This window comes from Hemiscyllium ocellatum, chromosome 20 (assembly GCF_020745735.1).
Source record: "Hemiscyllium ocellatum isolate sHemOce1 chromosome 20, sHemOce1.pat.X.cur, whole genome shotgun sequence".
Classification (NCBI taxonomy): Eukaryota; Metazoa; Chordata; class Chondrichthyes; order Orectolobiformes; family Hemiscylliidae; genus Hemiscyllium; species Hemiscyllium ocellatum.
The window spans coordinates 55,253,138-55,829,853 of NC_083420.1; the positions used below are offsets into that span (position 1 = coordinate 55,253,138).

The 576,716-nt window shown below is 43.9% G+C and overlaps 2 protein-coding genes across 7 annotated transcripts; one reads left to right on the forward strand and one right to left on the reverse strand.

The window, feature by feature from the left end:
• Window positions 1-92,121: 92,121 nt before the first annotated feature.
• Window positions 92,122-458,420, forward strand: LOC132825531 (inactive rhomboid protein 1-like). Of its 6 annotated transcripts, none has more exons than XM_060840891.1 (20): window positions 92,122-92,273; window positions 190,413-190,482; window positions 235,956-236,037; window positions 310,846-310,981; window positions 329,676-329,812; window positions 373,080-373,290; window positions 397,956-398,162; window positions 403,554-403,676; window positions 411,629-411,783; window positions 414,359-414,610; window positions 417,713-417,824; window positions 419,358-419,432; window positions 421,476-421,637; window positions 424,957-425,060; window positions 428,583-428,646; window positions 429,611-429,705; window positions 434,554-434,629; window positions 439,631-439,731; window positions 450,263-450,416; window positions 457,095-458,420. In XM_060840891.1, the coding sequence occupies exons 4-20, from the start codon at window positions 310,868-310,870 to the stop codon at window positions 457,512-457,514; spliced, it is 2,562 nt and encodes an 853-aa protein (XP_060696874.1). In that variant the 5' UTR covers window positions 92,122-92,273; window positions 190,413-190,482; window positions 235,956-236,037; window positions 310,846-310,867; the 3' UTR covers window positions 457,515-458,420. The 6 variants fall into 6 exon arrangements, with proteins under 6 accessions (XP_060696874.1, XP_060696875.1, XP_060696877.1 ...); XM_060840892.1 differs by lacking the exon at window positions 92,122-92,273 and adding an exon at window positions 155,947-156,109; XM_060840894.1 differs by lacking the exons at window positions 92,122-92,273; window positions 190,413-190,482; window positions 235,956-236,037 and adding an exon at window positions 247,355-247,374.
• Window positions 458,421-470,329: 11,909 nt separating this feature from the next.
• Window positions 470,330-477,218, reverse strand: LOC132825269 (serotonin N-acetyltransferase-like). Its single transcript, XM_060840376.1, has 3 exons — window positions 477,053-477,218; window positions 474,031-474,185; window positions 470,330-470,635 (listed from the first exon to the last, which is right to left on the reverse strand). The coding sequence occupies exons 1-3, from the start codon at window positions 477,216-477,218 to the stop codon at window positions 470,330-470,332; spliced, it is 627 nt and encodes a 208-aa protein (XP_060696359.1).
• Between the last annotated feature and the right edge of the window lie 99,498 nt (window positions 477,219-576,716).

A 576,716-nucleotide genomic window follows, 5' to 3' on the forward strand; every position in this document is an offset into this window, starting at 1 on the left:
AGGGGAAATCATGCTTGACTAATCTTCTGGAATTTTTTGAGGATGTAACTCTGAAGATGGACGAGGGAGATCCAGTAGATGTAGTGTACCTGGTCTTTCAGAAAGCTTTTGATAAAGTCCCACATAGGAGGTTAGTGAGCAAAATTAGGGCGCATGGTATTTGGGGCAAAGTACTAACTTGGATTGAAAGTTGGTTGGCTGATAGGAAACAAAGAGTAGTGATAAACGGCTCCATTTCGGAATGGCAGGCAGTGATCAGTGGGGTACCGCAGGGATCAGTACTGGGACCGCATCTTTTTACAATATATGTTAATGATATTAAGATGGTATTAGTAATAAAATTAGCAAATTTGCTGATGATACTAAGCTGGGTGGCAGGGTGAAATGTAATGAGGATGTTAGGAGATTACAGGGTGACCTGGACAAGTTAGGTGAGTGGTCAGATACATGGCAGATGCAGTTTAATATGGATAAATGTATGGTTATCCACTTTGGTGGCAAGAACAGGAAGGCAGATTACTACCTAAATGGAATCAATTTAGGTAAAGGGGCAGTACAGAGAGATCTGGGTGTTCTTGTACACCAGTCAATGAAGGTAAGCATGCAGGTACAGCAGGTAGTGAAGGCAGCTAATAGCATGCTGGCCTTCATAACAAGAGGGATTGAGTATAGAAGCAAAGAGGTTTTTCTGCAACTGTACAGGGCCCTAGTGAGACCACACCTGGAGTACTGTGCGCAGTTCTGGTCTCCAAATTTGAGGAAAGACATGCTGGCTATTGAGGGAGTGCAGCATAGGTTCACGAGGTCAATTCCTGGAATGGCGGGATTACCTTACACTGAAAGACTGGAGCGACTGGTCTTGTATACCCTTGAGTTTAGAAGACTGAGAGGGGATCTGATTGAGATATATAAGATTATTAAAGGATTGGACACTCCGGAGGCAGGAAACATGTTTTTGCTGATGGGTGAGTGCCAAACCAGAGGATGCAGCTTAAAAATACGGAGTAGACCATTTAGGACAGAGATGAGGAGAAACTTCTTCACCCAGAGAGTGGTGGCTGTGTGGAATGCTCTGCCCCAGATGGCAGTAGAGGCCCAGTCTCTGGAGTCATTTAAGAAAGAGTTGGATAGAGCTCTCAAGGATTGTGGAATCAAGGGTTATGGAGATAAGGCAGGAACAGGATACTGATTAAGGATGATCAGCCATGATCATTTTGAATGGTGGTGCAGGCTCAAAGGGCAGAATAGCCTAGTCCTGCACCTATTGTCTGTTGTCTATTGTCTATAGTTTGGAGAGAACTGCCAAGCCACCAACAAGTACAGACTGCTAGCAGAACAGCTCCCTGAAAGGTACCTGTCTATAAGAAGTTTGCACAGCAGAACATCAAACAGACGACAGTGGAAAATCTGCAGAGGAAGATACAAAGAGAAGATTTTACAGCTGACAGGTTTTGAAAGTTTGATTTCTTTTGCAAATCTTAATCAGGATTTTTTTCGGACTAATATTGTTGAGTGAGAGGTAAAGGAAAGGAGTTGTAAATAGTTGTTGGTTTTAATATTCTCTTTTGGACTTTAAGAATAAAGTTGTTATTTTTTATTTAAATAGTGACCTCTGGGATAATTCTTTGCCTCTCAAATTTTAACAAATGACTGCACAAGGTGAATCTTTTCTGTGTGTCAGGTTTAAGTTAACAGGGGTTTACCCCGTGTCGAAACAAAAGATAAGGTGACAGAACCTAGAGAGCATTTTTAGATCAGTAATTTAATGGCTAAGGACAAGATAAATTTTACACTGTATGCATAAGGGATGCGTCCATTGTCCAATATCTAAACCCTGCCATTCACCTTTCACCTCCATGGTCCTGGGAGCATCGCATTAAAGGTACAGGGCCAAATAGCCTGCATTTTTAGCTCAAGGGAAGAGAAATCACTGAAGTCCTTTTCGTCATCCACAATTAGAAACACTGCTTACCGAGTTGCAAAACCTTCACAGACTTGCATCTTATCTACAAGGTGGATGAACTGAACAATCAAGATTAGGTAAATTCAAAAGGAAATTTCTGAAACTATTTTGAGACGTGGTACATGTTAACAATTAAAGTGCACTGTCTATGATGGCAGATTAAGTATCACTGGAAACTGAAGAGAAAAGGCTCTAATGGAATCCAGCTGAAATCTTTATAAATCGTATATATTTGCCAGTTTTTGCAAGCAGGTTTCGGGTTCTCTTCTATCAATTGCACCCAGAGCCAGTTCATGATACTCATTTTAGTACAAGTTATGCTCATCAACAGACATCAGCTCCCAGTCCTGTAATGCGTCAGAATATTTCCATCATTGTGTCAGATAACCTTAACTCCTTCTATTTCTGAAAGCTCCAAGAATTCTGTGCTCTTCAAACTCTGGCTTATTGAGAATCCTCAATTTTCTTTTTACTACAATTGGTGGCCATGTTATGAGCCAAGTCAAAGTTTCAGGAATACCTTCCCTAAGCACCTCCACCTAACTGCCCTTGAGATGCCTGTTCAAACATACCTCTTTGATCAAATACTTTATCTGGCTTAATGCCTGGGTATGTGTACTGGTGTTGGATTTTACTTGCTATCATTCCCACGAACATCTGAAGATATTTCACAGAATAAGGTGAATGGCCTCATTGGTGCCTGCACTGAATCTATCATTTAGTGCCAATCTTCTGCTTTTTACCCACATCAATGTGCATCATTTCTATCCAAATAATCAACTAATGCCTTCAACTGAACCTGTTTTCACCATATTTCCAGCTGGGCATTACTTTCTACTGTGTTAAAGTTGATATATAAATGCAAATTTGTGTTGTTGCTGTCAACCTGCCATCTTGGATTTTTCTTGATTTGCTCCAATTAAACAGGAAGAGACCAGTGTAATCATCTCCAGTCCCATCACAAAGTCTTGCTACTGATTCGATTCTTCTTAGTCACTGTATCAGACTGGACCTCATCATTTATAACTTCAGTGGTTTGGCCAAGGGTTGTCCTATCCCATCCTCTTTCTCCAGAACTGCCTCCATCTACATTATAATGGAGTACTTATTTCTCCTTCAGTTTGTTACATTTACTTTTTATTAATTGATCGTCCATCCCTAATTATTTCCTGTGCTTACAGAAACTACCAAACGTTCTGGTCACAGTCACCAACTTAAGCTTTCGATTCACTGTGTTTTATAACCTTTTGTATCCAGGTGATTTTGATTAGTTTGTAGAGGTGTTTGAAACTAAAATGGCCTTGTTCTTTTTCCAAGACTTTTAACTGCCTCGTTTCCACATCTTGAGCAATATTAAACTCTTAGCATCTTACTGGATTCAGCTTTACCTGTTGCGATGAGAATTGTTACCCATTACCACAGATTTAATCATTATGTTACTGCATAAGTTAGACTTTAAAACAATTAGATGCAAAGCTAATACCAGCTTTGATCTTTTTAGAATGTTTGTTTGCTATTCAGATAATCTTTGGGCACATTTATTATCCTTTTAACCGTTAAAAAGGTGTGGCTTTTAGCTGTTTGATGTTAGTCATAGAGTTATACAGCACAGAAACAGACCTTTCAGTCCAACCCATCTGTGCTGACCAGATATCCCAAATCTGACATAGCCTTGTTTGCTTTTAACCCCTTCCTATTCATATACCCATCCAGATGTTTTTTAAAATGTTGTAATTGTACTTGTACCAGCCTCCACCACATCCTCTGGCAGTTCATTGCATACACGCACCACCATCTGCTTGAAAAAGTTGCCCTTTAGGTCTCTTTTGATTGTAAATATTTTAATTGAGAAAAAGATTCTAATTTTTTCCCAAAATTTCAAAATTCCTACAAAATAGTATAACAATCTTATACTATAACAGCAATAACAGTAAACAAACTACTACTCTACAATCCACTGACAAGAGAAAAAAAAGACAAAAACTACAATTCAATAAATAACTAAATTAAACCAAGTTGAATCAAAATAAATTAAATTACATTCAGTTAAGTTATCACACTCAGCACAATCCCACCAGAGCTCCCCACCACCGGGAACATCAGTTGGCAAACCTATATTTGTTCGGAATTCTTCCTCCTAAAGGCCCCTGGACCGTCATGACCGACATAGCCCTCATGGCTACACAAGGCCCTGACCAATACAGCCGACAAGTCTGCGTCTATATAATTCAGCAAGGGCTGCCACGTTCTATAAAAGAGTTCTGTTTTCTGGTGCACCATACTCCTAAGAAAGTCCAGGAGGATGTGCTCCATAAACTAATCTACATCGCCCCGAGAGTCCTGGGGGATTCTCTGACACCCAGCTCATTAGAATGTTCTTCCTCGCACAGAATTAAAGAACATGAAACAGTTTCTTCCCATGCGTGTCCAAAGAAGGGAGATTCGGCCAACACAAGAGGAGGGACACTGGATCCACCTTGACCTCAGTTCCCAAGACCCCTTCCAAAACACTTGCTAGGGCACCCCAACACCTACGCAATTTGTGGCATGACCACAAGCATTGAGTAAGAATGCCAACATCTGTTTTATATTTGGGGCACATTGGAGACGCTCCTGTCTTAAATTTCACAAGCCGCTCCATTGCCTAGTGAGCCCTGTGGAATAGCTTCAGAATGCTTCTCATTGCAAATCAAAGTCTTCCTTACATTCTCTTAAATATCCTCCCATGACTCTGATGAGATCTCCACCGCTAGGTCTTGAGTCTAGATTCCACACAGCTGCTCAATGTCCTTCGAGACATTGTCTCCTGATAAGTGATAGAGAGTGCTGACCAAGAGAGTGCCCGTGGACTGAAACATTCTCCTCTCCATATCTGACTTATAGGGACCAACTGTCAATGTAGTCGTTTTCTATAGAAAGTCCCTAACCTGAAAGTAATGAAAGAGGTCCCTCCTAGATGGTTCTTGTTTCTGGCTCAGCTGCTCAAAAGACATCATGACCTCCCTGTCAAATAAATCTCCCAAACAGGAGACTCCTCAAGAATCCCAGAGCCTAAAGCCAGAATTCATCGACCCCGGCCGGTATCCTAACGTTCCCACTCTAGGAGTGAAAGGGGAAGTTTTTTTGTAAATTGCCCTCACTTTGCAGCATCATTTTTCATGCTTTAACCGTGTTAAGGACAATCAGGTTTCTGCAATGATCCATAACAGTCCTCATCTTGTCCATAAACAGAAAATGGACGAGGGGGCATTTTGCCTGGGAGGCCTCGATGTCCAACCAGATTGACAGTGGGTCCTGGCAAGCCCAGACAGCCACATAGGATCGTAGGGAACTCAACTGATATTTCTTATAATCCGGGAAATTCACACCTCCCATCCCCTGCGAAGCTGCAATTTGGCAAGCTTAATAAGAGGCCGCCTATGATACCAGATGAAAGATCCATGCCAACGGTAAAGCCTCCGTAGTGCTTGCCTTGGCAGCATCAAAGGGAGCATTCTCATGGGATATAATAAATGGGGAAGAACATTCATTTTGACCAGAGCTATTCTACCCAACCAGGATATTGGAAGATCCTCCCAGTGCCGAAGGTCCTGCCTTATCTTCTCTAGCAACTGGACAAAGTTAGCTTCATATAATTGTACGAAAGCCAAGGTGATAAAAATGTCTAAATACAAGAAACCTCCCTGAGGCCACCTGAAAGGGAAACAGGTTCCTTCCCCAAGATTGGGTATTCTAATAAGGCCCCCCCACAGACATGGCCTCTGACTTCATTAAAACGATTTTATACCCTGAGAATGAACCAAATAGATTAATCATTTGCATTAAACGGGGCACCAATATCATCGGATCAGTTAAAAAGAGAAGAACGTCATCCTCATTAGGATGATCTTATGCCTGCCTGACCCTACCTCCAGGGAAGTTATATTCAGGTCCCTCTGGATGGCCTCTGCCTGAGCTCAATCACCAATGGAAATAGTAGCGGCGAGAGAGGGCACCCTTGGCGGCTGCCTCTACCGATACTAAAATTGTCAGACCGTATACCATTATTGAGAACCGCCACTTTCGGGTCACTATATAACACTGCCACCCACCTGGCAAAACCCCCCTCCAAACCGCTCCAGTACACAAAAGACATACAGCCACTTCACCAGGTCAAACATTTTCTCTGCATCCAGGGAGACTACCAAGCCTGGAATCAAACCTTGCATACCTGAACCATCTTAAATATTCTTCTAATATTATTAGTAGATCACTGACCCTTAATAAGACCTGTCTGGTCCCCCTTTACAATGAAAGGCAAAACCCTCTCCAACCTCAACACATTTTCGACAGAACTTTAAAGTCCACATTCAATAACAATATGGGCCTGTACAAAGTACAATCCTCTGGGACTTTCTCTTTCTTGAGAATAAGAGAATTATTTGCTTCTCTCAGTGAGGATGGGAAGCAGTCCTGACTGTACGAGTAGTTGTACATATCCAACAGTGGCCCGGCCAGCATGTCTATAAACTTCTTATAAAATTCACTGTGAAATCTGTCTGGGCCTGCCGCTTCACCACTCTGGAGCTGCCTCCTGTATCTCTCGGATTGTCAGAGGGGTATTCAAAAGAGATGCTTGCTTTGAAGTTACCCCCGGAAAGTCCAGGGTCTTAAAAAAGGTCTCCATCTTCGCTAATCTGTCCTTACAGCCCTCCGACTGGTACAGCTCGGAGTAGAACTTCCTAAATGTTGCGTTAATCTTTTTGACATTGCAAGTAAGAGCACCAGCACTCACTCTAATGGATGCGATAGAATTGGGGGCATTCTTCTTTCTGGCCAGGTATGCTAGGTATTACCCGGTTTATCACTATACTTGATTAACCTCTGTTTCACAAAGGAGATTTCCCTCGTTGCTGTCTGGGTGGGCGCAGCATTCAGAGTAGCCCTGAGGGCTGTAATCTGCTGTAACTTGGTTACAGATGGTCTGTCAAAGTATGCTGTCTGAGCTACCTACAGGCCAGCATTATCAAACACTGCTGTTCCTCCCTCTGCTGCTTCTGTGTCACCGAGTAAGAAATATTCAAAGCTATTACATAGGCCTTGGCAGTTACCCAGAGTACCAACGGAATACTGGCTATACCAAAAAAGTTTTAATTCCCATGAAAAATACTCAATAAACTCCCTATCCTTCAAGAGAAAAGAATCCTTGCGCCAGTGCCATGAGTCTGTCCCATTACCACTGGCCTTTACCTCCATGTACACTGCTGTATGATCGGAAATGGCTATGTTCCCAATTCGAATTCAGCACTGAATTCAAAAAGGTCGATGGGGCCAAAAACATGTCAAACTTACTATAGCACTTATGTGGGTTAGAGTGAAAAAGTGAACTCCCTACCCTCACATCTCGACACATCCACCAACCCCAGCTCCCTGTTCAGGTCCACCAACTGCCTGGATTGCAGGGACATACCCGCAAGACCCCTCGGCATCCTGTCCACTTCAGGGTCAGTAAGTCAGTTAAAGTCTCCCCCTATAATTGTATGACGTGCCCCAAGGGTCATCAACCTGGAAAGCGCATCTGTTAAAACTTTGAGGGGATGTGCCGGGGGGGGGCAATATATATTCAAAATCCCATACTCCTCTCTATGTATTAATGCTTTGAGAATTATAAACCGCACATATTCATAACAGTTAAAATGAGAGATTCTTCTGGATGAGTATAGCAACTCCTCTACTTTTCGAAGTTAACGATGAGAAAAACACCCCTCCCTGCTGTAACTACAAGTGCTCCTTATCAGTGAGATGTATTTCTTGCAGCAAGGCTACATCGACCATCTCTTTTCTAAGGCTTGAAAGTATCTTTTTTTCTCTTAATTGATGAGTGACATCCCTTAACATTCCAGGTGCACCATTTAAATGAACGGTAGCCATAGTACAATTTCCATATGTACTTTGCAGTAAAAGAAAAATTATGACCCAGGGATGTCTTCAGCCGAAAGGAGGAGAACACTGGAGGTGACAACTGCTGTGTGGTTTTGAAATTAGGTTCATGTAATTTTAATAACTTTTTTTTATTGTTATAGAGTTGGAGGCAGATAATAAGCAGTTGAGAGAAAAGAGGCTTAGAGTTGTAAATAGTTGTTATTTGATGTTCACTTTTAGAGTTAATGAATAAGTAGCTATTATTTTTCTTCAAATAGTGGAATTTGGGAGTTCACTGTCACTCGTACTTTAATAGATTATGAGGCGAAATGAGCTTTTCTAGACGCTTGGTTTAATTAGAACAGTTCACCTCCATGCCATGACACTGCAAAGTCATCCCTTCACCCGAATAAATTCCGAATGTTTAAGAGAACATTTGGAAGTAACAAGCTGGATTAATTTTTAAAAATGGATGAATTTTGACATAATTTCCAGCACAATCTTACATCTAATCTAAGACAAAAGAAAAAAGAGCTGGAGAAACATAGCAGGTGTGGAAGCAACTGCAAATGGAGACATAGAGTTAATATTTTGAGTTATAGAGTCAGAGTTGTACAGCATGGAAAGAGACCCTTCAGTCCAATATATCTATGCTGACCAGCCATCCTAAATTAATTTAATCCCATGTGTCAGCATTTGGCCCATGTCCCTTTAAATCCTTCCTGCTTGTGTACCCATCCAGATGCCTTTTCAATGTTATTTTACCAGCTTCCACCACTTCCTCTGGCAACCCGTTCTATACACGCACCACCTTCTGCATGAAACTCAATGATTCTTCAAAACTGAAAGGGGCTGGGAAACTAGAAGTTTTTAATGATGTTGTCAGAGAGGGAGGAGGTGAAATTGGCACATGGTTAAATCAGACTTGACTATACCATACTCCCACATTGCAGAAGTTAATGAAATCAGATAACTGCCCACTGTCTATACATATATAAAAATAGAGAGCTGCTTTGCTTTTTATTCATCTGTGGTACTTGGGTGTCACTGGCTGACCAGCATTGATAGTCCAGTTAAAAACAATGACTGCAGATGCTAGAAACCAGATTCTGGATTAGTGGTGCTGGAAGAGCACAGCAGTTCAGGCAGCATCCAAAGAGCAGCGAAATAGACGTTTTGGGCAAAAGCCCTTCATCGTCTCTCTGCTTTTATTCCTGATGAAGGGCTTTTGCCTGAAACGTTGATTTCGCTGCTCCTTGGATGCTGCCTGAACTGCTGTGCTCTTCCAGCACCACTGATCTAGCATTGATAGTCCATCCTTACTTGCCATAGAGAAGGTGGTGGTGAACTGCCTTCTTGAATCACTGCAGTCCACTTGCTGTGGGTTGACCCACAATGCTAAGAATTCCAATACTTTTGACCCGAGCACTGTGAAGGAACGGTGGTATATTTCCACGTCAGGGTGGTGAGTGGCTTGGAGGGGAAATTGCAGGTGGTGGTGTTCCCAAGTACCTTCTGCCCTTGTCCTTCCAGATGGAAATGATCATGGGTTTGGAAGGTGCTGTCTAAGGATCTTCAGTGAATTTCTGCAGTGCATCTTGTAGATAGTACACATTGCTGCTACTGAGTGCCGGTGGTGGAGGGATTGAATGTTTGTAGAAATGGTGCCAATCAAGTGGGTTGCTTTGTCCTGGATGGTGTCAAGCTTCTTGAGTGTTGTTGGAGTTGCACCCAGCCAGGCAAGCGTCGAGTATTCCATCAGACTCCTGACTTGTGCCTTAGAGACAGTGGATAGACTTTGGGGTGCCAGGAGGTGAGTTACTCGCCGCAGTATCCCTTGTCTCTGACCTGTTCTTGTAGCCACTGTGTTTATGTGGTGTGTCCAGTTGAGTTTCTGGTCAATGGCAACTCTAACGATGTTGACAGTGGGGGATTCAGTAAAGGTAATACTGTTAAATGTCAAGGAATTGTGGTTAGAGTGTCTCTTATTGGTGATGGTCATTGTCTGGCATTTGCTGAAAATGTGTTGCTGGAAAAGCACAGCAGGTCAGGAAGCATCCAAGGAGCAGGAGAATCGACGTTTCGGGAATAAGCCCTTCTTCAGGAAGTGCTCATGCCCGAAACATCGATTCTCTTGCTCCTTGGATGCTTCCTGACCTGCTGCGCTTTTCCAGCAACACATTTTCAGCTCTGATCTCCAGTATCTGCAGTCCTCACTTTCTCCTAGTTGTCTGGTATTTGTATGGCCATATGTTACTTGTCACTTGTCAGACACTGGATAGTGTCCAGATCTTGTTCCATTTGAGCACAGGCTCCTTCAGTATTTGAGGAGTCGCGAATGGTGCTGAATACTGTGCAATCACTGGCAAATATTCCCCCTTTTGACCTTATGACTTAGGGAAGGTTATTGATGAAGCAGCTGAAGACTAATGGGCCTAGAACACTACCCTGAGGGACTCCTGCAGAGATGTACTGGAGCTGAGATGACTGACCTCCACAACCATCTTCGTGTCAGGTATGACTCTAACCAACTGAATGTTTTCCCCTTGATACTCATTGATACCAGTTTTGCCAGGGCTCCTTGATAGCATAGTCAGTCAAATAAGGCCAAATGTCAAGGGCTGTCACTCTCACATCTCCTCTGGAATTCAGCTCTATTGTCCATGATTGAACCAACTCATCTCCATGAGATCTGGAGCTGAGTGACCCTGGCAAAACCCAAACTGGGTGTCACTGATCAGGTTATTGCTGAGCAGATGCTGTTTGATAGCACTGTTGATGACATCACTTTACTGATGATGAAGAATAGACTGTTTGGGTGGCGATTGGCCAGGTTGGATTTGTCCTGGTTTTTGTGTACAGGACATACCTGGCCAATTTACTTGTAATTGTAATTGTACTGGAAGAGCTTGGCTAGGGGAGTGGCAAGTTCTGGAGCACACATCTTCAGTAGTATTGCCGGAACATTATCAGGGCCCATTGCCTTTTCAGTATCCAGTGCCACCAGCCTTTTATGATGTCACATGGAGTGAGTTGAATTGGCTGGAGACTGGTATCTGTGATGCTGGGGACCACCAGAGGAGTCCAAGATGAATCATCCACTCAGCACTTCTGACTGAAGTTTATTGCAATTGCATTAGCCTTATCTTTTGCACTGATGTGCTGGGCTCCTCCATCGTTGAGGATGGTAATATTTGTGAAGCCTCCTCACCCAGTGAGTTGTTTAACTGTCCATCGCCATTCATGGCTGGATATGCAAAGCTAGATCTGAATCAATTGTTGGGGATCACTTAGCTGTGTCTACCACTTGCTGTTTATTGCGTTTGGCATGTATGTCGTCCTGTATTAGCTTCACCAGGTTGTCACCTCATTTTTGAGTGCGCTCGAGTTTTTTTTATTGAATTCAAATTCTACCATCTGCTGTGGTGGAATTTGAACCCTGGACCCCACCACATTATTCTGGGTTAATAGTCGAGCAATACCAGCACTAGGCCATTGACTCCCCTTTGGTCTATTTGCTGCAAGTGCTGAGTGATAAGCACTGCATAGGAAGGGTTCAGAGGAATATGGGCCAAATGCTGGCAAATTAGACCAGAATAATTTAGGATATCTGGTGGGAATGGACAAGTTTGACTGAAGGGTCTGTTATGCTATGCATCTCTGTGACTATATGATATATGTGTGATAGAAATGATTTCAAGGCATTTTGACAGTTTAGTAACATTTGTGTAATGATTTATATGACATGACACCTCTAATCTGACTTAAAATAAGTTGGACTCTTGCTGTAACATCACTTGCAGTTTTAAGCTATTTGATTAGATTACTTACAGTGTGGAAACAGGCCCTTCGGCCCAACAAGTCCACACCAACCCGCCGAAGCGCAACCCACCCATACCCCTACATCTACCCCTTACCTAACACTACAGGCAATTTAGCATGGCCAATTCACCTGACCCGCACATCTTTGGACTGTGGGAGGAAACCGGAGCACCCGGAGGAGAACGTGCAAACTCCACACAGTCAGTCGCCTGAGTCGGGAATTGAACCCGGGTCTCAGGCGCTGCGAGGCAGCAGTGCTAACCACTGTGCCACCGTGCCACCCACGACCACCGTGAAGGAGGAACTTTCTGAGGAAGGGTCACAGGAACTGAAACGATAACTCCGACTTCTCTTCACCGATGCTGTCACACCTGCTGAGCTTTTTTCACCAAATTGTTTTATTTTGCTTTTGGTCACGTGAATGTGTTAGCTACAGTGAGGGTACAACAAAGGCACAACAGACACAGAAGAGGAGCTAAGACCTTTGCCTGTCCGCAGTGCAGAAAAATCAACCATCGGTTCCTGAGAATGTGCAGGAAGAGAATAATCGATATGATCACAAACATGTTCTTTATCATGTTTCAGTGCAGAGAAGCATTTAGCTGCTTCAACAATGCTTTGCAACAGGACCTGAGGCACTAATGGTGGAGATGCTGCAATGTCTTATCAGTGTCGAGTGTGTGATGTTGGAAAAGCACAGCAGATCAGGGAGCAACTAAGGAGCAGGAAAAACAACTTTTCGGGCATAAGCCCTTCAACAGAAATGAGGGTTGTGGGCCGGGGATGGAGCTAAGAGATAAATGGGGGGGGGGGGGGGGGGAGTTGGACTGGGGGGAAGGTAGCTGAAAATGTGATAAGTAGATGAAGGTGTGGAGGCGAGGTGATAGGTTGGCGAGGAGGTGGAGCGGAGGGAAGGAAGACAGGTCAAGAGGGCAGCGCCAAGTTGGAGGCTTAGGACTGGGATAAGGTGGGGGGGGGAAGGCCAATGAGGAAACGGGAAACCCTGTGGTTGCAGGTTCCCAAGGTGGAATATGAAGCATTCTTCAAATGGGCGTCGAGTAAGTAGGGTTTAGCGATGGAACAGGCCCAGGTCATTGGTGGAGTGGGAGGTGGAGTTAAAGTGTTCAGCCACAGGGCGGTGGGGTTGGTTGATACAGGTGTCCCAGAGATGTTCTCTAAAATGATCCACAAGTTGGCGTCCTGTCTCCTCCACAGAGGAGACTAATCAGGTATAATGGACACAGTAGGTGACATGTGTGGAAGTACAGGCAAATCTGTCGGATGTGGAAGGATCCATTGGGGCTTTGGATGGAGGTGAGGGGGTAGGTGTGGGCACAGGTTTTGCACTTCTTGCGTCAGCAGGGTAAGGTGCTGGGAATGGGGTGTGGGCTGGTGGGAAGCATGGATCTGACAAGGGAGTCACAGAGGGAATGGTCTCTCCAAAATGCAGATAGGGGTGGGGAGGGAAATATACCCCTAGTGGTGGGATCTGTTTGTAGTGGTGGAGGTGGTGGAGGATGATGCGATGCATCTGGAAGTTGGTGGGGTGGAAGGTGAGGACCAGGGGTGTTCTGTCCTTGTTGCAATTGGAGGGGTTCAGGTGCAGGAACTGGAGGAGATGCACTGGAGGGTATTGTCAACCACTTGAGAGGAGAAATTGCAGTCTTTGAGGAAAGAGGCCATTTGGGGTGTTCTGTGGTGGAATCGGTTACCCTGGGAGTAGATGAAGTGGAAGAATTGGGAATAAGGGATGGCATTTTTACAGGAGGCAGGGTGGAAGATGATGTAGTGGCTAGCCTGGTAACCCGTGGTGGGTGGGTGGACGTTCATGTGTGTGTCATTTCAGTTAGGTACTTGTGATCTGTGAAACATCCAGAGTGCATCGACAGCACACAATCCCCAGATCCTTGAGACTAAGAGACCTCTCATTAACTCAATTATATCCCTGCAAAGATCAGAGCCATGCCCATCACATTTCATATAATTGCTGATTAACTGAGTGTTTACAACTGATAAAACCTATTTCCAACAACAAACCTGTTTCACAATGTACTGATTGAATGTCATGAGCATTTACGCATGCAAAAGATGTGAATTTTAATCACTGGGGATGTGTTATTGATGGGACTTCCCTTCAAGAACTCAATGGGTGTTGAGAATTACCCATACAAGTGCAGTGGATGACACCATGCCAAAAGCAGCAATACTGCACAGATGCCAGGGGAATTGGGAGAAGCTGATATGATTGTAATGTTTAAGAGATATTTAGACGAGCATATGAACAGGCTGGGAATAGAGGGAAAATGTGTAGGCAGATATAATGTGCTGAAGGACCTGTTCTTTGTAATTCTATAACCCATCACACAAATAAACATTCTGAATTGCACTGGAGTAAGCTGTGTTAAATACATCAGCGGTATAACAATGAAAGAAATGATGGACGATGAAAATATGATATTAACCCTGATCAAAAACGGATGGTGAGGGGCTAGGTGGAGGAGGGAGGGCCTCTACCTCCTTCACTAGCTCCGCCATACCCATGAGATAATGTCCACTCAGACGTTCACTCACAGCAGCACATGAATTCAGTTCTGTGCTGAGACTGGATGGCACAACACCTCAGTGATTAGCACTGCTGCCTCACAGCATGAGGGACCCAGGTTCAAATCTACTCTGATGTAGCTGTATGGAATTTGCGTCTTCTCCCAGTGTGTGGGATTCTTCTGATGCTTTGGCTTTTTCCCACAATTGAAAGATGCGCGGGTTGGGTGGATTGGCTATGCTCAATTGCCCAAATAGTGTTCAGAGATGTTCAGGCTAGGTGGATTAGCTATGGGAAATGCAGGATTACAGAGATAGATGGGGGAGTGTGGGACCAGGTGGGATACTCTTGAGTCTGGATTTGATGAGCCAAATATGGCCTCCTTCAACACTATCGGAATTCTAGAAGTTCAGCCACTAGCTCTCTCCCATGACCATCACATCTGAGCAGATTTTAGTGAGGTCCTCATGAAGGATTTCAATCAATTATTGCAAACGCTGACAAATACTTGCCATAAATTGCTCACAGCTGACCCCAGGTCAGAACATCACTGCCAGCTGGTTCCCACCAATGTGAGCTGGCAGCAGGATTGCGCGTTGCCTTAAACTTGCTGTTGTTGAGAAGGCAAGTGATCCCAGTCAGTTCCCAGAAAGAGCAGCTTTTGTTTATTTGTTTCCTCTTCACTGTTGCTGTTGCTTAATAAAAATGTCCTTCCAGGATATGATTGAACAATGAGAAGATGTTGGGCTATTCTGGGCATTAACAACGGAATAACTCTGCAAGATTTGTGAAGGTTTGTAGCTCAGGGTGAGGTTTAGGGTGTAGGTTTGCTCGCTGAGCTGTAGGTTTGATATCCAGATGTTTCATTACCTGGCTAGGTAACACCATCAGTGGCGACCTCTAAGTGAAGCGAAGCTGTTGTCTCCTGCTTTCTATTTATATCTTTCTCCTGGATGGGGTTCCTGGGGTTTGTGGTGATGTCGTTTCCTCTTCGTTTTCTGAGGGGTTGATAGATGGTATCTAGATCTATGCGTTTGTTTATGGCGTTGTGGTTGGAGTGCCAGGCCTCTAGGAATTCTCTGGCATGTCTTTGCTTAGCCTGTCCCAGGATAGATGGGTTGTCCCAGTCAAAATGGTGTTTTTTTTCATCCGTGTGTAGGGCTATGAGGGAGAGAGTGTCGTGTCTTTTTGTGGCTAGCTATGTAGGTTTAATATCCAGACATTTCATTACCTGGCTAGGTAACATCATCAGTAGTGACTTCCAAGTGAAATGAAGCTGTTGTCTCCTGCTTTCTATTTACATCTTTCTCCTGGATGGCTAGCTCACCACAAAAATACATGACCCTCTCTCCCTCGTAGCCCTACGCACAGATGAAAAAAACCCACCATTTCGACTGGGACAATACATCTATCCTGGGACAGGCTAAGCAAAGACATGCCAGAGAATTCCTAGAGGCCTGGCACTCCAACCACAGCGCCATAAACAAACACATAGATCTAGATGCCATCTATCAACCCCTCAGAAAACGAACAGGAAATGACATCACCACAAACCCCAGGAACCCCATCCAGGAGAAAGATATAAATAGAAAGCAGGAGACAACAGCTTCGCTTCACTTGGAGGTCGCCACTGATGATGTTACCTAGCCAGATAATGAAACGTCTGGATATCAAACCTACAGCTCAGCGAGCAAACCTACACCCTAGAGTAACTCTCCCTGTGACACGGGATCTGAGATAGACGATGCTAAGGATGGGTAACTGTTGTAATTTGGTTCTCTGACAGCAATCCCTTTACAAACATGCAGTTACATCTGCAATGAAGTATGTCTGGAGATTTGTTTGCTTTCTCTCCGATGGTGGGCACAGTGGTGGTGGTGGTGGTGGTGGGTGGTTGATGGTCCTAGTTGGTACTATTTGACCTAATACATGACTGGGCTCTGGCAACAGGAATCCAAGGAGGTCCTGCAGTGGTGAATACATCTGCCTCTGGTGAGGGGAAAAAGCACGAGTCAGGTGCCATTGAAGCATAGTGCACAGCTAACAAGATGTACAATGCAGGTCTCATGGGGAAACCCTCACAAAACTCAACAACATTCACACTTTTTCCAATCTCTGGTAAAGTTCAGCTTTATGAAAAGGTTCTATTGTTAACCCAGAATGATAATAATTCATCTGAAAGTGCTGTTTTCAATTCCATTCACTACGATGATTTAAATCCCTTTATGTTGAATGGATATATTCACGGCGTTTTGAATTTGACAGCTGTGAAAGGTGAGGTGGCAATAGTTCAGATGCATGAATGCTTACAACTCAACATAGTGTTAGATATTAACAAAGCTTTTATGCAAACAGTTGAAACACTGTCGATGTGAAAGAGTGATATATGAATTGTGGATCCAATGTATTCGTGCAGATAAAGCAGCCATTGCCGCAATTCCAACGATCACTTCCATTATCTGGCCTCAGTGCAATGGATCAATGTCAGGAGCAAACGAGATTCGGGAAGTGCTTACCTGTTCCTTTTCTGTGGTGGATTTCTAACAATAGGATTTTACAGAAATTAGCGAGACTAGCCCCAGTCAGCCTCAAACTGAAGGTGCAATGATTGAATGAACCACTGGAGTAAAAAATGAGGTCTGCAGATGCTGGAGATCACAGCTGAAAATGTGTTGCTGGTTAAAGCACAGCAGGTTAGGCAGCATCTCAGGAATAGGGAATTCGACGTTTCGAGCATAAGCCCTTCATGAGGATGAAGGGAAGGGCTTATGCTCGAAACATCGAATTCCCTATTCCTGAGATGCTGCCTAACCTGCTGTGCTTTAACCAGCAACACATTTTCAGCTGAACCACTGGAGGGCAGCATTAGCTCCTTTTAAATGATGTTCAGTCTTAGAAACACGACTATACATCTGCCTGATTCTATACAATTTGCAAAGATTAGGCTTCACAGCATGAAGTGTAATCCATTAATGCCCACTTTTCATCCTGTTTCATGTTTTTCCATTAAGCACTTTGCTGCATTGACTACAGGACTGCCATTGTAGAGTTCCAACATGTGCACAAATTGCAAGGTTTGACAGTTGAACACAGAACTAAATAACTATTTTCAATCAAAGTCATTACAAAACACTTTTAAGGATAATGTGAGATCAAGTGGGGAGATGATCATTGTAGCCAAACATAAAGGCACTTGCTGAGTGCGCAGACCTGGACATCCCAGCTTGGAAGCAGTATTGCCGAGTCAAACTCAACAGTTTGAGATTCTAAGTTCTCCGCAGTTGAGAAAGAAGGAAACAATCAAGGTATTTATCTCTCTGACTGCTATCCAATGACTTCTGATGGGAAATGCATGCAGAGGCATCAAATGAATCGTGCTCCATTGCAATGCTATCTGCATTTCAGAGTCACAGATTACCTACAGTGTGGAAGCAGGGTCCACTGCATGGATCTCCAACTACCACCACTGCAACATGTTCATAACATGCTTAAGCTTTCACCTGACACATGACAAATTCCCTCTTTCTCTTACACTGACTGTCTCTCAAACAGCTCAGCCCCTCATCCCATCAGGGCGAAAGTCAGGACTGGAGATATTGGAGATCAGAGTCAGGATTAGAGTGGTGCTGGAAAAGCACAGCAGGTCAAGCAGCATCCAAGGAGCAGGAAAATCGGGCAAGAGCCCTACATGCTGATAAAGGGCTTTTGCCTGAAGCACAATTTTCCTGCTCCTCGGATGTTGACTGACCTGCTGTGCTTTTCTAGCACCATTTTAATCTTGACCCTCATCCAATCAGTCCCTTCTTCACCCTTGAAGAAACCACAGATCCCTCAGAGGATACATCAGCAAGGCTGCTTCCTGCAACAGCTCTGACACTAACATCTCAGTGGGTTCTCTGTCTAGATTACACACAGCAGCACATGACTGGCCTGTCTTTATTGCTGGGCAAGGGAAAAAACCATCCCAAGTCACTGGCATTCAGAGGACTGTCAGAGATTAGGTATCTGTTCATACCCAAACAAGTGATGATCCCATGGTGGTCAGCCATTGATAGGTTTATTCAGATATGCAGATGCAGCCACAGTAACAGAAGGAAGGTTCATCCATTTAGTGGGCGGCATGGTGGCACAGTGGTTAGCACTGCTGCCTCACATCGCCAGAGACCCGGGTTCATTTCCCGCTTCAGGCAACTGACTGTGTGGAGTTTGCACATTCTCCCCGTGTCTACGTGGGTTTCCTCCAGGTGCTCGGGTTTCCTCCCACAGACCAAAGATGTGTGGGTCAGGTGAATTGGCCATGCTAAAATGCCCGTAGTGTTAGGTTAGGGGTAATGTAGGGGTCTGGGTGGATTGCGCTTCGTTGGGTCAGTGTGGACTTGTTGGGCCGAAGGGCCTGTTTCCACACTTTAAGTAATCTAAAAAAAATTCAATAAACTGGATCAACGAGTGGAGGACTCCAACAACGTTATCAGTAGAGGTAGGTAATAGCCTTGTGGTATTATTGCTCGATTATTAATCCAGAGACCTTGGTAATGTCCGGGGGACCTGAATTCAACTCCTGCCATGGCAGATGTTGGAATCTGAATTCAATAATAATCTAGAAAGAGGAGTTTAATGATGACCATGACACTTGATTTCCAGGAAAAACTGTTTGGTTTATGAATGTTCTGTAGAGAAGAAAATCTGCCATTCTTACCTCGTCTGGTCTACATGGCTGCAGACCCACAGCAATATGGTTGACTCTTAACTGCACTCTGGGCAATAAATGTTGGTTCTTCCAGAAATGCCATCATTCTGTGAATGAATAATTTTTAAAAAGTTCCATGCTAGCTCTCACTGTCTCCATGGTTAGGATGGCAAGTACCTTAGAAAGCCAGGTCCAGGAGAACACATAGTGGCTGCTGGAAATGTACACAAATCTGCCAGTCATCACTTCAGCCACTGGTGCTTAGCATCAATAGCAAGGCATGAAGGAGGATGAGTGAACTTAACCTCACTTCAGGTGTCCAAGGCAAGGGTTTACCAGAAGGCACCCAACTGGAGGAGGAACCAGAGATAGACCCCAGCAATCTCTTTTCAGGATACAGCGAAGGTTCCTCCAGGATCCTTCACATCCACCTTGACATTGGATCCCTAACCCTGTCTAAATTGCAGGTGGGGAGGGTGTGTCTGCATATGGACACACTCATCATGGTTGGTTAGTGGACCCACAAACTCCCCCAGATTCACCTACCCAAACCTTCCTTGTCAGGAGACTCCACTACAGAGCAGGCTCCTTCCATCCCAGCTGCAAAGTCTGCGGACTGCACCTAAACACAGGAAGACAGAAATAAGCTGAGCACACTTTGGTTACACAGGGAGCACTTCTTTGTATCTATCATGTGTAAAAATACATGTGCACTTTCAATCAATGCCTGTTCGATTGACTGGATGTAGAGCTGCGGGTGTTGGACTGGGGTGAAAATGTCAGAGGTCACATGATACTAGCGACTCAGCCAAATGTTGCCTACTTCAGGAAAGGATAGCCCAACGCGTGGTATATTGGCGAGACCATGGAGGCTCTATGACAACGGGTGAGTGGACACTATGCAACCCCTGCCAGGTAGGAGTGTTGCCTCCCAGTCAGGGAACACTTCAGGGGTCAAGGACATTCAGCCACTGATCTTCAGGTAAGCATCCTCCAAGGCAGCTTCAACATACACAACAACACAGAATCACCGAACGTCAATGGAGAGCCATGTTACATATCCACGAGGATGTTCTTAACCTTGATCTTGGGTTCATAGTGCACTACATACAACCCCGCCACACTGCTCTGCATTTGCAAAATCTAATTTACTGTTCAATTTTGCCCTGATATGATCGCTCCATCTTAGTTTGTACAGTTTTGGATTACTTGTTACTTTGGTTAGGTCCTCCTACTGTGACTGTGATACCTATCATGTTGTTCCAGCCATTTGATTTGTCCCTAGCACCACCTTATTTTTGATATTTTGTAATTATCTCTCTGCTTTGATGGGATCCTAGGTCATCCCTTCACTTCCTCTTCAGCTGTTGACACTTTACTCAAATGGTCTGACACTTTTGATCACCTGCAAAGACTTGTCATTCAGCCTGTAGACACTCCGCTCACACTGTTTATATTTATGTTCTGACACACTTAATTACCTGAATTATTTTGCCATTATTTCTCTGCATAAAAGTTCTGTGTCTGTGTGTTTCCCTCCATTTCACCTGACAAAGGAGCAATGCTCCAAAACTTTGAGATTTCAAATAACCCTGTTGAGCTGAGAGTTGGCATTACAATATGGTATTGAACCCTTCTGTTAATTAAAGCAAACACCCATAAAAACTTACCTCACCTCATAATCTGTTAATATGAGTGACAGAGAACTCCTCAAATTCCACTAAAAGAAAACAGCATCAATTTATTCTTTAACTCTAAAAGTGAACATTAAACGACAATTATTCCTAAAACTCTAAGCCCCCTTTTCTCTTAACTGCTTATTGCCTGCCTCCAACTTTACAACAAAATACTGTTCCAATAAAACACTTACATCAACTTAATTTCAAAACCACACAGCTTTTGTCTCTTCAGTGTCTTTCTTCTTCTGAGTGAACATCTCCTGAGGTCATCTTCTTTCTTGTTATTGTGAAGATGTTTCATATGAAAAGGTACCTTTGACAGAGAGAGTGTTTCAATGTCTCTTGGGTCTCTCTCTCTGGATGTAGTTACTCTGTCTGATTTTCAAAATGCCTGCCTTTTTTATATCCTCAATAACGAATCATCTCATTGGTTCGATGTTGGCAAAACCCCAATAAATTCAAACGGGACTGGATTTTACTATCATGGGGCATAATGTAAAATGGTTGGTTAAATTTGAGTTGTTGTCAAAACAGCAACCAATTCAGGTATGTGCTTCACAGCGAAATGTTACATATTTTCCATTTTCCAGTACACTCAGACTGTCCTTCTAAGCTCTCTGTGCAGAACAGCATTCACTCTCTCAAAAGTACAGTACACGCCTTCAACTTCATAACACTGGTGTCATGTGACATCTGACTTCATCTGATTTACTGTGATTATAGCTGTCAGACCAGGCTCACAGTCTATCATGTCAGATAGAATCAGCTTTGTATACATGTCAAAGAGGATAAAAGCTATATTGGCTAGGCATTACACACCTCCTTGAAGCATCCTAAAGAGCAACAGATTTCACCAACCCTTCAACCTTGTGCTGACAAGTGCAGTCAAGGGTTAGCACTTTGGGGAGAAAATGACAATTTAAAGGGACCATTTTGTAATAACACTTTGCTTCCAGCCATGTTCCACACGTATGGCCACTTTATATATGTGCAAGACAATGTGGTTGTTCATGAGTGCATGCTTATCTCAGGTTAGAAGTTGATTCTGTGAATGTGTCTTATATTGAAGCACACTCTTGACTGAAGATAGGTAATGGCTAATGCTCCATTAACATCCAAATTCTGCCTCACACAAACAGGTCCATCCCATCCCCACAGACAGAACGAACCTCCTGTTGCCTGGTGGAATCAGGGAAAATTATGCACTACAAAGATGGATTACTGGGCTAATGGTAGGCTACTTGGTAGTGTGGATGAGCAGAGGGATCTTGGTGTCCATGTACACAGATCTCTGAAAGTTGCCACCCAGGTAAATAGTGCTGTGAGGAAGGCATATGGTGTACTGGGCTTTATTGGTAGAGGAATTGAGTTCCGGAGTCCTGAGGTCATGTTGCAACTGTATAAGACTCTGGTGCGGCCTCATCTGGAGTATTGTGTGCAGTTTTGGTCGCCATACTATAGGAAGGATGTGGAGGCATTGGAACGAGTGCAGAGGAGGTTTACCAGGATGTTGCCTGGAATGGTAGGAAAATCTTATGAGGAAAGGCTGAGGCACTTGGGGCTGTTCTCATTGGAGAAGAGAAGGTTTAGGGGAGATTTGATAGAGGTGTATAAGATGATTAGGGGTTTAGATAGGGTCGACACTGAGAACCTTTTACCGCTAATGGAGTCAGGTGTTACTAGGGGACACAGCTTTAAATTAAGGGGTGGTAGGTATAGGACAGATGTTAGGGGTAGATTCTTTACACAGCGGGTTGAGAGTTCATGGAATGCCCTGCCAGTAGCAGTGGTGAACTCTCCTTCTTTATGGTCATTTAAGCGGGCATTGGATAGGCATTTGGAAGTTATTGGGCTAGTGTAGGTTAGGTAGGATTCGGTCGGCGCAACATCGAGGGCCGAAGGGCCTGTACTGCGCTGTATCTTTCCATGTTCTATGTTCTATAGAAAGGATGTGAGATTAGTTGACAGTGAGATGTAAGTGCTTGGAAATTAGATGCTTGATGCTTACTAGCAAGATACTCATTGAGCCACTGAAATTTTAAGTTGAAAATCAAACTCATTTTTGTCTTGACATTGAAAAAAAATCAGATTCTCATTCTCACTACGTTTTCACAAATCTTTTTACCGTTACCCACTTTACTCAGGAGCTGAGGAAAATTCTGTGCTGTATCCGTCTCTCTATGGATGCTGTCGGATTGTTTCTTGTGTTTTATTGTTTTTTTTTTCATTTTATGATTTCCATCATTTGCAGTGTTTGGATTTTGTCTTAGGATGAAGTTTATTTGACCGGGTAGTGAGAGTGCGAACAACCTAGCCTCCCATAGTGCAGCTTTCATGAAAGAACCAGAAAAGTTTTAAATAGCACATGTTGTCTTTAACATTAGAATCTTAAATCATTCCATGAACATCTGGGTTGCTCAGCATTGCCATGATGATTGAACATTTTGTAGACTGAGTTTTGTTACTGTACAGCCAGGAACAATGGAACGACAAATATTCTAGAGAAAATGTACACCCTCTATCTGTAATCAGAGGATGGTATATGTTGCTGAAAACATCCCTTCCCGGCTATCCTCCATACAACACACACTCAGCTCTTGAAACCTTGGAAATTTCATTGCTTAATTCTGCATAATTTGTACCAGCGTAGTTTGCTTCTTTCTGTCCACTAATGTTAATGTTCTCGAGACATGTTGAGGTTTTGCTCCAGAATTCACAAGACATGAAGGCCTCCTCATTTACTGCTCCACATCTTGTGGCCAGTTGTGCTTTGCTATCTAGGCCTTGTACAGGTGCCAGTGGAAGATTCAGCGGCAATGCTGTCTCGGAGAGAAAGACAAGTACAAAACATGTGAGGCAACCTTCCAGACAAACATTTGCAACAGGGAATGCTCAGAGGTTTCAAAATTATAATTCATTTAAGTCTCAGCATAGGAAGTTACAAGGGAATCGCGTGAGAGTTATCAGCAATGGTGAGAAGTGCAGTCATATTCCATTATGTACACATTCAAATAAAGTCATGACTCAGATTTACAGCACGGAAATAGACCCTTTCGTCCAACTCGTCCATGCTGACCAGATCTCCTAACCTAATCTTGTCCCATTTGCCAGCACTTGGCCCATATCCCCCCAAACCCTTCCTATTCATATACCCATCCAGATGACTTTTAAATGTTGTAATTGTACCAGCCTCCACCACTCCCTCTGGTGGCTTATTCCATACATGCACCACTCTTTGCATGAAAATATAGCTTTTTTTTTGATAGCTTTTTTCTAGTGTGGAAACAAGCCATTTTGACCCAACAAGTCCACACCAACCCTCCAAAAATAACCCAAACAGACCCATTCACCTACCCTATTACTCTACATTTACCCTGGACCAATGCACCTAACTTACACATCCCTGAACACTATTAGGCCCTTTTTAAAAATGTTCCCCTCTCACTCTAAACCTATGCCCTCTAATTCTGGACTTCTCCAACCCAGGGAAAAAACCTTGTCTATTTATCCTATCCATGCCCCTCATGATTTTATAAACCTCTATAAGGTCACCCCTCAGCCTCCGACGCTCCAGGGAAAACAACCCCAGCTTATTCAGCCTCTACCTATAGACAAATCGTCTGCCCCGGTAACATCCTTGCCAATCTTTTCTGAACCTTTTCAAGTTTCACAACATCCTTCCAACAGGAGGGAGACCAGAACTGCATGCAATATTCCAAAAGTGGCCTAACCAATCTGGAGAGAAGGAGGAAAAGAGGTGACATGATCGAGGTATGCAAGGTAATGAGAGGCATGGATAGTGTCAATAGCCAGAGACTATTGCCCAGGGCAGGATTGACTGGCATTGGGGGTCATAATTTTAAGGTGTTAGGAGATAGGTATAGAGGAGACGTCAGAGGTAGGTTCTTTACATAGAGAGTTGTGAAAGCATGGAATGCATTGCCAGCGGTGGTGGTGGAAGCAAAGTCATCAGGGACCTTTAAGCGACTGCTGGACATGCACATGGACAGCAGTGGATTAGTGGGTGCATAGGTTAGGTTATTTTATTTTAGATTAGGGATAATTCTTGGCACAACATCGTAGGCCGAAGGGCCTGTTCTGTGCCGTATGTTTCTATGTTCTAATGTCCTGTACAGTGGCAACATGACTACCCGACTCTTCCACTCAATGCTTTGGTATGCTTTCCTTTATTGGTCAAACATCTTCTTCACTATCCTATCTACCTATGACTCCACTTTCAAGGAGCTATGAACTTGCACTCCAAGGCATCTTTGCTCAGCAACACCCTTGAGATGATATAATTGCAGTTTACAATATGAAATAATTACAATCAGTAAATACGGCACACGGACAAACCAACTTAAATTTATGTACTACCTTTAGTGTCAATGGAAAAGCATCATAGTTTTTCCTCAATTGAATGTAGACAACAGCAGTGAGGCCAGCAAATGGTGTCCTTCTTCATTTGCCATGGAGACTTAGACAATGGTTTGAGATATTGAGTTTGCAAATCATTCACAAAAATACCTTTTTTGAAAAAAAAGTCAACCTGCCCTAAGAAGTAATTACACACCGCTAGAGCAGGTGAGATTTGAAATCACACCTCATAAGTTAGTATGACAGGAATTGCTATTGGTTTTATCAGCAGATTTTTGATCTGTACAACAGATCCAACCCTTAATTTAGGCTCATAGGATATTGGTTTCATGCTTCTTTGCTTTCTCTCTGTATCCACCTCTCCAGATTTGACTTTGTTATGAGGCGGGCCAATGGAAGGTATACAGAACTAAGCCACAGATCAGTCATGACCTCATTGAATGGTGGATCAGGCTTAAAGAATAGAACAGAATATAGAATCTCCTTTGCTGTCACATGTACTACAATACAGAAGCACAGGAATACACCGAGATGTTTTTATAATGGCTGCCTCTAATGACGCCATCTTAGGTACAAATACACCGGTACAAATCTTGGACACAAAAAGGGCTGAATGGCCCACTTCTGTTCCTACATTGTTTCAATGTCCTAGGAATGAAAAATTGAAATGGTTATTTTTCTCATTATGCCTCTGACCAGGCAATTTTCTAAGAGAATTTTAGATCTTCTTTGCAAATTGATGCTTCAGATTATTACAAGCATTTTAAAAGATAGAAGTAACTCTTCCCTAAGAAGCTTCTGGGAGCCAGGATGAAAGTAGGAAATGCTGATGTCTCTGTTGTGGGCACTTTCATTTTTTTAAAAATTCATTCACAGGATATGGAAGTGTTTGACTAGGCCAGCGTTCATAGCCCATCCCTACTTGCCCAGAGGGCATTCAAAGGTCAAGCACATTGTTGTGGGCGTGGAGTCACATGTCAGCCAGACCAGGTAAGAATGGGGGCAGTTTCCTTCCCTGAAGGACATTAGTGAATCAGATGGATTTTCCCTGATGATCGACACTAGATACATGGTCATCATTAGACTTTTGATTCCAGGTATTTACTTGAATTCAAACTCCGACATCTGCCATGGCATATTCAGTGAATAGTTAAGTATTTCTTTATATGAAAGCTCCCCACTCTGGTGGAACTATACACGTTACTTTAGAAAATATCTACATTCCTTTGAAGCTTTTTTTTAATCAGTTTATTCTCACTTCCTGAGACATTTAAGCAGAACTAGATTAATGTGGTGCTGGAAAAGCACCGCAGGTCAGGCAGCATCTGAAGATCAGGAAAATCGACAATTCAAGCAAAGGCTCTTCATCAGGAATTTTGCCTGAAATGTCGATTTTCTTGCTCCTCAGTTGCTGCTTGACCTGCTGTGCTTTTCCAGCACCACTCTAATCTAGACTCTGATTTCCAGCATCTGCAGTACTCACTTTTGCCTAGTTAAGCAGAACTGCTAATTCAGCTCACTTACTGTTTAACATCTGTTGCTTCACTTCATGGTCTTTCTCTGACAGTACTAACCTCCTAATTCTAGTTTTCTTTGAAGTAATTCAGGACTATGTTGCCCATCTGTTTGACATGCCATTGTTAACAAGCTATTTAGTTTGAATTGTTTTGTTAATGTCTGAATTCTGAATGAAGTTATTCCTGTCTGAACAAACCTGTTTCTGCTCCCAGTGCCAAAATTCAGTAACAAGGTTATCCACATTAAATCAACAGCTCCATGCTAGTGTCCAGTGTTTACTGGTTTTTTTTGGGGGGGGCGGTGTATGGTGGGAATTGAGAGACGCAGCAAATTACACCGTCATGGCTGGCTCTTCATGTATCTAAATTCACTTGACTTCTTAGAAATGTTTTCTCATCTCGCTGTTCAAAATGACTTTGACCTCTAAACAACTGAAAACAAAAGTCCATTTTTCCTCCACTTTGGACTCCAAGCTCCCCACAAAAAATTTATTATGGACCTCTACGGAAATTCAAAACTGCTTCTATTGTTAGGTTCTTCTCCCTGAGGCTTCACACACGAGATTCGATTCATGCACACGAACTTCTGCAAACAGGTAAAGTTAAATAAAGCTTGTACAAGATAGATGACCACTATGATACTTTTTGCAGGCGTGCAAAGTCGAGTCAAAATGAACCCAGAATGAAGAAAACACATCCCCTTTATACAGGTCAGTTGGTAATGTTTACAGGTACTCCAGCCACTACCCCCTCCTCACCACATGTTACCCCAGGTACAATGGTAGGATGAGGTCATCCTCAAAGAAAATGTAAATGCCCTAATCCTGGGGAATCGTTATGCAAATGATTTCCTGACTCTGTGATTCCCCAAGACAATTGTAGGTGTGATATGTCCTAGCTTTGGGTCAGCTCTGTAAACAAGTTCTGGCTCCACTATGTCCCCAGACAATGTAGGTATGGTATGCATCAGTATCGGGGAATGATCACACAAATGAATTTGATTGGTTGGGGGATGGCTATGAAAGCATTTCTGAATGGAAGGGACTGAATGAGAGTTTAATTTTAATTTGATAATAGCAGGAGAGTGGCAGTAAATAGCTGCTCAAATGCACTGGGAGTCATCCATGTTCCTGCATGAATGTCACCCCTCCCCCACTTCCAGAACGTTCAGCTTCTAGAGAGAGACAGTAACGTTTAACTCTTAACAGTACGTGAACATCCAGAGAGACAGTACAAGTTAATCTTTTAACATTACATTCCATCGTCTTATCATTCCATGATAATGCCCCTAGCAGCTTATTGATCAGGATCCCGCGGCCAGTGTTTAAGTAAGTGAGACGCAGCATACAATGAGTAAGACAGCAAAAAATCATAGCAAGTGAAGAAAATGGGATCCCCCCTACAGCCACCCTAGCCAGTCTTCTACATTGAGGGCCCAGTCTAAAATGATCTAATTGGTGCTGAATGGACTGAATGGCGTGTGCCATGTTGTATGATTTATCGGTAAAGTGGGTAATGCATTTATTTCCCATAATTGTACAGACGCTGCCTTGTTGGGCCAATAAATAGTCAACACACTTTCTGCTCTGTTGTGCGTAGAGCCTTAGTTCTGTCAATTCACGATTAACTGTGTTTAGTCCCTGATAGTACCTTTGCTGAGAATGGTCAACCCACAAATGAGGTAATTTCTGTTCTTTGCAGTGATCATCCCCACCGATCCTCCTAGGGACAGTACCCTCTGGAACCTGTAGCCCAGAAAGGATCCCAGAGTTACTGGGTCCCTCCAATCCGCTCTGAATCTTTCACTAACTGCTCAGGCTACTATCCTGTGGTGGGTAGGAGCTTTTTGTGGACACGGGACAGTGAGTGCTCCTACTGTCCCTACAGCGACCAGGACGGGGAGAGTCGGGGTGGCCACTGTGACGGTCCCGTTGAGAAGGACCACAAACCTGCTTTTAGCCCGGTGGCATCTAACTGCTTTGCGGCTGTCAGCCGCGAGCCTCATATCCTGCCAGCTGCTGTCCTCGCTGGAGCATCCCCCGAATCGATCAGCTGGTAATCAGGAAAAGGGTATGACCAAAAGGCCAAACTGACTGTTGCAATGCCCACAAATGAACTGCCATCCTGCAGTAACGTTTAAGCGCCTGTATTTGTCACAGGTGCAGGTGAACATTCCATGGCTGACCTGGCAAAGCCTGTGGGTACATTTTTTCTGGGCACAAGAGGCATTCATGGGGACCAAGGCATACGCACAAATGCACCCCCATAGCGAGAAGAAGAGCAGATATTTGTGGGGTGGTGGGATGCAGTACCTTCTCTTCCCTGGGCTCCCGCATTGTTCGGGGACTGGATGTTATCTGAATTTATCAGCTCTATGTATCAACGCGAAGCATCTTTCTAAGCCACTGCTCTGGCTGACATGGGGGCATCTGAGGTATGTATCTTGTATAGATTAAGGGGGCCCCACTCGGTATTGGCAACAAACAATGACATACAGTCCGATTACCGTGCAAACGCACATGAGTCTTTAAAACAAATTGTCCTCTAGGCCGAATACCACGACGGTGGCTATGGTGCCATGGGCTGCGAGTACAGTTGTCAGGCTGTTTGACAGGACCATCACCTACAGTCACATTCCAAGGGGTCCTACTGGGTCAGCCGGAGTTTGCCTCAGCTCTCGACAGCCCAGTGGTTGAGTATGGGGTAATCCTCATGTGATACAAGACCAAAAGCAAAGATCTTCAACCAGTTCAGGCCCATTTCACATGTCAGCTTAGCCAATTTGGTTTTAAGAGTTCCATTTGTCCTCTCCACTATGCCTGATGCCTGAGGGTAGTAGCTGCAGTGGAATTACTGCTGGATATGCAGCTCTTCACACAGCTCTGTATTAACTTTCCCTACAAAGTGGCGGCCATTGTCTGAACGAAGCTGTCGGGGCACTCCAAAGCTCTTTATAATCTCTGTTAGGATCAATCGTACCATCGTTGAGGCCGGGTAACTAGTAGTTGGAAAAGCCTCAGTCCATCTACTAAATACATCAATGACAACAAGCCAATACTTACAGCAATGTACACATGAAAGTTCAATAAAACCAAGCTGAATACATTCAAATGGACCCACTGGCAAGGAGTTTTTCCTGTTACACACCGCACTCCTTGACCTGCATTAGTTTGCTGACATTTCGAACATGACCTGACGTGCTTTTGAACTGCCTTGGCCAGTTGGGGGACCCACCAGGTCAGCAACATGACATTACTCATTCCCCCTTCGCCAAGGTGTATCATTATGAAAGTAATTGATGAACATTGGTGACAAAGTATCAGGTATCCATACTTGACCAACTGGATTGATCCAGAGGCCTCCTGACAGAGAGTGCGAACACCCATGTGTCTTCCAGATCTGCTTTTCTGAACCAGGGGCATCCCCCTATAAATGCTGCACCGTAGCATTGTTTGGAATGTCTTTTGATTCGGAGGCAGCTTTTCAGTTAGCCGCCTGCCAGTTAATAGTGGACACTATTGAATTGCGAGGCCTTGCCACATCCTTGGCAGCTTGGTCAGCTCTGGCATTGCCATGGCTGACCTCTGTATTGTCCGTGGCATAGATAGCACATTTGATTATGGCCAATTGCTTGGGGAGGAGGGTGGCCTAAAGGAGATGTTTGACATATTAGATTACTTACAGTGTGGAAACAAGCCCTTTGGCCCAACAAGTCCACACCGACCTGCTGAAGCGCAACCCACCCAGACCCAAGCCCCTACATTTACATCTTCACCTAACACTATGAGAAATTTAGCAGACCAATCCACCTAACCTGCACATTTTTGGATTGTGGGAGGAAACCGGAGCACCCGAAGGAAATCCACGCAGTCATGGGGAGAATGTGCAAACTCCACACAGAGAGTCGTCTGAGACGGGAACTGTGTTGCGAGTAGGGGTGTCTGAAGAGGTCAGGAATCCTCGCTGAGACCAAAGCTGACCAAAAGTATAAGCCACTCCAAAGGTGTACCGTGAATCTCTGTGTATAGATTCACCGTTTTCCTTGTGGCCAGGATACAGGCTCGTGTCAACGCAAAGAGTTCTGGGTGGGGGAGGGGGGGGGGGGGTCGAGGGAAGCTGCTGCCAATATGTCCTTAAGGTTTATGATTGCATATCCTGGAATCCTAAGGGTGATGCTGATGAGCTAGCACGGACAAAGAGGGTTAAATCCAGTGTGGGCAATGGAGCATCTGAAAGCTCCAGTCGGATGGGGTGTGTGTAGGGGATATCAGGAAGTGGTTGAACAAAAGGCAGTCATGGGGAGATTCGGAACGGTCCCCAAGAGGGGCACTGAGGCAAGTCACCAGTTAACGGTAGAGCAGTCGGAGAAGGTGGGATGGGATTGTTAAGAAGGGTTACCTCGTAACGGATAAGTCAAGCCTGTGGAAGGTATTGGGTCTGGTGGGAAGTCAGGTGGGCTACAATCATGTGTGATGAATCGACAGGCAAGGGTTTCTGGAGGGTTAAGTTGGACGCAGCTGTCACAAGGGAGTAAATAGCTGGCAGAATTTGTGAGCAAGGTGGAGGCCCATAGCGACAGGGTCAGGGTGAGTTGAGTAATAGGCCACTAGCCTCTTGCGATCTCCATGGGTCTGGGTTAAAACAGACTCCTGAGGGCCAGGGCACTGGCCAGGGCTGCTTTTAATTCACTGAAAGCTGACTTCTAGTCTTCCACTAATGTGAAAGTCCTTGAGGCCTTATCGGAGGCTAAAGGGGTTAGCTGCTTTGTAAGTAACATTACATTGGGGAGTCATTGTTGGCAGTAGTTAACCAAGCCTAAAAAAGCATGCATCTGCTTAGCACTCATGGGCAGAGGGGTTGCCATGATGGGCACGATACAGTCTGGGGTCAACTGTCAGTCTGAAGTGCTGAGCAACGTCCCCAAGAGTAGAGGGCATTTAGGAGACAGTTGACATCTGCAATGTTAGCAGATACCGAAGGGCTAGCTAAGAGTAAATCATCCACCTATCAGACGACTGCAGAGCAGTCCATGAGCTAAAGCTAAGGGAGCTGCCAGTGCAACACCTGGGAGAATAAAGAGGGCGAGTGGACAAATCCCTGGGGGAGGCGCGTCCAAGTGTATTGTTGACCCTTAAAGGTGAAAGCAGGCAAATACTGAGACTCCGCTGCCAGAGGGAGATCAAAGAAAGCATGCTGCAGGTTAACTATGGTGAAAACACAGGTGCTGGCAGGGATATTGCCGAGAATGGTCATAGGGTTCAACACAACTGGGTGTAGTGGCCGGACTATTCTGTTGATCTGTCGGAGATCCTGTACTAACCTCCACTCTGGGCATCCTGGCTTCAGGACAGGGAGAATGGGGATGTTACGGGGTGATTGGCAGGGAACTAGAACTGAGTTTTGTGTGGGGGAGATCATGCCTTACCAACTTAATAGAGTTCTTCGAGGAAGTGACCAAGTTGATAGATGAAGGAAGGGCTGTAGATGTCATATACATGGACTTTAGTAAGGAATTTGATAAGGTTCCCCATTGTAGACTAATGGAGAACGTGAAGTCACATGGTGTGCAGGGTGTTCTAGCAGGTGGATAAGGAACTGGTTCAGCAACAGGAGACAGAGAGTAGTACTTGAAGGGAGTTTCTCAAAATGGAGAAAGGTGACCAGTGGTGTTCCACAGGGGTTAGTGTTGGGGCCACTGTTGTTTGCAATATACCTAAATGATCTGGAAGAGGGCACTGTTGGTATGATCAGCAAGTTTTCAGATGACACAAAGATTGGTGGAGTAGCAGAAAGCATAGGGGACTATCAAAGAATATAGGAGGATATATAGATGGACTGGAGAGTTGGGCGGAAAGGTGACAGATGGTTTTCAATCCAGACAAATGTGAGTTGATGCATTCAGGCAAGACTAATTCTAGAGCGAATTATACAGTGAACGGAAGAGCCTTGGGAAAAGTTGATGGGCAGAGAGATCTGGGAGTGCAGGTCCATTGTACCCTGAAGGTTGCTGCACAGGTGGATAGAGTGGTAAAGAAGGCATATAGTATGCTTGCCTTCATCGGACAAGGTATTGAGTATAAGAGCTGGCAAGTCATGTTAAAATTGTACAAGACATTGGTTCGGTCGAATTTAGAATACTGTGTACAGTTCTGGGCACCACATTACCGAAAGGATGTGAACAATTTGGAGAGTGTGCAGAGAAGCTTTACGAGGATGTTGCCTGGTATGAAAGGTGCTAGCTATGAAGAGAGGTTGAGTAGGTTAGGTTTATTTTCATTAGAAAAAAAGGAGATTGAGGAGGACTTGATTGAGGTTTACAAAAGCATGAAGGGTATAGATAGGGTGGATAGAGACAAGCTTTTTCCCAGGGTGAAGGATTCAATAATGAGAGGTCATGCTTTCAAAGTGAGAGGTGGAAAGTTTTAGAGGGATACACGTGGTAAGTACTTCACACAGAGAGTGGTGGACATTTGGAATGCATTGCCAGCGGAGGTGGTAGAGGCAGGCACGTTAAGATTCATTTAAGATGCATCTGGACAAATGCATGCGTAGATGGGGAGCAGCAGGATACAGATGCTTAGGAATTGACTGACAGGGTTAGACATTACATTTTGTTCAGCTCAGGCTTGGCGGGCCGAAGGGCCTGTTCCTGGGCTGTAAATTTTCTTTGTCCTTGGTGGAGGAATGAGTCTATCAAAGCTGATATCACTTCCATGACTTCTGGTTTTATGGGGCTTTGGGGTATTGAAGGCTGTTCTGCCCCTGGTGTATTGTGGATCTTGATAGGATCCACAGGAGTGCACCCTACTTCATGGTAGAAGGCTGACCAGAGGTTGGGAAAGGTTCTGAGGGATTATGTCAGGGCTGATAGCGGCGAAGTAAACCAGCAACAGTGAAAAGGCTAGAGTAATAATTTAACTTCCCCAAGGTGGGTAGCAGTTGGGTCTGGTCAGTGATACTGGAGTCTGACTGCTGCTGTAACTGGTGTGCTAAAAAGCCCAGGACCTTTGCTTTATATCCCTCATTCACAGACAAGGTAATGTGGTGAGAAAACAACCCTGGTTGGTTCCAGAGGTGGACAGGAATGTCTATGAAGAGGGCAGATCCATCTTTATCTTCAACATGTCCCGTTACGGTAGCAGCGACAGTGGACTCCAGGAAGGGGGCAAAAGTGGCTGCCAGCTCAGTGAAAGCTCCAGTGGAATTGTAACAAAAGATGACATGGGGATCAGGGACTTGTAGAGGAGGGGTAACATCCTGTGGCTTCAGTTCGACAGCACACCATTGGGACAATAGATCTAGATCTGTCTCTTGGTAGAATTATTTCTAACTGTAATGCCCTCATCAAGGCAAGGAATCTCGACCCAAAGGGGACACAACAAATCCCTCCCTGCTAGGTTAACCCCTACATTAGTGGTTTGAGCAAATTGAACCATGCAGGTTTGGGGGCCAAACTGAACCATAAGCAGTTCTGTTAGGGGATACTGCCTCTCCTGCCCAGTTAGACCACTAAGGTGTACAGAGATGGGTGAGAGCCCAAACAGGTGTTGGTACATATAGGAGGTTGGTGATGTCATTTCCTGTTTTTCTGAAGGAAATGACATTACCAACCCAAGGAAACCTAAACACATAAATAGAAAGTGGGCCAACGCTTCATCTGGAGGCTCACTGATGATGTTATCTGGTATGGCGATGAAATGTCTGAAAACGAACCTTCCAGCTCAGCGTGCAAACCTACATCTGTAACCTCAACCTGAGTGACAAACCTTCTCAAAATTCGCTAACACCCACAGGCGCAAAACGCTAAAACCGGCCTGAAAATGGGAAACCAATCCCATCTGACAGAGTGCCACCTGCAAACAGCTATACTTCCTGCATGAATGTCTAAGGAAACAGGTACTACCTAGATATCTTAAATATAAACCTCCCCTTAACACCCCACTAGCCAAAAGAATAGCAGAGCAAAATGGCAGCAGAATGCATAGAGAAATAGTTAATGATGCCCACAACAGACTTCGTAAATACAACTGGGAAAATAACTTAACTCACTCATGCAACAGACCACGAATGGACAGACACAGTACAACAAGCCTTAGACATTAAACAGTGACAAACACAGAAAATAAAAAAAAACTAGACAAACTTACACAAAATAACAACGCAGCAGCATGGATTAAAAACAACTTAGCTGACTGACCCTTAACGGACACTGAGAAAGCAGTCTTAGTCAGAGGATTAAATTACAATTTTGAGGATGTGGACAGGTAAGATTTCTTAGCAGCATTCGAAACAACACTGAAAGACAACCAACTCACAGAAGAAACCCAGCATCAGACAGACAGTCGCACCAACAGTAAGTAGGAAAAAGGAAGGAAACACACTCAATACACAAGAAAGGAAAGCACTAGAAAGACAAAAAAAAGAGAAAAACATTGTTATCCTGCCAACAAAGGACGCTTGACAGTCATGTTAAATCAAAGAGGCTACATTGAGAAAGCAAATACACTCTTTTCAGATACCAACACTGACCAACAAGTGGCGATAGACCCCACCCCACAAGTAGAGAACCAAATCCCAGCCCCACTCAAAAACCTTCAGAAATCTGGAAAAATAAATAAGATCGAAGTCCAAAAAATGAAACCAGATGGATCCAACACACCACACTTCTACGGATTACCCAAAATTCACAAACCAGGAGCCCCCCTCAGACCCATACTCTCACTACCTGGAACACCAACAGGTTGGCCAAAGAGCGACATCAAAGACTAAAACACTTAGTAGAAGACTCACACCACTCCATCCACTCCACCCAAGAATTCCTGAAGACCAAAGACACCAAGATAGAGAGGATGAAATAGTGGTCTCCTTTGATGTAACAGCCCTTTTCACATCCATCAACATTGACCTGGCCAAAGAAACACTGACTACATTATTAGAAGAACCAAAGACTCAAATACCATCAACTTCATCACCCAGGACAATATTGTCAAGCTAGTGGACCTTTGCTTTACCACCCACTTCACCTTCAACAATAAAACTTACAGACAAACCAACAGAACACCGACGGGATAAGATATCAGGGTTCTTAGTAGAAACAGTGATGCAGAGACTCGAACAAATAGCTCTGCCAACCATCCAACCCAAACTATGTGGATGACACCTTTGTCATCACTAAATGGAAACAAATTAGAGGAAAGCTTCAAGACCATCAATAAAACCCTTACTGGCATAAAATTCACTAAAGAGGAGGGAAACAACAACAAGCTGCCATTCCTAGATGTCACAATAGAGCGAACAGCCAATGGGGAACTTCAAACCAACGTGTACAGGCAAACAACATATACGGAACAAATACTGAACTACAGAAGCAATCATCCCAACACCCACAAACAAAGCTGCATTAGAACCTTATTTCAACAAGCCACCACACACTGCAGCACAAATGAACTACGAAGAGCAGAGAAAATCACCTATACACTGTATTCAAAAAGAAAGGGTACCCAATGAACACAGTCCACTGATTTCTCAGCAACAACCCAAACAAACAGACAAAACACTAGCCACTCTCCGCTACATCAAAGACATCTCGGAAATGACTGCTAGACCACTCAGGCCTCTTGGCATCATGGAAGCCCACAAATCCACCAACACACTAAAACAGCAGCTAATGAACTTGAAAGACCCTATACAGACAACAACAAAACTAATGTCATTTACAAAATACCATGCAAAAATTGTAACAAACACTACATTGGACAAACAGGCAGAAAACTAGCCACCAGGATAGATGAACATCAACAGGCCACAAAACGACATGGCCCACTCTCACTAGTATCCTTACATACAGATGAGGAAGGACACCACTTCAACTGGGACAACACATCCATCCTAGGACAAGCCAATCAGACATACAAGAGAATTCCTAGAAGCATGGCAATTCCAAATGGAACTCTATCAACAAACACATTGACTTGGATCCTATTTACAACCCCCTGAGAAAAAGAACAGGAAATGACATCACCAACCCAAGGAAACCTAAATGCTTGAATAGAAAGTGGGCCATGCCACCAGTGCTTCATCCAGAGGCTCACTGAAGACATGACCTAGTATGTTGACAAAATGTCCGAAAATGAACCTTCCAGCTCAGCAACCAAACCTACATCCAGAGCATCAACCTGAGCTACAAATCTTCTCAAAACTCATTAGGAGGGACGTGGGACACAAAGAAATGTTTAAAGGCTGAAGAGGCAACCTGGAAGCGCAATGTGGGCACTCAGTGGAGAACTTTAATAAAAGCGTAGCAAAAAGCAATTGAGGAATTGAAAGACAAACCTAAGCAGAGCAGCTGGGAGAATAGTGCGCGCCAGCGTGAGATTAGATTATGTGATAACAGGGGTAACCCTAAGCCTTGAGCAGTGTTGAAGAGTGAGGACTATGATCTGAATGAGAGAAACCAAGGAAAGCTTAGAGGCACTAGACAAATTAGTAGGCCTGGATTAAAGTGCAAAACATAGATATTGGCTGACAGCAAAAGAGAGGTACCTCCAGACATGCCCTGATCGGCTGATGTTGTTCCAAATTGATGACACTGATGAGCAGGAGGAGGATTGACAAATTCTGGCTAGTGCCACACCTACCCTCCCAACCCCATTTCAGCTGCTACACCCTACTATCCATGCTAGAGCCATAACACCCCAACTTTAATCCACTGGCCTGCAATCTCCATCCCCACCATATCCTTTACTGCTGCCTATCCCACCGTGCTGTAACCCTCAGCCACAGGGAAGTTCTGGCCCTCTACACCCTGACCAGAACCAGGCTCCTGAAAGCTTCGCTGACCCAGTCGCTTTCAGGACGCGATCAAATGGTAAGAAAGACAAAGACACATGCCATTTTGGGACGCACAGAGGACAAGGCAGTTCATCCTTTAACTCCGACACGGACAGTGGTAGTAACCATGACAGGCCCCACTATTATGATCCTGAGAGCAAGGACTGGCCCAGAGAGGTAGCAAATGAATCAGCTAACCCCAGCTTGTCTAACCAAAACAGAAAAGACAATGCCACTATAAACATGAACATAAACAGTTCCCTCCTGGCTTCCTTGGGCACTCCAACCCCAATCAAAACCCTCTTTCGTGCAAAGTGACTCAAACATTCTGTCACCACCGCGTTCCAGGAGACAATGGCTTGACTGCATGTTAAGTTTAGAGAGAGAAAGAGAGAGAGAGACAGAGAGAGAGAGAGACAGAAAGAGAAAGAGAGAAAGAGAAAGAGAGAAAGAGAAAGAGAGAAAGAGAAAGAGAGAAAGAGAAAGAGAGAAAGAGAAAGAGAGAGAGGTCAAGGTGCATCTTACCTTGTGGGCCCATCCATCTCACGCAACCAACACTCAGACGATCGCTTATTCAGTCCAACTGGAAGCTCTGTGTATGTTGGAATCCCACCGCTGCTACTATATGTTAGGTTCTTTTCCCCCGAGGTTTCACAAGTGAGATGCAATTCACACACACCAATCTCTGCAAACAGTTAAAATTTATTAAAGCTCGTAGAAGCTAGATGACCCTTTGACACTCTTCGCAGGCGTGCAAAGTTGAGTCAAAATGAGCCCGGAATAAAGAAAACGCATCCCCTTTATACCGGTCAGTTGGTAATGCTTACAGGTATTCCAGCCATTACCCCCTCCTAACCACATGTTACCCCAGATACAATGGTAGGATAGGTCATCCTCAGGGATAATGTAAATGTAAATGCCCTAATCCTAGGGAATTGTTATGCAAACGATTTCCTGACTCTGATTTCCCCAAGACAATGTAGGTGTGATATGTCCTAGCTTCGGGCCAACCCTGCAAACGAGTTCTGGCTCCGCTACTTCCCCAGACCACGCAAATGAATTTGATTGGCTGGGGGGTGGCTATGAAAGTACTTTTGAATAGAAAGGACAGAATGAGAATTTAGTTTAATAATAGCAGGAGAGTAGCAGTAAATAGCTGCCCCAATGAAGTGGGAGTCATCCATATTCCTGCACAAATGTCACCACATTGCATTCATAAATTGCTCTGGATCTCCCATGGAACACAGAAGCCAGCTGCTGCTGTTTTTTTCATACAGTGAGCTGCAAAGAGATGAAACTCACTTGAATGTTGATATAGATGAAGCTGCTGCATTCAATTACTTTGGAAGGATTGCATCTAACTTATATACCTATAAGTTTGATAATCAGAGTCTTTGCGGTGATTTTTGATTGAGATCCTCCACTGTGGTCACACTGCACTTTGAACTGGAACTTTTTATGTCCACAATGAGAACAAAGGAGCTGAGGATCGTGTGAGATGTAGCTACCTGGAGACTCAGTAAACAGTCAGCTCTCAATTAGAATGCCATCAATGCTCACTAAAGAGCCTGAAATTAGCTTTTTGGTATCTTAATCCCATCTCTCAGCAGTAGACATGTTTGGATGCTAGCATGCCACGGATGTTGGTTAATGCGGATACACTTGTTACTGAAGCTGCATAGTGGATATCTGAAACAATTTGGGAGATACTCAGGACATTTACCTAGACATCACAAAGGCTCAAGCAACAGTAATTCCTTGATATCTTTGCTGCTCTACTTTACTGGAAGCTTTATAAACCAATACATCCTGTCACAGTAAAAGACAAACTTCTTAAAAAATAGAAAATGACAACATATTTTGCAGAATTACATTCTGTACATACATTATACTTTACACTTTTTCCTCATGCATATTCGTGTTCCAAACATCCATCTTCCAAGATTTCTAATAGTTTCTTAAATTTACTTCTTCCTGCATTAAACAATAATGTAGTTGACTGCTACTTTGCATCTATTTCAATCAGGAGATTTCTCCATTCTCAAGCATCTGTTTAAAACTGCAAATCAATTCTCAATCTTTGCACATTCATGCATTTCGTTGAATGTACATTATTCCAAAGTGATTTACTATTAGTGCAGCACTTCATTAGGTATTGCTCTTGAATACTTATTTGGAATTTCTTCGAATAATTTGACTAAGAAAACCTTCAATGCATCACCTCAACAAGAACAAGGTTTTTTAAAAATATACCCCTCTAACCTTTTTAGCTTCCCAAGCTAAAGGGCAAAATTTACCTCCCTCTCATGAAACAAACTAAATTCCTTGCATTTCAGAACATATCAGGTACGTGCATAAGACATTTCACTAAAGTTAAGTTTCCTTCTCTTTCTGACATTTCTTACTGATGGAAATTTCAAAGGACAATGTTTAATTTTTTCAACATTTTGTTTATCCAAACAACATATTCTTCCTAGGCATTTTTCATAGTCGTATTTAACTCTAAGAGCGCATTACTTGCATCTGGCCTTGTTTGGATACCCAGCCAATGCCCACGATGCCATGGTGGCTCAATGGCTAACACTGCTCACAATACCAGGGAATCAGTTGCCTGAGGCTGGAATTGAACTTGTTAGTGTCGGTTTCCTCCAGCTTCCCCCCACAGTCCAAAGATATGCAGGTTAAATGGGCTGGCCATGCTAAATTGTCCATTGTGTCCAGGGATGGATTAGCCATGAAAAATTGATCTGTGTAGGATGCTTTTGAGAAGGTTACTATGGAATCAACAGGCTGAATGGCATGTTTCCACACTGGAAGGATTTATATGATTCTATAATACAACTGTTCAACTGAATTTCACAATTCCTCCATTTCAGTTTGGGAATTTTTGTGTAAATATACTCTAGCCAAGAGCATTGAGGCTAACATTTTCCAAACAAGATTACTTATGCTTAATGGATTCTGCCTTATTTTCAATAAAATGAAAATTTCAGCCCCAAAGCTTCTAATTTTGAATTCTACTTTGAGCCCATTTATGACAATGTTCTTAAATTCATTCCTCCCACCCTACAAAATATCATCCGTGTGTACCATCATCATGCTTACCTGCTTCCTTTAATACTGTCAGTAAAACATGACAGGAAGGTGGTCCAAATTTACAGAGAAGTACCAAAATTCCAGTTGGGTGACTTAGGCTATACCGATGTGTTTATGACTTTCCAACTCTTACCCACTTGTGTTTGGCACCTCTTTTGGAAGGTGATGATGACTTCCCGGCAGAAATGCAGCTTTTGTGTCGACTGAACCGACCTCCCAAGCATTTGTTGCGAAGAAAAACCAAGAAAACTGTCAAATTTTCACGCTATCGGCAAATTTCATCTTGCATTCCCTTCCCTGTGTTTCCCTTCAAAACAAATCTTGCTTAAATGTCATTGGAATGCATCTTTTCCAAGCACGGTGGCTCAGTGGTTAGCACTGCTGCCTCATTCCACCATGGCCCCAAGTTCGATTCTCAGTCTTGGGCAACTGTGTGGAGTTTCATGTTGTCCCAATGTCTGCGTGGGTTTCCTCTGGGTACTCTGGTTTCCTCCTGCAATGCAGGTGAATTGGCCATGCTAAATTGTCCATAGTGCTAGGTACATTAGTCAGAGGGAAATGGGTCTGGGTGAGTTACTCTTCGGAGGGTCGGTGTGGACTGGTTGGGCCGAAGGGCCTGTTTCCACGCTGTAGCGAATTTAATTTAACTTTAAAATACCCATCGGTTTGATCATTAGCCCTTCCCTAACTGCCACTTCCCATGGACACCCCGAATTCACTGATTGGCAGCTTTTGTCAACTTCCTAATTGGATTTGGAGATGTCAGTGTTCGGTTGGAGTGTACAAAGTTAAAAATCACATACATCAGGCTATAGTCCAACAGGTTTAATTGGAAGCACTAGCTTTTGGAGCGCTGCTCCTTCACAACCACCTGATGAAGGAGCAACACTCCAAAAGCTAGTGCTTCCAATTAAACCTGTTGGACTATAACCTGGTGTTGTGTGATTTTTAACTTCCTAACTGGGTCTTTACAGTCAGGTGGTATGGAGAGTGTAGTCAGATTGGATTAGGTTGGTGGACCAATCAGATCGTTTCACTGGACAGTCAGGTGGTTCTTGGAATCAGATTTGGGATTGGCTTGTGGTGGTCACCTGATTAGCTCAGGTGAGTGAGTGACTGGCTGATTGGTAGGTTTATGTGTTGCACAGAACTTCGTTTAGGTCCTATTTGACTTAGCCAGGTAGGTACTCCATCTAGCCCGGTGTGTTTTTGGGGAAGTGGGGGCAGTTCACATTTCTGGGCAAATTCTCACTTACTTCGGCCTGCCAGGATGTTTGTAGGATCTGGGTATGTCTCTTTGATCACGCTGCCAGTGTCTGACCAGCTGACAATTTGGCTGGGCAAATTCACTCCACAAAATCCCATCACCCTCCCCTTACCCACTTACCCCTCAAATTCTCTTTCACCACCCCTCATTTACCACTTTCCTTGCCACCTCCTCCTTGTTGGAAAATCAACCAACAAGTATTCTTGTGCAAAACCAATTGGTAATGCCCCTTTTGACTGCAAAGTGCAATATATACAATCTAACAACATGTGATAACGGTCTTCAAATTTTGCACAAATGTCCTTCGTGTTGTTAGTCATAGAGTCATAGAGATGTACAACATGGAAATAGACCCTTTGGTCCAACCTATCCGTACCAACCAGATATCCCAGGGAAAAGACTTTGCCTATTTACCCTATCCATGCCCCTCATAATTTTGTAAACCTCTATAAGGTCACACCTCAACCTCTGACGCTCCAGGGAAAACAGCCCCAGCCTGTTCAGCCTCTCCCAATAGCTTAAATCCTCCAACCCTGGCAACATCCTTGTAAATCTTTTCGGAACCCTTTCAAGCTCCATTTATTAACACATATGTGCCAAAGTCCTGATTGGAGAGACAGGCTTAGCTTCCAACAGCATATTGGATACACCTACATTGGGTACGTATTGCTGTGAAATAGTCATACAACATCAACAGACCCTTTGGTCTAACCAGTTCATGCCAAACATAATCCCAAACTAAACTAGTCCCACCTGCCTTTGCCTGGCCCATGTCCCTCCAAATATTTCTTATTCATGTTCACCTTCAGCTTGAGCTAATCAGGTGACCACCACGAGCCAATCCCTTTCATCCACCACTTCTTCTGGAAGTTCATTTCCCATATGAATCACTGTCTGTGAAACAAACAAAAAACCCCTCATGTCTTTTTAAAATCTTTTTCCTCTCACCTTAAAAATATGTCCCCTTGCTTTGAAAGCCCCGTAGGCAAACAAAATCACCGACATTTCACCTTATTTATACCCTTGCAAGATCTTTTAAACCTCTATAAAGTCACCCTTGAACCTCCTAGGCTCCAGTGAAAAACGTCTCAGCCCATTCAACTCAATACCTCCATTCCCGGCATCGTCCCGGTAAATCTTTTCTGAACTATCTCCAGTTTAATATTATTTTTATAACAGGGTGACCAGAAATGTCTTAACTCTATTTCAGTAGCAGTGTGAAGCAGAATGGTTGCTGTAGAGGGAGGGATGTGGGAAAGAATGTTCTATGTCCCTGGATGCTAACGTTTCCCAATGCCATCAGAGAACTGATGTAATAAAGACAAGTGTTAGCAGGCCACCGAGTGGTAAAATACTTAAAGGAAGGTTTTGGTGTCTGAGTAGAGTATACATGCAGATATTTTCGTGATTCACAAACCTGGACAGTAGCCAGCCAAAGAAATCTACACTTTTATGATTCACTTTACCCCTCTGCCAGTACACTGGAACTGTAAGTTGACACCATTGACGTCATCTTAGTGTGCTCCTCCTATAGTTGTTGCCTCACCTTCATTGTTTGACTCATTGATTCCCTCAGTGAGCTGTTTGTCCCTCCCTACATCGCATTCTTTACCTCCCCACTTACCCACTTAACCTTCCACTCACCACTCTCTTCACCACCGCCTTGTTTACCCATTTACCCCTCTCTTTACTCTCCCTTCACCACCCTCCCCTCACCCACCACCCCTTCACTTACTCACTAACCACTTCCCTCACCACCTCCTCTCACTTTCTCACTTACTATTCTCCTCATTGCCCATGCCATAGTGCCCCCTTACCCCACATCTGCTTCCCATTGCCCTGAACCTCTCCTCAGCATCATGCTTACCTGCTCACCATTGCCCCAGTCTCAGTTCCTTTCCTGACGCCACTTTGCAAATCGGGCCTCCTCCCAGTTCCAGGAACCAGGGAAGCAGGTGAGGTGGCTGCAGATTTCCAGCAAATGTGGTTCATTTTGTTTTTGCAGCTCTTAGGCCTTTCATTCTTGCTCTGATAGCACATCCCCCACTGACAAGAGCTTCCTTCGATTCTTGTCAACTACTTTTTGTGAAACAGCCACAAGTGGCCCATTTTGGCATTTTTTCAAGGATTGAGTAGTGAGTCAAGTGAATGGAATTTCTATTGCAACCACTATCACTGGACATCAGTGATAGACATTTGACTGTTTGTTGTATGTCACTCAGCCTCTCTCAATGTTTGACCAAGTTGACAATCAGAATATGCTGGCCTCTTTTATCTTGTGCAGATCTATTTCAAGGACATATGGGTCCTGCGTTCCTTCAATGAATCTGTATGCTTCTGCTGTCTTTGAACAAAGGATGGTTTTAAGTTTACTCATTTAATTCTTATCAGTTAGTTTTGGCGTTTTACAGTAGTTTCTGTACGGTGTGTCTTTTTATGCGAAATGCACAATTTCCGGGGGATGCTAACACCTTCGCCCCTGTGTACATTCCAGGGATATGTCAAGCATCGCTTTGTGAATTAGGATCAGTTGTGGACCACTTAGATTCTGTCAGATAGACCTGATGCAAGAAGCCTCAGAAGATGCCAGAGGCAATGCCTTCAGTGCTGAAGGGCCCATTTCCTGGAGTAGCGGAAGCAGATGAAATGGCAATAATATGGCCTGGCACATAGTTCAACATCATCAACTTAATTAATTAGCGCCTTGGATGTAATCAAATCACCCAAGATATTTCACATATTAGAAAAGAGAGAGTTTTGAAACTGATGACACCCAGCCATATGGGAGATGTTAGGAGGATGAACAAAAGCTTAGTCACAAATATAGGCTCTTAGAAACATCTTGAAGGCGGCATTTGGGACAAAGAGGTGCAGAGAGGACACTCCACAGCTTGGGGTCCAGACAACCATAAATGCAGCCAGTGATATTGGAGAAATTAAAATCATGAACACCAAAGAACATCAAATGACAAGAACTGGCACTGACACCTCAGCTCGTGTGGGACAGGAGGAGATGGCAAAAGTTCAGCAGAGGCAAGGTCATGGAAGGATTTCAAAATGAAGATGAGAGTTTAAAATCGGTGTTGATTGACCAGAAGCTAGTGTAGGTTCACTTCCTCCACCACCAATGCTCAGTAGCAACAGTGTGGACAAGACACACTGCAGCAACTCACTCAGACTCTTTAGACAGCACCTTCCAAATCCACAACCTATTCCACCTAAATGGACAAGAGGCACTCCCCACTTGCAAATACCACATCAAGCCACTCACCAGCCTGACTTGGAAAGATAACAGGTTGTCAGTTTGCTCACTGGTAGATGTGCTCTCATACATTCTGTCACCATGCTAGGTAACATCAGAGAACCACCGAAGAAGCACTGGTGTTCTCTCCCGCTTGCTATTTGTCTATCTTGGTCTGTTGTGGTGGGTGATATCATTTCCAGTTCTTTTTCTGAGAGGTTGGTAAATGGGGTCCAAATCGATATATTTGTTAATGAAAGTCTAGCTTGAATGCCAAGCCTTTAGGATTCCCATACATGCCTTTGTTTCGCCTGTTCCAGGTTGGATGGATGGTCCCAGTCAAACTGGTGTTCCTCTTCATCTGTGTATATGGACACTAGTGATAGTTGGTCATGTCTTTTGGTGGCTAGTTGGTGCTCATGTATCGAGGTGGCTAGTTTCCCGTCCATCTGTCCAATGTAATGTTTGTTGCAGTCCTTGCAAGGTATTTTATACATGACGTTTGTTCTGCTAGTTGTTGGTATGGGGTCCTTTAAATTCATCAGTGTGGTGGAAGGTTTGTGGGTTAACATGAAGCCTAGGGGCCGGAGTAGTCTGGTGGTCATCTCTGAGGCTTCTTTAATGTGTGATAGGGTGGCTCGAGTCTCTAGGCATAGTTGTATCTTCTTGTTTAGGTCAGCAGACTACGCTTAGAGGGTATTCATTGTTCCTGAATACAGATGTTTTTCCTCAGCTTCTTGTAGTTCCTGGGTACTGCAATGCCGATGATGCGGTCATGGTTTCCTTCAACGTGAAGGCCCTATTCACATCAATAAGCATCAACCCAGCCAAAGAGACACTGATCTCACTGCTAGACGAACCAAGGACAGACAGACAGACAGACACACACACACACACACACACACACACACACACACACACACACACACACACACCAGCACCAAGTCCACCAGCAAGGACAGTGTCCTCAAACGAGTAGACCTGTGCCCCCCAACACATTCACTTTCACTGACAAGACCTACAAACAAATTAATGGGATGCCTATGAGATCACCAATATCAGGGCTCTTAACAGACGCAGATTTGGAAAGGTTAGAACAAACAGCCCTTCCCATGATCCAGCCCAAGCTTTGGGTCCGCTATGTGGATAATACCTTTGTCATCAGGAAATGCAACAAATTAGAAGAAACCCTGACAAACACATAAGCAACAATCTTACCGATATAAAGTTCACCAAAGAGGAAGAGAACAACAATAGACGCCCCTTCCTACACATCACGGTGGAACACAAAGCCATTGGGGAGTCACAAACACACTGACTAGATACTCAACAACAGGAGCAATCATCCCAATGCCCCCAAATGGAGCTGCATCAGGACATTATTTAAATGACACACAACATACTGCAACACCCAGGAATTAAGAGAAGCTGAGAAAAAAGACCTGTACAGCATATTCAGGAACAATGGGTAACTCATAAATGGAGTCCACCTATTCCAGCTCAACAGACCTAAACAAGAAGACACAAAATGCCCAGAAACTCTAGCCACCCTGCCATACATTAAGGACACCACGGAGATGACGACCAGACTACCCCAGCCCCTCAAACTTATCACCATCCTGGTTGTCCACAAACCTATCACCACACTGAAACAGCTCCTGATGAATTTAAAGGCCCCATTTCCAACAACCAGCAGAACAAACGTGATATACAAAATGCCCTGCAAGGACTGGAACAAGCATTACGTTGAACAGACAGGCAGGAAACTAGCCACCAGGATACATGAGCCCCAATTAGCCACCAAAGACTGACCAAATATCACTAGTATCTATACACAGATAAAGAGTATCGCTATCACTTGTATCCATACAGAGTTCAACTCAGACCAGACATCTATCCTGGGACAGGCAAAACAAAGACCGACACAGGAATTCCTAGAGGTTTGACATTCAAACCGGAACTCCATTAACAAACATTTCGATTTGGATACCATTTACCAAACTCTCAGAAAAAGAACCGGAAGTGATATCACCCACCACAACAGACCAAGACACTTCAATAGCAAGCGGGACAGAACACTAGCGCTTCATTGGAGGCTCACTGATGAAGTTATCGAGCATGGTGACGAAACATCTGAGAACAAATCCACCAGCTACTTAACTATGTGATCTGCCTGTATTGCTCGCAGGACAAAGCTTTTCACTTTGCCTCAGTACACGTGACAATAAATTCAATTTAATTCAATTCAAACTTACAACTTGATCCACAAGCTCCAAATCTTTTTCAAAATTGGAAAGATATGGATGTTCCTTAACTGTCACTATTCCAAATCTTGGAATTCCCTCCCGAAGGACATTGTGGGTCAACCCACAGCACATGGACTGCAGTAGTTTGAGAAGACAGCTCACCACCACCTTCTCAAGGGCAACTTCTAGAAAGTGAAAATAGACAAGACCCCTTGGCCAGATGAGAATTATCTGAGGATTCTCTGGGAAGCTCGGGAGGAGATTGCAGAGCCTTTGACCATGATGTTTATATTGTCATTGTCTACACGAATAATGCCTGAAGACTGGAGGATAGCAAATCCCTTGTTCAAGAAGGGGAGTAGAGACAACCCTGGTAATTATAGACTTGTGAACCTTACTTCAGACATGTGTAAAGTGTTGAAAAGAATTATAAGAAATAGGATTTATAATCATCTTGAAAATAATAATTTGATTAAGGATATTTAGCACGGTTTTGTGAAGGATAGGCTGTGCCTCACTGACCTTATTGAGTTCTTTGAGAAGGTGACCAAACAGATGAATGAGTGGTTGATGTGGTGTGGATGGGTTTAGTAAAGCATTTGATTAGGTTCCCCACAGTAGGCTATTGCAGAAAATATGGAGGTATGATATTGAGGGTGATATGGTGGTTTGGATCAGAAATTGGCTAGATGAAAGAAGACAGAGGATGGTGGTTGATGGGAAACATTCATCCTGGAGTTCAGTTACTAGAGGTGTACTGCAAGGATCTATTTTGAGGCTACTGCTGTTTGTCATTTATATAAATGTCCTGGATGAGGGCGTAGAAGGATGGGTTAGCAAATTTGCTGATGACACTAAGGTCGGTGGAGTTGTCGACTGTGCAAAGGATGTTGCAGGTTATATAGGGACATAGACAAACTGCAGAGCTGGGCTGAGAGGTGGCAAATGGAGTTTAATGCAGAAAAGTGTGAGGTGATTCAGTTTGGAAGGAGTAGCAGGGATACAGAGTACTGAGCTAATGGTAAGAATCTTGATAGTGTGGATGATCAGAGAGATCTCAGTGTGCATGTGCGTAGATCCCCGAAAAGTTGATAGGGTTGTTAAGAAGGTATATGGTGTATTAGGTTTTACTGGTAGAGGGATTGAGTCTCAGAGTCATGAGGTCATGTTGCAGCTGTACAAAACTCTGGTGTAGCCACACTTGGAGTATTGTGTACAGTTCTGGTCGCCAGATAATAGGAAAGATGTGGAAACATTAGAAAAGGTGCAGAGGAGATTTACGAGGATGTTGCCTGGTATGAAGGGAAAGTCTTATGAGGAAAGGCTGGGTGACTTGAGGCTGTTTTCGTTAAAGAGATTGAAGGTTAAGAGATGGCTTAACAGAGACATACACGATGATCAGAGGATTAGGTAGGATGGACAGTGAGAGCCTTTTTCCTTGGATGGTGATGGCTAGCACGACGGGACATAGCTTTAAATTGAGGGATGATAGATATTGGGCAGATGTCAGAGGTAGGTTCCTTACCCAGAGAGTAATAAGGACATGGAATGCCCTCCTTGCAACAGTAATAGACTCACCAACTTCAAAGGCATTTAAATGATCATTGAATAAACACATGGATGATAATGGAATAGTGTAGGTTCGATGAGCTTCAGATTGGTTGCACAGGTTGGCTCAACATTAAGGGCTGAAAGATCTGTACTGTGCTGTTATCTTCTGTGTAGGGATGGGCAATAATTGCTGGCCCAGCCAGTGATGCTCACATCCAGTGAATGAATGGGTCAAAAGGGGAATGGGTTCACTGTCAGTAAAGACACAAGTAACAGAGTTTTGAGTGGCCTTGCTTTTGCCAAAGGTTGAATGCCAGAGACCAACTAGGACTGTATTTGAATAGTGAAACTCGACATAGCTGATGCATAGATGAGTGTTTTTAACAGAAACAGACATCCCAATAAATCAAACAATGTTATTTTTGTATCTTATCCAGCAAAATATCTCCCTTCTGTCATTCAGCTTTCCTATGGCTTTAAGTAAAATCCTTGGCCCATACGGGTAACGATCAATGCTTCATTCTGAGCCTCACCAACAACAGAATCAAGTGACCTTTGAACAAAGAAAGAACAAAGAAAATTTACAGCTCAGGAATAGGCCCTTTGGCCCTCCAAGCCTGAGCTGATCCAAATCAACTGTCTAAACCTATCGCCCAATTCTTAAGCAAACCTTATAGATGTTTACAAAATTATGAGGGGCACTGATAGGGTAAGTAGGCAAAGTCTTTTCCCTGGGGTCAGGGAGTCCAGAACTAGAGGGGCGTAAGTTTAGGATGAGAGGAGAAAGATATAAAAGAGACCTAAGGGGCAATTTTTTCACACAGAGGGTGGTGCGTGTATGGAATGAGCTGCCAGAGGAAGTGGTGAAGGTTGGTACAATTGCATCATTTAAGAGGCATTTGGATGGGTATATGAATAGGAAGGGTTTGGAGGGATATGGGCCAGGTGCTGGCAGGTGGGACTAGATTGGGTTGGGATATCTGGTCGGCATGGACTGAAGGGTCTGTCTCCATGCTGTACACCTCTATGACCCTATGATTCTATCTGTATCCCTGTGATCCCCACCTACTCATGTATCTGTCCAGATGCACCTTAAATGAATCTACCATGCCTGCCTCTTCTACCTCTGTTGGCAACGCGTTTCAGGCACCTACCTCCCTAGTGTAAAGTACTTGCCATGTATATCCCTCTTAAACATTTCACCTCTCACCTTGAACACATAACCTCTCGTTATTGAATCCCTCGCCCTGGGGAAAAGCTTATCTCTATTTAGCTTGTCTATACCCTTCATTATTTTGTAGACCTCAACCAGGTCCCCCCTTCAATCTCCTTTTTTCTAATGAAAACAACCCGAACCTACTCAACCTCTCTTCAGAGCTAGCACCTTCCATACCAAACAACATCCTCGTAAACCTTCTCTGCATCCTCTCCAAAGCGTCCACATCTTTTTGGTAATGTGGTGCCCAGAACTGTACACAGTATTCTAAATGCGGCCGAACCAATGTCTTGTACAATTTTAACATGACCTGCCAGCTCTTATACTCAATACCCCGTCCAATGAAGGCAAGCATACCATATGCCTTCTTGACCACTCTATCCACCTGTGCAGCAACCTTCAAGGTACAATGGACCTGAACTCCTAGATCTCTCTGCCCATCAACTTTTCCCAAGGCTCTTCCATTTACAGTTTGTTCGCTCTAGAATTAGGCTTCCCCAATGCATTAGCTCACATTTGTCTGGATTGAACTCCATCTGCCACTTCTCTATTCAACTCCTTAGTCTATCTATATTGTCCTGTATTCTTTGACCGTCCGCTATGCTTTCTGCTACTCCACCAATCTTTGTGCCATCTGCAAACTTACTGATCAGACCAACAGTGCCCTCTTCCAGATCGTTTATGTATATCACAAACAACAATGGCCCCAGCACTGATCCCTGTGCAACACCACTGGTCACCTTTCTCCATTTCGAGAAACTCCCTTCAACTACTACTCTCTGTCTCCTGTTGCTCAACCAGTTCTTTACCCACCTAGCTAGAACACCCTGCACACCATGTGTCTTCACTTTCTCCGTTAGTTTACCAGGGAAACCTTATCAAACTCCTTACTAAACTCTATGTATATGACACTTACAGCTCTTTCTTCATCTATCAACTTGGTCACTTCTTCAAAAAACTATTAAGTTGGTAAGCCATGATCTACCCCGCACAAAACCATGTTGCCTATCACTGATAAGCCCATCCTTTTCCAAATATAAATAGATTTTATCCCTCAGTACCTTCTCCAGCAACTTCCCACCATCGCTGTCAGGCTCACTGGTCTGTAGTTACCCAGAATATCCCTACGATCCTTCTTGTACAGAGGGACAATATGAGCAACCCTCCGATCCTCCAGCACTTCACCTGTGTTTGAGGATGCTACAAAGATATCTGTCAGGGCCCCAGATATTTCCTCTCTTGCCTCCCTCAGCAACCTTGGATAGATCGCATCCGGTCTTGGGGATTTGTCCACCTCAACATCCTTTAGCCTACCCAACACATCTTCCCTCCATATGTCAATGTGGTCCAGAGTAAACAAACGTCTATCCCTAATCTCAACATTCATCATGTCCCTCTCCTCAGTGAACACTGATCCAAAGTAATCATTGAGAATCTCACCTATTTTCTCTGGTTCGACACACAGCCTTCCTTCCTTGTCCTTTAGTGGACCAACACTTTCTCCAGTTACCCTCTTGCTTCTTATATAAGAATAAAAGGCCTTGGGATTCTCCTTAATTCTGCTCGCTACAGTTATTTCATGACCCCTTTTAGCCTGCTTGATTCCTCATTTAAGATTGGTCCTACTCTCCTGATATTCCTCCAAGACCTGTTCTGTTCTTAGCTGCCTGGACCTTATGTACGCTTCCCTTTTCCTCTTGGCTAGTCGCACGATTTCTCCAGTTATCCACGGTTCATGAATCTTTACATTATTCATCTGAAAGCCATTTATATTAAATGTTCCAGTGGTCCATTGCATCTCTTCACCAACACATGAATGGTGGATAAGATAAGATTCGTGGATGAGTGCCACGAATTCTATCAACAGACACATCGACCTAGACCCTATATACCGGCCACTGCAACAGACAGCAACTGACAACCGGAAGCGGCAGCAGCAGATTCAAACAAGTATAAATGCCGGAGGAATCAGCACAGAAGGGCTTCACAGGAGGCTCCCAAGCACTGAAGATATCACCTAGAAAGGGGACAAAACATTTGCAAGAAAAACTCCCAGCTCGGCGAACAGAACCACAACAAAGAGCACCCAAGCTACAAATCTTCTCACAAACTTTGACTTTCAAACCACTTCCTCATTTCAATGTTAAATGGCATAGCTTTATTATGAGACTCTGCCCTCTGGTCCTAGACTGACCCATGAGGGAACGCATTGTCTCAGTATTTACTCTGTCAATCCCCTTAAGAATCCTATATTTTTCAGTGAGATCACCTCTCATTCTTCTAAACTCCAGTGAGTAGAGTCCCAACCTGTTTAATTTTTGCTCATAAGACAGTCCTTCCGTACTGGGGATCATCCTAGTCAACCTTCTCTGAACTGCCTCCTGTCTGCTGTATGGAATCTGAGTCTTCAATACTTTCTGTTGTTCAGTACATCCTGCCCACAGGTCGGTGCCCTTTCAGGTAGGCCTGACCATAAGGCTGAGTGTGGCAGGCAGTATGGAGGTGGAGTGTTCTGAGAGTAATACCCTGCATGGCCAGAGACTTCCTGGGAACACTCTATTTCTTGTTGAGGAAGAGTGGGATCAAGCTGATTCTGAGAGCATTGCATCCGGCACTCTGTGGCAGCTGCCAGTCTGCCCATGAGCAGCCAGATGATTGCAAGCCTGAGGCAGCAGACTACCACAGGCGCTGCTGACATCCTGCAGCCTTAGTTCCATTCCCAGTGCCCCTGACAAACCTCTCTGCTGGTGCTGTATCTGCCTGTGCATGGCAAGGAACTCCTGTATTGCTGACACTATTGGTTCTCTCCTGCCTGGTCTGAGCAACTGCCTGCCCTGAGTGCCAGTGTTCTTTATATTGTTTGCTTCCTTTCAAATGCCTCACAGCCTTATCGCTTGAATCTGACTTATTTTGTTGCTTTCAAGCTGAACCACAATTATTTAAATAAAACACAACCTACATGTGACTTGGGGAGTAAAGTTAAACATTCAAATTAAATACCATAACACAATACTGATAAGACCACAGAGGCATTTGTGCTAGTTGATTGCCAATTAGGTTAAAGTGTGATTGAAAAGGTTAAATGTGCTTTTTTTTCTTTAAATTACAATGTTTTGACATTATTATACTTCTGTTTATTGAAGATGTAAATCACAGTGACAGATCCCTTAAACTCTGATTTCAAGCATTTCTTTTTTTGCAAAATTTATCTTGAGAAAACTATAAATGCCATTTTGCATGGAATACGATGTCATTATTTACCACTGACAAAGCTATAGTGCTAGTCACTAAAATACAACATCTATACATTTATGTTGCACTTCATCAAAACCCTTCAATTAATGTTAATCCTAATTGTATTAGAACATGAATATTATCCTATTAATATTATACAAACTAAATTTTCATTACATACTTTAATTTCTGAATGTTTTTAGTTAAATTCTGAGTGTAAATGACTTCTTCAGGGTACGATCTGAGGAGAGTATTATGCTCAAAGGAGTTAAAATAACATTCCCTCTTGGAATAAGAAGACCACAAAGCAGTTTCAATTAAATTCTGCAACTACTTCATTAATATTAGTTCAATCCCATCTATCATAGAAAAGCCTTCCAGCTAGTTCCCTCAAACAGGCCGTCAACAATTCTCTTCAAACAAAAATGCTCAAGAGGTTAACAGAGCTAAATAAAAACATACGAGAATTCAAAGGCTTTATTTAATTACAAAAATACTGAGACTCACTTTTTAAAACCAATTATCATTTGCAGTTCCTTGAACATTTAAACTTAAAGATGTTGTTCAAGTAGATATTGTCTTTCAGACTAAATACGATGATATGTACAACAACTTTGATAAAATTCAACATTTTAATCTTTTATATGACAAACAAGATGCAAACATGTTCCACTTTTAGCCATTAGCAGCAGAACAATGGGGAAGAAGTTAGCGAATTTTATATAAAAATGTGAATACTCTGAAAGATTTTACGAAAGGAACATATCATCAATACTTTTGAGGAAATTGGAGAGTAACCTCCAGTGTCTACATGACAGTAGTTAAATGCATTAAGAGGAACTTGCTGTTCATTCTGTCTTCAATAGGTTTTGCCAGTATCTTGCCTAGAGACTTGGAACTCAAGTTCATAAAATGCATGAATTTGCTGTATAAAGCTGGGGTTTGGTTGAGTGGCTAGCACTGCTGCCTCACAACACCAATGACCCGCATTCGACTCCACCTCAGGAGACTGCCTGAGAAGTTTGCACATTTCCTCTGTGTGCTCCAGTTTCCTCACCTCAGTCCGAAGATGTGCAGGTTAGGTATGGTAAATTGCCCATGGTGTCCAGGAATGTGCACGCTAAGTAGGTTTTATGGGGGGGAGGGGGATGTTGGTGGCGGGTTGGGTTAGCTGCTCTTCAGAGGGTTGACATGGACTCGATGGGTTGAATGGCCTACTTCTACACTGAAGAGATTATTCGAAAATAAGCTACAATTTACCCATTTAACCTGCTAGAATTGTTATATTTAGATGTGACTTTTTAACAATGTGATAAGTCTTAATTTTTATCAAACATCTCTATGCCATAAGTTTTGGATTTTAATTGTTGTACGTACTTTTGAAATTAAAGTTAATTTTTTTTGACAATTTCCATAGAGTCATAGAGGTGTACAGCATGGAAACAGACCCTTTGGTCCAACCCGTCCATGCCGACCAGATATCCCAACCTAACCTAGTCCCACCTGCCAGCACCTGGCCCATATCCCTCCAAACCCTTCCTATTCATAAACCCATCCAAATGCTTTTTAAATGTTGCAATTGTAGTAGCCTCTACCACTTCCTCTGGCAGCTCATTCCATATAAGTACCACCCTCTGTGTGAAAATATTGCCACTTGGTTTCTTTTATATCTTTCCACTCTCACCCGAAACCTATGCCCTCTAGTTCTGGACGCCCCCACCCCAGGGAAAAAACTTTGTCTATTTATCATATCAATGCCCCTCATGATTTTGTAAACCTCTATAAGGTCACCCCTCAGCCTTCGACGCTCCAGTGAAAACATCACCAGCCAATTCAACCTCTCCCGATACCTCAACTCCTCCAATCTTAGCAATGTCCTTGTAAATGTTTTCTGAACCCTTTCAAGTTTCACAACATCTTTCTGATAGGAAGGAGACCAGAATTGCATGTAATATTCCAACAGTGGCCTAACCAATGTCCTGTACAGGAGCAACATGATCTCCTAACTCCTGTACTTAATCCTCTGACCAATAAAGGAAAGCATATCAAACGAAACCTTCACTAACCTATCTTCTTGTGATTCCACTTTCAAGGAGCTATGAACCAGCAGTCCAAGGTCTCTTTGTTCAGCAACACTCCCTAGGACTGTATCATTAAATGTATAAGTGCTGCTAAGATTTGCTTTCCCAAAATGCAGCATCTCACATTTATCTCAATTCTCCTTAATTCTACTTGCCAAATCTATCTCATGTCTCCTTTTTGCCCTCCTGATTTCCCTCTTAAGTATACTCCTACTTCCTTTATACTCTTCTAAGGATTCACTCAATCTATCCTGTCTATACCTGATATATGCTTCCTTCTTTTTCTTAACCGAAACCTCAATTTCTTTAGTCATCCAGCATTCCCTATCCTACCATCCTTTCCTGTCACCCTAACAGGAATATACTTTCTCTGGATTCTTGTTATCTCATTTCTGAAGGCTTCCCATTTTCCAGCTGTCCCTTTATCTGCAAACATCTGCCCCCAATCAGCTTTTGAAAGTTCTTGCCTAATACAGTCAAAATTGGCCTCTCTTCAATTTAGAACTTCAACTTTTACATCTGGTCTATCCTTTTCCATCACTATTTTAAATCTAATAGAATTATGGTTGCTGGCCCCAAAGTGCTCCCCCACTGACCCCTCAGTCACCTGCCCTGCCTTATTTCCACAACAGTAGGTCAAGTTTTGCACCTTCTCTAGTAGGTACATCCACATACTGAATCAGAAAATTTTCTTATACATACTTAACAAATTTCTCTTCATCTAAACCCTTAACACTATGACAGTCCCAATCGATGTTTGGAAAGTTAAAATCCTCTACCATAACTATCCTATGATTCTTACAGATAACTGAGATCTCCTTACAAATTTGTTTCTCAATGTCCCTCTGACTATTAGGGGGTCTATAATACAATCCCAATAAGGTGATCATCCCTTTCTTATTTCTCAGTTCCACCCAAATAACTTCCCTGGATGTATTTCTGGGAATATCTACCCTCAGCACAGCTGTAATGCTATCCCTTATCAAAAATGCCACTTCCCACCTCTCTTGCCTCCCTTGTTATCCTTCCTGTAGCATTTGTATCCTGGAACAATAAGCTGCCAGTCCTGTCCATCTCTGAGCCATATTTCTGTAATTACTTTGATATCCCATCCCCATGTTCCTAACCATGCCCTGAGTTCATCTGCTTTTCCTGTTAGGCCCCTTGCATTGAAATAAATGCAGTTTAATTTATCAGTCCTACCTTGTTCTCTGCTTTGTCCCTGCCTGCTTGATTCACTTCTGTTCTCAACTGTACCAGTCTCAGATTGAAACTTTCCTCACTATCTCTCTGGGTCCTCCCCACCCCCACACACCACACTAGTTTAAACTCTCTTGAGCAGCTCTAGCAAATTTCCCTGTCAGTATATTAGTCCCCTTCCAATTTAGGTGCAATCCATCCTTCTTGTGCAGGTCACTTCTACCCCAAAACAGCTTCCAATGATTCAAAAATGTGAATCCTTCTCTCATACACCAGCTCCTCAGCCATGCATTCATTTGCTCTATCCTTCTATTCCTGCCCTCACTAGCTTGTGGCACCAGGAGTAATCCAGATATTACTACTCTCGAGACCCTCCTTTTTAAATTCCTGCCTAACTCTCTGTAATCTCCCTTCAGAATCTCAACCTTTTCCGTTCCTATGTTGTTGGTTCCAATGAGTACAATGACCCCCTGCTGACCCCTCTCGCCCATGAGAACATTCTGTACCCCCTTTGAGACATCCTTGATCCTGGCACCAGGAAAGCAACACACCATTCTGATTGTTCGCTGCTGGCCACTGAAACATCTGTCTGTCACTCAGAATCACTTGGAATCCGATGTACCTCTCATTAGATTAGAGCCAATTTCAATACCAGAAACTTGGCTGTTCATGCTACATTCCCCTGAGAATCCATCACCCCCTACATTTTCCAAAATAGCATACCTGTTTGAAATGAGGATAGCCACAGAAGACTCCTGCATTACCTGCCTACCTCTCCTAACTTTTCTGGAGTTAACCCATCTATGTAACTTTATCTGAGACTTGCCCCCTTCCTATAACTGCCATCCATCATCTCCCCTTGCTCTTATGAATTCTTCACTGACTCTAACTGTCTCTCCAACGATCCATTCGATCTGATAGGATTTACAATCAATGGCATTTATTGCAGATATAATCCTCAGTAACTCATAAACTCTCTCTAAACTCCTACATCTAACAAGCTGAGCATATCGCTCTACTTGGACCATTTTTGCTTGTTTCAATCTACAGACCCAGAAAATAGCACTGTCTTATTCCTCTACAAAACACTGCTCCAGGTTAAATTAGTACTTATGGCTTATATTTTAAGTTTAATCAAGAGATATAGCTCAACAAAACATATTATCAAGAAAGAACCCACTCTACTCATTACTGCAGACCTACTTTAAGGCCACGCTTAAAATCTACTTGACCTCTTCCCAAACAGGTTCCTCCAAGATCAGTTGTGAATTTCATTGTTGTTTAATTTTCCCAGATACACTCCGATGTCCAGCGATACATGAATTCAACAGCAAAGGCAGTATCTGCGCAGGTTCACTGCTGTGTCAGTTAGCAGTCTGGGTTTCTCTCTCTCTCTCTTTACCATGCACTGTCCTCACCATGTGCTTCCTTTGTCTGGTCTTCTCCCTTTTAAAAGTGCTGTTGTTTTGACTTTTTTTTTCTCCAAAGTTCCAAAACAATGCAGCAGCATATGAAACAGTCATTGTTGCTCCTGGAATTCGAGGAAATCACCTCCAACACCTAAAATCCCTCAAAAATAAGGAGCAGCTGTTACAGCCAGAAATATTTCCCGTCCTCCATCTTGGATTACCCATGTATCTCGTTTATTTCTGTTTCTTTGTGGGCGGCACGGTGGCACAGTGGTTAGCACCGCTGCCTCACAGTGCCTGAGACCCGGGTTCATTTCCTGACTCAGGCGACTGACTGTGTGGTTTGCACGTTCTCCTCGTGTCTGCGTGGGTTTCCTCCGGGTGCTCCGGTTTCCTCCCACAGTCCAAAGATGTGCGGGTTAGGTGAATTGGCCATGCTAAATTGCCCGTAGTGTTAGGTAAGGGGTAAATGTAGGGGTATGGGTGGGTTGCGCAATCCCATCTTTTTACCTCGACTTTTATTCACTTTTCTGTCGATAAATTTACATTGGAGTAAATATTCTAATTTAAATTTCCTAGTCCAGATTTGTATTCCTCAGAAATTATTCCTCAATGTGATTAGTTGAGCAGACACACCAGTGAAGTCCTGTTCACCTTGTACAGTTTCCCAGAAATGTGTAATTTTCAAACTAAAAGTTCGAAAGGCAATCACGCACAGATTCCTGCAGGCTCAAATAATGTCAGGACCCTGTATCTATCAATGTCATTCTGCACAGACATGTATTAAGTTGTCGATACCAGTAAGCTGCTGCACAAAAAAACCCATAAAAGGTCTGTGGGCGGATGTAACGATAATGATCAATTGTTGATTGTTTGTTTGCATTGGGCTGCAAAATATGAGCCATTATGTTTTCCGTTGTGAGACTTAAATTCTAGGCACTGAATTCATTGACAACACAGAGGTGCAAGTAAAGAAATAGCTTTGTTCTTGCCAAGCAGGAAATGAGTGATTTCTCCCTCAACAAACTTCACAAGAACAGCTTGAGTAGTTGGTTAGCTCATTGAGCTGCTGGGTTCTCGGGCAGGTGTTTCATTACCATGGTGGATACCATCATCAGTGCGACTTCCTTGAAGTGCTGTGGTCCGGTCTGTTGGGTGAGTGTCCCTTCGGGTCTTCTGTGCAGTGGTTTGTATGCTATCTCTGCTTGTTGATGGCCTTTTTGGTTGAAAACCAGGCTTCCAAGAATTCTCTTGCATGCCTCTGGTTGACTTGTCTATGCTGGTTACGTTATCATAGTCAAATTGATAGCCCTCTTGGTCTGTGGGTACAGAGCTGGTGGAGAGTGGATCATGTTGTTTAGTTGCCAATTGGTGTTCGTGAAAGTTAGGTGACTAGTTTTCTTCCTATTTGCTGTTGCAGTTGTTGCAAGGGATTTTATATACCACATTGGTCTTACATGTTGTGGGTCCTGATAAGTAGTTGGCATAGTATAGTTGTTGGTTGGTGTGCTACCGTAATACCTAGTGGTTGTAACAGCCTGGTAATTAATTGTTCTTCACAGGGTAAGGTGACCAGTGTGTTCGTAGGTACGTGTCTTCTTGACATTGTCTGTTATCCCTTGCAAAAAAAAATCCATTGCAACAACTTCAACAAGCACTAAATTGGACAAACAGGAAGTAAATAGCTCTCTGAATTCATAAATTCCAATTGGCAACTAAATGATGTGATCCACTCTCCCTCGTCTCGATACGCACAGACCAAGAGGGCAATCAATTTGACTATGATAATATAACCATTATGGACAAGTCAACCAGAGACAAGCAGGAGAATTCTTGGAAGCCTGGTTTTCAAACAAAAAGGCCATCAAGAAACAGATAGATGCATGTATAAACCACAGCAGAGATGCTCTGAAAGTGACTTTCTTTTTCCTGTCCAGGAGTGGTGGGAGACAGAGAGGAGGTGACATTGGAAGCCAGGAGGTTGCTGGGAAGGTATATATTTGGGCAGCAGCTAAACCCGAGATACTACACGCATTGTATCTCCATGCCGCCTCCTCCTGCCCAACCAGAAGAAAAGGACTCTGTAAGGTAAGTTTTTTTTTCTTTCATATATTTAAGTGCATTGTTCGGTTTTAGTTAGTTGATATAAAGCTAAGGCTTACAATGGCAGGAGACCTCAGATCATGGCCTGTGTCTCTTGCTTGATATGGGAGTTCAGGGATGTGGCTGACATCCCTGACTCTTACACTTGCAGGAAGTGTACCCAGTTGCAACTCTTGTTTGACCGCATGACGGCTCTGGAGCTGTGGATGGACTCATTGTGGAGCATCCGCGATGTTGAGGAGGTCGTGGAAAGCACGTTTAGTGAACTGGTCACACCGCAGGTTAGGATTGCTGAGGGAGACAGTGAATGAGTGACCAAAAGACAGAAAAAGAGTAGGAAAGCAGTTCAGGTGTCCCCTGCGGTCATCTTCCTCCAAAGCAGGTATACCGTTTGAGATACTGTTAAGGGAGATGGCTCACCAGAGGAGGGCAGCAGTTGCCAGGATTATGGCACCGTGACAGGCACTGCTGTCAGAAGGGTGGGAAAAAGACTCATAGGGCCATAATCATAGGGGATTCTATTGTAAGGGGAGTAGTTAGGTGGTTCTGTGGCAGATAACGGGACTCCTGGATAGTATGTTCCCTCCCAGGTGCTCGGGTCAGGGATGTCACTGATCGGCTGCAGAGCAGGGTGAATGGCCAATGTCGTGGTGCGTATAGACACCAATGATATAAGTAAAAAATGAGATGAGGTCCTAAAAGCAGAATTCAGGAAGCTAGGAGAGAAGCTAAAGAGGAGGATCTTAAAGGTAGTGATCTCAGGATTGCTACCAGTGTCACATGCTAGCCAGCGAGGAAATGAAAGAATACGCAGGGTGAACACCTGGCTTGAAGGATGGTGTAGGAGGGAGGGGTTCAGATTTGTGGGACATTGGGACCAGTTCTAGGGAAGGTGGGACTGTTACAAATTGGATGGTCTACACCTGAACCAGACTGTAACTAATGTCCTTGGGGGAGTTTTTGCTACTGCTGGGGGGTGGGGAGGTTTTAAACTAATGTGGCAAGGGGCTGGGAACCAGAAGAGAAGACTAGTAAATAGTGAGGTGAAAACTAGAGACTGTAAGGATCGTGAAGTTAGCATTACCAAGGGGAAGAGTGGGCAGAGAGCAGATGAACTCAAAAGAACTGGCAGCCTGAAGTGTATATACTTGCCAGGAGTGTCCAGGAAAGTTTTCTAGAGCAGTATATCAATAGTCTGACGAGGGAAGGTGCCATATTGGACCTGGTGTTGGGGAATGAGCCTAGCCAGGTCGTAGAAGTTGTGGTGGGGGATTTCTTTGGGAATAGTGACCACAATTCTATAAGTTTTAGAATACTCGTAGGGAATGATGAGAGTGGTCCTAAGGGAAGAGTATTAAACTGGGCCATGGCCAATTATATCAAAATTCGGCAGGGGCTGGGAAATGTGGATTGGAAGCAGCTATTTGAAGGGCAGTCCACATTTGATATGTGGGAGGCTTTCAAAGATAGGTTGAAGGATAGGCATGTCCCTTTGAAAACAAGGGATAGGAATGACAAGATACCTGAACCGTGAATGACAGAAATGGTGCAACTAGCCAAGAGGTAAAGGGAAGCGTACATAACGTCCAGGCAGCTAAGAATAGAACAGGCCTTGGAGGAATAACAGGAGAATAGGACCAAACTTAAATGAGGAATCAAGCAGACTAAAAGGGGTCATGGAATAACTTTAGTGTGCAGAATTAAGGAGAATCTCAAGGCCTTTTATTCATACATAAGAAGGAAGAGGGTAACTGGAGAAAGGGTTGGTCCACTAAAGGATAAGGAAGGAAGGAAGGCTGTGTGTCAAACCTGAGAAAATGGGTGAGATTCTCAATGACTACTTTGCATCAGTGTTCACTGAGGAGGGGAACATGATGAATGTTGGGTTTAGGGATAGAATTTTGTTTACTCTGGATCACATTGATGTGGGAAGATGTGTTGGGTAGGCTAAAGGATGTTAAGGTGGACAAATCCCCAAGACCGGATTGGATCTATCCAAGGTTGCTGAGGGAGGCGAGAGAGAAAATGGTTGGGGCCCTGACAGATACCTTTGTAGCATTCTCAAACACAGGTGAAGTGCTGGAGGACTGGAGGGTTGCTCATATTGTCCCCCTGTACAAGAAGGGTAGAAGGGATATTCCAGGTAACTACAAACCAGTGAGCCTGACATCGGTGGTGGAAAAGTTGCTGGAGGAGGTACTGAGGGATAAAACCTATTTATATTTAGAAAAGAATGGGCTTATCAGTGATAGGCAATATGGGGTTTTGTGCGGGGTAGATCATGGCTTACCAACTTAATAGAGTTCTTCGAGGAAATGGCCAAGTTGATAGATGAAGGAAGGGCTATAGATGTCATATCCATGGACTTTAGTAAGGTGTTTGATAAGGTTTCGCATGGAAAACTAATGGAGAAAGTGAAGTCACATGGTGTTCTAGCTAGGTGGGTAAAGAATTGGTTGAACAACAGGAGACAGAGAGTAGTAGTCGAGGGGAGTTTCTCGAAATGGAGAAAGGTGACCAGTGGTGTTCCACAGTGGTCAGTGCTGGGGCCACTGTTGTTTGTAATATACATAAATGATCTGGAAGAAGACATTGTTTACCTGATCAGTACGTTTGTAGATGACACGGAGATTGGTGGAGTAGCAGAAAGCATAGGGGACTGTCAAAGAATACAGAATACAGATAGTCTGGAGAGTTGGGTAGAGAAGTGGCAGATGGAGTTCAATCCATCAAATGTGAGGTAATGTATTTGGGAAGTCTAATTCTAGAGCAAACAAACTATAAATGGAAGAGCCTTGGGAAAAGTTGGTGGGCAGAGAGATCTGGAAGTTCAGGTCCATTGTACCCTGAAGGTTGCTGCGCAGGTGGATAGAGTGGTCAAGAAGGCATATGGTATGCTTCATCAGATGGGGTATTGAGTATAAGAGCTGGCAGGTCATGTTAAAATTGTACAAGACATTGGTTCAGCCACATTTAGAATACTGTGTACAGTTTTGGTCGCTACATTACCAAATGTATGTGGACACTTTGGAGAGGGTGCAGAAAAGGTTTATGAGGATGTTGCCTGGTATGGAAGGAGCTAGCTATGAAGAGAAGTTGAGTAGGTTAGGATTGTTTTCATTAGAGAAAAAGGAGATTGAGGGGGAACCTGATTGAGGTCTACAAAATCATGAAGGGTATAGATAGGATAGATAGAGATAAGCTTTTTCTCAGGGTGAGGGATTCAGTAAAGAGAGGTTACGTGTTCAAGGTGAAAAATTTAAGGAGGATACAGGTGGCAAATACTTTACACAGAGGGTGGTAGGTGCCTGGAACGCGTTGCCAGCAGAATTGGTAGAGGCAGGCAAGGTAGATTCATTTAAAGGTGCATCTGGACAGATACATGAGTAGGTGCGGAGCACAAGGATACAGATGCTTAGGAATTGGGTGATAAGTTTAGCGAGTAGATTTGGATCGACTCAGGCTTGGAGGGCTGAAGGGCCTGTTCCTGGGCTGTAAATTTTCTTTGTTACACTCATTCCAAGAGACGAGATCACATAAAAAAACAAGAAAGATAGAAGACCAGCACTTCATGGAAGTCTGACTGATGATGATCCTCAGCATGGTGACAAAATATCTGCATGGTAACCCAGCAGCTCAGAGAGCTAACCAATTACCTCATCCACAACCTGAATTACAGATCTTCATCAAAATTCGACAAGAACAGCTTCTCTGGGCATTCAGCTTACTGTGAATGAACACTGTTGTCACGTTGATGACAAGATTTCAAAGTGTCCCATTAGATAAAAAGCATTGTGCATCCAGAGGTCATGAAAGACACTTCGTTTCTCTTGATTTTCACATTATCTCAATCATAGCTTTAAGCAGAAGCTGTGCAGGAATAATAATTTCATGAAGGATAAGTGAAAACTAAGGATGACTGGAGGAACTCAAAGTGAATGGATGGCGTCAACATGTTGGTATGGCTGAGAGCCCGGATTCTTTAAAGAATTCTCTCCACAGAGGTTCTGTTTTGAAAACTAAATAGAGCTGTTTATTTTAAGATGGTCGAACAAATTGTTCTTTCTGTGATCTCTTTTGTCAATGTCTCAGTTTGCATTGGGGGAAAAGAAAATTTGAAGCCAAATTTAATGGTCTTTAATTTGACTGACACAACATTTAGGGCACTTATTTTTAAATTTCACCTTGATATGAGACGTAACAATTTTAAAATTAAACACTAAAGTCATACTATAAATAAGGTTTTGACAAATTATACAAGTACAGCTGTTAGGCTGTTTAAATACTTGCTTTTTTTTTCCAGCTAGCAACCCTCGAAACCCTTTTTATATGGGCAAGTATTTAATTAATTTGAATATGGTAGAAATGATTGAAAAGATGGCTTAAAATCACAAGTTGAATCCATTCAGCTTGTCACTTTTAACACATGAATGGAATCATCAACAAAGTCAATAGACATCTGTGAAACGAGAAAGAAAAGACCTAGGTTTGTTTGCCTGAGAATAAGAAAGGTTAAGGAAGATTTCATATGGGACGTTCAAAATGAAGAAGTGTTTTGGTATAACAAGTAAGGGGTGGACAATGGGTGGACTCACTTGAAGATGTTGGAAAGGCAGGCAGAGGAATTGGGCAGGAGAGACAAATTAAGATTCCTGACAGCAAATTAAAGTTGACAGAACTTTTCAGGCAGGTTGCACTCCAGACCTTCATGTTTAGAAACTATTAGAAAGTATGAATAGTCATTAATTCCAATGGGTTGGAAAGTTAATTCTACAGGTGCAAACGTAGTGGCAAAATCAGGAAAGTGATGTGTCCACAAGCATAATCCATAAGACTTGTAACTGGTAAAGTTGATTTCTTCCTCAAAAGTCAAAAGTATAAATGTGTTCAGGTTTTTATTTCAAAAATATACTTTAGTCATTAAAATATCTTTGTTTATATACATTGTCCCTAAGACAGTTCTGTGTAGTAACATGTCAAGTGAACAACCAGACACTTAAGTTAGTCTTTAGCTCAACAAACCAAAAGCATCTCTCAAACACACGAGACCATATTTACTTGCGATGAGGAACTTGGAGAATCCAAGAACTGAATGGACCCCGATTTACTTCAAGAAAACATCAGATAGGAGTCGCTCTGATTTTTCTACTTCAAAAATATACTTTATTCATAAAATATACAAATTTATTCAGTTACTTGGATCCTTCATAAGCAAGGCATTTCGTTTTAGAAACACAAGAGTGCTCAGGATGGAGTCTGTTGATGTGGATCAGTCGAGAACATGACAGTCATATTGACTCTGGCTCATTAAACATTTATCGTGTTTGGGGTGAAGCCTGACCAGGTTGACAAGCCTGTCCGAACAAGGCGGCCGCACTAGCTAACTCCAGCAAAGTTGACCTGAGCAGGAAAGCAAGGCTCAATCATAGGGCTGTCTATTGAGGTGCTCTGTTTATCCCCAGTAAGCCTTTGATGGAAGGCTGTTAGATTGTACATTCTCCATATGAGGAAAGGTCAGAGACCTGTGATTTGCTGAGTGGTACACAGCTCATTTTCTGTTTTAACTGTGAACCCTGGCAGATGTATGAGGAGCAGTGCCACTGTGGTGCCAGTTTGAGACATTGGTGGCTATGATGAACTGACAGATATTGTTTGCACATGAAGTGCCTGATGGAGATGTCTGACACTCACCCTCCGTATTCCAGTCCTTTGCTTTGCTAACTCACCTTCATAAGAGCATATAGCATTAGGTAGACATAACATTCACCCTGGCAGAGCAGAGAAGGTCAACATTCTGGTTGTGGCACTGGAGGTTCTGCCCAGCTGCCCAGAGCAACTGTCCTTTGCTTCTTCTGTGATATGCAACCTTCATTAGTCAGGCTCGTCATCAATAAAGATAACATTCCTTCTCCCTTGGACATTGTTCAGGACAAAATCTATGAAGGCATCGCTGACTTATGGTACTGCTTTTCAGACACTTTCAGAGGTGGGTAGGGGGGTAAGGAACGCAAACGGAAATGCTCTCCGAGAGCATAATCAAATATGGGATCCAAATGATGGCCCCCATTATGGACCAGACCAAACCGCCTCAAAATTAATCAAAGAAACTTTAATTGAAAGGCAAGTATAATGTGCCATGTTACAGATGTGATTTGGTTGGTCCACTACTCAGCTTTAAGCAAAACACACATTTTTTTCTTATAACACCGTTCAAATACAAACGAACAAAAAATGGCATATCTTTGTTGAAAACATTAATAGAAATATATATCATTTTAACTACTAATCCAACTGTTCCAATATAGCAACATCCCATAACACACCCTTGGCAAAGGCAAGTTCAGTCAAACAAACTTTCCTCATGTTCTGTCTCCTCCAGTCCAGGCGAAGGGAACACTGAAAGAATAATTTTAGCAGCAAAGAGAGAACTCTAGCTTTTTTTTCCTGTAGCTGAGAGAGAACTGTGCCTATCAACTTCAACTCCAAAACCCCCAACTTAAAGCAAAACTAAAAGTGGCAGATGGAGTTTAATTCAGATAATTTGGGAAAGCAAATCTTAGCAGGACTTATACACTTAATGGTAAGGTCCTAGGGAGTGTTGCTGAACAAAGAGACCTTGGAGTGCAGGTTCATAGCTCCTTGAAAGTGGAGTTGCAGGTAGATAGGATAGTGAAGAAGGCGTTTGGTATGCTTTCCTTTATTGGTCAGAGTATTGAGTACAGGAATTGGGAGGTCATGTTGCGGCTGCACAGGACATTGGTTAAGCCACTGTTGGAATATGCGTGCAATTCTGGTCTCCTTCCTATTGGAAAGATGTTGTGAAACTTGAAAGGGTTCAGAAAAGATTTACAAGGATGTTACCAAGGTTGGAGGATCTGAGCTACACGGAGAGGCTGAACAGGCTGGGGCTGTTTTCCCTGGAGCGTCTGAGGCTGAGGGGTGACTTTATAGAGGTTTACAAAATTATGAGGGGCATGGACAGGATAAATAGGCAAAGTCTTTTCCCTGGAGAGGGAATCCAGAACTAGAGAGCATATGTTTAAGGTGAGAGTGGAAAGATATAAAACAGACCTAAGGGGCAACGTTTTCACACAGAGGGTGGTACCTGTATGGAATGAGCTACCAGAGGAACTGGTGGAAGCTGGTACAATTGCAACATTTAAGAGGCATTTGGATGGGTATATGAATAGGAAGGGTTTGGAGGAATATGGGCCGGGTGCTGGCAGATGGGACTAGATTGTGTTGGGATATCTGGCCGGTGTGGACAGGTTGGACCGAAGGGTCTGTTTCCATGCTGTACAACTCTATGACTCTAAAACCTGGCTCTGTGAGAGCCTGGCTCCAACCACTCTTTTTTATTGTCTAATTTTATTTTAAAAAACACTCCCTGAGTTCAAAGTTGTTTACCCACTAATTCTGAAGCAGACCTTCCAACTCCACTGTGTCAACACCTCTCTGTAAGACATACCATACAGAACATATCTTTCTTTAAAAGGCGCAGCGCCAGAATTTCTTGCTTACAAATGTGGTGTTTTACATGTGCATGAATAATAGATGAGCTGATAAGAATGTAATTGTGTGAGAAAACACAGCCCATCCTTGAACTGATGTTTCCCATCCCCCCTCCCCACGTTGGCTTTTACAGCAGTCCCTACACTTTGTCTGAAACATTTTTGCCCATTACTTCTACTGGCATTAAGGTCAAAAATCAGGAGACAAAGATTTAGAATGGTCAAGATAACCAATGGAGGAGCAAAGAAAACATTTCTTTTAATGCGGTAAGTTATTCTGACAGAAACATTACGTTTTGAAAGGTGATTTCATTAATACTGGAAGAAGACACAATTGTAAAGCTATGGCCAAGAACAGATAAGTGGCAGAAATTGAGAAGTTCTTACAAAGCGACACAATGTGCTGCATGTTCTCTTTTTATACTGTAGATGTTTCTAATCAGTATGTTATGCCACACCTATGGAGCAGTTGGGTTTTGAATGCAGGCCTCCTGTCCCAGAGGTATGGACCCATCACTGTATCACAAGAGGCCTTCTTTTCATACTACCTGTATAAGCTTTGCATTCTCACTACCTAACATACAGCAATAAGAAAAGTAGTTCTTATTGAAAATTCAAACTTCAGGCTCACAATAAGATTCTATGGACTAAGATGATAGCTGTGATGTTAAAGAGTGGGCAATGAAAGACTGTTGATTGGACAAAGCCATTTAATACTTCAGTACTACTTATCTGCTCTTTGATAAGCATTGCAATCAGAACAGGAGATTATGTTAGGATCAGCAGTATGCCACCAGTACTGGCACCATGGTGGCGTACAACTGCTAGGGAAAGCATAAAAGGACATTCAGCAATGTCCACCAGATCACAGGCCTTTCAACACAGTCAGGACAATGAACATGGCTAGTACCTTTTCACCAGAGGCTTGCAGGGGACCAGAACACCAATACAGAAGGTGGTCTTTTGAGGTGAGCATCAGGAATAATTTGTGGGCGGCACGGTGGCACAGTGGTTAGCACTGCTGCCTCACAGCGCCTGAAGACCCGGGTTCAATTCCCGACTCAGGCGACTGACTGTGTGGAGTTTGCATGTTCTCCCCGTGTCTGCGTGGGTTTCCTCCGGGTGCTCCGGTTTCCTCCCACAGTCCAAAGATGTGCGGGTCAGGTGAATTGGCCATGCTAAATTGCCCATAGTGTTAGGTAAGGGGTAATGTAGGGGTATGGGTGGGTTTCGCTTCGGCGGGTCAGTGTGGACTTGTTGGGCCGAAGGGCCTGTTTCCACACTGTAAGTCTAATCTAAAAAAAAATAATGCCCATTATAGCCTTAGAAAATTGCCATGCACCTTAATATGCAAAGGATAGGAGTCTTAATCTGCTATATTTTAAGCAAGAGCCAGTAAACTGGGATTGTTGTGCAACCAAGAACAAAAAATCAGACTGAATATACACCATGAAAATTCAGGTCACATGTTCTCCCCATATCAAGAATGCCTTTCAAGACAATGTTTGCTGTTTGATTCATGTTTAAAATGTGGAAAGCCCAGTTGGAAATATGCCTGACAGTAATATTGTGTCAGATCACATTATGTTGCAATTATGTACCAGCATTCATCCTGATACCTTCTGGACTGTTCAGTTTTCTTGTACCAAAGATATCATTGTAAGTTGCTGAGAGTTAAATCTAAAGATCAAGATTTTTTCTGTCTTTGGGTTTTGTTGTTTTCTTTAATATGGAACCCACAACCCCCTTGGAACAAACAAGGTAGATAGGATAGTGAAGAAGGCGTTTGGTATGCTTTCCTTTATTGGTCAGAGTATTGAGTACAGGAGTTGGGAGGTCATGTTGCGGCTGTACAGGACATTGGTTAGGCCACTGTTGGAATATTCCATGCATTTCTGGTCTCCTTCCTATCGGAAGGATGTTATGAAACTTGAAAGGGTTCAGAAAAAATTTACAAGGATGTTGCCAGGGCTAGGGGTTTGAACTATAGGGAGAGGCTGAATAGGCCGGGGCTGTTTTCCCTGGAACATCGGAGGCTGAGGGGTGACCTTGTAGAGGTTTATAAAATCATGAGGATAAACAGTCAAGGTCTTTTCCCTGGGGTGGACGAGTCTAAAACTAGACGGCATAGGTTTAGGGTGAGAGGGGAAAGATATAAAAAAGGACCTAAGGGGCAACATTTTCATGCAGAGGGTAGTGAATGTATGGAATAAGTTGCCAGAGGAAGTGGTGGACACTCGCACAATTAAGCATTTAAATTGCATCTGGATGGATAAACGAATAGGAAGAGATCCGAGGGATATGGGCCAGGAGCTGGCAAATGGGTTAGGTTAGATTATGATATCTGGTCAGCATGGATGAGTTGGACCGAAGGGTCTGTTTCCATACTGTACATCTCTATGACTCAATGTTGTGCAAGACATCAACAGACGAATGCTCCCCCATTGTAACTGAAAACAGAAGTATAGAAAGATGAAAAACAGTAGGATAATAAACATTAAACAGAGTTAATATCCAAACTTAAAAATATATTAAACAAAATGTATTCTGAAGGGTTACTGAACCTGAAACATTGACTCTGATTTCGCTCCACAGATGCTGCCACACCTGCTGAGTTTTTCCAATATCTGGCTTTATTTAAAAATGTATTACATTTTTGTACATACTCACACATTTCATGGAGTCCTTACAGTGGGAAACACGACATTTGGCCCACACTGAACCTCCAAAGATTATCCCACCCATTTCCAAAATCCTATCCTATCCCTACATTTCCCATGGGTAATTCTGTACTGTGCATTTCTGGACAGTCAATTTAGCATGGCTAATCCATCTAACCTGCATACCTTTAGACTGTGGGAGGAAACTTGAGCACCTGAAGGAAACCCACACAGATAGTCGCCCAAGGCTGGAATTAAACCTGGATCTCTGGCACTGTGAGGCAACAGTCCTAACCACTGTGCCGCTACATTTATATATTGTGTGCATATAATTTCACTTAACTGAACGTACACGGTTATGCAGGACAGATGGGATAAAAGGCATTAAAGTATTTAATCAGCCGTAAAGTCATACCGCACGGAAATGGACTCTTTGATTCAACCAGTCCATGTCGACCTTAATCCGAAACTGACCTAGACCCACCTGCCTGTGCTTGGCCCATAGCAGTCCGAATGTTTTTTTATTTATGAATTTATCTAAATATCTTTTAAATGTTTTAACTACCCGCATCCACCACTTTCTTTGAAGATTCATCCCACACATGAATCACATTGTTTAAAAGAGGATTTTCTCTTGTGTCTTTTTAAAATCTTTCTCCTCTCACCATAAAAATATGTCCCTAGTCTTGAAATTCCCCACCTTATGGAAAAGACACCTGCTATTTCACCTTATCTATACTCCTCAGGATTTTATGAATATCCGCAATGTCACCCCTGAACATCCTATGTTCCAGTCAAGAAAGTCCTGGCCTATCTAGCCTCTTATAGCTCAAACCCTCCGTTCCCAGAAACATCCTGGTAAATATCTTCTGAATCCTCTCCAGCTTAATAATAAATATCCTTCCTATGACAGGGAGACCAACTGGATCCTGATCATATTGAATGGTGGGGCAGGCTCAGTGGGGGTTGAATGGCCTACTCCTATTCAAATGTTCCTATCAACGAGAATTTTTTTTTTTACATATGGATGCTTTGCTCATATTTCAGACATCTTAATACAAAAGTAAACACTGCAAAATAGTTCACTGGAAGTTTTCAATTTACGATCTGGAGAACATTTTGAAAATCTTTGACAAACACCAACAGGCTGCGCTGCACATCGACCACCACTAAACAGAATTTGACACGGAAATATTGATATCTATTATCTGTGCAGCTGTCAAAGAACAAGCAAAACAATATTTAGAACAGCAAAATGTTGCCGAGCTAAAAGCTGAAACAATCTCCATGACAAATATGAAAATTCTTAAATCTTTGCAGCTGTCTTATTGTAATAATTTTAGCCTAACTGCTTTTAAACTTTTGGTTTCAAAATGCCTCAGACTTGGAGGCCATTCAGATTAGTAAAGAGCTTTCTGCTTGCAGAATACTATCCAACCTAACTAATAAATCAGATACAAAAACAGAGAAGGAGATTCTATCTGTCTCTATCAATAACCTACTTAAATCTGGTGTTCTATATTTTTAAAAAATTACAGAAAAACAGAAACTAGGAACACAATTGCTTTGGTTGAACCTCCACCAAACAGAATGGAATGAAATGTAATGAATCCAATTAAAGAGTCTTTACAAATTCTCTTTGAATAAATTTATATAAGCCATTAAATTAAAATTCTTTGAACTATTTCAAATTTTGCTTTTACATTAGGAGGGATTGGTAAATATTCAATTTTCAAAGCACACTATCTCTCCAACTGATTCAAATATCACACTGGGTTTAGCCTTACGTTTGTTTAATCTCTGACAAATAGTGTCACAGCTTTATTGGATAGTGACATACAAGGCAAAAGAAATATGATGTTTCGTCGATTTTCCCACTTGGCATCAAATTCCCCATTTTACCTGATCATTTCTCTCCAACAAGGTCCCCCCTTATTAAAATGTCACTTACTGCAGTAAACGGAGATTGACAGGAAATGGCTAATATTCAGTTTATTTATCCACTGCCAGATTTGTTGGACCATTTTAAATTCTATCACGTTCAGCCTTCATCTCAAATTATTGACTATTCCGAAAAGCAAAGATTGTATCTGGCTTCTTTACTCTACAGGCCCATATCCCTGCATCACTTCTAAACCACATTCTACCCTCCAAAAATATGAAGTCATTCGGAACTCTGTGACTTAAAATGTAACAATTCACATTCCCTTCTCTCTTTATCCCATGCTAACCGACCTACACTAGCTCACAGTTAGGCAAAATCCTGATTTATAAAATTGTCATCCTTCTTTTCCACTTGTTTTTAACCAGGGATCAAGTATTTGCTTTTTCTCAGGCTCTTAATCATAGAGATGTACAGCATGGAAACAGATTCTTCAGCCCAACTCATCCATACCGACCAGACATCCTAATCTAATCTAGTCCCATTTGACAGCACTTGGCCCATATCTCTCCAAACCCTTCCTATTCATATACCCCTCCAGATGCCTTTTAAATGTAATTGTACCAGCCTCCACCACTTCCTCTGGAGGACTACTTTTAGTTCATGTTTTGTTGATTTTCAGGGACTCCCTCTTAATTCTTACTAACATATTTATCAGATGGTGCAGTCACATTCTAAAAATTGTTCTGGTATCCTTGTTGACTTATAGGATAGGAGAAAGTGAGGACTGCAGATGCTGGAGATCAGAGCTGAGAGTCTGGTGCTGGAAAAGCACAGCAGGTCAGGCAGCTGTGAAGGGCTTATGCCCGAAACATCGATTCTCCTGCTCCTCGGATGCTGCCTGATTTATAGGCTATTTGAACAAATAGATACAGAATTCACAGAAATTAACCAAAACCATCAATAGTCATTAAACTACCAATAAAATTAAATACACAACTCACGAGAAATATTAATTTCCTAGGTATCATGGCATTAAACTTTGCTGAAAACAACCGACATAAGTTAACAATTTTTTTTCAAAATAACTGATGTGCACAAAACTCTACTCACAAAAAGCCATTATATCAAAATATACCTTCTTCAGATTGGTGAAATGCTAATGCATTTCTGGAACATTTGTGTTCTGTTATATTTCTTATGTCTCAGTATATCAGTACACCTTTAAGAGAGAGGTTCAGTATATCGCTGTCATAGTATGTGACCTGAGGGCTGAAAGGTCTCACACTTCACTTTCCACAAGGATCATTGGTAACGTGACACTACTGTAAGCATACTGCTCCATCCTGTTCTGCTGCAATCAAATGTATAATAGTTAGCTACAACTAATGGCTGCTGAGTTCTTCAATATCATAATATCTAAGCTCAGTTTCTTATATTACTAAAGGTAACATAAATCTTGATGTATCCATTCCAGAGGCAAGATAGCATCACTGTGTACAAAGCTGGAAGATTTTCTTCAGGTATTGACTGCAGATCACATCTAAGTCTCGGGTTTATTTTTAAGAATAGATTTAAGATGAGAGGGAAAATAACTTCTTCATTCAGAGAGTGGTGGCTGTGTGGAATGCTCTGCCCCAGAAGGCAGTGGAGGCCCAGTCTCTGGATTTGTTTAAGAAAAAGTTAGATAGAGCTCTCAAGGATAGTGGAATCAAGGGTTATGGAAATAAGGCAGGAACAGAATACTGATTGAGGATAATCAGCCATGATCATAATGAATGGTGGTGCAGGCTCGAAGGGCAGAATGGCCTACTCCTGCACCTATTGTCTAAGAGGGACCTAAGGGGCAGTGTTTTCACACAGAGGGTGGTGAGTGTATGGAACAAGCTGCCAGAGAGGGTGTTGGAGGCTGGTACAATTATAACATTAAAAGATGTGTGGATGGGTATATGAATAGGAAAGATTTAGAGGGATGTGGGCCAAATGTTGGCAAATGGGACTAGAGTAATTTAGGACATCTGATCGGCATGGACAGTTTGGATCAAAGAGTCTGTTTTCATGCTTTACAGCTCTACGACTATGACTAATTGACATTTTTCGATTACGATATCATCTACTGACTTTTCCTGCTATAGAAGCTCCAGATCTTATGAAGCCTTAAGCTAGGGATTCCACATTCATTTGAAGGAATTCATTACTTCAGTGAGCTCAGGCTTTACGGTTAACTGAATATTCCTTTGTTGACTGTTGTGCCTCCTTTACAACCTCCGACCCTTACACCTTCCTCAATTTCTTCAGCTTTCTTCCTTCCTATTCCCCTTGTAGTCTCCTTTACATGCTCATGCAATGTCCTTCTTCCTCTATCTCCATGGTGACCTCCTCCTCTCTCAATCTCATTGTAGCCTCATTCTTCCCCCACCTTCCTGGAGACCTAGCCCCCAATCACCTCCAACCCTCTTTCAGCCTCCTTCTTCAATCCCCCCACCACTCACTACTTAACAATCTCCTTCACAACACAAACCATCCCCTCAGTGGAGAGTCCTTCCTTGGAGAGTAGTATTCTTTTGTCACTTCCTCTTCCAGCCTCCTTTCTTCACCCCATGGATGGACTCCTCCTCCTGTACCCACGACAGCTTTTTCAATGTCATCCCCCAGATAGAATTCCAGGCTCTGACAGATTAAACAATGCCAGCCCACCACCACATTGGCCTTTGCAAAATGCCACCTGGCCTTGGCAAAAGGCATTTCTCCCTTCAATTAAAGGCATCACTGCTCTGGTAAGAGGACTCCTGGGCCCAGTTAAAAAAAAACCCCTTGCCTTGGTTAAAAGCTGCCTAGACCCAGTAAAAGGATTCCCCAGTCTCAGTTAAAGGCCCTCTTGGCCCTGATAAAAGACCTTCCATCTGCTGTGGCGAAACACTCTGTGATCCCTGTAGCATGATGTCACAGCTCTGAGGTAGTTAGATTTAGGTGTAGATTATACTGTCCTGTGTACTCAAGTACAGGAATATAGTGAAGGGTGTCTAATGTCGCCATGCATGGCAGCATCGTAGATACAAAGATAGCTAAGTACAAAAAAACTTAGGTACAAAGTAGTAAGAGAAACAGAGTTAAGAGGTTAAGCAATACCTTCATGGAACAGGTAGAAAAATAAAGAAATAAGGTAATAGTTAGCATTGAAGTCTTTTTTCATTTAAAGTGGGAAAATTAAGTTAAAAGTTCAACAATTAAGGTTGAAGTTGCATTCGCTTCAGCTGATCTGTTTTCAGGTGGGTGCAATTGAGTTCTGTATAAATCCTCAAAGGGAACAGATGTGAGATGAGCAACTCCAGAGAATCCTTGGTGGTCATGCCTGTCAGAGTGAATTTATTGCTATTGTGCAATAACCCATTTTGCTAACTAATGGAGGTGCCCCTTCTGTGTCGCCTCACCAATCTAACACTGATAACTACACATTGTGTAGACAAAGGATGACTGGTGGCAGCCAACTACCCTGACCAACCCTTGCTCAGTACCACAGTCGTGGTGGCAAATAACACAGTGAATGGCACTCGTCAGCCCAGGTGAATCCTGGTAAAAGAGTCCTCTCCTGGCCTGAGGTAAAGCATGCTGCCCTTGGTAAAAAGATATTTCTGCCACTGACTTTCTCAACTACTCACCAATTCTCCAATCACAGGCCGGTTCTCTTCCAGATTTGTTACTGAAGGTTAATTATTAAGGACTTACTCCCTCTCTCCATAATCACCTTCAGACTTATAAACCTCTAAGATCGCTGTGTTCATTTATGGGCGGCACGGTGGCACAGTGGTTAGCACTGCTGCCTCACAGCGCCTGTAGACCCGGGTTCAATTCCCGACTCAGGCGACTGACTGTGTGGAGTTTGCACGTTCTCCCCGTGTCTGCGTGGGTTTCCTCCGGGTGCTCCGGTTTCCTCCCACGGTCCAAAGATGTGCGGGTCAGGTGAATTGGCCAAGCTAAATTGCCCGTAGTGTTAGATAAATGTAGGGGTATGGGTGGGTTGCGCTTCGGCGGGTCGGTGTGGACTTGTTGGGCCGAAGGGCCTGTTTCCACACTGTAAGTCTAATCTAATCTTTCTGTATACCCCCGATTTCAGCCCCTGCATTATTGGTGGCTAAATAAAAGTAGGTAATTGTTGTTCCTTTTGAAACACACATGTGATGGAAACTAAAAGAACTAAATTTAAAAACAAAATGTGTATCTGAATCTCAGGTGGTACCAAAGCAGTCTGCATATGGAATTGTATCACTACCTTATCTCTGAGCTTAACTACAAGTAGTTGGCAGTAATCAGGGCAATTGTTTCTATGAAGTCCATTTCTGTAGCAAAAATGTTAAAAATGTTAACAGCTTTTGTCTGTTGCAAGGAGATTTCAGTAATGATTAACTAAAGAAATGCCACTGCAAGTGATAAAGGTCATTCCTTGTTTCAACATTCCTGTGTCTCCCGGCATGCAAACTTTTAAAAGGATCATTGGCACATCAACTTTATTGAAACCAGCAGATATTTCTGAGGAATGCATTTTGTGTAAGATCACCAGGCAGAGTCACCATTTCCAAAGCATACCAACAGAAGCACAAGATGACCTGATTTCACAAACATCACACTTAAATCTCTTTCCTCGCTGTTTGGGATGAAGACTATACCCTGAGGAACTCCTGCAGTGACGACTTGGACCTGAGTTGACTAGCTTTTGACAACCACAACCAGCTTCTTTTGTGCTAGACATGAGCCCAACCAGTGGAGAGCTTTATCACTGATTCCCATTGACTCTAGTTTTGTTGCAGCTTCTTGATGCCACAGCTGGTGGGATGTGACTTTGATGTGAAGCACAGATTCTCTCACATGACCATTCTTTTGTCTATGTTTGAATGAAGGCTATAATACAGTTTGGAGTTGAGTAACTTTGGCAGAACTCAATTGGTTGATTGATATGAAACTGAGGGAAATGTTCAAAGACTATTTTTTGGGTGAGAGAAAGGTGTGTAGTGTAGATCCTCAGAAGCTCGTGCTAGGACCCTTCACTAATTATCTATCTCTCAGTGTTAGAGACATTCCAAGTTTGAAAATGGCACTAAACGTGGTACCATTGCAAACTATGAGGAGAAACGTGTAGAATCTTGCCCCCAGCCCTGAAAGGACACTGATTTATTGGTGGCACGGGCAGTTAGGTAGTTGATGAAGTTCAGAGAATTGAATGCTATGCACTTCGGTAGGAAGAACATTCAAAGACAATATAAAATAAGGGGTACAATTCCAAAGGTTAGGTGGGAAGTGCAGCAGCAGAGGGACCTGGATACATTTCTACACAGATTATTGAAGGTGGTAGGACAGGTGGAATGAACTGTTCATAAAGCATACTGTGTTCTCAATTTTGTTAATAGGGATGTGGAGTACAAGATGGAGGTTATGATGCAACCATATAGGACATGTTAAATCTCAGCTGGAATAATGTGAACAGTTGTGGGTGCCACATCACAGGAAGAATGTGAACACATTGGAGACAGGGTAGGAGTAATGTGCAAGAAATGGTTCCCGAAATTAGGGACTTCCAGTTATGAATATAGATTGAAGTAGTTAGTAATGTTCTCCTTGGAGAGAAGGTGGCTGAGCAGAGATATGATAGAGGTTAACGAAATTGTAATTGGCGGGATAGAGTAAGTAGGGAGAAGCTGTTCCTACTCAAAAGGTTCTAAAATGAGAGACACAAAATTAAAGAGCTTTGCAAAACAATGTAATGGAATGTGACAGAAAAACTTTCACAGAACGGATATTTCAGACCAGGAATGCACTGCCTGGAAATTGGGTGGAGGCCGGTTCAATTAAGACATTCAAGAAAAATAATGATTTCAACAGGAAAAATGTGCAAGGGTACATGGGAGAGGCAGGTCATAGAGTCATAGAGATGTACAGCATGGAAACAGACCCTTTGGTCCAACCCGTCCATGCCGACCAGATATCCCAACCTAATCTAGTCCCACCTGCCAGCACCCGGCCCATATCCCTCCAATCCCTTCCTATTCATATACCCATCCAAATGCCTCTTAAATGTTGCAATTGTACCAGCCTCCACCACTTCCTCTGGCAGCTCATTCCATACACATACCACACTCTGTGTGAAAAAATTGCCACGCAGGTCTCTTTTATATCTTTCCCCTCTCACCCTAAACCCATGCCCTCTAGTTCTGGACTCCCCGACCCCAGAGAAAAGATTAGATTAGATTACTTACAGTGTGGAAACAGGTCCTTCAGCCCAACAAGTCCACACTGACCCTCCGAAGAGCAACCCACCCAGACCCATTCCCCTACATTTACCCCTTCACCTAACACTACGGGCAATTTAGCATGGCCAATTCACCTAACATGCACATCTTTGTGACTGTGGGAGGAAACCCGAGCACCCAGAGGAAACCCAAGCAGACACAGGGAGAATGTGCAAACTCCACACAGACAATTGCCCGAGGCGGGAATTGAACCCAGGTCCCTGGTGCTGTGAGGCAGCAGTGCTAACCACTGTGCAGTCCCAAGACTTTGCCTATTTACCCTATCCATGCCCCTCATAATTTTGTAAACCTCTATAAGGTCATCCCTCAGCCTCCGACACTCCAGGGAAAACAGCCCTAGCGTATTTAGCTTCTCCCTATAGCTCAAATCCTCCCACCCTAGCAACATGGTTGTAAATCTTTTCTGAACCCTTTCAAGTTTCACTACATTTTTCCGATAGGAAGGAGACCAGAATTGCATGCAATATTCCAACAGTGGCCTAATCAATGTCCTGTACAGCCGCACCATGACCTTCCAACTCCTGTACTCAATACTCTGACCAATAAAGGAAAGCATACCAAACATCACCTGCGACTCCACTTTCAAGGAGTTATGAACCTCCACTCCAAGGTTTCTTTGTTCAGCAACATTCCCTACTGTAGTGTATAAGTCCTGCTAAGATTTGCTTTCCCAAAATGCAGCACCTCGCATTTATCTGAATTAAACTCCATCTGCCACTTCTCAGTCCATTGGCCCATCTGGTCAAGATCTGTTGTAATCTGAGGTAACCCTCTTCACTGTCCACTACACCTCCAATTTTGGTGTCATCTGCAAACTTACTGACTGTACCTCTTATGCTTGCATCCAAATCATTTATGTAGATGACAAAAAGTAGAGGACCCAGCACCGATCCTGTGGCACTCCACTGGTCACAGGCCTCCAGTCTGAAAAACAACCCTCAACCACCACCTTTTACCTTTGAGCCAGTTCTGTATCTAAATGGCTAGTTCTCCCTGTATTCCATGAGATCTAACCTTGCTAATCAGTCTTCCATGGGGATCTTGTCGAACGCCTTACTGAAGTCCATATAGATCACATCTACACCTCTGCCCTCATCAATCCTCTTTGTAACTTCCTCAAAAAACTCAATCAAGTTTGTGAGACATGATTTCCCATGTGCAAAGCCATGTTGACTATCCCTAATCAGTCCTGGCTTTTCCAAATACATGTACATGCTGTCCCTCAGGATTCCCTCCAACAACTTGCCCACCACCAATGTCAGGCTCACTGGTCTGTAGTTCCCGGGCTCGTCCTTATCACCCTTCTTAAACAGTGGCACCACGTTAGCCAACCTTCAGTCTTCCGGAATCTCACCTGTGACTATCGATGATACAAATATCTTAGCAAGAGGCCCAGCAATCTCTTCCCTAGCTTCCCACAGAGTTCTAGTGTACACCTGATCAGGTCCTGGGGATTTATCCACCTTTACCCATTTCAAGAAATCCAGCACTTCCTCCTCTGTAATATGGACATTTTGCAAGATGTCACCATCTATTTCGTTGCAGTCTATATCTTCCATGTCCTTTTCCCCAGTAAATACTGATGCAAAATACTCATTTAGTATCTCCCCACTTTCTGCTCCACACAAAGGCTGCCTTGCTGATCTTTGAAGGGCCCTATTCTCTCCCTAGTTACCCTTTTGTCCTTCATGTATTTGTAAATACTCTTTGGATTCTCCTTAATTCTATTTGCCAAAGCTATCTCATATCCCCTTTTTGCCCTTCTGATTTCCCTCTCAAGTATACTCCTACTGCCTTTATACTCTAAGGATTCACTCGATCTAGCCTGTTTGTATCTTACATATTCTTCCTTCTTTTTCTTAACCAGATTCTCAACTTCTTTAGTCATCCAGCATTCCCTACATTGACCAGCCTTTCCTTTCACCCTGACAGGAATATACTTCCTCTAGATTCTCGTTATCTCATTTCTGAGGCTTCCCATTTTCCAGCTGTCCCTTTACCTGTGAACATCTGCCCCCAATCAGCTTTCTGGTCTAATACAGTCAAAACTGGCCTTTCTCTAATTTAGAACTTCAACTTTTAGATCGCGTCTATCCTTTTCCATCATTGTTTTAAATCTAACAGAATTATGATCACTGGCTCCTAAGTCCTCCCCCAATCTCACCTCAGACACCTGCCCTGCCTTATTTCCCAAGAGTAGGTCAAGTTTTGCATCCACATACTGAATCAGAAAATTGTCTTGTACACACTTAACAAATTCCTCTCCATCTAAACCCTTAACACTGTGGCAGTCCCAGTCTGTGTTTGGAAAGTTACAATGAGTGTTAGGAAGCCATGGTGCTCATTTGGAGAATTGAGATATTAATGAAGGGCTGAATGGCCCATAATATTTTGTGATATCTGTGGGATATCAGTGAATATAATTAATTCAGCCATTATTTCAGATCCCTTTTCTCTGGGATGATGCCTTTGTGGTAACCAAGCCAAGACTGGTTTTCCACCCCGGAAATATCAACATCTTAAAAGGTACAAATGACCAAATGTGCTTCTAATATCTCATTCATGAGTAAAGAACTGGGGAAATTATTTTTCACCTTGTCCTTTTCAGTTGATACCAAACGGATATTTAGTTCAGAACAGTAACTTCTTCGCTTTTTGTATGTTTTTCATTCTGTGTAGGTATAGTTTAAAAAAAACCCTCCACTTTGTCAACCAGCTCAGCAAGCAGCTGGAGCAGCTTTTTAAATATCCTATTTCTTGTGAGTAAGCTCTCGTAATAATTAATTAGGCAGAAATTCTGAGTTATAAGCTAAAAGCCAGCAGTATTTCCATTAGGAACTGGCCAAGGACTAAACACTACCCTCAAGCTATTTTTTGCTATTTTTAAAAGATGATTTTAAGACAATTTCACACCTTTATAAACCTTGAAATGAAGATAAAGTTTGTGGGGACATTAGACCATTAGATACTGGAGCATAATTAGGCCATTCAACCCATCAAGTCTTCTCTGCCAATCAATCATGGCTGGTATGTTTCTCAGGAGAAAGTGAGGTCTGCAGATGCTGGAGATCAGAGTCGAAAAATGTGGCGCTGGAAAAGCACAGCCGGTCAAGCGGCATCCAAGGAGCAGGAGAATCAATGTTTCGGACATAAGCCTTTCATTAGGAATGGTGGGGGGTGTGGGGGATGAGAGATAAGTAGGAGGGTGGGGCTGGCAGTGAGATAGCTGGGAAGGCAATAGGTAGTTGCAGGTGGGGAGGTGATGGTGATCGGATGGAGAGGAGGGTGGAGCGGATAGGTGGGAATAAAGATGGACAGGTAGGACAGTTCAAGACGGTAGTGCTGAGTTGGAGGGTTGGATCTGGGATGGGGTGGGAAGAGGGGAGATGAAGAAACTGGTGAGGTTGATATCGATGCCATGTGATTGGAGGGTTCCAAGGTGGAAGGTGAGGCATTCTTCCTCCAGGCATCGGGTGGCTTGGATTTGGCAGTACAGGAGGCCCATGACTTACATGTGGACAGAGTGGGAAGGGGGAGGTGGAGAGGTTGGCTACAGGGCAGTGGGGCTGTTTGGTGCTTTTTACCAGACATGTTCCTTGAAACATTCCACCAGCTGGCATCCTGTCTCCCCCCCACCCAATGTAGAGGAAACCAGACCTAGAGCAACCTTACCTCCAATTAGCTATCGCCTTCCCAGTTGCCATTCCCCCAGCCCCATCGCCACCCTCCTGTTTATCACTCTGCTCCCTCCTTCCCAACCTTCCCCATATTCCTGATGATGGGTTTTTGCCTGAAACATCGATTTCTCTGGTGTTTGACCTGCTGTGCTTTTCCAGCATCACACTTTTTGACAATAGCTGAGGTGTTTGGATGTGCAAGGATCCTTTGGGGCCTTGGATGGAGGTAAGGTGGGGGGGGGCAGTATGGGCTCAGGTTTTAATCTCTTGCTGTGCCAGGGGAAGGTGCCAGGAGCAGAGGGTGGGTTGGTGGGGGTTGGGGGTGGGTTGGTGGGGGTGGGTTGGTGGGGGGGTGGAGACGTGGACCTAACAAGGGAGTTGTGGAAGGAATGGTCTCTGCAGAATACAGGTGGGGAGGGAAATAGATCTCTGGTGGTGAGGTCTGATTGTAGGCGGTGGAAATAGTGAAGGACAATGCACTGTATCTGGAGGTTGGTGGATGGAAGGTGAGGAACACGGGGTTTCTATCCTTGTAGTTGGAGGGGTGGGGTATAAGAGCAAAAGTGCAGGAAGTGGAGGAGATGTACTGGAGGGCATCGTCAACCATGTAGGAGGGGAAATTGTGGTCCTTGAAATAAGAAGCCATTTGTTATGTCCTGGAGGGTAATTACTATTCCTGGGAGCAGAGATGATGGAGCCGGAGGAATTGGGAGTAAGGGATAGCATTTTTCCAGGAGGGGGAGGGAGGCGGTGTAGTACAGGTAGCTGTGTGAATGAGTGCATTTGAAGTAGATGTCAGTGTTGAGTTGGTTGCTGGAGTTGGAGACGGAGAGGTCCAGGAAGGGGAAGGAGAAGTCCAAGATAACGCAGGTGAACTGGAGGTCAGGGTGGAAGGTGTTCGTGAAGTTGGACCCCCCATCTGCATCTAGCTATCACCTTCCAAGTTACCTCACCCCCTCCCCACCCTCCTATTTATCTCTCAGTCCCCTTCTCATTCCCAACATTCCTGATTCTCCTGCTCCTCGAATACTGCCTAGGCTGCTGTGCTTTTCCAGCACCACTCTATTTGACTCTGATGTTTCTCATCCAATCCCCCTTGCCTCTCTCCCCATTTCATTTGATTGCCCTTACTAATCAAGAACCCATCCATTTCTATGACCTGGCTTCTGCAGCAATGAGTTCCACAGATTCACCACCCTCTGGTTAAAGAAATTCCTGCTCTTCCAAGTTGTAAAGGGTCACCCCTTCACTCTAAGACTGCGTCTCCAGATGCTAATCTTTTGTTTTTTTACAAGTGGGAACATCCTCTCCATATCCACTATATCCAGACCTCTCAGTATTCTGTAATTGTTCAATCAGATCACCCTCATCTTCTAAACTCCAATTAGTACAGACACAGAATTCTCAATCACTCCTCAAATGGCAAGCCCTTCATCCCTGGGATCATTGTCCTCTGGATCCTCTCCAATGCCAGCACATCCATCCTTATATATGGGTTCCAAAACTGCTCATGATACTCCAAATACAGTCTCACCATTCTAAATGCTTTATATAGCCTTAATAGTACACAATTTTGTCTTGTACTCTAGTCTCTTGAAATGAATGCTAACATCGCATTTGGTTTCCTAACTGCCAACTACACCTGTTTGTTAGTCTTAAGAGAATCCTGAACTAGGAATCCCTTTGTGCTTCAGATTTCGAAGCCTTTCCTCATTTAGAAGTTAGTCTCTGCCTCTATTCTCCCGACCAGTTTGAATGTTCCATTGCTCTCTATTCCCCAATTGGATAATTACACTGCATTATGTGGCATTATATGTCAGAGAGAAGGCAAAAACAGAAGACGGCAGATGCTGAAACCTGAAATAGAAACAGAGAAAAAGGTGGTGAAAATACCAGGCAGCATCTGGCAATAAACAGATTTAATGTTTCAGGTCAATGAACTTTCAGCAGAAACGTTCTGTTATTTTTCATGCCATCTTGATCCATGTTGTCTGAATTAACTGCACCAATAATAAGGCTGGATCCACAGTTTACAGAGGTAAAAAAATGAACCAGGGTTCTTGCTGCTAATAATCCCTCAGTAATGGGTACTGAAAGTACATGTGTATGAGGAATCCTAATAAGGAATCTCCCCTTAGGGGGAGACAATGGTCTCGTGGTATTATCTAGAGATCCAGGTAATGTTTTGAGAATGATGGCTCAGAGGCTAGCACTTTGACTACACAGCACAAGGGACCTGGGTTCAATTCTTCCCTCAGGTGACTGTCTGTGTGGAGTTTGCACATTCTCCCTGTTTCTGCGTGGGTTTCCACCGGGTGCTCTGGTTTCCTCCCCTAGACCAAAGATGTGTAGGTTAGGTGGACTGGCCATGCTAAATTGCCCATAATGTTCAGGGATGAGCAGGCTAGGTAGATTATCCATGGGAAATGCAGGGTTACAGCAACAGGGTAAGGGTTGGTCTGAGTAGGTTGCTCTTTGGAGGTTGGTGTTGACTTGATGGGCCAAATGGCCTGTTTCCGCACTGTAGGGATTCTATGGATTATATGGGACCCAGGTTTGAATCCCAAACAGCAGATGGTGGAAATTGAATTCAATAAATATCTGGAATTAATCCACTGTGGAGGGGAAAACCCATCAAGCTCGCAAATGCCCTTTAGGAAAGGAAATGGCAATTTTTACCTAGTCTAGACTACATGTGACTCCAGACTCACAGTAATGTGGTTGGCTATTAACTACCCTCCTGAGCAATTACCAATGGGCAGGAAATGCTGCCTGGTCAGCAATGCCCTCAGCCATGAATGAATGTAAAAAGAAATCAGTATTACTGAACCATCCTCACACCCTCTTAACGTGAACCTTTAAGGAATGGTTCATGAATGCTGATGGGGCTGTACCCAATGATGTACCACTGCAGGGAACCATGGATCAGTCTTAGACCCTGACTGCCCCCACCCCCATCAAAAGAAAATACCTCTTGAAAAATATCTTTCAGGTAGACTGGATTCTGACAAAATGTTAAAGATATCTGAAAGAATTCCCTTGTAAAATCCTACCATAACCAGCTGCTTATCACTGGGCAACTCATTGGCTTTTTGTTAATGCAGAATGCTAGAGTTAGCGCAAGTCATATAGCACTGAAACAGGCCCTTCGGCCCATCATTCCTCTGTCAACTAGCAAACACTAAACTATAGGAATCCCACTGCCTGCACTGGATCTGTACCTTAATATGCCCTGGCATTTTAATTGCTTGTCCAAACGCTTAAATGTTTTGAGATTATCTGCCTCCACCATTCTCAGGCAGCACATTCCACATTTCTTCTACCTTCCAGGTGAAGATATTTCGAGTCCCATCAAAACCACTTGCTCCTCATCATAAGTTTGTGCCCTCTGACCTTAGGCAGATCTGCCATTGGGAAAAGATTCTCATGATCTCCTGTCTATGCTCCTCATCATTTTATACACTCCAGTCAGATCCCCACTCTTCTTGTGCCCCAAGGAAAACAAATGCAGCCTATCTAGTCTCTCGTCATAACTGAAACTTTCCATCCCAGGCAAAATCCTCGTGAATCTCTTCTGCACCGTCTACAGTGCAATCAGTCCTTACAATAGTGTGGTGAGCAGAACCACACACAGTATTCCATCTGTGTCCCAAGCAATATTTTATAAAAGTTGGAACAAGACTTCTTTGCTCCTATATTCTATACCCCAATTAATGAAGGAAATGAATTCTGAATGCTTTGTTCACCACCATATCCACCTGTGCTGATACCTTCAGGGATCTATGGACTTGAACACCAATGTCCCTTTGTTCCTCAGTACTTCCTCGGGACTGACTATTCACTGTGTAAATCCTTCCCTTATTAGACTTCCCAATATGCACCACCTCACATTTACCAGGATTAAATCCCATCTGTCATTGTTCTGTCGAATTTACCAGCTGATCAATATCAGACTGTAGTTTGAGACCATCCTTCTCAAAAGCGCTACAAACTTTTGTGTCATTGGCAAAATTATTAATTATACTTTTGAGATTCTCATCCAAATCATAAATGTAAACAGCAAAGATTCACAGCATGAATTCCTGTGCTTTCTGAATTTTATAAAGACATTGGAGCATTGGAGCAAAATTGGGCCATTTGGCCCATTGAATCTTCTTCTGACATTCAATTAGAACATTGGCTGATCTGGTAATCCACAAATCCACTTTCCTGCATTTTGCCTCCAACCTTCCTGATTAAAAATCTGTCTATCCCAACATAGAATAAACTTAATGATCCAGCCTCGACAGCCCTCTTTGGTAAAGAATTGAACAGATTCTCAACCGACTGAGAAAAGAAATTACCTCACATCTCTATCTTAAAATGTGCAACCTCTTATTCTGAGATTATACACTTTGTTCCCAGACTCTCCCACAAGGGAGACAACAACTCTACCACCTGTCAAGTCCTTTAAATTGTATATTTCAATAAGGTCATCTCTCACTGTTCTAAACTTCAGTACATGTCCACCTTATTCAACCTTTCATCATAAGACGACCCATCCATACCAACATTCCCTCTAAACTGTGCAGCTGCTCCGATGTTCCATGCATTATGATTGGCAATCTGATGTGGATTACAACACTGATTTCTGGCTCTAGAAGTTCCTGCCATTCATGGATCCTGAAATCTGCATAGAAGAACATAAAATTAAGATGAGCTTTCTTATATACCTGGGATCCAATTGGTGAACTGGACTGACTCCTACGCCAGAGCTGAAAATGTGTTGCTGGTTAAAGCGCAGCAGGTCAGGCAGCATCCAAGGAACAGGAAATTCGACGTTTCGGGATGAAGGGCTTTTGCCCGAAACGTCAAATTTCCTGTTCCTCGGATGCTGCCTGACCTGCTGCGCTTTAACCAGCAACACATTTTCAGCTCTGACCTCCAGCATCTGCAGACCTCACGTTTGACTCCTACGCCAGTAAGCTTTCCTTAAATAGGGTAACAAAAACAGTTCACACTATTTCGACTGCACAGTATCTTGTATAGCTTTAGCAAATCTTGCCCTCTTTTTATACTCCTTTCCCTTTGAAATAAAGGCTAACATTCAATTAGCCTTCATGTTTACCTGCTAAACTTTAAATAACTTTTGCACTTTATGCATAAGGACACCCAACTCGCTGTATTGTAGCTTTCTACATGTAAATAATATTCAGCTCCTTGATTCTTCTTGCCAAAGGATATAGCCTCATGATTTCTGACATTATATCCCATATACCACATTTGTGCCCTTTCACGTAATCTTTTGATACCTCTCTGCAAATTCTTTGGGCAAAAGTTTATGAGGGTCTGTAAGATGAGGGCTATGGCAAGATTAATGTCACAATTACATGAGAAGTTTGGTGAGGTCTGTCTTAACATAGGAAGCAACTCATTGCGTCTTTGATGCATTTGCTGGGCAGTGTGTTGACTTCCTCACTAGGCAGTGCTGGGTTGACAATAAAAGGGGATTATTGCTTGTTAAACACCTCTTTAACAGCACAGCTCACCTCATTAATGTTCAGCTTCCTATCTTAACAAACGTGCAGTGAAATGAGACACTGGAAATTCCCTTAAAGTCCGAACAGGTACCTGGCGACTTCAACAAATCACTGGCTATGAGGATCCTTGACACACTGCCCCACCCTACATTGCAGACATTACCCCACTCACACGGTAGTCAGTTCATCACTGGACACTGTATTCCCAACCCCATTCCCACCGTGGTTAGCTCATCACTCGACTGTAGACACTGTCCCAGTTGACACTTTAGATACTGCCTAGCTTGACACTGTGGACATGACACTTTGGACACTACACACTGTAGACAGTCTGTCACCCGACACTGTAGGCATTCCACACCAAACACACTACGTCACTCGACACTGCCCACTGTAGACTGTGGATGAAGGGTTAAGCCCGAAACATCAACTCTCTTGCTCCTCAGATGCTGCCTGACCTGCTGTGCTTTTCCCAGTGCCACACTTTATTGATACTGTAGACACTGCCTCACTCAACACTGTGGATACTATGTACAGCAGATACTGCCTCTCTTCACTCTGTAGACAAGCAGGAGACGGGAAGAACACAGCAAGCCAGGAAGCATTAGGAGGTGGAGAAGTCAACGTTTTGGGTGTAACCCTTCTTTATGACTGGGAGTGAGTGCGGGGGTAGCTGCAGATAAAGGGGGTGGGTGTGGGCAGGGTGGTGAGGTAGGGAGAGGTAAACACAGGTAGAGAGTATGACCTGGTTGGCCTATGGGAGGAATGAATCCAATTGGTGGCTGGAAGGAAGCTGGAAGCTGAGAGGGATGAAAGGGAGGGCAGAAGGGGCTGTGAAGGGAATCGGCGGGGGGGTGGTGGGGAATGGGAAGGGAGGTAGTTTGAAATTGGAGAACTCAACGCTGAGTCCTTAGGGCTTTAGACTCTCCAGGCAAGAGATGAGGTATTGTTCCTCCAATATGTAGTCGGATTCATTGTGGCAATGGAGGAGGCCAAGGGTGGTCATGTGGGAAAGGGAATGGGAAGGGGAATTAAAATGGGCGTTGGCTGGGAGGTCATGTCAGCTCCTGTGGGCCCAGCTGAGATGTTTGGCGAAACGTTCCTTTAGTTTAGGTTTGGTCCCCCAATGTAAAGACATCCACATTGGGAGCACCAGATACAGTAAGCAAGGTTAGAAGAGAGGCAGGTGAGATAGAGGTTCACCTGCCTCTCCTCCAACCTAGTATTCAATGCTGTCGATATGGTCTTCTCTACATCAGGAAGACCAAATGTAAACTAAGGTATTAAGGGAATGTTTCACCGAATGTCTCAGCCGGGCCCACAGGGGTTGACCGGATCTGCCAGTCACCACCCATTTACATTCCCCACAGTATGGAAACATACTGAAGAAGTCCACACCGACCCTCTGAAGAGCATCCATCCAGACCCATTCCCCCACCCCACATTTACCCCGATTAGTACATCTAACACTATGGGCAATTTAGCATGGCCAATGCACCTAACCTGCACATCTTTGGATAGTGGGAGGAAACTGGAGCACCCAGAGGAAAAAGTGAGGACTGCAGATGCTGGAGATCAGAGCTGAAAATGTGTTGCTGGAAAAGCGCAGCAGGTCAGGCAGCATCCAAGGAGCAGGAGAATCAACGTTTCGGGCATGAGCCCTTCTTCAGGAATGAGGAGAGCGTGCCAAGCAGGCTAAGATAAAAGGTAGGGACTTGGGGGAGGGGCTTTGGAAATGCGATAGGTGGAAGGAGGTTAAGGTGAGGGTGATAGGCCGGAGTGGGGGTGGGGGCGGAGAGGTCAGGAAGAGGATTGCAGGTTAGGGAGGTGGTGCTGAGTTCAAGGGTTGGGACTGAGACAAGGTGGGGGGAGGGAAAATGAGGAAATGGGAGAAATCTGAGTTCATCCCTTGTGGTTGGAGGGTTCCTAGGCGGAAGATGAGGCGCTCTTCCTCCAGCCGTCGTGTTGCTATGGTCGGGCGATGGAGGAGTCCAAGGACCTGCATGTCCTTGGTGGAGTGGGAGGGGGTGTTTGAAGTGTTGAGCCACGGGGTGGTTGGGTTGGTTGGTCCGGGTGTCCCAGAGGTGTTCTACCCCTCTCTGAGGATGAAAGCTCAGTCCTCAGCAGAGGCCTCACCTTCATCCCCCTACGCTCTCGGATTAACGAGTTCAACATGCGGCGAGACATCGAACAATTCTTCCACCGCCTTTGCCTCCGCGCCTACTTCTTCAACCAAGATTCTCACCCACCCTCTGACAACCCCTTCTCCCGCCTCCAACACACCCCATCCACCTGGACACCCCGTGCTGGCCTCTTACCTGCTCTCGATCTCTTCATAGCCAACTGCCGCCGTGACATTAACCGCCTCAACCTCTCCACCCCTCTCACCCACTCCAACCTCTCACCCTCGGAACGCGCAGCCCTCTACTCCCTCCGTTCCAACCCCAACCTCACTATCCGGGAGGCGCGGTAGTAGTTTGGCGCACCGACCTTTACACCGCTGAGGCTAAACGCCAGCTTGTGGACATCTCTTCCTGCTGCCCCCTTGACCATGACCCCACCTCCCACCACCAAACCATCATCTCCCAGACCATCCATAACCTCATTATCTCAGGGGATCTCCCATCCACCGCCTCCAACCTCATAGTCCCACAACCCCGCACCGCCCGTTTCTACCTCCTGCCCAAAATCCACAAACCTGACTGCCCCAGCTGACCCATTGTCTCAGCCTGCTCCTGCCCCACAGAACTCATCTCTGCATATCTCGACACGGTCCTGCCCCCCTTAGTCCAACAACTCCCCACCTCCACTCCCGGCACCTTCCTCTGCAACCGCAAGAAAACTTGCGCCCACACCTCCCAGCCTTACTTCCCTCCAAGGCCCCAAGGGATCCTTCCATATCCGCCACAAATTCACCTGCACCTCCACACACATCATTTACTGCATCCGCTGCACCCGATGTGGCCTCCTCTACATTGGGGAGACAGGCCGCCTACTTGCGGAATGTTCCAGGGAACACCTCTGGGACACCCGGACCAACCAATCCAACCACCCCGTAAGCTCAACACTTCAAACTCCCCCTCCCACTCCACCAAGGACATGCAGGTCCTTGGACTCCTCCATCGCCAGACCATAGCAACACGACGGCTGGAGGAAGAGTGCCTCATCTTCCGCCTAGGAACCCTCCAACCACAAGGGATGAACTCAGATTTCTCCAGTTTCCTCATTTCCCTTCCCCCCACCTTGTCTCAGTCCCAACCCTCGAATTCAGCATCACCATCCTAACCTGCAATCTTCTTCCTGACCTCTCCGCCCCCACCCCCACTCCAGCCTATCACCCTCACCTTAACCTCCTTCCACCTATTGCATTTCCAACGCCCCTCCCTTAAGTCCCTCCTCCTTACCTTTTATCTTAGCCTGCTGGACACACTTTCCTCATTCCTGAAGAAGGACTCATGCCCAAAACATCGACTCTCCTGCTCCTTGGATGCTGCCTGACCTGCTGCGCTTTTCCAGCAATACATTTTCAGCACCCAGAGGAAACCCACACCGACACGGGGAGAACGTGCAAACTCCACACGGTCAGTCGCACAAGGTGGGATTTGACCCGGGTCCCTGGTGCTGTGATTCCCCTTTCACTCCCTTTCTGACATGACCATCCTTGGCCTCCTTCATTGCCACAACAAACCAAATCACATTTTAGAGGAACAACTCTTCATCTTCCACCTACAGCCTCAGGACTCAACATTGAGTTCTCCAATTTCAAATAACCTCCCATCCCATCACCTGACTCCCTTCCCAGGCCCTCCCCACCCCCATCCATTCCTCTCAGTGACTTCCTTCCAGCCACCAATTGGATTCATTCCTCCCATCAACCAACCAGGTTGTACCCTCCACCTGTGTTTACCTGTCCCCACCTCACCATTCTGCCCCCCCCCACCTCCTTTATTTGCAGCTCCCCTTACACCCACCCCCAGCACTAAAGGGGTACACCCAAAATATTGCCTTCTCCAACTCCTGACACTAGCTGGGGTTGCTCTGTTCTTCCAGCTTGGCTACCTTGGATTCCAGCATCTGCAGTTTTATTGTCTCCTCACACTGGAGGCACTGCCCCACTGGACACAACACATACTGCTCTGCTCAATACTAGTCAGCTGCATAAGGGTAGCATTTGATCTTCCCTAATGGCCATAGGTGATACTAATTCTACAATCATTTAAATCCCCTAATGCTATGGCATTAGGCTGGTGTAGGGCCATTCCTGGTCTAGTAATTTGCGTTTGCATCATTGGTTCCTGTCATGGGTTTTTTTTCTAAATCTCCACCTAAAGATCACAAAATTCCAGATGGAATTGTGTCATGACTGGAAAACGGCCCTTCAGGAAGCGAACAGCGAAAAATAAACTGGAAGTGGGGGCGATTAGAGAGGTTACAGCCTACACACTCTCGTCTTTCTGTGTGTCAGTGAGAGGGGCAGCAGCTCTTTGGTCAGTGCAGTTGGTTTGCCAGGAGCGGATTTGTATCGGCTGAGAAATAAAGCGTTGCCCCTTTAAGCAGTGCGGAAGTTATTTGAAGTTTTGGCTGGAACCTTTTTAGTAACTGGCTGCCTGACGTCAGGGAAGCGGGGATCAGATGTTGCTGAGGCTCTGGGTTTGAAGCCGGTCCGGGGACAGAGGGAAAGGCAGAGACAGAGCTGCACACACGGAACGGGGGGGTGGGGAAAAAAGAGAGTGAAACAGTGCTGCTGCTACTACTACAAGGTGAGCTTCCCCTGATCCTGACCGTCTTCCTTCCCAGGACTTAACCCCCCCGGACACAAACACGCTCCATTCCATTGGGAGTCAGTCCCAGTGTAAATCCCAGAGTCTTATTCCCCAAACCAGACCCAGTCCCGGATTGCAGTTCAATCCTGGTGCCGGTCCCCCTTCCCAGTCTCGGTATCGTCTCAGTCCCGCTCTCATTCCAAATCCCGGGGTCGGTATCAATCCTGGAATTAATTCCAGTGCCGTTCCCAAACCCGGAGTAAAATCCCAATCCCGGATTCAGTCTCAAAACCGTACTCAGTCCCAGAGTCGGTTTCTGGTCCCAATCCCGGAGTCATGGATTTGTTGCAGGAAGTGGTGGAGGTACCTTCCTTACCCCGGGAAGGGGTGGCAGGAGGTTTCTCTTCCCGGTGGGATTTCCACTCCTTTCCGGGACAAGAGCTGCTTCCCCCTGCCAGAACACTCATTGAACGGGCCCGGGAGCTCACCCCCTCTCTTCCGACAAGCCAGCCTCGGGTCTGTGGGGCAAGACTCCCCCGCCGACCGACTGCGGCGTGCAGGCTGGTGGTGTCTGCGGAAATTCCGGGAGTTGGGAGATAGAGAGCCGGCACTGCCTCAGGCCAGTGGCTCGAATCCACTGCATCTCCCTGCTCTGGCGAGTTTGTCAGAGTTGGAGCAGGATTGACTGAGGTTTTTATCTGTGCGAAAAGAGCTGACCATTAACAAGGAGTTAAAAACAATTCAACAGTAGCTCAAATGGTTCTGCAGAAATCCTTAATTCCATTAGTGGTGTTTTCTTAAAGGTGCTTTATTCTTAAAATGTTTCAGCCAGGTTTGAAAATAATTGTATGGTAGTGACGTGATTTGAGTCTTACCTGAAAACTTTAAAGACCGTATTAAAGTGAAACACCTCCCTATCATTGCTGTAGAGCACGTTTCTTTCTGGTGTTCCAGTAAAGCTTGCTGTGAATTGTTGGAGTCTTTATTTCCCACATGTGGACTTTAGCTGTTTTCATGTTCTCCAACACGGACATTCCTAATTCCTTGATTTAAGCAAAATTGTTGTTCCTTGTTTGCTTAAAAACAGTCCATAGGAGATATATGTTGGGCGTGAATGGTTTACAGAACCACATGTGGACTGACGCCAGTCAAATAACTAAAGTGCTTCAGGCGTAGTTGAGTTGTATCAATGACCCGAGTGATTTATTGGATGCCTGAAGTGCATTCTGTTTGTACAATGCGTATAGACTATCCCAACAATTTCACTCAAGTGCTTTCCTGTATTTTTAGTTTGTTTTGCTGGATGGTTGTGGCTGGGTGCAGTGATGATGCATTATAACTGCGTGTGTTCACTGTATTTCCTTTTACAAATGTGGTTACAATGATACCATTGGTGCTGCTATGGTGACGTAGTGATTAGCTCATTGATCTCGGGGTCTGGGCTAATAGTGAAGCACTGTAATTACTGAGGCGTAGTTGGGAGTTTCATTTAACTAATTTAAACCTGGAATGATCACATCAGTCACAGGTGATCCTTAAAATTTGCAGATTATCTTTTTAAAAACACAGGTCATTCAATAATCTCCTGATGGAAAGGAAAAGTCTTACCTAGTCTGGCCTACAGGTTAACTTCAGGCCCAGAGGCAATATTAATTGCCCTCTGTGAAATGGCCTTAACAAGCCACTCAACTCTGGGCAATTTGAGACAGCCAATAAATGCTGACCTTGCTGTGACTCCCATATTCTATCAATTTAAGAGAATTATTTTTGGTTAATTTGGAAAATGTGCCCTTTCAGAGAGATGCCATCTTTGGAAAAGTAGGATCAGTTATAAATAGATTACTGGGAGCATTGAGATCTGACAGCAACTGTGGAGAGAGAAACAGTTTGAATCTTTAAAATCCTATGTTGATATTTCAAATGTGTATAATGGGACTATTTTTCAGCGTATTTCTATCAGTTTATTGTGCTTCACACAAGTGTCCACAGGTAAACAGTGCCACTTTTATGGACTCAAAGGTGTGTAAATCAGACATCCCCCTCAGACCCATAAGTTCCCTACAGAGCACACCTACACACAAAGTGGCCAAGCAACTACAGCTGAGACTGAACCATCTTGTCAATGGATCAACCCATGCCATCTACTCGGCTCAAGAATTTCTCAGCAACCTCAAGAACATTAAAATCAGCGATGATTTTCTTTCATATTACAGCACTGTTTATATTCATTGACATACCACTGGTGAAAGAAACACTTGGAGCACTACTGGAAGAACCAGAAATACTGAGTCTCCAACAACACCATCAGCAAGGACAATATATTCAAACTATTGGACTTGTGCCTCATCACTCACCTAATCTTCAATGACCACATATCGGTAAAGCAATGGCACATCTATGGGATCATCCGTACCAGGACACTCAGCAGAAACAGTCATGCCTGGATTGCACAGCCCTCCCCATCATCCAACTCAAACTGTGGATCCGATACATGGATGACACGTTTGTCATCAAACGCACCAATTTAAAGGAAACACACCATCTCATCAATAACATATCCACTAGTATCAAATTCATCAGTGTGAAGGAAAATGGCAATTGACTCCCATTCCTAATCATCATGGTAGAATGAAGAACCAATGGAGAATTCCTAACCAAAGTATATAGCAAGGCCACTCACATGGACCAATCCTTAACCACAATAGCAACTATCCCAATGTCTATAAACTGAGCAGTGTTAGGACATTATTTAAATAAGCTACTACACATTGCAACACACCAGGAAGGAGAAGAACACCTATACAAACAATGGATACCCCAGTAGTTCCATCTGCCGATACTTTTTGGACTGACAGAACCAATAAGATACTGTACGCCCCAATACACTAGTCGCCCTACCCTATATTGAGAACGTATCAGAAATGACGATCAGACTACTACAACCACAAGGAATCATGACAGCACACCAAACCACAGCCACACTAAACTACTGAGAAGAACAAAAGGCCCCATACCCATAACACGAAGGACCAACATGGTATCCAAAATTCCATATAACGACTTCCATAAACATTATATCGGCCAGACTGGAAGAAAACGAGCATTCTGGATACAAGATTACTAACTAACAGCAAAACGGCACAGTTCTCCCTCATCTTAGTACTCGCAGACAAAGAGAGCCACCAACTTGACTGGGACAACATAACCATCCTGAATCCAGCTAAACAGAGACAAGCACGGGAATCCTGAGAGGCCTGATTTTTAACCTGCAATGCCATCAACAAGCACGTTGACATAGATCCCATATACAAACCACTACAAAGGAAAACTGGAAGTGCTATCGCCCACCTTACAGACTGGGGGCCATAAATATCAAGCCGAGTAAACAACAATGCTTCATGGAAATCACACTAATGGTGTGACTAATGGTAATGAAACATTTGCATGATAACTCACCAGCTCTGTGAGCGAACCTATAACCACTTACTATATGAAGATAACACTCTTTAACATGTTGATGCAAAAGATAGTCAATATAGTCTCAAACTAAGGCAATCTAGTTTAGTTTATTTTAAGACAGGTAAGAGAGAAGCTTGATGCTGAGGTATTGAACCTGGTATTCTTATATTTCAGTAACACTTTGCAGAGCTTTTGGAAAGGCTGGTACTGAAAAAGAAGCAAGTGGGAATCCGTGGAGATGTTGTAAAATGCACTCAACATAAACTCAGGCCTGGAGAGTGTTATTGGCAGGGGTCACAGTGATCCATTTAGGAATCTCTTCCTTTAAAAGGTATTAAATTATTCAAAGCTAGGCATCACAGGCACAATAGATTTCTATCGTTTGCAAGTTCAGCGAATGAGGACAAGCAAATTGCAAGCCTGCATATTGGAGGATAAATTGCCTGCATTTTCAGGATTCTAAATTCAACTCCAGTGACAGCCATTTCACTTTAGTTCTGCTCAGGGCAACTGCTAGTTCTACTGTTCTGACTAATCTCAAAACCAATCCATGGGAATATTATTTTGAGTGAACTGGTAAATTTGTTTAACTGGCTTCCTCAGCAGAAGCTAGTTGTGTTGATTCATTCAAGTGGCAAACAAGGCTTAGTTTAGGATGTAGGTAGTAACTTGAGATATAATACAGAGGCAAGCAGAGAACTTTGACAATATGTTTCCCAAAGTGGGATTTGTTTCTTTGATTGGCTGTAATTGAAGCTGATTATTTTCATTTGTCATCAGCTCTTCTACCATGCAAACTTCAGCGTGGCGGAAGATGAATTAAGTGGAGTGTTTTTTGATCTAGCAATTTCTGTGTACAGCAGGCTGATTCTTAATGTGATGAGAATCCTTCCTCCTTTTTAAAACTGTACCAGAGTGTTTTCTGAACATGAGCTCACTCGTATTTAGACATAAGATTTCTCTGGGTTTTTGCCTGGCAAATTCCTGCCTATTATCCCGTCGAAAAATGTGACATGGAGTACGGTCTCCCAAAGCCTGCAAACTGAAATTTTGGGTCTCCAAGTGGCTTTTATTCTGTTTTTCTCCCTCTTCTCTTCTCACCCTGCACCTCCACTCTTCTCTGCTTTCACATGATAGTTTAAGCCTCGAAGTACACTCACAGTAGGTGTAAAAGTTTGGGAAGGTCTGCTCTAGACTTCATCCTGAGGTCTGCATCAATTGGATACATAATTGTACATCTTCAACTGACTAGACCACAAAGGAGTTCCTGAACTAGGCAGTTGGAATTGTAAATTTAATATAAAATTAGATAGATAGCAAGTGAGAAAGAACAGTCAGATTAACCGAAGCAAATGTTTTGAAACAGTAAATATTAAATAAAGTAACTTTAAAGCAAATTGCAATAATCATAATGGAAGGAATGCAGTGGCATGCCTGTCAAAGTCAATTTACAATGGCAGCCAGTTTGTTTGATTGTAATTGAGATTTACCCCATGCTGTTAGAAGGATAATTAAGGACAGGCCTTATAGCTTTTTGACCACCATCTGCGTCCATGTGGTAAGAATTGAAGCTTTATCAGCTGATATATTTGACTGGTGAATTTGATCGTAAGCTTTTTGGAGAAGCAACATATCTTGCATTGCAACATGGATTTCTGTTTTTAACAAGCCATGTGCAATCACCAGAAATTGCTGCCTCTCTTCACATACAAGTCCTCTGGACTCATTGTAGTGATGAAGCTACGAACAGATTGATTAATTATTTTAGAATTGGATTGAGTCTAATGTTTGTCTGTATCAAAATGATAATTGATTGCATTAAACAGTTTAAATGTAATAGTTTGAAAGCAGGTTTTCTTGTAATGTAATGCATCAAAGAAAGCTACAAGCATGTTGAACTTTGCCAATAATAAAGTTTCTTAACGACCTGCTGTTAACTGCCTATTCACGTCAGCAATTCAGTGGAGCATAATATTATATGTTCATTAAACACTCCTTGATGTTCTGTTTATTACTTAAACTGTTAGTGCTTTTAAATTTGTGATCGGTTACATTATCCTGCAAAGGTGTTGAAATTGGAGTTGTTTATCAAATGGCAGTTAAGCTATTTTGTGGAAGGAAATTTCTCATAAGAAATAGACTGGGAGTAAGATGTGGTAACTAGGTTTGTGAAATTCCTCTGGAAGAGGAATAAGCCTTCATTCCTGATGAAGGGCTTTTGCCCGAAACGTCGATTTCGCTGCTCGTTGGATGCTGCCTGAACTGCCGTGCTCTTTCAGCATCACTGATCCAGCATAAGGCATAGGCAACCAACTCACTTGCAGTCACTTTAAGTATTCTTTTAAGAAATCGTCTTAAGCTTCTGTCCCGAACATCAGGCAGCCAGATTTCCCAGCCATTAAGGAGCTTGGCAGCCTGAAGGAGGGGGATGGGTTTAATCTTTTGTGATAGGTCTTTTGCTGCACCGTCTCTGGGCTAGGAGTTACAGGAGTGTATCCAACAACCAGTGCAGACAAACCACCTTCTGTCTCATCAACCCCCCACCCCAAAATCGTCCCTCCAACCTACATCTCCTTTCCCTTTCTAATCTTGAATAAGTCTACATTCCCCACCCCAACAGTCTACACTTATGATTTGGAGATGCCGGTGTTGGACTGGGGTGTACAAAGTTAAAAAATCACACAACACCAGGTTATAGTCCAACAGGTTTAATTGGAAGCACTCAAGCTTTCGGAGCAACGCTCCTTCATCAGGTGGTTGTGGAGGGCTCGATCGTAACACAGAATTTATAGCAAAAATTTACAATGTGATGTAACTGAAATTATACGTTGAAAAATTGATTCTGTTAAGCCTTTCATCTGTTAGAATACAGTGATAGTTTCACTTCTTCCATGTGTAAATCACAAATCCTTTTTTTTAAAGTTGCATTCTTGGGTTAGCTGTGAACAACGGTAATGGTTAGACAATATGTTGAAGGTGCTGGCCCCCTGTGCTGTCTGTCTATGCCATGCCATGATGTTTAGATTGATTCTAATCTAAGAAGTGAGATAACAGAGTTTTACATAAATTCATGCAGTTTTTGAGCTCAGAGTTCTACATGAATATATGCAGCTTTTGAGCAAAGTGCAATGTAACTCTGCAAATACAAATTCACCACACAAAATATGTGTGCATATGGGTCTTTGTCTCTGTGTGTGTGTGTGTGTCTGTCTGTCTGTCTGGGGTGGGGATTGTGTGTGTGTAGTGAGTGCAGAATGTCTTAAGTCTGTGAGGGGGTGCATGTGTGAGTGTGGGAGTGTGTGTGTCTATAAGGGTGTGTGTGGGTGTCTGTGTGCACGTCTGTGTGTACCTGTGTCCGTGTGTATGTGAGAGCTCTCACATACACACGGACACAGGTACACACAGACGTGCACACAGACACTCACACACACTCCCACACTCTCACATGCACCCCCTCACAGACTTAAGACATTCTGCACTCACTACACACACACACACACACTCAACCCCCACCCCAGACAGACAGACAGACACACACACACACAAAGACCCATATGCACACATATATTTTGTGGGGTGAATTTGTATTTGCAGTGTTACATTGCACTTTGCTCAAAAGCTGCATATATTCATGTAGAACTCTGAGCTCAAAAACTGCATGAATTTATGTAAAACTCTGATTCTAATCTAAAAAGTGAGATAACAATCTAAACATCAGGTCATAGACAGAGAACACAGGGGGCTACCTCATCTTCCGCCTCGGAACACTTCAACCCCAGGGCATCAATGTGGACTTCAACAGTTTCCCCTTCACCCAACTCACCCTAGTTACAAACTTCCAACTCAGCACTGTCCCCATGACTTGTCAGGACTTATCCTACCTGCCTATCTCCTTTTCCAACTATCCACTCCACCCTCTCCTTCCTGACCTATCACCTTCATCCCTTCCCCCACTCACCTATTGTGCTCTATTCTCCCCACCCCCACCCTCCTCTAGCTTATCTCTCCACGCTTCAGGCTCTCTGCCTTTATTCCTGATGAAGGGCTTTTGCCCGAAACATCGATTTCGCTGCTCCTTGGATGCTGCCTGAACTGCTGTGCTTTTCAAGCACCACTGATCCGGACACCTTCAACATATTGTCTAGCTATCACCATTGTTAACAGCTAACCCGAGAATGCAACATTTTAAAAAAAAAAGTTTTGTGATTTACACATGGAAGAAGTGAAACTATCACTGTATTCTAACAGATGAAAGGCTTAACAGACAATCAATTTTTTAATGTATGATTTCAGTTACATCACACTGCAAATTTTTGCTATAAATTCTGTGTTACGATCGAGCCCTCCACTATCACCTGATGAAGGAGCATCGCTCTGAAAGCTAGTGCTTCCAATTAAACCTGTTGGATTCTAACCTGGTGTTGTGTGATTTTTAATAGTGTACACTTAATTCACTTGTTTTTTGTCTTAGGGATGTGCCTTTCTAATTCTGGGGTTTCTATCTCATTCACAGGATCACAGAATCCCTACAGTACAGATAAAGGACATTCAGTCCATTGAGTCTGCACTAAACCTCTGAAGAGCTTCCCACCCTATTCGTGTAACCCTGCATTTCTCATGACTAATCCCCCTAGCCTGCACATCCCCTGAATGCTATGGACAATTTCCCACAGCTAATCCACCTACGCTGCGCATCTTCTGAGCACCCGGAGAAAACCCACACAGGCACTGGGAGAATGTGCAAACTCCACACAGTCATTAAAGGCTGGAATCGAACGTGATCCCTGACAGCAGTGCTAATTGCTGTGCTACTATTGATCAGGCTGAGTCATTGACAGCAACCTAGCAGTTAAATTCTGCAGGACATTTTGGGGAAAACCCATACATCTACACAGGGCTCACCTCCAGGATAAAATGTTAGACTGGCTTTTTCAAAAAAAGTGTACAGAATTGATATTTTAAAATTAGGAATTCAGAAATGATAATTGTGACATTTCAAAAAATAATATCAGAAAATTCACTGAAGTTTAATGAAGTGGATTAGAGTCATAGAGCCATAGAGACATACAGCACGGAAACAGACGGCTCGATCCAACTCGTCCATGCCAACCAGATATTCCAACCCAATCTCGTCCCACCTGCCAGCACCCGGCCCATATCCCTCCAAACCCTTTCTGTTCAAGTACCCATCCAGATGCCTTTTAAATGTTGCAATTGTACCAGTCTCCACCACTTCCTCTTGCAGCTCATTCCACACATGCACCACCCTCTGCATGGAAATGTTGCCCCTTAGGTCTCTTTTATACCTTTCCCCTCTCTCCCTAAACCTATACCGTCTAGTTCTGGACTTCCCCACCCAGGGAAAAGACCTTGTCTATTAACCCTATCCATGCCCCTCATGATTTTATAGACTTCTATAAGGTCACCCCTTTCAAGTTTCACAACACCATTCCAATAGGAAGGAGACCAGAACTGCACACAATATTCTAAAAGTGGCCTAACTAATTTCCTTTACAGCTGCAACATGACTTCCCAATACTTGTACTCAATACCCTGACCAATAATGGAAAGCATACCAAATGCCTTCTTCACTATTCTATCGTCCTGCGACTCCACCTTCAAGGAGCTGTGAACCTGCATTCCAAGGTCTCTTTGTTCAGCGAAGATTTGCTTTGTCAAAATACAGCACCTCTCATTTATCTAAATTAAGCTCCATCTGCCACTCCTCGGCCCATCTGATCAAGATCCCATTGTACTCCAAGGCAACCTTCTTCGCTGTCCACTACACCTCCAACTTTGATGTCACCTGCAAACTTACTAACTATACCTTTTATACTCCTATCCAAATCATTTATATAAATGACAAAAAGTAGAGGACCCAGCACCAATCCTTGTGGCACTCCACTGGTCAGAGGCCTCCAGTCTGAAAAACAACCCTCAACCACCATCTTCTACCTTTGAGCCAGTTCTGTATCCAAATGGCTAGTTGTCCCTGTATTCCATGAGATCTAACCTTGCTAATCAGTCTCCCATGGGGAATCTTGTCGAACGCTTTGCAGAAGTCCAGATAGATCATGTCCACCGCTCTGTTCTCATCAATCTTTTTCAAAAAACTCAATCAAGTTTTGTGAGACATGATTTCCCACACACAAACCCATGCTGACTATCTCCCACTGCAACTCCCAGGTCATTTCCTCTGCCCTGAAGCTCTTCACTGTCCCCATGACTTGTCCGGACTTGTCCTACCTGCCTATCTTCTTTTCCACCTATCCACTCCACCCTCTCCTCCCTGACCTATCACCTTCATCCCCTCCCCCACTCACCCATTGTACTCTATGCTACTTTCTCCTCACCCCCATCCTGTTCTAGCTTATCCCTCCACGCTTCAGGCTCACTGCCTTTATTCCTGATGAAGGGCTTTTGCCCGAAACATCGATTTCGCTGCTCCTTGGATGCTGCCTGAACTGCTGTGCTCTTCCAGCACCATTAATCCAGAATATACCTAATCAGCCCTTGCCTTTCCAAGTACATGTGCATCCTGTCCCTCAGGATTCCCTCCAAAAGGTTGCCCACCACTGACATCGGGCTCACTGGTCTATAGTTCCCTGGCATGTCCTTACCACCCTTCTTAAACAGTAGCACCACGGTAGCCAACCTTCAGTCTTCCGGCACCACACCTGTGACTATCGATGATACTTATATCCGCAAGAGGCCCAGCAATCAATTCCCTAGCTTCCCAAAGAGTTCTAGGATACACCTGACCAGGTCCTGGGGATTTATCCACTTTTATGCGTTTCAAGACATCCAGCACACCCTCTTCTGTAATATGGACATTTCTCAAGATGTCACCATCTATTTCCCTACATTCTATGTCTTCCATGTCCTTTTCTACAGTAAACACTGATGCAAAATACTCGTTCAGTATCTTCCCCCATCTCCTGCGGCTCCACACAAAGGCTGCCTTGCTGATCTTTGAGGGGCCCTCTTCTGTTTGCCAAAGCTACCTCATGTCCCCTTTTCTTGCCCTCCCGAATTCTCTCCGAAGTATACCCTTACTGCCTTTATACTCTAAGGATTCACTCAATCTATCCTGTCTATATCTGACACATGCTTCTTGCTTTTTCTGAACCAAACCCTCAATTTCTTTAGGCGTGCAGCATTCCCTATACCTACCAGCCTTTCCTTTCACCCTAACAGGAATATACTGTCTCTGGACTCTCGTTATCTCATTCCTGAAGGCTTTTCAATTTCCAGCCATCCCTTTACTTGCAAATATCTGCCCTCAGTCGCATTTGGAAGTCCTGAAGAAGGGCTTATGCCCGAAACGTCGATTCTCCTGCTCTTTTGATGCTGCCTGACCTGCTGCGCTTTTCCAGCAACACATTTTCAGTTCCCATTTGGAAGTTGTTGCCTAATACCGTCAAAATTAGCCTTTCTCCAATTTAGAACTTCAACTTTTAGATCTGGTCTATGCTTTTCCATCACTATTTTAACACTAATAGAATTATGGTCACTGGCCCCAAAGTGCTCCCCCACTGACCCCTCAGTCACCTGCCCTGCCTTATTTCCCAAACGTAGGTCAAGATTTGCACCTTCTCTAGTAGGTACATTCACATGCTGAATCAGAAAATTGTCTTGTACATGCTTAACAAATTCCTCTCCACCTAAACCCATAATGCTATGACAGTCCCAGTCTATGTTTGGAAAGTTAAAATCCCCTACCATAGCCACCCTATTATCCTTGCAGATAGCTGAGATCTCCTTACAAACTTGTTTCTCAATTTTCAGCAATTAGGGGTTCCCCTTACACTATTTTGGTTTGTGTTGAGTTGGCTCATCTCAGCACTGACAGTTGTTACAGAGTTGCAGTTAGTTTCAAGTCCTTGAGTATTTTCATAAAAGATTTGCTGCACTGCTTGCTCTCTAGTAATGCTGCATCAGTTGAACATGAAGGCAGTTAATCGGCTGAGGCAATGACGCTTCTGTCAAAATGCCTGGTTATAGTCAACATAGAATCATACAAACCCTACATTGTGGAAAAAGGCCATTTGGCCTAAAACTTCCACACCAACTCTTCGAAGAGCTACCCACCTAGACCCATTCCCCTATCACTCTACATTTCTCCAGACTAATGCACTTAACCTATACATCCCTGAACACTACAGGCAATTTAGCATGGGCAGTTCACCTAACCTGCACATCTTTGGACCGTGGGAGGAAGCCAGAGCATGGAGAGGGAGAGGTGGGGGGGTACCCACACAGACATAGGGAGAATGTGCAAACTCCTCACAGACAATTGCCCGGAATCAAATCCAGGAGCCTGGTGCTGTGAGGCAGCAGTGTTAACCACTGAGCCACCGTGCTGCCCCCATGTAGATATATCATTGAACACCGGACACTTGGTTGAGAATACTAGATGAGAAAGGGATATGAAAGGGGAGATGAACATGGGTAGGCAGAAGAAAAAGAGGACGGAAACAAGAAATTGCTCTGGCACAGGAGGCCATCAAGCCTACACCACCTCCTCAAGCGAGCATTATTACTTCATGCCTATCTCCTATCCTTACACACTATTTCCAAAATAATTGATCCAAATAATCATCTCGTGCCATCTTGAATGCCTCAGTTTAACCTGACTCCAGCACATTTCCAGGCATCCTAACTACGTGCTATGTGAAAATGTTCCTTTTGTCACCACACCCTCCCTTCCTTTTGCTAATCAATTTACTGCTATACCCCTTGTTCTTCTTTGCAAAAGTGGGAATAGCGTCTTCCTACCTGCTGTCTCCAGCCTGCTCACAATTTGGAAAGTCTCTACCAGAATCCCCTTATCTTCTCCCTAAGGAGAACCACCCCAACTTCAATCTATCCTCTTAACCAAAGTTTCTCATTTTTTTGAACTATTCTTTTAAACCACCCTCCAATGCATCCTTTCTATAATATGGCACCCATATCAGAATTTTTAAAGATTAGGATTTGCTGCATGTTTCTGTATAATTCCTTTCCTTCGGTCCCTCTCGGGCTGTCTTTATGGAGATTTGTAGTCACGTTACTGTAGTGTACGACTGTGGGCATTTCTTGTCAGTGTAACACCTGATTAAATGGTTGTTACAAATGCAAGCTGTGAACTGTTGGTGGAGTGATGTGCCCTGGGAGCAGAATGGAGACTGTGTGTTTCCAACCTATGTTTGGGCTAGATTTGAACTCCGATCTCTCTGCTGTGACTGGGCTATATTGTGACTGATTTGATTGTGTTACTTTGAGTTGTTTTTCTTATTGTTGTAAGGGCTTAGGATAACACGAATTGAACAATTAATTGTATTGTACAGAGAGAAAAAAAACAAATTTCATAGCAGTTTCGAGGTTTTCTGTTTTTCCCTGTCCTTTTTTTCCTACAGTACCAGATTCTTAGTGAATCAAATGTGTGGCCATTGCTGACTACACATAGTCTTATTTGTTCTATCACTACAATACATTAGAGTTCCAAATCAGAAATTATTCCAGATGTTTTATGAACGTTTCTTGACGTTCTGTCTCCAATAAACATTGAAGAATTTACATCCGTTTCAGAGTTTCACTTGAAATTGGTTGTCTGTTGGCTGAAAAATAAGTTAAGGCTGTGTATTTTTATGCAGAAATGCTCTTTTATACACCTATTGTACTGTTTAACTCTTTTAGAACACCAGTACTGAGTAATAACTGTACTCCATTTTCAGTATCCTGTTGTCAACATACTGTGATGACTATTATGTTTTTTTTAAACAGTACAATGTGGAACAGTGCAGCAACAAGCAACACTTGTTTCCAAACTGTTTGAATCCATTATTATCAGAATACAAACCTAATACCTCAAAGGAATAGGGTCAGGCTTTATATTGAAATTTTAAAAGTTGTGTGTCAATTTTGAATAAAAGGTTAATGTGCAGCTTGTACATCCTGCTATAATACATACAGAATTATTTATGAATTAGCAGCAGGTGCAAAAGTATTTTGTGCATGGGGCTCCAACAATGAGGGAGTACATGTACGTAGAACTTCAATTTTTGACGTTAGCTTTACTGCAACTGATAAGAAGTTAAGAAATGTGATGTTTAAATGATTCTGCTCGATTAAATCTGACTATTTACCATGTTTTTACAAGCTAGCAATGATGGCATGATTTTGATCATCTTTGATTCCAGATACAAGCCATTCAATTCACATTTTGATCTTTCCCTTTTTTTGGTTTCACTATCCAGTGTTCCTGACTAAATTGTTTTTCGCTTTGTAAAAGAAAAAGTGCAGCTGATTTGCTTCTAGACATTTGCTGGAGCTGCCCTTGAAGCCCTTTATCTTTTCACAAACTCTCTACAGTTGCATAGTTCACAGTCCAAGCTCTCTCTTGTGTAGACGTTCTTACAATACCTGATATTTTGCCCTTATTGGGATTCAAGGTTCCCAGCATCTGGGAAAGCAATTTCATCTTGTTCGTTTTTCAATCTCTTTGTGACATTGAGACATGTTATCCAAACTATTTCCAGTATCTGCTCTGGCCTCATCACCAAGTTTGCTTTCAATGTTTGTTTCTTGTTGGATGATAGTCTTTGTTTCAGCGTTGAAAAATACAGCAGGTCAGACAGGAGGAGCAGGAAACATTCCAGGCATTAGCCCTTCATCAGGATTGTGGAATGAAAGGGGGCTGAGAGATAAAAAGGGTAGGTGAAGGTGATGTGTGGTGCTAGAAAAGCGCAGCAGGTCAGGCAACAGCCAAGGAGTAGGAGAATTGATGTTTTGGGCATAAACTCTTCATCAGGAATGAGGCTTGTGGCCTAAGGGGACTGAGAGATAAATGGGAGAGGGTTTGGGACTAGGGGGAGTGTAGCTGGGAAGGTAATAGGTAGATGAAGTTGGGTGTAAAGATGATCAGTCAAAGATAAGGGTTCCTACTTTCTGGAAATTTTTTCCTCCAAGCTTTTTTTTAATTGTGGCTTTTTTTGTCTTTTTTTAATATTTTCTTTGAAAAGAGCCTTGAATATTTATCTCTTCCCCTAAACCTTTGTTTAGCATTCTCCTCTTCCTTTTGTAAAGTGTTGTGACTGAGTGGCAAGTGTGCACTTTGTTTGAATTACAACAATGCATGGTATCATCTGAAGTGAAACTTGAATAGACTGAACAAGTTTCAGTGACTTTGTGACAGCGATGATGGCTGAGAGTTTCAGTTTGTAACAATGATGATGGCTGAGAGTTTTGTATTGACTGGGCTATGTAGTTACTTGTTTGATACTTTATACGTTAATAAGTGTTTGACACTGATTACACTTGTTTTGAAATGAATTTAATTGAGTGTAGGTCACCAACTCCTACCTTTTTATATAAAAAAAGGCATTTGTTACCTTTTCCATCAGTGGCAACCTGCTTCTTACAATGTCTAAGGTATCACAGACAGATTGTCCAAAGGTTAAGTGTAATATTGTGGTGGTGATAGGCAGAGGAGTGTCGAGGCTCCAGTCCTTTTTTTAACCCGAGAACAAAACTGGTATAGTTACTGAGAATTTGGAATATGGGTCAGGTGTTGGCGGTTGGGATATCAGGTCAGCATGGACGGGCTGGACCGAAGGGTCTGTTTCCACGCTGTACGTCTCTGACTCTATGGTGATCCTGTGTTGGACTGTGCTGCATTTGCAAGGTCAGATTTATAATTAGAGCAACAGATAAGTCCTGGTAGCGTGTTAGGCAAACCTCTGATTATGACCAGAACCATCCAGATCTACCCAAGCGTTTTGGGCAAAACAGAAACAGGTCATCTTCACATTACACTTCAGATTGAAGAGCTCTCCATTTTCCAGGTGTCTTCAAATGAAACACTTCTTGTAAGCAACAGATATCCAGTGTGCAGGAGGCCTTGATAAACACACATGCTGTTCACCCTAGTTACTAATGCTCTGTTTACATATCCTCTGCCCCATTAACTTAATTCCATTTAAAACCTCTCTTTACTAAAGTCACTTCCAGCAATACACTTGCATAACTTAAGAAATGGACTGTTAGCTTCCTCCAGTGGTAGTAATAGACTCTCAGGTCAGAGCATTATGTGTTCAAGTCCCACTCAAGGACTTAAAAAAATGTATTAGATTTTCTTAAATGCTGTGCCCAGTACTACGTTATTGGAATATTCTTGATTGAGATTTTGAACTCTGTTCGTAAGGAATATCAGGATATAATGAATATAAAGATCACTGGGTTTCATTAATATTTATCCCTCAAATAAAACAGCCAAAACAGATAATGGAAAGTTTACCTAATCTGTGCTTGATTTTTCTTTTATGAGCTATGGTATTCACTGGCAAAGCTAGAATTTGACCATCCCTAATTGCCCTTGAGAATGTGGTGATGAGTAGCTGTTGCAGGGAGTTGTTAGGGACAACTAAACATTGTTAGGAAGAGAGTTCCCAGAAACTTCAAGTGTTGTTCAATTGCACTTATCACGTTAAATGGAAATTACCCCAACAGGTTACATATGCCAATTGCCCCTTTATTGCATTTGTATTATGTAAGTCTCTGACTTGTGTGGAGTAGGTGTCCATTTGCAGTATATTGGGATCTTTGCAAACAGATTTCAATGCTTTGTACATAATTGGATTTCAATTTTATTTAATATTGCTTAGTGCAATTTCAGTAACTTTGTAACTAATCATTAAGTCTGAGAACACTATAATAAGGGTGAGATGTACGTTTTACTTTTACTGTGGAAAAGTATATGTTTTGATACAAAATTAGATCTTGAAGCATGAAAGCTGAGGGACTATAGCCCTAGATTACAGCAGTGTTCCACTTTATTCATGCTTCCAACTGTAGTTCAAGCCCAACACATCAATCTGTTTGGAGTTGATGCCCTCTCTTGGATGAAATCTTTAGCTTTTGCTTTTTTTCTGTCCCTCCACTTTTTAAAAAAAAATCATTCACGGGATGTGGGTGTCGCTGGCTGGGCCTGCATTTATTGCCCATCCCTCATTGCCCAGAGGGCAGTTAAGAGTCACTCACATTGCTGTGGGTCTGGTTCACTAATGTCCTTTTAAAATACATTAGTGATCCAGACGGTTTTTCTGACGATCGGCAATGGGTTCATGGTCATCATTAGGTGCTTAATTTCAGATATTTGCTGAATTTAAATCCCACCCTCTGCTGTTGTGGGATTTGAACCGACTCCCCAGAACGTTACCTAGGTTTCCGGATTTACAATCCAGCGCTAATATCACTGGGCCAAGACCTACCCAAATTCTTCTATTTAACGCAAGTGAGGAGTACAAACACCAAAGGCCATTCTACCATTTACAGTCCTCCCAAATTGTAATGCAGAGAGCCTGAGAATAAAAATAATCTCCAGAGATGAGCAACACCCTGACCTACCCTGTAATGTCAGTTTGGCAATAGTTCACTTCTGAAGATTTGTCGAAGGAAATTATCTCAAGTTATAGAGTCATACATGCACAGCATGGAAACAGACCCTTCAGTGCAACTTATCCATGCTGACCAGGTATCTGAAATAAATCACTAGCCAGCTTGGCCCATATCCCTCTAAACCCTTCCAATTCATATACCCATCCAGATGCCTTTAAATTTTGTAATTGTACCAGCCTCCTCCACTTCCTCTGGCAACTTATTCCATACACACGCCACTTTTTGCATGAGAAAGTTTCCCCTTAGGTTCCTTTTAAATCTTTCCCCTCGCACCTTAAACCTATACCCTCTAGGGACTCCCTCTAAGCTAGGGAATTATGGAAAACAAATATTGCTGAGATCACATCACTTATTTTTAAGCTGTCAAACTGAGTTTTTGGAAAAAAGATCTGTGACATTACTAATGTTGTTTTGAAAGCTCAATCTTGTAAGTGGCACAGTGATTAGCACTGCTGCCTCATAGTGCCAGGGACCCCTTCTACCCTTTGGCAACTATCTGCAAGGCGTTTTCACATTCTGTGTCTGCATGGGTTTCCTGCGGATGCTCTGGTTTCCTCCCACGGTCCCAAAATGGGCAGTTTAGTTGGATTAGCCATTGCAAATGTGCAGTTATGGAGATTGGGCGGGATGGTCTTTGAAGGGCCAGTGCAGCCTTGATAGGCTGAATGTCCTCTAACTGCACTACAGGGATTCTACATTTTGAAAAAATAACACTAACTTGGGAAAAGAATCTTGGCTAAGACTCTGGTCAATGTATCATCTTCCCTTGACATGATGCATTGACTGTCTGTCTTCACCCAGTTTGCTGCTGCCCTGTTAATTAATCTTGCACAGCATACTCTCTTCGTTATTGTTTTTCTTGTATTTTAATTGTTGTGGCTACGTTCTGCTTGAATCTCATTCCGACTGCTGAATTGAATAATTTTGAAAATTTAAGCAGAATAAAGAACTGATAGAAAAAAGTATTTGCTGTCAATAACTTACTGAGAAGTATCTGAGAGCAATGCATAGTTTTGTTTTAATTACAAAAAATTACTCCAAGGGTTCAATTGATTGAAAATGTAACTTGATCACGGATTCTGTTCCCGACAACTGGGCGATCCCTTATTTAGAGTTGTGTGGTAGTACAAGACTTGATTATTGTTGGAAAGGGAGTCTTGTACCTAAAATGTTTTGTTATGCATTCTTTAGGAAGAATATTTAGTATTTGGTATTCCTGGAATCTTAACAATTACAAGAGAAAATGGTTTTGGTTGGCAAGTTGACTCTGGTTACTTATAGTATATCAATGAACATAAATACAAAATCCTGAACTGCATCTTTAGTTAATTGTGCTGATGGAAATTGTGTTGCTATTGGTTACTGTGCCGGATTTCGAGGAGTGGGTTGTACTGCAGAATTATTTAATAAGTCGATCAGGGTCATCATTATCCTACTGTGGAGGTGCCAGTGTTGGACTGCGGTAGACTAGGTCAGAGGTCACATGAAACCAGGTTATAGTCCAAGTTAATTTGAAATCCCAAGCTTTCAGAAGGCTGAAGTGACTTCACATGTTGAAGGGACAGCACTCTGAAAGCTTGTGATTTCAAACAAACCTGTTGGACTATAACCTGGTGTTGTATGACTTCTAACCTTGACAATTGAGAGAACTGTTTGCTATCACTACTCTGGGATCTGGTCCATTCTTCCTCTGTGATCTGAAGGCACAGGCTTGTGGTGTTTTTTTTGTGTGGCACCTCACCACTTACTCTAATCTTATCCTCTCTCTCTCTCTTTTCGCTCTCTCATAAATGTGTACACGTGTTCTGGATTCACAAGGTCACAGAACACTGACTTTAATGTTTTTCTCCTTGTCAATGCAGGAAGTTTGTCTAGCCAGTCATCTATAAAATGCAATTATAACTCTGCCTGGTGATCACATATTCTTTAAACACCTCCTGGACTTGACTTGCTTATGTGACTAAAAGCTAATTCCAGTATAGTTTTCTTTCACTGTACCAACAATTTGACCCTTAAAGTGGTATTTATAATGTTTGTCCTTGCCGGTTCTGTGAAGTAAAGGCTTGCTATGTATGTATTCTGTTCCAGTAATAGCAAATTATAATTGAATAGCAGTTGGTGGTGTTATGACAGTGTTCATTTATAGGTTACACTGGGAGAAGGTAAAGCACGATATAAATTCATACAGAGACTTTCACCAGCTAAGTATATGCAAAAATACATTCAAGCTGTGACCACTTTTGTAGTGTTTGTAAATATGCAGTTATCTAATTTAGCAGTCCAGTCAGATGATGCATGAGTCAGGAATTCAGACAAATTGTGCAAAATCTCCCAAACAAATGGTGAACAATTTTCTTGCTTGATATCCACCTACATTTTTAGTGTGCACTTTAGGTGGCTGACAGTTGCTACTGGGAGCACAAAGGTGGGAAATCACTTCTTTTTAAAAAAAAATTCTTACACCAGAGATTGGCTACAAGAGAGATCATGATGGCCTTTTAAACATAATTGTACCAGTCTCCGCCACTTCCAATGGCAGTTCATTCCATACACACACCACCCTCTGTGTGAAGATGTTGCCCCGTAGGTCTCTTTTAAATCCTTCCCCTGTCACCCTAAACCTATGCCCCATATTCTGGACTCCCCCACCCCAGGGAAAAGTCGATTTATCCTATGATTTTATAAACCTCCAGAAGGTCAGACTCCAATGCTCCAGAGAAAACAGCCCTAGCCTATTCAATCTCTTCCTATAGCTCAAACCCTCCAACCCTGACAACATTCTTGTAAATGTTTTCTGAACCCTTTCAAGTTTCACAACATCTTTCCGATAGGAAGGAGACCAGAATTGCACACAATATTCCAAAAGTAGTCTAATCAATGTCCTATACAGCTGCAACATGACCTCCCAACACTTATACTCAATGCTCCGACCAATAAAGGAAAGCATCTTTTGTGGATATACTGATTTCAAACAGGTATGTTGTTTTGGGAAATGTAGGGGGTGATGGATTCTCAGGAGAACATAGCACAAACAGGCAAGTTTCTGGTATTGAGACTGGCTCTAATGCAACGAGGGGTACGTCGGCTTCCAAGAGATCAGTTGTGTTAAGGGATTCTGTAGTCCGAAGTACAGACGTTTCTATGGCCAACAGAGAAAAATCAGAATGGTGTTGTTTCCCTGGTGCCAGGATCAAGGATGTCTCAAAGAGGGTGCAGGATGTTCTCACGGGGGAGAGGGGCCAGCAAGAGGTTATTGTCCACATTGGAAGGGAAAAGGTTGAGACTCTGAATGGAGATTGCAGAGAGTTAGACCGAAATTTAAAAAGGATGTCCTCAAGGGTAGTAATACCTGGATTAATCCTAGTGCTATGAGCGAGTGAGGGCAGGAATAGGAGGATACAGCAGATGGATGCACGGCTGAGGAACTGGTGTATGGGAGAAGGATTCACATTTTTGGATCATTGGAATTCCTTTTGGGGTAGAAGTGACCTGTCCAAGAAGGACAGATTGCACCTAAATTGGAAGAGGACTAATATACTGGCAGGGAAATTTGCTAGAGTTGCCTAGGAGGATTTAAATTAGTAAGGTTGGGGGGAGGGGGGTGAGACCCAGGGAGATAGTGAGGAAAGAGATCGATCTGAGACAGGAAAAGCTGAGAACAGGAGCGAGCGGAACAGTCAGGGCAGGCAGGGACAAGGTAGGACTAATAAATTTAACTGCATGTATTTCAATGCAAGGGGCCGAACATGGAAGGCGGATGAACTCAGGGAATGGTTAGGAACATGGGATTGGGATAACATAGCAATTACACAAACATGACTCAGGGATGGGCAGGACTGGCAGCTTAATGTTGCAGGATACAAATGCCACAGGAAGGATAGAAAGGAAGGCAAGAGAGGAGGGGGAGTGGCATTTTTGATAAGGGATAGCATTACAGCTGTACTGAGGGAGGATATCCCTGGAAATACATCCAGGGAAGTTATTTGGGTGGAACTGAGAAATAAGAAAGGGATGATCACCTTATTGGGATTGTATTATAGACCCCCCAATAGTCAGAGGGAAATTGAGAAACAAACTTGTAAGGAGATCTCTGCTACCTGCAAGGATAATAGGGTGGCTATGGTAGGGGATTTTAACTTTCCAAATATAGACTGGGACTGCCATAGTGTTAAGGGTTTAGATGGAGAGGAATTTGTTAAGTGTGTACTAGACCATTTTCTGATTCAGTATGTGGATGTACCTACTAGAGAAAGTGCAAAACTTGACCTACTCTTGGGGAATAGGCAGGCAGGTGACTGAGGTGTCAGTGGGGGAGCACTTTGGGGCCAGCGACCATAACTCTATTAGTTTTAAAATAGTGATAGAAAAGGATAGACCAGATCTAAAATTTGAAGTTCTAAATTAGAGAAAGGCCAATTTTGACGGTATTAGGCAAGAACTTTCAAAACCTGATTGGGGGCAGATGTTCGCAGGTAAAGGGACAGCTGGAAAATGGGAAGCCTTCAGAAATGAGATAATCAGAGTCCAGAGAAAGTATATTCCTGTGAGGGTGAAAGGGAAGGCTGGTAGGTATAGGGAATGCTGGATGACTAAAGAAATTGAGGGTTTGGTTAAGAAAAAGAAGGAAGCATGTGTCAGGTATAGACTGATCGATCGAGTGAATCCTTAGAACAGTATAAAGACAGTGGGAGTATACTTAAGAGAGAAATCAGGAGGGCAAAACGGGGACATAAGATAGCTTTGGCAAATAGAATTAAGGAGAATCCAAAGGGGTTTTACAAATACATTAAGGACAAAAGTGTAACTAGAGAGAGAATAGGGCCCCTCAAAGATCAGCAAGGCAGCCTTTGTGTGGAGCCATAGAAAATGGGGGAGATATTAAATGAATATTTTGCATCAGTATTTACTGTGGAAAAGGATATGGAAGATATAGACTGTAGGGAAATCGATAGTAACATCCTGCAAAATGTCCAGATTACAGAGGAGGAGGTGCTGGATGTCTTGAAACAGTTAAAGGTGGATAAAACCCCAGGACCTGATCAGGTGTACCCGAGAACTCTGTGGGAAACTAGAGAAGTGATTGCTGGGCCTCTTGCTGAGATAGTTGTATCTTCGGTAGTCACAGGTGAGGTGCCGGAAGACTGGAGGTCGGCAAACGTACCACTATTTAAGAAAAGCGGTAATTCAAGCCAGGGAACTATAGACCAGTGAGCCTGACATCGATGGTGGGCAAGTTGTTGGAGGGAATCCTGAGGGACAGGATGTACATGTATTTGGAAAGGCAAGGACTGATTAGGGCTTTCATGTCTCACAAACTTGATTGAATTTTTTGAAGAATAACAAAGAAGATTGATGAGGGCAGAGCAGTAGATGTGATCTATATGGATTTCAGTAAGGTGTTCGATAAGGTTCCCCATGGGAGATTGATTAGCAAAGTTAGATCTCATGGAATACAGGCTCAAAGGTAAAAGGTGGTGGTGGAGGGTTGTTTTTCAGACTGGAGGCCTGTGACCAGTGGAGTGTCACAAGGATCGGTGCTGGGTCCTCTACTTTGTCATTTATATAAATGATTTGGATGCGAGCATAAGAGATACAGTTAGTAAGTTTGCAGATGACACCAAAACTGGAGGTGTAGTGGACAGCGAAGTGGGTTACCTCAGATTACAACAGGATCTTTACCAGATGGGCCAATGGGCTGAGAAGTGCAGATGGAGTTTAATTCAGATAAATGAGAGGTGCTGCATTTTGGGAAAGCAAATGTTGGCAGGACTGATACACTTAATGGTAAGGTCCTAGGGAGTGTTGCTGAACCAAGAGACCTTGGAGTGCAGGTTCAAAGCTCCTTGAAAGTGGAGTTGCAGGTAGATAGGATAGTGAAGAAGGCATTTGGTATGCTTTCCTTTATTGGTCAAGAGTATTGAATACAGGAGTTGGGAGGTCATGTTGTATTTGTATAGGACATTGGTTAGACCACTGTTGGAATATTGCGTGCAATTCTGTTCTCCTTCCTATTGGAAAGATGTTTTGAAACTTGAAAGGGTTCAGAAAAGATTTACAAGGATGTTGCCAGGGTTGAAGGATCTGAGCTACAGGGCGAGGCTGAACCGACTGGGGCTGTTTTCCCTGGAGCGTCGGAGGCTGAGGGGTGACCTCCTAGAGGTTTACAAAATTATAAGGGGCATGGATAGGATAAATCAACAAAGTCTTTTCCCTGGGGTTGGGGAGTCCAGAACTAGAGGGCATAGGTTTAGGGTGCGAAGGGAAAGGTATAAAAGAGACCTAAGGGGTAATGTTTTCACGCAGATGGTGGTACGTATATGGAATCAGCTGCCAGAGGATGTGGTGGAGGCTGGTACAATTGTCGCATTTAAGAGGCATTTGGATGGGTATATGAATAGGAAGGGTTTGGAGGGATATGGGCCAGGTGCTGGCAGGTGGGACTAGATTGGGTTGGGATATCTGGTCGGCATGGACGGATTGGACTGAAGGGTCTGTTTCCATGCAGTACATCTCGATGACTCTACATGCCTCCTTCACTATTGTATCAAGCTCTGACTCCATTCTGAAGGAACAATGAACTTGAACTCCAAGGTCTCTTTGTTCAGCAACACCTTCAGGACCTTACCATTAAGTCCTGTCCTGATTTGCCTTTCCAGAATGCAGCGCCTCATATTTATCTAAGTTAAACTCCATCTGCCACTCCTTAGCCCATTAGTCAATGTAATCAAGATCCTGTTGTAATCTGAGATAACCACCTTCGCTATTCACCTCCAATTTTGGTGTCATCTGCAAACTTTATAACTATATCTTCTATGCTCTCATTCAAACGAGTCATATAAATGTCAAAAAGTAATGGACTCAGTACTGATCCTTATGGCACACGGCTGGTCACAGGCTTCCAGTCTGAAAAACAACCCTCCATCACACTGTGTTCCACCTTCAAGCCAATGGTTAGTTCTCCCTACATTCCATATGATCTAGCCTTGCTAACCAGTCTCACATGGGGAACCTTGTCGAATGTCTTACTGAAGTCTATATAGATCAATTCCACTGCTCTGTCCTCATCAATCCTCTTTGTTACTTCTTCAAAAAACTCAATCAGGTTAGTGAGAAATGATTTCCAACGCAAAAAACCATGTTGACTACCCCTAATCAGTCCTAGCCTATTGAAATACATCTCCCTCAGGATTCCCTTCATCAACTTGCCCACCACTGATGTCAGGCTCACCGGTCTATAGTTCCTGGCTTTTACTTGCTACTTTTGTTAAATAATGACACCATGTTAGTCTTCCGATCATTCACCTGTGACTATCGATGATCCAAATATTCTCAGCAAGGGGCCCAAAATCACTTCCCTAGCTTCCCGAAGAGTTCTGGTGTACACGTGATCAGGTCATGGGGATTTATCCACCTTTATGCATTTAAAGACATCCAGCACCACCAACTATGTAAGATGTCACTATCTGTTTCTTCACATTCCAAAGCTTCCAAGTCCTCCACAGTTAGCACTGATGTAAAAATACATGTTTAGTATGCACCCTCACCCACCCACCCCAGCCCCATCTCCTGCAGTTCCACACATAGACTGGCTTGCGGACCTTTGTGGGATCCTATTCTCTCCAGAGTTACTCTTTCGTCGTTAATGTATTTACAAAGTCCTTTTGGATTCTCCTTAACCCTATTTGCCAAAGCTATCTCATGTCCCCCTTTTTGCCCTCCTAATTTCTCTCAAGTATCATCCTCCTGCCTTTATATTCTTTTCAGGATTCATTTAATCTCTGTCTATACCTGACACGCTTCCTTCTTTTTCTTAACCAGAACATCAAATTCTCGTATTATTCAGCATTCCTTACACCCACCAGACTTTCCTTTCACCCTAACAGGAACATACTGTCTCTGCACTCTTGTTATCTCATTTTTGAAGGCTTCCCATTTTTCCAGCGATCCCTTTACCTGTGAACATCCATCATCAATCAACTTTTGAAAGTTCTTGCCCCAATACTGTCAAAATTGGCCTTCCTCCAATTTAGAACTCGGGCATTCATGGGTTGTTCAGACAAATTATTAAAATCAAGTTTGCAAGGTGCTGTTAGATTAATGTGGTGAATTTCTCAAGTGCAACTTTGAGGTAATACACACTGCTGCTCTTGAGTGTCACTGGTGGAGGGAATGGATGTAGTGCCAATCGATGGGCTGCTTTATCCGGGATGGTGCTCCGCTCCTTGAAAAGGTGGCAATAAGTGCCATGCAAAGAAAAATCTTCTCAATATTTTGTTCTGTAGGCGTTTGACTCGCCTAGGTCTGTGCGTTAACTCTTCAGACTGAGTCGGTGGGAGGGGTGATGTCTACTAAGCCAACTGTTTCTGGGGAGTGAAAGGTAATCCCAGTGCCTTCATGAATTGTCGCCCATTCTTTGCCACCTCTGGGTTGAACTGTGACAGAGAATTCACACAGATCATTAAACAACTCAGCTCAATATTTCATAACCTATGCTAAAGATTCACAACAAATTAAGTACTTAATTATTTTAAACAAATACACTGTAGGGGGAAATGTTAGGAACATGTAGCTACCACTGCACATTCCGACATGCGGTAAAACAGCATTTGTCTTTCTGATTGTTTACAGAAAGAGTAATGTTGGGCAGAATATGTTCCTCAAATCTTCTTTGAGTAGCGTCTTAGATCTATCATATGCACCCAAGAGGCAGATGGACAGGAATAGGTTAATGTCTCCAAGCTGCATTTCCAACCAGTTGGTTCCACTTCCTTTCTGCACTAAATAGATTTAAATAAGTGTACAACATAGAAAATCTAAAGTGTTTGTACTGACTGCTTTGATTCAGAGCTGCTTGAGTTAAATCTCCTTTCTCTCTGTGTGCAATGTTGCAGGAAATCAACTGACAGTGAATTTAAAAAAAACACGCATAAGGGTGTGGTTTGCTATTATGAGCAAAGTATGTGAAGCATTCAGTGAACACCTCCACAATCCTGCTTCAATCTATTCATGCAGTGCTGTTAGATGGACAGTTGAATAGACCTTAATGTTTCCTTCTGAGTTCTCCCAGGGAGTTTCAATTCATGATCACTGAATTATACTTGGGTTTCAAAATGAGTTCTCGTCACCTTTTGAAATGTTAGCTTGGATCAGCAGCAACACTGCGACACTTTACAGATGCTTAATATTTGCGTGTTAATGGGTGGCTTCTTTTAACTGCAAATGAATCTTTCCCTTCTGTTTCAACATTTGTTTGTTTAGAAGTAGCTTCTGTTTCGTCATAGACAATGCATTGATAAAGAGGCCAAACCATTTCATTGGTTTTGTGGAATTTTGTTATGGAATACTGCCGATTTTCACGTTACAGGTATTTGCTGAGTCCTGCATGTTGACTCTGAAACAATAATGAAGGTATTTCTGCGTCTAATAACCTTCATTACCCTGGCTGCCTGCGATCCTCTGTAAATTATGTGTTACAAGCTGTAATTAAGTCTGAGCCTCTGCCTAAACATTGTGACACGAGCGATGAAAAAACACAAGATGGTCTCTTGTCGAGATTTGACTTGTTTAAGCGTGTGGATATGATTTTCTTCATCATTACTTTGAATCAAATTACCATGGGTGTGCATTTACATAGCACCAGTCACGACCCAGGGTGCCCCTAACTGGCCGTAAGTTGTTTAAGTGCTTTGATGTCTTTTTATTCTTGTCAGGAAATGTAGAAGATTTCAGGATTTGATGGATTACAGTCACGATCAGTCAAATTGCTTCCAGTCAGTGTGTGTGCCGTTTGCTTATGTTCCACACACTTTTTTTTGCAGCATATTGCTGGCAGTTGACAACTGAACTCTTGATGTGACTTCGATGAACGTGGAAATAGCTGCTTTAACATTATTATCTATGACTCTCTTCGTGGCCTAAAGAGTAATATCAACTATTGATCACAAGATATTCCCACTGAAGTCCCAGATTAGAAGCTTCATACCTGGGACATTTCAAATGGTCCAATTTGTGCCCGGCTGAATGAGCAGAGTATTAACTACCTTCTGCCTCCATAATCCACCGAGTGCATTGGTACACATTTGTGCTAGATGTATGAATTTTCTAACCAACATGTTCAGAGATGACATTATAAACCTCTGGAGCAGGTAGGACTTGAATCTGAATCTCCTACTTCAAGGTAGAAGCACTACGCTACCCCTGTTACAAAACAGCCCTCTTGCTGAAGATGTGTTCTTCGGTTAAGTGACAGAAGTGTATGAGGAGAGGCTGAGTAGACTAGGGATGTTTTCCCAGAGCGTCGGAGGCTGAGGGTGACCTTCTAAGTTTATAAAATCATGAAGGGCATGAATAGGCCTTTTCCCTGAGGTGGGGGAGTCCAGAACTAGAGGGCACAGGTTTGGGGTGAGAGGGGAAAGATATAAAAGAGACCTAAGCGGCAACTTTTTAATACAGAGGGTGGTGCATGTGTGGAATGAGCTGCCAGAGGAAGTGGTGGAGGCTGGTACAATCACAACATTAAGAGGCATCTGGATGGGGATATGAATAGGAAGGGTGTTGAGGGATATGGACCAAGTGTGGCCAAATGGGACTAGATTAATTTAGGATAACTGGTCGGCATGGAATGGTTGGACGGAAGGGTTGGTTTCTATGCTGTATGTCTCTATGATTGTCACTGCTGTTGGTAAGTCAGACATTTATATGCGGGAATTGATGCACACTGTCCACTATTCACTTATAAACCAACCTGGGCTATGCATCTCTATGGCTTGATGACACTATCAGTCCTCCGCTTTGTAATCTGAACTCCATATTTACTCTTTACTGCTTTCTCTAAATATCTCCTGTAGTTGTTTTTAAAGAGATTGTTTGTTTGGTAAGATGAGGTTAAATATAAAGCAGACAAATTTATATTCATATGAGTGGCCATTCAGAGCAATTATTGTAAGACAGTAACAGTTTGGAACCAACGTGGACTTAGTCGACCTGTACAGCATTTTCTTGTGTAGTGATGCAGTTTAAAGATGAATAACTCTTGATTACCTCTTGCACTGTCCTTTTTGACTAGTGAAGTCCTTATAGACCTCTATAAGGTCTCACTCTTTCAGCTTTCTGTTGAAAGAGTGGCTACCTCTCAGAGTCATAGAGATGTACAGCACGGAAACAGATCCTTCGGTCTAACTCGTCCATGCTGACCAGATATCCCAAACCAATCTAGTCCCACCTGCCAGCACCCATCCCATATCCCTGTAAACCCTTCCTATTCATATACCCATCCAAATGCCTCTTAAATGTTGCATTTATACTAGCCTCCACCACTTCCTTTGGCAGTTCATTCCATACACGTACCACCCTCTGCATGGAGTGTTCACAGATATCTTCAATCAATCCTTGCCATGAGCTGAAGTCCCCACCTGCTTTAAGAGATCACGGTCATCCCAGTATCAACAAAAAAAATGTAGCGTGTCTCAATGACTACAGCCAGGTAGCTCTGACATCCATAATTATGAAGTGCTTCAAGAGACTGGTCATGGTTCACATAAACTCCAGCCTACCAACTGATTCGATTCTTTGCAATTTGCCCACTAGCACAACAGATCCATGGCAGACACCATCTCCCTGGTACTACACTCATCCCTAGAATATTTGGACAACATGGATACCTAAGTCCAGCGCCTACCTATTGACTATAACTCCACCTTCAACACCATAGTTCTAAACAATCTCACCTCACTGTGAGAAGAGCAGAGTGAGTCTTTATCTTTAGGGTTGGTAGAATTGAACTCGTGCTCAACTGAAGATAATCTCTCTGCATTTTAAAATATGTCTTGGTAAAAGTGATAGTCACTCTAATTGTACTCTTTTATTGGTTCTTGTGTGTGGTTGAACCAATGTAACCCCTCTGAGCCCTTCAGTGTGTACTATACATGCCTCCTTGAACTATAGGTGAGGTACCATCACCCCATCTCCTGCAGTGGTGCTTGAAATTGACCACTGCCTCCTGAAATTCACTAATCCTCCTTTAAGTATTAGGAACCTTGCAAATTACTTAAGAGAACCTTCTCCAATTCAGGTAGATAGGAGAGTGAAGAAGGCATTTGGGAAGCTTTCCTTTATTGGTCAGCGTATTGAGTACAGGAGTTGAGAGGTCACGTTGCAGCTGTACAGAACATTGGTTAGGTCACTTTTGGAATATTGCGTGCAATTCTGGTCTCCTTCCTGTTGGAAGGATGTTGTGAAATTTGAAAGGGTTAAGAAAAGATTTACAAGGATGTTGTCAGGGTTGGAGGATTTGAGCTATAGGGAGTGGCTGAATAGGATGAGGCTGTTTTCCCTGGAGTGTTGGAGGCTGAGGGGTAACCTTACAGAGGTCTATAAAATCATGAGGGGCATGGATAGAGTAAATAGACAAGGTCTTTTCCCTGGGGTGGGGGAGTCCAGAACTAGAGGGCATAGGTTTAGGGTGAGAGGGGAAAGATTTTAAAAAAGACCTAAGGAGTAACTTTTTCATGCAGAGAGTGGTGCATGTGTGGAATAAGCTGCCAGAGGATGTGATGGAGGCTGGTACAATTGCAACATTTAAGAGGCATCTGGATGGGTATTTGAATAGAAGGGGTTGGAGGGGTATGGGCTGGGTGCTGATAGGTGGCTCTAGATTGTGTTGGGATATCTGGTTGGCATGGACCAAAGGGTCTGTTTTCTATGACTCCAAATCCTACTAGTGAAATATTGATCCAAAAATTCCAAACTGGCACAGTGTTAATGTAAATTTGGAGTAGTTTGAACATCCTTTTTGAGTTAAGTGTACTTTTTAGTCCCCAATTTGAAGTGTATTTTTCCCTTCCAGCACCATGTGTGGATTCTCTGAGGATGAGTCACCAGCTACCTGCCTACTAGCTGTTGCCAAAGTCACCGATGCATTGAATGCCAGCAGGTGTGGAGGAATGTGTTACCTCCTACTGAGCACATTCCACAAAATGGGTACTTCTGAGAATGGTGAAAGAAAGTCCCATCCCACTGAACTGTATCCTAGGTTACCAAAATACAAATAGGATGTTGGCTGGTCTTGAACAAGTGATTGCATCAGACCTTCTCACAATGCAAAGCTGTGGGGCTGAATGAGTGCAGTATAACTCTGGAGGAGCAAGTCCTCAAATTCATTTTTAAATTTTAGAAAAACCTTGGGGATATTTAGTTGAAATTGTGACTGACATTGGCCTGTTATTTTATAACAAAGTTGTGTGGTACCTTATAGACAGATTCACATTGATTGCATTTGATGCCTTGTGCAACTTTTTTGGAGCTATTTTCAACTCCTTGGAAGGAGCACAGGTGAGTCTTTCTGGTGGCCTGGCCAATATTTACACCTTAATCTGATTTTGGTTTTATGTATGGTATTGATTATCTATCATGTTTTCTTTTGTGGGAATTTAGTGGGTTTTTTTTGTTTCCTTCATTGTAACTATGACTTCATTTGGTCTAGAATTCCTACATGAATACAAGTCTTTCGTTAGTCTCTATCAAAAAAAAGTTATTTCTCAATTAAATTATTCTTGTACAAATTATCTTGCAATATTGTGATTCCATTATAAGTAAGACATATTCTTTACTCCATTCACTTTATCAGGATCCTGTGATTTCCTGATCCCTTTTCCACCGTGAAGATTAAAATCGCAGGTTGTGTATATTGCAATATTGTTTTTAAAAAAAATAGTGAGACATAGTTACTGATTTATGGGAATTGATATTACTTCTCCAGAGATGAAGCAGCAAGTAATGTATTTGCTTGTCGCTCTACTTAAACTTAAGCAAAAAAATATTTGCTAGAATTAAGATTATAAGAATCTTAAGGTGCTACTTTTCATGATGTGGAGGAGCCAGTGATGGACAATCATCTGCTGAAAGGAGCAGTGTTCTGAAAGCTAATGCTTCGAAATAAACCTGTTGGACTATAACCTGGTGTTTGTGATTTTTAACTTTGGCTACTTTTCATGTTATTGTGCAACCTCCAGTTGTATGATATTTCATTTTCATCTGAATCCATGTGGGAGAGCTGTTTGTCAAACGATACCTACACTGGAACATTAATATTACTAAAGGGAGTAGAGAAAGGATGCCTTTAATCTCCTCTTGGTGTAGTCCAGATAAAAGTTGGCATTGATGAAACCTTGCAATGATCTGGCTCATTAAGGCCTTCTGTAAGTGCAGCATATTCCACTGACTTTTCCAACCTCCATGCAGATGGAGCATTACAAGTGCTTGTTGGATCGGATGCCAAATCAGTATAATGCAGTCTTTAGTCATACAAAGGTCCCTTCATGGGTTTGTTGGAGAGCACCAGACTTAGAGTATTAGCAAATGCCCAGAGAATGGCAAGAATGAGTGACAACACACACTGGCACCAATTCTACACAAGCTGTCTGCTTTAGGAGTGTGAATATAAATGAAGTATTAAAAGTGGAAAGAAAATTGACTTCTCTTTGAAATTAATTGCATCATCTTTTAAAACTATGATATGATACCAATGCCATTAAATCTGACCCGCACCTCTGATTATCAATAGAGAGGGGAAAGTAGGAGACAGATTTCCAGCATACTCCAATGAGCATCCTGGAGAGGATGTCATTGCCAGGTCTCTATGCATAAAGATGTGGATTAAGCAGTTGCTGGCTGGAGGTGTGAGACTTTGAACTTGAATGCCTATAACATCAGGATCACTGCCACATAGATCCTATTATCCTCAAAGAGTGGATGTTGTTATGTGATGGTTTGGGAAATCTCGTGCCTTGGATGACTGCTAGAATCTGTTACCTAGAGACCGGTGTGAGATTAGACACACTTTTATATTTGCAAAAGAAGCTAGGATGAAGTGAGGATTTTTTTCTGCTTGGTAAGGAGTTAAGATCTGGAATGCGTTGCCTGGAAATGTGGTGGAGGTATGTTCAATTGAGCCATTCAAGAGGGGGATTGGATGATTATTTGGATAAATGTAACGTGCAAGAGGATGCGAAAAAGTGGAAGCTCGCTCATTTAGCGAGCTGGTGCAGTCACGATGGGCTGAGCAGCCTCTCTGAACCATCACGCTTCAGAGATTCTGTATCTTATTCACTGAGGGCAAGTGAATGCGTTTGAATTTCCACAGAACCAAGAGGGCAGTACAGTGGTTCAGTTATTAATACCGCAGCTTCATAGCAGCAGGGGACCTGGGTTCGAATCCATCCTCGGGCGACAATGCAAACTTCACTTCACATTCATTCTCGCCATGTCTGCATGAGTTTCCTGTGGGTGCTCCAGTTTGCTCCCACAATCCAAAGATGTGCAGGATAGATGAATTGGCCATGCCAAACTGTCCATAGTATCCAGGGTAGCTTAGCTGAATTAGCCATTGGAAAGGTAGGGTTATAAGAATGGGGTAGGGGGAATTGATCTGGGTGGGTACTGTTTGGAGGGTTGGTGTGGACTGGATGGGTTGAATGGTCTGTTTCCATGCTGTATGAGTTCAATTGCTTGTGACGCGCACAACTGTCATGATTATTTGCTCCACTGTCATGAGGTATTTACAAACCAGATGGGGAATTGAATGAAAAGAGTGCAGAGTATTTTCTATGGAATTGAGTGTGCAGTTTACACCAATTTGAGGAAATTATTTGTCTCTGTCCGCTAAACCTGCCCTTTAGCTCAAGAGAAGGTCCTCTTGGGTGTCTGACTCAGTTCCTCTGCTTGATGCTCTCCCTCACCATTACCACCTGCTGCTGGACATCCTGTGGAAGCTATTTTTACTGCATTTGTATTCAGGAGGCTTTTTATTTTTCATTCCTGGGGTGTGAATGCCACCGGCTAAGCCAGTATTTGTTTCCCATTCATGATGTGGAGGTGCCAGTGTTGGACTGGGGGTGGACAAGTTTAAAAATTACACATCACCAGGTTATTGTCCAACAGGCTTATTTGGAAGCACTAGCTTTTGGAGCGCTGCTCCTTAAACTGTGTGATGACGAAGCAGCGCTCCGAAAGCTAGTGCTTCCAAATAAGCCTGTTGGACTTATAACCTGGTGTTGTGTGATTTTTAACTTTTCCCAACCGTAATTGATCTAGGAGATAATGACAGCATCAATGGAATCACAAGTGATTTCTCAACACACACCGCTCATCAAGATTGTGAGCACTAAAATAGAGCAATACTGTGGATGCTAGGAATCTGAAATAAAACTCATTTCTATAAATTCTTGCAGCATCCAAGGGGATGGAACAAATCATCACTTGTCTTTTCTTTGGCTCATAAAGCATTCCCAGTATTTTTTATCCCTTTTTGGACAATGGATTACATCCTGTTCATGATCCAATAGTGAGTTTTTTTTCCCCATTTGGTGAAAAATGGATTTTGGAGTCGAGGTGACCCTGGTGTTTTGTAGCCAAGTTAAGCTTCCATGCTGTTGTCTGAACCCATTAGTTGATGTTTGGAACTTTTTAGAGCATGTTAGCTGATTGGGGGGTGTTGACTGCCCGTGCAGTATTGATGGGGGTTAGGATGTTTCCTCCCTTGTTCCACAGAGCTTTGCAAGTCCATGCTTCTATGTTCTTCACTACGCAGGCAGCCAGAAGCCTGGCTTCTGTGCTCGTAAACTCTGATTTACTGGTGATGTTGGCTATCTGCACAATAGAACATTCAAAGACCTTGGCTTCGGTTAATATTTGACGAAGATGTTTTGGATTTTCATATTAATGGGTTCCTGATGATACGGAATAAATGTTTCATATCAGCAAAGGGGAAATCTTTTTAACGTTTTTTTTGTGGTATTCTCAACAGCTTTTCAGTAGGTTTACATTTTTGGTAGTCAGTTAGTGGATTGAGTATAAGGGTTTGGAAATAATTTTGTGGCTGTACAGGACATCGAGGCCACTTTTGGTCTCCCTGCTGTAGGAAAAATGTTGTGAAACTTGAAAGAGTTCAGAAACGATTTATGAGGATGTTGCCAGGTTGGAGGGCCTGAGGTAGAGGCTGAATAGCCTGGGGCTATTTTCCTGGAGCATCCGAGACTGAGGGTTAAGCTTAGAGGTTTATAAAATCACGAAGGCGTGTAGATAGACTGAATAATCAAGATCTTTTTACCAGGATATGGGAGTCCAAAACTAGAGGCCATAAGTTTAAGGGGAGAGAGGAAAGATTTTAAAAGGGGCCCCAGGAGCAACATTTTCACACAGATGGCAGTCAGTGTATGAAAAGAGCTGCCACAGGAAGTGGTGGAGGCTGGAACAGCTACAACATTTAGGAGAAGCAAAGATGAGCAAAAGCATTTTCACGCAGTGAATAGGGAGGAATGTACTGTCCCCGTGTGGATGGAGCCAGGTTCAATTGAAGCATTCCAGCGGATGGTTATTTGGATTGAAATGTGTAGGGGTATGGGAAAAGACAGAACCAGAGCAGGCAGGATGATTTACTTATTGTTGTCACCATGTACCGAGTTACAGTGCAAAGTGTTGTTCATACAGAGTAGTAGAACAGAATGCAGAATATGTTGTTACAGCTGCAGAGAAGGTTCAGGGGGAGAGAGAGAGAGATCATCAGCATTGATGTTTGAGGTTTGGTTAAAAGTCTGACAAAGGTGAGGAGGAAGCTGATCTTGAATCTGTTCTTAAGTGTATTCAAACTTTTATGTTTTCTGCCTGATGGAAGAGGGTGGAAGATAGTATAACTGGAGTAGAGAGGGGTCTTTGATGATGTTGGTTGCTTTCCTGAGGCATTGGGAAGTATAGATGGAGTCAATGGATGGAAGGCTGGTTTGTGTGATGGATTGGGCTGTGTTCACAACTCTCTGCTTATTTGCAGTCTTGGGAAGAGTAGTTGCCAAATCACACTCTGCACCCAGATGTCACAAAGAAAACATTCTAAAAATTGATAAGAGTCCTTGTGGTCATAGCGAATTTCCTTAACCTTCTGAGGAAGTTGAGGGGTTAATGTGTTTTCTTGATGGTCGCGTCGATGTCTGTGGACCAGGGCAGATTGTTGGTGATCATCACTTCCAGGTATTTGTCAGTCTCGATCATCTCCCACCTCAGCATCCCTGCAGTCAGGGGCATGTTTAGATTAGATTAGATATAGATTACTTACAGTGTGGAAATAGGCCCTTTGGCCCAACAAGACCACACCGACCCACCAAAGAGCAACCCACCCATACCCCTTCACCAAACACTACGGGCAATTTAGCATGGCCAAATCACCTAACCTACACATTTTTGGTCTGTGGGAGGAAACCAGAGCACCCGAAGGAAACCCATGCAGACACAGGGAGAATGTGCAAACTCCACACAGTCAGTTGCCTGAGGTGGGAATTGAACCTGGCTCTCTGGCGTTGTGAGGCAGCAGTGCTAACCACTGTGCCACCATGCCACCCATGGAGTCTTCCACTCCGCTTCCTGAAGTCACTGACCAGCTCCTTCATTTTGCCTCCTGTACCACAATAATTCTGTGATTCTTGTATGCTATTCTCCTTGCAATAAATGCTATCCTAACCATGTTTCCTGTACCTGTATACTAACTTTGTGTTTGAAAGATCCTTCAGTACCAGAGTTCTGCAATGCCTCTTCACTAAATAGGAAATTGTGTTTTTCTATTCTACTGTATTACTGCCAACCAGTTTGAACTAGAGGGTAGCTACACCTAATAAATATTAGTCACGATAGAAAATCCCTGAAGGGAGTATCTTTAACAGGAAGTCGGAGAATGTTTCACTGGAAAGTGAGTTGATTTTCCCCTGGTGAAATGAATGGAGATATGATTGGGTAGTTGATATTCCTGTGACTTGCTGGTGAGGAAAAGGAAAAAAAATTCTGCCCGTGTTCTCGCTCCTGATTCCTATCATGTGACCCCCTTCCAGTGTGGATTAGATTAGATTCCCTACAGTGTGGAAACAGGCCCTTCGGCCCAACCAGTCCACACCGACCCTACGAAGAGTAACCCACCCAGACCCATTTCCCTTTGACTAATGCACCTAATGCTACAGGCAATTTAGCACGGCCAATCCACCTGACCTGCACATCTTTGGACTGTAGGAAGAAATCGGAGCACCCGGAGGAAACCCATGCAGACACAGGGAGAAGGTGCAAACTCCATACAGATAGTTGCCCAAGGCAGGAATTGAACCTGGGACCCTGGTGCTGTGAGGCAGCAGTGCTCACCTGATGTTGGGTAATGTCTGATTTAGCAATCATGTCATGGAGTTGTCCAAATCACTTTGCACAGCATGCCTAGGCTCACCCATGGAGAATGGCCTTGCAGGTGAATTATTTGAGCACTTTCAATACTTAGCAAGCCACAGCTGATCACTGACATTCCTCGAGGAAGAGGAGAAACTTTAAATATCACACATGTTTCACAGAATTTGGCATCTCTGCATTGATTTTCACCTTGTTGGGAATGAAATGAATTGCTGGGACATTTCCTGCTGTTAGACCATCACAGGCACGTATCATCTGGAAGTGATCAACTCTAAACCAGACTTCTGATCAGAGAGACAGCAAGTTGTGGGGCTGCTTGAGCAGTGTATCTCCCTGTTAAGTTTTGCATCAACAGTGAATGTAGGGAGAGGGTATTACTTTTAGGAGCAAGAGAGACCATTATCCTTGCTTTAAGAAAGATCCATTTAATAAAGTTGAATTGCTTTTACCAGTCAGGCTGCTATAGTGGTATTGATCTCTCCAAGGTAAGCCATATTGTCAGGAAAATTAGCATACTTGTTTTCTCAGTACTGATGTGCTTTCATTATCGACCAAGTATTAATGAGATATAATGTAAATATTGCTTAATGTGGATATTAATGTCTAGATATGGAAAAATGGTTTGTTGTGCATATGCCTGACTTCAAAGCTCATGTAATCTGTGAGAAAATGAATCTTGCTCACTTAGATTGTAAATCTTGAAGTGCCTCTGTGTAAATAGGGGTGGCACAGTGGCTCAGTGGTTAGCACGGCTGCCTCTCAGCACCAGGGACCAGTGTTCGATTCGATCCTCGTGTGACTGTGCAATCTCCACATAGACCTTCTCCTAGTGTCTGCGTAGGTTTCCTCCCACAATCCGAAGATGTGCCGGTTAGGTGAATTGGCCATGTTAATTTGCCCTTAGTGTTCAGGGATGTGTATGTTAGGAGTAAATGTAGAGTAATAGGGGAATGGGTTTGGGTGGGATACTCTTTTTGGTGGGTTGGTGTGGACTTGTTGCTCCAAAGGTCCTGTTTCCACATTGTATGGATTCTATACGTTGCAAGGTTGTGAAGGTTTGTAGCTCAGGTTGAGGTTTAGGGTGTAGGTTTGATATCCAGATGTTTCATTACCTGGCTAGGTAACATCATCAGTGGCAACTTCCAAGTGAAGCGAAGCTGTTGTCTCCTGCTTTCTATTTATATCTTTCTCCTGGATGGGGTTCCTAGTGTTTGTGGTGATGTCACTTCCTGTTCATTTTCTGAGGGGTTGACGGATGGTATCTAGATCTATGTGTTTGTTTATGGCGTTGTGGTTGGAGTGCCAGGCCTCTAGGAATTCTCTGGCATGTCTTTGCTTAGCCTGTCCCAGGATAGATGTGTTGTTCCAGTCGAAATGGTGTTTTTTTTTATCCATGTGTAGGGCTGAGAGGGAGAGAGTGTCGCGTCTTTTTGTGGCTAGTTGGTGTTCCTGTATCCTGGTGGCTAACTTTTTTTCTTATTTGTCCTACGTAGTGTTTGTGGCAGTCCTTGCATGGAATTTTGTAGACGACGTTGGTTTTGTCCATGGGTTGTACTGGGTTTTTTAAGTTTGTTAGTTTTTGTTTGAGAGTGTTGGTGGGTTTGTGTGCTACTAGGATTCTGAGAGGTCTTAGTAGTCTGGCTGTCATTTCTGAAACTTCTTTGATGTATGGTAAGGTGGTTAGGGTTTTTGGCTGTGTTTCATCTGCTTGTTGTGGTTTGTTCTTGAGGAATCTGCGCACTGTATTTTTGAGTATCCATTCTTCTTGAATACATTGTATAGGTGGTTCTATGTTTTTCGAAGTTCGTCTGTGCTGCAGTGTGTGGTGGCACGTTGGAATAGTGTTCTGATACAGCTTTGTTTGTGTGTGTTGGGATGGTTGCTGGTGTAGTTAAATATTTGGTCAGTGTTTGTCAGTTTTCTGTATACGCAGGTTTGTAGTTCTCCGTTGTCATTTTGTTCGACTGTGACGTCCTGGAATGCGAGTTTATTGTCGATTTCTTCCTCCTTGGTGAACTTTATGCCTCCAACCACAACGCCATAAACAAACAGATCCAGATACCATCTATCAACCCCTCAGAAAATGAACAGGAAATGACATCACCACAAACCCCAGGAACCCCATCCAGGAGAAAGATATAAATAGAAAGCAGGAGACAACAGCTTCGCTTCACTTGGAGGTTGCCACTGATGATGTTACCTAGCCAGGTAATGAAATATCTGGATATCAAACCTACAGCTCAGCGAGCAAACCTACACCCTAAATTCTATAATTCTAAATGTACATCTGAATTCAAAGTTTGTGAGAAGATTTGTAGCTCGGGTGCTCGTTGTTGTGGTTCTGTTCGCCGAGCTGGGAATTTGTGTTGCAGACGTTTTGTCCCCTGTCTAGGTGACATCCTCAGTGCTTGGGAGCCTCCTGTGAAACACATCTGTGATGTTTCCTCCAGCATTTATAGTGATTTGTATCTGCCGCATCTGGTTGTCAGTTCCAGCTGTCCGTTGCAGTGGCCGGTATATTGAGTCCAGGTCGATGTGCTTGTTGATTGAATCTGTGGATGAGTGCCATGCCTCTTGGAATTCCCTGGCTGTTCTCTGTTTGGCTTGTCCTATAATAGTAGTGTTGTCCCAGTCGAACTCATGTTGCTTGTCATCTTAATGTGTGGCTACTAAGGATAGCTGGTCATGTTGTTTCGTGGCTAGTTGGTGTTCATGGATGCAGATCATTAGCTGTCTTCCTGTTTGTCCTATGTAGTGTTTTGTGCAGTCCTTGCATGTGATTTTGTACACTACATCTGAATTCTTACACAAATTACATAATAGTGGACTATTGTTCCACACTGTTTTGGCTCCTGCAGTGTGTTGGAAGATGTGTACCCTGTTTCTTCCACGTCACTGTGACCATGTCTGGTAAGATCATGGCGATTCAGCAACGCTATATATAGAACAAAAGGCAGGTAGATAGGTGGGTACATGGCGTGCAAACGGAATATTGCCATGGAACTGCCCATGTTTTTGTTGTCTCAACTACCAAGGAGTTGAGAATGCAGCCTTATTCTTCAAGGTTGTCACACTTCCACACCTCCCTAGTCAAAGTTGGTTAAGCCACTTGCCAGTTGTGAAACCCTCATGAATGATTGGCAAGTTATAGTTGAAGGCATCACCGTCAAGAAGTTCTAATTACCGAACTAAATGGCCAGGCAAATTGAGACAGGTGTGAAGGTGGCTTTTAAGATCTGTGAGTTTATAAATAGAGGCACAGAGTATAAAAGCAAGGAAGTGATGCTTCAAGACATTTGGATGGGTTTGGAGGGATATGGGCCAGATGCTGGCAGGTGGGACTAGATTGGGTTGGGCTATCTGGTTGGCATGGACGGGTTGGACTGAAGGTTCTGTTTCCATGCTGTACACCTCTGACTCTATGATGCTACACCTCTACAAATCATTGGCCAGATCACGTTTGAAGTATTGGCTTCAATTCTGGCATGTTTGTTTCAGAACAGACGTTAAAATGCTGGGGAAAATGCAAAGGAAGTTTACAAGAATGATACTGGGAATGAGGAATTTTGAACATAAAGCAAGATTAGAGAAATCTGGCTTATTCTCCTTGGAGCAGAGAATTTGACCTTTATTGAGGTGTTCAAAGTTCTGAACAACTCTGACAGGGTAAAGAAGGATATCCTGACTCCACCAGTAATTAGGAGTCACAATTACAAGACTCTGTAAGAGAGTGAGGGATGAGAAAAGGAGAAACTTTACTCAATTGTTAGGAATTGTGAGAGATGGAGGTAGATTTCATAGACGGTTTCATAAGAGAGTTGGATATAATATATCTATTTGAAAGTGACAAATTTTAGAGGGCTATGGAGACTGGGCTAGAAAATGGGACTTGTTGGATAGTTCTTTTAGGAGCCGGTACAGACACACTGGGTCAAATGGCCTCCTTTTTTCATGTAAAATTCTATGGTTAACAAAATAAACTGAATTATGTGAAGAAATTCTGACCATTTGCTTGGATGTTCTAATGGAAGAGTTCATCTTTGGCACTCCTGAGCATGTAATAATAAAATCATCGTTCACAAAGGTTAGAGAATATTTATTTTTCCGCCTCTCCCATTTTTATAGAGCCATAGAATCCCTATGGCAGGCTATTTGAGTGCAGGCCAGCCCTCCAAAGAGGATCCCACCCAGATCCAGTCCCTCTACCATATCCCTGTAACCCAGCACTTCCTGTGGCTAATCCATCTGGCCTACACATCCCTGAACACTGTGGCCTATTTAAGATGGCCAATCCACCCTAACCTCCGCAACTTTGGATTGTAGGAGGAAACCCTTGCAGACACTGGGAGAATATGGGGAGTTTGCAAAGTCACCCAGGGTGGAATTGAACCCAGCTCCTGGTGGCGTGAGGCAGCAGTGCTAACCACTGAGCCACGGTGCTGCTCAGTTTTGAAGTATTTTTATTTGTTCTTTTACAGTAGATGTCTGTCTTCCTCTTGATGAGCAGTTGCCCTCTGCTTCTCTTGCCCTGATGTAATGGCCCTGTTTCACCATCATTTCCATTTGTGCTAAGTTTCTTCAGGCTTTGACCTTCTACCTGCACTGGGTTCATGTGCATACCTGGTCCGTAGTTTTAGGCTATTTGTTTATGAAGCATTCTGAAAATGCTGGAGAAACTCCGTACACATGACAGCATTTGTGGAGAAGTTCATTACATCTTGGACTCCGAGTTAACTCTGACCCTGTGTTTACAGATCCAACCAGATATGTTGAGTTTCTCCAGCATTCTTTAAAAATGTTTTATTTCCATTCTCTATGCTTCCATAGTGCTTTGCTTTTGTTACTGTCCATTAGGTAGAGTCTGAAATGAAGACCACTTCTGCTTCTCTCCTTCTAGCACAATTTGTGCTGTCGATCAGACTTTAGAAAGTTGGCACCGAGTGAATTTTGAGATGAGGTTTCTCCTGATGGGTATGGCTCTGTCATTTGCTTGTTGAGCCATGAGGAGCACTTACATGGATGACGCAGGTCAAAGTAACCACCACCCCCACTCAGCCGCTGCCCCACCACCACAGCCAATGTTTGTTTAATGTCCTCTGATCTCTGTCTATGCTGAGGATGAAGCCAGTTAAAGTGGCTGGAAAGCATTAATATATAAATACTGGGCCATGGTAGCTCTCTTTCTAGAAAGAGTGAAAGATGACTTGGCAAATACACAGCCACTGTGCCCAGGATTCTCTTAAATTTGATTACTATGTCCATACTTGAGCACTGACCAGTTTGTGAGGGTTTCATAATTCATTCAGGCAGTCTGAGTCATGTCTTGCTCAGCAGAATTTGCACTTCACTAGATTTTCAAACAGTCTTCCTCTTTGGGAGAATTGCTTTATATTAAGATAAAGCAAGAATATAGAAACCTTTTTATTGTTAGCTAACTGTTAATCATCTCTTTTATGATGTGGTTTCTGATGGCTGGAAACTAAAATAGATACCTTCAATGAGATGAAACCTCGCTGAATTTATCTTAAAGGATTTGAAAGGATCGGCTGATTTCATGATTGGACACAGTGTACCTCACCACTTCAAATTGAAAGCTCTTGAGCTCAACCTGGTTTACCGGTCTATAATAACTAAGTTTGTTAATAATTAAACAGGGACATGAAGCACATTTAGTGATCATGAGATAAACACAATGGGAACAGACTGTGTATTGTATACTGCAAATATCGTACAGTGTGGTAGCAGGCCCTTTCGTCTGTAGAGTTCACACCGACCCTCCAAGGACCATCCTGCTCAGACCCAACCCTTTACTGTATCCCTGTAATCCTGCATTTCCTGTGGCTAATTCACCTAGCTTGCATATTCTTGCACACTATGGGCAATTTAGCATGGTCAACGCACCTAACCTGCACATCTTAGGATTGTGCACCCGGAGGAAACCCGCGCAGACACTGGGAGAATTCACGGCAGCACTATGGCCTCACAGCACCAGGGGCCCAAGTTCGAATCCCACCTCTGGCGACTGTGTGTGTGGAGTTTGCACATTCTCCGCATGTCTGTGCGGGTTGCCTCCGGGTTCTCCAGTTTCCTCTCACAATCCAAAGATGTGCAGGTCAGGTGAATTGGCCTATGCTAAATTGCTCATAGTGCTAGGTGCATTCGTCAGGGGTAAATATAGGGTAGGGGAATGGATCTGGCTGGGTTGCTCTTCGGAGGGTTGGTGTGGACTTGTTGGGCCAAAGGGCCTGTTTCCACACTGTAGGGAATCTAACCTAATCTAATGTGCAAACTCCTCACAGACGGTCGCACAAGGTCGGAATCTTTTGAAAGTTCTGATGTATATTGGATCATGTTTTCGTTCACCCTTACTTCATTGCTTTTTTATTTCCTGAATAATGCACATAGTCTATACATCCCTGAACACAATGGACAATTTAGCATGGCCAATTCACCTAACCTGGGAGGAAGCTGGAGCACCTGGAAGAAACCCACGCAGACACAGGGTGAATGTGCAATCTCTACATAGACAGTCACCTGAGGTTGGAATTCAACCTGGGTCCCTGGCTCTGTGAGTCAACAGCACTAACCACTGAGCCACCATGCCATCCATCTTGGTTGTCAATTAGTTAGAGGTTTAAACAGCTTAACAATGGCTGAAACTTGATATTAAGTGTGATGGGTAAATGGAGTCACAGATGTACAGCATGGAAACAGGCCCTTTGGTCCAACTCTTCCAAGACAACCAGATATCCTAAATTAATCGTAGAATTCTCTACAGTGTGCAAGCAGGCCATTCGGCCCATTGAGCCCACACTGATCCTTTTGAAGAGCATTACACCCATACCCATCCCTGTATCCCTGCATTTCCTGTGGCTAACCTACCTAGCCTGCACATTCCTGGACACTAGGGGCAGTTTAGCATGGCCAATCCACCCTAACCTGCACATCGCTGGATTCCAAGATGAAACTGGAGCAGCCAGAGGAAACCCACACAGACACCAGGAGAATGGTGGAGTTTGCACAGAGAGTCACCTGAGGCTGGAATCAAACTAGTTCCCTGGTGCTGTGAGGTGGCAGTGCTAATCACTTAGCCGCCTGCGCTGTCCTAACCTAGTCCTATTTGCCAGCATTTGGTCCATATCCCTCTAAATCTTTCCTATTCATATACCCATCCATACACATTTAAAATGTTGTAATTGGACCAGCCTCCTTCACCCTCCCCTTAACCTCCTTCCACCTATCGTATTCCCAATGACCCCTCCCCCAAGTCCCTCCTCCCTACCTTTTATCTTAGCCTGCTTGGCACACCCTCCTCATTCCTGAAGAAGGGCTTATGTCCGAAACGTCAATTCTCCTGCTCCTTGGATGCTGCCTGACCTGCTGCACTTTTCCAGCAACACATTTTTCAGCCCCAGCCTCCTTCATGTTGTGTGGCAGCTCATTCCGTACACACACCACCCTTTGTGTGAAAAAGTTGTCCTTTAGATCCCTTTTAAATCTTTCCCCTCACACCTTCAACCTATGCCCTCTAGCTTTGGACCTCACTAACAGGGGAAGATACCTTGGCTACTCACTCTATCCAGGAGAAAGTGAGGACTGCAGATGCTGGAGATCAGAGCTGAAAATGTGTTGCTGGAAAAGCGCAGCAGGTCAGGCAGCATCCAAGGAACAGGATAATCGATGTATCCGGCATAAGCCCTTCTTCAGGAATCACTCTACTCACTCTATCCAGGCCCCTCGTGATTTTAGAAACTTCTATAACTTCATCCCTCAGCCTCCGACGCTCCAGAAAAATCAGCCCCAGCCTCTTCCTGTAGCTCAAACCCTCTAACCCTGGCAATATGATCATTTTCATCATCAATCCGCAGTCTGCTTGATGCATTATGGCTAGGTCATGGCTTATAAATTGTGGGTGGCAATGGTTGATTGAAGGATTGGCTCATTTGTCGGTTAATGACATTTTCTCCAACAGGAAGCACACTCCCTTCTCCAGGTATCCTCTTCCTACCACCTATCAACACTGTGGAGTTGTCAGACTTACTTAATCACCAGAGGGATAAGTGTTGAACAATTAGGGACTACAAAACAATTGGATATCCAGCAGGAATTTCAATGGCATATTTCTTCCTCTATCTTTAAATATGTTCTGAAGAAAAATAAATTTCACATGACCAAAGACGGCCAAACTTTGTTGAAAATCCAAACATGTTTCCAGGGTTGGAGAGTTTAAGTTATTGGAGAAGCTGAATAGGCTGGGGCTGTTTTCCATGGAGCATTGGAGGCTGAGGGATGATCTTATTGACGTTTATAAAATCATGAGGGGCATAGACAGGATAAACAGACAAGGTCTTTTCCCTGGGGTGGGGGAGTCCAGAACTAGATGGCATAGGTTTAGGGTGAGAGGGGAAAAAAATAAAAAGGAGCTAATGGGCAACTTTCTAATGCCGAAGGTGATGTGTGTATGGAATGAACTGCCAGAGGAAGTGGAGACTGGTACAATTACAGCATTTAAAAGGCATCTGGATTGGTACATGGATAGGAAGGGTTTAGATAGACATAGGTGGCACGGTGGCACAGTGGTTAGCACTGCTGCCTCACAGCGCCGGAGACCCGGGTTCAATTCCCGACTCAGGCGACTGACTGACTCTGACTCTGTGGAGTTTGCACATTCTCCCCGTGTCTGCGTGGGTTTCCTCCGGGTGCTCCGGTTTCCTCCCACAGTCCAAAGATGTGCAGGTCAGGTGAATTGGTCAAGCTAAATTGCCAGTAGTGTTAGATAAAGGGGTAAATGTTAGGTGGGTTGTGCTTCGGCGGGTCGGTGTGGACTTGTTGGGCCGAAGGGCCTGTTTCTACATTGTAAGTAATCTAATCTAATGAAATGACACCGTGAATAGGCCAAGTATTGGCAAATGGGACTAGGTGAGGTTAGGCATGGACAGTTGGACCATAAGGTCTGTTTTCATGCTGTACATCTGTGACTTTGACTCTCTGACCAGATTCTTTTATGGATTGTGCAATTTGATACACATTCTCTGACTGCTAAGATTCCAATCCCATGATCTGTTTGAATAACAGAGCCAAACATGGGCTGAATGGTTACCTTCCATCTCTACATCTTGTGGGCACCCAATTTTCAAGTATGATTTTGTGAAACGGAAATTTGTACTTAATCAGTTTGTAAGAGTTCTTTGAGATAGTAACAAGCAAGCTGTTTAAAGGGGGACATGCAGATGTGCAGAACTTGAATTTCCAAGGGCTTTTGATTTCGTGTTACAGCGATGGTTGAGGAAGTGGTGGATGTGAGGACAATTACAATATTTAAAAGACACTTGGATAAGTACATGAGTAGGAAAGTTTTGGAGGGATCTGGGCCGAGAGCAGACAAGTGGGACTAGTTTAATTTGGGATTATGTTTGGTATGGACTGGTTGGACTGTTTCTGTGTCCTATGACAATGACTATATAGGAGCTCATTGTATGGGGGTGGGTAATATCAGTATGGATAGGGGTTTATAAAATCATGAGGGGCCTGGACAGGATAAACAGGAAGAAGAAAGTAAACGTAGGTGGGTCTCTTTCAATGACAAGTTGTTACTAATAGACTACTAGAGGAGCACCACTGGAGCCTTGACTTTTAATCTGTGTTGATAACTTGAAGGGTCTCAATGCATGATGGATAAATTTGTTAACCGTGCCAAGATACAAATGAGGATTACAGTTCCAGAGACTGAGCTGATCAGCAAGTGAAGTGAGAATGAAGGAGAGTTGAACCTAATGCATATGTCAGTTTTAGCAGCAGAGTGTGTTCCATGGAGCGAGACACATGTTTTAACAAACTAGCACTTTCTTTAACCCGTGAATACTGCTGAGGGATATTTGGCATGTAGAAATTTTGAATCGAACACATGATCACTGTGCTCGTTTTTTTAAAAAAAAGCCTTTAATTTCCTCCATTGCTGGATGTTCCTTTTGTGACCACCAGGAAAGAGATGACTGGGATTGATGATGAATGTCCAATCCACAGGAATTCCATTTGTAATTTAGCTGGCACTGACTTCAGGCTGTGCCTATTCATATCACTCCTTTGGGAGTGTTTAGTCATGGAGGTAAAGGATCTGTTTCCACTCGTTCCATCATGGCAACCTCAAATATCAGCCTTGCTAGACCCTCAAGATAGCTGTGTCCCTGGCGGGCCATCTGTTCCTGGTACTGGATTTTAGTAAATCAGAGACCTGGTACTAGACAGACCTGTATTGTTCTGGTTTGGAGATTAGATTACTTACAGTGCGGAAACAGGCCCTTCAGCCCAACAAGTGCACACTGACTCTCCAAAGCGCAACCCACCCAGACCCATTCCCATTCATTTACTCCTTCACCTAATACTACGGGCAATTTTTAGCATGGCCAATTCACCTAAACCTGCGCATCTTTGGATTGTGGGAGGAAACCGGAGCAGAGAAAACCCACGCAGACGCGGGGAGAATGTGCAAACTCCACACAGATAGTTGCTTGAGGCAGGAATTGAACCCGGGTCTCTGGTGCTATGAGGCAGCAGTGCTAACCGCTGTGCCACCATGCCACATTTGTCATTGTGACTGATTTGTACTGCATTGGGAACTCTCTCTTAAGCTTGAAGGAATCGATTTGCTTTTTTCTGCCCTCCTGTAAACCTGTCATCCAATCCAGACCATGCAGCTTAATTTGAAGATTTTAAATTGACTATTCTTGCTGTCTCAATTTGACATTTGTTGTTAAGTTCAACTCCAATATAAAAGCAGACGGTGGGAATTGAAATACAAACTGCTGACGCTAGAAACACGTAATATCTAAAATGAGTTAACAGTTGCGATAAATTCTCCATTGAGCTGGAACATTTACACCCTTTCTAGTTCAACAATGTCTTTGAATTATAGATGTGTGCAGGCAAGGTGGATTGGCCATGGGAAAAGAAGGGGTACAGGTATAGGGTAAAGAGGTGGGTCTGTCTAGGCTGCCCTTCAGAGGGTTGGTGTTGACCTAATGGGCTGAATGCCCTGCTTCCACATTGTCAGGATAATATGATATGGATAGAGTGCATTTCTGAAATGGCTATTGTGTTGTTTGTCTTGCCTTTATGCATGGGAAATGACAGTAAGCTTAAAGATTGAAGCTTTTCACAAAGCTTAGCAAATTTGGAATATCGTTTGAAGTTTTTGGAAAGCATCAGTCTTGACTACAGTGGGGAGAATTGCAGATATTATTTGTTCAGAACCCATAAAAGGACTTGGTCCTTTTTTATTTTTGGAGTTTCGACTTGGCAGCATTTTGTAGCTTTGTAAGTTTGAGATTCCTGGTTGGAAGGAACATTTGCCAAGTCCTCCTCCTGGTCCTGCAGAAATGGATGACTAATTTTTGAAATAATTGGCTGCACTGGGAGCATATGGCACAGTCTCTTTTTTTTTTGGAGTTACGCAACATAGTCAGTCATTTCCATTAACAGAAATCATCTGATTGCAGCATCATTCAGTCTTTATATCTTCGTTTTGCCAAGTACGTGGTGGATAGGAAAAGTTTTTTAGAGGGATATGGGCCAAATAAGGGCAAACTGACGATATTGTACAGTTTAGGAAAGCTTAGATGAGTTGGACCAAAGGTCCTGTTTCTGTGCTGTTTAATCTAGGATTCTAGACTCTGTTCCATACATTTAATATTGAGAGTTGTGCTCAAGGTGTAATTATAGTTTCTTTATGACCTTTTAAATCACTTTGTGTTGTGGATACTCCTGTAACTAATATAGTGGGTAATATTCATGCAAATTGCAGTGAAGAATTTTGATAATCATATGTTTGAAGTCCCCAAGGCATTTTCTTAAACACTGGAATTGTCAGGAAGAAATTATTTAGTATCTTTCTGTACAGGACTGTGTATTCTCTTACTAAGCATTGGGGAAAACATAGATGTTCAAAGATTTTTTTGTTGCCTTGTCGATATTATTGATGTTTCGTGTGGTGTTCTTTGGAACCAGAGACTGAAAAACTGTCTATGGATTTTGCAGGTTATATTGCATACGTATAGAATTTCACTGTGTTTTAGGAGCACAATGTACCTCACTCATACTTTGATTAGAACTAACCTTGTGCATTTTCTGCCTTTCTTACTTAGTCACATTCTCTTTGGATGGGTTTGATTTTGCCATAGGGTTACAGCTGGGAGGACAGATTTATTTCAGTGTGTTTTGTTTGCATGAATAAGCAAGGTCAAGAAGACACAGCAATGCCTCCTCTTCCAGGAAGCTAAGGAAATGTGACATGTCCATAAGGACCCTCACCAACTTTTACAGATGCACCATTCTATCTGGGTGGGTCACAGCCGGGTACAGCAACTGCTCTGTCCAGGACCATAAGAAGCTACAGAAAGTTGTGAATATGGCCCAGACCATTGCGCAAGCCAACCTCCCATCCACGGACTCTATCTACAGGTCTCGTTTCAGCGGACAAGCAAAGACCCCAGTTATCATCTCTTCCATCGGGCAGAAGGCACAAAAGCTTAAACACTCGCACCAGTAGATTCAAGAACAGCATCTACCCCGCGGTTATTAGACTTCTGAATAATCCCCTCAAATTTTATAGCAGTTGTACAGCACAGAAACAGACATTTTATTCCAACTCATCCATGCTGAGCAGAAATCCTAAACTAATCTCGTCCCATTTGCCAGCACTTTCCCTTCTAAACCCTTCCTATTCATATACCCATCCAGATGCCTTTTAAACATTGTAATTGTACCAGCCTCCACCACTTCCTCTGGCAGATCATTCCATACATGCACCACTCTGTGTGGAAAAAGTTGCATGTTAGGTCCCTTTTATATCTTTCCTCTCTCATCCTTAAAGTATGCTGTCTAGTTGTGGACTACCCCCACTCCAGGGAAAGGACTTTGTCTATTTATCCTTTCCATGCCTCTAACTATTTAATAAACCTCTGTAAATTCTCAGCCTCAGACACTCCAGGGAAAACAGCCATAGCCTTTTTCAGCCTCTCCCTGGCAACATCCTTGTAAATCTTTCTGAACCCTTTCATGTTTTACCACATCCTTTGCTATAGATGGGAGGCCAAAATTGCATACAACATTCCAAACGTGACCTAACTAATGTTGTGTGCAGCCGCAACATGACCTCCCAATTCCTATACTCCACGCTCTGACCAATGAAGGAAAGCATACCAAACACTCTGACTATCCTATCTATCTTCGATTCCACTTTCAAGGAGCTATGAATCCTCCACTCCAAGGTCTCCTTTTGTTCAGCAACACTCTCCAGGTCTTTTACCATTAAGTGTATAAGTCCTGCTCTGACTTGTCTTTCCAAAATGCAGTGCCTCGCATTTATCTAAATTAAACTCCATCTGCCACTCTTTAGCCCATTTCCCTCCTTTTCTGATGTGGAGACAAAGACTCCCCCCTCAAAAGGAGGCAAAAACAAGGGGCACTGTTTAAAAATCAGGGGTCACCCATTTTAAACGGTGACCCTTGTTTTAGATTTAAAATGGGGATTATTTTCTGAGGCTTGTGAATCTTTTGAACTCTGTTCCTGAAAAGGTGGTGGTAGAAGAATCGTTAAATATCTTCAAGACCAAGGTACAGAGGACCTCATTAAGATAGTGGGTGAAAGGAACATCAGCATGATGTCAAATGAAACTAGATCAGAAATTTTCCAGCTGAAAGAAGACAGAGGGTTGAATGGAAATGTTCATCCTGGAGTTCAGTTACTAATAGTGTACTGTGAGGATCTGTTTTGGGTCCACTGTTGTTTGTTTCTTTTAGAATCGACCTGGATGAGGGCTTAGAAGGATAAGTTAGTAAGTTGCAGATGACACGATGGTCGGTTGAGTTGTGGATACTGCTGAAGGATGTTGCAGGTTACAGAGGGACATAGTCTGCAGAGCTGGGCTGAAAAGTGGCAAATGGAGTTTAATGCAGAAAAATGTGTGGTGATTCACTTTGGAAGGAGTAACAGGAATACAGAGTACTGGCCTAATGCTAAGATTCTTGGTCATGTAGATGAGCAGAGAGATCTTTGTGTCCATGTACATAGACCCCTGAAAGTTGCCATCCGGTTGAAAGGTTTTTTAAGAAGGTGTACACTGTTAGCTTTTATTGGTAGAGAGATTGAGTTTCGGAGCCACGAGGTCATGCTGCAGCTGTACAAAACTCTCTCTCTGGTGCGGCCCCACTTGGAGTACTGCATATAGTTCTGGTAGCCACATTATAGGAAGGATGGGAAGCTTTGGAAAGGCTGCAGAGGAGATTTACTAGGATGTTGCCTAGTATGAGGGAAGGTCTTATGAGGAAAGTCTGAGGAACTTGAGGCTGTTTTCATTATAGAGAAGAAAATTGAGAGGTGACTTGATTGAGACATATAAGATAATCAGAGGTTTAGATAGGGTGGACAGTCAGAGCCTTTTTCCTTGGATGGTGACAGCTAGTACGAGGTGACAGCTTTAAATTGAGGGGTGATCGATATTGGACGGATATCTGAGGTAGTTTCTTTACTCCGAGAAGAAGGGGCGTAAAATACACTGTCTGCAACAGTAATAGACTCTGCAACTTTGAAGGCCATTTAAATTGTCATTGGATAAACACTTGGATGAAAATGGAATAGTGTAGGATAGATAGGCTTCAGATTAGTTCCACAGGTCGGCGCAACATCGAGAGCGGAAGGGCCTGTACTGTGCTGTAATTTTCTATGTTTTCAACTAATCCCCTCTGCCATTTCTTGGTACTTACCTCTCCATTCCTGACAGATTTGTGTGCTTAGACAGGAGTGCAGATTTGGTGTTGCAGTCAGATCATTATTGAATGACAGAGTCTAATGACCTACTGCACCCAATTTGTTTTTCTATATAAATGCAGTTTTTCAAAAAAATCTTGTTTAATACAATATTTGAAGACTGATTTTGAGTTTCAAATTGAGAATCTAATCTTGTAGATTTGAGTGTGCTTGGCTATTTTTGCAGCTATTGCTCTGTTGGGAGACATTGGGCACTCTTCAATTTGTGTTTCCAATGGCATGCCATACCTTTTTTGTGTGGCCTTTTGAACTGCTGCCACTCCAGCAGTAAGGTGTTCCTGTCGCATTCTAACCTGATTCATAATTGTCATCACTGTTTACAAAAGTAGTCTTAAAACATAATGACCCTGGACTGAATATAGTCGCATTGAGAGACAGCACTTCATCTTTCAATTAGGGATTTTACAGCCTTGGGGAGGCATGGTGGCTCAATGGTTAACACTGCTGCCTCATAGCACCAGGGTCTCGGGTTCAATTCCAGCCTCTGGTGACTGTCTGTCTGTGTGGATACAACGTAGAACCGTACAGCATGGGAACAGGCCCTTCAGCCCACAATGTTGTGCCAAACATGATGCCAAATTAAACAAAACCCTCCTGTTTTCCCTTGGTCCATATCCCTCCATTCCTTGCATTTTCATGTGTTTATCTAAAAGTCCCTTAAATGCTCCTGTTGTATCTCCCTCCTCCACCACCATTCAAGACTCCTATCAGAGCTTGTGTGTTTTTAAAAAAAAAATTGCCCCTCGTGTCCTTTTTAACTTTCTCCCTCTCATCTTAAATGCATGCTCCCTGTTAGATATTGTAACTCCGGGGTTGGGGATAAAGGATTCTGACTGTCAACCCAATCACGATTTTATGGACTTCTGTCAAGCTTTCGTCAAAACGCTGAGTGTTTTCTATTTTGATTCCAAAAATATTCATAGCGGTTTAAAAATACAAGATATTTGTGGGTACTGGTGAAAGCTTGAAGGCAAGACCGCTTGAATATTGTATATCAGAAGTTTTAAAGATCTAATTTCAAATATTCAATTTACTGCATTAACTATATTCAATATTAAAGTTCATTCAAGATAATTGTTTCTGGGAAATACTGCCCTGGCTGTATTCAATATTAACATTCTTTCAAGATAATTGTCTCTGGAAAATTCTGTACCTCCCAGTGCTCCAGTCAGATGAAAATTGTGATGCTAAAGCAACATTTATTGATTATATATCAATCACTAGTTTTATAGGTAGAGCTTCACTGTCAAAATAATGTAATGACTGTTTCAATCATTATACTGCAATGCAGTCCTCCTCATGTAGCAATGTGGACAGGTATCGCACACATTTTCCACATCTGGTACAGAACTTTATTCCATGCTGAAGGAGATAGCCTACTCTGAAAGCTTTTTGGTTGTAACTGATTTCAGGCCTTCAAAAAGCAATATCCAGTCAGGTGGATATTACTTCTCATGAATTTGATTACTGTAGATGTAAAACGTAAGGGGCAAATAAGGGTTTTGAACATTGAATCGCTCTTTTTGTGTTTTCTGGATCCTTGAATATTTTCTGCATGGTTTGCAACACAAATCTGAGGAACTTTGTAGTGTTTTCACAGTTTGTGTTGTGCAAAGGGATTGAGAGTTAAGAATTGTGGTTGACCTTCAGGGATTTTCAGAGTGGGATAAGGTTGCGCAAACGAGAAGAGAGGGGGCTGAGAAATGACCTAGTAAAGGTGTTTTAAATTATGAAAGAATGTGCTGTTATTTGTTTTCCTTTTTATTCCTTTGTGGGATGTAGGCGTTGCTTGCAATGTTGGTATCTGCCGCCCTTGAACTGAGTGGCTTGCTGGGCTGTTGCAGAGGACAGCTGGGGGTTGATCGTTGTTGTGGGCTTGGAGACTCAAGTAGGTCCAAACAAGTCAGGACGGACAGATTCCCTTCCCCCTCAGACGTTCAGCAGCCAGACGGGGTTTTACTGGGACTAGCTTTACATTACAGGTTATTTTTGTTCCGAAATTTAAATTTCTCCAGCTGTCATGGTGGTGTTTGAACTCCCATCCCTGTTGCTGCAGCCTGGGCCTCTATTACTAGTCCAGTGAAATTACCACAATGCTGCAGTCTCCTGTAAGCCATTCAAACATTTTAAAGCCATGTGTATAGGTAAGTACTTGAGTGGGAAGGAAAGGTGGTGTTTGCTGTTGGGGAAAAATAAGATGCGAAGAGAGTGATGTGGAACATAAACGGCAGTATTGATCTGATGGGCTGAATGGACTATTCCTGTGCTGTAATCCTGATCACAAAGAGCCATCTCAGGATTAGCTGGGCGAGGTTGTGTACACTGAGCAGTAGATTTATCACAACTGTCATTCATGAGTACATTTGGAATAATACCATGTCTGTTAACTCTTAATTGTGATCCTGACCCCAGCATCAACACAGTTTTCATGAATCTGGGCCTAGCATTACACTGGCTGTGTTTTCTAGCTTGCTGCAAGTGTTTTTTTAACCACTCGTTGTACCCCCAAAAAACATGTCAATTCTTAAATAGCAATCTAACATTTCCTGCTGTGTCCCACATTAATCTGCTCACCTCTGCAAGCATCTGAGCTTGGACACGGGAGTGAAACAAAATAATACAGAAATTGTGTGCACCACACCTTTACTCTGTCTTTAGATTATTGTTCTTGATATTCCGGTAAATCTGTGCTGAAGCAGTTAAACTGCTTTTTTCAGCTTGGTTTGCTCTCACTCATTTGCATTGTTAGTGAAGCCAGAATGTTACTGTCCTCAGTTCTGCTATTCGAGCATAGTTCCTTGCTTCACAAGATGGCCCTCATGCTACTGACTGTTAGAGTCATAGAGATGTACAGCATGGAAATAGACCCTTCAATCCAGCTCGTTCATGCCGACCAGATATTATAACCTAATCTAGTCTCATTTGCCAGCACTTGGCCCATATCTCTCTAAACGCTTTCTCTTCATGTACCCATCCAGATGCCTTTTAAATGTTGTAATTGTTCCAGCCTCCTCCACTTCCTCTGGCAGCTCATTCCATACACGCACCCATTAATTGTATAAGCCCTGCTTTGATTTGCCTTTCCAAAATGCAGCACCTCACATTTATCTAAATTAAAGTCTATCGGCCACTTCTCAGCCCATTGGTCCATCTGATCAAGATCCTGTTGGAATCTGAGGTAACCTTCTTCACTGTCCACTACACCTCCAACTTTGGTGTCATCTGCAAACTTATTAACTATACTTCCTATGTTTACATCCAAATAATTTTTATAAATGATGAAAGGCAGTGCACCTAGCACCGATCTTTGTGGCACTCCACTGGTCACAGGCCTCCAGTCTGAAAAGCAACCCTCCTCCACCACCCTCTGTCTTCTACCTTTGAGCCAGTTCTGTATCCAAATAGCTAGTTCTCCCTGTATTCAATGAGATCTAACCTTGATAATCAGTCTCCCATGGGGAACCTTGTTGTTCTTCCTAGGAAGATAAAGAAACAAAAATCTCTGAGCTTGTCTCTCTGCAGTCACCTAACCTCAGGCTTGAATGTATCATTAATATTTGTTTACTGATGTTTGGCAGAGGTCAAATGGACAGATTGTGCAGAGCGTATTAACCTCCATATCATTATCCTTCTGCTCTTTCTTTGGAGGTGTTAGCAAACTTTACCTCCAGTGATTCCTCACCTTTTCTAGTTGTCTTCCGAAGAACTTGTATGTCTGATCACATTCTCCCAAATCACTGAGGGCATATATTAATATACTTTTATCACTAATGGCTTTTAATCAAAAGTTAGGCATTCAAAGTCTGGCCTCTCTCTGTCCATTTGGTTTGGCTGCTGTTGTAATTTGTTTTGTAAATATATTTATTAGCAAATCTTTTTAACTTTTCAATAATTTTATATGTTTGTAAAATACAATCAATAACAAATATCAGCATCATAAAAAGAAAACAAACACAAAAACAAACCACTACTGTCCCCTAACTATTAGCCTACCCTCCAATACAAAACAAACCCTAACACTCTGCAAAGCAACACCAAAAAAAGCAAAAAAACCCAAAAAACCACAGACTACAGAACAGCTCTGCTCTGCGCAAAGCTCCCAAACAGAGGAACGGGAGCATTGTATATATACCCGTATTAGCTCAGGAGACTCCCTCCAGGGCCCAGGGCTTGACAAATCTAACGCGCTAGTTAAGACAACTGACGAATCTGTTTCCAAATCACTCTAGTAGGGCTGCCATGTCTTGTAAAAATGGTCTGTTGTGTGGTGCACCATGTTTGTAAAAAAAGTCCAAGGGAATGTGCTCCGTAATTAATTTCTGCCATCCCAGCAAGCCTGGTGGGTTCTCAGACACCCAATTCATCAGAATATTCTTCCGTGCACAGTATGCAAGAATATTAAATAGTTTCTTCCCATGCCTGTCTAAAGATAATAAATTCGGTAGACCTAAGAGGAGAGATATCGGGTCTCCTTTGACTTCAGTCCTCAATATCCTCCCTATCTCTCCTGCCACAGCACTCCAGTAAACACGGAGCCTGTGGCATGTCCAGAAACAATGGGTAAGAGAACCTACACTTATTTTACGTTTGGGGCACACTGAAGACGCCCCTTTTTAAACTTCGCCAGATGGTCTGGTGCCAGATGAGCCCAGTGCAGAACTTTTAAATGCGTAGCGGATGTCCTATTATAGATTGAGATCTTTTGAGTGTTCTTCCATGTTTCAGAAGAGATTTCCACTCCTAGTTCTTGCTCCCAGACCTCTCATAACCAGTTAATATCCTGCCAGGCCCTGCCACCCAGCAGACGATAGAGGGCACTAACCGAAAGGGTACTTGTGGAATGTAGCAACAGCCTCGCTGTATCAGGCTTCTAGGGCTCAGTGAGAAACGTAGTCTGGCGGCACGGTGGCACAGTGGTTAGCACTGCTGCCTCACAACGCCAGAGACCCAGGTTCAATTCCCGACTCAGGTGACTGACTGTGTGGAGTTTGCACATTCTCCCCGTGTCTGCATGGGTTTCCTCCGGGTGCTCCGGTTTCCTCCCACAGTCCAAAGATGTGCAGGTCAGGTGAATTGGCCATGCTAAATTGCCCGTAGTGTTAGGTAAGGGGTAAATGTAGGGGTATGGGTGGGTTGCGCTTCGGCGGGTCGGTGTGGACTTGTTGGGCCGAAGGACCTGTTTCCACACTGTAAGTAATCTAACCTTCAAGGAGCCCGACAATGCTGTTGTCATTTTAATATATCTTGAATTGCATGCTATTTGTTAACTCCTACCAGCCACTATGTGTGTGTCTGTGTTTGAGAATAATTTCTATAAAACATAGACTATGTAAAGTATAGACTGTGTGCCACAACAGTCCGTGCTATCGTTGTTCTCCTCTGCTGTTATCGTTGTTTTATCTCTGCTACAGATGGTTGATGTTTCCCTAGAGTGAGGAGAGACACTGCTTTTTTGCCAGTGGGCCTCCTTGACCATACCAGTCAAATCTCTGATATTCTGGAAAGTACCATTTCTCATAGGCTTTGCATTCTCCATTCGCCCTAAGATTTCTGGTACTTGGTGTGTTGTGAAAGCCAGGAGGACCAGTCACTGTGGTTAAAGGGTTGGGTAAAGCTTAAGATAGCACTTGAGAGAATCTGCCCACTCCATCACAAGCAAAAACACCCATTTGTTCTGGTGGTTGAGCTGCACTCCAATCTCTCTTTGCCCTTTTGAATTGGCATCGAGTGCCAGTGAGGTTTTTTTCCCCCATTGGCACAGCCATTGCTTTTGCATCCTTGCTCATGTCCTGGGCTTTGTATTATTTGTGGCTAGACAACAGGAATCCACAGATGGAGCAGGGACCCCTGACATTTCAAAACAAAATGAAGAGTTGGTAGAATTTTAATTCCTCCCCCTGCCCCACAGTATGTTTCAGATAAAACATTGGGTTGTATCTCCCTCCTCTGGACTTTGGCATGACATTAAATTAATATGGGTGGCAAGGCCTTCCATATTAAATCGATTGGGGGGTGGTTGTCCTTCTCAAATATGCAGACTGGGCTTCAATGATATTGTTGGAACCTGATTGAATTTATTAACCTGCAGTTTGAGTGTAATGCAGGTAGCACCTTCGTCATCAGATGAAAGCTTGCCAAGAATCTGATTTGAGGCCAGAGGATGACTTTACCAAGACCCACAAAGAAACTTTGGGCTTGGGTTTTCCTCCCTGTTTCTTAACTCTGTTTCCTGTCAGCCTTACCTCCAGAGAGGCTGAGGGCTTGGGTATCTTAGTCTCCACTTGTAATGTTTTCTTACCTGCTTCTGCCTGTCTCAAAAAGCCTGACAATTGCTTGTTGAATGAGGCTATCCATCACAGTAGCTAAGAAAGCCTGCTCAGTGGTTGATTGCCAGCTTGTTAGGCCAGCATGCCTGCTGACCTCCCTTTTGTGATGTATTTTGTTTTCAATTGCAACTTACTGCCTCCTTCCTTAACACGTATGATCTAATCAAAATGCCACCAGGTGTGATGTCTGCTGTGTTGCTATTTCCATATGTACACTAATAGTGAGAATGCAAGTTGTTAAAATCGAGGCAGGAGTTTATAGGAATGGACGTCATGACTTAGTAGATGTATGAACTTGCTAAATCAACACTCCATTCTCTCTTCCTTTTTCATGCCATTTTTGTATGCCGTTTGACACATCAAGCCTACTCGATGAGGAAATGGCTGATCTCGTTTTGGTCTCAATTACCTCCTCATCCACATAACCTTCAACCTCTGGTCAGTCAGCAATCTGTCTAACTCCTGTGTATTGAGTGATCCAGCCCCCTCAACTCGACTGTTCGAAAGCAGAAATTCCTCTTCCTCCCCGGTATCTCATAGGATGCCATTAGTTTTAAGCAGTTGCTGTCTCGCTGTAGTTTTGCACTCTGCCTCCTCCCTCCCCCGCCAAAAAAAAGGGGTAATGTCCTCACTGTAGCCAACACCCTTGGAATTCTATGTGGTCACTGGTTATTCTCCTTACAGAGTGAAAAGGATCCCTGGAATTTGCCTTCTGTGTGTTTCCATTTGTCTGATGCACCAAGAACAACATAATGGTGCACAATGGGAGTTTGCTGGAAATTTAGATAAATTATTCATTTAGAATCTCTTATATTTCCAGCAGTGAATATGATGGGTTTTTAGTGATCCGAAAAGGATTCACATTAATATGACTGGTGAGGCTAATGGTGGGCTTAAAATTTTCCCCAGTGTTTTCTCTATCTATTAACAAAGCAGAAGAGGTGCATTAATATTTCACTTTGTTAAATTGATGCGGGTCATATTGAAAGAGTTCTGCCTGAATGTTAAAATGTTGCAGCACAAGATAGCATTGTGCAATGCTGCATATTACATTGGAAATGAAATCCATTGCTGCTTGGTGTTTTTACTTCAGGCGTTATTTGGCATTTTATCTCCATTTCCCCATTTATTAATATGGATGCATGCACTACATGTAAAATTGTCTCTTAAAACTGGACTTAAATTTTTAGACGAATGAATTCTGACAGCTTCTCTTGTTGAAACTCGAGACTGTCAGCATGGTCCTGTTTCCAGACTGCAGTGCTATAACTGGTGCAATATTCATTGCCAAGAGTTGTTTTGTGTTGCTGGCTATATCTCTGGAGATTTTTAAGGCATCTAATAATAGAGGAGCTGAACATAGTTCACTTACACGATGGGAATGGTGCTCATCTAGCTTACTGTAGATTCTGGTTTCAGACAATTTGGCTGCAGACATGAATTTCAGTCCCTCATACTGTACCACACGTTAGTTTGAATTACTGCCTCTCAACATTCCTGGGAATTTGGCAATTCTCGTGATGGTCTGGCCACTGGATGTTTGGGTCTTGGCACTGGATTTGTTTGGTTATTTTGTCAGTTTTACATGCTGTTTCGATCGTTCTTTATTTTTGTTCCTGACGGATATGAATGTAGGATTGGAATGGTTTGCGCTGTGAATTTTCTAATAGGTGGTATTCGGTCATTAGCCTGCACCAAATTTTCACCTGTCACAATTTGCCAGTTTTACTTCTTTTATCCCTTGCTTTGCCATCCTCCCCCTTAAAAACTGCAGTGAGGATTGTAAAGCAGCAGTTGCCGGGTTTAGTGCCTGAGAACCAGTGAACCTGAAAAAGGAAGCTCAGAGTTTGGTTTTTGCTGGACACTGCAGGCTTCTGCTGACTCTGCACTTTTTTTGAACATTTTCAGACCTTGGTTCACTTGTGCTTCGTGCCTGCTGACTTTATAGGGCTTGATCCAGAGTGCAGGTTTCTGTCAGGAAATGAGTGCAGCTTTCTCAGGGACCCCACACCAGCTGGCACTTCACTGTGGTTACTCGAGCGCTTGATATGTTTTTCTTTTTTTGTCAGAACTCAGCGTTCAGATGAAGGATGGGGAAGTGAACCTTTTCCCTCTGAGGAGTTGGCTGTTACCTGGGAAGCAGGAAACACAGAACATCATGACTTCTAGAAATAAAACATGAACTTGACTCTCTGTAGCTGTTTGGGAATATTATTGTAGTTTCAATCTTGTGGATTCTAAAGTATGGTCTTTAAGTGGGGCAATTGTGTGTGGACTGCAATAAATAAGTCAGCACAGTGCAGGCCTCCCTTTCATCTTGATTTGCAAGATGCAGTGGGTCCTTTTGACAAGCTTTGAGCTTATTAATGAATGAATGAATGATATAATTTGTGCTGATCTCCAGCAAAGGAGCAGGCTAATTGGGCTGTCGGGCACAATGTCCTGTTGTTTCCTGGAACTGAATTCAGTCAGTGTTGGTGGTATGGGGGTCTTCAGAAATTCTTGCCCCACTACATCCTTCAGCTCACATCAAAGGGGAATCTCTTCTTCGACCCTTAATGAGGCACTCCAGGGATAATAGAGGAGAAACTGATTGCTGCAGATGCTGCAATCTGTACTGAAAACAAAAGCTGGAGGTCACAGACAGCATCCATGGAGAGAGAGCAAGCTAACGTTTTGAGTCAAGATGATTTATCATAGCTGAAATGAAATGTGGAGGGACAGCAGTTCTCCACCAGCACTCTCCACGCACTACCCTGACCACGACCCCCAAACTATACCATAAATACTGTCCTTCCACACTTCCGCTTGAATAGGAAGGGTTTGGAAGGATATGGGCCGAGTGCTGGCAGGTGGGACTAGATTGGATTGGAATATCTGGTTGGCATGGACGGGTTGGACCGAAGGGTCTGTTTCCATGCAATACATTCTATGGCTCTGATGTGCCACCTTCACTGGAAACGTTAGCTTGCTCTCTCAGAATCCATACAGTGTGAAAACAGGCCCTTCAGCCCAACAAGCCCACGCCGACCCTCCGGAGAGTAACCCACCCAGACCCATTCCCCTACCGTATATTTACCCCTGACTAATGCACCCAACCTACACATCCCTGAATGCTATGGGCAATTTAGCTTGGCCATTTCACCTAACCTGCACATCTTTGGATTGTGGGAGGAAACCGGGAAACCCAGAGGAAGCCCATGTAGACAGGGGGAGAATGTGCAAACTCCACACAACACAGTTACCTAGCTGGATTTCTCCATGGATGTTGCCTGACCCGCTGCGATCTCCAGCATTTGTTGTTTTCATAATAGAGTAGATGTTGTGGGTGCGATCAAGTAATAATGCATCAGTAAGCCTGTTTACATCCTGTTTCATTTTCCTCTTTAGCAAGTTGCTGGGATGAGGGGTTATAACAGGATAGCGATGAGGATAAAAATTGATCTTGGATCAGCAACTCTATAAACCTAATTGCACAGACTAACGAGCTCTGCTGAGTTAGCAGATATTGATCCAAGGTAGGAACTTTGGATCCAAGCCAGATCTGAATGCTGTGCAGAATTGAAGGCAAAGTTTTTTTTTAAAAAAGAGTAGTTCTGAACCGCACATTGGAGCTTGCAGTGCGGTAACAGATCATTTCACTTAGAGTGTAACCGTACAAGTGTATTCAGAGGGATGGTGATCTCCAGGATAGTGCCTTTGGAAGCCGGTATTTATTGGAGCTACGCATGACTGCTAAGCATGTGGCCCATATGTTTGTGGGTTAGAGAAATGGTACTTGCCTACCTACTAGTGCTTGACAACAGAAATGTTGTGGGTTCAGCCTGGCATCCAGTGCCCCTGTCACTCTGTGCAGGTGGTGAATGTCAACAAGACATTTGAGATCTGGAAAGTGCATTAATTTTTTATTTGTGTGAAAATTGTCCTGATATAAGGTTGAAATATTTCAATTATCATATTACGCTGCTGGATTCTTCTAACCAAAACAAGAACTGGGCCTAGAAGGAATGGTTTGAACTCTGAAGAAGAATAGCAGACTGTAAAGGGTAGGGTTTCTTTGAGGCCATTGGAGTTGCATCATTCTAACATAATGTGTAATCATTTATTTTTGACCTGGATCCCTGGCTTGTGTTGGCTGCTTGCCTTTAACTGCACTGAAACCCCTGGCTCCAGTGATGTTGTACAGATCACTCGGATATCTGGAACTTAAACATTTTAGATTCAACGCAACCTGTTCAAAATAGAACCACTGTCATTGGAGAAGGAGAGACCTGAATTTACACTCCGAACTGATATATTGCTGTTGGAGTTCACTCATTGTTATTTGCTATTGGTTGTAAGTGAAATGCATTTCTAAATGATGTTGCAAGTGTTGGATTGAATAGTGTATGCATGCACTGTGCGAAACTGATGTTAACTCTTTGTTTTCTGAAAGGAAATTAATGCAATGTCAATAATGACATTTTTTACAAGCTTGAGTACTTTTTGACTTGCTGAGTGGATGTAGTTGCTGTATTCTTGTGAATGATATAGCTTACATTGAAACTAGAAGTTTGTATGTCTGTCTCCAGAACAAAACTCACTTTTAAACTATCTAATATAGAGACAGGTCATTTCCCCTCCCCCACCTTACCCCAGTTCCAATCTTCCAGCTCAGCACTGCCATCATGACCTGTCCCACCTGTCCATCTTCCTTCCCACCTATCCACTCCACCCTCCTCTCCGACTTATCACCTTTACCCCACCTCCATCCACCTATTGCACTCTCAGCTACCTTCCCTCAGCCCCAGCCCCTCTCATTTATCTCTCCATCCCCTGAGGCTCCCAGCCTCATTCCTGATGAAGGGCTTTTGCCTGGAACATTAATTTTCCTGCTCCTCAGATGTTGCCTGACCTGCTGTGCTTTTCCAGCACTACTCTAATCTCCAGCAGCTGCAGTACCCACATTCGCCAATTCAGAGACAGTACCCATTTCAAACGTGCACACTCTATAACTGACTGCGAAAGCTAGTCTATAATTGAATCAAAAACATATATGCCTTTTCTGGGCAGCACCATTATTCATCTGTGCTGACATCAAATTTTCTTATACCAAATCAGTGTTTTTATTAATATGACCTCACTTAAGAGGTGACATGGTGGCTCAGTGGTTAGCACTGCTGCCTCACAGCACCAGGGGTAAAAAGTGAGGTCTGCAGATGCTGGAGATCAGAGCTGAAAATGTATTGCTGGTTAAAGCGCAGCAGGTCAGGCAGCATCCAAGGAGCAGGAAATTTGATGTTTCGGGCAAAAGCCCTCCCAAAACGTCGAATTTCCTGTTCCTTGGATGCCTGACCTGCTGCGCTTTAACCAGCAACACATTTTCAGCTCACAGCACCAGGGGTCTGGGTTTGATTCCACTCTTGGGTGACTGTCTGTCTGTCTGCCTGTCTGTCTGTCTATTTGTGAGGAGTTTCTAAAGTCTCCCTGTATCTGTGTGATTTTCCTCTGGGTGCTCTGGTTTCCTCCCACAGTCCAAAAATGTGCCAGTTGGGTGGATTGGCCGTGCTAAATTGCCCATCGTGTGCAGGTTAAGTGGATTAGCCATGGGAAATACAGGGTTACAGGGTGGGATAAGAAGGGGTGAATCTGGGTGGGATGTTGTTTGGAGGGTTGGTGTGGACCCAATCGGCCTATTTCCACAGTGTGGGGGCTGTACAATTCTTTTTATTAAGAGTTGTTTCATAGCGGCACGTGTCTTCATCTCTCAAATCCAGTTTTAACTATGTGCCCTAACTTTGCACCATGAGTAATTGTAGCGGATGCTCCCATCTGTCCTGTGAGAAGTCCCAGCCGATTTAATTCTGGGCACCTTTTTGCACAGAGGGCTTCAGAAAGGAAGGGGAGAAAAAGTTAAAATATGATTAGATGATCAAAACAAGCCAACGTGAGATGCCAGTGAACAAATGAGCTCATTGTAGCGATGACTAAGTGTTTTGTCCTCCTGACTATTCTTGTTAATCTGTAATCAAGTCCAGTCATCTGTACCATTTGGGGCAGTGTGTGGCTTTCTTTTTTTAAAGTTTATTTTGAGTTGGCTGTGAGATTCTTTTGTTGTCCAGCAGACTGTAAGTACAGTGGGTATCTTATTCAGCCATGGCAATGATTAAATGCATGCAAGCCACAAAAAGAGTCTGCCTTTCACAGCGCTGTTGGTGCATTTAGCAAATGATAGCGCATCGAGAGATTCCTGGATGGGAAGGGTTTACATTGTGGCCTTTGCCATGAATCTAGACCCTATGTTATTTTGGAAGGATTTGTTGCAGTTTCAAAAAGCCTCAGTTGGAAGTAACATCATGACTTTTTAGGGCTTTTTTTTTCACAATTGCTCAAAAGAAAAGTTTGGCTGTCAGCTTGCTGAATGAAACCAGTTTGAACTTGTCAGTGCGAACGGAAGCTGGTGTGGAAGAAGAGAGTGGATTTGTGAAAAATAAAACTCACTCAAAGCACCAGTGTTGGTACAGTGAATCCCTACTAACTACATGTCCTTTAAGACTTGGTGAGGTTGTTGACTCCAGCAGTGGTAATTGAGGAGAAAGGTAAGCATGTTTATTCCATATTTCCCAATTGCAACCAAAGACTTCTGTGTTTTAGCATTTAAAAAAAGGGCGTGTGAGAAATATTTTCGTAAGCTGGAAGCTCTCAACCCCTGAGCATTGGAGATTTGCCACAGGTCTCAAGTTGCACTTTGAATACATGTGTGAAATTATTTTCATTTGCTGAGTTCAGATCATAGTGTCCTTTTGAAATAATGTTTTAATATGGCAAATGATATATTTTGGCTATTTCTAGGGTGAGATATTTCTAACAATTTTTTGCTCTGGAAACGGGTGGCGCGCTTTTGAGATTGAGGATGATTCATCCACCATTTTGATATCCAGGGAGGGGGTGGGGGGAGGTCGGGAAAACATCACATGATGCAAAACACATGATCAAATCTCCTCCACAATGTTAAACACTTTTATTGGTGTAATCACTGTTTTAATGTATATAATTCAATAAATTGCCTCCTTTCTTTTTGAATGCTTGGTTTCTTTAACATAGAAAGCAATGTTATCATTTGCAATGTTTTATAGCAAGAGTATTTTTAAGGAGCTGAAATTATCAAATTCAGATTGGATCATTGCACCTATACTTATATAGTTTACCACTTTATGGTGAATAGTTTTGCTTGTTGACCATTGTTCCAGTCAGTTTGGAGTTATATTTCTATTGGAGTCAAATCTGAATTTCTGTCATTCACTGTGCAATCTGGCCATGTGCTGCTCTTAACGATTCTTTTATTTCACCAGTGACTGAGTTGAGCTGGTGTTGATAATGAGTCTTTTCCCAGGAGTACTTTGAAACCTGAAAGGTCTGTAATTGGACTAGGTAGCACCTCTTGGTTGAGTGTTCGAGGTATTGTTTGAGATCCAAAATTATATCGTTTTGGTCAGTGAACAATCCTGAAAGTCAAAGAAGTGGGCGGGGACCAATTCAGTCTTCTTTTAACAGCCCACTGTCCTTCAAGACCATAAACTTAACTTTTTCTGCACGATCTCCATATCCACTTGTAGGTTTTATGACATAGATCACTGGCTTGAATGCACTTGATCGCTAGCCTCCTCTGGGACTGAGAATTCCAGAGAGCCACCACCTTCATGCTTGTCGGACACATGCAGAACAAGACATCAGTCAGCATGGGAAGCTGATTTGGTGTCAGCTTAATGGTCCAGCTAATGTGAGCTCTTAGCCCTGTAAAGCCTGACATGTCTTCAGCAGTAGTAACAACATCAGCATCACTGTTTGTTTCTCCAAAGTTAGTTGACTCTTTCAGCTGTTGCTATGATTCTAAGTGTTTGTTGCTTTTGGTAGCTCATTTTTAAAGTTGCAGAAGTCTAGAGAGAATGTGTGACAGGTGTTGAAAAACCTTTTATTCTTTGAGATTTCTGACATGGATGCATCAGTATGTAAGATAACTGCACAGAGGCCATGTCAACCCTTTATTTACTAGTGCACAGTACACTGGTTGTGGCCAGCCAGCTCTGAGGCGTCCTTGAACTGAGGAGATTCTAATCTCCTGGTTATATTTTCTTCCATGCAGAGGCTGGATCCCATCACCAAGTATTGATTGGCACTACACTTCAATCTTTACCAGAACCAGCAGGGTTGTTCTTGTCCGCTGTGCATCTCTATTAGCATCAAAGTGGTAAACAGAGGGTGGCTACTGGGCAACAAGGCCACAAGTCCACCTCCTTTGGTGACGCCAGTCTGTCAACAGTGGACAAGCACATTAGGAAGTCTATGCTGCCACATGAGATTATCACTGACATCCATAAACGAGGTCTTTTATGTTGGGACTGCTCTTGCATCCTCCATATTCAGCAAGTGGGTTCTGAGAATCTTCGTGTCAAATGAATGGTGCGTGCTCTCACCATTGGTAGAAGCTTGCCATCTGAGGAGAAGCCTGACTCTGGCTGTCATAGTCATAGAGATGTGCAGCACAGAAACAGACCCTTCAGTCCAACTCATCCATGCTGACCAGATATCCTAAATTAATCCAATCCCATTTGCCAGCATTTGGCCCATATCCCTCTAAACTCTTCATATTCATATTCCCATCTAGCTGCCTTTTTAAATGCTCTAATGTACCAGCCTCCACCACTTCCTAGGGCAGCTCATCCCATATGTGCACCACCCTTTTTGTGAACAAGTTGCCCCTTAGGTCTCCTTTATATCTTTCTCCTTTCACCCTAAACCTATGTCCTCTAGTTCTGGATTCTCCCTGCCCAGGGGAAATACCATGTCTATTTATCCTATCCATGTCCCTCATGTCCTTCCAGAACTCATTCAAGCACAATGCGTATTCTCCTACTTCCCATGTCCTCGTGACCAAACCAATGCATTCCCTCTGTCTGTCTTCCACCTGCCTCTGTCTGTCCAAGTGGCTTTGCCCAACTCTACAAACAAGGTGTCTGATGGATGGTAGAACTTACACTGATGAATCTGAGCACAAGAGATCAATTTCCCACTGTACTTTGGACCTGTCAGTGTCAGTCTGAGCTGACAGGCCTGGCCAGCTGCTTTAGCAAGGATAATAAACAATGGCAAGGCTGAGTGGACCAATGCTGTCATTCTGAGGAAGGGTTACAGCGCCTCTCCCTGTTGGGGTGGCGAGAGCTGCAGAAGCTGACCAATCCTGGCCGGATGTTGGAGTACAGTGTTGCCGCCATTTTGTTGCACTCTTCTATCCCCTTCTGAAGATTTGTGATCCATGGCCAGGCTGATAACAGACTGATCTTCCACTGCAGACTTTTGATGGAGTTTGTCTATGCTGCATAACTGTTGGACGCAGCAATTGAGTGCTGACTGAGATGGTCTGTGCCTCACTCACCAAAGAAATCATTCTCATCAGCAGGTAACATACTGCCTGCTTTTCACTCAGTGGGGGACTCATTCATTGCCCTTTGAGACCCCTCCTTGCAATTTCTTTTATCTCTTGGGAAATATAGTCAACCCTTGTCTTGTCTTTTTGGAGAATTTTCCTTTGTTAAGCAAATAGTTTTTGTCTTGGACTCTACAAATGAAGGCACCTAAGGAATAGGGTTTACTGCCCCTGAAGTTGGTTCCTCGATTGAACAAATAGAAACTCACTGGGTTCGTTCAGCCACTCAACTATACGCACATGACTTTTGTCACATTCCATTCTAACTTATTTTCCATAGCCAAACACAAGCACTGGTTGTGGAGGCCTTGTCATGAGATTACAAATCGAAGAAGGACATGCCAACATTTTTTTTGAATCTCTATAGTGTTTTACTTTAGAGATAGTGAAGAGATTTGGATTTACTAAATTCTGCAATTCACTAAACTCGAGTTATATCTGAAACATTTAAATTGTTCTCCGAGTCACTCTGTAAATGTCAAGTGGTCACTTCAGTTCAAAGTCACGGTATACAATTTGTAATACAACTTCTGTAAGTTGCAGCACAATTAGTATTCTTACTCGCGTCAGGATACAAAAAATCTTCCAATTTATACTACTCTGCACAAACCTCACTCTGGTAGTACCTAGTAAATTCCAATATTCTGTAAGGTGATGTTTTGGCAAAGTCTGTTGTATGAATGTTGAAGTTATTTCATTCTGAGGTATTTTAATCTTGGGGACCAGCCTGCTCCTCTCTGCTATACATAGTCAATTAACTGTCTGATAACATTCAAATTGTCTCACGCTGCCCTGTGAATTGATTTTAAAGTGAATGGTGATGTAATTAAATATTATTGCATATGTATTTAGAAACTGCTATGTGTTGACATAGGCTAATGGAAGGGGATATTACTTTACATGAGGTAGAAACATTGGAGGGCTGATTGTGCAGATTCTCAGTTCCATGTCAGCCCTAAAAATTAAAGTCATTGGAATTTACCATTTTTTGTACACAAGGGGGGGTGTTTAACATGAGTAAGTGTGGTCTCACCTGCTGGATAGAGAATCAGTGAGAATCCAACATTGCCTGTCTACGACAAAGTCCACCACATCTGCTTCCTCTTAACTGGGCAACTAAGATCTGGGACTGCTGACCTATGGCCATTCATTGGGATCTGGGCTGCTTGCCTATTATGGCCTAAACATTGCTCCCATCCTCATTATAGGCTTGGTGCTAAAATGAACAGTGGGGAGGAGAGGTATAGGATCAAAAAAAGCCTGAGGAAAATTCAGCTCTCGGGGGGGCCAGGAATTCCATTGGTTGGAGCCATGAACTACATAAAGGAAGGTGGCTGTGATAATTGGTGGTTGGTTCTTTTAGTCCCAGTCCCTCAGGATCGTGTCCTCAGCCAGACCATCTTCAGATGCTCCATCAATGACCTTTTCTTTATTATAAAGCCAGAAGTGAGGCATCTGGATGGGTATATGAATAGGAAGTGTTTAGAGGGATATGGGCAAAAGTGAGGACTGCAGATGCTAGAGATCAGAGTCAAGATTAGAGTGGTGCTAGAAAAGCAAAGCAGGTCAGGCAGCATCCGAGGAGCAAAAGCCCGAAACATTGATTTTCCAGCTCCTCGGATGCTGCTTGACCTGCTGTGTTTTTCCAGCACCACTCTAACTTAGAGGGATATGGCCCAAGTGGTGGCAAATGGGACTAGTTTAGGTTAGGATGTCTGGTTGACATGGCCGAGTTGGACCGAAGGGTATGTTTCTGTGCTGTACATCTCTGACTGTAAGTCTAGGTGTTGGTGGTTGAATGCAACATGTTCAGAACCAATCGCTACTCACTGGGCACTGAAGGGGTCCGTCCCGCATACTGCATCACTTGGACACCAGGCTTATGTTGATAAATGGCAAATAAAGGATTTGTATCACACAGGTTCCAACCAATAAATATCTCCAATCAGAGACATGTTATCATTTGTCCCCTGTGTTCAGATCCTGGGGATGACCAGTGACCAGAAGCTGAACTGGACCAGCCATGTAAACAATGTGGGCTGGGAATTCTGCAGCAATGAATTTCTGACTTGACTCCCCAAAGCCTGTCAGCCATGTGCACAGGACAATTGAGTCATGTCATGGAATAGTGTCTATGTACCTGGATGAGTGCAGCTCCAACAACGTGCAAGATGCACATCATCCAGGTCAAAGCTGCCCACTTGATTGGAATCACATTCATCACTTTCAGCATTCACTGCCTCTTCACTTATGCATAGTAGCAGCAGTATGAACAGTCTACAACCTCTTGCTTTAATTCACCCCAGGCCGTTTCATGCCACCGCCCTAACCCATGACCTCTACCAATTTGAAGAACATGGGAACACCAACTCCTGTTTCTGTTCAAACCATGCAGCATCCTGACTTTGACCTTTTTATTGCCATTTTTTCTTGTTGCTGGATCTGCATTTGGGATCTCTTTAACAGCCCGGAGGTGATGTGGTGGCTCAGCGGTTAGTCTCACAGCACCAGGGACCCGGGTTTGATCCTGGACCCAGGTCCAATCCTAGCCTCGGGTGACTGTCTGTGTGGAGTTTGCACGTTCTCCCCATGTCTCCATGCGTTGCCTTCAAGTGCTCTGGTTTCCTCAGGTGAATTGGCCATGCTAAATTACCCATAGAGTTCAGGGATGTATAGGTTAGGTGCATGAGGCAGGGGAAATGTAGAATAATAGGGTAGGGGATTGGGTCTGAGTGAGTTACACTTCGGAGGGTTGGTGTGTACTTGTTGGACCTGGTGGCCTGAAGGGATTCTATTAGAAAACAAATCAAAGAGCTAGATGTCTTCCTTCAAAAGCCAAGTGCATTTCAGAGGCAGAAAGAAAACATTAAGAAGAGTACCTCAGCCAACAACTTTGGGGTGGCATGGTGGCTTAGTGGGTAGCACTGCTGCCTCACAGCACCATGGTCCCAGGTTCAATTCCAGCCTCTGGCAACTGTCTGTGTGGAGTTTGCACTTTCTCCCCGTGTCTGCGTGGGTTTCCTCCAGGTGCTCTGGTTTCCTCCTGTGTGCAGGTCAGGTGAATTTGCCGTGCTAAATTGGCCATAATGTTAGATACATTAGACAGAGGGAAATGGGTCTGGGTCGGTGTGGACTGGTTGGTCCAAAGGGGTCTGTTTCCATACTGTAGGGAATCTAATCTTTTTTAAAAAAAACTTGGCCAAAGCCTAATTATCTATTGTCCTGTTTGTAGCAGAACCTTCAGAGACTGATCAGCCTTGGTAATTAGTTTTGTACCTATCAGAATAAGATCATCTTTTCCCGGTAGTTTGGAAAAGAAGATTGTATCTGCACCATCATCATGGCGAGGACAAGAAGAGATGAGTAATACATCAGCCTTGCCAGGAATGCACACGTCCCATGAACCAGAAAGAAATCTTTTTATCACCCCCATTTTTTTATAATTGCACTATTGTGGAGTCACTAATTGATCTTGACATAAAAGCAGTAACAAGACGATATTTCTGTCAGCGTAAAGTTGGCTAGAGGTCTGCTTGGGCATGAATGTATCATTTAAAAAGATAAACCACACAGTTTCAAGGCACAAAACTTCTGCTGAAAGAATCCAACTTTTTCTTTTTCCCCTGTGGATGTTTGACATTTTGTGATATGAAAAGCAAATCAGACTTCAAAGTCAACTGTCAGAGGAGAATCTGGGGGATTACGGCTAATGGAGCAGATGAAACGTGTTTGCTTCTGAATAATCTTCTTAAAGAATTTGGGAGCAGAATTTGAACAGGCAGCAGTAATCCTTCTGCAGTCAAACAAAGGTGGTCTTTTGAAACAACTGAATGGTTTAAAAAAATGTCGGTGAATCATAATCCATCAACTTGTCTTTTGTTCCCACAAATGGATTGGTATTGTCCATAGGGATAACTGTTTGGTTAGTACCTCCATAATCTACACGCTGTTGCTGTTGTATAAACTTTTAGATTTAGGGTCTCTGTCTGTCTTTGTCGCAACTATTAACTTTCTGTGACACATGGCTTTTGTTAGGAAGAGATAATTGAGAGATCTTGGTTCATTATAAATCCCTCTACTTTATTGCTGACGGTATAACTTATCCAGTATAATGGGACCTGTTTTATGGACTTGCTGCTAACTTTCCTAATGTAAATTTTACTGTTTCACCACACCACTGTATTTCTTCCAGTTTTAAAAGGATTACTTTATTACACTGGGGAACTTATCCAATGTTAATGAAATTTGTGGCCATCAGAATTTGCTATCAGAAACACCAATTTTATCTCTTTTGTTTGCCCCTTCTGTGTAATGAGAAAAATTCAAATGCTATATTTAATGAAAGCCCCAAAATCCAGGGAGGGATCTGAAGAAACCGCCACTGAAGTGGATAAGAGTGAATAATATTAGAATTTTATTTTGCAAGTCTGACATTTTAATGAGGTTCTGCAACAGGATTTTGTTTCTGTAATTGCAGTGATCTTGAAGCAACTGCAATTTGAGCCATTTTTACAGCAAGACTCCTCAGAAAGTAATTGTTTGTTTCTGCTCCTGATTGGAATAGATCAGAGAAAGAACTAGGCGAAATATTGCGGTTATTTTAAATGTTTGCAGCCAGATACACTCGGTTGTCTGAAATTCTGGACAACAGAACCTTTTTCCATCTCCTCGGAAGAAAACTGAGCAGAAGATGAGCAGGAAGTAAAGGGGCCACTTTACCACAGGTTTAATTAAACACAAATGTTCATGAACGTTTTCGGAACGAAGCTGCTTCCTTATGAAGGAAGGGGCTTCAGCTACTGAAAGTGTACAGTGCAGGTTGGCAACATGGTGGTCCCTCTGAGTGTTGGCCTCCACATGACCCAGTGAAGACTAACCCGGTGCTCCAAGCTCTGACAATTTTTAGTACGGTTATTTTGAAGAGTGTAATTGACTTTTGTTGAACACAATCGTGGATTTCCCTAATGAGATTGAGGTTCCCTGTCATTTGTTCAGTTGTAGAAGTATCGGCCAATGCACTTGCTTCTCTCAGTTTTTGCAGAGTGGCGAATCAACTAAGATCATTACTGTTCACGTTTTCCAGATGACTGAGTATGTTTATCAATGTGTGTGGGCACATGCAATGTGAACTTGACAGAATCACCATCTATTTCCATGCTGTGATCATTTTACCCCATTCTGAAAAAAGAATCATACCAAACATTAGATGGTGACACCTTGCAAAATGTCCAAATTACAGAGGAGGAAGTGCTGGATGTCTTGAAAAGCATAAAGGTGGATAATTCCCCAGGACCTGATCAGGTGTTCCCTAGAACTCTGTGGGAAGCTAGAGAAGTGATTGCTGGACCTCTTGCTGAGATATTTGCACCATCGACAGTCATAGGTGAGGTGCTGGAAGACTGGAGGTTGGCTAACATGGTGCCACTGTTTAAGAAAGGTGGTAAGGAAAAGCCAGGGATTTACAGATCAGTGAGCCTGATGTCAGTGGTGGGCAAGTCGTTGGAGGGAATCCTGATGGACAGGATGTACATGTATTTGGAAAGGCAAGGACTGATTAGGGATAGTCAACATGGCTTTGTGAGTGGGAAATCATGTCTCACAAACTTGATTGAATTTTTTGAAGAAGTAACAAGAGGATTGATGAGGGCAGAGAGGTAGATGTGATCTATATGGATTTCAGTAAGGTGTTCAACAAGGTTCCCCATGGAAGACTGATTAGCAAGGTTAGATCGCATGGAATACAGGGAGAACTAGCCATTTGGGTACAGAACTGGCTCAAAGGTAGAAGACAGAGGGTGGTGGTGGAGGGTTGTTTTTCAGACTGGAGGCCTGTGACCAGTGGAGTGCCACAAGAATCGCTGCTGGGTCCACTACTTTTTGTCATTTACATAAATGATTTGGATGCGAGCATAAGAGGTACAGTTAGTAAGTTTGCAGATGACACCAAAATTGGAGGTGTAGTGGACAGCGAAGAGGGTTACCTCAGATTACAACAGAATCTTGACCAGATGGGCCAATGTGCAGAGAAGTGGCAAATGGAGTTTAAATCAGAAAAATGCGAGGTGATGCATTTTGGGAAAGCAAATCTTAGTAGGACTTAGACACTTAATGGTAAGGTCCTAGGGAGTATTGCTGAACAAAGAGACCTTGGAGTGCAGGTTCAAAGCTCCTTGAAAGTGGAGTCGCAGGTAGATAGGATAGTGAAGAAGGTGTTTAGTATGCTTTCCTTTATTGGTCAGAGTATTGAGTACAGGAGTTGGGAGGTCATGTTGCGGCTGTACAGGACATTGGTTAGCCACTGTTGGAATATTGCGTTCGATTCTGGTCTCCTTCCTACTGGAAAGATGTTGTAAAACTTGAAAGGGTTCAGAAAAGATTTACAAGGATGTTGCCAGGGTTGGAGGATTTGAGTTATAGGGAGAGGCTGAACAGGCTGGGGCTGTTTTCCCTGGAGCTTCGGAGGCTGAGGGGTGACCTTAGAGGTTTACAAAATTGAGGGGCATGGATAGGGTAAATAGGCCAAGTCTTTTCCCTGGGGTCAGGAAGTCTAGAACTAGAGGGCATAGGTTTAGGGTGAGAGGGGAAAGATATAAAAATGACCTAAAGCGCAACTTTTTCACACAGAGTGGTAGGCAGGTGGGACCAGATTGGGTTGGGATATCTGGTCGGCATGGACGGGTTGGACCGAAGGGTCTGTTTCCATGCTGTACCTCTCTGACTCTGTTAAGATACAGAAGCTCAAACACACATACCAAATGGTTCAAAAACAGCTATTTTCCTGCTGTAATTAGACTTCTGAAAGGACCTCTCAAATTTCAAATCTCATGTTGATCTTGCTTCTTATGCAGTTTTGAGTAACTTTGTATTCCTTGCTATATCACCCTATGATCTTTGGTTTGATCTGCCTGTACTGCACGCAAAATGAAATCTTTCACTTTACTTCAGTACGTGACAATAGAAAGTCAAGTCATAGCTTTGTTTCTCTTTCCACAAATGCTGCCAGACTTGCTTCTCCACCATTTTAGGGTAAAATATGAGGTCTGCTGATGCTGGAGATCACAGTTGAAAATGTGTTGCTGGTTAAAGCACAGCAGGTCAGGCAGCATCCAAGGAATAGGAAATTCGACGTTTCGGGCATAAGCCCGGTTTCCTGATGAAGGGCTTATGCCCGAAACGTCGAATTTCCTATTCCTTGGATGCTGCCTGACCTGCTGTGCTTTAACCAGCAACACATTTTCAACTCTCCACCATTTTACCCAGTTCACTGATATGGGTCAATAGTGTCGGTCTGACCTTTGCATTTTGGAGATATAGAGAATCAGTATTGCAGGTATGGAGGGCACTGTGCCAGTGACGTTGGATCTGATGATGCCAAACACTGTGATGGCAGTGGTAACAAAACTGGAAATGCTGAAACTTTTCATGTTGGGCATGGTCATTGGAGAAAGAACCAGCTGCCATTTCAACTCTGTGTGATGTTAATGTTGCTTAAGTAACAACAAGTGAGAGTGCAATACCATCCCCACTTTGCTGAGAGCCCTGAAACTGTAGGTTAGCGAGGCTGATCTGTGGTGAGCAGGCATCTAACGCTGTAGAGATTGTCTCCTCTTGAACAAACACATCCTTCCTCTCTCTTTCCACAAAGTTTCCGGTTCTAAATTTAATTCTGAAATTTCCTTTTTTTCCTGATTTTTCAGGAAACAAATTAACATCCAGTTTTTAATGCAGAGCACTATGATATCATTATCTTCCATTGCAACAGCTTCAGAACAAAGATCAGTCTGTGTTGGGATTGCGATACCTTTACATTTTGGAAAAATATTATGATGAATAAACCCTTGATTGACTGACCCCTGCCAGAAACTTGCTCCTCTGTCTGAATTCTAGCGTTCTCCCTCGCTTCTTTCATCCGTGTCGTTCCTATTTGATCCTGAGCTTCAAAACTCAGATCCTATTCATTGCTTAGAATACCTGTCTGGGCTCCAGCACCGTTCTCATTAGCTGTTCCAACTTCAACCCTAGAAAAAGTCCCAAGTCAGCTAAAACTGCTGACATATTCAGTGGCAAGCTCATTAGTGAACCTCTGTCAGCCATCATTTGTGTCCTTGCAAGCGTTCACTGGCTCCCCTGTCCCTCACTATACTTTTTTGAAAATACTAGTAGTCTTTTCATGACCTCTCACTGTTTCTGCAAACTCTCACATACCAATTTGCCCTTGCCTTTCACTCACACTCCTGTGCTATTTCTTACATGCTCAATAGTTTTTGGCCATCGTAGACCTACAAATTGATCTCATTCTCCCAATATTTTGCCATCTCTTCTTCAATCTGCTTTTCTCCTCACTCCATGCTTCTTTTTGTCTGGATTTTGCCTCCTATTCTTGTAAGGACATTGAAAAGCTCTTTGTGAATAATGGTCAGCACTCTAGACTTTGACTCTGACGATCCCAGTTCATACCTCTGTGGGGCCTCAGGATGTTTTAGGAGCTGTTTTCCCCTTGTATGATCTCAATATAAGGGGTTGTCTATTTAAGACACTTGAGGAATTTCTTCTGTGCGTAGTGAACCTGTGGACCTTTTGAGAATTGGAGGCTGGTTCATTGAGTATTGTTCGAGATTTGGATTTACAGATATTTTAATTCTTTTAAGGGAAGTATGGGCTATGGTATGGGAAAGTGGAGTTGAGGATGGTCTGGTGGCACGGTGGCTCAGTGGTTCGCACTGCTGCTTCACAACACCAGGTTTCCGGGTTCGACTTCACCCTTGGGTGACTGCAGGCTCCACATAGACATTCTCCATGTCCCTAGGTGCTCTGGTTTCATCACACAGTCCAAAGGTTTGCAGTTTAGGGTAGATTGGCCATGTTAAATTGCCCGATACTGGCCAGGGGTGTGAAGGCTAGATGTATTAGTCACGAGAAGTGCAGGGTTTCAGAGAGAGAGTAGGAGGGTATTGGTGTGGGGAGGGGAAGCTGTTTGAAGGGTCGGTGAGGAATGGAATGGCCTGCTTCCGCTATAGAGATTCTGTGATCTTGCTGGTGAACCAGACTCGAAGGGCTGAATGGCCTAGCTCTGCACCTTTTTGTTTTCTGGTCGCATGGACCATTATGCTTCTTTTTTCCCCTGGAGTATCTGAGGCTGAAGGATGGTCCTTAGAGGTTCATAAAATCATAAGAGGCATGGATAGGGTAAGTAGTCCAGATTTTTTCCCTGGTGTGGGGGAGTCCACAACTAGAGGGCATAGGTTTAGGGTGAGAGCCGATAGATTTAAAAGGGACTAAAGGGCTGCTTTTTCACAGGGAATGGTGCGTGTATGGAATGAGCTGCCATAGGAAGTGGTGGGGGCTGGTACAATTGCAGCGTTTAAAAGGCATCTGGATGGGTATGTGAATAGAACGGTTGAGAGAGATATGGGCCAAATGCTGGCAGAAGGGACTAGATTAGTTTCGAACACCTGGTTGGCACGGGTGAGTTGGACCAAAGGGTCTGCTTCCGTGCTGTACATCTCTCTGACTCTCTCTATTTTGACTAATTAAGCTGAGTGAAGCATCTTGACTTTTCCGAATTCTAGCAGAAAAAGAACATCGTGAGTTTTCAATCATGTTAAAAGCCAACCTCTTTTCTCCAATTTGAAACCGTATTAAGAATGAGAATAATGGAAATGATAGAAAGCTATTTGTTTTTCTTCACCTGGATTGATGACTGGCAAGAAATGTCAACTCTTTCTTCTCCTTGAGTAATGAGTTTTGTGAAGATTTATCACTCCTGGCAGGTGGCCTTGCCAGGCTGTTTGCACATCCAGTTCCAACATCAGGAAGACTGAGACCGTTGTAACCATTCCATTTCTTTAGTAGCTGTAAGCATCGTTAAGAGCTAGTGTTCAGAACCTTTGTTTTGTTGGAACTGGGAGGAAGGAGATCCCTTGTGCTAGTCGTCATTGAGTTGCTGCTCTTTTAACTATTTCATGGGGAGAAGCCAAACAGATTTGAAGTGTACTTTGAACAAGATCAAACAATCCAGGCCTTGCATTGAGACACATTCCTGATGAAGGGCTTATGCCCGAAATGTCAATTTTCCTATTCCTTGGATGCTGCCTGACCTGCTGTGCTTTTACCAGCAACACATTTTCAGCTTGCATTGAGACATCAGAAATTTCGTGAAATGATAAATGAATCTTTTTGTGAAATGATTTTGACAAAATGATTTTTGTGAAATCTGCCGTACCATTGTAGAACTGATTTGGAATTAAGTATTGTGTGTGCAATTATTTGAAAACTCCATTCTTGGATGGTTTTGCTATCTGCGGCCAGAGACACTTGGATCGTAGATTTGATCAAAGTTGGTCGAAACTGCAGTTCCTCATTTTCAGAATTATCTCAGGATGCAGAGATGATCCCTGGTTTCTTTCCCTGGGGTCGGGGAGTCCAGAACAAGAAGGCATAGGTTTAGGGTGAGAGGGGAAAGATTTAAAAGGGACCTACGGGGCAACTTTTTCAGAGGGTGGTACGTGTATGGAATGAGCTGCCAGAGGAAGTGATGGAGGCTGGTACAATTTCAACATTTAAGAGGCATTTGGATGGGTATATGAATAGAAAGGGTTTGGAGGGATATTGGCCAGGTGCTGGCAGGTGGGACTAGATTGGGTTGGGATATCTGGTTGCATGGACAGGTTGGACTGAAGAGTCTGTTTCCATGCTGTACATCTCTATGACTCTAATCCTTTTTGTTTTGTTTTCCTTCAAAAACCAGTGGGAGAAGCTAGTGAGTGAATAGTCAAGATCTTTTTCCTGGGATAGGGGAGCCTAATACAAGAGGGCATAGCTTTAAATTGAGAGGAGAAATATTTAAAAGGGACCTAAGGGGCAATGTTTTCACCAAAGGATGGGAGCATGTATGGAATGAGTTGCCAGAGGAAGTGGTGGATGCTGGTACAATTACAACGCTTGAAAGGTATCTGGATGGGTATATGAATAGGAAGGGTTTAGAGGGATATGGGCTAAATGTTGGTAAATGGAACTAGATTAATTTAGGATGCCTGGTCAGCACGGACTGGTTGGACCAAAGGATCTGTTTCCATGCTGCACATCACTGACTACCCTGTCACTAAAATAGAGAGCACCTGATCATCTGATGCTGCTACCTCTCCTTACACCAGTATGTCTTGTTAAACTTCATTTTAGTTCTCCTCCACATCCTAAACCTGAAATCATCTTTTGCAATTATCTTTCGCATCTCCCCTTAGGCTATCCCTGAGTTCATTTCTGGCCATCTGCAGCCCTCTCAATCCTATTCCCTGTAAATTGCTGACCAGCCAACTTGCCCACCTACTTTACATGTTTGTTGATATTGTAAATGGTGTTTTTTTTTCTTGGATGTTGACTTCCCCCTCTTTTTTTTTCAAATTTGCTGTCCTCTCTTCCTCACCATAAACAACCCTGGACTCCACTCTGAGAAAACAGTTGCTCCATCTCCAATTTGTCTTCTTCCCTTGAGGCCTCGAACTTTGTATTTTTCAAATCTGTCTTTCCTGAAAAAAGCATGTTTGAATCCGTCTGGTTTCTATCCCCTGCCACAGTAATGGAAACTGCTCTTCTCAAAGTTACCATCCAGTGTTAACAGTACTCTCCCTCCTTGTCCTGTCTGCAACTCTTTACAACAGGCTTGACCAGATCATCCATCTGCCAGCTTGTCTCCTTGCCATCTGGTGGAGGGATGGAGTGGGGGGGAATGTCCTACTCATGTGTGGTTCCCTTTTTGCCTGTTTGCAGTAGGAGACTCCTTTGCGCAGACTTCTGTTCCTATTGCTGCGTTGTTACTTCTGGTGAAAGCCAAAGCTCAAACCTGCTAACATGATCTGAAAACATGGCTCCCATTTTCATGTGTGTATGACGACACTTGGCTCTATCTGTCCACCATGTTTCTTGGTTCCTCTGCTGTTATTAAGTTATCAGACTGCTCGGCTGATGTCCTATCTTTGATTAAACAGAAGTGTTTTATTCATTCACAGGATATAGGCATCACTGGCAAGGTCAGCATTTATTGCCCATCCCGAATTGCATAGAGGGTAGTTAAGAGTCACCCACCATTGCTGCAGGTCTGGAGTCCTGTGTTGGTCAGATTGTGTAAGCTTGGCAGTTTTCTTCCCTGAAGAATATTAGAGAACTAAATGGATTTTTCTGACAATCAGTAATGATTTCATGGACATCATTAGACTTTAAATCCTAGATTTTTAATAGAATTCAAATTCAACCACCTGCCATGGCAGAATTTGAACCTAGGTCCTCAGAACATTAGGTCTCTGGATTAATCCTCCAGCAATAATACCATTATTATCGCCTCCTCTTTTGGAGATGGTCTCTCCAGTCAGATTTCTCCAGTTTCCTAATTTCCCCTCCCCCCACCTTGTCTCAGTCGAATCCCTTGAACTCGGCACCGCCTTCCTAACCTGCAATCTTCTTCCTGACCACTTCGGCCTATCACCTTCACCGTGACCTCCTTCCACCTATCACATCTCCATCGCCCCTCCCTCAAGTCCTTCCTCCTACCTTTTATCTTAGCCTGCTGGACACATTTTCCTCATTCCTGATGAAGGGTTTATGCCCGAAACGTTGAATTTCCTGTTCCTTGGATGCTGCCTGACCTGCTGCGCTTTTCCAGCATCACATTTTCAACACTGAAGACATTACTTTCAGTCGCTGTTCCCCAATTGTCCTTGTCCCTGGCAATGGACAATAAAGCTGCTATGTTCACGTCCCTGTGTGACATCGAATCCAAAGATGGACTTCCAGCCTTGTGTTCAGGCCATTGCTAAGACTGGCTATTTCCTGCCTAGGTAAACCAGCTGCCTTTGCCACATCTCCCCATGTTGAAATGCATTTCTCTGTTTTGTTACCGTTACTATTCCTCTCTCCTTCTGACCAGCCTCTAAAATGTTAGCCTCTGTAAACTTGAGGCAGCTCACAGCAGTTCCTTTCCCCAGTGCTCCTTTGACCCACTTTGGTTCCAGGTGAAGCAGAGTGTCCATTTTAAAGTTCTCATCTCTTGTTTTGATATTCCACCATGTCCATGGCCCTCCCCAACAGCTCTCTGAAATATTAGTTCTCATTCTGATCTATCAATGCATCCCTCATTTTAATCAGTCCCGCATGGATTGCTGCACTTTGTGTTCCAAGTTTCCACGATCTGGCATATCTCTCCTCTGTCTCAGTACCTTGCTTCCCTCCTTAAGGCACATTTTTTTTTGTTTAAAAAAAAACTTTTTGGCTGAGCCTTTGGTCATCTGATCTAACCCCTCCAATCTGAACAAGATTGACAGTGGCTCAATGGTTAGCACTACTGCCTCACAGCACCAGGGACCCAGGTTCAATTCCACCTTCGAGTCACTGTCTTCATGGAGTTTGCATGTTCTCCCCATGTCTGTGTGGGCTCCTCTCACAGTCCAAAGATGTGCAGGTTAGGTGGATTGGACGTGGGAAATGCAGGGATAGGGTGGGTGGTTGGTGGGGGGGTTTGCGATGGAGAGTCAGTGTAGACTTGCTGGGCCAAATGACTTGCTTCCACACTGTAGGGATTCTGTGATTCATGGATGACCTCATATCAGACTCAAACCATTAACTCTTCTTTCTGATGCTGCTAGACCTGCTGAGTTTCTCCACAACCTTCTGATCATATTTTAGATTTCCAGCATCTGCAGTATTTTGCTTTATCTACGTGGCATAAAATGGAAAAGTGGGAAGTATAGGAGCAGTGCTTAAAGGAGCTATTTCATAATCCTATTGAAAACAGCACTCACAGTTCTAAAATGCAGTCAGTGGTTTATAGTTTTAAAACTGAAAATAGTGGAAATATTCAGCAGGCCAGGCAGTGTATTTGAAATGAGAAAGGGTGGGTTAATATTACAAGACCCATGGCCTTTTTTTGTTCAGGCATGTATGTAACAGATGAATAACTAATGAAGACAGAGCGGAGCAAAGAGGTTGAGGAGAAAACAATTTGAGGAGCAGGATGATGCTTCATGGCGTCTTGAACAGAGCAAAATATCTGAAGATGCTTCTCTGGGATGTCAACAGACAGGATGTACCACTCGAGCACATTGAGATGTTGGGATCGTGACCATAAGCGTAGTCAGCAAGAGAGGTTCCAAAGAGCACCTCAACTGAGGAGAGCAGTAGGGAAGCAGAGAGACGTGGTGAGGATTTCCAGGATGTGAAGCCTAACAGTGAAAGGTATGGCTGCATGTGGAAACCATGCTTGCCTGAGCGACCAGAATTGGAGGTGAGCCAGTAACTTAGTGCTACCAAGGAGGCGTATTGTTGTATGCCCCAGAGATGGTGCTTTGCCTTTGAAGTATTAAATAGTCAGTCATAGAGATGTACAGCATGGAAACAGACATTTCGGTCCAACTCGTCCATGCTGATCAGATATCCCAATTCACCCAGTCCCTGATCCCTCTAAACCCTTCCTAATCACATAACCATCCAGATGCCTTTTAAATGCTGTAATTATACCAGCATCCACCACCTTCTTCTGGCAACTCATTCCATAAATGCACCACTTTCTGTGTGAAAACGTGCCTGAGGTCCCTTTTAAATTTTTTAAATTTCAAGAATTAAAAAAAAAATCTTTGTATGCATATATAGTCACTAAAACATTTGGGTTATGTGCAGTTACATATAAAGACACAAACACTGGAGTTTGACTCTATTCAATAAACAAACCCATATATTTCATGTATTTATGGCAGTGGAAGGGTATCTGCATGGCCCCTCCTATAACTTCGGCAGGAAGACTTCAGAGAGTGGTCTTGCCCTGCTGTGCTTTGGCAGCAGCTGCCCCAAGCTTTAGTGCGTCCCTCAGCACACACTCCTGGACATTAGAATGTGTCGGTCTGTAACACTCGGTCAGGGTCAACTCCTTGTTTTGGAAGGACAACAATGATATTTGAATGGCTCCTTAAAGACCCCAGAGTGAGGAAAAGGCCAAGCATAGCCCTTACATTTTCATCTGGGCAGCCTAGCGTTAACTACTTTAGCGCATTTGAGTTCAGAGCTACAATGCTAAATTGTTAAAGCACATCATATCAATTGATCTTTCTTTATTTTTATTTCTAGGTTCAGTTTGTGTGTTGCCTGCAAGCATTCTCTTTTTAGACTTAGTTTTCTGACAATTAGACAGGAGACAAGATTCCCTTTAGGTCAAATGATTTCACAGCCTGTCACAGCAGTTTAATTAAAAATGCCAGTGATGATGATGTGCAGGGATAAACCTGAAATAGAGTTGATGATTTCCAGAACTCCATATCTTTGGAAATGTCTCCAGCTCATGTGTGAACTAATTGCATGTTATAAAGGTATCATTACACCATAGAAAGTGCAAGCAAATGGTTTAATGATGCCAGAGCTGAGCAGGATTGCTGACAAGGCTGGAACACTTCTATTATTTTTCTTAATGAAAGTAAAGGCTAAGGAATGGCCTGATAGGTCTTTAAAATTGTGAAAGATTTCTATAAGGTTTCCCTCCTTTAGGGATAGAACATAGCTGGAGGCCGTCAACATAAAAGTGTTGTAATTATGGGAAACTGGACTATTGGTATTTAGTACCCAATTCTTCCTTGGACTGAAATGTTTTCAAAAAGGACCATAAAATGACTGCTCATGGTCACCCGACAAGCCCAGGCAGCTGACGAAGGCTATATGTAACAGGCTGCCTCAGAATTACCATTTTAATCAGGAGGCATTAAAATTTTGTGAGGTGTCATGAACTTTACTTCTCTGATTTTACTCACTTGATAACTTCACAGAAAAAGACCCTTTGGTCCAACTCATCTTGTGATATTAAAGAGTTAACTTGCTCTGCTGACCAGCAGGAAATTGGATGTCCCAAGGCTAGGGTAGGATGCCTCTGACTTGGAGGTCGATTGTAAGGAAATCACATTCTCATCTATTGGCATTCAAAGCGATTTGCATGGCCATTTCCTTGCCATTCAAAACCTATTTACATTTTCATCTCCTATTCAGAAATCAATTAGAACATTATAGTTGGAATTCTGACAACTCCTTGTAGTTTAAAAAAATTGCAGTTCACACCATATCTGGCCATTAAGGGATGATTTACATTACAGGGAACATGGTTTCTGGAGATGATGTGGTCACTGTATTGTATCTTGAGTGGCATGTGACTGTGAGGGGGTTGGCTGGAGGTTGTCTTGTGGGCATTACTAACTGTGATGTAAAGATTTCGTATAAAGGAAGGACTGTTTCCTTTGTTTGGAGAGCTTCCCTGGACACGTTTCGCAACCGTTGTCGAAGCGTGTTCAGGGTTTCTCCCAAAGCTTGTATTGTACTGTGCTTAATAAAATGTTGCTTGTTCAAAGAAGGTGGTGTGTTGCAGTTGTACCAAGTGCATGGGAACCTCCGAAAAAGAACTCAACAGTCTGTGTCAAATATACTTCCAAACGAAACTAGTCCTATTTGCCTGCGTTTGTCCTGTATCCCTCTAAACCCTTCCTGTCAGAGTGCCTATCCAAATGTCTTTGAACTGTAGTAACTGTACCTGCTTCGACCATTTGCATGTGGAGTACAGACATCAGTATGGATTTGTTTCTGAGCTGTATTTTTTGGCAAAGGCCCATCATGAGGTAGAGGATTTGAAATTATCAAACCAAAGGAGATGATGATAATAGTCATGGCAGAAAGAAACTATATATACCTAAAACCAAGAGGTATGTTCTGGACCCATATCACCATCAGGTAGAGAGATCGTCCAGTTAACTGGTTATACTTGTGTGAGTTGAGCCGGGGGAGAATCGCCACATCTCCTGCCTCAAATTCTTTTACTATCTCTCGTGGAAGTTTCGAGTTGTGAAAGGTCTGTCTGGACTTCTCCTGCTATCTATTTCCTCTTTGTCTGTTCTGGTTGGGAAGTTTAAAAAATCCACCTCATGATCTTTGACACATTTCTTTGCTCAGACCAGCTGCAACGGTTACTGCTGTCCTTGACTCATCACTGACTTAGAACGTTCCTAATCCTTGTGGTTTGGTGTCTCACAATATGACTGTTAACTATTGCGTAGCTACTAATTTTGTTCAAGTACCAGAAGGGCGAGCATCCATTTGGTTGCTGCTAAGATTCATATTGGGTGAGTTCCTAATGTTGTCAGATCCACTTAATCTTTTAGGTGTTTGGAGGCGTTTGACATTTGCGTTCATTGCAAATTCAGCTTCTTCTTGAGCAGATTATGTGTACCTCCTGTGGATTTTGCACTGCTTGAAAGGTTTGACTAACGTCTCAAGATTGAAGTTTTCTTTTCCCAAGTATCTGCTTCAGTTTATGGCCAATTAACTGACTGCTGCTGGATTTTCTATGAAACTTTGCCCTGAAATTATGCTGTGGGCATATTTATAAGCACACCTCCGGAGAAACTTTTCAGATGTTTATTATTTCATTGAAAGTGTAATTCCACTGTAATTATATTTGCTTAATTAAACTCCAGTCATCATTTTGGGATCTAAATGTTCATCACTGAATCCCTGTGATCTTGAAAATAAATGGGACTTTACAGTGCTATCCTGGATTAGTCTTAATTTGTGAAGCAGAGTGAAGCCAAACAGAGTGGTTTCAATTTCCACACCAGCTGAGGTTACTCTCCTCCTCACGCTCTCCCTTGCCGGAGGTGTGGTCACCCTCCGCTTAAACCACCACCAGTCATCTCTCTTTAACGAGAGACCAGTCCTATGGTCATAGTGATACAGCATGGAAACAGACCCTTCAGTTCAACCAGTCCATGCTGAACATAATTCCAAACCAAACTAGTCCCACTTGTCAATATTCCTCCAAACCTTTCCTATGCGTGTACTTACCCAAGTGTCTTTTAAACATTGTAACTATAGCTACCACTTCCTCTGGAAGTTCATTCCATGTGCGAACTACCCTCTGTTTAAAAAAAAAATAATTTCCCTCATGTCTTCTTTAAATCTTTCTGATCTCACCTTAAAAATATGCCCTTAGTCTTGATGTCCCTCATTCTAGGGAAAAGGCACCTGCCATGAACCCTATGTATACTCTGGGACTGTGGTGACTTTACAAGAGCCAGTTTAAGTAGGTTACAAGGATAAATAATGAGGGTTGAAGGGAAGGGTTGGTGATAACGATGGATGATTTTAATCTGCATATAGTTTCGACAAATCCAATTGGGAATAATAAGTATTGTGGAAGGTGGTGTATCTGGAACAGTGTCTTAAGAGCATATTCTAGTGCCAATCAGAGAGCAGTCTGTCTTAGATCTGTTAATGTGCACTGATGGAAGATTAATTCATAATCTCATGGTAAAAGTGCTCTCAAGAAGCAGGGATCATAAGATGATTGAATTTTGTATTCTGTTTGAGGGAAGAAGAATTGATTTTTACAACTTAAGTAAATATTAAGGGTGAGGACAGAAAGCTAACTGGGAAATTAGGTAAAGGGACAAATCAGTAAAGATGCAGTGCAAGACATTTTAGGGGAGATTTCATAAGTGTCTTAAAAGAAGTGACCAACAAGATTTATTAGATTCTGGAAATGTTTGAACATCGTGGAAAGTAGCATATAGAACTGTTCTATTCAAGAAGGGTGCGAATCTATAGGCCAATTGACTTGATACCTATAATGGGCAAGTTGTAAGCATTTTAGTTGTAGTGTTTGACAAGGCACCATTGTGAATATTATTGTGAAAATTGTTCATGATGTACAGTAACATAGAGTAATGTTGTGTTATGGATAAAGGTTGACTGGCTGGCTGAAAACAGTATGCATAAATATATTTTTGGCTATTTATGTTGGGTGGAATCGCAAAGGGGTCTGTTTCTGGTCTTGGCTTGAAATCTATGGCCTTGATGATGAAAGTGAATACGGATATAGTAGCAAAACTTACAAATGATCCTTTCCTACCTGTGTTGTAAAAAGCACTAAAGGGTAATGCAAACAATGTAAACATGTTGTGAGTGTGAAAAGGTGATGTTGTTCACTTTGGTAGGAAGAATTAAAACAAAGTATTGATTAAATGGAGAATGGCTGTGGTACCTCTTGCATGCTTGTGTATCTGTATCAAAGTTTTAGTATGTAGATGCAGCATGTAATTGGGAATGTTAATGGGATGCTGCTTTTACTACAAGTAGAATTGAGCAGAAAGTTGCTTCAGTTATATAGGTACTGGTGAGATCACATCTTGAATACAGTGTGCAGTTTTATTCTCCTACTTAAGACAGGATATAAAACTGGAGACAGTGTGACATGGTGGCTCCGTGGTTAGCACTGCTGCCTCAGTGTCAGGGTTTGAAATCAATGTCTGTGTGGACTTTGTGCATTCTCCTAGTGTCTGCATGGGTTTCCTCTGGGAGCTCCGGTTTCCTCCCACAGTCCAGTGATGTGCAGGTTATGTGCATTGGCCATGCTAAATTGCCCATCGTGTTCAGAGATGTGTAGTTTAGGTGCACTGTTCAGGGGTAAATATAGGATAATTGGGGAGAGAAATGGGTCTGGGTGGGTGACTCTTCGGAGGTTCAGTGTGGACTTTTTGGGCCAAATGGCCTGTTTCCATACTGTAAAGATTTTGTGGTTTTAGAGGAGGTTTACTCGATTTACATCTAGAATGGGAGAAAGTGCCTGAGCAGGTAGTCGTATGAGGAAATTTTGGGCAGACTAGGATTCTTTCCACTGCAGTTTGGAGGAATGAAGGGTATCTAGTTTAAATATACAAGGTCCTGAATAGTCCCGATAAGCCAGGCATGAAAAGGATGTTTCCTGAGTCCAAATCAAAAATTAGGGGTGGCCTTTTTTTTTAAAGGCGAATGAGAGGTTTGTTTTGAGAGCTGTGCAGCTTTTGAAGCTCTGCCTCAGAGGTTGGGGAAGCAGCGTCATTGGACACTTTTTCAGGTGAAGTTGGATTCTTATTAGGCAAAGGGGATCATAGGTTATCAAGAGCAAATGGCAATGTCAGGTTTGAAATGCAAGCCGATTAGTGTGATAACACTGTGGCTTTGAGGGCATTTTTGTTCCTTTTTTTTTTGAAGAGAATTTTTAAGGCAGAGGTGACGATTAATCTACCAGAACCACTGGAGCAAACCACTTGTGAGGACTTGGGACTTTTAGTTGAGTTTTCAGAAGTTGCTGCTGGGGTTTTGAAGAGGTGAACGTTAATTTTTTCCACCTCTGTTACAGCCAAAAGCTGAGGGCTCTCTTCCTGCTTTGGGTGCTGCATGGGAGACTATCTTTTTTCTGAATTTGCCTTTTGCCAAGGGTGTGTTTGTGGCATTTAACTATATTTGAACAGTTAATTAGTAATAGTTCTTGTATTTATTAATCAGTTAAGATTTCCAATGGAGTTAAGTTGTTTCAATTCCTGTTTTTGTTTGCAGTATTTTAACAGTAGTGAATGAATAAAGTGTGTTTTTGTTTTAAATTTGATAGTTTGACCAATCAAATTGCACCTGGAACACAGTACTTTGTAGTTAACTTTTTTTTTATTTTAAAGATATTATCTGGGTTACTTTCTGAATATTTTGAGGGGGTTTAGTCTGGTCTGTAATATTAGTCGTGACCATATTGAATGGCTGAGTTCGCTGAAGGGCTGCTATCTGCTCCTAATTTTTGTTTGCATGATATTCTGCACAGATATTTCCAATTGAGAACAAGCAAATCCTGGGGAGGGACATTCCATTCATAGAAAACTATGGAGATTCAGAATAGCAGCAAATTGAAATGAAAAAGCATAGAATTCTGTGAAGGACGCCAGCAAGTTAGAATATTGGACAGAATATACAGAAAAGTAAAACAAACATTTGAGTTTCCACAGGTTTTAAAAAGGGGGATGACTTTTAATTTGTTTTATTGTTATCAAATGTACCTAGGTACAGTGAAAAGCTTTGTTTTGCATGCAACGCAAGCAGATTATACCATACAAAGTGCATTAGGGTAAATTCAACGTTAAAGTTGCAGAGAAGGTGCATAGAGAGTGAGATCAACATTAAATTTAAAATTTGAGAGGTCCATTCAGAAGTCTTAATAACAGTGGGGAAGAAGCTGTTCTTGAACTTTTTGGTGTGTGTGTTTAAGCTTTTGTATCTTCTGCCTGATCGAAGAGGTTAGAAGAGTTTATAATCTGGGTAGGAGAGGTCTTTGATTGGATGTAGGCTTGCTCGCTGAGCTGAAAGGTTCATTTCTAAACGTTTCGTTACCTTACTCAGTAACATCTTCAGTGGACCTCATGCGAAGCAATGCTGAAACTTGCTGCTTTCTATTTATATGTTTGGGTTTCTTTGGGTTGGGGATGTCATTTCCTGCGGTGATGTTATTTCCTGTGATGAAGTCACTTCCTGTTCGTTTTCTCAGGGGGTGGTAAGATGGGGTCTAACTCGATGTGTTTGTTGATAGAGTTCAGGTTGGAATGCCATGCTTCTAGGAATGCTCATGCATGTCTTTGTCCTAGGATGGATGTATTGTCTCAGTCAAAGTGGTCCTTCCTCATCCGTATGTGAGGTACTAGTGAGAGAGGGTCACTAAAGATGTTACCTGGTAAGGCAATGAAATGTCTGGAAGTGAACCTTTCAGCTCAGTGAGCAAACCTACATCCAAAGCCTCAACCTGAGCTACAAAGCTTCTCAAAACTCACTGGGGTCTTTGAATACATCGGCTGCCTTCAAGGCAGTGCGAAGTATAGACGGAGTCGATGGATGAGAGGTTGGCTATGTATTGAATGTGGGGCCAAATTCCGTCCTAACTCCATCGACCAGTTTGCTAATAACGCCACCATTGTAGGCCAGACCATTGTCAAACAATGACTAGACAATACAGGAAAGAGAGAAGAGTGCTTCATGTCATGGTGTAAAAATAAGTCTCTCTCTCTGCAGCGTCAGTAAAATGAAAGAACTGGTCATTGACTTCAGGGAGCAGGGTTTAGGGCATGCCCCTGTCTACATCGATGGAGCTGAGGTGGAAATAAGACCAATCAGAGTGAGCAATGGTCCTCTAGACAGAGTGTCTGGGGAATTCACTATAAAAAAAAGAGGATAGATTTCTGGAGACTAATGACAGCAAGGACCATGGGTTGCATAGCGACAGTCAGGTGGGCTGATTGGCTTTCTCCTATTGCTAAAATTCCACAAATCCTGACAAAATTCCATTAGATTGGAAAATAGCGAATGCAACTGCACGGATCAAGAGAGAAGGAGAGAAAGCAGGAAAATGAAGTAGGGAAGTTTTAAGGTTGTAGAGTACTTTTTTGTAGTATTGTGCATAGTGTTGACCACCTTTTTGAGTCTATCCTTTAAATAATGTCATCAGAAGCAGTTCAGAAGAGGTTCACTCGACTGACTTGAAAGCATTCAGAAAAAAAATTTACAAGGATGTTGCCAGGGTTGGAGGATTTAAGCTATAGGGAGAGGTTGAATAGGCTAGGGCTGTGTTCCCTCAGCGTCTGAGGTTGAGGGGTGACCCTTATAGAGGTTTATAAAATCATGAGGGGCATACATAGGATAAATAGCCAGACTTTTCCCTGGAGTGGAGGAGTCCAGAACTCGAGGGCATAGGATTAGGGTGAGAGGGGAAAGGTATAAAAGAGACCACACAGAGGGTGGTAAGGGTATGGAATGAGCTGCCAGAAGTGGTGGAGGCTGGTACAATTGCAACATTTTGAGGTATTTGGATGGGTATATGAATAGGAAGGTTTTGGAGGGATATGGGCCGGGTGCTGGCAGGTGGGACTAGATTGGGTTGGGATATCTGGTCGGCATGAACGAGTGGACCAAAGGGTCTATTTCCATGCTGTATATCTCTATGACTCCTGGATGAGGGAGTTGCCTTTATGAAGGGAAATTTGACCCCTGGCTGTTGGAGTTTAGGTAAATGAGAGGTGATCAAGCATACAAGATCCTGAATAGCTTTGATAAGCCTGGCTTGGAAAGGATATTTCCTCAAGTCCAAATCTAATAGGCACTATTTAAAAATTGGAGATAGACTCCTTTTAAGACAGCTGAAATTTTTTTCTTTGAGGGTTGTATCATATAGTCCTACAGCACGGAGACAGGTCCTTTGACCCAAACTGGTCCATGCCGACCAAAATGCCCATCCAGCGAACCCCATTTCCTTGCACTTGGCCCATATCCTTCTAATCCTTTCCTATCCATGAATTTGTCCAAATGCCTTTTAAATGTTGTTAATAAACCCACCTCAACCACTTCCGCTGGCACCTCATTCCATATGCCTACCACCCTCTGTGTAAAACAAACTGTCCCTCAGGTTCCGTTTTTATTCTTTGCTCTCTAACCTTACACTGATACCCTCTACTCCTCTATGCCCCAACCCTGGGAAAAAGACTGAGTGAATTTATACAACTTTATAAGGTTCCCCCCTCAGTCTCCTACGCTCTAAAGAAAACTGTCCTAGCTTGTCCAACCTTGCTTTAAACTCAGACCACTACGTCCTGGCAATATCCTTGTAATTTTTTTATATCTGCAGTCTTTCCAGTTTAATATTCCAGTCTTCCCATAACAAGGTGATCAAAACAGAACACAATTCTCCAAATGCGGCTTCATCAGCGTCCTGTATAATTGCAACTTTCCAACTTCTATACTTTGTGCCGTGACTGATGAAGGCTAATGTGCCAAAAGTTGTCTTCATTGCCCTGTCTACCTATGACTCTACTTTGAGAGAACTGTGAACCTGAACTCCAAGGTCCCTCTGTTCCACCCACATCTTAAAGCCCTACCATTCACCATGAAACACCTACCTTAGTTTGATTTTCCAAAATGCAAGACCTCACACTTATCTATATTAAACTCCATTTGCTGTTTCTCGACCCACATCCCCAGCTGATCAAAGTCCTGCTGCAATATCTGATAACCTTCCTCACTGTCTTAGTAAGATCTTGATGTGAAATCTTCTCCTTGTGTGAAAGATGTAAACCTGAAGTGGGTAGAATTTTTCTTAGGGTTGAGGGTCTGTGGCATCCTCTGATCCAGACAGTGGTGGGGACAGGGTCGTTAAGGCAGAGGTTGGTTGGTGAATTCTTGACTGACAAAGGAGTGAAGGGGTATCATGGCAGGCAATGTTCAGATCAAACATTCGACTGGTGGATCAGACTGAAGAGGCCCAGAGGCCTTAATCCTGCTCCTAATTCATGAGATTGCTGTGTGTGCGTGTGTGGTATGGCTGGAGTGAGAGAGTGAACTTGCAGCATTGTTACCATGGTCCCAGTCAGCATTGATTTGGCAACTGGAAAAAGCACAGTGTCTAATTTATGGTTGCAAGTTATACCTGGGTGGTCACAACTTGGGTGTTGGCTGATGAAGGAACTTCCTGTAAATCCCTCCCTTTTGTAAACTGTAAAGCAAGTCTAAGGTTTGTTGTGGAGCAAAAATCCTTACAGCCTGATTGCTTTTAGATATATTCGACGTTCACCCATTTCCGTTGCAACAGTTCCTATTGTCTCTTGGCATTTCTTCATGAAGATTAACACCGTTGTAATCCATTTGTTGTAAGACTATTGGTGACCTGTCAGACCTATCTTTGAGCATTGGGTGCAACTGAAGGGGTTGGTGCTGCTGGAGACCTATTGAAACAGTTTTTTAAAAAAACCATTCCTGCCACTTTCCTACTGTATGTTACAGTCTTGGCCCCCTCCTTTTTCACACTAAAGCTGTTCAAGAGACTAATTATTCTGCTTTGGTGCCAATTTTAGTTGAGCAATACGTAACTCAAAGAAAGGAACTTTCTGTTGTGCTTTTTTTTGTTGTTATTTACTATGAAGCAATTCTGTGCAACTGGCATGAGCGAGTAAATTGCTTATTACGCTGTTGTGGAAAATTGTGATCATTTGCAAGCTCTGTAATTACAATGGAAATTGTTGTTGGCTGCAAAACTGTGAATAATTCCATTCCCAATGGGAATTCCCACAAGACGCTGAACAAAAGCTCTCTGTTTCCGACTCATTCCTTGGCTCGGACTGGGGAGATGCCTATGGTCTGGGCCCATAAATCTGGAGGTTCTTGTAGTTGGGAGGAGATTACATTTTGGTGGGAGAGTAAGGAAAGAGATTTTAAATTGTTTTGTCAGATATTAATTATCGTACATGCGGCAAGAAGCGGTTGTTTTTGCTTAATGGACAGTATTGCAACCTGGTCTGTGCAGACCACCCAACATCTCCTGGATTCATACAATCCCCACAGTGTTGAAACAGGCCCTTCAGCCCAACAAGTCCACACCGACCTTCCGAAGAGTAACCCGCCCAGACTCATTTCCCTACCCTATATTTACACCTGACCAATGCACCTACCCTATACATCCCTGAACACTCTGGGCAATTTAACCTGGCCAATTCATCTAACCTGCACATCTTTAGACTGTGGGAGGAAACCAGAGCACCCAGAGGAAACCCGTGTAGTCACTGAGAGAATGTGTAAACTCCACACAGACAAGTCGCCCGAGGTTGGAATCAAACCTGGGTCCCTGGCACTGAGGCAGCAGTGCTAACCACTGAGCCACTGTGCTGCCCCAGATTTGGCTTCTGCCTGGTTCATGCTGAGTTGACCAATCAGTCTCCGGGTCCTGCACAATGGCATGGAAATTCAGTTGAGGTTGTCTTTTCAATTTTATCCAATTGCCCACTGTAAAAAGACAGACCCTAGTCATGTGCAAAATTGTTGGGGAGGCCATGGCATGGTGGACCAGCAGTCCAGAAGCTCCAGCTAATGTTCTGACAACATTAGTTTGAATTCCACCACGAGTGGATGGGCAAATATCAATTCGGTGAAAATCTGGAATAAAAACTCCTCCAATGTTGACCTGTTGATGAACCCATCTGGTTCATCAATCTCCTTCAGTGAAACAAATTCTATCATAATCTTGATGGACTTTGGTGGGTATGCTTAACTCTCCTTTTCTCTGCCTCCTGGCTTAGAAGTGCACCTTCACTCTGTTGCTGATCAGAGTTCATCAAGTTCACCAAGTTCAGTAAAGCATTGTCCACGACCATTGACTGTGTCCATCCTGTGATGACCAAGGCGTGTTGGTTATGAATCACTGTCTTTGTTAATACATGCATTGGGATGTCTGAAGGTGAATAGCCACTCACTCTTTTGAATGTTCCTCTGAATATCACTTAGAGACATTTAGAAACATTTTTTGTCGTCTGAGATGCTGACACAGTGTTAGTTTCGAGGCACAAAAGATGCTGACTGCACCTCTGACAGATAGTAGCCGCAGGGAATATGGGTCTGTCTGAAGTTGTTCCTGACAACTCAAATGACTGACTGTCAGTCAGCTCCTCAGTACAGACTGTATACTCTGTTCACAATGTTTTTCCATGGGAGTACAAGGTAGCATTAGCCTCGTGAGTAGATCCTGTGTCAGCTAATCTTGTTCTCGTGTTGACACTGAGCTTATTCAGCTCCCTACAAGATCTTGCCTGCACTAGCAGACGGGTGAGGGCTGTTGTTCATGCCTGGGGTAAACCACCGTAGTTGTTCGGCTCTCAAGCTGAAAGATTATCCCTGTGTCATCTAGGCATGGCTTCAGGAAATATGTAAAGCCACAAGGAAGACTTTGGGGCCAAGACAGACTGGTCAAGGACGGTCTTTGCACCTCCACTTCATTGGAACCCCCCAACCCTACTGACGTGTAGCAGACCGCTTCAACTGCCCCTCCCACTCCCCCAAGGATGTGCAAGTCCTGGGCCACTTCCACTGCTAAATGAAAGCCACTGGCCAACTAGAGGAAGAACATTTCATCTTCCACCATGGGACCCTTCAAATACACGGCATCAACGTCTACTTCATTAGTTTCTAAATCTCCCCTTCCCCCACCTCGTCCCAGATGCAACCCTCCAACTCGGCACAGCTCTCATGACCTGTCTTACCTGTCCATCTTCCTTTCCACCTATCCTCTCCAAAAGTTCTCACCTTCCTGTCACAATTACCCCTCACCTGCATCCACTTATCGATTTCCCTCCTAAGCCCCACCCCACCCCACCCTACCCCACCCTACCCTCCTATTTATCTCTCATCACCCTCCACATTTCTGATGAAGGGCTTATGCCTGATATGTTGACTCTCTTGCTTCTCAGATGCTGCCTGACCTGCTGTGCTCTTCCAGCACCACACTTTTTGACCCCTCACTGGAACACTGTTTATTGTATCTCAATACAAACTGCTACTATACACAATTTGAGATGTAGCAGGCTCTAATCTCACTTAGGGTTTTGGAAGACTATTCTCTACATGTGCTTCTCTCTGACAGTCTCTTTCACAATGAGTTTTGAGAAGATTTGTAGCTCAGGTTGAGGTTCTGGGTGTAGGTTTGCTCGCTGAGCTAGAAGGTTCGTTTTCAGGCATTTTGTCACCATATTAGGTAACATCGTCAGTGAGCTTCCAGATGAAGCACTGGTGGTATGGCTCACTTTCTATTTGTGTTTACCTATACACTGTATTAAAAAAGAATAGGTACCAAAGAACACAGTCTGCCGATTTCTCAGCAACAAACCCAAACGTACAGACAAAACATATCCATAAACTGTAGCCACTCTCCCCTACATCAAAGACATCTCGGAAATGACTGCCAGACTACTCAGGCCTCTTGGCATCATGGTAGCTCACAAACTCACCAACACACTAAAACAGCAGCTAATGAGCTTGAAAGACCCTATACAGACAACAAGCAAAACTAATGGCATTTGCATTTACAAAATACCTTTCAAGAACTGTAACAGACACTACATTGGACAACCAGGTGGAAAACTAGCCACGAGGATACATGAACATCAACTAGCCACAAAAAGACATGACACACTCTCACTAGTATCCTTATGTACGGATGAGGAAGAACACCACTTCGACTGGGACAATACCCCATCCTAGGACAAGCCAAATAGAGACATGCATGAGAATGCCTAGAAGCAGGACATTCCAACCTGAACTCTGTCAACAAACACACTGACTTGGATCTCATTTACCACCATCATCCCCGGGGGGGGGGGGGGAACAGGAAATGATGTCATCACAGGAAATGACATCACTGACCTATGGAAACCTAAACACATAAATAGAAAGCGGGCCATGCCACCAGTGCTTCATCTGGAGACTCACTGGCGATGTTACCTGGTATGGTGTTGAAATGTCTGAAAATGAACTTTCCAGTTTAGTGAGCAAACCTACCCCACACACCCGCTGGTGTTATCCACCATTGTGGCAAATTAATCACATCTAGAAAACCCAACCTCATTACTAAAACCTTTCTAAAGAACCTGTCTCAGAACCAAGACCTGAGCCATTGCGTTAACTTTACCCTGATGGACCCCAGCTTAACTATAAACCTCTTCGCCACAGTACTAATTCCCTCAATAAGCCTCATGACAACTCTTCAATCCCTCCAAATAGACTCTCAATGCACCACAACATTAAATCTACCTGTCCCCTTTAAAGCCAAATCCAGGACTAATACCCTATTATTAACAATTCTTCCCAAAATATTGACTTCTCACTATGACACTTTACCCCTGTTAGTCCTCATGATAACACTGAAACCAGCTTTTGGTTAACAGCAAGGCCTCTCCCGTGAGTCTTTGAGGACACCCACCTGGGCTTGTGCACTGCTAGAGGAGTCCCACCCCAACTATTACAGTATAGCAGGCTAGGGTTCACTACCTCAGTCTCAGGGGTATAGGTGAATTGCACCAATATCCTCTACTATTCTTCTTTCTTTCCCCCCCCATCCCCCCAACCTCCAGTTCCCCCTCTCCCACAATCCTGCCCCAACTTTGAAACCTCATTGCTCTCAGTCAACCCCATGCAAAGCCATCATATTGTGCTGGGTGAAAGAACCCCATCCCCACCCTCCACAAGTAAAGGCCATCTTCTGGTGTTAGAGCTGTCCACGAAGACTCTTAATGCTGTTTCCAAATGCCTGATTGCTTTCTGCACATTCCATCATTGAAAAGGACAGATTTCAGGGATGTTATGTGTTTATTCAAGGCAAATGATATTATTCTTTCAAAAATCTGCAATCCTCTCAAAGGGGTACTGTATAGATGTTAGGCTTGTGCTTAGAACTACCTCTGAAATGAGTATTTGACCATGCTTCTCTGATTGTACCGTCCTTCAACCTGATGATGTGTAGGTCCAAGTGGAGGCTGAGCAGCAGGGGCGACTACACTCCAAACCTACTTGGCCATGAAGTGCTTGTGGACTCCTGCCCTCAGCATGTTGGATGAATGTCCCCTCTCTTTAAGAACTGTTTGAGATTGAGAACCTTGAGAAAGATAAATCTAGTTCAGCTGACACCCACAGCTGAAAGCAGACAATGATCTTGGCAGCTTCTCAATGAAGTGGTGCTGGCGAATTGGCTGATGTCATTGTCTACCCCTTCCACTTCTGATTGATGCAATAGGAAATCTTTGACTTTGAGTGGAGTGTAATAGTTCAGAACAGGCTGATAACTTCAATTGGTGTATCTGGATCCAGCAATCAGTTTTCTTTTAGGGACTGGTTCCTTAGTGTGCTAACCTGGAGGAAAAAAGCTTACTAACATAAATAGAACATAGAACAGTACAGACACTTCTTCGGCCCTCTGTTGTGCTGATCTTTTATCCTGCTCCTAAGATCAAACACTTAAAGCTTTTTTTTTGCTGTACGTAGGTCACTTTCTAGCTATCCAGTGCACTGACCACATGACTAATTGTGAATCCAGCTGTGAGGAGTTGCAATGATTTAAATAAAAATGAATAAAAGGCGTCATCATGAGCCATGTAAACTCCGTGCATGGTAAATGTCTTTGTCATAATACTTCCTCAGTGCTCGGTGTGTTACTCATGTACTGTGACCTTTCTCTTTGTTGGTACTTAATAAAATTGTGGAATGGTTACAGGGCAGTGCAGAAGGAGGCTGTTCAGCCTATCATTGCCAAGCCTGCCCTTTGTGTCTAGCCCCAGTTCCCCACTCTGTTTGCCTAGAGTCGCAAATGTATGGAGAGGAAAGAGTTGGCATCGTGCTCTGTTTGACCAATGGCAATATCGAATTTAGTCAAGCAGAAAACAAGCCCAACCAATAATTAGGAGCTATAACAGATCAAAGAACTACTTTTTAGTCATATTCTCAAGATATCTTAAAGTTTTATTTTTTTTAAAAAAGGGACATCTCAGCTCAGACAATGCCTTAAAGGTGTGAGTTAGTCTGTTTGTATTCCAATCTTGAGTCAGTCTGGTTCAATTTCCAAAGTGGAATTTACAAAATATTACATGGATTAACTGCCTCCAGGTTCTGCATTTTCTTGAGTAAAACAGAATGTATCTGGTGTGTGTGTGTGTGTGTGTGTGTGTGTGTGTGTGTTTATTTAGTGTAGTGGGGTCACCTGTAATGTGCCGTGAATCCAAGGTCCCAGTTGAGGCTATCCACATGGATACCGAACTTGGCTATCGGCCTCTTTGTGTTGTTGCCTGTCCTGAAGTCTGCCTTGGAGGATGGTCTCCCGAAGGTCTGAGGCCAAATGTCCCTGCCTGCTGAAGTGTTCCCCGACTGGGAGGGAACCCCCCTGTCTGGTGATTGTTGTGCGATGTCCATTCATCTGTTGTAGAGTCTGCTCGGTCTCACTAATGTACTAATTAGTGGGTGGCACAGTGGTTAGTACTGCTGCCTCACAGCACCAGAGACCCAGGTTCAATTCCCGCCTCAGGCGACTGACTGTGTGGAGTTTGCACATTCTCCCCGTGTCTGCGTGGGTTTCCTCCGGGTGCTCCGGTTTCCTCCCACAGTCCAAAAATGTGCAGGTTAGGTGAATTGGCCATGCTAAATTGCCCATAGTGTTAGGTGAAGGGGTAAATGTAGGGGAATGGGTCTGGGTGGGTTGCGCTTTGGCGGGTCAGTGTGGACTTGTTGGGCCACACTGTAAGTAATCTAATCTTAAAAAGAAATGCTTCGGGGCATCCTTGCCTGCAGCGTATGAGATAGGCAACGTTGACAGGGTCACATGAGTACTTGCCGCGCACATGGTGAGTGGTGGAGTATCCTGATGAAAGGCTTTTGCAAAGATTCTGTCTATCTGCAGTTGCTACATTTTTAAAGAAAACAGAAATTGTTGGAAAAGCCCCCCTCAGCAAGTCTGGCCGCATCTGTAGGAGAGAAATCAGGTCTACTGGAAGTGTGCAGCAAGGAGAAATCCAGTTCTGAGGAAGGGTCATTCGACCTGAAATGTTAGCTCTGATTTCTGTCCACAGCTGGTGCCAGACCTGAGCTTTTCTAGCAATTTCTGTTTCTAATTCACAGCATCTGCTCCTCTTTTGGTTTTTATTCTATGTTTTGAAGTTTGTCGTGAACATTTGGCCTATAAACATAGGGTTGCATAAATCCATGTGCTTATTTTGAACATGACTAAGTTATACTTTTTTTTTCTTCCCCTGTTACAGAAGTATGTGTGATATGGAAAACGCGTTGGACTACTGCATCGAGAGACAGTAAATCCCTTGGAAAAGCAAGGTATGAATATGCATAGAATGTGTTGCTTGGAAGTACCATCTCCTTGCCACAGACTTTGAGAGGGCATCTGACATCATTTTACGTTTCAAATGTCAAATTTCACATTAAATTAATGAATTGGCCTCCACTGTGTGAAGCTTTGCCCAGCAGAGTCTGATATGTATTTCCTCCATTAGTAAGCTTGAAGAAGGTGAACTTATGTTCATATGACACCTTCTATAAGGTCAGGACAGCCAGTCTTATCCACCCGCAGATGCATAGCAGGTTCTCACATGCAAAGGTATAATAATGGGCCGATAATCTGTTTGGTGGAGTTAGTTGAAGATTATCTGCTGACCAGAATGCAGGATTCTAGCTCAGCACCATCCTCATGACCTGTCCTACCTGCTAATCTTCCTTCCCAATATCCACTCCACCCTCCTCTTTGACCTTCATCCCCACCCTCATCCATTATTTTACTCTTTGCTACCTTCTCCCCAGCCCCCCCACCCCCTCCCATTTATCTCTCCACCCCGGAGGCTTTCCTGCCTTCATTCCTGATGAAGGGCTTTTGCCTGAAACGTTGATTTTCCTGCTTCTTGGATGCTGCCTGACCTGCTGTGCTTTTCCAGCACCACTCTAATCTAGAATGCAGGAAAACCCAACTGCAACATTTTTATTAAGAACACAGCCAAGGAAATTGAAGGTGAGGAATACTGAAGATCTCTAACATCGGGGGCTTGAGAAACTTGTTCCTATCCCAACGAGGTCTCCAGGTTCCATACTACAGATTTATTTCTCAGAGAACATCAGAAATGTTTTAAATAGGTGTAGTTTGGTTCATTTGATTTTCAGTTTTCCTGGAAATTCTGTTTTGAACTCTTCGACTGCACTTCCAGTACTTACGCTTCAAGCTTTTTGAATTCATTTCTAAATCTCTATCGTCATCTCCTTAATGTATTTGTTTAAATAGACCATGTTTCTTTTCATACTCACTGACTCCCAGGCCCATGCATCTTGCTGCCTACCTTCATTGCTTGTTCGTTTTCCTCAGTACCTTGGGAGCTCTTGGGGATCACTTCTCCATGTTCAAGATACTGAAGAAATGAGAGCTGTGGTTGGAAGTGACATTTGATGTTACGATGGAGGGATTCCATTACCCTGACCTGAATAATATTTGCTGTTGACCATCAGTTGCAAACCAGAGTAGACAATCACTTTCTGCCATTTTGATTTAGTCACAGAATTGTTTTATTAATTATTTATGATTTGTAAACCAATTGCCGGGAATTGTTTTGTTCTAATTTAAAAGTCTGTGGGCGGGCGAGTGGGGAGGTGGTGTGTGTATTTGGACATAATTTGCACTTGTTTCCGCATTCTCAATATTTTAATAGCTACTGGACTAATTTATAAAATTTAAAGTGTTGAATTTTTTTTCCCCTTTCGGCATTATGACAATTTGGTTAAATATTTGCATCTTTCATTGACAAATGATCCAAACCACAAGTTGGAGAGTATTCTGTGGCATGAGCCATGCAGAATCCATAGAATCAGTATAGTGTGGAAACAGGCCATTCAGCCCACAAGTTCACACTGACCCTCCAAAGAGCATCTCACTGAGCGGCATCCCCCTACCCCATCCCATGCCAATGCACTTAACCTACACATCCCTGAACACTATGGGTAATTTAGCATGGTCAATCCACCTAACCTGCATATGGACTGTGGGAGGAAACCCACGCAGACACTGAGAATGTGCAAACTCCACACAGGCTCATGGTGGAATTGAGCCCAGGTCCCTGGCGCTGTGAGGCAGCCGTGCTAACCACTGAGGCACTATGTCACTTGGATTCTTTAAAGGCTGATCCTGTTCAGGTTTTCAGACCCATTGATAACACACTGTTCATACAGGCAGCAAGCTAAACCTCTCAGTATTCCTGTGTACAATAATGGGTCCAAACTGGAGGAAGGTAGAATATGTCATTAATCAAGCATGGTAATCCATATGTCAAGATTAAAAGTTGACTTTTAACATCTCTCGATCCTGAAATTGTGTTCCTGAGATGTTGGTGTTTTCATAGCCCCTAGTTGAAAATAGAGCAATAGTTTGAGTAAAATTATATTCACTGTTATGCTTTGTGACATCATGTCATGCCAAAGGCTTGCCACTTAATGAGTAAATGTCTGCATACTTGACATTCTAAATGAAGTAAGCCTGTGGCAAACACTGTGCTCTGTGGTGGATCATTTTCATCTCCCTACTGCCAAGGAACAAGGTGTGGTTGCTTTTGTTACTTTTTTTTTGCTGGTGAGACTCTTGAGTGAAACATTCGGAACTGCAGACTGGTTTTGTCTGGGCATTCTTTCTTCATGGGAGGTCCGTGCATTCAGGATGAGGCGCAGGAAGCAAACGGAATTGTAGCTGCTGGGATGTCAACATTAGCAGGGCATCCTCGCAGGAATGCTTATTGTCTGCACAGTCCAGGAAACACGCCCTCACAGCTCTCCTGACGTTGCTCTTCTTCAGTAATGCTTTCATAGAATTGAGTCACGTTTTCCTGCAAGACCTACAGCCACCTCCTCAAGCTTGTGTAACTTCAACCTTTGAAGTCGATTGTTTTGCGCACTTTGTTTCTGCTTCATACAGTCATAGAGATGTACAGCACAGGAACAGATCTTTTTGGTCCAACTCGTCTGTGCTGCCCAGATACCCTAAATTAATCTAGATCCATTTGCTAGCATTTGGCCCCTATCCCTTTGAACCCTTCCTGGTCAGATACCCATCCAGATGCCTTTTAAATGTTGTAATTGTACCAGCCTTCACCACTTCCTCTGGCAGTTCATTCCATGCACGCACCATCCTCTGCATGAAAAAGTTGCTTCTCTAGTTTTGGATTTCCCTACCCTGGGGAAAAGACCTTGACTATTCACTCTATCCATGCCCCTCATGATAATTCCTTTCCAGGCTACACTGTATGTCTGTAATATGAGCAATGATGGAGCAGGTAACAATTGTGGTCCCTGCAGTCTATGCACTGTATAATAAACTTGCACTTGCCACACAACAACCAAGGCTAAGTTATCTCTTGGGAGAGGTAATAAAACAGATTAACAACGCAGATCAATTTGAGGCAAATGTATGGGAAATTTCTAATTGGCAAAGGTTGGCTTGGGGTGGGGGAATCTCTGACCCTTCAGTATGTAAGGTTTTGTAAGTTGTTTCTCATTCTATCCAAAGTAACATAGTAAGATGTTTTGATTATTTCTAGCCTTATTATTAAAATGATTTTAACTTACTATAATTGAGCAGCATCATCAGGGATGAGAGTGGATGCAATGTGACAATGTAATATTCCCATTGTACCCAGTGAGTTCTTAAATTGTCATGATTTGGAGATGCCAATGTTGGACTGGGGTGTACAAAGTTAAAAATTGCACAACACCAGGTTATAGTCCAACAGGTTTAATTGGAAGCACGCTATCTTTTGGAGCATCGCTCCTTCATCAGGTGATTGTGGAGGATACAATTCTAAGGCACAGAATTTATAGCACTGTAAATTTTTGCTATAAATTCTGTGCCTTAGAATTGTGTCCTCCATAATCACCTGATGAAGGAGCGTCACTCTGAAAGCTAGTGTGATTCCCATTAAACTTGTTGGACTATAACCTGGTGTTGTGTGATTTTTAACTTCTTAAATTATGTTCTTTAACATCCTTTCATGTCCCAAGAATCCTTTTGAAATCTCTCATTGATAAAAGGTTTACTTATTGCTTATATAATTTTCCACTGGTTCATTTCTGTTCCATATAATGTCCGTTTTCAATTCTATCTATAATGAAGTGATTATATTCCTTTTGGAATCTCAAACAACTTCTGCTTCCATCTTATTTGTCTTCATTATTTCTTGCCTCGTTTTCATTTTTTGACTTTGGGTGCATATTTCTCTTCCATGTTTTTTGAAAATCTCTTCAACATATTTATTTCACAGAGGCAGCCGCATTACCTTACACAGCTAGCTGGTTCACCCGCTCCAAGTAACTGACCGTCATGCGAAGTTGACCTTTTCTCCCCAAGCTCTAGATTTTCTGTCCCCTTAACTGGTTGCTATTAATTCAAACCACAGTGTTTTTTCGCCAACAGTCTTCAATTCATGCCTATGATAAGCAGGTGTCTAATATTATGTTAGCTAAACACTTGCCTTGAATATTCTAAATCCGGAAGAGAGGGCTGTGTGACTGTGACAAAGATTAACTATTCTTCTACATTCTCCTTAACCTTTCCACAGCCTTTGACTTCATTGACCATGTTTTAGAAGATGGTTGACCTGAAGGGATTAACTGAGGAACATTCGTACATCTCCACCCATTAGTGTATAAATGATGAGCACTTCCTGGAGACTGTCAGTGTTGTCAGTTAGTTTGTTTGTTGGTGCTTGTTCCGTGACTATGTAACGCAGGCATGGTTAATATCTCTTGGGACCTCTTGTTTCTTACCTGCTTACCTGCATAAGTGCAGCTCCAGAAACACACTATACCATCCCAGAAAAGCAGCCCACTTGACTGGCAATCTAAATGTGACCTTCAACGTTCCCTCCCTATACAGTGGCAGCAGTCAGTACTGTCTGCAGTCACTCGCTAAGGTTCCTTTGACTTCCAAACCTGAGACCCATACCATCTAGAAGGTCAAGGACAACAGATATCTGGGAACGCTGTCACCTTGGAGTGACATACCATCCTGACTTGGAACTTTATAATTGCTCATTCATTTACTTTGGGGAAAAGATCTGAAACTCCTTTCAGATATCTCTTTATCCCAAAGTCTACTTTGATTCAGGAAGCAGTTCACTACCACCTTCTCCAGAGCAACTAACAACGGACAGTAAATGATGGTCTAGGCAGCAACACCCACATCATAGGAGTTCGTTTGAGAATAAAATGCTTTATAATTCTAATGTTACCTGTTATCTCATAATTAAGTAGTAATTAATTTTGTTACTCAAGTATATGTCATTTCTGCTGAAGACTTGTTAGTGGTTAATCTTTCACCACAGCATATCAGTGAGTGTTGTAGGATGGTATTGCATGGAGAATTGATGGGAGCAGATCCACCCAGGCAGATTCTCTCACTAGTAAAAACTAGATTCTCTTTTTCAACCAACCCTAACGAAACATTCTGAAGACAATGAACCACAGCCATCCACTTCTGGGCTAAATATTTTCTTTAGTTGTAACCCTGCACCCAGCACCATACCTGAAAGTAATAATAATGCTGATGATGACCTTTAGCCCTTGTCTTAGTACAGTACTGTAATTCAGCAAACTCAGAAAACCCTTGAAGTATAAAATTTATTGTATTATTTCATTAAAATATATGGTTTTAGCATTTGCTTAGACTATTTGTATCAGGCTAACTATTTTTGATTTGGTTTTTACTAGCATTTTTGGTGGTTTTCCACCAGCCCTGTTTTCCCATCGGCCCTGTTATTTTTATTGCATTATTTTCAATAGTATGAGAATGCAACTATCGCATTGCAGCAGAACGTACTATACTGGTTAAGGACATCTCGTACACAGACCACAGCATTTCCTCCAATGTCTCTCTGCTGTCGTCCAGTTAGATGGGATTGTTCTTACCTCATTCCACTCTTATTATCTATTTGAAAAATGGCTTTCATTTGCTTCTCTTCCTGCTCCTGCACGGTTGCTCCCAGAATCCCTTGAGGATGTCTGCCATGCTCCAGTTATTTCTCACCTATGTCCTGCCCCTTGATGACACCTTCTGAAGACACAGGCAGTTTTGTCTCCATTGATAAGCCGACAATAATCCATTCTACCTAATCCGCGCATCCCCCTATCCAAACCCACCTCCGCCATTATTGTTCCCACTTGTTCCGTATCCAGTGCTGTCACAGTTCCTCGAATTGAATATTGGGAAGACCAAGGACAGTGCCTTGACATTTTACAACACACTCCTCACCAGTCACCCACATTTTACCCTTGGAAGTTCTAACTGAGCTCGAGTTTATTGCCATTCGTGATCTAACTTGCACCAAGTCCTATTCACTTAGCACACTTTGTACTGAGTAACCTGTATTGACGCCGGCTTAAGCAATTCCCCAAAAGTTTAAAATTCACATCTGTGTTTTCAAATACCTCCACTCTGCAGAAAGAAGGAACATATCCTGGCTTGCATCTCATATTTAAGCAAAAGGTGGGGGGAGTATTATTCCCTTGTGCTTTCTCTGTGGTAATGCTTCAACTGAACAGTTGACCTGCTAACCACTCTTAACTCTTTATTTTCATGTGGTATAAATTGTTTCTTCCTTTTGAAATTTGGTATTCTTGCTTCTGTTTTGATGAGGGCACAGCTGAGAAGTTTTGTGAGCTCGTCCTTTTTGTTCAGCAATACTCAAATTTGATATTAATTAGAGATTCTTGTGCTTGCTGACCAGTAACTGCCTGGGCCTGATATAACTATAACTAGGAGGAGAATTATCGATATTGTGTTTGACAGTATGATTCACTCATTGCAGGACTGACCTATTACTCAGCTGGCTGTCCATCCATCCTGTGACTTGATGTATAACTATTACGTGATTTTCTTTTCATGTGATTCAGTGGATATATCATTTATTTTAGCTTTCGGATTTAAATCAAGTGGCATTGGTCTGTATGAATGAGGGTGTTTCGTAATTAGATTAGATTGGATTGCTTAGTGTGGAAACAGGCCCTTCGGCCCAACAAGTCCACACCGACCCACCGAAGCGCAATCCACCCAGACCCATTCCCCTACATTTACCCCTTCACCTAACACTACAGGCAATTTAGCATGGCCAATTCACCTAACCTGTACATCTTTGGACTGTGGGAGGAAACAAACGCAGACACGGGGAGAATGTGCAAACTCCACACAGACAGTTGCCTGAGGCGGGAATTGAACCCGGGTCTCTGGCGCTGTGAGACAGCAGTGCTAACCACCGTGCCGCCCATAATTAGCTTGTCAGTCTTTCTAGAACCATGATTGTTAAAGCAGTATGTCAGAGAGTAGGTGATTAGGGCTTTCCAGGAGTGGTTTGTTTGTATTGAGAGTTTTATAGTCACAGTGCAAATGACAAAAGGCCTCCGCTTGCTTTGGAATTAAACGAATCAAAATGTGATTTTTTTAAACTGAATATAAATGTACAGATTGCAAAGCTTTTTTGGAAGATTGCAGAAGATCTGGAGAAAGAAGTAAGTTCAGAATAGTTTGGAAGTAGGCTATCTTAGGATAAGAGTTTGAGTGAATGTTCGATATCAGAAATGTTTGATTAGAACCCTGAAGGTGTTACTTGAAGTGAAAAAAATCTAAGCCCCAGTGTGTTAACAATCCAGGAACTGTAAGAAACAGTTAAACCTTTCGATGTGATCACATTCCTTTCTGTTGTATTTGAGTACTGCAAAGTGGTGATGTTGGGAATAGATGGGAGATTGCTCAGCTCTGCTGTGCGTTTCAAACTTGCAAGTTGTGTAATGTAACAAAAACTTTGTCCTATTTTACCTTCATTTTTTCTGTCTAATAAAAGTTTTTAGGTGTCAATGCTATCACAGATCTATAGTACTGTGTGTGCTTATGTTTTAGTGAAAGACCACCATTTTAAACAAGAAAAGCTCAACAAAAGCTGATCTATCAAGCCAGTTTCAATCTGTAATCTGACATGTTCAGTACAAACATCGACTGGGGTCATAACACACCCACCATGGGAAAGACCTGTTATCTATGCAACATTGCCAAATGAAATTGTCTTATTGGCATCTTTGGGCAGGCAGGAGGATGTTTTTGAACTATAGCCAAAAACCGTTCATGCTTGTTTATTTATTTAGTGCTATTATACAGGTTACTAGCATTGAGTTCAATCGCTTCCAGCTGCCCACAGGTACTACAGTGGCGTAGCTTTCATTCTTTTAACTTCAACAATGAATGCTGGTCAATGGTTTGACTTTGCAAGTTGTCACAGTTGAGGCTAATTCTTCTGATGCTGGTCTGCAAGCTTACAGGAGCCAGGAGTTTTTTTGTCTTGCCTTTGATCTGATGATCTCCTCTTCTGTTGCAATTGGCTAACTCCAAACGTACCCATGTGGTTCACTCAACCAACCTGCATTGCAGATTAAGGGATGTTATTTATCTCCTAGTTGGGTGTACAAGAGCACCCTTATGGTATGAGCCTGTCTTTCTTGATCCTTTCAAACTTTTGTCATCAAACCTTTTAACTTCACCACCCCTGCATAAAATCTGTGTGTACACACACTCTGTTGTCAAGGTGTGAAGCCATAAAATCTCTTGGTTAATGGAATGTTAAATTGTTGTTTAGATAACCAAAACAAATGCTTGAAATTGGCTGATATTCATATTTTTATAAACCTGAAAAATCAGCCTAAAAGTTATTTTGTTTACAAGTAAGACCAGGCATTAGTTTCTATTCAGTCAGGGCTTTGAACCCCTCGGTTGGCTTGGAGCACTTAAGACGTAAGCAACAATCCTTCACACACGAACCACGCTCTGTGTAAAAAAAAAAGAATTGCCCCTCATATCCTTTTTAAATTTTTCACCCTCACCTTAAAAATATGCCCCCTAGTTTTGAAGACAAACCACCCCCCAACCTGAGGGAAAAGACCCTGGTCACGCACCCTATCCATGCCCCTCATGATTTTATAAACCTCAATAAGATCACCCCTCAGCCTCCTGAACTCCAGTGGGGAAAAAAAATCTCAGCCTCTCTGGTCTATTTTTAAATCTCAAACCCTCTATTCTCAGCAACATCCTGGCAAATCCTTTCTGAACCTTGTTCCATGCCCTTCCTATGAAGGGCAACCAGTACCGTACTCAGTACTGTAGGAGAGGCCTCAATGTCCTGTACAACCTCAATATGACATCCCACTTTGTGTACTCAATGGACTGAGCAATGAAGGCAAGTGTGCTAAATGTCACCTTAATCGCCCTGTGACGCGAATTTCAAAGACCCCTCGGTCTCAGCACTACACAGTTATCCTGTCAAAGATTGTTATTACTTTCATTCCTGCCGCTTGGCATGTTTTGAAAATGAACTATGAAGGTGGTTGGCTCTACGAAACACGTTTAAAAATGTTTGCTAACGAATTTATTTACTCATGTTTGTATTTGGTTCAGCCAGTGAGAATCTGGTTTTAATTATGAGAGGTCACTTACTTATTTTTCCTCGTGTCTTTCTACTCCACTTGCAGCAAAACTACGGCCTTGGTTTTGATTCTGGAATAATGGGTCTGCTCAATTTGACGATTGATGACTTAATGCCTTGCTCTGTCTGGACACTTGCCCAATCTTATTTTTACCACATCATTGTCTGAATAAGGTGTTGCATAAGAGGGTATTACAAACATTAGGACTCCTGGAACTAAGAAATGTACTAAAATGGGTTTGAAGATTGAGTAAGGTGCACCAAAGAGTAATCTGGTTTGGATTTGGATAATAGGGTACCCACAGTAGAGGATACCATTGGGGTCAGTTCTTGTGTGCCAGCTACATTAGTGATTTGGATGTGGGGACTAAATTTTCTTATGTTCGTTGAATCTGGGTGTTTATGTAGAATGTAGTGTGGGTCTGTCGTCTTGAATCTCTGCTGTCCTTGACTCTGTATGTAGACCCACAGCCTAGCGAAGAAGGGAGTTGTGGGATTTTGACCCAGTGATACTGCAGGCAAGGTGATATGTTTCCAAGTCAGGACAGCCTGTAGCTTGTAGGGGAAATTGTAAGTGTTAGTGTTCCTTTGCATTACCTAACGTTTGCCTTCTATGTGGCAGAAGGGTCACAAATTTTCAGGTGCTGTATGAGGAACCTGCAACCGTTGTGTGGTTTTGAGAGTGACTGCAGTGAATCTTTTGTATTGTTTACATTGCTGCCACTGTGGTACATGTGGTAGAGTATATTGAGGTGGTGGATTAAGTGTGCTGCCTTGTCTTGAATAATGTTGGAGCTTCTTGTGGCGTTGGATCTGCATTCAGAAGACAAGTAGGGATCGCACTCTGGACTTGTACCTAGTAGAAGGTGGGTAGACTTTAGGAAGTCAGAAGGATGGTTATGTACTCTGTTCTCTTGACTCTTTCTTATATCTGCTGTATATCTACTGTTAGGTTTCTGGTCAATGGTGCACCCTAGAATGTTGATGGTGGGAGATTCATTGATGATGATGCTGTTAACATCGAGAGAAAAAGGTCTGTTCTCATTTGCAGATGCTCATTCCTTGGTGTTTGTATGATATGAGGAGTGATTGGTGTGAAAGTAAACTGTTTGAATGACTCAGAAAGGTCTGTAGTCAAGTTAAATGAATGGGCAAGATAATGGCAATTTGACCATAATGTACCAAAGTGTAAAGATATCCACTTGTGTAGGAGAAACAGACTTAGAGAGACTGGGAAATAGTTTCAGAAGAGCTAGTGTGGTCTTGTTCATGAGCTAAATTGCAATTGCACTAAGCAGATAGAAGTGCAAATGGTGTTCTAACTTTTTACAAAGGCATCGACTTTCAAGGGTGAATAAGATTTTAACTCTTACTATTTATGGAATTGCTGAGGCAACACCTGAACGGCCGTGCACGGGTTTGATCTCCTTGTTGTCAGGTTCCCTAGCCTTGGTTGCAGTGATGAGATTGTTCTGAGGTCCAATTGAGTAGAATGGGCCTAAATTCTCTGGGAAAATGAATTAGCTTTATTGTCACATGTACTGACATAGGTACAGTGAAAAGTTTACAAGTGGTTGGTGCCTGGAACGCATTGCCAGCGGAGGTGGTAGAGGTGGCACGATAGTGCCATTTAAGATGTATTTAGACCGATACGTGAAAAGACAGGGAACAGAGGGAAACAGATCCTTAGGAAATAGGCGATGGGTTTGGATAGAGAATCTGGATCGGCACAGGCCTTGGAGGGTTGAAGGGCCTGTTCCTGTGCTGTAATTTTCTTTGTTGTCACCACGTATAATGTCATTTTAGGTCCAAAAGTGCTGAGGTGCAGATTCTCAAGTACAAATTCTTTGGGAAAAGAATGAGAAACTAAAGAAATAAAAGATCCAGCTTTACAAGCCTTCAAAAGTACACAATCATAAACTAGAAAAATACAGTTCAGAATAAGTCTTTCCATGATAACATAATTTTTAAAAGCTTTTTTAAAAAAATTACGAATGGTGCAAGACTGCAGTGAAATATAAGGTTCTAAATGGGTTTGACATGGCAGAAGCTGAGGCAGTACCCTCTTCCAAGGGGAGCCCAACACCAAATAAGGGTCATAGTTGCAGAATGTGGAGTTGGTCTGTAATGAGGAGAAATGTCATCTTCCAGATTTTGAACTCCCTGTCAAAGAAAGCAGTGGATTCTAAATAATCGAGTGTACTTCAGACAGAGATCAGTCGGTTTTGAAGAGTAAGGGGATTCAGGGATATAAGGGCAGTGCAGAAAGCTGGAGCTCTGGTAGAAGGTGAGCAGGTGTCAAGGACTGAATGGCCTACTAAAATATCCATCTCCCCACCCACTGGCAGCTGATATGGACCAGAGGAATGACTGGCTGTATAGTAATTGTTACAAACAGATGAGTGAGTAGGGCTTCCCTCTTTTCAACCTCCCCACTTAACCACAACAAGGTTTGAGTTTTCTCTTTAGTGTATGGCTTATTTAACATGTGGTTAACCATTATTTTATTGTAAAAATAAGGAGTCAGTCGAGGTTTCCTTCAGTAAAAGAAAGATTGGATTTATTACTAACACTGATTTCTAAAACAAATTACAGCTTCTATATCGAAGAGTCTAACACTCTCACACGTGCACAATTACAAATACCATACAATGTTAAAAGGAAATTATGTTCAGGACAAAACAAGGATGAAAGAAAACACACAGTTTAATGTCCCTTGTGTGTGTGTCCGTCCATTGTGTACAGTTGTCGGCGTCACCATATAGGAAGGATGTGAATGTATTGGAGAGAGCGGAGAGACCGTTGACAGGAATGGTCCCTGGGATGAAGTTGGGGCTGTTATTCTTGGAGAGAAAAAGACTAAGAGGAGATCTAATAAAGATCTCTAAACTCTAGAGTAGGCTTGATAGTAGATAAGAAGAAAAAGTTCCCGTTGCTGAAAGGAGCAAGAACGAATAGATTTAAAGTGACTAGCAAAAGAAGTAACAATGGAGTGAGGAAAAGCCTCTTCACTCAGTGAGTAGTGATGCTACGAAATGCAGTGCTGGAAGTGTGGACTGTGTCTCAGTTGAGACAATCAAGGGGCATTGGATGATTATTTGGGAAATAGTAATGTGCAGGGGTAATGGGGGAATAATGCAGGAGATTGGCACTGGGTAATGATGCTCGTTTAACAGGTCGGAGGTGACTTCCTCTGAGTTGTAACAATTCGGTGATTATATGTGATTTTGTATTTGGTTGTGATGTGGAAGGGCAGACCAGTGAGAACCAAGCAGGGTCAGCCAGGCTGCCAAATTAATAAATAGTGGTGAGGACTTTAATTTGATTCTCAAAGTGATCTTGCAGTGCATTCCTTGGCCACTCGAGGGGTTTAGCGCATGGTATTAATAACCCTGATACTCCCTTTGGATTGCTGTTTTGGAAAGCTTCCACTGAGCTGGCGGTTGTACCTGTGGGAACCCATGAAGTGCCTGTAACTGTTGGTTTCTGGGAATATCACCACCCATGAATCTGGCTGCTGATTTCAGTTTGTCAGTGGATGTTACAGCCTGTCTGAACCAACTAGTTTTCTAATATTGTGATTGATATTTTGTTGAGAGGCTGATGAGGTGGAGGGATCTGATCATCTGGGAGATCATGCATGTTGACAATGCATCTTCCAATGAGCTGGGGCTTCTCTGCAGTTAAGTGGAAGTGAAGTTTGTAACAATGAGTAATACCTTGAAAGCATAACCATCCACCTCTAAGGTGCATCTTTGACTCTGCAAGGCAGAGCTGAACATAGAGCAATGTTTGTATGGCTAAGAGAGTCTCCAAGCTAATCGACTGATATTGTTCTGCTGCCTTATCCCTAAAACCTCCTTCAAAGCCCATCTCATTGATCAAGATTGTGGTTACCTGTCCCAATATCTTTACATGTGCTTCACTGTCAGACTTTGCTTAGTAGCTCAACATTTGGGAGAAGATTTGTAGCTTGGGTACTCGCTGTTGTGGTTCTGTTCGCCGAGCTGGGAATTTGTGTTGCAGACGTTTTGTCCCCTGTCTAGGTGACATCCTCAGTGCTTGGGAGCCTCCTGTGAAGCGCTTCTGTGATGTTTCCTCCAGCATTCATAGTGGTTTGTCTCTGCCGCTTCCGGTTGTCAGTTCCAGCTGTCCGCTGCAGTGACCGGTGTATTGGGTCCAGGTCGATGTGCTTATTGATTGAATCTGTGGATGAGTGCCATGCCTCTAAGAATTCCCTGGCTGTTCTCTGTTTGGCTTGTCCTATAATAGTAGTGTAGTAGGGAAAGACAATGGAATGAGGACATGCCACAACCCAAAGGACTAGCCACACTATCATACATCAAAAACATTTCTGAACTGACAGCCAGACTACTGCGACCACTGGGACACTCAACAGCACACAAACCAACAGCCACTCTCAGACAACAACTCACCAGGATGAAGGGCCCGATACCCAGCATGAACAAAACCAACGTAATGTACAAAATCCCATGCAAGGACTGCACAAAACACTACATAGGACAAACAGGAAGACAGCTAACGATCCGCATCCATGAACACCAACTAGCCACGAAACGACACGACCAGCTATCCTGAGCAGCCACACACGCAGATGACAAGCAACATGAGTTCGACTGGGACAACACTACTATTATAGGACAAGCCAGGGAATTCCTAGAGGCATGACGATCATCTACAGATTCAATCAATAACCACATTGACCTGGACCCAATATACCGACCAGTGCGGACAGCTGGAACTGACAACCGGAAGCGGCAGATACAAATCACTATAAATGTCGGAGGAAACATCACAGAAGCACTTCACAGGAGGCTGCCAAGCACTGAGGATGTCACCTAGACAGGGGACGAAACGTCTGCAACACAAATTCCCTTTCTCAGTAGCCTTTTTTGCCATGTTAAAAGTAAATCTGCTAAGTAAATATAAGTTACTGTTATCAGCTTCTAGACCAGCCCTTCAGAACCATGCTAACTATCCTTTATCTTCCTCTATGAGCTGCATATCAATATTTCTAAGGGTTCTGCCATTCACTCTTTAATTTCTACTGTACTTGACCTTCCAAAATGCATCACCTCACATGTGTCCAGTTTAATCTCCCATCTGCCATTTTTCTGCCCATGTCCCCATGATCCATATACTCCTGTGTCCTCTTGACAATCTTCTTCACTATCCAAAACTGCACCAATTTTTGTATTGTCCACACACAAAGATTGGTGGAGTTGCAGATTGTGAGGAAGATTGTCAGAGGATACAATAGGGTATAGATCAGTTGGAGGCATGGGCAGAAAAATGGCAGATGGGGTTCAATCTGGACAAATGTAAACTGATGCATTTTGGAAGGTCAAGTACAGGTGGAAATTATACAGTGAATGACAGAACCCTTAGGAGTATTGATATGAAGTGGGATTTGGTGTGCAGGTGTTGAGAGTAGGCTGCTGGTGCATTGGATAATCACAGGCTGAAAGTGGCCTCCTCCATACTTGCGGCTATTTCTCTTGGAAAGCATTCCAATTCCTCATACATACGTGTCTATAGTAAGAAGTATCTTGCTGATCGAGCTTGGAAATCATCATTGCTGCCTCCCTTAGCAGAGATGGGAGAGTGTATCACACTCTAACTCCCCGTCCCTCATTCCTATCGAATACCAACATCTGAGCTGAGCATAAGCATTCCTCTTCGGTATCTCAACAAACAGCAGCAATTGCAAAGGCGTGTAAAGGAAGATAAAGGATAATTAGCATGGTTCTGAAAGGCTGGTTTAGAAGCCAATAACAGTAACTTGCATTTACTTAGCACCATTCTTTTAATGTGGCAAATGAGGCTACTAAGCAAAGTCTGACTGAAGCACATGTAAAAGATATTGGAACAGCTTGATCATTCAGGTGGGTTTTGAGGGAAGTTTGAGTTGAGGAGTAAGGCAGCTGAGGAAGTGGGCTTGCCTTTATTGGACAGAGCGTTGAGTAGAGGAGTTGGGAGGTCATGTTGCAGCTGTACAGGGCATTGGTTGGACCACTTTGGAATACTGCATTCAATTCTGGTCTTCCTTCTATGGGAAAGATGTTGTTAAACCTGAAAGAATTCTGAAAAGATTTGCAAGGATGTTGCCAGGGTTGGAGGGTAATAGGGAGAGGCTGAAAAGGCTGGGGCTGTTTTCCCTGCAGCGTCGGAGGCTGAGGGGTGACTTTGTAGAAATTTATAAAATCATAAGGGGCATGGATAGGCTGACTAGCCAAGGTCTTTTCCCCAGGGCAGGGGATCCAAAAAGAGAAGGCATAGGTTTATGGTGAGTGGAGAATAATTGGATAGGGACCTAAGGGGCAACCTTTTCACACAGAGGGTAGTGTTTGCATGAAATAAACTGCCAGAGAAAGTGCTGGAGGCTGGTACAATTACAACATTTTAAGAGGCATCTGAAAGGGTACATGAATAGGAAGGGTTTAGAGGGATATGGGCCAAGTGCTGGTAAATGGAACTAGATTAATTTAGAATATGTTTCCATGCTGTATACGACTCTTAAGTGGTGAAGCAATAAGAATGAAGGCTGGATGAATTGAAATTACAGATATAAAGGCAGGATGTATTAGCCAATACTGCCTGTTCTTGCATTCTCATTAATACAGCATACTTAACAAACCAGAGGAGTCAGAAGTTATATCATTCTTTTGCTGAATTTGCCATTAGGTGGGGCACTACAGTTCTTACAAAAAAAAGTTCTTTAGGGCTCTACTTTCAGGAATGGAGGATAATGCTTTGAATTTAATATAATGTTTCATTCCCTCTCACCAAAGTGCAGCAATATGCTTCACATACATTTCGGATTCTATAAGGATACTGTTATTATGGACAACAAGCCACAGTTTTCATCACATTTCTTTCTTTCAAATGGAGTAAATGCTACGCTCCTGGTGTGGTCTGGGTTCACTTTTACAAAGGCATGTTAATTTGGCCAGTGTCCTGTGTTCGCAGAGTACTCCTTGGATGTGCCTTGGCTGAGTCCCACTTCTTGCTCAATGAGTAGCTCAAATGTCCTTCTAAAAAAAACTGTGTTCCAGTTCACCAAACATCGGCAAAGTTTTGCTTGAAATCAACTTTACTTTTCACGCTACTTCTGAGGAGCCGTAGTCCGTGTCCGTCCCTATCAATATCTGGTGGGCAGCAAGTGTGCAGTGATTTTATTTTTCCATCTGAGATTCTACCCTCAGGCCCTTTGACTTTAAGTACCATTTTGCTAGTCATTTGGCTGATTTTTCACTATCCACAGCTTGAGTTACAGTGGAATCTTTGCCAGCAGCAGCCTAGTCTCATTAACAGCCACCATACTTTCATGGTCAAGCCTTTTGTGTGAAATCTTTTGAGATCTTATCATGTGATGTTTTGCAACATAAATTCAATCTGAAATCTGCAATAGAGGGGTCCTGAAGAAAAAACAGATTTAAGATGAGATTGTTAGGCAAGAATCCAGTATATGGTTTTGTAGAACTTTAGGTAGATTACCAGGAAAACAACTCAATTGAACTCCTACAAGCTATTGAACGTGGCTGGTGATGAAAGTAAAATAAAAGTAAACTGGTTGTGTTTTTTGCTTTAGTGTCATTTTCAACCAACCCGTAGCTCACAGAGCTGGTCTGGCCACCTACTTAGCTCGCACCTCACTTAAGTTTGCTCTCGGAAATAGTTTAAAGTGAAATGTCGATCCAATCAAACCTCAGCAGTTTGCTATAATCTGACTAATCCCTGGTGTCTGCCCATGTATGAAAATGTCGATTGTTACAAATGGCAATGACAAATGCCCTGTGGTTACACCTTCAGTTCTATTGCTGCTAATTCAATTCAGTTCAGCTTTTGCAAGCTTTTGTAATGTAGTGTGCTGTTCAGAAGTCCTGTAATTGCCCAAATTGGACAAAGCAGGCTGCACATTTTAAATGGCTTTGTTGCAGTGGAACTATATTGCCAGAATGATGACAAATGCATTAGGTCTGAAAGTAAGGCAGTAATATCTTCATGTTTGAAACTATCAGTATTAAAAGAAATTGCAGACATAATGCAATGGTGATCACATCATTATGTCAAACTGCATGGGGGAATATGGGATTCACTCTCTACCCAGAATTCCACTGGATGAACCAATTGAGGCGGGATTCACTCTGTTTAAAGTCTTTCAGTTTACAGAATGGGATAAATCTCTGATGTTGCACTCTTGACTTTGTTTGCAAACAGGGCAAACTAGAAATTAGCGTGTTACTGTTCGGGTTAAGCCAAAATTGGAATAATTACTCATTATTTGAAATAAAATGGTAAGATTACTAAGTCAGTATGATTACTGTGCTTTTTGACCTGATATTCTGGTTGCAACACTTTGTTGACCTCTGAAAATGAGATGGTCTGATCAATTGTGTTTCTGAGATATCTTCAACAGGACTATCAGGGAGTGTAAGTGGTGTTCTCAATCTACAGGTACAGCACAATAGTTGATTAGATCTATTCAGATTTGATCAGAATCCATTTGGTAACACCAAAGTGCATTGCATGCTATCAATCTCGTAGGCGTTTTAGATTAGATTAGATTTGATTACCTCCATGCCCTTCCGCCCAACAAGTCCACACTGATCCTCCGAAGAGTAACCCACTCAGACTCATTTCCCTCTGACTAATGCACCTAACACTATGGGCAATTTAACATGGCCAATTCACCTGACTTGCACATCTTTGGACTGTGGGAGGAAACCGGAGAACCTGGAGGAAACCCACGCAGACACGGGGAGAATGTGCAAACTCCACACAGACAGTCATCAAAGGTTGTTTGTCTCTGCTTTCTCTTGGTATAGTTAGAGATATTTTTGGGGTTTGTTCATGCTGTAAGTCCTGGGATCTTCACATTGATTTAGGCTAGAGTCATTAAGCTGACTGATGAACAGGCCAAGTGAAGGTAAAAGGTCTAGGGGAGGGGTCCAGGTGAAGATGTTTGTGGGATAGGGAGAGGACTCCACAGAAATGGGTACAGAGTTAGATTAGATTAGATTCCCTACAGTTTGGAAACAGGCCCTTCAGCCCAGCAAGTCCACACCAACCCTCCAAAGAGTTACCCACTCAATCCCATTTCCCTCTGACTAATGCACCTAACACTATGGGCAATTTAGCATGGCCAATCCACCTAATCTGCACAGCTTTGAAATGGGAGGAAACCAGAGCACCCGGAGGAAACCCACACAGACACCGGGCAAATGTGCAAACTCCACACAGACAGTCGCCTGAGGCCGGAATTGAACCCGGGTCCCTGGCGCTGTGAGGCAGCAGTTCACCATCACCTAGTGATTAGCAAGAGTCCACTGTCATGCCAAACCCGAAATTCATTTGAGCTGGAGTGGCGATGGATGGAATTAAAACCCTTTGCATACAGAACATTCAAGATCAGAATGGAACATCAGAAAGGGATAGTAAATCCCTGACAAGAGGTGAGGGTTAGGAGAGAGGTGGAGCCAGAGGGAAGGGGAGGGGAGGCAGGTTCAGAGGAGTTTGGCTATCTCGGAGTTGTTACAATTTCTGTTCCTTGCTGCCTGAAAGGAAGAGAGAAATTTTCTCCTTTTTTAGAATGGAGAACAAGCAGAGCATGCCGTGTAACTGAGGAACAGAGCAGCTCCAAACCAATGTGAGGCAGCCCTGGAGGGGAGAGAGGGGTCAAAGTGTGCATGTATGGCAGTGCATGGCACTGAGTGTGAATCTCTGGATGCGCGAGAACAGCTTTCTGAGGAACATTGAACATCCCTGAAGTACCTGTATCCTGGGTGGATTCAAAACATAAAGGATGATGCTTCAATCAGAATCTATGTGGGGTGAAGATGAGCCAGAAGCAGTCACTGAGGAACAAGATGCTTCCAGATCTGATGAAGGGTCACCGAACTGCTGAGTTTCTCCAGCAATTTCTGTTTTTGTTTGACGGAGAAGTTGGGACTTTGAGTATTGAGGGCTGTGATAATCAGGTGTTATATACAAGGATTAATGAGCACCAACCACTTCAAGGCAACAGCGGGGAAGTTTGGCAGTGTGCTGAAAGTTAGTCTGAATTAGTTAAAACAAATTTTGAAAAGCAACTGAGTGACATACATTTTGCTGTGTGTTTTGTGGGTCCTGTTTTCAGAACTGGAAGCACTATTTCATGTAACTGTTAAAAGCAAATGGGACATCAAATAACTTCCAAACCTGTGTGTGGTGTAAAATGACATTTAACTGTGACTTCTTGTGATATGAGGAAGGAACTGTTGCTGTGAAACTAATACTGTTTTGTTGTCAGTTATTTTGTGGTTGATTCAAATCACCTTGTGTTAACTGCATGAAGAATGTCTCTTCTGTGTGACGTAGCAACTTTGAAGAATGCACTCCAATGAATGAATGGTGGTTGAAAGGAAATATGTTATTCTAATATTTGTTTTGAATATAATAAAAACAAGCATTTCAAAGGCTGCGCTGGCCCCATTTTGTGTCATCTGGGCTTCAGCCTGATCAACCAAGTATTGAATTTTTGAGTGAGTCTCCCAGCTTTAATTTAGGGGGATAATGGAAGGAAGCCCATTATCTAACAAATGGATAATTTGTTCACTATAACATTAGACACTAATTAATAATAGTGCCAGCTCCAGCTGTAGCACTAACACCAATCAGTTGGCACCAGCCCCTTGGGGCAATATTGTCAAAAAGAAAATGTTTGCAGTTGCTACTTGAACCCTAGCAATGAATATTTCTTGCGTTAAAGATGGGGCTGGGTATAGCTGTTTTATTAATCATTACAAAATTATTCTTGCAAATGCCCCTAGTTCATCGTCTGTCATAACCCTGATATAATCCACACAGACCCGTCCTAACAACTAGATAATCGCTTTTAAAAAGTCAAGTAACCGCCATGACTTTGAGCACCTGACTAGTGTGTTTTATGACTGTGAAATCGCTTTGAGGAGCCTGCTAGAGATTGGGAATCTGCCTGATGTATACATTGGATTCGGGAGCAGCATTAGCCAGCGTGCATGCAAACCACCTTCACTCAGGGCATACAGCCACATCTCCCATTAATTGCAATTTTCTCTTTATTTCCATTATTCAAAGGCCTTTTTGCTTTTTTTTAAAGTTTCATTTAATTTGTAGTTTTATTTGCAAAACCTTTTTTTAAAACATCTAGTTTTGCAAAAAAAAAGTCATCTGACCATTCAATTTACACGGAGACACATTATCTGGAGTGGTGGAGTATATTGAAACTATGGCCGGGGGAACAGTGTGGTTTTGTGAATGCAGAGAAATAAATTTTTGCACAGCTTTTCATGAGAGGAAGTTGCCTTTTTATTCCAAAAGGGAACTAATGGAGCTTTATTGAGTCTTGGGGTTATACAGCACGGAAACAGACCTATCAACCCAATTCGTCCATGCTGACCAGATATCCTAAACTGATCTAGTCGCATTTGTCAGCATTTGACTCATGTCCCTCTGAACCTTTCCAATTCAAATGCCCATCCAGATGCCTTTTAAATGTTGTAATTGTACCAGCCTCCACCACTTCCTCTGGCAGCTCATTCTATACACGCACCACCCTCTGCAAGAGAAAGTTGCCCCATGGGTCCCTTTGAGTCTTTACCCGCTCACCTCAAACCTATGGCCTTCCAGTTTTGGACTCCCCTATCTAGGAAAAAGACTTTGTCTATTCACTGTCTCCATGCCTTTCATTATTTTATAACACTCAATAAAGTCCTCGTCTGCCTTCAACGTTCCAGGGAAAATAGTCCCAGCCTATTCAGCCTCTCTGAATAGTTCAAACCCTGACAACATTCTTGTCACTCTTTTCTGCATCCTTTCAGGTTTCACATGATCTCCCCCATAGAAGGGAGACCAGAATTAAATGCAATATTCCAGAAATGCTCTAACCAATATCATCTACAGCTGCAATATAACATCCCAACTCCTATACTCAATTATTTGAAAATTCAGCAAATTTCCCTTCCTATTTAATATGGCTCCACTTCTCAAAAGTATCATTGGTGTTCATTGCTAACTTTACTGTGTGTGTTTCAGAAGGACAAATGTGTGTTTGTCTCTTCATGCAATAATAAAGTTGTGCATGATAACCAAAAGTGTGAGTCATGAAAGTACTTTGAAGAACTTTGTCAAAATTTGGACAAAATCTTTTGAACTCTGGAATACCAGGTGTCTATTTAATATTAGAAATCCGAGCAAAAGTGCAGTTTCATGGAATTAAACCTCTTTTTGGGTGAACTAGCTTGAGATGACCCTGTGATATATGATGATAGATTTTTTTTTGGGTGATTCATACTACGTTGAATAGGATCAATATCCTTCCTGAACTTTGAAGTCCTCTAATTTTGGAAGCTGAATATTTTAATTAATGTAATACATGACAGTGATATTCTGTTTGGCAAGGCCATGATGTGGAATAGAGAGCTTTGTTTCTATTGTTTTGGGATATATGACTTGTTGTTGCACTGCGAATTGAAATAACTATCCTCCATTCAATGTACAATTTAGTTTCCCTATGAACAAAGTTTAAGTGTGATTTGATTTATTATTATCGTCACATGCACTTGAGTTCAGTGAAAAGTTTTGTTTTGCATGTGGTACGGTCGAATCATACCAAACACAGTGCATGAGGGTAATAGAACAGAGCGAGGAATACAATGTCATGGCTGCAGAGAAAATGCACAAACACCGAGGTCAACATTAATTTTAAACTTGAGATCATTCACAATTCTAACAACAGCAGGGTGGAAACTGTTCTCGATTCTGTTGGTAATGTGTGTTTAAGTTTTTTAAAATTCTTATTTGGAGGACTTTGTTACTGTTTTTTGAAAACCGTATAATATTTGGTCAGAATGTATTCCAGAGATGCTTGTCTCTATTGTTGACTTAGATGGAAAGAGGAGAATGTCTCATATAATTTCCTGTAGCTTTCATTACATCTGAATTCCATACCAAAGTCTTGGAGTTTCAGTTTATCCTTTGAGATTTGTATTAGTGTTTATTTGTTCAGAGCCATTTATTATCACTAGGAGCTTCTGGGAACAGTGTTATTGTTCCATCATTATTTGTTTATCTTTTTAGTTTTTTTCTCTTTCCCATTTTTGGAAATGTCTTTTGCGATCACTTTGAATTTCTTTTTACAGTGTTGTGCACAATTCCCTCCTGCATAGTTTGGGAAAGTTCCCACTTCCCAAAATTGTCAAACTTGAAGTTGGGCTTTGGGTAACATTTTCTCCACCAGGAAGCTCCTTGCCTTTGGTCAATGTCTTGCACAAATAGTTTGCACATTATGTTGATGGGGTTAGAGGAATTGCAAGGCAATCTTAGCAGGAAAGTAGCTTGAGGACACTAGTTCTGGCAAATTGGCCCTGAAATGTTGCGTTCTTTCTGCCAACTTTAAGAAACTTATGTCATTAGTGCTGCAATCTGATGTGCTGCTGTGGTCATAACAAGACTGTAATAGAACATAGAACATAGAAGGATACAGCGCAGTACAGGCCCTTCGGCCCTCGATGTTGCGCCGACCGAATCCTACCTAACCTATACTAGCCCAATAACTTCCAAATGCCTATCCAATGCCCGCTTAAATGACCATAAAGAAGGAGAGTTCACCACTGATACGGGCAGGGCATTCCATGAACTCACAACCCGCTGTGTGAAGAATCTACCCCTAACATCTGTCCTATACCTACCACCCCTTAATTTAAAGCTATGTCCCCTAGTAACACCTGACTCCATTAGCGGTAAAAGGTTCTTAGTATCTACCCTATCTAAACCCCTAATCATCTTATACACTTCTATCAGATCTCCCCTAAACCTTCTCTTCTCCAATGAGAACAGCCCCAAGTGCCTCAGCCTTTCCTCATAAGATTTTCCTACCATTCCAGGCAACATCCTGGTAAACCTCCTCTGCACTCGTTCTAAAGCTTCCACATCCTTCCTATAGTATGGCGACCAAAACTGCACACAATACTCCAGATGAGGCCGCACCAGAGTCTTATACAACTGCAACATGACCTCAGGACTCCGGAACTCAATTCCTCTGCCAATAAAGCCCAGTACACCATATGCCTTCCTCACAGCACTATTTACCTGGGTGGCAACTTTCAGAGATCTGTGTACATGGACACCAAGATCCCTCTGCTCATCCAGAATGAGGCCAATTTAAGTCAAATGTAATATTTTTCACATTATCAGTTGAAGCCCGAAATTGTTTAATTCTCTGAACTTTTATTTGTCTATGTTCTAATGGTAAAGGCAGTGTGTAACTGAACTAAAACAGAAATTGCTGGAAAAGCTCAGCAAGTCTAGCAGCATCTGTGGAGAGAAATCAGAGTTAATATTTCAGGTCCAGTGACCCTTCCTCAGAATTGAACTTTTTGTGTTAGAAAATGTTTTGTTCAATTCCCAGTCTACTTGACAAGCATGCTAATGGGAACACAAGAATGATATCCTGGCAGGATTTAATTCGGGCAAGTGTAACGACTGTGTCACTTCTATTTCTGTAGTTTTGGTCGCAGTGGAAAAAATACTGTGTTTTAAAGCCAAGGATTATGGATGGAATTATTACACCATTAAAAGAAAAATGCTGAAACTGCTTTGTATGTGGTGTTTACACAGCTGCTTTGTTTAAACAATGGAGAAGTGTTTACATCCAGGGGATGCATGCAGAATGAGACTTGGCTGGCAGCAAGTAGCTGATTGGTGTCCACAATTGCACAGACCAAAGGTCATTAGCCTGACAACACTCTGATTCTAGGGTAGCTATTTTGGGGAGGTTGTGTGAAAGATACAGCAAGAGGTCTTTTGGACCTATGGGAGGGTAAGTCTGTATTCTCATGATCTCTGTAACTAAAATATCTGAAGAATGAAGAAAGCCAGTTTTCTCTCATAAATTATTGTGAGCTCTTTCCCTTAACAGATGCTAAGAAACTTTGCAATTAAATGACACAGGACAGTTGGTACATTATGAAGAAATGAATGAATCTTGAACAGAAATTGAAGAGAAGAAGGTGCTGTTGAATTGTTTTCTAGTTGTTTTACCTTCCACATGTAAAACCATGCTATTTTTGGTTTGTATCTGCGTGTGTGTGTGTGTGTGTGTCTCTGTGTATAAACATTTTTGAAAGAGGGTTAGCATTTCAATCAATTGAACCATACATTGTATGTTCATAGCTCGTTGCTTGTGATTGTAATTGAATTTTTTTTTGTAACAAATGGTTAATAAGTACAGTAACCTGGTCAGAGTTTTCTGTTTAATTAGATTCCATTAGACAGGTAAATTGGGAACTTTGCGGAGTGAATCTGAGACTGTTGGGGCTTGAGAGTCCGTGTACTTTTTTCCAGCTGAGTTTTAGCAAGAGAATGTGGAGGAAATGATCCATCAAAAGAAAGATGAGATCTGTTAGTGAGGCAGGCTTATTTGCAACATGTGACTTCATTGTCATGCTTTCCAACATTGGTGATGGTGGCTCTCCAGCTTTCATTATCCTTGATAGCAGCCAACACTGTGTTGTTCTCAAATCTTATACCTGCACTGCTGATTAAATGTGCTGGTGTATTTCCTTCTATGTCCCTCTGTGCTTGTGCTGCCCTCCATTTCACCAGCCGCTACTCTTTAATTGTATTGCAGCCTGGAGTGCAAATTGTAGCTGTCTGGTGATGATCATCTACAGATTTCTTCTTGTGTATCCACTTTCTTCAATGCTGCTTTATTAGTTATGTGTTGTCCAATTGTTCTTCAACATGTCTTCGAAATAACATCTCAGTTGCCTTCTGTCTTTCTTGTGTTCCAGCATAGACACCTGTATCCTAACGTTGACCAGATGTGCAAGATTAGTCAGTGAGAGTTACTTCGAAGGAAGTGATCTTATTTCCGCTGAGGTCCAATATTTTTGTGAATGTTTGTTTTCCAAATGTCATGCACTTTCTGACATTCTTTATCACTTTTCCCAACCAGTTATTGGGCTACTCAGTTTAGAAATCATTTATTTGTTATCATTTTCTGAGAGCCTAATTTAAAGTTAATATGCTTAATTTTGGAATCATAGAATCTCTACAGTATGAAGACAGGACATTCAGCCCACCAGGTCTATACCAACACTCTGAAAAGCATCCCATAAGACCTAGGAGCAGAAATTAGGCCATTCAGCCCATTGAGTCTACATGGCTGATAAGTGTCTCAACTGCAATTTCCCGCTTTCTCCCCATCATACTCAAGAATCTATCTATCTCCATCTTAAATATGCTCAATGACCTGGCATCCACAGCCTTCTGTAGCAATGAATGCCATAGATTCACCATTCTCTGGCTGAAGAGTTTCTCCTTATCTCTGTTCTGAAAGGTATTCCTTTTACTCTAAGGCTATGTCCTCAGGTCCTAGTCTCTCCTACCAATGGGAAGATCTTCCCAACATCTACTCTGTCCAGGCTATTCAGCATTCTGTAGGTTTCAATTAGATCTCCCCCTCATCTTTCTAAGCTCCATAGAGTATAAAGCCTGAGTCCTCAAACGTTCCTCATATATGAAGTTTTTCATCCCTGGGAGTATTCTTGTGAACCTCCTCTGAACACAGGGCCAGTACATTCTTCCTGAGGTACAAGGCCCAAAACTGCGCACAATATTCCAAATGTGGCCTGACCAGAGCCTCAGAAGTACATCCCTGCTTTTATATTCCGGTCCCCTCAAATAAACACCAACATTGCATTTGCCTTCCTAACTACTGACTCAACCTGCAAGTTTACCCTGAGAGAATCCTGGACTAAAACTCCCAAATCTCTTTGCACTTTAGAGTTATGAATTTTCTCCCTATTTAGATAAGTCCATGCCTCTATTCTTCCTACCAAAGTACATGACCTCACACTTTCCCAAATTGTATTCCATCTGTCCACTCTTCTAGCCTGTCCAAATCCTTCTGTAGCCTCCCCGTCTAATCAATGCTGTCTGTCTCTCTACCTATCTTTGCATTGTCTACGAACTTAGCCAGAATTCTCTTAGTTCCTTCATCGAGATGGTTAATGTATAAAGTGAATAATTATGGTCCTGACACTGAGCCTTGCTGACCATCACTTGTCACTGTCTGCCATCCTGAGAAGGACCCATTTCATCCTCACTCTCTGCTTCCTGCCAGACAGCCTAGCTTCTCTCCATGCTAGCACCTTGCCTCTGGCACCATGGACCATTATCCTACTCAGCAGCCTCCTGTGCGGCACCTTGTCAAAAGCCTTCGTGAAATCCAGATAGATAACGTCCATTGGCTATCCCTGGTCTAATTTGCTCATTACTTCCTCAAAGAATTCTAGCAGACTTGTCAGGCATGACCTCCCCTTGACAAAACCATGCACTTCCAAAAAGCATTTAGAAATCTCATTCTTCACAATGGGTTCCAAAATCTTATCCACGACCAAGGTTAGACTAATCAGTCTGTAATTTTCCATCTTTTGCCTGACTCCCTTTTTAATCAGTGGTGTCATGTTAGCGATTTTCCAGTCCTCTGGGACCCTCCCTGATTCTAGCGATTCCTGAAAGATCACCACTAACACCTCCACTATCTCTTCAGCTATCTCCCTTGGAACTCTAGGGTGTAGTCCATCTTATCCCGGTGATTTATCCACCTTCAGGCCGTTCTGTTTATCTAGCAAATTCTTCTTGGTGATGGCCACAGTATTCAGCTCTACCCCCTCACTCGCTTGAATTTTTGGGATGTTACTCATATCTTCCATTGTGAAGACTGACATGAAGTAATTACTCAGTTCCTCAGCTATTTCCTCGTTCCCCACTATGATCTCTCTAGTGTCATTTTCTAGTGGTCCAATGTCTACCTTTGCCTCTCTTTTGCCCTTAATATATCTAAAGAAACTCTTACAGTATTTGTTTTTTTCACTGACTAGCTTACCCTCATTTAATCTTTTCCCTTCCTATTTCTTTTTTGTTTCTCTCTGTTGGTCTTTGTAAGCTTTCCAATCCTCTGGATTCCCCCTGTCCTTTACCACACTATATGCTTCCTCATCTGCTTTTATGCTATCTCTGACTTCCTTGGTCAGCCATGGTTGCCCCATCCTCACTATACCATTCTTCCTTTTCCTCAGGATGAATCTCTGCTCTGTCTCCTCAATCACTCCCAGAAACTGCTTCCATTGCTGTTAAACTCTCTGTCCTGCTAGGGTCCTCTCCCAGTCAATTCTACCCAGCATCCCCATGCCTCTATAGTTGCCTTTATTCAGCTGTAATACAGTTACCTCTGATTCGATCTTCTCCCTCTCAAATTGCAGAGTAAATTTATTCATATTATGATCACTGTCTCCTAAGGGTCCCTTTACCTTAAGCTCCCTTATCAAGCCTGCCTCATTGCACAAAACAAAATCCAGTATTGCCTGTTCCCTAGTGGCTCCACTATAAGCTGTTCCAAAAAGACCATCTTGTAGGCATTCCTTTTCTTGCAATCCACTACCTATCTGATTTTCCCAGTCCACCTGCATATTGAAATCCCCCATGATCACTGTAACTCTGTCTTTCTTACACCCGGAGATAGAAAAGATGGAGGCCTCTCCGTAACTCCAACTTGTTTTATTTTAATCTTTGTGGTTCCTCAGTTCTACCCTCGCTGATTCTACACCATCTGACCCTACTTTGTTCCTTACTAATAAGGCAACCCTCTGTCCACCTGCTTATCTGTTCGATAGGATGTATATCCTTGAATATTCAGCTCCCAATCCTGATCCCCTTGCAGCCAGGTCTCAGTGATGCCCACCATGTCATTCCTGCCAATTTCGATCTATGTCGCAAGCTCACTTACCTTATTCCTGTACTGCATGCATTCAGATATAACACTTTTAGCTCTGTGTTAACTGTGTCTCTTCTCATTTTCAGTTGTTTTTCCAGTGTGCTTGAAGTTTGATTGCTAACCCTTTCCACACACACTGTCTGTGCTGGAGACTTTTAATAACCTCTGCTGAGTTCTCCTTCCCTACCATTTCTTTCATCTTTTTCCACACTCTTCAATCCACCTCTACCTCCTGCTTTATTTCCCACTGAAGGACGTTTTACACTGCTCTTCTCCCCCCCCCCACTTTCTCGTTTACATTCCTGTTGACCAGATCCAGCCCCATATCCTATCCCTGTAACCCTGGCTAACCCACCTAGCCTGCACATTCCTGGACAGTTTGGATGGCCAATCCACCTAACCTGTGCATCTTTGGACTGGGAGGAAACCAGAGCACCTGCAGGAAACTAATGCAAACACTGAGAGACTGTGCAATATCTAACCAGACAGTCGCCCGAGGATGGAATTGAACTCTGGTCCCTGGTGCTGTGAGGCATTGCTAACCACTTGCCCACTGTACTGCCCTTGGACTTGCAGTCATAGAGAAATACAGTATGAAAACAGACCCTTCAGTCCAACTTGTTCATGCTGACCAGATATCCTATCCTAACCTCATCTAATCCCATTTGCCAGCACTTAGCCCATATCCCTTTAAACTCTTCCTAGCATATCCCCATTCAGATGCCTTTTAAATGTTGTAATTGTACCAGCCCCTACCACTTCCTCTGGCAGTTCATTCCATACACGCACTATCCTGTGTGTGAAGAAGTTCCCCCTTAGGATCCTTTTAAATTATTCCCCTCTCACCCTAAACTTATGCCCTCTAGTTCTGGAGTTCCCTCACCTCAGGGAAAAGACCTTGTCTATCCAGCCTATCCATGTCCCTCATGATTTTATAAATCTCTGTAAGGTCACCCCTCAGGCTCTGACGCTCCAGGGAAAAGCGCCCCAACCTATTCAGCCTCTCCCTGTAGCTCAAATCCTCCAACCCTGGCAACATCTTTGTAAATCTTTTCTGAACGTTTTATATATCATTAGGAGTTGGCATTACTAATTAATCAGTTTAATATTATTCATTTGCACCTCTGTATGTTTTTGCTAAAATATTTGGAAAAAATCACTGTTAATGTAATATGCTTTATTTAAAGCTACACTCCAAATTGATGAATATTTTTGCTCTTTTTATAATTGAATCTCTGGTTTAACTTTTTTCCCATTCAGCATGGCTTAACAGCTTTGGTAACAGATGATGAATGGTGTTATCCAACTAGGCCAGTATTTGTGTCAGAAATGTTATTTCTGTTTAAGCATAGTATTTCAGACTGAAGAGGTGGGATATTTTACAGCTGAAGCTACTATCACATTGTGAGTTTTAATTTTCCAAAAGTTGAAAAGATTAAATGTACAAAAATAAATAACATGAAATAAGAGTAGTGCTAATGTCTTTTTAAGTCCCGTATAATTTTGGTTTTGAAGTCTTTTTTTATGTAGTAATGACTATGATATAAGAAACCCCTTTAATGACAAAGGAAGAAACGTTGTTGCTTTTAATGTAAGTTTTTACAATGGTTAGATGTTTCACACAAGTTAGTAGATCATTTCCATTTAAAATTGTAACCGGCCATTAAATATACAGCCATAAATTAACCATAGCAACATGTTCTGATACTTGCCATGAATCTGGGATTTTTCAGATACTTTTTGTTAATCCCTTAGTGGATTATGGGCAGTTTATTATCTGACGTTAATCCAAATGCTTTCTACTAATACTTAAAAGGTGCTCTTTGTTTACATTGGCTTCAGGCCTTTGGCAGTGGTGTCATCTTTGAAACGAGTTCAAATTCTGGTTGACAGCTTGCAATAGAAGGTGACTAAAAATACTCCTGTTGAGTGCCCTACAAGTGTTAAAAATAACAAGCTAGCACTCCACCTGTGGAGGTGAAGACTTGAATAAATTCCCTTCCATCATCTCAGGACCATCAGAGTGGTATCACTTAGATCCTAGGCAGGCATGTGAAATTTAATGAGTAGGTTTTCAATTTGAAGGAAGAGCCCACCTTTTCAGAGGTAGTGATAAACTGTGGTTGATTGCAACCCCAGTCTTACACTAGGGTAGCACGCTGGCTCGGTGGTTAACACTGCTGCTCTGCAGCATCCGGGCTCTATTTCCGCCCACCACACCCCCCTATTCAGCCAATTCAGTCTGGAAGTTGCACACTTTGTCTAAAGCACTGCTAACCTTGGAACAGACATTCTTCTCTAAACCAATAACTAAAATTCTTGCTGGTTCCTTCCCTCTCAAGTGAGCCATGTAGGATTTGGAACTAAGACTGTGTCTCCTGAATTATCTGTTGAAAAGGATATGGTACACTGGTCAACTCTCACTGGAGAGAAAGAAGTGGTTGCTCACAGCAAGTGTTAAGCCCCTTTCTTCATTTCGTGGTAGTCATTCGCAATAACTGTACAATTTCTCTATCAATTTCTGTCCAATTTCAGAGCAGCTCAGTGGTTAGCACTGCTGCCTCACAGGACCAGAGTCCCAGGTTCGATTCCAGCCTCTGGCGACTGTGCGAACTCCACACAGACATTCTCCCCCGTGTCTGCGTGGGTTTCCTCAGATACTCTGGTTTCCTCCCACAGTCCAAAGATGTGCCGGTTAGGTGAATTGGCCATGCTAAATTGCCCATAGTGTTAGGTATGTTGGCCAGAGGGAAATAGGTTTGGGTGGGTTTGTCTTCGGAGGGTCGGTGCGGACTTGTTGGGCCAAAGGGCCTGTTTCCACACTGTAGGGAATCTAACCTAATCAAATTATACCGTACAATGGGACTGTGTTAATTTTAAAACAATTTAAAATCCTGGTTGTGGCATGCATCAATATGTAGCAATAACTTGCTTTATCGAAAGGTAGAAATTCCAACAGTGCTGCTGTTAATCTGGCTGGGATTAATTTCCACTTCAATCCCACTCATTGGTGCTCACCTGCTCACCCTTTAATGCTGCATGTGAGCACCACTGAGTGGGATTGAAGTGGAAATTAATCCCAGCCAGATTAACAGCAGCACTGTTGGAATTTCTACCTTTCGATAAAGTAAGTTATTGCTACATATTGACGCATGCCACAACCAGGAATGGAAGTTGTGATTTAGAAATAACATAGTCCCATCGTACGGTATAATTTTGGAGGCAGAGTCCACCTTTTCAAAGTTTGGAGATGCCGGTGTTGGACTGGGGTGTACAAAGTTTAAAAATCTCTCAACACCAGGTTATAGTCCAACAGGTTCCAATTAAACCTGTTGGACTATAACCTGGTGTTGTGTGATTTTTAACTTTGTACATTGAGTGGTTGATTGCAACCACAATCTTACACTGGGGTGGCATGGTGGCTCAGTGGTTAGCATCACCCGGGTTCGATTCCCCCCTCGGCCGATTGTCCGTCTTGTCGGGACAGCTGCTTCCTGCTGTCGTGTAATGCTGCCCTCCCTGGTATATCAGGCAGGATTTCTAGTAACCATCCAAAACTAAGTCAAAGCGATGGAGAGGAGGAACTTGCAGTTTGCCTCACTCCATTGACATGGCTTCATTCAACTTGTGGAAGCCCAGCCTGAGCTTCCAGGATGCCTGACCTCTGCAGAGCCAACTTCCTGTTTTATTTCTCTCCTGTGCTTGCTGTATAGTCTGATGCATTCTCTGTCCTGTAAGAGCTATGTAGTTTGTGAAGTCAACTATGTGGAGCACAGTATTCACTGATGAAAAGAATCAAAACTGTTGAAATATACCTCATTATTGGTTTCAAATAAATTTACAATTGCTGATGTGGAATGGATCCTTTGTAGATGTTGAAAGATAAACTGATGGCAAGCGTCTCCGCCCATGTTTTTTTCTGAGGCCTGACCATGATATTTGCAATGTATTATGAGTTATTTGCAATGTATTATTCTTTCCTTCATTGCTGTCTGATTCTAAAAAGCAAGTTATTCCCCATTCAATTCCTTCTTTTAGTTGTATCTTTTTGAAATCCCGAAAAATGTTCATAAAAGTTACTTGGTACCAGAGTGACGGCATCTCTCCTATTTGGAAATGCTCCTGGCGATGCTTCCTGCAGAATTTGTGAGTAATGATGTGACCATAATATTATGATATTGCTGGTCATGTCTGTACCCACAGCTCATTAAGAACGGTAATGAACTGACAAAAGCATAAATGTTGACAAGACCATACCGCAGATGATGCGACATGTGCCAAGAAACAAATCACTCTGCTTGGATTCAGACTGAATTTCCCTTGTGGGTTTCAGCAGGAACTTCCCCCAAACAGGACGGCACTGCATTCATTATCTTGCAGCAACTATCTTGATTGGTATAGTTTGGATGTTTCCTTTCTTTATATGTTTTGGCCATGGCACTGTGCAGTAGTTTGGCTGGTTTGTGAGGTACATTGTGAAAAAGCTTTGGCAAGCAATTTTCCAGTAACTTTGTGTATAGTGATGTTTATCTGCAGCAGCACTTCTGTTGATTTGTTAACAAGAAGCTCATGTTACGTTGAAATTGAACAAACTTAGAATCTGGTATTGTGTTAAATTCAGCTTTTTATTTATTCATGGGATGAGAATGTGATGGGCTATATCCTGCATTGATTGTGTGTCCTTAATTGCCCAGAGGGCAGTTGAAAGTGAACAACATTGGCTGTGGGTCTGGAGTCACATGTAGGCTAGACCAGGTAAGGACGGCTGTTTCCTTCCCTTTAGGATATTAGTGAACCAGGTGAGTTTTCATGACATTTGGCGGTGGTTTCACGGTCGTCATTAGACTCGTAATTCAGGCTAGTGGAGACTGATGAGTACCTGTGGTTTCAGCAACGTGTAGCCAACCTATGTAGCCTCAGTCAATCTCTTGTCCAAAATGGCATGGGAAACAGGGGCTAGCTGATGCGGAATGTCACATGGCAAGAGGAGGAGGAGGAGTGGTCCTTGCCCGTCAGCTGTTTGCAAAGCTCTCGTTTGCAGAGGGTGATGAAGGTGAAATCTTGGGCAGGGAGGTCAAATCTTGCTGCTGTGATCCAGGCTGACATTCTCTTGCTTCTTCGACTCATTGGGAAGATCAGAGGAAGTCAAAGCCCAATGGCCTTTAGGCCTACAGTCCTGTTCCTGATGACTTGCTGCAACAGTTGGTATGCTGCAGGCTCCAGCTTAAACATTGGCCTTTGAAGATACAATTGGACCTGATTTGTATATTTTGAGGAGTAACCAGCCAATTTCCAGCAGCTGTCCTTCCCTGAAAAATAGATTAACATTGAAACCATAGGAACATAAAGGACCTTGGGAATGTGCATGATTTTAACTACTTGCTGACCTGATGTTTCTGTAGGTAGTAACAAGATACAGACTTTATAATCTATTTGTATTGACTATCTGGTTGCTACGGGCGAGTAGGACTGAAGAGTCTGTTTCTTTGCTGTACATCTTTATGATTCTATAAAATAGGAGGATGCATAATGTATGCAATCTCCTATGCGTTTTCAAATTGCAGAATGTAGGTGGATGTGGAAGGGCCTGTTTCCACACTCTGGGTTCGAAGCCTTCTTAACAACTGTTTCAACTTGCCTGGCCAGAGAGAACCCTGAGATTCCTTGTCCCTCTTGTACTCCACTCAAAGTTGTATCGTTGAGCCTGTATTATCTCTCCAATTTTCTTTACAGTTCATGACAGAATGGATATCTTTCAGAAAAGCTATTCTTCTTGCGACCACCAAGAGGGGTTGATTGAAGGAGGGGAGCCAGTTAATCACTTGTTATCTGGGAGCATAACCATTTTTGAGGGTATCCCATGTGAAATCCTAATAAATAGGGAGCCCTTGCCTAGGAACGATGGGAATATAATCAAATGGGCTGTTTTATTTTGTCAAGCTTGTGTTGAGTTTCTTGAGCATTGTTGGACCGACACTTATTGAGGAAAGTGGAGACTATTCCATCACAGTCCTGACTTATGCTGTGTAAATGGTGGATAGGCTTTGGTGAGCTATGGGCTGAGTTACTCACTCCAGGATTCTTAGTCTCTGACCTCCTCTGGTTGCCATTGGGTTGGGATGGTTTGTCCTATTCAGCTTCTGGCTAGTGCTAACACTTAGAAATAGTGGGGGAATTCAGCTGTGGGACTGCCATTGTATGTTAATTGACAGAAGGTAGATACCCTCCTGCTGAAGGTGATCATTGTCTGATACTTGTATGTTGTGAGTGTTACTTGGTAATTGTCAGCTCAAGCCTAATGTTATCCAGGTCTTGTTGCATTTGGACATTGGAGTGCCTCAGTGTCTGAGGAATTGTGACTGCTGACTGCACAATGTTCAGCACCAATAAGTATCATCATCTGACCTTCAGAATGAGAGAGTGCCATTGCTGAAGCAGCTGAAGATGATTGGACACAGGACACTACTGTGAGAAACTCCTGCAGAGATTTTAGGTACAAGGAAAGATTATCGAAATTTGGACCTGAAATGATTGGTGCAACAACTTCAACTGTCATCTTTTGTGCTCTACATCTAATGGAGAGAATTCCTCTGAATCTCGCTGACTCCTGTTTTGTCAGGGCTCCTTGGTAACATTCGGTCAAGTGTTGCCTTGATATCGAGGGCAGTCACTCTTTCTTCATCTCTGAATTGAGTTTTTGTTTGGTCTGTGCCAGAACCAAGGCTGTAATGAGGTTGGGAGCCAAGTGACATTGGCAGACAACCAATTGGACATCAATGTGTAAGTTATTATTAATGAAAGTGGATAAAAAGTGGAGCTGGAAAAATGACAGCAGGTTGAGCAGCATTAGGGGAGTTGGTGGGTCAGAACCTTTTCATCAGGACTGAAATGTTGATTTCCCATCTCTCCTCCTGAGGCTCCATGACCTGCTATCCTTTTTCCAGCTCAACTCTTTATCCAAAAAGACAGGCGGGAGGCTGGAAGCGGAGAAGTCGACGTTTCAGCTCTGACTCTCCAGTTTCTGCAGTTCGCACAATATCATCAGTTATTAGTGGATAAATTCTGTTGAAAGCAATGTCAACAATCACTTTAATGATTGACAGTCGGTTGGTGATTGATGGATTGGGATTTGTCCTGCTTGTGAGCAGTTTTTCACATTGCTGGGTAGATGCCAATGTTGTAACTGGGTATGAGTCGTTGTGGAGCATAGGTCTTCAGTACTACTGCTGCAGTGTTTCCAAAGATCATTGCTTTTGCAGTATCTAATGTTGTCTTCAGGTATTTTTTTGCTATCATGTGGAATGAATCAAATTGGCTAAAGACTGGCATCTGAAGTTGGCGACTTGAGATGGACCATTCATTTGGCATTTCTGGCTGAAGATTATTGTAAATGTTTCAGCTTGATCTTTTTTATAATGGAGTATTGGTGATTTTTCTGGAGCTGCCTCTTCCCATTGTTAAATAGCTCCATCATTTAGATATGAAGCAACTGCAGAATTTTAATCTGGTTGTTGGATGGCAGAAGGTATGTCTATTACTCACTGCTTATGCTGTTTGGCATACAGGGTGGTCCTGTTTTACAGCCTATTCAAGTTAAAACCTCATTTTTAGGTATGTCTGATATCTCTGGCACTGTTCATGGAACTAGGGTTGATCACTTGTCTTGATGCTAATGGTAGAGTGAGGGGAATGCTAGGCCACGAGGTGATGGATTGTGGTTGAATACAGTTCCACTGCTAGCACACAACACCTCTTCTTTGAACAGGCTGGGGCTGTTTTCTCTGGGGGCTAAGGGGTGACCTTATAGAGGTTTATAAAATCACATGGGGCATGGATAGGTTAAATAGACACTCTTTTCCCTGGGGTGGGGGAGTCTAGAGCTAGAGGGCATAGGTTTAGGGTGAGAGGAGAAAAATATAAAAGGGATCCAAGGGGCAACTTTTTCATGCAGAGGGTGGTGCCTGTATGGAATGAGCTGCCAAAGGAAGTGGTGGAGGCTGGTACAATTGCCTCACAGTGCCAGGGACCCGGGTTCAATTCCAGCCTCTAGCGACTGTCTGTGTGGAGTTTGCACATTCTCCCCATGTCTGCATGGGTTTCCTCTAGGTGCTCCAGTTTCCTCCCACAGTCCAAAGATGTGCAGGTTAGGTGAATTGGCCGCGCTAAATTGCCGGTTGTGTTAGATGCATTAGTCCGAGGGAAATGGGTCTGAGTGGGTTACTCTTCGAAGGGTCAGTGTGGGCTTGTTGGGCTGAAGGGCCTGTTTCCACACTGTAGGGAATCTAATCTGGATGGGTATATGAGTAGGATGGATTTGGAGGGATATGGGCTGGGTGCTGGCAGGTGGGACTAGGTTGGGTTGGGATATCTGGTTGGCATGGGTGGGTTGGACTAAAGGGTCTGTTTCCGTGCTGTACTTCTCTGTGGCTCTATGACAACAAAGCTGAGAGATGTAGCCAGCACCTGTAGTGGGTCCAAATAAGATCCATGCTAAAAAGAGATCATTAGATGTGTTTCAACTGAAGAGGAGAGTACAATAAGGTTGTTGCCAACATTATTCAATTTGTACAAACAAATATTCAGATAATGTGATGTACTTTCAGGAGTAAACCTTAGAGACAAGAACATAAAAACTTGTGGTGCACTGACAGTACAGTACCACTTGCCGAACTAGAAGGCACCTGACAAAATATCTGATTGCACAACCACTTGATGAAGGAGCAGCACTCTGAAAGCTAGTGCTTCCAAATGAACCCGGTGTTGTGTGATTTTTGACAAAATATCAGATCAAGTAAAGTCTAGAAGCCCAGAATATAGATTGAGTATAAACTCTAAAAATGGTGATGGTTTCATGCTGGAACAAGTCAATAAGTTTTCTATTTAGGACCAGTTGATATTACAAGACATGATGCAGATGTTTTGAAGGGTAGACTCTGCCAGAAATACTCATGTAGGAGAATGGTGCATTAGTAATATGAAAACTCAAGCTGGTACGATGCTACATTCTGCTCACTTTCTTGAATGACTCTGAAGTCTGGAAAATAAGATGTGTGAAAGAAAGTACAGGCCTTTAAAGTGTGGATTTTTCTCATTTGTTCAAGGGATATGGTTATTGCTGGCTGGCCCAGCCTTGATTGGCCTGAAAAAGTGCTGGTGACTTTCCGTCTTGGAGAGTAGGAATGTCTGCAGTGCTGTTAAAAGCGTGTTCTTGTATTCTGACTCAACAAACAGTGAAGTCATGGCGATGTAGTTCCAAGCCAGGATGATGGGTAGCTTGGTGGAGAACACTGTGAACACATGTATCTGCTCTTTTTTTTAAAAGAGTATTCCATCACACTCCTGACTTGTGCTGTGTAGATGGTAGTCAGTCAGGCTTTCGAGAGCTGGGAGGCGAGTTACTTGCTGCAAGCTTCTGCCCTGCTCTTGTAGCCATTATATTTATGTCTTCAACAGTTCCGTTCTGATTAATGCTAAACTCATATTACTCAGAAATTCAGTGACGGCAATGCCATTGAATGTTAAAGGATGATCGTCAGATTCTTCCTTGTTGGTAATGACATGGCACTTTAGGGCTGTAAATGTTAGTCACCATTTGTCAACCCAAGCCTCAATATTGTCTAGATCTTGGTGTGTGTGCACAGGGACTATGGATTTGAAAATAATGCTGAACGTTGTGCTTCTGTGACTTCTGACGTTCTGAACGTGTGGTTTCTACCTTTTTAAGCTTCCCTGTTTCTTCCTATCCAATCCTTTACATTCCGTGATATCCAGGGTTTGATGGAATTTTTGGTTCTATTCATCCCCTTTATGGGAACATGTTGACCTAGCACACTCATTAGTTGTTTTCTGAATGTCTGTCCTAGTTTGTCCATTCTTCTAGTGGAAACTGCTTCTAACTCGCTTTTCTCAGTTCCCAGCTTGTATTAACATCTGCTCGTAACCCTGTCCACAATAATAAAACCTTTTGATCCTGGTCCATTTTCAATTACCACTTTCATTCTTAGTGTTATGGTCACTATCACCTAAATGCCCTGCACACTGACACTTGTAAAAAATACCCTGCTTTGTTCCCTAAAATTAGATCCTGCATCACCCTTTCCTTTTGTGAGATTTTTCTGCAAACTGGTTTAAACTTTCCTAGACATATTTTAAGAATTCTGCTCACTCTAATCCTTTCACACCTCCTCTATTCTAATTAGAATTGGGAAAGTTGAAATCTATTGTTGTCCTCTATTATTATCTTTGCGCTTGCAAAATTTGTGTATGCATTTGCCCTTCTATCTTTTTTTATGAATATGTGAGAGAGAGAAGGGTACACTCCTATAGGACACTTCTATAGGAGTGTACTCTTGTTTTTAAGATTTAGCTGTCTGGCCTCAATTGAGAATCTTCTAAGATGTCTTTCCTCCCTATTGTCATAATTGACTTCTTCGCCAATAGTTTAACACCACCACTTGTGTTACACCCTTCTCTGACTTGCCTGAGGATCCTATATCCTGGAATATTGAGCTGAAAGTCCTATCACTCCCTCAATCATGTCTCTAACAATTACATCATCTCCCGTGTTTACCAGCATCCTCAACCTATCTGCCTTGGTCCATGCATTAAGGTAAATGCTATTCATTCTTAGTCGAGAGTGGGGTGCTGGAAAGGCACAGCAGGTCATGCAGTATCCGAGGAGCAGGAGAATCCCCTGAAGGGCTGATGCCTGAAACATTCTATCCTCTTGCACCTCGGATGCTGTGTGACCTGCTGTGCTTTTCCAGCATCCCACTCTTGACTCGGATCTCCAGCATCTGCAGTCTTCCCTTTTTCTCCCACTATTCATTCTTACCTAGTTCCCTTGTGTCTTGCCTTGACTCTATATACTCTGCCTGCCAGATAGACCCGTGTTTGCCTCTAATCCCTCATCATGGTAGTTCAACTCCAAATTCTGTTCCTCTGCCAAATTAGCTTAGACCCTATCAACAGAACTTGTCAGTGTCAAGTCGCAGTTCCAACCATTTTACTATTCACTAGTTGCTATACCAATCTTTCCCTAGAGACCAAATCAATCTGTTCACAAGATTTTGATCACATCTGACCCTGAGGTTAACTTCCACCCACAGAACTATGCCATCTTGAGGATGACCTATTTCCACCTCTTGTGTCACTTGAATATCTCTGCTCATTTGCTCAGATCCTCCTTGTTTATGTCTTTGTTGCCTTTAGTCTAACCTATTCCAATTGGCCAGTTTCCCATCTTGAGTCATCGAAAGCTCGGCCACGTGTGTTTTATCCCGCATCAATGATTGACCCCCCCCCCCCCCAATCCACCCACCCCACCCCCATCATCCCCGGCTGTGCTCAATGACCAGTTGAGTGGGATGTTAACTTTAAAACCTTTCTTTTCAATATTGTTTTCAAATCTCGTAACAGCTTTGCCCTTTCCAAACTTTGGAATGTGCTCTGATCCTCCAATCTTCCCAGGTATCTGCACACGTCTACTTCTAAAGCGAGTTACGCTTTCCCAATTTTAACTGCTCCATCATAGCAGACTGTGCTATCAGCTTCCTGGGCTCCAACCTCTGGAATTCCCTCCGTAATCCTCTCCGTATTGCTACCTGGCTGTTTCCTTTTAAAGGTCCTCCTTGACTAAACCTTTGGTTGGCTAATGAGTACCCATTATGTGACTCAGTAGCATTCTTTGCTTTATAACTCTTCTGAAGTACCTTAGTGTTTTTGTTATGTTAAGGCACTGCAGAAAAAAGCAGTTGTGGTAGTCTTTGGTGTTACAATTCCTTGTTGAAGCCCCCAAAAAATTGGTGTCCGTGGCTACTTTTACCTGTAAGTGGTGCTGCTTGTGGAGGTGGGATGGGTTAGGGATGACAATGAAAGTTCCAACTTCCCTCAGGATGAAATCAAACTCATGTTCCCCTTCCCATCCTGAAGGAACCTGCTGCCCATCTCCACAGCCGATCAGGAGTACTTGAGCTTTAACAAAGTTTTCTTTTTCTTCTGATTTTATTTGTGCCTCTTTGCACAGAATTTGCATATTTAAACACTAACCCTTTCCTGATGTCCTCCACTTAATCAATGCTGCATAGCCTTTTGTACATTCTTGAGTCTTTTGCCTTTCAAAACTGTTTGTTTATCTGCAAATTAGTTTTTAAAAACAAGTCCAATAGAAGGTCTTCCTGTTTATATTAAATCCAACGCACCAAAAAAATGCTCTATAATTTGTATCTCCTGAAATTTGTATTTTTAAGGCATCCAGGAAACATGGCATTTTATAGCTTGCTATTTTTGTTTTGAACCGGCTGCGATTGATTCATTATTTTCAGTATCACCAAATCTCACTTGCCTATACTTTCAACTCCACATGAACCTACTGACCCCAGTAAGCAGACTGTAGAATTCTAATGTAGCAAGCCACTTCCCAGTCACTCCCACTCAATACAATCCCTGGTCCAAGCATAACACTTAGCGTACACTCTTTTTCCTGTATTGGGAAATTGATTGGGACAACCCACTTCCTGGAATAGTCTTCCCTTTGGAAATCAGCTGCAAGTCTTTCACATTATCTCTCAGGGTAAGGTTTCTACATTTACCTGCAATAAACATAATGGTTAATCCACTATCTGAATCAGAATGCTGATCTGATCAATTGAACTGACCGCTTGCTTTTTTTCCCCTGAATGATTGATTGTGATAGTGTGTTTACAGTCTCAAAGGAAAATTGCCCCTCTTGAAATACAATGATCTTTTCCCCCAAGGGTTGGATTGAAGGGTCTGTTTCCATATTATACATCTCCAAACTCTGATTTAAATGTCCCTAATTATCTATTATTTTTCTTTTAAAGATGTTTAATTTTTAGTCTGATTCCACTAGTGGCAGTGCAGCTTCAATACCAGACAATTTTCTTGTATAAATTTAGTCATAGAGATCTACTGCATGGAAACAGACCTGTTGGTCCAACTCCTCTATTGCTGATCAGATAGCCAAGATAAATCTTGACCCATTTGCCAGCACCTGGCATATCCCTCTAAATCCTTTCCTATTCATATACTCATCCAGATGCCTTTTAAATGTTGTAATTATACCAGCCTCCACCATTTCTTTTGGCACATTCCATATACGCACCACCCCCTGCGTGAAAATGTTGCTCATCCTTTTTAAATCTTTCCCCTCTCACCTTAAACCTGTATCTTATAGTTTTGCATCCCCCTCTACCCCCACTCTGGGGAAAAACTTTGTCTATTCACCCTATCCATGCTCCTCATGATGTCATAAGCCTCTATAAGGTCACTGCTCCGCCTCCTATGCTCCATGGAAAATAAGTTGAAAATGTGTTGCTGGTTAAAGCACAGCAGGTCAGGCAGCATCCAAGGAATAGGAAATTCGACGTTTCGGGCATAAGCCCTTCATTATGCCCGAAACGTCGAATTTCCGGTTCCTTGGATGCTGCCTGACCTGCTGTGCTTTAACCAGCAACACATTTTCAACTGTGATCTCCAGCATCTGCAGACCTCATTTTTTACTCCATGGAAAATAACCCCAGTCTATTCACTCTCCCTATCGCTCAACCCTGGCAACATCCTTGTAAATCTTTTCTGAACACTTTCAAGTTTAACACCATCTTTCCTATAGAAGGGAGACTAAGATTGAATGCAGAATTCCAAAAATGTCCTAACCAATGTCCTGTACAGCCACACCATGACCTCCCAACTCCAAATGAAAGTCTTTTCTTCTGCTGGGCTAACAGCACTGAATAGATGTTTGAAAAAGCTGCAGTATAAAATATTTGAAGCTTGTTTGATTTAGTTGAGCATGGCATAGAAATCTTGTCCCGAACACGCACGTGTTCTTACTCAGTCATGTTCTATTATATCAGCAACAGAGTCCTGTTAACTCCTTCAGTTGTGATGTAAACTGTGTTTGGATAAATTTTAATTTTTTTTTGTAAATTCAGTTTCTGATTTTTTTGTTGGAATTGGAATGCATTTGGTTTTCTGTGCATATCGCAAGAAACTACAGAGTTGTGAACACTACCCAGTCCAGCTCGCAATGCAGCCTCTCATTCGTTGACTCCATCTACACTTCCCGTTGGCCTCCAGAAAGCAATCAATGTAATCGAAGACCCCTCCCACCCCAGTTACACTCTCTTCCACCCTCTTTCATCGGGTAGAAGATACAAAAGCTTGAATAGACGTACGAAAGATTCAAGAATAGCTTCTTACCTGCTGTTATCACTTTTGATGGGACCTCTCAAATGTTAATGTTGACCTGCCTCCCTCTGCACCTTGTTTACAGCAGTAACATTGAATTCTGCACTCTGTTCTGTTACCCTGATTCACTTTGTGTGATATGATCTGATGTATAGCATGCAAAGTAACGCCTTTTAATGTATCTTAGTGCATGTGGCAACAATAAATTGAGCTCAAACGCAAGTTAATAATTAAGTTGCAAGTATTTCTCTCATTCTGGTTTCAGTTTACAAAATCGTTTTTGAGGCCTGGCTTTAGAGTGAATGGGTTGCGAGCAATACCGATGGGGTTTTGTTTATTTTTGGTCGTTTTGCCACCCAGTTTGTTAGATATTGGGGCCTCCAGGTTTGTTAGAGACATCAGTTTTTAACCCTAAAGGAAACCCCCATAGCTGAGAGAGAAGTACATGTAATGTCAGTTTTGTTTGAGTGGAACAATCCTGTGAAAAAAGACTTTGGAATAGAATCGTTCTGTGGACACCTAATCCTGAGATTAGGTGAATTAGGTTACTTTCGAGTTAGTGTTAGTCCCAGACCAGAATTTTGGAATAAAAACCCTGAAAAGTTTACTTCAAACCAAACACGTTAAATCTCTGGTATGATAGTTTCTTCCTGGAACTATCTGTAGTTCCAACCTAAAAATTGAAGTCACACATCACTGAAACCAACTGAGGCATTAGATGCAAGGGTTCTTCCTCCATTCTTAAGATCCAAAATTATTTTTTTTACCTACATGCAAGGCAAATAATAGCTTTATTTGAATGGGGACTTTGATTTTGAAATGATGAGGATGCTTAACAGAGGCTTAAGTCAAGATAAAACAGCAAGAGGTTTAGCAAGGCTGTGATAGATGGAGCAGATATGAAACATGAGAATTAATGCAGAGTAGTACAAAATTATTAATTTTGGAGAATTGAGGGAGGAAATATAAAATTAAAAGACAGGATATTAATGCTTTTGACTAGGTATTCCAAAGATGCAAAGTCTTTTGAAGATTTAGAAAGCCATTTTTCATTGTGCATGGAAGTTGCCAATATGGTGAATGTTTTGGGTCTAACCCTCCTTCGGGCCCTGAGGAAGGGTTATACCCAAAATGTTGACTTCTCCACTTCCCGATGCTGCCTGGCTTGCTGTGTTCTTCCAGCCTCCTGCCTGTCTACTTTGATTCCAGCATCTGCAGTATTTTTGTGTTTTGTCTCTGATATGGTGAATGTAGCATTGCATGGGAAGAAGTCAGGAGCTTGTGAAAATTTAACATGTATATCTGGAAGAAGCAGATGTCTGTTATCTCGGATTGTCATCATCTGTGCTGGAATGGATGAGTGGGAGGACAGCTGAAGTTAAAAAAAAATAGAGTGGGATGGAGACCAGGGCCTTTGGGAACTTTTACCAATTTGAAAGTGAGTCAGACGATAATGTAAAACACAACTTTCCACAAGTAACTGATAATGCAGTGTTGGACGATGACAAATGACTCACTGACATGAATAACAACCAAACTTCAGAAACTTGGTTCTACTAGAATGGCCATCATGGGTTTTACAAAAACTTACTAATTTTACAGCAGCTAACCAAACTCATGTAAGATGAAGGGGAAGCGGTGGAGTCATGGTAATGTCCTGAGAACTCGTAATCCAGAGTTGTGATTGTTCTACAGTCCGAACCTCACCATGACAGATGAGGTTTGAATTCCAGTAAGCTCTGGAATGAATGGGGGCTATGTAACCATGATTGATTATCCTAAAAACCCATTACTTGCATTTAGAGAATGAAATCCTTACCTGCTCTGGCCTACATGTGACTCCAGACCCACAGCAACGTGGTTCACACTCTGCCCTCTGGACAATCAGGAATGGACAATAAATGTTGATCCGTATGATGAACGAATTTTTAAAAAATGGGGCAGTTGTTGAAATATTGAGAAGGATGGGTTGAAAATAGGCAACTGATTTACTAGAATTAAAAGGATTGATGAGTGTAAGGCAAAGCCTGCTTTTAGACTCCATCAGATCTTTAATGGAATCCATGCAATCTGAATAAGGTCTTCCACTGTTTTTGGGGTGCTTTAACTACATGAAAGATGCTGTTTGAATGTAAGTCATTGTTGAAGGTTAAAAATTGATCCAGGGAATTAACATTTTTTCTTTAGTAGAGCTAGTTCTTGAGCAAATTCAGCACAAAACCAGAAACCATAAGAAATGAATTTTGCAAAGACCTAAAGAAAACATAAGGGGTGAGCTTATAGAGGTTTATAAAATCACGAGCATGGATAGGATCAACAGGCAAAGTCTTTTCCCTGGGAAGGGGGAGTCCACAACTAGAGGGCAGAGGTTTAGGGTGAGAGGGTAAGAGTATAAAAGGGACCTCGGGCAGCTTTTTCACACAGAGGGTGGTTCATGTATGGAATGAGCTGCCAGAGGAAGTGGTGGAGGCTTGTACAATTACACCATTTAAAAGGCATCTGGATGGGTATATGAATAGGAAGGGTTTCAAAATATATGCGCACAATCGGAGGGTCGGTGTGGACTCGTTGGGCCGAAGGGCCTGTTTCCGCACTCTAGGGAACCTAATCTAATCTAAAGTGCTGGCAAATGGGACTAGATTAGGATAGGATATCTGGTCGGCATGGATGAGTTGGACCGAAGGTTCATCTTTTTGACTTTAGTTAGGTAATTGAAAGTTTGTAACAATGGAATTGCTGGAGTTGAGTCCAATATTATGTCAGTTTGAGATGTTTCTGAGCGTAGAGGCAATAAGCTAGCTTGGTAAGGCAGCTGAGCTATGACATGGTCAGGAATCTCGCAGAAAGGTTGAAATCTGAAGTCTTTCTGTACATTTTAATCTGGAGGATTGGAAAAATGAAAGCAGGGGTAGCATTTGGTGAAGTAACAGAATAGGCTAACGAGGCAGAATGCAAAGAAATGACTTCAATCTGTTCCCTGCAGAATGAGAAAGTTTTCTTTTATAAATGCGGGAATGTGTGAAGTTTATTGTTTGACCCATATCCTTCCCCTTTAAACAGATGACACAGCCCACTGTCTAACAGGATGTTTCACATTCTCTGAGTGGTATCTCTGACTGTTTCTGGTCATGCTAGTTGATAGGGTGGGGAGAGTATGCAGAATAAAATGAATTTTTAAAATACCTTGGTTAAGCCGCTGAAAGAAGGAAAGGGTAACTTCAGCACAGTAGTCCAATCCTACTTATTCTTGCTTTTCACTATTTTTGTTTCCTCAGCGTTTTCTCCTTCGTTTCACCTAAGAGGAGTTGGAAAACTGGTTAAACGTGGAGACTTTATCTCGAGTCCATAACTTCAAAGGTATGACATGAATTTCTCACTGCTGCCTTGCTTCAATAAGTGGAGAAAGAGCTCTTCTGAAAGCCTGTTCAGTTAGCTATGGCAATGCATTATCAACGTGCAGATGTTTAATGTCTGATCTTTGGTTAATGTTGAACTTGGCAATCTCGGCCAAGATACTATTACTGCTCCCTGACTGCTTCAGTGCCTTAGGTGTAGGAGGGGAGAAGTTGGTTAACGCTAGTAGTTTTGAATGGAAATGATGAGGTGGTGGGTTTGGCAGAAGTTTTGCATCCCCACGTTGGGCTGATGTAAAGTGGTCCGCTGATTCATTACAATCTGTTGGATTAAAGCCCAGGCAACCGTAGTATGAGGCAATGAAATTTGTACTCCTGTTGATACAAACCGTGTTAGAATGAGGGAGCCAATTACTGCCGATCCTGGAATCTGTACTGGAAACCAAACAAAAATGCTGGAGATCACAGTGGGTCAGGCAGCATCAATAAAGAGAGAGCAAGCTAAAGTTTTGAGTCAAGATGACTCATCAGATTGATCAAGCTTTAGGTATTGAAATATTTTGAAATGTATTGATACATAGCAAACTAAATAACTAGTGAAGCAGCCAATGATTGTATGTAAATGTCTTTACTGATTGTTTGAGTGAGCAGCAACGTTTGTATATTGGATTAAATGATGGCAAAAAAGAAGTGAGTGCTTTTAGATGTACGTTGCAACTTTGCATTTTTGAGGCTTTCTTGTGTAAAGCTGTCAGTTTTCTTTTTCAATTTGCCCTTTGCAAGGATTCAAGTTTTGAGTTGAAAGATTTTTAATTGAGAGGAATAGACTCAGTAATTGCTGGACAGGTCTTAAAAAAAAGGGTCCAAGAATCTGAGATCCTATCATCCGCAAAATCATCCTCGGGAACGGAAATAATTTCCTCTTGTAATAGGAAACTTTCAACGTGGTGCTACCCACTGGGTTATTCTGATAAAACCATTTACAATGAATTCCTCACTTAATATTGTTGTTGTGTTCCTTTTAAAGTACAGCTTTGAATGAATTGATATTAAGCAAATCGGTTTTCAATTCCAAACTGTTGTTAGTTCTATAGAACCTTCCTCAAACTGAAACAGGGCAACCTAAAGTGGGGACTTGGCCTACTGCTCATTTTGCTTGCAGTTTTAATCTTTCAAATAGCATGTGCTTTATTAGGTTGGAAACCATTGGGAGAAGTGATGCTTTGCAAGTGTTACATTGCACCATACTTGAAGCTCTGAGTGGAACTTCCCAAAGCTTATAATGCACTGCACCTTCCTATTTAGGTCAAACTTGCAGGCAAATACTTAGGGCATTAGAAATCCTGGAGGGTCTCCTCTATGTATATCGAGTACATAAATGGCTACCTATTTTCTGATCAACCTGTACAGAGATATTATTACAACCTACTGGAGCAAGTGGGACTTGAATCCAGCTCTCCTGTTCAGAGGTAGGGTCACTTCCACTGCACCATAAAAGCCCTCTGTATGTACAACCTCAGTGTAAATGCATTGTTCTCCAGGAATGAACAAAATTGGTAAATGTTGAATTTGTTTAAAACTTTAGAACAATTGAAATAAGTATCCTTGTCAAATAAAATTGAGAGTATAGATCAGTCAATTTAGAGTCCTGTGTAAAAACAGCAGTTAAGGTTTGATTTTAAATGTAGTTTTAGAATGGTGGTTTGCAAATAGAAAATCCAGGTGTGCTTTGTGTATGATCATCATGGCACTTGTTTTCACTTTAAGAATGCCATACTGGTCCATGTTGAGCACCACTTGGCAGCACTGAGGATGGCAATGGCATAGCCTGTAGTCTGGATGGGACCTCCCATCATGATGCATTATGCTGAGTGAGTCCCAAATGGCATAGCTGGTAGACTTGGTCTGCGGCAAGTGGTGAGAGAACCAACCAGAGGACTTGACCTCCTTCGCACCAGTCTGCTTATCATAGATGGATCTGTTCATGACAGTATTAGTAGGACTGACCACCATATTGTAGTTCTGGAAGTGAAATCTCACTTTCACAATTAGATATCTTTGTGTAGTGTGGCACCACCAACATACTAAATAAGCATATTTCAAACCTATCTAGCAACTTGAAACTGGGCATCCACAAGGCACTGAGGATTTTTATCAGAATTTCATTAAATCACAATTTGTAATCTCCTTGCCCAGCATATTCCCCATTCTGCTGAGCTGGTAGGTCAATCCTGACTCAACAAAGTGTAGAAAAGCATACCAGACACACTACCAGGGATGCATAAAATGAGGTGTCAACCTACAAGACCGCATAAGCAGCAAATGACAGTCATAGTTAAGCAATCCCATGACCAACAGATCAGACCTAAGCTCTGCAGTCCTGTCACAGCCAGTCGTGACTGGTGGTGGACAATTAAGGAGGCCTTGCAAAAATCCCCATCTTCAATGGTGAAAGAGTCCAGTAAATCAGGGCAAATTACTTAACGGAAGCATTTGCAACAATCTTCAGTCAGAAATGCCGAGTGGACGATCCATCTCAGCCTCTTCAGAGGTCCCCAGAATAAGATGCTAGTCTTCAACCAATTCGATTAATTCCGTGTAATAGCAAGAAATTACTGAAAGCACTGGATATTACAATGGCCTTGGAACTTGATTTTCTGGCAATAGTTCTGAAGATTTATGCTTTAGTTTTGGCTTTGTCTCTGGTAAAGCTAATCCAGTGTAGCTACTAAATTGGCATTTTTCCCGCAATGTGGAAAATTGCCGACAAAAGCAGGGTGAATTCAATTGATCCAATCAGTCCAGTTTTAATCATCAGAAAGTGATGGAAGGGAGTCGACAGTACTATCAAGTAGCACGTGCTCAACAATAACCTGCTCATTGACATTCAGCTTGCATATTGCCAGGGCCACTCGACTCCTAACCTCAAACATGGACAAAAGAACAGAATTGCAGAGGTGACATTAATGAATCCACTTAACATCAGGGCAGCGAATGTTTAGGTATGGCTCAGAGGATGCCTTGCAAAACAGGAGTCAATGGGAATCGGGGAAAACTGAGTTGTACTTGAAGAATTTGAAATATTAAATGGGACAGTGTTGAGGAAGAACCCATTAAAGTGTTTAACTTCCTCGGGAAGTGGTGAAAGCACCATGCTGGGTGAAATGTATCCCAGGTCGCTAAAGGAAGCGAGGGACAAAATAGTGGAAGTTCTGACTCATTTTCAAGTTCTCTCTAGCTACGTATGTTGCTAGAAGACAGTAGGGCGTTTTAATGTTTTCTTCCTCTTTTTAAAGAGGAAGATGGAACTAAATTGTCATGGTTAGAAGTCAGTCAGCCTAACATTGATGGAGAAGAGATGATCAGATAAAATTCTGAGTCATGCTGAGGTCCTGGTTTAGGAAGACATGAGTTAATTAAAGGACAGTCGGAATAGATTTATCAAGGGAAGGTTGTGTCTGACTACCTAGAAGAAATAATGTGTTGGGTTGATGAGATTAGTGCATTTGACATAATCTAGTGGAGTTTAGAAGGGCTTTCAACAATGTTTCAATGGCAGACTGGTCAGTAAATGAAAAGCTTGTGGAATTTGTGGGAAAATAGCATTTTGATTCCAAAATTGGTTCAGTGTCAGGTAGCAATGTTGCTGTGGTAGCCAGCAATGTTCCATCTAAGTTGGACAGTGGGTAGGAGGTTTCATGTATATCAGTTTGTGTGCTAATATTGTTTATTTATTCAGTAATGAAATGTGGGTGTCATTGGATAGGCCAGCCCCTTATTTGCCTTCCCTAACTGCCCAGAGGGCAATTAACAGTCGACCACCTTGCTGTGGGTCTGGAGTTACTGTACACACCTCTGGCACAGGTGGGACTTAAACCTGGACTTCCTGGTGCAGGGGTAGAACACTGCTTTTTTTGAAAAAAAAGTAAATTATTTTTCGAATCCAAGTAAAGTTGGTTGATTTTATTCCCTGAAGGGCACGATTGAACCAGAAGGGATTTTACAACAATCAGGAGTGGTTCCATGATCCCTGAGGCTAGCTCTCTCTCCTAGGGTTTATTGAATTCAACTGAAAATGTGTTGCTGGTCAAAGCACAGCAGGCCAGGCAGCATCTCAGGAATAGAGAATTCGACGTTTCGAGCATAAGCCCTTCATCAGGAATGAGAGAGAGTAGCCAAGCAGGCTAAGATAAAAGGTAGGGAGGAGGGACTTGGGGGAGGGGCGATGGAGGTGGGATAGGTGGAAGGAGGTCAAAGTGAGGGTGATAGGCCGGAGTGGGGTGGGGGCGGAGAGGTCAGGAAGAAGATTGCAGGTTAGGAGGGCGGTGCTGAGTTGAGGGAACCGACTGAGACAAGGTGGGGGGAGGGGAAATGAGGAAACTGGAGAAATCTGAATTCATACCTTGTGGTTGGAGGGTTCCCAGGCGGAAGATGAGGCGCTCCTCCTCCAGCCGTCGTGTTGTTATGTTCTGCCGGTGGAGGAGTCCAAGGACCTGCATGTCCTCGGTGGAGTGGGAGGGAGAGTTAAAGTGTTGAGCCACGGGGTGGTTGGGTTGGTTGGTCCGGGCGTACCTGAGGTGTTCTCTGAAGCGTTCCGCAAGTAAGCGGCCTGTCTCACCAATATAGAGGAGGCCACATCGGGTGCAGCGGATGCAATAGATGATGTGTGTGGAGGTACAGGTGAACTTGTGGCGGATATGGAAGGATCCCTTGGGGCCTTGGAGGGAAGTGAGTGTGGAGGTGTGGGCGCAAGTTTTACATTTCCTGCGGTTGCAGGGGAAGGTTGCAGGGGTGGAGGTTGGGTTGGTGGGGGGTGTGGATCTGACGAGGGAGTCATGAAGGGAGTGGTCCTTGCGGAATGCTAATAGGGGAGGGGAGGGAAATATATCCTTGGTGGTGGGGCCCGTTTGGAGGTGGCGGAAATGACGGCGGATGATACGTTGTATGCGGAGGTTGGTGGGGTGGTAGGTGAGAACCAGTGGGGTTCTGTCTTGGTGGCGGTTGGAGGAGCGGGGCTCAAGGGCGGAGGAGCGGGAAGTGGAGGAGATGCGGTGGAGGGCATCGTCGATCACGTCGGGGGGGAGTCTGCGGTCCTTGAAGAAGGAGGCCATCTGGGCTGTGCGGTGTTGGAACTGGTCCTCCTGGGAGCAGATGCGGCGGAGACGAAGGAATTGGGAATATGGGATGGCGTTTTTGCAGGGGGCAGGGTGGGAGGAGATGTAGTCCAGGTAGCTGTGGGAGTCGGCTCGAAACGTCTACTGTCTCTCATTCCTGATGAAGGGCTTATGCTCGAAACGTCTACTCTCTCTCATTCCTGATGAAGGGCTTATGCTCGGAACGTCGAATTCTCTATTCCTGAGATGCTGCCTGGCCTGCTGTGCTTTGACCAGCAACACATTTTCAGCTGTGATCTCCAGCATCTGCAGACCTCATTTTTTTACTTTATTGAATTCAAGTTTCACCATCTGCTCTGGTGGGATTCAAGCCCATGTCCTCAGAACATTGGTGTGAGGTTCTGACATGCTAGTCCAGCGACACAACCACTTGCCTGCCACCACCCCCATTCCCCATTGGCTTCCACTTCCTGAAGCCCCTGACTTTGACTTTGGAGGTCCCTGCAGCAGAAACAAAGAATGGAGGAAAGTTGGTTGTCAGGTATTTCTGTGACTGGAAGGCTCTTTGTAGTGGGATTCTGCAGGGCGCAGGGCTGGCTACTTGCTGGCTATCCTGTATATCAAAGACCTGTAATTAAGTGAATGATTTAAGATGGTTTCCAATGATATAGGCATAGGCCATGTGATTAATAGACCGCAGGATGGTAGCAGTACAGGTTGTTCCCCTATAATGTGACAGTTGTGTTTCTCTGAAACCCCACGCTGTAGAAGATAGCTACGCCTATTCAGTCGAATGTTTGTGTTACCCAAACATCATGCACAATCGTCAATCGCATCATAGCCAATTTGCATTGACGAAGCGCGCATTATACCAGAACGACCTGTAGGCTGATTTGATGGCTTATACTCCTGATAGCCAGTCGATAAGCTAAAAATTCAAAGCCACTCTATTTGGGATCGATTTATTCACAACTTAAACATTACTGACTCCCAACTCTACTCAGCGTGTGTTTATAAGTCTGTTTGTACAATTTTTGGAATGTTCCCATCAACTTCAGTCTTGACACAAAATCAGAATCTGCTGTGAAAACTCGAGTCACTGTGAGGGGACTGTGTGCCAATCTTCTGATCTGGAGTCAGACACCATACTCTTCGGAGTACCCAAATTAAAAATGAGCTGTTGTGTCTCTTTCTTTTCATCAACCTGTTCAGCAATGTTATGACATACCAGTGGGACAGTTTAGACTTGAACTTAGGCCTCCTGGCTCAGTGGTAGGGACAAGAACCCCCAGTACAGGTAGGATGCAAGGATATTTTCTAATCAATCTGTTCAGAGATGTTACTGTATACCTCTGGAGCTGGTGGGACTTGAACACTTGCCTCCCAGTCCTGAGGTAGTGAACCTACCTCTGTACCACAAGTGGGACCCCGATGTAGGATTTTTTTTTCTTTTCATTTAACCTGTTTCTCCTAATCAAACTTTCCAAAGATGTTATTAGATACTTCTGGAGCAGGTGAGACTTGAATCTGGGCCTTCTGGTCTGTGATAGGGATACTACCACTGTGCAACAAGAGGGCCCATCAGGTCTGATTTAACGATATTTTCTAATCAGCACGTTCAGGTATTATTATTACTCACTACCTGAATGAATGATTGGGGCTTGAATTTGGGTCCCCTGCCGAGAGGTAGGGACTCTACCACTACACTGTTAGAGCGCCAAATACCAAATGCTTTGCTCCTGGGTGGTCTCAACCGTTCTGTTGATAGCCAACTGGGCTGACCAATTACACCGCAGGGGCTGGCCAGGTAGGGTTTAAGCAACTGTCCTCCACCTGTATACACTTAACTTTAACTGAAACAATTCACGAGATGGGCAACAAATTGACACGTTGACTTCATTCCATTGGAGTTTGGGGCAATACTTTTGGGGAAGGCTGACTAGACGAGGGAATGAAGGTGGCATTCTTAAAGAGTTGACATCTTGGCATCCACATCTCTGTCAGTGACTGGACAGGTAAATAAAGTGCTTATGAATGCATTTCGGGACACATCCCTTTATCAGCTGAGACACAACTTAAAAGCAGGGAGGTTATGCTAACCTTAACCTTGACCCGGTCACTTGGGATTAATTTGATTATCACTGCTGAACTTTGTACAATTCTGGGTTGCATTATGGGAAGGCTGTGATCGCACTAGAGTGAGTACAGAGGAGATGGTATAGGATGCTGCCAGGAATGGAGAGCTGTGACAAATGGAGAGATTGGGTCAGCTGGGAGTGCCCAGCAGGACTAGCCTCCGTGGAGAGAGAATCTAACATTGTATCCTCCCCAGCGAAAAGGCTGGCAGCGTTCTGTTTCTGCCTCCACAGATTTTGCCAGATCTGCTGAGTATTCCCTGCATGTTGTGTTTTTATTCCAGACTTCTCGTACCACCAATTTTTTAAAAAAAAATAGGCTGGGGCTGTTTGGAACAACCGAGACTGAGTGAAGATTTGATTGGTGTGTATAAACTTTGAGGGGACTAAGGTGAAGTGGATTGGAATGACCTTCTCCATTTAACATGGAGGTCAATAGTTGGAATACCTTGGGTTAAAGTAACTGGCAGGAAGATTAAAAACCTTTTTCAGAGGGTGATGCAAGTCTGGAAATGACTGCCTCGTAAAAGTGGCAATTTATAAAAATTGCCCTTGGCTGAGTACTTGGAATGCTACAATCTACAGGCTGACCAATGGAGAGCTGGAAAGTGGAGTAAAGCATAACTCTTCTTGCCTGATAGGACATTCAGTCCCTCATGTCCATGTGTTGTAAATCTGTCTCTCTCTTTCTGTTAACGCAGTGTTAAATAGTTTGGATCTATAATCCCTGATACAAATTCTAATCACTCACAGGATAAACAATAAGAGTTTTGATCTGTTGTCTATTTTTCCTTTCGTTGGTCTGTTTTTCTCCTTTTCTGGACTGCTGGCCTCTTGCTGCTTTAGTTTCTGCTTGCTTCATGTCAGATAGCAATGCCTCCTGTTTAGCGCAGTGAGCGTTGGTAGACGGTTTGGCAAAGGAGAGGCATTGCAGCCAGTTTAGTCATTCATCTACCCACGGCAATCCACATGTACACAGTTTCCAGGCTATGATATCCTGGTGAGTGATCCCATTTCTGGGCTCAGCCAATATGGCCCAGATGTAAGCAGACATCTAGGCCATAATGTGCAATCAAATTTTGGATTTTATGATTTGAATGGCCCAGCAACTCTCTTACAAATTCCACTAACTCCTTCCTTTTTCTGAGTTGCATATTTCGCAATGTGTCACGTATTGATTATATAGATGCTTATCATGGAATGATCACGCAAAAATTTTTGAAAGCTTGTATATTGTTTTCACTCTTATCTAGTCAGTGTAGTCATTTTTTATCTTACATCTTGGGTAGGTCATTTTTTATTTGTTCATGAGGTAAAAGTATTGCTGGCTCAACCAAAATGTTTTTCCCTTGCTCCTGCTGTGGGTCTGGAGTTGCAAGGTATGTTCTTCTTAGCCCCTACGTTGGGTTTTTGAAGGGGCTGCTCCTCTGGTTTTGGTTGCACTTCGGTCCCATGCTCCTGACCTCCAGGCACCGCATGCAGGGAGGGGCAGGCAGGTCAGAGGGCTTTCTCGTGGGTCTGCTCCCAGGCCTGGCCATCGTAGCCATTGTCAAGATTACAGTGGTGCTAGTAAAGCACTGCAAGTCAGGCAGCATCCAAGGAGCAGGAAAATCAGATGCTGCCTGACCTGCTGTGCTTTTCTAGCACCATTTCAATCTTGACTCTTAATCTCCAGCATCTGTAGTACCCATTTCTACATAGCGGGCCATGAAAGGGCTCGTTCTTGAATGTTTGCCTCTCTTTACAGAGTTAAGTCTGTGCTCAGGTGTCCCTATAGCAGGTGTTATGGATCAGATCAAGCCCCCTCAAAATACTTTAAGAAGGTAGCCCAGACCCTAACCACTTCTTACTTTAAAGGCAAAGGTGAAGTGCTGTGTTGTAGATGCAATGCGACCTGTCAAACTACTCAACAATAAGTAAGACACAATTCATTTAAGCACCGTAGTTAAAAGTGCAAGCAAAGAAAGAGGAATTTAGAATATCTTAACTATATTAGAAACTTAACCAAGTAATTGATACAGTACCTGTTACTAATTAACTATTCCAATATAGTAACATCCCATAAGCACACCCCTTGGCAGAAAAGGAAAATTCAGGCACTGATTCTCAAATGCAGTTCTCCAATCCAGGAGGAAAAAACATCGAGAGAAAGTTCAGAGAGAGTAGCAACCAGAAGGCATTCACTGTAACTTCCAACTCCATTGAGACTCCAACAGCTTCTGATGTGACTGAAAAATCTAAAACCCAGAAATCCTAATCTGAGAGAGCTGGACACATCCATTCTGGCTTTTTTTACAAAAAAACAAGACCTCACAAACTGTTTACTCAAGTGACCTGAACTAGCCAGCTCAGCATGTCTTGTTCAATCTCTTTCTTAAAAGAAACCAGGGCAAAATAACCTCTTAAAGTTACAGCATTGTCACAGGGGAGCACACAGTATATGCTAGCATGGTTGAGGCCTTTAGAGACCAATGGGCACTGCGGGGGTTGGAATGCATCATCAACCTGGATATTCTTTTAATTTCATAAATTTTCCACTTCCTTATACAAGTTTCTATTCGCCATTCATTGGTACTTTTTTTCCATTGCTTCATCAGGGGCTGGTTAAGAAGAGTCAGAGGGAGATTTTCCGTTGCCTCATCAGGGGCTGGTTAAGAAGAGTCAGAGGGAGGTTTGCTTTTGGCTGAGAATTGTGGAGGGCACTTTGCTCTGTCTCTAGTCCCATGCTGTCCCTGTCCTGGGGTGTTTGATGGGGATGGTGTGGAGGAAGCTTTGCTTTCAGTTTGGAAAAGTGAAGTTGCAAGGAGACTAGACCAGGTAAGGGTGGTAAATTTCCTTCCCTAAAGGGCATTAGGAAACCAGATGAGTTTTTGTGATGATCGGCAGTGATTACAATGGAACACCACCTCTGGTAGTGCTGCATCCATAACCCTATACAGTCTCTCCCTTGGTTGCTGAGCCACCCTATAACATGCTCCTGTGTGATAAGTCAAAGCATTCCGTGCTTTGTGTGTGCATACCTCATTTGCGACCCTACAGCACTTGCTTCTCATCAGCATCAGTGTTAAATTAGAGTCCATTTTTGGATTAGCTTCTCCAGGATTGAGATATTCCAAGCTCTTTAACTCTGTGATCTGCCTGTATTGCTTGCAAGACTAAACTTTTCACTGTGCCTCGGTACACGTGACAGTAAATTCAATTCAATTCAGTTTGATGTTATGGTAATCACCAGTAAATCTAAAATTGTGTGCAGGCCAATGTTAATAGCATTGCAGCCATTTGGTGCCACATTAATTCCTGTGTTCTGGAAGTGATCTGGTCTCTCTTTGTGTCTTCCCTTTGAAACCTATATCCTTTCAAAGTTTTCCTACTTCACTGAGAGGCAATTCTGTACTAGCTTGTACAATGTATTTCCTGTTCATAAGGTGGCAAGCTAATCATTCAGAGCAATGACTAACATAGATACAATCTGATAGCTCTGGGAAGCTGGGAGGCTATCCCATTTGCCAGTGACTAGAGGCAAGAACGTGCAGTTAGGAGATTGGTAGAAACTAATGAGGATTTTTTGCATCAAGTTCCGTTCTTTTCATCTGATGTTTGCCTGCTGGTTTTTGAATGATGTCCTGCTGGAAGCTAATACAGAACTAGGGCTTTGCATTGGAAACATTACTGTGAATTGCGAAGAGTCGCCAAAATGAAACTGAACAACATCTGATGGCCAGCTTGCTGCAGGTCTTGCTGTATGTTTGAGAATTTTGTAATTCTCTGGCATTGAGTCATAGGTATAAAACCGAGACAGTGACTGGGTTAAATGTGATTTGTGTTTAACCAACGTCAATTAACCTTCAGGTGAAACTTCCTTAAGCAAGTTATCTGTGTCCAACAGTAGTTTTGACAGTCGAGTTTACTTGATAGACCAGATTCCTGGCTGGAAGTGGTGTAACAATAGAGTCAAGTCATCACATCATCAGTTTGGAATGGGGCCTGAGCAGTAATTTGGAGACAAATATGATTTGAACAGGAGCACCATTCAGCCAGGCTGCAGAACGCAAACTGGATTATTTTATGGGGTTACGCAGTCACTCTGATAAAGTAAGTAAAATATGATCTATGATGTTTACAGAATCTGCACAAAACTAACTGCAAATGCTGTCTGCCTGCATCAGTTTGGAATGAAAGCAATCACATTTGGAGTCAACGGAGTTTTTAGCCATCCAGAAACTTTGTTTTCTGTAAATCTGATTCTAAAGGGTCAATAGCAGTGTATGTATTTAAAAGATAGCTTTAGCAGGTGGCTGTACAATGTGCTTATTCTGTTCAGATACAGTTTCATTATGGGGGTCAAATGCAGGATTGCCACTAGTTACAGGGTTACTCGAAATACTGGCATTGTCATTTTATTTCTGTCGGTTGCAAATTGTGACTTCTGATTAGCTGTATCTCAGAAACTTCTAATTTCACCGATTGTGAACTTAGACTTTTTAGACATTCAATCACAAGTGGATATAATGTTTATCTTTAATATTGTGTATTGCTTCGGCTGTATAGCAAAAATAATTTCCTTTTACTCAGCAATATTTGGAAAGCTTTAATAGCATTATCATAGCACTAGCTGTGAAGTATGTACTTAAGCAGAAGGGCAAGAAGTTGAGTTCTTTCTCTTCTCCCAAGGGGAAAAGACTGTTGAACTGCAAGCCACTGATGAATAGAAGCTCACAGTGATGGTCAATTGAGGTTCAGCCTGGCGGAAACTCAATATCTAACATCAACATCCAAAAGCAAATATTATTGAAAAATATGGAGCTTCATCTTCGATTAAGTGGCTTTGGGTCTAGAATAAACACATGATCTCAAAGTACAGACTGAAGCAGGGTATTGAGTCCAAGTGGGCCAAAAGATTGCCCGTTTCAGTTTGCGATGCCCGTTTTACATTATTTATTAATATGACAGATGTCGGATATTTATAATCTGAGGTTAGAAACTGGCGCCAGAAATAGGGCAACAGGAAAGCAAAACACCACAGCTGCTGCAAATCTGAAACAAGAACAGAAAGTGTTGGAAATGCTCAACAGGTCAAGGAGCCACTGTGGAGGTGCGACCAAATTTTACGTCCCACATGCTCTCTCTTTGAGCTTTCAGTAGATGATACAAAAACATCTACCTCACCTTTTGGCAGTCTCAGGATATAGGCTGATGCTCCTTGCCTGAATGCCAGTAGCAAAATGAATAGCGAGTCAATATGCTCTCGACTTTGGGTGCAACAAGCCAGTGAAGATTAGATACTAATCTCCACAACAAGAGCGTGGGAAGCATTTTTAAAATGCTTCACTAATGTTGTGGCTCCAGCCATAGACTGCAGATGCCACGGTGCAGGATTTTGCAGGCTGGGTTACACATTTCAGACCACTCGAACAAAGTTTATTTTCTTCCCCACACATAAGGGGTGAAATATTGGATAGCTACACAAACTCAAATAGATTCTGCGCTGGAGCAGAGATGCCAGAATCTCAGCACAAGCAAATCCTCTTAAAATCAGGAGAGGGTTATTAAAGCTTTAAATATTTAAATATCTGTTGAATGGGGTCTATTGATATATCACTGTTTTGGAACTAGCCGAGATATATGTTTGTTTCTCTGATCTGTAAGCCACAATGTTGTTCATCAGTCCACCAATTCCTCGATTCTCCTGGGATTCATGTGTCCCTGCATGCATGACCACAAGAGGAATTGTAGTTGTATCGGTTTTGAAATGTGCTCTATCTTGGATGTTTAACCTTGCTCCTTTCTTTATTACTGTTCTTAATGCAGGGGATGCTGCATATCCCTTGTGTTACTCAAATCATCTTCTGTGAGTAGTTGTATAACGGGGAGAGCGGTCACTTCTTGTGAAGCCATACAGCACAGAAACAGACCCTTTGGTCCAGCTGACCATAACCCCAAACTAAACTAGTCCCACCTGCCTGCTCCTGGCCCATATCCCTCCAAACATTTCCTATTCATGTCTTCATCCAAATGTCTTTTAAACTTTGGAACTGTGGGAAAACATCCATCACTTTCTCAGGAAATTCATTCCACATGCAAACCAACTTCTGTGTTTTTCTAAAAAAAACAGTTGCTCCACACGACTTTTTAAAAATCTCTCTTATCTTTAAAAATGCCGCCACTCTTGAAGTCCCCCATCCTAGGGAAAAGAAACCGACCATTAACCCTGCCTATACCCCTTATGATTTTATAAACTTCAATAATGCCATCTTTCAAGCTCCTACATCCTGTGGAAAAAAGTCCCAGCACTTCTTTCTAATTCAAGCCTTCCATACCAGGCAGCGTTCTGGTAAATCTTTTCTGAACCCACTCTAGCTTAATAATGTCTTTCCTATAACTGGGTGACCAGAATTGGACACAGTACTGCAGAAGAGGCTTCACCAATGTCCTGTACAATCTCAACATAACGTCTCAACTCCTGTATTCAAAGGACTGAACAATGAAGGTGAGCATGCTAAATGTCGCCTTAACCACCCTGTCTGTATGTGATGCAAACTTCAAAGAATTATGTACCTGAACCTCTAAGTCTTTCTGTTCTCCAACACTACCCAAGACCCTGCCCTTAATTGTGTAAGTCCTGCCCTTGCTTATTTTACCAAAGTGCAATTCCTCCCATTTGTCCAAATTATCCATCTGCTCCACAATCCATTGATCCAATTGATCATACTGCATCATCTTTAATTTTTGAGTAGCAACAAATTATTTTAAAGCACAAGGGACAATATGACACATGCTTAAAAAAAAATTAACACTGCAAAAGAAAGTGATTTGTTGCCATGTGTACGCCAATCTACAGCTGTAAACACTGTAGAAATGCTTATGTGAATAACCATCAATTAACATTCTTTCCCACATTTTCCAAAAGCACTTTTTTAAATAAGATCAGGTACTTTTGTTCTAATTACATTGAGTAAATGCAGTATTTTGCATGACTCATTGTCCAAAAACATTAACTCCTCCCTTATTCTCATCGATGGAGGTGTCTTGTGCATCAGTGCAAAAGAAAGGATTGAAGGATCTGCAACCATCTTCAGTCTACGTGGATGATTCAGCTCAGCCTCCTTCTGAGGTCCCTGGCATTAGAGATGCCAATCTTCAGGCAATTTGATTCTTTCCTGGTGATATCGAGAAACGGTTGAAGGCATTGGGCACTGCAAAGGTTGCAGGTCCTGGCAACACTGTGCCCAAAAATATTGAAGAATTGTGCTCCAGAGTAGCTGTGTGGTTAGCTCCATCCTGTCACTTACTACATGTGATATCGAGGGAATGTGTGTGCTACCTGAGAGCTGTAACAAAACTGAAGTCAATGGAAATCGGGAGGAACAATCCTCTGGTTGGAGCTGAACCTAATACAGAAGAAGGTAGCTGTGGTTGGAAGGAGTTACTCAGAATGGTGCCCAAGGTACAACTCTTCTGGTGCTTACTCAATGATCTCTGCTCTGACATAAAAGTTAGCAGTGATTTAAGCTATGTTGAGTAATATTAGTAACTTCTTAGATACTTATGGGAAAGCAGCAAGACCTGAACAGCATCCAAGCTTAGGTTGATAAGTAGGGAGTAACATTTGTGCACATTGGCAATGATCACCTCTGACCAGAGAAAATCTGTTAATTGAATCCCCCAGCATCACATCCTGGATTTGTCATTCAGCAGAGAATGCACGGATTAATCATATAAATTCATTGGTAACAGTAGCATGATTCTGCATTAAGTGACCTACCACCTGCCTTGTTTCACCCCCTCATCACCACCAAAAAACCATCAATGAAAACAATACCCACTCCCCTGTGATGAGGCAGAAAGAATATCATGGAATAGTTCACCACTTGATGAGGACAGCTCCAACAACACTCCAGAAGTTCAAACCATCCAAGACAAAACGGTCTGCTTGGTTGGCATTCCAGGAGTGCAATAACAGCCACAACTCTTCCGACAACGCCTTCCAAACCAACAATCTCTACCACTTCACCCTCCTGTCCGACCCAACATCTTTTACCCCTCGCAGATGGAAGTAGGTTTGAAAGGTACTGTCTAAAGTGCCATGGTGATTTTCACCTCTATCCCATAGTCCCATTATACCTCCTTCATTTGGCTGTGTACTGGCTGCACAGCATTATCATCTCCATGTGAGTTAGTTAATATGGGACGAAGATGGTGAATTAAAGTGTAAATGCTTGCTGTTTTGTAAACACGCTCAGGGTCTGTAATGGTTACAAATGGGATTCAACGTTGCACTTGATTATCAAATGATTATTATCACATAATTATTTCATGTATTTTTAGCCTGAACACCATCATGTACTTGAACAAACATACGTGCAAGCATAACTGTTGATACTATCTCAGAATCATTCTAGTTGTCTCTTGGTGAAGGTAAGTTAGGGATTATTTCTCTGCATAACAGGAGTGATTAGACTTGAGATGTAATTAGTTGGATGTAAAGTTGTTTGGAGTTTGTGAAGGAAATGAAAGGTTCTGTATAAATGCATGTTTTTACTTGGTTTGGTTATATCGATTTCATGTGGAAAATCTGATGGTTTGCAAGATTTTCTGAGTCTGAGTTGTGAATGTTTTGATTTGCTTCCTGTGATGATGCAGTGGGTGTGATGACACATCCAGGAATCGTTACATGACTCATTCCCATCCATAACAAACCTTTATTGTAACAGGAGAGTGAGTTGAGGAGTATTGGATTGCTTTCAAGAACAGTCCACTCAGTTTTTTTTATTAATTCACAGGATGTGGGTATTACTGCCTAGGCTGGCATTCATTACTAATCCTGAATTGCCCTGCAGAAAGTGGTGTTCAATTACCTTTTTGACCCACTACAGCTCCTGTGATGTAGAGACATCCACAGCCCTGTCAGGAAGGGAATTCCAGGATTTTGACCAAGGAAGTAACTGCTATTGTAGTTTCAAATCCGGATGGTGTGTGCTGCTTGAAGGGGAACTTGCAGTTGTTGATGTTTCCATGTGTGTGTTGGCCTTGTGCTTCTAAATGGTAGCGGTTAACTGGTTTGAAAGAAGCATTGGTGAGTTGTTACAGTATATGCTTGTGCTGGAACGACTGTGTCCTGGTACTCCTGGTATTGGAGAGTGTGTGGATGGGTCAAATGGGCTGCTTTGTCCTGGACGGTGTCAAGCTTCTCGAGTTGTTGGAGCTGCACCATCCAAGCAAGTGGAGAATACTCCATCCCACTCCTGACTTGTGCCTTTGTAGATGGTGGATGGACTTTGGGGAGTCAGGCGGTGATTACCCACCACAGAATTCCCAGCTCCTGACCTGCTCCTGGAGCCGCAATATTTACAGAACCCATACAGTTTATATTTTGGGCGATGGAGATGTGATAGGTGGAAGGAGGTCGAGGTGAGGGTGATAGGCCAGAGTGGGGTGCGGGCAGAGAGGTCAGGAAGAAGATTGCAGGTTAGGAAGATGGTGCTGAGTTCGAGGGATTTGACTGAGATAAGGTAGGGGGAGGGGAAATGAGGAAACTGGAAAAATCTGAGTTCATCCCTTGTGGTTGGAGGTTTCCTAGGCAGAAGATGAGGCGCTCTTCCTCCAACCATCGTGTTGTTATGGTCTGGCGATGGAGGAGTCCAAGGACCTGCATGTCCTTGGTGGAGTTTGCAACGTATGGCTGCAAGTGTGGAGCGGAGGATCCGGAGGGAGGTCTGTTGCTGGAGGCTTCGGATTTGTTGTAGGTACTGGATTGTCCTGGTTGGGTCCAAATTTTGTTGGTCGGAATGTAGTCCGGATTCCGTGCGGGATCAGTCGGTTCCGTAGGCAGGTGCTGAGGAAGGAGATGTGGCTGTGGTAGCGAGTCTGTTTGAGAACGTGGCTGAAGAGCTTCTGTGCAGAGGAGATGACCTGGGGTGTGCAGTGAGAGAGGGACTCACTGAAATCCTTGTAGAGGGAGGAAGAGAGCTTCTTCAAGGAAGGCATCCTTGCAAGAGGATTCGCAGTAGGTTAAAATCTTCGAGGAGAAAGTGAGGTCTGCAGATGCTGGAGACTGGAGAAATCTCCTTGTGGACTGGAGAAATTTGAGTTCATCCCTTGTGGGCTGGAGAAATCTGAGATTTCTCCAGTTTCCTCCTTTTCCCTCCCCCCACCTTGTCTCAGTCAAATCCTTCGAACTCAGCACCTTCTTCCTGACCTCTCCGCCCTCACCCCACTCCAGCTTATCACTCTCCTGTTGACCTCCTTCCACCTATCACATCTCCATCGCCCCTTCCCCAAGTCCCTCCTCCCTACCTTTTATCTTAGCCTGTTGGACACACTTTCCTCATTCCTGAAGAAGGGCTTATGCCCGAAACGTTGAATCTCCTGTTCCCTGGATGCTGCCTGACCTGCTGCGCTTTTTCAGCAACACATTTTCAGCTCTGATCACCAGCATCTGCAGACCTCACTTTCTCCCCACATATATTTATTGGGACAGAAGAGAGATTGACTTGCCCCTGCTGAGAGCTAAAAAAAAATAGAAACACCCAAAAAGAGCGTCTCTACCTGTAATCTGTTATAAAATGGAGGGGGGTAAATGAAAGGATTTCATTTCACTCACTTTACAGTCAGCAAGTAACAGTTTATTTATCTCATCCTAACAGTGAGCAATTTAACAGAAGTACAAACACACAGACCTATTCCCTAATAAAACAAAATCCTAATGGTATGCTGTATCAACAAAATACAAGTCCAACTTATATAACAAAACAATAGAATTTAGTCTCTTAAAATAATAGCAAGAAAATCTCTTCCAGGAAGCTCCTCGCCCTCTCCTCTGATCCTCCACCAGGGACAACTTTCTCCAACGAATTCTAGGGTCTGAAATGCCTCTCTCTGTCGAATTGAATTAGATGGTGCTTTCACTGGGAGCTGAAAAGTTGTCACCTCTCCGATTATCCAAATGTCTTCCTCCTTTACACCCTTGCTGACCTATTAATTTATTTGCAATTGGATTGGTTTGAGGTTGTCAAAACCATTGGATTTAAATTTAATTGGGTTTCGATGTCTGGGTTGAAAAGTGTGCTGCTGGAAAAGCACAGTAGGCCAAGCAGCTTCCAAGGAGCATGAAAATCAATGCTTCGGGCATAAGGTCTACTGATGAAGGACTTATACCCGAAACGTCAACTCTCCTCCTTGGATGCTACCTGACCTACTGTGCTTTTCCAGCATCACACCTTTCGATTCTGATCTCCAGCATCTATAGTCCTCACTTTCTCCTTTTGGAGTGTAGGGCCTGGTTTAAATTAATTGGCTAATATTCAAGCTGATTGCCTTAACATTAAAACAGCCCTACTTTGCCATGGAGTGACCCAGTTTATAAAAATGATGGGAAAGCACAGCAGGTCAGGCAGCATCTGAGGAGCGGGAGAATCGATGTTCGGGGGTAAGCCCTTCAGGAGTTCCTGATTGAAGGGCTTATGCCTGAAACATCGAGTCTCCTGCTCCTCAGATGTTGCCTGACCTACTGTGTTTTCCCAGCACCACACCTTTGGATTCTATATGTTTCAATTTCAGAACAGTCTGTGTATTTTGAGCTGCTTGTAGATATTTTTAGTTTACATCTCCGAGTTTTGATCAGCGCGAGACCTCTCAAAGGAACCACTTACTCCTCCCCTCCCATCATTTTTACAAACAAATTCTAACTTCCTGTCTTCCAATTCACAAGTATTCCGCACAACTTTGCAACATTATCCGTCAAATCATTTGCAGAATTGACCTTTTGGGATCTTTGAGCATGAATACCTATACTTATTCAATAAAACTGTTAACAATGAAATTTGCGAAAATAGTTACATACTTGGGAAACTTTGAAACTTGGATCTGTAGTAGGATTGTTTTTCATTTATTATTCACCAGTGCTGCTGTATCCTTAAAACCAGTTCCAGAGTAATATTACTACTTGATCATCCTAAGAATTGTTATGATTTGGAGTAGCCGGTGTTGGACTGGGATGTACAAAGTTAAAAATCACACCACACCAGGTTATAGTCCAACAGGTTAAATTGGAAGCACTAGCTTTCGGAGCGACGCTTCTTCATCAGGTGGTTGTGAATCACCTGATGAAGGAGCGACGCTCCGAAAGCTGGTGCTTCCAATTAAACCTGTTGGACTATAACCTGGTGTTGTGTGATTTTAAACTAAGAATTGTTAAGCAGTGACATCGACACAAACACAGCCACATATTTTCAGTGCAGAAACAAAGATATAAGAACATGCAGTTTAAGTTCTTTCGTGTTTTTGAGCTATGGGGTTTTAACCTTGCAGTAGGTAGTGTTCCCATGTATCTGCTGCTCTATCTTTCCAGATGGAAGTGGGTTAGAAAGGTGGTGTCTAAACGGCTTTGGTGAATTTCACCTGTAATCCCATTACATTTCTTTTACTTTGCTGGGTACTGACTATACAGTATTATCGTCTCAGTGTAAGTTAATTAATATGGGTAGGGGGTGAATTAAAGTGTAAGTGCTCACTGTTTTGTAAACACACTTGGTAGTCTGGGGTCTGTCCTGTGTTAATGACAAATACCTATCTTATATGTATTTTTTGAGTTTTCTGGTATGCTGTGGATATTTCTTTGCAGTACGTACAGGTACTTTGACTTTGAGCGTGTGTATGTGCGAGGGGGAGAGACCTTCTTTCTAGTTCTGGTCACATATCATCTGTTTCCTCTCCTCTACTCTGTCAGAGCAGTTACTTGAAATATAGCTCATGTGTACATTCTCATATCTAGCTTCATTGTCTCCAAGTTATATAGTTGTAGATGACATTTTATTCCCTCTACCATATGAGCTTCTCACAAAGGTGTAAATTAAAATGGGTTCTTTTTGGTCCCTTGCTTTAAGAATACTGATTTCGGTTCAGGCTGGTATTTTTTGATGTCGTGAAACTTGGCTCAACCTAGTCAATGTTTTATCCTTTCTGACCTTTTCAGTCCATGAAAGATCTAGCTAAACATCAGATGATAGAAATCAAAAATTGATAATCTATAATCATTGAAACTATCCCTTGTGAGCTCATGGGTGAAGCCATTCCCAAATATTAAAGTAATTTGCTAGGAAGATTGTTTCTAAACTCTACCCCATTAAAGTTTGTGAATGAGGGAGTAGCATTCTGAACACAACTTTTGAAATTCAGTCTATTCCCTGGAAATGGGTTATGATTTGAATTGAATCTTGTGTGCTCAGATTTACATATCAGACTCTTTCCAAACTGTATTCCATACAGTTATAAATTGAGGGAAAATATCCTGGGTCAGTTCGTCACTTTTTTTGAAATAGCTATTTCAGTTTGATGTTATGGAGGACAAATAGTTGATGTGCAGATGGTATTTGGTCTTGAGAAGAATGAAGATGTGTTGATGAAATTTACCTCTAGTAAAATAAATTCCCATTCTTTGTTTTTAAAACTAGTACAATTTTTTGTTTTCAAAGATACTTTGAGAGATTTTACAGCTGTCTTTTACATTTTCAAAGTTAATATGGAGTCATTCCCTTATTCTATAATGCACTCTGAGGAATTGGATATTGCATGGAGAAATCCTAAAATATATAATTTCAAATTTACTACAGAAGAATGGTCAACTACAAAAAAAAAATAATTTGTTCATTCACAGGATCACTGGCTAGGCTAGCATTCATTGCCAATCACTAATTTCCCAGAGGACAGTTAAGAGTCGACCACATTGCTGGGAGGAATCCAATTTTGTCTGAGTATTTATTTTCTGGGGGTGGGGGTGAATTGACTGAACTGTGAAATATGGATGTTATTGCTGGACAATCCAATTAAGATAATCAAATAGCCTCGTTTACACTTACTGGAAATTACATAAGTTCATAAACTGGGATCTGTTCTCTGTATACAAAGTTGATATATTCAAACGTTGTGCCACATTTGCATTACCAGGATGTTGTGGAGCCTATAGTTCCACATTTGTTTCTCTGATTCTGCAACACTTTTCCTATTTATGGTCAACTTGCTGAGCTATCAGCATATTTCTACTGAACTATGATTTGTTATCACTTGCATTCTTGTGTTTTGCCCTGATAAGTGCCAGATGAAAAGCTTCAGAAAATGTCTCTTGTTTTTGGCAGTATGTAGCTTGCTTACATTTTGCTTCAGTGTGGTGCTGGAAAAGCACAGCCAGCTAGGCAGCATCTGAGGAGCAGGAGAGTCGAAGTTTCGAGCATAAGCCCATCAACAGAATTCCTGATAAAGAGCTTATGCTCGAAACATCGACTCTCCTGCTCCTCTGCTGCCTGACCTGCCGTGCTTTTCCACCACCACAGGTTTTGACTCTGATCTCCAGCATCTGCAGTCCTCACTTTCTCCTCTTTACATTTGATTGGTAAAGTAGTAGTAACAGTGGATATTCGATCTTGAGGCTTAACAGGCAGTATTTAGGTTCAAGTGACTGAGGGACTATTCCCTGACGATGCAAGGCTATCATTGTGTTATTATATTTGCCATTTCTTTCTAAAGAAAAGGTAAAATCTGAGTTAAAGTATTAAAAATTATGATTTGAAATAACTTCAGAGCTGTCACACAAAGATAGTTAGAGTCATAGAGTTATATCATTACACAGCTTGGAAACAGACCCTTAGATCCAACTCCATTTGGCTTTTTCAGGGTTCAGCTTGTGAAAGGATGGTGACTGATGGTTAAACTGAGCCATATATTTGTAATTTTTTTTAGTTTTGAAGATTCAGAATGTTATTTCCTCTGATGACAGAGCAAAAACCAAGCGAAATGCAGAGCTATGGGTTAGTTATCTGAAATGACATTACAAAAGCTGCTGAATAAATTTAGATGCACTGTTCTGAATATACAGGCACTGGCACTCGTGACAGTCTGCACTTTAAATAATCTCAATGGCAGATCCCCAATGGCTTAAATACCTTGCATGCCACCATAGGAAGCTATTCTGTTATGTTACAATGACAAGCACGGGCATATTGGAACTATATTGGCATTCCTTCAGTCGCTGAGTCAAACTCCTGGAACTGCCTGTCTAACAGGCCTGTGAATGTAACTGCAGTGGATCAAGAACGCAGCTCATCACCACCTTCTGGAGGGTATTTAGTGATGAGCAACTAATTCTGGCCTTGCTATGGATGATCCCTGGAATGGTAGGTCTAACATACGAGGAACGACTGAGGATCCTGGGATTGTACTCATTGGAGTTTAGAAGGTTAAGGGGAGACCTAATAGAAACTTACAAGATAATACATGGCTTGGAAAAGGTGGAATTGTTTCCGTTAGGCAAGGAGACGAGGACCCGTGGGCACAGCCTTAGAATTAGAGGGGGTCATTTCAGAACAGAAATGAGGAGACATTTCTTCAGCCAGAGAATGGTGGGTCTGTGGAATTCATTGCCGCAGAGTGCAGTGGAGGCCGGGACGCTAAGTGTCTTCAAGGCAGAGATTGATAAATTCTTGATGTCACAAGGAATTAAGGGCTACGGGGAGAATGCAGGTAAATGGAGTTGAAATGCCCATCAGCCATGATAAAATAACAGAGTGGACTCGATGGGCCGAATGACCTTACTTCCACTCCTATGTCTTATGGTCTTATACACTCTGCAAAAGAATAACGGTACGCTGGCAATTTAATGGTTGGAAGCGTAGCTAAGGCTGGAGTTTAAAAATGTATAGTTTTTGCTGTAATAGAAGTGGCAAGAAACTTACTGATTCCTTCATAAAGCAATAATGCCTGAGGGGTTCTAAGAACTGATATTGATTTTTGAATCATTTCTGAATTTTCATTAATATTATATGATCTTTTGAAATGTGCTATTAAACTTAAAAAAAAGAATGCAAACAGCTGTGGTGGAGTGAAAGCACTCCTGCCTACTTTTAATCTTAATATGAACGTCTGGTCAATGATCATTAGTTGGAGAGAGGGCTAAATTGTGGTGTGAGGTGGTGATACTCTCCAGTGACTCTTGAAAGATGGGGTCTACCTATTACAAAAACAAAGGTGGGATGTAGTTTATAGACTGAAGCAGGTTCTGATAGAGTCCCTATAGTGTGGAAGCAGACCTTCGAGTCCACACTGACCCTCCGAAGAGCATCCCATCCAGAACCAGCCCCCTACCCTATCCCTGTGACACTGCATTTTCCATGGCTAAGCCACCTAGCCTGCACATCCCTGAACACTACGGGCAATTTAGCATGGTCAATCTACCTCATCTTCACATCTCTGCACTGTGGGAGGAAACCAGAGCACCCAGAGGAATCCCATGCAGACATGAGGAGAATGTGCAAACTCCACACAAACAGTTGCACAAGGGTGGAATTTAACCTGAGTCCCTGGTGCTGCAAGGCAGCCCATTGTGATTCTGCTCTGATTACAGGACCTATTTACAATTTTCAGGTACAAGCGGGTGAAACCTGCACTAGCTGTTACGTTTCCTTAACGATGGGTCCTCCTGGAGGGAGGCAGCTCCAAATTGATCCGTTCGACCTAGAGTAGGATATTTCAGAAGATGGTTAAGAATCAATCCTGTTATTGTGGGTTTGGGATCACAGGTAATCAAGACCATGTGAGGAAGGTAGATTTCCTTCTTAAAAGGATAGTTGTGAACAGGATGTATTTTTATGACCATTGACAATGGCTGTGTGATTGCCATTAGATGAATGTTTAATTCCAGATTTTTATTGAATTCAAATTTCGCCAACTGTCATTGTCAGATTTCAACCCAAGCCCATAGAATATTAGATGGGGGCTGTGGATTATTAGTCCAAAAGCATTACCACTGCATCCTTGCCTCACCTTTTGTATTTTAAGTTTCTAATCATTTTGCTGAATGAGTTGCAAGATTTTCATAGATGCATAGAACGCCAACTGTGCAGAAAGAGGCCTTCCGGCCAAATTTTCCCTCCCTTCTGGGAGTATGCTGCCCATTGGAAGCTCAGTTGAATCAGGAAGGTGTGGCCCAGACAGGAATATTATTTGTGCATACTGTTGGTATACAAATGGCACTGTGTGCTACTTTGTAATGTTTAGTTGATCACTTATGTTGGTTACCTATTTTGAGATCAGAATCCAGCATGTACTGGGTTACTGATCTCGACATGCACTGTCACCCATTGCTATTTCTGCGCAAAAGTCCAAAATACGCAGAAGCCAATTCAGAGGTGGTTTGTAGACTGCTGTTTAAGGTGTTTTGAGTGACTGCATTGCACCTTGTATATGGTACACGCTGCTGTGACGGCACATTCTTGGTTAGGGAGTAACCTTTAAAGGTTGCAGCTGAGGGAGTAATCAACCAGGATTCTTTGCTGTAGGTGGTTTTGGATCTTTGTTGTTGGGGGCTGCATTAACCCTGGCAAGGTGAGAGTATTGCCTTACTCTCTTGTGCAGTGTAGGTGTAGGCAGATTTGGGGATTCAGGATATGAATTAATTACTACAGAATTCCCAGCCCTTGACTTGCACTTGTTGCTACGATATTTCTATGACTGGTCCAATTCAGTTTCTGCTCAATGTTTAACATCCCCCACCCCCACCACTGGATGTTGGTATTGGGGGATTTGTACAAACATGGAAAACAGAAGCAGGAGTAGGCCACTCGGCCCTTCAATCCTGCTATATCATTCAATATGATCATGGCTGATCCTCCAACTCAGTAAGTAACTACCCTGTTCCTGCTTTCTCCCCATATCCTTGGATCTCTTTAGCCTTGAGAATTATATCTAACACCTTGAAAAACATTCAATATTTTGGCCTGAACCGATTTCTGTGGCAGAGAATTACACAGGCTCACCACAATCTGGCTGAAGAAATGTCTCCTCCCCACCGTTCTAAATGGCCTATCCTGTAGTCTTTGGCTCTGACCCCAGGATTGTCTGGACATCAGGAACGTTGTTCCTGCATTTGCCCTGCTTAGCAGTGGTAGTGCCTTTGACTGTTATGGGATGGTGGTTAGATTCCCATAGACATGTATAGCATGGAAACAGATCTTTTATTCGAACTCGTCCATGCTGACCAGATATCCTAACCTAATCCAGTCCCGTTTGCCAGCAATTGGCCAATATCCCTCTAAACCCTTCCTATCCAAATACCCACCCAGATGCCTTATAAATGTTATAACTGTGCCAGCCTCCACCACTTCCTCTGGCAGCTCATTCCATACATGTACCACCCTCTGTGTGAAAAAGTTGCCCCTTACATCTCTCTTATACCAGTCCCCTCTCACCTTAAACCTATGCCCTCTATTTCTGGACTCCCCAACCCCAGGGAAAAATACTTTGTCTATTTACCCTATCCACGCCCCTCCTGATTTTATAAACCTCTGAGTTCATCCCTCAGCCCCGATGCTCCAGGGAAAACAGCCCCAGCCTGTTCAGCTTCTCTCAATAACTCAAATCCTCTAATGCTGGCAACATCCTTGTAAATCTTTTCTGAACCCTTTCAAGTTTCACAGTCTGCTCTTCCAGCCTTCTGCCTGTCTATACTTTTCACCTTTGTCTCCCAAGTTAAAATGGGCTGTGTGTGTGTGTGTGTATGTGTGTGTGTGTGTGTGTGTGTGTTACTGTCTGCAAAGAGCAGGTCTCTGTTGTGTTATAATGTAGGGCAGCTTCTGTTGCACATCAGATCTTTTTTATTTCATCATTCGGATGATATAAGTTTTGCTAGCTTGGCCACATTTAGTTTTTCTAGTTGCCCTTGAAAGGTTGGAAGTGAGCTGCCTCTTTGACCTGCTGCAGTTCATTTGGTGTAGGTGGACCCACACTGGTATTAGAGAGTGAATTCCAGGATTTTGACCAAGTGACGATCAAGGAAGGTTAGGATGGTGAGTGGCTAGGAAAGGAACCTGTAGGTGATGGTGTTCCCATGTATCTGCAGCAGATAGCACTGTGCTGCTTTGTAATGTTCATTTGTGCTGGTTACATATTTTGAGATCAAAATCCAGCACATGCTGAGTTAAAAGCAAATGGGATCTCTACACTTTTCAACTGTTTCTATACAAAAGCTCAAGTACAACGGAAGCCAGTTCTGATGAGGTTTGGAAGCTGCTGTTAAAGGAGCCTGAGAGTTGCTGTATTGCAACTTGTATGTGGTATACACTGCTGCTAATGTGCATTGAGGGGAGTGCATCACGTTGTGAGGATCTGACTGATCACCCCAATGCTTTGATCAATCAATTTGTCTGGTTTAAAATTTAAGCAAAGCTTGGCAGTTAATTGTCAGTCATCATTAACTGGCACATTTTCTAATTGCATTTGCTCTACCAGAATCCATTATGCATTTCTTAATAGATCTGAGTACAAGGCATTAAGTTTCAATACAATGTCCTTTCTCAGCAATCTAATTCCTTAATATCAGCTGGCTATATAATGAGATTTGAGGTGGAACACCATTTGGCACCTCTCAGCCTTGAGTTTTGCACTGATGTGCTGGACAATCCCATTATTGAGGCTGTGGGTATTTGTGAAGCTGCCTACTCTTGTTCGCTATGTTATATTCCCCGCTGATGTTACTATTGGATCAGAAAGGAATGTGCTTTGATGGATCACATTTTGATTTTATTTCTATTTAACTTAGTCTTCCACTGAACCATGAGAACACAAGACTGCAGAGTTGGTTTTAACAATAAAACAGAAGCTTAATACATACAGAAGTCACAATAAAGTAGAGCAAATCAAATGTAATATAGATTGCAAGATTTCGAAACACATGATGAAACAATGTCCAATCTATTCCTCAGCCCCATCATTTAACAATTAATCCAGAAAGTTTGCCTTTCCTAGCAAATCTGTCGGTTGACTTAACTGCTTTTCATTCCATTCCTGTGAGTTGTAAGGCCATTTTTTTGAGTCCGCCCATAACTGAGATCTTAGAATTGCACAGCTCGGAATAACCAATGCAGATTACTAACCAGCATTCCTGGTCTAGACATTTCATAAATTAACTTATTTCAATGAGGCAACTTATTCCCTTAAAAGATCTGAACAATCTCTTTTTTTGCAGGAGAAACTATTTGTATCTGGCTTCATTCAATTTTGATTATTTCTAAATTCAAAAGCAAGCTAATACCTATTGATGTTTTCTCTCTATCATCGTAAAACCCAACAATACAGATAAGCTTTCATTAACACTCCAGGAAGCACATCACAGTCTCAGATCACAGTTTCAGATAGATTGACCTGCTTAAGTGTCAAACCAGTTCCTAGAAATAGATAAACCCCCATATGCCACTAGTTTCAAATATAAAATGGTAACAGAAAATCACACAGGTTTCATCAGTTGTTTATCTACCATTAATCATGACGAGATGTGACAGGACTGAGGAATGTTTATCTTCATCTTTATCATGTTGCTTCTACTGTTTAGCATACATTCAGTCCTTTTTAGCTTCACCATGTTGACATTTCAGTTTTAAAGCGTGTCTGGTGCTCTTCCTGACAAGTTCACTCTTGTCGTCTCCTGTGGATTGGCTTGTTAATGGCCAGAATGAAGGACATGCTGAGTTAAGAAGTTACAGTTAGTGAATAAATGCAGTATTGCTGCTGGTCACCCACAGTGCCTCTTTGATACCCAGTTCTGAGCAGATAGGAATAAATTCACACTAACGATGCAAGCTAATAGCTTTCCTCTCTGTGAAGGCTGGACTTGGTCTCCACAAGGATGTGGGAGGTGATGCTACTAATGCTGTTGTGGACAGATAGGATTTCAACAGCAGAGGTGGTGCCCTGGTGGTATTGTCACTGGACCCAGTAATCCACAGAGCCTGATTATTATTCTGGTGACACAGTTCGATTCCCACCATGGCAGATGACAAAATTTGAATTAAATAAAACCTAGATTTTAAAAGATGACTGTGTAACCACTGTTGGTGAATGTGAGAACTTAATATGATTCACTGATGTCTGTCCTTCAGGGAAAGAAATCTGCCACCATTACCTAGTCTGATCTACATGTGACTCCAGATCCACATCAATGGTCACAGACGGTAGTGTGTGTGTGTATGGAATGAGCTACCAAGGAAGTGGAGGAGCTGGTACAATTGCAACATTTAAAAGGCATCTGGATGGGTTTATGAATAGGAAGGATTTAAAAGGATAGGGCCAAATGCTGGCAAATAGGACTAGATTAGATTAGGATATCTGGTCGGTATGGACGAGTTGGATCAAAGTGTCTGTTTCTGTACAGCTGTACAGTTCTATGACTGAGCCGTACCTGAATCCCTGGAAAATTATGGATGGGCCGTAAATACTGGCCGACACTGCAATGTCCACACTCTGTGAACAATTTTTTTTTAAATGGTTCGGTTGCTCAGAATAAGATCAAGTCAATCCTTTCCTGTTGCTTGCAAGCCCAGTCTGTTTGAGCTGGCCAATTGAATATCTGTTAGTAGCAATGTTTCTGAGTAGTGTTGCAGAGACACTCACTCCTAGTAATTAACATTTGAGGGCCCTTATCCACAGTACATTCAGATCCAGGGTTTGAATAGTATTCTGGCATTCCTCCTTCTGCAAGATTCCAAACCTGATTATATATCCCTTTTAGTGGGCCTTTACTACTTATGTTTTAATACCCTGTCCACTCTACTTGCAACATTTTTGACTTTTGCCACGCATTCTCTACATTCTGTCTGTTCAACTCCATAAACATTGTTTTTCAATTTTATTTCAGTCCCCCTCTTTGCAGTGGTTCACAGATCTCTAGTTTTGAGTGTTTTTTTTCTCTCTTGGAAACAAATTTAATTTATATCCCAGCTATCTGCTGTGAAGGATTTGCATTGCTGCTGCTTGATTTTTTTTTTTGCTCAATTATGTGTTTCCAATTCGTTGCACATGATCTCCTTTGCAAGTCACCTAAAAGTGGCTTTCTTTCAGTTTTGAGTTTTCCCCCCTTTTTGAAATTTTTTTGGTTTCTCTTGGAGTTACTTTGTGCCTAACTGTAGTATGATCACTATTGCCCGAATACTCTCCCTTTGAAACCTGCTCCTCTTCCCCAGGTCATACCCAAAGTGAGATCCTGCACAATGCCTTCCTTGGTTTGTTTGGGCTCAACTTGATTACGTAAGTTTAGAGAACTAATATGTAAATGATCACTAGACTTGGAGACCGTCTCTAAGACTTAGTGCATAATTACCCCAAACTGGGTTAAAGAGTCACAGAGATGTGTTGCGCACCAACTCGCCCATGTATCTTAAATTATTTTAGCCCCATTTGCCAACATTTGGCCCATATCCCTCTGAACGCTTCATATTCATATACCCATCCAGATGCCTATGAACTCTTGTAATTGTACCAGTTTCCTCTACTTCCTCTAGGAGAAAGTGAGGTCTGCAGATGCTGGAAATCAGAGCTGAAAATGTGTTGCTGGAAAAGCGCAGCAGGTCAGGCAGCATCCAAGGAGCAGGAGATTCGACGTTTCGGGCATAAGCCCTTCTTCATTCCTGAAGAAGGGCTTATGTCCGAAATGTCGAATCTCCTGTTCCTTGGATGCTGCCTGACCTGCTGTGTTTTTCCAGCAACACATTTTCAGCTCCTCTACTTCCTCTGGCAGCAAATGCCATACATGCACCACCCTCTGTGTGAAAAAGTTGCCCCTCAGGTCCCTTTTAAATTTTTCCCCTCTCACCCTAAACCTACGCCCTCTAGTCCCAGACTCCCCCAGCCCAGGGAAAAAACTTTGTCTATTTACCTTATCCATGCTCTTCGTGATTTTATAAACTTTCTGTAAGGCCACTGTCAGCCTCTGGCGCTCCAGCGAAAACAGCTCCAGCCTATTCAGCCTCTTCCTATAGCTCAAACCCTCCAACCCAGGCAACATTCTTTTAAATCTTTTCTGAATCCTTCAAGTTTAACAACATTTTTACTATTGTGGGGGGACCAGAATTGTACACAGTGTTCCAAAAGTGGCAATATCCTGTACAGCTGCAACATGACATCCCAAATTCTATTTGCGATGCACTGCTCAGTAAAGGCAAGCGTACCAAATGCTGCCTTCCCCACCCGGTCTACCTGCGACTCCATCTTCAAGGGACGATGAATCTGCACTCCTGGGTCCCTGTATTCGGCAACATCCCCCAACCCCCCCCCACCACCACCAGGGCCCTACTGTGAAGTCCTGCCCTGATTTGCCTTCAAGTAAACTGTTTGCTTCAATCACTGTTTAGAATCATTTATCTGCAATCCAGAGGCCTTTATTTGAACAGGAGCTGAGAACATCAGTGAATCTCGGGGTGTTATACTTCAGCTTTAATGTTCTGTCTGGAAACTCATTCCCACGCTACATATAATCCCTAAGGATTAATAAAGAAAAACACCTTTTGGTTTCGGTTCATGTTTAATGTCTCAGTTTGAAAAGTGTATTGTCACCAAGAATTTTCTGGAACCTATACAAAACAAACCACTTAAAGAAACAAGCTATTATCACAGCAAGCCAGAACAATACTATATGACTGGTAGCAACTTTCATTGCAAACATTGGAAGTGTCATTCCCAGCAGTCCGGTGGTGATGACCTATTAAAATGTTGGTTGTTTTAATGCTGCTCAATGTTATCTATACTTTAGATGAAGACAGATCAATGGTAAACATGGAAATCTGAAGTCTTTAAGATTTACCTTACCATGTGCAAGATCCCCTCCAAGACCTCACTATCCTGACTTTGAAATATGTCACTGCTTCCTCACTGTCGCCGGGTCAAAATCCTGGAATTCCCTCCCTTGGCATTGTGGGTTAACAGAGAGCACATAGACTGTAGCAGTCCACCTTCTCAAGGGAAATGAGGGATGGGCAATAAATGCTGGCCAGCCAGCAATGCCCATGTCCCACACATAGAGTATTCACAGAGTTGGCCAGCCCAGAAACAGGCCTTTCAGTCCAACTCAGCCATTTGACCAGAAAGCCTGAATTAATTTTGTCCCACTTGCCAACATTTACATTAAGGACAGAAGAGTAACTATGGAGAGAATCCGAGCCATTAAAGAGCAGCAGGGCCACCTATGTGTGGAACCGCAGGAGATGAGGAAGATCCTCAGGTAGAGGCTGGTACGATTACAACATTTTAAAAGGCATCTGGATGGGTATGTGAATAGGAAGGATTTAGAGGGATTTGAGCCAACTGCAGACAAATGGGATAAGATATCTGGTCGGCATGGACAAGTTGGACCGAAGAGTCTGTTTCCATGCTGTGTATCTCTGTGATTCTATTTGGCCCATATGCTGGTAAGCCTTTCCTATTCCTGTCCCCATCCAAATGCCTCCTTAAATGTTGCAATTGTACCAGCCTCCACCACTTCCTCTGGCAGCTCATTCCATACACGCACCACCCTCTGCATGAAAACATTGCTCCTTACGTCTCTTTTAAAGCTTTCCCATCCCACCATAAAACTGCGCACAAAATGGTTTTTGTGATCAGTATTAATTACTGCCAATCACTTAACTTTTACAAGCATGGAATTTCATTCCTTTTAGGTTTCGATTGTAGATTTTAAACTGAAAGATTTAATTTTTAAAACTTTTCTCTCTCAAACTTGTCTGTCATTCCGTCTATATTTTTGCGCTCTATATGTGATTTGATGTTCATTTTTTCTGCCTTACCTTTCAATCCTGAGACGATCCAGTCCCTTCCTTTGCTTTAATTTAAAGTCATAGAGTCACAGAGATGTACAGCATGGAAACAGACCCTTCAGTCCAGCCCATCCATGTAGACCAGATATCCCAACCCAATCTAGTCCCACCTACCAACACCCGGCCCATATCCCTCCAAACCCTTCCTATTCATATACCCATCCAAATGCCTCTTAAATGTTGCAATTGTACCAGCCTCACCACTTCCTCTGGCAGCTTATTCAATACCTATATCACCCTCTGTGTGAAACAGTTGCCCCTTAGGTCCCCTTTATACCTTTTCCCATCTCACCCTAAACCTATGCCCTCTAGTTCTGGACTCCCCAACCTGAGGGAAAAGACTTTGCCTATTTACCCTATCCATCACCCCTCAGCCCCAGCCTGTTCAGCCTCTCCCTTTAGCTCAAATCCTCCAACCCTGGCAACATCCTTGTAAATATTTTCTGAACCTTTTCAAATTTCACAACATCTTTCTGATAGGAAGGAGACCAGAATTGCACGCAATATTCCAACAGTGGCCTAACCAATATCCTGTACAGCCGCAACATGACCTCCCAACTCCTGTACTCAATACTCTGACCAATAAAAGAAAGCATACCAAACGTCATCTTCACTATCCTATTTACCTGTGACTCCACTTTCAAGGAGTTATGAACCTATACTCCAAGGTCTCTTTGTTCAGCAACACTAGCTAGGACCTTACCATTAAGTATATAAGTCCTGCTAAGATTTGCTTTCCCAAAATGCAGCACCTCGCATTTATCTGAATTAAACTCCATCTGCCACTTCTCAGCCCATTGGCCCATCTGGTCCAGATCCTGTTATAATCTGAGGTAACCCTCTTTGCTGTCCACTACACCTCCAATGTTGATGTCATCTGCAAACTTACTAACTGTACCTCTAATGCTCTCATCCGAATCATTTATGTAAATGACAAAAAGTAGAGGACCCAGCACCAATCCTTGTGGCACTCCACTGGTTGCAGGCCTCCAGTCTGAAAAACAACCGTCAACCACCACCCCTGTCTTCTACTTTTTGAGCCAGTTCTTTTACAAGGTTAGAGGTCGTAGGTAAAGTGGAGAGGCTGAGAACTTGGAATTTCCTAAGGTGGGGGTTCTCTGCATCAGGTTCTACCTCTGGCAGTGTACCTGTGATCTCTTTGAAAGAAAATGACACCTGGTGGTCAAAATTTTTCACTTTCCTTGTCACCTGACCATTGAGTGCTAGTGGCAAAAGGAATGGAGCGCAGGTCTCTGCTCATCTCTAGCAACTCTTGAGTGTTCTGCTGGGCCTGAGTCTCCCTGGAAATCATTGATCTGTACATGGAATGGCCAGATACCGATCATACTAGAGATGGTACTGATGGTGTAGGTGGACTGTAACCTGGCAACCAGTTTCCCGCTTGTCTGCCTGCTGCTGCTCCCAGTTCTGTCTGTGCATTTTAACAAAGTTAACGATGACTGACACCATGTGGCCACCTTCTGCCTGGCGTGAGCACCTGCCTGGTGTTGGGATGCCAAGTGCCCTAGGGCCTGCCTTCCTCGATGCACATAGGGTGGTAAGTGCCTGGAATGTGCTGCCAGCAGAGGGGTTTGAGGAAGATACACTAGCAACATTTAAGAGGAACCTTGACAGACCCTTAGTCATACAGCATAGAAATCAACCCTTTGGTCCAACTTATCTGCACTGACCAGACATCCTAATCTGGCCTTGTTCCATTTGCTGCTATTTGGTCCATATCCTTCTGAACGCTTCCTATTGTTGTACTTATCCAGATGCCTTTTAAATGTAACTTACCTGTCTCCACCACTTCCTCTGGCAGCTCGTTCCACATACACACACCACCCTCTGCCTTATAAAGCTTAAACCCTCACACTGACTGGTTTGAGAACAGCTCCTTCCCTGTTGTTATTAGAATGCTGAATGGACCTCTCTAATTTCAAATCTAATGCTGATCTTGCTGTTGTACACCACCTGTGCAGCCATAACCTTGTATGCGTCACTCTGCCTAAACGCCCTATGATCTGTTTGTCCTTCTATGTTATGGTCTGCCTGTACTGCACGCAAAACAAAACGTTTTCTCAGTACTTAGGGCAGAAATAAGTCCATTTTCTGGATTAGTGGTGCTGGAAGAGCAGAGCAGTTCAGGCAGCACCCGAGGAGCAGTAAAATCGTAGTTTCGGGCAAAAGCCCTTCATCAGGGGCACGGTGGTTCAATGGTTAGCACTGTTGACTCACAGCACCAGGGACCCGGCTTCGATTCCAGCCTCTGGTAATTGTCCATATGAAGAGTTTACACATTCTCCCCGTGTCTGTGTGGGTTTCCTCCGGGTGCTCCGATTTCTTCCCACAGTCCAAAGATGTGCAGGTTAGGTGAATTAGCCATGCTAATTTGCCTGTAGTATAAGGTATATTAGTCAGAGGGAAATGGGACTGGTTGGGTTACTCTTCGGAGGGTTGGTGTGGACTGATTGAGCCGAAGGGCCTGTTTCCACACTGTAGGGAATCTAAACTAATCTAGTCTAAATCAAAGTTGCCCCTCCAGATGCATGAATAGGTAGGGAATAGGGTACTACATCAAGGCAAAACGTTTTTCATTAAGAATTCATATGTTTGCACAGTCTTGATGGGCCGAAGGACCTATTTCTGGTCTGCACTGTTCAGCTGTGGAGACCTAGCTATGATATGTTCTCGACTCTAATCTAGATCAAGTCCTAAGTAAGGTGTTGATGTCTGAGCTGGTGCTGGTGCAACCTCTGAGATTTGTGGCTTCTTAGATTAGTTACAGTGTGGAAACAGGCCCTTGGGCCTAACAAGTCCACACCGACCCTCCGAAGCGCATCCCACCTAGACCCATTCTTCCACTTTTACCCCTAACACTACGGGCAATTTAGCATGGCCAATTCACCTAACCTGCACATTTTTGGACTGTGGGAGGAAACTGGAGCACCCGGAGCACACTGGGAGAATGTGCAAATCCACGCAGTCGCCTGAGGTGGGAATTGAACCTGGGTCTCTGGTGCTGTGAGGCAGCAGTGCTAACCACTGTGCCGTCCAAGGTCCGAGGTCAAGAAGAAGTTGACGTCCAGACAGGCTGCCGTCTCGTTACGGGAAACTGTGTGGGTGCTGTTGGTGCCTGTGGAGATGAGAGATGAAATGAGTTATGCAATAGGGGTAGACAACATGCTAAGAATATTGTTTTGATAAATATGGCAACAATGGGAGAGGAACGCAGAGCAGCACAATAAAGCTAACTCTATTGGTAGGAAATAGAGATTTCAACATCTACAAGTGATTTGGATCTTCCATAAACTCAAGGATTTCTTCTTGATGTGACCAATGCCCAGCCACACTGTCATCCATCTTGGCCATTTCTGTCCTATTTTCTCCAGCGGTGAGACAAAGGGAGGGACTGAACAAGATGGCTGTGTTTGGCACAGCAGTTAACGATGGTGCAGGTGGAGGGGAAGGTGTGGAGGTGTGCCAAGTGAGTAGGAAGTGTACAGGGCTGAAAAGGTTAGTAGGTTGGCAGGGAATAGGATTGGTGAGAACCATTGATGGAAGATTCTGCATGCTGTCTTGAGTGGCAGGCCATCAGCCTTGGTGGGAGGTGGGTACCGTAGCAGTAAGAGATTAATTTGGACCAACCTGGCAGTGTCTTGAACCTTGTTATCCTCTGCCTATCGTGAAGAAAGAGGACAGCCATCTGCTTGGCCAGCCTCTCCACTGGGAACTGTTCGTCTAGTGGGGAGCCAATTTTCCTGTCAGCTTGTCATTTACAGTCACTCAGCAACGTGCCAAGGGCAGTTTCTGGCATGCAGCATTTGAAATCGTGCACAGCCCGACTTTGGAATATAGCCCCTGTGGGGTGAATGCCTAGAAGATTCTGGAACTGTTGACCATCTGTACCTCTGACTGCAAATTCCAAGGGAGTGCTCCATGTAAATGCGATACATGATTCATGAGATTAGTAGCAGAAGATTGTATGAGAAAAGCCCATCAGAAATAGGAACAGGAGTAGGTCTTTTGGGCCCTCAAGTCTGTTACACCATTCACTGGGATCATGACCGATTCAACATTCCTTACGTCCATCTTTCCCTGTAACCCTTCGTTTCCTGCCTGATCAAGAATCTAATGGTCTCAAAAGTTGTTCCCGAAATTATTCAAAATGCAGTCCACTGTTCCAATAATATCAGCCTTCTGTTTTGGGTGAATGTTCAAAAATTGGAAAGTGATGTTTGAGCCTCTTCTGGGCTATGACAGTAGGAAAAGTGAAATTGTGTACACATACAGCCCTGGCTTGCTATTGGCACAGTGCATCTCGACCTGGCTCCAATGCTTGGCTCTTTCCAAATTGAATTGTTGTAGCTGAAGGAGAAGGTAATGTTGCCAAGGCTACATGGGCGTTGTCACTTGGTTGCAACACTTTCTCTCCTGACAGTTTTTTTTTCCATTGGACACTGCGCAGGCACAGAGATGGAAGCAATTTTGAGGTAAGTGAGAAAATAATAAACATAGTGGCCAACAATGGGTTGACCTCTGCTGGCTTCACCTCTGCAGCTGTTTAAAACCTCCAAAAAGAAAAACATTCTGGAATATAAAAATGTGTAGCTGGATGTGTGCATGTGCAGGCAGTGTTGATCTGCTGTTGCTTAAAATAATCTCTCTCAGAAGAAAGTGAGCTCAGTTTTGAATTACTGGCTACAGGCTTCATAGAGTCGAACGAAACAGAAACTGATCCTTCAGTCCAACTATTCACTGCCCAATGATATTTCCAAACCAAACCTTTTCTATTCATGTACTTATCCAAATATCTTTTAGGCATTGTAACTGTCCCTGTATCCATCACTCCCTCTGGCAGATCATTCTATATATGAACCATTTTCTGTTTTAAAAATAAAATTGCCCCTCATGTCTTATTAAATCTTTCCTCACTCACCTTTTTTTAAAAAAAAAAGTCCCCTAGTTTTCAACTCCCCTACTCTGGGAGTAAAGAACCTTATCGATGTCCTTCATGATTTTATAAAAGTTTGCCAGGTCACCCCTCAACCTCCTGTGCTCAAGTGAAAAAAAAGTTCCTAGCCTAGGGCAGCACAGTGGTTAGCATTATTGCCTCACAACACCAGGATCCTGAGTTTGATTCCAGCCTCCGGGTCTGTGTGGATTTTGCACATTCTCCCTGTGTCTGCGTGGTTTTCCTCCGGGTGCTCCGGTTTCCTCCCACAATCCAAAAATGTGCAGGTTAGATGGTTTGGCTGTGCTAAGTTGTCCATCGTGTCCAGGGGTGTGCGGGCTCAGTGGATTAACCATGGGCGATGCAGGGTTAGAGGTAGGTACACAAGTGGGTCTGTGTGGGATGCTGTTTGGAGGGTCAGTGTGGACTCGTTGGGCCAAAGGGCCCCCACTATCATGCTCTAGAGGCTTTTATGATTCTATCCAGCTGATGTTTATAACTCAAACGTCTATTCTTGACAACACCCTGGTAAATCTTTTCTGAACCCTCCCCAATTTAATAATATCCTCTCTATAGATGGGCGACCTGGACTCAAGTGATCCTTGAGAGATGAATTGTGATATATAAGGGGATGGATGGTATGGGACAGCTGCATTGTTGACCGATTTCTGCTTTGTTCTCACTTTCCCTTTGTAATGCAGGGAAATGTAAATGCACTCAACAACACCGAAGATTTCCCTGTTCTTCATTGTAATAGTGCTGTGGAATCTTTATGTCCAACCAAAGGGGACATACAGGGCCTAAATTTATCATCTCATCCAAACGGCACTACTCCACTCTACCGAATTAGATAGTGTCAGCCGAAAGTTTACACTGCAATCTCGATTAGTGTTTCAGCTCCCAGATTTCAGATGAAAATGCTTCTCTTGAGCTTTGGGTTGCACTGTAATTGGTTAATTTCTCTGGGTGTGATCTACCTATTTCCTCGGACCGTTGGAGGTTGAAGGGTAATCTCAGAGGTTTATAAAATCATGGACATAGATAAGGTGCACAGTAAAGGCCTTCTTCCCCAGGATAGGGGTGTCCAAAACTAGCAGGCATAGACTTAAGGTGAGAGGGGGGAGATTTAAAACTGGCATGAGGGATAACTTTTTCAAGAGAGGGTGCGTGTATGGAACAAGCTGCCAGCAGAAGTGGTAGAGACGGGTACAGTTACCCAACATTTGAAAGACATTTGGGCAGGTACATGGATAGGAGAGGGATATGGGCCAAATGCAGGCAAATGGGGCTTGTTCAGTCTCGGAAATCTGGTCAACATGAACGAGTTGGGCTGTAGGATGACTTACTGTTTCAACCACCTTTTTTTTGGGATTAAAGCTAATTTCTTGGTGATATTGTGGCCTTTTTGCACAGCTGCTCCAGTATTAACTTTTCAATCCAGCAAGCAGATGTAATGTTCAGACGTACTTACTGCAAATCTTTTGAACTGACTTGTTCTGCTGGTCTTTAATTTGAAATGGTCTCTGTGAGGATAGGTAAATCAGCTTATAGTAATGAGATTAGGTCATGAACACCAGGGTTGATGCCACAAAGTGGAATGGAGGCTGGGAAAGCTGGCGGAGAGACTTGTGAATGGATCAGTTTTCCCATTGAATGTGATTTTCCAGCTGGCGCTTAGACCAGCTGAAGTGGTCTCTATGAAAAGGGAGCAAAGCTTTTTTTGAATGTTAGAAATGAAATCTGGTGCCCTTGGACTGAGAGTTCCATTTTGAGCTTCTGGAATAGGCTCACAAAAGATCCTGAGTGAAAGAGCTGTAGAGACGGAAATACCAGTTTGAATACAACCCTATAACACTTAGAAATAAATGTACTGCCCATATGCATCAGCTTTTTGAAGTAATTGAACCAAGTCAAACCAGTTACAAATTTTGCTCGTCTTTTCACCCATACAGTGTTGAACACTGTTATTTGTTTGTATCCTTAACCTATGGTTTGTTTTGGTACTGGCTTCTGTTTTAATTTTTGTGCTTTTTTTATTGGAGGGTAAAGGTATTTCTTTTCCTGGTAACATACACTACTATATGGGACCTCATGCTGTCAGATATTATTTGTTAATTTTGTAGCAAATGGAATGTTTGAGGCATATAATTGCCCCATAGTTAGAAAGCCGTACCATCTAAACAGTTTACATTCATAGGCCAAAGTAGAAATTGCTGGAAAAGCTCAGCAGGTCTGGCAGTGTCTATGGAGAGAAATCAGAGTTAATGTTTCAGCTCGACTGATCGTTCTTTTCCAGCAATTTCTATTTTCATTTCTGATTTACAGTTTCCTGGCTTTTTTGGTTTTTATTCAGCTTACATTCATGTTTATTTGGAATGTGAGTAATAGTCTCTGTCACATGCTTGCTCTGTTCCAGGTGCTTTCCTTCAGCCATCTATCTCACCCGTTCTTAAGTATTGACACGGCCGCTGCTGCATTCACTCAGCTATTTGCTTAGCACCTGACGAAGGGCTTTTGCCTGACACGTCGATTCTCCTGCTGCTCAGATGCTGCCTGACCTGCTGTGCTTTTCCAGCACCACGCTCCCGACTCTCATCTCCAGCAGCTGCAGTCCTCACTTTTGCCTATTTGCTTAGCACCTCTGGTTGCTCCATTTTTAAAAAAAAAACATTTCTTCAGCTTCATGTCCTAATCTCATCATTTAATTTTCCATTTACATCCTTTTACTTTAGAAGCTTCACTGATTCCAAAGCAGTCTGTTTCTGACTACTCTTGACTCAAATCCTCTTCAGAGGGATCATTTGGTCACTTTGTTTCCAAACCCATATCTGTGTTTCCTCCTTGTTTGTTAAATTCATTTGAAAGAAAAGGATGCTGTTGGCTACGGCAGAATTTATTGCTCATTCTTAATTCTTGAACCATGCACTCCACTTGATTGTGGTAACACACACATACTGCAGGGTGTCCCAAGATTTTGACCCAACGACAAAGAGGGGAAGACTATATCTTCCAAGTCAGGATGGTGAGTGGTTTGGAGGGGAAACTTGTCGGCAGTCTTCCCTTGGATCTGCTGCCCTTGTCTTTCTGCATGGTTGAGATCATGGGTTTAGATGTCACTGTCAGAGAAGCCTTGTTGAGTTGTTGCAGTGCATCTTGTACTTGGTATACACTGCTGCTACTGAGCGTTGGTGGTAGATTTATGAATATTGAAGATGTGAACCCAGAAGGCTGCTTTGTCCTGGAGGGTGTCAAGCTTCTTGAGTGGTTTTGAAACTGCATACATCCAGGCAAGTGGGGAATATTCAATCACACTCCTGACTTGTGCCATATAGTTGGAGGACAGGCTTTGGGAAATCAGGAGATGACTTAGTTGCTACAATATTCCTGGCCTCTGACCTGCTGTTGTAGCCACTGTGTTTATATGCTGTTTCTAGTCATTAATAACCCCCAGGAGGATGATAGTAGGGATTCAGCGATTTGTAATGCCATTAAATATCAAGAGACAATGGTAGATAGTCTTTGCCTGCCACTTACCAACTCAAGCTTGGATGTTCTCTACATCCATATGAACATGAGCTGTTTCAGTACCTGCAGCATTGCAAATGGTGCTGAATGTTGTACAGTCATCAGCATTCCTTCTTGCTTGCATCATAAGGTTGCTGAAGCAGCTAAAGATGGTTAGGCTTGGGGCACTGATGACTGATCTCCATCAACCTTGACGTTCCTTTGTGTCAGCTATGATTCCAACTAACGATTGGAGTCATAGGATTTACATCACGGGTTTTCCCTGATTCACGTGTTCCTAGTTGTGCTGGGGCAACAGTCAAATGAGGCCTTGATATCAAGGGCAGTCACTCTCTCTGTCTTTTGGAGTTCAACCCTATTATCCATGTTTGAACCAAGGCTGGATTGAGGTCAGGAGCTGAGTGGTCCTGGTGGAACCCAAACTGAGCGAAGTGAGCAGGTTATTGTTTGATAGCACTGTCAAGGGCCCCTTCCATCATTTTCATTATTGAAATTAGACTGATGGGGCAGTAATTGGCCACGATAGATTTTGTGTGAAACTGCCTTTAAGTTTCCTTTTTGGTGCATGGACTTCTGATGTCCCTGTGCGTATTGACTGAGATCAGATTAGATTCCCTACAGTGCCCTGACCCACCTAACGCAATGGGCAATTTAGCACAGCCAATTTACCAAACCTGCACATCTTTGGACTGTGGGAGGAAACTGGAGCACCCAGAGGAAGCCCACGCAGACACTGGGAGAACGTGAAAACTCCAGACAGGCTGGAATCGAACCTGGGATCCCAGTGCTAACCACTGAGCCACCGTGCCGCCCTAAAGCCTTGAGTTGCTCCATTTGTTAAGTGTGTGTGAAAGTGCTAGTCATTTAGCTCAGTGGTAGTGCCACAGAATACGATGAAGTGTCCTTAATGGGAAGAAGGGGCATAGAATTAGATTTTATCATCACATGTACTCAATTACAGGAATACAGAGTTGATGTAAAGGTGTACTAAGTCGCTCTTCCCCTGGCGCCATCTTGGGTACAAAGATACCTAGGTACAAAATCTTAGGTATAAAGTGGAAAATAAAGAAAAAGATTAAAAGTTTAGTATTACAACCCTTAATTTAAATGTGTGGCCATAGGCCTGGATCTGGGCTTTTTCATGGTCAAACAGTGTGGCGCTGGAAAAGCACAGCCAGTCAGGCAGCACCCGAGTAGCAGCAGAATCGACGTTTCGAGCATAAGCTCTGCATCAAGCTCTACATTCCTGATGAAGAGCTTTTGCTCAATGTCAACTCCTACTGTCTGACCAACTGTCACTTTCCTGTGCCACATATTTTGACTCTGATCTCCAGCATCTGCAGTCCTTGTTTTGATCCCTGAGCTCTTCCACCCCAAGCTGAGACCAATACCAGCATGAGTCCTCTTGCCACATTGTCGCCACAGAACTGTTTTGTAAAATACCAAATTGAAAACCAGAATTTTAAATAAAGAGCAAGAGAAGAAATAAAAGAACAAGAGACAAAAGAAAAAAGAGGTCCTGATCTCAAAGTTCTTGTATAAAAGAAAAGGAAAAAGCCCAGATTTTCAAGTTTTATCTCCCTGTTCTGTCAGTCTCCTGCTGGGGAAAGCTGAACTGATTGTTGGGGAGGAACTGACTGTGTTGCTGCCACCGATAGCTCAAATGAGCCGCTTATTTTACTGTTGCAGCTGGTTCTGATGGCCGGGATTAGCCGACTCTATCACCGCCGCTGCTGCACGTGTTCAGAGGGTGTCTCCACGAGGTGCTGTGCAGTGCTCACTTGTACCTGTGCTGTGTCAAATTGCATCTGCATCAAGTGGATTGGTGAAGATGAGGTCAAGTATGTTTATCCCTCTTGCCAAAGTCGCACTTGGCCAGCTCCTCCAGTAATAGTGCGGCGGAGCTTCTTGTTGAGATGGTCATTGAAGTCTAGTACATTTCTCTTACTGGACAGCATCCTGTTGAGAAAGGAAGGGGCCTGCCAAAAGAGATTTTGGACAAACATCATTGATGCCTATTACCCATTGAGCTCCTAAGAGAAGACCGAGAGCTGATGCTCCGATTTCGATGAGTTTTAGTGAGCTCTGATTGTAGTTGTGGAATTGCCATAGTACAGTGACCATGGATAACCCTGTCATATTGCAATTTGTTGATCAGCGCGGAGAAATGAAATTGCTTTCTGCATTGAGCAGTCACCAGTTTGACGTATAGTGAATGCATTGCCTGGTAATTCAGACAATTCCACATCATGTTAAACATTGCGTTTGGAAAGTGGATACATATTTACTGAAGAACTGAGCTAGTTGTCACAGAACTCATTGCTGACATTGGAATTATGGCACTGGCCATAGCTGCAAGAATTGGCACAGCTACCTGCCAATGAACATGTTCTGTTAGCTCGGTAAGTTGTTTTTTGTGTGTGCCCTGCTCAAAGATTTGTATTTGTAAAATAAAAATCAACAGTTAAGCAAGATGGGGTAAATGAGGAGCAGTCTGATTATCGTGCCTAATTGGCATGCATCTTTGGACTGTTTACCTGGTGAATAAGCCTATTGGATAGTCTCACTATAGCCACTCCATAATCCTGATGAGTACTGTGCCCACCTACTGACAACAGGGGCTCGCCATTCTTGCAGAATGTTCAGCACCAGCTGCCATTCTCTCATTCATCTCCTGCAGGAGTCACCTACACCTTTGCAGCCATCAAACAGGAACACAGTACCAAGGAAGAGTTGAGTTATTTGAGGTGCAGTCCTTTGGATATGTTCAGCTATCCATCAATGTTATTGGACCATAAACTATATAACATTTTTGGAACAAATGGCAGTTGGCTCTGCCATTTGATTATGCTGGTATTTTCTCAACTCATTCTCCTGCCTTCTCCCCATGACCCTTGATCCCCTTGTCAATCAACATCAATCAGTATCTCTATCCCTGTCTTAAATACACTCATTGCCTTGGCCTCCACAGACCTGTGTGGCAATGAGTTCCACAGATGCATATCCCTCTGGCTGAAGAAATTCCTCTTCATCTCTGTTCTGAAGTTGCACCCCTTCACTCTGAGGCTGTGCCCTCAGGTCCTAGTCTCTCCTCCTAGTGGAAATGTTTTCTCCACAATGACAATATCCAGGCCTTTCTGTATTCTGCGAGTTCTGATCGGATACCGCCGCCCCCCACTCATCCTTCTAAACTTCATTGAGTACAGACCCAGAATCATCAACAGCTCCTCACATGACCAGCCCTTCACCCCCCCCCATAGTGCCAGTCATGAAGAAGAAGTAGTTACGTGAGAAAATTCGGATCCTTTTGTTTCTATTAAGGAGCTCATTTAACTGAACTGATGAAATTCATAACGGGTTGTGACGGGAGGGGAACAACTTCATTATCAGCAGAAGGACGGATGAGATCCTTTTCATCCAGTGAGCTGTTTGGAAACATGATGCTAAGTAGTTGAGGCAAAGCCAATGGAATCTATCAGGAAGAAAATGTAAATATTTGGAAGTTGAGAAAGAACAGGTTTATGGGGTGGGGAAGGGGGGGGGGGGTTTGGAGAGGAGTGGTGTGAATAGGGCAATGGGATTAGTTTCTTGTTGCTCCAACAAAAAGTTGGCAAAAGCACTGGGGCAATGGACTACCTCTGTCTGTAAACGCTAAAATCCAGTGGTTGAGTAACATCCTGTCTGTATGTTCAGCCAACAAGCCACAAGCGAGTACCAGTCACTTTCTTTTCCCTTTACGAACTTCTGCTAAACTACACGTGTGCATTATTCTTAAGAAAAGGTTTACAGATATTTTCAGCCTTTGTATAGTCAGATTCCTTTCAGTGTACAAACCCATTCTTGGTAAATTTATTTAATTTGAGTCCTGTGGATTTAGTGTCATTCCGTAGGGCCAGCACTTTAGAGGTGTGACTGATTTAAATACGGTGTGAACCATGCACTGTACCAACACTCCTCCTTAATCTGCAGCTTTGCAAATTGTTCCAATTCATCATATAGAGTTCCTTAGATCCAATCTGGAAACTAAATAGAAATAGTGTAAATAGGTTGGGAATATGTACCTACAGCAATAACTGCATGTACTGAAGTCTGAAACCAGAGTGATAAGAAATTGCCAGAACAGTGAAAGACCGGAATATTCTCAGGACTTTTTCTCTTGCAGTAGCTTGTATTGGCTGGCATGATGGTGAGCACCGCTGTCTCAGTGTCAGAGATCCATGTTTGATTCCAGCCTCAGGTGACCATGCAGACTCCTACACAGACATTCTCCCTATGTCTGTGTGGATTTCCTCTAGGTATTCAAGTTTCTTCCCACAATCCAAAGATGTGCAGGCTAGGGTGGATTGGGCTGACTGGCCTGTTTCTACTATGTAGCGAGGCTACGATTCTCTCTAAATGATCAGCACTTTATGCTGAAACAGAATTCCCTAACTCTGGAATTTCTCGGACAGAGGAAACACCCTCCGTATCTACCTTATGAGGCATCTTAAGGAATTTGAGTATTTCAAGAGTGCTCATCTCTCGTTTTTATGAACGAGAAGAGCCTAGTTGACTCGATTTGGCCTCAAGAGTCATCTGCTATTCCCGGTATTCAGCGGAGTTGTTCTGTTGATGTTGTTTGAGGGACCAATATTATCTAGGACTGTGGAACCATTTTCCTTGGGACAATGTCAACATGATTTAGTTCACCTTGGGTACTTTGGTACCAATCTTTGTTCAAAATAAAATGACATTTATGAATATCCATTTATTTACCGGAATCTATATGTCAATAAATTTGAAGAAATGTATTTTATGTATGCAAATTGGGCATTCTGCAATTTGCCACATGATTAGAAATGTCAAATGTTTTGCTTTGATTTCAAGATTTTGTTAAAAAGACTTTTTTGTCCTAGTGTGTCTGTAATGGCCTTTTTATCTAACCACATGCTTTCATGTCATGTGTCTTCCAAGGCTGCAGTATAAGCAGCTTTCTTTTCCTTGTTAGTCTGCTGTGTGGTGTGCTGCAAATAATTAGCAAATTCTGAGGAAGCCAGGTCTCAATCGTAAGACCATTCCTTTTGCCTTCTCACGATAAAATGTTTCCCTTGTAAGTTACTTTTAGTTTGAGCCGTGAGGGGAGGTGGGGGGGGTTAAGTCTTTGTGACCACTTTGGTTTCACCTTATTCAATAAGATTTGAGGATTGAGATTACAGCAGAAGAGGGGTGATTGCAAAGGAACTACGGTGGATTAGAAACCTATCTGGGCACAGGAAGAGAAACAGACAAGGGAAAGACTGGATTAGGTGAGCTTGAATGATTCTAGTTTGTAAATATCTTTAACAGTTTTCTAGTTTGACATGTGATTCTGCGATTTGGACTGTGCTGTGTTTGGGTGGTGGTGCAAAAACACAAACTGCCTTTGCAGTCAGGCTCAGTAACCAAAGCTAATGCTCAACGATTGATGCACAAGTGTGGCAATTTCTCTGAGAGGACGAGCTTGAGATTGTGCGCTTTGCCTCTGTCTCTGAGCTGGTGCTGGAGCAGCACAAGTTGTCCTGCAGCTTCTGACTATTTGCAGTTCATGCAGGGTCTGCCATCTTTCATTCGCTCTTTCCTGCGGTTGTGGTGGAGGAAGGCAAGGGCCGAGGGCCTGCTGTATAGTGATGGATCTGGATGTCCACTCCTCGTGGTTGCGGTGGCCGTGGCTTTATTGTCAGTGGGTCTGGTCCATTCTTCCTGGCGGTGGTTTCAGTGACGGTTATGGTGGGTATGGTTTGTTTCTTCTGGCTATGGCAGCAATGTGGCAGCTTTGGTGACTTGTTGGATCTGGTCTGTCCTGCCTTGCTGTGGCAGCGATGCACTGGCTTTTGGCGGTGGCCGGGATGCAGGTCCGGTCTGGGAATCCTTGCTTTTGGTGATCCTTGCTTTGGTGGTGGTATCCTGCAGCCACACCAGAAACCTAAGAGCTGAGGAGGGAACTAAAGATATTCTAACTTTCTCTCAGTTACTTCTTTTTATAATGTCTATAAATTAAAATGGCACTGAATTGTGGCAACTTATACACATCAAGGTTTGTGTAAAGATTTGTAGCTCAGTTGCTGGCTGCAGTTGTTATGGGTATGCTCGTGAGTTTGGTTTTCTTCATCAGGCTTCCTGATGCAGGGCTACAGGCCGAAACAGGATTGATTCTCCTCTCCTTGGATGCTGCCTGACCTCCTGTGTTTTTCCAGCAACACACCTTCGGCCTAACAAGTCCACACCGAGCCTCTGAAGAGTAACCCACCCAGACCCATTCCCCTACCCTATATTTACCCCTGACTAATGCACCTTCGACTGTGGGCAGTTTAGCATGACCAATTCACCTGACCTGCACATCTTTTGTGATTGAGAGAGGAAACCGGAGCACCCGGAGGAAACCCACGCAGACACAGGGAGAATGTGCAAACTCCACACAGACAGTTACTCAAGGAGGGAATTGAACTGGGTTCCTTGGCGTTGTGAGGCAGCAGTGCTAACCACTGAGCCACCGTGCCGCCCGTTTCATCCCCTGTCTCGGTGACATCCTCAGTGCTGTGGAGCCTCCTGTGAAGCGCTGCTGTACTGTGTCGGTTGGAGTTTATTTGGTTTCGTTCCCACTGCTTCCGGTTGTTGGCTCCGGTAGTTCGTTGTAGTGGCCAGTATATTGGTTCCAGGTTAATGTGCTTGTTGATGGAGTCTGTGGATAAGTGCCATGCTTCTGGAAGTTTTCTGGCTGTCCTCTGTTTGTCCTATTATTGTTGTGTTGTCCCATTCGGGTTTGTGGACTTATCGTCTGTGTGTATGGTTTCTAAGGATAGCTGGTTGTGGTGTTTACCACTGCAACGAGCAACTGGAAGCAGTGAGAATGAAACCAAATAAATTCCAACCAAAACAGTACAGCAACACTTCCCAGGAGGCTCCACAGTACTGAGGGTGTCACCTAAGAAAGGGGATGAAACAATAGTGAACCAAATTCCCAGCTCAGCAAACACACAACAGAAACAACTTTTACATACAACGCGTATTTTCATAATTTCAAGTGACAAATTGCTATTCTATTCTGTCTCCACATGTTGCTGGCTGATTTGGACTTCAGTAGTGGTGAGCGATGTTCAGCCCCTGGGAGTCGATGTATTTTGTTTGTCTCCAATTGAGTTTGCTGGCTGTTCCTTTTACAACTCTGTGCTTTTCATTACAAGCTGAGAGAGAGCAGCCAGTTCAAACTTCAAATCTTGTAGTTTCTACCCAAATTCTTTATTGAGAACTTTGTTTTTACATATCTAGGAGTTAGACATTAATTGGAATTTAGTGCCTCGACTTAAGCATGGTAACGGCTTTTCGATTGGTTAGAAGAGAGTGAGGACTGCAGATGATGGAGATCAGAGTTGAGAGCATGGTGCTGGGAAAGCACAATAGGTCAGGCAGCATCCGAGGAGCAGGAGAATCGACATTTTGAGAAAAAGCCTTTTATCAGGAATTTTCTAGCACTACACATAGTCCAAAGATATTCAGGGTCAGGTGAATTGACCATGCTAAATTGCCCATAGTGTTAGGTGCATTAGTCAGAGGGTAATGGGTCCGGGTGGGTTACTCTTCAGAGGGTTGGTGTGGACTTGTTGGGCCAAAGGGCCTGTTTCCACACTGTAGAGAATCTAATCTAATCTACACTCTCGATTTATGATTGGTTAGGTTGTCTTTGAATGACCATTCCTTTTGGAATCAGAGTGACTAACTCATTGAAGTTTGAAGTTATACTGAAATGTTTTCTCCAGAGCTGAAAGACAAGGTGCTGGTTTATTAAATGCCATCCTCTTTGAGAAGAAGGAAGGGAATTGGAGAATCCAATAGCAAAATGAGTTTGGAAAATTTGAGAGAAATAACAATTGTGATTTCTCTACATTTAATTCTTAAAGTTTAGGAGTGTTTAGAATGAACCAAGATAATTTAGGTTAAACGTGTTCAAAATGTGGCAATAAGTACTTTGTTAGCTTTTGTCACTACTGCATTCACTAACTGCTTAACTGATCTGACATCTGGGATGTGTACTACAAGGATCAATGTTGACACTCCCATGTTACTTGTTCAGTTGAGCTTGGCTCAGTTGGCTGGACAGCTGGTTTACAATGCAGTGTGATGCGAACATTGTGAGTCAGTTCCTAGACCAGCTGAGGTTATCCTGAAGGACTCTACTTTTCAACCTCTCCTCTTCCCTGAGGCGTGGTGACCCTCAAGCTAAACCATCACCAGTTGCCTCTCTAAAATGGGAGAGCAGCCCCGTGGTCCAGTCGTATTACGGTGACTTTCCTCAATTTTCTCATGATACGAAGTTAGGAGGCAATTGGTAAGTAGGATACTGCTGAGGGACACAGGTTCAGGTGATTTGAGCAAGAACATGGCTGATGGAAAACAATATGGTGTGAGCCTTTAAAAGAGACATGTTCTATCTAGTTTCTCTCACAGAGGGGTGTTGTCACAGTGGCGCTGAAATGTTTTGTATCGGCCAGCATTTGGTAAAGAGCTTTGAGGTTCTGCCTGTGTGTGGTTTTTTTCCGAGACAAAAGAATCATGGGCAGGTGGGGTCAGACTCTCGTCGACTCAGAAAGGATTAAAACAACCAATGCTGGAGATCAAAGTGGGCCAGGCAGCATTACTGGAGAGAGAGCAAGCTAACTGTTTAGAGCAGTGTTTGGTTTTGCTTTCAGTTAGGTGACGATCTTTGGCGACTGAGAAATGGTGTTCTCTGCTGCTAGAGTCAAGTCTTAGACAGAGAGGCTTCCTCTTTTTTTTAAAAGAAATGATTTTCTTTTGGTGTTTCCTCCTCCTAGACTGGAGAGAGACAGCACCTCAGGATAATAACTATATTGTTGAATTGCCTTTGCCAAGGGTGTGTTTCAGGGATGCTGCCTGTGTTGGAACAGTTGTTGATTAGTGGTTAAATGATGCAGCATCGTCTAAGGTGTATTTTGATGGAGTAAACTTATGTCAGTAATGGCAGGAGATTTTTTTGTTGCTATAGTTCCAAGCCACCTCAAATGGATGGGATGATTATATTTCAAGTGGGTTGAACCATTAGTTTTCCCTCTGTTTACTCTCTATTAGAGTGAGAATGAACTGATCCATTTATGTCAAATTATTGGCCCATGCAATCAGTGTATTCATTATAGGATTTAGTACATTCTAATAAGCAGCCATGACCTGGATGGATTATGTACATAGGAAGTAAAGGCTATAGCAGTTTACCTAGGTGGTCCCATTTTAACTGACCACCACTTTCTAAGAGACCAGTTAGGAATGGACAGCTGATCAATATCTATGCAGAAAAAGGCTCTTTGGCCCATCATATCCACATCCATCAAAAACAGCCACATGACTATTCTAATCCCATTTTCCGACACTTGGCCCATAGCCTTGTATGCCCTGGCATTGCAAGTGTACATCTAAATCCTACTTCAATGTTTCTGCCTTTCCCACTCTTACAGGCAGTGAGCTCTAGATTCCCACTGCCTTCTGGTTGAAAAGATTGATCCTCACATCTCCTCTAAAGAGAAGAACCTGCTCCTTCCCTTTAATCTAATGCCCTGGTCATTGATCCCATGAAGGGATCCATTTCTTCCTGTCTATCCTATGCCTGTAGACATCTCAGTCATGTTCGCCCATCAGCCTTCCCTGCTCGAAGGGAAACACCCCCAGTCTGTCCAATCTCTCTTCATAACTGAGACTCTCCAGCCCAGGCAGCATCCAGGAAATCTCCTCTGTACCCTCTCCAGTACTGTCACATCCCTGCTACATTGTGGATTCCAAAACTATACATATTACTGTACTCTAGCTGTGGCCTAATAAATGTTTTCTACATAACCTCCCTGCTCTTAAACTCTGTCTTAGCTAATAAAGACAATTATACCATATGCCGCCTTAACCATTTTATGTATCTGTGCTGATATCTTACAGGGCCTACACACCTAGCTGCCTCCAATCCTTGCTGCTTCCCAAGGTTCTGCTGTTCTTCCAGCTGAACAGATCTATTGTATGTTTTAAAACAAAACTCTTGCAAACATGACTCCCCAAATGTCCAGCCAAAACAGAGTGCTAATAGAGTAGCAAGTACCATTTGTATACAATTATTAAAGTTCACTTGTTATCAATCAAACATAACACACTTATGAAAATTCTCATTTTGAACTACTTCATACCACCGTTATTATGTGTCGTCATCTAGGTCTCAACCAAACTCTTTGCTTTCCCTTCTGTCTGAAGGCACTTCACACACTTAAGCACGCAGACCCCCCCCCCCCCCCCCCCCCCCCAAACAGCCCCCAATAAAAATGCCACCTCATGTTGTAAGCCACTTATCTATAATACACTTTCTATGCAGTCACTCCACAGCCTGGTCTTACAGCAGCACTGACTCACTCTGGAGCCAAGGACTCAGATGGTATCCAATAATGACCAGCACCATCTCCAATAAGGAGTTAGGACATATAACCATACCTTTCCACTGGCCCCCAAGCCAGTTATTTCCTGTAGGCACTACATTGTCCTGCTGGGAGTGGGGAAAGGGGCAGGTGAGGGCATGGGCATAGGAATGCCAAGGCGGGTATGGTGCTGTGTTTGTGCTGGGACTATCGTGGTTTCACAGCTGGCAATATGTGAGAGAAGGGTGAATGACCACCGAGGGGAGTTAAGAGGGCAAGCTGAAACAAGAATGGAAATAGTTGTTTGTTGAGTATGGTCTGTGATGAATCGAGCAGTAAGAAACTTGTTGTTCTTCTGTAAGGATATGGTATGCAAAGATGCATTCACTGACTTTGACTGCTCACGTTAGGTTCTTGAACATATCATAGAATCTGTGGGGAAGCAGCCGCTTGGCCCATTGATTCTGCACTGACCCTCTGAAGAGCATCTTGTCCATGCGCAACCCCCATTCTCTCCCTGTAACCCTGCATTCCCCATAGCTAATTTACCTCACCTGCACATCCCTGGATACTGGGCAATTTAGCATGGTCAGTCCACCAAACCTGCACGTCTTTGGCCTGTGGGAGGAAGCTGGAGCCCGGGAGGAAACCCACACTGACACGGGGAGAATATGCAAACTCCACACAGACAGTCGCCCAAAGCCGGAATTGAACCCGGATCCCTGGCGCTGTGATGCAGCAGTGCTAACCACTGAGCCACTTGTGATACTGAATCCAAGTTCTCATGTTGACCTCCACAGCTATCAGCTCCAGTTTTCTGGAGGAAACTGGGCATTCGCCTATGATACACCTTTTCCCTCTCCCCTGCTCCCTCCAACCACCCATCCAAGGCAATGCAGCCGTGGGAATTTCTGGAACTCCCATCTCTGACCCATGTTGTTCTTAATGTTTCCCAGGTCAGAGTTCCTTCCCACAATGCAGCTGTTCCAGTCATCATACAGTAGCCCTTCAGCAAGCATTCTGTAGTATTACCAGCTCTCAGGATTGGATTCATTGATGAGTGCAGCTAACTAAACCCAGTTAGAGCAGAAAGGATGTGAAATCATTGAACCGTACAGGAAACACAATGTTGTTTTTCCTGTATTTCATTAAATGGGTACATGAAAATCAGACATAGCAATCCCTGTCCCAATTTTAACAATTAATGAATTTGAGCACTTTTGTTTTAAAAATGAGCAATAATGATTTTCAGTGTGCACCAAGGAGCTTTCAATTGTTCAGTAATTTCTAGATCCATGAAAGTTGAGGATTAGGTATACTAAACTATAGAGATTAAATTACACCAATATTCAGAATTATTTTTGATTCATGTTTAGCAGACTTGCTGTTTCAGTGCAAATTGTTCAAATTCATTCTTGAAACTCTTGGAAAAAAGTCTGAGATAGTTAACTCATGACATGAATAGCAATTGAACTTTGCAAAGTTCTACAGATTGTTAACATGCTGTGGAGACGTGATTGTTTTAGCGAAGAAAGGAACCAAAAGTTTTGATGACACAGATTATAGTTTCTGTAGCTTTTTTATTTCCTGCGGGTTGACACCTGTCTCTTCTCCCCCCAAAAAATAAAACCGTTCAGTATTTATAGGAGTAGATTTTTACTTTTGGTTCTGTAAATGGACATGAGGCATGAAGAGAGCACTGCAATCAGAGTAATGTGTGACAATCAAACCTGGAATCATTCTGTAAAACACTGTTCTAATGCTAGTGTGCTTTTACTTTATATTCCTGGAGGCTTACATCTATCGCAGTGCTAAATCCAGCTTTGCGATTCCCACTTCAGTGTTTTGGATGCTAAACCCATCTCTCCTATCCCAGCTCCCACTTGTTTGAATTGTAATCTCCAGCTTCATGACCTCAGTTCTGGTATTTGCAATATCAAAACTCTCTGCAGATTAGCCAATTCACAAACAATTCCGTCTCAACTTGTGAGAACCATTTTTAAAAATGTTTAATCAGAAGAGGAAGTAAAAGTGCTATCTGTAGAGTCATAGAGATCTACGCAGAAAAAGGCCCATCCTATCGACATCCATCAAAAACAGCCACATAACTATACTGATCTCATTTTCCAGCACTTGGCCCATAGCCTTGTGTACCTTGGCGTTGCAAGTGCACATCTAAATACTTCTTCAATGTTATGAGGGTTTCTGCCTCTAACTATCCCTACAGGCATTGAGCGCCAAATTCCCATTGCCTTCTGGATGAAAAGATTGATCCTCACATCTTCTCTAAATAGAAGAACCCTTTAATCTAATGCCCTGGTGATTGATCCCACAATCAAGAGGTCCGTTTCTTCCTGTCTACCCTGTGCCTGTAGACATCTCAGTCATGTTCTCCCATCAGTCTTCCCTTCTCTAAGGGAAACACCAGGTTAGACAAGCAGAAAGCTGGAAGAACACAGCAAGTCAGGTAGCATCAGTAGGTGGAGAAGTCCACATTTTGGGTGTAACCCTTGAGGGAAAACACTCTCAGCCTGTCCAATCTCTCTTCATAACTGAAACTCTCCAGCCCAGGCAACATCCTGAGAAACTTCCTCTGCACTCTCTCCGGTACTGTCACATCCCTCCTATATTGTGGATTCCAGAACTATTTGCAATACTATACCTGTGGCCTCATCATAATTTTAATGGAGTTCCAGCATAACTTCCTGCTGTTAAACTCTATTCCTTGACAAAGAAAGGCAAGACCAACTTTGTCCAACCCTGCTTCAAAGGACTTTGTGCATTTCTCAAAAAGCGAGACTTAAAAGGTCCTGTGGAAAACACAAATCGAGGGAATTTAGGAATGCACCAGCAGTTACTGCTACTGCTTGGACGATCCAGACCTATGTGTCTCAGAAGTTCAGGAATACTCTAAGGCTTGGATAAATAGGAAAGGTTGGGAGGGATATGGGTCAGGAGCAGGCAGGTGGAATTAGTTTAGTTTATGGTTGGCATGGACTGGTTGGACCGAAGGGTCTGTTTTCATGGTATATGACTGAACGATTGGGGTGGTCAGTCCCCAAAGCAACATGAAGAGATTATTGGAGGAAAATAATGATTAGATCCAAAAAAAGCAATTCAACAGCATCAGCAGTTAAATGTGTGACAGAAAAGCATGAAGTGCAGAAAGTTGATGTTATCTTGGGCACTATTTCTCAAGCACTACAGATGGCTGTCCATATTAATAGTACATTGTATGTATTACATTGAAAGGAAGAACGCTCAGGTCAGTGGGGAGTGGTATTCAGTACGTTGCTACTTCAGAGAGCCAACACAGGAACAGTGTGCTGAATGGCCTCACAATCTGTGAAGGTAATATTAAAATACAATTTTTTTTTGTGGAAACCTCAAGGTTGAAGTTAAAATGGCTTATTCTCACTTTGCATACTTCGGACAAATGAGTTTTAGAATCTGCCTTTGGATATACAGACTTCTTCCCAGTTTGTGTATTACAAAATGCGTAGCAGGAAAGCAAAGGGAATGTAGAACAGTCAGCTTATTGTTTGGAAGTAACCGGAATCCATAATTAAGGACATAATGACTGAAGACCTGAACATTTTCATCTGATATGAGGGAGCTCCTATGGATTTCTATGGGGTAGGCCGTGCCTGACAAACCTAATTGAATGTTTGTAATTGAAAGTAGTGGATAGGGGAAGATGTATGAATTTCCTGAAGGCTTTTGGTAAAGAGACTGCTAGCCAATGTAGAAGCTCATTGAATTGAATGCAGCTTATGATTCAGGCTCAGAGATTGGGATTCAGGAGTTGGATAGGGTGAATGAATAAGTATCCCAATTGTCATGTTGCTAACGGTCCCACACCAGAATCTCTCTTTGGGGCCTCAACTGTTGAAATGTGAATTTAATGCTGAAATTGAACATCAAAAGGGGGGAGCTTCTAAACAAGGTGAAGCCAGGACCTTTGGGAGGTCCTGCCATACTTGGGAGTTCAGATATATACATCATTAAATTGTTTTGATCAGGTACAGAGAACAATCTCAAAAGGCTAATGGAATCCTGGGCTTTCTATTCAGAGTAATGGAATGCCAAGCTGTAAAAGTCTTGCTTCAGTGATACAAAAGTCTGTTTAGACCATACCTGGAGTTACTGGGTCATTTTGGAAAGTGCATCGTTGAAAGGATTCGTGGACCTTGGCAAAATTCCAGTGTAAGTTTCACAATGACCCATCTGGACTCCAAGGAGAGATTATAGAACCCTTGAGTGTCCCTTGCCTAGAAAGTAGAAGGTTAAGGACTAATTTGATTGCTGTTTTAATGGCATTAAGAAGAACAGACCAGGTAAATGGAGAAATTATTTCCTTTTGAGGGAGTTCTTGACTCCAGGGAAAGGTCTTAAAAATTAGAATCAGACTTTGAAGAATTACCTTTTCACGCATAGGGTGGTACAAAGTGTGGAACTGGTTATTGCAAATGACAATTGAGGCTATATCCACCCTCCGCTTTGAGATTGATAGTACCTTTCTCTAACAATAATAAAAAACTAAGAGATCTGGGGTAAAGATGGAGTTAGGTCACAGGTTAACATTCCCCTCTTTCTATTTGCGGAATCTTTGCAGCACATTTCTGATTGAAGTTGACACCATACGTGATATAGATCATGCCAGATTTTTAAAAGTTTTTGTTAGTTTCCTGTCAAATTCTTAAGCTACAATTAGCACAGTCGGGATCTCGTGCTCATTTGGTAGTTTTGGCAGCAAGGAATAGCAACTTTTGCGCAAGATTTGTATGCTTGTGTGGCAGTTTGTTGGCTTAAGTGTGCATGAGTAATTTTTGTGAAGGCGCAAGTGATTAAAGTCATCGTCACTATTTTTGACAATCTGGTCGCGGGCTGGTGCTTAACTTTGCTACTGCTGCCAGGATGCAGAGCTTGGAGAGACGCAGGTGAGGAAAAGAAGTTATGAGAGCAAAATGCAACGGGGTGCTGGAGATCTGAAATAAAAACGCAGCAGGTCTGGCAGCTGCTGTGGAAGGGGAAATGGAGTTGACATTTTGAGTTGATGACTCTTTTCTCCAGAGCTGAATTTACTTGCCACTCACAGCACTGTCACTGCATTGAGGTTTGCTGTGTAGTTCCCTCTGACAGTCAGTTAAAGCACCATGTCTTCTCAGAAGTGCACAGCATCCATTGGGGAATGGAATTGTAGCAGAGGAGCTTTGGAGAGATTTAGAATGTTCTGCCTTTTTATGGCAAGAACTGTAAAAGCTGCATTTTGAAGGAAATGAAGGCTTGTACTAATGGGTCCAATTTTTAATAGATGCTTGTTGCCCCATGTTAAGCATATTAGACCTTTTTGTGATGATTATTATGTTAATTTTCATGATGTCATGGCTGATCACCTAACTCCCCACTCCATTCTTTGATCTCTTTAGCCCCAAGCGCTATATCCAACTCCTCCTTGTCCTTGAGAAGATGGTGGTGCATCACTACACTCCATCTGCTCCAGGTGCACTCTCAATGCCAATAGGCAATGCTTTTCACCATTCTAATGGAATGTCTTCATCAGGAAGGAGTGTGACTGGAGCTTGGAGCCATGACTGTTGGTTTTTATTATTCATTCACAGCTAAAACAGCATTTATTATCCAGCCCTAATTGCCCAAAGACCAGTTAAGGGTCAACGACACTGCAGTGGATTTGAGTCAGATGTAGGCCAGATCAGGTAAGGATGGCAGATTCCTTCCCTCAAGGACATTAGTGAACCAGATGATTTTTTTTCCCTGACAATTGGCAGTGGATTCACAGGTTTCTATTGAATTCAAATTCTATTATTTACCATGGCTGGATTCGTAACAGGGTCTCTGGGTGAGCAGTCCTGTGATAAAACAGCCGTTGTCTCCTCTAGTCATCTGTAGTTGGGACTAAGCAGTGCATGTTATGGGGACGTGTCCAGATCAAAGAAGTATTTTATAAGAATATCTGATGAATAATGAAGTGATATTTCTGCTGAAACTAAGAGGTGTTTTGCCACATGGTCATAATGTCCAACACTGAACAGCAGACACTACCTCCCCTCCCTTCAAGTGAATATACTGAACTGACATCTGATCTCTGGCTCATCTCTACCTAACAAGCAGCCATTCTGTCGATCTGTGTGGCGGGAAAGCTATTAAAGATGTCTTGCCAATAATTCTGGCAGAACATGTGGAAAAGCTTTAGTTCTGAGCTCCCTGTGGAAACCAGCATTCACCTCCTCACTGTCTTCCCAGCTCCAAATAAAAGTATCAGGGCCAATTATTCAGTTTTCAGCTTCTCCATTCTACTGTTCCTCAAGGGAAGCTGAATTCACATGCATTGTGTAATTAGTGTAAAAGAAATATGCATTAGTTGACCCTGTGGCTGAATTTACAAATGGTCAAAATGAAATTTCAGGTAGAGCTGTTCGTTGGTTAGTAAAGAGAGAGAATTTCAATCGCCAAAACTGCTCAGAACAAAATCTTTTTTCTTTTTTCTCCCCCTTTCTTGCTTTCCCTAGTTGACTACAGAAACCATGTGATTGTTAAATGTCCATTGAGATGCCTAAATCTTTGCACCTCAATGATTTTGAGAATAATTCCAAACTGGAGTCTGCAGGTTATTTGAGCTGAATGCTCAAGCTGTGAAGCAGAGCAACTGTGTAATCTTCTCTTGTATTTTGTGGATTTAGATCTTCCCATTATGTACATGAAACAAAGCCAGAGGTGTTAAAATTGTCCACTTTGACAGTGAATTGGACTGATTCTGATGGGAACAATGTGTGGTCTGCGAGACATAATGGAAATATTTCTGATAATTTTCTCCCATGTGAGATGGCTAAGACATGGCTTCATTGTGTCCAAGGGAAACATTTCATGATTGGACTTCTAGCTAAAGGTTATTGATATGATGGGGAGGGCTAATGAGAGAAAAGTATGCCAAACTAACATTTTTCTATCATTTGTAATAAGCCTCTTTGTTATATTAAATCCAATCCATCACTAACAGCAGTAACACCCGAGAACTACCTCCAATAGTTAACCAATACTTGTGGGTTGGCTGTACACTTTCCAGGGAAAAAGTCATCTAAGCTTAAGATATCCAATCTATAACTCTTAAAAACTCTTTAATCTGTGACTCTGCTGTTGTATGTACCTGTGCCCTTTAACTCTCCATTGATAGCGTTGCCCTAGGTGTCTCATCTGGAATAGTCTCACATCTGCATTTAACTCTTCTGTAACCCCTTCAGCTATGCCAATCCATATTCCTCCCTTATCTCCACTCCTCTGATACTTAAGCTATCCTTTCCATTGACCCACAACTAGGAATTTGCTTTTGGCTTCTGTCCTCTTTTTGGGCTAGGTGCTCCATTTTGGATGTTGACTCCATGAAATATTTCAAGCAATTCAAGGTGTATGTTGTATATACTGGACATGGAAGATATTGTTGTAAATTATTATATAAATAGCTATCCTTAGCATTCAAAATAATTCCAAAGGCTATCAAATGACTATCTATTTTGTTCAAAATGCCCTGGAACATGTGTGTAAGTATGAATATGATTTTGCTATTACTATGTTATACATATTTAATCATTTGGGAATGCAAAAGTTGAATATTGGTTGACAAAAAAAAATTGTCAAAGCTTTGCACAATTCACAAGAAACACAAATTTAAAGGGGAAACCAACTTTTTTCATGAGGGGTAAGTGCTGACTCGTTGGCAAATGGAATCTGAGAATATTTTGAAGAATGACTTGCAACTGACCATTAATGTAATTCAGAAAAAAATCAAAGAAATTGTACTAGTTGTAGTAATGGAAAACATTTAAAAACGCTCAAACTTCCAGGAAAAGAAAGGATCACCTCATAGGATTTTGAATTTATACATCAATGCAAAGCATGAAATAAAAGCAACACTGATATTTTCAGTCAGCAAGCTATTCTCTCAACTACACAAAAGATGCCACGTTTAACCATTTGAAGCAAATGAAAATCTCTCTCTGCAGATGTACGGTGTCCCTAAAGTAGACACTTTGTTTGAGAACCAGACCACAGTGAGTTTTGGTTCCTTTTTTAATTGGGTAACTTTTGATCTGGAAATGAGCCTCTAACCAAAGCCATGTGAATCTCCCAGCTTTGTTTAATCTCCAAACTTAGTCTCTTCAATCTTAAATTAACTCCTTCCTGCACTTTGCATGATGAGCAATAAAGACTCGTTATCTCTGTCTCTCTGATGCTTCCTCTCTTGCTGGCTGGTGTGCTGTATCCCTCATTTTTGTGCTCGTTTTTACTCGTACTTTTTCTTGAGTTGCTTCAGTCAGACATTTGTGATACTTTCCTAGGGTTTTTTCCCCCCTGTATTGAACCCTGTTCATAGTTAAACAAATCACATTGCATAGCTACCTGAATAGAAGGCCAAATTATTATCATCGTGATTCCCTATGCACATTCATTCTGTTTGGTAATTTAGAATCCCTACAGTGTGGAGATGGGCCCTTCGACCCAACAAGTCCACACCGACCCTCTGAAGAATGTCCCACCCAAACCCATTCTCCTACTGTATTCCTCGACATTTATCCCTGACTAAGACATCTCTGAACACCTGGGCAATTTAGCATGGCCAATTCACCTAACCTGCATGTCTTTACGCTGTGAGAGGAAACCGGAACACACCTATGCAGAAGGTGCAAACTCCACACAGACAGTCTCCTGAGGCTGGAATCAAACCCATGGCGCTATGAGGCAGCAATGCTAACCACTGAGCCATCGTGCTACCATGGCATGGCATGTACACTTAAAGCCTGACACTCCTAACGCATCCCTGGGACTTGAAGAGTAATGGTCTCTCTATTTAGTCACTGATACTTAAGGCATTGTGAATATCTAGATTTCTTACACCCCAGTAAAGCAAACCAAATACCCTTGTAACCTTTAACAACAATATCACTTGGTTTATTGTCAGGTAGAATCCATAACAAGACACTTGAACCCCTTTATTCCCTCATTTAATGCTCAATTGAAAAAACACTGAACAATATAATCTTCTAAAGCCCTCATTTGTAACATTAATCAAGCAGCATAGTGCATAGGTCCAAAGGAGTGCAATCTTGGGCTTTGATGTTTGACAAATTGCCTTCAATGTTTGTTTATACACGATCAGCCATGAAACCAAATGAGGTTTTTATTTCAGATTTTCTCAGAAAAAAAATCTACATTTGAAAGTTAAGGTCTTTTTGTTTTTAACTACATGACATTGTTTTCTTTCTCCATGAAGCACTTATTAGCAGACGGAGAATGGAGTTTCTGAGTGGACTGCTGGTGAAATTCTCTCCATCCGATGACCACAAATCCCTTGTTTCCGATTTTTAAACCGAAAAGCGGCCTTTGAGGGTGCAATAAATCATTTTTCTCCAGCTGAATTTGAGGAGAGCTGCAGGAATTTGTCATGAGAGATTCCCTGGAGAATGTTTCTAGCGTCTGTATAGCTGGAAGCTGTATGGCAGCAGCTGTTTGACTTCAGAAGAAATTTCAGCTGTTAGTTATTTATGGCAAAACGTGAATGGAAACATAACAGGGCGGAAGGTGACAATAAGGGAGTAGAAAACAAGTGGCACCTGATTAGTGGGGGCGACATCAGATAGTGCAGTGTTTTCGGCATGCGACGTGGCCCCCACCAGGGTCTCCAAAACAGAGGGTTGGAAGGTTGCTGATGTTTCTGGTTGATGTACACTGTCACCATGCTAGTTAGGGCAAAGCAATGAGGGACCCTTGATTCGATATCAAAGTAAGACTTCCCTCGTTTAGAAATTGTAGAATCCCCATTGTGCGGAAAGAGGCCATTTGGCCCATCAAATCTGCACCGTCCCTCCCAAAAGCATTGTACCTTGTGATCCTGCCTTTCCCATTGCTGACCTTCCCTCCTAGCCTGCATATCCATGTGGGGCAATGTAACATGGCCAATCAACCTAGCCTGCACATCATTGGACTGAGAGAGGAAACTGGAGCACACCCACTCAAACGTGGGGAGAATATGCAAACTCCATACAAACACTTGCCCAAGGGTGAAATGAAACCAGTTCCCTGGTGCTTAGAGGTAGCAGTGCTAACCACTGAGCCACTGTGCTGCTTGGTGTATACCAGATCCGCACAGAGGCTTAAGGTCTGTTCAGGTTTCAGTTGCAACATGAATTTGCCCTGGAGAAAGGACAAGTTACTTAACACAATTGCCATCCCAAACACTACCAGACCCTCATCACCCCACCAATCTGAACCTGTTGCCACTAACTGTGCTCATTGCCCTCAGTTTAATGATGACGGAGGCCCTGCTGTCTAGGCTCCTCAACCACCTTATCTATGCTTTGGTTCATCTCGCACAGTGGGAATGGGCCACAAGAAGAGGATGTTCCTGAATTTCTCCATTGACGTTGCTTGGATATATTAGACTATGTGCTCACCAGCAAAATTGAGGGGCTTTGCCAACACTGGAGGTTGGTAGAGCCAAGCTGGTGGCCTTGTAGAAATTTGAAGCCTGTAGTTGAATACAAGTTTTTGTTTAACAAGGAACATTGTTTTTGTGGGCTATCCAATCGATTGAAATCCCACCTCTAAATGCGAAAAGTCCCTCACAGCTCAGGATGGCTGTTGCTTTCTTCATGGGAATACGTCAATCAGAGTCAAAAAGTCAGTAGTACAAATTATTGTGACTGTAGGAAATATGGTTTTGTTGTGTTAGACCTGATTGCACACAGCTTTGCATGTGCTCTCTTGACCCTCTCCTAACACACCCAATCTCTAGCAGTGATGTTTTTTTTTCTCTTTGAACACATTTAATTTTTCTAAAATATTAGAGATAGGGGCACCAAGCTGTAGAACTGGGTAATGGTGAGGGGGTGTGTTGGTATGGGTAGGTTATGCCCCTTTAATAGCTGGCACATCAGGTAACCAATTGAAGAGTGTGTGAAGGAAGAGAGTTGTAATCATGTATTGATACCTCAAGAGTCAGACCGCATGGAAACAGGCCCTTTGGTCCAATTCGTCCATGCAGACCAGATATCTTTAAATCAATCTAGTCCCATTTGCCAGCATTTGGCCCATATTGTTCTAAACCCTGTCCTATTCATGTATCCATCTGGATGCCTTTAAATATTGTAATTCTATCCACCCCCTCCACTTCCTCTGGCAGTTCATTCCATACATGTACCACCCTCTGCGTGAAAAAGTTGTCCCTCAGATCCCTTTTAAATCTTCCCCCTCTCACCTTAAACCTGTGTGCCCTCTAGTTTTGGACTCTCCCACCGTAGGAAAAAGACTGATCAGAGAATCCCTATAGTGCAGAAAGAGACCATTCAGCCCATTGGGTCTGCATCAAAGAGCATCCCACCCAGACCCAGCACATCACCCTAATCCCAGGCTATTCACCCTATCCATGCCCCTCATGATTTATAAACCTCCATAATGTCACCCCTCAACCTCCAGGGAAAACAGCTCCAGCCTATCCAGCCTTTCCCTGTAGCTCCAATCCTCCAACCCTGGCAATGTGCTTCTAAATCGTCTCTGCACCCTTTCAAGTTTCACAATATCTTTACTATAGCTACCTGACTAATGCACAAAATATCTTTGTGACCAACATCTTAGTGCTTCAACCACTGAAGACTAACTCTGCCTCCAAATCACTTATTCCAAACAGGGGAGAATATTCCAAAACTGAAAGATCCAGATGGGGCCAAACTGGCTTCATAATAATCTCCTTGGGTCCCCCTAACTGACAGCACAACTTGCAACTACTGAAGCTGGTCTTAAAACAGAATATGTCCTAGTAGAGCTGTCAAACCAGTACTCTTAAGAGGAAGGACTTTTTTTTTAAACAAACAAATTAGTTTACCAACTGCTCAGTTTTTCAGTGATTGATTTTCCCCCTTTTCAGCCTCTGTTTTTCCTGTTCAGACTTGCATTTGTCCCTCTAAGGCTTTAACATCCAGATGGTGGACAAGTTATAGGAGGCAGGTATCTGGAAGTAGGTTATTACAATGAAAGCTCACTGATGATAGAGACAGGTAAAACTAACGGATAGCAGAGATCACAGAAGATACATTACAGTCACCAGCTGTAAATAATGTTTTGCCTGGAGAATAGATTTGTCTTTAACAGGATTTTTTTTTCACTGGAGTTTACTTCTGTTTATTGAACTTGGACAAAAATGGTTTGACAAAATGCACAGCCTAAGATTGTAGTAGACTGATATTGTGCTCAAATGTGTTTTTTTTTGGGTTTCAAGGGAAGTTTGCAAAATGTGAGTCAAAGTTATTCCTGCACTGGGAAAAAGTTATATTTAGTCTTTAATAAACCACATGGCAGATGAGAGAGTACGTTACGCTTATTTTTCCTGTTTGCAAAGTTGGCTTGGTTTAGCTTTTTGTTGAAGTAATCATATTTCACAGCCGTGTAACGTGTTATGAATGAAGGATGGTGCAAATAAATAAACTCCTCAGAATTGAAGTTGTAAATTACTAGGTAAAATGAGTCTTTAGGAAAGTTGGTGAGAAGTTTCTGTGTAACCCCACACAAAGTTCAGAATTCCCATTTGAGAAACAAATACAAATAATTAAACATCAAAAGTGAAAAGCTGAAGCAAGAGGCGAAGATGCTGGAAATAGAGCAGGTCATTGAAAACTAAATCTCGTGTGTCTTTCTTACAACCCCCGTCGAGACCAGTAATCCAAAAAAGATGGATTTTCCAGTGACTGAAGCAAAGAATCACATGGCAACATGTGATTGGTTTCTGCTGTAACTATCGGATATATTATAAACTGCAGCAAACTGTTAGGTGCCAACCAAAAACGTCACAGCGTATTTATATATTACGCCACACTGTCAGCAAATTGTGGTCTTCATGTTTAAAGTTCCAAGTTCCTCCTGCCTATGGCAGGATCTACCCTTCCTGCCTCCGAGAGAGAGAGAGTCGTCCTGTGTTTGTTTTAAACAGAATCCACTTCGATCAGTCCTCTGAACTACAAGAAATGGCCTTCTACTCTACGGCAGCTCCTTGGTCTTACCTCGCCACCAGATTTGTTTCTTTGAAAGTGGAATCTGTCTTTACCAGCACTCAGTTGTTGAGACCAAAGCAGTCCCTCTTTCTATTCTCTGTTATAGAGTCGTAGAGATGTGCAGTACAGAAGTAGGCACTTTGGTCCAACGTGTCTATGCCAACCAGATATTCTAAGTTGATCACTGAAGCCCTACAGTGTGGAAGCAGGCTATTTTAGCTCATCAAGTCCACAACACCCTTCTGAAGAGCATTGCACCCAGACCCACCTCCCTAATCTAACCCCATAACCCTGCACATCCCATGGCCTGGCCTGCACATACCTGGATGCTAATAGGCAATTTAGCGTAGTCAATCCAGTCAGTCTGCACATCTTTGGATTATGGGAGGAAACTGGAGCACCCAGAGGAAACCCACGCAGACATGGGGAGAATGTGCAAACTCCACACAGACTGAGGCTGGAATCAAACCAGGATCCCTGTCGCTTTGAGTCAGCAGTGCTAAACACTGAGTGAGATGAAAGTGGGTACTCCAGATGCTGGAGATTAGAGTCAAGGTTAGAGTAGTGCTAGAAAAGCCCAGCAAGTCAGGCAGCATCCGAGGAGTAGGAATATCGATGTTTTGGGCCAAAGCCCTTAAGCAGGAATACCCACTGAGCTACAGTGCCAATCCAGTCCCATTTTCCAACACTTGGCCCATATCCCCCTAAAATCCTTCCTATTCATATACCTATCCAGATACCCTTTAAATGTTGTAATTGTACCAGCTTCCACCACTTCCTCTGGCAGCTCATCCCATATACGCACCACCCTCTGTGTGAAAAAGGTGCCCCTTGGGTTCCTTGTAAATCTTTCCCGTCTCGCGTTAAGCCTGTGTCCTCTGGTTTTGGACATCTCTACCATAGGAAGAAAGACCTTGTCTATTTAACTTATCCATGCCCCTCATGATTTTATAAACCTCTATAAGGTCACCCCTCAGCCTCTGATGCTCCAGAGAATAGTCCCAGCCTATCCAGCCTCTCCCTGGAGTCAGTAACATCCTTGTAAATCTTTTCAGAACCCTTTCAAGTTTCACAACATCCTCTCCATAGCAGGAAGACCAGACTTGGATGCAGTAATCCAAAAGTGGCCTAACCACTTATAGGTCATTTTCCCTGAATCTATGTCTGACAGACCTCTGAGACTCTGGGACAAAGGTCAGCTCTTCTTCCGTTTTGGAAATTAAAACTCACACAACACCAGATTATAGTCCAACAGGTTTATTTGTAAGACCTAGCTCCCTCCAGCAGGTAGCTATGGAGCAGGATCATAAGACACAGAATTTATAGTAAAAGATCTGCGTCCTGCAACTGAAATGATATTGAACAAACCTAGATTCTGTTCAGTCTTTCATCTTTCAGAATGGGTTGCAGGTTTTGGTTCATTAATATGTAAATCCCAAAACAACTTTCCAGTCACATTCCCACGATAACTTCAGGCAATAACTGGCATTTCCACATCATTTCTCTGAAGGTATTAACACTTTCATCTTACTGTCAATAAGTTCTCTTTCTATCTCCATAACTGGTGGATCTCTCAAGTTTGTCTCTAGGCAGTTTAGTATGGGGGTCATGTAAGTTTGTTTGTCAATAGATTTCTTTTGGAGTTCGCATCCCCCTCTCCAAACCACTCAATTTTCTGATAAACACGGATTTTCCTGCCCCTCAGATGCTGTCTGACCTGCTGTGCTTTTCCAGCACCACTCTAATCTTAACTCTGATCTCCGGCATCTGCAGTCCTCACTTTTGCTGACTCAATTTTACCATCAATTACAAGAGACAGTTCAAAACATAAATCATATACAGTTGGCAATGAAGTACAGTTCATTCATATTCCACCAAAGTTTAGATTTGTTGCTGGAAAATGACGTAGGCTCTTTGATACTAACTCAGGGCATTCTCACTTCATGTCAGAGTCGAGTTCCTGAAAATGGCGACTAAGTGAAATAACTTGAAATGAAGACGTTTTCACTTAATTGGGGGGGAGGTGGAGTGATGTAGATGGAGCTGCTGTGTTCCCATGTGTCCAATGCCCTGCAGGATAGGAGGAGGGCTGAGCTGGTAGTGCAATACTGTCTGTCTCAGGTGTGGCTGATGCTTTAAACATTATTGTGCCCGGGCAGTTTCTGAGGATAGTACCTGAGGCTGTAGCTTTTCAGTAGGGGAGGGAAGCGGGTGGACGTGATGAAAGTAATGAACTAGGCAATGCCAATGATGTCATTGACATGATCTTTTAGAAGACATTTTGCCAAAACTCCCCTTATTGATTGGTCGCTAATCTCTGGTCAGTCTGGGGTCTCGTGGGTGGACACTCACTGGTGTAGACAGCACGGTGGCATGTGGGTGGCACGGTGGTTAGCACCGCTGCCTCACAGCGCCAGAGGCTGGGTTCAATTTCTGCCTCAGGCGACTGACTGTGTGGAGTTTGCACATTCTCCCCGTGTCTGCATGGGTTTCCTCCGGGTGCTCCGGTTTCCTCCCACAGTCTAAAGATGTGTAGGTTAGGTGAATTGACCATGCTAAAATTGCCAGTAGTGTTAGGTGAAGGGGTAAATGTAGGGGAATGGGTCTGGGTGAGTGCACTTAGGCGGGTCGGTGTTGACTTGTTGGGCCGAAGGGCCTGTTTCCACACTGTAAGTAATCTAATCTAATCTAAAGTGAAACAATGTGGGAAGAGGTCATTGGTGTCTCCTTCCGAACTTGAAACACTAACTGTGTTTCTTGCTGCATAGATTTTGCCAGACCCGTTGAGTTTCTCCAGCATCTTTTTTGTTTGGTTTATTTTGTGAGACTTGGTGACCTGGGGGTTTGCTGCCTGGCCTGCTGTGCTTTGACCAGCAACACATTTGCAGCTGTGATCTCCAGCATCTGCAGACCTCATTTTTTACTCGGTTTTGAAATGGAGTCCAGGGGATTGAATTTCTCGGCATAATGTGTTTTTTTTCTTGTCCTGGTGATTTCTTTGAACGTGGGCTGCCAGGTGAGCCTGAACAGTCAGAGGGGGAATGTTATCTGCTGCTGGTCAAGAGGGAACGGGGTGTGATCTGTGAGGAGAAGATGATGGGGACCCTTGCACAAAGGGACATGCTGTGAGTCAGACTGCGGCTTGGATCAAGTAAATCACCTGACCCCATCTGACTCTGCTGCCTTCCCATAGGTGTCTTTCCACATGCCCGATCAGAAGCAACATTGGGTTTTGGACTCAGTTTGAGAGTGATGTCAGAGGGACTGATTGACTGACTGGCAGGTCTTATTCTGACCACCCTGTATCTCCTGATGGTGATGGGCAAGTTCAAATTGGAAAGGTTGGCTGAGATCACAATGAACTATGGTACCCCAAGACATTTGGCTCATCTCCAGCTTTAAGTTTGGAATGGAAATCCACCTGCAGTCCTCAAAGGGTTAACAAACATTGTGCTAACAACGTCTCTTGAGACCCCTGTAGTCTTCCCACGACTGAAAATTCTTAATTTTGTTTGCTGTGTTCTTTCAAGGCTGTGGTGACCATGTTTATATAAACTCTGTGGTATTTGGCTACTGTACCTTTTTGATTCCCAAGAGAGATGTGGGTGGAAAATTGCAGTCTGTTAGCCAAATATAGTATTTATGTTTCCAACCGAGTGGAACACTGACCCATTAGCCAGGGTATTGTCAATAACTCCACATGAATTCTGAATGGTCAAATGCAAAAGCTGCTGAAATATTTTCAAATAAATTGTAATTGAGCACTCTCAATCTTGGCTACCACTGCATCATGGCTACAGTGTGCACGAGCTCGGAGATGGAGGTGTATTTCTTTAGCACCGAAGAGGGCAAGGGAAGCAAGCCCGTGGGAACTGCCTGCCCTGATGTGGAACTATACTGCTGTTCCTTTATTATTGTTGTATGAGAAGCAGGGGCATTGCACCTCAAAGTACTGTCATAATATCTTGCCTGCCCAGACTGCAATGGTGTAAGCCAGGAGGCTTAACAGCACCTCCTGGAGAGTGATGGCTTTAGTGGTATTATCACTGGACTGTGAATCCAAAGACCCAGGCAATGATCCTAAGGAAACCTTTCGTAATCTGGAAATGGCGTAAAATGAAGGTGCATTATTTAAATGGGAAAATACTGGTTTTTTTTTGTAAAAGTGAAAAAGCTCTTCAGATTCGTGAAAACAGGTACTAATGTAGATCTTTTGTAATAGCGAAACTGTGTTGTGTGAACATTCAAAAAGCAGGGGATACCTGTATCAGGAAATAAGAATAGAATGATTGTTGGAAAACCAGTTTGGTTCATGAGTGCCCTTTTAGTGAAGGAAGCTGCCACCCTCACCTGGCCTGGCCTACATATGACGCCAGACACAGAGCAATGTGATTGACACTGCTTTTATTCCTGATGAAGGGCTTTTGCCCGAAACGTCGATTTTACTGCTAAACCTCGGATGCTGCCTGAACTGCTGTGCTCTTCCAGCACCACTAATCCAGAATCTGGTTTCCAGCATCTGCAGTCATTGTTTTTACCTGACACTGCTTGTCTAGTCAGCGACGCCCTCATCCAATGAATAATCTTTTTTTAAAATTTAGGCACAGACAACGGAAGCTGACATTACTGTGACATCTATATACTGTGAATCAATTTGTAAAATGGCTCGATGATAAGAAAAAGAAACTAAACATCGGGAAAGAGAAATTGCTGCAGTTTTCAAATTAGAGCTAAATTGGGAAAGGCTCTGTCACTGTGTTGAGTAAATAAAAGCACACCGCAGTGATGTACTGATGGGAGTTCATACATACAAGCAGATTTTGTTCAGTTCTCTTCAGAATTTTGGCCCATTAAGAAATTATGTCTTCAAGAAGCATGACTAGGCTATTAGTGAGAATTTTCAACACCACAGAATGTCTGTGCTGTGCTGTACTGTCAATCTCCTGCCATAACTTAGGCTGAAGTTCAGTGGTGTTTCTGGAGAAATGATACAAATAGTTGTATTTTGTGATTTTCTTTTGGTGGGGGTTGCGAGAGTTGGGGTGGGGGGGTGGAATCCACTGAGTTTGAGGTCATTGAGTGGGAGGGCATCTTGTGGAATTTCTAAGAGTTAGCCTCCAGTGGATAATAAAAAGAACAGCCAGTGCAACGATTATCAACTGCTCCCAGATGAGAATTTCTTGTCAGATGCTGTCAGTGAGACACTGATAAACCCTTTCTCTTGGATGTGCATGAAATACGTAATGACGTTAGAAATCAGGATGGGATGAGGTAATTGAGCCCCTCAAGCCTGCCCTCCCTTTCAATAAGACCGTAGCTGATCAACTGCAAGCCTCCATTTACCTTTTCTGCCAGCTTCTCCAAATACTCAACTCCCTGATATTTCTAGAATCTACCCCCCTCCTTCAAGTGCTTTGTGATCATGCCTTCACTACTCTCTGGGATAGAGAATTCCAGACATTCATACAGTTGTACAGCATGGAAAGAAACCCTTCAGTCCAACTCATCCATGCTGACCAAGTTTCCCAATCTAAACTCCTCCCACTTGTCTGCATTTGACCCATATCCCTCTGAACTTTTCCTATCCACGTACCTATCCAAATGTCTTTACAATGTTGTAATTCCATCCACCTCCACCAATTTCTCTGGCAGTTCATTCCATAGACACACCCACCCTCTGTGTGAAATGTTGCCTTTCATGTCCCTTTTAAATCTTTCCCCTCTCACCTTAAACTTACATCCTCTCGGTTTTAGCTCCCCTTCCCTGGGAGATGACCGTGACTATTTCCCTCCTGATTTGCCTCTCATGGTTTTTTTAAAAACTCTTATGCTCCAGGGGAAAAAAAAGTTGCAGCCTCATCTTATAACTCAAACCCTCCAGTCCCAGCAACGTCCTAGTAAATCTTTCTTGCACCCTTTCCAGTTTAATAACATTCTTCTAGCAGGATGACCAGCGTTCTGCGCGGTATTCTAAAATGTGGCCTCGCTAATGTCCAACACAACCGCAACATGATGTCCCAACTCCTGTACTCAATGCTATGACCAAGGAAGGCAAGCATGTCCAAACCCATTATCCTTTGGGAGAAGTTCCAGTTTTAAATGAGTACCCCTCCCCAGACCCATGGATCCATGACCCCCAGTTCAAGATTCCATCCACCCTCAACCTGCCCAGTGGAAATACCCTCTTGACACCTACCTTGCCACATCCTTTTAGAATCTGGGATGTTTCAATAAGATCACCCCTCACTAATAAATAAAAGGCCTATCCTGTTGTTCCAGTCTTGATAAGACCATACCTTATTACTGGGAAGCAGCCAAGTAAATCTCTTTTGAACAGATTCCAATATCAGGTGTAACTTTTTTTTCTAATACAGGAACCAGGTGGATGGCAAGGTGGCTCAGTGGCTAGCACTGCTGCCCCACAGCATCAGGGTCCCAGGTTCGATTCCAGCCTCTGGCGACTATCTATGTGGAGTTTGCACATTCTCCCCGTGTCTGTGTGGGTTTCTTCCGGGTGCTCCGGTTTCCTCCCACAGTCCAAAGATGTGTAGGTTAGGTGGTTTGGTCATGCTAAATTGCCCATAGTGTTAGGTGTGTTGGTCAGAGGGAAATGGGGCTGGGTGGGTTACTGTTCGGAGGGTTGGTGTGGACTTGTTGGGCCGAAGGGCCTGTTTCCACTCTGCAGGGAATCTAATCTAATCTAATCAAACCTGTCGACAGTACTCCCGGTGCAGCCTCCCCAACAACCCTGTACAGTTGTAACATGACATGTCAAATCTCTCTCTGGTCATTTTGATATTTCTTGCCAGTTTGCTTTCATGGTCAGTTTTCTTCCCCTTTTTATTCTGGGGAAACATTTGTCTGGAGCGTTACAACACTGTAGACCCGTTAGAATGCACAATCTGCTATAAGTCTACAAATATTAGCTGTTCTGTATAATTGTTGACATTTTGTGATTATGCTGGAAAATTGCTATGAATCTGAATTGTTCCAAACTGACTTTGGTTCAGTTCTGTTTATCGAGACACCCTGATTTAACTTGCAGTTTCACTGGGAACTTCAAAACTAGCCGTATCCCACTGGCACAGCCGTTCTGGGCCCTGTCCAACCTTCCACTGACTGGCCAACTTTCCACCCCCGCCGAAGTTTAAAATGAATGACACTGAGTGAACGCTCACCCAGCTGCTCCCGATTATCGGCTGTGGCTTTTCCTTCTTTTGATTTAAATTGTCACCCGTTTGATTCCTCACAGCTGTGTCCCCCCCCCCCCCCCCCAATTTCTCTTGCCTTAAGGCAAATGTAAATGGGGTGTGGGGATTAAATGAAGCTGGGTCTGATTTCCAGCAGTCTACAGGGGCACATGTTCCATTTCTGCCTTATCCTACCTCAAGCTAACATCAGGGCTTTGAGTTTTTTTGACCATGAATGAGAGGGAAACAGGAGTGGCTCAGTAGTGAGCACTGTTGCCTCACAGCGCCTGGTTCGATTCCACCCTCGGGTGATTGTCTGTCTGTATGGAATTTCCACGTTCTGCCCGTGTCTGCGAGTGTTTCCTCCGGATGCTCCGGTTTCCTCCCACAGTCCAAAGGTGTGCAGGTTAGGTGGTTAGGCCATGCTAAATTGCCCATAGTGTGCAGGGATGTGTAGGTTAGGTGGGTTAGCCATGGGAACTACAGGGAAAGAGTGGTCTGGGTGGGATGCCCATGGAAAGGCCAGTATGAACCCAGTGGGCTGAATTCTATGAAAATGTTTCAAGATTAGTTTCGGATATGTGGTCGGCATGGACGAGTTGGACCGAAGTGTCTGCTTCCATGCTGTACGTCTCTGTGACTCTATGTAAAAGGTTTTCTGAAGTAGTGGGAAAGTGACTCAGAGGTAAGGAAATGGCCAAATCACAACTGAAATGTTAGAGGTGCAGGCATGACCAAAGGCTGGAAATGGTGGTTGAGAGGGTAGTTATCAACGATTTGGGGAGAAGTCTTCTTTCTAAACAAGCCAGCTCTGGAAGAAGTGGAAGGGACCAGTATATATTAGTGTTTCAAAAATTGACTAGTGAAGCGTACAAAGATCCTGAAGGGATTTCACAAGGTGGAGTCTGAAAAGATGCTATTCTTTCTGAGAAAGATACGACCTGGTGAGAGTTTGAAGACAAATGGTCGATCTAAGACACGTGCGGTTTTTCTGTGGATCTGTGGAACTCTTTCTTCCCCAGCCAATGAGAGGGCATAATCATGATCTATTCCCAAGGCAGAGATAGGAGCAAATTAATGCCGATGCTGGAATCTGTACTGGAAACAATGAATGCTGGAGATCGCAGTAGGTTAGACAGCATCCATGGAGAGAAAGTAAGCTGATGTTTTGAGTCTAGATGACTCTTCACCAGAGCTCTATTCCCAAGACAGAGGTTGTAGGTTCAAGACTAGCCAAGGGGTTACTGGGGATCAGGAAATTGGAGTTAAGGTCGCGATGTGATCTGTTAGAATAAGGAAAATTACAGTGCAGGAACGGGCCCTTCGACCCTCCAAGCCTGCGCTGATCCAGATCCTCCATATAAACCTGTCGCCTTTTTAAGGTTCTGTATGTCTCTGCTCCCAAACTATTGTTACTTGGTATTGTTAATATTTATAGCAGAGTTGAAGGGCCGAATAGTCTGTCCCTGCTCTGATTCACATTTCCACACATTGGAAGGGGGGTTGATACATTCAGTTGTGGTCCAGAGTTGAGCTTGTGCAATACAATCCATTCCTGCATGATTTTTCCTCTTAATTTAAGTTATTCAAAGCATGTGGTGTGTAAGACTATACCTCTTTAAGCTAGACTTAATTCAAATTATTGGATAATTAGATTTCATTTAGCACCACAAATCTCCTGTGGAGTTTCAGTTCAATTGCTTAATTGGAATTACTGCATAATTCAAACTGCTTCATGACAGAAATGGTTTTACATCAAGTAGAGCAGATTCAAACGAGGCTCCCCAAAAGGCATTTCGATGGGTATATGAATAGGAAGGGTTTGGAGGGATATGGGCCGGGTGTTGGCAGGTGGGACTAGATTAAGTTGGGATATCTGGTCGGCATGGACGGGTTGGACCGAAGGGTCTGTTTCCATGCTGTACATCTCTATGACTCTCTTCTGGATTCAAGACCCACCTGCTCCAGATGTGGAGAATAACATCTCTGAACAGGCTGCTTAGGAAAACAGGTCACAATATGAAACTGTTTTGTCTCCCTGACTCCTTTTGTAGTTTTGCTCTCCTCCCTTGTCCTTCAGAACCCTCACTCTCATTCATATATCATCCCCCATCCACACCCCATCATGTACCCATCTTGCACTGTCCCCATTTATCCCTTTTCACATACTCACCCTTACATTCTCCACCCCTTCACTCATTCCACTTCCCTTCACACTTTCACTTGCCCCACTCCACTTCCACCCCCTCCACCCTATTCCCCTCTTGCTGTCCCTCTGTTTGTTTCTCTCAGTTTCATTCTGTGTGTGTGTGTGTGTGTGTGTGTCTCTCACTGTCTGTCTCTCTCTGTCTGTGTCTGTCTGTCTCTGTGTGTGTGTGTGTGTGTCTCTCTCTCTCTCTGTGTCTCGCGCTCTCTCTCTCTGTGTCTCTCCCCTGCTCTGTGGCAGACCGTTGCTGTAACCTGAATGAATCTATGGCCTCATCAGGAAACATGTGACACATTGATGAAATGCAAAGTGTAGTGGAGGAGAAGTTAAAATTCACACAATACCACGTTATAGTCCAACAGGTTTATTTGGGACTACGAGCTTTCAGAGTGCTGCTCCTTCATCAGCTGGCTGTGGAGCAGACCATAAGCCACAGAATTTATAACAAAAGGTGTCAGTGTTATGCAACTGAAACGATATCTTGAACAAACCTAGATTGCAATCTTGTGGATTTCAGAGGTGAATAATACATTTGAGGAGAGTGAAGCAGGAGTGTCAGTCTGTCAAAGTTGACTTTCTGAAGAGTGGATTACTGTCGGCAGTTTTGAAGGGGATTGGGACAGGACCCAAGAGGTCACAACATGATCAGCTTGTGTGCGAATCAAGACCAGAGATTTGGTCAGCAGTTTAGTTGGAATAAGGTCTCATGGCCAAGTTGTGCTCTGAGAGCATTAGAAAAACGAGGGGTGTACACTGTCAGTACGGAATCCACGGAAGCTGAAGAAGTTGTTTGATTTGGGCTTGAGGGGAGAGGGGATGGGAAGTGACAGAGATCATTGGTTACATCAACAGGAAAGCTAAGCTGTAATTGGCTGTCTAGGTGTGGTTGGAGGCATGCATGGTGACTGGGATCGCAAGCCAATCAGCTCGGAGTGCTAATAATTCAAAGGTCATCAGCAAGCTTCTTGGCCTATTGCAGGGCTTGGCTTTGGAATCCCTCCCTGCAAAGATCTACTGGCCAATCCAAGGTTGGCAGCTTTGGTCTCCTGAAGACAGTTGGTCGAGACCCAGTCTTCAGTGGGTGCAACCAGCAAGAGGGATATTCTTTTGCCTCTTGGGTGCGTGGGGGAGGATGCATTCTTCAGTGGAAGGGCAGTTGGGGAGAGTGGAAGAGGGTGGGGTAAGGTGACTATCAGAGTCCACCCTTCTTCTTCCTGTCGGTACCTCTGGATTGAGGCAAATGCAGCCCCTAGCCCCCAAAAACCCAGTGAGAAAGTTACCCTCCCCACCACTTCCCTCAGATGACTGGGCTGGTGGTGAGGAAGGCCTTAATTTAATCCAAAAGGTGGCCGTAGTGAGTCAAGAGACTCCAGTGGACCTTCTAGCTCAGCACTTAATTGATGAAGTGAAGTCGAGTTCTCGCCAGGCTCAAGTCGCTCAAGTGCTGCCCATTTCACCAACCCTGGGGAGGGCAAAATTCCTAATGTTGAGTCCTTGTTCCCTTTGAAATCTTTAGCTATCATGTACTTGTCAATAAGGGGGAAATATAACCATGATGGCGTGTGATGAAGAAAATGTCTCCCTTTTCTCTCCAACAGACTCCAGCTTTAAACCGGGAAGATGTCTGACGAACGCCGTGATAGTACGAGCAGCTTACAAAGGAAGAAACCACCTTGGCTCAAGTTGGACATCCCCACCTATCAACCCCCAGTGGAGGAGCCCAGCTTCAATTCGGTATGAATGGACAAATTGTTTTCTCTGCCTCTAGCTCTAAAATTAGTCAGTGGAACCAGAAGACCACAGGCTCCTTGGAAAATAACTGCCCAAGTGTGTGGCAGAGCAAGGAAATTTAGAGATACAGATTTGTACAACTCTAGCTCCAAAACTAGACATATTCAAGCAAAATATTGTGATTTATCCCTCGAGGGGTAAAATTCAAAAATGGGGCGGTTATTTTAGATGTATGTAGAACCTTGAATAGACCAACTGCTCACAATTCTTGTTTCCATATACATAGAGGTTTATAAGATCATGAAGGGCATGGATAGGGTAAATAGACAGGGTCTCTTCCCTTGGGTGGGGGACTCCAGAACTAGAAGACATAGGTTGAGGGTGAGAGAGGAAAGATATAAAAGAGACCTAAGGGGCAACATTTTCACACAGAAAGTGGTACGTGTATGGAATGAGCTGCCAGAGGAAATGGTGAAGGTTGGTCCAATTACAACATATAAACAGCATCTAGATGGGTTTATGAATAGAAAGGGTTTGGAAGGATATGGGCCAAATGCTGGCAAATAGGACTAGATTAATTTTTAGGATGTCCGGTCAGCATGGATGAATTGCATCAAAGAGTTTCCGTGCTGTACCATCTCTGTGATTCTATAACTGTAAGATGGGGGAAAGGGTTTGCAATGATGATACCAGGAGTAAAGAGATTATAATTATTTAGGTTAGTCAATTGACCCACTGGTGCAGAAAGAGAATATTGAGGGTTGACCCCTATCAAATGTCTTCAGGCTTATGGATAGGTTCAGAAGCAAAATATTGTCGGTGCTAGAATTATACATTGGGTCCAACAGCATCTATCAAGAGGAAGTGGAGTCAGTGCTTCTTTGATTCTGATGAAAAGCCACTGACTTGAACCATTGGTTCTGTACCTCTCCACAGATGCTGCATGTCTTGCTGAGTATTTCCAGGCTTTTTTTTGTTAAGAATGGATTCGACAGGCGGAACATTAGAGAAGGTTTTGTCACTTGTTGAGATTCCAAAACGAAGGCCATAATGTAGGAGGCAGGGATCACGGGAGGAACTCTGTGTGGTAAGCGTGTTTAATTTGCCAAAGTTGTATAATTCAGTCAGACAAATAAGGTGCAAGGGAAAAATCAGATAAATACATGTGGGAGAAAGGAAGAGCTGGTGATGAGTTTAAAAAGAGGAACTCCATGTGGAACAAACCCTGGCAGGGGCCAGTTGGCATAACTGGTCTGTTTCAGTTCTGAGCTATAATCGTGGGAAATGCTGCTGGGAAGTTATCCCGTCAGGCACAAGATCTCTCTTCGTGCTTTCTGTGGAAAGATATAATACATCTTTAAATTAAATTATCGGTGACAAATGGACATGCTGGGAGCTTAATGAAAAGTATTGTGGGTGTAATAATGTTGTGGCTTTCCAGTTGCTGTTCGGAGACTCTGTGTGGTTAAGGGTGGAATCCTGTTACTAACTCCATCTTATGCCATGAACTTCTCTGAAAGCTGACTCACGCATATTCATCCCTTTTATCTTTTATTGAATAGCAGCATGTGGTGTGGGAAGCTAAGAAGATTAAAACTTCAGTGTGATCAGGTGCAATTAAAAGTTCTTTCTGTTCTGTAATAGTTCATATACAACATTTTCAAAGCTTCTTCTTAAAGCAGTCTCCTCTCTAAAGAAATAATGAAGAGGGGAGTTGGAACAGACTATGCAGCCTCTTCATCTAGTTCCACCATGTGGTTTGATCATGTATGTCAAGGTCAATGACCCACCCTCCTTCAATTTTTCCATCTCCCATCCTTATAACAAATCCCAACAGTCTGCTTGCAAATTTCAATTGGCCCAGCATCTTTTTGAGTGGGAGAATTAATGTCCGCAACACTTTGCTATTTTCTTTATTTGAAAATTGATTTTAAATCACTAATTGGTTGAAATCACTTGGAAATCCCTAATTTTCAATCTTTGATTTTAAGATTGCTCCCCGCACCACATGATTAGCTGCTCAGTATAGATTCTATTTGGCCATTTTGTGAATCTGCCTCTGTAAGATTGCCTTTCGATTATCTAAACTCATACAGAATATGAACCGACCCTTGTGATTTTACTCTGCTAACCTTCTATTGAGTCTGTCTCCAAACCCAATGAATTCTCATGGAGTATGTGGTTCCCCAAATGAATACAACACTCCAGAGGGGAGCTGGGGATCCCGAAACCACTGAAGCATAAGTTCTCCATTTCTTATTCCGGCTCATTTAAGATGAAGGCTGACGTTCCTTAAGCTGTTTAAATTACTTTCTGTATTTGTGCATTAGCTTTCTGTGATCTGTCTATGCAGACATTGAAATTCCTTCGCTGCTCAGTCGTTTCTAGTGCCTCTGCATTTAAAGTAAGTCTGATTTTTCAGTCTTGTGCTGAACATGGATGACTTTCCACTTCCTTGCATTGAACTCCATCTGCCACAGTTTAGCCTGCTTAGTTTAGTTAATCTCCTTTCTAACGCCACCTCCCACTCTTAGTTATGTAACTTGGTCTCATACCACAGAGCAAGCCCAGATCCTGGGGTATGTAAGTCAGATTACCTTTCCATTTTCATCAGTTGACAAGGATATATTGATTGTGACCACATAGTCAAATGGGATGTGCACTACCATCATGTGAGGTGCTTTTTTTGTGAACTACTCTCCTCATCGGTGCAAAAGGGACATTTTTGTTAGTTGTTCCTATTTTTGGAGCTACAGGAGCTGTATCGGAGGATGGTTGTTCTGCTTCTGCAGAAAGTTAAGAGGAGGAGTAGGCATTCAGCCCCTCAAGCCTGTTCTTCCATTCAGTATGATTTGGGGGTGACACTTCACCTCACAGGACCAGGGACCTGGGTTCAATGCCGCCCTCGGGCAACTGTTTGTTTGGAGTTTGCACATTCTCCCCATGTCTGCGTGGGTTTCCTCTGGGTGCTCCAGTTTCTGCTCTCAGTCCAAAGATGTGCAGGTTAGCCATGCTAAATTGCCCATAATGTCCAAGGACATGCAGGCAAGTTGGATTAGCCATGGGAAATGCAAGATTGCAGGGATAGGGTACGGGTGTGTGTCTGGGTGGGATGCTCTTTGGAGGGTTGGTGTAAAATCGATGGGCTGCATGGCCTCTTTCTGTACTGTAAGGATTCTATAAAGTTACTGAAATCATGGCTGATCTGTGGTCTTACTCCATATACCTGCCTTTGACCCATATCATGTAACACCTTGACTTTAGAAACATTTATCTCTCTGAAATTTAAAATCAACAACTGATCCAGCCTCCCCAGCCAGCTGAGGAAGAGAATTCCAACTTGTGACATCAAAATATCTCTCCATTTCAATGAGATCTGAAATAATGGGTATTTGGCAAAGCTTTGAGAGATAGGAAGAAAGTAGTTATTGAGTCATAGAGATGTACAGCATGAAACCAGACCCTTCGGCCCAACCTGTCCATGCTGACCAGATGTCCCAACCCAATCTAATCCCACTTACCAGCACCTGGCCCATATCCCTCCAAATCCTTCCTATTCATATGCCCATCCAAATGCCTCTTAAATGTTGCAATTGTATCAGTCTCCACCACTTCCTCTGGCAGCACATTCCATACCTGTACCACCCTCTGTGTGAAAAAGTTGCCCCTTAGGTCTCTTTTATATCTTTCCCCTCTCTCACCCTAAACCTATGCCCTCTAGTTCTGGACTCCCTGACCCCAGGGAAGAGACTTTGCCTATTTACCTCATCCATGCCCCTCCAGGGAAAACCGCCCCAGCCTGCTCAGGTGTGTGTGTAACAAGATCTACCTTTTTAAAGGAAGTGATATGTTGATTTTTTTCCGCAGCATCCCGTCCTCCCTAAGTTGTCTCCTACTGTGATCCAGCAAACTTTGTGAACTGGTATTCTTGATAAATCAGAAAAAAAAAACCCTCAACTATTGCAAAGATTACTTTATTATCCTGTTCAATTATTATGGTTTTTAGTGTATTTACTTCAATGTAAATATTCTTGTTCAATTAAATGGCCACACAAAATGTCGGCGGTCTATTTAATTTCAAGTCAATTTCTCCTCAAATACCATGACATCTGAGTAGTCAGTTGAGGATGTACATGAGAAGGTTCTCTGCTGGTAATTTTTATTTAAAGCAAGGTTGCATTATTATTAAGGGATTCATACTGTAAATAAATTTATAATGCTGATGTGTATACCAGCTGCATTAAGTTACTATAACTTAGTGTGTGTTTTACATTGACTGTGCAGAACTCATGATCAACCAGCACACGCCTGGTCCCATTGGTGACGGTTATTCAAAAAATTTACTGTACTTCTCATTTTAAACAGGAGAGTAATTTTAATGGTGAATCTTCAGTTTGTGCATATTTGCACAGGAACAACAGAATTCAATAGGTTCTTTGTCATGTAGGTAAAAACAATGACTGCAGACGCTGGAAACCAGATTCCACACCCTTAACAATTTCTCCTTCGAATCCTCCCACTTCCTCCAGACCAAAGGGGTAGCCATGGGCACACGTGTGGGCCCCAGCTATGCCTGCCTCTTTGTTGGTTACGTTGAACAGTCGATCTTCCAGAATTACACTGGCACCACTCCCCACCTCTTCCTCCGCTACATTGATGACTGCATTGGCACCACCTCGTGCTCCTGCGAGGAGGTTGAGCAATTCATCAACTTCACCAATACATTCCACCCTGACCTTAAATTTACCTGGACCATCTCTGACACCTCCCTCCCCTTCCTGGACTTCTCCATCTCCATTAATGACGACCAACTTGACACTGACATTTTTTACAAACCCACCGACTCCCACAGCTACCTGGATTATACCTCTTCCTCTTGCAAAAATGCCATCCCGTATTCCCAATTCCTCCGCCTCCACCGTATCTGCTCCCTGGAGGGCCAGTTCCACCACAAACACACCAGATGGCCTCCACCTTTAGAGACCGCAATTTCTCTTCCCACTTGGTTAAAGATGCCCTCCAACGCATCTCGCCCACATCCCACACCTCCGCCCTCAGACCCCACCCCTCCAACCGTAACAAGGACAGAATGCCCCTGGTGTTCACCTTCCACCCTACTAACCTTCGCATAAACCAAATCATCTGCCGACATTTCCGCCACCTCCAAAAAGACCCCACCACCAGGGATATATTTCCCTCCCCACCCCTTTCCGCCATCCGCAAAGACCGTTCCCTCCGTGACTATCTGGTCAGGTCCACGCCCCCCCTACAACCCACCCTCCCATCCTGGCACCTTCCCCTGCCACCGCAGGAATTGCAAAACCTGTGCCCACACCACCTCCCTCACCTCTATCCAAGGTCGTAAAGAAGTCTTCCACTTCCATCAAAGTTTTACCTGCACATCCACCAATATAATTTATTGTAACCGTTGCTCCCGATGCGGTCTCCTCTACATTGGGGAGACTGGACTCCTCCTAGCAGAGCGCTTTAGGGAACATCTCCGGGACATCCACACACCAATCAACCACACTGCCCTGTGGCCCAACATTTCAATTCCCCCTCCCACTCTGCTGAGGACATGGAGATCCTGGGCCTGCTTCAGCGCCGTTCCCTCACCACCAGATGCCTGGAGGAAGAATGCCTCATCTTCCGCCTCGGAACAATCAACCCCAGGGCATCAATGTGGACTTCAACAATTTCCTCTCATTTCCCCTTCCCCCACCTCACCCTAGTTCCAAACTTCCAGCTCAGCACTGTCCCCATGACTTGTCCTACCTGCCTATCTTCTTTTCTACCTCTCCACTCCACCATCCTCCCTGACCTATCACCTTCGTCCCCTCCCCATTCACCTATTGTACTCTATGCCACTTTCTCCCCACTCCCCACCCTCCTCTAGCTTATCTCTCCACCCTTCGGGCTCTCTGCCTTTATTCCTGATGAAGGGCTTTTGCCCGAAACGTCGATTTTACTGCTCCTCTGATGCTGCCTGAACTGCTGTGCTCTTCCAGCACCACTGATCCAGAATCTTTGTCATGTAGTCTGTCCTGTATAATATAACGTTCTGGGTTCTGAGGACAATGGTGTCACAAGTTTCTGAATAGGCGAAAGATGAACACCCACATAAATTGACTTTCAAGCAGTGAGTTCTTTCATGGGATGATAAACTAGTTATCTGTTTTACATTAATAAATAAAGGAAATTTTAGCCGCGTTAAAGAAGCATGCAGCTTTCCGTATAAGGTTTTGTTTAGGTTGTTAGTATTGGATTGATTTCCTGTCCCAGATTTGTATAGGATGACTTCTCCTTTGGGATATTTTTTTGTCTGCATAACAATGAGCTTATACTGTGTGTCTGTTTTTATAGCTGTAGGTCAGGTATGATCTCTAGTTCCGTTAGAAGTACAGGTTATTTATCCTATGCCTTGAGATGGCAGTCACTGTCTTTGATTTGTTCTGGGAGAATAGAGAGCTCATCCATTGATGCATAGACTGCACATCATAGGGAGAACATTCAGAACTGCAGTCGGCAATTGTGCACCGGCGTGGAATTATCCCAAACAGTTAATCATTGGAGACGTCAAGGATGTAAACATTAAATTAAAATCAAAAGAGTGTGAAGTAACAGAGACAAGAATTAAAGTGACGCAAATTCACAGTTTAGAGTATTAATGTTTTAGTCAGCAAGGTAAGGGATGGCACGGTGGCTCTGTGGTTGGCACTGCTGCCTCCCAGCTCCAGGGACCTGCTCTGGATGATTGTGTGGAGTTTGCACATTCTCCCCGTGTTTGCGTGGGTTTCCTCCAGGTGCTCTGGTTTCCACCCACAGCCCAATGATGAATTCGTCAGGAAATTGGCCATGCTAAATTACCCATAGTGTTCAGGGGTGTGTACATTAGGTGCATTAGTCTGGGGAAATCTAGAGTAATAGGGTAGAGGAATGGGTCTGGGTGGGATACTCTTCAGAGGGTCGGTGTGAACTTGTTGGGCCAAATGGCCTGTTTCCACACTGTAGGGAATCTTATTTTAAAAAATCGTGCAACTTCAATTTATGGACATTTTTATATGTCATGTCCACCTAGTTAAATTTACCTTTAAGAACTTTGAGTGAAGATCTGTCCCCAGTGAAACTTTTTCTCTGTATCCGGCAGATTGAAGTCTTGGCTGTCTCCAGGGCTCAGGCCTAGTGATCTAGTTTATCTGCAGGGCATGGAATAAAAAAAATGTGTGGTCAATCAGCCATTGATCGTGTGATTAAAGGAAAATAGTGATCTGCAGCTTGTTTATTTTAGTGGATTCGAGAGTTGAGAGTAATAATGCTGCTGCTCTGTTTATGGTGCACATCTTTGCAAAATTAAGAAAACAGGAATGACCACATATGTTTGTGTCGACAGAACATGTTTGATTTTAATTACAATGGGAAACAGATGCTTACTGATGGCAGGAGTATAGGAGTTAATAGGATTATCGTATTCAAAATAATTTCCTCCATTCTATGTGCCCATGCACCCACCCTATCCTCAAACCATATTTCTCCCCGCACCCCCCCGCCCCCGCCAATATGTTAATATAAAAGCAAAATAGTGTAGATGCCGGGAATTGAAAATAAAACTTTGAAATGCTGGAAATACCCGGGAGATCAGGCAGAATCTGTGTGGAGAAACAAGAGTTAATGTTTCAGTGCTGCATTTTTCCATCATGTTCTATTTACATTACCAACGACCCATGATGGTTTTTCCCTGCCTGGCATGGCCTCAGCCTGAGCTTCCAGATTTGAGGTGATTCCAGAGTAGTCTCCCAAGCTCCAGAGTCTTGAGGTAAAGACTGGCTCAGTCTGGAGTCAAGGCCCAGTGTGGAGCGGGGGCTGGGTGCCTGGGTGGAGCAGGGGGTGGGTGCCCGGGTGGACAGGGTTGGAAGGACCGATGTTCTGAACTTCTTTCTTCTCCGTTTTCTCATTTATTCATACAATCTGCAGTTCGTTTTAGTGCCTGCTCCAGAGCCCCAGTGGGATTGACTTTGAATGTTTGACTCCCTTTCCTTGTTAATTTTTGTTAATAGATAGATTCAGTTGCCGTGAGTCCAAGACAGCAAGATCTTCAGGCACCACCTTCCAAACTCACAACCACTTCCATCGCGATGGACAAGGGGTAGCGGATATGTAGAAACATCACAACCTTCAAGTTCCCCTCCAATACACTCACCATCCTGGCTTGGAAATATATCACTGTTCCTTCACTGTCGCTGGGTCAAAATCCTGGAATTCCCTCCCTTAAGGGTTTTTTAGGTCAACCCACAGCAGGTGAATGGCAATGGTTCAAGAAGGTAGCTCACCCCCCACCTTCTCAAGGGCATCTAGGGACAGGGCAATAAATACTAGCCCAGCCAGCGACGGCCAGATCTCACATCTGAATAAAGAAAGTTTTTAAAAAAAGTAAAGGCAACAGATTTCCTTCCCTATAAGATATGAGTGAACGAGATGGATTTTTCCAAGAATCACCAATGTTTGTCTTTGGATTAGCTTATGTTTTATTTCAGAACTTAAATTTCACCATTTGCCATGGTGGGATTTGAAGGTGACCCCAAAGTGTCAGCATGGAGTTCAGGTTTGCCAGTCCCTGAGACTACTGCCATGTGGTACAACAAACCTAAACAAGAAGCCACAGCACACCCAGTGACTCTAGCCACCCTGCCATCTATTAAAGATATCGCTGAGATGATGACCGGAGTACTCCAGCCCTTGGGCATCGTGGTAGCCCACAAACCTTTCACCACACTGAAACAGCGCTTGATGAATTTAAAGGACCCCGTGCCACCAACCAGCATAACATGCATCACATACAAAATATCCGGCAAGGACTGCAGCAAACATTACGTTGGACAGATGAACAGGAAACTAGCTACCAGGATACATGAGCACCAGCTAGCCACCAAAAGGACATGACCAGGTATCCATACACACAGACAACGAGGGACACCAGTTCCATTGGGACCATCCATCCATCCTGGGTCAGGCTAAACAAAGACACACATGGGCATTCCTGGAGATCTGGCATTCAAACCGGATCTCCATTAACAAATCTATCAATTTGCACCCTATTTACCAACCTCTCAGAAAAAGAACCGGAGGTGACATCACCCACCACGACAGACCCCAAGGCGCATAAATAGAAAGCAGAACCGAACACCAGCGCTTCATTGAAGGCTCACTGATGATGTTACCGAGCATGGTGACAAAATGTCTGAGAACAAATTTACCAGCTCAGCGAGCAAACTTACAACATGCAATGGCCTCGTGGAATGAAAGATCTCCGAGCAGGAAAGTTCTTTAGGACAGCTTCCCAGTGTTTTTCTACCAGGTTAGCTGTGATCTGGTCCCGTCAGCTAAAATGGGAAAAGAAGAAATACTGGAACCTTTCTCTCCCCAAGTCAATATTTGTCTTTATTTTGATTTTCCTTGTTAAAAATCACACAACACCAGTATATAGTCCCAACAGGTTTAATTGGAAGCACACTAGCTTTTGGAGTGCCACTCCTTCATCAGGTGGTTGTCCTCCGAAAGCTAGTGTGCTTCCAATTAAACCTGTTGGACTATAACCTGGTGTTGTGTGATTTTTAACTTTGTACACCCCAGTCCAACACCGGCATCTCCAACTCTTGATTTTCCTTGCTCCTCACATGATTTCTGTGTGAGGTCAACATGTTGGGATGCTAGCAAATGAAACAAAGCAGCCGCCTTTAACCAGTGTTCTTCAATTCACAAAGCTACCCTTTGTGTTATCATAATGATTGATCTGTCAGAAAAAGGAGGTTTGGTTTGCACTAACAGACAGCACCAATGAATATGAGCATGTTTTATGCTGAGATGAACTTTTGAGAAACGTCTTTAATGCGATTCTGGGTCATCCAAGATGGAGGATGGGAAAAATTTCTGGCTGTAACAGCTGCTTCTTTTTTTTGAGGTATTTTAGGGATTGGAGGTGATTTCCTCGAATTCCAGGAGCAGCAATTACTGTTTTATGAGCTGTTGCATTGTGTTGGAACTTAGGAAACAAAAAGTCAAAACACAGCAGTTTTAAAAGGAAGAAGAACAGACAAAGGAAGCACATGGTGAGGACAGTGCAGGAGAGAGAGAGAGAGAGAGAGAGACTGCACAGTTACTGCTTTTGCTGTTTTGAATTCATGTATCATTGGACATCGGAGTGCATCTAGGAAAATTAACAAACAGTGACATTCACAACTAATCTTGGAGGAACCTGTTTGGGTGAAGTTCACAGCACAGAATCAGATAAGTCAATCGTTGTTTTAAGTGTGTCCAACAGAAAGGCTGCAATAGTGAGTAGAGTGGGTTCTTTCTTAATTATATGGTTTTGAGATATGTCTGTTGATTAAACTTAAAATATAAGCCATAGCTATTAATTTAACCTGGGGCAGTGTTTTGTAGAGGAATAAGACGGTGTTACTTTCTGGGTCTGCAGATTGTGAAGGAGCAAAAATTACCTTTAGTAGAGTGATATGTACTGCTTGTCAGATGTGGGCATTTAAAGAGAGCTTAAGGGTTACTGCGGATTATGTCTGCCATAAGATTCGTCTCCAACAGCATTTATCAGATCGAACGGATCGGTTGGAGAGACAGTTGGAAGCAATAAGGAATTTGCAACAGCAACAGTATGTGATGGATGGCAGTTATAGGAAGGGGGGAAAGTCACAGATACAGTCACATAGATGGGTTAACTCCAGAAAAGGTGAGAGAGGTCGGCAGCTAGTACAGGAGTCTTTTGTGGATGTACCCATTTCAAGCAGATGTGCTGTTTGGGAAAATTTTGGGGGTGATGGATTCTCAGGAGAACGTAGCACGAACAGCCAAGTTTCTGGTATAGAGATTGGCTCTAATGCAACAAGGGGTTCGTTGGCTTCCAAGAGATCAATTGTATTCAGGGATTCTGTAGTCGAAGTACAGACAGACGTTTCTGTGGCCAGCAGAGAAAAATCAGAATGGTGTGTTCTTTCCCTGGTGCCAGGATCAAGGATGTCTCTCAGAGAGGGTGCAGAATGTTCTCACGGGAGAGGGGCCAGCAAGAGGTCATTGTCCACATTGGAACCAACGACATTGGAAGGGAAAAGGTTGAGACTCTGAAGGGAGATTACAGAGAGTTAGGCAGAATTTTAAAAAGGTCCTCGAGAGTAGTAATATCTGGATTACTCCTAGTGCTACGAGCTAGTGAGGGTAGGAATAGGAGGATAGAGCAGATGAATGCATGGCTGAGGAGCTGGTGTATGGGAGAAGGATTCACATTTTTGGATCATTGGAATCTCTTTTGGGGTAGAAGTGACCTGTACAAGAAGGACAGGTTGCACCTAAATTGGAAGGGGACTAAAACTGGCAGGGAGATTTGCAAGAGCTGCTCGGGAGGATTTAAACTAGTAAGGTGGGGGGCTGGGACCCAGGGAGATAGTGAGGAAAGAGATCAATCTGAGACTGGTACACGTTGGGAAAAGGAGCGAGCGGAACAGTCAGGGCAGGCAGGGACAAGGTAGGACTAATAAATTAAACTGTATTTATTTCAATGCAAGGGGCCTAACAGGGAAGGCAGTTGAACTCAGGACATGGTTAGGAACATGGGGATGGGATATCAGCAATTACAGAAAAATGGCTCCGGAATGGGCAGGACTGGCCTCTTAATGTTCCAGGATACAAATGCCACAGGAAGGATAGAAAGGGAGGCAAGAGAGGAGGGGGAGTGGCATTTTTTGGTAAGGGATAGCATTACAGGTGTGCTGAGGGAGGATATTCCCAGAAATACATCCAGGGAGGTTATTTGGGTGGAACTGAGAAATAAGAAAGGGATTTTATTATAGACCCCCCCCAATAGTCAGAGGGAAATTGAGAAACAAACTTGTAAGGTGATCTCCGCTACCTGCAAGGATAATAGGATGGTTATGGTAGGGGATTTTAACTTTCCAAACATAGACTGGGACTGCCACAGTGTTAAGGGTTTAGATGGAGACGAATTTGTTAAGTGTGTACAAGATAATCTTCTGATTCAGTATGTGGATGTACCTACTAGAGAAGGTGCGGAATTTGACTTACTCTTGGGAAATAGGCGGGGCAGGTGACTGAGGGGTCAGTGAGGGAGCACTTTAGGGCCAGCGGCCATAATTCTATTAAATTTAAAATAATGATGGAAGAGGATAGACCAGATCTAAAAGTTGAAGTTCTAAGTTGGAGAAAGGCCAATTTTGACAGTATTAGGCAAGAACTTTCAAAAGCTGATTGGGGGCAGATGTTCGCAGGTAAAGGGACGGTCGGAAAATGGGATGTCTTCAGAAATGAGATAACGAGAATCCAGAGAAAGTGTATTCCTGTTAGGGTGAAAGGAAAGGCTGGTCGGTATAGGGAATGCTGGATGACTAAAGAAATTGAGGGTTTGGGTAAGAAAAAGAAGGAAGCATATGTCAGGTATAGACAGAATAGATCGGGTGAATCCTTAGAAGAATATAAAGAAAGTTGGAGTATACTTAACAGGGAAATCAGGAGGGCAAAAAGGGGACATAGCTTTGGCAAATAGAATTAAGGAGAATCCAAAGGGTTTTTACAAATACGTTAAGGACAAAAGGGTAACTAGGGAGAGAATAGGGCCCCTCAAAGATCAGCAAGGCAGCCTTTGTGTGGAGCTGCAGAAAATGGGGAGATACTAAATGAATGTTTTGCATCAGTATTTACTTTGGAAAGGGATATGGAAGATATAGACTGTAGGAAAATAGATGGTGACATCTTGCAAAATGTCCAGATTACAGAGGGAGAAGTGCTGGATGTCTTGAAACAGTTAAAGGTGGATAAATCCCCAGGACCTGATCAGGTGTACCCGAGAACTCTGAGGGAAGCTAGAGAAGTGATTGCTGGGCCTCTTGCTGAGATATTTGTATCATCAATAGTCACAGGTGAGGTGCCAGAAGACTGGAGGTTGGCAAACGTGGTGCCACTGTTTAAGAAGGGTGGTAAAGACAAGCCATGGAACTATAGACCAGTGAGCCTGACCTCGGTGGGCAAGTTGTTGGAGGGAATCCTGAGGGATAGAGTGTACATGTATTTGGAAAGGCCAGGACTGATTAGGGATAGTCAACATGGCTTTGTGCGTGGGAAATCATGTCTCACAACCTTGATTGAGTTTTTTGAAGAAGTAACAAAGAGGATTGATGAGGGCACAGTAGTAGATGTGATCTATATGGACTTCAGTAAGACATTCGACAAGGTTCCCCACAGGAGACTGATTAGCAAGGCTAGATCTCATGGAATACAGAGAGAACTAGCCATTTGGATACAGAACTGGCTCAAAGGCAGAAGGCAGAGTGGTGGTGGAAGGTTTTTTTCAGACTGGAGGCCTGTGACCAATGGAGTGCCACAAGGATCGGTGCTGGGTCCTCTACTTTTTGTCATTTACATAAATGATTTGGATGCGAGCGTAAGAGGTACAGTTAGTAAGTTTGCAGATGACACCAAAATTGGAGGTGTAGTGGACAGCGAAGAGGGTTACCTCAGATTACAACAGGATCTTGATCAAAGTTTGGGAGAAGATTTGTAGCTCGGGTGCTCGCTGTTGTGGTTCTGTTCGCCGAGCTGGGAATTTGTGTTGCAGACGTTTCGTCCCCTGTCTAGGTGACATCCTCAGTACTTGGGAGCCTCCTGTGAAGCACTTCTGTGATCTTTCCTCTGGTATTTATAGTGGTTTGAATCTGCCACTTCCGGTTGTCAGTTCCAGCTGTCCGCTGCAATGGTCGGTATATTGGGTCCAGGTCGATGTGCTTATTGATTGAATCTGTGGATGAGTGCCATGCCTCTAGGAATTCCCTGGCTGTTCTCTGTTTGGCTTGTCCTATAATAGTGGTGTTGTCCCAGTCGAACTCATGTTGCTTGTCATCTGCGTGTGAGGACCTTGATCAGATGGGCCAATGGGCTGAGAAGTGGCAGGTAGAGTGTAATTCAGATAAATGCGGGGTGCTGTGTTTTGGGAAAGCAAATCTTAGCAGCACTTGTACATTTAATGGTAAGGTCCTCGGGAGTGTTGCTGAACAAAGAGACCTTGGAGTGCAGGTTCATAACTCCTTGAAAGTGGAGTCGCAGGTGGATAGGATAGTGAAGGTGATGTTTGGTTTGCTTTCCTGTATTGGTCAGAGTATTGAGTACAGGAGTTGGGAGGTCATATTGCGGCTGTACAGTACATTGGTTAAACCACTGTTGGAATATTGCATGCAGATCTGGTCTCCTTCCTATCGGAAAGATGTTGTGAAACTTGAAAGTGTTCAGAAAAGATTTACAAGGATGTTGCCAGGGTTGGAGGATTTGAGCTATAGGGAGAGGCTGAACAGGCTGGGGCTGTTTTCCCTGGAGCGTCGGAGGCTGAGGAGTGACCTTAGAGGTTTTCAAAATTGAGGGGCATGGATAGGGTAAATAGGCAAAATCTTTTCTGTGGGGTCAGGGAGTCCCGAACTAGAAGGCATAGGTTTAGGGTGAGAAGGGAAAGATATAAAAGAGACCTAAGGGGCACCTTTTTCACAGAGGGTGGTTCAGGTATAGAATGAGTTGCCAGAGGAAGTGGTGGATGCTGGTACAATTGCAACATTTAAGAGGCATTTGGATGGGTATATGAATAGGAAGGGTATGGGGGCATATGGGCCGGGTGCTGGCAGGTGGGACTAGATCAGGTTGGGATATCTGTTCAGCATGGACAAGTTCGACTGAAGGATTTGTTTCCATGCTGTACATCTCTATGAGGAAGGTGTGTGCACGCGCGTATGTGTGCGCGCACGCTTCTGTTCAGTGGGTGTATATGGGTCAAACACTGAAGAGTCTATATCATTACCCACTCGATGCAAATAAAAATAGTTCAAAAAGCATATCATGGTGCTCAATACTCTGCAATATCGGGGTGAGAGTGCTTGACTCTGGTGGTGCAAGTTAAGTTGGTAGCAACCTGTCAGATTGCTTGATATTGTACTTGAATTCGAGTCAATGGGAATGTAAGTTTGATGTGAAAGCAGACAGCTCTACAATACCGGGTTTTATTTCTGCTCTTCCTATTGTGAAATATCACTTTGATAGCTGTTTTTCCAAATCATTTGTTTTTGGTTCAAAAGTCTGCTGATGGGAGATAAACCAGTTTGTTTCTGCTCGGTCAAGTGTCCGTGTAATTTATTTTGAACCTCAGTTAAATTGCCCTTGGTCACCTCTGATCTAAAGAAACCAATAGCCAATCTTCTATGTTAATGTTCTCTATTCTCAGTAACCTCCCTGTACAACTCCTCTATACTGTACTCTCTTTGGTATGATTGCATCCTTTCTGTAATACAGTGTCCAGACTGTATGCGGTTCTGCTGATGTGGAATAACCAGTTCCAATGTAACCTCTCAACTTGTGTGCTCTAAGGCGGCCTGGTCAATATCTCCTGTTTTGACCACCTTTATGAACCTGTCCTCCACATGCAGGAGGTACGTGGTCATAAGCTTCAAGGTTCATCTGTTGCTTCAAACTTCTCAAAGTCCTGCCATTTGTTGTGTGTTCCTTTGCCCTGTTTTCCCTCCACAGCCTCCGGCATCTTCCCCGCCCCAGCTTCTGGTACATAAAGGGCAAATTGCTAAATATTTATCTTGAAAGGACTTGCAAAAAAAAAATCCAGACAGCTTGCCTAAAGGTAACATTGGCAATAAGGAGAGTCATCCATTCAGCTAAAATAGTATTGGGGAATGCAGGTACTGCTGGTGGGTAGTGAGGGTGGGGAATGATAAAAGATTGGCAGAGGCAATGTAAGATCATGAGCTGGGGAGCTTGTTGCTGGAGCTTGCTTCGGGAGTCAGTAACATAATACCTGATGAGATTGTGGCATTAACTCCACTTCCCTGCCATCATCCCGAATAAAGCCTCCCTTCCTTGCCAATCCCATTCCTGCTGAATTCGGGTTTGAGTATATGCAATGACCAATCTCTGTTTTTCACTGGGAAAGCAAGACGACCAACAGAAGAGCTTTCTCCTTGCTTCCATCTTAGATGGGAGACCTTTTCGGTTTTGCTTTGAACCGTGCCTCCTCGTTCTAGTTCTCCACATGAGAGAAAACATCCTCCCAGCATCTTAACTATCAAGGCCACCTCTTGTCTCCTTCAAATAGTTCAATTCTTTCTTCTAATTTCCAATAAGTATTGTCTCAATCTTTATCCGAGGAGTCTACCTTGTGGAAAAACCTTCCAATGTAAGGATATGCCTCATATAAATGAAGTGATCAAATCCATCTACAGTACTTACATTAATGTCCTGTGTAGCTACAGAAATACTGCCCTACTTTTATAGTCTACTGTTTTCACAATTAAAGGCCAGCAGTTTGTTTTTGCTGTCTGACTATTGGGTTTCTGCCAAAATGCAGATTGATGTTGCCCTATTATGATACAGAATGCTGGAATGAAGTTCCAGCTGTTAATTGGGTAATTTGGATGGGCAGTCCATCACACAAGCCAACCTTCCACCCATTGACCCATCTGATACCACTTGGTTTCCTTAGAAAGGCAGCGAGCGGAGATCCAAGATGGCGGCGACTCAGCAAGTCTGAGTTTACAGTGCTCTTCCCAAAACCTGGGTAAAGTGAGTTACTCACCCCCACCACACTTACCAAACCACCCAAAAAAATTTTCTAACCTTAATTAGCTGCTTACTATTATATTTAAGCAGTTTAATATTAAGTGGATAATGAGTAAACCAAAGGGATCCCGCAGCTCTCAGAAAACAAAGACCCCTCCCCCACCCTCCTCTCCTCCTCCGGCTGCAGCTGATGTAAAAACAGGCCTTGAAGAGATGATTGCCAGGCTGGAAACGACACTCGTCAATTTCATCGCAGAATCCAGACAGAGATGGAACTCATTCGAAGAAAAGCTGCAGAAACACAGTGAGGCTATTGAGGAATTGCAGGGCCGAGTGAAGGGGGCGGAGCTAAAGGCCACGACCTCCGAGGCTGCAGCACAAACAGCTGCAGAACAGGTGCCAGCTCTGGAGCAGAGAGTCCGGGCCTTTGAAATCTACATGGATGACCTGGATAATAGAAATCGGAGAAAGAATATCCGTCTCCTGGGCCTCCCTGAACAAGAAGAGAAGGGACAGTTAGTAGTATTTCTGGAGCGATGGCTGCCCCAGCTTTTAAACCTGGGGGCTGAAACTGACCGGGTAAGGGTGGAGTGGGCCTACCGGGTCGCAGTACGCGGATCTGGCCCAAACCAGCGCCCACGCCCGGTCCTGTTCCGGCTGCAGAGTTATAGGGAGAGGCAGATACTCCTGGATGCCTCCAGAAATCTTGGAAAGGATCCTAAAGCCATGATCCATGAAGGATCCAAGATTATGTTATTTCAGGACTTCTCCCCGGCTTTGGCACGAAGGAGGAAGGCGTTTGATGAGGTGAAGAAATGTCTAAGGAACTTAAATATTCAATACACCTTACGCTACCCAGCGACGTTATGCTTTACCCACGAAGGATCCGAGTATAATTTTAGATCACCAGAAGAGGCTAAGGAACTTTTAGACTTGTTTAAATAAATCGTAAGAGACAATTTATGTTGGCTTGCCTCTTCCACACTCCGTGGGGAGAAGTGGATACTTTACTCTACTTTACTTCTGCTTCTGGGAGCAGGGTTGTCTTCCCTTGCTATTTTATGTTATTATACTTAACTGTAATCTGTTGGAGTTGTAATTTTATAGTTATGTGTGTTTGTACGTGGCATTGATGCTATCAGATATACTCAGGTATGGGTGGGGAGGGGTGGGGGTGGGGCGCTCACTGTTAACTCTAGCTCAGTATTATATCTAAATCCTATTAAGGAGCGCCCGGGTCAAGGGTGGGACACTGTTTGGGAGAGGATATGGTGGACCTTTAGAAAGGAAGTAAGGCCCCCTGAGAACAAGGGGGAGGATCTCCATTCAAACATGTTTTTTTTTGTTCTTTATTGTTTGGAAATAGTTTCCTTTTTATTATACTGTTATGAGTGTATTAGAGAACATTTTCTCTTGTTTGAAGGATGTAAGTGACTCAACTATACACTCTGGATAATTGTGGATTAGATTAGTAGTTAACTGAGTTTCATTGTTTTTCTTTCTTCTTTAGTATCATTCCTTTGAATTTTGATGATTATATATTTAAGATCTATTTTTATATTAATGTTTGTGCTTGAAAGTTCTGTTTATTTTTGTAAATCTGTCAAAATATTAAATTTCTAATAAAAATATCTTTTAAAAAAAAAAGAAAGGCAGCGAGCACTGTTAAAGGCCCCTCCAATCCCATCCAACTACTTCTGTCAGGCAGAAGATACTAACCTTAAGCCCATATACCAACAGGTTCAAGAACAGCTTCTTCCCCGCTGTTACTAGACTTCTGATCGGACTTCTCAACCTTCAAATCTAATGTTGAGCTTGATGTTTGTGCATCTCCTCTGCAGCTGGAAGTTTGTGTTCCTCACTCTGTTCTCTCACCCTATGATCTTTTGTATGGTATGTACTGAACACAAAACAAACTGTTCACTGTACCTAGTGACATGAGACAATAATAAATTAAAGCAAACAACTATGCCTCTCTATCTGTGCAGAGGAGCTGAGGATGACAGGTGATGGATGTGGCTGGTGAATTTAAAGCGAACTATTTTTAGATGGAAGTAACATCCCTTTTGCTTTATTTTAGGGCCAGCCTCCAAGACACCAACCATTTCTGCGAAGTGTCAGTATGCCCCCTGAAAGCACAAGATTATCTTCACCACCAAATGAACACAGGCGGACTGCATTTCAAAGACAGACCTCCATAACACAGACCATCAAAAGGTAAGAGTCTTTTCGAAATGTTTGGAAAATCCTCTCTCATCGTTTTGTAAGGCGAAGACCTCTTGATTTGCTTTGACTCAGTGACTTGTAGACAGGGAGACGGGGAAAATACTTGTATAGTTCAAGATTGGAATGAAGGCAGTTTGCCCTCAGGCAAGCTTCTGTCACAAGCTGTTTACTGCAAAGATAGTTCCTAAACACTCTGCTGCTGTTATTGAAGCCCTTTCTTTCCAAGTTTTGTATTTTCTTGACATGAATTAACATGATGTGTGATTTTAATGACTTCCCCATCAGGTTCTGTAACTGGCTTAAGAAAATAAAAGTGACGAAACTACAAAAAGATTCAAATGCTTTAAACTAACTGGAGTCTGGTGGGAGGATAACGGTGTTTATTCATGATTTGGAGATGCCCGTGTTGGACTGGGGTGTACAAAGTTTAAAAATCACACAACACCAGATTATTGTCCAACAGGTTTAATTGGAAGCACACTAGCTTTCGGAGCGATGCTCCTTCATCAGGTGATTGTGGAGGGCTCGATCGTAACACAGGATTTATAGCAAAAATTTGCAATGTGATGTAACTGAAATTATACATTGTAAAATTGATTGTCTTAAGCCTTTCATCTGTTAGAATACAGTGATAGTTTCACTTCTTTCATGTGTAAATCACAAAACCTTTTTATTAAAAAGTTGCATTCTCGGGTTAGCTGTTAACAATGGTGATAGCTAGACAATATGTTGAAGGTGTTAGCCCCCTGTGTTCTCTGTCTATGACCTGATGTTTAGATTGATTCTAAGATTCTAAACATCATTGATTCTAAACATCAGGTCATAGACAGAACACAGGGGGCTAACACCTTCAACATATTGTCTAGCTATCACCATTGTTAACAGCTAACCCGAGAATGCCACTTTAAAAAGAAGGGTTTTGTGATTTACACATGAAAGAAGTGAAACTATCACTGTATTCTAACAGATGAAAGGCTTAACAGACAATCAATTTTCAATGTATAATTTCAGTTACATCACGTTGCAAATTTTTGCTATAAATTCTGTGTTACGATCGAGCCCTCCACAATCACCTGATGAAGGAGCGTCGCTCCGAAAGCTAGTGCTTCCAATTAAACCTGGTGTTGTGTGATTTTTAACGGTGGTTATTCAGTAACTGTTACACCCATAGTATTCAGGTTGTGATTGCTTCTGAAGAAGACTATTATAACTTGGGGAAATTAGGGCAAGTCGAATTGTGCTTTTCTGTTTTCAGTGAATATGACCCAGGTTAGTCTATCTCCACCTCCTCTCTTTAATCCGAGAAGTATTAGTCGAAGTGAGTGGTTGCTGGGCCAGGTAGTCAGCATGGCATGAATAGACAAACAATTAATATATTTTTCTGTCAGGATTCATTGTTTCTGTGTAATATTCTCTCCTGGAATGATCCAGGCTGTCATGAAGACTCTGATTTGTACAGATCTGATCGGAACACATTTTACATGGGGGCTGTAGTTTGGCAGTTCCGACGTACCTACTTTCCCCTTCTGAAGGTGTTGGTAATGCGCTTCATTATTAATTGCAGCCCTCTAGCACCTCACTCAGTGCTTGCTCTTTGCAAGGCCTTAACCCTCCAGTGTGTGTACACTTCACTCTGGAGCAGAAATCGCAGACTGAAAACAAAAACAGAAGTTGCTGGAAAAGCTCAGCAGGCCTAGCAAGCATCTGTGAGGAGAAATCAGAGTTAATGTTCTGGGTCCAGTCACCATTAACTCTGATTTCTCCTCACCTGAGCTTTTCCAGCAACTCCTGTTTTTGTTTCTGGTTTGCAGCATCTGCAGTTTTTTCACTTTTTATTGAGCAGGCTGAAAGTTTCAAATTGAAATTTGTTTACCTTAGTTGATTTGTCTACCTGAAGGCTGCATAATGTGGTTTATTTTAATGTTGTTTACTTCAGTCACTGCATTTAATGCTGAGTCTAGTTTCTTGTGGCTATTTTTACATGTTTATTACAGAAAAGAGGTCTTATTGGCAAAAGCAGTAAAACTGGCAGCAGCAAGACCATATACAACAACTGGCCGCGCTGTCAGAATACAGCAGACTCCTAAAATGAGGCTTTCACTATCTGCGGGCGGCATGGTGGCACAGTGGTTAGCACTGCTGCCTCACAGCGCCAGAGACCCGGGTTCAATTCCCGACTCAGGTGACTGACTGACTGTGTGGAGTTTGCATGTCCTCCCCGTGTCTGCGTGGGTTTCCTCTGGGTGCTCCGGTTTCCTCCCACAGTCCAAAGATGTGCGGGTCAGGTGAATTGGCCATGCTAAATTGCCCATAGTGTGAGGTAAGGGGTAAAATGTAGGGGTATGGGTGGGTTGCGCTTCGGCGGGTCGGTGTGGACTTGTTGGGCCGAAGGGCCTATTTCCACACTGTAAGTAATCTAATCTAATCTTTGGTGCTAATGTATCTCGGTGTAATTTTTATTCAGTACAAAGGGTTCTGCTTTCAAATACTCTGAACAGCAGATGAAGATAAAGTTGCCTTAGTTGCCCTAGGCTGCTGTTTCATTAGAGAAATGACTGGTCGTGGTTTGAACTGAGGGTCACCATATCTGGGGAGGGGGGGAGAGGTTGAGGAGAAGGATCCTTCCCAGTAACCCCAGCTGGTGCAAAAATTAAACCCTCGCTATTGATATCACTGTACCAGCCATCCAGTCAACCGAGCTAACTGACACCCTGCTCTGAACAGGAGTATAATACCTAGCTGTACTCATCTGTCAAATTACTGATGACACGGATTGCTTTGCTGTAATGTTATTAGTCAATATCGCTCAAAATTTAATCTCTTGCACAATCCAAAAATATTTCAGAAAGGAGAAATAAGGTACGGTTAATTTTCCCCGTGCCTTTGTGAAAATGGATAAAGTTAAAGTCTGACTATTTGAAATGGGGCACTGCGTTCCATGGATCATATAAGCGCTATACAGCATGGTATTAACGTTACTGTGCAGTAACATGACGCTTTTCCAGCTGATTAACAAAATAAACAAATCTTCCAGGCCACTGTGCAGTGGTGAATGGGACCAAACCTTTAAGCACTGATAAAATGTACCTGTAAAGTGTCCACATCGATTGTGTTGAAAAGGAAGAATTACTCTGGTCCTCCTGTTTGAGAGGGTGTTAGCCAACTGCCTAATATTCTTGTTTCAATGACTTATTGAAAGTGATAAAAATAGACTTATCAATTTGTGAATCCTATTGTCTAGCACCTATAATCGACTAAAATACTTGTTAAAAATTACTGATTTAAGATGACCACGGCAATCACCTGATTATAGGTTAACCAAGTTCATGAGACCATTAATAAACAAAATCCAGCATGAATTGTACTTAACAATTCACGAGAATGACTAACGTCACCTCCTATTTTGTTAGATTTGATTAATTATTATCACGTGTACTGAGGTACAGTGAGAAGTGATGTCATCACTTACTGGTTTCACTGTCATGTGTACTGCGGTATCATGAAGAGCTTGGTTTACGAGCAGTACAGGCACATCTTGGTAAGCAAGGATGTACAGATCAAAAAGTTTTCGAGCTACACAGGGGTTACATTACACAGGGCATGTGCTAGGCTAGATCAGTGTTAGCAAGATCAGCATTATTCAAGAGAATCTATTCATCAGTCTAACAAAGGCCAGAAAGGAGCTGTTCTTGAACCTGTTGGTGCATGTGTTCGAGCTTCTGTATCTTCTATCTGATGGAAGAGGTTGTAGAAGAGCATTACTGGGGTGTGATGGGTCTTTGATGATGTTGGCAGCCTTTCTATGGCAGCGACACATGCTAATGGAGTCCATGGATGGAAGGTTGGCTCCCATGATGGTCTGGGCTGTGCACACCTTCCTCTGCAGTTTCTTACTTTCCTGAGCAGAGCAGTTGCCACACCAGGCCATTATGCACTTGGATGTTATGCTCTCAATGATGCATCTGTAGAAGTTGGTGAGGGTCCTTATGGACATGTCAAATTCCCTGAGGCACTGAGGAGGAAGAAATGTGTCGTCTTGATTATCGCATCTACATGGGAGGTCGAGTTATTGTCGCTGTGAGGAACTTGAAGCTCTCCACCTCTGTTCCATTGATATCGAATGGGTCTGTTTTCTTTTCATCTTCTGAAGTCAATGATCAGTTCTTAGCTTTGCTGACGTTGAGAGTGAGTTTTGTTTGTCTTTCTTGAAGTTTTACACATTAGAATAAAGGATCACATATCAAGATGAAAGGCTACTTTTGATAATCCAACTTGGGCGGGGGGAAAAGCAACACAATGAAGCCGGACAAAGAAATGCACCAGAAAAGTATATTCCAAGGGCAACTTTTAAACAGGCCTTATATTGTGACATCTACAAGATTAACTGAGCAGCAAGAACAAGGAGATGGATTAATAACACCAGACTGAAAGGCTTTTTCTTGTTTTAGTCCATTCATCAAGAATTCAGATCTACAGGGGTGGCTCAGTGACTCAGTGGTTAACACTGCTGCCTCGCAGCACCAGGGACTCTGGTTCGATTCCCGCCTCGGGCAACTGTGCAAACTCCACACAGACATTTTCCCCGTGTCTGCGTGGGTTTCCTCCCTCAGTCCGAAGATGTGCAGGGGTCGTGAATTGGCCATGCTAAATTGCCCACAGTGTTCAGGGACATGTAGATTTGGTGCGTTAGTCAAGGGTAAATGTGGAGTAACCAGGTAGGGGAATATGTCTGGGTGGGTTACTCTTCGGGGGTTGGTGTGGTCTGGTTGGGCCTAGTGGCGTGTTTCCATATTGTACAGATCCTATGATACAAATTTCACTTTTATTGAGGATACACCACATCAATTAAATAACCACAGTCTCTTCAGTGTTTCCAAGGAATTTTTTAAAAACTGTGTTTCCTTGATAGTTTTATAATAGATATCCACCCAGTATTTAAAACTTTATAGTAGTGTTTATGTGAATGGTTCTTTTTCCAGGGATCAGTATGTCAGAAAATTCCTCTTTCACTCAGAACTTTGCAGTTTTTCTTAATGTTATCTAGTGAGCTGCATTTTAATTGAAATACTTTGTGAGGATAAGAAAGGTACATGTCTGGTTTATTTTAAGCATGGAGGCTGTTGAATTTTTGATGCATACATGTGTAAAATTAAAAGGGTTAATCTGTGCTCAGCGTGAATTGAAATCTTAGAATTGCAGCTCCACTGCACAACTTGGAGGGAATGAAGTATTGGAGGTACTCAACTATTTCTCAGGAATGTTACGTTTCAGAGGTATCAGCCCATTGTGCACCATCATATCTCTCCTGAGCATTATGCCCGTGGCAATCTTTTGCCTTTTCCTAATTACACTACATATTGTTTCAATTTAAATAACCAACCACCACCCTGTGAATTCCTCCTCCAAATTTCAGACAGTGTTCTCCACTAGAACCATTACGTTTTGTGAAATGGTCATGTTATAAAGATAGATTAATCTAGACTTCCAGTGAATGTTGCATTGTGATCCCCAGCCATACCACTGTAAAGTGGCAAATAAAAATATCTACCACAACTTAGGGTTCCACGTTTGCTGCTTTTGCAGTGTCCCGTACAAGTTCAACAGCACTTCCTTGCCCTTGGATTCTATATCCTTATTAATAAAGCTGAGGACACTGTATGCTTTCGAATCATAGAATCTCAATGATGTGAAAGAAGGCTATTCGGTCCATCGATTCCACAGTGACCCTCTGAAGTGCAACCCACCCCCTGCCTTTCCCTGTAACCCTGCATTTCCCATAGCTAATCTGCCACGCCCACTCAGCTTTGGACTGCGGGAGGAATCCTGACCACCTGGAGGAAACCCACTCAGACACAGGGAGAATGTGCAAACTCCACACACAGTTACTGAATGGTGGAATTGAACCCAGGTCACTGGCGTCGTGAGGCAGCGGTGCTAACCACTGAGCCGCCGTGTCACCATCTTACCGCTGTCTCCATCTTTAGTAGCTGAAGATCATCCATTGACAATTACTGTCTTTTTCTTATCCTAAAGCCAGTTTTGTCTCCATGTTGTCACTGCCCCTTTTATTTCCTTGACCTTTCACCTTCCTTGCAATTCTGTTGTGTGGCATTGCACTGGGTGGCTTCAGGAGATCCATGCACACCACATCAGCAGCATAAGGCTCTTGTTTTACAAAAATGTGAAGTTTATACTAACGTAGCAACGATGCACAAGTTACCTTGATGTGTAGTGATTGTTGTGAGTACAGCCGGGTAGACCTCATAGAATATGGGTTCCCTGATTGGGGCTGTTAACCTGGTCCAATCAGAGAGCCCTGGCTGACAGGTATAAACAGGAGTGACACAAAAAATAAACAGACGTTCTGTTCTGTCTGAAAGCTGGCTACGAGGGAGCTGGATCACTGTCAAGGACTGTTAACTTGTAAATAAAGGGTGACTTGGTGACAGGTTAATGGCCTCCCTAGAGTTATTTCCATCGTCTCTATCATTGATGTCGTCCGAGACACTAAGCTGTTCTCTTCTCTTCCCCCCCCCCCAATAAAAATCCGTATGCTACCATTACAGTAGGAGGTGCTTAAAACACTCCTCAGCATTAACCCTTTCAGACCCTTCAATGACAGTCTGAGAGCATTCTCAGAATTAATATCCCTGGAATGCCCTAATCCTTACCACGTGGCCCAGAAATGTTGCTGACGTTTCAGAAAACCTTTTGGGTAGCAAGTAACATGTGACCAACAGGGTAATTGCCGGTTAGTCACTTGCAAAGAAGATTTATACTGGGTTTGAAGCATTAACTCTGTTTCTCTCTCCCCACAGGTGCTGCCAGACCTGCTGAGTTTTTCCAGCACAATTTTCCTGCTTTTAATTTAGAGCTCCAAAATACTTTACTTTTGGTGGTTGTACATTCAGTAAGTGTTTAGAGCACCCTGCTTGCATTGAGCCAGCTGATGGGAGGGGGCACTGGAGCACGTGTAGGCGAAGTAGTTCAAATAGGAGTCTGAAGTTTGAAGGCCTTCCTCAGCGTCTTGTACTAATGGCATTTGTGCTCAAGACCACACTCCACACACCTCAATGAATCATTGTGTCTGAAGGTGTTGCCGAAAATCGTCCCCAGGGTGTCAATTTTGGCCAATGCCATATGTTGCCTTGATTGATCTCTGCCTGCAGTTTCCTAGTGGACACTAGGTGGCAGCAAAGCATAATGGAGAATGGCAAAAAGTGCAACACCATGCATTGAAGTCACTGTTTAATAACAAAGTAGAAGGAATAGTTGAGGGGATGGGAAAACACCATTAGAGCCATAGAGTTCATCACTTTGAGAATGCAGTGAATGAAATGGTATTGTTTTAGGAGCATCTCCTGTTATGTGACATCTGAATGATGCCTAGGAATAAGTGTAGGTAATGCAATCTAACCTAATGTGTGGAAACAGGCCCTTCGGCCCAGCAAGTCCACAGCGACCCACCGAAGCGCAACCAACCCATACCCCTACACTTACCCCTTCACTTAACACTACGGGCAATTTAGCATGGCCAATTCACCTTACCTGCACATTTTTGGACTGTGGGAGGAAACCGGAGCACCCGGAGGAAACCCACGCAGACACGGGGAGAATGTGCAAACTCCACACAGTCAGTTGCCTGAGGCAGTGTGAGGCAGCAGTACTAACCACTGTGCCACCGTGCAGCCCACAAAGTGAATAAGTGAGGACAATTCATTCACTAACTAGTAATATTTATTTTACAAACTTTCAAGAATCCATTTTCTTTCTTTATCTATTTGTCTTCATTCTCACTGTCATCAGGAGGTAGGGAGCATATTGACAATACCCTAAACATAATCTTTCAGAGTTCCCTGGGTTCAGGAGTTAGCTTGCTTGACTATTTTCTGCCCCTGTTCCTGGCTCATTTTAAAGAGCTATGACTTGAATCCCCAAATCTAATTGGACATCCACTATATTTAACATTTTGTCGTCTTAAATAACAAATTGATCAATCCTTTTTGGATCAGAAATTTGTTCATGTCACTCTGCTCTTTCAGATATAGGAAACCAGGGAATTGCTGATCACTTCCCTTCACATTTCTAGTGGGGAAATTGTTCAGCCAATCAGGATGAGCCACCACGGACTCAGGAAGGGGAAGTGACCAAAACTCAGTTTTTTGAAGAGGTGACAAAGGTGGTGGATGGAGGTAGCTTGTTTACAATGGACTATGGGAAGGTTTTTGATCAAGTTCCTCATTAGAGATTATTCGCTAAGATGGAAGACTGTGGAATTGAGGGCAGATTGCTGATGTGGATTGGAAATTGGTTAGGTGGCAGGAACTGTGACTGGTGGTGTACCCCACCAGTCTGTGTTGGGGCCTCAATTATTCACACACATTCATCAGCGACTTGGGTAAAAAGTCAAATATCCAAATTTGCTGATGACAAAACATTGGGCAGCTTTGTACACAAGATTACAACGGGATATTAATAGATTAGGCAAATGGGCAAAGCTGTGGGCAGATGGATTTTAATGTAAGCAAATGTGAGGTTCTCTGTTTCACACCAAAAAGGATTGATCAAGGTATTTCAAAAAAGGCATGAAGATCAGTACAGTGAATGTCAGTAAAATTTGGAGGTTCGGCTGCACAGCTTTTCAAAATGCCACCATCAGATGCAGAAAAAAGCGACAAAGGCTAATGGAATGCCGGCCTTATTCTAAAGGGCTGGAGCATAAGAATACAGACGTTATTCTGCAGTTATACAAAAGCCTAGTTAGTCCCCTCTTAGAGTACAGTGAGCAGATCTGCACACCGTACTTAGGAAGGATGATTTGGCTTTGGAGGGAGTTCGACACTGATTTGCAAGAATGAGGGACTTCAGGGGTAAGTTATGAGGAGAGATGAGACCCCTCTATTCAGTAGATCATGGTTGATCTGATTACTGTACTTTCCCACCTACCTCCCACAACCTTTCACCCCTTTATCAAGATGCGGTTTGCCTCTGCCTTAAAATGTCAAAGACTCCCCTTTCTCCACTATTTGAGAAAGAGGATTTGTGACTTAAACAGGTCGCTTCTTATTTTTAAACATAACCCCCTGTTTGAAACGTCAGAAGAGGAAACCTCTTGGGTGTTGCTCCTTGTTTTAGATTAGATTAGATTCCCTACAGTATGGAAACAGGTCCTTCGGCCCAACAAGTCCATACCGACCCTCCAAAGAGCACCCCACCTGGACGCATTCATCTAGCCTATATCTACCCCTGATTAATGCATCTATCACTGTGGGGCAACTTAGCATTGCCAATCCACCTGACCTGCACGTACTTGGATTGTGGGTGGAAACCAGAACACCCGGAAGAAACCTACGCAGACATTCACCTGAGGCTGGCTTCGAACCCGGGTCCCTGGCACTGAGACAGCAATGCTAACCACTGAGCTACCGTACCACCCTTGCTAAGGACTGGCCCAGATATTTCAATGGCCAGAGTGTTGTAGGAGCAGCAGAGGTTGGAGTTGTACACGGGGACGCTGCAGAATCCCTGACACGGGAATCATCTGGGAAATCTATTCTCCAAGCAGTGCCCCAGGGGTCAGAACCCTCCAAACGAAATCTGTTTAAGATTGGAGAGCTCGCAGGTTTTGACTCCCTTTTTCAGTGAGTTGCTTCTTGGTTTCTTAGACCATCTACTGTAGATGTTCTTCAGGGTATGTTTTTCAAATTGGCCTGTTCGGAGATCTTACTGTGCCTGGAGCAGCTGAGACTTGAATGCAACCCCCCCGGCTAACCTGACGCCTATTTCTCTTGCTGATGGGCAGCACTCTGAAACCCTGTGATTTCAAATAAACCTGGTGTCGCGTGACTTCTGTCTCCTGGTTAAGAGATAAGGATATTACCATTTTGCCACAAGACGCTAGTTCTACACAGGAGTGTCCTGGGCGCAACCATCTTCGGTTGCTTCATCAATGATCTTCCAACCATCACATGGTCAGAAGTGGGGATGCTTGCTGATGATTGACAGTGTTCAGCAGCATTCACAATTCCTCCGATATTGAAGCAGTCTGGTTTTGTGAAAGGTAAGTCGTGCCTCACAACTCTTATTGAGTTCTTTGAGAACGTGACCAAACAGGTAGATGAGAGTAAACTGGTTGATGTGGTCTATATGGATTTCGGCAAGGCATTCGATAAGGTTCCCCACAGCAGGCTATTGTACAAAATGCGGAAGAATGGGATTGTGGGAGATATAGCAGATTGATTCAGTAATTGGCTTGCTGAAAGAAGACAGAGGGTGGTGGGAAATGTTCATCCGGGAGTCCAGTTACCAGTGGTGTACCGCAAGGGTCAGTGTTGGGTTCACTGCTGTTCGTCATTTTTTATAAACGGCTTGGATGAAGGCGTAGAAGGGTGGGTTAGTAAATTTGCAGACGACACTAAGGTCAGTGGAGTTGTGGATTGTGACGAAGGATGTTGTAGGTTACAGAGAGACATAGATAAGCTGCAGAGCTGGGCTGAGAGGTGGCAAATGGAGTTTAATGCGGACAAGTGTGAGGTAACTCACTTTGGTCAGAGTAACCGGAATGCAAAGTACTGGGCTAATGGTAAGATCCTTGGTAGTGTAGATGAGCAGAGATCTCGGTGTCCAGGTACACAGATCCTTGAAAGTTGCCACCCAGTTTGACAGGGTTGTTAAGAAGGTATACAGTATTTTAGCTTTTATTAATAGAGGGATCGAGTTCCGGAACCATGAGGTTATGCTACAGCTGTACAAAACTCTAGTGCGGCCACACTTGGAGTATTGTGTACAGTTCTGGTGGCCGCGTTATAAGAAGGATGTGTAAGCTTTGGAAAGGGTGCAGAGGAGATTTACTAGGATGTTGCCTGGTATGGAGGAAAGGTCTTATGAGGAAAGGCTGAGGGACTTGAGGCTGTTTTCATTAGAGAGAAGGTTGAGAGGTGACTTAATAGAGAAATGTAAGATAATCAGAGGGTCAGATAGGGTGGACAGGGAGAGCCTTTTTCCAAGTATGGTGATGGCGAGCACGAGGGGGCATAGCTTTAAATTGAGGGGTGATAGATATAGGACAGATGTCAGAGGTAGTTTCTTTATTCAGAGAGTAGTAAGGGTATGGAGTGCTCTGCCTGCAATGGTAGTAGATTCGCCAACTTTAAGTACATTTAAGTTGTCATTGTCCAAGCATATGGACGTACATGGAATAGTGTAGGTTAGATGGGCTTCAGATTAGTATGACAGGGCGGCACAACATCGAGGGCCGAAGGGCCTGTACTGCGCTGTAATGTTCTACGTTCAATTTGATAAAGGAGCAGTGCTGTGAAAGCTAGTGCTTCTGAATACACCTGTTCGACTATAACCTGGGGTTGCGTGATTTTTAACCTCGGTAAATGTGGAAATGTGAAAGAAAATTTAAAGACTTGGCATTTCTAAAATATGATTAGATTAGATTCCCTACAGTGTGGAAACAGGCCCTTCAGCCCAACAAGTCCGCACCGACCCGCCGAAGAGTAACCCACCTAGAACTATTTCCCTCTGATTAATGCACCTAACACTATGGGCAATTTAGCATGGCAATTCACCCTAAACTGCACATCTCTGGACTGTGGGAAGAAACCGGAGCACCCGGAAGAAACCCCCACGGACACGGGGAGAATGTGCAAAACTCCACACAGACAGTCGCCTGAGGCTGGAATCGAACCTGAGTCCCTGGTGCTGTGAGGCAGCAGTGCTAACCACTGTGCCACCATGTCGCCCCAATCTTTTGGGTCATCACATGTTGAGGTTACACAGGATGTTGGTAAGGCTGCTTCTGGAGCACAGTGTCCAGTTCTGGCCACTCTGTTATAGGAAGGATACTAAGCTGGAGTGGGCTCAGAAGAGATTTATCAGAATGTTGCTGGGAATGGGCGGTTTGAATTATAAGGAGAGGCTGGAAGGGCTGGGACCTTTTTTTTTCTACTGGAGATTGAAGAGAGAACTGATAGAGCTTTCTAAAATCATAAGAGTTATGGATAAGGTGAATGGCAGGGGTCTTTTCTCTAGGGTGGGGGATTTCAAGCTGGGGGACATATTTTTAAGGTGAGAGGAGAAAGATTTTAAATGGAAATCAGGGGCAGTTTTTTTTTAACACTGAGTGTGATTCATGTGAGGAATGAATTTTCAGAGGGATTGGTGGCTGTGGGTACAGTGAGTTTTGAGAAGATTTGTAGCTCATGTTGAGGTTCTGGATGTAGGTTTGCTCACTGAGCTGGAAGGTTAATTTCCAGACGTTTCATCACCATACTAGGTAGCATCTTCAGTGGGCCTCCAGACGAAGTGAACTGAAGATAATACCTAGTAGGGTGACAAAACATCTGGAAATGAACCTTACAGCTCAGTGAGCAAACCTGCATCCAGGATGTGGGGACAGTTATAATGTTTAAAAGACATTTGGGTAAGTTCATGAATGAGAAATGTTTGGAGAGATATGGACCAAGCACAGGCAGTTGGGCCTATTTAGTTTGGGATTATGATTGGCATGGACTGATTGAGCGATACAGCACAGAACCAAACACTTTGGCCCAATGTCCTAAATTATAGTATAGACAATAAAGTACTTCAATATTGCAGTCACTGTTGTAATGCAGGAAATGTTGCTGTCGGTTTAATCACAACAGGCTCACACAAAAATATTCTGCAGGCTAGGAACCTGATTGGGAATTTCCCTTGAGGGATAACTGTTTGTCAGGATAGTGCTCCTTTTTCAAACTTGGCTACGGGGCCTTCTGCATCCACCTGAGAGGACAAGTATGGTCAGAAACAATACTGAGCCTTTGACTGTACAGCGTTCCCTCAATACTGTATTGGAACGTCAGTTTGGATCTGTTTGATTTAAACTTAGAAAATCAGACAGAAACGCACATGCGAGTCATTAAGAAGAATTTATGGTATTTCAGGGTCTCAATACAGATCCTCGTGGAATGCAACCCCTCACGTCCTGCCATTTAAAGTATCTCTCCATTATTCCATTTGGTCTATTGCTACCTAGTCACTTTCTGATCCAGGTTAATAATATGTATCCATGAGTTTAATAACCAGTCTATTATAAGACACTTGGCAAAATGCCTCTGAAAGGTCTGTAAATAACATCATTGAATTGCCTCCTCCATTACTTTAACCATGTCTTCAAACAAAAAAAAATCAGTCAGATTTGTCAGCCATCATCTACACTCCAATTCCATGCTGATTTCTCAGATCAGTTGAAAGTTTTCAATGTGTTCAGTCATCTTTGTTTTAATTGTAGACACCAACGATTTCCCAACAACTGGTCTGCCATTCCCCGGCTTCCTCTTTCCCTTTAATTGGGAAGCGATGTACACAAATGTACAATGTAAAGGGATAGATATTCAATCCAGACAACTTTGGAAAATTATAATTAAGGATGTCTTAAGATTTGAAATAAATATTGTGGTCAAGCTCTCAACTACCACCTTGAAAACATTGCTGAAACCATGTGGATGTGGAGATTTGTTGCTCTTTAGAGTATCACTTTGTTTACATTATGTTTGTGGAGTACTCAACTCTGAGCATTTGTTTCACTTGATTTCTGACGCGCTGAATTCTTCCACTATTGTGTACACTAATGCAAAGGAATTATTCAGGATTTCCTGCATTTCCTTATATTAACAATACCGCTGGTAAATGTTATTGAGCAGCCCATATCATTCCTTACCAATCTGCTTTACTTAATGTGCTGGTAAAAATATTGTGTTGGCTTTGCAATTGATTTTGTACTTTTTTAAAAGCCTCTTTTATCATGTCTCTCATTTGGTGTCCCTTTTGTGGCTATTTATATTTTTCCCATTCACCCGGATTTGTTTCTTTTTGGATGTTTTTCTATGATTTTTCGTTGCGTTTTGCCTCTTGCCAGTTTAGGTGCCAAGGTCCCTTTTGGTAAGTAAATCTCTTGCCCATAAGGATCTAAACTGGTTCTGTGACATATTTAAACACTTGCTGATCGCCTGCTATAACCCAATCTCAAACTGTCGCACTTTAGTGGAGGCAGTTTCTGACTCATTCTGTTGAAGCCAACTTTATCTCATCTTGGGCTCTTAGTTTAGTAGTTTCACATTTCATGGGAGATCATAGAACCCGTACAGTATGGAAACAGGTATCCCACCCAGACTCATTCCCCATTACTCTACATTACATTTCCCCGACTAATGCACCTAACCTACACAACCCTGAACACTATATGGGCAATTTAGCATGGCCAATTCACCATGGGAGGAACCCATGCAGACACTGCGAGAATGTGCAAACTCCACACAGACAGTCACCCGAGCCTGGAATTGAACCTGGGATCCTGGCCCTGTGAAGCAGCAGTGCTAACCACTCAGCCACGGTGCTCCTTTTCAAGTATTGTTATTCTTGATTTGTATTAAGATCATTATTCGGTCAGATGTTAGATTATTACCTCACTCTGTTTCAAATCTCAAAACTGCATCTATTATGGCTATCCCAAACTTGCTCAAATCCACTATCCTTCTCACATTTTGAGCCATTTTTAAAGCAGTCCTATTTACAGAGCACTTTTTACATAATTGAATGTTCTGAGGTGCTTCACAGAAACAATATGTGACGCTGAGCCTCACTTGCTTCCTCCACAACCAACATGATGAAAACCTGACTCTCAGACTCTTGCTGTTGAGTTATGGTGACCTCTCCCCTCAGCACAATGAATCTGTAAGAATACCTCAGCAGCCTAATCTTTGATTCATTTTGTGGTTTTAATGTTTGGACTAAAACATTCCAGGGTATGTCATGCAGTGCAGAGTTTGTGATCATTCATTTGCATGTTGACAGTCACCACATTCAGTTTAATCAGGCTTTACATTCTTTTGCTGGTCTCTTGCTATTCTCTATGCTTTTTTAATAAACTGTTGCACCATTTTATGGTATTAGGTGGAAACAAATAGTACAGGAGTGCAAGAAAAGCACAAAAGTTAGTTCATTTTTGAGGTAAAGAGCTGTTACCAGATAACAACACTTACCTCAATATGGAGGTCCAAACTCTACTGAAGTTAAATCACGGGTCTTATGTTAATAACTGTAGCGAACTGCCTCACCGGCTGTTAGCTATTCCCCCTGTGAGACGTCAGCCCAGTTGGAACAGTACTGTTCCTAGTGCCATAGTTCTGCTGCCATCCAGTCATAGAGATGTACAGCACAGAAACAGACTCTTCGGTCCAACCCGTCCATGCCGACCAGATATCCCAACCCAATCTCGTCCCACCTGCCAGCACCTGGCCCACATCCCTCCAAACCCTTCCTATTCACACCTGGGCTCTAGAGGAGTGTCTTTTTTTAAGTAGACTTAAAATTTTAAGGACCACTGATTAGGCTGCACAGGGAACCACAGGGTGCAGAGCATTGCACCATGATGATTAGATCTCTAAAACCAGTATTCAATGACTCATTAGTGTATTCAAAGGGTCTAGCTCCTGTTAAAAGTGGTAGTACTCATTCTCCAGTCTCAGTGAGTACCTGTTTCTCTTGCTTGACCATTTCTGCACTAATGAGGGTTTGCATTTTCAGTGCAGACGGGCAGCTAGATTTTCAAGTGTTCTGGGTTTTGTTTTAGGAACTTTTGTGTTTCAGGATTTTGAAGTTGGAACTATAGGTGGATGGAAGATTGATTGCAGTAATCACCACCACTATCAGACAAGGCCAGCAAATGAAGGGCCCTCCTGATACTCCAGACCACCATGAATCAGACTGCCCAGCTAGCCCATGACAGCAGAAGTTGGGTTGCACCCGAAACATAGCAAGCAGACTTCCAGAGTAGTTTATGAGCTTCAGACCAGCTTGGATTCATAACGTCTGCAACTTTAGAATACAACCTTGTGAGAAACAACTCAGGTGCTGACTGCTAATTGCCAAAGAAATGCAGTACATCAAATTAGAAAAGTAGAAAATGGACAGAATATCATCAGTTCTGAAATAGCATGGCTCCATATTTTAACGCAGGTTTCATATGAGGAAACAATTTTTTTCCTCTGCCCGGTAAATTCAAGTTTCCAGCTTTCGAAACCGTATTATTAAAGCTCGGCCTAAAAAGAAGCTAATGAAGTTGAACTAACACGAAGCATGTTAGATTTATCATTGTAGAAAAATGTATTTTTTTTTCTAAATTCCCTTTTGGGACATAGGTATCATTGACTGGGGCCAGCTTTTGTTGCGTGTCCTAATTGCACTTGTAAGTGGTGGTGAGCTGCTGCCTTGAACTGCTGCAGTCAGTTTACTGTAGGTAGACCCACAATACCATCCGGAAGAGAATTCCAGAAATTTGACCAAACGGCAGCGAAGGAACGATGCTGTGTTTCCAAGTCAGGATGCTGAGTGGCTTGGAGGGGATCTTGCAAGTGGCGATGTTCTGCTGCATTTGTCCTTCTAGATGAAAACAGTGATGGACTTGAAAGTTGCTGCCTCAGGATATTCGATGAATTTCTGCAGAGCATCTTGTAGATGGTATGCACTGCTGCTACCTAGCTTGGTTTAAAAAAAATCACACAGGTTGTGTCACTGGATTCGAACTATTAACTCTGATGCTGCCTGGCCTGAGTTTCTCCAGCAATTTCAGTTTTCATGACAAAGCTGGTACGCTGCATTTATTTCCAACATTGGAAATCACACAACACGAGGTTACAGTCCAACAGGTTTATTTGGAAGCACTAACCTTCAGAGCGCTACTCCTTCATCAAGAGGTTGCTCCAAAAGTTGGTGCTTCCAAATAAACCTGTCGGACTGTAACCTAGTGTTGTGTGATTTCCAATGTTGGAAATATAAGCAGCGTACCAGCTTTGTCACGAAAGCAGAAACTGCTGGAGAAACTCAGGCAGCATCAGAGTTAATAGTTTGAATCCAGTGACATACAACCCTCCCCTTTCAGGTGATTGAGTGTGATTTCTGCATGCAGTCACCGCGAATCCTGCTGTTCACTAGCTGCTTGCATCTGTGAAGCAGTTAAAGTTAGCTTTTCCCTCCTCTCGAAGAGAAGATGCCTTGCAGCTGGAGCTGGGAACCATTCGGTCAGTGAAGCTGACTTGACGCTGCAGAATGTCTCCACTTGGGAGAATGGGTTGCACTGCCAATCCTGGGGGAGCTGGTGAAAAGGAAGAGAGATGGCCTGTATCCAGAGGTACCAGACTGCTTTCTAGAGATGTCATCAGTGGGAGCAGATAGCCATGGAGGTTAATGCTCGTCCCCAGAGCTAGGATGTAGTGACTTGGCATGAATGGTTAAGGTCAGTGAATACTGCTACAGTCCGTGTGTTGTAGGTTGACACGCAATGCCCTTAGGAAAGGCATTCCAGGATTTTGACCCAGTGATGGTGAAGGAAAGATTATACATTTCCAAGTCAGGATAGTGAGTGGCTTGGAGGGGAAATTGAGGGAGTGGTGTTGCCCTGTTTCTGGAGCCTTTTTCCTTTGAGATGGAAGCAGCTGTAGGTTCGGAAGGTGCTGTCTGAGGATCTTTGGAATTTCTGCAGTGCATCTTGTAGATGGAGCACAAGCTTTGTAGAGTCAGGAAATGAGGTATTTGCCGCACTACTCCTAACCTCCTGACCGTCTCATGTAGCCACAGTATTTATACGGCTGGTCCAGTTCAGTTTCTGGTCATTGGTAACTCGCAGTGTTGACATTAAAGATCTGGAGTAAACTGATGGACCTTCCCAGTCTGATTAAACAGCCCTTTATATATATTCTCTGCATCATGGCCAGGAGTGAGAGAGGCCCAATTGTACTAATATGATGGAAATATGGAAAGATGGTCCAATTTTATAACTGGAAAGGATATTCTTCATTATCAGGGTTTATGAATGTACATACTTCTAAGCTTATTAAGCTCTCTTGTTCACCAAACTAATAATTTTAGATATTTTTCTCTTATCAGTATACAAATTACATTAGAGGAAAGAGACTATTTTATCAAGCCTGCTATGTAGTCAGTGCCTCTGCAAAATGTTCTGTGGTTGCCCAGTTATAAGGATACCAATTTGGACATAACCCCTACATTTGAACTGTTATAATAAAGATTCATTGCATAGCCTCTGCTATAACTCTTTGTTCGCTTGACTCAAACAAAATTGCAATTCGGTCATCCTCTGTTTATAAGTTTGATTTTATTCCTTCCTTATCATTTCCACCAGTTTTCTCTTAAAAGTTATGCATGTGTGGGCTGTTTGCTGGAGTATAATTCCACAAGCAGCATTCATGGAGGGCTAGGTTATCCAGAACCCATTGTGATTCTTTTGAGGGGGTGCCTACACTATTCTGACAGAGGTTCACCACTACATGGATTCGGTCCTGAATCGATCGATCTTCCATCAATTTTTAAAGTGACCAAAATTTCAATGACTCTGTAACATCAGTCACAGTTGCGCTAGATAGGTTTTTGATGAACAAGCGAGTCTAGGTTCACAGAGTGCAAACAGGGGGAAGTGCAGCCAAGTACATGACCTGAAATTGTATTGAATAGTGACTATCAAAGGGCCTTTTGCAGCTTCTAAGGTCTGTGTCAATCATTTGTTTGGGTTTTTTTAATCCATTTTATCCAAGTTATTAATACATTTAAAATAATTAGCCATTCCTTGAATAATATGCAGATTCCATGTGTGTTTCAACCATGTCATACAATCTTTTATTTGAGATTATTTCATAATTTAATTGTGCCCTTCTTTAAAACAGTGACTTCCAGGTGCCTCTGTCCTGTGCTGGGAAGAACTTGCTTCTGCCCCAGTTTCCTTTTCTGAACAGAACAAATCCAACAGAATTAGTCCTGTACGTTCGCAAAATTAAAACTGCCTCCTTTTTTTTTCACCGTGGCTGATTGGTGGGACGTGTTGAAATGTGGACCTACAATGATGCTGTGGCCACCCCACGGCTGGAGAGACACCACAATGTCTGCACTTCGATATATGCCTCTGCTCGGAAAGCACCCATTCCAGTCGTGCAACATTCTATGGAGAAATATTTGGCTCTTTTAAGGGTTAAGTAATCCCTTGTGAGCTGCAATATACTCCAAAGTGTTTCAGGCTATGACTTAGAAATGGTCAGAATGTGGAGGGAAACACATTTTGTTAACACGCTCCAAGGAATGATCAATTGAGGAGGACATAATAAAATGGCCTTACATTTAGAGTGGGAGGTGAGGCAGCTGTGGGAATCTGATACCTCTGCTCACTCCTTGATTTTACTTCGAACCCGTCCCTCGAAATCATTTGTCAATACGATTCTAGACTTTCTCAGATTACATTTTTAAAAAGCTTAAATATTGTTTCCCCTGTAAGACCACAGTATAATATACTTGTGTTTTATTCTTTTGAGCTAAGAATCATTGTACATTAATCGGGGCCTGATTTTCTGAATGTCAGTGATTTGGTTTTGAGTGAGTTAAAATCTCAACCACAGTGTGTGCCTGGGGACTTCCCAAAGAGCTTCAGATTCAATCCGTCATCTTTTGAAATTTTGTCGTAAATCTACCTAGCAAGAGTCCTGAGTCACTTTTCACAATGAGCACTTAGTTTCCTAGACTTTCGAAAGCGTTGACTGGTAAGTCAAATCGATCAAGGAAGCAGTATGCAAACACTGAATTCCCAAAATAAGTTGGACTCATCCAAGATAAGCAGTTTGTGTAATGCCAGTGTAATGAATAATTCGCTCGTGAACATGCCTGGGCATATCTGTTTGGAACAAATATATAGCAAAGTACAGCTGCTCAGCCACCAAATGGCCGTCTTGGGTGGGTCCATGAGTAAATGTCTCAGACTCCCTCTTTTCTGCTGCTGGAGAAGGGCTATGAGTTGTTTGATGTGGCTGACTCTATAACCGATTCAAACTGAGCCTCCGATTTCCTTTATGGAGATTCAGCTTCATGTACACAACAGGACTGCCTTTCCTTATATAGTTAAATTCTGCAAGAATATTGGCTAGCTAGTATGAGTACATCCTTGAACAATAGCACTGTGCAATGTCTGAGTTTTCAATGTTTCTGATGGGTGATCGTAATCCAGGATAAACTGGATTCCGAATAGATTATTCATGCAATCACTCTTGACCTCACTTAACTTGTACTGGCAAAAGTAACTACTTAGAAACATACTTTTACTGTCCATTAGCACACTCTTCTTGATTTCAGTCTTCATTTTTGAATCCTTGCCATGTAATTCTGTGGATGTAGTTGCTCTCTGGTACCTTACACAGCTTAATTACAAGTCATGTGATTTTTGGCAGACTATTTGACTTGTAAGGTTTGTTGTAACTGAACTGAATTCTTCCATTTTATCCTGACCGTGTCCAGCAGGTAACTCTGGGTGAAGTTTGGGAGTTCGAACCTGAGACTAGTGAGTCTGTTCGGTAATTGTCAAATGGACTTTGTCATGAGGAAGAAAAGAAATGGGAGCAGGAGTAGTCCATTCAGCCTGCTCCACCATTCGGTGTAAGCATAGCTGATCATCTCCTTCATCTTTTTTTCTTTCTGTATTATCCCGATATCCTGTGATGTTTTGTGATGGTACTGTGCCTTTAAGAGGGATTTGTTTTGTGCTGTTTCTCTTACAGAGAGGTGTTGCCATAGTGATACCAGAATGTATGCCTCAGAAGCCGTAGGTAAACAGCTTTGAGAGTTTTATTTTTAATTAGACAGGCAAAGCAGGACTGGGTGCAGTCAGGCTCACAAACCCAGGGTTTTAGTTTTGTTTTCAGTTGGCATTGGCTGTTGAAGCTGCTAGATACAGCTCTGTCTCTCTGCTTCAACAAAAGGCTCGAGTCCGCTCTCTGCTGCTAGATTGTTTCTTTCGATGTTTCTGTTGTCTGGACTGGAGGAGATAGCAAGTGAGGAAAATCTGTTTTGCCGAATTTGTCTTTGCCAAGTGTGCATTTATGGGATGCTGCTTTATTGGAACTGTTGGTGATCAGTAGTTAAATATTATTTCATTACAGCTAAAGTTATGCTAGTTCTTTTTTTTTGTTTGTATTGTAACTGTTTTGTAAGAATAAAGTGAGTTTTGTTTGAAGCGGACCAATCAAATCACGCCTGGAACACATCGCCTTACCTTTACCTTTAAATAAAATAAAAGGTTTGGGATTACGTTATCCCTTTGATATATTTTAAGGGGGTTGGTCTGGTCTATATCAGTTTTTAATATGGAGAAATCTTTAGATCTCGGTCTTGAACATCGTCCATGACTTAGCTCCCACTGCTGTCTGAGGCAGAGAATTCCTAACGTTCATTAACCTTTGAGTAAAGAAAGTCCTATCGGCCTCTTATTCCCCCCAATTTAAAACATCCCCCACTAGCAGAAACATTCTACCTACAACTCCCACCTCAATCCTGGTAAGAATTTATATGCTTGACACCTCCTCCTTCTAAACTCGAGAGAATATAGGCCTTTCCCCATAAGACAACCCATTTATCCCAGGAATTAGTTTGGCCAACCTTCCTTGCACTACTTGTTTAGCCAGTATATCGTTCTGCAGGTGAGGGGATCAAAGCTACGTACACTACTCCAAGTGCGATCCCGCAAAACCTTAATTGCAATAAGCCATCTTTATTTTAGTACTTAAATCCTCTTTAATAAAGGCCAACATTCCAGTTGCCGCCTAAATTGCTTGCTTTATCTACAAGTTAACTTTGTGATGCATGAACAATGATAGTCAATAAGTGTGGTGCTGGAAAAGCACAGCCGGTCAGGCAGCATCCGAGGAGCAGAAGAGTTGACATTTCGAGCATAAACACTTCAGGGATCAATGACACCCAAGACTGTCTTGGAGGTATTGATTATGGGGAAGGGCAGGAAAACCTCTTCAAACCTTCAAACCTCTCACTATTTGTGAAATACTTTGCATTTCTGGTTTTTTTCCATCATCCTTAAGTGGATGAACTCCCATTTCTTCACAAATCTGCAATTTTTTTGTCTACTTACATAGCCTCTCCAAAGGCCCTTGAAGCATCTTTGCATCCTCCATTGAACTTGCGCTCCCACGTAGCTACATGTCATCAGTAAACTTACAGATATTGTGTTTAATCTGCACATCCTAATTATTGATTTTTAGATTACTAGGTGAAACAAGCACTGATCCTGAAAAACCCCATTTGCCATAGCCTGCCAACATCAAAATGAGCCGTTAACTCTTGCTCTGCATTGTCTCCATTAAGCAATGCACAGTCCATGCCAGTAATTTCTCGACAAACTCATGTGCTTGAATTTTGTTTACGGACTTTCTGTGTCAGACTTGCTAAAAGCTTTCTGAAAGTGCACCCACTGGTTCCCCCTTATCTAATAAGACCATAAGAAACTGGGACAAGTGTAGACCATTCAGCCCCTCGGGCCATTCAATAGGATTGTGGCTGATCCAACATTCCTCACACTCCTTTCCTGCCCTTCCCCATAATCCTTGATCAAGAACCTATCTGTCTATCTATCTTAAGAAGTCTTTATGTTTCCAAGAGATCACCTTTCATTCTTCTGAACTCCAGTGAGTAGAGTCCCAACCTGTTTACTCTTTGTTCATAAGATAATCCCCCTACCAGGGATCATCTTAGTGGACCTTCTCTGAACTGCCTCCAATGAAATGATATCTTTCCCTTAAATAAGGGAACCAAAACTGCTCACATGCGGTCTGACCAACACCTTGTACAGTTGCAATAAGACTTCCCTACTCTTACACTCCAATCCCCTTGAAGTTAGGGCCAACATTCCTTTACCTTCCCTGATTACCTGTTGCACCAATATGCTAGCTTTCTGAGTTCTGTGCACAAATCACTTTGTGTTGTAGCTTTCTGCAATTTTTCACCATTTCAATAATGTTCTTTTGTTCTCACTTCCAAAATGAACAACTTTGCATTTTCCCAAATGATATTCTAATTGTCAGCTAATCTGATCATGACAGTCGCAAAAAAACTCTCACCAAGCTTATTAAACGTGACTTCCTTGTCATAAATCAGAGTTAACTCTGCCCAGTCCTATCATTACTTTCTAAGTGCCCTATAATCACATCCTTTATTAGGTCCTAGCGTGTACTCAATTCTGCAACCTCAACTGTGATTAGTTTACCCAGTACTCAAACCTGGTGAGTTGCTAGTTCACAAAGATAAATATGATGAGCCATCAGTAACTTATAAATTATTGCACCATTACTCACTGTCCATTTTAATTCCCCTTCCCATTCCCTTTCTGACATGATCATCCATGGCTGCCTTGTTTGCGACATCAAACTGTAAAACAACACCTCATCTTCCGCCTGAACGACCCAAGCTCGGAGGATTCAACATTGAGTTCCCAATTGCAAACAACCTCCCTTCCCATTAGCCGACTCCCTTTGGAGCCCTCCCCCCAGTCCCTCTCAGCGACCCTTCCTTCTAGCCACCAACTGGATTCAATCCTCCCATTGACCAACCTGGTTGTACCCTCTACCTTTGTTCACCTATCCCCACCTCCCCGCTCTGCCCACTCCTCCCCTTTGTTTGCAGCACGCCTTATGCCCACCCCCAGTCCTGAAGAAAGGTTACAAATGTTGACTTCTCCACCTCCTGATGCTGCTTGGCTTGCTGTGTTCTTCCAGCCTCCTGACTGTCTAACATTAATCTGCAAAGCTTGCTATTTTCAGTCGTTCAGAACAGTTTTTTTAAAAAGGATGCGTGAAGAGAATGCCACTTGACAAAGGTCGAAAGTTCAGAGTGGCACAGTTCAGTGCCAATCAGATGGGTTCCTGGGGGCATTATCTCTAATTCAGAGGCACTCAATGTTTGAACGTAGCACACAGTATTGGGAAGACATGGGGGAAGGGTATCTGAGAACTATCTTGCTTCAGGCACCCACCCTCCCCACAGCTTCACCTTAACCCCAGAACAAAAGTCAGTCACCAGTTGGGGGTCAGCTACCTAAGTTGGATGGCTGGGTGATACCAAGAGTGTGTGGGTTCAATTCTAACACCATCTGAGGTTATTATAAAGGACACTCATGGTGGGACTCTGGATAGTGGGATCTTGACCCTGGATTCTGGGGGGACGTTTGCCACTGCCCAGATGACCCTGCTGGCTTTCCTGAAAGCCCGCAATGAAGGATTCCCGCTGGCTGTCCAGCCTCATGTGCTCTATTTCATCTCAGTAGCTTTGATCTGTATCAAAAATTATCACACAAGGTTGTTCTGTCATTTGTTTTTCTAAAGATAAACTCCCACTCTGTTGAATGTCCAAATTCAGGAATTATTGAGAGGAAGGCATTATGTGCCAAAAGCATATAATCCACTTGTATAAAAACAAATCATTTTACTTTGCTTTATCCTGTTGGGGTTTGCAAAAACATAGCATCAGGTGCCTCACCATCATTGGCACAATTAATTTAAATTTTTTAAATTTTATAAATTTAAAGACCAAAGACTCCTTGCAAGTTGCTGTTATACAGTGAGAGAAACGAGCAAGAATCAAGGATGTGGATGTGGAAATGACATTTGGATAAGTATACGGAAAGGAAAGGTTTGGAAGGATATGGTAAAAATAATGACTGCAGATGCTGGAAACCAGGTTCTGGATCAGTGGTGCGGGAAGACCACAGCAGTTCAGGCAGCATCCATGGAGCAGCAAAATCGACGTTTCGGGCAAAAGGTTTATTCCTGATGAAGGGCTTTTGCCCGAAACGTCGATTTCTCTGCTTGTTGGATGTTGGAAGGATATGGGCCAGGAGCAGATAGGTGGGACTAGTTGAGTTCAGCATTATGTTCAACATGGACTGGTTGGTCTGAAGGGTCTGTTTCTGTGCTGATGACACTATGTTCTTATCCTCACAATGGAGTTGAAGAAGAAAGCTCGGGGTGTTTAATGAAACTGAATAAAATGTTTCGCAGTCTCATAGCTTCATCACTATGTTGTGGCATCTGTGCTCTCCAATGGAGCAAAATGTCTGATTTTTCTAGGTCTGTGTTCAGTTTTGCTTTGGAAGGAAATGTTAAGATAGGGGCTTGGCATAATTTCCTCTAAAGATATCTATCTCACAGGTTAGCAGCAAAGTACTTTTGATGATTTTTTTTTAAAAGTGATCACATCCCCTTAAGTAAATTGGAAGGATTTTTCTTTAGCAATTCTGTTTAAATTAAAATCTCTTTTTGTCTGCTGCTTTTTTTTGTAAACTATGAAAAGTATATCAATTCCGTTCTTTTGCGTCCAGTTGTTTACCCATGAAGTTGCTGACAGTAATGAAAGGTTGTGGGAGTTTGTGGTGATGTAGGAATTTTCAGATCTAATTCCAATCCTCCTCTGTGAAGGATATTTTAAAATAATCCTTTCTTGTGCTCAGATTTCAAGTATTTAAACATTTTGAAATATTTTGGTACTATTTCTCAACAACACTTTAAGACCAGATCTGTTTTTAATGTGTAATATAGTCCACGAGTGATTTTTACAAATTATTCACAGTGTATATTTTTAACCAGGCAGAGCAGGGTACTGCAGATGCTGGAGATTAGCGTCAAGATTAGAGTGGTGCTGGAAAAGCACAGCAAGTCAGGCAGCATCCGAGGAGCAGGAAAATCGACATTTCAGGCCTTCATCAGGAATGAAACCATTCGATTTTCCTGCTCCTCAGTTGTTGCTGCCTGACCTGCTGTGCTTTTCCAACACCATTCTAATCTTAATTATATTTTTAACCAAACTGCCAACATCCGTCTGACAGTGGTGATCGACTCATTTCAGTGCATTTGATGCCTGCTCATTCTAATTGTGAACGATGACAGTAAACTGCCAATCATCATTAACTGGCACATTCTAAGTGGCAACCCTTCAATCAAAATCCACTTGTCAACTAATAAACACACTTTGTGTTTTAATCAGTATAAACATTGTTTTCCCTTTACTTTGGTATTTCTTGCAAATTAAACTGATGAGCGCAAGACGATGCTTCGACAGTCTTTTTCAGGAATTAATGTACTTGTAACAAAAGTGAAAAGAGCAGCAAGCATATTTTGGAAACACAGAAGATAGAAACTCATCTGAAAGTCAGTTAAACACAGTAGCTGCTTAAGCCTAACCAGCTCATCAGCTGAGGATATGACCACTTTGTAGCTTTAAAATAAAAATCTTGGTCCGAGAAGAAGTATTTTGGATCTCCTTAAGTTTTTATGTTGTCATCAATGTGTTAAATCTGTGCTTTCTATAGTGTTTCTCCTTAAATGTGTCTGTCTTTCCTTCTTTTTGCTTTCTGTCATCTTTTTCCTGTCGCCAGCAGAAGGGTACGATTTGAAAGAATTAACACAGTGCCCATAAAAGGTCACAGAGCTGGTCGGAGGCCAGCGAAAAGGCACCAGTCTTTCTCTGCCAGATCCTTGCTGAGGTACCTGCAATGTTTGTGCTTGATGTGTCCAGCATGTGAGCTACTTCACTGATACAGCAAAGCTGTGGATGCCCACCAGCAGCCTTTCGTGTCCTGTGTGCTTATACAGAGGGCAATTTGGCAAAATGGTTCTTGCTATAACTTGTGCACGAGTCCTTCCTTAATTGGTAACAGCATGCAGGACTCCAAGGCAACAGCCTTTCTGATTTGTTGTAATGCATGGTATGGTTGCAGGACAGGCAACACTTTTTCAGATCCACTACAACACTGTGTGATGATAACTAAGCAAGAAATGATGGGGAAAAGAATGCAATTGAGCCCTGATCCAAGCTGCAAGTTTTCACATAAATGGAACATTTATCTCCTTTGCAATAGAACATTACAGCGCAGTACAGGCCCTTTGGCCCTGGATGTTACGCTGACCTTTGGAACCAATGTGAAGCCAATCTATCCTGCACTATTCCATTTTTATTTTAGCGAGTTAGATCTTCAGCAAAACCTCCTGATCCATTGCAAGGTGGGCAGTAATCCTTTAATATTGAACACATTTGGCTTTGAAGCAGTTAATAGATAACTGGCCATTTGAAGTTGTTGGATGTTTACGCCACATTTTTAATAGTCTTGCAGATTTGCATTTGGGCTCGTTTTGGGCGCGCATTTTACTTCCAGCTCTTTGAAGGCCTGACCGCTTTAAAACCTTGCAATGAACATGATGAAACATGCAGCTGTGAGGCAGGATCCCGGCAGTTGTTCAGAATCCTTCAAATAAACCGTTAAAAAGTCTTCCATCAAGAGACAAGGAGAAATGACCAGAACCTCTCTGCTTTGCTGCCAGATATGCAATCAGTTAATTGAATGATTACGTGCATGCAATGAACTTTTTGACACCTGTGTTTAAAAGCATGACTGCCTTGGTTAAATGGTCTTTTGTTTTTACCACAAAAATCTATGGCATGCGAGACAGAAAGGAACCATGTGACTTTCCAGGCGGGTCTTGCCTCCTTTCACATATGTTTTGCTATCTCTAAACCAAAAGAGGCCAGCTCTTTATAGCTGCCGCCCTGAATCGTCACACACATTTAGTCTTCTGATGTCTGGTCTAAAGAATCGTCCTGGAACAACTGGAATAGGGAGCGACAGAACATTTTTAAAACAAAATACAAGGGGGCTGTGAATGGAATACTGCAGGAAAAATGTCTGAAGTGATGTAAAGGTTTTGCTCCGAAGTAAAACTCGATGGCTTAAGATGTTTTAACAACGAAAAACATATGTAAAATAAGAACTTGGACAAGTCATGACATCTTTAGAGAGCTGGCATGCCTTCCCTAATACTGAGCAGGTACTGTAAGTTCTATTCACTTTGTGTTTGTCTAAAAAGTCAGACTCGCTCACTAAATGTGAAGGCAGCATGTGTGCACTGTTGTGCAGCATTCTGATTTAAATGTCTGATCTGCATAATTTACTGAGTGTATGTCTTTTAACCTGTTTATTTCTTGTTTGTTAGTTCATGAATGAATGAATTGCACTCCTTAATTGCTAGTTTAATGGCAAAATAGGTTATTAGATCAAATAAACAGGCTGGATGCCTTTACCGGCATCTGCTCCTGAGACACTGTCCACACCAGTAACATATCTTTATAGCTGGTGAATCTTAAACAATCATGTTTACTTTTTTCTTCATTCAGTGTTTATTGTAGCTGATTTTTATTGCTGCCATTATTGAAAGTTCAAGCAATTTAATAATCTATAGTTCTAACTTAATGAAATTCCACAATTTATTCTAGCAAGTGTCTTGTGTTTGAAGGAATGGCAATGAGCTTGGAGTAGTTTTTAGCAAACCCTTTTAGCTGCAGAATCAGGTAATGAAGCATTTTTAAAATTTGAATTTGAAGAGCGTGGCTGTGAATTTTGCATTTTTCTTTGTGCCAGTTTCAAGTTGTGAAGTTGATGCTGCTTTGATAGGGGGTAAACTGTTACTAGTGCCAGGTGCCATCCAGTAATATCTTGCCAAGTGACACCTACACAATTTGGCGAACAGTTAGGCTCCGAGAAACCCCTCAAGCGAGACTGCTAGCCTGTTACTGTGTTGACTAGATAGCCGCACACCAGAAATCATTGATCAGGAACGCGGTTCCTGCCCCTCATTCAGGAATATTGAGGCCACTTGTAGAGTCAGTGATGTTAACGGGAATCTCTTCTCCACCTGCAGTTCAGTGTGTCATTCGGTTAGCTCTTGAATCATTGTGCCAGTATTTCTGATGGGCTGGCTGTGTAATTTTACAGTGTGACCTTGTTGTGTTTGTCTGTAGTGGTGTGAAAACAGAATATTTTTGATTTCAAAAGTATACTTTATTCATAACATCTTTCCATACTTAGGGCACCAAAACAATTTGGTTCTGCACAGTCTTTGGCGCTGTTGGGAAAGTCAAACTCCAAATGTTTGTTTGTCTCTCCATCTGTAATGAACAAACCCAAGGCATTGACAGAATTACCTCTCCCTTGCAATCAGTGAACTCATTCACACTGATCAGGACTCTGTTTACACTTTGCAGTTGTTTCCAGTGGAAACAGATGCTCAGGTGTTCAGCTTGTTGACATGATAGGACAGGTGTGGGAGCCCAGGGCAGGATGGAATTGCTCTGCACACTGTTGCTCACATGGGAGGTTACAATGAAGAAGTGTCTGGTTTCAGGCCTTCCGCAGTGTTGAGGGGGTGGATTTTTTGCAGGGCTACCGTGTCACCAGTCCTGCGTTGGCATCTGCTGGTCACCTGATATCTTGACCCATCGATGCTCAGAGCAAAGCGGCAGCTGACAGCTTCCAGCTTCTTTTTTAGTACATTTTACAGGATGCACTGTACGTTTATAATGGAGGACACTGCAAGCCAGGCCAGTATTTGTTGCCCATCCCTAATTACCCTCGAGAAGATGGTTGTCAGCCAAGTTAAACCATTGTGGTCCATGCGGTGTCGGTCGGAAATGTTGACCCAGTGATGTACACGTTGCACTGCAGAAATTCAACAACCGATCCCTAGGCAGCATCTTCCAAATCCACGAGCTGCAGATGTATGGGAAAACCACCACCTGCAAGTTCCCCTCCAAACCAGTCACCCATCCAGACTTTGGAAATGCACCATCATACTTTGTTGTTCGAATCATAGAATCCTTACCGTGTGGATACAGGCCTTTGGCCCAAACAGTCCACACTCCCCCCTCCAAAGAGTATCCCACCCAGGCCTGTTCCCCTTCCCTATTACTCTGCATTTCCCCTGACAAATGCACCTAATCTACACATCCCTTGACACTATAGGACAATTTAACATGGCCAATTCACCTAACCTGCCCATCTTTGGACTGTGGGAGGGACGGGGAGAGTGTGCAAACTCCACACAGGCAGTCGCCCAACGCTGGAATCGAACCTGGGTCCCTGGCACTGTGAGGCAGCAGTGCTAACCACCGAACCACTTTTGGTCAATATGCAGCGATTCCCTCCCTAACAGCATTATAGATCAACCTACAGCCCAGGGACTGCAGCAGTTCAAGAAGGCAGGTCACTACCACCTTCTCGAGAGCACTCAGGATGGACAGTAACTGTTGGACCCAGACAACAATGCTCACATTCCACAAGTGAATGAACGAAAGTGTCCAGGCTGGGTTGGTGTGTGGCTCAGCGGAGAATTTGCCAGTGGTGACATTTGCTTCTGACATTGCAAGAACAATGAGGTGGCTTTCTGAGTGATGGGGGCATTGGGATCAGCTTAGTCACATTGCAGCTTTGCTGGAGTTTAGGCTTCTGCTCAAGATCATACATATCACATTCATCTCACATTGTCGTTCAATGTGTAATCTCCTTTTTTATATCCCAATTCTTCCTCATCTGATCACTTCCACTTAGCACAGGCTGGTCCACAGTCCTCCAGTGCTTCTAAAACCATGAGAGGCATGGATAGGATAAATAGACAAGGTCTTTTCCCTGGAATGGAGGAGTCCAGAACTAGAGAGTATAGGTTTAAGCTTAGAGGGGAAAGATATAAAAGGGAACTAAAGGGCAACATTTTCACACAGAGGGTGGTACGTGTGTGGAATGAGCTACCAGAGGAAGCGATGGAGGCTGGTACAATTGCATTATTTAAAAGACATCTGGATGGGTATACAAATAGGAAGAATTTAGAGGGATATGGGCCAGGTGCTGGCAAATGGGACCAGATTAGGTTGGACCAAAGGGTCTGTTTCTGTGCTGTACATCTCTCTGACTCTATAAGTACCTCACACGTGATGAATGTTTGTCCTGAATATTGCCAACAAGGTGCTCAGCTGCAGAATGAATCACAGCTGTGTTGCACACTTTCCCATCTAATCATCAGATGCTAGCCATTTCCAGTTAAGATGTCTGGCTAATGGCCGACTTGTTTTGTATGTTTCTGCCACAACATAATGAGGGAACACTGGAGCTATTTGGCATTGTGTCTTCTGTCTTTGGGCACTGCACCCACCCCTACACCCCATCCCAATCTAATCCAAGATAGTGTGTTGCTGGCTATGATCTGTATCATTGATGTGCCCCATGTCATACATTTGGAGATGCTGGTGCTGGAGTGATGAAGGAGCAGCACTCTGAAAGCTAGTGCTTCCAATTAAACCTGTTGGACTATAACCTGGTGTTGTGTGATGTTTAACCATGTCATGCAAGACTGTCTGGATCACTATTTACAAAGCCACCTTTTGGATCCATCTCTTAACAAGCAACTTAATGCAATGCCATGTTACCCCTTAGAATGCAATGTTTTAAAATGAATAATGCTTTTCCAGTATGCTCAAGACAGACATTCCTATGATTCCTACACTTGGGTCTTACTGAGATCAGAATTAAAGCTTATATGGTATAATTTGTGAAATATACAAGGCATGTGCAATCTCATATTTTCTTTGCAGCTTGAGCTCCCCGAATACATTTATATTTTAAAATAAAAAGCCTAGCTCCAGAAGATCATGGAAAGTGCTCCTAGTTCCCTGCAGTTAATGATGGGCCATTAACTGGTCACATCCATTTAATATTTTCAGTCTACAGTGGATGAACTAGAAACTTGAGTAATGTTAATGACTAATTGTTAAGGTCAACGAATATGCCCACAGTTCACTTTCATCAAAATGACTGACAAAGTTTTGAGAGAAAGGAAACTACTTCTTAAGACCCAAGCTGTGAAATTCTATGGAAGTCCCACCAGTATTCAATTACTGCCTTGGGGCTTCCAGGGAAATGGTGCAGGCAGCAATTTTTCAGCTATTTAGATTATTTTCCTGGAGGTCTGCCGATCTCCTGCCAGAGTTTCAACGGAAAAGAATCCCTGTGGAATTTCAAAACCATGTAAGGAAGTTGGATCCCCCCGCTAACATGGTGTATTGGTATGAAGTTAGTGAGCCCCTGGAAAAGGATTTCTCACTTTCCCACTAGCACCCAAAGGTGACAAATATATACAAAGTGGTAATGAAGAGTTGCTGCCATCTAAGTAGAAAAAAGCTGAAGTTAAAGATCATTTCCTTCAGTTTGTTTTATGCCATACTTGGTATAACTACGATGTCTCAGAGTAAGTGATTTGAATTTTGGAATGCAGAGCCTGTGGAAAAATTCTTGCATGAATTTATCCTGAATTGACTACGAGCAGTTGTGGCTGTCCAATTCTGTACATTAAGCAGGGGCGAGACCCCTTTTTCCATAGCTGCAAACCTGCAACTCTACTCCGAACTTCAGGAAAGGGGTTCGGAGCGTTGATGGTCATCCTTCTGAGCTTGAGAAATCCTGCCCTTTCAGTTTTCTTTTGCGTGAATGGGAGCATTAAATTCACAGTTGTAAAGTTATTCTCAATTGTTGCCTCTGGGCAGCTTCTGGTAGATTCAGAAGGCCAGGGAGAGTGTGCCAAAGCATTGTCCAAGCAGACTGTGTATTTGGAATTTACCGGATGTGACCAGAAGCACTTCAGATGTGCCCTTTGAACAGACCCCGATATGAAAGCTTTACATACGACGTTTCCCAAAAGAGTTGATACCTCGGACGTGATTGGGTTTGCCCATTTTCCGCCTCTTTTTACCTCTCTCACTCTCTCCACCTCTCCCCTCTCATCCTTCTTTCCACCCTCCACCTTTCTTCCCACCCTTCCCTTTTCTTCACATCCTTTCCCTCCTTCCCATGCCCAACCCCCCCAGTTCTTCCCACTTATCGCTCTCTCTCCCTCTCACCCTCCGCTTCTGTGTCCCCCCCCACCCCCCAAAAACAAAGCTCACAAACAGAAATCAAGCTTCTAACCCTCTCTGGCACCATTTCAAATTTTGACTCTACTAATAACCTCAGTGTAACCTTAATTGCTTGTTGATGTATATTTAACTTTGTTGCTGTCTGTCATCCTGCAATGCCTGCTCTTGTTCATCACTTAATAGTTTCCAGTTCTTGGGTGACTCTAATTGTTGGCTTTAAGCTGAGTAAGAGTGTCAATAACCATTGGGGTCTGTAGCCACATCATCACCAGGAGTGCCCACTCCTAAGTGTCATCTCTGACTCTGACCCTGCCTGAGCTCATCAGTTCAGGAAACCATTATCCGTGCCTTTCTTGCTTGGATTGCCTTGATAGTCTACCGATAGACCTCCCGTCATCCGCCTAACATAACTTGTGTTCAGAGTGACGTGGTAAATTCTGTTCGGTTTTTTTTCGTTCTGTATGTCTTTCCATTTTAAAACCAGCGGTGCAGCTGCAGTCCTTAATGATTAGCAAAACTTCTGCAACCTGTCTTGTGCTGCTCTGTGGTCACAAACACACAAGCAATTTCACATAAATAGTACCCGTGTTCATCCAAACCACTTCACCTTAACCTGCTCCAACTCTCTTTGTCATTGCTGCCGTGCTGTCTGACCTTTGGCTCAAACCATCAATGGCTCAATTTAAAATCATCACGCCAGGACCACAACTCTACCTACCACCCTCTCCCATCTGCAGAGTCTTCTGGCCTGACAAGTCTTTGAAGATCTCCATTGTCCTGGTCTCCTGCATCGTCCTGTTCTTGGTTGTTTCAGCATTGGTGATCATGCCTCATTTCAGCTTATCACTAAACTGTGGAATACCTCAGAGACTCCCTCTCTCTCTCTCTCGCTCTCGCTCACGCGCTCTCTATCTCTAAAGTTCGTCTTTTACGGAGATCTTTATAACGTGCCTCTTTCTCCTTCTGTAATGTGCCTCTTTCTCTTCTTTGTAGCCTTCAGGTAAAGATACCTTCGATGTTGCACTTGAGAATGTCTTACTTTGTAATGTGTGCAATGTAAATCATTGAATCCCTACATATGGAACAGGCCATTGGTCCCATCGAGTCCACAACGACCCTCTGAAGAGCATCTTGCCAAGACCACTCATTTCCACCCCCCCCCCCCCCCCCACACCCACACCCCATCCCTGTAAACCTGCATTTCCCACAATTAATCTGCCTAACCTGCACGTCCCCTGGACACAATGGCCATGCTAAAATGCCCCAATCCGCCTAACCTGTATATCTTTGGACTGTGGGAGGAAACTGGAGCACCTGGAGGAAACCCACGCAGACACAGGTAGAATGTGCAAACTCGACACACAGTCGCCCGAGATTGGAATTGAACCCGGGTCCCTAGCGCTGTGAGGCAGCAGTGCTAACTACTGAGCCTGCAAGTGTTGAAAGAAACCTACAAAAACAAAACACAGCTCACTTGTTGATGAGTAGAAAACCTCGATATTGTATTCATGACAGCCCCAAAGTAAAACCAGTGCCAATTTACTCCTAGCAACGCAGCAGTAGAGTCTGGCTGTGTGACTGAGAGCCTGGAGGCAACAGCTGCTGTTGGAATCTGTTAGAATTGCCTGCTCTTTCTCTGGCCTCAATCCGACAGCCACTTGGACCTCACTTTGTGCTTTCCCTCAGCAACAGTCTGCTCTCCACTCTCCACTCCCCCCCCCCCCCCCCCCCCCCCCCCCCAACATGAGCTCCCGAACCCCCCTTTGCTGCATTACTCCACTCTCCCATATTGAACGTGGAGCTTGAAGCCATTGCACTGCACCTGCCCTCCTCCAACACCCTTGATCTGTCTTTGATTCCTTGGTTGACACTTCACCTGATGAAGGAACAGCGCTCTGAAAGCTTGTGATTCCAAATAAACCTGTTGGACTATAATCCCGTATCGTGTGACTTCTGACCCTGTCCACTCCAGTCCAACACTGACAGCTGCACATTATGGTAATTATGAAGGTTAAGGTGAAAACTTTGCTCTATTGTTCAGCCAATTACGCTTCCTACCGATGACTTCAACGTTATCGTGAAACTAACCGTAAATAATGTTCCACAAACCGTGCAGCAATCACTTAACAGGCCCGTTTTGTCTAGTTTAAGAGGCGACCTATAAATTTAAGATAAGATTTCAGGATGCAACTAAGTGCTGATCATAACCAATAAATATTCTGTCCTTATCCAGTATCTTCAAATTCAGAGTGTTTAAAACTTCAGTAAATGATATCAAAAAGTTAACTCACTTAGGGAAATCATTTAGACATTAATGTACATCTTGTATAGATCTCTTAATAGCCAAAAACATAAACGGGGTTTAATAAGATATGATCATTTGTATTTTATTTCAGGTAAATTGCTGAATGTAGGTGTCGTAGAGCCATCACATCCCAGGAGAAGGCTATTTGGCCCATCAAGTCAATGCAACCTCTCTGTAAAGAAGCCCTGTCGGCTACATGTCCTCCACCCTTGGCACAACATGTCTAATTTCCTATAATCCAAGATCCTTTTAAAATCATTCCACCACCCTGATGGGCAAAAGAGTTCCGGGCATTGCTATTTGTGTGAGTGGGGTGAAGAGAAAAGGTTCTTGCTCAAAACTCTGCACCCCAACCCCCAAACATCTCTTGTTCAAAACGTTAAATCTGTGTCCCCAGCTTTTACACCACTAGCTAATGGGAATAACTTTTCCTTGTCTAGATCACCCAAACCTGACGTGGTCTTGCACACTTCTATCAAATCTCCCCTCAATCTCATTCACCTCGAAGAGGGCTGCACCAGCCTTACCTTTGTAGCTAAAATCCCTCATTAAATATCCCTCCACTGTAATGCATCACGTCTCATTTCCTGGAATTAAATTTGACCTTCACTTGCTTGCCCGTTCTGCTAGGCCTTCCTGTGTCTTGTTGCAGACTGTTGTCATCTTCAGTGTTTGTGGCTTCTCTAAGTTTCTTTGCCTCAGATACAATTCCTGTCACCGTTCATCAGACTCCAGTGCAGCCTCTAGACATGTGTTGTCCAGTGTATGGTGTTTCCAACTCACCCCACCCACCTTTTTGATTGTCATCTCAGGCAAACAGCAAAGAGAACAGTAGACCAAGGGGTTCGATTAATGCCAAACTATGTTTGGGCGGTGTGTCCTCAAGTGAATATTTTCTGTGCATTCAGAAGCTGTCTAACCTGCTGAAAATTTCTAGCACTTTTTATTATTATTCCAATTTATTCCAGACTCTCTGCCTTGTTTGCAGCTGAAGTTATAGAAGTTCCTTTGTTGATTTTTGGAGGCCATCTTTTTAGAGTTTCTAGTGTTGAGTCATAATCATAGAGACGTACAGCACGGGAACAGACCCTTCAGTGCATCTTGCTTGTGCCAAGCAGATATACTCTAATTCCATCTGCTAACATTTGGCATATATCCCTCTAAATGTTTTTTGTTCACGTATCCTTCCAGATGCCTTTTCAGTGTTGTAAGTGGACCAGCCTACACCACTTCCTCTGGCATCTTATTCCATACATCACCTTTTGCCTGAAAAAGTTGTTCCCTCAGCCTCTTTGAAATCTTTCCCCTCTCGCCTTAGACCTATGCCCTCTGGTTTTGGACTCGCCTACTCTGGGAAAAGACCTCGGCTATTCATTATATCTGTCCCCCTCATGATTTTATATGCCTCTATAAGGTCACCCCTCAGCCTCCGATGCTCCAGAGAAAATTGCACCAGTCCTCTCTCTATAGCTCAAACCCTCCAACTCTGTCAACATCCTTCTAAATCCTTGCTCAAGCCTTTCAAGTTTCACCACATCCTTTCCTATTGCAGGGAACCCAGAATTGAATGCAATATTCCAAAAGTTCTGTGGAGCTGCAACGTGACATCCCAACTTCTATACTCGATCCATTGACCAATAAAATCCAGTATCTTCTTTACTCCCATGTCCACCTGCAACTCCACCCTCAAGGAACTATGAGCCTGCACCCAAGGTCTCTTTGTTTGGCAACATTTCCTAGGAGCCTTCCATTAAGTTTTACTTTCCCAAAATGCAGCAGCTCACATTTATCTAAATTAAACTCCATCTGCCACTCCTCTGCCAATCTGATCAAGGACTTGTTATACCTTCCTCACTGTCCACTACACCTCTGATTTTGGTGTCATCAGTATTAAAGCATTGTTGTTATTTTTCCAGGGAAATGTTTCGTATCCCTTTTTTTTAGAATTTGATCTCACATAGATTATTAATGTTGCACTCCTAATTAATGTTAACAAACTTCCTCATTTACATTGGATTACGCAGTGTGCAGCAAGATGGGTGCAGTAAATTTAGCAAGAGCGCAGCACTGTGCACAATTGATGCCAGGAACAATAACTCCTTCACTCACCCTACCTTGGCTAAGCTCATTACTTATCTGGGACAGATTTTCCAATAGCATAAGGCTTAAAGCACTACCTATCCCAATATCTATCGCTGTAAGCGCTGATTGATATGCTCAGACATACACAATCAAGTAGCTTTAGTAATAATAGAAAATCTGTAGTTAATTCCTAAAATATTAATTCCATTTTGCATTCTCCTAGTACAACTTCTAAAAGTCGGCCGAGGAAAACTACAGAAAATATTCTAGTGAATACTTCCTTTCTCAGGTTTTACGTGTTAGTTTTGAAATTGCCTTCATACATTTTGTTTTCATATAAGTGCTCAACACAGTGGTATCAAATTTCTTTGTTACTTTAACAGTGTTGTTAACCAATTTAAACTAAACCGGCAAAGGCTTGTGTTGAAATGGCAGAGTAATTTGATCCAAACCTATTGTGTGTGCTTATTTATGAATTGAATACTGTGTTCAGGTACACTTTGATGTTTTCTTATGAATAATTGTGGATTATTTATATTAGATATGACAGATTAATTGATTGTTATATAACAAAAACCTTTTATATTTACAAGGTATTTCCCATCTAACATGGCAGTCAAATTTGTACTTTTTAAGTGATGTAAGTACAAGATGCAGCGATAGTCTCCATTTATTCTGAGTAACTATCTCTCAAGTAGTAAATATATTAAATAATCCAAGAGGTGATATATCTATAAACTTTGGCTGACTTTACCAATCAATTAAAATAAGGTAGAGATAAGATTTTGCCTACAGCATTGAAGACCAGTTAAACTTTGACCTCACCACCTATTCACTCAGCTTTTATTAGATTTTTAAGAGAACACAACTTCATTTTATTTGCAGTGGTTTGCATTGTTAATTTTCTCTATAAATGATGCACTCTTTCCAATGTCAATAATTTGACAGAAGGTCAGTTGGTGTGCTGTTTGAACTAATAGCTTTGCGTGCACCAATTGAGTTAGTGGGAGTTGGAGACTGCTGCTTCAACATGTGGGCGAGTAACATCAACATCTGGACAGTCTTTTGCTTTGCGTTCTCTTCTCCTGGGCAGTTTGTACTCCCAGCACCACATTCTCCATGGATAGCAAACAGAGGCTAGATCCAAATCCATCCCACAGGAATAGGCATCAAACATGATACACATGGAACCAATCTGATCCACTCCAGTCAACTAATCCAACCAGCACCACCCCCTCCACCAGACTATTTATGCTGTTTTGGCCACATACACTTTCACTTACTCTGTTTTAGAACTTTGGATAGTGTTAGTTGAGGTTACAATTTCCTTGCTGACTAAGAATCTTACTACACGCTACAATGTGTTAGAAGGATTAATGTGTTGACACTTTGTTTCCTTGGCCATGTTATGCACTCACTTTTCCTGGTCACTAAGTCCGAGGGACCCTACCCACAACAACACCTACAGTGGTACTATAGAGATGAGCAAAGTGCCAGATTTGACCTCCAGTGAATGATGAATACTCAGTGAACACAGCAGTGAACCTTTATAGTTGGCCTCAGTGTTCCTTTCTGATTTGTTCAGCCTGTTTTCACTCATTCATGCGTTGTGGGCGTCACTGGCTGGGCCAGCATTTATTGCCCTTAAGAAAGTGATGCTGTCCACATAGTGTGGGTACCCCCACAGCTCTCTCAGGAACAGAGTTCCAAGATTTTGACAGTGAAGGAATGAAGTGTCTGACTACTGTCATTTAACCATCAAACCCCTACAGTGCGGAAAGAGGCTGCTCAGCCCATCGAATCTGCACTGACCCTCTGAAGCATATTGCAGGTGGTGATGGCCTAGTGGTATTATCACTGGACTGTTAATCCAGAGACCCAGGTGGTGTTCTGGGAACCCGGGTTCAAATGATGACCGTGAATCCATTGTCAATTGTCAGGAAAACAATGTCTGGTTCACTAATGTCCTTCAGGGAAGGAAACTGCCGTCTTTACCTGGTCTGGCCTACATGCGACTCCAGACCCACAGCAATGAGCTTGACACTTAACTGATCTCTGGGCAATTAAGGACGAGCAATGAATGCTGGCCTGGCCAGAGGTACCCTCATCCCATGTATGAAGAATAATCTCACCTGGACCCAGCCCCCTACCATATTTCCATGACCCCACATTCGCCACAGCTAGTCATCCTAGCCTACACATCCCTGGTGGTCCCATTAGTGATGATATCAAAATTAGCTGCACTGCATACCTACAGTAGGGAATCCAGGGTGACTTCTGACTGCCTGTACTCCTGGGAAAGTCTTAGCAACTAATGGCGTAAGGATTGAAATAGAGTGGTGGACTGTAAACAGTACTTCCAAAACGAAAGGGAAATGCTGTATTTCAGGACATGAATAAAGGGCAAATCACTGGAGTGAATCTAAAATGGATGAAACAGCTGGCAACATGAGTAACTGGAGGAAGAGTGCCTCATTTTCTGCCTAGGAACCCTCCAACCACAAGGGATGAATGCAGATTTCCCCAGCTTCCTCATTTCCCCTCCCCCCACCTTTTCTTAGTCCCAACCCACGGACTCGGCACCAACTTCCTAACCTGCAATCATCTTCCTGACCTCTCCGCCCCCACCCCCTCTCTAGCCTATCACCCTCACCTTAACCTCCTTCCACCTATCACATTCCCAACGCCCCTCCCCCAAGTCCCTCCTCCCTACCTTTTATCTTAGCCTGCTTGGCACACCTTCCTCATTCCTGAAGAAGGGCTTATGCCCGAAACATCGATTCTCCTGCTCCTTGGATGCTGCCTGACCTGCTGTGCTTTTCCAGCAACACATTTTTCAACAGGAGTAACCACCTCCACCAATTACAGCCTTATGTTGAGTGATGTCAGTACTCACATTAGTAAGCCACGGTTTAAGTAACCAGGAGAAGAGAGTTTGAGAAGAATGAGTTATTATCTGTGACGAACTATCCAGATGGCCTAAAAAGAGAGCCATAGATAAAGGATGAAACTTAATTCAGGTCAATAATGTATAACCCATCATGGATAATCTTTTCAGCATTAAATAGAAAACAAATGAGCAACAGGTGTGCGCCAAAGCAAGTCTTTAACTTAACACCTTTATGAAGAGAACAGTTACACTTGTTCCTAGGGGTGCATTGTTCAATCATTCTGACTCCATTTCTTTTAGAATTCCTTGTTGTTTGGCAGACTATTAAATCTGCCAACACGAACAACAACAAATAAAGGTTTTGGGATGTGGGTGTTCCAATGAGAAAAGGATTCTGTGCCTTCAATAACACTCTTGTTCTCTGTTAGCAGTAAGGTACAGACTTCCAACACTACATGGAAAGTGACTTAAGATAAGCGACAGGTATGAACAAGTCTTTTAACAAGTAGAAATTCTTCAAATACAGAGAGTTTCCAGATTACATGTTCCTTGATGACACATTAAGTCTCTCACATTTAATTAAATTTTGTTACTGTTTTTGTAACATTTCGCTACAATCCAAATTAATATGTTTAAGTGAACAATCGAAGGAAAATTGAGTATGCTTTGCCTGAGGTCAAAACGATCTTGACAAGATTTGATTCATTGATAGAGTCATACAGCAGTTTACAGACACACGGTAGCTCAGTGGTTAGCACTGTAGCCTCACAGCACCAGAGTCCCAGGTTCGATTCCAGCCTCAGGCAACTGTGCAAACTCCACACAGACAATCACCCCGGGTGCTCTGGTTTCCTCCCACAGTCCAAAGCTGTGCAGGTCAGGTGCATTGGCCATGCGAAGTTACCCACAGTGTTAGGTGCATAACTCAAAGGGAAAATGGGTCTGGGTGGGTTACTCTTCAGAGGGTCGGTATGGACTTATCGGGCCAAAGGGCCTGTTTCCACACTGTAGGAAATCTAATCTAATCTAGAGATGTACAATGCAAACAGACCACTGTACCCCCACTGCACACATTCACACTACTGTCAAAACTTAAATGTCGATGTCTCATTCGCGAATACTTCTACGGAGTCTACATTATTTGACAGAGTGGCACCTACGTACATGGATGGTGACGTGTGCTGTTCTGAGAGCATGAAGTGTGGTGTGTGACTAGTCCAAGCTTTGTGGGGTCATAAGGCACTTTACAGGCAGCTGAAAACATTGATTCAGATAGTCAGCGATTAAACCTGGTCTGTTGCCTGCTGCCTGGCTCTACCAGAGAGAGAACAAGAGGGAATCCAACAGGGTGCCAAGAGCTAATTGAAATGGCAATGCAAGCTCGGATTCCAGCTGAGCCAACTCTGCAGGCAAACCTGAGGATGAATCACGAGACAATGTAAACACACCGACAAGTTAAGAGATATTGGTGCATGGTAAACACTACTTTAATGGGATAAATGGGGAGCAGTTTAACTAAGTGGTGAGTGGAAGTGCAGTAAGTGAAAATATAATCTAAATCTTCAGTGAGGAAAGGAAACAGAGCGATCTTTAAAAGCAGAATCATAAATTCAGAAAAGCAACTTGGATTCCAGTTTTTTTTTATTGTTGCAGCCTGTACAAAGGCAATACATTGTAGCTATGCCTGTTTAAGAAATGTTTTGGTTGTGAGTGGAGTATTGCAATTTATAGAAAGTATTTTGAAGCTTTGGTCGAGCCTCAGATAGAGTGAGTCACTGATAACACCAGAGATAATCGAAGGAAGTCCTCACAATGTAAGCCTAGTAATTTAGTAATCTCGAAAGATCAGAGGCACTTAAAGAATTTGAACAAACAGCTCAAAACAAAACTTAAGATTGTATCCATTGTTCCAAGAGTTGACGGAGGGCAGGAATTTTGGATTAGGACATGTTTTTTGATATTTGTTTTATTTGAGTTAGAATATCAAATGCTGTTTAAGCCAAGCCAAGCCCAATATGTTAAGGTGGGTTTAACAGTGCTGATTCCTTTATTGGGCACTCTGAGCACTGTGTATTACTAGTGGAGTATCTGCTAAATTAAGTGCTTGAGTCGCAAACATGCAAATCAGGAGTAGGCCATTCAGCCCTTGAGCCTGCTGTACCGTTCAATAAGATCATGGCTGAATTGTTTATGTTCAAATTCCACATTCCCATCCATCCTGATATCCTGCCTAACACATACATCTACTTCGGCTTAAAATATTCAACATCTGCCACTGTCTGAGACAAAGGGTTCCAAAGTTGCACATCCCCGCCAGTTTTAAGACAATGCTTTCTAGTTCTAGACTCGAGCAAGCTTTCCACACCCAATTTGTCAAGATCAGTCCGTGTTTTCTTTATTTTTGTTAGGGCACCCTCACGCTTCTTAACTGATTTGAGAAATCAATGCTGGAGAAAGTGGCACATGTTAGCAATGCTGCCTGACAGTGCCAGAGTTTGATTCCACCCTCCGGTAACTCTGTGTGGAGTTTGCACATTCTCCTTGAGTTTCCTCCCACACTCTGAAGGTGTGCAGATTAGATGGATTGGCTGTGCTAAATTGTCCATAGTGTCCAGGGACATACAGGCTAGGTGGATTAACTGTGGTAAATGTGGGGTTATGGGGTTGAGGTAAGGGGGTGGGATGCTCTTCAGAGGATCAATGTGGACTTGATGGGTTAAATGGCTTCCATACTGTCGGGATTCAGTGATGATTCTAGTTCTGTAATTTTGCCGATGCTTAGAGTACTTTTCTATTCTGAGTGTTTGAGATAGGTAAAATAGTATTGGCACAGGTTGATCCAATGTGGAGTTTGTACTAATGGACTGAATGGTCTTTCATTCTGAAATTTCTTTGATTGACTGCCCATCTTAAATCTGCTGGGGTGACCAAGCATGGAATCATTGCTCCAATGTAAGGTACGGCAAGGGAGAGTGCAAAGCAAATTTTTAAAGGCACGTGTAGAACCATGTGTGTTTTACATTTTTCTTGTGATTTTCAAACTGGGCCCACACAGCATGTGCTACTTTAAGGCCAATTGAATCACTTATACCAACATGGAGAAGAGAGAATGCATTATTTAACCCTGAATGTTCTTTTTTCTCTGCTCAAGGTGCAGAGCAAGTCTCTGAAAAGTGCCTGATTTGCTCCATACTTGGTAAGAATGCACAAATCTATAAATTGCAGAATCAGTGCTCTCCCAACTTCAAAAGAGTTCCTAATGGAATAGGGTTACAAAGATATTTCATTATCCCTAAGTGATGGTATAGTGTCAGTCCATCAACAGAAACCCAATGGCATTTGTGGTAATCACTGATTGTTATGTTCTACAGAGGCACAGCCGACTGGTTTGGAGTTAGCAAGGATAATGATACCACTCAAAAATGGCAGAGGAAGAGCCTTCGCCACTGCAGCCAGAGATACGGCAAGCTGAAATCACACGTCATTCGTGAAATGGAATTACCCAGCCAAGATAACATCTCACTGACCAGCACGGAAACTCCTCCTCCCCTCTATGTGGGGCCGCAGTTTGGCATGCAGAAGGTAAGGTTTGCAAAGAAACCATCTGATGATCTGCATTGTATTTCCTGGCCTTGGTGCAGTTATGTCAACAAGAAGATGAAAGAGGAGAATTAGGAGTGTTGCATCTAGATGCATAACACCTGTGGAGACGTGTTAATGTTCTGCTAATATTAAAAACGTGGGCAAAAAAGTACTCTCAGCTGCAGACTTATTGGAAACACTCTCAGTTCCAGCTAGTCTTTCGTTATTTAGTGGTTGGAAATTATAGCAGCCACAGCAACTATATTAGAAAATATACTTTGATTTCCTTTTGGTAATTGCTGCATTGAACCTAGCTGCTTCAAGAGCAGGTTGACAGTATAATTATATGATCAAGCCTGAGGCAAGTTGTGTTTACAAATTAATTATCATCATAAAAGCAAAAGCTCTAATATTGAATCATTAGTAATAGAAATGTATAAAGTAAAGTGGAAATTAGGAAGCAGTTTAAATCCTCAAACTGAAGACGTATGTTGCAGATGAATGAAAGAATGTCAAAACTGATTGTGAGGGAGGCGAATAAAGTCTGCCAATGGCAGAATGTCATGTGATGTTTTCTGGTGAACTGTAGTACTTTTGAACAATCTGACCCACTGTGAAAACCACATCAACTTGTGTGAATTGGAATGCTGCAATGCTGGAATTATAAAACGGTGTATGTAAAAGAAGACTTAGTTCATTATAAGCCTAAAGAATGGCGGAATTCTATTATTGCAACATGATAACACTGAAGTACAATTCATCAGATCCCAGGAAGCCTGATGTTTTAATGTTTTGAGTGGATTGCAGACGAATTCTACCCCTCTGTTTTTGTGTTCTTGACGTGTTGTCTTGGTTTCTCCCAATCTCCTGCCTTAGTATAAATTCTAGTTTAAACTGAATGCTATCCTTTCGTGTGTGTGTGTGTGTGTGTGTGTGTGTGTGTGTGTGTGTGTGTGTGTGTGTGTGTGTGTGTGTCATACAAGTGTGACGTAGCCTTCATATTGATGTTGTGGAAACATTTGTCTCAGTGCAGTCTTGTGTGCACATGCAGACGTGATACAAGTAATCCGTCTGATATTGCAGTTCTGACTGTATAATCCATCAAAATGAATAAAGGCATTCTTTTTAGCTTGGATACTTACTGGGGACTGGATGGGATGTTGAAGGAAGATTCCTGATGAAGGGCTTTTGACCGAAACGTCGATTTCGCTGCTCGTTGGAATGCTGCCTGAACTGCTGTGCTCTTCCAGCACCACTGATCCAGAATGGGATGTTGAAGGAGGGGAACACAGTTGGTGGGGTGTGGTATCTCTGATGGGGAACTTTGACCAAAAGGGACTTTGCCGCAACTTCTGTGGAATTAAACTGCAGAATGCACAAAACTAAAGAGCTCCACTTCTGAGAGACTGGTTGCCAGTTGGTGGGAAGGCAGCTCTCCGTTGGGCTGAGGTGGGGGGAACCTGTTAGGACAGTCTGGGAAATTGGTCATTGTTGCATGGCAAAGGAGTGTGAACTCAGCTGATTTTAGCAGTAGACGTGCTCACTGTTCTGAAACTGCCCATACCCATGTGCTTTCTCGGAATCACTGAATAATGATTGGGAGATGTGACTGCACCTCTTATTTTTTGAGTTTCCTGCTCTAGGGATTAGTCATTGTGACCCTGTGATCAGCAGGGAACCAACGTGGAATCTGGCAACTCCTTCTTCTTTTCACGTTTGTTTTCCAATTGGAACAGTGAGCCAGGTCCCTGAAGTCTTTCAAAATCTAATTAGTTTGCATTTGCAAGGCATGCCGCAGCTCACAGAGTCCTCGCATTGTGAGCTGGGATTTCTTCCTCTGCACAATCCATTGTAAAATTTGTAAAAGGCTGTTTGTGGCCTGTCCCGTTTGCAATTGAAAGTACAGAACCAAACTGAGGAGCTAAGTGAATTGAATGACGTCCTTGCATCACTGAAAGCTGACGTGAATGCAGCCTTTGACCGACATTGAGGTTGGATGAACTTAACACTGTCTCTGAATGAACAAGCTGACTCCGGAAAGCTAGCATTTGCCATGTGCACCCTACGTGAGGTTGTTCTGTGCCAGTGGTGTGAGTTGGTGTCTGCTGGCACCTCATTTGGAATGCTGGTAGCCACTTTGAGCTTTCTGAAGCCATGTTATCGTGATGGCAGAATCCTTCCCCACCGTTAATGTTAACTTTTGCATCACTCGTAGAATCCCTACAGTGTGGAAGCAGGCCATTTGGCCCATCGTGTCCACACCGACCCTCTGAAGAGCATCCTATCCCTATAACTCCACATTTCCCATGGCTAACCCACCTAGCCTGCACATCCCTGAACACTCCAGGACAATTTAACATGGTCAATCCACCTCGCCTGCACATCTTTGGACTGTAGGAGGAAACTAGAGCACAATGCCCCTCCCCCAAGTCCCTCCTCCCTACCTTTTATCTTAGCCTGCTGGACACACTTTCCTCATTCCTGAAGAAGGGCTTATGCCCGAAACATCGAATCTCCTGTTCCTTGGATGCTGCCTGACCTGCTGCGCTTTTCCAGCAACACATTTTCAGCTCTGATCTCCAGCATCTGCAGTCCTCACTTTCTCCACTGGAAGAAAACCCCAGGCAGAGGGAGCAAATGTGCAAACTCCACGCAGGCGCTAGCTGAAGGTTGGAATTGAAGCCAGTTCCATGGTGCTGCGAGGCAGCAGTGCTAACCACTGAGCCACAGTGCTGCCCTAGATGCATGTGAGGGAATCTAACCTGTCAGTGTGCCAGGGTGTATGGAAGAAACAAGAACTGTTGGCATGAAAAGAAGCTGCAACAATCTGCCAATGTCTCCATCCGGTTTGGACACGTTTAATCGTGTATGGGAAACCCGAGGGCCTAAGTAAATCTGTGATTCAAGCTTGATGAAAGGCAATGGACGACATCTTTAACTCCAGGTTCTGGCTTTACCTGTCAGCACACAGGTTTGCCAGACTGAAACTCACCACGCTGGAACAGGACAAAAGAGTTTGGGGATCGATGAGACTGAATCATTTAACAGGCTGGAAAATTTCAGGTACTGAAATCCGAGAGCTGCTACTTTGTTCAAGCAAGTCTCATCGGTAATTGATACCATGTTTGCCAGGACTGCCTATTATGTCCACAGCGCCAACAATTTGACCAGTTTGAATGAAAGAGCTGGGGAATTATTGTTCTGACTGGATTCACAGAGGTGCAAGAGAGTCATAGAAAGCCATTTGTTGATTTTTTTGCTCATGTGGCTGTGGTTGTATTTGATGTGCTTTAATGCTAAGTCTCTTCCCATTGATCAGGCTCAGCATATACATCTCTCTGAACATTGTGGGGTGCTGTGTGCCCTCTGACGGGAACAACTGCTGTCCCTGCCTTTCTGGCTGCTGCTGCCACCTGTAACATGAGATTCAATGCCACAGGCCAACTACCTGTCTTGGAATCACCGCCAAGTTCTGGTGTGTGTGATGTGGTGGTACTTTTCTGAGAATGTGCAAATACATTTATAATGCATTTCTCCTCAGGAACCAAGAACCAATCCATCTCTGTCTTAAATATGTTCAATGATTCATAAACACCATTGAGTACAGACCCAAAGTTGTCAAATGTTCCTCATATGACAAGCCCTTCTTCCCCAGGATCATTCTTGGGAATCTCGGTTGGATTCCTTCCAACGCCAGCACATCCTTCCCTAGAATCTGGGCCTAAAATTGCTCAGAGTGTTCCAAACATACTATGACTGGAGCTTTATACAACCTCAGCAGTAAATCTCTGCACTTGTATTCAAGCCTGTTGAAATGAATGCTAACGTTGCAGTTGCCTTACTTACTGCCAGCATGTTAACCTTAAGAGAATCCTGAACTAGGAGTCCCAAGTCCCTTTCCAAAGTCTATCCCCATTCAGAAGATAGTGTACACCTCTGTTCTTCCGACCAAAGTGCCTATCCTCTCAATTTCCACATTGTATTCTACCTGCCTTTCCTTTGCCCACTCTCCTACCTGCCCAGGCCCTTCTGCAGCCTCCCTGCTTCCTCAACGCTGCCTGTCCATTCACCTATCTTTGTGTCATCTGCAAACTTACTAACAATTCCCTCCGTTCCTTCATTAATATATAAGTGGAATGGTTGTGATCCTAATGCTGACCCCCGCGGAAATCCAATAGTTCCCCAGCTACCATCCTGAAGAAAACCCCTTTATTCCCTGCTCTTTGCCTTCGGCCAGTCAGCCAATCCTGTGTACACGCCAGTATCTTCCACTGGGCACTGTGGTCTCTTATTTAGCAGCCTCCAGACAAAGACCTTTTTGAAATCCAAATTGATCACATCCAGTAGCTCTTCTTTGTCTAACTTGTTCATTACCACCACAAATTCTAACAGATTTGTCAGGCATGACCTCTCCTTGACAAAGTTTTGCTGACTCAGCCCTATTTTACCATGTACAGAGGAACCTCAAATATCCAAACTTTTGGATTATCAGAACAAAGGTTTCAAGGCCCCGATGTTTGGTAACCTGTATTATGCAAACTTTTGATTATTTGAACAAGATACTCCCCGCCCATGTCATTTGGATCATTGAGGTTCCTCTGTATTTCCGAGTACTCCTCAATTTCATCCTTAAAAATGGATTCTAAAATGTTACCAGAATCTTAGCGGGCAGGCTGACCACCCTATAGTTTCCTGTTTTCTGCCTCCCTCCCTTCTTTTAACTGGGATGTTACATTAGCCATTCTCCACTCCTCTGGGACTCTCAATGATTCCAGTGATTTCTGAAGGGTCATCAGCGATGCCTCCACACGCTACTCCACCATCTCCTCCAGAACTCTGAAATGTCATCCGTCCAGTCCGGGAGATTTAAGCACCTTCAGACCTTTCAGCTTCCTCAGGACCTTCTCCTTGGTGATGTCCATTACACTGACCCCTACCCCTAACCCCCCCCCCCCCCCCCCCCCCCAAGCTCTCTTGAAGCTCTGGAATGCTGCTGTGGAAACTGATGCAAAGTACCTGTTCAGTTCCTCTGCCATTTCTTCGTTCCTCCTTACTAATTCTCCAACCTCGTTTTTCAATGGTTCAATGTCCATTCCTGCCTCTCTCTCACCTTTTTATATATCTAAAATAACTCTTGCAATTCTCTTTTATGTTACTGGATATCTTACCTTCTATTTAATGTACTCTCCCATTTATTGTTTTCTTAGTTATTCTCTGCTGGTTTTTATAGGCTCCCCAATCCTTTAGCTTCACACTAATCTTCACCACACTGTCTTTTCTTTTGCTGTTATGCTGGCAGCAAAGGGGGTTGATTTGACCTCCCTTAGTATGTGTTTTTCCCTTTATTGGGATGAATCTCTGTGCCTCCTGAATTACCCCCAGAAATTCTTGCTGGGCTGCCCTTCCAATAGATTCTGGCCATCTCCTCCCTCATGTCTTTGTAATTACCTTTATTCAATTGTAATACCTTTTACATCTGATTCCAGCTTCTCTCCCTCCAACTACAGGGTGAATTCAACCATATTATGGTCACTGCCTCCTGAGTTCCTTCACCTTCAGCTCCCTAATCAAGTCTATCTCAATATACAGATCCAAATCCATAATTACCTGTTCCCTTGTCACAAGCTGCTGTCCATAAATCATCTCTTAAACACTCCACAAATTAATTTTCTTGGGATGTGCTCCTGATTTGATTTTCCCAGTCCACCCGCATGTTCAAGTCTCCCATGCTTATTGTAATAGTGCCTTTCTTACATGCCTTTTCTATCTCCTGATTCATTTTCTCCCCCAAATCCTGACTACGCCAGAAGGCCTGCACACACTCCCATCAGGGTCTTTTTCCCTTTACGGTCCCTGAAACCTGCCCACACAGATCCTTCCGACTCTATATCACTTCTTGCTATCAATTTAATTTCATTTCTTACTAACAAGGCAACCCCACTCCCTGTACCCATCTTTTCGATAGGACACATATCCTTGAATATTTAGCTCCCAGCCCTGACCACGTGGCAGCCATATCTCTGTGACACCCACAACATTGTACCTGCTGGTTTCAATCTACACTACAAGCTCTGTTACCTTGTTTGTACACTGTTTGTGCATTTAAGTACAACACTCTCAGTCTTAGAACATAGAACATAGAAAAAGACAGCGCAGTACAGGCCCTTCGGCCCTCGATGTTGCGCCGATCCAAGCCCACCTAACCTACACTAGCCCACTTTCCTCCATATGCCTATCCAATGCCCGTTTAAATGCCTATAAAGAGGGAGAGTCCACCAATGTTACTGGCAGGGCATTCCATGAACACTCAACTCGCTGAGTAAAGAATCTACCCCTAAATTCTGTCCTATACCTACCACCCCTTAATTTAAAGCTATGCCCCCTCGTAATATCCGACTCCATACGTGGCAAAAGGTTCTCATGGTCAACCCTATCTAAACCCCTAATCATCTTGTACACCTCTATCAAGTCACCCCTAAACCTTCTTTTCTCCAATGAAAACAGCCCCAAGTGCCTCAGCCTTTCCTCATACGATCTTCCTACCATACCAGGCAACATCCTGGTAAACCTCCTCTGCACCCGTTCCAATGCCTCCACATCCTTCCTATAGTATGGCGACCAAAACTGCACACAATACTCCAGATGCCGCCGCACCAGAGTCTTATACAACTGCAACATGACCTCAGGACTCTGGAACTCACTTCCTATATCAATAAAAGCCAGTACTTCATATGCCTTCTTCACAGCACTATTTACCTGGGTGGCAACTTTCAGAGATCTGTGTACATGGACACCAAGATCCCTCTGCTCATCCACACTACCAAGTATCCGACCATTAGCCCAGTACTCCATCATCTTGTTACTCTTGCCAAAGTGAATCACTTCACACTTAGCTACATTGAACTCCATTTGCCACCTTTCTCCCCAGCTCTGCAGCTTATCTATATCCCGCTGTAACCTGCCACATCCTTCCTCACTGTCAACAACTTCACCGACTTTCGTATCATCCGCAAACTTGCTAACCCAACCATCTAGCCCCTCCTCCAGGTCATTTATAAAAATGACAAACAGCAATGGTCCCAAAACAGATCCTTGCGGAACACCGCTGGTAACTGCACTCCAAGATGAACCTTTACCATCAACTACTACCCTCTGTCTTCTTCCAGCCAGCCAATTCCTAATCCAAACTTCCAACTCCCCCTCAATGCCATACCTCCGTATTTTTTGCAGTAGCCTACCATGGGGCACCTTATCAAACGCCTTACTAAAATCCATATACACCACATCCACTGCTTTACCCTCGTCCACCTCCTTAGTCACCTTCTCAAAGAATTCAATAAGGTTTGTGAGGCACGACCTGCCCTTCACAAAACCATGCTGACTATCCTTGATCACATTATTCCTATCCAGATGTTCATAAATCCTATTCCTTACAATTCTCTCTAAGACTTTGCCCACAACATGGTAAGACTCACCGACCTATAGTTACTAGGGTTATCCCTACTCCCCTTCTTGAACAAGGGAACCACATTTGCTATCCTCCAGTCTTCTGGCACTATTCCTGAAGACAACGAGGACATAAAAATCAAGGCCAATGGCTCTGCAATCTCCTCCCTTGCTTCCCAGAGAATCCTAGGATAAATGCCATAGGTCCAGGGGACTTATCTACATTCACCCTTTCCAGAATTTCCAACACCTCTTCCCTACATATCTCGAAGCCATCTACTCAAATTAATTGTGACTCAATATTCACATTGGCAACAATGTCCTGTTCCTGAGTGAATACTGACGATAAGTATTCATTCAGTGTCTCCCCAATTTCTTCAGCCTCCACACGCAACTTCCCACTACTATCCTTTACTAGACCTATTCCTAACCTTGTCATCCTTTTATTCCTGACATACCTATAGAAAGCCTTTGGGTTTTCCCTAATCCTACCAACCAAGGACTTTTCATGTCCCCTCCTTGCTGCTCTTAGCATTCTCTTTAGATCCTTCCTGGCTACCTTATAACACTCAATTGCCCAAATTGAACCTTCATGCCTCATCTTTACATAGGCCGCCCTCTTCCCTTTAACAAGGGATTCCAATTCCTTATTAAACCACGGCTCCCTCACACAACCCTTTCCTCCCTGCCTGACTGGTACAACTTATCAAGGACACTCAATAGTTGCTCCTTGAACAAGCTCCACATATCGATTGCACCCTTCCCTTGAAGCCTACTTTTCCAAGCCACGCATCCTAAGTCATGCCTCATCACATCATAATTTCCCTGCCCCCAGCTATAACTCTTGCCCTGCAGTGCACACTTATCCCTCTCCATCATTAGAGTAAAAGTAACTGAATTGTGGTCACTGTCCCCAAAGTACTCACCTACCTCCAATTCTAACACCTGACCTGGTTCGTTACCCAGAACCAAATCCAGTATGGCCTCACCTCTTGTTGGCCTGTCTACATATTGTGTCAGGAAACCCTCCTGCAAACATCGACCCATCTAACGTACTTGAGCTATAGCTTTCCCAGTCAATATCTGGAAAGTTAAAGTCCCCCATAACAACCATCCTATTACTTTCACTCTTCTCCTGAATCATCCTCTCAATCCTTTCTTCTACATCTCTAGGACTATTAGGAGGCCTGTAACAGGGTGACCTCACCTTTCCTATTTCTAAGCTCAGCCCAAACTACCTCAGATGGCGAGTCTTCATCCATCTTCCTTTCCACTGCTGTAATACTATTTTTGACAAGCAATGCCACACCTCCCCCTCTTTTACCCCCACCTCTGACCCTACTAAAATATTTAAACATCTTGTGTGGACTGCCCTCTTTCGCGTTGTTGGCCTTTGCCTGTTGTGCCTGATCTGCAAGTGACAAGAAGAGAGGTCCACATGCAACATGATGCAGATCATCATACTTCAGTAGCTGCTGATGTCAAGTGTGTGTCGAATGCCGTGGGCTACGTGATAGTTAATTATGTGGCAATTTAGCTGGGAGATGCCATCTTTACATCACCAGTATCTGTACATTCTGAGATCTAATTGCTCCCTCTTACCTGGTGAGATTACATATTCCTTGATAAAGTTCTATAACAAGTATTAATTTAAAACTCTTTTCTTTGGTCCCTGCTCCTCCTCCTACCCGTTCATATTATTGATCTGCTGAGAGATGTTTTGATTCTTTTGTCTAATAGCTACCAATAGCTCTTTTCGTGCTCTCTAAGAGAAGCAAAGAGAGTATTTTCTTCCATCAATCTCTGAACATTGTATATTCAATCTAGTTCTCAATTGTATTATCCAATTATCTACTTTTTTTTTCTTTTTCTTTGTCCAGTGGTCTCTTAGATTTATTTTCCCAACTTTTGCCCCTCCTGGGAATATTCCTTGACTGCACTTGGTCTGTTTCCAATTTAAGTGCAGCCCATTGTGAGTTACAGGTTTGCTACCTAATCTTTGATTTCAGTTTGTCTGGTCCAGATTCATTCTTACCTCTTATTGAAGTTGGCTTCCCTCAGTTAATGTTCTTACTCTGACTAGTACCTTATTCTTTTCCACAGCTAGCTTAAGCCTTTAAAAATAATTGGGGTAGCAGGGTGGCTCAGCAACTAGGAGAGAGTGAGGACTGCAGATGCTGGAGATCAGAGCTGAAAATGTGTTGCTGGAAATACGCAGCAGGTCAGGCAGCATCCAAGGAGCAGGAGAATCGACGTATCGGGCATGAGCCCTTCTTCAGGAATGACCTGGTCATTCCTGAAGAAGGGCTCATGCCCGAAACATCAATTCTCCTACTCGGATGCTGCCTGACCTGCTGTGCATTTCCAGCAACACATTTTTGGCTCAGCAATTAGCACTGTTGCCTCACAGCACAAGGGGCCAAGGTTTGAATCCACCCTCAAGTGACTGTGTGGAGTTTGCACATTCCCCACCCCTGTCTGCGTGGAGTTCCTCCAAGTGCTCTGGTTTCCTCCAAAGATGTGCAATTTAAATAGATTGGCCATGCTAAATTACCTAGGGATTGCAGGCTAGGTGGAATAGTCATGGTAAATGTAGGGTTACGAGGATAAGGTGGAGGTGGGTTGGTGTGGACTCAATGCACTGAAAAGCCTGCTTCTGAACTGGGGGAATTCTATGATAATGGTCCATGTCACCCAAATATTCCTGAATTGACATAAGATCCATTGTAAATCTAAGGACCCAGTCCCAATAATGTGACTTCTCTCATTGGCCTAGGAAATTAATGATATTGAAAATTTTCTTGAAACTCTTGTCCCTTTCTTTCTTTTGCATTACTACTCTCCCAGCTATACTGCAGTAATAAAAACCCTCCATTGTAACCATTGTGTTTCTTGCCTTGCAATTCCTTTGCAGATTTGACCCACTATATCGTTGTGTAGTTGCTGCTTTATAGACTATATCAACTTGCAACATTTTATTCCTCAACTCTAAGCAAATCGTGGTCTTTACCTCTCTGGAACATTCCCTCTCTCCAGTGGTGGAATATTGTCCTTGATCAATGCTGTCACACTCCCTCCTTTTCTTTCATATTTTCCCTGGATATCTAAGAATAGTCATTAATATCCATTTCTGCCTTGCTTTGAGTCAGGTTTTTATTATTGCCACAACATCTTGTTTCCATGGCAGTCTGTACTTGTAACTCACCACAGATTAATTAACCACACGCCACAGATTCATGTAATTTTAATTTTAGTTTGTCCCTTCTTACTGAGCCATCTAATACACTTTTTCCTACTGGAGGACTATCTGTCTCTCTCAATGTTCTTAGTACTGAAGGAGGGTACCAAGATACAATGCTCTTGTTCCCACACATACCAAGTAAGTTTGAGCCTTCCCCAATAGCAGTAGCAGATCGTCCCAGTTCTGTTTAGGTGCAGTAAGCCCAGCTTGTCCCCATCCCACCTCTCTCAGAATTGAGCCAAATGTCTGAAAAAACTGAATTTCCCTTATCCTCAGTCACTCACCACTCATCTATCTATTCTATTCTCCTATTTCTATGCCCTTGCAGGATACTGTAGTGAATACTAGCTTGGCATCCTCCTTGCTAATTTCCTACCTAGCTCCCTAAAGTCTGACTGCAAAAGACTGCATCCTCTTTTCTGTCTGCTGAATTCTGAAGAGCCTGAAACATTAACTCTGATTTCTCTCCACAGAGATGCTGCCAGACCTGCTAAGATTTTTCATCTGTTTGTGTTTCAGATTTCCAGCATCTGCTGTTCTTTGGGGGATTTTTTTGATAGCTAGCATTGCTCCCACAACAAGACTGCAAAAGTGCTGGGAGCACTGCCCAATTTGTCATCGTGCACCCATGTTTCGCATGACTCAATGGATTTTCAAAATAGCCTAAAGTGCTCTGACTTTGGGAAGAAGCCCAACAGAGCTCCTGAAAGATTGTTATTTATTTCACTCTTCTGCGTTTGTAGCGACATGTGCACATAGGTAATGTTCTTGGTGGGGTTATACTTTAAAGTTTGGGAGAAGATTTGTAGCTCGGGTGCTCGTTGTTGTTGTTGTGGTTGTGTTCGCCGAGCTGGGAATTTGTGATGCAGATGTTTTGTCCCCTGTCTAGGTGACATCCTCAGTGCTTGGGAGCCTCCTGTGAAGCGCTTCTGTGATCTTTCCTCCGGCATATGTAGTGATGTGTACCTGCCACTTCCGGTTGTCAGTTCCAGCTGTCCGTTGCAGTGGTCGGTATATTGGGTCCAGGTCGATGTGCTTATTGATTGAATCTGTGGATGAGTGCCATGCCTCTAGGAATTCCCTGGCTGTTCTCTAATTGGCTTGTCCTATAATAGGAGTGTTGTCCCAGTCAAATTCATGTTGCTTGTCAGGGGTTATACTGCTTCCTCTTAAACCTCATTCTTTTCTCTGTACTGTAACAGTGGGTCAGCTTGGCAGACTGGAAAATAGTCAGCATTATTGTGTTAAATTCTAAAATGCAATTCTAGGCAAAGTGGACCTGTCAAATAAATCAATGAATCCCATTGCTGATCTGCAAACATGATGATTTTGTGTTCGTAGCAATTTTGCAACTTTCTGCTTTAGTCCTAGGTGTTGACTTTGGGCTGGTATTTCACTGACTGACATGAGGAATATGATTGCACAGGAAGCAATTAATGCATAATAATATATCATTCTTTGAAATTTGCATCGCAAGTTTAAGAAGGTGTTTAACACGTGTGCCTTCATTGCGCCCCTTTTGAGTATAGTAGTTGGGATGTCACGTTGAAATTGTACAAGACATGAGTGAGGCCTCCTTTGGAGTACCGTGTTCAGTTCTGGTCACCCTATTATAAGAAGAATCGTATTAAACTGGAAAGGGTTCAGAAACGATTTATCAGAATGATGCCGGGGACGGAGGCTTAGAGATACAAAAATAGACTGGAAAAGCTGGGGCGTAGAGTACATGTAACGGACCAGCAGCACAGCATTTCCAAACTCAGTTCAAAACTTTGTGCACCATGTGTAACAGAGTGCGATGATGCCTTGAAGATAATTCTAAAGAACAGATTTGTTTTTCTATGTTTAGTGTACATAAAATATAACACAGAGATTCTGGTTCCTATTGAGACCATTTTCTGCAAATTTATTAACAGCCCTCACAAGACACCTCCAACTTGCATATAATGTGGGATTCATGTTTGCTTATTAGCATTGCATAATATTTATAGAGTTATCTGGCTGACTGCTGACTTGATCAACCGACACACTGACTGTCCAGAGAACAAGGTAGTGACCTTTCAGTGCTAGAACATGTGACTTCCTGAAACTTGTGCAATAATACAACAAAATCCCCTGGCCAAACATGTCTGGCCCAGCCAATACTGTTTGAGGGAAATTATGAATAAAGTGCAAAGGAACCTCTAGAAACTTTTCCTAGGAAATTTGAGAGCGAGCCCATCTGAAACATGCTTGTACAATGATTAGAATCAGGTTTATTGTCATGTGTACTCAAGTTATAAAAGAACAGGAGTACAGTGAAAAGTGCCAACACAGTGCCATATTCGATATAGAGTACCTAGGTACAGATCTTAAGTACGAAAAAAAAAGAAAATTTGAAAAGTTGCCCTATGTTACTGATATAGGTAGTATAGGTATAAGTTAGCAAAATAAGTATAAGTTAAAAAGATAGATAATTCAGCCTTTCGATAATTTTTTAGATTAGACTTAGATTAGACTTACAGTGTGGAAACAGGCCCTTCGGCCCAACAAGTCCACACCGACCCGCCGAAGCGCAACCCTCCCATACCCCTACATTTACCCCTTACCTAACACTACGGGCAATTTAGCTTGGCCAATTCACCTGACCCGCACATCTTTGTGACTGTGGGAGGAAACCGGAGCACCCGGAGGAAACCCACGCAGACACGGGGAGAACGTGCAAACTCCACACAGTCAGTTGCCTGAGTCGGGAATTGAACCCAGGTCTACAGGCGCTGTGAGGCAGCAGTGCTAACCACTGTGCCTGGTGTGCCTGTGCCCACCAATGTCTGGTACGAGATATGACCCTGTACTACTTCCTGTAATGGTGTAGGCTAAGAGTAAATTTAGCAATCGAGAGTCAGAGTTATACAGCATGGAAATGGACCGTTAGGTCCAACCTATCCATGCCAACCAGTTATTCTAAATTAATCTAGTTTCATTTGCCAGCACTTGGTCAATATCCCTCTCAAACCTTCCTATTCATGTACCCATCTGAGGCCTTTTTAAATGTTGTAATTGTACCAGCCACACCACTTTCTCTGGCAGCTCATTCCATGCATGCACCACCCTCTGCATGAAACATTAGCAAGATAGGGATGTGCAAAAAGAGACTTTGGGCTGTTAGTAACAGCCAGTAAAATAAATTTGCTGTCAGTTTATTCCCTATCCCCATGGTCGGAGGGCATTTTTCTTTATTTTAACAAGTCAATTGAATTAGCTGTCACCGTCAAGAGTTCTTATGAGGGTTAGCAACAGAATGGTTGTAATTCTCAGGGAATTTCAGACATGCCACTTGGTATGAGGAGAGGCAAGTGGAAGACTGATAGTGTGCCTATTGCCCATTGGGTACCATTTGTTGGTGAGAGTATTGTCACTCTTGTCCTTGAAAATCTGTGACCATAAAATTCAGCTGCAGGAGAACAAGGCCCATGACAGTGGATTGGTTGCTAGGCATATTCTCATCTTGTTTTGTGTTCTTACCAAAAATGCATTGTAATTGGATATTCATAGGATCCCGACAGTATGGAAACAAGCCATTAGGCCCAACAATGCCACACCAACCTTTCAAAGAGTAACCCACCCAGACCCATTCCCCTACCCTATTACTCTACATTTACCCTGACTAATGCACCTAACATACTCATCCCTGAACACTATGGGCAATTTAGTGTGGCCAATTCACCTAATCTGCACATCTTTGGACTGTGGGAAGAAACCAGAGCACCCGGAGGAAACCCAAGCAGATACTAGAGAATGTGCAAACTCCACATGGATAGTTACCCAAGGCTGGAATGGAACCCGGGTCCCTGACGCTGTGAGGCAGCAGTGCTAACTACTGTGCTATTATGCCGCCCCTTATATATTGCCTGATCAATATCTGAATTTTAATAAAAACTTGTACAAGCTTGTTTAGGGATTACTGCAAATGATGTTACCCTACCAAAATATCAATATGCTTATTATCATATTTATGAACCTTTGAATTTTAGATGGATTGGGCGGCACGGTGGCACAGTGGTTAGCACTGCTGCCTCACAGCGCCAGGGACCTGGGTTCAATTCCCGCCTCAGGCGACTGACTGTGTGGAGTTTGCACGTTCTCCCCATGTCTGCGTGGGTTTCCTCCGGGTACTCCGGTTTCCTCCCACAGTCCAAAGATGTGCGGGTCAGGTGAATTGGCCATGCTAAATTGCCCGTAGTGTTAGGTAAGGGGTATATGTAGGGGTATGGGTGGGTTGCGCTTCGGCGGGTCGGTGTGGACTTGTTGGGCCGAAGGGCCTGTTTCCACACTGTAAGTAATCTAAAATGCCATCTCTTTATAATAATGGGTGAGGACTATACCTCCATCTACACATTGAGATTAAAGCTAAAAAAAATTATCCCACTCTTCCCCACTCACTCATTCATAGAATCATCAAACCCCGACAGTGTGGAAACAGGCCATTGTTAGTCAATTCCTTGGGTTTGCTCCTGCGACATTCTGGAACATTCCCCCACATGTTGAATGTGTCTATTAAAATGAGAGAGAGAGAGTGAGCGGAACTTTTATGAAGTATTATTCAGCATTCACATGATAGCATTGCTCAGAAATTTTCAGGCTAATGTGCATGATGTCAGCTTCCATAAAAGGAGACATTGTTTCTTGATCCATGTTCTTGCAAGTGTATTGCATGTCTGATGTTTGCAGTTCAGTGGAGTGTGGTACAGAATGAAATCCTATCCCAGTATTGTTAAGTTTCTGTTGCGATTCTGAAGTGGGCGATCCCAGCTGCTTCAGAAACAAAATCAGCCTCCCCACGAAATAAAACTCGTTGTTAGCTTTGTAATTTTTCCTTTTACGTTCTTGGCTCTTGGGACTGGGTGAGGCTCTCTGTTAATCACTGGAAACTGGCAACTGCAGTATGACCTAAATATTCCCGTTTCTGTCCTTCAGATCCTTTTTCATTTCTCAAGCTATCTTCTTTCTCTGCCATGACCCTTTAATGATGCTTATCTAATGCCAACTTTGCCTGTTGCTCCCTGATTCTTGTATCCGTTAATAATGCAGTGGATTTTTTTTTCAAAACCCTACTGCAAAGTAAAATTCTTAATGCTTACCATATTATCCTCCTTTTATTGGGCTGCTTCTTGTATGGCCAGCTGTTCTGTTTTAGTAGTTTTAACTGCTTTTGCTATAATCAGATTTCCTGTGTCTCTGAATGGGCAACTTGCTTTTTCCAACAACTGTGTGCAATTTTTTTTGTTTTTAACCATTGAAAAACAACGTCTGCTGTTCTAAGCTGCTAAGACTGACTGGTGCAATAATGGTTAAAGTACCTTCTACTTGAATTAATTCTGAAATGCATTAAAAAAAGGGGGAAAGATTGACTGATTCATTGAAGAGTGTGACCTTTTGAATGTCCTCATTCACTGATCACATTTAGACAACATGTCCAGGAGCAGTTATGGTCAACCCGTTAACATAATGAATTAGAAGCAGGCAATAATCTTGTGGTACACTATCAATTGTTGGTTAGATTTTTCTGTTGGTGTTGTTTACAGTACATTGACGAAATTGGTGAGCTCGGATGCGTCGGTCATTACAGATTCTGCTACGTATTCCTTTTCTCATCACTCACTATAAAACGGTTTAATGTTACAATCGTGGTAAAAATAGAGTATCAATGTTTAGTTTTCATCATTTGATTGTAATACCTGAGACTTCCAAGGATTAAAAAGAGGGCACTGCTGCCTTCAAAATGGCTACTGTGGTCACCTGACAAACCCTCATGGAACATAGAACACCAGCCGGATTGCAACTGCCATTTTAGTCACCAGGTTCTGAAGCTCAGAAATCAAGAAATTTCCATCCCTGGTTTTACTCTCCCCTGCATGATAGCGATGTATTTTGGAGATGGAGAGTTACAACTATTCCTCTTCAAATGAATCAACTTCACAACCTCCCAAATCCACAGTGGAACCACGTACCAACAGCAGACCTCAATCCGAAAAGGATCAGAGAAAATGTGGACTGATAGGATGATGAATGCTCTTTTCTCCCCTTCCAAATTTCCCTCAAGCTCAAAACAGAGCTAACGAAAAGAAACATGGAACAACACCTGCTCACTGGCGTGCTCCAGCAACTAGAATTGAAAGACTGCAGCAGGGATACTTTCCGTGCATGGACAGACACCCACCTGATGTTCTGGACCAGGCTACATCTCAGTGCTCACTCACGTAGCAGCTCGCTGCATGCTGTCAGCTTCTGTGCCTGCTGTACCTGTTTGTGCATTAGTGCCTTTGTCAGAACGCAAAGCTATCAGTGCTATTGTATTGAGGCACTCTTTGGCATGTGCACACATGCAGGCTGTTTGTCATTAGGGATCGGTCTGTGATAGTGTATTGGAAGGTGATAGTCCATCTTGGTTATACAGCACACTAAGGCATCAATCTAACACCTATATCGTCCGCCAGTTTCCTTGCAATAAATACACTGCACATTACTTCACCCAAACGGCCATGTCACAAACATGGCGGGGGGGGGGAAACAGTTCTCGTGGATTCTGTCACCTTTTCCACTCCTTCCCAAAAGGCATTTCAAACTCCTTACAAAGTTGGTACTGAACTGCCCCTTGACAGTAACTTTGTATTTCATTGCATATTCAGTGTTTCTTCCTATTATCAGTCTTATCACGTCCCCTGCAGCAGTACCTTGAAGATCCAGAAAGCTGGCACCTTTCGCGAGGTGAATTACAAACCCAGAGGGTGTACTCGAGAGCGCTGCATTCCAGGGCTGTTTTCTCCACATGGCCTAGGAGAAATGCTGGAAGTTATCTGAGGCGATAAATGTAGAGTTAAGTTTCCACTTGTAGTGAAAGTCGAATCAGAAAAATTATTGAACCCAAATTTCATTTTTACCAGCTCCTTGTGTGGTATTTTGTCGGTCTTACTTGCAATGCATTAGCCCTTCAGTTTCTATTCCTGGTTTTACTCTCCCCTGTGTGACAGTGATGTATTTTGGAGATGGAAATTTGCCAACAACTAGCCCGCTTCAAATGAAACACTTTCCCAAACTCCCAAATCCACAATGGAACCATGATCTAGCAAAGTTACCATTATCTAACTGGGCATGGGAGGATATTGGGGGATGAAATGGGTTAGGTCAGATTTTGTTCCTAGTTCCTTGTTGCAGGATGTTCCTGCTTTCCCAACAGATCTCATAGGCCGAGGTGGGACTCCTAGCGTGATAGCATGCATCAGAAGTGACACAAGTTGTAGCTCAATTTGCATCGAGTTTCAATTACCTGAAGCAGGTGTACAAACATGCCAGGACATTGTCTGAGCAAAGCTGTCCCCGCTATAAGTCAAACAGGCAGTTTACAAGTGAAGGTAGACATTTGCTCATTGAAACATGCTTCCCAAGGATCACGGAGTTCTTTCACCTTTGTGAATGTTGGGAAGTTGACCGTCACAAACCAAAACTGTGCCCAGTGTGACGGAATAATCTTTGATGAAAAGCTGAAATGTCAAAGCTGCTGTAATTTAAAAATATGCATGTTTTTTAATGGCAATATGCTGCACCGGAACCAAGGGATGGGTAGAGGTTCCAAATCTACCCCAGCAATTTCTTGAAAACCGAAATTGCTGGAATAGCTCAGGTCTGGCAGCATCTGTGTGAGGAAAGGTCACTGGACCAGAAACGTTTAGTCTGATTTCTCTGGCAGACTTGCTGAGCTTTTCCTGCAAATTCAGCCTTTGTTCTGATTCCAGCGTCTGCAGTTCTTTTGGTTTTTATCCAGGAACTCCTTGCATTCTGTAGTATGGCTGTGTCTGGTGCTTCCCTCTGATGTTACATGGTTCAGCAGAACAGTTCAAACTCTCTGCTGCACCGGAGCATAGGCAGGGAATCATTGGTAACTATTGGCTTTCTGCATTTAGCTGCACCCTTGCAGACACGGGGAAACTCCAGTCAGTTTCACAGTTGTAGTGGTTGCCACATGCTAGTGAGGCCAGGAACAGAGAGCAAGTGCAGATGAACATGGGGCTACAGGGCTGGTGTTGGGGGGGGGGGGGGGCTTCAAACATGTGGATCATTGGGATACCTTCTCGGGAAACTGGGACCTGTATGAGAAGGACAGATTGCACCAGAACTGGAGAGACACCAATATTCTGGGCGGCAGGTTTGGCATAGCTCTTCGATGGGTTTAAACTAGATTGGACCTGAGCTATGGATCAGATGGTGGAGTAGGTAGTGAACAGCCACAAACAGCATGCAGAGATTCTGTGAGAAATGTTAGGCACTTCATATGGCAAAGCTACAGTCAGTATGATGGGTTGAAGTGTGTCTATTTTAATGCAAGTGTGTCTATTTTAATGGAAATAGTATCAGGAATAAGGGTGATGAACTGCAGAGTTTGGATCCAAACTTGGAATTACTAGTGAGTTTTGGGAAGATTTGTAGCTCAGGTTGAGGTCCTGGATGTAAGTTTGCTCACTGAGCTGGAAGCTTTGTTTTCAGACGTTTTGTCACCATACAAGGTAACATCATCAGTGAGCCTCTGGTGAAGCACAGGTGTTATGTTCTGCTTTCTATTTGTGTTTAGGTTCCCTTGGGTTGGTGATGACATTTCGTCTTTTTCTCAGAAGGTGGTATATGGGGTCCAAATCGTTGTGTTTGTTGATAGAGTTCCATGCTTCTAGGCATTATCGTGCATGTCTCTGTTTTGGCTTGTCCTAGGATGGATGTGTTGTCCAAAATTTACAAACCTCAAGCCCTCCTCAGAGCCATAGCCACTACCTGGAACACCAATGTACTGATCAGCCAAGGAACTACACCAAAGACTGAAACACTTAGTAAAAGACTCACGCCACCCAAGGGTTCTTGAACACCACCAATGACACCAGAAAAAAGAGGATGAAATAATCTCCTTTGATGTAACAGCTCTGTTCACATCCATCAATATCAACCTGGCCAAAGAAACACTAACTACACTATTAGAAGAACCAAAGACACATCCACCAAATGCCACCAACTTCATCAGCAAGGGCAGTATCGCCAAGATAGCGGACCTATGCCTTATCACCCACCTCACTTTCAATAACAAAACCTACAGGCAAACTAATGGAACACGCGTGGGATCTCTGATATCAGGGTTCTTAGCAGAGGCAGTAATGCAGAGACTCAAACAGATAGCTCTGCCAACCATCCAACCCAAACTTTGGGCCCACTACATGGATGACACCTTTGTCATCACTAAACAAAACAAATTAGAGGAAACCCTCAAGACCATCAATAATACCCTTATTGGCATAAAATTCACTAAAGAGAAGGAAAACAACAACCAACTGCCAATCTCAGATGTTGCAATAGAGCGAACAGTCGATGGGAAACCTCAAACCAGCGTCTATAAGAAAACACCACATACAGGCTAGATACTGAATGACAAGCAATCATCCCAACACACACAAACAAAGTTGCATTAACACATTATTTCAATGAGTCACCACATGCTGCAGCACGGAGGAACTACAAAGAGCAGAGGAAAATCAGAGCATTCAAAAGAACAGGTACCCAATGAACACGGTCTGCCATTTTTTCAGCAACGAACCCAAACAAGCAGACAAAACACGTCCAGAAACCCGAGCCACTTTCCCCGGCATCAAAGACATCTCGGAAATGACTGCCAGACTACTCCGTCCTCTTGGCATCGTGGTAGCCCACAAAACTACCAACACACTAAAACAGCAGCTAATGAACTTAACAAAGACCCTATACAGACAACAAGCCAAACAAACATCATTTACAAAATACCTTGCAAGGACTATAACAAACGCTACATTGGATAAACAGGCAGAAAACTAGCCACCAGGATACATGAACATGAACCAGCCAAAAAACAATGACCCACTGTCATTAGTATCCTTACATTCAGATGAGGAAGGACACCATTTTGACCTGGGACAACACATCCATCCTAAGACAAGCCAAACAGTAACATGCACGAGAATTCCTAGAAGCACAGTATTCCAACCAAAACACACTCAACGAACACAGTGATCTGTACCCTACCTACCACCCTCTGAGAAAAAGAACAGAAAATGAAGCACCAACCCAAGGAAACCTAAGTACATTAATAGAAAGTGAAACATAACACCACTTCACCAGAGGCTCACTGATGATGTTAATTAATATGGTGACAAAGCATCTGAAAACGAACCTTCCAGCTCAGTGAGCATCCAGAACATGGAGCCACGATGTTGTGGCCATTTCAGAGACTTTGATGTCACAGGGGCAGGAATGATTGTTGCAAATTCCAGGGTTTGATGTTTCAAAAGGAACAGGGATGGGGGGGTTTGTAAAAGATGTGGAGGAGTGGCATTGCTAATCCGTGATGGTATCTCAGCTGCAGAAAGGGGGATCGTCAAGGGGGTTTTGTCTGCTGAGTCAGTATGGGTGGAAGTCAGAAACAGGAAAGGAGCAGTCACTTTATTGAGAGTTTGCCACAGACACTGAGGAGCAGATTGGGTGGCAGATTTTAGAAAGATGCCGAAGTAACAGGGTTGTTGTCACGGATGACTTTAACTTTCCTCAGATTGATTGGAATCTACTTGGTTCAGATGGTTCAGTTTTTGTCAGGTGTGTCCAGGAAGGGTTCCTGAAGCAATATGTAGATAGGCCAACTAGAGGGGCAGCCATGTTGGATTTGGTGCTTGGCAATGAACCATGCCAGGTGTCAGGTCTCTTGGTGGAAGAGCATTTCGGTGATCATGATCACAATTCCATGACCTTTACTCAAAGAGAGGGACAGTAGCAGATGATATGGGAAAATATTTAATTGGGGAAAGGGAATTACAATGCTATTAGGCAGGAACTGGGGTGCCTAAACTGGGAACAGATGTTCTCCAGTAAATGCATGACAGAAATGTGGAGATTGTTTAGGAAGCACTTGCTGATAGAGCTGGACAGGTTTGTCCCAGTGAGGCAAGGAAGGGGTGGTAGGGTGAAAGAACCCTGGGTGACAAGGGATGTGGAACATCTAGTCAAGAGGAAGAAGGAAGCTTACTTAAGGTTGAGGAGGCAAGGATCAGATAGGGCTCTAGAGGTATACAAGGTAGACAGGAAGGAACTGAGGAATGGACTTAGAGATAGAAGAGGGCATGAAAGAGCTTTAGCGGGTAGGATTAAGGAAAACCCTAAGATTAGATTGGATTTGATTTCCAACAGTACAAAAACAGGCTCTTTGGTCCAACAAGTCCACACCAACCCTGCAAAGAGAAACCCACCCAGACCCTTTCCCATATCCCCTATATTTACTCCTGACCAGTGACCTAACAGTATGGGCAATTTGGCAAGGCAAGTTCACCTGACCAGCACATCCTTGGACTGTGGGAGGAAACCGGAGCACCCGGAGGAAACCCATGCAAACACAGGGAGAATGTGCAAACTCCACACAGACGGTCGCCCGAGGGTGGAGTTGAACGTTTTACACTTACGTAAGGAACAAGGGGATGGACAGAGTGAGGGTAGAGGCGATCAGAGATAGTGGAGGGAACTTGTGCCTGGAGTCAGGAAGTAGGTGAGGTCCTTAATGAATACTTTGCTTCAGTATTCACTACTGAATTTGTCTCAGTATTCACTGCTGAGAGGGACTTTGACGTTTGGGAGGACAGTGTGAAACAGACTGATATGCTGAACAGCTTGATGTTAAAAAAGAGGATGTGCTGAAGATTTTGAAAAACAAGGAGAGAGAAGTCCCCTGGGCCAAACGGGATTTACCCAAGGTTACTACAGGACGAAAGGGAAGAGATTGCTGCACCTTTGGCGATGATCTTTGCATCCTCATTGTCCACTGAAGAAGTGCCAGATGATTGGAGGGTGGCAAATGTTACTCCTTTGTTCAAGAAAGGGAATAGGGATAGTCCTGGGAATTACAGACCAGTCAATCTTCTATCAGTGCTGGGCAAAGTATTGGAGAGAATTCTGAGAGAGAGGATTTATGATTACTTGGAAAAACCATAGTCTGATTAGAGTCTGCATGGCTTTGTGAGGGGCAAGTCATGCCTCACAAACCTTATTGAATTCTTTGAGTATGTGACAAAACACATTGATGAAGGTATAGTAGTGGATGTGGTGTACGTGGATTTTAGCAAGGCATTTGATAAGGTTCCCCATGGTAGGCTCATTCAGAATGCAAGAGGCATGGGATACAGGGAAATCTGTCTGTCTGAATACAGAATTGGCTGGCCCATTAAGAGGGTGATAGTAAATGGAAAGTGTTCAGCCTGGAGCTTGGTGACAAGTGATGTTCCTCAGGGATCTGTTCTAGGACCTCTGCTCTTTGTGATTTTTATACATGACTTGGATGAGGAAGTAGAAAGGTGGGTTAGTAAGTTTGCCAATGACACAGGTTGGTGGAGTTGTGGGTAGTGTGGAGGGCTGTTGTAGATTGTAACGGGACATTGACAGGATGCTGAACTGGGCTGATAAGTGGCAGATGGAGTTCAACCTGGAAACGTGTGAAGTTATTCACATTGGAAGGTCAAATTTGAATGCAGAATACAGGGTTAAAGGTAGGATTCTTGGCAGTGTGGAGGAACAGAGGGATCTTGGGGTCCATGTCCACAGATTCCTCAAAGGTGTAACCCAGGTTGATAGGGTTATTAAGAAAGCATATGGTTTGTTGGCTTTCATTAGCGGGTGTGGGGGGGGGGGGGATTGAATTTAAGAGCCGTGAGGTTATGCTGCAGCTCTATAGAGCCAGGATTTAACCACAGTTGGAATATTGTGTTCAGTTCTGGTCACCTCATTATAGGAATGATGTGGACGCTTTAGAGAGGGTGCAGAGGAGATTTAGCAGGATGCTGCCTGGACTGGAGGGCATGCCTTATGAAGAAAGGTTGAGGGAGCTATGACTTTTCTCATTGGAGCGAAGAAGGATGAGAGGTAACTTGATAGAGATGTGCAAGATGATGAGTGGCATAGATAGGGTGGATAGCCAGAGACTTTTTCCCAGGGTGGAAATATTTATCACAAGGGGGCATAATTTTAAGGTAATTGGAGGAAGGTTAACGGGAGATGTCAGAGGTAGGTTCTTTATACAGAGAGTGGCGGGTGTGTGACAGTAGACTCAGATACATTAGGGACATTTCAGCAACACTCAGTAGGCACATGGAAGATTGTGAAATGTAGGGTATGTAGGTTAGTCCAATCTTAGAGAAGAATAAAAGGCCGGCACAACATAAAGGGCTGAAAGGCTTGTACTGTGCTACACTATTGTATGTTCTATGATGGTTGACACTGACTATTTCATCATCATTGCAACTGCAAATTAAGGATCAAGATTGGTATGTCAGTTAAATGCAATCAGAAACTGCATTAAAAATCACAAAATCAGACAAATACCAGGTCAACAACGCTGTGGTTTTTAAGTTGAGGTAACAGTGGTGTAACTGCAGTGAAATAGCAATCACCATGTATTTTTAATGGAGCTAGAGTTATAATGTATTTGTAAAGAGTAATGGTATCACGTGGTTTAATGTATGACATAACTCATTTATTGTTTCCTGTTTTGTTTCGTTTAAGTGTCTCTGTATGAAGATGAACCATTTAATCAAGGAAATCTTCTGGACAATATAGGCCATTGATGCAGACTAACATGTCAGCTGATTTACTGTTTTGTATTAGTTCTAGTATCTCATATTCTAATTCCCAAAAACTGCTTTCATTAGAACGAGTCAGAGTGTTTGTAAACCAACTTGAGCAGCTTTGTGTACCATATGGTATTTCACAGAGTACCTATTTTGTGTGCTGCTCAGTATTCAATGCCATTGCTTATCAGTCATGTCATGTAGCAGGCAATGGATGCAATTCGGCCTGGTTTTCATCTCTGTCTGTACCTGATTCATCCCAGAATAAGCTGGAAGTTCTTCCCTGCAGCACATTGACTCTGCTTTTCTTTCAATGTAAATCCATGCAGATTGTAGACCCGCTCGCCAGAGGTAGAGCGTTTCGGATGACTGATGACGGAGATGGCTACAGTGTTCCACATACCCCGATCACTCCTGGTGCTGCATCTCTATGCTCCTTCACTAGTTCCCGCTCTGGATACAACCGTATTCCTAAACGGAGGAAGAGAGAGTCTGTGGCTAAGATGAGTTTCAGGGCAGCAGCTGCCCTGGTAAAGGTAGGTGAATGATCCATGGTTCCTCTTGAAGAAAAGTCATTCAGCTGTGAGAAATTAACCAAAATATTGTACAGTTTGAGTTGATGTTGTGGTTGATATCTGAAGTTGATTCAACTGGAAGTGCAAACTCTCAAAGTGTTTGTTTTGGTTTAATTCATTTGGGATGTGGATATTACCCCGCCCCTAGTTGCCCCTTGAGATGTTGGGGGTGAGCTGCAGCCCACCTTCTGTGGGTTGACCCACAATGCCCTTAGGGAAGGAATTCCAGGATTTTGACCCAGTGACAGTGAAGGAACGGCAATATATTTCCACGTCAGGGTGGTGAATGGCTTGGAGGGGAACTTGAAGGTGGTGGTGTTCTAGTTCTAACCAATAGTAATGATACTGAGACCATGACAATGTTCTGATTGTTAATTCTAAAAGGTGCTACATTTTTACCTGCTGGTTGTACACACAAGCATCTCCAGTACATGTGGGGACAGTTGAAATTTGCCATCCTGATTTTGGAAATGTATGGCTGTTCCTTCAATGTTGCTGGGTCAAAATCCTGGAACCACCTCCTTCAGGGCATTATGAGAGTACCCACACGAAATAGGCAGCATTGGTTCAAGAAGGCAGCTCACCATCACCTCCTTGAGGACAAATTAAGGATGGGCAATAAATATGAACCCCAGCCAGAGAAGCCCATTTCCTCCAAATGTATATTTTAAAAAAAAAGAATTGGTTTCTGCACATTTTTAACTTTTTTTGGGGGGCAGTCAAATGGAACTTTAAAGCCCTGACAGTGACCCAGAAAAGTTCTGTCAATGTATTTATTGCATTTAAATGTATTTTGAATGACTAAACCTTGGAGTATTCTAGTGATCTTTGTGTAATTGTATTTAGATATTCAGAAGTGTACCTATATCCTTCTTTCTGTCCTTTTTGCTGTTTTAATTAACTGTCCACCCACTCATCCAACTAATTACAAATGGGCTTAAATAGTTGCCTGGAACTTTGATGTAGACAGAGAAAACTCATCTGAATATGTTCTTTGCACCAGTTTTGGGGCCAACTATCGGTTATAGCACAACACCTGTTCAACAGGCATGAGGTCAAGGAGAAGCGGTGCCAAGTACCTGTCAAGTTGTTTTCTGGAGGGAAATCTGACCTCACGTTACAGCTGTCATAGTAACAGAACTTTCCAAAACTTGGTTCAAAATTGCAAAAATCATAGATCATATGTTGTGAGGACAAGTTAAACTCTTCTGCAGCCAAGATACCATCGAGAGCGAAGCTTCCAATTTGTGACAGCCTTTATTCTTGATATTGCCAGTGAAACCGCCTCCATGCAGGAGATGACTCATTTAATTGTGAAAAATGGGCTGCATGGACAAGTTGGGCCGAAGGGCTTCTTTCCATCCTGTCGGCCTCTGTGACTGAATGTGCCTAAAACAAACACAAGAAAACAACAAAGCAATTATTCCCTCATTTCCCACTTGAATGGAGTTCTCAGTTTAGTTTTCATATAAAACGTCTCATCAACATTTTGCATTTAAATAGCGTCTTCTACACTCCCAGATACTTCACTGGAGCGATAAAAAAGAAAATTTAAATGGAGCTACGTATGACCGATAAGTGGGCAGATGTACATCAGGTTGGTGAAATACAGAGGAACCTCAATTATCCGAAGGACACGGTTGGGGAGTATTTCGTTCGGTTAAACGAATGCCAGATAATCGATGCAGCTTAGCATAATTAGCCTAATTGAGATCTTGCAATCTCGTTCAGTTAATCTGAAATTCACTTAAATTGGATGCCGGATAATCGAGGTACTTTTGTATACAGATTTTGTGAGCATCTTGAAAGAGGGAGGAGAGGACAGAAGTTCCATAGAATCCCGACAGTGCAGAAGAGGCCATTCAGCCCGTCGAGTGTCTACCGACCCTCTGAAGAGTTTCCCACCCAGACCCAGTCCCCCTCACCCTACCACTGAATTTCTCATTTAGTATGGCCAATCCAGCTCACCCTGCACATCTTTGGACTGGAGGAGGAAGCCCACACAGACTCTGGGAGAACATGCAAACTCCACATACAGTCACCCAAGGCTGGAATTGAATCTGGGTGGATTGGGCTTACTAAATTGTCCTGTAGTGTCAAAGGATATACAGGTTAGGTGGATTAGCCATGGTAAATGCCGCTGGGTAACCCAGCAGAGTTACAGGGATAGAGTAGGGGTTTGGGTCTGGGTGGGATCTTCTTGAGAGGGTCAGTGTGGAGTCAGGTCAAATGGTCTGTTTCCACACTAGGGGTTCTTTGCCTTTTCGCCCTGCACCTGAAATCAATGTTCAATGAAATAATTTCGCGGACAATCTTCATCTGAGGCCAGGTGGAAAACTGGCTACTTCAGTGGAGGTCAAGTGAACCTATTCACCATGTCATCAGCAAAAATCAAAATTACCACCCCGAATTTGGATCAAATAACAAAGAGGAAACACTGATTGTATTCAAGGTAGTGCATCCATGTATTTAACATTGTAAAGCTAAGGGTTATGCTGTGAAATAAACCAGCTTTACTCACTGTCTCCTGAGACTGCTGCATGTTGCTTATCTTCCTGTGCACTGAAATGTTGCTGTTGCTTCTTGGGTGGTTGAGGTAATGTGACTGGCTCACCTGAGCTTCATTCCCAGCAAAAAGCACGGCTCTCAGAATTTGCTGGCCAGCAGCAGCATGTGATAGTTCATTAATATAAGGGTTAATGATTGGGGAGGGGTCATTGCTATCATTGCCTCCAGTTCCGCGTCCTGTTCCAGGACTTAATGGCCACAGACGTTGCATTCATAACCTGGCCTGAAAGATGGATTATTAGCAAGAACATCTTTTGATATGTTGACAACAAGTGACAGTGACTCCTGATCTGTCAGAACCTGGAGGAGGTAACTGCAAACCGCTGAAGTACCTTCCTATGCACAGCCATGAGCCAATAGAGGAAGGTCCATGCACAGTTGAAAAGAGAGCGCAAAATGTGTATGTGTTGAATGGGGTTTTTGCTACATCTCGACATTTTGTCACACCAAGTCTCCTACTTGAGGCATAAAGTCATAGAGATGTGCAGCACGGAAACAGACCCTTTGGTCCAACTCTACCATGCCCTAACCAGACATCTTAAATGAATCTAGTCCCATTTACCAGCACTTGACCCATATCCCTCTAATCCCATCCAGGTGCTTTTTAAATGCTGTAATTGCACCAGCCTCCTCCATTTCCTCTGGCAGCTCATTCTGCACACTCACTACCATCTGCATGAAAATGTTGCTCCTTAGGTCCCTTTTAAACGTTTCCTGTGTCCTCCAGTTTCGGACTCCCCTCCCCTGGGGAAAAGACCCTTGACCGTTCACCCTCATGATTTGATAAACCTCCGTAAGGTCACCCCTCAGCTTCTGACGCTCCAGGGAAAATAGCCCCAGCCTATTGTATAGATCTGTTCTCCCATTATCCTGATTCTCACTGGGTTCAGTAATTCCATTTTACCTTACAAGTTGATTTGAAAATCTTTATCTTTCCCTTGTCCGACTCTATCTCAAAGACCTCCTGAATGTTACCAGTGCTAATACTTTGAGAATACTCTCTTTTGTTGCTATTGATTATGTTTTGAACTAAGGCAACCCTGTTAGCTAGAACTTGCTCGATATTATTATTATTCTTTAGTACAAACAAAGAAACATAGTGGACTGCAAACATGAATTCTGTTTCTTTCACCACAATGCTGAATTTCGCCAGTAATCTGTCTTTATTTCCCACCTATAGATCATTTGAAGTATTTGTTTTGGTTCAAAATTCTCCTGCCCTAACATCTCCTTTGATATTTTCAAAACTCCTTTTCTGCTCTCCAATGTGTTCAGCCCTGATTTTTAGCACTTGTTGGTCTCCGTTCATTCTCCAGTTAAGTACGTGAGCAATTGCAAAGTCATTTCTGCTCTAACAGAAATGGTCAAAATTGATTGGGTGAAATCATTTCGGCCCTTGTGTTAATCTGGCCCTGACAAAAACTGAAATTGCACTTACAAAGGAAGGTGGGTGCTGAATATGCAAATTCGGAGCTCTGATTGTTTTTATATTAGATTTTCCTTTATTCTGTGTTGCTTTATTCCATTTTGACTTTTCTTCATATCTTGTATCAAGTGTCAGAACTAATGCTCGCATTAATCAGAATATCACTTGATCCCTGGATCATTTTTTGCAGTACACTGTTAACTTGCATGCTGGTGCCTGATGATTCTTATAGCGTAACTAAATTCTCTTTTCAGAGAGACCAATGTGCTGAGACTGTAATTCAACTTTTGTAGGATGAAGGCATCTTGGGTCTCCCAATATAAAAACAAAATACTGCAAACCTCTTGGGTGAAAGCGATTGTGGCTTGATGATAATGTAGAGATCGTTGCCCTTTACAGGCAGATCAAGACTGGAGCATAATAGGTGTAACCGTTACACAAACTATTTACGGCATTACTTATCAGTTTGCAGTTGGCCAACAGATCAAATCCAGCTATGGCTCAGTTAGTAGCATTCTGTGTCTGAATTAGAACACTGTGGGTTCCAAATCCCATTGCAACACACAGATCAAGGCTGGCTCTTTGATGTAGTGCTGAGGGAGTGTTGCTCTGTTGAAAGTGCCTTCTTTCAGATACGGTGTTAAGCAGAGACCCTGTGTGACCCGACAGGAGAGTGTCAAAGATCCTAAGGCATCGTTTTCGAAAATCAGCAAGTTTGTTCCTGGTGTTTTGGCCAATATTTATCCTCCAAACACTATCATAAAAATGGGCGGCACAGTGGCGTGGGCGGCACGGTGGCACAGTGGTTAGCACTGCTGCCTCACAGCGCCTGAGACCCGGGTTCAATTCCCGCCTCAAGCGACTGACTGTGTGGAGTTTGCACGTTCTCCCCGTGTCTGCGTGGGTTTCCTCCGGGTGCTCCGGTTTCCTCCCACAGTCCAAAGATGTGCAGGTCAGGTGAATTTGCCATGCTAAATTGTCCGTAGTGTTAGGTAAGGGATAAATGTAGGGGTATGTGTGGGTTACACTTCGGCGGTTTGGTGTGGACTTGTTGGGCCGAAGGGCCTGTTTCCACACTGTAAGTAATCTAATCTAATCTAATCTAAAAATGTTGCTATGAGAGCTTGCTGTATACAATTTGTCTGCCCCACTTCCTATTTTGTTTAAAAAAAACACCTTATCAGCTGTGGATCATTTTTAGGGTGCTCTGATATCATGAAAGGTGCTACATAAATGCAAGTCGTTCTCTTCCTTTACTTCATGCTTGTATATAGCCACAGGGGTGTGGGGTGACCTGCAGAGTGCTGAGACAGTGACCTTTTGTTGTATAGTCATGAAATCGCTGATATCTTTTACAGGGGCGCTCTCTCAGGGAAAGTGCGACACGGCGGGCTCAAAGACGTAGCTTTACACCTGCCAGCTTTCTGGAGGAGGACACGGTGGATTTCCCCGATGAGCTGGATACCTCCTTTTTCGCAAGGGTGAGATTCCAAACCGCAAAGTGTTGAAATCTGCAGCATTGGGTTCCAACTTGCAGTATATTGATCTTGACACAAATGTCACCGATGCAGCTGTGTTAACTAGTTTGAAGAATATCATAATCGAGACCAGCCACGAAAAGGGAATAAAGCAACGTGTACCAGTGCAAACTAGATATAGGTGGATGGAAGAAGGTTTGATTTTTGCAGAAGATTAAATCTCATCATCATCGTCATAAGCAATATTTCACAAAGTGAGATTTGGAGCATTTCCTGATTAAATGTTGGAAGATTCTTACGTGGGTCTTTGAATTGGGTAAGGATTTTGAAAGTGCCCGGTAGAGAGAGTTGATGCCTTTCCTGGGATTGAGCATTCCTGACACAGCCAGCCTTTATTATCAATTCTCAATTAACCTTCATCCATGTAGCTTTGCTTTGTCATTATCGATTTTTTTAAAAAATGAAGAGCCAGCCACGTTGCTGTGGATCTGGAGTAATGTTAAGATTTCCTTCCCTCATGAACATCAGAATTAAGTTTTATTGTCACATGTAGTCGAGCACAGTGAAAAGTTTACAATGTCCCCATTCACAGTGCCATCTTAGAGACCTAGGTACACAATCTTGGTTAAAAAGTAGGAAACTGAAGAGATAAATTACAATTAAAAAAAAAATAAAATTAGAGTTCTTGTCAGTATAAAGTAGTAATTAAAAAATAAAGTTAAAAGTTCCAAATGACAGTCCTCCTTTAACCATGGGCCTGCAGCCCTTCTATACTCGGCTTTCCCCACGAGGGCTCGATCCCCACACTGTCTCGTTGCTGACCGTTGTCCTCTCTCCCGTGCTGGACTCAATTTCCAGTGATGTTAGTAAACCAGAAGAACTTTTACAACCATCAATGATGGTTGTCGTGGTGACCATTGCTAAAACCTAGCATTCGATTCCAGACTAATTAATTGACCTAAAATTCCCCCAGCACCATGGTCCACAGATCAGTATCCCGTGGCCTCTGGATTACCAGTGCAGTGACATTACAAGTAGCTCTCCTATGACAAAATAGTTGCAATCCTGTGTGACGCTGTTATAGAAAATCTTGCAATACAAATAATGAAGTCTATGAGATAAATAGGGTTAGGGGCAAACCATCAAAAATAGAAACAAAAATAGTAGTTAGCCTAACACAAACAAAGCACAGTCTAAGTAAATCTTTAAATCTTATATTTTAATGAAATAATACAGTAAGTTTAACACTAACACTAAAGTCACTGACTACAGCACCGTACCTTCTACAAAGCTCTTTACCAGAAAGCAGGTGAGCTGACTGACCATGTGATGCCGATGCTGAATTCCAGTCTTCCTCAAGATTCTTCCCTGGTTGGAAATAAAGTTCCTTCTAAACATAGACTGCAATTCCCAGTTTCAATTTAAGTTTCAAGGCTTGCAGAGCTGATTGCATTCCTGGTTTAGCTGAACGCACTGAATTTGCATTTTGCAGACAGGATCCTGAGGCTGGGTTTTGCTGATCAGCTAGTGTCAGGGATGGAATCACATCACCGTGAATGGGAGTTTGTTTTATTTTTTGAAAATAGTCAGCAATTAACAAATTGTGTTGCAACCAAATTGTGTTTAATAAACACGCGTTATAGGAGAACGACCTGTAACATTATATCACCTATGTCTTTAATGGAGGGTTGGATAAGAATTTGAAAGAGGAATGAGTTTCCGGGATATGAGGTTTAAAAACAAGAGAGTGAAAATGTCCGCGTTGCTGTTCAATAGAGCAGGTATGTGGTTGATGAACTGAATGTGCTTACTATTATATAATTCAGTGATTTTCTTTTGTTTCCACTTATGGAATGTGAATTCAAGATTACTTCAGAGAGTTGAAGCATGTGATGAACTTAAAAAGTATTCTAAAAGAAACAATGAGAATATGATTACATGTCATTCAGCCTGCGTGCAGATAAGAACATATGAGCCTTTTTGCATTTAATCAGTTAAGTGCAGCCTTAACCCTTAAAATCACTCCACTTCAAAACATTGGGGTGAATAATGTCCTCATTAGCACAGTACCCAAGGGACTTCTGCTCATAAGACAAAGCAGGATTGTGCCAAAGTGATCTGAAGTTACACAAGTCTATACCTTTTTCCTTCATAAAAACCAAAAGAACTGCGAATGCTGTGAATTAGAAACAAAGACTGAAGTTGCTGGGAAAGTTTCCAGCAGGTCTGGCAGCATCTCTGAAGAGAAATCAAAGTTAATGTTTCAGGTCTTGTGATCCTTCCTCAGAACTGAGAGTAACTAGGAAAATGTCAGTTTATATGCAGCAGGGAGGTTCGGGAGAGGGGGTAAGGAGTAAATTATAGGAGTGAATAGAGCCCAAAGAGAGAGAAGAATAGTTGGACAAACAAAGAAGTTGATAACAATCTGGCTGGGGTGGTGACTAGCTGTTAATGGAGATTGTTAGTGGCTAACAATAGGGAGTGTGTAATGGCAGACTGTGATAACAGGCCTGGTGTGTGGGATTGGGGTCTAGGACCTGGGAGAGTTCAGACCCTAAAATTATTGAACTCAGTATTGAATCCGGAGGGGTGCAGGATCGCCAAGCAGTAAATGACATGCTGTTCTTTCAGCTTGTGCTGAGCTGCGCTAGAGCACTGCAGCAAGCCTAAGACAGAGATGTTGGCCAGGGGACAGGGTGGTGTGTTTACTTGGCAGGCAACTGGAAGCTCAGGGTTTTCTTGCAGACAGAGCATGGATGTTCTGTGAAGCGGTCAACCAGTCTATGCTTCATTTCCCCAATGTGGAGAACGCATTGTGAGCAGTGAATCCAGTAGACTAGATTGTGAGAAGTGCAGGTAAAGTGCTGCTTCACCTGGAAGGTGTGTTCAGGCCCTTGCATAGTGAGAAGGGAGGAGGTGAATGGGAAGGTGTTACACCTTCGGCAATTGCAGGAGAAGGTGCTGTGGGGGTGTGTTGGGAGTGAAGAAAGAGTGGATGAGGGAACGGACCTTGTGGAAGGCAAACAAGGAAGGGGAGGGGAGCATGTATCTGGTGATGGTATTTCGCTCTGTGTGTGTTGGTGTTGTGGCCATGTAATGTGGGATCTTCTATACAGTTTGTGGTTTCCCAGCAGCTTTCACAGGTTTGTACAGGAGCGTCACATTCTAATCACTGACTGCAGGGAGCTGCCATTCCCTGTTGTTGGTTTATTGTTGCTACAACCTGCTTTAGGCAAAAGGTCACAATCTAGATATTTCCTGCTTTTATTATCCACTGAATTAGGAGCAGTATTAAACCACAGCACTACATGGAACTCCACCAGTTTTGACATTTGTTTCCTTGGAAACGTTTTTTAAAAGATTCCCAGAATGCCTGGTTTATGGAGGTGACAATGATGGTGTTTGTCTGATACCAACTGGCCTGGTAGAGCCTTCAGCTATTTCTTGTACCAATCTTTGTGATGCCCAATTGCTTTTACCCCCCACAATGCCCACTCTTCCCCGATGACACTCATGTTTACCTTTCGCCAATTGCCACCCTAACCCTTTCGACTACTTAAACAAACGTTTGCCTCCTTTCTGTAGGTTGCTAAAGTGTATCTGGGGCTTCCAACCCCAAGAATATGATTGTTACTGCTGTGCAGACAGGGTATCTTCCACATTTCTCAAAGTCCCGGATTGGAATTTGAGACCAGCAACGCAGAGGTCTAGAGTGGTGTAAGTGTAAAGAAAGGGAGTGACTGTTTGACTCTGATTGCCACATCTCAGCAGATTTGCCCTGTTGTTTTGGTTGCTGCCACAAACTCCATTCACCAAGCAACAATTCCATCCCGCTCCTTGACTCATTGTTCACAACCTTGACATCCTAACTGATCCCGAGATGAGCTCCTGATTGCCTGATCGTGCCAGTATGAAAAGCACCTGTTCCCATCTTCCATTTCTATTCCTTCCTCAGGTCATTGTTGAAATGTCTGTTTGTACTTCCGATATTCCTAGACTTGACTATTTCAATACACTCTTGGACAACCTCTCAGAGTAAATTTGAAGTCATCTGCTAATTCACAGCAAGTTACATTCTCTTATAATCCCTAGTGTTCATTAGCACTCAGATAGCGAATGTCTCAAATTCCAAATTTTCATTCTTATATCCCAGCTGTTCCATGGTCTCAGCCCGCCTACTTCTGCAATCCCACAGCCTCTCTGAGGTTCGCTTCTAATTAATTTACCAGGATGGCCAAGTGGTCGAAGATGCCAGACGCTGTGGTTGGTTCTCCTTCCCTTGCTGAAACTTAGTAATTTCTGGGCCCTTTCTAAAGCCGTATGTTCAGATCCCACTCCTGATGTTCACCTTTTGATGAATAGTTGGTGCAGACTCGATAGGCCTTGTCTGTACTGTATGATTCTGAGTTCTGTCCTTTAAAGATTCCTAGTTATGATTGCTGCTCCATTGCTGTCAACGTGTTAATTATAATGTCCCTTTCATAGTGGGCGGCACGGTGGCACAGTGGTTAGCACTGCTGCCTCACAGCGCCTGAGACCCGGGTTCAATTCCCGACTCAGGCGACTGACTGTGTGGAGTTTGCATGTTCTCCCTGTGTCTGCGTGGGTTTCCTCCGGGTGCTCCGGTTTCCTCCTACAGTCACAAAGATGTGCGGGTCAGGTGAATTGGCCATGCGAAATTGCCCGTAGTGTTAGGTATGGGGTAAATGTAGGGGTATGGGTGGGTTGCGCTTCGGTGGGTCGGTGTGGACTTGTTGGGCCAAAGGGCCTGTTTCCACACTATAAGTAATCTAATCTAATCTAAATCTCTCCCCCTCTTCACCTCCTATGTTGCTGTTTGAAATCAATCTCACTAATCCGCCTGGTAGTTTGTGGCTGTAACACCTCACTGTAGCTAAGTTTGTCAGTGCTCTGGTGATACACTATGGGATGCTGAGGTGCTGTGTAAATGTAGGTGGTTTTTGATGAGCAGGCTCTCACTGTCAAACCATTCTATCTCAATATCCGCCCTGACATTTTGTGCTGGAGTTTATTTTCTTTCTTCTCTTCAGAGGTGTCTTGCCTTTTTATTGAGCGTTTTCAGCAGCAGGGACCTGCCTTTCTGTTCTTCTATTGTACTATCAAGCAATTCATGACAGAAACTTCAGCAGAAGTTGGCAATGCTTGAACACTTTCTAATGGTGTTGGAGAAATATCTGTGCCTCACTGCTTTTATTTCACTGAATAAAGAATGAGTTGAATCTCCAGAAACTGCAACATGCAGTAATTCTAAAGATGACCTTCTAGCCTGTGTGGTCTCATGACCACAGAATGAAGTTATTTGATTTGTCTCTTATGTATTTCACATTTTGACTGCATTTAATCCAAGCCTTCTGCAAAACAAGGGCACTTAACTCTGAATGTGACAGAAAGCAGGACATGTTCGAGCTAGAACTGTACAGTACAGGAATGTCTCCTTCGGCCCACTGGCTGTACAGGACGTTGGTTCAACCTCTTTTGGAATATTGCGTGTGATTCTGGACTCTCTCCTACAGGAAGGATGTAGTGAAACTTGAAAAGGGTCAGAAAAGATTTACAAGGATGTTGCCAGGGTTGGAGGGTTCGAGCTATCGGGAGAGGCTTGAATAGGCTGGAGCTGTTTTCCCTGGAGCATCAAAGGCTGAGGGATGACCTTATAGAGGTTTTAGAAAATCATGAGGGGCATGGATAAGATAAATAGGCAAGGTCTTTTCCCTGCGGGTGGGGGAGTTCAAAATTAGAGGGTATAGATTTAAGGTGAGACTGGAAACATTTAAAAGAGAAAGATTGCAAACATCTTCATGCAGAGGGTGGTACGTGTATGGAATGAGCTGCCAGAGGAAGTGGTGGAGACTGAATACATTTAAACATTTAAAAGGCATTTGGATGGGTATATGAACAGGAAGGTGTTTAGAGGGATATGGGTCAAGTGCTGGCTAATGGGACTAGGTTAGGATATCTGTTCGGCACGGACTAGTTGGACCGAAGGGTCTGTTTCCATGCTGTACATCTCTGACTGTCATGCTAAAATTAAACTAATCCCTTCTGCCTGTCCTTGGTCCATATTCCTCCAATCCTTGCATAATTATGTGTTTATCTAAAAGTCCTTTTAAAACCCCCCCCCCCCCCCCTTTGTATCTGCCTCCATCACCGCCCCTAACTGGACATTCTAAACTGAAAATGTGTTGCTGGAAAGGTGCAGCAGGTCAGGCAGCATCCAAGGAGCAGGAGAATCGACGTTTCGAGCATGAGCCCTTCTCCAGCATCTGCAACCCTCACTTTCTCCTGTACATTCTAAACTCCTACCACTCGTTGTGTAAAAAGACTTGCCCCTCACAACTCCTTTGAACTTCCCCTCTCACCTTAAATGCATTCCCCCTCTATTAAACAGGATCCTTTTCCATTTGAGAAGGACTGAATGCATTACCCTATGACTCTTTGAAAACCTACAGCAGATTCAACTCTAAGATGGTGATGTGTATTCTGGTCGTCGGAAGTGAAGCTTTTGAGAAGGTTAGGGGAGAGGCATGATGGAGCAGTGTCTGTAATTTCCGTAATATTTCAAGTGCCAGCCAGCAGTTACACCCTAACAGTCAAGATTTGGAGATGCCGTTGTTGGATTGGGGTGTGCAAACCTAAAAATCACACAACACTTGGTTATAGTCCAACAGGTTTAATTGGAAGCACTAGCTTTCTGAGCACTGCTCCTTCATCAGGCGGTTGTGGAGTGCACAGTTGTAAGCTTCCAATTAAACCTGTTGGACTATAACCTGGTGTTGTGTGATTCTCTGAGTGTTGTGTAAATCTGCCTGACAGCAATCTTTCCCAGTAGCCTTGCCTGCCTTTTCTTCTCCAAGTCTAGCCCATGATATCAAAGAATGTGAAACCTGGATACAAGCCTCATTGAGAGTCAAACTTGGGCCTCCCCAGCTGAAGTTCGCGACACGCTCCAGACTGCATTGTACTATTCATTGAATAATCTCGTGATGAAATGTCAAGTTGTTACAATGTGTTTCTGTCAAATCTATGATTCAGTACACAGAAATGAGCACGGTCTTGAGAACAGGCACATTAAACATACATTGAAGCAATTGTTAATAGCCTCTTTCATTGAGTGGCTAACAGAGCTATGCAGCATTCTGGCTCTGTCGTAGAAATGCTAAAGATCAGTGTGTTGTAGATTTTCACACTGTTCTGATACAAGGGACTGCTAAGGGATCAGCTTGGTAATATATCAGTTTCCTTAAGGAACAACAGGTGGTGTTGCATTGTTCAAAGCTGAGTACAGATTGGCTGCTGCAGATAGCACATTTTAAAGTAATCCCCATTGCCATGAATGTGAGATTATCACTGTTTAATGTACACTGATAGGTGACATTGAACAAACAAGAGAAGTCCGTGAAACATAACCTTTCAGAACTTGAAGAACTGCCCATTTCTTGCTGGATTCTTTGGTAGTTCTTTATCATTGCTGATCAGACACAGAAAATTTACTAATGCTTTCCAGTGTAAGAGGCTTTCCTTGTTCATTTGAGTTTATGAATGCTCTGCAAGACAGAAAGTGGGCACGTTGAAGGTTTCTCAACTTTGAATGGCTTGTCTTGTGGATTTTATTGAAACTTGGAATGCTTCCTTCGATTTCAGTGAAAGGTTTAATTCTTATTAAGCCAATTAGCATGTGGAAGCAATACACTGTGCAATACTGAGCCTCACCTCATTCAGACTTCATTGGCATTACCAGATTAGCTTTAAAATAACTCCATCTGGTGGCCATTAAGGCTGCCCATTCTTGCTGAAATGAGTAATGGCAGAACAATGTGCTGTGACACAGCTCACGTATGTAATTCATATTTAATTGTTATGGTATCTGACAGAGTGTAATTGTCTCAAATTTGCTAAGATTTTTCTGTCTTGAATGTGTTATTTCTTTTGGCCAGGAAGGAGTCCTACCTGAAGAGTTGTCCACCTATCCCGACGAGGTATTTGAACCAGCAGAATGTGTGAAGGAGGCAGAGGCCAAGTCTCTTGATCAGACTGACCTGACCGGCAGTGCCTTGGACAAAAGGGAACTCGAAAGAAGCCATCTAATGCTGTGAGTTTCAGGCTTTCCACTGGGTCAAACTTGCACGGGGAAGGAATAATGTTAAAAATGGAAATTCCGCGCAGGTTAACTTGTTGCAGTGAGGTCAACAGAAAACATCTCCACGAGATTGTATTTTGTTCCAGTACAATATTGTTACATCAAATTGTAAATAAGCTGTCTGAGAACATGGTGGACATAATGATTTTGACTTGAACTTTGATTCACTGGAGAGAGGGGTACAGGTTGCAAACAGCGTTAAATTAAGTGCAGCTTGTAAAGTCGGCAGATATTGATTTTCAATCTCTCTAATTGGGCAACGTTTAATCTTCCTTCCAAAAATGATTGTGCGATATTTTCTAATGTGGTTAAAAGAATTAAACTTCCTCCCCTTCAATAAAATAAATCTTCTTGCAATATTTGGTGTCTCTATTAATTTAGTCTAAGGTGAGCCCTCAGGTATAATGTACCTTGATGCCGCACAGAAGAGACTATTCAGCTCATCAAGTCCATGCTGTCTCTGAGAACAAATCCAATCAGCCCCATTTCTCTGCTATATTCCCCCATGGCCCTGTCGGTTGATATTCCTCAAATGTCCCCACACAATTTTAATCTCCCATTCCAATGGCTCTCCTCCAGACCTCCTGGAATTATGAAACACTGGAATATTTTGCTGTTGTAACTTTGGGGATCGGGACTGACCTCAACCAGCCTTTCCACTCAATTCTCTTCAGCTGCCTGACTTATTGGAATCTCCATCATAACATAAATCTACTTCAGTGGGTCATCTTGGTTATCTTAAAACACAATTTCCCAAGCTCGCTCTTGGTTTAGCTTCTTATCCAGTTGAGCCACTTGCACCACCTCCTCTCTGTTTTCTGTGCTCCTCTCGGATTTTGTTACCATTGAGGGGGTGGGGGAGCTCTTAACCCCAGGGACAAATGGCTTGTGGCAGGTGAGACGATAAAATGCTTTAAGGTGTCTCAAGTCCCAATTGCTAAAAGGAGGATGGGATCCTTGAGGTAAACATCTTGATTGCATTGCTTGTGGAGAATGTTGCTTCCCGTTATGTACATATAGAAGGTACATAAAAACTCCCTACAGTGTAGAAGCAGGCCATTTGGCCCATTGGATCCACACTGACCCTCCAATAGAGCATGACATCCAGGGTTGCCCCCTACCCTATCCCTGTCACCCTGCATTCTCCATGGCTAACCCACTTAGCCTGCACATCCCTGGACACTATGGGGCAATTTAGCACAGCCAATCACCGAACTGGCACATCTTTGGACTGTGGGAGGCAACCCACAGAGACACAGGGAGAATGTGCAAACTCCACACAGACAGTCACCTGAGGCTGGAATTGAACCTGAGTCCATGATGCTGTGGAGTAGCAGTGCTAACTACTGAACACCACTGTTCTGCCCCCATCCCCCCCACCAACCCTTCAACAATGATAAAATCAGGTGGAGATACAGAAAATATGGAGGAGGAGCTGTAACTGGCTCAACGGGCTGTGAAGCTAAATCTAAGGTTAAGTTGGGAAGTTGTGCTTTAAGGTAACCAAGATGACCCACTGAGAGAGATTTATTTTATAATGGGGATTCTCAGCCTTCCAACGAGTTGATCTGCAGGTGACCAGCCCCCTCAAGCAGTGACCCACACACTTCTCAAGTGCTGTTCAATTCGTCGGTCTACTTGCTTGGCTTTTCAATGTCAGAGTTAGCTCCTGCCCATCAGACAGGAAACCAACTGCACAAAGTTTAAACATGGCTTGCTCTTACATTTAGGAGTGCACGTACATTACCCTTACTTCCAGGTTTCTTGCCTGACAATCCTTCTTTTCTTGGTCGCAGTAAATATTGGGTCCATCCTTTCTCAAACACAAATGAAAGACATCCCAGGAGGTGAAATGTCCCAATTAATTCAGTGTTGTGTTTTCACTGATAGAAGGCAGATAATTGTGGGGTTTCTTTGTAGACAATACCTTACATATTTGAATTTTCACTCCCATGCGTTGAATTTTTTGTTTTCACAAGTGTTTGAATGTCCCTTGCACTTTAATGGTTGTACTGAAAGTAACTTTATCAAATATTATCCACGGTGACACATTGGTTTGTACCACGGCCTCACGTGACTAGGGACCCAGATTTGAATCCACCCTCAGACAGTTGTCTGTGTAGACTTTGCATGTTGTCCTCATGTCTGTGTGGGTTTCCTCCAAAAATCCAAAGATATGTAGGTTTGGTGGATGGCCATGCTAAGTTGCCCATAGTGTCCAGGTATGTGCGGGCCAGGTGGGTTAGTCACGGGAAATGCATGGTTCCAGGGTTAGGGTAGGGGCTGGGTCTGGGTGGGATGCTCTTCGGAGGGACAGCATGAACTTGATGGGCTGAATGGCCTATAAGGTGTATATGATTCTATTTGATGAAATGATCAAAAGCCTAACCATGTTGCATATCTGTTGGGAAACAATAAGACCTGTTTTTATTGGAAAACTGCTTACATTAGAGATGTCGAGGCTGATTGATTGTTGAAGTGTTTACACTTTCCTGGGTCACTGTGAAGAATCATTTGTCATTTTCAGTCCGTTGGAACGGGGCTGGAGAAAGCAGAAGGAAGGAACACCCGCGCAACCCAAGGTGCGGTTACGGCAGGAGGTGGTCAGTGTGAGTGGCCAAAGGAGAGGCCAGCGCATTGCTATACCTGTAAAGAAGTTACTCGCCAAGGAGAAAAGACCGTACGGCCTGGGAATGGTGGGAAAGCTAACAAACCGAACCTATCGCAAGCGGATAGATAGCTATGTGAAGAAACAAATAGATAATATGGATGATCATCGGTATGGAACAGAATCTGATTTGAATTTATAAATTCTGTGAATTTATATATGAAGAGCTGGCTTCCTGGACATTTTTGGTTCTGAGGCACTAACTCAGATGTTTGTCCCCCAAGGTGATATTTTTAAGTCCCGTTTGAAGTGACGGTAGCCATTCTCCCACCTTCATTCATTGGTATATATCTTTTTGATCATCATAGAATCATTATAGTACAGAAGAGGCCCTTTGGCCCATCAAGGTTACTATAGTCCCATAGAGCTGCTCTCTCATCAGAGAGAGAGAGATAACTGGTGGTGAGTTCAACCTGAGGGTCACCATACCTCTCTGAGAGGTCCACAGGTACTGGATTGCATTGACTTCCTCACTCATGAGTTGATTTTTCATGTGTCAATGATGATTGGTGGCAGGTTTTTAAGGATTACAGTCCAGTATGATCTTATCGTTGCCCAGTGGTCTAGTACACTTGCAGCCGGGATAGGAGAGAGAGCCCTAGTTACATTCCCTCCCTGACCTACTGCTAACTGCTTTGTTCTGGCTGACTAATGCTCGGGTTATCTAATCTCTGGTGTTCTCTGGCTAAAGCAGCTGGTATGTTGGCAAACAACATTGGGCAGAAACTTCATCTCCCTCACCTCGAATAATTTGTCTGAAATGAGCAAAACAATTCAAAAGCTCCATGAGTTCAAAGAACTGCATCAATGTTCTCCTGTCTTTTGTGCACGTTATCACACTGTGAAAGCTGACCCTGTCCAAAATATTGTCCAGGCCCCAGACTGAATTAATCACCATTGCGCATTTCTGTTAACTGTTCCTGCTTAGTGCTGCTTACAGAGGATTTTTTAAATTATTGTCAGGCCACTGTAAGCATGTTTGAAAAGTGTTTTGTGAAAAAAATTGCTAAAATATTATTGCTTTATGGCAACGTAAAACTAAATTCTTGTTTTTAAGAAATTCAATTTTTAGTGATTTTGGTTTGCAGTAGACCAGATCCCCTGATTTAAACACTTTTTCTAATAAAACTGTATTAACAAAATTGCACCAGGTTACGAACCTTATGCATATGAAGGAATACTTTTAATACCATTGTTTGTTTATAAATTTTGTTTATAAATTATGTTTACAGTGCTGTGCAAATTGCTGGAAACTTGTGTTTGGTGCTATACAAATGGCTGTAACCTTGAGGGAACAAAAGATCAAACCATTTCTTAACAATGCAGTTTTGAGTGCAGTTTTCAGCTGTACGTAAAACTGCATTCTGCTGTTTCTGTTTTCAATAACAACATGTTGGGATCTGTTTTAAGAGTTTGGAATATATTTGCGCATGTCGGCAGTTCATGTTTGGGGTGAAATGGATGCTGGGTTAAGACAGATGGAAAAATGTAAGTTACTACGTAGGTCGCACTTACCGAGTTGGAAGTGGGAAATTGATTTTGACAGTGTTAGGCTGATTTTAATTTGTACTCTCTCTGCAAAATTGATCCTAGGGCTCAAGCAGAATTTTTAATAGGAATCAGATTACACCAGGAAATGGAAAATGGGAGAAATATATTGCTTGCTGAAATATTACATCCTTGAGGGTTGAACCAAGTGAAGTTGACTGTGCATCCAAGTGGTTACTGGTTCTGAATGATGGCACAGTTAATTGGGAAAGATCATTGTAACTTAGATTCCGTGTACTTCGATTCAATGAGAATGTATATTTTTGAGAGAGTGCCCCAGCGTGGAAAGTAGATTCACTTAGAATAGAATTGACATGGTCAGTAATTCGGTGTGTATTTACACTCCAACGTAATGAGTCTGATGCTGAACGTTTATTCACTCTGCAAGAGACAGCTGATCTGTGAAATCTGGAACTTTTCAGGAGGGTTATGCTTGTGCTAGTGTTGTCACCTGTAACATTACAAATGGGTTTCAGTGTAGTTGAATCATGTCATAATGTCCCTATCCTTAGACTGGGAGGCCTGGGTTCAAGTTCCACCTGTTCTAAGAGTGCATGATCTGAGCAAGTTGAGACAAATACATTTTTCTTCCCCCACATATTTAACATGTTGGCCTCAGTATTAAACATCTGCGCTGTTTTCCCTGGCGCGTCGGAGGCTGAGGGGTGAACTTATAGAGGTTTATAAAATCATGAGGGGCATGGATAGGATAAATAGACAAAGTCTTTTCCCTGGGGTCGGGGGAGTCCAGAACTAGAGGGCATAGGTATAGGGTGAGAGGGGAAAGATATAAAAGGGACCTAAGGGGCAACTTTTTCACAGAGGTTGGTACAGGTATGGAATGAGCTGCCAGAAGATGTGGAGGAGGCTGGTATAATGGCAACATTTAAGAGGCACTTGGATGGGGACATGAATAGGAAGGGTTTGGAGGGATATGGGTTGGGTGCTGGCAGGTGGGACTACTTTGGGTTGGGATAATTGGTCGCCATGGACGGGTTGGACCGAAGGGTTTGTTTCCGTGCTGTACATCTCTGACTCTATGACACCTAAGAGATGTGGCAGAGATTCTGAGTACTTTTAAAAATGCTTACTGGGGAATAAAATTAACAGCCCACTGTAACAGGAAGCCTAATTTTTAAAGTTATTAATTGTTGACCATGTTGCCTAGTGGTCAGGAAACCTAGTAATGAAAGTACTAGAACTATCTTTGACAACATACTGTTATTTGTCGAAAGACTAGAATCTTCGAGATGTACAGCATGTCCTATGCCGACCAGATATCCTAAATCAATCTAGTCCCATTTGGCAGCATTTGGCCCATGTCCCTCTTAAACCCTTCCTATTCATATACTCATTCAGACACCTTTTAAATGTTGTAATTGTATCAGCCTCCACCACTTCCTGTGGCAGCTTGTTCAATATATGTACAACTCGCTGCGTGAAAATGTTGCCCCTAAGGTTCCTTTCAAATCTTTCCCCTCTCACCTTAAAACCCTTCCCTCCAGATTTGGACTCCTGGGGAAAAGACCTTGGCTATTCACCCTATCCATGCCCCTCATGATTTTATAAACCTTTTTTATGTTAGCTGTAATGTTAAATGTTCAAACAATTAGTTCAGGTACAGGGATTTTTTGATCACTAACAGTTGCTAACTTTTCCTTTCAGACCTTTTTTCACGTACTGGATTACGTTTGTGCATATATTGATTACTATCCTAGCAGTGTGTATCTATGGAATTGCTCCAATAGGATTTTCTCAACATGAAACTGTAGATTCAGTAAGTAATAAATCAAAAGCAAAGCAATTATTTCATTTTAACTTTATTCCTGTCACAAGGTAATAATTCTGACACTATTAGTTTAATGGAATGACAATATATTAAATGGGTGTCATATTAACATATTTGAAGTAATTTAGTATCAGTATGAAAACTACAAAAGTATTTTGTTGTGTTCCACCTCTGTTATCATAGAATCCCAACAGTGTGTGGAAGCACGCCGTTTGGCCCATCAGGTCCACACTGACCCTCTGAAGAAGATCCTATCCAGGACCACCCCTGTCCCTGTGTAAGCCTGCACGTCTGGTAGCTAACCCACCTAGCGTGCACACCGATGGACACTTTTTAGCATGCCCAATCCACCTAACCTGCACATCTTTGTACTGTGGGAAGAAACCAGGGCATCTGGAGGAAATCCATGCAGAGACAGGAAGAATGTGCAAATACCACACCGTTATCTGACACTGGAATCAAACCCGGGTCCCTGGTGCTTTGGGTCAGCAGTGCTAACCACTCAGCAACCATGCTGCTCCAGTTATCTGGACTACTTAGTGTTCACCTATGGTCTGGCAACCTTTTGTGGAAAAAGAAACGGTTAACGTTTGGGGTCCAATGACTTTTCTTCAGAACAGTCCAATGGATTCAGAACGTTAACATTGTTTAGAGGCTGCCAGAGCTGCTGAGTCTCTCCAGCACTATGTTTTTATTTCAGACTACCTCCATCCTCAGTGTTTTGTATCTGTTAAATTTTGTTTCTTCTGAAGTTTTGTGAAAGTTAAGTACAGCTGTATATTTAGTGGGGTGTTACACCAGAATGGGCTTATTTTGCATGCCCTGCTTCTGTGAAAATAGTCAAATTAAATAACAGGTCACAGCAAACTACATTTGAGGAGCTCAGAATATCTTCCATACCCCAATCATTTTTAACTCGGCTACTTTCATACGCAGATCAAACTTTGTTGTTATAGTTCATTTAGGTTTCTTTGTCTACTCCTTCAGCAATTTACAGTTTGTCCGATAAGAAGTATTAACTTTACTTGGCAATTGATGTGAGATGAAGGGCTGAATAGTCATCATCAAGAGTACCTGAACTTGGAACATTTAGCTGAATAAAATCACATTCCTTTTCACTGTAATGCCAGCTGTAAATGGTGATGGGGAGAAGGCATTGAAAATCTGAACAATTTCATTACCCATTGATGAACTCTGTGGTTACACCAGAAAGCTCATTGAAAGGTCAGCTCAGTCCAAGGTGGAAAAGGAAACACTCATGGAGTTCTTTTAGGGCTATTCCTGCCACTTACATCGGGTCTACACCTCTTCTGCTGTTACACGGCCAACCCGCTGTATCTTCCACCCAGGACGAGGTGATAAATGGGCCATGTGACAATTAAAAGACCCTTCCTCTTGACCATGTTTTTGGCTATGTATCATGTCATTGATCCTGTCCTTTATGCTCTGGTGTTATGTTGCATTGCCTCAAGTTTATCATTCCCCTAACACATTTTTAATCATTTCCATTTGCTTCCTCAGATATTAAGAAATAAAGGTGTCTATGAAAATGTTAAATTTGTGCAGCAAGAAAATTTCTGGATTGGACCAAACTCTGTGAGTGAGTTTGAATTCTCTTTAGAAGCTTCTGATTTACCTTGGATAAGGATTGTCTTAATCACAAAGTAGCTGATCTCTGGGAAAGTGAATTCTTGAATCACTCTATTAAGCGTTGTTTTTTTGTTGAGCTTAGTGTATCTACCTTGTGATTCTTGTAGATAATATGTGGAGGTGCTGGTGTTGGACTGGGGTAGTTGAGGTCAGAAGTCACACAATACCAGGTTATAGTCCAACAGATTAATTTGAAATCACAAAATTTCGCAATGTTGCTCCTTTGTCAGGTGAAGGAATAGTGTTCAGAAAGCTTGTGATCTCAAATTGTTGGATTATAACTTGGTGTCATGTGACTTCTGGCATTCTTATAGATGACAATCTTTAATTGTTGAAAGATAGCGACCTGGAAATTTGGCTATTTTTGACGTGTTATTTTCTAAGCCACCAATAATTCAGGCAGCAAGCTCATATTTATTAAAGCTGTAAACATGAAGTTTGCTATATTAGTCAAGCCCAAAAAAATTGACTTTTAACACTCTTTAAAACTTTCATAAATGTGAATAAGAGGCTACATAATGTGTAACCTCCGCCCCTGTCGATCCTTCCCAGTAAAGTGGGTCTGCTCTGAGGCAGTAGGGGTCAGCTGTATTCAAGATCCCTGGTCTAATATGCACTGTTTAAACCTGGCTGCAACTCTATTATGGAGAGAAATGCCCCTGTCATGTTCTGGTATTTTAAATAGTTTATCAGTTAATTCTTTGACTTCTGATTGTTACATTTTGAGACTTTCAAGGGTGGGTGTGGAATCCAGTATTTCTCTATTCCTGAATCTTTTGACTGTGAAGAAAATGACTAATGCTGCTCCATTATCAGATTGCAAGGCTTGAACAAAAAATAGAGAGACCTTAATAAAATAGCTATGCCTCATGTGTAAATTAACAAATGTTGTGCGCAGGGTAAACAATGCATCGCAAGTTTGCTTCAAAATTATCAGTTTGGGTTTAAGGATGCTTTGGCATGTTTCAGATACATTTGACTAAAGCTTGCACGTCAGTGTTCCCCACCATCACTGGTCATCACTGGAAGTTAACCCCAAACTACTCCCTGGTTGTTGATAATCGTTTATCCCCTTTACTCTTGCTGCAGTTATACTGAGGCTACACCTTGACAATTATGTGCAGTTTTGGTTTCCTATTCTGAGGAAGGACATTCTTGCTATTGAGGGAGTCCAGAGAAGATTCACCCACACTGATTCCCAGGGTGGCAGCACTGACATGTGAAGAAAGACAGGATTGATTGGTTTCTCGCTGGAATTTAGAAGAATGCGTGGCCATCTCATAGAAACATATAAAATCTTGATTGGACTGGACAGGCTAGATGTGGGGAGAATGTTCCTAACGCTAGGACATTCCAGAAATAGAGGTCTGTCTAAGAATAAGGGGGAAGCCATTCAGGACTGAGATGAGGAAGAATGTCTTCACTCAGAGAGTTGTGAACCTGGGGAATTCTCTCCCACAGGAAGCTGCTGAAGTCAGTTTGTTAGATATATTCAAGAGGGAGCTGAACGTGGTGCTTGCAGCTAAAGGGATCAAGGGAGAAAACAGGATGCTGAAATTGAATGATCAGCCATGATCATATTGACTGGTGGGGCAGGCTTAAAGGGCCAAGTGGCCTACTCTTGTCCCTATTTTCTATGTTTACAATATGAAGTCATGATATTGTATTCCTCTATGCTCTAACCACCACATTTTAACTCCAAGAACGGAGTGCAAAAGGCAAATGAGCACTGTTATTTCAAAGTGGTTTGGCCGAAACATTAATATTACTGCTGAAATTTTGTATTCTTCTGCAAAATGTTCAGTATAAAGTTGAAGCCTGTGCTTGCATACATTGACAGCTCTTTTACTCCTGCGTTTTGGTCTGTTGAACTCTTTGTTCTGGTTGCATCAGACATTATTGTGTCATTCATAGATATCCTTCCTTTAATGAATTCATAGTCAGGCTGGAATTTTATTGCATTTGCCATAATTGTCATTCTTGTTGCAGGAAGCCTTAATTCACCTTGGAGCGAAGTTCTCTCCTTGTATGAGGCAAGACCAGCAAGTACATGAACTGATTGCACAGAAAAGACAAGAGGAAAATAAATCGGCATGCTGCGTACGAAACGACAAGTCAGGGTGTGTACAAACCTCGGAGAAAGAGTGCTCGGTAGGTGAATGGTTTTCAGAAAACCGTTTTAAATCACAAAATTAAGAAAAATCGCTGCATCGTATTGCTGGTCAGTTGACTGATCTTTTTCGAAAGGCAGATTTATATGACTGAGCTGTAAGTGTTGTTCCACCAAACGATTCCTTTAAGTTAGAGGAGGGCTGATCATTGTTATATACATCCTCTGCGCTACTAACTGTCAGAATTTGTGCAGATATGGACAGTATATTATAGGTGATCAGTACACTTCGAGATTTTCATCATTACTCTGGATCCTCAGTCTGATCAGGATGATGTATCCAGGGTAACAAGACCCATATAATTGGGAGCATATATAATAACTTAGAGAGAGAGGCAAGTCTGTTTTTCAAAGGCAGACTTAAGATGCATGTTTTTCTAAGTTGGAAGCTTTATTCCAACAAGACTAAAAAGACTTTTTTTAAAAATCAAGAGGGGCAATTTTTTACACAGACGGTGGTTCATGTGTGGAATGAACTTCCACAGGAAGTGGTGGATGTGGACTCAGTTATAGTGTTCAAGAGTCATTTAGATATGTACATGAATAAGAAATGTCTGGAGGGATATAGGCCAAGAGCAGGCAGGTGGGGCTATTTTACTTTGGGATTATGGTCAGCATGGATCAGTTGGACCGAAGGGTCTGTTTCCATGCTGTATGACTCTATAACATTTATATGAAGTGTACTTCTCCTTCCCATTGTAACAGGATTGCTGCAAACTTTGTTTTAAGTAGCACCTTATTAACCAGCAGTCTTGATAAACTGGCAAAAATAATACACCTCAAACTCCGTGACCGACTGCGATGTCCAAGTATTGATCCTGTTAATAAATTATAACAGTGATGAGTGTACCCCCTTCATTACACTCCTATTACTCACTGTGTGTTTTCACATTGATTTTAGGAGGTATATTGATGTTTTAACATGGATTTTTTTTAAGGATGTTGATGTCTGAAAGCTTCGCTTGGTCAGGATTCATTGCAGTTATGCACACTTCTTGATTGTAAGGAACATTGATCATTCAGCACACTCCTGGTCCTATCAGTGCCAGTTAATAAAATATTTGCTGTGTTTCCAAAGTGTGAGACCTCAAGGACTTTCACAAGAGGGAAGAAGGAATATGGATATCGGCTTTTAATAAGGAAACAAATCTTGTATCTGGGTGAGGGTCGTTAGGATTTGGCTGTTCCACATCTAGTATAAGGCCCAGATGCTCAGCCACCTCAGACTTCCATACTTTCTGATGAATATTAAGCTGTACCTGTTTAGTGATGGGTTTAGTAAAGCTGTTCTGTGGTCGGGGATACTCATTTTGCCCCAGTTCACTCTTTCTGTAGCATAAATGCCTTTGCAACAAATCTTATCTTTTATTGTGAACATTCACATCCGTTTTATATTGTTTTATCCATTTTGGCTAGGTCACTTTTCCCTTCAACGTCTAATCCTCCTTAAGTCAGATTTGTTCCAAAGGAATTGGATTCCAGATACAGCCCCCAATCTGTCACAGACCGACAGAATGCACATGCTGTTGGCTGTCTGCGATCAGCATGTTTTGTATGGAAAGAAGCCAGTCTTGTCTTAACCTTAGAATATGCATTCCATTTAATTAATTCAGAAGCATGCTTTCATGAGATTAAAATAAAGGCTTTTTTTTTGTCTCTCACTATCCCAAATTAATGCAGCATCTTACTTAGTTTGTGCTTTCTCTTCTCTCTTGCACACACCACCCTGAACCCCCACAGTCACATGGCTGCCTGGTAGCTTCTCAAATGGATTTGATAACTTAAAATTGAAGTGAGATTCTCTTAACTCAGAGTTCATGGCAGATTGTGTCACTTCTGGTTATAGAGCACCTAGAATTGGGCCCTCCGGTAATAACAGTGCAGTCATTGAAACCGTTTTGAATTCACAACGACAGGGCTAACATTGCTGAGTCCTGTTTGAATGGGGAGGGAGGCTCTGGGTGTAGTATGGCAGGACAGAGGCCATTGTGATACAGTGGAGATTGATAGTAGCCACTGAGTTTTAATCTTTCCTTTTCCATTATGGAACACAGAAATGGGCTAAATCTTTCGTGAAATAACTCCAAAGAGGCCGTATCTCATTACCAAGTCACCCTTTGTTTACATGTGAAGAGTCCTTGACACTGATCCAGTTCCCTCTGAACCAGCTCTGAGTGGACAGAATGTCTGACACACCTGTTTATATCTGTCAGCCAGGGCTCCCTAATTGGATCAGGTTACATAGAACAATACAGTACAGGCCCTTTGGCCCTCGATGTTGTGCCCACCTTTTATCCTACTCAAAGATCAAGCTAACCTACATACCCTACATTTTACTCTCATCCATGTGCCTATTCAAGAGTCACTTAAATGTCCCTAACATATCTGACTACTACCTCTGCTGGCAGTGCATTCCTCACACCCACCATTCTGTGTAACGAATCTACCTCTGACATCTCCCCTAAATCTTTCTCCAATCACCTTAAAATTATGTCCCCTCGTGATAGCCATTTCACTCTTGGAAACAGCTCCAATCAGGCCACTCCTGTTTTATGGACAGTGAGAGCCTTTTTCCTTAGATGGTGATAGCTAGCACAAGGGGCATAGCTTTAAACTGAGGAATGATAGATTTAGGATAGATGTTAGAGGTAGTTTCTTTACTCAGAGAATAGTAGGGGTGTGGAACGCACTGCCTGCAACAATAGTGGACTCACCAACCTTAAGGGCATTTAAATGGTCATTGGAGAGACATATGGATGATAATGGAAGAGTGCAAGTTAGATGGGCTTCAGACTGGTTTCACAGGTCAGTGCAACATCGAAGGCCGAAGGGCCTGTACTGTCCTGTAGTGCTCTATGAACTATGAGGTCCATCTGGCTGACTATGTTACAATCACGACGTTTAAGTGCTGCTCTGTCCTTGAATGATGATATTTGTGAATTTCACAAATGACTAACTGATGTCATGTCCATATTGCATTAGGTATTCAGTAAACACTTGATGCTGTCTTAGGCCAAATGCTAAAAGTCAAATGATTTGCAGCAGTTACCTTGACCACTGATTCGTGTCCAATTTTTAAAAGTATTTACTCAAAGTTCATACTGTGACTTGTCTATATTAGACATGACTTCAACCAATGGGGAAGAGCGAATACTTCAAGGAAATTCCCAACTGGATATTGCTGGCAGTGGAAGAGATGTGTTTTGGCAGGGAGTTCTGAAATCTATGTAATCAAACCAGTGAGTCATGCCTATGGATGTTACAAAGTGAATATCTAACAAAGCATATTATTTCTTCTAGTCAACTCTTGCTGTCTGGGTGAAGTGGCCAATGCATAAAAGCGTTCCATTATTGGCTGATAAAACTTACCGAAATTACGGCTCAGTTTGCCATCAGGACCCAAGGTAATTATGTCACATTTTGTTAGCCAACTTAAAATTAGTTGATCTAAAGTTAGTTCTGTCATGGCTATAGCTTCCTCATTAAGATTAAAACAGTGCAAAACTTAAACCATTGATAGGCCAGAAGAAGATCTTAATTTTCATTCCTGCTTTCTGAATTAGCTGATGTCATGAGGACAATACAATGGACGTCCAAATATTCAAAGTTTGTGCGAAGATTTGTAGCTCGGATACCCGCGCAACTTTATCAACAGATGCCTAAGAGATAGACCACGAAACGAGGACATGCCACAACCAAAAGGACTAGCCACACTACCATACATCAGGAGCGTTTCAGAACTGACAGCCAGACTACTGCGACCCCTAGGACTCATAACGGCGCACAAACCAACAGCCACGCTCAGACAACAACTCACTAGAACGAAGGACCCAATACCCAACATGAGCAAAACTAATGTGGTTTATAAAATACCATGCAGGGACTGCACAAAACACTATATAGGACAAACAGGAAGACAGCTAACAATCCGCATACATGAACACCAACTAGCCACGAAACGACACGACCAGCTATCCCTAGTAGCCACACACTCAGACAACAAACAACATGAATTCGACTGGGAAAACACTACTATCATAGGGCAAGCCAGACAGAGAACAGCCAGGGAATTCCTAGAGGCATGGCATTCATCCACAAATTCCATCAACAGACACATCGACCTGGACCCAATATACCAATCACTACAGCGGACAGCTGAAACTGACACCCAGAAGCGGCAAGGACGGACCACTATAAATGCCGGAAGAAACATCAAAGAAGCGCTTCGCAGGAGGCTCCACAGCACTGATGATGTCTCCTAGCCAGGGGACGAAACGTTTGCAACAAAAACTTCCAGCTCGGCGAACAGAACCACTACGACGTCCAAATATCTGTGTTCTGGAGGGCAGTGTGCTCCAAATTCAGTCATGCCTGCTAAATATTTCCAGGGCTGAGGACTTCTCAATCCAGCTCAGAATCTGGGACCTCCCGAGTGTAGGAGGCCCACAACACTCCCTACCTAGATACATTACCGCATGGGGGAAGGGCACCCGAACATCACTCCTACTGATTGTAATGAGACCTAGAAATAAGTTGAGAGACAGTGATCGAAAACTCAAACTTAACGAGAAGGAATAGTTATGATCAATCCTAAACTGTAACTTCAACCTTTAGAAAGCAAAGTTAGATTAGTTTAGAGAGTTTATTTTAAAAAAAAATACCCCTGACCTTCCTTGATGTGCTCCAGGCAATTCCCCTTGGGTTGACTCACTCTAATGTGAATAATGCAGAGGTTTGGGCTGAGCTCTGGCCCGAAACGTCGAATTTCCTGTTCCTTGGATGCTGCCTAACCTGCTGTGCTTTAACCAGCAACACATTTTCAGCTCTAATCTCCAGCATCTGCAGACCTCACTTTTTACCTGAGGTAGGGGGGGACAGGACATAGTTGGGAGTGTCGGTGGGGAAACTGCTGGCATGGAGTAATCATCCATTATTACTAACTTTGGCACAGCTCTGTTAGCTAAATGATCCTTACACTGGGAGCACCATCATTAGGTGTGTGGTGGTTGTCTGCTGTTTGTATCCTTCTCAGGTCCCTATGAACTGACTGATTGTTTTTTGTTCTGAATGATGTCATGCCTTTTAATGTCTCTGCTGGCAGATACTGTATCAGAGAGAGCCACTCCTGCCCCCTGGAGGCTGAAAGCTTCGAATTGCAAGATCTAACGATCCTCCCCAGATTGATTTAAAAACAAATGAGTTAAGTTGAAATTCCTGAATTTGGAAACCGTGGACTTTGACAGTGCTTTCCTTCTGACTGAATTTGCCATTTGAAAGGCAGGGAAAAGTTCTGCCCTATATTAATGTAAATCCTAAATTCCTGGAGATGGTGAGAGCCTGCAAGTCCAGGAATCTGTTTCTCTTCGGTGGCTTCTCTGGGGCCACTCTGCCAGCAAACTGCCAGCTAGAATTCCGAATTTTTGAGGCATTTCAGCTTCAGTTGTACTTAACTCTGGATACTTTCTGAAGCTTTCAAGTATGTTGTTCTTTTCTCTCCCAATACCAGTGTCCAACTTATTTGGTGATAGTTTATGTCACCAAAGTGATATGAAATTGTTTGTAACTCGACAGCGTGCAAGCCCCTTTGAGGGATGGAGAATATTACAAAGAATTTGTAGCAGGCATTGGAAAGAATGGCTTAAGAAATTCCAGGAAACCTGCAGCAGCTGCTCTGTGGTTGATGTCAAATGATTGCACTGAGTCCCAAAGAGGGGTCAGGACCAATTCCCCCGTTTCTCCCACTCCCCCCCCCCCCCCCCCCCCCCAAAATAAAGGTCAGGCTACCAACTGAAACCCTGGGTCACGAGCTCTGCAACATCAATGGCTGTCATTGTCCTGTGATTAATGCTGCTGCTTCATTGGCTTGGAGTTCTGATACTGCCCCAACACCCCAAAACCCCCCACAATTTATAAAGCTCTGCCTTAGAAGGTACAATAGTTTGTTACAGTGAGCTGACTACAGTTGTTAGGCCGGCAGGTGAGATTTGCCGTACCATGGCACAGTGGTTAGCACTGCTGCCTCACAGCGCCTAGGACCCAAGTTCAATTCCAGCCTCGGGCGACTGTCAGTGGGAGTTTGCACATTTTCCCAGTGTCTGTAGGGGTTTCTTCTGGGTGCTCCAGTTTCCAAAGATGTGCAGGTTAAGTGGATTGGCCATGGGCAATGTAGGGTTACGCGGATAGGGAAAGGAGGTGGGTCTGGGTGGGATGTGTTCAGAGGGTCAGTATGGACTTGATGGGCTGAATGGCCCCCTTCCACACTGTAGGGATTGTATGATTCATCCTCTTGTCTTAAACAGTAATGAATGTCTACATTTATTTCTAATACATTTAAAATTATACTTTATGGTAGCGATATCTTTGAAAATAGTAACTACTCCAATTTAAGGCAGCATGGTGGCCTCAGTGGTTAGCACTGCTGCCCCACAGCGCCAGGGACCCAGGTTCGATTCCAGCCTTGGTCTGAGTGGAGTTTGCACACACTCTGTGTCTGCATGGGTTTCCTCCCACAGTCCAAAGGTGTGCAGGTTAGGTGAGTTGGTCATGCTAAATTGCCAATAGTGTTCAGGGATTTGCAGGTGAGGTGCATTAGTCAGGGGTAAATGTAGAGTAATAAGGGAATGGGTTTGGGTGGGATAGTCTTTGGAGGGTTGGTATAAATTTGTTGGGCTAAAGGGCCTGTTTCCACACTGTGAGGGATTCTATGAATTCTATCTGATGAATGTGAATGCAGAATTATATCCAGAGAGAATTTCAAAGGGTGTGTGAGAATGTCTGAATTCCCCACAGCCGTAGCCCTGAGGTGATCATTTATTGAGAAGGTTTGCTACTCCAGCAAGAAGAAGAATAAAAACCAAATATTAACAAACCTATGGTATAATTTTTGTTCTTTGTGTTGTTTCTCCCTTGTTCTGCCTTCCCTTCAGGTTTTGTATTGAACCTGGTTCTGTTCCTCCTCATGAATGGCCTGATGACATCACCAAGTGGCCGGTAAGACCCGACATTAATGTTTCCTGTAGTTGCAATTTTCATTTACCGAATGTGCTAGCTTAAACTCTCAATTGTGGTGTAGCTGCTAATGGGCTGCAATGTGAGTTTTCACTTCCACATCAAAATGTCGCATGGTCAGAACAGAATTGATCAGAAAGAGCTGTCCCCATTGGCAAAAGGATCAAGAACCAGGCACTAATTTTAACACAATTGGCAAAAGGAGCAATGGTAACGGAGGAAAATTGTCTTCACGTAGTGAGTGGTTAGGATCGTGGAGTGCGCTCTAAATAAATTGGGTATTGAGTAAAATTTCAAACTATGTGAACGATACCAAAAACATGGAGGTGTGACATGGTGAAAATGATGCTGATTACCTGTGAGGGGATATCACCGAATGGAATTTACTACCGAACAATGTGAGGTGATGCATTTTGGCAGAAGAGATTCAGAATGTGGCCTTAATGGCACAGTTGATAGCGTAGGGATAGTGCAGATCTTGTGGGGTTCATGTGCATCCACCTTTGAAGCACCAATTGAGAGAGTGGTGAGCTCCATAAATAGATGCATCAACTTCACTGTTGGTCCAACCTACCACCTCCACCCACTGACCTCCTGAATGGGAAACCGGAGAGACAAACTGACATAATGTCTCCCAGTGCCCAAACCAAGCTTTGTCAGACACGATACCCCTCCCCACTGACCTAACGGTGCCTTCCCTCACCCCAATTTTGACTTTCATAAACGCTCACCCACTTATGTGGCACTCTACTTTCTCACCGCATGTCATCCTAGCCCCAAACCCTCTCACCCAACCTTGCCTTCACAGTGGATATGATCCAGGCAATGATAATCATCCTGGAGCATAGACACACCGCCCACTCCCTGTGCACATCCATGTGGTTGAAGGTGCAACACAGTGAATAATGGGAAAGTTTCTTCTACTGTAACTTTTTTTTTGTTTCAGATTTGCACTAAAAGCACTGCTGGAAACCACACCAACCTTCCACACCTGGACTGTGTGATCACAGGCCGACCCTGCTGTATTGGCACCAAAGGAAGGTGAGTCTGTGCTCTGATCTGCTACAGAGTCCTGCATGTGGAAAACGAGGACTGGCTGAATCATCGTATGAAAGTGAGAACTGCAGATGCTGGTGATCAGAGTTGAGGGTGGAGTGCTGGAAAAGCCCTACCAGTCAGGCGGCATCAGAGGAGCAGGAGGGAGACTTTTACCCAAAACATCGATTCTCCTGATTTTTGGATGCTGTCTGACCGGCTGTGCTTTTCCAACACCTCACTCTCAATTCTGAATCATTATACATTTCAATCAAAGATCAAAGTGATGATTTGACAAGCAAATAGGGTTAAGTGTTCCAGGGCGTGCTATGAGCTTGAGACTCTTGGAATCTCTGTGGAGTGCTGTTGGTCAGGGTTAAACTTAACAACAATGTGAACATTGGTGACTTTATTGTCCCCCTTTCTATTTTAACCAGTCTGATGTGTGCAGGCAATCTTAGCTTCATGTTATTTTACACCAAACACTTCCCTCTAGTGGTTAGCTAGGATTGCCTTGTAGATTATAACTGATGTGTAGAGTGAATGGAGATTGTAAACTGAATAACATGCTCTCATTCTCTCTTCTATAGTTTCATTAATGGCATCAGAGTATAAGAATACAGTGTTACTTTGAAAATAGAGTGTTGCTGGTCAAATTGTACATTTTCCTATTTCTAAATTGCTTCTTCGCATCCATCCACTTCAAACCTTCTTACCTCTTTAAAATGGAAGCGGAGTATTTTATGTTTATATTAATCCCTGTATTTTTTTTTTAAATTCCCACTAATATTTCTTTGATCTTGCTATTACCTGGAGTTTCTGGCCTCACTCTGAGACATACCCATGGTCCTTGAGGAGAGGAGCTGTCTGACCCTACAGAGTGGTTCTGTTCACTTTAATGGTGTTCATCACTTGGCAGTGACCTAACACTGACCTGCTGAGGCTGGACCTGAGAGATGAGCACTCAAGAGCAAGTAGCGGTTAAACATAAACAGGACCTTGTAAGTGGGTGTTCCAGGTAGACAGGGTGGTGAAGAAGGCTCACTTGTCATCATCGGTCAGAGCACTGAGTAGAGGAGTTGGGCATCATGTTACGCTCTACAGGACATTGGTCAGGTCACATTTGGAATACTGCATAAAGTTTTGGTCATCCTGCTATAGGAAGGATGTTATTAAACAAGAAAAGGTGTGAAAAAATTTACAAGAATGTTAATGGGACCAGAGGGTTTGTGTCATAAGGAAAGGCAGATAGGCTGGAAATTTTTCTCCCTGGAGTGTCAGAGGCTGAGGGGTACCTTATTGAGGTTTATAAAATCATGAGGTGCATGGATAAGGTGAATAGACAAGTTTATTTTCCCCAGGCTAGGGAAGTTCAGAACTAGAGGGCATGGGTTTAAGTTGAGGGGGGAAAGATTTAAAAGGGACCTGAGGGATAAATTTTTTCACGCAGAGAGTGGTGCATGAATGGAATGAGCTGCCAGAGGAAGTGGTAGAGGCTGGTACAATTACAACATTTAAAACGCATGTGGATGGGTTTATGAATAGGAAAGATTTAGAGGGATGTGTGGGCCAAACACCGGCAAATGGGACTAGTTCAGTTTAGAATATCTGCTCAGCTTGGACCAAAGGGCCTGTTGCCATACTGTATGACTTTATGACTCATTACTGGGAGTGAATTGTTGCTATTTCACAAAATATTGACTGTAATATTAAAATACTTACTGCCTTTTCTCTATGTTGCACCCATGCATGGAACACTGCTTTATTCCTTTGTGGGGAAAGATATAAAAGGGACCTAAGGGGCAACTTTTTCACACACAAAATGGTGTGTGCTTGGAATGAGCTGCTAGAGGAAGTGGTGGAGGCTCATTAAATTCTAGCATTTAAAAGGCATCTGGATGGGTATAAGAATAGGAAGGGTTTAGAGGGATATGGGCTAAATGCTGGCAAACAGGGCTAGATTAATTTAGGATATCTGTTAGGCATAGACAGGTCAGACCGAAGGGTCTGGTTCCATGCTGTACATGGCTCGTTAACTTGAGTGTGGACATTGCTGGCTAGGGCCAGCATTAATTGCCCAAAAGGAGGCAGTGGTGAGCTGTTGTCATGAAGCCCTGCCGTCCATGCAGTGTAGGGATTCCTGCTGCGTTGTTCGGGAGTTTTCCAGGATTTTGACCCAGTGACACTCCTAGAAATGTGAATAAGCAGAGTTTAAAAATGTTATGATAAATACTGAATTTTACTAGCATTGTGCTGCCATCAAATTGCTTTCATGTCATCATTACAATAAAGTAAATGAAAAAGGCTATTGCGAGGCTTTGTTTCTCATGCATTGGAGTGTATTGGATAGAAGTCATACTACAGTGGTCTAAAGCTCGAGTTATATGATATCAGTTCTGCCACCACACCTCAGGAAGGATGCAGATGGAAAGCTGATTCACCAAATTATAAGGAGGGGTGACATTTACATATTGTTATAATTTTAAGGGATTTGAGATGATTGGGAGAGATAGCAAGAAATTATTTCTTCATTAATTGATGAAAAGCTGCTGGGCATTGGAGTAAACACAATTCAAATTGGATCCTGAACTGATGCAAGTGTAATGAAAAACTGGCTGTGTGAAATGCTCAAATCATCTAGACACTTTTTATAAGCTTACTATCTCTTTGGCATTTTAGAAAAATGTATTGTCTAGTGTTCACTGTTGAAACATTGTGGCACTTTGAGCCAGGGGCACCACTGTATAATGGGAGATTTTCCAACTGTGCTACCCATTCTACAGTTACCATATCTAAACTTGTGATTGAAATGCAGTTCAGCATTAAGTGAAGATGAAATAGATATTTAACAGAGGCCCAAGTCAAGGTAACTAAATGAGATAGAGTGTAAAACAGATTGCTGCTTCACTATCTCCCATTTCACACTTCCCTCTATGGAGCAGTTCTACCCTGTGTTTTACAAACTCTAGCAGATTCTAATTCCTATAGAAGTATTGGATCTCCATGGAAGTGCATGGTGGTGCACTTAATGTTGATGAGATGCATCAGATCAAAAATTGACAAAAGTTTTTCTTTAAAATCCGAAAGAACTGCAGATACTGGAAATCAGAAACAAAAGCAGAAATTGCTGCTAAAGGTCAGCAGGTCTGGCAGCATCTGTGGAGAGAAATCAGAGTTAACACTTCTGGTCCAGTGACCCTGCAAACAGTGTCTAATCTGTACTTCAGTATTGCCTATTTTGGAAGCAGCTCACACACGGACACTTGATTTTAAAAATCATTTGCTGGCCTGATTTACTACTTTGCAATTAAAACATTACCTGCATATTGTCAGCATTTTGATCATCCCCGTGATTTCTTTAGCTGTGTGTGTGTGTGTGTGTGGGGGCGTGTGTGTGGGCGTGTGACCAGTCATCAGTATTGCTCCTGCCAGAGATTCAAATTAGTCCCACTGATGAGAGGCTTGTTACTATTGGAGACGGCCTGTGCTACTCCATACCACTTGCAAACAGCCCAAATGAGAATAAAATGATTGTAGAACTCCTGAGTCTTTGCAAACAGCCTTAAAGAGGAATGTAGCTCAATATTTCAGAGGCGGCCCAGTCATTACGACTCAAAAACGGCCCGGTATGAAATGTGTGTCTTCCTTGTTCAGTTGTGCGTTGCTGCTTATTTCTCACATTATCCCAGATTCTCCATTTTCCTTCTTTAAAGGCTGTGTGTAGTGTTTATTTTGTTAACAGAAGGCAGACTTGTCATCTTTAAAAGCATCATTAGCTAAATGAACTTTTCGATTGTAAGTTCAGATTGTAGAGAATATTAGAGACATACAGCACGGAAACAGACCCTTTTGGTCCACTCAGTCCATGCCAACCATAATCCCAAAACTATAAACTCGTCCCACCTGCCTGTTCCTGGTCCATATCCCTCTAAACCTTTCCTATTCATATACTTATCCAAATGTTTTTTAAACATTGTAACTGTACAGCATCCACAGCTTCCTCTGGAAGCTCATTCCACACACAAACCACACTCTGTGGAAAATAAAAGTTGTCCCTAATGTCATTGTTCAATCTTTCTCCTTTTACCTTAAAAATATACCCCATCATCTTAAACTTTCCCCATACTCAGGAAAAGACGTCTCCCATTCACCTTATATTTTATAAACCTCTATAAGATCGTCTCTAAACCTCCTATGCTCCAGTGAAAAAAAAGTCCCAGCCCATCCAGCATCCCCTTCTAACTCAAACCCTCCATAGCTGGCAACATCCTGGTAAATCTCTTCTGAACCCTCTCTAGCTTAATAGTATCCTTCTTATAACTGGGAGACCAGAACTGGACACAATACTCTAGAAAAAGCCTCACCAACATCCTGTACGACCTTAACTTAATATCCTAACTCCTATACTCAAAGGTCTACACAATGAAGGCAAGCATGCTAACTGCCTTCTTAACCACTCTATCTATATATGATGTAAATTATGTACCTGAACCCCTAGTTCTCTCTATTCTACAACACTACCCAAGGCCCTCCTATTAATTGTATAAATCTTGCCTTTGTTTCTTTTTTTACCAGAATGCAATGCCTCGCATTTATCCAAATTAAACCCCATTTGCTGCTTTTCAGCCCATTGTTGGTGAATTTTGATAGATAAAGCTTGCATTTTCACTCTAACAGCAGGATTGTTCTTTCTTCAGTTGGATAAGGCATCTGGCAAATGTAAGTGCGGGAGGATTGGTGCACAGCCTTGTCTTCAAATTCTGATGCTCCAATTTTCAACTGCCTTGAACCTCAAGACCTAGCGTGTTTATGGACATGGTGCAATAATGTGAATGTTTGGGTTTTTTTTTGCAGATGTGAGATAACATCAAGAGAATACTGTGAGTTTATGAAAGGTTACTTCCATGAAGAAGCGACACTATGTTCTCAGGTTTGTATCAGCACTTCCCCTTCATTCCTGTTAAGATTTCAGGAATAGCTGTTAGCTGTGTGAAATGGTCAACTGCAATACTTCAGGCATAATGTATTCCTGCCTTTAAGTGGTGCCATTACAGGGTTGTGGAATTCTAATACAATTTAGAATTATTAAAGCAACTGTTCACTTTTATTTGCCACAAATTTTCTTGCTACTGTGAAGGGATTGGAGACAAGTGAATTCATACTAATTTGACAGCTGTAAGTACCCTCTTTGATTGAATTATGGCTGTTTTAAAACAGGCGGGTGTCAGTAACAGCTTGGAGCAAGAATCTGGCATTGTTTTTATTCATGTTCATTGTCCCATGTGGTTAAGGTCGGAAGAAACAAATCCATAGGGGGAAAGAAAGTGTTTTCCCAAAGTAACGCCCTGTGTGCGTGAACGTTTTTCTACTCACTGTATTTTTAGTTTATCAGCACACATCTGTGGGCACATACACTTGTTAAAGCAGACTGCGAGTTGAGAATCAGCCTGTTCAGTCCCACAGCCCTGAGCAAACATAATCCTCGAATGTGAGGACAGCTCATAATGGCAAAACTGTTTCCAGCATTGCCCTATCTGTCTGCCACGAAGTCAGAAGTATTTGTTCTCAATTTGTCGGAAGGAGTAAAAATAAACCGTAAGGCAATGTTAACAGTGTGATATAAAGGAAAGGGTGGAACCTGCTGTGTATGCTGCTGTTTGAGGCCTTGCTGGAGTAAACTAAGGAAACCATTGTGCTTTTTTTTGCTGGTTTGTTTCACAGTTGGAAATCAAACTAATTTGGCTTGAACAACTCCTTCGCAATAACTCCTTTAGTTAAATTAACTGAGGTGTTAAATTATTTTGATATCATTCCCTCTGGAAGCTGAAAATGTTGAACACAAATAGTACCCTCACCTTCAGACAATTCTATGTTCTTTTAATCTGTTTCCACAGCTCTGTTGCTGTGTCCGTGATATTCATCAGGGTTTCCATAATTGGTGCTTTTTGAAAAAAACACTCTTGGCCAATTGCTTTGGACTGAAACTATTAAATTGAAATGCCAGCATCTTTTATTTGTAATATGTGTATGGGACTCCGTCTTTACCAGCAGGTATTGTGGAGAAGCTTTAATCTTAATTTCTCCAGAATAAGGCAACAGAGATCTTGTTGACCTGATGTAGAGGATGTGGACAGGGAGGATGTGAGTGATTGTATTTGTTTTCAAATAAAATTAATTGCCCAGTTAACACAACAACATTTTCCATCATCATTGTAGTCTTTTACATCCCCAGCAGTAATGAAAGCAGTAATGATTTTGGCAAACATTTTTGGGGGTGACCTGTACTGATTCTCCTTTCACTGAATGGGATTTTATCACAAGAAACGTCTTCAATTCTTACAGCCCAGTATCTGTGCCATACTGTGTGTGTAATTCACTTGTTCGCTCCATCCACATCCAACCTCCTACTTACTACCTCCCTCCTTTTTCTTTCAGCTCTCCTCCCATAAATTCCCCTCCATCTCTCCCCATTCTTCCACCTCTCTTTACCACTTCCCCCTCCCTACCTTCTCCCCCTTCTTCCACTCTCTCTTCCCCTCCTCGTTATCTTCTCTTCCCTCCTTCCCCTTGCTCCTCCTTCTATTTTCCCCAACTTTCCCACTTCCCCTGCCTGAACTCCCCGACCCTGTCTTCTCCTCGCCTCCTGGTTTCTTCCCCCTTTCTCCCCCCCCCCCCCCCCACAGTTTTCCCCCTACATCTTCCACCCCTGTTCCCCATTTCCCACCACTTGCATCCTCCTTTCCCCTCTCCTCCCTCATTCCTCGATTTCCCCCATTGAAATATTTTCATAACACCTATTATTATTTAGCAGTTCCCAATTTCAGTGAAAGGTCATTGACTGGACACCTTTCTGTCTCCATGGACATTGCCAGACCTGTTGAGTATTTCCAGCACTTTGAGTGTTCATTTTGCAGCATCCGCAGTAGCCTGCTCTTCATTAAAACCTCTTCTCTGAGTCAGGTTTTTGTCTTGAATGTTAATTTCTGGTTCAGTCTGACTGTGGTACATTCAGGAATGAGCCTGTACTTTTCAAGATCCATGTGGTTGTCCGAACTGCGTCCTCGTGTGTACTTCAATTAATCTTCTGGTAGACAGAATTAAAACCCTAGTAAGATAAGACTAAGTCCAAATCTTTAAGCTTCTTTATTTTGTTTTATGGATGGCAAATGGACCTACAAGGCAACAGTTGTAATCGAATCCTTCTTCAATTAACTTGCTCAATTTTAAAAAGAGAAATATTGTAAATAAATCATGCCATACTAGTCAATATCAATACCGTGAGTTGATTTATTTTGAATTCAGCCTCCTGGTCTTGGTTGTGTTTGAATTTAAGTGTAACTCACTAGCCTGACCTCTGTCTTCAGGCCTATTTAATAAGTCTAGAATATAGATGTTCGTTGTTCCAGTTACTACCAGTGGTTAAGAGTCATAGAATCCCTACAGTTTGGAAGCATGCGATTTGGCCCATTGAGTGTACAACAACCCTTGAAAGAGCATCCCACAACAGACCTCCACTCCTACCCTATCACTGTAACCCCGCATTTCCCATGGTTAGCCCACCAAGCCTGTCCACCCCTGAGCACTAGGGGTAAACTTAGTACGGCCAGTCCACCTAACCTGCACATCTTCGGACTATGGGTGGAAACTGGAGCACCCAGAGGAATCCCATGCAAATATGGGGAGAATGTGTAAATTCCAAACAGACAGTCATAGAGGTGTACAGCACGGAAACAGACCCTTCGGTCCAACCCGTCCATGCTGACCAGATATCCCAAACCAATCTAGTCCCACCTGCCAGCACCTGGCCATATCCCTCCAAACCCTTCCTATTCATATGCCCATCCAGATGTCTCTTAGATGTTGCAATTGTACCAGCCTCACCAGTTCCTCTGGCAGCTCATTCCATACACATACCACCCTCTGTGTGAAAAAATTGCACCGTAGGTCTCTTTTATATCTTTCCCCTCTCACCGTAAACCTATGCCCTCTAGTTCTGGATTCCCCAGCCCCAGGGAAAAGACTTTCCCTGTTTACCCTATCCATGCCCCTCATAATTTTGTAAACCTCTATAAGGTCACCCCTCAGCCTCCAACGCTCCAGGGAAAACAGCCCCAACCTGTTCAGCCTCTCCCTATAGCTCAAATCCTCCAACCCTGGCAACATCCTTGTAAATCTTTTCTGAACCCTTTCAAGTTTCACAACATCCTTCCGATAGGAAGGAGACCCGATTTGCATGCAATATTCCAACAGTGGCCTAACCAATGTCCTGTACAGCCTCAGCATGACCTCCCAACTCCTGTACTCCATATTCTGACCAATAAAGGAAAGCATATCAAACGCCTTCTTCACTATCCTATATACCTGCGACTCCACTTTCAAGGAGCTATGAACAGGTCGCTTTGTTCAGCAACACTCCCTAGGACCTTACCATTAAGTGTATAAGTCCTGCTAAGATTTGCTTTCCCAAAATGCAGCACCTCGTATTTATCTGAATTAAACTTCATCTGCCACTTCTCAGTCCATTGGCCCATCTGGTTAAGATCCTGTTGTAATCTGAGGTAGCCCTCTTTGCTGTCCACTACACCTCCAATTTTGGTGTCACCTGCAAACTTGCTAACTACCTTTTATCTTAGCCGGCTTGGCTCTCTCTCTCTTATTCCTGATGAAGGGCTTATGCTCGAAACGTCGAATTCTCTATTCCTGAGATGCTGCCTAACCTGCTGTGCTTTGACCAGCAACACATTTGCAACTGTACCTTTTATGCTCGTATCCAAATCATTTATGTAAATAGTCACCCGAGGGTAGAATCGAACCCAATCCCTGGCGCTGTGCGACAGCCGTGCTAACCACTGAGCCATAGTACCACCTGGTTATCTTCCCTCTGAAGGCATATAAACGATTAAAGGATTAATGAGAGAGATTACTGCGATGAACTAGCTCCATCCTTGATAAAGGCAGTGAGCAATTTGTGTGTGAAATTTGAGGTGATAGGGCCTTAATCAGAAGGGAATGCCATTGGAATGAGCTATTTCTTCCTCATCTAGTGTCGTAACATAACAGGCCAGTCTTCAATTCACACCGTATTCAACACTGACTCACTGCATCAGATGCAGAAAAGACCATGGAGGGCTGAAAGCATTCTGGCTGAGTGCTGAAGATTTGTGCTGCACTGTTCACTGCATCTCTTGAGTCAAGCTGTCTCAGTATAAGCAGAGTCAGTACAAGCTGCACTCCCTCACAAACAAGTACGACCCACAACCACTGAGCCAAACTGTCCCAGTACAAGGCACACTCCCCGTCCGAAACATGCTGTCCCAGTAAAGGCCCCACCCTTTCTCCACATCCAAACTGTCCCAGTATGAGCCACACCCCTTCTCCACATCCAAGTTATCCCATTATGAGTTACAATCCAGACATCCAACTAGCAAAAACTTTGGTCGTGGCTTTTGTGGAACCAATCTAAAGCTCTGCTTCCCTTCCCCCTCTGGTCTGTTCTTCAAAGTGACTGCGACAAACTGTCATCAACTGTCCGAGCAGGAGGAATTTCCCAGCACCAACCTGCTCCCTGATGCTCAGTTTGGGTTCTGCTAGTGCCTCTCAATCTTAGGCCTGGCTAAACCCTTAGACCTGCTGAACTGACTCTTCAAACTCTATTTGAACTGAAAATGGAGGAAGCAAAGTAGTGTTAACCTTTTAGTTTGAGGAATGGCAGATGGAAGCAGTTCTGGTCAATGAGACAGGGCTGTACAAGTCAAAATGGAAGAGATGATAGTGTTACACTCTACATTGCACAACTGCCCCGGTAAGCTTTGCCCATCCTGAAATGTCCTTGTGCTTGAGTTACTTTGAAATTACGCATAACCACGTCAAATGTTGATTTGCTCTGCCAGAGTTTAGAATGTGCTGCTTTATTCTTTTGTTTTGTGTCCAGGTGCACTGCATGGACGATGTGTGTGGACTGCTGCCGTTCCTCAATCCGGAAATTCCTGATCAGTTTTACAGGCTCTGGCTTTCCCTCTTTCTACATGCGGGGTAAGTCTCTCTGTTCCCATGGAGTTGAGGGCCGTGCAGGGCTATCAGTTTGTTTATTTGCCAAGATCCTCATCATCCAGGTGCAGATCATACAGAGTGGGATTGTGTTTTCTTTAGAGCAGAGGAGACTGATGTGGTTGAGATGTATACAATTATGAGAGGCGTAGACATGAAGAAACTCTTTGACCCTAAACCTATATCCCTTCCACCAGGGTAAGAGGCAGAAGGTTTAGAGTGGATAAGAAAAATATCCAGAAGATGGTGGGCATCTAGGACTCTCTGCCTGTAAGGCTGCAGAGGCAAAAACCCTCAGAACAACATTGAAGAAGTATTTAGATGTGCATTTGAGATTATTAATATTAATTCACTCTTGGGATACATGTATCACTGGCCAGCATTTATTGCCTGTCCCTTGCTGCCCTTGAGAAGGGTGCGCTGCCTTCTTGAACTGTTGCAGTCCATAATGCCCTCAGGAAGGGAATTCCAGGATTTTGACCGAGCCATAGTGAAGTAATGGTAATGCATTTCCGAGTCAGGATAGTGAGTGACTCAGAGGGAAACTTACAGGTAGTGGTATTCCCATGTATCTGCTGTCCTTGTCCTTCTAGTTGGAAGTGGCCATAGGTTTGGAAGGTGCTGTTGAAGGATCTTTAGTGAATTTCTGTAGTGTGTCATTTAGATGGTACACTCTGCTGCTACTAAGTGACAGTGATGGAGGGAGTGGATGTTTGTGGGCGTTGTGCCAGTCAAATGGGTTGCTTTGCCAATGCATACCAGGTTCTGGACCAAGTGCTGAAAATTGGCATTAGACTAGTTAGCTGGTTGTTTTTGAGCAGCGCAGACACACTGAGCCACTGTGCTGTTGATCTCTATGACTCTATGACAATAGGACAAGGCTTCTGTCTGCAATGTATGGATTCTATGATTCAAAGTCAGTGGCCAGTTCACAGGCACAGAAGCATTTTGGGTGTATAGCAAAGCAGAAAAAGTCCTCCTTGTACCAATGTCAGCACCGTTGGCTATTGGAGTAACAACCGGGTGTTTCCTGACTCCAACTTCCACACTGAATACAGAAGGGAGATGATGTGTGCTAAGAGTTTCTACTTAACATTTATACTCGCAACAACAACAACCTGGCACCTTCAACATCCTAATGTCCTGAGCCTCTGGTTGAAAAATAAGGGCGTGGTGCCTTGTGCTACACAAACAAGTTCATCTTTGACTTGAGTTTTCCCATAAAGGCAGCTAACTCGATCTGGAAAGATGTTACAGAGAAAGATTGTCCCACTATTGGCATTGCTGCCAGTATGGTTGCCAAGGTAGACCAGCAGGAGGCTAGAAGAACACAACAAGCCAAGCAGCATCAGCAGGTGGAGAAGTCGATGTTTCGGGTGTAGGATTCCTCAGGATTGGGGGTGGGTGTAGAAAGCGATGCAGACAAAAGGGGGTAGGTGAAGATAGGTAGAGGGTATGACCTGGTGGCTCAGTGGGAGGAATGAATCCGATTGGTGACAGGGAGGATTGGGAGTGAGGGGGAAGGCCTTGGAAGGGAGGTTATTTGAAATTGGAGAACTCTCTGTTGAGTTCTCAGGGCTGTAGGCTGCCCAGGCAGAAGATGAGGTGTTGTTCCCTCCAACTGGCAGTCTAGTACGCTGTGGCAATGGAGGAGGGCAAGGATGGTCCTGTCGGAAAGGGAGTGGGAAGGTGAATTAAAATGGGCAGTGACTGGGAGGTCAGATCGGCTCCTGCGGGCCTGGCTGAGACACTCCGTAAAATGTTCCCTACGTTTACGTTTGGTCTCCCCGATGTAGAGAAGACTACGCTGGGAGTGCCTGATGCAGTAAACTAGGTTGGAAAAGAGGCAGTGAACCTGTCTCACCTGGCAGGTCTGTTTGGGGCCCTGGATGGAGGTGAGGGGGTGGTGTACCACCAGGTTTTGCATCTTTTCCAGTTACAGGGGAAGGTACCTGGAGTTCGAGGGGCCAAGGATGTTGGGGTGAGTGGCGCAAACCAAGGACTATCGATGGGAATGGTCCTTGCAGAAGACAGGGGTGGGAAGGGGAAGATGTTCTTGGTGGTGGGGCCTAGTTGGATTTGGCGCAAGTTTTTAAGGATGATGCAGACATTGGTGGAGTGGTAGGTGAGGACAAGGGGTCTCTGCCTGTATTGCAATGGGGGATGGGGGGAGGTTTTAGATAGTGGAATGGGGAATGGAGGTGGTGTGGTGGAGGGCTGTCTAGATGACAGAGGGATGAAAAGCACATTATTCAAAGTAGGTGGGCATCTGGGGTGCTCGTGAGTGGAATGTCTCCTCCTCTGAGCAGATGCAGCAGGGATGGAAGAATTGGGAGAATGGAATGCGGTTCTTACAAGATACTAGATGGGAGGAGTTGTAGTCAAGGTCGTTATGGGAGTCTGTGGGTTTGGAGTAAATGTCTGTCTGGCGACTGTCATCGGAGATGAAAATGGTCAGGTCAAGAAAGGGCAGGGAGGTGTCCCATGATGGACCAGGTGAATTTGAGGGCAGGGTGGAAGTTGTGGGCAAAGTCCAGTTCAGCCTGGGTGCAGGATGCTGCACCGATGCAGTCATTGATGTAACGATGGAAATGTTGGGGTATAATGCCTATTTAGGTACTGAAGAGGGACTGTTCAATACAGCTGACAAAGAGGCTGGCATAGCAAAGCCCATCCGGGTTTGGAGAAATGGGAGGAATTAAAGGAAACATTCTTGAGGGTGATGCCAAGCAGCTGCACAAACCTAAGGTTTATAAGTCTGGATAAAAATGGAACCTTAATCAGTATCATCGTTAAGTCCTCTTGTTGCTGTCTGCTGATGTAATCCTTCTATGGCCAAGTCACATGACCTTTCCACAAGGCCTGGTTATAAAGCTCCGCTGTGTAAACGCTCAGTTTAACTCCTTCTCATCACCAGCTTCCTTGCACGTGGCTGAACACTGTCATGGGTGAAATCAGCTTGTGCAGCTTATTACAAGATAAACTTCTTTGTTAAATCGAGGAGCAATATTTAATCCATCAACACTCCCGTGGATTTCTTCTTAACTGTCCAATGCTGATCTAACTAAAGTACATCAGAATGTGTTAGTGGTTTGGGCATCATTAATCATTTCTCTAAGCATTCTGTGGTCATTTTGCTCTGCTGTTCTTATGGCTAGTGTATTGTCAGAATGTATTGACCTCACTTTCTCTAATAAATCTGACTAGACATGTTTTATTTATATAAATGTAACTAATATAAATATAATTAATTCTGATTTTCCTTGTTAACTTGGAGACTGCAATAAACCCTGTCTTTCCTGTAATATTTGGAACCATTCAAAAGATGGGACTAGTTAAGCAATGGATTTGTAAAATGTTTTCTGATTGTGACAATTACAGAGCTGAGTTAGGTTAATAACACAGAACACTTTTCTATATTCCATACTCTCGGTTCAAATGGGGACAAAGATAATTCTAAGAAATTTAAATTAGAACTGAGTATATTTACTGTGGCTTTTAGACAATTAATATATCAAAAGTCTAAGTTCTCTCCCTAACTTTTAAGAATGAGAGGTGGAAAATTTAAGGGGGATACACACGGCAAGTACTTCACACAGAGGGTGGTGGGCGTTTGGACCGTGTTGCCAGCAGAGGTGGTAGAGGCAGGTACGGTAGATTCATTTAAGATGAGTCTGGATAAAAGCACGAGTAGATGGGGAGTAGGGGGATACAGATGCTTAGGAATTGACCAACCGGTTTAGACAGTACATTTGGATTGGCTCAGCCTTACAGGTTGCTGGTCTGGGAAGTTTCTTTGTTCCTTGTTCTAACTTATTGAAATTTTCAGTGCACTTTTGAAAAGTCTCGTTTCCACCACTTAAGTAACCATGGATTCGAAATATTTATCACCATAACATACCTTACCTAACATAACAAACAATATGGACCAGACCAGCCCCCTCAAACTATTTCAGAGGATAGTCTGGACCCTAGCTTTCTCTTATTTTAGACGTAAATATGAGATGCTGTGTTCCAAAGCAATTTGATTGAACAAACTCCTGGATTTAAAGCAAAGCACACTTCCTTCATCCAATATAGTTAACATACCACGAAAGAAAGGAGGATTTGGAATAGCAACCCTATTGAAAAACATGACCAAATAATTGATACAGTAACCATTACTAATTAACTGTTCCAATGTAGTTGCATCCCATAAACACATTCTTGGCAACAGAAAACAGATTCTCTCATATGCAACCCTGGTAGCAGGAAGAGAACCCCCAGCTTGTGGCTCTAACTGAGAGGGGGGGGGAAAATAACTTTCACTTCTTCGAGATCCCAGCAACAACAGTAGAAAGCTAAACTAAAGATCCTGGTTTCACCATAGCAATTCAGGCTGCTTCCATTGTTCGAGCTTTTTAAAAAAAAACACCCCAAGGCCTCACAAGCTGCATACTCTAGTGGTTCAGGCAGGATGCTCTACATCTCTGTATTAAACCCCTCCAAAAATAAACAGTACTAAATAACCTCTTATAACCACACCATGAATAATTTCTCCATGTAACCTGTTCCCAATCATTGACACTTGGTGCTGAGGTTCTTTTGAGTTAGTGCTGACTGGGTTCAGCAGTGATTTTTAATAAAATGCTAACAGGTCTCTTGTGACAATGCTGGAGATGTGTAATTGCGTGACTTGACTGTATCATGGCTATTTTGTAAGGCTTAAGTGACGTTTTAGCAAGGTGCTGACTATTATAGATAGACCGGGGAGTATCCCTATTGTAGATATTATGGAAATAATTCTTTGGATTTCCCCTTCAGAATGTGAACAAAGTAAATATTGTAAAACAAAGAAGTGCTGAGGCTGGAAATCTGAAACACAGCAGATTTGGCAGCATCTGTGCAGAGAAAGCAGAGTTAATGACGCGAGTTCAGTGACCTTTCAGAACAGAGATTGTGTTGAGCTTAGCAAAGATATTATTCAGCTGGGACCAGCTGAAGATGTTGCTATATCTTTGAGAAGGCACTTGTAAGAGGGAATCATAGATTCACATAGTGCAGTAAAGGTCCTTTGACCCATCAAGTCTGCACTGACATAATTCCCATTGAAAGTGCAATAATCCCAATTTCCTGCACTTGTCCCGTATCCTTGAATGTTCTGATATTTGAAGTTCTCATCCAAATTTTCTAAAGGTTGTAAGCTTTCCAGCCACCGCTACCTTCCCAGGCAGTGCATTCCCGATTCCTACCATCCTCCGAGTGAAAAAGTATTTTCCTCAAATCCCCTCTGAATTTCCTGCTCCTCACCTTAAAACTATGTCCTCTTGTGATTGACCCTCATCAATGGGGAATAGCTGCTCTCTATTCACCCTGTCCATACCCCTCGTTATCTCATACACCTCAATTCATGTCCTCCCTAGGTCTTCTCTGCTCGTAAGAAAACAATCCATACCTACCTAGTCTCCTTATGACTCAATGTCTCTATCCCAGGCAACCTCCTGGTGGTCCTCCTCTGTACCCCCTCCAGTGCTATCACATCCTTCCTGGAGTGAGGTGACCAGGACTGCACACAGTACTCTAGCTGTAGCCTGACCAACACTCTGTACAACTCCAACATTACCTCCTTGCTCTCATACTCTGTGCCATACCCATTGAAAGGTAGTTTTATCCTTTCAAGAACTCTCTCGGAAGTGTGGTGCCTTGGAATGAGTGCTTTAAAGTTTTCGAAAATGCTGCAGTAGTTAATTCAGCTTCTCTGGGTTTAAAAGTAGCCAGCTTCTGTAAACAGCCAGAGAAATAGCTGTGAACGGCCTTCCTGCAGTTTAATGTTAGTTATTAATTGCGAAATGACAGAGGTCCCAGTGTCGTTTAACGCCAACGCAAGTTATATTTTCTTCAGACTATAATGTAGACGATTATATTGCTGTGGTTAAAGTAATGTTACATGAAGCATCTGATAATTTTATGCCTCCTTGTTACTGATTCACTGACTATTAACATTTCACTATTGAAGTAATTAATGTTAGAGAACAGAACAGAAGAAGGGACCTGAAGAAGAGTCCCTGGACTTGAAACATTGAATCTGTTTGTCTCTCTGCAGAAACTGCTGATCAAAGTTTGTGCGAAGATTTGTAGCTCGGGTGCTTGTTGTAGTGGTTCTGTTCGCCGAGCTGGAAGTTTTTGTTGCAAACGTTTCGTCCCCTGGCTAGGAGACATCATCAGTGCTCTGGAGCCTCCTGAGTTTTTCCAGCAATTTATATTTCCAGCAAATCCATATTCCTCAATGCTTTGTTTTAGATTATCATAGCTGATCTATTTGTGTTTCAAATTCCGAATTGCCATCCATCCCTGATAACCTTTGGATCCCTTGACTAACAAGAATCTATCCACTTCTGCCTTAAAAATATCCAATGCTGCTACTTCTACCACCTCCCTGAGACAAAGCTCCAAAGTCTCACACTGTCCCAAGAGAAAAAAAAATTCTCTTCACCTTCATGTTAAAAGAGTGGCCCTTAATTTTAAACCGTTGCCTTCTAGTTCTGAACTTACCCAGCAAAGGTAATATCCTTTCCGCAGTCTCCCTGTCGAAACTTTGTATACTTCAGTAACGTCACCCTTCACTCTCTCAACTCCAGTGGAATCAAGTTCATCAAAAGGCAACCTGCTCATTCCAGACATCAATGTAGTAAACCAGCTCTGATCCACTTCCAACAGAGTTACATCCACCTTAAATAAGGAGACCGAAACTGGACACCGTATTAGAGACAGAAATTGAATTTAATATATTTTGTTTTAAATCTGGAATCAAGAGTCTAATGATGATCGTGAAACCATTGTCAGCCAAACCCACATGGTTCTCTGAAGTTCTTTCGTGACCTCTGTCATTTCATAACTAACATTAGACTGCAGGATGGCCATTCTTACCTGGTGTGACTCCAGACCCACAGCAGTGTTGTTGGGCAATAGATACCCTGGCCAGCATGTCTTGTGAACACACAAAACAAAAAGGTGCTCTCACCAATGCCGCTTCTAAATGAGGGAGAGCATCTTGACTTCTGTTCAGTTCCTCTCGAAACAGGATTTAGATTCTTAAAGGCTACAAAGATATAAAATGAGCAACACTGAGTCAACCACCTGTATTGCACATACTATATGACACTCAACTTCAATTGACCTTAGAAGATTGAGTTGAGATGTTTATCAAGTGACAAATCTACTGCATCTTTTTCACGCCTCAATCAGACTTGAAGATACACTCACTTGGCCCAATCTTGCCATCCAGCTGTTGAAATCTTTTTCTAATTAATATTAAAGAGGACCTTAATGTTAACTGTTTTATTTATTTTTCTACTTAATACTATGAAGGTCTGTATTTTGTACCTAAGATTTATGTATCCGGTTTTCCTTTGTACCTAAGGTGACACTGTGGGTGGCAACATTAGACACTTTTCACTGTACTCCTGTACTTGAGTACACATGACAACAAAAATCAAAATCGAAGTCTTTTTCCCTCTCTCATCATGCTCTCCTGAGCCTGACTTGTATGTAATCATGTAAATATAAATATCTCTGATTCATCTTCTCACTCTGAATAAAGCACCGGTAAGTAAGTCCTGTCTCAAAATTCCTCCAGAGCATGTTCAGTCCAGTGTTAAAAGAGTACTGTGTGCTGAATTGGCCATGGTATCCTGGAGTGAAATAATATCACAGTTCGGTTCTGTTTTCCCAGTGCTGAAGAAATCAAAGGAGCACTCCACAAAGGAGCAAGTCAATCTTTATTCAACAAAAAGAAAATAGATAAACTTGAATGTGAACTGGGCCTGTGACTTTGTCAGGGAGTAAAGGGTAATATTATGGGGATAGCATCACTCCGATGTTGCAAGTCATCCTGACTTGCTTATCCACAGCTGTGGAGCAGAATTTTTAAGGAGCATCCAGGAAGGTTTTCTAGAGCAAGCATAGTCCAACTCGGAAAGGGGCAATACTGGACCTGGTGTTAGGGAATGGGCCCAGCCAGGTGTTGAAGTTTCAATAGGGGATTTCTTTGGGGATTAATAGTGATCACAATTTTTGTAAGTTATAGAATACTCATGGACAAAGATAAGTGATCCTAAAGAAGGAGTGCTAAACTGGGGGAAGGCCAACAATATCAAAATTTGACAGGAGCTGGGGAATGTGGATTGGAAGCAGCTGTTTGAAGGTAAATGCACATTCGATATGTAGGAGGCTTTTAAAGAGAAGTTGATTAGAGTTCAGGAGAGACATGTTCCTGTGAAAATGAGGAATAGAAATGACTAGGTTAGGGAACAATGGATGACAGGTGAAACTGTGATACTGGCTCAGAGGAAAAAGGAAGCAGACATAAGGTCCAGGCAACTGAAGACAGACAAGGCTTTGGAAGAATATCTGGAAAATAGGACCCATCTGAAATGAGGGATTAAAAGGGCTAAAAGGGGTCATGAGATATCTTTAGCAAACAGGTTAAGGAAAATCCCAAAGCCTTTTGTTCGTATGTAAGGTGCAAGAGGGTAACTAGGAAAAAGGTTGGCCCACTCAAGGCCAAAGGAGGAAAGTTATGAACAGGGTGAGATTCTTAATGAGTACTTTGCATCGGTATTCACCAAGGGGAGGGACATGACAGATGTTGAGGTTAGGGATTGATGTTTGATTACTCTAGATCAAGTCAGTATAAGGAGAGAGGAAGTGTTGGGTATTCTAAAAGGCATTAAGGTGGTCAAGTCCTCACGTCCAGATGGGATCTATCCCAGGTTACTGAGGCAAGCAAGAGAGGAAATAGCTGGGCTCGAACAGATACCTTTGCAGCATCCTTGAACACAAGGGAGGTCCCAGAACACTGCAGAATTGCTAATGTTGTCCCCTTGTTTAAGAAGGGATAATCCAGATACTTATAGACCGATAAGTCTGATGTCAGTGGAAGGAAAGCTGCTTGGAGAAGATACTGATGGATAGGAACTGTTCCCAGTTGGAAGAAGATGGGCTTATCAGCAATGGGCAACATGGCTTTTTGCAGGGAAGGTCATGTCTTACCAACTTAGTAGAATTCTTTGAGGAAGTGACAAAGTTGATTGATGAGGAAAGGGTTGTAGATATCAAATACGTGGACATCAGTAAGGCATTTGATAAGGTTCCCCATGATAGGCTGATGGAGAAAGTGAAGTTGCATTGGGTCCAGGGTGTTCTAGCTAGATAGAGAATTGGCTGGGCAGTAGGATTAGTAGTGGAAGGGAGTTTCTCAAAAAGGAGAACTGTGACCAGTGGTACCAGTGGTGTTCCACAGGGATCCGTGCTGGGAGCACTGTTGTTTATGACATACATAAATGATTAAAGGAAGATATAGGTGGTCTGATTAGCAAGTTTGCAGATGACACTAAGATTGGTAGAGTAGCAGGTAGTGAAGGAGACTGTCAGAGAATACAGCAGAATACAGATAGGTTGGAGACTTGGGCAGAGAAATGGCAGATGGAGTTCAATCCAGGCAAATGTGAGGTGATACACTTTGGAAGATCCAATTCAAGAGCAAACTACACAGTAAATGGAAAAGCCCTGGGGAAATTGATGTACAGAGAGATCTGGGTGTTCAGATCCATTGTTCCCTGAAGGTGTCAATAGAGTGGTCATGAAGGCATATGACATGCTTTCCTTCATCAAATGGGGTCTTAATACAAAAGTTGGCAGGCCATGTTACAGTTGTATAGGACTTTGGTTCAGTCACATTTGGAATACTGCGTACAGATCTGGTCACTACATTACCAAAAGAATGTGGTTGCTTTGGAGAGGGTGCAGAGGAGGTTCACTAGGATGTTGTCTGGTATAGAGGGCATTAGCTATGAAGAAAGCTTGATTAGATTAGGATTATTTTCATTAGAAAATGGAGATTACGGGGACCTGATTGAGATCTACAAATCGTGAGGTATGGACAGGGTGGATAGCAAGAAGCCTTTTCCCAGAGTCAGGGACTCAATTACTAGGGGTCACGAGTTAAAGGTGAGAGGGGTAAAGTTTAATGGACAGTTCTTTATGCAGAGGGTGGTGGGTGTTTGGAATGGATTGCCAGTGGAGATGGTAGAGGTAGGGCATGATAGCATAATTTAAGATGTACCTGGACAGATACATGAATGGGCAGGGAGCATAGAGATACAGATCCTTAGAAAATAGGCAACATGTTTAGATAGAAGACCTAGCATAGGCTTGGAGGACCGAAGGGCCAGTTCCTATGCTGTAATTTTCTTTGACGACAAGATCCTTGATTAGGATAGTTAACAATGAGATCCACCTCATTCCAATCACTACAGACCGCAAGTAACAAATGTGAACAGGAAATGTGTCGGCAAGATATCACAGTCACTTGTATTATATTGTGCCTTTAATGTAAAATCACAGGAGCAATGCAACTGTTCTATATTAAACATGAAATTATTGCAGTTTTCAGTGACAAGATTAATGTCTTCAACCTATCCTCCAAAACTGAGGTTTAAATTTGATTTTTTTTTCCTTTATATTATTTATCTCACAGGATTCTTCACTGTATAGTGTCCATCTGCTTCCAAATGACAATCCTTAGGGACCTTGAAAAACTAGCAGGCTGGCTTCGGATTTCTATCATTTACATTCTGAGTGGAATCACCGGAAATCTGGCTAGTGCCATATTCTTGCCCTATCGGGCAGAGGTAGGTAAATCATCAGATATATGTGTCAATGTAAAGTGCAGCTTCTCTCGCTCAATAAATAATTTGGTAAGAGGCAAAACTGTTTTTAAAAATAGCTGTTGGACCATTTTACATCTAGACAATTAAACCTTTATTGAGATTTTTTTTAGGGTGGCACGGTGGCTCAGTGGTCACCGCGCCAGGGACCCAGGTTCGATTCCCGCCCTGGGTGACTGTCTGTGTGGAGCTTGCATATTTCTCCCCGTGTCTGCGTGGGTTTCCTCTGGGTGCTCCGGTTGCCTCCCACAGTCCAAAGACATGCAGCTCAGGTGAATTGGCAGTCCTAAATTGCCCATCGTGTTAAGTGCATTAGTCCGTGGTACATATAATGTAGGGGAATGGGTCTGGGTGGGTTACTCTTTGGAGTGTCGGGGTGGATTTCTTAGGCCAGAGGGCCTGTTTCCATACTGTAGGGATTCTAATCTAATGCAAACAATTTTCCGTTTTAATATTGTCAGTAAAAGGAAATCACTCATTTCTTTTTAAAGCCTAAGCTTGCAGCCACTGAATCAATTAAATTCTATTTTACAAGACCAAATTATAAATATCAAAGGAGAATGCAGAGTCACCATTGTACTCTCACTGCCTCTTGAATATACCCTTCAGGGTTCTAACCAAACATTTCTGTTCTGGAGGTTTCAGATTAAATCTTTACACCTGAGATATAATGTTCTTAACATTTCTGAACTGAACTTTTGCTCTGTGAGAACCATATTTCTTTTTGGGTTGGCATGGCCAAGATTGACTGAATGGCCCCCTTCTATGCTGTCTCATTGCTATGGATCTGGTATGTCCAACTCCAGCCAGAATTTTCATGAACTGAAACCAAAAGCTTTTCAAGATATAGATATTCTTTTAGCAGCAAAATATCAATTCGTCATCCCCCTAACTGAAACAAGTGTTTTCTTGTCCACTTGTTTAACTCTCCCAATGGACACACATTCCTATTAGCTCTCCTTGGACTCCCTCTGTCACACTGGGTTTAAAGAAATGAAGTACAGATAAGTTAACCATTAAACTCCCTAATACACACAAGCCAACCCCCACTTGCCACTAGTTCAGAATCCAAATTCTGAATTAAATGTTAGTAACATATGTACAAATCAGGTCCCTTACAACACAACTCACAGAACTGCAATTCTTGTCTGCAGAGAAACAGTCAAGGGAAGGCATGACTGACCTGTTACAACTCCAAGGAACTCATAAAGTAGATCCAACCAATTTACTTGACTCAGACTAAGTACTGATCTATGGGATGTGAGTTCAGAATTTACAAGCCTCGAGCAAGACTTCAAATTAGCTGCAGCCACAAGGACCCTACAACAGCTACTTGGAGTAGATTATAAATGAACCAGTTAAGTCTGGCATTTTTTTAAAAGATCAGAATGAAAGTAGCAATGAGCGTCAGGTTCTGGATTGAGGATGGATGGAGCTAACTAAATGTAGCTTTCCAACTATTTGAAAACTCCATCTTAAAAAGAAAATAATGCTTTGACACAAACTCTTGCTGCTTACTTTTGCCTGATTTGACTTGGTATTTTCCTTTGAAATTATGGAATAGGTTTTTTATTAAAAAGCTGTAATTTTGTGCAGAATTCTCTTAATTAGAATGGCATTGCTTTTTGAATCATGAAAGGTTTAAATTTTTTGTTGCTTTCATGAACAAGAGCTAATTACAGGTGCTAATGAAATAAATGTCGCCAACGCACTGCATTTTTGTTTAAGTGCGAGCAATGTGAACAATTTCACCATACCCCTGCAATTTGACAAATACCACTTCCTAATTAAGTCCATTAAAATTTTCATAATGACTGTTAGATTGTGCGTCTCTTACATCCAGTTTGCATTGAAGGTCGTTGAGGTTAAATGCAATTAGATTGGCCACTCTATAATGTGATTGCCCTCAGGTCAGTTAATGTTTTACTGAATGTTTCACATTACTTGGTTTACACTCAACACAAAAGGTTTTGTTGGCCAGAAAATATCCATAATCGTTCAGTCATCGCTGGTAATAATTGGGGAGGGGGGGTGATTTTATTTTTCCCTTTAATAGGCAGCAACATAATGAGCCATTACTGTAATGTTTACATTTTGAACTGCCTCTTTCAAAACTGGTAAACAACCATCCCTCAGGGACTGTGGGTCACCTGTGAATTAAGGATCCTTTAAATCTGAAACAATCTAACCTACGTTAATGGAATAGACGTTTCCTCCCCCTGTAGCTGCAAAGTTTAAGTACATTTTATCACTCTAAACTCCCATTTTTAATGGCCACTAGGCCATTAGTGTTAATTTGCACTAATATCTCAAACTCTCAATAAGATTTCCAGCCTGTTGTGTTTTACATTTTGGTGTTGAGGTTCTTGAGGGCTGATTTTTCTTTGCAGTCATAAACCTGAAAAATTCAGACACATAACGGAACGAGCCTACAAGACACTGGCTGTGCACTGTACTGTGAGAAACAAAGCTCACTCACGTCAATAATTTCAGTCCGAGACAAGATCTGAATCAGTAGTGTCATTTATTTCACACTTGCAAGTGGGTGTGATGTCCACAAGGCAGGGACAAAACACACCGAATTCAACGAATATTCGATATTTATATAATTTGGTTACTATACATTTTTAAAATTTCATTGCTCCTCCCCTGTTTACATCCTCCACTTCCCTAAGACCGGTACCCATTAATCCTGTTTATCTCTTGCCTTATCCGGCCTTGTCTGTGACAATATGCTTATTTTTGGCCTCTCAAGGCCATTTGACCTCATCCTGCTGTAGGTCATTGTTAGGCCCATCCTTTGCTTACCATTATCTACTCCCTCCATCTGTGCTGCCCCTCACAGCATCTTACCTAGTGCCTGTATTTCTACCATTGTTTTGCAGTCCCGTTTCTTTCTTGCATACATTTTTAGCTAATACAAAAAAATTATGCATTTCCTCCACATAGTTTCCATTCTTGTTGACTCAGCTCTTGGCTGAAACAATTACACACTTGTGTGACTTCATTTACTTTGTATCAGCAATTATAATTTCAGAAGTAACATTACTTTACCTATATCCCACAATACCAAGCCGCTATCAAATGAAATGAAGATAATTGTACTGTGAAGGTGACAGAACAACAGTCCTTCATATTGGTGGTCACGTGACCGAGTCAAGGGGAGCCCTGAAAACAATTGCAGCCATTTTTGAGAAATACAAACGCCAGAATTACTGTAGAAACAGGCTATTTGGCCCTTAATTGGGGGGCCCTTAATTCCTGAAGAAGTGCTCATGCCCGAAATGTCGATTCTCCTGCTGCTTAGATGCTGCCTGACCTGCTGCTCTTTTCCAGCAACACATTTTCAGTTCAGATCTCCAGCATCTGCAGTCCTCACTTTCTCCTATTTGGCCCTTAAGCCTGATCCACCATTGACTTACAACGTGGCTGATCTGATTGTAGCCATTTTTCTGTGTACTCCTAACAGCTTTTGTGTGTGTTGACTCTACCTTAAAAATATCTGAAAATGTCAGGCAGCATCCTCCGATACCTGAAGAAAGGCTTATGCCCGAAACATCGAATCTCCTGCTCCTTAGATGCTGCCTGACCTGCTGCGCTTTTCCAGCAACACATTTTCAGTTCAGATCTCCAGCATCTGCAGACCTCACTTTCTCCTCTACCTTAAAAATATTCAACAATCCCATCTCCTTTGCTGTCCAGGGAAAAGCATTCCAAATACTGATGACCCTCTGAGAGGAGAAAAAAAAATGTTCTTTGTCTTCCTCGAAAAAAGAAGCCCGTTATCCTTAACCTGTGTCCCTGGTTTTCGGCAAACTCCAAAGAATTGAAGCGCTTCCTGGACTTGATCGGGTCTTTGTGGTTATTTCATGTCTGACCTGTCAGAACTTGGCAAACATATGAGTACTGACTGAAGATGATGTTGACTACTGACGATCATAGTCATAGTCAAGAAATTCCAACAAATTCAAAGCCATAGTACACAGGTGAAACTCTTAGAGTCATAGGGCATGGAAACAGACCCCACCGTACAACCAGTCCATGCCAAACATAATCCCAAACTAACTAGTCCCACCTGCTTGCTCCTGGCCCCTTAAAACCTGTCCTATTCAAGTACTTACTGAAATGGCTTTTAAATGTCGAAATTGGAGAAGTGTTAGCCCAGAACCAGATCAATTCTGTACAGTTTAGATTTATAGAAAGACTTCAAACAAAAGGTGTCTATTTGCAGTTTGTGCCAGAAATATAAATACCCCAGTAGAAAGAGGAAACGATGCTGTCGGAGATCGTTTCTTCACACACTATCAAGAATGATATCTCGGTTACAACTGTTGCTAAAATATTGCCCTTTCATCTGAAACATTTGTCAACTATCCTAATCATCTCAGCATCAAGTTCTGACTTGACTGAACTTGATGTTTACTCTGTTTCTTATCCCTTAAATGCAGCACCGATATATTGAGTTTCTACAGTTTCTGTTTTTGTTTCAGATTTCCAGCACCTGCAATTCTTTTTATATATTTGACATAATCACCTTGTCACCACTTTACCTCGGGGGACATTGGTTTACAGAAAGAAGTGACCAGATGGTTGATAGAACCGTCCTGAAGTGCTGGGAGGCAAAACAAGACCGAACTTTGTCTTATTGTCTCTCTGATCCACACCTCTTGACATAGGTAGTGAACCACCTGCAGGGTACTTAAATGGAAGAAAGTGTCTAGCAACTCTGTTATACAAGACCCTACTCCCAGGTGACCAGGTGGAACCAAGACTACAGCTCTCTAATACACTGATATGAGGAGGGAAGGGTTACAACTGGCATGGCATGTTTCTGCCTGGGCTGTTCAAAAAGTAGATATCTAAGTATCTACTGAGACAGAATCCAATCATGGTGGAGCTGAGACTCCAAAGTTATACATTGAGACCGAAGCTGGGAAGCAAATGAGATAGACTCTGATTCATTATTCTATGTTCAACTTGTGCCTGAGCTGGTAAAGTATAAAATATCCCAGAACATCACAAAGTAGCGAGATAATCTCAACATCACCAACAAAGTGGTGAAATATTAACTACATCACCAGCAAGAGAGACAACATTAGCATCAAGGACAATTTCAGAGAATTTCACTAAGAGCGATGAGCATCAAATCTACAAGATGAAGATAAAATATCCTGCTGTTAACTTTTTGTTGCCCACACAGTAGTTCTGCCCAACAGGTTAGGAGTCAAATAGGTTTAGAAATTAGTGTTGTTCAGCCTGATCTATCTATTAACATCCTCAAGTAATGTGCATGAAGTGAGTGCGCTAAGGTGAAGTAGAAGACCCATTATTCTCAGCCTGTTGCAAAAAGAGTGGATTAAGTTACTTGTATTATATAGCTGGGACTTTGTCCACTTGATCACAGTTATATACAACATTGAAAACCATGTTACCAGCCGTAGCTTTTGTATCACCTTCCTTCAGTTGTATTCATTTCAGCAGGAGCCGCCCTCTGGTGAGAATGGGGCTCAGCAGGTTCGTCAGCAACAGAAAAAGGAGAAAAGACAGAATTCCTCAAGAATGTAGCCTTCACATAAATGAGTGAGGGAAGGAAGTTAAGATCTCAAACAAAATCCCCGACATGTTTTATTGATGCTGCACGAGGGGACAGTTGAAGACCAAAATAAGAGCAAATTGTAAACTATGTTTGAATTACTTGCTCTTAACTAAGAAACGGGGCAGCACGGTGACACAGTGGTTAGCACTGCTGTCTCACAGCGCCAGGGACCTGGGTTCACACACACACCCACCCCCACCCGGGCAATTTTCTGTGTGGAATTTGCACATTCTCCCTGTGTCTGCGTGGGTTTCCTCCAGGTGCTCTGGTTTCCTCCCACAGTCCAAAGATGTGCAAGTTAGGTGAATTGGCCATGCTAAATTGCCCGTAGTGTTAGGTGAAAGGGTAAATGTACGGGAATGGTTTGGTCTTCGGAGGGTCAGTGTGGACTTGTTGGGCCGAAGGGCTTATTTCCACACTGTAAATAATCTAATGTAATCAGAGTGTGAGATAGTAATTAGTTGTCAGTGTAGCAACTTCAGTGCGCAAAGGTGAGCCAGTGCGACAGATCTTCCCAACGCTTGACCTTCATCTTCAGAAGGGCAAGGGCAGCAGATGTTTGGGAACACCATCACGTCCATCCTGACTTGAAATGGCATCACTGCTCCTCATTTATCACTCAGTTAAAAGCCTGTAATGTCCTTTCTTTTCTTTTCAGCACTGGCTGACCTTATGTCCCAGGAACTGCAGATGGTAGCTCACCATCTTCAAGGGGATGGGCAAGAAATGCTAACCTAGCCATTAATAGCCACATCCTATGAACAAACATCACTGTCAATTGCATTTATTCATTTATAGAAAATAATGGTAGCTTATATCTACATTAAAATCTGCTTTAGTTTTAAATGTATTTTTACCCGAACTCTTTGTCTCTATTTGATAAGGGGCTAATAAATGGTGCATTAGCAACTAGGTAAATGTAGCATGGCATCCCCAATGGTGAGGCAGCATTTGTACTGAGGGCGCAAACTGTGTTACTGGTTTAGAAAGATTCACATTCTGCGGAATAGCAAATTAATTATCTTCTATTTCTCTGTCTTTTTAAGGTGGGACCGGCAGGCTCTCAGTTTGGAATTCTCGCCTGTCTCTTTGTGGAGCTCTTTCAGAGTTGGCAGATTCTAGCCAGGCCTTGGAGGGCTTTTATGAAATTGGTGGCCCTCGTCCTCTTCCTGTTTGCCTTTGGCCTGCTCCCATGGATCGACAATTTTGCTCATATCTCCGGCTTCGTCAGTGGGTTCTTCCTGTCCTTTGCATTCCTCCCATACATCAGCTTCGGGAGATTTGACTTGTACCGCAAGCGATGCCAGATTATGATCTTCCTTATCACCTTTGTCGGACTTTTTGCAGGGCTGGTAGTTCTGTTCTATGTCTACCCGATAACTTGTGAATGGTGTGAATACCTGACTTGTATTCCCTTCACTGATAAATTCTGTGAAAAATATGACCTCAACGCACATCTACATTAAATGGGCTACGCAGACCGAAAGAGACATCAAGCAATGTTACACATTTGGTTGTCAGTATTTACATCATGGGGACACTGAGAAGAATTTACTTGACCAAAATGTTGGTGATATACAAGTTATCATTCAAATCCTTGGCTGATACGTTTTTAATTCAGAAATAACAATTAGCACTTGATGCCCCCCCATGCGCATCTCTGCGGACTGCGGACACCATCTCTAAATTTGACCGACGTGCCTTCCCCCATTATTTTTGAACCAACATTTTGTGCTGCCAATTTTGTATTACACTAGTTTTAGCACTAAATCAAAACTTGTATTGTTTACTGCTGCTAAAGTGGTGATAAATTCCAGGTAGTGTTTTAGCTACCACTTGACTGGACTGCAGCTTTGCAGAATACATGACAGAAGCCTTACCGTGTCTTGAGTTTAAATTTTTGATGTTGTCACTGTTCTTCCCCTTCAGCTGTTTTTTTTATATAAATAGTATAGTCATGACTGATAAGACCCCATGGAATAGAAGTTTGCCTTGAGATTTATGTTTATAACTGACGATGATATTTCAGGAAGTCTGTTTTGTCACCGTACATGCACTCTGAAGCTTTTTTGATTTTGGAATTTTTTTGTACTATCATTGTTTCACTGGGTTCAGGTAGATATATAATGGGCATGGAACTATAAACCTAGATGGATCTGGATCCAATTAACACTCATGTCCAATAGCAAAGCAACAAAACTAAAGATTAAGGTCCTGCTCAAGACAGGTTTTTATTATTTTCCAATTCATTGCATGATGTATTTTGAGGGAATACATTTTCAGAAAGCGACAGAACTGGATCTGTGATTTGAAGTTGGCAATTTATAAACACTAACATTGTTTCTGACAACAATAAAGGTTCATTGGCTGTATTATTTGGTGGGTTATTGTCACAAGCATTGTGAAGCAGATTTTTGTTTGAAAAATATGCAACATTTTCTCATGCAATCAGTAAGTTTATATCCTAATAATCTTGAAGTAAGGAAATCTGCTGAAGGCCAGTACACTTATTAAATGTGCAACCTAGGGAACAACTAAAGAGCTTCCATTGAGTTTGCAATGTTTCAAAAATGTGTGTTAATGTAGACCCAAGATGAAGGTTTCTATCTTTGATGTAATTTTTATCTGGTAGCAAGCATTGTCTGCCTCAATGAACTGTAATGTAGGTCCTGCTATTTCCTTTTATACTTAAAAAACAATCCTTGACTCTAGATATTCTAAGCCTATAAACTAGAATATGCTGTTAATAATAAAACTTCTAATTACTTACAGATAATGTTTAATAAACCTCAGCTCCTCCTGGAGTCTGCACTGTCTCCTTTACCTGCAAAGGTGCATTGAAATGGCACCACCAATAGCTAAATTAGACAATCTAAAACTCAAGCATGTGTCCAGGTGGCTGGATATGACACAAATCACTATATGCTTATTATTTATTATTTTACTTGTGTGTAATTTGTTCTTACAAGTTAAGAACATGGAGGCATTGTCTTGAGATCCAGAAACTACTGTCCAGATTTGATTAATCTGTAGGAGCTCAATTGTCAGTTATGATGCATATATAGAGAAGTAACTGACATCATATTTTAATGATTCTGTGTACTTCTAGTAGTCTGTACATCTCTCTGAATTTTAACTTATTTGAATTCAGTTTGGCCTGGCTTTTGTTGGGATCATTTTCAGGAAAGATGATTAAATGTTCTGAGGTCAAGCCACCAAGCAATCTGTGCATGATAAACACTGCATTATAAATGAATAAAGGTACATTCGATCATGGAAATTAGCTTTATAACATTGTAATTATACACTCGCCCCTAAGGGAGCTGCACCCAGATGTTTAATGCCATGCTTTAACACATAGGTAGACCTGAGCGGCTCTCCTATTCCTTACCTAAGTTTGTCCATAACAGTTGCCAATGCCACAACAGAAAGTTTTAATCCTGTATTATGTACAACTCAGAAACAGGTCATCCAATTGAAACTGCTGTCTGCCTGTTGTTGTACTAATTACCCTCTTGGCCAATTTGATCTTGCTGTCAGTATCCCATGTTCCTTCCGCTTTCGGGAGCTTCTCCAGTTTCCTCTTGTTGATGCTGTTCCATATATCTTGCGTTCCCCTTACTCTGAAGTTTTTTTTTCTTCGAATTCCTCGTTGGATTTAGGCGAGGTTGTCTTGGATCTATGATCTTGAGTTCAGGTCTTTCTCATGAGTGGAAATGGAAATGAAATAACTTTAAAGATCGACATAAGCGCACATTTTTCTCCTTCTATTGTTCAGTCTTTTGTAATTGGTCAAACTTCTCAATCCTGTTGTTATCGAGTCACAGTCGTAGAGATGTACAGCATGGAAATGGACCCTTCAGTCCAACCCGTCCATGCTGACCAGATATCCCAACCCAATCTAGTCCCACTTGCCAGCATAGGGCCTATATCCCTCTAAACCCTTCCTATTCATGAACCCATCCAGGTGCCTTTACATGTTATAATTGTACCATCCTCTAGCCCTTTAGAACCCTTCTAAATATTTCCCCTCTCACCTTAACCCTGTGTCATCTGGTTTTGGATTCTCCATTCCTGGGAAAAGACCTTACCTATTCACCTTCTTGTAATTTTTTTTCTAACTTTCTCTAGTGGCACTTTATCCATTTTGAAATGTGAAGAGCAGCATTGCACGTAACTCCAGATATGGTCTGACCTACACACATCGAATGTGGGTCTGGGGAGCTGGGTTTGGTCAAGCCCTTGAACCTGCTGTGCCAATCAGTTAGATCAGTCCTGATCTGATTATGGTCTCAACCCACTTTCCCAGTCTGCTCCTCATGACTTCTTTGCTTTTAACTATGTTCCTTAGAAATGAGCTTGCTACATTTACATTTGTTCATGACTGTGTTAACCTGCTTGCTATATTTGTGTGTCTATTTATCTCATCCCTTTGTTCATCTATCCCATGTAAAACCTCATTGTCTAAGGATTTTCAATATTAATTATTAGTAATAGACTATCAAGTCTATTATGACGATTAAGTTCTCCTTAATCCTTCTAACATGATGTATAATCTTGCAATCATCCATTGTCATTTATCTGCCCATCTTCAAGCTTGACAGCATCTTGTATTCTTGCTGTAACCTTTCTCAGTGTGAACTGTAGCATCAGCTTGGTATCATATTGTGGTTTTGGTAATATCAAATTTGCTTGTTTTCTAGACTCCCTCCACTAAATGCCCATTAAAATTCAAACTCAAAGTTGGCTGTTTTAACTGAGATAAGTCAGTCTTGTGCTTTATATAACAATTCATATCCATTTATATTGTGAATACCTGTCCATGGAGAAACTTGTATGCAGTTCTTTGGTTTCATTCTCATCCCTTATGGTCCCCTGTTTTGTTGATATGGATTATAATGAGTAAATATATTAAGAGAATTCCATGATGATTAAAATTTGCAACAAGTTTAAAAAAATAATTGAGTATTATGCTGCTTTAACTTGTGCCATTTTACCAAGTTCTGGAAAATATGTAGCACTGACATTTAGACCGCGTGACCAAATAGGAACAGTCCACGCAATATTCAGAAATACAAATATATATAAATCTTATTAGACCAGCTTAGAGCATCTGTGTAAGCAGCTACATTTCAGGTGTGATGTTTGTAATAATACAAGCATGTATGTGTTTGCTTTGCTCCTCTTATTTAGAGTCATACAGCGCAGAAACAGACCCTTCAGTCCAACCAATCCGTTCTGAACATGTTCTCAAACCAAACTAGTCCCACCTGCCTGCGTTTGGTCCATATCTTTCATTAACTTCTACATGTATCTGCATCCCCACTTTCTCTGGAAGTTTATTTCACACATAAACCGCACTTTTTTTTAAAAAATACCCCTTATGTCCTTTTTAAATCTTTCTCCTTTCACCTTAAGAAAATGCCACTTCATGTTGAACACCCTTCCCCTCGCCAGAGGAAAAGTTGTCATTCACCTTTTATAAGCCTCGATAAGGTCACCTCTCAACCTCCTACTGTCCAGTGAAGAAGTCCCAGCCTGTTAAGCCTCTTTATAACCCTCCTCTGTTCCCAGCAACATCCTGGTAAATCTTTTCTGAAACCTCTCTAGCTGGAACAGGATGAACAGGACTGGACGCAGACCTCATCAAAGTCACGTATAACTTCAACATGGCATTCCAACTCCTATACTCAAAGTTCTGAGCAATGAAGACAAGTGTGCTAAATGCCTTCTTAATCACGCAGTCTACCTGTGATGCAAACTTTAAAAATTGTGGATCTGAACCCTTAGGTCTCTCTATTTCTCAAAACTACCCAGGGCCCTATCATTAATTATATAATTCCTGTCCTTGTGTGTACTACCGAAATGCAATACCTTCCATTTTTCCAAATTAAACTCCATCTGTCACTCCTCAGCCCTTTGGCCCAGTTGATCAAGATCTCTTTATAATCTTTGATCACCACCTTCACTGTTCACTTTTATAAATTGCTTTACCAGATTCTCAGGACTGACTGCAGTTGAATACAGAAAAGCAGCGACAGATTAATTAGAAGTATTGGCAATCACTTCATGTGGCTCACTACTTTTATTTGGCGAAAAGCTAATGATATTCCTACTGATCACTTCAAAGGCTTACTACAAACTGACTAGTGAAATGGTTGATAAATACTAATTAATGGGAAGGAAAACAAAATCTATTCTGAATGGTTTAAGAAATGTCAGTTCATGTAATAATTGGATTGCTGTTGAACAATACATAAGCAATACATGTTCCTTCTGCAAGCATTAATAAGGAGTTTGTCCTAGCGTTTTGACACTTTTTAAAAGAATTTTCTAGCCTTTACAAAAGTTTTGCTTTTTATGTAAGGTTTAGTTTTGGATAACTTTAAGTTCGAGAATAATTTATAATATTGTGTTGAGATGACTGTCTTTAGAATTCCCACAACTGACACTGGTAGCAGTTTTTGGTCCAATTTTGCAGGATGTATTTTTTCTTGCATTTTGATTTGAAAATTACAAGTTAACTCCTGCTACCATGCTATATTGCTGGGGAATTTGTTTACCTCAGTTGGCTGGACGGTTCGTTTGCAGAGCAGTGTGGCACCAACAGCGTGGGTTCAATTCCAATCACCGGTTTGAGGTTATGATGATGGACTCTCCTTCTCACTCTCTTCTCTCGCCTGAGGTCTGATGACCCTCAGGTTAAGTCGCCACCAGCCGCTTCTCTCTAATGAGAAAGCAGCCCCTATGGTCTGGTAAGGCTATGGCGATACAACAACAACTATTTTGTCATTCAGCAATTATCAGCAAGCACTCAATAAGATCCGAAATTAGATTGTGCTATGTGCTGCTTCTTCATAATGTTTCCAAAAAGAGTACATATTTAACATTTGGGAGTAGCAGAACATATTTGAAATGGATCACTAATTTATGATTCACATCCTACAGACTGGAAATCACCCCTTCTTTACTTTTAACTTTAACATTCAGAATGTGAGAGAAGTAGAATTTGAAAATAAGGTGTAAGTCCTTACCTGGGTTTGTGGCAACATTTGGGTGAACAAGGTAGACCTTTAGCAACATGCTTAAGGGTATATTTGTAAAATTGACACTTTATGAAGTGATTGCTATTTAAAAATGAATAATAGAAACATAGAAAATAGGGGCAGGCGTAGGCCATTCAGCCCTTTGATCCTGCTGTGCCATTCAACATGGTCATGGCTGATCATCCAACACAGTCCCCTGATCCTGCTTTTCTCCCCATAGACTTTGACCCCCTTCGCCCTGAGGATCATATCTAACTCCTTCCCCTTGAAAGCATGGTATTTTTTTGCCTCAACTGCTCTCTGTGGCAGAGAATTCCAGGAGCGGGTGAAGAAATTTCTCCTCATCTCATATTAAATGCCCTATCCTGTATCATTTACAGTGTGCTCCCATCCCCGTTCTAAACTCCCCTGTCCTTCAGGAATGGCCTTCCTCTGTTTGCCCTGTCTCGTCCTGTTAGAATTTTTATGTTTCTATAAAGTCCCCTTTCATTCTTCTAAAATCTAGTGAATATTGTCCAACCAATCCAGTATGTCAGAACTGCCATCCAAGGAATCAGTCTGCTAAATATTTATTGCACTCCCTCCATAGCCAGAACATCCTTCCTCATAAGGAGAGCAACACTGCACAAAGTATTCTTGGTGTGGCCTTACCTGCTCCTTGAGTGCTGCCTGACTGGCTGTGCTTTTCCAGCACTTACCTACATCCTGTACAATTGCAGCAAGACATGCCTGTTCCTGTGCCTGAATCCTCTTGCTATGAAGGCCAGTATCCCATTTGCCTTCTTCAATGCTTGTTTGTTACTTTCTCTGACTGATGTACAAGGTGTACCCAGGTACCGTACCTCCCCGCTTTCCCAATCTGTTGCCATTCAGATAATCTGCCTTCCAATGTTTTCTATCAAAGTGGATAGCTTCACATTTATCCACATGGTGCTATATCTGCCATGCATTTGTTCACTGACACTCAACTTGTCAGAATCAGGCTGGGACTAAAATATATATTTTACAACTTTTCATAATATTGAACAGCACAGACAATATGTAGCTTGTTGTTTAGGTGATAACGTAATGGTATTGGCATTGGACACATTGACACTACGAATCCAGAGAGACAATCCAGTGTTCTGCTGACACTGGTTCAAATCCACCCACAGTGAAGTTTGAATTTAATTTCTAGTTTGAAATTAAAATCTGATCAACTGGTGATTGCAAAATCCTTGTCCATTACTATTAAAGGTCTATCTGGTTCATTAATGCTCTTTAAGGGAAGGAAGTTTTTCATCCGTCACCAGGTCTGGCCAACATGTGACTCCAGGTCCGTTATGTGGTTGATTAGCATCTGCCTCTAAAATGGCCCCACAAACCATGCAACCAAGGGAGCCGCCTAGACACCAGAAATACTAACAGCACACTGCCCCATCAGGCCAGCAGAGTGCTCCTTATTGACATCTGTGACATATTCCACATCTGGAGGAGCTGTCCCCAAAACTAGTGGAGCACAGCTAGACATGTGATTTTTGTGAAAATGACTACCTTTATAGATAATGTCCCAGACATCAGCATTCCCACACACTAGCACAGTTGGAAGGAGTTGCACTGGGAGCCCACAACGTTGACTCTGAAATCCAGGGGGTCTCATGGCATTAGGTCATACACGGGCAAGGAAAGCTGCTGATTGCCAGCTTCTGCTGCCCTCATACTCACCAGGCTGGTAAATAAGTATGCCTTGATGTTGAGCACCATTTGATGGATCTACTGATGGTGGGAAGAATACAATATGCTCTGACTTCAAGCCCATAACCACGAGTGGCTCAGGTAACTAGTTGAATCCTGGAAAACATGTCTGTTCAGCTGAGTCTCTGGCAGGTGTTAAAGGAAAGATGTACTTGACCTTATCCTTGCCAATCTACCTGTAGCAGAGGTGTTTCTCCATGACCCTGTCAGTGGAAGAAGCCAATAGACAAGAGGTGCAGGAGTAGGCCATTCTGCCCTTCGAGCCTGCATCACCATTCAATATGATCATGGCTGATCATCCTTAATCAGTATCCTGTTCCTGCCTTATCTCCATAACCCCTGATTCCACTATCCTTGAGAGCTCTATCCAACTCTTTCTTTAATGAATCCAGAGACTGGGCCTCCACTGCCCTCTGGGGCAGAGCATTCCACACAGCCACCACTCTCTGGGTGAAGAAGTTTCTCCTCATCTCTGTCCTAAATGGTCAACCCCGTATTTTTAAGCTGTGTCCTCTGGTCTGGCACTCACCCATCAGCGGAAACATGTTGCCTGCTTCCAGAGTGTCTAATCCTTTAATAATCTTATATGTCTCAATCAGATCCCCTCTCAGTCTTCTAAACTCAAGGGTATACAAGCCCAGTCGCTCCAGTCTTTCAGCGTAAGGTAGTTCGCCATTCCAGGAATTAACCTCGTGAACCTACGCTGCACTTCCTCAATAGCCAGAATGTCTTTCCTCAAATTTGGAGACCAGAACTACACACAGTACTCCAGGTGTGGACTCACCAGGGCCCTGTACAGCTGCAGAAGCACCTCTTTGCTTCTATACTCAATCCCTCTTGTTATGAAGGCCAGCATGCTATTAGCCTTCTTCACTACCTGCTGTACCTGCATGCTTACCTTCATTCACTGGTGTACAAGAACACCCAGATCTCTCTGTACTGCCCCTTTTACCTAAATTGATTCCATTTAGGTAGTAATCTGCCTTCCTGTTCTTGCCACCAAAGTGGATAACCATACATTTATCCATATTAAACTGCATCTGCCGTGCACCGGACCACTCACCTAACTTGTCCAGGTCACCCTGTAACATCCTCATCACATTTCACCCTGCCACCCAGCTTAGTATCATCAACAAATTTGCTAATTACTAATACTATCTTCTATATCATTTAACATATATTGTAAAAAGCTGTGGTCCCAGTACTGATCCTGCAGTACCCCACTGGTCACTGCCTGCCATTCTGAAATGGAGCCGTTTATCACTACTCTTTGTTTCCTATCAGCCAACCAACTTTCAATCCAAGTTAGTATTTTGCCCCAAATACCATGCGCCCTAATTTTGCTCACTAACCTCCTATGTGGGACTTTATCAAAAGCTTTCTGAAAATCCAGATACACTACGTCTACTGGATCTCCCTCGTCCATCTTCAGAGTTACATCCTCAAAAAATTCCAGAAGATTAGTCAAGCATGATTTCCCCTTCATAAATCCATGCTGACTCAGACCTATCCAGTTACTACTATCCAGATGTGCCATAATTTTATAATAGACTCCAGCATCTTTCCCACCACTGAGGTCAGACTAACTGGTCTATAATTTCCTGCTTTCTATCTCCCCCCTTCCTTAAAAAGCGGTACAACATTAGCCACCCTCCAATCTGCAGGAACTGATCCTGAATCTATCGAACTCTGGAAAATAATCACCAACGCATCCACGATTTCTTGAGCCACCTCGTTCAGTACCCTGGGATATAGACCATCAGGCCCCAGGGACTTATCAACCTTCAGACCTAACAGTCTCTCTAATACCAATTCCTGGCAAATATAAATTCCCTTCAGTTCAGGTCCTTCAGCCAATCTCAGGGAGATTGTTTGTGTCTTCCGCAGTGAACACAGATCTGAAGTACCAATTACCAATTACCTCCATAAGTACCAATTACATGGTCCTTATGGAGGCAAAGTCCTACCAGTGCATTGATAATGCATTTCATCATATTGTGTGGCAATATCATTTCCCATTCTCCACATCCACCCCTCAACCTTGTGATAAATGAGATATACTTTAACCATATCCAGCAATGTAGGAATGGGTGCCATTGCATTTAAGCATAATTTGTAAATCACACAGCCCAGTATATCCCCTATTCTGCCATTGCCATCAAGCTGGGGGATCCACCCTGGTTCTATGAAGTAGGGCATACCAAGGAATGATATATTGTGTACCTAAAAATGGGGTGTTCAGGCTGAAGTTGCATATCTCACTCCATATGATCTTATATTATTCAGTGCCTTCAGCCATTTTGTCAAGGCTGTGGGCCCTGACAACAATCTGGTACTAGTACCAAAGATGAGCTCCAGCACACACTGCTGACCAAGCTTTTCCAGTGCAGTTACAATGCTGGCATCTGCTGCACAATGTAGAAAACCATCCAGATGGCTCCTGTACACCAAAACCTGGACAAATCCAACCCAACCAAGTACCGCCCATCAGTCTACTCTCAATCCTCAGTAAAGTAACGCGTGATGTCATCAACACTGCTGTTAACCAGTAATAACCTGCTCTGTGATGCCTAGTTTGAGTTCTGCCAGGGCCACTCAGTTCCTGACCTCGTCACAGCCTTGGGTCAAGCATGTACAAAACAGCTGAATTCCAGAGGGGAGGTCACAGTGATTGCTCTTGACATCAAGGCTACATTTGACCGAGTGTGGCCTCAAAGAGCTCTGGCAAAACTGATAATCGGGGATATTGTCTTTCGGGATCCTAGAGGGGTCCTTTACTCATGACTGGTCAAGAAAGTCATCCATGAATCTTCTTGCCACCTTGCTAGTTAAATCCAGACAAGGTGATATTTTGCCACAGCCAATTCACCTAATTATTTGAAACAAAAACAAAAATTACTGGAGAAACCCATCAGGTCTGGTAACATCTGTGGAGAAAGAAACTGAGTTTGGAATGGAATACAGCAGACTACATAGCATGAATGGGTATTGCTGCTTCACTGGAAAGGTAGCTCTAGTGCCTTGGATAGTGACGAGGGAGGAGGTTAACGGGCAGGTGAAATACTTTGTTACTGCATGGGAAGGTGCTATGGGGATGTGTTGGTAGTGGAGCTGGAATGGTGTCCCAGAGGGAACAGTGCCTGTGGAAGACTGATAAGAGAGGGGAGGGGAATATTTCCCAAATGGTGACATCCTGTTGGAGGTGGTGGACATGGTAGCTAATGACTTTTTAGATGTGGATGCTGCTGGGATGATAGGTGAGGTCAAAGAGAGGGAATGAGGACCAAACCACGGGAGGTGGGTCGGACATGGCTGAACACCTGGTCAACTATGGTGATGAAGAATCCTTGGTTAGGGAAGATAGTGGACATTTTGGAGGTTCCCCCCTTGGCATCATCAGAGCAGATGCAATGGAGATAGAGAGGCTGGGAGAATGGAATAGAGTCTTTACTAGAAGCAGGATGGGAGCATGTATAGTCAAGGTAACTGGGAGTCTGTGCCAAGTCTATCCCCAGAAACAGAAGCAGAGATGTTGAGGATGGGAAGGGGGGAATCAGAGATGGGCCACGTACAAATGAGAGCAGGGTGGAGACTGGAAGTGATATTGATAAATTTTCCCAATTCTGGACAAGATAGGGAAGCTGCTCTGATGATAGCATTGATAAACCCGAGAAAAAGTTGTGTGTGGAGATTAGATTAGATTACCTACGGTGTGGAAACAGGCCCTTCGGTCCAACAAGTCCACACCAACCCTCTGAAGAGTAACCCACCAGACCCATTTCCCCTCCAACAAATGCACTTAACACTAAAGGCAATTTAGCATGGCCACTTCACCGGACCAGCACATCTTTGGACTGTGGGAGGAAACCAGAGCACCCAGATGAAACCCACACAGACACTGGGAGAATGTGCAAACTCCACACACAGCTGCCCAGGGCTGGAATCGAACCTGAGACCCTGATGCTGTGAGGAAGCGGTGCTAACCACTGAGTCACCATGCTGTCCTGTAGGTGGCACCTAAGAGAAATACTCCAGGATCCAGAGTAGAACTGCAATAGGGAATGTTCCACATAAGCCACAAAGGGACAGGCATAACTGGGGCCCAAGTGGGTCAGACTTGAGGAAAGTGAAGTGAGTTAAAGGAGAAATTGTTCAGAGTGAGGGCAAGCTCAGCCAGGCAGAGGAGGGTGGTGATAGATGGGGATAGTTCTGACCTTTAATTATTTCTCTTAGTTGCCTCCTACAGGGGAAGAGAAAACTACATTGTTGATCCAGTATCTCCCTTTAACATATGTAATGGCATGAAAGAAATTTTACTGATAGCACTAAACACACCAGACTAGATACTCTTAATTAGGATGATATCTTTTATTGAAAAATGATTACACAACAAAGATAACCTTTAATGTATGGTAAATAACAGAGCACAGTATCTATAAAGATACATAACATTGCGTGTTTAGATTTTGGCAATATACAAATAGTCACATCAGAAGCCAAGCAAATAAATTACATTCAATTTAAATATCAGAAGGAGACGAGTTCAAAGCTAGAGGGCATATCTTTAAGGTGAGAGGAGAAAGATGTAAAAAGGATATGGGGGCAACGTTTTTACACAGAGAGTGGTGAGTGTGTGGAATGACCTGCCAGAGGAAGTGATGGATGCAGCTACAGTTACAACATTTAAAAGCCATTTGGATATGTACATGAACAGGAAAAGTTGAGGGGGATATGGGCTGAATGCAGGCAGGTGGAGCTAGCTTAGTTTGGGAACTTGGTGCGGACGACAGGGTCTGTTTCCGTGCTGTATGATTCTGAGATTTATTAGACTTGGAGTATTCAGTTAGGTAATCAGCTGATTTGTCAGATGAGTAAATGAAAATTGCTTTTGGCAATATTTCTATCATTAGGTTTTTAAAACTTTATTACTAGGAATCGAGATGTTCAAAAAAATGGGTGAATAAGGAGGAATGATTGTATTTTAGTAAATACTGGCGCCTGATCTAATAGGAAATATTGGGTTAACCACACAATTGCTGAAATAACTTTTTGGAATATATTAGACATAAGTTGTATAACTGATCCAGATGTTGATCAGTACAATGTACTGTAAGCAAAACAATATTTCTTGAGGATGCGATGTTAAAATTTTAAAACAGACTTTTCCATTAAAGTTGATAACAACCTGCAGACAGGTACATCTTAATCAAGCCACGGGGTTTGTCTGTCTGTCTGTCTGTGTGCGCGTAGCTGGATGAGCTGTGGAATATGTCCTTGTTAAAGTTGAGAAGTCTGCCTTCGATTTCTCAGAATGCTAATTTTAGTCCACTGTCATCGCTAAATTCATGTCAACACTTAAACATTATTGTTAATCTACTTAAAACAAACGGAATACTGATGAAACATCGTCAGTTAATAGGAACATCAGTACATTAAAGGTAGCATAGAGGCTACTGAAACAGCAGGTCTGAAATTGACACCACTAGGTTTGAGGCAGTAGTTTAGCAGCCGCTGTTTCTCCGCAGGTAAGCTCCTCCACCAAGAGGGTATTCCATCTCAGTAAATGTGAGGGGACCCACTACAATGCCAGAAGGTCCGATCTCTCTAAAGCCAGCTTTCTGGTAGAATGTGATCAAGAAATCTTCACACATTAGAACAGCTCGTTTGACCGTGGGGAGACATCGCAGGTATTGTAAGTATCGCCATAAGATAATGGAACCTTTCCCTTGCTGACGGCACTTGTGGTGGACAGCCAGAACGTGAATGTGCACAGTGGAGCCCCCAGGGACATGAATGGTCATAGCATCCTACAAGCATGTGAAACGTTAACATTCATTTTATTTATATTACAAGTTAAAAGTCAGCCTCCTATTTTAAGAATGTCAATTGTTCAGGTAACTTGCCTATTTTCCATGTATCAAATTTAAATTTTTTCACCTTAATTTACTGTACCACTTGTCATGTTCTTAATAGGGAAGTGCAAATATTTTCAAATGGAACACTTGGAAAAGCAATTTAACATGATCTTCCTTGTGCCCCCTCAGCTATTTTGTTCCTTCCTCTGTAGTTTATGCAATTACAGAGACTCGGCCACATGCTTTGTTACACATTAAAATCTATTTAACTCTTTTTCTTTTCTTCACAGAAGCTGCCAGACCTGCTGATTTTCTCCAGCAATTTCTTGCATTAGGTTGTGTAGTAAACATTCTCAAACAATTGCAAATATAGAATCATAGAATTGTTACAGTGCAGAGCTCATTCCACCTGCAATGCTTCTATTACCTAGTTCCAACCTCCTGCCTTTTCCCCATATCCCCTGAGCATTATTCCTATTCAATGCCTTATTAAATGTCTCAATTGAGACAGTACCTCCTCCATAAGCAAATACATTTGCAATAATTGTTTTGCAGATGATGTACCTTCTTGCTGATTGTAGGTATGGGAATAATAATTTCAAAGAACTAATCTATTGCAATCCGAATGATTGCTGAATAGAAATCTTGAGTAGAATTTTTCATTCCTGGACCAGCAGCTGATGAGAGGGTTATTGAACAGAAAGGTATGTTATTCACATCTTGATGTTGGAGAGACTGATTTTGGTCAGGCTATCCATAGAATATAAATGATAGAAATTCAAGATCTTAACTGGGAAGACGCAGCAAAATAGGTCAAATCAATATTTGCTGCCTTCACAAACCCAGTAACCATTGATAGGTCCCAGGAGATCTCGTCTCCACTGGCTAGCACAAGTTGGATACTGGGACTCAATGGTCTAGCCCAACTTGCTATCCAAGTTCAAAAAGTACCCACCCACCCATCCTCCTATTTTAAGAATGTCAATTGTTCAGGTAACTTGCCTATTTTCCATGTATCAAATTTAAATTTTTTAACCTTAATTTAGTGTACCACTTGTCATGTTCTTAATATGGAAGGTGCAAATATTTTCAAATGGAACACTTGGAAAAGCAATTTAACATGATCTTCCTTGTGCCCCCTCAGCTATTTCTCCAGCAATTTCTAATTTTGTTTGTTTTAAATCTGCGGTTTTTTTTGTCTTACGATATTGTTGACCTGTTTTCTATTCTGAATTGGCACCAATGGCCTTCAAGATACAAGATGGAATGTCTAAATTGAACTTATGGTCTTTCTTCTATGTTTACTGGGACTAAAGTCATCTCCACTGGCATTCTTGTATCTTAGATATGCTCTTTACTCTCAACTAATCCCATCAATTTGAATTCATTGAAGGTGGATCTAGACTAGAGCATAAGAGATCATATGGAACTGAAATATAAGGAAGTAAGTTGAATATTAATTTAAGGATGAGATCAGCTTCTATTATCTCTGTTTTTGCAAAAATCTAAATATGCCTCTTAGTTTTGTTAATACAAAACAGGTATAATAAAGTGAAAGTCATGTTAATTGCAGTAAGAGACTACCAAATTAGCTGAAATATTAAGTTGTCTTTACAATAGTCATTCTCTGCAGTGTATCCTGAACTTAGTTCTTTGCCCTCCTTTTACAACCTATATTAACGTAGATTATTTTCAACTCAAAACTCAAAGAATTGCAGATGCTGGAGATTGAAAGCAGAAATTGCTGGAAAGGCTCAGCAGGTCTGGAAGCATCTGTGGAGAGAAAGCACAGTTAATGTTTTTGCGTTCAGTGACCCTTCCTCAGAACTGTTGCTATTTTCAAAGAACTGAATTATTTTCGAAGTCTGCTAATGTCAAAATTATAGGGGACGTAAAAAGCATTTTAGCACCTGATGCAGATGACTCTAATGGAAGTGTGCATTGGTGCAAAAAATACTTTGATTACAAGAATGAATGATTAAAATTTGAAGGGAGCAAAAGGTCACCCTTTATGCGAGATATTAAAAATATTTACAGCAGCAGAAGGTCAGAGTATGGATCCTGGGATGCAAGGATCCTAGGGTACATTAATAACACTCCATTTTATTAATAGGATGGCACTTACAATTCCTTTAGATTTGTTTTTCAAACTCAACATCTTGAGAATTAGAAAGGGGCAACAAAAATGATTTTAGAGCTAGTTACTTAAGGACTAAATCTATGAAGGAAGACTCATTAGTAGATCGAAGATGTGAGTCAAACAGTAATACTTTAATCAGACGGAACACAGTTACATCTGGAATTAGATTCAATTAACATGATGTATGATCTTATCATTCTCTGTTGTGTTGTTCAATAACGCAACATCTGTCTCAAACGTGTTCATAAATCTAAAATTTTACACGGAAATAAACTTAAAATAAAAACAGGCTAGAAAGCACATTCTCACTGAAAAGAACTGTGAGTATGACCAACAGAAACTCACATTGAACATCTGAAACAATTTCAGAAAGCCCACAGGAGATATAACATCTGTGGATTGAGCAGAGGATTAGTATGTTGAGTGATGAGGGGGTACTTGGGGAAGGGGGTTTATCTGCAACAATACTGTACCTTTCTGAGTGGGCTCTACTGTTGGTGCCAAATTACTTTCACTGTTGCACCTCCCAGATTCCTACAAACTACTGAATGAGACCAGAACAACAAGAGATTTCATAAAGAAAGGAAGGCAAATGAACTCATTAAGAAAGGAAGGCAGAGTTCTTCTGACATGCGGCAGGCTGTCGATGTTGCTACTGAAAGGATTGAGGGATGAATAGTACGGAAGGAGGCAGCCAGACAACAGTATTAAACTTCAACAAAATTCAAGGACAGGGCCATCCTCTGTTGCTGTGATCAGAGATGTTGGTTACCTTAGTTGCTCAGGAACTTCATTATCAGAAACCTGTTGATATTCTGTCAGTTTTGTGAGCTTCGCATTTATTATGTTTCATCTCTGCCACTCTCTCACCTTTTCAATCTCATTTGGTTTTTCTCATGCTTCTGAATCTCACTAATACAGCTTGTGCCATGTAAGTGGAATTGATTTAAATATGTGACTAATCAGTCTACATCTATTTTGTCTTTTCCTTCCATTCTATTCATTTTTAAGTCATTCATCTATAAAATCTAACAGCTTTGGCAATGTGAAAGATGAATATTTTTATATTAATCACAATACCATAAATGTTACTTTGTGTTGACGGTTTCCAGCATAATCAATGTTGTTTCGAAGAAATAATATTACTAAACAGAGTGGGTCCTCGCAGAGTAGTACACTATGTAATAAGAAAGGTAGTGTATCTGACCTGTGACAACTTGTCCTTGTCCCATCCAGAGCCAATTACAAAGGCTACCAGCCTCCCTTCTTCAAACCAGCCAAGGGATAACTCCGGGCAGAGCTCAAGAAAGTGTCTGACTTCATCCATGTGTAAGGGACATTCTCCAGAGACTGAAATAAAGGCTAAAGGTGAAAAAATAGAGAAGACGCAGAGTTTCTTTTTGTCCCGGTTGTGTCTGGTATTCTCAGAAACTGTGGATGATGATTGACTGTTTGAAGTAAAGCATTTCTCACACAAGTAAAAACAAAAGAAACAGAAGTGGGAATAAATCAGGTTACCTACAGTGTGGAAACAGGCCCTTCAGCCCAAACCAACCCTCATGAAGGGTAACCCACCCAGACCCATTTCCCTCCAACTAATGCACCTAACACTATGGGCAATTTAGTATAGCTAATCCACCTACCCTACACATGTTTGTGACTGTGGGAGGAAACCCATGCAGACATGGGGAGAATGTGCAAACTCCACACAGACAGTTACCTGAGGCTGGAATTGAACCTAGGACCCTGCTGCTCTGAGGCAGTGGTACTAACCCCTAACACCATGTCTGGCCCTGCTATTCAATAAGATGATCTTATCATAGACTCAGCTCCACGAACCCACCTGCTCACCATAACTCTGAATTCCTTTATTGTTCGAAAATCTACCTTTGCCTTAAAAACATTCAATGAGGTAGCATCATCGGGCAGGGAATTCCACTGATTCAAAACCATTGGGTGAGGAACTTCCTCCTGAGCTCAGCCCTAAATCTGTTCCCCCTATTTTGAGGCAATGTCCCTTAGTTTTAGTTTCACGCGCCAATGGAAACAACCCCCCCGCTTCGATCTTATCTATTCCCATTATAATTTTATATGTTTATATGAAGCATTAAAAATTCTTAGAGAAGGTCTCCCCTTTGGGGAAGTCCAGGACCAGAGAGTTTAATCTCAGAGTGAGGGATCATCTATTTAAGACAGAGATGAGGAGGAATTTCTTCTCTCAGATGGTTGGGAATCTGTGGAATTCTTTATTGCAGAGGGTTGTTGAGGTGAGATCATTAAGTGTATTCAAAGGTGTGGATGGACAGATTTTTAACTAGTCAGGTCATGAAGGGCTATGAGGAAAAAAAGTGGATAGAATCGGCCAAACTACTAAACTTGTTGATGATATTCAACCTTGAATGAGCCCTGTGAACATTCCTGATGTGCCGCAGACAGCACGATCAAAGCTTGTTTTCTGTACTTGCAAGCAGCCTGTTTTCTGCATCTGCTTTTCTGTACTTGCTGTTTATTACACCGTGTAAGAGGGAGAGTGTGCTTTGTTCCGAGTTGTTGGACGTTGCCTCAGGCCGGGATCGTGAATGGTGCCAGGAACAAAGCTAAGCCTCCAGACCTGCCATCGATCAAGGGGTCGCCGATGGGCAGGTGGGGGCATGGGACTCACTGTTTTCTTTTCCTTCCTTTTCCATCTTTTTTATTACTTAATAGATATTCGTAGTTCAGTCTTTTTTTTTAGTTCAGTCTTTTATTTTTTCTTTCCTTTGTGATGACTCAACAAATGTTTGTATTTAAGCACATTGCTGTTGTTGAGACTTTGCAGCTACATTTAACCAATTCCTAAAGAGTTGCTTAGATAGACCCTGTGATCCAAGATGGCTAGAAGTGGAGTTGGGGCTTATCAGATCAGCCATGATCTCATGGAATGGTGGAGCAGACTTGATGGGCTGAATGGCCGACTTCTGCTCCTATATCTCATTTACAGTTGTGAACATTGGTGATTAGAATAGAATAGAATCCCTTCAGTGTGAGAACTGGCCACTTGGCTCAACAAGTCCATACTGACCCTCTGAAGAGTATCCCACCCAGACCCAGTCCCTATACTCTATATTTCCCCAGACTAATGCATCTAACCTGTACATCCCTGAACACTGAGGGCAATTTAGCATGGCCAATTCACCCAACCTGCACACCTTTGGACTGTGGGAGGAAACACACATACACAAACGCAGGGAGAATTTGCTACTCCACACAGACAGTCACCTGAGGCTGGGATCGAACCCAGGTTCCTGGCGCTGTGAGGTAGCAGTAGCTAACCACTGAGCCACCATGCCACCCCAAATGAAGCTGAATTCACAGCTGCCCTCCCAAAGCTGAAAATGTGCATGAGAATGGTTTGCGTTATAGCAAAACTAAACCAGTCATTTATCAGGATCTCGTTTGTCCCCTTTTTTTATGAAATGTAGGTGACACCAATGTGGGTGTCCGAGCTGCCTTTGACCTGAGGGACTTACTGGCCATGTCACTACCTTGCTGTGAGTCTGGAGTCACATGTAGAACGGATTTCTCTCCAGAAAGGGCATGAGTGAACCAGATAGGCTCCTCTAACGAACGACAGTAATTACACAGTTTGTAATACACACTTTCTTTTAATTTTAAAAAAATCCAAATTTATTTCAAACAATAACAGATATTGCTGTTGAAACTCAGCAGCATTGGTGGACAGAGAGTGTGAAAAAGACAGTTTCGGGTCTAGTTTCAGAGTACTTTGTTTTCAAAATAAATAAAGCCAGATTTATTTATTGAATTTAAGATCTATCAGCTGCCAAGCAGTCTCCCAAACTGGAATATCTATATTAGATAAGGTGTTGTACAATGAACAGTGTCATTGGAATATCTGTATTGGATACATTGCATACAAAACAATGTTGAATTGGAATAACTAAATTCGATAAGTTGTACATAAAATTATCAAATTTGAATATATGAGGTAAATTTTACACAAAAGTGTTCAATTAAAAATCTATATTAAATAAGGAGTTGTACACAAAACATCATTCAAATATAGATTCTTTGAAAAATATTACATCAAAGAATTCCAGGAGAAATGAATATAAATATAGAATTTTTCCGGTTGCAGGAGAGAGTGACTGGGCTGGTCAGAGATGGGGTAGTTGCCACTGGAAGGGCCGAGTGGACACTCGCGCGCACACACACCCAGCTGTTTGCCTTACCTTCCCTCTCGATCTCGAACACGCTGAGTGCGTCTGTCAGGCTCAGGTTGCGGAACTCGCTGGCGGGGAGAGTGTGGCGCCTGCGGTGGGCTGGGCTCACTCCCGCCGGGGAGTATCTCAAAGCGAAGGGTTTCAGGAAAGGCGAGGCGGTCACTACTGCTGCCATGCCCGCCTTCCGATCGGTGCAGAGCCACACGGGTTGCGAGGGGCTCAGACCTGCTCTCTCACTGTTCGAGCTGGCACTGTCTATTCCCAGATCTCCCCACATCTTCTGATACAGACAAGAGCTGATCCCTTTCAACAAACACTTCATAATCAGCTTTGATCCTCCCGCCCACGGCTGGCGGTAGGTGTAATTAGAACAGCCAGCACTGCTGTTGTTGTGTGGTGCTTTAGACTTATATAGAGAACCTGTTGGCCCAGCCTGTCCATTCTACAGACATCATTTCTACTGTCACTGACCTTATTTGCTGTTCTGAAACAACAGGCAATGCATATGAATGGACTGGCTGGCTCGGTGGTTAGATGCTGCCTCAGTGCCTGGGACCAGTGTTTGGTTCCTGTCTATGTGCACTACCTGGGAGATTAGATTAGATTCCCTATATGAGGAAACAGGCCCTTCGGCCCAACAGGTCCACACCAACCCTCTGAAGAGTAACCCGCCCAGACCCATTTCCCTCTGACTAATGCACTCAAAACTATGGGCAATTTAGCATGGCCAATTCACCTGACCTGCACATCTTTGGAGTGTGGGAGGAGACCGGAGCACCCGGAGGAAACCCACGCAGACACAAGGAGAATGTGCAAACTCCACACAGACAGTCACCTGAGGCTGGAATCAAACCTGGGACCCCGGTGCTGTGAGGCAGCGGTGCTAACCACTCCTTCATGTAGGCCCGGTCAGTGTACAACAGTGTACGCTGTCCTTGAAATGGCTGCAGAGGGGGAGGTTGGGTGTAGACACTGTCACAAATCTCCTTCTGGAACGTGTCTTTGCAAAGGAGGTCCGGAAGAAGATGCAGTGGAGTTTGGTGAGGTCCTTCTCGGGCAGCGACTCTGTGCAGTAAGGGCTGTTTCCCGGGACGCACACTGAGACAAACATCAACTGCTCCTGGAGGGCCATCAGCTCGGTGAAAGACACTGTTTTGGTCTGCCCAAAACTTGTTGGTCTTCCAGAACAAGGAGTTGACCCTAACTGAGTGTTGCAGACTGGCACATTCCAAGGTCCAGGGTTACATGCTAAGGGATGCACTAAAGCTTAGAACAGCTGTTGCCAAGGTGCAGTAGGGAAGATGTCTCAGCTTCTTCTGCTGAAGTTAAATGGGGGTCTGATCAGGTATCGGACCCTCCTGGTGCCTCAAATGCATGTAAATATAGACTTGTACAAGTAAGAAATGTCTTTGGTTTGTTGGATAGAGTCAAACTCCAGTGTTTGTTTCCTTGATATGCTACTGTATAGAACATTTGTGACAATGACCAGAAATGAAAAAGGCTCTATGTTTAGTTGACACATTCTCCCCGTGTCTGCATGGGTTTGCCCCAGTTACTCTAGTTTCCTCCCACAGTCCAAAGATGTGCAGGTTAGGGTGGCTTGACCATGCTGTCCAGGGATATGCTGCTGGGTGGGTTAGCCATGGGAAATGACGGGTTACAGGGATAGGGTAGGGGGAGTGCGTCTGGGAAGGCTGCTGTTCGGAGCGTTTAGTGGATCAAATGGGCTGAATGGCCTGCTTCCACACTGTAGGGACTCTATGAGCTAACAGATCCACACTGACACAATACCACCAATGACTTTACAGAACAGCTTTTACCTCAAAAACAATAGAAACATAAAACCAATTTTAGAAAGATATCAAACAGTTTCTTAAATAATCTGTTTTTTTTTGGTAATATCTCCGCATACTTAATCTTCAGCAGTAACCTGTTGCCTAAACTGATTCTGAGCAGGGTTGATCAGTAAATTTCTCAGATGATAAATTTCAAATTAATAAATAAAGAATTGGTTGTTTGGTAAGTAGTGAGGAGGGTAGCCTTCGATTATAGTAGGGTATGGATGGAGTGGTCACATCAACAGCAAATGGAACCCAATTCGGGCAAATGTGAGATGATGTACTTTGGCAGAACAAACAAGGGAATACATGATGAATGATAGGATCTTGGGAAGCACTGAGGATCGGAGGGATGTTGGTGTGCACGTAAGCCAGTCCCTTAAGGAAACAGACAGATACATAAAGTGGTTAAGATGGCATATGGTATACCAGCCTTTATTAGCCAAGGCATAGAGCAGGAAGGTCATACCAGAACTGTGTAAAATGTTGGTTAGGCAACAGTTAGGGTATTGTATGCAGTTCTGGAATCCACATTCCACTGATGTGATTGCACTGGGACAGAGTGCAGAGGAGATTTCCCAGGATATTGCCTGGTCTGCAGAGTCTCAGTTGTGAAGAGAGATTGAACAGACTGGAGGTGTTTTCCTTAAAGCAGAGGAGACTGAGAGGGGACATGATTGAGATGTATAAAAGTTTGCAGGGCATAGATAGCATAGACAGGAAGAAACTTTTCCCCTTGATGAGAGGATCAATGACCAGGATGCAGTAAGGGCCAGAAGGTTTAGAGGCGAGGTGAGGATAAACCTTTTTCACCAGAAGTTGGTGGGAATCTAGTGCTCACTGTCTGTAAGGGTGGGAGGGGCAGACACCTTCATAATGTTTAAAAAGTATTGAGATGTACCTGGCGATGTCAGGACATACAAGACTATGGGCCACATGCTGAAAAATGGGATTAGAATAGTGAGGTATTGTATTTGATAGGCATGAGAGGTCAAAGGGTTTTTTTTCTTGTGCTGTGGATCTCAATGATTATAACAGTGATTCTATGGTAAATTCTCAAACCTGAATATCTAACATTTTTCATTATATGGCTTATAATTTCCAACTCTCTAGTGCAAACAATTTAAATATTGCAATCAGAGTAAATGTGAAGCTTGCACTTTTACGCCGTCAGGAGAAAGTGAGCACTGCAGATGCTGAAGATCAGAGTCGAAAGTGTGGTGCTGGAAAAGCACAGCAGGTCAGGAAGCATCCGAGGAGCAGGAGAATCAATGTCTCAGCCAAACGCCGTTCATCAGGAATTCATGAAGGACTTATGCCCGAAATGTTGATTCTCCTGCTCCTAGGACACTGCCTGACCTGCCGTGCTTTTCCAGTGCCACACTCTCGACTTTTACACCATTGGGAAGTTTGACAATTTTGTAGAGTGTAGTCCTGAGCTCGTGCTCCCTGATTCCAGCAGATCAGAAGGGCAAGTGTCACCTTGCGAGCTGAGCTCAATGCATTCTACTGAAAGCAAAAAAACTGTAAATGCTGGAAATCTGAAATAAAAACAATCTGCTGGAGAAACTCAGCAAGTCTGACAGTATCTGTGGAGAAAGAGAGAAACAGTTAATGTTTCAAGTCAATGATTTCTTCAGAACTCTGCCATGTAATCTGTATACAGATTGTTGAAGGTGGCAGGGCAAATGGTGAGAACAGTTAATAAACGAGACCGTTTTCTCAGCTTTCTCCTTCTCAGCCTTTCCTCTCACCTAAGTTATGGTGGCCTTCATGATAAATCACCAGCAATTGTCTCTCTCTAATGAGAGAGCAGCCCTCTAGTCTCAGCTTTAATTATTAAGGGCATACAGTATAATGAGGTAATATTGAACTTATACAATACACTTGTTAGACACCAACTGGAGTATTGTGTGCAGTCTCAGGTGCCACATTATGGGAAAGATGTGAACACATTGGAGAGAGTGCAGAAGCAATCCACAAGAGTAGTTCCAGGAATGAGAAACTTCAGTGATGAGGGCAGAGTGAAGACATTGGGGCTGTTTTCCTTGGAAAGAAAAAGGCTGTGGAGGATTTGTTAGAGGTTTTCACAATCATGAGTGGGCTCGACAGAGTAGACAGCGAGAAACTGGACCAGCTTTTAAAAGGAACAAGAACAGGAGGGCACAGATTTATAACAATACTTCCCTCCTGAAGTATCAAGACAAGTTGTTTGCGCTCTGTTCCTAGACTTCTCTAGTGAAAGTCTACTGCACCTCTTGGGAGAAAGTGAGACCTGCAGATGCTGGAGATCGGAGTCAAAATATGTGGCGCTGGAAAAGCACAGCAGGTCAGGCAGCATCCGAAGAGCAGGAGAGTCGACGTTTCGGGCATAATTCATCACGTCTTGGACACTACCTAAGACAAACTTATTGTAATGTTTTGAGAGTGTTGGTCAGGCTTTCACTACATGTTAAACTTCCCTCTGAGAACTGAGTTTCGCATTGGCAAATGATTATTCAGTTTCAGTGCTAAGATCTGAGCTGAAGCCCCTCTGGAGTTATTCAGTATTGCCAGAGATTGAAATGTAGTCACTATTTGGCATTTGAAACTAATCCTTGTTAATGAGATTATCAAATGGCAGGTATAATTGTATGTGTGTGTGTGGGTGTAGCAGAACAGAGAGGCCAGTAAAAATAATGGACAGTTAAATACCAAAATGAGAGTGCAATGAAAAGCAATACTTCGACATTGTGTCTCACACCATCCTGGACAACTTCAGTACTGACTGAATATGTGAATAGATGTATTTGTCCTTCAGTATATCAAGTCAGAAAAAAAACAGCACACAATCACAATAAGCAGCTTAATTTCACTGTGTGATGAACAGACAAAATCTAATGATTAACTCCAGTCATTTTAATACAGGGGTATGCAAAATCATTATAATGATCTAATAAAATGGATGTGATAAAACACTAATCTCCATTTCTGGAGGCTGCAGAAACTTAGCTTTAAATCAGACGTGGACACTTAGGAAGCAAATCTGGACTGGCCTTTTACAGAGAGGTTGGTAGGAATTTGTATTGTCTCCCAGAAAACTGTGGCTGCAGGAACATTTAGCAATGTAAATATTGTGGCTCCATCCCTTACCAATCTTGCGAAGGTGGTGACCAGCTGCCTTCTTGAGCCACCCTGTGTGGTGTAGGAACATCCACAGTGCAGTTAAACAGGAACGTTGCTGGGTTTTGATCCAATGACAGCGAGGAAGCAGATGGCTGCCATTATTTATCTAAACAGTGAAGATTGTAGATTTGGAAGGTATTGTCAAAGGGGCTTTAATGAGATGGCGCAGAGCAGTTTGTCCATGTATCTCAGTATCATGGTGATGGCTGCAGGGATGCTTATGTTGGTAGATGGCGTTCAAACTAAAACACCTTGCCCTGGCTGGTATGAACCTTGTGTGATTATGGGGATGCATTTAGTATCATACCCTTGCCTTGTGCCTTATGAATTGTATGGGGCAGACTTGCATTGACAGAATACTAACCCTTCGTATTTTTTAACATTAGAAAAACAGCTTTGAAATACTTTACAAATGTTGAATCATTATTAAACCAAACTGCTGGACAAGAGTCGAAGGACTTGAAATGTTAACTCTGTTTCTGAGTTTCTCCAGTAATATCTGTTGGTGTTTATTGCAGGAGTTGTACAGGGAATAGCATCTACCTGAAAATTTGTACCAAATGTGTGTCTATACAGTGACTCTTAAAATCTATGTTTGAAAAGCCATTTTTAAAAAAAATTCAATCATGGGACATGGGCATCACTGGCCGGGCCAGCATTTATTGTCTACCTCTAGGTACCCTTGAGAAGGTGATGGTGAGCTGCCTTCTTGAACTGCTGTAGTCCAGGTGCTGTGGGTAGAGCTTTAATGCCCTTAGCAAGAGAATTCCAGGATTCTGACCCAACAACAGTGAAGGAAAGGCGATATGTTTCCAAGTCAAGATGGTGAGTGGCTTGGAGGGGAACTTGCAGAGGGTGGTGTTCCCATGCATGTGCTGCCCTTGTCCTGCTGGATGGAAATGGTCGTGGGTTTGGAAGGGGCTGTTTGAGGATCTTCAATGAAATTCTGCGTCTTGTAGACAGTACACACTGCTGCTAGTATGTCAGTGGTGGAGGAAGTGGATGCTTGTGGGATGTGGTGTCAATCAAGTGGGCTTCTTTGTTCCCGATGGTGTCAAGCTTCTTGAATGTTGTTGGAGCTGCACCCATTCAGGCAAGTGGGGAGTATTCCATCACACTCCTGACTTGTGGCTTGTAGGTGGTCAACAGGCCTTGGGGAGTCAGGAGGCTTCTGACCTTCTCTTGTAGTCACTGTGTTTATGTGGTGAGTCCAGATGGTAACCCCAGGATGTTGATAGTGGGGGATTCAGTGATGATAACGTCAAGGAGTAATTGTTAGATTGACTCTTATTGAAGATGGTCATTGCCTTGCATTTGTGTGGCACGAATATTACTTGCCACTTGTCAGCCCAATCCTGGATTTTGTCTGGATCTTGTTGCATTTTACTAAGGATTTCTTCGGTATCTGAAGAATCATGAATGGTGCTGAACATTGTGCAATCATCAGCAAGCATCTCCACTTCTGGCTTTATGGTGGAATGATGGTCAGTGATGAAGCAGCTGAGGATGGTTGTGGCTAGGACACTGCCCTGAGGAACTCCTGCAGAGATGTCCCTGGAGCTGAGATGATTGTTTAAGAAAAGTATACCGTTAGTGGCAGCAGCACCTTGAATAGCATTGCAATACAGAGGGATCTTTGGGTTCAAGTCCATAGCTCCCTGAAAGTGACCATGTAAGTAGGGGTAGGATGGTAAAGAAGGCATTTGGCATGCTTGCCTTTATTGACTGGGGAATTGAATACAAGAGTCAAGATGTCATGTTGAAGCTTTGTAAGACTTTGATTAGGCCCCACTTAGACTTCAGGTTGCCACATTACAACAAGGATGTGGACTGGTGCAGAAGAGGTTTACAAGGATGCTGCCTGGATTAGGATGTATGAGTTACAATGAGAGGCTAAAAAATCTCAGGTTATTTTCTCTGGAGTGGCCAAGGCTGAGGGGAGGCATAATAAAAGTCTATAAAATTATGGGATGCACAGGGTTTACAGTCAGAATCCTTTCCCCAGGGTTGAATGTCTAATATGAGGGGGCATGCATTTAAGGTGAGAGGAGGAAAGTTCAAAGGAGATGTGGGGGCAAGGTTATTTTACCCAGAGAGTGGTAGGAGTCTGGAGCCTGCTGCCTGGTGTGGTGGGGGCAAATACGATAGGGGTGTTTAACGGACTTTAAATATGCATATGAATAAACAAGGAATGGAGAGATATTGGCCAAGGGCAGATAGAAAGGATTAGTTTAATTTGTCTTCATCTTCAGCACAACATCGTGGGCCTACGGGTCCATTCCTGCGCTGTACTGTTCTATGTTCTTTGATCTCCAACAACCACAACCATCTTCGTATGTGCCAGGTATGACTCCAACCTGTGCCCTCGATATCCTTCATTCCAGTTTTGCCAGGGCTCCTTGATGCCATTCTCGGTTGAATGCAGCCTTGACGTCAAGGACTGTCACTCTCACCTCCCTTCTGGAATTCAGTGCTTTTGTCCATGTTTGGACCATCAGGTCAGGAGCTGAGTGGCCCTGGTCAAATCCAAACTGGGTGTCAACGAGCAGGTTATTGCTGAGCAGGTCCTGCTTGATAGCACTGTTAAGGACACCTTGCATCACTTTCCTGATAATCATGAGTAGACTGATGGGGTGGTAATTGGCCAGGCTGGATTTGTCCTGATTTTTGTGTACAGGACATACCTGGGCAATTGTCTACATTGCTGGGTAGGTGCCAGTGTTGTAACTGTACAGGAACAGCTTGGCTAGGGAGCAGAAGTCTCCAGTACTACTGCTAGAATGCCATCAGGGTCTGTAGCCTTTGCAGTATCCAGCGTGTCCAGCCATATCTTGATATCACATGGAGTGACTTGAATTCATTGAAGACTTGCAACTGTGATTCTGGAGACCACTGAAGGAGGCCGAGATGGATCATTCACTCCACACTTCTGGCTGAAGATTGCTGTGAAAGCTTCAGCCTTGAAAATGTGTTGCTGGAAAAGCGCAGCAGGTCAGGCAGCATCCAAGGATTTGCAGGAGAATCGACGTTTCGGGCATGAGCCCTCCTTGGATGCTGCCTGACCTGCTGCGCTTTTCCAGCAACACATTTTCAGCTCTGATCTCCAGCATCTGCAGTCCTCACTTTCTCCTAAAAGCTTCAGCCTTATCTTTTACACTGATGTGCCGGACTCTGTCCATCATTGAGATGGGGATACTTGTGCAGCCTTCTCCTGCAGTGAGTTTGATTGTTCACCATCATTCACGACTGAATATGCCAGTTCTGCAGAGCACAGATCTGATCTCTTGGTTGTGGGATCACTTAGCTCTGTCTATCACTTGCTGTTTATGCTGTTTGGCATGCAGTAGTCCTGTTTGGTAGCTTCACCAGTTGATACTTCAGCTTCAGTTATCCCTGGCGCTGCTCCTGGCATACCCTCCTGCACTTTCTATTGAGCCAGCGTTAATTCCCTGGCTTGATGGTAATGGTTGCGTGGAGGATATGCCAGGCCATGAGGTTACAGATTGTGTTGGACTGAGGTTCTGATCCTGTTGATGACCCACAGCGCCTCCTAGCCACCCAGTCTTGAGTTGCTAGATCTGTTTGAAGTCTGTCCCATTTAACACGGTGAAAGTGCCACACAACATGATGGAGGGGATTCTCAATGTGAAGGTGGGACTTTGTCTCCACAAGGACTGTGTGGTGGTCACTCTTACTAATACTGTTATGGACATAAGCATCTGCAGTTGGCAGATTGATAAAAATGAGGTCAAGTATGTTCTCCCCCCTTGTTGGTGCCCTCACCATCAGGTGCAGGTCCAGTCTTGCACTGAAGTCCTTTAGGTTCTGACCGGCTCGATCAGTAGGACTGCTGCCAAGCCACTCTTGGTAGTGGATATTAAAATCCCCACCTAGAATATATATTGCATCTTTGACACTCTCAGTGCTTCCTCCAAGTGGTTGCTCAACTTGGAGGAGTACAGACTCATCAGCTGAGGGAGGATGGTATGTGGTAATCAGCAGGAGGCTTTCTTGGCCAAGTTTAGCCTGAAGCCATGAAACTCCCACGGCTGTGTCCCACTGTGCCACTACCTTTGCTGGGTCTTTCCTGCCCCTGGTGAGACAGAACATATCCAGGGATGGTGTCTGTAAGGTATAAGTCTGTGACTATAACAATGGTAAAAACAATGACTGCAGATGCTGGAAACCAGAATCTGGAGTTGAGTGGTGCTGGAAAAGCACAGCAGTTCAGGCAGCATCCGAGGAGCAGGAAAATTGATGTTTCGGGCAAAAGCCCTTCATCAGGAATATGGCTGTAGCTTGACTAGTCTGTGAGACAGCTCTCCCAATTTGGCACTAGCCCCCAGATGTTAGTGAGGAAGACCTTGCAGGGTTGTTTCCACTGTTGTCATTTCCGATGCCTAGCTCGGTGCCCAGTGGTCCGACCCGTTCCATTTCTGATTTGACACTTCATAGCATTAACTAAATTATTTCACACACACTCTTCGGATAGACTCTTTATGAAATAAATTTCTATGAAATGGCGAAGGGTGACATGAGATCATCGATTTTCATCTTGCATTCATCAGGACTGGTACGCAAGAAGCTAAACTTTGAAAGAGAACACTAAGTTGCAGTTTAAGTTAAAGGAGATAGAGCTGGATCAGTTAACTATCAGGCTTATCTGATTAAACTCAGTCAGATAGAGAGACTGTGGTCAGGGTGTTGTCGTGGGGAACACAGCAGGGATTGGCAGTCTCCATAACTTTTTCTTAATGAATGTGATGCAGTTTAAAAGCAAACTCCTTTTGCCTACACAGAACAGGGTTTTGTGCATGCCTATAGATAGTTTCTAACATGCATGACTGAAATGCTCTGTAAGCCAGACATGTGTTCTGTACTAACAAATAATCATATCCCTATCTTCATTCAGTCACAGAGTGTGGTTTCTTTAATTAACTGGGATTTCAGTTTGGTTTTCTGCAGTTTTGTAACAATGCAGAACATAAGATTTCTGTTCTATTTTGTGACAAGAACGTTCAAAACAAATTAATTAATCACTTTTCATATGTCCCTTCTTTCGGCATTTGGATGGGTATATGAATAAGGAAGGGTTTAAAGGGATAAGGGCCAAATGCTGGTAAATGGTACTAAATTTATTCAGGATATCTGGTCGGCGTGGATGAGTTGGACCGAAGAGTCTGTTTGTGTGCTGTACATGTCTAAGACTCTATGACACTAATAGTTCTGCTTTCTCTCCACAATTGATGCTAGACCTGCTGAGTTTCTCCAGCATTGTTGGTGTTTGTTTCAGATTTCCAGCATTACAGTATTTAAATAAATCACACTACTGTTTTAGTGAGTTACAGAGAATATCACTAGCCAGTGCCTATTGTGGGAAGGTTGATCTTTGAACAGCTTCCTGTATTTTGTGAAATCATGGAATCCCTACAGTATGGAAAACAGGCCATTTGGCCCAACAAGTCCACATTGACCCTCCGGAGAGTATCCCACCCAGACCAATTCCCCTATACTGTTAGTCTACATTTCCCCTGACTAATGTACCTAACTTACACAACGATGAACACTGTGAGTAATTTAGCATGGCCAATTCACTTAACCTGCACATCTTTGGACTGTGGGAGGAAACTGGATCTCCCAGAAGAAACCCACGCAGACCCGGGGAGAATGTGCAAACTCCACACAGACTGTCACCCGAGGCTGGAATCGAACCCTAGTCCATGGCGCTGAGAGGCAGCAATGCTAGCCAATGTGCTGCCCTGAAATGATCCCGTACGTTTTGGCTCCCAATGCTGTTTCTCACTCAGAGCATCATTTCTCAAGCAACCAAAGATGCAGCTCAGCTCACTGGAATTTACAATGTTCCCAATGTACTGGCAGAACTGACTACATAAATACAGTGAACCGATTCCTTCCTTTCTAATTCCTGAATCCATCTGCTAACCTGCTGAAACAGCAGCAGCAGCAGCAGAACCTTGCAGAATTTGTAAAGCAGAATATGGAGATATATTATGTTTCTCTTCATAAGAGAGAATGTAGTTGGCATTCTAATTACCCCTTCATATACAATGCACAAGAGGGAGAGGAACTGCATGCTATGTTCTTAATTGACGGTTAGTTGTAGAGCCATAGAATCAAACAGCACCAAAACAGACCCTTTGCTCCAGCCAGTCCATACCGAACAGAATGCCAATCTAAACTCGTCCCACCTGCCTGCTCCTTGTCCATATCCTTCCAAACCTTTCCTGTTTGTGGACTTCTCTAAGTCTTTTTTAAACATTGTAACTGTACCCGCTTCCACACATCCTCAGGAAGATCATTCCACGTCTGAACTACCCTTTGTGTAAAAGAATTGCCCCTCATGTATTTTTTAACTCTTTCTCCTCTCACCTTATGAAAATGTGCCCACTCGTCTTGAAATTCTCCAGCTTGGGGAAAAGACACCTACCATTTACGCTAACTATACCCTCATGATTTTACAAACCTTTATAAACTCACCTACACTCCGATGCAACAAGTGTATCACCTACACTCCAGTCTATCCAGCGTTCCTTTAGAACTCAAACCTTCCAAACCTGGCAACATCCTGGTCAATCTCTTCTGAAGTCTATCCAACTTAATAATATCCTTAAGCAAAAATGTTTGAAATTTGAAACAAAAGTAATCAATGCCAGAAGCACTCAACAGATCAAATTGTCACATTACTAGAAATGGGAGCAGAAGGACATTGAGTAGATAATTGAAAGTCAAACTCCACATCTGAGGGGAGAAACGACAAGTTGACAATCAGGTAAAAAATGGCCATGTCTGAAATATATAAACCTGCCACGTTAATTCACAAATCCACAAACAGATTAACAAATCCAAAACTGTCATCAATGTGAAACCACGTGCAGAAGTTATGCTGCACAGCGTTCCCAGTTCTAACCAACATTGCACAGACTCTGCTGTCTTAACCTGCCAAATAGTGTTTTAAGTAGACAGGCAGGAGGCTGGAAGAACACAGCAAGCCAGGCTGCATCAGGAGGTGGAGAAGTTGATGTTTTGGGTGTAAATCTTCACGACTTATTTTAAAATAAAGTTTTAGGAAGTCAAGGCTAAATTTGTCCGATTTTATCTGCAGCAGGGAGAGGACAAACATTGAGTACTGAAATAATAATCATATAAGCTGATTATGTGCAAGGACGGAGCAGGTTCCCTGCTCCAAGGACAACATGAAAGTTCCTTTTAGCCTATAGAGTAGACTAGAAATGTATTGTCACATGTACCTTTACATGAAAAATACAGTGTAAAACTTTATAAGTGACCCCCAACATGGTTCCTAAATCAGTGACAAAAGTCGTACATAATAATAAGAAAAAGTGTGATATTAAAACAAAGTTTATCACAGCTCAATTGCTGGTCTCTGGGAAAGCCGATTAAAGAATGATGGAACACTGGAAGAAAACTAATATATATAACCAGGAGAGTAGAATCTCCTCAATCGAGGATGGACTCTAAGCTGGCTGGCCCCAGCTAGTGTACTGTGCACAAAAAAAAGAGAAACAAAATGAAGAAGAAATACAGGGAAGATGCAATCAGGACAAGGCTGCCATTCCCGAACGAGACAGCCTGCCAGGCCGTTGGAATACCTGGAAGTCGAAGAGAAAGAAGACTTCCATGTGGGGTCAAGTCTGTGTTGTGCTAGGACAGGGCCTCCACCACTGGGTGGCCGCCACACTGTGCTGAGATCGCCACTTCTCCTCTTTCAGGCACCTGGGCCTAGCTGCAGACCTAGAGCCCCAGCCTAACCTGCCAGTCCAGGCTGGCACCTGCTCCTCCCTCGCCAGGAGACCCCCAGGGCTGAGGTGGAGCTGTGTCCCAACACGATTTGGCATTGCTGCCACTCCTGCCAGAGAACTCCTCCTTCACCTGACACTCTCCAGGCTTAAAAGAAAAACAGAGAGAAAAAAAATCAGAAGGGAAGAAAGTATAAAAAGCTAAAGCAAAAAGAAGAGACAAAAGAAAGAAACCAACAGGATTGGATGTTCAGCCCACTTACTCTGCTGCCATCTTGGAGAAAATATATTAAGGAAGAAAATGTTTGAGGAAAAAGTGGGCTCCCTAATGAAAAAATATTGGCAATATTGTTAGAAATAGGCAGACGTTAGTTATTTTATATCAGGCTTTAAAGTAATTAAAAAAGTATAGTAAATGAGGTATCAGCGATATATGGAAGGTTTTAAAAAAGTATCACATGGAACAACTTAACAAATTTTTAAAAACTTATTGGAAGTAGTATACTAAACTTTATGAAATTAAACATTGACACATTGTCATTTCAATCCCACAATGTTAAAAGAAGCAAATGAGGAAATATTTGAGTATCTAGCCTTCACCTTTCTCAATTGAGGAATTTGTACTTGTGCATTAGAAAACACCAATAGAAGAAGGAATAGATAAAACTATCTCCCTAATTGTATTGTGGTACATTAGCCAGCTCTGTTGTTAGAGGCAGATTGACTGAGCACTTGGGCAATAAGAATTGACTAGAAAGAACTGGCAGGCTAAGGTGGATCTATCATGGTTAATGTTCTAAGGACGCAACTATTGTGATTGATAAGAGAGTTCTACGGATCTTATTTATATGAACGTCCGGGTGGCATTTAATAAGGTTCCGCATAAAAATGAGAGCACATTGATTTGGGACCAGCCAACTGACATGGGAAGATAATTAGTTAGGAACTAGAAAGAAGAATGAAGGTACAATTGGATGTGTTCAGACTGGCAAGATGTGATTAACTATGTCTCCCACGTATCAGCACTGGGGGCAATAGCTTGTCAGTGAATTTATCAGTGACTTGCATGAGGATGTAAAGGTTCTAAGTCTGGTCTAAATCAGATCGAATCATGTTGTTGACACAATGATAAGTAGTAGCACAATATATCAAGTCATCATAGTCTTACCAGACCATGGGACTGCTCTGTCCTCAGAGAGAACTGGTGGTGATTTCACCTGCGGGCTATTGTAGCTCAGGCAACAGGAAGAGGTTAAGAAGGAGGGTCCTTTATGGTAACCTCAGTTGGTGATGGGAATTGAACCCATGCTGTTGACATCACACTGCTTCACAAACTGACCTCCAGCGCTCTATATGGCTATTGCAGCCCAAAGCTGAAATGGACCTTTAATTGATTACGTGTGTGGCATAAATAGTGCAAGGTGAATTTAAATGTGAAGCTAATGTGAAGGCATCTGCTTTGTACCTAAGAAATTTGGAAGATTTTTTTTCTAAATGGTATGAAGCTTGGAACTGTAGGGGAGAACCAAACGTTTAGGTCTTGATGTGTGACAATTATTAATACGAGTGGATAGAAGCAAAAGTCAAGTGAAAGGGCTCACAACATGACTGGTGAGATCACATCTGGAACATTGGGCATCACTCCTTAGGAACAATACATTGACCTTGGGGAAAGTGCAGTCAGGTTGATAGCCAGGGCTAGGAAAGCATCATAGTGAAGGAAGGATGTATTAGAGTAAATTTATATTCTCTTGAAGCCAGAACACCAAGGCAGAGTTATTTGAGATATTTGTTTGAGATTACTTTGTGTAAATTGGCTGTCATGTTTCCTGCATAGAGCCGTGACTATACTTGAGTAAATACTTTATCAATTGTAAATGCTTTGGCAGTCCCTTTGGTTTTAGAAATACAAGTCTTTGTTTTCTTATGAGTGAAGGATTTGATGGAATAGAACTGATATATTGGACACCTTGGAACTAAATGGTTTGGCAGTCTGGCTGTTTTCAGAATTACTTCTGGGTTGGCATGGTAGCTCAGTGGTTAGCACTGCTGCCTCACAGCGCTAGGGACCTGGGTTCAATTCCAACCTCGGACAACTGTCTATGTGGAGTTTGCACATTCTCCCCGTGTCTGTGTGGGCTTCCACAGGGTACTCCAGTTTCCTCCCACAGTCCAAAGGCGTGCAGGTTAGGTGGATTGGCCATGCTAAATTGCCCATAGTATCCAGGGATGTGTGGGCTGGGTGGGTTATGGAAATGTGGGGTAATGGTCATAGGGTTGGGTTTGGGTGAAATGTTCTTTGGAGGGTCAGGATGGACCAAATCATCTCTGATTGCACTGTAGGGATTCTATAATTAGCTTGGATAGAGTTTCAGCTGGCTAATAGGAAGCAGAGAGTAGGAATGCGTGAGTCTTTTTCAGGCTGGCAGATTATCACGAGTGTGTGCCACAGCCATTGACCTTGGAGCCTCTTCACAGTTTGGATGAAAGGGCTATGGTCGCTAAATCTGCTGATAACGCAAAGATTGTTTGGAAAGTGAGCTGTGAAAAGGACATATGGAGCCTACAAAGAGATATAAGTAGTGGGTTTAACAAACAGTACAATGTAGAAAGTGTGCAATTGTCCACTTTGGAATAAAGAATTAAAAAGATGCATGTTATTTAAATGGTAAACAGGTGCAGAACTCTGAGATACAGAGCAATCTGCGTATCCTGGTGTCTGAACCACAGAAGGCTGGTAAGCAGGTACAGTGAGTAATCAGGAAAGCGAACTGAGTCTTGTGGTTGATTATGAGGGGAACTAAATGCGAAAGTAGGAGAGGTATGAGTCAGTTGCACAGGGCATTGGTGAGATGAGATCTGGAGTACTCTGTATAGTCACTGTACTTGCAGAAGGATGTTAATGCATTGGAAGCGGTTCAGAGAAAGTTTACTAGACTAATCCCTGGAATGAGCAGATTGTCTTATGAGGAAAGGCCAGAGAGGCTAGACCTGTATCCTCTGGACTTTAGCAGAGTCAGAGGTGACTTATTTGAACCGTATAAAATCCCAAGGGGTGCAGACCAGAAGGATGTTGAAATGATGATTCAGTCACCTCCTTCAGTCACATCTGTCAGTCAACTCCTGTCAGTCACCACTTTTCAGTCACTTCCTGTCAGTTCCTCCTGTCAGTCACAACCTGTCAGTCACGACCTGCCAGTCACCACTTGTCAGTCACCACCTGTCAATCACCTCCTGTCAGTCACCATCTGTCACTCACCATTTGTCACTCACCACCTGTCAGTCACCACCTGTCAGTCACCACTTGTCAGTTACCTCCTGTCAGTCACCACCTGTCAGTCACCACTTGTCAGTCACCTCCTGCCAGTCACCACTGTCAGTCACCACCTGTCAGTCACCATCTGTCAGTCACCATTTGTCAGTCACCTCCTGTCAGTCACCACTTGTCAGTTACCACCTGTCAGACACCTCCTGTGAGTCACCTCCTGTCAGTCACCACCTGTAGTCACCATTTGTCAGTCACCATTTGTCAGTCACCTCCAGTCAGTCACCACTTGTCAGTTACCATTTGTCAGTCACCTCCTGTCAATCACCATTTGTCAGTCACCTCCAGTCACCACCTGTCAGTCACCACTTGTCAGTCACCACTTGTCAGTCACCTCCTGTCAATCACCATTTGTCAGTCACCACTTGTCAGTCACCTCCTGTCAGTCACCACTTGTCAGTCACCTCCTGTCAGACACCTCCCGTCAGTTACCACATATGAGTCACCTCCTGTCAGTCACCACTTGTCAGTCACCATTTGTCAGTCACCACCTGTCAGTCACCACCTGTCGGTCACCTCCTGTCAATCACCGCCTATCAGTCACCAACCGTCAGTCACCACTTGACAGTCACCTCCTGTCAGTCACCATCTGTCAGTCACCACCTGTCAGTTCCCACCTGGCAGTCACCACCTGTCAGTCACCTCCTGTCAGTCACCTTTTGTCAGTCACCTCATGTCAATCACCATTTGTCAGTCACCACTTGTCTGTCACCAAATGTCAGTCACTTCCTGTCAGTCACCACTTGTTAGTCACCACTTGTCAGTCACCACCTGTCAGTCACCTCCTGTCAGTCACCACCTGTCAGTCACCACTTGTCAGTCACCTCCTGTCAGTCACCACTTGTCAGTCACCACCTGTCAGTCACCATCTGTCACTCACCATTTGTCACTCACCACCTGTCAGTCACCACTTGTCAGTTAACTCCTGTCAGTCACCACCTGTCAGTCACCACTTGTCAGTCACCTCCTGAGTCACCACCTGTCAGTCACCACCTGTCAGTCACCATTTGTCAGTCACCACCTGTCAGCCACCACTTGTCAGTTACCTCTTGTCAGACACCTCCTGTGAGTCACCTCCTGTCAGGTACCACATGTCAGTCACCATTTGTCAGTCACCTCTTGTCAGTCACCACTTGTCAGTCACCACTTGTCAGTAACCTCCTGTCAATCAGCATTTGTCAGTCACCACTTGTCAGTCCCCTCCTGTCAGTCACCACTTGTCAGTCACCTCCTGTCAGACACCTCCCGTCAGTTACCACCTATGAGTCACCTCCTGTCAGTCACCACTTGTCAGTCACCACTTGTCAGTCACCTCATGTCAATCACCATTTGTCAGTCACCACTTGTCTGTCACCAAATGTCAGTCACTTCCTGTCAGTCACCACTTGTTAGTCACCACTTGTCAGTCACCACCTGTCAGTCACCTCCTGTCAGTCACCACCTGTCAGTCACCACTTGTCAGTCACCTCCTGTCAGTCACCACTTGTCAGTCACCACCTGTCAGTCACCATCTGTCACTCACCATTTGTCACTCACCACCTGTCAGTCACCACTTGTCAGTTAACTCCTGTCAGTCACCACCTGTCAGTCACCACTTGTCAGTCACCTCCTGAGTCACCACCTGTCAGTCACCACCTGTCAGTCACCATTTGTCAGTCACCACCTGTCAGCCACCACTTGTCAGTTACCTCTTGTCAGACACCTCCTGTGAGTCACCTCCTGTCAGGTACCACATGTCAGTCACCATTTGTCAGTCACCTCTTGTCAGTCACCACTTGTCAGTCACCACTTGTCAGTAACCTCCTGTCAATCAGCATTTGTCAGTCACCACTTGTCAGTCACCTCCTGTCAGTCACCACTTGTCAGTCACCTCCTGTCAGACACCTCCCGTCAGTTACCACCTATGAGTCACCTCCTGTCAGTCACCACTTGTCAGTCACCATTTGTCAGTCACCACCTGTCAGTCACCACCTGTCGGTCACCTCCTGTCAATCACCGCCTATCAGTCACCAACCGTCAGTCACCACTTGTCAGTCAACACCTGTCAGTCACCTCCTGTCAGTCACCACTTGTCAGACACCACCTGTCTGTCACCACCTGTCAATAGACATCTGTCAGTCTCCTCCTGTCAATCACCATCTGTCATTCACCTCCTGTCAGTCACCACCTGTCAATCACCACCTGTCAGTCACCACCTGTCAGTCAGCTCCTGTCAGTCACCTTTTGTCAGTCACCACCTGTCAGTCACCACTTGTCAGTCACCGCCTGTCAGTCAACTCCTGTCAGTCACCACCTGTCAGTTACCACTTGTCAGTCACCACCTGTCTGTCACCACCTGTCAGTCACCACTTGTCAGTCACCACCTGTCAGTCATCTCCTGCCAGTCACCAAATGTCAGTCATCACCTGTCAGTCACCATCTGTCACTCACCATTTGTCAGTCAACACCTGTCAGTCACCATTTGTTAGTCACCACTTGTCAGTTACCTCCTGTCAGTCACCACCTGTCAGTCACCACTTGTCAGTCACCTCCTGAGTCGCCACCTGTCAGTCACCATTTGTCAGTCACCACCTGTCAGCCACCACTTGTCAGTTACCTCCTGTCAGACACCTCCTGTGAGTCACCTCCTGTCAGTCACCACATGTCAGTCACCATTTGTCAGTCACCATTTGTCAGTCACCTCTTGTCAGTCACCACTTGTCAGTTTCCACTTGTCAGTCACCACTTGTCAGTTACCTCCTGTCAGTCACCACCTGTCAGTCACCACTTGTCAGTCACCTCCTGAGTCACCACCTGTCAGTCACCACCTGTCAGTTACCATTTGTCAGTCACCACCTGTCAGCCACCACTTGTCAGTTTCCACTTGTCAGTCACCACTTGTCAGTTACCTCCTGTCAGTCACCACCTGTCAGTCACCACTTGTCAGTCACCTCCTGAGTCACCACCTGTCAGTCACCACCTGTCAGTCACCTCCTGCCAGTCACCAAATGTCAGTCATCACCTGTCAGTCACCATCTGTCACTCACCATTTGTCAGTCATCACCTGTCAGTCACCTCCTATCAGTAACCACTTGTCAGTCACCTCTTGTCAGTCAGCAACTGACAGTCACCACTTGTCAGTCACCACTTGTCAGTCACCACCTGTGCGTCACCGCCTGTCAGTCACCACTTGTCAGTCACTACATGCCAGTCCCCTCCTGTCAGTCACCTCCTGTCAGTCACCACATGTCAGTCACCTCCTGTCAGTCACCATTTGTCAGTCACCTCCGGTCAGTCACCACTTGTCAGTCACCACCTGTCAGTCAACTCCTGTCAGTCACCACCTGTCAGTCACCACTTGTCAGTCACCACCTGTCTGTCACCTCCTGTCAGTCACCATTGTCAGTCAGCTCCTCTCAGTCACCAACTGTCAGTCACCACTTGTCAGTCACCTCCTCTCAGTCACCACTTGTCAGTCATCACCTGTCAGTCACCTCCTATCAGTAACCACTTGTCAGTCACCTCTTGTCAGTCAGCAACTGACAGTCACCACTTGTCAGTCACCATTTGTCAGTCACCGCCTGTCAGTCACCACTTGTCAGTCACCACCTGTCAGTCAACTCCTGTCAGTCACCACCTGTCAGTCACCACTTGTCAGTCACCACCTGTGTGTCACCTCCTGTCAGTCACCATTGTCAGTCACTACATGCCAGTCCCCTCCTGTCAGTCCCCTCCTGTCAGTCACCACATGTCAGTCACCTCCTGTCAGTCACCTCCTGTCAGTCACCACATGTCAGTCACCACCTGTCAGTCACCATCTGTCACTCACCATTTGTCACTCACCACCTGTCAGTCACCACTTGTCAGTTAACTCCTGTCAGTCACCACCTGTCAGTCACCAATTGTCAGTCACCTCCTGAGTCACCACCTGTCAGTCACCACCTGTCAGTCACCATTTGTCAGTCACCACCTGTCAGTCACCACTTGTCAGTCACCGCCTGTCAGTCAACTCCTGTCAGTCACCACCTGTCAGTTACCACTTGTCAGTCACCACCTGTCTGTCACCACCTGTCAATAGACATCTGTCAGTCACCTCCTGTCAATCACCATCTGTCATTCACCTCCTGTCAGTCACCACCTGTCAGTTACCACTTGTCACTCACCACCTGTCTGTCACCACCTGTCAATAGACATCTGTCAGTCACCTCCTGTCAGTCACCACCTGTCAGTCACCACTTGTCAGTCACCACCTGTCAGTCATCTCCTGCCAGTCACCAAATGTCAGTCATCACCTGTCAGTCACCATCTGTCACTCACCATTTGTCAGTCAACACCTGTCAGTCACCATTTGTCAGTCACCACTTGTCAGTTACCTCCTGTCAGTCACCACCTGTCAGTCACCACTTGTCAGTCACCACCTGTCAGTCATCTCCTGCCAGTCACCAAATGTCAGTCATCACCTGTCAGTCACCATCTGTCACTCACCATTTGTCAGTCAACACCTGTCAGTCACCATTTGTCAGTCACCACTTGTCAGTTACCTCCTGTCAGTCACCACCTGTCAGTCACCACTTGTCTGTCACCTCCTGAGTCGCCACCTGTCAGTCACCATTTGTCAGTCACCACCTGTCAGCCACCACTTGTCAGTTACCTCCTGTCAGACACCTCCTGTGAGTCACCTCCTGTCAGTCACCACATGTCAGTCACCATTTGTCAGTCACCATTTGTCAGTCACCTCTTGTCAGTCACCACTTGTCAGTTTCCACTTGTCAGTCACCACTTGTCAGTTACCTCCTGTCAGTCACCACCTGTCAGTCACCACTTGTCAGTCACCTCCTGAGTCACCACCTGTCAGTCACCACCTGTCAGTTACCATTTGTCAGTCACCACCTGTCAGCCACCACTTGTCAGTTTCCACTTGTCAGTCACCACTTGTCAGTTACCTCCTGTCAGTCACCACCTGTCAGTCACCACTTGTCAGTCACCTCCTGAGTCACCACCTGTCAGTCACCACCTGTCAGTCACCTCCTGCCAGTCACCAAATGTCAGTCATCACCTGTCAGTCACCATCTGTCACTCACCATTTGTCAGTCATCACCTGTCAGTCACCTCCTATCAGTAACCACTTGTCAGTCACCTCTTGTCAGTCAGCAACTGACAGTCACCACTTGTCAGTCACCACTTGTCAGTCACCACCTGTGCGTCACCGCCTGTCAGTCACCACCTGTCAGTCACTACATGCCAGTCCCCTCCTGTCAGTCACCTCCTGTCAGTCACCTCATGTCAGTCACCTCCTGTCAGTCACCATTTGTCAGTCACCTCCGGTCAGTCACCACTTGTCAGTCACCACCTGTCAGTCAACTCCTGTCAGTCACCACCTGTCAGTCACCACTTGTCAGTCACCACCTGTCTGTCACCTCCTGTCAGTCACCATTGTCAGTCAGCTCCTCTCAGTCACCAACTGTCAGTCACCATTTGTCAGTCACCTCCTCTCAGTCACCACTTGTCAGTCATCACCTGTCAGTCACCTCCTATCAGTAACCACTTGTCAGTCACCTCTTGTCAGTCAGCAACTGACAGTCACCACTTGTCAGTCACCACCTGTGCGTCACCGCCTGTCAGTCACCACTTGTCAGTCACTACATGCCAGTCCCCTCCTGTCAGTCACCTCCTGTCAGTCACCACATGTCAGTCACCTCCTGTCAGTCACCATTTGTCAGTCACCTCCGGTCAGTCACCACTTGTCAGTCACCACCTGTCAGTCAACTCCTGTCAGTCACCACCTGTCAGTCACCTCCTGTCAGTCACCACCTGTCTGTCACCTCCTGTCAGTCACCATTGTCAGTCAGCTCCTCTCAGTCACCAACTGTCAGTCACCACTTGTCAGTCACCTCCTCTCAGTCACCACTTGTCAGTCATCACCTGTCAGTCACCTCCTATCAGTAACCACTTGTCAGTCACCTCTTGTCAGTCAGCAACTGACAGTCACCACTTGTCAGTCACCACCTGTGCGTCACCGCCTGTCAGTCACCACTTGTCAGTCACTACATGCCAGTCCCCTCCTGTCAGTCACCTCCTGTCAGTCACCACATGTCAGTCACCTCCTGTCAGTCACCATTTGTCAGTCACCTCCGGTCAGTCACCACTTGTCAGTCACCACCTGTCAGTCAACTCCTGTCAGTCACCACCTGTCAGTCACCTCCTGTCAGTCACCACCTGTCTGTCACCTCCTGTCAGTCACCATTGTCAGTCAGCTCCTCTCAGTCACCAACTGTCAGTCACCACTTGTCAGTCACCTCCTCTCAGTCACCACTTGTCAGTCATCACCTGTCAGTCACCTCCTATCAGTAACCACTTGTCAGTCACCTCTTGTCAGTCAGCAACTGACAGTCACCACTTGTCAGTCACCACCTGTGCGTCACCGCCTGTCAGTCACCACTTGTCAGTCACTACATGCCAGTCCCCTCCTGTCAGTCACCACATGTCAGTCACCATCTGTCAGTCAACACTTGTCAGTCCCCTCTTGTCAGTCACCTCCTGTCAGTCACCACTTGTCACTCACTACTTGTCAGTCACCACTTGTCAGTCACTTCCTGACAATCACCATTTGTCAGTCACCACTTGTCTGTCACCACTTGTTGGTCACCTCCTGTCAGTCACCAGTTGTCATTCACCTCCTGTCAGTAACCACTTGTCACTCACTACTTGTCAGTCACCTCCTGTCAGTCACCACCTGTCTGTCACCACTTGTCAGTCACTTCCTGTCAATCACCATTTTTCAGTCACCACTTGTCTGTCACCACTTGTCAGTCACCACCTGTGAGTCACCGCCTGTCAGTCACCACTTGTCAGTCACCACTTGCCAGTCACCACCTGTCAGTCTCCACCTGTCAGTCACCTCCTGTCAGTCACCACATGTCAGTCACCATTTTTCAGTCACCATTTGTCAGTCACCTCTTGTCAGTCACCACTTGTCAGTTTCCACTTGTCAGTCACCTCCTGTCAGTCACCATTTGTCAGTCACCACATGTCAGTCACCACTTGTCAGTCACCTCCTGTCAGTCACCACTTGCCAGCCACCTCCTGTCAGACACCTCCCGTCAGTTACCACCTATGAGTCACCTCCTGTCAGTCACTACTTGTCAGTCACCATTTGTCAGTCACCATTTGTCAGTCACCTCCTGTCAGTCACCACATGTCAGTCACCTCCTGTCAGTCACCATTTGTCAGTCACCTCCGGTCAGTCACCACTTGTCAGTCACCACCTGTCAGTCAACTCCTGTCAGTCACCACCTGTCAGTCACCTCCTGTCAGTCACCACCTGTCTGTCACCTCCTGTCAGTCACCATTGTCAGTCAGCTCCTCTCAGTCACCAACTGTCAGTCACCACTTGTCAGTCACCTCCTCTCAGTCACCACTTGTCAGTCATCACCTGTCAGTCACCTCCTATCAGTAACCACTTGTCAGTCACCTCTTGTCAGTCAGCAACTGACAGTCACCACTTGTCAGTCACCACCTGTGCGTCACCGCCTGTCAGTCACCACTTGTCAGTCACTACATGCCAGTCCCCTCCTGTCAGTCACCACATGTCAGTCACCATCTGTCAGTCAACACTTGTCAGTCCCCTCTTGTCAGTCACCTCCTGTCAGTCACCACTTGTCACTCACTACTTGTCAGTCACCACTTGTCAGTCACTTCCTGACAATCACCATTTGTCAGTCACCACTTGTCTGTCACCACTTGTTGGTCACCTCCTGTCAGTCACCAGTTGTCATTCACCTCCTGTCAGTAACCACTTGTCACTCACTACTTGTCAGTCACCTCCTGTCAGTCACCACCTGTCTGTCACCACTTGTCAGTCACTTCCTGTCAATCACCATTTTTCAGTCACCACTTGTCTGTCACCACTTGTCAGTCACCACCTGTGAGTCACCGCCTGTCAGTCACCACTTGTCAGTCACCACTTGCCAGTCACCACCTGTCAGTCTCCACCTGTCAGTCACCTCCTGTCAGTCACCACATGTCAGTCACCATTTTTCAGTCACCATTTGTCAGTCACCTCTTGTCAGTCACCACTTGTCAGTTTCCACTTGTCAGTCACCTCCTGTCAGTCACCATTTGTCAGTCACCACATGTCAGTCACCACTTGTCAGTCACCTCCTGTCAGTCACCACTTGCCAGCCACCTCCTGTCAGACACCTCCCGTCAGTTACCACCTATGAGTCACCTCCTGTCAGTCACTACTTGTCAGTCACCATTTGTCAGTTACCACCTTTTGGTCACCTCCTGTCAATCACCGCCTATCAGTCACCAACCGTCAGTCACCACTTGTCAGTCACCACCTGTCAGTCACCTCCTGTCAGTCACCACCTGTCAGCCACCACATGTCAGTTACCTCCTGTCAGACAGCTCCTGTGAGTCACCTCCTGTCAGTCACCACGTGTCAGTCACCATTTGTCAGTCATCATTTGTCAGTCACCTCATGTCAGTCACCACTTGTCAGACACCACCTGTCAGTCACCACCTGTCAATCACCATCCGTCAGTCACCTCCTGTCAATCACCATCTGTCATTCACCTCCTGTCAGTCACCACGTGTCAGTCACCATTTGTCAGTCATCATTTGTCAGTCACCTCATGTCAGTCACCACTTGTCAAACACCACCTGTCAGTCACCACCTGTCAATCACCATCCGTCAGTCACCTCCTGTCAATCACCATCTGTCATTCACCTCCTGTCAGTCACCACCTGGCAGTCACATTTTGACAGTCACCACTTGTCAGTCACCGCCTGTCAGTCAACTCCTGTCAGTCACCACCTGTCAGTGACCACTTGTCAGACACCACATGTCTGTCACCTCCTGTCAGTCACCACCTGTCAGTCAGCTCCTCTCAGTCACCACCTGTCAGTCACCACTTGTCAGTCACCTCCTCTCAGTCACCTCTTGTCAGTCATCACCTGTCAGTCACATCCTAACAGTCACCACTTGTCAGTCACCATCTGTCAGTCACCTCCTGTCATTCACCACCTGTCAGTCACCACTTGACAGTCACCTCCTGTCAGTCACCTACTGTCAGTCACCACCTGTCAGTCACCATTTGTCAGTCACCTCCTGTCAGTCACCACCTGTCAGTCACCACTTGTCAGTCACCATTTGTCAGTCACCACATGTCAGTCACCACCTGACAGTCACCATTTGTCAGTCACCACTTGTCAGTCACCTCCTGTCAGTCACCTCCTGTCAGTCAGCTCCTCTCAGTCACCACCTGTCAGTCACCACTTATCAGTCACCTCCTCTCAGTCACCACTTGTCAGTCACCATCTGTCAGTCGCCTCCTGTCATTCACCACCTGTCAGTCACCACTTGACAGTCACCTCCTGTCAGTCACCTACTGTCAGTCACCACCAGTCAGTCACCACTTGTCAGTCACCTCCTGTCAGTCACCTACGGTCAGTCACCACCTGTCAGTCACCTCCTGTCATTCACCACCTGTCAGTCGCCACTTGACAGTCACCTCCTGTCAGTCACCTCCTGTCAGTCAGCTCCTCTCAGTCACCACCTGTCAGTCACCACTTATCAGTCACCTCCTCTCAGTCACCACTTGTCAGTCACCATCTGTCAGTCACCTCCTGTCATTCACCACCTGTCAGTCGCCACTTGACAGTCGCCTCCTGTCAGTCACCTACTGTCTGTCACCACCAGTCAGTCACCACTTGTCAGTCACCTCCTGTCAGTCACCTACGGTAAGTCACCTCCTGTCAGTCACCACTTGTCAGTCACCACTTGACAGTCACCTCCTGTCAGTCACCTACTGTCAGTCACCACCAGTCAGTCACCACTTGTCAGTCACCTCCTGTCAGTCACCTACGGTCTGTCACCTCCTGTCAGTCACCTCCTGTCAGTCACCATCTGTCAGTCACCTCCTGTCATTCACCACCTGTCAGTCGCCACTTGACAGTCACCTCCTGTCAGTCACCTCCTGTCATTCACCACCAGTCAGTCACCACTTGTCAGTCACCTCCTGTCAGTCACCTACAGTCAGTCACCACCTGTCAGTCACCACTTGTCACTCACTACTTGTCAGTCACCACTTGTCAGTCACCACTTGTCAGTCATCACCTGTCAGTCACCACTTGTCCGTCACCACTTGTCAGTCACCTCCTGTCAGTCACCAGTTGTCAGTCATCACCTCTCAGTCACCACCTGTGAATCACCGCCTGTCAGTCACCACTTGTCAGTCACCACTTGTCAGTTACCTTCTGTCAGTCACCTCCGGTCAGTCACCACCTGTCAGTCACCACCTGTCAGTCACCATTTGTCAGTCACCATTTGTCAGTCACCACTTGTCAGTCACCTCCTGTCAATCACCACTTGTCAGTCACCTCCTGTCAGTCACCACCTGTCTGTCACCTCCTGTCAGTCACCATTGTCAGTCAGCTCCTCTCAGTCACCAACTGTCAGTCACCACTTGTCAGTCATCACCTGCCAGTCACCTCCTATCAGTAACCACTTGTCAGTCATCTCTTGTCAGTCACCAACTGACAGTCACCACTTGTCAGTCACCACCTGTGCGTCACCGCTTGTCAGTCACCACTTGTCAGTCACTACATGCCAGTCCCCACCTGTCAGTCACCATCTGTCAGTCACCTCCTGTCATTCACCACCTGTCAGTCACCACTTGACAGTCACCTCCGGTCAGTCACCTACTGTCAGTCACCACCTGACAGTCACCACTTGTCATTCACCACCTGTCAGTCACCATTTGTCAGTCACCATCTGTCAGTCACCTCCTGTCATTCACTACCTGTCAGTCACCACTTGACAGTCATCACCTGTCAGTCACCTCCTAACAGTAACCACTTGTCAGTCATCTCTTGTCAGTCACCAACTAACAGTCACCACTTGTCAGTCACCACCTGTGCGTCACCGCCTGTCAGTCACCACTTGTCAGTCACTACATGCCAGTCCCCACCTGTCAGTCACCATCTGTCAGTCACCTCCTGTCATTCACCACCTGTCAGTCACCACTTGACAGTCACCTCCGGTCAGTCACCTACTGTCAGTCACCGCCTGTCAGTCACCACTTGTCAGTCACCACTTGTCAGTTACCTTCTGTCAGTCACCTCCGGTCAGTCACCACCTGTCAGTCACCACCTGTCAGTCACCATTTGTCAGTCACCATTTGTCAGTCACCACTTGTCAGTCACCTCCTGTCAATCACCACTTGTCAGTCACCTCCTGTCAGTCACCACCTGTCTGTCACCTCCTGTCAGTCACCATTGTCAGTCAGCTCCTCTCAGTCACCAACTGTCAGTCACCACTTGTCAGTCATCACCTGCCAGTCACCTCCTATCAGTAACCACTTGTCAGTCATCTCTTGTCAGTCACCAACTGACAGTCACCACTTGTCAGTCACCACCTGTGCGTCACCGCCTGTCAGTCACCACTTGTCAGTCACTACATGCCAGTCCCCACCTGTCAGTCACCATCTGTCAGTCACCTCCTGTCATTCACCACCTGTCAGTCACCACTTGACAGTCACCTCCGGTCAGTCACCTACTGTCAGTCACCACCTGACAGTCACCACTTGTCATTCACCACCTGTCAGTCACCATTTGTCAGTCACCATCTGTCAGTCACCTCCTGTCATTCACTACCCGTCAGTCACCACTTGACAGTCATCACCTGTCAGTCACCTCCTAACAGTAACCACTTGTCAGTCATCTCTTGTCAGTCACCAACTAACAGTCACCACTTGTCAGTCACCACCTGTGCGTCACCACCTGTCAGTCACCACTTGTCAGTCACTACATGCCAGTCCCCACCTGTCAGTCACCATCTGTCAGTCACCTCCTGTCATTCACCACCTGTCAGTCACCACTTGACAGTCACCTCCGGTCAGTCACCTACTGTCAGTCACCACCTGACAGTCACCACTTGTCAGTCACCATCTGTCAGTCACCACTTGTCAGTCACCTCTTGTCATTCACCACCTGTCAGTCACCATTTGTCAGTCACCATCTGTCAGTCACCTCCTGTCATTCACTACCTGTCAGTCACCACTTGACAGTCATCACCTGTCAGTCACCTCCTAATAGTAACCACTTGTCAGTCATCTCTTGTCAGTCACCAACTAACAGTCACCACTTGTCAGTCACCACCTGTGCGTCACCGCCTGTCAGTCACCACTTGTCAGTCACTACATGCCAGTCCCCACCTGTCAGTCACCATCTGTCAGTCACCTCCTGTCATTCACCACCTGTCAGTCACCACTTGACAGTCACCACCTGTCAGTCACCTACTGTCAGTCACCACCTGACAGTCACCACTTGTCAGTCACCATCTGTCAGTCACCACTTGTCAGTCACCTCCTGTCATTCACTACCTGTCAGTCACCACTTGACAGTCACTTCCTGTCAGTCACCTACTGTCAGTCGCCACCTGTCAGCCACCACTTGTCAGTCACCTCCTGTCAGTCACCTACTGTCAGTCACCACCTGTCAGTCACCACTTGTCAATCACCACCTGTCAGTCTCCACCTGTCAGTCATCACTTGTCAGTCACCTCCTGTCAGTCACCTCCTGTCAGTCACCACCTGTCAGTCACCACCTGTCAGTTACCACTTGTCAGTCCCCTCTTGTCAGTCACCTCCTGTCAGTCACCGCTTGTCACTCACTACATGTCAGTCACCACTTGTCAGTCACTTCCTGACAATCACCATTTGTCAGTCACCACTTGTCTGTCACCACTTGTTGGTCACCTCCTGTCAGTCACCACCTGTCAGTCACCACTTGTCAGTTACCCCCTGTCAGTCACCTCCTGTCAGTCACCGCTTGTCACTCACTACTTGTCAGTTACCACTTGTCAGTCACCACTTGTCAGTCATCACCTGTCAGTCACCACTTGTCCGTCACCACTTGTCAGTCACCTCCTGTCAGTCACCAGTTGTCAGTCATCACCTCTCAGTCACCACCTGTGACTCACCGCCTGTCAGTCACCATTTGTCAGTCACCACTTGTCAGTTACCTCCTGTCAGACACCTCCTGTGAGTCACTTCCTGTCAGTCACCACGTGTCAGTCACCACTTGTCAGTCACCATTTGTGAGTCACCTCCGGTCAGTCACCACCTGTCAGTCACCACCTGTCAGTCACCTCCAGTCAGTCACCATTTGTCAGTCACCACCTGTGCGTCACCGCCTGTCAGTCACCACTTGTCAGTCACTACATGCCAGTCCCCTCCTGTCAGTCACCTCCTGTCAGTCACCACATGCCAGTCACCTCCTGTCAGTCACCGTTTGTCAGTCACCTCCGGTCAGTCACCTCCGGTCAGTCACCACTTGTCAGTCACCGCCTGTCAGTCAACTCCTGTCAGTCACCACCTGTCAGTCACCACTTGTCAGTCACCACCTGTCAGTCACCTCCTGTCAGTCACCATTGTCAGTCAGCTCCTCTCAGTCACCAACTGTCAGTCACCATTTGTCAGTCACCTCCTCTCAGTCACCACTTGTCAGTCATCACCTGTCAGTCACCTCCTATCAGTAACCACTTGTCAGTCACCTCTTGTCAGTCAACTTCTGTCAGTCACCACCTGTCAGTCACCACTTGTCAGTCACCACCTGTCAGTCACCTCCTGTCAGTCACCATTGTCAGTCAGCTCCTCTCAGTCACCAACTGTCAGTCACCATTTGTCAGTCACCTCCTCTCAGTCACCACTTGTCAGTCATCACCTGTCAGTCACCTCCTATCAGTAACCACTTGTCAGTCACCTCTTGTCAGTCAGCAACTGACAGTCACCACTTGTCAGTCACCACTTGTCAGTCACCACCTGTCTGTCACCGCCTGTCAGTCACCACTTGTCAGTCACTACATGCCAGTCCCCTCCTGTCAGTCACCTCCTGTCAGTCACCACATGTCAGTCACCACCTGTCAGTCACCACTTGTCAGTCCCCTCTTGTCAGTCACCTCCTGTCAGTCACCACTTGTCACTCACTACTTGTCAGTCACCACTTGTCAGTCACTTCCTGACAATCACCATTTGTCAGTCACCACTTGTCTGTCACCACTTGTTGGTCACCTCCTGTCAGTCACCAGTTGTCATTCACCTCCTGTCAGTAACCACTTGTCACTCACTACTTGTCAGTCACCTCCTGTCAGTCACCACCTGTCTGTCACCACTTGTCAGTCACTTCCTGTCAATCACCATTTTTCAGTCACCACTTGTCTGTCACCACTTGTCAGTCACCACCTGTGAGTCACCGCCTGTCAGTCACCTCTTGTCAGTCACCACTTGCCAGTCACCACCTGTTAGTATCCACCTGTCAGTCACCTCCTGTCAGTCACCACATGTCAGTCACCATTTTTCAGTCACCATTTGTCAGTCACCTCTTGTCAGTCACCACTTGACAGTCAACTCCTGTCAGTCACCTACTCTTCCCAGTCACCACATGTCAGTCAGCACTTGTCAGTCACCTCCTGTCAGTCACCTCCTGTCAGTCACCACTTGTCAGTCACCACTTGTAAGTTACCTCCTGTCAGCCACCTCCTGTCAGTCACCACTTGTCAGTCACCTCCTGGCAGTCACCTCCTGTCAGTCACCAAATGTCAGTCACCTCCTGTCAGTCACCAGTTGTTAGTCACCACCTGTCAGTCATCACCTGTGAGTCACCTCCTGTCAGTCACCACTTGTCAGTCGCCACTTGTCAGTCACCACCTGTGAGTCACCTCCCCTCAGTCACTACTTGTCAGTTACCACCTGTCAATCACCATCTGTCAGTCACCACCTGTCAATCACCACCTGTCAGTCACCACCTGTCAGTCACCTCCTGTCAATCACCATCTGTCAGTCACCTGCAGTCAGTCACAATCTGTCAGTCACTGCCTTCAGTAATCTCCTGTCAGTCACATCCTTCAGTCACCTCCTCCAGTCATCACCTGACAGTCACCACCTGTCAGCCATCTCCTGGCAGTCACCTTTCGTCAGTCACCAGCTGTCAGTCACCTCCTGTTAGTCTCCACATGTCAGTCACCTCCTGTCAGTCTCCACCTGTCAGTCACCACCTGTCAATCACCATTTGTCAGTCACCTCCTGTCAGCCACCACCTGTCAGTCACCGCCTGTCAGTCACCACTTGTCAGTCACCACTTGCCAGTCACCACCTGCCAGTCTCCACATGTCAGTCACCTCCTGTCTGTCTCCACCTGTCAGTCACCACCTGTCAATCACCATTTGTCAGTCACCTCCTGTCAGCCACCACCTGTCAGTCACCGCCTTCTGTAATCTCCTGTCGGTCACCTCCTTCAGTCATCACCTGCCAGTCACTACCTGTCAGTCACCACCTGTCAGTCACCACTTGACAGTCAACTCCTGTCAGTCACCTAATGTTCCCAGTCACCACCTGTCAGTCAGCACTTGTCAGTCACCTCCTGTCAGTCACCTCCTGTCAGTCACCACTTGTCAGTCACCACTTGTAAGTTACCTCCGGTCAGCCACCTCCTGTCAGTCACCACTTGTCAGTCACCACCTGTCAGTCACCTCCTGTCAGTCACCACTTGTCAGTCACCTCCTTCAGTCATCACCTGCCAGTCAACATCTGTCAGTCATCTCCTGGCAGTCACCTTTTGTCAGTCACCAGCTGTCAGTCACCAGTTGTCAGTCACCTCCTCTCAGTCACCACTTGTCAGTCATCACCTCTCAGTCATCAATTGTCAGTCATCACCTGTCAGTCACCTTCAATCAGTCACCATCTATCAGTCACCACCTGTCAGTCACTTCCTGTCAATCACCACCTGTCAGTCACAACCTGTGAGTTACCACTTGTCATTCATCACCTGTCAGTCACCACGTGTCAGTCACCACCTGTCAGTCACCACCTGTGAGTTACCACTTGTCAGTCACCACCTGTCTGTCACCTCCTGTCAGTCAGCTCCTCTCAGTCACCACCTGTCAGTCACCACTTGTCAGTCACTCCTCTCAGTCACCACTTGTCAGTCATCACCTGTCAGTCACCTTCTATCAGTCACCAATTGTCAGTCACCTCCAGTCAATCACCATCTATCAGTCACCACCTGTCAATTACCTCCTGTCAGACACCTCCTGTCAGTCACCTCCTGTCAGCCACCGCTTGTCAGTCACCATTTGTCAATCAACTCCTGTCAGTCACCGCCTGTGAGTCACCACCTGTCAGTCACCACCTGTCAGTCGCCTCCTGTCAGTCACTACTTGTCAATCAACTCCTGTCAGTCACCGCCTGTGAGTCACCTCCTGTCAGTCACCACCTGTCAGTCGCCTCCTGTCAGTCACTACTTGTCAGTCATCTATTGTCAGTCACCTCCTGTCAGTCACCACTTGTCAGTCACCACTTGTCAGTCACCTCCTGTCAGTCACCATTTGTCAGGCACCTCCGGTCAGTCACCAACTCTCAGTCACCACCTGTCAGTCACCTCTTGGCAGTCACCTTTTGGCAGTCACCACCTATCAGTCACCACTTGTCAGTCCCCACCTGTCAGTCACCTCCTGTCAGTCACCACCTGTCAGTCACCACCTGTCAGTTAGCACTTGTCAGTCACCACCTGTCTGTCACCTCCTGTCAGTCACCACTTGTCAGTCATCACTTGTAAGTTACCCTCCTGTCAGCCACCTCCTGTCAGTCACCACTTGTCAGTCACCACCTGTCAGTCACCTCCTGGCAGTCACCTCCTGTAAATCACCATTTGTCAGTCACCACTTATCTGTCACCAAATGTCAGTCACCTCCTGTCAGTCACCAGTTGTTAGTCACCTCCTGTCAGTCACCACCTGTCAGTCGCCTCCTGTCAATCACCACCTATCCGTCACTACCTGTCAGTCACCACCTGTCAGTCACCTCCTGTCAATCACCATCTGTCAGTCACCTACTGTCAGTCACATTCTGTCAATCACTGCCTTCTGTAATCTCCTGTCAGTCACATCCTTCAGTCATCACCTGCCAGTCACCACCTTTCAGTCATCTCCTGGCAGTCACCTTTTGTCAGTCACCAGCTGTCAGTCACCTCCTGTCAGTCACCACCTGTCAGTTACCACTTGTCAGTCACCACCTGTCTGTCACCTCCTGTCAGTCACCACCTGTCAGTCAGCTCCTCTCAGTCACCACCTGTCAGTCACCACTTGTCAGTCACTCCTCTCAGTCACCACCTGTCAGTCACCTTCTATCAGTCACCAACTGTCAGTCACCTCCTGTCAATCACCATCTGTCAGTCAACACCTGTCAATTACCTCCTGTCAGACACCTCCTGTCAGTCACCTCCTGTCAGCCACCACTTGTCAGTCACTACTTGTTAGTCATCTATTGTCAGTCACCTCCTGTCAGTCAACACTTATCAGTCACCATCTATCAGTCACCACCTGTCAGTCACCTCCTGTCAATCACCACCTGTCAGTCACATCCTGTGAGTTACCACTTGTCAGTCACCACGTGTCAGTCACCACCTGTCAGCCACCACCTGTGAGTTACCACTTGTCAGTCACCTCCTCTCAGTCACCACTTGTCAGTCATCACCTCTCAGTCATCAATTGTCAGTCACCACCTGTCAGTCACCACCTGTGAGTTACCACTTGTCAGTCACCATCTATCAGTCACCACCTGTCAGACACCTCCTGTCAATCACCACCTGTCAGTCACAACCCGTGAGTTACCACTTGTCATTCACCACCTGTCAGTCACCACCTGTCTGTCACCTCCTGTCAGTCACCACCTGTCAGTCAGCGCCTCTCAGTCACCACCTGTCAGTCACCACTTGTCAGTCACTCCTCTCAGTCACCACTTGTCAGTCATCACCTGTCAGTCACCTTCTATCAGTCACCAACTGTCAGTCACCTCCTGTCAATCACCATCTATCAGTCACCACCTGTCAGTTACATCCTGTCAGAAACCTCCTGTCAGTCACCACCTGTCAGTCACCACCTGTCAGTCACCCCCTGTCAGTCACCACTTGTCAGTCACCATTTGTCAATCACCTGTCAGTCACCATTTGTCAGTCACCGCCTGTCAGTCACCACCTGTCAGTCACCACCTGTCAGTCACCTCCTGTCAGTCACCACTTGTCCGTCACCACTTGTCAGTCACCTCCTGTCAGTCACCATTTGTCAGTCACCTCCGGTCAGTCACCTCTGTCAGTCACCTTTTGTCAGTCACCAGCTGTCAGTCACAACCTGTCAGTCACCAGCTGTCAGTCACCTCCTGTCAGTCACCTCCTGTCAGTCACCACTTGTCAGTCGCCTCCTGTCAGTCACCATTTGTCAGTCACCTCCGGTCAGTCACCTCCTGTCAGTCACCTTTTGTCAGTCACCACCTGTCAGTCACCACCTGTCAACCACCATCTGTCAGTCACCTCCTGTCAGTCACCTCATGTCAGTCACCACTTGTCAGTCACCACTTGTCAGTCACCATTTGTCAGTCACCATTTGTCAGTCACCTCCGGTCAGTCACCTCCTGTCAGTCACCTTTTGTCAGTCACCACCTGTCAGTCACCACTTGTCAATCCCCACCTGTCAGTCACCTCCTGTCAGTCACCACCTGTCAGTTACCACTTGTCAGTCACCTCCTGTCAGTCACCTCCTGTCAATCACCATTTGTCAGTCCCCTCCTGTCAGTCACCACCTGTCAGTCACCACTTGTCAGTCACCAATTGTCAGTCACCTCATGTCAGTCACCTCCTCTCAGTTACCACGTGTCAGCCACCACCTGTCAGTCACCAGCTGTGTGTCACCTCCTATCAGTCTCCGCTTGTCAATCACCACTTGTCAGTCACCACCTGTCAGTCACCACCTGTCAGTCACCTCCTGTCAGTCACCACCTGTCAGTCACCATCTGTCTGTCACCACCTGTCAGTCACCTCCTGTTAATCAACTCCTGTCAGTCACCACCTGTCAGTCAACTCCTGGCAGTTAGCTTTTGTCAATCACCACCTGTCAGTCACCACTTGTCAGTCACCACTGTCAATCACCTCCTGTCAGTCATCACCTGTCAGTTACCACTTGTCAGCCACCACCTGTCTGTCACCTCCTGTCAGTCACCACCTGTCTGTCACCACTGTCAATCACCTCCTGTCAGTCATCACCTGTCAGTCGCCACCTGTCAGCCACCATTTGTCAGTCACCTCCTGTCAGTCACCACTTGTCAGTCACCACCTGTCTGTCACCTCCTGTCAGTCACCACCTGTCAATCAGCTCCTCTCAGTCACTACCTGTCAGTCACGTCCTCTCAGTCACCACTTGTCAGTCATCACCTCTCAGTCATCACTTGTCAGTCACCACCTGTCAGTCACCTCCTGTCAATCACCACCTGTCAGTCACCACCTGTGAGTTACCACTTGTCAGTCACCATCTATCAGTCACCACCTGTCAGACACCTCCTGTCAATCACCACCTGTCAGTCACAACCCGTGAGTTACCACTTGTCATTCACCACCTGTCAGTCACCACCTGTCTGTCACCTCCTGTCAGTCACCACCTGTCAGTCAGTGCCTCTCAGTCACCACCTGTCAGTCACCACTTGTCAGTCACTCCTCTCAGTCACCACTTGTCAGTCATCACCTGTCAGTCACCTTCTATCAGTCACCAACTGTCAGTCACCTCCTGTCAATCACCATCTATCAGTCACCACCTGTCAGTTACATCCTGTCAGACACCTCCTGTCAGTCACCACTTGTCAGTCACCACCTGTCAGTCACCCCCTGTCAGTCACCACTTGTCAGTCACCATTTGTCAATCACCTCCTGTCAGTCACCATTTGTCAGTCACTGCCTGTCAGTCACCACCTGTCAGTCACCACCTGTCAGTCACCTCCTGTCAGTCACCACTTGTCCGTCACCACTTGTCAGTCACCTCCTGTCAGTCACCATTTGTCAGTCACCTCCGGTCAGTCACCTCTGTCAGTCACCTTTTGTCAGTCACCACCTGTCAGTCACAACCTGTCAGTCACCAGCTGTCAGTCACCTCCTGTCAGTCACCTCCTGTCAGTCACCACTTGTCAGTCACCTCGTGTCAGTCACCATTTGTCAGTCACCTCCTGTCAGTCACCATTTGTCACTCACCTCCGGTCAGTCACCTCCTGTCAGTCACCTTTTGTCAGTCACCACCTGTCAGTCACCACCTGTCAACCACCAGCTGTCAGTCACCTCCTGTCAGTCACCTCATGTCAGTCACCACTTGTCAGTCACCACTTGTCAGTCACCTCGTGTCAGTCACCATTTGTCAGTCACCTCCGGTCAGTCACCTCCTGTCAGTCACCTTTTGTCAGTCACCACCTGTCAGTCACCACTTGTCAGTCCCCACCTGTCAGTCACCTCCTGTCAGTCACCACCTGTCAGTTACCACTTGTCAGTCACCTCCTGTCAGTCACCTCCTGTCAATCACCATTTGTCAGTCCCCTCCTGTCAGTCACCACCTGTCAGTCACCACTTGTCAGTCACCGATTGTCAGTCACCTCATGTCAGTCACCTCCTCTCAGTTACCACGTGTCAGCCACCACCTGTCAGTCACCATCTGTGTGTCACCTCCTATCAGTCTCCGCTTGTCAATCACCACTTGTCAGTCACCACCTGTCAGTCACCACCTGTCAGTCACCTCCTGTCAGTCACCACTTGTCAGTCACCATCTGTCTGTCACCACCTGTCAGTCACCTCCTGTTAATCAACTCCTGTCAGTCACCACCTGTCAGTCACCTCCTGGCAGTTAGCTTTTGTCAATCACCACCTGTCAGTCACCACTTGTCAGTCACCACTGTCAATCACCTCCTGTCAGTCATCACCTGTCAGTTACCACTTGTCAGCCACCACCTGTCTTTCACCTCCTGTCAGTCACCACTTGTCAGTCACCACTGTCAATCACCTCCTGTCAGTCATCACCTGTCAGTCGCCACCTGTCAGCCACCATTTGTCAGTCACCTCCTGTCAGTCACCACTTGTCAGTCAACACCTGTCAGTCATCAATTGTCAGTCACCACTTGTCAGTCACCATCTGTCAGTCACCACCTGTCAGTCACCTCCTGTCAATCACCACCTGTCAGTCACCACTTGTCAAACACCACTTGTTAGTCACCATTTGTCAGTCACCTCCTGTCAGTCACCAGCTGTCAGTCGCCATTTGTCAATCACCATCTGTTAGTCACCACTTGTCAGTCACCTCCTCTCTGTCACCACTTGTCAGTCATCACCTGTCAGTCACCTCCTATTAGTCACCACTTGTCAGTCACCACCGGTCAGTCACCTCCTGACAGTCACCTTTTGTCAGTCACCAGCTGTCAGTCACCTCCTGTCAGTCACCACCTGTCAGTCACCACTTGTCAGTAACCTCCTCTCAGTCACCACTTATCAGTCATCACCTCTCAGTCTTCACTTGTCAGTCAGCACCTGTCAGTCAGCTCCTCTCAGTCACCACCTGTCAGTCACCCTTCTATCAGTCACCACTTGTCATTCACCATCTATCAGTCAATCTCCACCTGTCAGTCACCACTGTGAGTTACCACTTGTCAGTCACCATTTGTCAGTCACCACATGTCAGTCACCACCTGTGAGTTACCACTTGTCAGTCACCACCTGTCTGTCTCCTCCTGTCAGTCACCACCTGTCAGTCAGCTTCTCTCACTCACCATCTGTCAGTCACCACTTGTCAGTCACTCCTCTCAGTCACCACTTGTCAGTCACCACCTGTCAGTCACCTCCTGTCAATCACCATCTATCAGTCACCACCTGTCAGTTACCTCCTGTCAGACACCTCCTGTCAGTCACCACCTGTCAGTTACCTCCTGTCAGACACCTCCTGTCAGACACCACCTGTCAGTCACCACTTGTCAGTCACCATTTGTCAATCACCTCCTGTCAGTCACCATTTCTCAGTCACTGCCTGTGAGTCACCACCTGTCAGTCACGACTTGTCAGTTATCTATTGTCAGTCACCTCCTGTCAGTCGCCACTGGTCAGTCACCACTTGTCAGTCACCTCCTGTCAGTCACCATTTGTCAGTCACCTCTGGTCAGTCACCACCTGTCAGTCATCTCCTGTCAGTCACCTTTTGTCAGTCACCACTTGTCAGTCCCCACTTGTCAGTCACCACCTGTCAGTCAGCTCCCCTCAGTCACCACCTGTCAGTCACCACTTGTCAGTCACCTCCTGTCAGTCACCACTTGTCAGTCACCAACTGTCAGTCACCTCCTGTCAGTCACCACCTTCTGTAATCTCCTGTCAGTCACCTCCTTCAGTCATCAACTGCCAGTCACCACCTGTCAGTCACCACCTGTCAGTCAGCTCCTCTCAGTCACCACCTGTCAGTCACCACTTGTCAGTCACCTCCTGTCAGTCACCACTTGTCAGTCATCACCTGTCAGTCACCTCCTATCAGTCATCACTTGGCAGTCACCATCTGTCAGTCACCTCCTGTCAGTCACCGCCTTCTGTAATCTCCTGTCAGTCACCTCCTTCAGTCATCACCTGCCAGTCACCACCTGTCAGTCAACACCTGTCAGTCACCACTTGTCAGTCACTTCCTCTCAGTCACCACATGTCAGTCATCACCTGTCAGTCACCTCCTATCAGTCACCACTTGTCAGTCCCCATCTGTCAGTCACCTCCTGTCAGTCACCGCCTTCAGTCATCAACTGCCAGTCACCACCTGTCATTCACCACCTGTCAGTCACCACCTGACAGTCACCTCCTGTCAGTCACCTACTGTCAGTCACCACCTGTCAGTCACCACTTGTCAGTCACCTCCTGTCAGTCACCTACTGTCAGTCACCACTTGTCAATCACCTCTTGTCAGTCACCACCTGTCAGTCACCACTTGTCAGTCACCACTTGTCAGTCACCTCCTGTCAGTCACCACTTGTCAGTCACCACTTGTCAGTCACCTCATGTCAGTCACCTCTTGCCAGTCACCTTGTCAGTCACCACTTGTCAGTCACCTCCTGTCAGTCACCTACTGTCAGTCACCACTTGTCAGTCACCTCTTGTCAGTCACCACCTGTCAGTCACCACTTGTCAGTCACCACTTGTCAGTCACCTCCTGTCAGTCACCACTTGTCAGTCACCACTTGTCAGTCACCTCATGTCAGTCACCTCTTGCCAGTCACCTTGTCAGTCACCACTTGTCAGTCACCTCCTGTCAATCACCATCTGTCAGTCACCTCCTATCAGTCACCACTTGTCAGTCACCATCTGTCAGTCACCTCCTGTCAGTCACCGCCTTCTGTAATCTCCTGTCAGTCACCTCCTTCAGTCATCACCTGCCAGTCACCACCTGTCAGTCACCTCTTGACAGTTACCTCCTGTCAGTCACCTACTGTCAGTCACCACCTGTCAGTCACCACTTGTCTGTCACCTCCTGTCAGTCACCCACTGTCAGTCACCACCTGTCAGTCGCCACTTGTCAGTCACCTCTTGTCAGTCACCACCTGTCAGTCATCACTTGTCAGTCACCTCCTGTCAGTCACCTACTGTCAGTCACCACTTGTCAGTCACCTCTTGTCAGTCACCACCTGTCAGTCACCACTTGTCAGTCACCACTTGTCAGTCACCTCCTGTCAGTCACCACTTGTCAGTCACCACTTGTCAGTCACCTCATGTCAGTCACCTCTTGCCAGTCACCTTGTCAGTCACCACTTGTCAGTCACCTCCTGTCAGTCACCACCTGTCAGTCACCACTTGTCAGTCACCACTTGTCAGTCACCTCCTGTCAGTCACCACTTGTCAGTCACCACTTGTCAGTCACTTCATGTCAGTCACCTCTTGCCAGTCACCTTGTCAGTCACCACTTGTCAGTCACCTCCTGTCAATCACCATCTGTCAGTCACCTCCTATCAGTCACCACTTGTCAGTCACCATCTGTCAGTCACCTCCTGTCAGTCACCACCTGTCAGTCACCATCTGTCTGTCACCACCTGTCAGTCACCTCCTGTTAATCAACTCCTGTCAGTCACCACCTGTCAGTCAACTCCTGGCAGTTAGCTTTTGTCAATCACCACCTGTCAGTCACCACTTGTCAGTCACCACTGTCAATCACCTCCTGTCAGTCATCACCTGTCAGTTACCACTTGTCAGCCACCACCTGTCAGTCACCTCCTGTCAGTCACCACCTGTCTGTCACCACTGTCAATCACCTCCTGTCAGTCATCACCTGTCAGTCGCCACCTGTCAGCCACCATTTGTCAGTCACCTCCTGTCAGTCACCACTTGTCAGTCACCACCTGTCTGTCACCTCCTGTCAGTCACCACCTGTCAATCAGCTCCTCTCAGTCACTACCTGTCAGTCACGTCCTCTCAGTCACCACTTGTCAGTCATCACCTCTCAGTCATCACTTGTCAGTCACCACCTGTCAGTCACCTCCTGTCAATCACCACCTGTCAGTCACCACCTGTGAGTTACCACTTGTCAGTCACCATCTATCAGTCACCACCTGTCAGACACCTCCTGTCAATCACCACCTGTCAGTCACAACCCGTGAGTTACCACTTGTCATTCACCACCTGTCAGTCACCACCTGTCTGTCACCTCCTGTCAGTCACCACCTGTCAGTCAGTGCCTCTCAGTCACCACCTGTCAGTCACCACTTGTCAGTCACTCCTCTCAGTCACCACTTGTCAGTCATCACCTGTCAGTCACCTTCTATCAGTCACCAACTGTCAGTCACCTCCTGTCAATCACCATCTATCAGTCACCACCTGTCAGTTACATCCTGTCAGACACCTCCTGTCAGTCACCACTTGTCAGTCACCACCTGTCAGTCACCCCCTGTCAGTCACCACTTGTCAGTCACCATTTGTCAATCACCTCCTGTCAGTCACCATTTGTCAGTCACTGCCTGTCAGTCACCACCTGTCAGTCACCACCTGTCAGTCACCTCCTGTCAGTCACCACTTGTCCGTCACCACTTGTCAGTCACCTCCTGTCAGTCACCATTTGTCAGTCACCTCCGGTCAGTCACCTCTGTCAGTCACCTTTTGTCAGTCACCACCTGTCAGTCACAACCTGTCAGTCACCAGCTGTCAGTCACCTCCTGTCAGTCACCTCCTGTCAGTCACCACTTGTCAGTCACCTCGTGTCAGTCACCATTTGTCAGTCACCTCCTGTCAGTCACCATTTGTCACTCACCTCCGGTCAGTCACCTCCTGTCAGTCACCTTTTGTCAGTCACCACCTGTCAGTCACCACCTGTCAACCACCAGCTGTCAGTCACCTCCTGTCAGTCACCTCATGTCAGTCACCACTTGTCAGTCACCACTTGTCAGTCACCTCGTGTCAGTCACCATTTGTCAGTCACCTCCGGTCAGTCACCTCCTGTCAGTCACCTTTTGTCAGTCACCACCTGTCAGTCACCACTTGTCAGTCCCCACCTGTCAGTCACCTCCTGTCAGTCACCACCTGTCAGTTACCACTTGTCAGTCACCTCCTGTCAGTCACCTCCTGTCAATCACCATTTGTCAGTCCCCTCCTGTCAGTCACCACCTGTCAGTCACCACTTGTCAGTCACCGATTGTCAGTCACCTCATGTCAGTCACCTCCTCTCAGTTACCACGTGTCAGCCACCACCTGTCAGTCACCATCTGTGTGTCACCTCCTATCAGTCTCCGCTTGTCAATCACCACTTGTCAGTCACCACCTGTCAGTCACCACCTGTCAGTCACCTCCTGTCAGTCACCACTTGTCAGTCACCATCTGTCTGTCACCACCTGTCAGTCACCTCCTGTTAATCAACTCCTGTCAGTCACCACCTGTCAGTCACCTCCTGGCAGTTAGCTTTTGTCAATCACCACCTGTCAGTCACCACTTGTCAGTCACCACTGTCAATCACCTCCTGTCAGTCATCACCTGTCAGTTACCACTTGTCAGCCACCACCTGTCTTTCACCTCCTGTCAGTCACCACTTGTCAGTCACCACTGTCAATCACCTCCTGTCAGTCATCACCTGTCAGTCGCCACCTGTCAGCCACCATTTGTCAGTCACCTCCTGTCAGTCACCACTTGTCAGTCAACACCTGTCAGTCATCAATTGTCAGTCACCACTTGTCAGTCACCATCTGTCAGTCACCACCTGTCAGTCACCTCCTGTCAATCACCACCTGTCAGTCACCACTTGTCAAACACCACTTGTTAGTCACCATTTGTCAGTCACCTCCTGTCAGTCACCAGCTGTCAGTCGCCATTTGTCAGTCACCACTTGTCAGTCACCTCCTGTCAGTCACCTACTGTCAGTCACCACTTGTCAGTCACCTCTTGTCAGTCACCACCTGTCAGTCACCACTTGTCAGTCACCACTTGTCAGTCACCTCCTGTCAGTCACCACTTGTCAGTCACCACTTGTCAGTCACCTCATGTCAGTCACCTCTTGCCAGTCACCTTGTCAGTCACCACTTGTCAGTCACCTCCTGTCAATCACCATCTGTCAGTCACCTCCTATCAGTCACCACTTGTCAGTCACCATCTGTCAGTCACCTCCTGTCAGTCACCGCCTTCTGTAATCTCCTGTCAGTCACCTCCTTCAGTCATCACCTGCCAGTCACCACCTGTCAGTCACCTCTTGACAGTTACCTCCTGTCAGTCACCTACTGTCAGTCACCACCTGTCAGTCACCACTTGTCTGTCACCTCCTGTCAGTCACCCACTGTCAGTCACCACCTGTCAGTCGCCACTTGTCAGTCACCTCTTGTCAGTCACCACCTGTCAGTCATCACTTGTCAGTCACCTCCTGTCAGTCACCTACTGTCAGTCACCACTTGTCAGTCACCTCTTGTCAGTCACCACCTGTCAGTCACCACTTGTCAGTCACCACTTGTCAGTCACCTCCTGTCAGTCACCACTTGTCAGTCACCACTTGTCAGTCACCTCATGTCAGTCACCTCTTGCCAGTCACCTTGTCAGTCACCACTTGTCAGTCACCTCCTGTCAGTCACCACCTGTCAGTCACCACTTGTCAGTCACCACTTGTCAGTCACCTCCTGTCAGTCACCACTTGTCAGTCACCACTTGTCAGTCACTTCATGTCAGTCACCTCTTGCCAGTCACCTTGTCAGTCACCACTTGTCAGTCACCTCCTGTCAATCACCATCTGTCAGTCACCTCCTATCAGTCACCACTTGTCAGTCACCATCTGTCAGTCACCTCCTGTCAGTCACCGCCTTCTGTAATCTCCTGTCAGTCACCTCCTTCAGTCATCACCTGCCAGTCACCACCTGTCAGTCACCTCTTGACAGTTACCTCCTGTCAGTCACCTACTGTCAGTCACCACCTGTCAGTCACCACTTGTCAGTCACCCCCTGTCAGTCACCACTTGTCAGTCATCACTTGTCAGTCACCTCCTGTCAGTCACCACTTGTCAGTCACCACCTGTCAGTCACCACTTGTCAGTCACCACTTGTCAGTTACCACCTGTCAGTTACCACCTGTTAATCACCTCCTGTCAGTCACCACCTGTCAGTCACCTCCTGGCAGTCACCTTTTGTCAGTCACCACCTGTCAGTCACCACTGGTCAGTTACCACCTGCCAGTCACCTCCTGTCAGTCACCACCTGTCATTCAACTCCTGTCAGTCACCACCTGCCAGTCACCATCTGTCAGCCACCTCCTGTCAGTCACCACTGTCAGTCACCATCTGCCAGTCACCAGCTGTCGTCACATCTGTCAGTCACCTTTTGTCAGTCACCTCCTGTCAGTCACCTCCTGTCAGTTACCACTTGTCAGTCACCACCTGTCTGTCACCTCCTGTCAGTCACCACCTGTCAGTCAGCTCCTCTCAGTCACCACCTTTCAGTCACCACCTGTCAGTCATCACCTGTCAGTCATCACTTGTCAGTCACCACTTGTCAGTCACCATCTATCAGTCACCTCCTGTCACTCACCACCTGTCAGTCACCATCTTCTGTAATCTCCTGTCAGTCACCTCCTTCAGTCATCACCTGTCAGTCACCCCCTGTCAGTCACCTCCTGTCAGTCACCTTTTGTCACTCACCACCTGCCAGCCACCTCCTGTCAGTCACCTCCAGTCAGTCACCACCTGTCAGTTACCACCTGCCAGTCATCTCCTGTCGGTCACATCCTTCAGTCACCACCTGTCAGTTACCACCTGCCAGTCACCACTTGCCAATCACCTCCTGTCAGTCCCCACCTGTCAGTTACCACTTGTCAGTCACCACTTGTCAGTCACCCCCTTCAGTAACCACCTTCACAGCCTTTATTAATCTCTCCCTTCCTTCCCTTTGGGAAAATGGCTAAGATTTTTTAAAATTCTGTAGTTGAATGTGGGATGTGACCATCACTGGCTGACCAGTATTTCTTGCCCAGCCCCTCTTCCCCCTGAGGAGGTAGTGGTGAGCTGCCTTCGTGAACTGCCGCAGTCCCTGTGCCAACTGAGAATGAAGACAGCCTTGAACCACTGTGCTCAGCAGCCTGTTTCTCAGTCCACTGCTGTTTTGTCCGAGATGGTGTAACTTTATTCATGGTCTGGAATTTAATTTGTGGGGGGTGTCAGTTAGCTGGATGGCTAGTCCGTGATGCAGTGATACTGACTATGTGGGTTCAGTTTCTGTACTGGCTGAGGTTAGCATGAAAGACTCTCTGTAGCAACCTCTCCCCTCATCTGAAGTGTCCTGACCCTCAGGTTAAACCATCACCAGTCATCTCTCTGTAATGAGCAGTCCTATAGTCCGTAGGACTATGGCAACATTATATTTAATTTAACTTGTTGCCTGAATAGTTTTGGCTGCTTCAATTCACCAGCAATTACTTTGGTTCCTGGAAAACAGAAGCAATTAAAGCAAAGGCAAGATCCTTTCAATTGTGAAAATAATTAAATCCCTTATTAAAGAAAAGGTATACTTAACAGCTTCAGTCAGTGATTTCACAACTTCCTTCAGCGAGGAATTGCTCACTTCTGCCCTCTCTCAGACTTTAGAAGACTTGTGGAGATTGACTTGAATTTTTACCTTTCAAATAACAGTGAACACTTACGGAGCCCATCTACTCATGCTTTTGATGAATATTTCACTATACCAGGGTCAGGATGTCTTTGACAGAATGATTGATTGGTTCGAATTGTCGCTAGGTAAATGTAATTGGTTTTTAATTACACCTTTCAGTCAGTAGCACTCGGATCAAAAGCATAGCAATGTTTCACTATGAGGAACAATGGCTTCTTTCCATTGCTAATCTTAGATTGGGAACAATACTTTGTTCATTATCCAGACTCAGCCAAAGCACTTTGATGTATTGCAACTAAATGGAATATTTCATTGTCTATACAGTTTGTACCATTTCTGCATTTTATAGACAGACTTACGTTTACACAATTAATATATACTGAACAAAAAAGCATGTTTTTTTCAAATATTGCATTATTTCATCAATTCACAGACTATAATTTAACATTCAATTATTTTATAATCATCTTTTTGAGATTTACAGCCAGTTGAGAAAAATCAATATACTTAGTTAATACAGAGAACAATATACAAGATCTGAAACAGCTGCACAAATCATACATTAGCCATTTTAAAGCTATCTCAACTTTGTCCTTGTGAATACTACGTAAAAATAATTGGTTTCAAACTAAGTCTGATACCCAGGTCTACCTTTCTCAATATTTGCCCCTATGTATGTGAAAGGACAGTCGGGGTGTCATAGGCCTGTGCAATTGTTCAGCAGACGACGGAGAACATTTTACAAGGTCTACCCCAGGTCACCATTTATCTAAAAGCAGGGAAAACCAAGAAGGAACACTTAGAGAATTTAGACATAGCTCTTAGATGTTTCTCTCAGACAGGCCTATGCCTAAGAAGGGAAAGATGTGTGTTCCAGTCACTCCAAGTGACCTACTTGGGCTACCGAGTCAACAAGACTGGGTTACACACATTGGGAGGCAAAGTGAGGGCGATCAAAGGCTCCCACCCCTGTACTGGAGCTTGGGTCTTTCCTTGGGCTGGTGAATTATTATAGAATTATCATGCACAACTTGGCCTCCATCTTGGCACCTTTGCATTAGCTCTTAAAAATGGGACAGCCTTGTCAGTTAGTTATCTTTGAAAGATTTAAAGTTAATGATAAATAACAAGTGATTAGTTTATTTGCTTTGCTGATTAGTAAGTGACCCACGACTAATAAAGGAATTTCCACCTCTACAACTGGGCAGCAGTTGGATTGGGGAGCTGGAAAATCATACAGTCAGCAATCCGAGCAGGGAATCCTCTGCTGCCGCTGTCATCCTCCACACAGACATGGAAGGCTTTTCATCCTTTTGAGTGTGAAATAAGGCAGCCTGAAAAAGGCAACTCAGCAACAGTGGGGGTGAGTAGGCCCCAGTGCGGACTCAGGGCAGCGCTGTCAGAGAGAGTTTGGGTGCTTTGACAAGGTGGCCCTAGCGCCAACACATGGGGACTGTGGTGCAGGTAAGTACTATGTCCCCAGTAATGGAGGCTGAGGCAGAGGTTTGCTTAGGCCCAGTATGAGACCTAATGACATCAGCAGTGACTGCATCAGCGAGGTGGACCCGAAGCAGAGTCGAGTTTGGGCTGGTGTGGTTTCTGGTGGCATCGGTGGCATCTGCATTGGCCAGGTCCACTGGGGATTCATAGTGACAGGAGTATCAGTGCAGGCAAGATGGCGCTGAAGGGTGGGGGGCTCAAGCCTAGCCAGTAGGCCCATGGCCCAGGGTGGAGCGCCTCACTGTAAAGTTGGACACTTTTTCTTTATTTCTCTATCCTCTGCCTTTATATTTCTATGTTTTAGTTTATTTTTCTGTGTTTCAAGATGGCGCCAGAGTGAAGACACTCAGCAACACTTTTCACTGTATTTTGCAACAAGATAAACGAGTCAATAAATAAATCAAATCAGATTTAGGAACTGGGACACTGAGGCAGTCAAACAACAACACTATGGAGTTAACAAAATCATTGAAACATGGAAGGCAACTCATAAATTAAAACGGAAATACATTTTCATCTGTTTTATATTTGTAAGTGAAGATATGTGAACACTGTTTAAAATCAATATATCTGTTCATAGAAAATAAGAACAATGGAGGCCACTCCGCCCTCTAAGCATGCTGTACCATTTGATATGATCACGGCAGATCATCCTTCACTCCTGTATTCTTTCTTTCTTCCCCATACTCTTCAATCCCCTTAGGCCTACGAACTGTATCTAACTCCTTCCTGAAAACATTCAAAGCTTTGACCTTGACTGCTTTCTGTGGTGGAGAATTTGACGTTTCTGGGCAATGACAATTTTCCTTAGAACCCCTACAGTTTGGTAGCAGAGGCCATTTGGCCCATTAAGTCCACATCTACCCTCTGAAGAGCATCCCACCCAGACCCACTCTGTCCCTGTAAGCCAGCATTTCCCATGGCTAATCCACATCCCTGGACACTATGGGCAATTTAGCATGGCTGACCCACCCGAACCCGCACATCTTTGGACTGTGGGAGGAAGCCGGAATACACCGACACAGACACAGGGAGGATGTGCAAACTCCACACGGGCAATCCCTTCAGGGTGGAATCGAGGCCATGTCCTTGACGCTGTGAGGCAGCAGTGCTAACCAGTGAGCCATTGTGCCACCTACTGAAATGCAATGTAACAATGTAATGCACTAATGTACAAGACAGTGCACGATGTCCCTTCTTCATAACTGCTGTTCTGTGTGTTGTTCACTAACTCTCCTGTGAAAGACTCCGAATCTTTTCCTACATTAAAAATGTGATATGATTGTCAGTCATATCTTCACCGTACTAGTCAATTCAGGGCCCAGCCCTCAGGCTTCATGTCCAATACTGAACTGAGGGAGTGTGACACCATTGAAAGGCTTAGATGGGATGTTAATGCAAGGCACTTGCATCATTCTAAAGGGGATTTATATGATTCATGATGAAAGGTTAAAAAGACTAGGATTGTTTTCACTGGAAAGATGGCAGCTGGAAGGAGACCTGATAGAGGTCTATAAAATTATAAGAGGCCTCGATATACATCAATTAGATCTCCTCTCATTCTTCTAAACTCTCGTGAGTATAGGTAAGAAATGCCCAATCTCTCCTCAGAGGACAGACCTTTCATCAGAATAAACCTTGTGAACCTTCTCTGAATTGCCTTCAATGTAATTACATCCTTCCTCAGGTAAGGGGACTGAAAGTCGCCGCCCAGAGAGTGGTAAGCCTGTCAAATTCTCTACCACAGGGAAAAGCGGTCAAGGTCAAAATTTTGAATGTGTTCAGGAAGGAGCTGGATACATTTTGTAGGTCTAAGGTGGATAGTCAGAGGCTTTTTGCCAGGGTTGAAGTTTCAATTTGAAGGTGGCACAGACTCAAGGTGAGAGGGGGGATGTTTAAGGGCGATGTGAGAGGGAAGTCTCTTACACAGAGAGTGGTGGGAAACTGGAATGCATTGCCAGAAGAGGTGGTGTAAGCAGGTGACATTAAAGAGACATCTGGATGGTTACATGAATCAGGAGGGAATAGAGGGATATGGACTGAAAATGTGTTCTGGTTAAAGCGCAGCAGGTCAGGCAGCATCCAAGGAACAGGAAATTCACGTCTAATTTCCTGTTCCTTGGATGCTGCCTGACCTGCTGCGCTTTAACCAGCAACACATTTTCAGCTCTGATCTCCAGCATCTGCAGACCTCACTTTTTACTAATAGAGGGATATGGACCGAGTAAGAGCAGAGGTTTGTTTTTTAGTTTAATTAGGACATGATGATCAGTACAGGCTTGGAGGGCCGAAGGGCCTATTCCTGTCCTGTACTTCTCCTTTATCCTTCTTTTGAAGGAGAGCAGAGGAGTGCTCCTCAGTGTTCCAGCTAATACTATCTCTCAGTCAATATCACAGCAAAACAGACAATCCAATCATTATCGCCTTGCTGTTCATGGGAAAGTGTGGGCAAAATGGCTGCCAAATTTCCCGCACTTCAACAGTGACTATCCTTCAAGAATACCTCATTGGCTGTGAAGCATTTTAGAATGCCCTGAATCAGAAAAACACACTGAATGTGAGTAATTCTTTCCCTTAGAATTAAAATTAATGATTACTAAAGCGTGCCGCCAAAGGGAATAATTTCCAGAATTTTCCCATTCACTTCATGGGAACCGCAAATTAGGAGAGAATCAGACTGGGTTGCCAACTGGCTATCACCACTTTTAGCCTATCAGATGTAATCAAAACTGGCCCTAACCTACCTTCAATGACATTGAGTAAATTGGTGAAAGGCAAGAACGCCAGGTCCAGATTGCATGAACACGTCGGTGTACTTTAATGTAGGTAAGAGTTTTAGTCCCCTTACCTGAGGAAGGATGTAATTGCATTGAAGGCAATTCAGAGAAGGTTCACAAGATTTATTCTATAGACAAAAGACTTGTCCTATGAGGAGTGATTGGACATTTCTTAGCTATACTCATGAGAGTTTAGAAGAATGAGTGGAGATGTGGTTGAGGTATATCGGATACTAAATGGGATGATTCCCTTTTGGCACAGTCTAGAATGGGAGAATCATAGTTTTAAGCTATGGGTGACAAATTTGTAGGAGAGATGAGGAGGAAGTACTTCTCTCAAAGGCTCTGTGGAATTCACTCCCCCAGAGCATTGTGGATGCTGGGACATCAAGTAAATTTGAGGAGGTAGACAGATCTTTGATTAGTAATGGGTTGAAACATTATGGGGAGCAGGCAGCAAAGTTGAGTTGAGACTGAGATGAGATTGGCCATGATCATATTAAATGACAGAGCAGGGGCTGAGTTGTCTAATCCTGCTCCGCGTTCTTATAACCTTGTGAGCGAAGTATGTAGAAGCTGGAGATGTGAAATACAAATGGCAAGGGCTGGAGAAACTCAACAGGTCTGGCAGCATCTGAGGAGAGGGAAGCAGTGTTATGACTCCTCTTCATGACAATGGAGGGGTGGGTCTGGGTGGAATGCTCTTCAGAGGGTCGGTGCAGACTCGATGGGCCTAATGGTCTCTATTTGCATTATCACGAGTCTATGATTTTATGACCCAGCAGCCTTCAGGACTCCATATCGAGTTCAATAATTTCAGAACCTGAACACCTTCTTCCATGTCCTTTACCCACTCCCACAGCCCAGGCCCTGTCATGACATGGGCTGGTTTCAACACAGCCAACCCATCTTCACTCACCCATTGTCCCCAGTATCAGCACTTCTCCTTCCCTGATGTACTGTCAGCCATTGCCTTGTCTGCCTAAACATCTTCCTCTATCCCTGGGCTGCATCTCCACAAATCTGCTTGCTCATTTGTTCCTCCAACTCCTGCCATCAGTATAAAGGCTACCTTTTCCGAGCTACTGTCAATTCTGAAGAAGGGTCACTGGGCTCAGAATGTTAATTCTGCTTTCTCTCCACTGATGCTGCCAAACCTGCTGAGTTTCTCCAGCAATTTCTCTTTTTGTTCAAGGCCATCGGTAGACATATCCTTCTCTGGAAACACAAATGAGTCAAAGTGAGTACAATAAAACTCACTGTCACCACTCACTGTCAGCTTTTGCCATCTAAAACCGTTCACATTATCCATCGTGTAATGTTTAGAAGGATATCTGTCTGCCTCTTTAAAATGTGAACCATGAAGTCTGAATTGGGAAGAACTGAGGATTTCTCAAGTAATCTGAATCAGACCAAATTGGATCAGTCAGATTAGTGTCTCTAATGCAAGCCTCGGTCCCAATAACTCCTCGAAAGGACAAGCTGTTCCACTTAGCGCCTGCGTCTGATGCAATGATGTGCCCAATAGAAACAGGAAATGGGGCAGGAGTTTTGCATTTTTAAACAGTGCGCAGAACAGAGGGTGTGTGTCTGTGTGTGTGTCTGTCTGTCTGTGTGTATGTATGCGTGTGTGTCTATGTGTGTGCCTGTGTGTGTGTGTCTGTGTGTGTGTGTGTCTGTGTGTGTGTCTGTGTGTGTGTGCGTCTGTGTGTGTGTGTCTGCGTGTATGTATGTGTGTGTGTGTCTGCGTGTATGTATGTGTGTGTATCTATGTGTGTCTGTGTGTGTGCCTGTTTGTGTGTGTCTGAGTGTGTCTGTGTGTGCGCGCGCGCATGGTACATGTGGAAGAGGTTGGGTTGTGTGTATCTGGAGACAGTATAACATGGACCATCCTCTTTGATCATGTGGAAATGGGTCTGAAGTGAATGGCAAGACACATGAACAAAGGGACAAACTTCCACTCTGACCTGAGCCAGCTTTTCTCTTGAAAATGTTCAAGAGAAGACATTTTCTTTGCTGTTTAAAATGTTAGCATTGCCAGTTGACATCATGAAGTCTGGGGTGGATGGCGCGGAGTTGGGTATATCCAAAAAAAAATCGATGCACAGGTCCAGCAGAATAGAATGTGGTAAAAGCACTGGGGAGACAGCTGGCAACAAAAGGCAGCAACAGCAATTAAAACCAAATCAAAACCTACGGAGCAAAATAGGATTTTGCCAATAGGATGTTCGTCAAAGTTCATAAACCAATAGGTGGCAGTCCTGCTCCATAACATTGCAAAATGCCTCTGTTTTAAATAAATGTCAAAGGGCATCTCAAAGCCCTTTGTAGCCAATGAAGTACCGTTAAAGCTTGGTCCCTGCTGTAATATAGGAAACAGGAGAGCCATTTCCTGTACAGCAAGAACCCGCAAGCAACAACATGATGGTCTCTTTTACAAAGAATGGCAATAAAATGGCGCAGATGGTCCAGATATATTCGACACAGGCTGCTGCTCAGCTGCCATCTTGTAACATGAGCAGCTTAAATCTTAATTTCCTTTTTCTATTGTTGTCGCACTTCCCCTTAAATGCATCCAGGGTAAGTACGTAGGTTAGCTCACTGAGCTGGAAGGTTTGTTTTCAGACGTTTCGTTACCATACTGGGTAACATCATCAGTGAGACTCTCCGGTGAGGTGCTGGTGGTATGTCTCACCTCTTTATTTATAGGTCTTGGTTTCTTAAGGTGGGGGTGATGTCATTTCTGGTTCTTTTTTTCAAGGGGAGGTAGATGGGATCTACATCGATGTGTTTATTGATGGAGTTCTGGTTAGAATGCCATGCCTCGAAGAATTGTCATGCGTGTCTTTGTTTCGCCTGTCCTGTGATGTGTGTGTTGTCCCAGTCAAAGTGGTGTCCTTTCTCGTCTGCATATATAGAAACTAGTGATAGTGGGTCATGTCTTTTGGTGACTAGTTGGTGTTCATGTATCCTGGTGGCAAGTTTCCTGCTAGATTGTCCAATGTAGTGTCTTTTACACTTCTTGCATTGTATTTTGTAAATGACATTAGTTTTGCCATTAGTATCTAACGGATCCTTTAGGTCCATTAGTCACTGTTTAAATATATTGGTAGGTTTGTTAGATTTGTCAGAGAATTCTTAGAGGCATGACATTTAAATCAGAACTCCATCAATAAACACATTGACCCATGATTCTATGATTTTATGACCAAGCAGCCTTCAGGACTCCATGTCGAGGTCAATAATTTCAGAACCTGAACACCTTCTTCCATGTCCTGTACCCACTCCCACAGCCCAGGCCCTGTCATGACATGGGCTGGTTTCAACACAGCCAACCCATCTTCACTCACTCATTGTCCCCAGTATCAGCGTTTCTCCTTCCCTGAAATTGGAGAAAGGCCAATTTTGACGGTATTAGGCAAGAACTTTCGAAAGTTGATTGGGGGCAGATGTTTGCAGGTAAAGGGACGCCTGGGAATTGGGAAGCCTCAGAAATGAGATAACGAGAATTCAGAGAAAGTATATTCCTGATCGGGTGAAAGGAAAGGCTGGTAGGTATAGCGAATGCTGGATGACAAAAGAAATTGAGGGTTTGGTTAAGAAAAAAGAAGGAAGCATATATCAGGTATAGACAGGATAGATCGAGTGAATCCTTCAAAGAGTACAAAGGAAGTAGGAGTATACTTAAGAGGGAGGGCAAAACGGGGACTTGAGATAGCTTTGGCAAATAGAATTAAGGAGAATCCAAAGAGCTTTTACAAATACATTAAGGACAAAAGGGTAACAAGGCGGCCTTTGGGGGAGATACTAAATGAGTATTTTGCATCAGTATATACTGTGGAAAAGGATATGGAAGGTACAGACTATAGGGAATTGATGGTGACATCTTGCAAAATGTCCATATTACTGTGGAGGAAGTGCTGGATGTCTTGAAATGGTTAAAGGTTGATAAATCCCCAGGACCTGATCGGGTGTACCCTGGAACTCTGTGGGAAGCTAGAGAAGTGATTGCTGGGCCTCTTGCCGAGATATTTGTATCATCAATAGTCACAGGTAAGGTGCCGGAAGACTGGAGGTTGGCTAATGTGGTGCCACTGTTTAAGAAGGGTGGTAAGGACAAGCCAGGGAACAATAGACCAGTGAGCCTGACCTCGGTGGTGGGCAAGTTGTTGGAGGGAATCCTGAGGGACAGGATGTACATGTATTTGGAAAGGCAAGGCAAGGACTGATTAGGGATAGTCAACTTGGCTTTGTGCTTGTGAAATCATGTCTCACAAACTTGATTGAGTTTTTTGAGGAAGCAACAAAGAGGATTGATGAGGGCAAAGCAGTAGATGTGATCTATATGGATTTCAGTAAGGCGTTTGACAAGGTTCCCCATGGGAGACTGATTAGCAAGGTTAGATCTCATAGAATACAGGGAGACCTATCCATTTGGATACAGAACTGGCTCAAAGGTAGAAGACAGAGGGTGGTGGTGGAGGTTTGTTTTTCAGACTGGAGGCCTGTGACCAGTGGAATGCCATAAGGATCGGTGCTGGGTCCTCTACTTTTTGTCATTAAAAAAAATTTTTTGGATGCGAGCATAAGAGGTACAGTTAGTAAGTTTGCAGATGACACCAAACTTGGAGGTGTAGTGGACAGCGAAAAGGGCTACCTCAGATTACAACAGAATCTTGACCAGATGGGCCAATGGGCTGAGAAGTGACAGATTGAGTTTAGTTCAGATAAGTGCGAGGTGCTGCATTTTGGGAAGGCAAGTCATGGCAGGATGTATACAGTTAATGGTAAGGTCCAAGGGAGTGTTGCTGAACAAAGAGACCTTTTCAGACAGAGGGTGGTACGTGTATGGAATGAGGTGTGCAGGAAGTGGTGGAGGCTGGTACAATTGCAACATTTAAGTGGCATTTGGATGGGTATACGAATAGGAAGGGTTTGGAGGGATATGGGCCGGGTGCTGGCAGGTAGGACTAGATTGGGTTGGGATATCTGGTTGGCATGGATGGGTTGGACCGAAGAGTCTGTTTCTGTGCTGTACACCTCTATGACTCTATGACTTTAGATCCCCTTTACCTTCCCCTGAAAAAAGAACCAGAAATGACATCACCCACCTTAAGAAAACAAGACCTATAAGTAGAGAGGCGGGACATACCATCAGCGCTTCACTGGAGACTCTCACTGATGATGTTACCTAGTCATGGTGACGAAACATCTGTAAACAAGCCTTCCAGCTCAGCGAGCTAGCGTAAGACTTATCATCAATCTGAGCTATGAATTTTCTCAAAGATTGCTACATCTGGGGTCTCAGCAATGTTTGCAGAGAGATAAACATTGGACATAACATCAGGGGGGGCCACTTCTGCTGTTATGAACATTCGAATGAGGAACAGAAGTAGGTCACATAGCCGTCATAAGGCAATCTGCTCATTCTAGGTATTAGTCTAGTGAACTGTCCCTGACCTGCTTCCAATACATGACCATGCTTCTGTAAGTACAGTGACCTGTACTGTACACAGTGCTCCAGATACAGCTTTACCAATCCCCTGTGTCACTGAAGCTTAACCTCCCTACTCTTTCATCCAGTAAACATAACATTCTACTAACTTTCCTAGTTACTTGTTCTATTTCTTCATTAACATTCAGTGATTCATACTGTCGGACATCCAGATCTCTCTTTGCATCTCAGTATTCTGCCATCCCTCACCATTTGGATGAAATGCTTTATTTTTATTCTTTCTGTTGCACTGAAATGTTTTATTTCCTAACTAGGACAGATGTCAGAGATAGTTTCTTTACTCAGAGTGTAGAGTCGTAGAGTCATAGAGATGTACAGCATGGAAACAGACCCTTCGGTCCAACATGTCCATGCCGAACAGATATCCCAACCCAATCTAGTCCCACCCGCCAGCACCCGGCCCATATCCCTCCAAACCCTTCCTATTCATATACCTATCTAAATGCCTCTTAAATGTTGCAATTGTACCAGCCTCCACCACTTCCTCTGGCAGCCCATTCCATCCACGTACCACCCTCTGTGTGAAAATGTTGCCCCGTATGTCTTTGTTATATCTATCTCCTCTCACCCGAAACCTTTGCCCTCCAGTTCTGGACTCCCCGACTCCAGGGAAAAGACTTTGTCTATTGACCCAATCAATGTCCCTCATAATTTTGTAAACCTCTATAAGGTTACCCCTCAGCCTCCAACACTCCAGGGAAAACAGCCCCAGCCTATTCAGCCTCTCCCTGTAGCTCAAATCCTCCCACCCTGGCAACATCCTTGTAAATCTTCTCTGAACCCTTTCAAATTTTACAACATCTTTCCAATAGGAAGGAGACCAGAATTGCATGCAATATTCCAACTGTGGCCTAACCAATGTCCTGTACAGCTGCAACATGACCTCCCAACTCCAGTACTCAATACTCTGACCAATAAAGGAAAACATACCAAATGCCTTCTTCACTATCCTATCTACCTGAGACTCCACTTTCAAGGAGCTATGAACCTGCACTCCAAGGTCTCTTTGTTCAGCAACGCTCCCTAGGACCTTACCATTAACTGCATAAGTCCTGCTAAGATTTGCTTTCCCAAAATGCAGCACCTCGCATTTATCTGAATTAAACTCCATCTGCCACATCTCAGTCCATTGGCCCATCTGGTCCAGATCCTGTTGTAATCTGAGGTAACCCTCTTCTCTGCCCATTACACCTCCAATTTTATGTCATCTGCAAACTTACTAACTGTACCTCTTAGGCGGGACATGGAATGCCCACCCTGAAACAGTACTGGATTGCCAAATTCAAGACCATTTAAATGATCATTGGATAGGCATATGGATGAAAATGGAATAGTGCCGGATAGATGGGCTTCAGATTGGCTCCACAGATTAACGCAATATTGCTGGCCAAAGTGCCTGTACTGTACTGTAGTGTACTGTGCTGTACTGTACTGTGCTGTACTGTACTGTGCTGTGCTGTACTGTACTGTACTGTGCTGTACTGTAGTGTACTGTACTGTGCTGTACTGTGCTGTACTGTAGTGTACTGTACTGTGCTGTACTGTGCTGTACTGTACTGTGCTGTGCTGTACTGTGCTGTGCTGTGCTGAACTGTACTGTGCTGTGCTGTACTGTGCTGTACTGTACTGTGCTGTGCTGTACTGTGCTGTGCTGTACTGTGCTGTACTGTACAGTACTGTGCTGTGCTGTACTGTGCTGTACTGTACTGTGCTGTGCTGTACTGTGCTGTACTGTACTGTACTGTACTGTGCTGTACTGTGCTGTACTGTACTGTACTGTGCTGTGCTGTACTGTGCTGTACTGTACTGTACTGTGCTGTATTGTAGTGTACTGTACTGTACTGTACTGTGCTGTACTGTGCTGTACTGTACTGTACTGTGCTGTACTGTAGTGTACTGTACTGTGCTGTACTGTGCTGTACTGTACTGTACTGTGCTGTGCTGTACTGTGCTGTACTGTGCTGTATTGTAGTGTACTGTACTGTGCTGTACTGTACTGTACTGTATTGTAGTGTACTGTACTGTGCTGTACTGTACTGTACTGTGCTGTACTGTGCTGTACTGTACTGTGGTGTACTGTACTGTGCTGTACAGTACTGTGCTGTACTGTACTGTACTGTGCTGTACTGTACTGTACTGTGCTGTGCTGTACTGTGCTGTGCTGTACTGTGCTATGCTGTGCTGTGCTGTACTGTGCTGTGCTGTGCTGTACTGTGCTGTACTGTACTGTACTGTACTGTGCTGTGCTGTACTGTGCTGTACTGTACTGTACTGTAGTGTACTGTACTGTGCTGTACTGTGCTGTACTGTGCTGTATTGTACTGTACTGTGCTGTGCTGTACTGTGCTGTACTGTAGTGTAGTGTACTGTGCTATACTGTGCTGTGCTGTACTGTGCTGTACTGTAGTGTACTGTACTGTGCTGTGCTGTACTGTACTGTGCTGTACTGTATTGTACTGTGCTGTGCTGTACTGTGCTGTACTGTAGTGTACTGTACTGTGCTGTACTGTACTGTGCTGTACTGTACTGTACTGTACTGTGCTGTGCTGTACTGTGCTGTACTGTACTGTACTGTACTGTGCTGTACTGTGCTGTGCTGTAATGTTCTATGTCTATCTCAACTTGACTGTTTTCTTTTCTCATCCAGTTTTCCCTCCAAACGTCCATAACACATCTATTGCCCTCTGACAAATTAATCCTAACCGTCTACTGCCCCAAGAGCTTATTCCAAACTAAACCTCATATGTAGCTCATCTGCTCTGCCCATTCTTTTTCTTCTTTTTCTTTTTCTCCCCCTTTTTTCCTCCCTTCTCTCTCTTCTCTCAGCCTCAGACTCCCAGCACTGCCCTCAGATACCCACCCTCCAAAGCGGGGATGGGGGTCTGCGGCCCAGAGTGGGGACAGCAGTGACCAACAACCCAGGGCGTGGACACCAGTGACAAGTGGCCTTGGGCGTGGACACCAGTGACCAGCGGCCTTGGGCGTGGACACCAGTGACAAGTGGCCTGGAGTGTGGTCATCAGTGACCAGCAGACTGGGGCATGGACACCAGTGATCAACGGCCTGGAGTGGAGGCACTTTGAACAGCAATCTGGGGTAGGGACACCAGTGACCAGGGCCTGGAATGGGGACACCAGTGACCAGTGGCCTAGGACATGGACACCAGTGTCCAGCAGCCTGAAGTGTCAACATCAGTGACCAGTAGCCTGGAGTGGGGACACCAGAGACCAGTGGCCTGGGGCTGGGGAATCAGTGACCGGCAGCCTGGGGCATGGACACCAGTGTCCAGCGGCCTGGGGTATGGACACCAGTGACCAGAGACTGGGGCATGGACACCAGTAACCAGCGGCCTGGAGTATGGACATAAGTGACCAGTGACCTGTGGTGGGGACACCAGTGACCAGCAGCCTGGGTCATGGACACCAGTGACCAGTGACATGGGGTGGGGACACCAGTGAGCAGCGGGCTGGAGTGGGGACACCAGTTACCAGTGGCCTAGGGCATGGTTACCAGTGACCAATAGCCCGGGACATGGACACCAGTGACCAGCGGAGTGACCAGTGGCCTGGGGCATGGACACCAGTGACCAGTGGCCTGGGGTGTAGACACCAGTGACCAGCGGCCTGTAGTGTGGACACCAGTGACCAGCGGCCTGGGTCATGGACACCAGTGACCAGCAGCCTGATGTGGGGACACCAGTGGCCAGCGGCCTGCAGCAGGACATCAGTGACCAGCAGCCTGATGTGGGGACACCAGTGACCAGTGGCCTGGGGCATGGACACCAGTGACCAGTGGCCTGGGGTGTGGACACCAGTGACCAGTGGCCTGGGGAATGGACACCGGTGACCAGCACTGAAAAACGTGTTGCTGGAAAAGTGCAGCAGATCAGGTAGCATCAAAGGAGCAGGAGAATCGATGTTTCGGGCATAAGCCCTTCTTCAGGACACCAGTGACCAGCGGCCTGGGGCCGAGACAACAGCAGCCAGTGGCCTGGGGCATGGGCACCAGTGCCCAGCGGCCTGGGGCTGGGACACCAGTAACCAGCGGCCTGGGGCAAGGACATGAGTGACCGGCACCCTTGGGGTGGGAATACCAGTGACCAGCGGCCTGGTGCTGGGAAGCCAGAGACCAGCAGCCTGGGGCATGGACACAGTGATCAACAGACTGGTGTTGGGACATCAGTTACCAGCAGCGTGCGGCATGGACACCAGTGACCAGCGGCCTGAGGCTGGGACACCAGTGACCAGTGGCATGGATTGTGGACACCAGTGACCAGCGGCCTGATGTGGGGGCACCAGTGTCCAGCGGCTAGGGCAAGGACATGAGTGACTAGCAGTCTTGGGTGGGAATACCAGTGACCAGCGGCCTGGTGCTGGGAAGCCACTGACCAGCAGCCTGGGGCATGGACACAGTGATCAACAGACTGGTGTTGAGACATCAGTTACCAGCGGCATGGGGCATGGACACCAGTGACCAGCGGCCTGAGTCTGGGACACCAGTGACCAGTGGCCTGGGCTGTGGACACCAGAGACCAACGACCTGGGGTGGGGACACCAGAGACCAACGGCCTGGACATGGACACCAGTGACCTTCAACCTGGGGAATGGACACCAGTGACCAGCGGCCTCAGGCCAGGACACCAGTGACCATCGGCCTGGATTGTGGACATCAGTGACCAGCAGCCTGAGGCCGGGACACCAGTGACCATCGGCCTGGAGTGTGGACATCAGTGACCAAGGCCTGGGGCAAGGACACCAGAGACCAGCACCCTGGTGTGTGGACACCAGTGACCAGCAGCCCGGGGTTGGGAACCTGTGACCAACGGCCTAAGGCTGGGAAACCAGTGACCTGTGGCCTGGAGTGTGGACACCAGTGACCAGCGGCCTTGGGCATGGACATTAGTGACCAGCAGCCTGGCGTGTGGACACCAGTGCCCAGCAGCCTGGGGCTGGGATACCAGTGACCAGTGGCCTGGGGCAAGGACACAAGTCACCAGCAACCTGGGGTGTGGGCACCAGTGACCAGCAGCCTAAGGCTGGGACACCAGTGACCAGTGGCCTGGGTTGTGGACACCAGAGACCAGCGGCCTGGGCATGGACACCAGTGACCTTCGACCTAGGCCATGGACATCAGTGACTAGCAGCCTGGCGTGTGGACACCAGTGCCCAGCAGCCTGGGGCTGGGATACCAGTGACCAGTGGTCTGGGGCAAGGACACAAGTGACCAGCGACCTGGGGTGTGGGCACCAGTGACCAGTGGCCTGGGTTGTGGACACCAGAGACCAACGACGTGGGGTGTGGACACCAGAGACCAACGGCCTGGGAATGAACACCAGTGACCTTCGACCTGGGGCAAGGACACGAGTGACCAGCGGCCTTGGGGTGAGAATACCAGTGACCAGCGGCATGGTGCTGGGAAGCCAGTGACCAGCGGCCTGAAACGTGGACACCAGTGATCAACGGTCTGGTGTTGCAACATCAGTGACCGGCAGCCTGTGCATGGACACCAGTGACCTTCGGCCTCTGGCATGGACACCAGTGACCAGCGGCCTCAGGCCGGGACACCAATGACCATCGGCCTGGGGTGTGGACATCAGTGACCAGAGGCCTGGTGCATGGACACCAGCAACCAGCAGCCTGGGGTGTGGGCATCAGTGACCAGCAGCCTGAGGGCGGGACACCAGTGACCAGCAGCCTGGTGTGTGGACACCAGTGCCCAGCAGACTGGGGTGGGGACACCAGTGCCCAGCAGCCTGGGGCTGGGATACCAGTGATCAATGGCCTCAGGCCGGGACACCAGTGACCAGCGACCTGGGGTTTGGACACCAGTGAACATCAGCCTGGCGTGTGGACATCAGTGACCAGCGACCTAGGGAGTGGTCACCAGTAAGCAGCGGCCTGGGGCGTGGGCACCAGTGACCAGCAGCCTGGGGTGTGGACACCAGTGAACAGCGGCTTAGGCCATGGACACCAGTGAGCAGCAGCCTGGGGTGTGGACACCAGTGCCCAGCAGCCTGGATCATGGACACCAGTGACCAGCAGCCTGGGGTGGGGTCACCAGTGACCAGCGGCCTCAGGGCTGGACACCAGTGACCAGCGGCCTGGAATGTGGATACAAGTGACCAGCGGCCTGGGGCATGGACACCAGTGACCAGCGATCTGGGGCCAAGACACTAGTGACCAGTGGCCTGTGGTGTGGACACCAGTGACCAGCAGTCTGATGTGTGGACACCAGTGAGCAGCGGCCTGGTGTGGGGACACCAGTTACCAGTGGCCTAGGGCATGGTCACCAGTGACCAGCGGCCCGGGTCATGGACACCAGTGACCAGCGGCCTGGGGTGTGAACACCAGAGACCAGCGGCCTGGGACATGGACACCGGTTACCAGCACTGAAAAATGTGTTGCTGGAAAAGTGCAGCAGATCAGGTAGCATCAAAGGAGCAGGAGAATCGATGTTTCGGGCATAAGCCCTTCTTCAGGACACCAGTGACCAGTGGCCTGGGGTCGATACGCCAGTGACCAGCGGCCTGGGGCCGAGACAACAGTAGCCAGCGGCCTGGGGCATAGGCACCAGTGACCAGCGGCCTGTGTTGGGGACACCAGTGACCAGAGGCCTGGGGCATGGACACCAGTGACCAGCAGCCTGGGGCAAGGACATGAGTGACCAGCACCCTTGGGGTGGGAATACCAGTGACCAGCGGCCTGGTGCTGGGAAGCCAGTGATCAGCAGCCTGGAGCATGGACACAGTGATCAACAGACTGGTGTTGGGACATCAGTTACCAGCAGCGTGCGGCATGGACACCAGTGACCAGCGGCCTTAGGCCGGGACACCAGTGACCAGTGGCATGGGTTGTGGACACCAGTGACCAGCGGCCTGGGGCTGGGACACCAGTAACCAGCGGCTTGAGGCCGGGACACCAGTGACCAGTGGCATGGGTTGTGGACACCAGTGACCAGCGGCTTGAGGCCGGGACACCAGTGACCAGTGGCATGGGTTGTGGACACCAGTGACCAGCGGCCTGAGGTGGGGACACCAGTGAACAGCAGACTGCAGCGGGACACCAGTGACCAGCAGCCTGGGGTGGGGACACCAGTGTCCAGCGGCTGGGGCAAGGACATGAGTGACTAGCAGTCTTGGGTGGGAATACCAGTGACCAGCGGCCTGGTGCTGGGAAGCCACTGACCAGCAGCCTGGGGCATGGACACAGTGATCAACAGACTGGTGTTGAGACATCAGTTACCAGCGGCATGGGGCATGGACACCAGTGACCAGCGGCCTGAGTCCGGGACACCAGTGACCAGTAGCCAGGGCTGTGGACACCAGAGACCAACGACCTGGGGTGGGGACACCAGAGACCAACGGCCTGGACATGGACACCAGTGACCTTCAACCTGGGGAATGGACACCAGTGACCAGCGGCCTCAGGCCAGGACACCAGTGACCATCGGCCTGGAGTGTGGACATCAGTGACCAGCAGCCTGAGGCCGGGACACCAGTGACCATCGGCCTGGAGTGTGGACATCAGTGACCAGAGGCCTGGGGCAAGGACACCAGAGACCAGCACCCTGGTGTGTGGACACCAGTGACCAGCAGCCCGGGGTTGGGAACCTGTGACCAACGGCCTAAGGCTGGGAAACCAGTGACCTGTGGCCTGGAGTGTGGACACCAGTGACCAGCGGCCTTGGACATGGACATTAGTGACCAGCAGCCTGGCGTGTGGACACCAGTGCCCAGCAGCCTGGGGCTGGGATACCAGTGACCAGTGGCCTGGGGCAAGGACACAAGTCACCAGCAACCTGGGGTGTGGGCACCAGTGACCAGCAGCCTAAGGCTGGGACACCAGTGACCAGTGGCCTGGGTTGTGGACACCAGAGACCAACGACCTGGGGTGTGGACACCAGAGACCAGCGGCCTGGGCATGGACACCAGTGACCTTCGACCTAGGCCATGGATATCAGTGACTAGCAGCCTGGCGTGTGGACATCAGTGCCCAGTGGCCTGGATTATGGACACCAGAGACCAACGGCCTGGGAATGAACACCAGTGACCTTCAATCTGGGGCAAGGACACGAGTAACCAGTGGCCTTGGGGTGAGAATACCAGTGACCAGCAGCGTGGTGCTGGGAAGTCAGTGACCAGCGGCCTGAGGCTTGGACACCAGTGATCAATGGTCTGGTGTTGCAACATCAGTGACCGGTGGCCTGTGCATGGACACCAGTGACCTTCGACCTCTGGCATGGACACCAGTGACCAGCGGCCTCAGGCCGGGACACCAGTGACCATCGGCCTGGAGTGTGGACATCAATGACCAGAGGCCTGGGGCATGGAAACCAGAGACCAGCACCCTGGTGTGTGGACACCAGTGACCAGCAGCCTGGGGCATGGACATTAGTGACCAGCAGCCTGGCGTGTGGACACCAGTGCCCAGCAGCCTGGGGCTGGGATACCAGTGACCAGTGGCCTGGGGCAAGGACACAAGTCACCAGCAACCTGGGGTGTGAGCACCAGTGACCAGCAGCCTAAGGCTGGGACACCAGTGACCAGTGGCCTGGGTTGTGGACACCAGAGACCAACGACCTGGGGTGTGGACACCAGAGACCAGCGGCCTGGGCATGGACACCAGTGACCTTCGACCTAGGCCATGGACATCAGTGACTAGCAGCCTGGCGTGTGGACACCAGTGCCCAGCAGCCTGGGGCTGGGATACCAGTGACCAGTGGTCTGGGGCAAGGACACAAGTGACCAGCGACCTGGGGTGTGGGCACCAGTGACCAGTGGCCTGGATTGTGGACACCAGAGACCAACGACGTGGGGTGTGGACACCAGAGACCAACGGCCTGGGAATGAACACCAGTGACCTTCGACCTGGGGCAAGGACACGAGTGACCAGCGGCCTTGGGGTGAGAATACCAGTGACCAGCGGCGTGGTGCTGGGAAGCCAGTGACCAGCGGCCTGAAACGTGGACACCAGTGATCAACGGTCTGGTGTTGCATCATCAGTGACCGGCAGCCTGTGCATGGACACCAGTGACCTTCGACCTCTGGCATGGACACCAGTGACCAGCGGCCTCAGGCCGGGACACCAATGACCATCGGCCTGGAGTGTGGACATCAGTGACCAGAGGCCTGGTGCATGGACACCAGCAACCAGCAGCCTGGGGTGTGGGCATCGGTGACCAGCAGCTTGAGGGCGGGTCACCAGTAACCAGCAGCCTGGTGTGTGGACACCAGTGCCCAGCAGACTGGGGTGGGGACACCAGTGACCAATGGCCTCAGGCCGGGACAGCAGTGACCAGCAGCCTGGGGCTGGGATACCAGTGACCAATGGCCTGGGGCATGGACACCAGTGACCAACGACCTGGGGTTTGGACACCAGTGAACATCAGCCTGGCATGTGGACATCAGTGACCAGCGACCTAGGGAGTGGTCACCAGTGACCAGCAGCCTGGGGTGTGGACACCAGTGAACAGCGGCCGAGGCCATGGACACCAGTGACCAGCAGCCTGGGGTGTGAACACCAGTGCCCAGCGGCCTGGATCATGGACACCAGTGACCAGCAGCCTGGGGTGGGGTCACCAGTGACCAGCGGCCTCAGGGCTGGACACCAGTGACCAGCGGCCTGGAGTGTGGATACAAGTGACCAGCGGCCTGGGGCATGGACACCAGTGACCAGCGATCTGGGGCCAAGGCACCAGTGACCAGTGGCCTGTGGTGTGGACACCAGTGACCAGCGGCCTGATGTGTGGACACCAGTGAGCAGCGGCCTGGTGTGGGGACACCAGTTACCAGTGGCCTAGGGCATGGTCACCAGTGACCAGCGGCCCGGGTCATGGACACCAGTGACCAGCGGCCTGGGACATGGACACTGGTGACCAGCGCTGAAAAATGTGTTGCTGGAAAAGTGCAGCAGGTCAGGTAGCATCAAAGGAGCAGGAGAATCGATGTTTCGGGCATAGGCCCTTCTTCAGGACACCAGTGACCAGTGGCCTGGGGTCGATACGCCAGTGACCAGCGGCCTGGGGCCGAGACAACAGTAGCCAGCGGCCTGTGTTGGGGACACCAGTGACCAGAGGCCTGGGGCATGGACACCAGTGACCAGCGGCCTGGGGTGGGGACACCAGTGTCCAGCAGCCTGGGGCAAGGACATGAGTGACCAGCACCCTTGGGGTGGGAATACCTGTGACCAGCGGCCTGGTGCTGGGAAGCCAGTGACCAGCAGCCTGGAGCATGGACACAGTGATCAACAGACTGGTGTTGGGACATCAGTTACCAGCGGCGTGGGGCATGGGCACCAGTGACCAGCGGCCTTAGGCCGGGACACCAGTGACCAGTGGCATGGGTTGTGGACACCAGTGACCAGCGGCCTGGGGCTGGGACACCAGTAACCAGCGGCCTGGGGCAAGGACATGAGTGACTAGCAGTCTTGGGTGGGAATACCAGTGACCAGCGGCCTGGTGCTGGGAAGCCACTGACCAGCAGCCTGGGGCATGGACACAGTGATCAACAGACTGGTGTTGAGACATCGGTTACCAGCGGCATGGGGCATGGACACCAGTGACCAGCGGCCTGAGTCCCGGACACCAGTGACCAGTAGCCAGGGCTGTGGACACCAGAGACCAACGACCTGGGATGGGGACACCAGAGACCGCCGGCCTGGACATGGACACCAGTGACCTTCAACCTGGGGAATGGACACCAGTGACCAGCGGCCTCAGGCCAGGACACCAGTGACCATCGGCCTGGAGTGTGGACATCAGTGACCAGCAGCCTGAGGTCAGGACACCAGTGACCATCGGCCTGGAGTGTGGACATCAGTGACCAGCAGCCTGAGGCCAGGACACCAGTGACCAGCACACTGGTGTGTGGACACCAGTGACCAGCGGCCTGGGGCATGGACATTAGTGACCAGCAGCCTGGCGTGTGGACACCACTGTCCAGCAGCCTGGGGCTGGGATACCAGTGACCAGTGGCCTGGGGCAAGGACACAAGTCACCAGCAACCTGGGGTGTGGACACCAGTGACCAGCAGCCTAAGGCTGGGACACCAGTGACCAGTGGCCTGGGTAGTGGACACCAGCGACCAACGACCTGGGGTGTGGACACCAGAGACCAGCGGCCTGGGCATGGACACCAGTAACCTTCGACCTAGGCCATGGACATCAGTGACTAGCAGCTTGACGTGTGGACACCAGTGTCCAGCAGCCTGTGGCTGGGATACCAGTGACCTGTGGTCTGGGGCAAGGACACGAGTGACCAGCGACCTGGGTGTGGGCACCAGTGACCAGTGGCCTGGATTGTGGACGCCAGAGACCAACGACGTGGGGTGTGAACACCAGAGACCAACGGGCTGGGCATGGACACCAGTGACCTTCGACCTAGGGCAAGAACACGAGTGACCAGCGGCCTTGGGGTGAGAATACCAGTGTACGGCGGCCTGGTGCTGGGAAGCCAGTGACCAGCGGCCTGAAGCGTGGACACAGTGCTCAACGGTCTGGTGTTGGAACATCAGTGACTAGCGGCCTGTGCATAGACACCAGTGACCTTCGACCTCTGGCATGGACACCAGTGACCAGCGGCCTCAGGCCAGGACACCAATGACCATCGGCCTGGAGTGTGGACGTCAGTGACCAGAGGCCTGGTGCATGGACACCAGTAACCAGCAGCTTGAGGGCGGGACACCAGTGACCAGCAGCCTGGTGTGTGGACACCAGTGCCCAGCAGACTGGGGTGGGGACACCAGTGACCAATGGCCTCAGGCCGGGACAGCAGTGACCAGCAGCCTGGGGCTGGGATACCAGTGACCAATGGCCTGGGGCAAGGACACCAGTGACCAGCGACCTGGGGTTTGGACACCAGTGAACATCAGCCTAGCGTGTGGACATCAGTGACCAGCGACCTAGGGAGTGGTCACCAGTAAGCTGGGGCGTGGGGCGTGGGCACCAGTGACCAGCAGCCTGGGGTGTGGACACCAGTGAACAGCGGCTTAGGCCATGGACACCAGTGAACAGCAGCCTGGGGTGTGGACACCAGTGCCCAGCGGCCTGGGTCATGGACACCAGTGACCAGCAGCCTGGGGTGGGGTCACCAGTGACCAGCGGCCTCAGGGCTGGACACCAGTGACCAGCGGCCTAGAGTGTGGATGCAAGTGACCAGCGGCCTGGGGAATGGACACCAGTGAGCAGCGATCTGGGGCCAAGACACTAGTGACCAGTGGCCTGTGGTGTGGACACCAGTGACCAGCGGCCTGATGTGTGGACACCAGTGAGCAGCGGCCTGGGGTGTGGACACCAGTGACCAGCAGCCTGGGGTGTAGACACCAGAGACCAGCGACCTGATGTGTGGACACCAGTGACCAGCGGGCTGGGGTGGGGACACCAGTTACCAGTGACCTAGGGCATGGTCACCAGTGACCAGCGGCCCGGGTCATGGACACCAGTGACCAGCAGCCTGGGGTGTGGACACCAGTGACCAGCGGCCTGGGACATGGTCACCAGTGACCAGTGGCCTGGGGTGTGGACACAGTGACCAGCGGCCTGAGGTGGGGACACCAGTGAACAGCAGCCTGGAGCGGGACACCAGTGACCAGCAGCCTGATGTGGGGACACCAGTGACCAGTGGCCCGGGGCATGGACACCAGTGACCAGTGGCCTGGGGCGGGCACACCAGTGGCCAGCGGCTGGGGAATGGACACCGGTGACCAGCGCTAAAAAATGTGTTGCTGGAAAAGTGCAGCAGGTCAGGTAGCATCAAAGGAGCAGGAGAATCGATATTTCGGGCATAAGCCCTTCTTCAGGACACCAGTGACCAGTGGCCTGGGGTCGATACGCCAGTGACCAGCAGCCTGGAGCTGAGACAACAGTAGCCAGCGGCCTGGGGCCTGTGCACCAGTGACCAGCGGCCTGTGTAGGGGACACCAGTGTCCAGCGGCCTGGGGCTGGGACACCAGTGACCAGTGGCCTGGGTTATGGGCACCAGAGACCAACGACCTGGGGTGGGGACACCAGTGAACAGCGGCCTAGACATGGACACCAGTGACCTTCAACCTGGGGCATGGACACCAGTGACCAGCAGCCTCATGCCGGGACACCAGTGACCATCGGCCTGGCGTGTGGACATCAGTGACCAGCGATCTAGGGAGTGGTCACCAGTAAGCAGCGGCCTGGGATGTGGGCACCAGTGACCAGCAGCCTGGGGTGTGGACACCAGTGAACAGCGGCCTAGGCCATGGACACCAGTGACCAGCAGCCTGGGGTGTGGACACCAGTGTCCAGCGGCCTGGGTCATGGACACCAGTGACCAGCAGCCTGGGGTGGGGACACCAGTGACCAGCGGCCTCAGGTCTGGACACCAGTGATCATAGGCCTGGAGTGTGGATACAAGTGACCAGTGGTCTGGGGCATGGACAGCAGTGACCAGCAGCCTGGGGTGTGGACACCAGTGACCAGTGGCTGGGGAATGGACATCAGTGACCAGCAACCTGGGTTATGGACATCAGTGACCAGCGGCCTGGGGTGTGGACACCAGAGACCAGCGACCTGATGTGTGGACACCAGTGAGCAGCGGGCTGGGGTGGGGACACCAGTTACCAGTGGCCTAGGGCATGGTCACCAGTGACCAATGGCCCGGGTCATGGACACCAGTGACCAGCGACCTGGGGTGTGGACACCAGTGACCAGCGGCCCGGGTCATGGACACCAGTGACCAGCAGCCTGGAGCTAGGACACCAGTGACCAGTGGCCTGTGGTGTGGACACCAGTGACCAGCGGCCTGGGGTGTGGACACCAGTGACCAGCGGCCCGGGTCATGGACACCAATGACCAGCAGCCTGAAGCCAGGACACCAGTGACCAGTGGCCTGTGGTGTGGACACCAGTGACCAGCGGCCTGAGGTGGGGACATCAGTGAACAGCAGCCTGCAGCGGGACACCAGTGACCAGCGGCCCGGGTCATGGACACCAGTGACCAGCAGCCTGGAGCCAAGACACCAGTGACCAGTGGCCTGTGGTGTGGACACCAGTGACCAGCGGCCTGAGGTGGGGACATCAGTGAACAGCAGCCTGCGACGGTACACCAGTGACCAGTGGCTGGGGAATGGACACCAGTGACCAGCGCTGAAAAATGTGTTGCTGGAAAAGTGCAGCAGGTCAGGTAGCATCCAAGGAGCAGGAGAATCGATGTTTCGGGCATAAGCCCTTCTTCAGGACACCAGTGACCAGCGGCCTGGGGCCGAGACAACAGTAGCCAGCAGCCTGGGGCCTGGGCACCAGTGACCAGCAGCCTGTGTAGGGGACACCAGTGACCAGTGGCCTGGGGCATGGACACCAGTGATCCAGCGGCCTGGGGTGGGGACACCAGTGTCCAGCGGCCTGGGGCTGGGACACCAGTGACCAGCGGCCTGGGGCATGGACATGAGTGACCAGCACCCTTGGGGTGGAAATACCAGTGACCAGTGGCCTGGTGCTGGGAAGCCAGTGATCAGCAGCCTGGAGCATGGACACAGTGATCAACAGACTGGTGTTGGGACATCAGTTACCAGCGGCATGGGGCATGGACACCAATGACCAGCGGCCTGAGGCCGGGACACCAGTGACCAGTGGCCTGGGTTGTGGACACCAGCGACCAACGACCTGGGGTGGGGACACCAGAGGCCGGAGGCCTGGACATGGACACCAGTGACCTTCAACCTGGGGAATGGACACCAGTGACCAGCAGCCTGAGGCCGGGACACCAGTGACCATCGGCCTGGAGTGTGGACATCAGTGACCAGAGGCCTGGGGCATGGACACCAGAGACCAGCCGCCTGGTGTGTGGACACCAGTAACCAGCAGCCCGGGGTTGGAACACCTGTGCCCAACGGCCTCAGGCTGGGAAACCAGTGACCTGCGGCCTGGAGTGTTGACACCAGTGACCAGCGGCCTGGGGCATGGACATTAGTGACCAGCAGCCTGGCGTGTGGACACCTGTGCCCAGCTGCCTGGGGCTGGGATATCAGTGACCAGTGGCCTGGGGCAAGGACACAAGTCACCAGCAACCTGGGGTGTGGACACCAATGACCAGCAGCCTAAGGCTGGGACACCATTGACCAGTGGCCTGGGTTGTAGACACCAGAGACCAACGAACTGCGGTATGTACACCAGAGACCAGCAGCCTGGGCATGGACACCAGTGCTCAGCAGCCTGGCGTGTGGACACCAGTGCCCAGTAGCCTAGGGCTGGGATACCAGTGACCAGTGGTCTGCGGCAAGGACACAAGCGACCAGCGACCTGGGGTGTGGGCACCAGAGACCAGCGACCTGGGGTGTGGGCACCAGTGACCAGCAGCCTAAGGCTGGGACACCAGTGACCAGTGGCCTGGGTTGTGGACACCAGAGACCAACGACCTGGGCATGGACACCAGTGACCTTTGACCTAGGGCATGGACATCAGTGACCAGCAGCCTGGCGTGTGGACACCAGTGCCCAGCAGCCTGGGGCTGGGATACCAGTGCCCAGTGGTCTGGTGCAAGGACACAAGTGACCAGCGGCCTCAGGCCTGGACACCAGTGACCAGTAGCCTGGAGTGTGGATACAAGTGACCAGCGGCCTGGGGCATGGACAGCAGTGACCAGTAGCCTGGGGTGTGGACACCAGTGACCAGCGGCCTCAGGCCTGGACACCAGTGACCAGTGGCCTGGAGTGTGGATACAAGTGACCAGCGGCCTTGGGCATGGACAGCAGTGACCAGCAGCCTGTGGTGTGGACACCAATATCCAGCAGCCTGTGGTGTGGACACCAATGTCCAGCGGCCTGGGGTGGGGGCACCAGTGACTAACAGCCTGGGTCATGGACACCAGTGACCAGCAGCATGGGGCATGGGCACCAGTGACCAGCGGCCTGAGGCCGGGACACCAGTGAACAGAGGCCTGGGGTGTGGACACCAATGACCAGCAACCTGGGGTGTGGACATCAGTAACCAGCAGCCTGGCGCATGGACACCAGTGACCAGCGGTCTGGGGTGTGGACACCAGAGACCAGCGATCAGGGGCCGAGACACTAGTGACCAGCGGCCTGGGGTGTGGACACCAGAGACCAGTGACCTGATGTGTGGACACCAGTGAGCAGCGGCCTGTACACCAGTGACCAGCGGCCTGGGTCATGGACACCAGTGACTAGCAGCCTGGGGTGTGGACACCAGAGACCAGCGACCTGATGTGTGGACACCAGTGAGCAGCGGCCTGTACACCAGTGACCAGCAACCTAGGGTGTGGACATCAGTGACCAGTGGCCTGGGGCATGGACACCAGTGACCAGCGGCCTGAGGCCGGGACACCAGTGAACAGAGGCCTGGGGTGTGGACACTAGTGACCAACGACCTGGGGTGTGGACACCAGAGACCAGCAGCCTGGGCATGGACACCAGTGACGTTCGGCCTGGGACCGGGACACCAGTGACCAGCGGCTTCAGGCCGGGACACCAGTGACCATCTGCCTGGAGTGTGGACATCAGTGACCAGAGGCCTGGGGCATGGACACCAGTGACCAGCAGCCTGGGGTGGGGGCACCAGTGACCAGTGGCCTGAGGCCGGGACACCAGTGACCAGCAGCCTGGGGTAGGGACACCAATGACCAACGGCCTCAGGTCAGAACACCAGTGACCAGCGACCTGGGGCATGGACACCAGTGACCAACAGCCTGGGATGTGGACATCAGTGACCAGCAGTCTGGGGCTAGGACACCAGTGATCAGCGGCCTGGAGTGTGGATGCCAGTGACCAGTGGCCTGGAGTGTGGACACCAGTGACCAGCAGCCTGGGTTGGGGACACCAGTGACCAGTGGCCTGGAGTGTGGACACCAGTGGCCTGCGGCCCGGAGCAGTGTGTAGCATCAGCAACTAAGGATTGTAATGAGGTACTCTGTACCAAAGATGATGCTGTGCATTGGAGACATTGTTAATTTATTTATTTCAAAAATATGCTTTATTCATAAAACTATCTTTGTATACGTACATTCCTTTGACCCTATAACGAAATAACACTTTGTGTGACAGCATCATCACAGGTTAAATATCGCAAAACAATTCACAGATATAAATTGACGCTGAACCCAGAGTCGTGGTAGTATAGTCAGATATATTTAAACAACCCTTGGGTGGGCACATGGAAGATAGGACAATGAAAGATATGTCGGCTGACACAACATCGAGTGCTGAGGGGTCTGTAATGTGCTGTACTGTTCTATGTTCTATGTCATAGTTACAAATACAGCTCGGTTCCTTATCTAGGAAGCAAACAAACATTGGAATTTGAATCTAACGAAGCAAAGGAGATAGTGAGGACTGCAATGCTGGAGATCAGAGTCGAAGATTGTGGTGCTGGAAAAGCGCAGCAGGTCAGGCAGCATCCGAGGAGCAGGAGAGTCGATGCTTCAAGCATAATCCCTTCATCAGATTCCTCGAAACGTTGAAACGTTAATTCTCCTGTTCCTCGGATGCTGCCTGACCGGCTGTGCTTTTCCCAGCACTACACTTTCTGATTCTATCCAAACAAACCAAAGACATCTCTTGCACGTACAAGATGAAATTTACAAGCACTGAGGCCTTGGGGTGGGGCCTGATAACTGAATGGCAGAAAGACCTCAGAACATGATCTTTCCCTGGTGTGCCTGATTGGTGACACTGATACACTGTTACTGAAGATTCTGTACCTAAGTACCTATATATCTAAGATGGTTGCAACTTATCAACTTTTCACTGTACTCATTTGAGTGCATGTGACAATAAAGCAAAGTGAAATCAATTCAATTGAATTCCTTTTCCAAACTGATGTCCAATCTCTCTCTTCCAATTCCAAGATGATTCAACAGAGGTCTAATATCAATACCCAGTACCCTCCTGCTGACCTGAACAAATTTCTCCTTTAACTCATGGGGGTGGCCCAGTGGCTCAGTGGTTAGCACTGCTGCCTCACAGCACTAGGGACCCAGGTTCGATTCCAGCCTCAGGCAACTGTCTGTGTGGAGTTTGCATATTCTCCCTGTGTCTGTGTGGGTTTCCTCTGGGTGCTCCGGTTTCCTCCCACAGTCACAAAGATGTGTGAGTCAGGTGAATTGGGCCACGCTAAATTGCCCGTAGTGTTAGATGCATTAGTTAGAAGGAAATGGGTCTGGGTTGGTTACTATTCGGAGGGTCGGTGTGGACTTATTGGGCCGAAGGGCCTATTTCCACACTGTAGGGAACCTAATCTAAAAAGAAACCTCCATTCACTGCCTCCATAGAAAAGGTGTTGCTGCAGATCACTGTTATATCTGCCTCATTATGAGAGATGGTCCTACTGTCACCATGGATGCATAGAATCATTCAGCAAGGAAACAGACCCTCAATCCAACCAGTCCACATGACTATAATCCAAAAACTGAACCAGTCACACCTGCCTGCACTTGGCCTATATCCTTCCAAACGTTTCCTATTCATGTACTTATCCAAATGTCTTTTAAATGTTGTAACTGTGTCTGCATCCACCATTTCCTCTGAAAGTCTATTCCACACACGAAGCGCACCCTGTGTAAAAAGGTTTCCCTTCATGTCCTTTTTAAATTTTTCTCTTCTCACCTTATAAATATGGCCTTGAGTCTTGAAATCTTCACTCTAGGGAAAAGATACCTGCCATTCACCTTATCTATACCCTTCAGGATTTTATAAACCTCCAAAAGGCCACCCCTCAACCTCCTAAACTTACCAGTGAAAAACGTCACGGCCTATTTAGCATCTCCCTATAACTCAAACCTTCTATTCCCAGCAACATTCTGGTAAATCTTTTCCAAAGCCTCTCTATCTTCATAATATACTTCCTACAAGATCTTCCAAATGGAATGATCTACTGCCATAGATATGGGGGAGATGGTAATGGTGGCCTGGTGAGAACATCCTCACTGTGATGTGAGACTGCCGGTCTGGCAGTGACAGTGTTCAGTGATTACGGAAATTGGAAGTTTGTTGGACTCTTGCATTGAGAAGCCAATCTCCCCTCTGCTCATGGGCGCAAAGAAGGTCACCACCAACAGAAGAAGAGACAGAGCGCCGTAGATAAAGAGGAGGGTATTTCCTCCCAACCAGGAAACAACGGACCCCCCGAAGTCCACACTCCACCCAGTGAGAACCAGGGGGTACCCACTGCCCCACAACTACAGGTAACTGGAAGCTGTGATCCTCTGACAGTCCCATTGTCAGACACAGAACTGGACGGTGCGGACCCTTGCCTTGGCTCAATGACACCAGAGCGGGTAAATGACCCCAGTGAGGAGCTGGATAGCTACCTCAGCCCAGCGAAGGTCCAGCAGTTCGAGCTCACCAGGGGGATGCAGACAGCTACCCCAGAGACAGGACAGTCAAATGGACAATGGTAACCCCATAAACTGGGGATTAAAGAAGGTTCCTTTGCAATCATTTAACAGGGCACCCACTCACTAGGTGGGTTCTGCTGAAACCACAGCTAAATAATAAGAGACTGGATGGTGAATAAAGGGACTGTAAATATGATAACTGTAAATACGATTAATTCAATCTGTTTTCTGTGTTTTTTGTAAGGTTAAGATATGCAATGTGTATATCTATGAACAATATGACAGATATCAAAGATTTATTGCAATGTATATGTCTATGAACGACATGACAAATTGTACAGGTACCAAAGATTTATTTTATGAATAAAGTATATTTTGAAATAGAAAAAAATCTCCCCTCTGCTCACAGCATCAGTTCTGTGCTGCCTGTGACTTATCATCGTTCTTTTGCAGTACTATGTCCAGTCCTGGTCACCCTGTTAAGGAAAGGATATTATTAAATTAGAGAGGGTTCCGAAGAGATTTATCAGGATGTTGCAAGGGATGGAGAGTTTGAGTTAGAAGGAGAAGCCGGATAGGCTGTGAGTTTTCTCATTGGAGTCAAGGAGGCTGAGGGGTAACCTTATAGAGGTTTACAAAATCATGACGGGTTTGATAAGGTGAATGGCAAGTGTCTTTTCCCTTGGATGGGGGATCTCAAGATTAGAGGGCATATTTTTAAGGTAAGAGGAGAGAGATTTAGAAAAGACATGAGGGGCAATTCTTTTTTAATGTAGAGAGTGGTTTGTGTATGGAATAAATTTCCTGAGGAAGTGGTGGATGCGGGTACAGTTACTACATTTAAAAAACATTGGCTAAGTACATGAATAGGAAAGGCTTGGAGAGGTACAGGCCAGGAACAGGCAGGTGGCACTAGTCTAGTTTGGGATTATGTTCTGCACGGACTGGTTGGACCAAATGGTCTGATTAGATTCCGTACAGTGTGGAAACAGGCCCTTCGACTCAACAAGCCCACACCAACCCTCCGAAGAGTAACCCACCCAGACCCATTTCCCTAACTAATGCACCTAACACTATGGGTAATTTAGCATGGCCAATTCACCTAACCTGCACATCTTTGGACTGTGGGAGGAAACCGGAGCACCCGGAGGAAACCCACACAGACACTGAGAGAATGTGCAAACTCCCCACAGACAGTTGCCTGAGGCTGGAATTGAACCCTGGTTCCTGATGCTGTGAGGCAGCAGTGCTAACCACTGAGCCACCATGCCACCCCTGTTTCTGTCCTCTTTGGGTCTATGGCCCTAGTCATGATTATCACAAAAGAAATCTCAACTTTTGAGCAATTACTGAAGCAACTGTTTTCCTGATGACCTTCCAACTGTTCTAATCCCCTTGTCAAAATTAACTCCTCCTCTGGAGTTCATGCCAAAATTAGGAGAAAGCGAGAACTGCAGATGCTGGATTCCTGATGGTGAGCTTATGCTCGAAATGTCGATTCTCCTGCTCCCCAGATGCTGCCTGACCTGCTGTGCTTTTCCAGCACCACGCTCTCCTTGTCAAAATTAAACTTCTCTGATGAAAATCCCAAACATTAGCTAAATTCCTCCATTAACACGAAACTGTAGCTCCACCAACTGACTTTGCACCAGCTAGATAAAGCCAACTGCATCTCCTCACCTGGACTTTTATCGCTGTTCTCATTAATAGCTCTAATGGGAGGGGGCTTATATTGCAATAATGAGTCTTCAGTTAAATGGCAGGTCACCATAGTACCACTTGCTCCTTAAAGAGAGATGACTGGTGGTGAGTTTAACCTGAGGGTCACCATGCCTCAGGTGAAGGATGAGATTGAGAATGTGGGACCTTCAATAGTAACCACGGCCGGTGCAGGAATTGAACACTTTACATCCCAAACCCAGCTGTCTGAGCTAACTGACTCTCATTTTCAATTGGAGTTCATTAACTGGACCTGCCCCAGACTGCATGGCGAATCAATGTTAGAGGCTGTTTGAAGACACGATCGGCCACTTACCTGCTCCTGTCAGGGACTGTGCCTGGCCCACAAGTGGTTAGAAGTCATAGACATAGAGCTCTACAGCATAGAAACAGACTCTTCGGTCCAACTCGTCCATGCCTTCCAGACATCCCAAATTAATCTAGTCCCATTGGCCAGCATTTGGCCCAAATCCCTCTAAACTCTTCCTATTCATGTACCCATCCAGATGCCTTTTAAGTGTTGCAATTGTACCAGCCTCCACCACTTCCTCTGGCAGCTCATTCCATACACGCACCACCCTCTGCATCAAAAAGTTGCCCCTTCGGCCCCTTTTAAATACTTTCTGTCTCACCTTAAACCTATGCCCTCTAGTTTTGGTCTCCACTCTTCTAAGAAAAAGACTCACCCTATCCAACCCTCCAACCACAAGGGATGAACTCAGATTTCTCCAGTTTCCTCATTTCCCCTCCCCCCACCTTGTCTCAGTCCCAACCCTCGAACTCAGCACCACCTTCCTAACCTGCAATCTTCTTCCTGACCTCTCCGCCCCCACCCCCACTCCAGCCTATCACCTTCACCTTAACCTCCTTCCACCTATCGCATTTCCAACGCCTCTCCCCCAAGTCCCTCCTCCCTACCTTTTATCTTAGCCTGCTGGACACACTTTCCTCATTCCTGAAGAAGGGCTCATGCTCAAAATGTCAATTCACCTGCTCCTTGGATGCTGCCTGACCTGCTGCGCTTGTCCAGCAACACATTTTCAGCTCTAATCTCCAGCATCTGCAGTCCTCACTTTCACCCTATCCATGCCTCTCATGTATTATAAATGTCTGTAAGGTCATCCCTCAACCACTGATGCACCAGGGGAACTAGCCCCAGCTTATTTAGCCTCTCCCTAGAGCACTCACTCTCCAACCTTGGCAACATCCTTGTAAATCTTTTCTGCATCTTTTCAAGTTTCACAACATCTTCCCTATTGCTGGGACACCAGAATTAACTGCAGTATTCCAAAAGTGACCTAACATGACACCCCAACTCTTACACTCAATGCATTGACCAATAAAGGCAAGTGTACCAAAAACCTTCTTCACTACCCTGTCTATCTGTAACTCCACCTTCAAGGAACTGTAAACCAGTGCCTAAATAGCTCTTCGTTCAGCAATACTCCCCAGGAGTTTACATCTTCAATAGCAGTGCTCTGGCATCCAATGCGTAAGACTCTTCTAAGAAGTCAGAATCTCTCTTACTCCAATGTCAATTTGAGCCCTGACTTATGTTCTGATATTCCATTTGAACCAACACTGCAATATCCAAACCTCAGCTGAGGAGTGAGTCCACAATAAGCCAGTTACATCAGATAGTAATGTTCCACAATAATGAACGATTATTTTTCAGTTGGAAGCTCACAAACTGTACACAAGGTAAGCACAAATCAGAACAGTAATTAAAGGATTAAATGGATTTTTCTCAGGTCAAAATCAATAATGCACATGGGATCAATGATATTAATGATTCTATTTATTGTTTTAATTACAGTAATTTGAGGATTATGCTCAATGTTTAATCATATAATGCAATCAGAGAGCAATGATTTATATATTTGTTATGCTATTGATACCTTGGTGGGGTGCAAAATTATAAAGATCTCCTTGTAATATGAATCCTGCATAAAATGAGTGAAAAAGAGGACTTTTTTCTCAAGAATTAGGATGAAATACACCTATAAAGGTGTAGGCTATACTACATGTATGATTTGTTTTATATCCATTAAGGATGTCAATTGCTATGAACAGTAAGGATGGGCCCTAATCTTCTATGTAGGGAAACTTACATTTTTGAGCTAATGATTGACCTAATGTAGATATGGATCACTATTCTGGAAGCTTCCATACACCTAGTGTTTCTGAAGCATTCAGAGCAGCTGACATGACATTGGTCATTATTATTTCTCGATTCCACTGTCTCAGCCTAGCCCATCTCCCCCTGAATTAGATGCACTCTGTTCTATCAGGTACAATCTTAACATCGTAACAAACTCACTGACCAGGCTGCTCACTACAACAGTCTGCTGAGCTGTCTTCCACCTAACACAGGCTAAAAGCCATACACACACACACACACACACACACACACACGTATACACACGCAAGTGTATACACACACACACTCACACACACACACACAGTCAGACAAACACACACACTCACACAGACATATGCACAACTAGATATGCACACAGGCCTTGTGTTTTCCTCTCTGCCTTTGTTTTACCTTAGTTTCCTATTGCCTCAAGGTGCATTCACAAGGTTTCTATGGAGCTATTTACACCTGCTTTGGACACAGCCTTTGTTTCTTCACTATATCCATTACCACATTCTCTCTGGCTGTTGCAATCATGAGATCCTTTGTTATTCAATCTCCCCTGGTGTCTACCCTAGCTGCCTTCCTTTTTGGTTTCCTTCCTCTTCCCTTCACTACAAAACTCTTAACGTTTCCACAAAAGCAAACCATTGCAGATGCTGGAAATTTGAAATAAAAACAGGAAATGCTGGAGAAACTGCTTTTATGGGCCATTGAAGGCACACTGGGTCAAAACGCCTTGTTCTGCACCACAATACCTGTGTGATCCTGTGAACTCTCAATAGTAATGTTGGACTTGGAAATGTTAATTCTTGTTTCTATTTCAAGAGATGCTGCCAATCTGTTGAGTTTCTCCAGCACTTTCTATTTTTACCTTACATTTTTATCTTCCCATCAATTCTGACTTTACCCCTGTTTCTCTCTCGATAGAGACTTCAAGTTTTTACAGCATTATCTGATTGTTATTCTGCATTCCCATCGTCTGACTTGATTTGATTTATTGTAGTCACATTTGTACCTAAGTACAGTGAAAAGTTTTGTTTTGTGAGCAGCACAAGCAGATTCCCGACTCAGGCGACTGACTGTGTGGAGTTTGCATGTTCTCCCCGTGTCTGCGTGGGTTTCCTCCGGGTGCTCCGGTTTCCTCCCACAGTCCAAAGATGTGCGGGTCAGGTGAATTGGCCATGCTAAATTGCCCGTAGTGTTAGGTAAGGGGTAATGTAGGGGTAAGGGTGGGTTTCGCTTCGGCGGGTCGGTGTGGACTTGTTGGGCCGAAGGGCCTGTTTCCACATTGTAAGTCTAATCTAAATTACAACAAACAGGGATCACAGGGTGTTTGGACAGAGTGAGACATACAATGTTACGACTGCACAAGAAATATTTAAAGGAAGGTCAGCATTATTTGAAGTTAAAAAGTTCATGTATTGGTCTAATAATGAAGAAGCTGCTCTTGAATCTGTGTTCAAGCTTCTGTATCTTCAGCCTGATGGAAGAGGTTGGGAGGAATCTTTGGTGATCCACCAATTTGCTTTTATTCAAACTGCAGGAGCTGAATCTCATGTATTTTTTGAGGGTTCTTAAAGACTGTCAAATACCAGATGCCAATGTCCATAGGTGTGGGGTGCAAGTGACTGGTGCCCGTGGAGTGTGCCCTGAGACAGGGTACCCAGTTTCCAGTGTGGAAGTCAATTGGAGCAAGTAGTGAGCTGAATTTGCTAGGCACCTGCTCTGGTTCCCTTTGATGAGGTTTCCTGACAGTCTGAACGTTAATGAGGTGACTTAGGCTATTACTGAGACATTGAACAAGCAATAATGACGTCAATTGCAGAATTTTGTCGCGCTATCTGTGGAAAGCAGTAAAGATGGCTCCTGACACCATGATAGGCCTCACTGCAGGCCTTGTCAGTCAATTCTGCTGCATGTCTCACAGATCCCACCTTGCTCAGACCCTCCTGGTGAAGAATTCTGTGGTAACACGATATTATTTACTGAATAGAAATGTTGGCCTCAGCGCTGACATCATTGTCCGTGTCTCATTGACATCTCAATGCCCCTCCAACCACTCAGAATATGGCATGTCCACTGATAACACCACTCACCTACAGAGAACACCCCACATCCGCTGGAATCTCTGACTCAGTAAAGCATGGTAAAGAGAACAAAGAGGTGAGAGAGTTTCAGAGTGGATTTCCATCACCGTGACTTTCCTTAGGGTTTCTCTACTTTTTATTCTGCTACTTCAGTGGAAGCTTGGAAAACTGCAGACCTCCAGCAAAATACATGGCACTGGAGTGGGGAAATTGTCAGGAATTTCCCAGCATCAGCATCTGGAGTATTGCTTCTTTTATAATAGATCCTAACAACTTCCTAGTGACAGATGTTAAACCAACTGATCTGTTGCTTCCTACTTCCAGTCTCCCTCCTTTTTGAAGAAGTTTGTTATATTAGCATTTTGGTTGAAAATGTGTTGCTGGAAAAGCACAGCAGGTCAGGCAGCATCCAAGGAGCAGGAGTGTCGACGTTTCGGGCCTGAGCCCTTCTTGAGGAATGAGGAGAGTGTGCCAAGCAGGCTAAGGTAAAAGGTAGGGAGGAGGGACTTGGGGGAGAGGTGTTGGGAATGCGATAGGTGGAAGGAGGTCAAGGTGAGGGTGATAGGCCGGAGTGGGTGTGGGCGCGGAGATCAGGAAGAAGATTGCAGGTTAGGAAGGCGGTGCTGAGTTTGAGGGATTTGACTGAGACAAGGTGGGGGTAGGGGAAATGAGGAAACTGGAGAAATCTGAGTTCATCCCTTGTGGTTGGAGGGTTCCTAGGCGGAAGATGAGGCGCTCTTCCTCCAGCTGTCGTGTTGCTATGGTCTGGTGATGGAGGAGTCCAAGGACCTGCATGTCTTCGGTGGAGTGGGAGGGGGAGTTGAAGTGTTGAGCCACGGGGTGATGGGTTGGTTGGTCCGGGTGTCCCAGAGGTGTTCTCTGAAACGTTCCGCAAGTAGTCGGCCTGTCTCCACAACATAGAGGAGGCCACATCGGGTGCAGCGGATGCAGTAAATGCATTTTCCCAATCCACTGCGGAAATTTGGAATATTATAACCAGTGGATCCACTGTCTCTACTGCTACTTCTTTGAAGACCCTAGGATGTAGGTATTCAGGTTTTGTGGACTTGTTTGCATTCAATCCTGATAGTTTGCTTGGTCCTTATTCTCTAGTGATGATAATTATTCTAAGTTTGCCCCTTTTTGTAAGCTCCACATAACTTGTGTGGTATTGGAGTGGTATTGGTATCTTCCAGCATGAAAACTGAAACAAAATATTGATTCAGTGAGTCTGCCATTTCTGTATTCCCCACGATTAACTCCCCAGTCTTATCCTTTTTATATAACAACCGAAACCTTTGCTCACTGTTTTTATCTTCAGGGCTGTTTTCTTTGGAGCATCGGAGGCTCAGCTGTGATCTTACAGAGGTTTATAAAATCATGAGGGGCATGGATTGGGTGAATAGCCAAGGTCTTTTTCCCAGGGTAGGGGAGTCCAAAACTAGAGGGCATAGGCTTAGGGTGAGAAAAGAAAGATTTACAAGGGACCTAAAGTGCAACGTTTTCACACAGAGGGTGGTGCGTGTATGGAATGAGCTGCCAGAGGAGGTAGTGGAGGATGGTACAATTTCAGCATTTAAAAGGCATCTGAATGGGTTTATGAATAGGGAGGGTTAAAAGGGATATGCACCAAGTGCTGGAAAATGGGACTAGGTTAATTTAGGATATCTGGTCGGCATGGATGAGTTGGACCAAAGGGTTTGTTTCCATGCTGTATAACTTCATGACTCTATGACTCCAAACTATCTGTGCTCTTGTTATTACTATTTTAGTAACCTTTTGATGTTTAAAAGATTCTCAATCGCCTTTTCAACGGAGTGCCATAGTTTTGAGTTTATAATATTTTTTCCCCTCTTACAAGTCTTCTGGAACATCTGTCACTGCTCACATAGAGCACAGAACAGCACAGCACAGTACAGGCCCTTCGGCGCTCACTGTTGTGCCGGCCTTTTATCCTACTCTAAGATCAGACTAACCTACATACCCTCCGTTGTACTATCTTCCATGTGCCTATCATGGTAAAGGTATTTTACGAGAAATTAGGAAAAGGTAAGTTAATTAATATAACATGAAAGGAGATAGCTGAAAGTAAATTTAAAAGTATGTTCTGTCACTATTTGAGTTCCTTCCTTAGCTGAATTATGTGTACATATTGATTTGCCAGGATTACTCACATAGCTGAATATGTTAGTACATGGTAAAACTTAACACAGAGTTACTAAAACAAATAGTGTATCATTGCTTGGTCTAATTATATTAAAAATTAATATCTGAACTTGTTTCAGAGTTAAATCAAGAATAATATCATCACTGATGGTACATGTGGAGTGTGGACTCCAATAGGTTTATGAAACACATTGCTCTAACGTACACTGTCTTTTTTACTTTATTCATTCATGGGGTGTGGGTGTTGCTGGCTGGGCCAGAATTTATTGCCTGTCCCTAGTTACCTTTGAGAAGGTGGTGGTGAGCTGTCTTCTTGAACTACTGTGGGTTGACCCACAATGCCATAAGAGAGGGAATTCCAGGATTTTGACCCAAAAGCTATTGTAAAACAATGATCATGCTGTTACCAAGGAATAATATAACACATGATACCATTTTTTAAAAAAACTCTCACAAGTGATTTGAAAACTTTAACCTGGGTGTTTGCAGATATTCAGGGCCTGGGCATGTAGCTTATTGATTAGTGGTGCTGAAAGAGCACAGCAGTTCAGGCAGCATCCAAGGAGCAGCGAAATCGATGTTTCGGGCAAAAGCCCTCCATCAGGAATTGGGGAGACAGGGCGCCTCCTAGCAGAGCGCTTTAGGGAACATCTCCGGGACACCCGCATCAATCAACCACACCGCCCCTTGGCCCAACATTTCAACTCTCCCTCCCACTCTGCCGAGGACATGGAGGTCCTGGGCCTCCTTCACCGCTGCTCCCTCACCACCTCATCTTCCGTCTCGGAACGCCTCATCTTCCGTCTCGGAACACTTCAACCCCAGGGCATCAATGTGGACTTCAACAGTTTCCTCATTTCCCCTTCCCCCACCTCACCCTAGTTCCAAACTTCCAGCTCAGCACTGTCCCCATGACTTGTACGGACTTGTCCAACCTGCCTATCTTCTTTTTCACCTATCCACTCCACCCTCTCCTCCCTGACCTATCACCTTCATCCCCTCCCCCACTCACCCATTGTACTCTATGCAACTCTCTCCCCACCCTACCCTCCTCTAGCTTATCTCTCCACACTTCAGGCCCTCTGCTTTTACTCCTGATGAAGGGCTTTTGCCCGAAATGAGGATTTTGCTGCTCCTTGGATGCTGCCTGAACTGCTGTGCTCTTCCAGCACCACTAATCCAGAATCTGGTTTCCAGCATGTGCAGTCATCGTTTTTACCATGTAGTTTATGGCCTAATATGGATCACTAGATAAGATGACAGCCTAGTAATCCATTCTCAGCCATCCATTATTCCCCTTATGCATGATTATATTAAATGGTATTTTCTCTATCACTATAGGGTAATAGTCTTATCTGACCTTGAAGCCTGCAAAATGTTTAAATGATTGGTGGGACTTGGTCAAAATGCAGCATAATAATGTAGCTGGGCTTGTCCTAGACTTGTACTAACTCAAACCTTTGGCCAGTTTATCTATAATTGTTGATGCAGGTACAAAGGGTAGGAAGTAGGATGTGGTAATATTAAAGAGTAAATGGTACAAACAAGTTTAAACAATGCTGCTTGATGGGGTAATGTCAGTTGCTAGTTACAGATTAGAACTCACCAGACATACCTATCATTTAATCAACCTTGAAAATATAATTGTTTTATTTGTGGAACTTGGCTGAATATCTGCTCAAGTTGTAGCAATTCATTTTCTTATATAAAGCATTTCCCCAAATCATAACTAGATTTAAAGTGCAATCCATTCCGCCTGAATTGAATTTCTCAGAAGATTACAGCTTCTTCTATACATGCATTATTTACAAGACAAAGTATTCACACTGAAGGTCAACAATTAAATATAATTGAGTCTGAGATAGCACTGATATCTGGGGCACTCCTGGACCCACAGGTATAAGAAATGCTATACTGTTTTAAAAACTGCATGGTGCATTGGGAATAAAGAATGTGATTTTTCACTCCATTTAGAAACTACAGTTTGCATCTGAAAAACGGTTTTGCACATTTATTAGCATGCAAATACTTTTAATTGTTAAGTCAGTGAATGCAATTAGCTGTTCCCGCTAAATGTGTTTAACTTAAGGCAACAACGTGCTTTGTGAATGTTTAAGTTGAGTGTACAAGGCAAAGTACTGGGAGCTTATTTTAGATATTATTCTTCAAGTTCCTTATCAAGCTGTTGGGTGGTAAGTAGATGCTGCTTAAAAGCAGACAGCCGGAACAATAAAGGTATCTTTGAAAAATATAGTTTTTACTCTGAAAATTATACTCTCGCTGTTTGGTGGTGAACAGGTTTTGGGGAGGCAGGATTTGAGTTATCCACCACCAGATTCAAAGTTTTTGACCTGCTCTTCCAGCCACTACATCTATATGGTTGATCCAGTTTAAGTTTCTTGAAAAATGGTCGCCCCCGTCCCCTTCAACCAGGAATTTGATGGAAGAGGATTAAGTGATGGTAGTAACATTAAGTATTAGGGGGAGATAGCTAGACTCTGTAATGTTGGTCGATTCCAGGCATTTATGTGATGTGAATGCTACTTGCCACTTGCCATCCCAAGCTTGGATGTTGTCCAAATTTTACTGCAAATGGGGAGTTGCGAATGATGCTGAACATTGTGTAATCATCCCATTTCTGACGTTATGATGGAGGAAAGTCATTAGTGAAAGAGTTGAATATCTAGGTTAACTCTAGGAAAGAGTTAATATCTAGGACATTAGCCTTGCAGTCAGTAAACATCCCTTTGAAGATGGAGATAGACATTTTGAACTAGCAAAGGGTTAAAGAGTAATGGAGAGTGGACAGGAAAGTGGAATAGAGGTTGAGATGAGATTAGTGCTCATCATATTAAATGGCAGTGCAGGATTGAGTGGCTAAATTGCTGCTTAGTGCTTTCATACTTACTTTCACACAGACACTGAAGAGATTGACCTGTAACAGCCACAGCTATCTTTGATTGAACAGTCAAGAGTTTTCCACCCCTTGCTTCCTATTGGCTAATACTTTGACAGTGCTCCTTGATGTCACATGGACCAGTTGTGAAATGAGGTTGGGAGTTGACGGGGCCCAATGAAACACAAACTGAGTGTCAGAGAGTGGGTTATTGTTGAGTCACTATCACTTGATACCATTGGAGATGAACCCATTCATCAGTTTGTTGAGGATTGAGCTGGTGAGGAGGTCATTGATTGGGTTCAATCTGCCCTGTGTTTTGTGGATAGGACGTAGCTGAGAATGTTTTCTTGCTGTTGGTAGATGCCAGTGTCATATTTACATTGAAACAGATTGGCTTGGGATTTAGCTAGTTCTGGAGCACAACTAGTTGTGACTGAACCTTTGCAGTAGCCAGTGCCTTCAGCCGTTTCCTGATGTCACATGGAGTGAATCAAATTGAAGATTGACATTTGTGTTGCTGGTGACCTGAGGACCATCCCTTCAGTACCTCTTGTTCAAGTTGGTTGCAAATGGTTCGCCTCTGTTATTTACACTGATGTGAGAAGGCCAGCCCATCAATGGGAAAGTGGATATTTCTGGAACTTCCTTCTCCTGTTGGTGGGTTAGTTCTCTGACACATTTTTGATTGGGTGTGGCAGGATTGTAGAGGTTAGATGTGATCTGTTGGTTGTGGGAGTGCTTTGCTCTGTCTCTGACATGCTGCTTTCTCTTTTTAGCATGTAGCCCTTGTATGCAGCTTCATTTTGGTTGGCATTTAGTGTTTAGCTCTGTATGGTACCATCCCTGGCGTACCCTCCTACGCTGTGAATTAACTGGTGTTGATCAGTGACCATCTGCCTTGAGCTTCCTTCACTACTAGATATCAGACACTTCTAGGTCTTTTCAGCTCTTTGCAGTGGATCCCCTGTGCAGGGCAATGTTTCTTTTCCCCCATTGTGCCCCCCCAACCCCATCCTGCTCCTCTCCTCTAACCTGATGCACTCAACAGGCTCCTGCTTCCCAAATCCAAAGAGCTTGATTCCAGCTGTTGCAGCACCCACTTGCAGCTGCACCCTTGTTGTTGCTCAGATGGGTACCAACTAACTTCAAAGCCCACTTGATAGCAGGAGGCTGTCATCCTTGCAAAGTGACAAAGTTCTTCATAAAATCATCGAATCTCTGTGGTGTGGAAGCAGGCCATTCATTCCACCGAGTCCACACCGATCCGCTGAACAGCTTCCCACCCAAGCCCACCCCAACACCTTATCCCTGTATTCCTGCAATCCCTATGGCAAATCCACCTGGCCTGCACATCTCTAGATACTACAGACAATTTAGCATGACCAATCGGCCTTAACCTGCTCATCTTTGGAGTGTGGAAAGAAAACAGAGCATCCGGCAGAAACCTGGGGAGAATGTACAATTTCCACATGGATAGTCACCCAAAGCTGCAATCGAACCCAGTTTCCTGAACCTGTGAGGCAGCAGTGCTAACCATTGATTCTTATTGCTGACTCCTCCCCCAAACTATGGTGGACTGCCACTGTTCTACCTTTAATGGGGTAATATAAATACAAGCTCAGAAAAGCAGGGACATGTCTTTTTAAAGTGTTTCCATCTCTATGACTGGCCACCAAGATTCTCTTCACTTGCCAGCAGCGGCTAACGACTGAACAATCCCAAATGTTTGCTGAAGTTGGGCTTTTAATGATCCCTTAACGACGGCAAGTGATGTGCTTCAGAGTGCGCGTGAGTTCAGAGGCCTGTGTCCTACCCCCACCATGCCCAATCCCACCTCAAGGAAATCTGCTACGTCAGGAACAGAGGCCAGATGTCCAAACACTAGGCATTGCTGCCTTTTTCTAAGCTACTCATGAGAAACAGTGCTGTGGCCTTTAAAATAAGAACTGCGGTGGAATTCAGTCAATTCCTCAAGGTGCTTGGGGTATGGTACTGCCTGATGGATAAGATTGGTCCTTGACTCAGGCAAGATGGGTGACAGTGAATCAGCTATGAAATAACTCCGCAGGCAGAAGTGGCTACTGCAGATGCTGGAGATTAGAGTCAGCTTAGAGTGGTGCTGGAAAAGCACAGCAGGTCAGGCAGCATCCGAGGAGCAGGAAAATCAACATTTTGGGCAAAAGCCCTTCATCAGGAAATAACTCCACAAAGGCTGGTGTCCTGTCACCAAGTCACCCTTTATTTACACATGCATAGTACACAGCACTGACCAGCTAGGGCAGAGTCAGCTTCTAGTGAACACAACCTCTGACATTCCTGGTTATTTTTTTCTTTACAGAACCTCTGATACTCCTTTTTTTTCCTGTAAACCCCACACTACCGCCTAACTGCGGTAGTGCTTATTTTTTCCCCAGCACCCATGGTGTGAGACACAGTGAGAGACAAAACGTGCACGAATATTTATTCAGTTTCCACCACCAGAAGATAGGAAAACACCCGGGTGGCCAGTGACAAGCAGTGCCCTTCACATCAAAAAGGGCAATGCTGTGTGATCAAACAGTGAAGGGGAGGGCAGGGATTAAATCAAAATAATCGGAGGGGGAAATGATGCACTCCACTCCCTGTGGCGCCCACCTCTCCCTGAACAACTCCAGGGTGTTGGTGGACACCGCGTGCTCCTTCTCCAAGGACACCCGGGCTCTAACGTAACCGCAGAAGAGGGGCAGGCAGTCGGCCCTAACGACCCCCTCCATGGCCCTCTGCCTGGACCTGTTTATGGCCAGGCCCAGGAGCAGACCCACAAGGAGGTCTTCAGACCTGCCCTCCCTCCTTTGTACCGGGTGCCTGAAGATCAGGAGTGCGGGACTGAAATGCAACCAAAAGCAGAGGAGAAGGTTACTCCTGGTTGTATCTGTCAGCCAGGGCTCCCGATTGGACCAGATTAACAGCCCTAATCAAGGAACTAATACTCTATGAGTCTATCTGGCTGATCTCGTTCCAATCACCACAAGCTGCCTGTCCATATCTCACGTCATTTTCTCTCCTGATAGAAAATCATTTCAGACCCCAATTCATTTTCACAACATTGTCTGTTGGGTGGTGCAAAGCTGTTTACTTTTAACGGGTTAATGAGTCCGTTATAACACGACTCACAGAGGAGTGTCAAACAATATCTCAGTGCTGTGTTCTTCGGGACAGGCTGATCACTAAAAAAATACTAACGCTTTATTTTAGATCCGATCTTTGATGTATAAAATGTGATCCAGACTCTGACAATTCACATCCTTTAATCTGTAGTGTGTTCATTCTTTCCGAGGGATTATCCAGCTGCACTTACATTGATCTTAATATTTGCCTATTGTCCTTTCTGTCAGAGAAAATAATGTGTTTTACCAATGGCCTTCTTTCTGTAAGCAGATACTGTAATGTTAGCCCTACCCTGCTGGGTCTTAAATTGCAGCAGTGCTTGTCTGTGCCAGCAGTAACTGTTTACTCGTTTGCATTTCCCTTTTACGGTTGTTGGGTGGTTCAGTAACTATTTCAACCGTTGAATTAAAACGCATTGTTCCATTAATGATTGTGTGACAGTTACATTCCTTTCAGACAACTGATTACTTGTGCATTGCATAAGGGAAGGACACACAGGATCTATTACATTGTGATAAAAGGTCATCACTATTTTTTTTTAGAACTGTTTTCAACTGAAAATACAAGTGTGCAAAGGCTGTGCCCTGATGGACATACACCTTGAAGACTTTCCAACGTGATAATAAAGTCTGAGTGAAACATAGTGGAGGCTTTGTCTACTAAGTATGTCCATACTTCACTAGGTCTGAGGCTCCATGCAGTCATTGTTCAGCCTACTTTCGGAACGTTAAAATACCTTTCATTGTGGAGGCCCAGCAGAAATTGCTGGAGATACTCAGCTCTTCGGCTGAGACAATGTTGGCCTGTAATAAAAGTTACAAAACCAGCAATCAGCAGCTCTGAGATCTGGGGAGGGAATGGCCTAGTGTTCTTATCACTGTGACTCTTAACCCAGAAACCCACGTAATATACCCAGAGACAAGGGTTCAAATCCTGCCACAGCAGATGGTGGAATTTGAATTCAATAAATAAGTTAAGAGTCTATGATGACCAAGAATCTATTGTTAGAAAAATGCATCTGGTTCACTATTGTCCTTAAGGAGAGGAAACTTCTGTCCTTACCTACAAGTGTCTTCAGACCCACAGCCAATGCCGTTGGCTCTTAACTGGGTAATAAATGCTGGCCTAGCAAGGATGCCTTCATTCTGTGAATGAATTTAAACAAAAAAAAGACTCTGGCAGCTATTGGATATTCTAGAAACTTTTCTAGAACATAGCACCACTCTGAGGAAGGGTCACTGGACATGAAAGGTTAGCTCTGATTTCTTTCCACAGATGCTGCGAGACCTGCTGACATTTGCTAGCAATGTCTGTTTTTGTGTCTGGAAACCTTTGTTGGATTCAAGGTATTTATTCTTCTATTTGCATTCTCCACCCAGTGCACAGGTTTGGTAGCTCTCTACCTTAAATCCCTTCAATTCTCCTGTGTTCTTCAAGAAGAATTCCTTGTATTTCAGAATGGTTAGACAACAGAATGGTAATTCACACTTGGCGTTCAAGCGTAATGATAATTCTTTCTCCAATGGTGTTGCATGAAAATGCGACATTGCAGTCTGAAAATCTGCTTTACTTGCTTAATATTTAACCATTGTTGATTTGATAGTACGTACCACACAAGCTCCTGCACTCAGCAAAGATAATGGAGTGATATGTACCATTCCCCACTCAATACACATCTTGAGATGGTTTGCCATCAACAACAGTTTGTTGTCAGACTTCATCTGGTCTGAGAACTCAAATAAACTGAAATTAGCATTCGCCAAGTCAATGACAGTCGCACATATCATATTGATAAGTTTGGCGAATTGACAAAAACAAGGCTGTAATCTTTGCCATGCAGTGTGAAAATGTCTACTGCTGTCTTCATCCAAGGAGTGGCTGAAACATAGTGTGGATGTAGAGGCTCCCTCTCTGGCTCACATGTATTCACAAGTCATTGAACATCCTGTTATATCACTGGCTAGTGCATAGATCCACATGTCAGCCATCCTGTGTGATCGATACTCATGTGTCCCTGGTATATCTTTGTGTAATGTTTTTGAGATTTGGACTTGTTTACCCTTGAGAATGAGTTGTCATGATATACCAGGCTAAAATCACACAATACCAGGTTATAGTCCAACAGGTTTCAGAGTGCTGCTTCTTTGTCAGGGACCATGTGGGGCAGGATCATAGGACACAGAATATTTAGTCAAAGATCAAAATATCATACAACTGAAGTGATGTAAGACACTATGATCTTGTGCTATAAATTCTGTGTCCTATGATCCTGTCCCACTAACTACCTGATGAAGGAGCAGCGCTCCGAAAGCTGGAACTTCCAAATAAACCCATTGGACTATAACCTGGTGTTAGGTGATTTTTAACTTTGTCCACCCCAGTCCAACACTAGCACCTTCACATTATGTTACACTAAGATTGACCCTGTATAGCCAAAATGAACAAATACTTTTGAGTGCTTCTTTAACAATGTCAGCCCATCCTTGGAGAATGACCTTTTGCATAGTTAGTTGCTCATGTTAGGCAGCTTCGGCTTCATAGTGTCATGTGATCTGTTTCATCACAGTGGGCATGGTTCAAATCTCATGAATTGGGACTGTCCTGTGTACACTGGTAATCCCTTACCACTGAACCATTGGGAACCACCGGGATGAAGATTGCCAGAAGCCAAGTTGAGCTTGCATTTTGACTCTTTACTGTGGCTCTGACAATGCTTGGAGTTACTGATCCACTATACAGAGTGAGACAGTCTTCCATAAGCTCTACCACGGAGCACCAACTGAGGTACAAGCCTTTCAGGGTATGTGGTGTGAATATATTGGCACTGACTCCCAGGTTGACTTTAGCTTTAACTGTGTGCTACCTAGCCTTTTCAAGTCATATGGTATTAAGTGTTGGACAAGTTTCTGATCACCAGTGATGTGATATGTGAAGTTGTGAGTGTGATGCTGGAAAAAGCACAGCAGGTCAGGCAGCATCCGAGGGGCAGGAAAATCAACGTTTCAGGCAAAAGCCCTTCATTTTCTGATGAAGGGCTTTTGCCCGATATGTCGATTCTCCTGCTCCTCGGATGCTGACTGACCTGCTGTGCTTTTCCAGCACCACACTCTCGACTCTAAACTCCAGCATCTGCAGTCCTCACTTTGGCCGGCCTAATATATGAGCTTAACAATATGGAAAATGTGTTCTACTTCTGAAATTTGCCTTTCATTTGGTTGAGCCTGAACCCCACTGATTTGTGTTTGTGCACTTTCTTAACAATTTCCTGCTGTCAGCCAACATCTATCACAGATCTTGTCGGTTTAATGTGCTCTGCTGGATGTGGCAATAGTGTTGGGTGCACCTAAAGTATGGATTTGTAGATGATCTGCCACTAGAGCCACGTGCATATGTTCTACATCAAGTAAGACAAAAATGGTATAGCCCATTTTCAACTCCCAAAGTATTTTTCTTTAAAAAAATTAAAGGGTGAAGAATAAATCCATTATTTGAATAGTTGTGATTCAGGAAGAATGTTGTTGGGTACTGTCCAATCCACGATAAGTTTTGTGCTATCCATGATTCAGCCTTAAAAGCAGTGCACTATACCACTTTAAGCCATGCATAATTAAAACTGCTGTTCCACTGACTTTGATCCCTTTAAAACTGTTACTCAACTGACCTTGGCACATATAGAACTACTGCTTTGAGAGTTGTAGGCTTGAGTGGCAGATTTCTGCTTATAGGTGGCATTCGTGCCCTATCATGTATTGAAACCATGCAGCCTCTTTATTCTTTCCTCACCAAGTTGAAGAAGGAAACTGGCAGACGTCTGGACACAGGTAAGTCTTCTTAAGATAGAAAGTTACTTTGTTACTTTGTATAAGCTAGATTTTCTATTAGGTGTGTTTTGGAGATTTTAGGATCATCTAACTGCCCTTTTTAAAATAAAGCCAGCTGTGTCCATTTCTGTAATTTTTAAAGATGTAGAGAGAAAACAGAATGTCCAGTGATGTGTAAGAGCACCGTTGAATATAAAAGAAAGGGGAAAAAACAGATAGAGAGGTAGGGCACCTACTTTGCTCCAACAAGGTTTGTAGCCCTGGGTTTTGCTTGTAATTGTAGCTTCAGCCTTTTTATTGGTAATTGAGGTCATCTTATAACTCTCTTGTATCTTGAAAGAACTTCTGTTTTAATAGGAAGGGAAGCTGGCTCTGACTTCCTGACAGTTAATGCCCTATCTACAGATTTGCACAATGGACTGTATTTGCAGAAACTCATGATACTGATTAATCAATAGTAGAATGTGGGTATTGCTGATGAAGACAGCATTTGTTACTGATCCACGTTTACTCTTGAGACGAAGACAATGACCTCAATTCTTGAACCTCCGCATGTTCACCAAATAGAAGATGTACTACTCCTCCTCACCAAGTACTGTCATTCACCAGTACCTTACATAGCCACATCATCATTCTATTTGTTACTGATAGCAGATCAAAGCTGAGGACCCGAGCCTAGTGGTATGACCATCCTCTGGATCATAGTGTCCCTATAACCTCTGCCTCTCTGATGAATGACAGTGTCTGAAACTTCGGTTCCAGTGTATGGAGCAGGGAAGGCTAAGCAGCTGAAGATGGTTGGGCCTAGGACACAACCCTGACGAACTCCTATGGCTGAGATGACTGACCGACAACAACCACAACCAACCTCCTAGGTTATAGGAATGATTCCAGGCAATGGAAAGCTCCCCCCTCCCCCTACTCTCTCTCTGTCCCAAAGGCTGTCCACTATTTATAAGGCATAAGTCAAGGTTGTAATGCAATGCCCCCCACTTGTCTGGATATGTGTAGATTCAACAACATTCAAGTAAAGTCGGACACTATCCAGGACAAAGCGGCCTGTTTGATTGGCATTGCATCCACAAGAACTCACTTCCTCCACCACTGACATTCAGTAGCAGCAATGTGTGCACTATCTATAATATGCACTGCAGAAATTCCGTAAAGATCCTTCCAAACCCATGACCACTTCCATCAAGAAGGACAGGGGCAGCAGATAAACACCTGAAAGTTCTCCTCCAAGTCACTCACCATTCGGACTTGGAGATAGATCACAGTTCCTTCACTGTTATTGGGTCAAACTTCTGGAATTCCCTCCCTAAGGGCATTGTGGGTCAACTTACAGCAGGTGAACTGCAGCAGTTCAAGAAGGCAGCTCATCCCCACCTTCTCAAGGGGCAACTAGGGACAGGCAAGAAATGCTGGCCTAGCTGGTAATGTCCACATCTCATGAATGAATGAGAAAGGTCAAAGAATAAGTTACCCCGTCCTATCAAAGTTAATGAAAAAAGGTCCCTGATAGTTCCGTGGCCATCATTGCTGAGACTAATTTTATATTTGTAGTTTATTAATGAAAATTCCATAAACGGCTATTGGATGTCATGATGCCAGTCCGGGCCTCTGGATTTCTGGTATAGAGAGGTTACTGCGAGGCCACCACCTCATTTGAAGGAAGTCATTCTGGGACAGCCGTGGTTTAGGTTATTTTTGTGGGGTCTCTGGAGAGTGCATTGTGTACGTGCAACTCACCGCCCTCATTTCAGCTGGAAAACCGGAGCTTCCTTTTAATATCCTTGGGGGTGGCATGGTGGCTCAGTGGCTAGCACTGATGCCTCACAACGCCAGGGACCTGGGTTTGCTTCCAACTTCGGGTGACTGACTGTGTACAGTTTGCACATTCTCTCCAAGTCTGTGCGGGTTTGCTCTGGGTTTCCTCCCACAATCCAAAGATATGCAGGTTAGGTGAATTAGCCATGCTAAATTGCCTATCGTGTTTGGGATGTGTAGGTTGAGTTCATTAGCCAGGGGAAATGTAGAGTAAAAGGGTAGGGAAATGGGTCTGGCCAGGTTACACTTCGGAGGATCGATGTGGACTTGTTGGGCCGCGTGGCCTGTTTCTACTCTGTAGGGATTCTGTGACCCTCACTGATTACATCAGTACATCCAGGGTCACCTCATGGAACTAGGTGCTCCCTTTCCCTTTCTTCCACACAACACACTGAGAAAAAGGATTTGGGATGGCTGCACTGGAGGCCTACTTTGATGAGATCTCCCTTTGGTGAGATCCAGTCAGATTCGAAATTAAACCAATATTTGTGTTCCTGTCAACCTCATCTACACAGGAAATGGAGACCACAGTGGATAAAAATTGGGAGCTCTGTGTGGACAAGTTAAAATCCACTGATTCTTCCAGTGCCAGAGCATGTGCTCCAAAACCTTCTGCGAAAATAATTCAACAGTGGCTCAGTGGTTAATACTGCTGCATCACAGCGCCAGGGACTCAAGTTCGATTCCAGCCTCGGGCAACTGACTGCGTGTAGTTTGCACATTCTCCCTGTGTCTGCATGGGCTTCCTCTGGGTGTTCCAGTTTGCTTCCACAATCCAAAGATATGTAGGTTAGGTTGATTGGCTATTCTAAACTGCCCATAGTGTTCAGGAATGCATAGGCTAGGTACATTAGTTTGGGGTAAATATAGGGCAGGGGGAATGAGTTTGGGTGGGTTACTCTTTGGAGGGTGTGGACTTGTTGGTCCATAGGGCCTGTTTGCACACTGTAGGGATTCGATTCTATAAATCTATCCTCATCTGAAATAGACACAGAAATTGCTAGAGAAACTCAGCAGGTCAGCAGCATCCGTGGAGAGAGAAAGTGAGTTAATGTTTCTAGTCTCTTCTGTTGAGTCATAACAGACTCAAAGCAAGATGTTGCAGACCTGCTGAGTTTCTCCTACATTCTGCAGATTTTCAGATTATTCAACATTTTTCACATCGACAGCTTTTGTTCCAGTGTTTTCATCTGTTCTGAGGACGTTCACATTTAACAGTCACCAGCTGTTTCATGCTGTGCTCTCTGCATATGGCTGATTGGTCGTTAAACATATGAGCAATGATAATTACAGTTTGTTCCACGTATTACCAAATCATACAGACCCATCTGTCCAACTCATCCATGCTGACCAAATTTCCCAAAGTAAACAAGTCCCATTTGCTTGGATTTGGCCTACATCCCTCTTAACCTTCCCATTCATGTACCTGCCCAAATGACCTTTAAACATTGTAAACTGTACTCACCTCCACCACTTCTTCTGACAGATTGTTCCATGTACACACCACATTATGTGTAAAAAAAGTTGCTCCTCAGGTCTCTTTTAAATCTTTCTCCTCTCACCTTAAAAATATGCCCCCTAAGTTTGGACTTTCACACCTTAGAGAAAAGACCTTTGCTGTTCACCTTATCTATGCCCTCTGCAAGGTCATCCCTCAACTTCCTACACACCAGTGAAAACAAAGTCGCAGCCTACCCAGCCTCATGTTATAGCTCAGACCCTCTGGTCCCGGCAACATCTTTGATGTGTTAAGTGTGCAGAACACTGTTCTTCACTTTTCCAATCCTTTTTTTGCTACATTCTTGTTAAACATCTCGTTTATAGCTTTTTTAGTTAATAGCAGCCTGTATTTTTAACTTCATGAGTGCGTTTTTAATATGCAGGCAGGTTCACACCTCACTTCTCTGCATGTGTTTCTGTTCCTCAACCCTGAAGCTTCTCCCTGATCTCCTGCCAAGTCCAGTGAGTCATCAACGCTGCATTGTGACAAACAACCACACTGATCCCCTCCTCTTGTTTCTGGCCTTCCCAATGAAAACAGCGCTTTGGTTTCCCCACAGTAACAGTGAGCGATGCCTGCGTAGCTAAAAAGTGGGATTTTATCACTTGGCGTTTAGTTAACTCCACAAATGTCTGCCCTCCACCACCCGATGTACAAACTATATGCCATTTAGATGAGTTATGCGCTTTGCTAATTGCTTCATAAGCTTTAAGGGATTTTTATGATGGGTGTAACATTATGACAACAAAATTACATTCAGATAAATCACACTCGCTGTTACAGTTATTTTTGTTAACTGATTGAATTATATATGGGCATTAATTCTGTTGCTCATCAAATGGTAGAACAAAAATAACTCAATATTTTCTTAAATAATGTATTATATTTATATATAAAATGACTAACATTCACATGGTATTTATGGCTCATTATTATTGTTCAGTTGTTGATTCTGTACATATTTTACATTTCATCATCAAAGACATGTTACATTCCATTAGTAAAGCAGTAAAGATTGATCAAGTACTGAGGTAAACTTTGTAACATTGGCGATAGCCATTATTTTGCTTTGGTTCAGTACAGTTAGTCAGTTGAGTAATCTTTTGCACCAAATGTTTACTGATCAGGAACAGCAGGTTCTAACTGCTCGGTCCATGTTCTGGGAAGTCGGCACAGAATGGTTGATGGGTTTTACAGTATGAATGTTTTATAGAGGGTACTAATGAATACAGCTGTAAATCTGCTTTCTGTAAGTGAAGGTCTGTTGGTACATTTAGGTTGAGTCATTACTCTGTAGCAAGATGTAGCACTCGCTAAGCATGTTGGAGTGGCAGCTTGGGACTGCTATCAGTTCTGGACATTGCCAGTCCCTTTTCTCTGCCTGCTTCCTTGACTGGGAGCTGTAGGCTTTGCCAATGTCAATCTGTCTGACGATGAGTCTCGCTTTAAAAAAAAGTCAATAGACTGAGAAAAACTAAGTTAAAAATCACACAACACCAGGTTATAGTCCGACAGGTTTAATTGGAAGCACTTGCTTTCCAAGCACTGCTCCTCCACAACCACCTGATGAAGGAGCGAGGCTCCGAAAGCTAGTGCTTCCAATTAAACCTGTTGGGCTATAACCTGGTGTTGTGTGATTTTTAACTTTGTACACCCCAGTCCAACACCGGCATCTCCAAATCATGAGAGAAACTAAATTTGTAAGATGGTAAGCTTGTTAATTTAGAAACAACATGATACAAGTATGACAATAATAACATTTGTTGCTTTAGAAAATGGAAGCCTACTTTGATAATATGGCCCTGTTTGTGTACTGATGTCTAACAATACCTCAATAACAACTGTTACATATTGAATTGACTTAAATTAGCTTTATTGTCACGTGCTCACATGAATTGAAAAGTTTACAAGTTGCCATTTACAGTGCCAACTTAGGTACAAAGGACCTAGGGACAGAATCTTGGTACAAAACAGGAATATAAAGGAAACAAAATAACCTAATACATCCCCCCTCTTAAATACCTAATACATTAAGTATATGTTGAAACCTAGCCTGTGATCATTCTAAAATGACCATAAAGAACTGTTGCCTCACAGCACCAGAGGCCTGGGTTTGATTCTATCCTTGGGCAACTGTCTGTGTGGAGTTTGCACATTCCCCCCGTGTCTGTATGAGTTTCCTCCCACAGTCAGGTGAGGTGCAGGTGAGGTGGGTTGTCCATGCTAAATTGCCCATAATGTCCAGGGATGTGCAGGTAGGTGGATGAGCCATGGGTAATGCAGGGTTACTGGGAAAGGGTAGGGGTTTGGGTTTGGGTGGGGTGCTCTTCAAAGGGTCAGTATGGGCTGAATGGCCTGCTTCCATTCTGTAGGGATTCTATGATAAGTAAAAATGGCTGATGGAAACTGAACTGAGAGGAATCCGATATCTGTTAATGCGTACGTGTGTGGAATGGGCTACCAGAGTAAGTACAATTGCAACATTTTAATGAATAGGAAGGGTTTGGAGGGATATGAGTTGGGTGCTGGCAGGTAGGATTAGTTTGGGTTGGGATATCTGGTGGTCATGAACAAGTTGGACCGAAGGTTCTGTTTCTGTGCTGTACATCTCTATGGCTCTGTGGCTGAAATCAAAATGTGAAAGATTTGCTAAGTTAGAAAGGAATGAGAGAGGGATATTGTTCAATCCACTAGATGGAAATGAAGAGCTGTATTTGAAGCTTGGCACCTAACAAGATTGTCTTTAAGTCCAAATCAAAGGGATGATTTTACTTAATATTCTGTTGAAATTTGTTAGTATTTGCACTAATCTGAATAGAATCCAGTGAGGTAAAAGACCCAGTTCTGGTCAAAACGCCTCTGAATAATATAGGTTAAAACAACTTGTGGGCGGCACGGTGGCACAGTGGTTAGCACTGCTGCCTCACAGCGCCTGAGACCCGGGTTCAATTCCCGACTCAGCCGACTGACTGTGTGGAGTTCGCACGTTCTCCCCGTGTCTGTGTGGGTTTCCTCCGGGTGCTCCGGTTTCCTCCCACAGTCCAAAGATGTGCGGGTCAGGTGAATTGGCCATGCTAAATTGCCCGTAGTGTTAGGTAAGGGGTAAATGTAGGGGTATGGGTGGGTTGCGCTTCGGCGGGTCGGTGTGGACTTGTTGGGCCGAAGGGCCTGTTTCCACACTGTAAATAATCTAAGAACTTTTTCTTGTTGTTGATCCTAATCTAATGATGATACAATTAAACATGTTGCTGAAACTTTCAAACTAACTTAAAAAGAACATTCTTCTGATGATGCTTAGCTTCAAAACAAGCAGAGCAGTGCTAATGTGAATCCAAAATAATTTCTGAAGAAAAAATATATCTGTCAAGTCAAAATAAAACACACCTTCCTGGAGTGAGCATTCCTTTCATATGCTAACTATTTACCTTCATCCTTGATCCTCATTAGGGCTTGAGCTATAATCTGACTGAACTTTTCGCATACAACCTTTTAATCATTAAACACACAGAATGTGCGTGCTAAATTCTTGCCGCATTCCCACAGGCAAGCCTACACTTGCCTTAGTGACATCACAGAACGTAAGTAGCCTCCTATTAATGAGGTGGAAGCCACTGTATTGTGTTGATGGATAACCCAGTACAATTAGACCCTGCCAGCGCCTTGCAAACTATTCATGGAACAATCACTCGTAACACCGCTAATTACTGTGCAACTGTCTCAGATATCCAATGGCATGCTTTTGCAATGGGCCATAAAGTTCAGGTTTTCTTTGTCCTCCAACATTGTTTATTTAGTCGTCTGCCACACAAGGTGTTGCAGAAATCCCAACCATTCAGATAAACTCAACAGTTTATTGATGATTGGTGGGGGAGTGGGGGGGGTGGGGGAGAGAAATCGATATTGTGTTGTGAATCCAATATTCACTGAAATTAATAATTTCTTTAGTGCAGCTTTAGAGTTAAAAACTAATACAATTGCTCTGCAAAACAAGAAGGGTCATGTATAGCAGAGTAGAGAGCTGGGCTCTGAAATTTCAGGATGGGTTTTTAATTGCGTGGTGACAAGTGGCCAATCTGTTATTCCCAATATTAATGAAAACCTGCCCATAGTGTCCAGGGATAAGTAGGCTAGGTGGATTAGCCATGGGAAATATGGAGTGATAGAGAAAGAAGATGGATCTGGGTGGGATGCTCTTCGGATGCTCAGTGTGGTCTCAATGGGCCAAATTGGCCTG

Excerpts from the sequence above, each read along its gene's own strand:
- LOC132825531 (XM_060840891.1), top strand. The coding sequence starts at position 310,868 with ATGTCTGACGAACGCCGTGATAGTACGAGCAGCTTACAAAGGAAGAAA. Across the intron at positions 434,630-439,630 it reads AAGCGACACTATGTTCTCAG|GTGCACTGCATGGACGATGT; the intron begins GTTTGTATCAGC and ends TTTTGTGTCCAG. Across the intron at positions 439,732-450,262 it reads TCCCTCTTTCTACATGCGGG|GATTCTTCACTGTATAGTGT; the intron begins GTAAGTCTCTCT and ends TTTATCTCACAG.
- LOC132825269 (XM_060840376.1), bottom strand. The coding sequence starts at position 477,218 with ATGGCAGCAGTAGTGACCGCCTCGCCTTTCCTGAAACCCTTCGCTTTG. Across the intron at positions 474,186-477,052 it reads GTTCGAGATCGAGAGGGAAG|CCTTTATTTCAGTCTCTGGA; the intron begins GTAAGGCAAACA and ends TTTCACCTTTAG. Across the intron at positions 470,636-474,030 it reads ACAAGGACAAGTTGTCACAG|GATGCTATGACCATTCATGT; the intron begins GTCAGATACACT and ends ACATGCTTGTAG.